A 576,716-nucleotide genomic window follows, 5' to 3' on the forward strand; every position below is an offset into this window, starting at 1 on the left:
AAGCAGGAAGAGTTGGTTGCAAACCAGATACGTGTTCATAGCAAAGACAGATCCTTAGTCGCAGTGACCTAAGTCAGCAGTTACATGATAGTGGATATAAGCAGGGTGGTTGCCTCACGCGCGATGGCAGTTCCATCTTCATTCAAAACCAGATATAAGCAGTCCTCAGAAAACTCTTTAAGCTCTGTGGGTTTTTTTTCCCCCCTTTTTCATCAGTAAGATTTGTGTGTCTTCACAAGATATAAGAGTATGTGTCATTGTTATTCATGGAAACTGTCAGGCTTTTTAACTCCGCTGAGAAACATGAAGAGTGAATGACAGATGGAGACCGCTACCTTGGCGAGGAAGTTCTCTGCTAGCTGAATGCTATGATATGAGACCTGAAAGAAAGAAAAGATGATGATTTAACTTGTTCTTATAAATAAACGTCATCTGAAAAGAGGCATTTCATTGTGAAGTAGCCTGAGATGCCAAGATACTAAATCCTATGTATTTAGGCTGATACTGTCTTCAGCCTTGTCCTTATAAGACAAATGGTCTTTAAAAGCTTGAAGCATATAAATTAGACATAATACTATGAATGCCAATGAACTGCTCTGGTGGCTTCCCAAAGACTGGAAAGCATTTCAATCAGGTATGATAGCTTGAGAACATGAGCTTTAAGATTTTATAAGAAACTTCAAAATCCCTACCTATTTCTGAGGTGTTCAAATTGTAGTGACTCTTTCTTTATCTTGGTAAGTGTTTGATATAATATGTTTTTCCATTTCCATTGTATGCTTTTTTCAGTTGGGCACCTATATCAGAGTAATTAGCCCTAATATTATACATCTATATTCATGATGTGCTGGTGTCCTTAATGCAAGGTCATTTAAAGCACAGGAAGGATATAAGTTAAAAACACTGCTCAACTAAATATGTGGAGGGGAGAGAACACAGGTAGGCAGGGAAGGAGGCTGATGGCCTTTCTTGTGGATGAAAGGAAAAATTAAAATTTATTTTGAGCTAAAAAAAAAGCCCTCACAGACACTGAAATGGGGTGCTTTCTTTGAACTTTGGTTAAAAAGATCTGAGTGTTTTTTTGCTATTTGAAATTTTAAAAGTTTCCTTATAGTGTTCACATTTTACTTTTTGTAGCTGTTAGGTTTTGGTGGGTTTTGTTTTGGTTGTTTGTTTGGAATTTTTTTGGTTGTTTACTTTTTAACCAATCCATTTGCTTCTACATCAATGTGAATTCTGATTATTTTTTTTTTTTCCATTGGGTAAAATCTATAATTACAGCAGAAAGCTTTTTCCTATTTTTTCCTCCCTCATCTAGTATAGAGAAAATTGAAGATGCATGTACCTGGAAAAAGTTCTAGAGAATTTGGGATTTACTACTTGACAGATGTCATTAATCACTTCATAAAGAGCTCCTAACACTAGATATTCTTAAATTTATCATTAACTTCAGTGATGAAAGTTTTTTGAAAATCCATTTGGCTCTATTCTTAGCCATTTTTTATCCTTGAGCATGGAATGATCCTTTTGATATCATATTAAGTGACTAAAATTAGCTCCCTAAGGTGTGGAAGGCCCTTTATATCCCAGCTATAAAAAAATGTTTCCTCTAAATAATGAGCGGGGGGAAAGAATTCTAAGCTATATTTGCGAAGATTAGGCATTACCATGGAACTACATTTCTGTTTCAGAATGTTAGCTTTTTAAAAAATGTGTTTGTCAAGCCACATGAATGAGTACTCTTTTATTGCCGGTGGCCTGGTTCACCTCTCATTTACTCCATGTTGCTGTAGCTAAAATGAAGCTGTTCTTGTTCTCACTTTCAGGAAGAACTTCAAGCCAGACACACGTGTTCAAGAACTCTAACTCTGAAGTGACAGGACAGGACAGAATGCTTATTGATTCGCATTACAGCAGCACAGGATGTTATTGGCTTTCCCCAGGTACATTTCAGTGTTGTCTAAGGACTATCAGCTCTCAAGTTAAGTTACGGCAGTTCCAGCACCTGGCTATTTGGAGGTAAAACAAGATTTAGAAACATACAGTAATCTGAGTATTTCAAAACAATTGTTTTCTGGATATTTTAACTCCAGAAATTGCCAGTTCTCAGGAATATTCATAATAGGAATAAGCATGTGCTTGTTGAGATGTCCACACATTTCTTAAAATTGTCTCTCCCCATAGTTTCTTGGTAGTTATGATTTTATCCTTTTTTCAGAGTATGAGGAAGACAAAAAAACAAGCAAGCAAACAAACAAACAAAAACACAAGCCACAAGCCACAAACACTAAACCAAGCAAACCAAATAAACCCCTAAAAAAATGAAAAAACCCTCAGCTTCTCTACATTCAGGGCCACTTTATTTTATCACCTTTATGCTAATATGGAAGTCATCGAAATTAAAGGTTTTATTGCAGAATTTTCAATAAGCTTTTGATGAAACTCTTTGTTGTTTTATCTATATTTCCTTCATAATATTTGGTGATGTCTGTATTTCTTATGTTTGATCTTCTAATGTATTCTGAGTTCTGCTACTGGTAAAAATCCTATGAGCCTGAATGAAGTCCGAGACTGAAAATACAACTTATGATGTCTGAATTGTAATAGTCAAAAACATCTTCCAGTTCTCATGGTGATTATTTTGAAAGATGGGTAACAACTTCAATGGAAAATAGCAACTATCTGGTTAGTAAGACCGTAGATCAATCTGTCAGTAACTATTGGTTATGAAGAAACTAGTACGCATTTTTCTAAGTGGCATTCTAGTCCTTTATATTTTACCTTTGGTTGGCTTATCTCTGGTCTTCAAAATTTGCATGTGAAATGTCAAATATATTAATCACTTAGAAGGATAAAAAGCTCACACTAATATCCCTTAGAAAAAATACTTTCTAATATAAAGTATTTTTCTTAAGCCTTGTTTCTTTCAGCATCTATTTTCTTACTTGAATAAGGTGGAATCAATATTGCAAATCACATTCACATAGCTCATCAGAAATCACTGGATTTGGTAATTATAATTTTAAATAAAATGACATTTTCTCTTTAATGATGGAGCAATACGTAGTCATTAGAATCCAGGTTATGTAATTGCTGGGTTACACCCAGAATATATAAAACTATCGTCTTGCTTTCTATGTCATCTATGATGCCTTTCTACAGTACACGACGGAATTCAGAGCATTAATGGAATATAAATGTGCTTCTTCTTCATGTTTTTATATACATTTATACAAGAAATTTGCACTGATGGAACTGAAGCTGTCAGTGTTATGATCTTCATTTAAATTCTCTTTGACAGTTTCCTCATCTTCAAATTTGAAGAAAGTATTTATATAGCATTTGTTGTCCTAGGTATCCTTCAAAGAAATTAATAGTCGACTGTTGGTGAGTTAGGGAAACACTACATGTTATTAGCATTCAACTGTTAGTAGTAAAGCACCATTTTAATTTGCCCATTTTTCAAGCTGGTATCTTGATCTCTGACACAATGGGGAGAAGAAAAGGTGCAGGCCATTACATCATTTGTGGTTCACATGAGGTCTCTGTGGAAGCCACTAGAGTGACTTTCTTCAGACCTCAAGGATGTGTAACATACCCGAGGGAATGGCAGAGGGCATGGTGAGGGTGTGGGGCATGTGGTGCTCAGCTGCCTGGGAGTACATGGAGGATGACAGAGATACAGTTTGGTGCCACCTAATCCATTCATGGTTAACTGCAAGAAATGATTCCCAGCACTGGACCTGGGCTTAGTCTTTTGGAATGAACTGTTTGGAGTAGCCCAAAACAAAACTAGACGCAAATGAGCAAACAAGCGATGTGGAGCTTCCTCTAGCCCATTCTCCTCTCCTATTTATCAGTGTAGACATCTCCAAAGTGTGTTGGTGATGCTTCTAGTGAGAAATCAGAACTGAAGGTGACATGTGCTACCTTTTGATATATTCTACACATTTTACAAATTTGGTGAGATGAGACTTTCAATCTTGTTAAGGAAGCTTTGCAAAATGTACTGCTTTATTTCCAGTAATATAACATTACTTGAGATCCAACCTGGATCAGGTTGTGTGACAAGAGTGTGAAGGCCCTATGAGTTATCAAAGGAAACTCTTGGATGTGAAGAGTAATGTTGATGTGTAGCCTTACCAGATACTTGGAAGTTGTACAGCGAGCTTTCTGAAATGCACCAGAGAGAAGATCTAAAAGGAAAGCTGATCTTCAAAAAGCTGAATGATTTTAATAGCTAACACAGAGCTGAGATTATAAAGCTAATATATATCTTCTCTTTGTTGAAAAAGATGATCTAAAAGAAGACAACTTGATTTCATCCAACTTCCTGCAAATGTCATGTTCCTGCACCATATTTAGGTCCAAATTACTGTGGATTTTTGTGAAAGGAAGAATGAGAAACTATTTTTCCTGACATCAGTGTTTTATGATTACTGCGCTATTTAGAAATATTTGACATTGTACTGATTTTCTCTCTCAAAATAAACTTTTCTGATTACCCTTACATCTCAGTGATTTCTTTTGTGCAGTAGTGAATCTGCAGATTGTTAGGTAACTGGCAAAACGTCTGATCCATCAGCATTTTTGTTTGCTTTCTCAAGTTTGTAGTGGCACAGCAACAATGAAGAAGCAATCATCCATCATCCAGCTAGTCAAATAGAATCAAGATTTGGAAGTGGAAATAATTTGTGGCATTAGCATTACTCATTTAAGTTCTATGTGACTTTTACTGGAGCAATAGTTTTTCTTTGGAATTTAAACCAAACTTTGTAATTTTGGAATAGGAATGACATTATTTTCTAAATAGCAAAGATTTCTAGGGGGACTTGCCCAATAATATTTTCATAAAATGTAGTTCTTTTCATTGCTATTAAACTTTTTATTTAAGGTAATAGACCTTTAAGTGTACTATGACTAAAAAATCTTCACCGTCTGAAAAGAAGTGGTCTTCAAATTTATAACTACTTCAGTTTTAATGAATGTTTGTACTAAACTTCTCAAGTAAATTTTCTGGCTCTATGCAATATTGCCAAACATAATAACTTAAAAAAAATACACATCAGGATCCAAAAATCTTTATGAAAGGAACTTCTCTTGAGTTCCTTTCTGGGGACTGAATTTCCGTATGAGTAGGAGGACTCCTAGCTTTCCCTTTCAGCTGAAATTCTCAGTTAACTTTGAGAACAAGAGTTTGATTCTAAGAAAAACCTCACTTATGAGATTTACAAAAAAATATTTTCACAGTTAGCAGCAGTACAAATATGTGGTGACGATTTTGAAACTTGATGACAAAACTGGAGACAGACGAGGCCAAAATGACTTAGAAACAGAAGGTCAATAAAAAACTCTTACGTGTATTGTTACTTATAGCCAGAGTCTATATATAAATGAGCATTTCAGTTTTTGAGGTATGTTGAAACTTTTTTCTGCAGAATACATTGAAAATATATATTTTCTGTGGGAGTCTGGAGGATCTTGGATTTTGAACTTTTGTAAAAGAGTACTTTCCATTCCTAGCATGCTAGTGGAAGAACAGACCCCTCCCTGCTTTCAAGAGTGGGTTTGCAACACTATGTGTTGTCTCTAGCTAAGCAGACTGAAACAAAACATGGAAACAGACCTGGCCATTTTACATCCTGAGTTACCTGGAGGTGAATACTGTAATGAAAGCAAACTCCCATTCCATAACCTTTATTCACTCTTTTATATGGCAATATTACAGGTGGTTAAGCATCATCTTACTAGATTCATTCTCTATTTAGAGCACATCAACCTCTGCTGTTCATAAGTGAACAAGAAGATGGGTACTTTCTCTTTCATGTGAGTGCAGAGTTTGGCTCATGCAATACAAGCACTGAATAGTGGCTTTCCTGTACAAAGAGTATTGCTTAGACATGAGCTGGAGTCTCTTTTGAGTAATTCTATATGTAAAGCTGTGATGTCAATAAATTTACCTTGCAAGCTGCCTGAGTTCAGCCTCTAGGTTTGAAATGCATGGCGGAACAAGCTTCTCATAGTCACCTTTCTTAGTAGCTCTGCTCTGATTTTCTGTCCCAGGTTGTATCAGAAGTCTTGGTGGAACTTTGGGCTTAGGAAGACATATAGTGAAAGCAAAAATATGGCCCAAATACACTCAGTTGTGGTCTCAAGGTGTACACAGTTTCAGAATGCACCTCTTTCGTTATTTTTCATGTATGGCTTGAGAATTCAAACAGCAAATACTTCGAAGTTTTGAATGTATTCCCACTGAAGAAACAATATATTCTGCAAGTTCTTCTAGGGTAAGCATAGGTTATTGCCACGTGCCTTAAGCTGTGTTTGCAGTTTTTAACTCACAGAACAGTGACACTGTTTTCTTTCTTTTTCCTTCCTTTAAACTAGCTTAACATCTTAAAAAATCAGTGATTCTTATTAGGGCTAGGTGGCTTATGACTGTCTGAAAACATTATTTGCTGAAAAATGTACCTTTATTCTTTACAAAGCAGACCTGAATTTTCTAGTTGTGTACTATGACCCCTACTACAGAATCATTTTCAGGATTCAGGAAATTAAATTGAATTTCATCTCCTGAGAGTGAATGTCTGCATTCACTTCAGCCTCCAGAGAGGGACTTAACTGGCATGCTGTGGAATTCCAGTATGCAACATCTCCTAAATCTTTCCTGCCAGTAGCCCTACTTTTTCCATACAATTATTATATGATCTCACAGCAATCATTTCTATACTTAGCATAGTTCGAGCTGTTATACATCTTGCAGTGAGTGGAAGAACATCAGGGCAGAATCCCTTCAGACAAAAAGGCAGCTGAATCAAAATCTCCGTGCTGGCTAAGTTGCCTAACCCTGGATGACAAGCTTAAAAAGTGGAATTTCTAACAAGAAGATCAATGCCCTTTGGTTTTGTGAATACTTCTAGCCTTTTGGTGGATTCAGCTCTTGAATACAAACCCCAAGTTTTTAAATTTGGTTGAACTGAATACCTTCTTTGGTTAGCTGCAGCAATCAAAAAGTGTATCTGCTTGCATAGCCTTTCTTACTAAGATGATAGACCAAAGACTTGCACATGACACTCTTCTAAGTAAGACTAGTTTACATAGGTCTTGAAACTAATTAGGGTGAGTGCAAAATTGTCTGGAAACTCCAGAGAGAGTAAGGTATCAACAACTTACTCTCAGGTGTGGGAGGATACATTTTGTAGAGCTCTGCAAGGATCTGTCCTGAATCTGAACATGCTGAAGTCCTTGCTAACAGTCTGCATTTCAGAATAGAAATTGTTTATTAAATTTGTATATGACAGTGGAAGATTAGGCTTGAACTGGAAGTGATTTGGGCAGACTGGATAAATATTCTGGAAAAAAATTGGTGATATTCAATGAAGGCACTGCAAAAGGGAGAAGTATTCAGCCATAGAGATAGAGATAGGAACAATTAATTAACTGGTAGTTAATTTGAAGGAAATTAAACCAACCAGAGCTTAAATTGTATCACAAAATGGCCATTAGTTAAGAACCTACTGCTGTTATGACCAAAGTTTGCTTTCCACATGGAAGCATGGGAGAAGAGTTTTCACTGAGATGCATGCACAATTATTGTTCTTTTCTTATAAACACAAGTTCCCAAGTAGCATATTCCATACAGATTTGGACATTGCACTTCCAGAAAGATACAAGTCAGTTGAAGACAGTCCTGATGATAGCACTAAGAGACATCAGCTGTTGAGATGTCCTGGAGTGCCTGTGGAACAGTATCTGGAAGTGGGTTTTAACTATGTAAAAGACTGAGGGGAATGAATACTCTGCTTGCTGTCTCTTTGGTTGTTAATGTAATACTCTCAAATCACAGCAAGGAAGACTCAGGTTAAACATTAAGGAAAAGTTTGTAACTGCAAGTCAGAACAGATTGCCTGAGGAGGCTGTAGTGGTGTAATCGCTGGAGGACTTCAGAATGGGTTAGACAAACACTTGTCAAGAGTGACATAGATGTAGCTGATAGTGCCTTGGGGCAGAGCCATGAAGAAGCTGACCTTGCAAGGTCCCTCCCAGTCCTACTTTCATGTGAAAAACATGCTGTTTCCTCCCACCCCACCTTGGGCGTTCAGAGTTCTTCTGTTCCTCCCACAACCTTTCCTTTATCTCCAGCTACTCTCCTAAAAATAACCTTTAACTGCCTCTTTTACAATTTTATGCATATAGAGGAAAGACTTTCTGCACAAGACAGTTCTGCAGATGGACATAATGGATCTCACCTATGACAAAGGACAGGACTACTTCTTGCCATTTGTAGAGATGCACTTTCGTTACAGAAAGAGGTTTCTCACTGCAGGATTTAGACTTTCTCATTCAGAAATATTTCAGCCACCAGTAGAAATATGGACTATAATTGAAGTGATAATTGGTTGGTTGGTTGTGGTTTTTATTTTGGTTTTGTTGTTGTTGTTATTGTTGTTGTTTGTTTTGTGGTTTGTTTTTTTTTTTTTTAAATATATAGAAGGCAGGAAAAAAAGGAAGTTAGATATACCTTTATTTTTCAATATTCATTCTAGACACATTAACATTACAAGGCTGGTACCCATTTTCCCAGTGTTTGATGTGACAAAGCTGAAAGGTCACTAGGTCCTTGTAAGCTTAACCTAAATGTCCTGTTTTGCTGAGAGGAGTTAGTTTGAGGAAAAAGGGTAATCGCACTGCATAGTCAGAGCGAGCAGTTGAACTCAGACCAGAAACGCAAACGGGTCTGATGCAACCAGCAGCGTAGAGCCTACAACCAGGGCGGCATCGCTTTGAACATCCCCGTCCCTCGGTGCTTCTCCCAAAGCGGGATGTGACCTCAGCCCCCGCGGTGCGGGGAAGGCATGTAGAGCTGCTGGCCGGGCGGGCTCGGGAAAGGCGGCGCTGCGGAGGAGAGCCCGGGGAGCTCCCCGGCAGGTGAGCGCCCGGCAGGTGAGCGCCCAACCACTGCCTGGTGCGGCGGGCCGGGCTCCCGCACTGGGAGCCCCCCGCGTTTCACGTAGCGCCGTGGAGGACGGACCGGAACGGGAATTGCAAGCCCCGTCCCCGGTGCGCGGCGGCGGCAGCAGCAGCAGCAGCGACGACGACGACGACGACGACATCCGACTGCAGCCCGGGGTCCCCGCGCGGAAAGGCCCGGCGCCGGCGGCTGGCACACATGGGTCGGCCGGGATGAGGGGGCGCGGTGTGGCGGGGCGGGCTCGGCGCTGCCCGCCCCCGGCCCGGCCGCCGCACGTGGTGGCGGGGGGCGCGGGGGCCACCCCCTCCTTGGCCGCCTCTCCGGCGCGGAGGGGCGCGCTGTGTCGCGCGGCGGCCTCTGAGCTCCTTTCTTATTATTTGTCATTTAAACTCTTGCTTAGCAAATTGCGCTTGATGAGCTCATGATGCCACGCGCCCCCGCCCCGGGCGGGCAGGGGGACGTGAGGCGGGCGGGCGCGGGCAGCCGCGGGGGTTACGCGCCGCGCTAGCGCTGCCGCCGTGCCCGGGAGCCGGCGGGAGGAGGCGCTCTGCCGGGCCAACGCCGTTCATTGGACCTGGGTTGTGGGGTTTTTAGTTGTTTTTGTAAATATTTTTCAATTTTCCTGTACCCCCGCCCCGGCCGTGCGTTGAGCTGTTCGCCGCTCCGTGCGCAGGTGGGTCCATGAGCTCCCCCGGGAGCGGCGCCGCCGCCGCGCAGCGCCGCGCCGGGGCGGGGGGGGCGGCCGCCAGCTTCGCCGCCGCCGCGGGGGGCGGCCCCGCCCGGGCGCGGGGCGGGCGGCTGTGAGGCGGGCGGGCGAAGTTTCTCCGCGGCGCCGGGCCCCTCCGAAGGACAGCAGGGTGGGAAGGACCTGGTCCCGCGGTGCTGGGATAGCTGCTGCTGCTGGCGCCGTCACCAGAGCAGCCCGGCTTTGGCCATGAAGAGGAAACAGAAGAGGTTTCTGCAAATGACGCTGCTTTTCACCGCGGCTCTGATTTTCCTGCCCGACATTGGCCTCTGGTCTCTCTACAAAGAGAAGCACCTGGTGAAGCCCGCCGAGCCTGCCGAGCCGCAGGTAGGTGCGAAGCCGCCCGGGAGCGCTGCCTCGCCGTGTTCCGCGGCGCTCCGCCGTGTCCCGCTGCCCCGGGCGGGCGGCGGGCTGTCTCTTCTCGGGGCGCGGCCCCGGCGCTCCCCGCTCCGGGACTGAGCGGGACCCGCCGCCGCTGGAGGGGTCTGGGGCGCGGCGGCCGTCGGCGCGGAGCGGGTGGGCAGCAGCACATGTGCTTGTCCTACCTCCGCGCTGGAGAGGGAAAGTTGTGGGTGAGCAGATGAGCCCGGCGGGGTGGGTTTCCCAGGGAAGGGCAAGGGTGAGCAGTCACAGAAGCTGGCCGTGAAATTAGGAGGACGTGGGATTTTTGCATGCTTCGTCCGTTAGCCAAAGGCGATGCTGGGCTCTAATTTTCATTACGAGAAGTGGAGTTTTTACCTCAACTTTTATTTGGCTGCCTGTCTGTAATGCTGCTTGAACCGATGTGTGGCTGTACGTCCGCTACAGTTGCTCGGGATCCATCTAGGTAACCGACCACCTAGGTTTTCTATTTTCTCTTCCTTTCTGTGGAAAACTCGACAGAAGTGACTGACAGTCTTTTTCTCTTCTGAATGTTACTAACGTGACCTGATACAGCTACACTGTGTGTAACTGCTTGTCTGATGACACAGCCAACTTTCAAATATTTACAGTTTCACCGCTATTAAAACAGCAGTTGATACAAACTGGTTGTTTGTTTTGGTTTGTTTTTTTTTTAAGTTGTTCTTCAGCTTGCTGGGTTTATGTCTGGATCATAAATCACAAGATGACCCTCATTATATGAAGTTTGGTTTTAGGGATTGTTTTAACATAGTGCTTTAAAACTCTGCCCGTAATTTGCCAAAGCTTATATTTATTTTGTTCAACAGTGCTATGTCCTGCACTGTAATTGTTAGTGTAATTTAAATATTGCATAAATATTTCATAGATCATTAGTTTGAAGTTATGTGATTGTTCGATCTTTTACCTTGTTGACCACTTGCATAGCCTTTGTGTTAGTGTATTAGACAGCATCATGTATCATTTTGGTGCATTAGTAGTCTAAATTTCAAGGGTTGTCACCCATGTGTGTAATGCACATATTTGATTTTTTGTTATTGTAGCTATCGATTACTGAAGTTAGTCCTCCAAAGTATTGTAACTTTGGTTCATGAAATATGCTGAATGGAGGATACTTTCTTACTAAGGAGGAAGTTAAGGATAGTTTCCTAATCTGAAGCTTACTTTATCTTTCCAAGGATTTTAAAATGTAGTAGGTGTCAGGTGCTAGCTTTTTAGTTGGAAGTAATTTCTGCTGAAAGAAAATTATACACTATCGTGTCTGTCATTAGTTTACAAGGTGCATACGGTAGTTTTTGCAGTTTCTAATTTACTTTGTGATTTAGGAGAGCTAAGTTATTCAGTGCAAATAATGATTCCATGTTTTTTTGCATGGGTCTTTAAAAGACACGTGCCATGACAGAAGATGAAATTCCTGATGTTCAAGACTCGATAGCACTCAAAGGGAAATAACTTTAAAAAAATGGTGGAAGAAAACCTTGAAGATCACCAGCTGAGCATGCATGAAGGGCTAATGAGACTTGCTAATGAGACCCCAGCAAATTTTGAAACCTAAGTTATCTGAAAGGGGCTTTTTACTAGCTGCCTTTTTTTTTTTTTCCTCCCCTCTCCCCACCTGAATACTAATTGAGCACTAGTGGAGCTGTTTAATGGGAAAACAATAAAAATGAGCAATGAAACTTTGAACCTTACAGCTGACTCTAATGTAATTCCGTTATCACTGTCAGAATTGAAGTCATGTTGGCAATGTCATTACCCAGTGAGGATAGCAGGTTGAAGTAGAGGTGAGTAATGCAATTACAATACTTGTGCCTTCTGATGTGCACTTTATAACCCAAAATGCATACAAGGAACAAGGGTTGAAATACAAGTTTTGAGTTCAGCTCTTTTAAATATAAGGAGAATTGTAAGAAGATGGTCAGTGTATTTTGTTGAGACTAAGCTAGAAATTAGGTCATACTAGAAAAAACTGCATTAGAAGTAGTGAAATAGTATTATAGTAGAAATATAACTTTTTCTGCCTATTGTGTTAGTAGGAGATGCAAGAATTTTGACACTCAACAAAGTGATTTTTTGCCCCTAAGATGTTCAGTTACTCAATACTGAATGTGACTTTATGCAAGTTTAAAGGTCAGTCCTACTGAAACTGCAGCAGACTTTTCTTATATATTCTGAAGTTGTGTTAGGTTACGTAGGGGTGTGTGTGTAGAGTCAGTACAGGACAGTGATACCATAGCAGTCAGACTGCTATGGTATCTCTTGGCCATGGCGGAGAGGTAGAGCTGTCAATTACTTCAGTAAGTTAGACATAGGCTGAACTGGTTTTGCTCTTACGGGTAAAATGTGTGTCTAGATGTTTTCTGATGTTAGCAGTAATGTTTATAAATATTCCATCTTGTTTTAAGAACAATTAAATTAATGTTATTGATCTTCAGGTGTTTTTGAGGAGATGGTGTGGTGAAATTCTGATTTCTCTGACTAGTTATAAATTAAATTTTCCATTTCATTGCTAAAGCAGACATCCTCAAACTTCTCTGTGAATGGGGGTTCTGTCAACCTCTCCCACCACCTAAGCTGCTTGGCACAGCAGTGGACCAAAGGAGGGATAGCAGGCTGATGGAGGAGGCATCAATATCCTGACAGTAGTAACAGGGAAGCTGTTCAAAATCAGTCCACAATGCAAAAATAGTCCATTTCTGTCAATGGTAAAACAGTGTCCCCGGAGGACTGTGTCATTCCCAGTGACTAGAAGAGAGCACTTGTGTTCTTCAATGCTATCTAGAAATCCTAATATGACAAAGTAAGTTGACTTTTTTATTCTTTAGAACAGTGCTGCAGGAAGTTACATAAGAGTGTTTTTGTCATCATGCAAATTCTGTTTCTGAGCAGAGAAGCCCTTCTTTCCCAAAGATTAGAAGGTGAGAACATGGTATTGACAACCCTGATTTCAGACAGCATTAATGATTTTGATCACTGTACATTAATTCTGTAAGCATTATGAGTCTCTAAGCATTTAATACAAATTTTTTTAGCCTATCATATTTTCCTAAGGTTTTCACTTGTGAACTTGATAGACTTAGTCTTTACATTTTGATAATTGTTATTTTCATTTGATTTATCACAAGTGGACCTTCAAGGGTAAAAGTACAGATATTAATGTTCTGAGTTACATGGAGCTCTCCATAAAATATAGTTTGACAATAAAGCGGTACATGTGAGAAAAAAAAAAAATATTATCAGTTTCTGGTTATTTAAGTCAGTCTTCCTTGCCGTACTATGGGAATAAAGGAAACTGAATAGGATATTTTTCTTTTTTTAAATAGTCTTATAAATTTCTTAACACCTTATGATGTCCTTGAGTTTTGATTAGTTAGTTTAACAATGTCTCTTTTCTTGTGTGTCATGGAAATACCATGTATGTGATATAAGTATCCGATCTGATATTTTCTTCTGACAGAAGCTGAAGGCAAGGTGTTTGGATACTAAGTTATGCTGATAAAAGTTTTAATTTCAGTTTTGTGGGTTTTTTGGAGGAAATGCAACAATTCAGTACAACCAGTAGGATGTAATCCTAGTCCAAACCTGGTTGACTGAGGCTATCTCAAGTTAGTGCTACTGTATTTGGCTACAGTAAAGCTTTATCCTTGTCTGTTTATATGCTTTCAATATATATGAAAAATAATCTCATGTAAAAGAATAAAATTTCCTGGAGCAGCTTTCCAGCTTCAGTAATACATGTATTTGGTGAAAAGTGTTGTGAGAGATGTTTATTTCTGTTTTTTATGGGATGCCAGTGTGGTTGACTGAAAGGAGGGCAGTGTAGTAAAGTAACCCTTAATGCATTTCAACTTCATTTGGTACTTTTTTTTCATTCAGTTGTCATCTCCCTGCTTCCTGGTGTCAAATCTTCTCACTTGAAATTGGATTGAACAGCAGCATCTCTTAGTCACAGATTCTCCGTAAGACTTATTCCTAGGTATATTACCAAAGTGCTTTATGATGTGTAAAGTAAGGAAAGAAAGTAGATTTCTGGATTCATTTCTCTTATGCTTTGGCACAGTGAGGCATGCTACTTCAGCCTCCTGATTTAGGGCACTTCTGTGGGAGGAGGTCTCAATGGTGTTGGCCCTTTTTATTTTGGTGCATGCACAGTGCCCAGAGCAAAGACCGAAATACAGCTGTGCTGTCAGGAAAAGGTGTTGTTCCATGGGACAGAGGCACATTTCGGTGTTAAAAATAGCCTGGTGGCTATTAATTTACTAACATTGCCGCCTTAATCCAGGACGGGGTTCCAGCCTAAAATGTGTCTTGCAAACAGTCATTAGTTTCTGAAGTCCATGAAAGAGGTGAAAAATTGAAGTTTACCACAAAATGCAGTGTTTCCTACTGTTTGGTACACAGGTTCTGATAATCGTAATTGTTCCAGGACATTTAACTCTGTACTTCACTGGCATCAATAGTTAGTAAACAAAGTTTGGGTTGATGCATTCTGTTTCTGGAGCTGCATAAAAGCTGCATCTTGAAAGTGAAACTTCTCCCCCCCCCCCTCCCTGCTTAGCTCTATTTCTCTTGCTTTTTCCAGTTTATTTCAACAGCTACTAAAATCATGTACTAAGTATGGTTTGGATAGGATACAAATAGACGCGTGTTTCCTATGAGTGCACTGTTGTGACACTGTCGGTTACTTGTCTATTTAGTTCCACTGTCTCAGTTGCTTACCTTTGCTTTCACCACAAACTTGTGAGGTGGGAAAGTTTTGTTTCTCTTTAACAGAAGAGTAAATGAAGTACAGAATGACAAACAGACCTAAGTCTACAAAAGTAGCTACTTGACTGTTGCAGTCATTAATTTGTACTATTTCGGGACAGTGCATGGATGACCATAAAAAATACCAATAAAATGAAGCCTCACTTTCCATGCTCAGTTTCTCAATTTCTGTGTGCTCTTCCAAGCAAATCCTCATTTCTCTCCCCAGAGCAGCAGCTGGTACCTGGTGCGTTCAATCCTCTTTTATTCTACAGCCCAGTTCATTGCTGTGCCGGTGTGTCAGCTCCAAGAGCCCCTACGTATCTCATTGCAAATCAGAACTCAGAGTCTTAAAAAGCAGTGCATTGGCAATCTGTGTTTGCCATTTAACAGTTAACACTTCTGTAATTCACTTCTTTATCTGAATTGTTCATGTATAATTGTATTCCCCTATGTATATTGGATCCTACTGAGGAAAATATCATTTGAAGTCTGAAACCTTTGTTACTTTTAAGATACAATATTATTTTTGGCAATTAACAGTATGTTTCTGTTGTATTCAGTATACCAGAGGGAGCCCTCCTGTGGTTAATTTAATACCTATCAATTTTCAGCAATGTTACTAAACAAGCTATCTTGCAGGATAAAATGGACTGTTTTCTATATTTAGTTTTCTTTCAATTTAACTTGACATTAGTAATGCATTTCAGCTAATATTATTGTCTGTAGTTAACTTTTTTTTTAAGCACAGTCATTTCAGATTAATCCAACTCAAAGCACAAGGTTGAGAAACCTCTGTGCATGCCAGCAGCTGAGTTTGTGGAGAGACCACTGTGATGAGAGGCACTCTGTGGCTGTATCAGAGCAGTGGGATGCAAGATGGTTTTAGTGATTGGGGGGCGTACTCAAGCTGTGCTTTGTCGCCTTGCTGGGACATGATGCTCACTTGGTTCCTAAACTTTCTTGTGTCCCTGTGCAGGGAATGTAGCTCTTTTGTTTGGATCTGGGGAGCTGCGGTGGTACCCCCTGGTTGGGAGCCAGACTGCGCTGTGTGTAGGCAGGTGTCTGTTCCCATATAGAGGAAAGAACAATTCAGTTTTTCTTTTTCTTTTTTTCTTCAATGCTCAGACAGGTAACTTATGGTCTTTGTCTAGCAATACGCTGATGCACACATTTATAGCAATTGACTTGAGCAAAACTGAGTGTATGCTAAGTATTTCGATGAATTTGGGCCAGGAGCAGACATCTCTGGTTACTTTAAATAAAGCTGAAAAAAATTAACGCAGAGGTTGACAAGTTAAATACAGTGCAGCTCAGGAATCCCAAGCTAAAAGTCCTACACCTATTGTAAATGTTCCTCGCTGTCAAGAGACCAAATTACACTGACTGAAAGAAATAGCAGTCCCAGTTTTTTAATGTTTCTTTAAAATATGAAAAGGCTTTATTAGAGGATGTCAACCTGCTGAACCAACTCCTTTCTGAGAATTCCAGTGTAAACTGGTTTTTAAGGTCAAGCTCTATTGTGATTCATTGGTTTCAAACTGGTTTTGACAATTGTCACATTTGGAGGAGTTTTACAGGGTGATGGGCTTGGCTGGGTAATCTTTCTCAAAATATGTCTTCAACAGAGAACTCCTTTCTCTGTTTATGAAAAAATACTATAGAAGAGACCTGCTCGAGGAGGCTTGCTCAAGAGGTAAAGGAGAGGAAGAAAATCTGTTGCAGGAATTTAACAGGATTTCATGCTTCTTTTCCCAATTCTTCACTTTCATTTCCATAATTTTCACACATTTTTCTTCATAGAGAAGGTGATGTGACTCCAAGTCTATGTGAACACCTGGTGAATCGTCAGCTATTTAATCACCAAGCTGATAGCAATATATTAACAGAATTGTAGGAATAAAAATGATGAGGTATATGTGCAGAAATATATAGGCTAGAATATCCCACTCTTTTCTGAATGTTTGTTCTCTGCAGGGTCAGAGCTGCCATGTTCCTGTTCAAGGTTTCACAAGGACAATGTTGTTTTATGCTGCCATTTTAAGATGTCTTGGTAGGTCTTGTTGAAGGAATTTCCTATCCCCTCTTTCTCCTGGTTAGATCCTGTTTATTGAAGACCTTTGCCCTCACTTTAGGAGTCAGTCACTAGCTGAAATACCAAGCTTTCATCTAGCTGTTCGAGGATTTAACAGATAACTAAAGCATCCCTTTCCCTGTGTCACCTCCAGCTGTTGGTTACCATCCAATGCCTGAATATTTCAGCCGAATCTTTGGTGAAAGGACACAACGGTATTTGACAGATGCTTCATTGAATCATCTGACACTACCTCCGCAACAGTTTAAGCCTATCTGCCAGACTTTTCCCTGAAGTCGCTGAAGAATATTTGCATGTTGTCTTCAGAGCCATGTGGGCACTAACCCCCGTGAGAGCTGCAGTGACAAGGAGTTTGGAGGTTGGTGACATCTGGTAGTGCCATGAACGTGCACTGCCCTGAAACTTCTGTTAGGTTTGTGCCAGCTAAGCGTTACCATGTCCAATGCAGTTTCCTACACTTTGCCAGTTGTGGTGTGTGGTGGTGTGTTTTTTTTTTTAATGCCAAATGTATGGTGCGATTGGTCATAGTAGACTAGAAAATCTGGCCCATACAACTTACATGTTTTATTGATCAGTGATGAGCCATTGATTTGGTGCTTAAGATGCAATGGCGTTTTAACAGTTTACTTCTGTGCTATACAGTGGTTTATGACAGGATGCGATACTACTAAGAGATTTAGCTAGGCAGAGTAATTATCTGAACTAGAATTTGGTCAGGACACCAGTGTTAATACAGGGTGCTTTAGAAATTGGATTGTTCACTGAAGTGTGTAAGTGTAGATTTATCAGACTAACCTAAGGTGCTCATTTGCTTAAAGCCTAATTTTTCATACTTGCACTGAAAATAGAATAACAGATGAGTTTATTTAGAAAATTTTAGCCTATTTACTTATTGTTGCTCTCTGAAAATAGTTTTCTATAAATTAAGTACTAGAAGAGTGCGAACAAATGTTTAGAACAAGCAAGAACGCTTTATAGCCAGACTCTGGCAAGTTCTGCTCATATATGAAGATGGGGAAGAGCAAGGGCTCCCTGTGTCTCTCTTCAGAGCTGATGTCTGGGAAATATAAGACCTGCACACATATTCCTGCATGTTAACAGTTTCGGTAGTGCAAGATAAGTATTTTATCCCATCTGTTTTTGCCTCACTGTGATTAAAATCTCCTAGTTTTGCATTAGATAACATACATAATTGTCTGTTACAGGCAGTTTGTCTTTTTGTTTTGTCATCCAGTCCCTGGGATAAAAGCTGTGCTTGTAACATTTGGGTAATGGTGCTGAAGCTTTACGTGGTTGTATCAGAGAAGGCAGAGTCACATGAATGCATATATACTTGGGAGGTTTGAGATATCCCTACCTACAAGACTTAGCTGCAACAGAAATCTCTCTTCTGCACAGATTAACTACACCCTTGGCAAAATTTTGCCAGTCCCTGGCAAAGCCTGCATAGATGCAGCAGTAGTGAGCCAGAGCTAGATAACTTGACAAGAGGCTGTAAATGGTATCAAATTTTGTGCTGAACGAGTATCCTCCAGTGGTTCATCAGCTCTGAGTCATCTGTCTTGCACAGAATGTAATACATGGTTTAATGCAATAGTTCACTTACAAGTATTTGCCTCTCATATTAAAAAAAACCCCATATTGTGGCTCTTCAGTGGGGAAAGCTTTCTTATTTTTAACATAGCAACAAAACTGTTTCTTGCTTCTTTCTCTCATTTTTGTTTCCTTTCTTTTGTGGAACAACAGATTTCAGTTTCTTAAACATTTTTTTATGTCTCATTTGATTGCTGGGTAAGTTCTTTATACTGCTTTCAGCTGGCATAATTTTTGTCCTAGTATCTGGTATAGTGCTGTGTTTTGGATTTAGTATGATAAAAATGTTGACAACACACTTATGTTTTAGTTGTTGCTAAACACTCAAGCACTTTTCAGCTTTTCATACTGGCCTGCTGATGAGAAGGTGGGGAGAGCACAACAGGCTGGGTGGGAGCACAGCCAGGACACCTGACCCCAACTGACCACAGGGATGTTCCATACCATATGACAACATGCTCAGTATATAAAGCTGGGGGAAGGAAGAAGAAGGGGGGACATTTGGGGTGATGGTGTTTGTCTTCCCGAGTAACCCTTACACATGACGGAGCCCAGTGTTCATGGGGATGGCTGAACATCTGCCTGCCCATGGGAAGTAGTCAGTGAGTCCCTTGTTTTGCTTTGCTTGCATGTGAGGCTTTCTTTTTGCCTGTTAAACTACCTTTATCTCAATCCACAAGTTTTCTCATTTTTACTCTTCCAGTTCTCTTCCCCATTCCACTGGAGGGGGGAGTAGAGAGAGTGGGTGGCTCTGTGCTGCTTAGTTGCTGGCTGGGGTTAAACCATGACATTATTATATTGGATTGCTTGAATCTTGGAATTTTTTAGATTGCTTTTTCTACGGAGTGGTAGTTTCACATTAGCATGGGGAATGCATGGAAAAGACACATTAATGCCATCCTACAAGAAATATATTGCTATTTTTCAGGCTCCGATAAATGACTGCATTTTAAGTTGCATTTGATATGGATACAAAATGAATGACAGGCTTGAATGGATGTTGTTTTTCCAGAATTGCTCAACATAAAATAAAGTGACAGTCAAATTGCTGATCAAATTTTGCAATTATAACACCAGTATAAAAATGTAAATCCAGAACTTTTATGACATGAAGTAACGAATTCTCCACTAAAGCTACAAAAACATTAGCAACACAGCATACATGGTCATAAAAATTACTTGGGATGGCTGTAAGAATCATCAGAAAACTAAAAAATGACTTGCAGAAGCCTCAGAGCAAAATATTCCTGTAGTAGATTTAACCTGTGTCTCACATCAGATTAAATCTTTTTCAGCGTAAGGGCATCCTTGACATAATTCCCAATGATGCTGAAGCGATGGGAATTTTTCCAAGTATATGAAGACACTCCTCCCTAATGATGGTCAGATTTTATTTTGATCTATATTACTTCTTGATCTCTGTAGCGGTCTGAGAGAAGAGTGGTTTTATCTCTCCATTTTCCCTAAAGCAATCCATTTAAGAGACACAAGCACAATGAAAGCCCAGCCAGAACATATATATATATATATATATATGAGCTTGTGCTTTGCTAACGTGAAAGTGAAATTCCATTCACCTCCACCAACTGCCTATACTAATGGAATTTAAAAACAAAATTGAAAGTTACCATCTTCAGCACTGCAAACAGACATGCCATGTGTACAGGAAAGGCTGCAGAGGGCAGGGAGCATCTGGAGGTCTGTCAGGGAAAGCAGCAAAGCTGCAGAGGGGTGGTAGATAAATCTGAGTGTAAACACAGTCCACTGCCTTAAGTGGTCTTTCTCCATCTTCCCTGTCTCCTTGCTTCATGAGGAGAGGATGCACCAAGAGCAGTAAAGATGCTGAGATGTTGTTTAAACCATCCATACACCAAGCGCAGAGAGAAACTGCTTGACGAAGAGTTGCTATTAACATGAGACTTTTCATAAAAATGAGGTGGTCTCTCAGCAAATCACGCTCAAGAGGTGCAGTTCATGTGCAGAGCCTGCACAAAGTAATAGTGCAGTCACTGAAGATAAAGGTGTTTTCATTGAAGCAACTTCAAAATGAACAAGTGAGAGAGAAATTTTTCTTCAAATGCTCAAGACGAACAACAGATGTCTCCTTCAGAAGCAATGAAGAAAAATTGTGTCTTATATTGGGAGAAGGGAAACGGAGACGGCATCGTGCTAAGCAGCAACCTGCTTCTGCATCTGGAATGGACGCGCATGACAAATGAACAGGAGATCAAGCTCTGGACATGTGGATTTACTGCCTGTGCACATTGTAACCCCTTCAGACAGAGGTCTTGGAAAAACTTGCTTTTTTTCTTCTGTTGAAGTAACATTTGTTCTGTGACTTATGAGAGTCAAATCTTACCAAATTGAGTTTAAAATTCAGTGAATTGAGACTCTGAAATGCATTTTAAAGAAACTGTTAGTAGACTAATTTCTTCAGAAGTGGTTATTAGTGTGGACTTTGAGTTTTTCCTTTTATTTTTGTATATATATATATATATAGGTACACATGTGTATGTTTGTTTATGGGCAGGAGGAGGTGAAGATATAATCTTTGCTTCCTGCAGGGAGAGGGAGTTTGTTTTTCTTAATGTAACATGCCCTAACAGTCCTACAAGGGATGGAATGATTTTCTGCAAGACACCACGCAGATACGTGGGAAAGTGTATGTTTAAGTGTACAAATTCAGTACAAACTACAGTGTCTTGGGCATTTTTTTTCTAATAAATGTGGACTTTTTTGTTTGTTTTTGTCTCCCCTCCCTCCTTGTGCACAGATTGTATGTGGGCTGGCTTCATGTTCACTTCTTGAACACTGATAACTTTAGATGATCTACTGAACTTTTTTTTTCCTCTTATAAGTCTTGAAATATATAGGCAATAAAGATGCTGGCTTGTTTCATTTATTCCCTTGATTCTTTCTTGCCTTTTGTGGTAGTTATTTTGACTCTTTAGACAATGGGCTCTCATATCCATTCCTTTAGGACACCATACACAGGTTTGTTCAAAAAATACTTGTGCAAGGCTGCTGTTTTTACAGTAAACTTTGCTGACCTGCTTTTCTCCTGACATATGTGATCTACAATGATCAAACAACTGACCTTCTCTTTAGTAACCTCCTTCATATTGCAGATTAACCTCCGGTTTACTGATCTGGTTGTTAGAGAGAGACCGACTTCTCTCTTTTAATGATAATGGAGAGTGAGAAGCTGCCAGAGTGTTAGGATGGAAGTGACAGGAAGGAAATGGGAAAAGTAAAGAAAAGAAAATGTATAGCCAGGAGAAGAATAAGGAAAATATATTCCATCAAATATATTTCTGGAAATTCTAAGTCACGTTGTTATCATGTTTCCTGTGCTTTCATGTTGCTCTAATTTGCATCTCTGGCTTATATTATTATCACATTATTATTTTTTTAAATGCATGCTAACTGCAACCTTGCTTCTCCATTCTAATTTATTATAGCATATTAGCAAAGCTGCTTTAGTATACCCTGGATTAATGATGCATTTTAAACTGTTTTAAAATGACCCCAGACTAGGTCAATTATTGAAGTAGTGCCAGTTAGGAATATTTTATTTTGATTGCTGTAAGCTCTTAGTTTTATGTTAACTGCATCATACAAACATGACCCATGGGCTTTTAGTGTTGTAGTGAATTGAAAATGTATGAATAAGGCATGCTTCATGTTCTTACGTAGCAAACTGAGGCTCCTTCTCAAGAGGAGACTCTAGAAGCTTATTTTCTTCTGTTGTGCACCTAGTTGCCTTTTTGTACTAGTGCTCTGAGAAAGCAGGCTTGTCTTTTGAAATAAGGGGAAAAGTCAGCGAGGTGTCGGTGCTGCTTGTGGTATGTGTGGTGTCAGTGCACGCACACCTTCTGTATCTTCCCAGCTTAACAGACTCGTGCTACTACACCTGCACTCGGGCAAAACAGGTTCTCTCTTCCTTTGCAGCCTGAAGGTCAGAAGGACTGAGTAGTTTGGGATGTTTTGGTGTGGGAGCTGTAGCTTGGTTGATACTCTTTGAGCTCCAAGGGGAGATTCTTTGTGGGGCTGCCTTACTTTGCTTCCCAGTGTTCTGTGGTAGTTTTGCTGTCCGTAACCAGAGGCAGGCTTTGCGGAGCGTGTCTGGGAAACAGCAGGGCCTTAGTTTCCCCAGGGCGCTGTGGACACAAACAGCGTAGGCGCCTGGTAATATGTTGATTGGGATGGCCTCCCTGACTCATGTTTGCTATGCCTGGGCAGAGCAGTGTGCACATGGGCAGTGATGGAGCTGTTGGAGTGATCTGTGAGGTACACAGGCTGAAAATCGTAATAAGGAAGTGTATTTTACCTGCCACTTTGGTACACTAATGGGAAATTACTATTCTTTGTGGTGCAGTGTGGGAGAGTTTATTACAGTTTATTTCCCAAAGCTTTGTTTGTAAAAGCGGTGCATTTATTTTTTGGTAAACTAACATTCTTAATTATTGCACAGGTAACTTTATATTTCTTTTCACTTTTAGAAGTGTAAAGTGTTACTTGCTGTGTTCTGATTTAGAATTGAGCTGGAATAAGGACTTAAGTGCATATTTTTCAAAATGCAAGGATGTGTTTTTTCACATTGCAAATACATTTCACATCCCGTCCATGTTTCAGACCAGTCTGCTTTTCTATGTAAAACAGTACTCTAGTTTCTCCACCAGAGTCTAACACTAAGGGCAGCTTATGGCGCACCCCCCCCCCAAAAAAAAAAAAAAAAAAAAATCTGTTCAATAACAGTTTAGTAATGCAGTCTCATCTCAACAAAACTGGCACTGCCCACCCTTCAAAGACATTGAACGTCAATGTTCAGTGCCCCCTCCCTATATTTTCTACTAGTTTAGATGTCTATTAATTACCTGAGAGGGATAAAAACAGTGTTTAAGATTCCTATGTTGCATGGGAGAACAGTGGTTTGGCAGTGACTGAGATACTCAAGAGATCAGCAGAGATTTTGAACATCAGCCCACTTAAGAGGGGAAACAAAATGTAAAACAAGACCAGAAAGATTAATTCCAGTTGCTTCAGAAGAATCCTGGGATGGAAAATAAAAACCCTTCTATGTTTTGAGCTTATTAGTTGTTAATCTGAGGTACATCTGAGGTTCTTGAAAAGACGATCATGTCTAGGAAACAGGAGCATGAGCAAATGATCTCTGGAATCAATAGGCGGTGTTTGGAAGATTCATTGTGATGGACAGGGTTTATATAACGGGAGGGAGATAAAATTAAAAATGGGAAATTTGGGGTAGGATACAGGCAGAGTTTTACTGCTATAGCTGAAGATCTCTCCATATAATCTTCTGTCTTTCTTTATCTAGCCCTCTGAAGTAAAATGTAGATAAATATAAAATAATGTATATGGGGAAGTAAATAATCCTAGTTTTACATATACTGCAATAACTTTTGACACAGTAATTGGTACTCAAGAAGGAGCTCTTGATGCTTATATTAGTTTTATGAAAATGTTAGCTTTCACTTTAAAGAGGATATAATGGTTATGACTACTGTGTAAATTCATTGTGTACTCTCAAATACTTTATGCAATTCTCATGCAATCGCAGTCATCACAGATGAAGTAGAAAAGATACCTATCAAGGGTGACTGAATTAAGTAAAGGCTTAATTGCTGAGCGACTGATGAGAGGACTGCGAATACGATAGAGATATCTGAGAAGAGAGTAACATGGAAAAATATGCAGGGATCACTTTATTAACTCTTGCTTTCAATAGAAATAATACTATCAAATTGAATACTGTACCAGATTCAAAACTAATGACAGGTACCGTTCTTCACACAATAGATTATTAAGCTGTGGAGCTTTCTGAACCAGAGATTGTGGATATTAAAAGCCTATATGACTTCAGGAAACAATTGAATATATTAATAGAAGAAAAATCCATTAGGGCTAAATCAGTGCCCCTGGCTGCGAAATCCTTGGAACACCAGTTGCTGGGGGGGTTTTGCAAGGAAGTGAAGTTGTTTGTTTGCCATGTTTTTCTGTCTGTCTTTAGGATTTGCTGTTGATCACTGTCAGAATCAGATAGGTGACTAGATGGAGCTTTTTGTATGACTTACAAAAGTCATTCTTAAACTAATAATGTGTAAGTTAAAGTCATCCATATTGGCTGCTGATAGGAGATCAAGTTGTGGAATAGGACGAGATTTTGAATGAGTTACTTGATGTTGGAGAGTGTTTGGGTACGCCAGGAGGAATAATAAATGCCAGACAGGTTCAGTGTTGCAGTTCCACAATGAATTGGAGGTGTGGTACACTGAGAAAGCACACACCTTAGACTAAGTGTAACTGTTACAGTATGCATTTTCCTATTATAAATGCATGGGGCATCAGTTAATACTTGAGGGAGAGTAGAGACACAATTTTAGGATTCTAAACTGTAATTGGTACTTAACGGGACACTGATCCCCATCATCTCCATCCTCTGTTAAGTGCTGGTGATAGGATCCCAGAGTCTTCTGCACTCTTAGTTTGCTTTAAATTTTTATGCGACATTTTCTATTTTTCTTTCTCCTAAATAGTGTAACATTTTTCCTTCTCAAGATAAAACAGGGACATGTTGAATATGGTGGAGCGTCATAAGGAACATCTTAAGTCTTAGATGGTGGTATTGTGTCAGTATATGTGGAACAGCTTGCAGGGGTTGTGCTTTTAATTTTTTTCTTTTCTTTTGCTTTTTTTTAATACTGAAAGGAAATATTTGCCTACATTGATACTTTGCATAGAAAGAGGAGATTATGGCCTTAAAATATTCAAATTACTCTGTGGAATAGCTGCAGAGCTGCACATGCATTCCCCTGTAACTTGAACTCTTGAGTACACGTAGATATGAATGTAATGTATTGCTATTCCCAAATGATTCCCATTTTCCTGGTATTGAACTCTGTTTGATAGCACGACTGTGTTTTGGATTTCAATATGAATAGAATCTACCACAGGAATGTGTATCTTAACCATATAGGAACACAGAAAATAGATTTTCTCTCCACCCTGTCTCAATAGAGGTTACTTGCAGGAAGTTCATTAGGATTCTGTAGGCTTTGCTGGTCAGGGATTTGTCAGGTGCTTACCAGAACACCATTTAAGAGTTTGCTGACAGTAACTGGTGAAGATAAAAGTTTGTTTCTCTTTTTCCTTGTTTTTTACTGAGTAGCGTAATATGAAGTTGTTAATGCAAGACAGTGCATCTAAGATGGGAAAGGTGTTTTGAAAGAACTCTTCTGGAATTTAGTTTTAGAATCATAGAATGGTTTGGACTGGAAGAGACCTTAAAGATCTTCTAGTCTGGCCCCTTCCTGTGAGCAGGGACATCTTTCATTAGGTCAGGTTGGTGAAGGCCCTGTCCATTCTGACCTTGAACACTTCATGGGGCACCCAAAACTTCACTGGGCAACTTATTCCAGTATCTCAATACCTTCATTATTTATAAATAAATAATCCTCCTTATGTCCAATCTTAATCTACCTTTTTTCAGTTTAAAACTGTTGCCCCTTGTCCTGCCACTATAGACCCTGATAAAAAGTCTCTCGCCATCTTTCTTGTAAGCTCACTTTATTTATTGAAAGGCCTCAGTAAGGTCTTCCTGGACCATTGCATACTTATTGGTTAAAACCTGCTCCTGCACTGCACTTTTACATATGATGTAGAAATTTGTTTTATTTCTCTCTTTCCTGAATACATGCCTGCTATGTAGTCCTAGCTTGTATATACAAGTTGCAGTGTGATATTATACACTATGCTGTTGACAAAGTGTCAGGGCTTGAATTTTAGAATTACACAGGTGCTACCAGCGTATTTCATAGCAAACCAACAGGATTTAAAAGAAAAAAATACTCTTCGTTTGCCATCATCCACATTACAGGAGTAAAGCTCCCATTGCCTTCAATGGGAACTGAGTCTTGTAATCAGTGCTGTCAGTCACCATCTGGACTGACTTTCTCTTTCATATCTGAATCTTACCATAGAGTCCTGCCTTTCTGGGATGCCATCTGTCAGGCTGTTTCTTTTGACTTGTTTCCAGCATCAACCTTTGTATTTTCTTTCATGTCCTCTTTTGTGCTCCAAGCAACCTCTCAAATCTTCATTCTCCCCGCTGTTTTCAAAATACGTTTTGAACCCTGGTGTGCACAATGAAGTACCTTAGCAATAATAGCTATTAACCAAACCCTAGGCAGCATCACAGTCGTCTGAAGAAAATCTGTTAGGGGGCCAAGGCTTGGAAGGTGTTGACCCCAAACCCTTTTCTCATCCCTACAAGTGATATTTCAAAGTGGTAACTGATTAGTTTGAGTTTTTGCTGTGGATAAAAGAAATCAGTTAGTATGGCAGTCAACCTAATAATAGCTTACAAAAGTATCAGCTCTTACAGGTTTAAAAATTAAGTAGCATTAATCTAAGAGTATAACTTTTTTTTGAAAGGCTTTCACCCAATAAAGCCGTATTTATGAAGGCTTAAAAAAACTGTAGTTTTGAGCTGGTGGTTGCTACCGGTCCTGCATGCAGTGTTTTCACCCTGACATAGTTAATGTTAAATGCCAACAATTTATTTGGCACTTTATAAGCAAATAGAATGAAAATTGTGAACCCAAATCCTTCCAGTTTGAAAGAGAAAACAAAACATAAGAATGTGCTAGAAAGAATGAATACATAACTTTAAAAAATAAAAAATCTTTTTTTAAAAAAAGTGAAACCAAGATAAGCATAAAAAGGGATGCATCTTCTTAATGAAATAAAGATCAGTAGTTAGCATGTAGTTTAATGAGTTAAATATAATTCAGATGTATTCACTGTAACTCATGCATGGAGGAGATTTTAATGTGTCTGAACCACAGCCTTTCTTCCAAGTGGTTTCATAGATGCAGTTTTTCCAAACAAAATTTGAGTGAACTCTGGTTGGATTGTGAACTATAAACAAGAGTTTCAAAGAGATAGGAAAAGCAGCAATTATTATAGCAATTGGCTTTTTTTTTTTAGTATATGTATTAAAAAACACCCCTAAACTCTCACATTGTGAGTTGATAGCCTACAGGTAGAAACAAACCAATTACTGTGTTCGTATTGTATTCATTCTTGAAGGAAAATGTTATCTAGTATGAAAAGTCGTGCTTATTTCAAAGGTTAAAAAATGTGGCAACAGACAATTGTGTAACAGAAAATTGAAATAGAGATTTTACAGAATCAAGGCTTGCCAACACCTTACCCTGGTTTATTTGCTCATTGTTATTTTGCATAAAAATTGGTAGTAGAAGACTGTTTTGGAAAAGTATGTTTACATTGCAGAATGATTAAAAATTGACATATAATATCTGTAGATACTTTTGGTTTTTTAAAAAGTCTTGAAAGCAATATTATTCCTGAGAAGCTAAGTTGGCATAAGACAATGTGTCTTTTTCCAAATATCAGATCCATTTCTTGCTGAAAAGTGGTGTGAATGGCTAAGTACTGGCCTGTCCCTGTGTGACTGAGGCTCTATTAATGACTCTTCAGTCCCTCTGCACTGCGTACCTTATCACTTTATCTCTCTGCAATTAGCTTCCCTTATTTTTAAGACTGGCTAGGAATTCTTCCTCTGGAAAGAAGCTTTCAATTGCAGATAAAGAGAGTGACACCTAAGAACCAGACAGCTAATAATGATTGTGCAACTGATGTAACTGCTCAGCTTTACCTTACAATGGTTTCTTGAAGGCTATTTGTTCTCTGGTAGATGCTGCAGGCAGGTGGCTACTTACGTGCTTCTTTTCCTAGGGTAAGGTAGTTGTGATTATCTGACACCTCTATCTCTATGGTGTTATTCTTGTATTGTTCCTCCTTGGCAGGAAAATGAAGAAATTTGTCTGACAAAAAAGTTAGAGAAGTTAGTGACACACTTAAAGGTTTTTTTTCAGTCTTACATTAAATCTTCAAGGTTCCTTAAGCAACCAGTCTGAACTATTTCTGTTGTGGAAAACTGTCAGTTTCCCTCATTTCCCTTTTCCTTCCTAAGCAGCCAAATAAATATGAAAAAAAAAAAAAGTATCATTTGAACTTTGCCACCACATTAATTTGTGGTGTCTTTCTCTTGAACAACAACAGGTGGGAGCAAGGATGAGGAATCTGGCTGTAGTTACGCCAGCTTTCAGTAGCTGATAGTTTACCAATCTCATACTTTTTCAAGGCAAAGCTCTGGCAGCTCCTAATTTGGCTTTTCTTTCTGTGTATCTTGGAATTTTGCTGATTTATTTCAAGCACTCTAGGTTGAAATGAGACAAAAAAATTGAAGTCTGAGGAGCAACCACTGCTCTTTTGTCACCTGACTGCTTCCCTCTCCCCAGTCAAATTCTGCAGGATGGTGCCAGTCCTCACTCTAGTGGCCAGTGAGCTTGAGATGTCATAACCTATATAGAAAGATCACGTAAATGACCAGGTTTTCTTTCTAGGCAGTGAATTGTATACAATTAAGATACTGCTTAAAACCATAGTAGAGCAATGCATGGGAGTTTTTCATAAGCACCAGAAAAATTTGTTATCGCGACAGACTTTGTTGGATGTCTCTGCTTTGAGTGATCTCTTGAAGTGTATTTTGTCAGTACTGGGGCTTTTCCTTTATTTATTCATGGGCACAATTCCAGCTTTTTTTTTTTTTTTTTTTTAAGACCAGGCCCTGAGCTGTTACAAGCTGTGAAATCAGTTTTGTTTTTCTGCAAAAGCAGCTACTTTCAAACACCTTCTAGGATAGGATGATCAATTATACATGGAGTCATCAGGGAATTGTAAAAAGACAAGGCATTTAATAATGGGGGATCTTATCTAGAGGAAAAGGATTTTCCAATTAGGAAAGACGCTCTAGTGAACCCCTTGTGCTTCTGTTTCTTACTTAAGTCCTCTGAGGGTACCTGGTCTGAGGTGCTTCAGATAGCTTGGTGATGTGCCTGTGCCTTAAAATTCCTCCGAAGCAGTGGTTTCCCAAGGGAAGTTCCCCACTTTTTATAAAAAAAGTTACTTTAAAAATCTGGGCATTATTAGGAACTAGGTAAAAGTTCCACTGCTTAATTTTACTATGTAAACTTTTTTTAATAAACATTGATTGAATTTTGTTTGTTACTTTTTGCCTTTTGTTTGTAGCTGTTAGCTTTTGTTGTAACTATTTGCCTTTTTCACTTACAATGAATAATCACAGTATCACAGTATGTTTGGGATTGGAAGGGACCTCAAAAGATCATCTAGTTCAATCCCCCTGCTGGAGCAGGAACGCCTAGGTGAGGTCACACAGGAACATGTCCAGGTGGGTCTTGAATGTCTCCTTCTAATCACAGTATATTTACAAAATATGAACTTCTGTGTTGGATAAATCTGTTCGTACATAAGTTTCATCAGTCCCTCTCCAGTCCTGGCTAGTAAGAGATGTTACAGATGTGGTGGTTGGTGGAGTTTTTTTTGGTTGGTGTTGTTTTGGGTTTAGGATTTTTTTTGAGTTCCTGTGATGGATGGATGCGTATGGAATACCATGCCCACGGGGAAAATTATTTCTTCCTAATCTTTGTCAGTTACTGGTTGGCTTATGTCCTGTACTCTGAAGACCTATATTCCATATACTTTAGAAATAAGTTCATGCAGTACGTCATTTTAGCTGACTTCAAATTTTGTTCGCTACCGATTTCCAGCTTGGGAATATTATTATTACTTTTTGTTCTGTGCTTCAACAAAATCAGTCAAGAGGCCATCATTCTAACAGAAAGCTGTGACCAATTGCTTTAAAAATAAATGATACTTGCACTGACACAAGAGAGAAAAAAGGTTCATTAAAACTCATGTTGGAGAACTCTCATCACTCTTTTTCCATTGCATTTGACATTGCCTGAGAGACTGTTATATATTATGTTTATTTTTAGAGACTATTGTTCTCTTTAAACCTGCTCTGCAACTTGAGGAAAGCAATAATGCTTTCGCACAAAACTTAAATTTACAAAAGCAAGACATTGCATCTCTCTGTTATAATAAGGGGCTAGCTCATGAAAAATCTCTCAAAAACAAGTTTGTCTTTGCCAGGGAAGAAAACAACATAAGGAGACTCACAGGCTGCTCTAGGGCACACAGATTGAAAACCTGTGCAACTTTTATTAAGAACGTAATGACATTTATAATGCAACCTTCAGCACCTATGCTTATTGTAATAATTTCTTTTTAAGTGCTGAAAAAGCATACTAGTTTCATGTAGTTTACTTTTTTTTTTTTCCCCCAGAACTGACCTACTCTGCTACTCAGTGTCCTGCTTATATACAGAGCTTATACAAAACTAATGTGTTCTATAAGCCTAAGATTGGAAGGGCAAAATATCCTTTCAGAGCTAAATGGTGATCATAAGTGTATTGGAATATGTTTCCATTGCTTTCCTAATGAATATAATATAAATCAATAAGAAAATGACAAATTATTTTTGTTTTAGTATAGACCCAATCTAAAATACAACTAGTTTCAGTTAGAACATATTTAAATATGCAGGAAAAGTAAATTATTTGACCAGACAAATTGTAAAACTACAAATTTCCTATGTTTCGCAAATTGGTAAACAGATTCAGGGAAAGCCATACATTTTTTTTTTTTTTTTGCCTTGTTTTCTTTGTCTGCCTCCATGTTTCAGTTCCTAGTTATTGTGTGGGACTAAAATACTAGTTACTGCAGAGGCCTTTTTTCTCCTTTTAGGTACCTCGTGGGTTTACCTCACACAGTTAATATCAAATGGACTACAAGATCTTGGTTTCCAGGGGCTGTGACTTCAAACCACTTTTGCAAACTAATTTCAGCTCTCAAGAATAATGTTTGGTCAGGTGATCCAGACTACATCATGCTATTTACTTGTAAAACACGCCATGCTTCTCCTCTTCTCCAATAATACCAGAGCATCATGGCTTGCTTTCACCTGAACTGAAAGTTTGTAGGGAAAAAGAGATTCGTGACTAAATAAAAATTCAGAAAGTAAAGCTGTCATTATATATTCTACATTGCTGAAGCAGCTAACACATTATAACAGCTGCCAAATTACCTGTAATCAGCATCCACACAATAGAAGGCACTCTGCATACTGATGAAGTTGTGATTAACACCTATTAAAAACATGGAATTTGTCAATGAAGAAGTGAAGATAATTCAGTGCAAAGTCAGTTTCCTGACTTTGGGCATAGTAATTTTAGATTATTGTCAGAAATTGGGTAAGAGTTTAAAAACATGCCTTGAAAAACGGTTTTCATAAGTGTTAAGAAAAGGAAACGTGTTGTAAAATGATGATGATTTAATGGAAAAAGTAGTGGTTCTGGCCTCCTGGCTCTTCCCATCTGCCCCCCCCTCCCCTGGATATTTTAGACCATCAGATTTTTTTAGACATGTCAGGTCTCTAATTTCCTTGTAATTGTCTGTCTAGATTTTTTTTCCCCCCCCTCTCTTTCCTTATTTTATTCTGCATCCAAGCTCCATAAAGTATGCTGTAGTAACCTGTGGTGAAAGGATACACTAAAGTCTGTAATAGTACCCTTGTAGATATAGAGAACACTTGGGCTTCTCTCTAGAAGAGTTACTAGAAGAAGTGTATTAAAAAAAAAAAAGTGATTTTGCTTATGCTTTTTGTTTCGTTTTGGGTTTTTTATGCCCTCAAAATCTCAGCAGATAAGTAGGGACACTGAGTAGAGTATTCTAATTATTTCTCAAGTTGAATTTCCAGTCTAGGACTTGTCTTGGGACTTAATGATACAGAAATCAGCTGAGAAAGCTGTTCATGGGTTTTAACCAGTCCTAGGGTAGTGTCTCAACTCTAGTAAAGTCGCAGAAATCCACATTTAGAATTTGTGAGTGTGTGCTTTTACTTCATTGACTTAAGGTTAGGTCTGAAAAGAGGCCTGGGTGTCAGAAGTGTTGAGCTTTTCCACACTTAACACTTGAAACAGCTGCAAAATGATCCAGACGTATGTTTGATCCAGAAGATTCTGTGTCTTGATCATATGCTTACTTGCAACCTTCTTAACTTAAGGACAGTGTGAATGGGCCTGCACAGAAGTAGCCAGGAAAAAATACTGCTCAAAGTGTGATTTCTTCACTTCATCCTTCTTAAGAAGCCAAGGTGAGGAGAGATGTAGACAGCTGTCATTGATAGTGCCTCTGGAGCTGTACTCTAACATCCTTTCTGTAAAGGCGATGCAGTGATGGTTTCTTCCTTAGCATTTTTCTCTCAGGCTTTAACATAGTGATGAGAACACGTGTAGACTCGGGCTCAGTTCCCTTCTTTGCCTGAAGCAAGCTTAGGGTCAGTTTTCATCTCTCTGAAGAAACAAATTATCAATTTTCAGGCAATCTTAAGACAAGAATGCTTCCCTTGCTCCCTGCTAAAGATACACCTGAAGAGAATTTAACACTTATTGGTTACTGTATAGGGAAATAATATTATTTCTGTGTCAGTCTCTCAATTGATTTAACTTTCATGTGTACTCAGTATCCACAGTGCCTAACTGGTTGAAGAAATAGGGGATACTGGGCAACCTCTACACTGGACTTGGAGTGAGAGGTTCAATGCAGCCGGGTTAGCTGCTGAGTAGTAGAGAGGTGGGTGAATTTCTGAACCAGGTGAGCCCACAGATGAGGTCAGCCTATTCAGCCTGAATTGTGGAAATATGGTATTAAATCTCCTAGCTTAGTTTGGCAACAAAAAATGAGCCTCCTTTCAGGGTTTTGTGAAAGAGTAGGTATTAACAAAGCCCATCTTACAACACCCTCTCTGTGTCCTACTGAGACATCTCATTGTGTCAGAGTTCCTGGTTCATTCTCTTACTGCAGCATATTTTGTCAGATTTTTTGAGATTAATCCATTAACAAAGTGGGCTTGTCGAACCTCCTCATCATAGTTTAGAAAAGGAATACATTTAGTAATTATTAAGTTATTTGAAGATTAGTCAGTCAATGTGGTAGTCTAATATGTTCTGCCAGCCAAATTTAGGGTCTTTGTTTCATCCGTGTAATTCCCACTGGTGCTAACACATGCATACAGCTGTAGTTAAGAATAACTTGAGCCAGAATATGTAAAACCAGAAGTCATATGCAGAAAACTGTAATGGCAATTTTTTTTTTTTTTTTGTCATTAAAGAGTATGTAAATTTTAAACAGTTGTGGGGGTTTTGGTTGATTTAAGTATGTGGCAGTTCAGATGGAAAATTTGCAACACTGTGCATTTTTTTTCCTGATGACATGACAACTGGCAGAACTCATGTGCTGCACTGATAAGACTTACTGGGGATAATTAACTTGGGGTTTTGGGCTTTTTCAGTGTATAGATCTGTCACTAACATTGAAGCTTGGAAACTGGAAAAATGTGGTTTATTAGGTTAGAAATACCTGAAAATGCTTACAAGGGACAGGGGAGAGCTGGGTTCTGGTGTCAAGTTATTAGACAAATTTGTATCAATATAAGACTTCTATTTTTTTATGGACAGACATTTTAGAGGTACAAAGAAAAATTATTTCCTTAAGTCAATAGGCAGCTGTGTTAAAGGAAGACAAGTTGAACTATTTGTATGTCCAGAGTTGTTCTATGAAAATGGAAACTGATGTTTTTAGGGCTAGAAGAATTCTCTAAACCTCAGAGTTTGGTATTTTATACGTGTAAAACCCCTTAAAAAGGGAAAGTGCATGATGGCGTAGGGCACTTTAGAATATCTAGTGCTATAACTCTGCCATTTTCAGTGTTCCCAGGAAATAACACTGCTTCTCCAAGATGAGATATTGTCTGAACTACGTTGAGTTTACTGTCTCTTGGTTGTGTGAGCTTTCTTCCCTTGGAGCTGGTGCAAGGTCCTGTCACTGGACCTTGGTGACCCCTAAGGCCCAGGTAACTGGAACCCCATGGAGATTGTCATGAGGTTATGCAGGGAGAAAATTAAAAGGGCACTGGTAAGGCCACACCTCGAATACTGTGTTCTGTTTTGGACCCCTCACTAGAAGAAAGACATTGATGTGCTGGAGTGAGTTCAGGGCAGGGCAACGAAGCTAGTGAAGGTTCTAGAGAACAAGCCTGATGAGGAGCGGCTGAGGGAACTGGGGCTGTTTAGCCTGGAGAAAAGGAGGCTGAGGGGAGACCTTATCACTGTCTACAGCTACCTGACAGGAGGCTGTAGCAAGGTGGATATCAGTCTCTTTTTCCCAAGTAATAAGTGATAGGCTGGTGACCACCTGCAGAGTTGCAAGACTCTTGACTGTAGTGAAGGCTGCTGACTCTGCTGAGAGGCAAATTAATCTCTAGGCAGTACCCTGTGCTTCAGTTGCTATGCTTAAATCGTTAACCTACAATGTGAATATTTTTGGCAATGGAATAGCATGATTTGTATCTTCTACATAACCATTTTGGTAGTACTTGAGGGAGCAACTGTAAAGTGTTGTAATTGCTACAAATACATATGCTGAAATGTAATAAAGTTTCAGACCTAGCATAGAAAGCTAATGTCTAATCAAGGTTACTGTTTAAGTTTACTAATTTTTGCTCAGCATCTGAATAACATGCGATAAAGCAATGCAGTTGTTTGGAAAATAATGTAAAACAACGAAATATGAGATTCATCTAGCAAATGGAGGTAAATGTATTGCAGAAAAGGTGATTGATTTTGTTTTGGTGGTGTGGGTTTTTTTTTGTTTGGGTTTGTTTGTTTGTTTGTTTTTAGTGCTTCCAAGTTCTGTTTTCATTGTGATTTTACATTATTGAAAGTTCTCTACCTATTTTTCAAGGAATAAAGGACTCAATATTGTTGTGCTGTGGGTTTTTCTGAGTGGTAGTGTTTCATTTTTGGTTTAATCCACGTTTTAAACATAGGGGACCAATTTTCCTGTGTGGTGTTTGGATTTTGTTGTAGTTTGGTTTTTAAATCTTATGTTGTCACCTCTGTGCTTTTAAAGTGGGAATAAAATGCTATCAAAACAGAGCAGCAGTGTTTCACATCTGCTTTGCACTTGATTCAAAAGGTATAAATGTTAACACACAGAACATGTCATGCTCTTATTCTTCATTCTTGACCAGAATTTTTCTCTTTTTTTTTTTCTTTTTTAATGGAAAATAAAGGAACCTAAAATACTTTTTGTTTATTTGCTGCTGTGGGTTGTTGCCACATAAATCTTTACTAGTTTATAGCTAAAGTGGCAAACGTTAATACAAGCATCTGCTTTTCCTCACGTGTTAGTTCATAGATCAGACTACGTCTTATAAGTATAAGCATAGTTTTTGTTTGTTCTTGTAACAAAATAAACATGATGTAGAAGTACACACAATATTAACTGGCTCTTCATCTTTATGCCATGATCTGATATATGGACAGATTGTCTAGTTGCACTGTGTGCTAACAAAACCAGAGCTATTAGCGATAAATGATTATTTCACGGAGATCAAAACTAATGTATAGACTGAACACCCAGTGATTTTATCAAATGGGAGGATTTTGATTCAGACATTGCAATCTGAACCCTAATTGTTTGGGTTCAGATTGCGATAGAATTACTTCTAATTTTTTTAATCCTCTTGTAAGGATAACATGGGTGGATTGTAATCATACTTTCTTCTTGTAGCATCCAACTATCTATTTAGACTAACCCTCTCGTGTTTCTCACAGTGTTACCTTTTGGAAGACAGCAGCTGGTATTTTCTTCTTTCCTACAGGCTGTGACAGTCTCTGGCCAGATTGAGGTATTGTACCTCTTGCTTTCAGACAGATTTGGCGAGTCCATGGCTTTTCAGCTTTGGTGTCTGTCACCTTTTTGTGGCAGTAATCCCTCTACGCCCATCTGTGCAGAAGTAAGCAGTTATTCAGGTATTGATGCGGAAAAGAAACAAAATAGCAAGTTGGATTAAGTGGAATTCACAAATGAATGTTAAATGAAAGGGAAAAGCAAGCAAACAAACAAAAAAACCCCTAACAAACCTTACCTGATAAAGAAGCCTCTTCTGTGGGGAAGAACAGGAGGAACATGAAATTGTTGGAAGAGTACAGGAGGGGAAGTGATTGCTAAGAGCAGACATCGGTAGATGAGCCTTTGGGTAGATTTTAATTTTTGTCTCTACCATGTTGGTGTCTTTTAAGGGGGGGAGGTATGGGGAAGAATGCCATCTCTGTGTCTACAGCCAAACATACTCCTTGTTAAAAAAAAGTGTGATCACACAGACCTCCTTCACATAGAGTTAGAACAAAATATAATAATCTGTTTTTGCTTTGGAGGGCAGCATCTGAGCCTATATGCAAGTCCCCGACTTGTAGAAATCTTAAACAAAATTCACATATTTCAGGACACCTGAGTGAATTCGCTTTGTCGCTATTGCCGATTGACTAGAAATAGTGTGAAGGATACAGAAATCTCATTATTTTAGACTTTTTGTATCACCATGCAATGCAAGGCAATAAATTAATCAAAATAATACTGAGGAAAGTCTGAGACCTACACTCACTTTTTGGAATATATTTTCTCACGTAATTCTGCGTTTCCAAAGCAGCTTATTATACTGGATTCTCATCTAAAAAATAAGCCATTTTTTGTTCAGCTGGATGTGATATTAAATAAAAACCCCACATATTAGTTTCACTTATTTATAACTTCATATTTGAATACAAAGTCAGAATATATGCAACTAGAGTTAGTAACTAAAGTTATGCTTGTCCTTACTGATCTTCTGTACTTCTGTCTTTAATTTTGTAATGAACTTGGCACCTTTAATGAAAGGTACACCATTATTTAGCACACAAGGTTCACATGTGTTTTGTGTCTTTTAGAGTTCCTTTAACCTCTATTTTTACATTATTAGTATTATTATTAATGTGTAGTACTTGAAGAATTTAGTGTCCTTTATTTCAACAACTCTAGATTAGTTGAGACACAAAAAGTATTTTCTCTTGCAGATCTCCTGTCATTTTAAAACATGAACTTATTTGTATTTCAGTGTATTCGATGTCCTTTCTTGGAATATGTAATTATAGTAATATTTCAAAGATTTGTTTGTTTTAATGCCGTGGCACGCTACAGTGAGAGAAAGAGTGGTCAGCATCACAGCTGTTCATCTTCTGCTCCTTTGACTTTGGCCTCAGAAATGTATGCTTCAATTATTATTGAAAATGGGAGTTCAGTGGCTCTGGATAAACACTTAACCATATGCATGAATTTCCTTATGATCAGTCTAAAGAACTTCTTGTGCTGAATCTGTGACTTGAATGAAAAATTGCTCAAAAGGAGTATAAAGACCCATAAACCTTGCTGAAAGTCAATTCCAACACAACTCTTCAGAGCCAGTTTGTTTCACATGTCCTCAGAGTTTAAACTAATAATAATAAAAAAGCAATTAAGAGGTCTGTCTCTCACTCCCTTCAGTGTAGCCCAAATTTCTGAACTTGAGGTCTGTGTGCTCAGCTTGGCTCACTGGTCATTAAAGCTCCATGAAACATGAAAAGCATTTGGGAAAGGTCTCAATAGGGCAATTTGAAATTAGCCCATGCGAACTACAGTTTGCTTATCCTGTATTGCAGATTTGGGGGGGGTTTACTGATTATCTTTGTGAGGTTACAGAGCCATTGTTGTATTTGTAGTTTAGAGTTACGTTACTTTGGAAAATAACTGTAATTAAGATGATGCTGATGTATAATGACTAACTGAATAAATCAATTAATTTATATAATCTATACAAATTTTTTGTTGCTTTAGTGCTGAGGGTTAATTTTTCTTCTCTTGTACATGTTTTAGTATGTTCTGCTTGCTTCAAAATAAAAAATTGTTTCCTGTTGCGTGCATATTGGGAGAGGGGAAAAGGCATTTGCAAAAAATGTAGATTAATTTTCAGTGATGATGTTTTGCTGAGTTTGTGAGAAAAGAAATGAGTTACATAGGATCTGCACAGATGGATCCCTCCTGTTCTTTTTCTGTCTATCTGTGTTTCAGCAAAATGACTCACCAGTGTTGAATCCTAGATTTAATACTCTGGGTTTCTAGTGTTTAGATGGGAATGAATTAATCTGGTTGATGTCTGACAACTCATGCAATCACTGAGATTTCTGAGTATTAGGTTTGGTTTTTTTGTCTTCTGTACTTCAATTTTGTACACTGAAAGAGAAATAATTCAAGGCATTAGACCATTAGCAGAATATTAACATAATTTTGGCTTAGTTTAGGAATGAAAACAGTGTTGTTTGCAAGCTGTGGGAGAGGAGGGGTTGTGTGCAGGACAGAGCTGTCACTGAGGTGGCAGTGCCAGTGGCACCTGCCTGCAGCGCCCTGTTGGAAACATAGCACTTGGCCGTGATAGATGGGCATGTTCCAGTTCACCTTTTAAATAACAGGAACCAAATCAACCAGAGCCCTATTTTGTCAGTCTACACTAAAGAGTTGCACAGCAATGTAATGCTGGTTTTGTGGGAAAGGAAGAAGGATGGTATATTTCTGTGGATAATTTTCTATACTGTCCTAGTGGAAATAGTTGTGCTGGCAATGTTTCAGTGCAAGCCTAAGTCAAGACTGTAGCTATGGGCTGTACTGAAGACAGAAAGCGTGTTTTACAGGCAGGAAGTCAGCTGTCAGGAACATAGCTTTGGTGAGAATGTGGTGAGTGAATAACTCATGAATGACTGTTGTCCAGATCCTGGGGGAGCGTGTGTCTTGTGTCCTCCTCGTTATACCTCACTGGCTGGTTGAGGTGATGTGGAGGGGTGGTGTTAAGAAGTGCCACCAGCCATGCACATCTGGTAGAAAGCAGGATCTGCTCTTGCTGCTGTCCACATAGCTGTTTGGACTATGTCGATGGTGTGCTGTGCAAGGGAAACATCTGAAGTTATGCACATACAGACCAATGAAGGTCATTTAAATCGAGTATGACATATCAAAACCAACTTGAATAATCAGCAAGTTGTGGATTGCCGAAAGGCACCAGTGCAGGCACTTGGTGATATGTCAAATCCATTTCAACTAAACCAAAATCATTTTCTGAAATGCAAGAGCCTGAGTTAGTCCATAAGTGCATTTCTGTTGAAAGGCAATGTTTATTTGTATAGAAGTGTTTCATTAAATGAACAGTGTATTGAGTGGGTTAAATTTGCAGTTGTTCTTGACACTTTTTACAGGTTTCTCCTATTCTAAGTCTGACAGCAATGAATGCATTTTGCGTAGTTATCGACATGCTGTCACTGCACGTTTACGTTTTAAACAGAAGCTTTTTCCTTGAAATTACTCAACATTGTGGACTAGGTCTTTAACTGTATTGCTTGGAATCCTCCTGGCAAGACAAAGTAATTTTTAAATTGTCTTAACTGGACCTTTGGGATTTTCTTTGCTGTGTTTCTCCATCACTGCTTAAGAGCTCATCATTGCTGCAGCTCTCAACCTGCTGGAGAATGGTAATTCGATCATTGACAATAGAATAACATGGTTTAATTTGAAGATGCAAATGCAGTTAAGGTATAATAATGAGTCAGTTCCTGGATCGTGTAGATGGTAGCCGTACCATTGACTTCGACAGACCTGTGCTGTTTTACATCAAGTGAGAATTTGACTTAAAGCCTGACTAATGAACTCATTTAACTCCTATGACTCAGAAATATGGCTTTTTTTTTTTTCTCATTGTAGTGTAAAGGGTGAGGTGCATTTAAACAGATTTAATTAACCTGTCTAAATTTGATCATCTGATTAATAGGTGTTCCTGTTCATTTAGGGATGAGGCAGAATCATTGTGTTTTCTAATTAAGAACTGAACTTAAGGCTGTGCGCCCATTTGAAATATGTAGTGTTTAGATTAGAAGAGGAGATTTGGAAAGAAAGCCACCTGAACACTTAACACAAAGGAAGGAAACAAGCATTGCTGGTCATTACTCCAAGATAACAAAAACCGGATGGGGGTCCATGCTTTAATTTCCCTTTTTTTTGGCAGTGGTTCTGTATGAGAGTTTGCACATCTTGTGTTTTACTTTTTTTTCAAATTTACTTCTCATTGAATTTCCTTCTTTGTCCTGGTTCTCCCTGTGAGAACTGAAGCTGTGGGGAGGCTGGGTTTAAGGTTATTTCTTTCAGGAGGGCTCTGATTCATTCCACCTCCACCTCCAACTTAAATAAAGCATTTACAATATAATTGCGGTTTATTTATTTTTTTTTTCTTCCCTTTCCTATGTTTTCCTTTCCTGTTGTCCCCAGTCGCGTGTGCCTGACAGCTCAGGGTCTCCTCCTCTGCTGAACTTACCACTTGCTTACATGCCCTTGTTATGTGCTTTACCAATTTCAGTGCTTCCATGACATTTCTCTGAATCATGAGGAAATTCTCTCTTCTTTCCCTTCCCTAGGGCAACTTTGTTTGCCTTTTGACTCAGTCTGAACTACTGTTGTGTCTCTCTTCTTCCTCCTGCCCCCAAAAGCATCAGCTCCTTCTCTGTGAGCTGAAGTGACATTGCAAATGCTGTTTCTGTCTTGCTCCTGGTTGTTCTTGGGTTGTTTCTATGCTTCTGGTTCCCTCTGTGCACTCTGACCTCGTTGCAGCTACTCTTCTTCCTACTGTCCATCCTCTTTTCTCCAGGATGCTCTACAACTACTGGAACAGATATTTATGGCAGCACAAATGAGTCATGTGAGTAAATCTTGATGGTACTGTTTCTTTATAAGCTGATCATGTGCTGTCTCTGGCCTATACTGTCATTATTTCTTGTGCTTGCCTTTTTAAATATGAAACTGATCTTAATTTGTGCTTTTTAGAGCCACTTTCACTCTGGATCCCTGTTTACCATGCAACAATGGGATGACTTTTCTGTTCTCTTGATTTCTCTTAGTTGGTGAGATTAATCTAGTTTACTGAAATTTGCTGTGCAGAGAATGTTCTTTTTTCAGTTTGCCAATAACTGAAAAAGTAAGAATTGAAAAAAGTTTTAAAATATGTAGGGAATAATCATTAACAATTCTTCTTTTCCATATCATTAACGATTTTTAGAGACATTTTCAGACATCTGTCTTGTTTTCTCTTCAGTCGTCATCTTCCTAAACTGCTGAATCCCAGACGATTTGATCTTGCCTTATAAGAAGGCTGGTTCTGTACTTGCAATCATCCATTCCCAGTGCTACTAAAGCTTCTTAAATTAGTAAGGACCAAAACTTAATGCATCTCTAAATGTTGATACACCTTGATGCACAGCTGCACAGTGATGTTCTTTTATTATCTTTCTAATAATTCTTGGCATTTTGACTGCATTCTTGCATGTCTGCTCAGCATTGTCTCTAGAACATAGTTTATTTTTCCCTAGCATATATGATTTGTAATTCTGGCTGGTAACTGTAGAGAATGTGTCAGGCAGTAATGCAAACCATGGAATTAGGGTAAAATACTGCAATTAATAGACTGGTGTACCTGAGTTTAAGTATATGTATCACCTGATGAATTAGAGATCACTGTGATGGGAGTATTTAGAGGACTGATGTGTCAGGCCAGTTCTAAACTTTGAACTTTACTAACGTAGGCTATCACTAACACCACACCTCCTCCTACCTTTTTTTTTTTTCTTGTACGTTATTAATCTTGATCACTGTGTATTCAAAACTTGCATTCTGTGTAAGTTGTGAGTATACAATACCACAGAGCTGATGCAGTAGGAGATGACAAGTGGTGGTAACACAAATGTCATTAGCATGAGCCAAGGCAGCTTGAGATTTTCTCACCTTCCCATTCTAATTTTCTGCTTTTCGCAGCAGGTCTGGAGCAATTTTTCTTTTCTCACTCTGAATCAGAACCAGGTACTTGTCAGAGGAAAATCCTGGGAGGAGCTGGATGGCTCAGAAGTGCAGTCAGGAATTCACATATAGTTGACTTCAGGATCCTTGTGGCCTGACCCTACTCTGGGCAGCATGGGTAGAAAGATTTACCTTTGCTTCAGTGTCAGGTGGGTCCTTACAGACCTCTGCTTTTTTAATGGTAGATAGCATGAATCAACATATGCAAAACCACAGAAGTTCTCTCTATGTTGGGAACTTCAAATCTCAACTCAGATGGCACTCATTTAAGGCCAGCAGGCACTGGCTGTACTGTACAAGGGGACCAATATTAACTGCAACAATGGCTGTCAACTCTGGAAAACTCAATTTTTAGAATATTCGAAATTTTTGTGATTTAACAACATAAACTCCCATTGTACTACTGGTGTATTGATAAAGTCAAAGGAATTTTGTTGAATTTTGTTTGCCAAAAGGCAAAAAACGTGCTGTGACTGATGGTCAGTTACTGTAACTTGTAGTTTGTCATTTCAAGCCAAGGGAGCTATAAAGGTTTACACTGAGAAACTCCTTAGTTTTTAAAAGTACATCAACACAGGCTGAGTAAATATTGCATTTCAGCAGCCAGGAATAAGAACAGCGTGAGCTAATTCACTGTACTAAACAAGTGAAACATTTTCAGTGGGAATTGTAGATGCGATGAGCACTTTAGAATAAAAACAGTATTTAGGCACTTTAGGCATCAAATTCAAATACTTTGGTTATGTTTCTTAAGAGAGACACACACACACACATATATATGTCTGGTAAGGATATATCCCTTGGTCTCTCATTACATTCAGTTACATCAATCTGACTGCAGTATTTTACCCAAATTACACGTTTTTTATTTTGCAAACTTAAAACTGTCAGAATATATTTGTAAATAATATACCAAATATATGCAGAAATAGATATTTTCAAGTAAAGATGGAAAGCTGTGTTATAAATTCTTGCTAAATTCTTACGAGAACGCTGGAATTACTGTATACAGAAATTTGCATATGCCCTTGAGAAATTAAGCTTCCTTTCACAGTTAAAAAACAAAAAAGGCAGAAAAAGAAAGTGGCAGCAGCTCATCAACAACACTTAACAAAATACTTAACAAAATTCTCACGAATTTTATATTGGGGAAAAAATGATACTTTTTTGCATTCCAAATAAAGGGAATTCAAAAAAAGTGAGTTTAAAGCATCATCTAATGGAATATGGCATCTGGCAATACTGCCAGACTTTCGAGAAACACACTAAAGTTGCTATGCCTTCAAACAAAACGCTTCAGGTTGTTTGGTGATCTAAAATACGAAAAATTCAAAACAACTCTTATGAAAACAATTTTAAATTTTCTACTTTCTACATCATCTACCTGAAAATTTCCTGCAAGGGAGGAAAATCAGCTGTCGGGAAAAGATTTTGAAAATTCCCAATGAAATAAAATTATAATACTTTTTTTTTTTTCTATTGTAAAGGTTTATGAAACAATTAATGATATGGATATGCAGCTATTTACAAACTCCTTTAATACCGTCAGATGGGTATAGAGAAATTTGAGTTGTGTAGAGAACTCATCTACAGCTTCTACTGTAAATTTCTTGACCTCAGAATTGTTGTGAGGAGGTAGAGTTATGTGATTTCTACAAATATTGCTCTGATTTTCCACATTTTTTTTCCTTCAGTCTCACAACTCAAGCTCCATAGCATCTGTACATTGCAATCACAAGTGTTTGCAAAATTGATAATGTGAAAGTACATCTGAATATTACAGGCGCGTTTTTTTTTTACTCATGATACTGATAAGACACCAAATCTCTATTACACTCATTGTTTCATTGCAAAATTTAGATGGTTCATCACTACAAAGAACTGAATTTTCTTGAAGAGGCTAGGAATTGAAATGAAATCATATACAAAAATACATAATGCGTTTTAACTAGAGCTTAAGAATTTATTCTCTAAAAAGGGAGCTCATCACCTGGAAGTGACAGGTGAATAAAAACACCTAGTCTCATCAGATCATTAAATAACTGCCATCTGCAATTTTAGCAAGAAAAAGATGCATCTGACTGTAATTTTATGAGGAAAGAGTAAAGGAAGCACTAGCGCAAGCCCACATATCATTGGCAGTACTGTTCCCTGGTCCCCTTCTTGAGCGATGAATGTAAATACATGCAGAGAGAGCTCTTTGGTAATCACAGGAGAGGAGAGGGAGCATGCAGGACATTAAAAGATCCTCTTGTTTTGCCAATCAGAAAAGTAAAAAATAAAAACAAACAAACCCCTAAAACAAAACAAATAACCAAAAAACTCAAAAAACAAACCCCAAAACAAAACAAAAAAACCCCCACAAAACAAACAACAAAAAAACTCCCCACACCGTCAAACATCCAGGGCAACTGCAGAAACAGAGCCCAAAAAACTGTGAAGGAGGTTCTTAAATGTAAAAATCATGCAGAAATAGCCTGTCAGAGCAGTAATAAAAGGCTAAAGAATCCTTGAAGACTATATTTGACTAGTTTATGAAGTAGGTTATGTAATTTTTGAGGTAGTAGGCAGCTGGAGTCAGCATCTTGGGGCTTCCCTTGCTGCTTCTACCCTACTAAACCGTATTGAAGACACACTCAAAATGTACTCCATGAAGTGGAGATGCCACAGAAATTCTGAAGGGCTAATCTGTTTAATATTAAAGATTTTAACTCGACAATGTAATTAAAAATGTAAACAAGAGTTGTGTTTTTAAAAGACTTTCTAAATCAGCATTTTGAAGCTTGGTTTTGTAATACGCTGGATGCTTCTAACACCACAGTTTTGTTAAAGTACAGGGTGTCAGCCCGCCACACAGTTGTACTTTCTGATTTGGTTTGATTTAATTACGTTAGGTTTCTTTGAAACTGCCAAGTTACTCTGTGATAATACAGGTCTCTTATGCATAGGGGGTTGCAGACTTGGCATAAATATTCAGAAAGGTAATTTTAATAAGCAGATTTACTGTGTGTACCAGGAGCAATAATTTACAACCTAATACCAACCAACTGTGTTTCAGGACACAATTAGTGAATTAGGTGTCAGCACTCACATATTTCAGTGACAGTTATGTACTTTTTAAGAAGTCTTCTAAGTTCCTCCATGCTATTTAGATACATAGTTATTGTAGGAAATCTGCCTCTTGAGTTTTAAATCTATTCAACATCATTAAAAAAAAGTCAGAAAAGAGGTGGGTAGCTTCCTAGCAGTATAAATTACAAAAAATAATTTATAAAAAGTAGGCTAAGTTATTTTTATGATAAAAGAATCAACTCGTGCTCTGTGTGTATTTTCTGAGGCTAACAATGCCATTCTGACAGAAATACCTCATTAAGATATTTCCATCTGAATTATATGGAAGGACACTTAATACAAGTTTTAGGTCTCTTATATAGTGCCAAAAAGCCTCCAAAGCAGAATGTTTCTGTTTTGCGTGGAAAGAGGAGCTGATTACAGCTGCTCCGCGACAACTTCGGCAGCAGCCGGGGACACCTGCTTCAGGTGTGGGCATTGCCCCACAGGTGCGGAGCCATCAGTAATGGCCACAGGATGTACTGCCATAGCAGGAGCTGCTGCTCCACCTCTGATTCTTCAATGAGTGCTGCCTTTCATCTTGCAATGCAAGCAGAGGCCTGCTTGATCCTCAGCATAAAGGCTGAAGTGTTTTTGTATCCAGTGAAAATAATATGGTCATTGCTAACAACAGTAAGCTCTCTGTGCCTCATGTGAAGAGGCGTTATGCTAATGTGCGTATCAACTAATTATGTGCAGACGGGGTTGTGTTGCTGGGTGCTGCCATGTTGTAGGGCCTTGGGGCAGGGGTAGCAGCAGAGGCCCTGGAACCACGGGCACAGGCTGCAGGCACAGACCAGACCCCATTGTCCCCCAGTGGTGGGTGATGAGAAGGGCAGCCTGAAGATCTGGGGTTAGTCCGGTTTAAAGGAAAACAGATAAGGAACAGGATGAGGCAGCTGCTGTGGCCTGGGAAAGAAACACCCGCCATGCACCTTGTGACAGGTGCTGCAGGTCAAGGGGTGGCAGTTGTCTGCAAAGTCAAGACCAAAGACAAGATCCCAAATGTGACAGGGGGCGATCCTCTTTTTCATTCTAATTCCACTCCCATATGAGCTCTTTTGAGTCTGCTTTGTCCTTGAAGGTTGAGACCATCCAAGTTGAGGTGACCATCAGCTCAATGGAATCAGAATATCTGAACCCCCCAAAAAACCCAAAACCAAACCAAACCCAAAATTTCTTCTGTGGTGTTAAAATGAATGTGTAATTTCATATCTCATTATTGATAGTATCATCACTGAGTGTTAGGGGTTGGAAGCGACCTCGAAAGATCATCTAGTTTGCATAAGGTCCATAATACATCTGTGTTACACCTTACTGACAGAATGTCCTTAGCTGGTAATTTCTGAGTTGTGGTTGGCAGTTTTTTGTTTACATCAAGCCCTGTATGGCAGACTAACAGATTATATGGGGCATAGCTCCATCTCTTAGAGCAGCCTACACTATAGTAGACTGTAGTAGGTATACCAGTATGCTATAGTAGTATGGTAAACTATGAGAAATGTGTAGCTAAGGAATAGCATATACAAAATGCAATATACAGGTAAGCCGTAGGCACTTCTGCAAAGTGCTTTGTTCTGGTCTAATACTAGAAATTCTGTCATGGAGCCCTTTACTTGTAGGTCACAGCTCCAATTCAGTACTGGTTGTTGCTTACTGGGTACTAGCCGCAGGAGGTGTCGGATCCAGTCCAGCTTCCAACAGACAAAAACTCTGCAATCCCAGAGGTGGAGATGTTCAAAATCACTGAAAATTACTCAACTTTTTTTTTTTTTTTAAACATAGTTTGTTCTATCTTCAATCATTTTCCTGTCCTATGTTACTGAGGAGAGAGAGGCTTATTTTTCAGCATGACTGAGAACCAGTTCATATTACTTTAGGGAGTCTGACTAATAATTTGCAAGCGAGAAGCTGGAGTGATCTGAAAGGTTCAAGAAAAGAGAGTACTTTTTCTTTATGAGTTACTGAATATAAAAGACTGATTATGTCTTTTGTTTTTGTGGGAGACAGAACTCATCATCACAACACTACCAACACCATCAATCTGGACAGCACAACGATTTAAAAATATTCTGTCATAGCTTGTGGCAGTGGTTGTTCAGCTCCTTTCTCCAGAGTGAAATAATCTGATGTAGTATTAAAACTGCCACTAAGAATTGTTAGTGTATAATTTATCCTTGCAATTAAAAAGCATTTTTAACCAAGTGTCACAACACACTGACAAGTCAATTAGGTTGTGATTTACATTACAGTGCTTTGCAACCTGATTTAGTGTCACTCTAGAGGATCTGACAAACAGCCCCTGTGGAGTATGACAGTGCTTTCAGTAAAGAATGAATTCATTTCCTGTGTTTTAGCAAGGATTGAAAGATAGTTGCTGCCTGGTACTGAAACAATGATTCATGTATTTTGTTTGTTTTCCAAAATGTTAAGCAATAGAATAGCAAAACTTTCTAGACAGAAATAATACTCGGGTCAGACGCAGTGGTTGATAGCTTGGTGTTTTTATAAAACAAAACTTAGTATGATACCTGAAGTGTTTTTGGTTTTTTGTGTGTGTTTTGTTTTTTTTTTTTTCTTGTAGTAAGAAAGGAAGATTAATCTAGTTATTTTATATTTTACTTAGTCGTTGACTAAAACTGGGAGTTTGGAATGTCAGAATATGAAAACTACAAAGTAGTCAGGTTAAATGTTTTTAATGAAATTCACCAAGGGTAGGTGAAACGCTATTACAGTTGGATTTTAAAAAAATACAGTCCCTTAAGTATAATCACTAATATCAAATTTTCACTATATTAGTATTTTGGGATACCATTCACTGTTGGTTTTGGATGCTTTTTTTTTTTTCTTGTCTTCTTTCCAATGAGTACTATAATATTACAGAAAGTAAGTGTGAAACTATGATACTGATGAGAGTTTTGTTGAGGGGAAAAAATTCTCATACAATGAGCTAAATGAGTCATTCGTTCTCCTAATTAGCTATAGTTAGCTGTTTCTAGGGAAACTCTACCAACCGTGATGGAGTGAGATTTACCAGTTTGTTCCATCTGTATTTGCTCTGCTCTGGTAACTGGAAGTAGCAGAATGAACTTTTTGGTGTCCTGGTGATATGAGAAGTGTTCTTTTGGCCCATGGGATGACTTGGTAGTTGCAGTCACTAGAAGTGGTTAAGCAAAGACCATTCCTGCAGTAGGAAGAAACCTCTGTTACTGTGAGATATTCATAACCTTCAATCCTCTAATCCACAGTTTTTCCTTCATGTAAAAAAAAAAAAGGGGGCAAATTCAATTGTTAATTATCTACATTTTATGGACATATCGTTCAGCAGTCAAAAAATTGCTGGAAATGCAAGATATTCAGGAAAGCAACTGTTGAAGCGAATGGCATTCATTAGTTCACTAACAGCTCAGTTCTTCATTGCTGTTTAGCTGCCTGTAGCTAAAGGACAAAAGGAAAAACAAGGAGCAGAAGTGTCATAAAAAGTTACGAGTCCATTCACGGCTGTTTTGTTAAAGCACAAGCTTTGCAGTCCTTAAAAACAGCTAAACATTTTGTTTTACAAATACTTCTTGTTGGAAATCTAGAAGAAAAATATATTATAATTCAAGAGATTGTGGGGTTTGCTTTTGTTTTTTGGGTTTTTTTTAATTTTGCACTGCCATAAAATTGTCAATTGGACAGAGCTAGTATTGTAGGGAGGAAGAATTGTATGTGTATGTAGGTAGCATGTTAAGCATTTGTGTGGGCCTTAGGGTGGGTTTAGCAGTAGTCTTTTATACGAGAGAGTATGTCTTGCTGTAGAAAATAATAGCATTATTATGATTACATATACACAGTTCTTAGGCAAGATGGTATGACCCTGGCATATTTTAATGGTTTGCCAGGTAATTGAAAAGTTACAGACCTTATGAAGTGTGTATACTGTCAGTGAATTGGCAGTGTATTTCTCTATGTAGCCAAGATGTTGCATAATAAAATTTGGAAAGATGTGTCCTGATTGGCACTCCTGGAGGAGGTGCTGAAAAGCCTATGGGTAGAAACTTTTTTTTACGGTGGTACAGAATGAGATCTGCACCTTTGCCTTATATCTACTATGTGAATTACATTCTCCTATATTCAGATGAGTTTCTTGAAAGCAAGGCAGGTTTCTTTGCTTTTCTTTTGTTTCTTTGCTTTTCTGCAGGTGATCTTGATTTTGCTGCATGAAGGGTGGGAGAATACCCTGTGGTGCAGGGATTTTTCTCCCCAGCTCCCTTTAGATTCTTTTCAAGAAACATGATGAAAAACTGACAACGAATCAATCTGATCCAAACAGTTGGAGACTATTTAAAAAAGGTGACGCCAGTTCCACATTCTAAACAAATTAACTGCCTCTCACAGTGAAATGTCACAATGGATATTTATGCACAAATACACGACATCAGGTACAAACCAGTAAGTTCAAGCTCTGCAGGGGATGCCGTGACCTTCTTACTGTAAGGTAACAACCTCTTGAGCTTGCAAGGAAAGTGATGTTTTTCGCAGCTTACAAAAGCTAGTTTCCCCATCATGTTACTGCTGTTCTCATTCATCTGCTGTAGTCTTACTACCTTAATAAAGTGTCCTTAAAGAGCACAAAACAAATTGACTAAATTTGCAACAAAATACATTAAGTTTTTCCCCAAGGAATACTAATTCAGCCCTAAATAATGAATTCTTAGCTGGGGCTCATTATAGAAGATCTTGTTAGCCAAATATTTTGCATTCCAGAAAAAGTATGGCAGCAAGAAGGCAAGATGATGTTACCGGTGAAGCTCAGGTGTAGCACCTTGGTTTCCTGATTTCTCAGGCTTGAGTACTTTTCATGCAGAAGGTGAGGTGTGCCTTGGTGTAGTCTGCTCCAGAACACTGTAAGAAAGAAATGAAAATATTATAATGTGAATTTTCCTTCTTAAGGAAATTTCCTTCTGTTCCTGCTCCTGCTGTCAGTGAAGTCAATAATGGGATTGACTTCAGAGCTGTGGGTTCAGTCATCTTTGGTCATGCCTGTGCAAAAGTCAGGGAGCAGAACAGTGGTAAGACTGGAGAAAGAGGTGTTTTTTATATACTGATAAGTTTTTGTTAGGAGAGCCATGCACTCGGTCACAGTGAAGAAGGAAAGCACTTCTGTGACCTGTCCAACAAGAACAGTATTCATCTTGTGCACATGTTGTAACTCTTGGAAGTTACTAATTTTCAAAAGGTTGTGGGCAGTTCATTTATTTATTTATTTTGATTTTCCCTCCTTTGGATTCTCATAGGATTCTTCTTTGGATGTTGATGATCTAATATATTGAAAAGATACTTTGCCCCTTTGGTACCTTTTTTCCTGGGTGATCCAATTACAGTAATAGAGGTATAAGTCCAGACATGTGGTCAGCTTTGTAAAGACAGAGCTTCATACTGCAAATCTGGGTGGACCAATGCCTGTTTTTTCCCAGTATTAGAAAGATATATTTTCTTTTAAGAAAAAACTAGATAAGTTCTCCTCTCAGAAGTTATGAAATACTGTTGAGAGCATAGGAGCCAAGTTTGATATTGCTGATTTTTATAAATTTGACTTGCAAGGTAGCCAAACTTTTGGATTTTCTGAGCTTAAATTAATAAGGTAGGGTTATTTGTACTGTGTTCTCCTTGGTAACTTGCACTCATCTTGACTTGTACCCTCCTTTATTTCTCTCCATGGCATAGGTCAGCATCACAGAAAACCTCTCTTATGTTTGTATAAAAGTGATTGTATTTTGCTATTGATTTACACATGAAATACATCTATGTTATTGTCCAATGTAAGATTATGTCAGGGATGTTACCTGAATGTATGTGATTTTTTTTTTTTCGGGGTACCTGATGATATCTTTACAGTGCTAAGACCAGAAAAAAAAGCAGAATATGGGTAACAATAAATAGACAGAGAAAGAACATATTGTAGAATGTCTTAAATAGTGAAACGAGGAGCTGCTAGCAAACCATGCTGAGAGGAGGGACTGATTTATTTATCTTTTGTGTGTGTGTGACAGAGGCATTGGAGGACCTTACATTTAACACTGTACCAATTAAAACAAACAAACCAACTAGGAAATAATAAGAGAGCATCTACTTTAAAATAACTAGCTTGAGGCTGAAACTGGTGTCTCCATCACCTGGCTTTTTCCCAAAGATCTGGGAACTGTGTGGCATTTAGTAAGAATTAAATGCTTTGACCTGGGCTTCATACTTTCCATAAGACCACGTGTGGTTTACAGGTATATATATGACATAATCTGTTTACCTAGCATGATTTATTTTGAGTTTAAATTCTTTTCTGGTGCAGTTTGGGTGGACTAGAAACAGAAGAGAGGCAATGGGAAAAAGGAATAAAAGTAAAAATGGTAAGGCAGCAGACTTCAGGAGAAGGGTGATGTGGCAAGAGCAGGAAACAATCCTTCCTAAGAAAAGAAAACGTCTTTATTACCAATGGAAAGCCCAAGGTCCCTGGGGGCTGATAGAGTGTAAAAGAAGGAAAATCACAATGCTTTTGATTTTTCTGCACAAAGGAGGTTACAAGACCTTCATCACAAGACATGGACAAAGAAGGAAGAGGAATCAAATGGAAGGTGAAGCAGTTTTCCCTCATGATTGTTTGGCTTGTTTCTATTTGCATGTTTTAAAATACAGACTAAATATACTAATTGCACTGTTACAAGTATTGTTATGAACTACAGAAATCAAGAGACAAGTTTCTGTGATATGTTTCTTCCACACCAGCGATTTGGAAAGGTGATACAGGAAAGAGACATTTAAGAATCAACTGAAAATCTTTTAAAGCAAGTATAATTTCCAAGCCAGTTTAACTTTCTTTTTAATTGAATGTATCACACATAGATAATTTTTACTTAACGTCAGCTCAAGCAAACCAGAGTGCACATTCTTACCTAAAAATGGTTATAGTATTCTTAAACTACAGGAACATTTGCAATACTATTTGCATATGATAGGGGCTTTAGTTACAAAAGACATGCTATGAATACCTTGTTGCTTTATGTAATTATATATCCTTAAAGCTGTTTCATATGCAGTTAATGACAGGGAATTTGAAGGCATTTAAGTTTGTGCAGTGCACAGACACAAAAGAAATAAAGGGTTTACGTTATTAATGTTTGTATTCTATTAGGTCTTGGAAACAGCATAGCAGCCCTGATTTGGAGGAAATAAAAACTTGATAAACGTTGGGATAAGTTGTTTAACTAAGAAATTGGTGTTAAGTGGGGTGAAATAGTGCTTCTGTACTCTCAAATGCACCAGTTTCTTTCTATGTCCCGGTCTTTCAGTCTTATCCAAGAAAGCATATTTTGTCCTAAAATTTCTCCACATACCCTTATGCCATGTAGTTGCAGTTCTCAGTACTGCGATAAATTCACTGACAAGTTGCACCACAGCTTTCCCATTGCTTCAAGTACATTGAATTGAGAAACACAAAATCTTGGGCCATATAAGGCTCCCAGCTGGGGCCCAGTACCATGCCATGAAGGTCCTTCTGTGAGCTGCGTGCAGGTGAGCCGCTTGGGCCTCAGAAGCCACTTAATTTGAGTACCAGAGATTGTTGCTGGGTTTGAAAACATGCAACAAGCTAGATAAACCTCAAAAAAAATCTGTGATGTCAGCTATTTGATTTTACTCTGAAGCAGAGCGGAGGAGAATTGTTCCCACAGCCAACAGCTGGTATTCAGCATGGAGGTGGAAACCACCAGCACAGCAGAGACCAAGTGAAATGTCTGCTGTCTCTCAGCTGATGGCAGTGTCAGTCTGGATGAGCATTTTCATCTGCTTCCATCCAGCTCAGAAGAGTGCTGCAGACAGCATAAATTAAAGCAATTTGACATTTTGTAGAGCAGAGAAGAACTGAAAGAGGCAGACAGTGATCTCTGCTGGGAGGACACCTGCTGAGGGTGCTGCCCAGCTCAGCTGTTTCTCACTAGTGGTTCTCCGAGGGTCTCCTCCCTATTTCTCATAGAAGGTGTTTAGCTCTATCCAAAGTGTCAGAGGAGGCTTTCGTGCCCGTGAAGTAGAGATCAGGCTTTGTATGACTGCGGGCTTAATTAACGTTTGAAAATGCTACCTGTGGCTTTGCTATTTTGCCACAAGGAGATAACTCTCAGGCTGATGTATAGAAAAATAAGAGTCATTTTTTGTAGCAAAATATAAATGTATACAAGTGTGCATTCAGGGAGACCTCTTACTGAGAAACTAACTACAAGTAATGGAAAAATGTTTGCATGTGTGAAAGATCGATATTGTGTATTTTCAAGATTCAGAATTACATTTGTTATGCAGTCGAAATCATGTTTTTTTACTGGCATTCTTTCTAATTGTAGAAAATTTATTGGGTTTTTTTAGATTCTAATAATGTATCTGAAATCTCAAGAGTAGTACGTTAAGCATATGCCAGTTAATATTAAGAGAAGTAACTGCAGTCTTTCATTCCCTTTTTCATCCCCTTTCTCCATTTCCATTTAATCTGTTTATCTTTCTGGGGAAAACCATGGTAGGTTTTGTATTTATGTACTAAGTACTGTTCAGCACTGAGCATGACATTCCAAATGAAAGAGTCCATAATATTTAATGGCAGAGAGGAGGAATGAGTCAGGGATTCTAGAGTTCTAGCTGTTGTAGAACTGTAACCCAGAACACAGAAGCATCTAATATATAGATTGTCTGTGACAGATATTAATGTTCGGTATTTCTAAATCTAGTAATTATTTTGTTTATAAATGTGTTTTTTGTTAGCTGAGAGAGAGCAGTAGTAGTAGGAAGCATGGCCTAAAACTATCTGATCTCGAATTCCTATTTTTTTAACTTACTCCAATAATCTACTAGTTGTAGGTTGGCTACAGAACTGCAAGTTCAAGCCATTTAAAAACATTATGACAGCCTTAACAGTATTATCCTATTCACTTTCAATTAAAAAAAAAAACCAAAAACAACAAAACCCAAAGACCTACAAAATTGCAAGTAAACACTTAAAACACCTGTACCTGATTTTAAGTGGTATAAAGTGCTGTAATTTTACTGACTTCAGAATTAATTCTAATGTGTTGAGAAACCATTCCTCACTTTGAATGTTTAATAATTTATCACAGTAGCTGAGCGTAGGGAAAATTGCTGTTAAATTCCACAAACCTGAAAGAAAATGCAAAAACTGTAGGGGGGTAGAAAATCTAACGAATGTTTACAATAATTGAAGTTTGAAATCTTGTTCATGAGCAAAAATGTTTATTAGTGCAGTTTATATAATGGAAAAAGCATTCTGTTTTAAAACTCAGAAGGACTTCAGAAACTGATTAAGGAGACACTGAACAGTTGGCGAATCTTCTTAGGAGAAGAAATTATTCAGTGTTTGGTCTTTCAGTAGCAGCTTCTTTAATGATATATCTGCTGTTGCAATATGTTTTTTGATACATCTTATAAAAAAGCTATGGTTGTTAGTCCTGTCATTGAAGCAAATAATTAGCATGAATGCTGTTATAGAAATTATCTTTCTGTTCCCTCAGTTTTAAATAAGTGACATATGTGGTGCTGATTACTGCCTTCCAAAGATGTAACTACTGGAGAGTCATTGGACATCTATTTGTAGCATTGGGATATTTTGTGTGAATCCTTCCAGCAGAGCCAGTGAGATGATGTTTTCTCACATTGACAAGTGGCGCTGTGTGATAGAAGGTGCTGTGTGTAGAAGACTCAGTAAACAAAGTAGGGACATGAAAAAGGTCAGTGAAATACTCAGAACTTTCAGGCTAGAAAGAGGACTATATCAATAAGAATAAAGATTTTTGCTTTCATAGAAAAAGAAAAAAAAATTACAGGTGGAAACACTGAAATAAAAGTTTGGCATAAACTAAAAAGTTTGTGTGTCTATAGGAAGAGGTCTTCGTACAATTTTGTCATTTTTATAGTCTTTAGAACCTTTAGAGTGATTTAATTTATCCTAAGAAGGATTAGGTCTGATATTCAGCAGAGGAAAGAAAGAAACAAGCAAATTAATGCATTTGTGATCTGTAAACTGGATTATTGTAGATACTCCAGTGAAGAAATAAGTATGTTCTGTATAGGCACTTAGAAGAGAATCTATGGTGCTCTTCATAAAACTTCGTGAACTGTAGAAGTATATAAAAAATTTGTCAAAAGAAGGAAAAAAAATGAAATAACTTTGCAGATAAGACAGTTATTTTGGCTGCTGTGATAATAAAAGATGATCTGCAGGAGAGGAGTAACGGCAGTGCATTAATGAGTTCTGAAGGGGAGAGAACAGCAAAAAACAGCTTTTAAAAATTGCCACAGATGTAGGACTTTTAATTGGGGCTGCATTTGCTGCTCTTAGGGACAATGAGTAAGGGTTTAGTTCTGGCTTTTATGAAGACATCAGCTGGGATGCCTCAACAGTTTTATTTTTAATATCATCCCTGCAGTTTTGTGCAATTCATAGCATTCTGTCTTTTCTCTCTTGAACTTTTCATGGTCGTGTTACTTCTTTCAGGGAGTAGAGGTCTGAGTGAGGGAGACAGGCACCTGCTGTAATAAAACCATCATTAGCAAAGATACAAATATTGAAAGGTTATAAGCTAACACGTAATATTTAGGTATTTTTGCCATCTGATTTCCTTTTTCTGTACTGGCCACCCTCCACCCTGTGTGGAAATACTTCACTGAAGCCTGTTCAGTAAGTAAAGGTGTTTTTTTGTTTTTTTTTTTAAGTGAAAGTGTATTTTTTTGGTCTTTGCTTTCTATAAGTCTTTTAGAAGGCTCATTCATACACAGGCACACAAGCCTGTGCTTTTTTCTGCATACAGGTACTGTGACAGTTCTGTGGCAATATGAGCTGTACCTTGTTTGAATTAGAGATACCTGTAATGCTGCTTTGGTTTTTTTTAATTGCACAGATTGCAAAAGCAAGCAAATAAAAAAAAAAAAAAACAAACCCAAAGCCAGAAGATATCGTACATGTTTGTAGCAAATGAATACAATTCTGAAACTGTAATCCATAAATTTGATCTGTCAAAAAAATTGATTGTCAAAAATATCTTGAAACTTCTAATTTGGTTTGAGGGTCAGTGAGAGACTTGGATGGGAATCCCGATAAGAGTTGGGATCCTTATTTCTATTTTATAGGTTTTTAGAGAAAAGCAGCAGGGACACAATTCCACAGTGCTTTCAATAAAAACTGAAGATGTAACCTTCATGTTTGGAGAGAGGGGGAAAAATAAAATCTCTGCAAACCGTAATCTATATCCCAGAGGAGCGTAAGAGATTTGCATGCTGTGAATACATTAACAAGGCATGCTAATCCAACACTATCTGTACAGTGATCTCCAGCAGTATTTAAGTACATTCCACATTTTGGGCTTATCTAAATTTGTTAATTAAATACCACATTTTATATTTGAAAAAGCATGTTTTCTGTGCATTAAGGACGAACGAATGTGACACACTGCTTATCTTCTAGTCATCAGCAGTTTATCTTCAAACAAATTGTAATGGAAGCCTCTGTTCTTTCCTGAATACTTAAAAAGGGGACTTCAAAAAGAGAAGCTGTAGCCGGAGCAATTGTTAAAAACAGTAAGGAACATCTGAAGAAGTTTTGTCAGATGTAGTGTTTTAAAGGAGTTCGTATTTGTTGTCATAATTACAAATGCTACATCTTTAACTTTTCTTAATAGCTGCAGAGACTTGGACTAGTAACAACACATTTTTCTTTCATAATAAGATTCTATAGATGGTCATACTTTTTTCACTTGGAAAATCCCAGTGATGTCCACTGATATGTAACCGGTCCCTGTGTGTGCCATTTGGAAGCAAGAGCTCTTTGAGCTTCATATCTGATGAAGCATTTAAAAACCCTACTTATCTCTAAGCATAGGATTTTAACCAGGTGATTTCAAAGTGAGAAAATGTGTCACTTTTGATAAAATGAGGCCTGAGAAATTTCAAGTTTTTTGAAAAAAAGAAAAAATAATAAGTTTATCCAGCATTAAGATTCTGAAAGTGGATCTTTTCAGAGCATTGGTGCAGAGGTGATCACTGCACCCTTGCTGCAGCTGAGAAGGATCCGAAGTTGTGTTTTCTCTGTATTGAAATGGAAACAGAAACTTCTGCATGTTGTTTGTAAAATGCCGCAGTCCTTCTCCCATGTTTTTGTTTTAGCCTGGTCATAAGGGTGAATCTGAGGCACCAGGAGTGTTACAACTTCAAGTTCAGGGCAGTGGTCTGCTTGATTAAGGTATGAATTTTTCACCTCAGCAACCCACCTAAAATGTCAGAGATGCTTAAGTTTATTCTGCCCCCGTAACTAAATGTAACTGACATCAATAGTGATGAATAGAGATTAGTAATGATGTTTAACATCAACTGCTTACTGCTTCTGGGTTTGAAACTGAATCCACTGTGCTTCTTTGTGGTGTCATTGGGAGTCACCAGGTCACTTAGCTCTGAATCTTGTATTTCAGGACTGTACTGTGTAAACCTCACCTGGGTGGGCTTAGCAAAGACCAAAATCTTTCCCAGACACAAGACTGTGATTACCTGACCTTAAGGAAAAAAAGCACCGTTCCAGGCACAGCGCTGAATAACTGCATGAGGCATCATGACTGTAACCTGTGATTTTATAGCAGGATGCGTATGCTCTGTATGTCTTCCAAGGTGGCTGGAGAGAACACCATTGTATAAAATCTGTGATAATGGAAACACTTGCTGAGTACCACTGAGTGTGATGGACATTTTCTGTGAATGAATTTCCTGTCTTTGTATCTTAATTAAGTTACCCTGCCAAGAGTGTACCCAGCTACTCTGAAGTGACCATTAATATGCTTTTTTCATTCAAGTCAATGGAGATAAACAGAAGAATGAAGTTATTAAGGTATGGAAGAGTTTGCATATCAAATACTTAACAGAAAGGTTGTTGGGTTTTTTTCTAAAAAAATATTTGTCCAAACTTGACATCTACTGATGAAGGTTTTTGAAGTCTGAGAAACAGTGAACCAGAAAGAAAAGAAATAATCATTGGCATGTTTTCAAGAGAGAGATAAAAGCATGACATAGACTTTCTGCATAGTGAGGCAGTGGTTACACTGGGATTCAAACTATATTAAAATACAGATGCATAGCGAAATTTCCCTGGTATAGGTGTACCTTGAAAGAAAGAAAAACATGATTATGCAAAGTCTGTTAAAAGTTTTTTGGTAAAATCTGATCTAATCAGACAAAGTAATAGGTGGTGTAAAGTATTTTGTCTGACAAGAGCCAGTCTACTCCAGATGTGTTACTAGCTTAATGTCAAGGTTTGATTACAGGGTGACAATAAACCATGGCAGATGGTTAACCCCCTCTCCCCCCGCCCCGGCTTTTCCCCCTTTAGCCCACCCCCCCCTCCCCTCTTCCTTATCAGCGACCTTGCATTCCATTGCTATGTCTACCAAAACATGTATTTAGCTTTCAGAAAAGTGCAGTTAGTTAGAAGACTTTAGCTGTAAGGAAAATTCACTAAAAGAGAAACTTGTCTTTAACAAAACCAGGACACTTATGTATAATTTAAAAAGGAACTCTGTGCACAGCACAGTTACCTAGTAAGATTTTAGAACTGTAAAGACAACTTCTCGTGAACTTTTCCGTATCGGTCTGATTTCTTTGATGTTATAATGTGTCTGCATGCCAAACAGCCAGTGGTTACGCTCCCAGCCGTTCACTCTGTAGGTAGCAACCTTCAGCAGAGAGGTGTGTCATGTCCTCAGAGATGTTTGTTTCATGACCATACTGTGTAAATAAAAAGTGCAAAATGCAGACCTCTAAGAAGAAAGTATAATCACAGACTTATTGAGTTCAGGAGTAAACTCTGGAAGTCATTGCTCCACCATTTTTAACCATTGTTTAAGTGTTTAATTAATTGAGTTAGTTGAAAGTATATTGAATTAATTTAATAAATTTATTTAATTCAACTTAATGGGAAAAAATATGTTGTGGAGAAATCATATTAATTATTAGTGAATGCCTAGTACTACAGTTAAAATCCTCCCTTCAAACAGAATATGCTGTATTTATTAAAACAACTTTTCATCTAAAGAAAATCACCCCCTCTCTTGATATAGGATAGAATAGTTTCTGTCATTTCTTAGATCTGTCACATTTGTAACTGTGGAACTTTAATAGACTTTAACATTTTGTTGTAAACTGATGCATATCAGCCATCTTTCTAAAATGTCTGAAGCTTCAAGAACATCAGCATTGAAATATGAAGGACAGGTTTATGTATAAAGTATGAATCTTTACAGTCCTTTCTAATGTAGCCTTTAAAATTATTCATAATGCTTCTTTTATATTATAAACTATGGGCTGAAAAAGCACAACTCGGGGAAATGGTTTTTAAGTTTTTATGAATCACTCTAATTCTATGTATGCATATATTTCAGTATGTACCTTCAGTGGTAAAAAATATTGGGTGTTTTCTAACCTCTTCTGAAACTGGAATTAAGAGCAGGTAGTGCACTAAGCTATTGTTTTTGGGCACGATAAGGTCACATTTTAAAAAGGCTACCTGTGGTTAAATAAAAGTAACTTACATCCCTTATTCAGAGGTTATTTAAACACATAAATTCCACATTCTTGGAGAACTAAATATTGATTTTAGAATTTAATTTAGGAACCTAACTCCTACAAGGATCTGAACAGTGGAAAACAAGGTCTTGCATAAACTAGTAGGACTTATAATTTTAAATGTTTCCTTTTCTGAAAAGTACTTTTTTTTTTTTTTTTCATAATTCTAAAGAACTTGAAAGTACATATGAGGTGTTGGTAATTCTTCACTGTCCTCACAATCTTGTACGGCCAGGTTTTACCCTGCTTTCCCAGGAGAAGCTAAATAAATTAAAAATACCTAAATAAAATAGCTACCCTGCAAGAAAGGCATGTATCATTCTTGCTAGATTAACCTTTTTAGTTTTGGTGCAACTTTAATATAAAGGAAGTCTGTTGTTCTGGATGGTTTCCAGCTGTTACACAGTAGCACGAAAACTACATTTTATAAGTAAATACATAATTTAAGTATTTAAATATTTTATAAGTAAATATGCATTTAATGTATTTTATATAAATAATAGAAATTTATTTTTATCTTCTCAAAATTTCATGAAAGATTGAGTTGGCTTGGTAGCTCATAAACAATGAAAGCTTTGCAAATCTGAAATCATAATAACTCGTTAAGTCTGAAGTATTTTTTTTCAGATCTTGTTAATAAATGGTTAATAAAGTACATTAAAGGATCTCATCATTCTCTGCTAGCTGTGTGAAGCTGTGCCGTGCAGTTTTCAGCATGAAAATTCAAATTATCAATTCTAACAGTTGATTACCAATTATTACTAAAGTGATTCTTTATAGCTGTTTATTTCTTACATTTCTAATTTTCTAAAATCGCTGGGTTCTTGCAATGAATTTCATAGGAGTCTTAAATGCCACTTGAAAGAGCTGTTTATTCAGAGTACTGACTCTCCTCCTTGTAAGTTTAGTTTGTTTTAGTCTCCATTTAATCTTCTTGATATGGCCCGGTCCCATTATTTTAAAGGAATATTGCAAGCAGGACAACATTAAAATTGGAGAGTTTCCAAATGTGCCTATTGTATTCATATTGAATAAGCAGCAAAATAACTGTGATAAAGGTTTCATACTGCTGCCAACTTTTTCACTTGCACAAGATTGGTGTGGTTAATATCTTATATGCAGATAAGATTTATTGTTTAAGAAGGAATGGTAGTAATTATCAGGTGAGAAAAAGGGGCCATTTTAGTTATTTGTAATGTGGATATGTGTAAATGATTATGTGTATGAGATGTACGTATGTGCACATGCTGTTTAGTGTAGGTATAATGTATAATGCTCGCATACTTGCATATACATAGGTAAATTCTTTCCTTATTGATCTGTCACTGTACTACCCCCACAGTATGGTTGATAGTACATTATTTTCATAAAAACATAATTCAGTATAACAGATATCCAGCATAGGAAAATATGGTAATGAAAATGATAGTTTGTGAGTTACAGTAACTACAGATTTTATTATGTTGTACACTTTACATTTTACATTTTATTATAATATTTATTTTATGATTATTACACAGGTGGTAGCTCCTGAAATAATTTAACTGTTGATTTGATACTGGTAGTAAATTGCTCCTTACTTTTAGCTGATAAAACTGTAGCTGTTACCTCTTCTGCTGCCTGATGAAAAAAGAACACATAGCAATTAACGGGAACAAAATATTCTCAGGCCCAAAATAAGTTTTGCATCTTCAGACTGCAGTTCCAGTGAAGTCCAAGAGAATGAAATTGCAGCTTGGCAGCATAATAACAATATGGATATGGTGTAGTGGAGGCTCCTGAAGCAAAAAAATACAGAGATGTGAAGTGCTGGGATAGTAGTAGTGGAGCAAAAGGTCACCAACTTATTGCTTTAAAGCCACTTGTGACTGATCAAGTTGCGTGTCCATATAGGAGATGGTGCGGTACTCTTCATTATTTGGGTTGAGCACATACAAATGATGTATAAATATTTTCCATTTAGGAGATTGGGCTATTGCATATTGTTGGTTATCAAGCAAAGATGTTGTTGGAGGTGTTTGTGAGGCGATGAACTCAGAATTTTTGTGTAAAGAAATAGTGTTTTCTACTGTTTTGAAGTATATTTTTGTAGCTTTTAGTTCTCAGCCGAGACAGGCTCTCTCTAGTCATACACTATCTGATTAGTGAAGTGCCCTTTGACTTCAGATTGAGATTGTATTTTCAAGACTATACTTAAGCTTGGGGAGTCCAAGAAGCAGTCTTTGCTTTATCTAAGTGACTTCCATAGGAGTATTGCTAATGATCCATTGCCAGTGGATTGAGCTAATACTTATATTTAATACTTGATGCAAGACTACTCAAGAACTTTAAACTTACGTTAAGTAGTGTGAGATGAAAACTGAGGAGCAAGCACGGATGGAGCTTTTACTCCTTGAACGATTTAACAAGCAGGATGGAAATTTGCTCTGGTGAAGTGTGAGTCTGCTTTAATCTCAGCCATGCCCTTTGGCTTTCATGTCTTTATTAATATAGCCTATGATACTCACATTTCTAATCAGTGCAGCATTTGTATGGTGAGCCTGTTGCTTCTGGCTTTTTGTGAGTGTGTTGGCACATAGTTGCTAATTCAGCATGGTTTGGGTTTGCAGGTTGAGCCTGGCGAGTCTGAGGAGCTGTGATGGTGCTGGATTCAAAATTCAGGTGTCAGTTTAACCTGCACAGTAAAGTCATTGCGGATTATGTTGGACTCACTGTCTCACACATCTAGTCCTGTGCTTATGTTTCTATAAGTTGTGGTTTTATCTCCTTTACTCTGGACAAATTTCTGAGGGGAGATAAAGAGGACTGCATATCACCGTTCTGACTTCAAACTCTTTGAATAGTTGCATATGTTTTCTGTATTGCGAGCGAAATGCTCCTTTGTTGAAGAAATGAGCTGGCATTTGTAGACTATCAAAGGAAAGCTGAGATGGCTTGTTGCAAACTTTTCCTTTCAAAACAAAATTCCCAACTTTTTCAGCCCTCATTCATGTCAAAATATAGTTGAGTGGGTTGTTTTATGACTCCAAGGATTAGTTGGCAGTCCAGGACACTGAATACTTTTCCCATAAGAGGAAAATGTTTCTCATGCTGACTCTAAATTTATGCATAATTTTATTTCCAGGTAGACTGCATAACACAAAAAAGCATAACAAAATAATCTTTTGAAAGGTTTATGCATAGGGATATTTTAATGTGTGCCAAGCATTAACACATAAAGAATTAATGGGCAGAGATATTTTAGTTTTCTAGAACCAGGAATATATTTGCAAGGAAATGATCATGAGAGTGAGACAGCTTAGTGTCATCAGCGTAACAGTGAATGAGAAGAATGTGACAAACCATAATTTGCCTGTGGGGTGGAATATAGAAACAGCTGCAGGGGAGACATACTTCTTTGGGCCTATCCAGATGTCAGAGAAAAGAAAAAGAAACAGGTGGGTAATTTTTTTTTTTCTTCCCCCATTAGTGAGTTCAGTGGGAGCTGACTGTGGAACTGGTAAATCTGGATAGGAATTTCTGATGTTCATTCATAAATAGTTAATCTTAAAGTTGGGCTCTCTATTTAATTTCATTTAAATAGTGCAATTGACATGATCTCATTAGTCATCTGATAACACTAATCAGCATCACTGTGCTACATAAAAAAATGTGTATCCTTAAAAAAAATCAGGTTGTAATCAGAGTTGACAGTGACTGGAAGATTTTTTGGATTATACAGTCTTTTAAATGTAAATGTCATCTCTGAGGGGTATTGTAGCAGGGGAATAGCTTGGGCTAGACATAGTGTATCTGTAGTTGTGCTGTGTATCCTCGCATGGTATTCCCTGGAGCTCAACAACTGTATCGCTCTGTTTCTGAAAAGGACAGAAAATGCGGCTGTTTCTGACATCAGAAGTTATTTCTTTCTCTTTATTTTAAAACATGCCTTTCTAATTCGCAAATGGAAAATATGAGCGAACATAGGATTGAAACATCAGGATCTCTTCCTGACTTGGATGATGACTTGCTAAACAGAACTCTCTAGCCTGAAGAAGTTATACTGTGACATCTCTAGAAGAATTTGACAAATAAACAGAACTTTAGCTATTTCAGGATTACTTCAGAGAGTTTCTTTCATCTGGTTGGAAGGATCCAAAGAGACATTGAAGACCACCCTTGTAGCTTTCAAAGTGCTTGGAGGGATTCAGAGGAACACCATGCTGACCCTGTTCTGTTAAGGTCGTTTGTAGCTTCAAAGGAGATGTGCCTTATTGCTTTTCCTTTTGAAGCACAGCTGAGCTGAGGTCAACTCTCTTTTGAAGCCTCACACTTAACAGGAAGAACTCAAGCCCCTGTCTGCCTGCTCCAGCATTTTCTGACCACTACCAAGCACACTTGCCCATCTGTGTGAATATGCATCTGTGACTTGCCCTTTGTGTGGTGTTTGTTGGTTAAATGCTTAATATATTACACTGTCACACAATAAATTTGTTTTCTTTTGGTCCCCTTCCTTGCCCAACATTTGAAGAATTATTTCCATCAAGACCATACTAGTGTCCTGACCAATTAAATCAGTGCTGGGCAGTAACTCTGCTTAAACATAAAAGCATGAATAAATCTATCAATAAAGTTTCCTTTCTTAAATATGGAATTTATTTCCCTAAAATTACACTTTTATTTAGGGTTAAAAGTATTTGTTATGGCATTAGTAATTGCTGTAGGCACTAGGCTGAAAATGAGAGCTTTGCCATTGATAGGAGGGGCATACCAGATTTAGTGAGGAAAAGGAACTGGACATACTTCCACAGATTGGTATTTTTTCGTGAGTAATTTAAATGGAACAAGTTAGGTTTATATAAGTTCTTGGGATGAATCCCTTTGTTTTAATTGTATTTTAGCATACAAAAAATAATATTGTGTAAATATATATATATTTTTTTACAGTTTGAAGTGACCAGAATTGGATTGTACAATTAAAAAAAGAAAAGAAACGTGGTATAATCCCCGAGTTTAAAAGCATATTTTATAAATTATACTGAAATCAGAGACTTTAAAAAATTAACAGAATTGTTGGCAAAACTATGTACAAATTGTTGCGGATTTTTTAGATACTGTATGGCTATGGCATTGAGTAATCTTCAAGAGGTATTGATGGTGAAGATAAGTAAGCAGTGTGTTGAAAGTAACCTTGTCACACAGTCAAGTGTTCTCTCCATAGACTAATGCGAAGTATTTGATTGGGGAAAATGTCATTTCTGTGGTGGATCACTTATCTATACGTAGCTGAAACAGCCTTGTCCTTGGGCTTGTTCCTTTCATTCAGAGCTCTCAAAGTCATCAAGGTGTCTCACAGCAGCTTGCAGAACTGGGATTTTAAATGTAAATACAGATTACCTGAATTCCACGCGGGTCCCCGCTTCATCTTTGTTTCTTTATTAACTACCTGTAAACCTCCAGAACTAAAGGTCTCAGGAACACAAATAGAATTCAGAGTATCTGGACCTGAGTTTTTGTCTTCACGATAAAATGAGATTTATTGCATGTACAAATTGGTCTTTGTGTCCTTTACTGGTGTTCCATATACAGGTGAATTTTACCCTTTAAAAATGCATTAGTGTCTGCAGTTCATAAAAGAGGGGATTTCATCCTGAAGTTTTGAGTTTTCTTTAAAAAGCTCAATGCTAAACTTCTAGTAAGTGGGGAAAATTCTGCTTTTATCTAGTCTCATGTGACTCTTTTTTTAGTAAATAAATAGACAACACTGAGAGAAAACAGAAGCTGTACACAAAACAGATGGAACACATTTAATAGAGAGGTTTGGGATATCTACTCTATCTACTCATCACTTTCGTAACTCCTTTATGTATTTTTTTTGTTGGTGAAATTTGTAATAACCTGCTTAAAACGTGTATTCATTTTGAGTCATCATGTCTGTGAATTCCCTCTTGAGAATAACAGAGGAGAGGAGATGTTTTTCTGTTTTACACTTTAGCTTCTAGTGATCTTTTGAAAGGAGTTTAGTCTTTCACTTTTGCATTGGGAGAAAACTGTTTAAGGGAAGAAAAAAAAGCTTAAAAAAAGTTTTATTGAATAGAATTCTATCATCTCTCATTGGACAAATGAAAAAGACTTTTCAGCCTTGATGGATAATGTAATGTAGAATAAAACACTTCAGAAGAGATGAACACCATACTAGTTGCAAAGTCCTTATAAATTCAATGTTTAATTGCAATAGGATCATTTTTTATTATTTTGCCCATCACAATTTTTATGACAAAAGAAACCCTAAAACCACAGAACAGATACAGTTTTCTGCATGCCTTTTACCTAATTAGTCAATTAAAACTGATGGCTCACATAACTCCTCTCTTCCTCTCTTCCTCTCTTCCTCTCTTCCTCTCTTCCTCTCTTCCTCTCTTCCTCTCTTCCTCTCTTCCTCTCTTCCTCTCTTCCTCTCTTCCTCTCTTCCTCTCTTCCTCTCTTCCTCTCTTCCTCTCTTCCTCTCTTCCTCTCTTTCTCATACTACTCTAGCTGCTTGTTTTGTTACCTTTCACAGGATGATCTAGAAAAGCTAGAAAGGTTCCAGCTTTGCTTTGATCTCATTTCATCTTGCATGAAGGAGGCTGAAAGTAATCCCTTTCTTAAATCTTTTTCTCTGGAAACCATTTCCTGCATTCAGAATTTTGCAGCAACAAAGTTTAGAGACTGAAGCAGGTGGAAAGAAGAAATGACTAGGCCAACTGAGTGGGGGTGAACTCATCATTTCTGCTTTCCATCCCCTTTCCCCCTCTCCATACCTTTGTAGAACAAAACTCCTATATATATATATATATATACATATATATATATATATTTTTTTTTTTTTTTTCCCTGCACAGTCTGTGTCTCATCATTTCAGTACTTTATCTGAGTCTACAGGCTCAGTTAGTGGAAATGAGAATACTGAATAACCTTTGAAAAAGAAATGATGGTGATTTCTTATATCACCTGACAGATGAAAAAGGAAAAATGGAATACTTCCCTGGTTCTCCAAGCAGAGCCAAGCAGAAATCACTCCTAGTATTTAATGTCTCTTTATGTTGTAGTGGATGGCAACAGATGTTTCTTGACTTAAGGAAAAAATACTCTTTTTTTTTTTTTCTTCATACAAGTCTCCGAAATTAAAGAAATGTCTTTTGGTGTCATGTATCAATTGTGAGAAAGTATGCCAGAATCTCTCCCAGAGATTCCCACCAATGAAAGGTTTTCATACCCAGTTATTTTTAAGAATAAAGAGCTCTAAAAAGAGTAATAATAAAACTAGAAAACCATTTTATCTACCACTGTGTCTTTCAGAATCTTACTCTACTACAGTGGGAAAGTAAAGTGCTTATGAAAATGAGTTACTGTATTTTTTACAAGCAGTAATGTGTAAATCTAGGTATATGTGTAGTGGGTACTACGAGAAGGTGACATGCAGGTTCATAGATGGCAAACAGGGAAACATGCCTTAGCTTCCAAAGGTGCATCGGGGCTTTTTCCTGAAACTCCCCGGTAAAGATCTTTATTCCTCAAATAGAAAAAAAAGACAGTTTTATGCCCAGTACCTGTGTAATCTTTCTATAAGATCAGAAAAGGACAGGAGTACAGAAATTATACATGTAAATTATACAAAGAGAAATGTAACGGATTGACATCAGGGAAGCAAAGACAGATAATAGGAACAAATTTGAATTGTTTTAAAACATAGGCCTAGAATGCTCTGTTACTTAGAAATTGCTTAATCGCTCTTTGTACTCAACTTCTTAAAACTTAAATCTTGTTTTCCTTATACTTCAATATTAATGATATAGCAAAGTAGAAAATCTAAGCTTTTTAATATGGTTGGATGATTAATTATAAATGGAAAGTGAATGATGATAAGTGTACTTTATTAATCTTCAGTTATCTTTTCTACTGTTCTAATGGATTGTCTTTACCTTGTAGCATGCCTAACAATAAAGGAACATTAATACATCCTCAGAGAATAGAGTTGAAAATCAGTCATATGCTTTTATTTTGCTATTGAATACTTGTTTCCAAACCAATCTGCTGCAGAAAGACAATCGCTATGAATCAGCAGCTGCTATTATCACTAAATAGAGACTGTTGGTTGCTCTGAAGATGGAGTTTATTCTAGTCTTTGTGAGATTTACATAAGTATTTTTCTGAACAGAACGAACAGTTATAATCTAGGCATTTGGTGTTTTCATTTAGATCTTCCAGTTGCTTTTTCTTCTGTTAGACCTATCATAATGCAGATGAAATCCATACAAATAATCACGTATTTCTTCATTGGCTTGCATGTAAGATCTGACCTCTCTCATCATAGTCACTGGCTTGGCTTATAGTTAAAGAAAAAAGAAACAGGAACAATGGAATGGTGCGGAGTCTAGTTGGAGGCCAGTATCTAGTGGAGTGCCTCAGGGGTCAGTACTGGGGCCAATATTCTTCAATATATTCATTAATGATTTAGATGAGGGAATGGAGTGTACTATCAGCAAGTTTGCTGATGACACTAAGCTGGGAGGAGTGGCTGACACGCCAGAAGGCTGTGCTGCCATCCAGCGAGACCTGGACAGGCTGGAGAGTTGGGCGGGGAATAACCTGATGAAATTTAACAAGGGAAAGTGTAGAGTCCTGCATCTGGGCAGGAACAACCCCAGGTTCCAGTATAGGTTGGGAAATTCCATATTAGAGAGCAGCATAGGGGAAAGGGACCTGGGGGTCCTGGTGGACAACAGGATGACCATGAGCCAGCACTGTGCCCTTGTGGCCAGGAAGGCCAATGGCATCCTGGGGTGTATTAGAAGGGGGGTGGTTAGTAGATCGAGAGAGGTCCTCCTTCCCTTCTACTCTGCCCTGGTGAGACCACATCTGGAATATTGTGTCCAGTTCTGGGCCCTTCAGTTCAAGAAGGACAGGGAACTGCTGGAGAGGGTCCAGTGTAGGGCAACAAAGATGATGAAGGGAGTGGAGCACCTCCCTTATGAGGAAAGGCTGAGGGAGCTGGGTCTCTTCAGTTTGGAGGAGACTGAGGGGTGACCTTATTAATGTTTATAAATATATAAAGGGTGAGTGCCATGAGGAAGGAGCCAGGCTCTTCTCGGTGGCAAACAATGATAGGACAAGGGGTAATGGGATCAAGCTGGAACACAAGAGGTTCCACTTAAATTTGAGAAGAAACTTCTCAGTGAGGGTGACAGAGCACTGGAACAGGCTGCCCAGGGGGGTTGTGGAGTCTCCTTCTCTGGAGACATTCAGAACCCACCTGGACATGTTCCTGTGCGACCTCACCTAGGGGTTCCTGCTCCAGCAGGGGGATTGGACTAGATGATCTTTTGAGGTCCCTTCCAATCCCAAACATACTGTGATACTGTGAATTTGAAATTCACGTATTTTGTTAACGTTGTTCCAGTGATTTTTATTTCACAAAAAGATGCATGCTCTGTGCTCTCAGCTGGTGACAGCGTTCATAAAGAAGCTCTGGCTAAGACTCATATAATTGGAGCTTTTACAAGAGGATTTGCATTTCTCTCGGTGTGGCAATCCCACAATAACTAGTAACAGGTAGACAGAGCCCCGGGAAGGTTCATGATCAATGGAGAGCAGCTGAACAGAGCAGCCCAAAGCCAGCGGGCTTGCTAAAACCTTTCAAAGGCAAAATCTGTGCTGGATGGGAAACAGCTGGTAGATGGGATGTCTTGTTTGTATGGAGGTCTCCTGTTGCACAGCTCTTCAAAGAAAGAGAAATGCTTTGGAGGCAGAGTGGTTGTGGAGAATTTTTCAGCACTCTTTATGAGTTAATGCTCATGAAAGGCTGGAGAAAATGAAATTAAAATTAAAAAGAAATGAGACTTATGGAATATTATATTAATATGAGATAGCAGTAATGTGTGAAATATCATTTAATGTTTCTTAAGTCTAATGTGTAATAAAGCATAGATATTTTAAAATGATTGAATTAATCATGTTTGTTATAGAAATACTTCAATATTAGTGAGGTATATTGTTTCATAGCTCTATAGTTCCCATCCCACCATAATTATAAACGTAATAGTAAATACAGAGAAAGATGAAGGGTATAGGCTATACAATGTGCAATAGTGTGATTATTGCACATTTGAGGACTGTTGGCTCCCCAAGGAAACCAGAAAAGCTCATTATATAATAAAATGTCAGACAGGGATTTTTAGGAGAAGAGGCTGCAATCCATACTGGTGATAGGGGAGCAAAATATCTCTCCACTTATCTTCAAAATACTTCCATGACAGATGTCAACCATATGGATGTGTTACGGTTTAAGGCAAGGTGGCAAGAAACTCTGGCAGACGCTCTCTGTTATCCCCTCACTTCCCGCCACCCCTTTCCTTTAGATCGGAAAGATGATAAGAAAGATAAGAGGAAAGGAAGAGAGACTTAGACTTCAAGTTGGGTTTTACTAATGCTACTAATAAATAGAGAATATATACAAAACCAATCTCGAGTGCTCGATGTGGAGCTGGCGTCACTCCAGCAGCAGAGCTGGGTGTGCGGAGCTGGCGGCTCCAGCAGGTGCAGCTCAGGCCCCCAGAAGTCATGGGCGGGACTGCACAGCAAACCAGAACCTGGTTGCAGGGATGCAGGGCCCAAGGCCTGTAGATCACAGGCAGACAGACAGGGTTCTCTCTAGATGCCGGCCATGGTCAAAGAGAGCTTGACTCTTGTGATCACCTCTTATATAGGGGGTATGACTACTATGGGATGGAATACTTCCGTTGATCCTCAGTTGCTCCATCTAGTCACCTGTTCCATCCACCCCTCCTCAAACATGCCCCTCTCACAATGGAATGTGGGAAAACTTATCAGTCTTTCTTGGCTATCATAGTAATAAATCTAAACACGAGCTTCTTCAGCATTCTGTTGATCTCTTATCAGCACCGAGTACAGCATCCTAGGAAAAATATGCAGGCTAAGACTCAGAAAAGTACAGCCACTTAGAAGAACTTAGCTGAAAGAAAGATCACTAAAAGAGAGCTGGTCTTGTTTTTAACAAAACCAGGACAGAGTGATTACTATAATATGTCATTTCAAAGGGAAAACAGAACACTAAATAAATGTATTGCATAACTGAATATATTCAGTGATTGTATTTTGAATAAAATTATTTGATATTTTCGATATTAGCCTCAATTTTAGCTTGTCACCTGTTGGTTAGCCAAGTCATGGTGATACAGGGAGCTAACTAACTAACACTTAAAGAACTAACACTTAAGGAGCTAACACTTAAAGAGCTAACCCTTAACCCACATAGCCTATCTTAGAGTATTGTGTAACTAATTGTATGAGAAACAGGAGTTCGCTGACGACTTCACAGGCCTTGCAAAGATGAAACTCTAGGTGCATCCTTGGGTGAACTAGATAACAGAATCTTGGGCACAGGGCAGGAGATACACGAGTTCTAACCAAATCATCAGTCTGAGTCCCAGCCAACTCAGCATACCAGACCAGAGGTAAAAGTGTACAGCGAAGAAGACCTCAGCCCACCAGGAGGGGCCGGAGGTGGAGACTATGGAAATGATTTCCTGGAACTCATTGTAATAAGAACCGCCTTCTCGGGGACGGGTTATGGATATGTATAGGCGTTCCTAGAACTTTTGTGAATATGTAATACTTTACAGCATTTAACCAAGCTTGCAGGTGCTGGAAATTTACACGCATCTTGGGCGGAGCTGTACCCCATGTGTCCAGTGCTGTAAATATATACCTTCTTTATAACCTCACAGGTTGTAAAGTAATTTCCCAACTATATTTCCTCAGTTATATTATTTCTGCTCTTTGAAATGACGTGTGTTGCTTTTCCATGCAATAAATGTCCTTTGGTGTTGGTGAGAATCTGAACAAAGAACAGCTATGAGATCAATGTCCCTCTCTAGAAGGAGTTTGCATCCTTGAAGCAAAATAGATGAGGATGGGGCTCACAGTGATTTAGAGGTTTTGTTGAGTTTGTTTGGTCTTGGGCAGCTCCAACAGACTTTTTAATATAAATGAACATGCCATGTTTAGTAGTAATAAAGCAGATGGATGTAGAACTGTTATCAAAATGGACTGTATCAGAATAGAAGTTGTGCAGAACAGCTTAGGCTAAGTATCTTTTTGTTCTTGTGTAACTGCATATGCAAATATATATCCTCTCAATATGTTTCTCTTCCCACAGCTGGCTTCTTTATCTGCAAATCATTAAGCAAGCAAATGTCAAAATCCTTAGAAGAAAGGCTTGTGTGTAAAAAGTACTGTGTATTATAAACACATAACTGACACAATTTATGTACATTCACTGCAGGATTTTTTTTTTTAAGGAAAAGCTTTTAAGCAATTTATTTATGTACAGCACTGAATCAATAAATGTGTTACATCTATGAATAGATTTTTACCTGTCTGCTTGAACACAAAAAATCCTATTAAAAGCCATTTTGTTCGGAAACTTTTACGTACCTACATACCTTGAGTTTCTTACCCAGGAAGTTTTTAATATGATCAGAGATGTTCACTGTAGTTACTAAAAATATTCTTGGTAACTGAGGTGGAATTTAATTAAATTTAATACCTTAATAACTTTAAAATTTAAATGCATTAATTTTTCCATGGAATGTCTGTAAATTGTTGAGGTTGCGTTTTTAATTGCATAGTTTTTGGAAGGAAGTTTGTTGTTTGGTGTAAGTTTGGCTAAGTTTTGTGCATGTGTAAGTTATGTTCTTTAAAACATTAAGCTCTACTTGGTATTTTATGGATGATTAGTGCTTACTCTTTCCCCAACTCGCATGTATTTCTGTGCTGTCAATTTATGATTATGGTGTGGAAATATGTAAAGATTACTTAATTTCCTCCATTTTATTTTTTTAATCCTTACATATAAAAGCTATGTTGTTCAACACATATATGTCCTAGGCTATAGCATCTCATTCTCTATTCAGGAGTTTCCTTGAAATATTATTGTGGAACTAATTTATTGGGAAAAAAAAAAAAAAAAATCAAGTTGCAAATTTGTTGTTATTCCTGCTATGCATTTGACAAAGATGATAATCTCCAGGGATATAAATGATGCTTTTTTCTTTACTCTAAGGCCTTTTAGTATTCTGGTTTCCAAATCGCAGTGGTTTTTTTATCACTAGCAGTAGTTCTTTATTGTAAAACCGGTTGCACAAGGTGAAGCAGAGTCATTATAGCAACTGTAAGTCCCTACATATTAAGAAAATCTACTTTCATCTTGGTTATGTGATCTCATCTGGCAGACAAGATAGAGAAAGGAAAAAGACTCCTATGTGATGCTGAGCTGTGTTAACAAATCCCAGCTTGGAGTTAAAAGAAAGTGTGTGTGTATTCATAAGTGTCTTATGTATACTTTAGAAAGTGATTTAGAAACAAGTAACCTACAAACTACACTGCCATCTGCACATGCTACAAACATTACAGTGAAAAACCTTGTAAGCATTGTATAAACCACAACACGTGCAGATTTCAACCTTCATTTAAGCTATGCCAATATTTTTTGCATTAATTTGCCAAATTAAAAAAAACAAACAAACTTGCACAACTTTTGAAAAAGTAGTAGAGCTGGTCACTAATTGCTCTGTTCCCTATTGTGAACACCAAAGATGTGACATTTTGCTTTAAACGTTTTTCCCCTGTGCAATCTGATAATTCTCCAGCAGAACAATTTCCCAAAGTTGCATAAATAGGAGAAAGTAGGTGTGTTTTCCTTTAATCACTCTGTAAAGAGTTTTTCCTCTAAAGCATTGTGCAGAGGCAGGGAACTGATTACAGAGTTATCCATAAAAGAAAAATACCAGCCTCATAATTCTGTATTGATTACCTAAGCATTAGTGACTGCTGCACACCGTGCCTCATGAAATCACTGGGTGTGAAGTGTGAATACTCTTTAAAAATTTTATTGACTTCGATCTGACAGCTTTATTCTCACATTAGTAAATCGTCTCAAGAGTGCTACCTTTTTCATGTGACATGTCTAGAAATTCAGCTATTGCTAACAGAACAAAGGCTACATTGGAAGTGTATTCTTACTGATAATTAAGAAAAAATATTATCTGCAAGTGCCTAAAACTGCGTACCTAGCTACTGAATAACTGAAAATGCTTTCTTGTAAATATTTTGAGGGCAAATTAAATCAGTTTCCCTTATTTTGCACACCAATGCCCCAGGATTCTGTGGCATGTAGCTTCCAAATGACAACTAACAGTATTTTTCATTGTTAGCATCAATTTGTGGCTGCAAACCAGGTTTCATCATCATTCTTGACCTTTGTTCGCTTCTGTGGCTGCTGGTTGGATATCAAAGGTCTGGTTCTTTCTGATGAACCTAATAAGGTACATCCCCCTTCTCTTCTTTCAGAAGTAGTGCCCTTTGGGTTTTAGCACCTTTCTTGCCACTTATGCCATGGAAAGGTCTCCAGAAATGACAAAGAGTACTATTCTTGTTTCCCCTCCTCCTCTCTTTTTGTGGGTACCAGTCTGTCCCAGCTTACAGCAGAGAACCACCCACAGTTGCTATTGGAGGAGGTAGAGCTTTCACCAGCCAGCTTCTACTGTCTCCCAAAAGGTCTGTATTTCAATGTCAAGATAAAACATAGATCTTTTGTAGGGCAGGGAAAGGTTCAAGCGAAACTTACAATTTATTTTTATTTTTGGTGGTGGTGGCCATTACTACAACACAGCTCAACAGATTGGTAGTTCAATTCCTTTTATACTAAACCAAAACCAATGCTCCGACCATTCTTAGTGTTTGTAGAGGTTTTGATCTAGATATGGCCAGTATAAATGCAGAAACCTAGTCAACAATTAAAAACCAACATCTCTGAAATCTCCATGAAACTGTGTAGCTAGACTTGAGCCTTGTCATTTGTATCAATTTTTAAGTACCACTGTTTTTTCTTTTCTTGTGTATGTGGTTGGCTGGGGTGGGTAGTACAGTTGTTGGGGTTTTTTTTCGGTTTTGTGTGTATTTGGAGAGTTTTCTGTGAAGTTGTGGAGAGAAGTTTCTCCATGAGTAAGAAATAATAAAAACATATTCCCTTTTTCTCATCTTGTTTGTGAAAGCATTACAAGGAAAGTAGGGTTCTAAATAAAATGTAATTTCCTGTGGAAGTGACAGCAAATGGGAAAGAGATTTTGTTTATTTCTTTTGAACCAGTAGGAGACATAAGCAAAAAAGGAAATGTTGCTTTGAATCAGCCTGTGGTACTTGTCTTATGAAATAAAACTTTTGCATAAAAGTCTTTTTATTTGTTTTGACATTACAGAATTATTCAATTTGAAACTAAAGTAAGTAGCATATATAGTAATGTGTGTATGATAGTGACTTCAGTATTTAAGTACTGAAAAATTATGACTGAGGTCAGAAAATGTATGGTATATTTAGCGATGGTTAGATTCTTTAATAAGTTTGAGAACATACCCTTTTTTTTTTCTTTGAAGAAAGTAGTTGTAAAAGATGCCCATTCATTTAAATTTACTGTGAATACTCATTCAGAATGCACAAGTTTCTCATTTGCATGAAAGAGTGAAGTGTATGCATTTCAGAATGCACGTTTTTTAAAACACACTCAATTTCAAAATATTCTTACCTCAGTGTAGTAATGATAATCATCTAAAGCAGGGGTGTCACACTTATTTTCACTGGGGGTCTCGTGGTTGCCTTCAAAGAGTTGAATGTAATTTTAGGACTGTGTTTATAGGTATATAAATACATTTATATATTATATAAATATATTTATACGTATATAAATACAGGACTGTGTTTATACAGTCCTAAAATGACATTGGGCCCTATGAAGGCAACCATGACACTGAGGTGACCCCCGGTGAAAATGAGTTTGACACCCCCTATCTAAAGCATGCAGGGGGCTGTGTTTGTGTGCATGTTCCTTTGCATCTAGGGAGCAGTTATCCAATTTGTGAGCATAGCTAATTTTAAAACATGTCTCTGGAGCAGCAGTTCTTCTGTTCCACACTTGCAAAAGAAACTGGTTTGACTTCTCTCTAAACTGCTTTTCACTTTGAAGGCTTTGCTTTTTGCTGCTAGTGCCAGAACTGCTGTGCAAAGAGATGGTCCTTCCCCAAGTGCCAGAGCTGGTGTGAACGTTTGCTTTTCAGCAGTCGGCCACTTCGATGACACTTGATTCTATCCCAGGTTCAGGTGACTATCCAAACGCATCCTTATTTTCAAATGCAGACTTGGGAATAATTTTGCACTTAGTGCAAATGGAGGATTTGCTTACACATATAGCCAAATAGGTCACTGTGCCAGGTGATAAAAGAAGATAGGAACCCAGGCCTGTAACATAAGGTTAGTCCTTAGATTTTAGGAACCAAGGGTGCTCAGAGGCCCTGCAAGTATTTGGGTTGTAGGCATGATGGATCCTTGGAGTTCTCTATTTGTTCTAGTTGTGAGAGGTTAATGAAGTTAAGATTTGCTCAGAAGATTTTTTTTTTTTTAAGTGGGTTTTTTTTTTTTACTACTTCTGTGAACATTGGATATTTGAAAGTTGTATCTTTTTCTTACCAAAATGTATTTTCTTCAAAGATAGGCACACTCTGATTTAATATCATTGGCATGTCATAGACAGAAGTCATACATATATGTATTTTATATTACCATTCTTTATATTATAGGGAAAGCTTTTTGAGATCAAAAGCATCATAATGTCTTTAAAAACACATAATGAAGACAACATCAATAAAGCAAATTGTTATTGCTGTCCTTCCAAGAATAAATTAGATTGTGAACTCTGAATCAAGATTTCAAGGTTTGTTCATGTTATCTTACAGCATGTTCTTTCTTACTGACTTTTATAAGTACTATAAATGTATGTTATATTCCATATCCTAGATAATTTAGCTACTGTACACTTGTGTGCTGGTATTTAAAATGATGAATACTCTGCCAATTCTAAGGAAATTTTTACTCTAGTTTGTATGTGACAGAATGTAACTTTCTTCATAGAAAACCAATATTTTTCCTTTTTCTTTTACAAATAAAAGAACTCTAAATGCTTTGTCACTTTTGTGTTTTGTTCACAGAGGTACAATGGAGCAGAAATCTCCACATTAGTGTCAAGTCTTGCTGTAGAGGCTGCAGTTTTGAGATCTCTCTTAGTAATGGAAGCATGCAAGGCTGTAGGTCAAAATTTTCTTCTTCAGACTCAGCTGATTTGATGCCACCCTTGTTGTGATTAAAATGTACACCTTTTTCAACATATTGTCAAACAGTATTGGTTACTTGGTGGCTTGAATTAACCCCTTGTCAAAGCAATATTCAGTTTGGAGGCAGAAATTTTCAGGATTTTCATAGTATCTTTATCATGGCCCAATTACCTTTTTTTGTTGTGTGGGGTTTTGTTGTTGTTTTGTTTTTTTGTTTTGTTTTGTTTTTTCCTTTCTTTCTGTTTTAGCAAACTGTGGCAGCAGAGCAGCAGTAATTCAGTTATGGTCCTAACTAAAATATCCCATACAAGATGACATTGATGATTTACAGTTGACTTCTTATTTACAAAAAGTAGTTATAAATATGTTGGGGTTTTTTCACCCTGAAATGAAGAATTGCTAACTTGAACAGATAAATTAACCTAATTTATGGGATTTTTTTTTAATTGGTAAAGAGTTAAACTTTATTTTTCCAATTTAACATTAAGATTTCTCTGCATTCACTTCTACTCGCTTCACTGCTTTTTTTCTTTTGTCCTCTAAACATTGATGCACATAAAAAGTAGAAAAAATTTTATGAGAGCTTGTTCATTTTTCATGAAAAATGAAAAACAAACAACCTGGCAGAAACACTTGTAAGTAAAAAGTATAGTCAAATTTCTTGTGTGGGAATGTTGTACCTGGAAGGATTTTTTTTCCTTAGAATTACCTTCTGTAACCTGAAAGCTTTCTGTTTGTTTTTTTAGAATATCTGGAAAAACAGAAGTTTCTGCAGAATGTAAGATTTCTGCCTTCCAATGAATTTTTACCACTGTCCAGTCTTTAATAACCCTTTAATACATCTGGCTCCCACAGCATGCTACATTGGCTGGTTGGAATATAAACTGCCTTTGACGTATGGCATGTGTTGGAAGAGGGTCTTCCTGGGAATCTTTCTTCCAAAATAATCTTTTTAAGAAAAGGCACCATCCTTTTAGCTCAGAGGCAAGTCTTTAGCTCAGGGGCAAAAAAGGAATTAATATTCCGCTTCTTTACTGAGTAGTCCTTTAACTGTAATGTCTGATAAATGTTTGTTCAGTTTTACTTCTGCTGAGATTTCCAGAAACACTTGGAATTTACAAAATATAATGCATTTCACAGTTCATGTGATGTCTGACAAAGTATTTGTTTTTGTTTTGTTTTTGATGTGTTTTTTTTTTTTATTCCAATTACTTGTAAGGGTGCTCCCTTACAGCTTGCATTATGAAAAACAATAAGTAAAGTTTCCTTATTCAATTTCTTTATCCTATTAATGATTTCTATAACTGACTAAACTGAAGAATCTTGGAGCTGTTCTTGGAAGCTTTTCATGCTTGTTTGATCACCTTTATTGCCTTTCTTTGTACAAGGTTTTCATCTTAGTTTTAGTTTAGTTAGATGTTTTTGAGATAGGGTGAATATTGTGCAGTACTCAAGGTGCTTAAGCATTATGGAGTTATGTGCTGAGTGGCCTAATAATTTATTCTCTATTCCTTTATAATAATTCCAAAAGTTTTGTTATCCTTCTGGCTTCTACTCAAAAGAGATTCCAATTTCTGTTTTTTCCTAAGAGACAGCAACAAATTTAGCAACAAAGTTATCATAAAAATTATCATAATAAGTGACTTTGTTATCAACACTCAATATCATTTTTTTATCAGCTTTGTTATCAACACTCGATTTCATTTATTGTTTTATCAGCTTGCACTTCTTTTCCATTTAGCTTTGCTTTTCATTGTTCTGATTAATTTCAAATCATCATTATACTTTGATATAACATTATTCATTTGCTCTTCCAAATAATTTGTTGAACATACTGAAAAATACAGAGCTCAACACAGATATTGTAAAACTTGTAAATACTGCATACTGTGGAAAGGTTCTTCTCTTTGTATTCACATGTTTAATATATTATCTTCCACAAGAATGCTTTTGATTTTATTCTATGAAAAGTTATTTTCTTTAAGAAATTTTGAAAAAATGTGAAGGCATTTTGGGAATTCAGGTAGGCAGTAAGACCAGCCTATTCTTTCCATACTAATTGACTTTTAAGAATCCAAATACATTTGTGAAATACAACTTTCTTCAAGCCAATACTGTACACTAAGACATGGCATACCATCTGAAGTGCTTTTCTGGTGGGTGAAATTTACCTTTAATGAGTCCCTTAAGTTAGTGATTTTGCATGGAAGGTATATAATGAATTTTTTTATGGTGCTACATAAAACACATACAGGATAATGATTAATAAAGATGGTACTGTATGTCCTCTTTATAGAAGCGTCTGTCTGCTGGCCATGTATTTGCCTAACAAGGCCAAGAACCAACATTATGACTTGACAATTCCAGATAAATGCTGCAGTGAGGTCTCTTATTGCATCAGTGTCTCCCATGAATTATGTCAATACCAATATAATCATGCCAAACTGCAACAGTTTAACGAGGACAAATAGGCTCTCAGAGTAATCCCTGAGTTGGGGCTATATGTTTTTTAGGTTACTGGATGTAAAAGGCCAGTGATTATAACCAGTCATTACAGCAAAACCCTACAGCTGGAACACAGAATGTAAAAGAGTGTGAATGGTAAATAAAAACTATTTTAAACAATGCAAACACTTTAACAGAATATAAATAAGAAATTTCCAGGCTCATACTTAGATTTGTCTGCAGGAATAAGCTCCTTTAACCTAATCAAACATTAATATCTCTTTCTAATTGACATTAAAGTAATGCTGTGAATAATTGAAAACTGTAGATTGTCTTCATTCTGTAACAAGAAAACGCCTTCTATATTTCTTCTTTGCTAGTAAATAGTGATACAATAATTTTTCTAAAATCTTTTTATCTCTCCCCATCCAAGGTGCTCAGCATAGTTTTCTCCTGTGTCCATGCTGTATTTATGCTTTGATGGGTAAATAGAAGCAGTAAGCAGGTGTGACTAAGGCCATAACTCTAATCTTACAATTTCTGTAGCTCATTACTATTCTTTAGCAGCAAACATGCATATAATGTAAAGCAGGTGTATTTCCTGCTTCACTGCATCTCTGCTTTACGAGTTCTACTGCTAAGGGCAGCTTCATAGGAAAGACCATTTAATGGATATATTTGGAAATATATCTTTTAAATCGTTATTCTGGATACCATAAATATGTAAATCAGAAAAAAATAATCCTCTGTGATGTGTTTGTGAGAGGGTGTTTTACATACAGATGGTCTGATATCTTAATCACTTAAGGCCACATTCAGCCAAAAATATAGCCAGACTCTGTACTGTAAGCTGAATAGCAGCTTAAAGCAGCCTTACAAAGGCATTCAGGTGGTTATAGCAGGAGAGAGGGTGAAACACTGTGCCTCCCATGCAAGAGGACAAAGTGGAGAAATTTTCTATTTGCCAGAATTTGTGAGACTCATCTTTAATCTTTTAATTCATAACAATATCGCTCATTCTGGAATATCTTTCTGTAGCCATCATATATAGAGTTGTTAAAGCTCAGACTGTGGACATGTTGCATAGATGCTGAATTTCTGTTTTTTATAAGCAACATCATGTTGTGTAACTAAAATCACAGACTTTTTAGTGCTCTTGTTCTGGTTCAGCATTTTTCACTGCTAAGAGTATTTGCTGTCTTCATAACTTTCACTTTTTGCTTACTTCAATAAATGTTACAAGAGTCTCAGCAAACTATATCCAATGTATAAACATTACCAGCTGGAAATCCTTTAACTTAATGAACTCCTGTGCAGTGTACTCAGGTGTTCATGCAGGGCTTTCAATTTTTTGTTGCTCATTGTATGAGTTAGGTTATGTTACATCAAATGCTACCAGGAGATGTACAGAGGGATACAGTAAAGTTATAACCCAGGAAGAAGCTCCTTCCAGCCCACATTGCATGGATGGTGCTTCAGGATCTTTGGTGCTGCCTGATGAATCAGAAAATACCTCTGATGGTAATCCTGGAAAACTCCAGGTTCACATCACTATCATGTGTACGGAAATTCAGGCATTACAACAGACATCTTGAAGTCACAGAGAATAATACTGTATTTGGGAATGATGAGAAGATCCCAAACAATTTTTGGGAAGCAAGGTGAGTTTCTTTATATTTCTAAGAGATGTGGCAGTAGTAACATTTTGTCTGTGACTAAGTCACTGAGGTCAGCAAAGTTCCTCAAAATCACAGGACTGAGTTAAATGAATTTTCCAAAGTTTTCCAAAGTGTTACAATAAATGTGTGGCAAGAGGGTAAGAAAATCCAGAAGACCTTTTTTTAAATGATCATTTTTCAAAGCCTTGAGGGGGTTGGAATTGTGATGACTATGGTTCCTTTTTTTTTGATGCCTGTGTGCATAGTTTGGATAATCCAGAAAGTAGGTTTGTATTTCTGGCTAACATGATACGATATGAGAAATGAAGTTCTGCACTAAGGATATCTTGACATTACCAGATGTGTTGACATTTGAAATACCTGTGCTTTACGTGCTGATGCAGAAGTAGTGGGGCTGGTTGTATATTTTTTCATTTTCCTCTTCAGAAGAAGCTACAATACTGTGCATAATATTTGATATTTGAGGAGGCTTGGAAGAAGAGCAAAAGGGAAATCAGTACACTTGCTACTAATAATTAGCAGTAAATAAAACAGTGTGACAGAGTAAACACATGGAGGAAGCAAGACAAGAGGATTAGCATGGGATATAATGTTTTTGTAGTTTATGCCAGCCCAAATGGTACAAGATGGAAATCCTGATGCCTGAATTGAACTGAGAATGTGAAAGAGAATAAAAATATATAAATGCATATAGGTATCACCTTTCCCATGTGAGATAGCTTGTCTGTGCATAATGGAGGCCAGAGAAACAAGAATTATCTAAAACAGTCATTTACCTTGCTGAAAATAGAGTGATTGGTAGAATAATACCCCAGTAAAAGGGCAGTGAAATGAACGCTGAGGAGACAGATGTTACAGCCATAATCTGTTGGGAGTCCAGAAACTTTAAGAGTGTGAGCAAATAATCCATTGGAAATGATTGAGAAAAAACTCTACATGTATTACAGCACTCACTACAGAACTACACACAGATTTCTGAGTTACTCTCTCAAGTGTTGTCAGGATTTATTGGAATAATACTTTTTGTACAAAGTGTATTTCAATTTGATAATGAGTTGCTAGTTTATCTAAATGACCCAAATAGAGAATGCTGTGCTGAGTGTCAACATGCGAACTCGATTCATTATGTGACATAGCAATGTGTGATACTCTAGACCATAGGAAAGGAAAAAAAACAACCCACAACCATGCAGATTGTTTGTAAGGCATATGTTTACTGTGAAGTTTTGTTTGGTTTTTTTGGTTTTTTTGTGTTTTTTTTTCCAGTTGCTTATTTGAGCTTTTGGTTCTCCATAACTAGGGCAACTAACTTACATTTCAGAAACTTAAAACAACTTAAATTTTTTATCGGAAATTATTTCATTATCTCATCAGGGCTGGAGACCTAGGCTTCAAAGTAAGTAACTTGCAGATGCTAAAACTCAACCTGAATGTGCTGCAGTACTGGATTTTCATGTGTTTCAGCTGAACTGCTGTTTTTAGGGTTTGATTTTTTTTTCATTCTTCTACTCTGATTTGATTGATAATAAACTAATTCCCCGAAGATGAGTCTGTTTTGCCTGTGATGGTAATTGCTCAGTGATCTTTCCCTGCCCTTATCTCAACCCATGAGCCTTTTGTTATATTTTCTCTCCCCTCTTCAGCTGAGGAGGGGTGAGAGAGCAGCTTGGTGGACAACTGGTGTCCAGCCAGGGTCAACCTACCACATAATAGGACTTCTTGACATAGATTCTGAGTATAAATGATATCAGGGTCAAAAGTATAAATTGTTTTGGTTGGCAGAGATGACGTTCCTTAGACACATACCAGTTTTTGCATGGTAATGAGGCAATTTGTTATTGTGTTTTTCTATTTTAAAAGTATAATGAACACTTGATAGATTGAAATATATTTGCATAAACTATTATGGGTCAAATTCATGGATCTTTTTCTTTCTGAGTTTGTAATGAGACATGAAAAAAAATCTAATTGGAAGAGGTTCTTAGTAAGGTAGTAGAAGAATGTTACTGTGAAATGTGTTACAAGAAACGGAACAAAAAGAGAACAAGATAGTGTTTTCTCTGAAAGAGAATTTTAAAAACCCAGTAACCGACTCATTTTTGTTCATCTTTGTTAGCTAATGGTGAACCTTAGGTACTTGTTCCAGTGTAGTTCACACAATGTAAATACTGGTTTCTTTGAACTGTATTTAAAACTCTTGGCCAGGACTTGGACCTGTCTGTGAATTTAACTTGTAACTTCTGAAAATTATTGCTCACAGATTTAAGTACTTACACACCCTACAGTAACACAGACAATAAAATCTAGATATGTAATCTTTTTTAAAGTGATGATCCGTAAACAAAAGATAATAATTTTTGTTTTGAGCATTATGCTATTATAAGGTATTGATCAAATTCTATGATAAATACTGATAGAACAGTAACTTAAGAATAAGACAGTCTGAAAGATCATGCAAAATGACTGAAAAATATCAGAAAGCTTGAGTTACTAGATAATTTTCCAGAAGCTTTCCTGAAAAAAGGAACTGCTGAAGCCATGCTGCCTTTTCCTCTCAATGATGCCTGGTGTGCCAGAGCAGCTAAAAGAATACATTTATCTCCCTACACCTCATTTGAGTCCTTTATTAATGCTGACATCTGTTCAAATCTTAATTACCACATTACCACAAATAGTCCCTTGTCAAATCTAACCTAATTTAAAAATAACTCAAAAACAGAAGTGCAAAATGTGTCTCTATGTAATACAATGATGTTTTATTAATAAAGTAAACGGATAAATCATTTACATAATATTAAAAAAGCATCAAGATTACAAACCTTTTTATTCAGGTTTTGGAGATTTATGGCATGAACATCTGTGTTGTTGATAACTTTTGTATATATGAAAACTGACTCAAATGCATCATGCTTGGAAGGATGACCCATAATCTTCCTAGAGAGTTTTATTTTATATGATATACAGTAGTTTCATAGTTATGTATCCCTAGGTGGTATCTTTTACAGAGCAACTACAAACATTATTATTAAAGAAAAAAAGCAACTACCAAGACTGAAGTATTTTTGTGCCATTTTTGTTCCCTAAATATCGAACGTGTTATTGTGTGTTTGAAATCAGTATTTGAGTAGCAGAACCAGGATGTTAGAATATTTCCTGTCATCCAGCAAAGTCGAAGTCATTGTCAATGGCCTCTCTTCCTTGATGCATATGTTTTCAGAGGCATTTAAAGATCTTTAAAGGTCATTACGAGGTGTGTGCATCTCCAGAGTTGCGTTATCATACTGTTTACCTTTCTTAATGATATTGTTCAAGACTTTGCACAGTCTTGTAGCCTTTAACCCTCAGGTGAAGTGGCAAAATCTTGATGGTCAAAAACACAGCAAAAGTCAAAATATTCCCCTCAGGATTATACAGATGAATTGCAGACCTTTCAGGTACATCTGACCTTTGATCAACTGTAAAAGAGATGTAAGGAACCTCGAAGATGTGTTACTCAGGCTAACAATAAAGGGTGCCTTCTGCTATACTGCTCATCTACTTGTAACTAAAAACAAACAAACAAAACCAACAAACAAACAAAACAAAAAAACCCACAACACAACAAAAAATGTGAAAAAGACATGGGAAAATTATGTATGTATAGCTATATCTGGACCTTGTGCCTGGGCATTTAGAGCTTGATTACCAAGGCTAGTGACCAAAAGGTGATTGTTAAGTACCATCTTACCCCAGCTGTTGGCAAAATAAGAGCTATATCTGGAATTTATAAATTTCCCATACTGTACGAGTCATTGCTTTTGGGGCACGTTTTGGGGCAAACTCTACCATATTGTATGAGACCTTGATAATCCTTCTATACAGCTCATTTGTGCAAAGGGACTTTATAGTTCAGTCGAATCTAAGAATACAAAAAAATTGCTTTGTAGATTACAGCTTTATAAAATGTCAGTCATTTTTGTATAAAGTTCAGTGAAACTGCTTCAGAGCAGGCCATGAGGTTGGCTGGTTGTTTCTGAGAGGGGTGTTGTGGGGTGTTGAAGGAACACAGGACATTAAGCCTGAGATATGGTCTCACCAAGCATGTCTAGCCAGTTCACTGAGGGAGTACTTCGTAAGAGACACGTGTTGAAACAGTCCAAAAGTTGTCTGATGCAGCTAGAAGCTGATTTGTGATTAATAAACCTGCAGGTATAGAGAAAAGAAGATGTAAAGTATTTGCTCCTTCCCTATCCAAAAGATCCCTGTAATACAGAAAATCAATGGTCATATATAAAGTGAGCAATACTGTTACTTCTTTGTGTTATCATATAATTTTGTCCTCCGGTTAAAACCCAGCTGTTTCACCTAGACAGCAGATTTCTGCAGTGAGCTGGATGGGGTTCAGAGGACTTCTAGTGTGGGGTTCTAAATGTTTGAGAGGTGGGGGATTTAATCTCTGTTCTTTGAGTTGCTTTCAATCTGTATTTAGATAATTTTCATCTACTCTTTTGGTGAATTATATGATTGTAGTAGTCAAAGAGGACAACAATGTTGTATATCAGTGTTAGTGGCATAATATATTAGAATTGTTCCCTTAGTGTCTGTGCCTTAGGACCTCAAGGCACCACAAACTTATTGATTTTAAGTGCATGGGTGCTGTTACTGACTTTTCTGATTATTTAATCTTTCCTCATAACTACATTCAATCTCTGTATCTTGCCATTGGATAGACTGCTAAGTACATTCTCAGATGACACACTTAAATTGGGGGAGTTCTTTTTGTGAAACTGGTGGAGACTAAAGAACATGGTGCTCAGATACTGTTAAGAGGTAAATAGAGGTAACATTTATTGTGCAGTTCTAAACATAAAAGATGCTGTACCACCATTCAAGATTGTGCCCTCTGATTGCACTAACTTTACTCCCCCAAAATGTTAAAATGTAAAGCACAAATAGAGTGTTATGTTGCCTTCCACGTTTACCTATACACTTCTATTTAGTTTGCAAGCTGAGAATATTCATAGAATCATAGAATCATTTTGGTCAGAAAAGACCCTGCAGATGGTCAACTCAAACCATAACCTAACTCTAGCACTAAACCATGTCCCTAAGAACCTCATCTTTACGTCTTTTAAACTTAGCCACCTCCCCGGGCAGCCTGTTCCAGTGCTTCACAACCCTTTCCATGAAGAAATTTTTCCAAACATCCAATCTGAACCTTCCCTGGCGCAACTTGAGGCCATTTCATACATTCCTATAAAGATTTAAGTGAAAAATATTTTCACATGTGCCTGTAAAGAAAATAAAACCTAAACTTAGGTCTTAAATTTTCGATTCTCTACAACGTATTTTAACTTCATCTACCACTTCACTATTAGAAGACTCAGATGATGATATTTTCTTTGAAGGTTTTTAGAAGCGGGATCATGTCTTTCAAGAGATTTGATGAATGTTGGTATTTGGATAATCTAATGTGTATTGAGAAGGAATTTATCTGCTGGCTTGTCAAACATCAATAATACTGAAATTTTTTTGGTAATGACTTTTGTGCATAAAATACTGTAAGAATATTTGGAAGTTTTGAATGAGACAAATCAATGAACTGAAAAATCAAATAATGTCTTCCTCCTAAAAACTATGTTCTCTTGAGGTTGTAGGAATATGAAATTATGACAGAGGCAGGCAGCTCAATTTGCTTTTTTCTCCTCTCTCTCATATCAGGAAAAAAGCCACATTTTGTTAATTTTCCCAAACTCTTGAGTATATTTGGCATCAATTATTTTTAAAGAGCTTAAAGAGTGGGAATTTGCTGAACATAAGGTGATGCAACTCAAAGAGCTTTTTTTTAATGCTAAAAGAACAGCAAACAAGTATTTGCTCATATTTTTTCATGTCTTTCTGTTATGCAGAAATTAACTTCTGTTTATAATCTGATGCATGCGAGATTCTTTCCTCCAAAAACACCACAAAACTTCACTCTCTCCCTGTCCAAATAAAAGGACTGAAGGCTGGGGCAAGAGAAACAAGTTATCCTTATTCTTGGGTAGCCTGATCCATGCTTAATGAAATATGGTGTTCTTTGCCTCCACATTGCTGTAGAAAACATGTATAAAAATGATACCCAGGTGCTGAATAATTTCTGGGTTTGTGCATTTCATTACATCTAGTGATGATTTTTATTTTGTTGTTTGCTTATTCTAGCACAGTTTAAAACTGTAATACATCATCAGCTGAGTTAGCTGAATTCTAGTGCAGAATGGCTTACCCACAACTAATGAGTTAGGTCTGTAAGGCTTCAGCAAAAGCAGCTCATGCTTAGAGCCCATTTTGCATTACTGAATCTTTATTACGTATAATCGCATGATAGCAAAAAGTCCGCTGACCTCTCCAGTCCACAGCTGCCTGCTGCAGGAAAATAATCTGTTTTCATATTTAACCGCAGTGGATTTTTGATAGCCAGTGGAACCGAGTGTTTGTGATGCATAGTTTAGGAGTTAAGATTCTCTAATGAGTATCTCGGCAATTGTGTGGTTTTGCCTCTTAGAAGCAAGTGAATGAGGCAAGAATCAGGGAATGCTGTTCAAAATTGTTTTCTAGTTATTGAGCCAACTACCTCAAAATGTACCAGCAGCTCTCAATCCCTTCTAATTTCTGTCACCTTGCATCTGCTTTCTTAGTCTCCTCAAGAGCGTTTAAGAACAACAACGCTTTTTATCAGTCTCAGCTTGCTATCTGTATCAGGAGTGCTAAGATCAATACCATGTACTCTGCCTCCAGAGGAGACTGGGGCATTTTATGCTTAAAACTTAGCATGTCATCAGCACTTCTATTTTAGAAATGGTAATATAAGCCTGCAGCACTAAGGACCTTGCTGAAGGCTTACACACTTGAAACCAGCAGCAAGTCTGTTGCTGCAATTGTAGTGTCTTGTTGCTGATTGTTGTGCCTGTTGGGTGGGTTGCTTTCAATGTGTGATTCCTTTTCCATCTTTTCAAGTGTCAGCCTCTCAGGAGTTTGCAGGGTCTTTAAAAGTAAAGTGAGATTCAGTAAATGCATAGATGGCATTCAGTGACTTTTGATGCATTAAAAAGATGAAGTTCTGAAATGGAAAATGGAGCTCTAGCTTTTCTTCCCCAGCAGTGAAATATTTTAGTCTCCTGATCCTGTTGACTCACTTTTACAACCACCATATAAAGTGTTATATCACTATATTGTGAAATACAGTCTATATATCTCAGCAACTAATTTGATAATTATCTTTTAATCCTGCAATGATCCAGTTGGCAAAATTGAAGATATGTAAAGTCAGATTCTGGATATATCTTTTTTTTCCAAGATTGGCTATCCAAATGTTTAGTGGAATGGGCAGAGCTGATTGTTGCAGTCCCTTGAACAAGAACAGTTTGCAGTGACTCTGCTTTCCTGAGAAGCAAGCACTTTCTCAAGACCTTGTCTTGGATAAGTTGCATTTTCCGATAGGTCTTAAAAACTAGAATGCCTAGGTGGTAAGTAGTAAAGTTTGCTGTTCCACTAAGAAAATAGCACAGTAGTTCTATGGTCTGCACACACTATAGGGAGATAAATTTACTATGTTTATGAGTATGATGCATCTCGTTGGTCATCACTGTCCTATAAAGGTGTCCTCCGTTGGTAGAAGTGCTTATGTGACTCACTTTACTGATTTCTGAGACAATATCTGTACAGGGGCATCAAATACATATTGGTCCTCCTTCTCTGCAGTTGTTCATCTCTATGTACCATACTCAAAAGACTGTCTGATTCTTGTCCTGGCAATGTTCTATTTCCTATAAATTTATGTTCCACACTGATGTCTCAGGTAAGGCAACAGCATGTGCATTCCCATCTCAGTTTTCAACCATGGAGCTTGTGTTACTGGAATTACATTTCTGAAATGGCTGGCCTGCTCACTCAGCATTGAATATTGCAAAGATAAGAATAAGTCAAACTAATTCTTTGTTATTTAACTGTAACCTTGATTTGATAGCACCTGCCTGTATTTATCATTACTTGATGCTGGGCTTTTTTTCTAGACATATTTGTCACCTTTCTTTCCAATTCGGTGCTTACCCAGTGCTGGTGAAGTCAGGTATTCAGTCTCTTCATTCTCTTCTAATTCTTATTGTTTGCTGAATGGGAAGGTCTATTCATTCATCACAGAAGCAAAGCCCTCTTTGGCTTCTCAGTGAGTATTGCTTTTCTTTGAATACATAGAAATGTGCATGCTAAATTCTTGTTCACTGATGGGATCATATTTTTTGCTTGAATATGTTCATTGGACCCCATCTGCTGTGCTTCACATTTTCTGAGCAGCTGCCTTCCTGTGCACATGCATAATTGTGATTTATAGATGTATGTACATAAATACGTATATTTACACGTGTGGGTTTTTTTCCTGGTGTAAAACAGTGTCCTATGAATTATGTCTTTGCTTTGCCACCTTGTTTTCTTTGACTGTCTCTGATCTTGTCACTTCTTTTTAGCCTGTAAACAACATCCTTGTTGCCGACCCACACATAGGGACAGAGATATTCCATGAATTCAGGTTATATTTAGCTAATGGAGCATCTGTTTATTATTGCTCTTCCTGAATTTTTTATCTCTTCTTAAAAGTAGGACTGTCTTTTCTTGTATCTCTGAAAGATGTGCCTCTCTGACAGTACAGTAAACAAATAACCTCAGGTTGGAAAACAGCATGAGATTCATATCCCAAGAAGAAATTTTCCACTCTGTTAGGCATCAGAATCCTATTTACTGCTTATCAAAGTCAAAATAAAGTGCTGGTCTTCCATGCAGTTGTATATATTTTAAGATTATTTCTTGAAATACAAGATGAGCTTTCATTTTATTTAGAATATTCTTAGTAATGTAATAATGGCATTGTCATTTGACCAGTTTTGGCAATTGAATAAACTTTTAGTGTCTCTTGAAGCTGCTGATAACTGGTTTTAAGTTTAAATGCAGATTTTTCTTTTTTCATGTCTAAGAAAAATATCCTGCATTACATAACCAAAACCAAGTAGTTCTATATTCTCTTTCCATATGTGGAACACCAGATTTAATTCATTATTCTTGATAGTAATCAATCACTAAATGTTTAAATATTATTATTATTAAGTGTAAAAACATTGAAAAAAAAACTTGGGAGAAGTAGCTTAGGTAAAAATTCTTTTACTTAGGTAAAAATAGGTACACTGAAGTGTTTTTACATGAAGTTTTATTCTCCCACCTATAAAATACCAATATAATTTTTGATTACTACACTAAGTATATTTTATTCCATGTAGTGTATAATAGAATTCATTTAGCTAATTGTGCTACTCTTCAAATTTCTGTAGCTTTCAATGTGCAAACAGCACCATCCAACTAATGTTCTTTTCATTTCATTATTAAAATGAGGAAACGTTATTTATGTTTAAATGTAAATATAATAGTTTGCTAGAACAGCATCACTATATGGGCAAAATAAACTTAATAACACAAACTATTTAGGTTTTCATGCCTTTCCAAATGATAGGAAATATTTTCTGAATGCTGTTTTGTTTTAGAGGGTTTTGCTCACATAAGAATGAAAGTGACGGCACTTTTACTGTGTTTCTTTATTCAGTTTGGCCATGATGAAGCAGTTCTGCATCCTGTACAGCTGCTGTTACTGGTCTCTGTACTAGAAACTACTGCTTACTGAGTGTAGTGATCCATGGTGCCTGGCACTCTGTGTACTGAAGATGTCAAGAAAATTTCTCTAGTCTTCAGCATTGCATAAGCAAGTTCAACCAGTGTATCTTCCCCCTCCCGTGTCCAAGGTGTTCTGACTCATGGGAAGTTAGAAAATAATTTTCAATTATTTGGAATAGATGAAAAGAGGTTTTATTTACAGCCTGCAGATAGCGTGTGCTCTTCTCAAGATAATTGTGATTCTTGTCTGTGACCCTAAGCACGTGGTCACTCTTATCTCCACTTCAATCGAAAAGCTCTATTTGTCCATCATAGCAAATATTTCTTCCTCCCCTGAGAGTGACTTTGCTAGGTGTACTCCACTGAACATAAATATAATAAAGCCCAAATGAGCATCAGGAACCTTTCTTTCTGATCTGTAACATCATCTAATGAGTTTTCCTGGTGATTGGAATGATGTTTCGTCACAGTAGGTTATCCATCACGCGAAAAAGTATTTGATTCTGGAACTGTGGTTGTGTTTATGAGTTCAGGAAATAGGAACTCCTAAATTCTTTGTAGACTTCATATTTACAGAAAGTTGACTTGTACTTGACACAGTAGAGTGCCCATGACACAGCATGTGGTGGCCACGGCTGTGTGGGTGCACAGCTTCCCATTTTTAGATTTGCATCTGTTCTTCACAGTAAGCACGTTCAAGTCGGGTAAATTACACCATCTTAATACTTACAAGGGCTGAAACAATGCTCAAAATAAATTTCCTTAAGAAGAAGAGGATTGCAATATTCTAGTATTTTTCAGAAAAAAAAAATCCCTGCAGTAGATCCTTCTTTCAGAATGTTGAAACTGTATTAACTACATTTTTCGCATTTAACCAGTGTATTTCACAAAAATAGTACCAAAAGACTTGGACAAGAAAATAATAAAATAATAAACAGTTCTTTGTCGGCAACCTTAGGATGTTGTGGTTTTTTATTACTTTTATTATTTTTTAGTATTTTTATTTCTTTTTCCTTAGAACCTTGATGAAAGGTATCCTATAAAGAAGTTTTAGTTTCTGTAAAAGAACATTCTCCTTGGTGGAGGAGCACTATGTTTTTGAGCTCTCAAGGAGTCTGATTGCCTGTCAATTGAATTAGTTACTGATCAAGATGCCTAGTTTTCTTTCCTATAAAGGGTTTTGGCAGCTGTTTTAGGGGCTTCCTTTTAAATTCCATGAGGTTTATGAGTCGACAGACACAGCAGTCATGCTGTAAGTGTATAGAGGAGGAAATGGCAGAAGGAATAAAAACTAGGGTTCCTTTCTTACTTTGGAAGATAACAAGGAAGGAAAAACAAGTCCATTAAAAATCCATTATCATGTTTGAGTATAAGTATCTATTAAGTAATTGAAGATTCTGCCTAAGAGTAATGACAAAGTGTGTTTTTCTCCTTAAATGAGACATTTTGAGTGTAAATTTTGGTCTTTTAGCTTTTTACATAGTGTGCTGGGTTAGCTGAAATCAAGGTAATTTTCCATGCAGTTAGAATATTTTCTTCTTAGTAGCTAGCACAGTCTTTTGTTTTGCATTTAGTATAAGAATAATGTGTGACACCCTGGGATAGAATTGAAGTTTTCTTTCAGTATCTAGCTGTGTTTTGAAGTCGGTATGAAGGGAGCGTAAGAATTCACAAGGACTTCTTCAACCGTCCGGCTGCAGGTGCCAGTTGATAGGAGGGGGGCACGGACAGGACAGCACAGCACCTAGATTGACATCCAGGTTGATCAATGAAGTACTCCACAGCATGAACATCATGCTCCATATGTAAGTGGGAGGTTGCTGGGGATGGCCCTTCTTCAGTGGCCACCATCTGTGAGGGCTCCTGTTCTGCTCCTGGTATTGGAATCCTGTGGCTTCCCTGCACCTGCTGTGATCTCTGCATTTTACTGGACTTGCTGTGCCCACATTGTCCACCCTCTGGCATTCACTGCTTGGAGGAGACATTCCAAGAGCTGTGTATTGCTCTGTATCACTCTTCTTTAACAACTATTCTATTAAATCTCTTTCCATTTCAACCCACGAGTCTCTCCTCCTTTTCCCTTTCCCCCACCTGGGGAAGGAAAGACAAGAGAGGGCAACTGTCTACTGTTTAACTGCCAGCCCAGGGCTAAACAATAACAATAAGACACCCCTTGTCTGAAGGCAAATTTTCATTGCAATTAATTTTTTAGATAGCTATCCAATAGAAGGCCATGAGTTGGCTGCCAATGAACGGTAGATGATTTTTTAAGTTCTCACTTAGAATACTTCCATTAAACCTGAGTTTTAGGTAAGCTGATACCTTGCTGATGAAAACTAATTTCTAATTATTTCTCCTGCTCATTTTGATATAGTAGCTTTACCATGCTATTATTGTTCACTTCTTTTCTGAAGCTGAGTTACCCCAAGAAGTCTTCAGTATATTCAGACCCAAATGAGCTCCAGTCCTGTAGGTTGCTGCGTTTCCATTCAACTCTCAGATCCTGAGAACCCTGTTTCATGCAGAATTGGGATGTTTGTTGTAAGTATGTGAATCTGCTCTAACTTGGTATTTCCTTAGAAAGGTGACTGCATTTAAGAAGTTATACACTGATGCCATTACTTTGGTATTTCTTTAATATGTATTGTAGTCGCTGGATTAACATTGAATTTGGGGTTTGGGGATTACAGCTTTCCTGTAAAATATTTAGCGATAGTGAGACCAGAAGGTAAGTAAGCAAGGACCCAGAAAGTCTCTGAATTGCTAAAAGGTTTCAAAGCTGATCTGAGATTCTGGGAGTTTTTAAATCTAGACTTGTTGATTAGGGCCAGATTCCAGTATTAACAAAGTTATCTGTCCTAGTTTTGGTTGTGTGAGATTGTGGGTATCTGTAATATCTCAACTGACATAAAAGGATGACCGTTGTGGAAAAAGACTGCAAAACTGAAAATCTTTGCCTCTACTTTAAAAAAAAAAAATACACAAAGAGGATGTATAGTGTTCTTAGCCTCTTATGGCAGCCATTGCATTTGACGTTATTACTGCACTACCCAAAGACAAAGAACCATTTCTGTTATGCTTTGCTTACGATACTTGAGTTATTTTAAAGAATAAATGTAAATTGTGTTGTTAGAGTGTGCTGCAGCTGACAGTGTTTAGTTCTGCTCTGTTTTTTCATAGCATAAGCAGTAGCCGAATTATTTTGTTGACATTCTCTTTATATTACCTTTATTTAAAATCAATAAAGAAGCCATATTAAATAAATATATTGTTTAAACTGTGTGGGTGGTTTTTTTTCTGTAATTCTATGACAACATTTTTCCTAGGAAAACAAACAAACAACAAAAATCCTATATGTCCTCTGTTACTTTGCAGTAATGCTGGTTAAGGAGTTCGTTCTTGAGTTTGTTAGGAAGGCTTTCATACAGTTTACAGAATTGCCTACGCAATAGAAATCACCAAAGTCTTAAGCCTTGCAAGCTGGAAAAACTTTTTGAACTTTTACATAAGCTGTGCTCACAACTGTTCTGTAATAATTGTTTGGAACTGTGTTGCGAATATGTGAGAGATACTTGTTTTTAAACTCTAAAACCTAATTAATATTTATAGCTAACCAACAGCACACTGTCAAAAGAAGGGTTTTTTCTCTTTAACAGTGACCTTGTAAAATATTTTTTAATTAAGCTTTTTCTTAAGTTAATTTTCTGTTATAGAATAGCATTAAAATGTAACAACAAATTCTGTTTTCACTTATACCATTTTGATTCCATTAGCTGGCAGCAGAATGTGGTCACTGGTGTTTCAAAAACATATATCATAATTAAATACTTTGTCTTAGGGCATTGTGCTTTCAGGAAATTGATTTTTGAGTTAAACACTGAACGTGGTAAATCTGAGAAGCCTTTATATGCTATTAATGCTATTTATTAACTGTCACAGAGGGAAATGGACTTCCATGTTTTGGAATGAGGTCACTTTGCCTCCTGACTGAGGAAAACCTGGACACGGTGATAGAAGAGCATGGCAGTAGTCACACTGCGGTGGATCTTTCAAACTGGTGCCTGTGCTGGTATATCGCTGAAAAACACCAGATGAAAATTGCTTTCTCTCTCTTTTTCTTCTTGAACAATGGGGGTGGTCCAAAAGAAGGAGCATTAACCCGCATTTCCATTGTATCTGGGAAACAGGACAGAACTTTACTGTTTGTTTGGCAGCAGTTTTGTGTCTTTAACTTTGCATGGGGCTACAAATAGATACCTAGCCACTGCCAGTTGCCAGTGTTTTGTGTCATATAGGAAGTGGCATTTTTAAAGCTCATTTTATTTTATTAATTATGACAAATATATCATGACAATTAAGTGAGGGTGGAAAGAAGGTGAAGTATGTTCAGTCAACTGAACACTAACTGCAGAGTTCAACACCTTGTTCTTTGGTCGTATCTTCACCTACCAAAACCAGAGTTGAACCTCTTCTTACAATTGTTGTTAGTGTGTAGGAAATAGAAAGGCCACTGTTTCAGTTGTTTGACTTGAAAAAATAAAAAAATATTGATATGGGATTGTTTGCTTTTGGATTAAACATGCTTCACTCGAAACTCTTTACAGTGTTTTGACTTCATTTTCTGTCTTTCATACACTTTTGTTGTAATTACTTTTTTTTTCCCCTAATTGCCATCAGTTTCTGGATTTTTTTAACTTTTTTTTTCTTTTTTTTACTTTTTTTTCCTGTGTGCAGTTTTTATACCAAGGTACCTTTTCAAGGTGTTTAGGCAATGGTCTGCTTGATTCTGGAATTGGTAGTGAATAAGATACTTTAAGCACAGGAGCTATTTTAAATGTAGTCCTCATTATAGGAAGGGTATTGGGAAGGAAGGGTAAAGAGAGGAACTCGGCATGGTCAGCAGGATTCCCAAACAGGGATTTCAGATGTTAGTCTGGACCTTTGTAGGTGGTGGATGGACCACAAAGGTCCAGAGATGACTTAGTGGATGAGCAGGGTCAACATGCACTGGAGTTGTGAAATCCTGAGCTGATTTCTCAGCAGCTGATAAGCAAAAATACTAAAGCTCTGTATATTAATTGTTCTACAATTATTTTAACTTAAATGCTGCTACAGAGAGAAATACCAGCAAAGTGACTAAACTAGATTAAACCCAAGTGCAGTCTTTGCCTTTAAATCTTACTGTATATCTGGTTTAAAGTTATTTATTGCTTTTTGTCTGTTCATACATCTTGTTCCTAATTACAGCCAGCTATTAGGATTAATGCTTACCTTGAGCAAGCAGTGTTTGCCAGGTTTACCTTTTGTTTTGTCTGCCTGATGGATGTGCCGAAAGGAGAAGGCTTACAGGATTCTCCCGCAGAAACAGGGAAGATTGATCAACTGCAGTGATAAGAACAGCAGCATCATTTTAGCTTTACTGTGGGGTAAAAGCCTGTCAAAATGATATAGTTAAACAAAAGTGAAAATCAATTAGTCAGTGACTATAGTTTTTCTGTAGGGATTTTGTTAACTTTTTATCACCTGATTAAATTTCTGTTTCTTGCAACTGTAGAAAATGGAAAAATATGCACTAATATTCATTTGTTCGTTCATTCATTCATTCATTTATTTATTTCCCCACTTGTTTTGACTGAAATGCTTGGTTTCCAACATAGAACTTGTTGCGCAACTATTTTCGGGTATGTCCTTATCATTTGCACTGAGTCTGGGATTTTGGATGCTTTTCTTTAATTGTTTCAAAAGAAATTCTCACCTATACTACCTTGTTTGATGATCCATAATAGAAATTTATTATAAATTGTATGTATGTACTTATATGTGACCAACTAAATAGCCTTGATAGAAAGAACAAACATGTAGTATATCTGTAGGGGAGGCAAAGTTTATTTTTCTGACAGTTGCCGCTTCAAATTGGTATGGTCTTTGGAGATTATGTATTTTTTAAAATGTTAGTTTGTTGAAAATATAGTAATTAAAATGCTGTATACTTAAAAAAATATTCCATCTGGAGAGTAAATACAGAAACATTTCAAAAACATCCAGCCTTATGCTATAAATTATCCCTGAATAAAGCTTTTATCTAATTTGAACACTTTTTTATTTCCTTGTGATAGTTTATATGAAAAGTGTATCTCTGTATTGTAGTGGAGAAGCTCAACTAACACAGTTGTTTCCTGAAATCCAAGCAGATCAGAAGCCCTGCTTTAGTCTAATCTGTTAAATGGAAAGCTATATGACTGTTGGTTTGACGATAAGCCCATATTTCATTACTTAATCCTCTTTTCTATAAATATTATATATATATATATATATATATACACATTAAAGTTGAAACAACAAATTATGTAATAAACTAGTAAAAAATGAGACTTCAGAAAAGACTGAAATATGCTTTTGAGAATTTATTCCAGCTTTCAACAAATGTTCTTAATAGAAGTCTAATCTGCTTTGTTCCTTTTTATTGTCCTTTGTTTCTTCTCCCAAAGCTAAATGTGCCAGACATTGTAATGAATTCATTATACATAGATGTCAGAATTGGCTTTGGCTCTTCACATTTGCTAACAGGTAATGAACTAGAACAATTGACAATCTATGCAGATTTCTTACTGTGAAGGCAGTTTCTTTAATTTGAACAGATGACCTGAGTACAGAGTCCATTAGCATAGATGGTGTGCAAGGAGCAGTTAGCAAAAGGAGTTTCTTAGTATTTTTCCTTTTCCTTCATTTAACAGAAATAGATGGCATTTGATTTTGCAGTTATTTTGAGCCAAGAATACTTTTGTCAAGGGCAGTGTTTCAGTAACAGAAAATCCTAAATAATATTGACACCAAAATCTAGAAATACGATTTTTTCTTGTGGAATACATTTACTGATATGTTGTATAATGATTGTCCCATAATATATCGCAAATAAATTACTCATTGAATTAAAATAGGAGAGACAAACTAGAGAGCATAAGGATAAGATCCTGGAGTATGACACTGTTTTTTAAATTTAATTCTGTAGGCAAAGTACACTAATTCATTTGCATCCTTCCCAGACATTATTTCCTCAACTTTCACCTGCAGCGATCTTCATCGTTTTCTATTTCCTTTTGATTGTTATGAAAATATAAGGATTTTCATCTTATGAATCCATCTATTCAATCTTATCCTGTTGAGATTAAATACAATTTTATAAGTAGAACTGAAAATATCCAGAGTCATATGTTGCACTTGAAGGGTCAAAACTTGGTGTGTGTCTGAATTGCACACTGCAGTGATGATAAACATGGCTATTAGGATAATTTGTTGAGTGCTGACAACATGATATAAAACAGGAAGACATGGCCCATGTTGTAAAACAGCTTGTAAGGGTTAATTACTGCCTCTGGCTTAGCAGGAATGCAAACTGAGAAAAAACCTTGCAATTCACAGTTTGTACTTCAAAGTCTCCTCGGGTGGTAGATGTCAGGATTTTGTATGTTTGGGTTTATATTTTGTGTTTGGGTAATGCAATACAAGTAGAGGAAAAAAGAAAGAACTGGAAGGAAAACATCTGAACAAAACCACAACCACCTGAAGGATTGTGGATGTCCTGTGGCAACCCCCGTGTAGTATTTGCCTTGTTTCTAGGTGCCCTACATGATTACCTGACCTCTACCTGTAAGCTGTGATGTGCTTCCATTGCCTTGTCCTTTTTATAAGTTTAACCAGGAAAGAAAAAAAATGAAATCAAGTCTATACATTTGTATAAATGCTAGGTGCTATCCTGTCCATGCTAACCTCCAAACTTACCTGTCCCAAAAGAGGAAAAAAAAGGGGGGAGGGGGGAAAGGAGAGTCTGTCTTTGCTATCCCATGTAAGAATTTACAACATCTTGCTAAACAAGGGTAAGCCAGTACATTGTAAAGTAAAGCTGAAAATCATCAAAGACAGACAAACTGGGTGTCCTCCATTAGTTCCTCTGTTAGTGGAGTACTACTGCAGAAAGTCATGGAAGAGGTCCTAGTTCACTAACACAAGTATGAAATGTATGTCTTGAAGTCATCTTGATAAAGGCTGGCTTTTTTTCAGTTCTTAAAAAGTGCTACTTGGTGGAAAAATTGCCATCCCCTTCATAATCAGACATACTTGAAGGCTGATGAAATATGTTTAAAACTGAAAGGAAAAAAAAGAAATCCATAAGCTCAGAATTTTAAATCCAGTAAATGAAATCTCCTTCCCTTATCCAGCTTCTTTTCCCATTCCTTTGACCTATCATAAGCGATGTTTTTCTCTCAGATAAAGTTTTGAATGGTCTCTATGCTCTCTCTGCTGGCTCCTGAAGGCTTGTTTGCACCCAGCAACTAATTCCAAGGTTTTCCAGTTCGTCTCCTTTCTTGTTTTGATGAAGTTAATAAAGCTGTGCAGATATCTGTGTTCCGGTTAAAGTTCAAAAGGAACAAACTCTTTTGCTTGCATTAGTTACTGCCCTGAATCTTCTCATTTTTCATCCTTTCCACAACTGTTCTTTTTTATCAATTCATTCCTGATTTCAGAATTTCCTGGAATTGCTGGAACATCAGTAAACACTTCTATTTATTAAACAAAATCTAAAATTATACCTGCTGCACATGGAATTCCTCGTTTAAAACTCCAACTCATTCAACCAATTTGGATTAGCAAACCTTAATATACAAATAAAGTCCAAAGTAGAGACAGGTACTAACTAACCATTCTTCTCCTCAAACATAGCGGATGAACTGGAAAAAAAATTACTAGATATATACTTCTCTATTCCTAAGTGTGCTCTCCAATTCTGAACAAATGGGAACTCCAGAAAAACACTGGACTTCATCAGAGTGTTAATAATCACTTGATAAGAGAACCGAAACTTTCTACATTTCAGCAAAAAACACCAAAGAAATCAATAAGAAAGTAATTGTGGTCAAAATGAACTCTGCAGAAAATAAACTTCCTGTGCATTTACTTGTGGTGTGTTTGTTTATTTTGTTTTAATGGTGTCCACATAGTGTTTTTCACATGTAAATTTATCACTACTTTAAAAAAATATCTTTTTAAGTTTATAGCCTAGTGGATACATGTCTTCTGACAATATAGTGTTTCCTGCATGATGGTGAGGGGGAAAGATTTATTCCTGGCACATTAATTACAAGTAGGATAATAAAAGCGGTCCTGCAATTTTTATTAGACTCTTGAGTATACCGTGGTAAAACACATTACCAGAAAGGTGGTAGTCTAGACATGCTGCTCTCCATACACTCTCTGCAAATTTTCTATTAATATAGGTCAAAAATACAAATTGTGATGCTCTACCATCCCCGATGGTGATGAGATGGGGAAATGATGTTTCTTTTCCTGAGATAGTGAGATTTGCTGAGACAGCTGTTTCAGAAAACCTTGCACTAGTCATTTTTCTTTTATTTATTTATTTTTTCAAAAAAGAATTAATAAATATGAGAAAGACTACTGGTGGTAAATTGTTTAGATACACATTTACAAAGGCTTCATGGAAGCTCAGATCTTGCTAGCAATACTCTCTTGAATGTAGAATTTGTTTAAGAAAAAAGCAGTGATTAATTATTTTTTCTTTTGTCTTTTTTTCCTTTTCCTTTTCTTTTTATTTTTCTTTTTCAAGCAGTGTTATGAGCTGTAATAATTGTGTATCCTAACCTAAAGTAAAAAGTTTAAATCCAGAGCTTACTATCACAGGTGACACAGTTACACTACTTTTGCACTGCTGGTGGTAATAGGAATTATGCCGTCAACAAGCTAAGGACAGATAGCAGTAGTTAGGCATGAAACCAAGCTGTCATTTCTCCAGGTCTTTATTCAGTGCATAATCACAGAAGGTCTGCTGTCAGGAGATTACAGAACTCTGTAAATGAAGCTAGAGAACATGCCAAAAAAAATTGTCATCTCGACACCAACTGTTAAAGGAAGTTTAAGGTAGCGTGTCTTGCATAATTTTCAAAAAATGAAATGAACATTCTTTCTGACAATTGTAAGAAAGATTATTAAGCCAATTGGAGCAAGATTTGCTGGAAAATATGACTGGACTACTGATTCACTAGCAGATTAATTTTGTAAACTACGTCCAATGGCAATGATTGATCTCCCTTACCAATTCTTTTAAAGTGAATTGCATCAGGAAGCGTGCATCACTAGTGCTAAATGGTGTAGGAAATCTATGATTTTATTATTTTTTTTAATAGGGAGATAGTAGAGCAGCCGTACCAAAGTGCACTGCATGGAATTGACTCATGATGGTAATTAACAAACTCAGCAACTAAGTGTACTGCCATCAATCATCTGAAAGAATTGAAGAAAAATCAATTAACAATTTAATTAAAAGTCATTTGATGACCTTAGGTATTCTCTTTCAATAAGATCATCATTTTACTTGCCAGTTTAGAATTTAAAACAATTATTTAATTAAAATGCCAATGAAGTATTGACCTAGTGAAACCTTTATTCTAGGTGTTTTAAATATAGATTATCAAATTATCTTATTAACTACATTTCCCACAAGATAAGAACGCTGGTGTTCCTTTTATTTTAAGAAGATTTTTACTGGTGGTGTTATCCTTATGCCTTGATACAGAGGTATTTTCTGGCAAAGGGCACTCAGGCCTTTGTCTGCTCCTCCCCAAATTTTTAGCTGTTGAGGGCTTTTCTTTTACTCACCTACAGTCTTTGTTATCCATCTTCTTTCCTTTTCCTCTGATAAGGAAGAGCACTGAGAGGTAGTTACCAGTTTTTGTTAATTGTGTTCCAAATATTGTTGCTGCTGTGGTTTGTCCTTTTTTTATATAAAAGAGACACCTCAGTCCTTGACTGAGTTCTCTCTCTTGTGTATGGAACTTCTGTTTTACCAGATTACGATTTTGACTCTGCAAAATGCTGTTAAGACTCAGTTCAGTCATCTAGATTTTTTAAAAATGTAATAGGATTGATTTTAAATACAATATTGTACTGTTAAAGCAATATACATTAGTCAGCTACTGTGTTTCTGTTTGATTGGTTTTTAATTTGAAATAAACCACCTTTTTTTAAACTTCTGCAGAGGTTTGTAAAACTTGCTCTTCCATCTCCCCATATTTGTGTGAGCAAAGGCTAAAAAAAAAAATTGAATATAAAAGGAAACATCGAAACTTAATATTCCTTGAATGCTTTCATGTCTTGAGCAAAAAAAATGGGGGAGAAAAATACAGAATATAAAATAAAACAGTATGTTGGCAATCCTGTCTTGCAGCTGACATAGTTAAGATAGTGGGGGACCTAATATGAATGAATTACCATCCTCCCTGCCTCTGCATTCTGCCCTGGCGCACTCAAGCATCTGTGACAATGACCAAGTATTTCCCCGTTGCTGAGTACAAATTTCTGATAACAGCAGGTTATCAGCATTATCACCAGTTGTCATGGCTGGGAAGAGGGGAACTTGATAACTTGATCTTAATAATTTCCTGGGTATCACTTGGCACTAGGACAAGCACCAACACATCAAGCAGAAATGAGGCATCCAAACTAATAGCAGCTAGTTAACATAGGTGTTTACCACTATGAAATATATTACAAAACTTTGAACAGTCTCTATGCTTTTCCCTTGAGTAAATTTCAGAAAATCTTCCTCTGTATGCGTTTGCTGAAATATTTCCAATAGGCCCTGCTTATCAATGTTTGTCTGGCAGAAGAAAAGAACATTTGGTAAGCTTAGGCTCAGGATCATCTTTAAGTGTTCTTTTATGCCAGTGAAACCAGTATGAAGGTTCTGCTTTTGGCAGTGGCCGCCAGTAGGATATTGGGCTACATGGGCCCAGTGTAACAGTTATTAAATTACTTGGAAAAATCACTGAATCAGTAGTACGAATAGACCATCAAGTTCAGTGCACCATCTGCCCCTGTATCTCTTGAAGCTGACAGAAATGCACAGCTCCTCTGGGCAGAGAAACTCTGTTCCTCCCTGTCGCTCCACACATAGCATGTTGTATTAAAGAGAAATAAGGCAGTTTACACTGCGTCAGTTTTACAACTCCCTTTGCTGACACAAGGAAGCACTGATTTTCTTTTTTATTGCAAAACAGGCTTGAACTGTTTTACAAAGCTCTGAAAGCACCAACTGGTATCTGTGAGGACTGATGCTAGATGATAAATAATTTGAGCAGTGTTAGGTACTTTTTTAATATGAAGTTATTCATTAAACTGACTTTTTAGTTTGGACTTTTAAAAATGGAGAACATGCATGATGTGGTATCTTAGTAACTCACGTAGTGAAGGTCACATTAAATATTTACTGTGAACAAATTAAAATATTACCAAATGAGTCTTTGGGGACTAGAGGCCTCCATCCTTCAGTCTACGAAAGCAAGCTTAACATTCAGAGTTCTCCTTTCTTACATTGCAGTTGTATATCAAGTACAATAGATGTCAGAATATACAGCCAGAGAGCTAATGAGTATTTTTTTAAAAACAAAAGTCCATAGGGGTGTAAAATTTTTGTGAAGATCTGCATTATAAACAGTCCCTGTATATACATACACAGTGCACGCAGTAGTTGTCCTACAGAGTATGTAATGTATCTATGCCATGATAGATTTCATACTTCAAGGTAGTTGATATTACGATTTGATGTCCTACCTAAATATTGCCCATGGTATATGTCATTTTAATGTACTAATATATACTTGAAATGTGATTAAATTGGTTGTCATGTGCTTTGGAACATTTTACATCCTCTTGTCTATCAATATGTCTTCTGGATATGCTCACCCTTAAACACTTTTAGACATCTTGTTTCTCTTAAGCAATCATAGTCAGCTGTTATATGTCCATTTTTATTTCACTTGTAGACCTTTATATTGCACCCTGTCATTATGTGCTGCTTCACAATTTATTTTATAACACTCAACTGTAAGACAAGGACTGTATTCTGCAGCTTTCTACACTAATGCAAAATGATGTACTCTGTGATTTACTAGACCAGATCATGAGACAGGCTTAGTTCTGCTAGCTGGAGTTTATTTATACTGCTTTAAAATGTGCATTTATCCCCTTCATTTTTTTTTTTTTCCCTGCCTCTGAATGTTGTGATTTTGTGATTCCACATTTTAACTGTGACTAAAATCCGAAGTTTAAACATAATCGTAGAATGGTTTAGGTTGGAAAAGACCTTTAAGATCATTGAGTCCTACCATTTAATCTAGCACTGCCAAGTCCACCACTAAACCATGTCCCTAAGCACCACATTTATACGTCTTTTAAACAGCTCCAGGGATGGTGACTCCACCACTTCCCTGGGCAGCCTGTTCCGATGCCTGACAACCCTTTTTGTGAAGAATTTTTCCTAATACCCGATCTAAACTTCCCCTGGTGCAACTTGAGACCATTTCCTCTCATCCTGTCACTTGTTACTTGGGAGAAGAGACCAACACCCTCCATGCTACAGCCTCCTTTCAGGTAGTTGTAGACAGCAATAAGGTCTCCCCTCAGCCTCCTTTTCTCCAGGCTAAACAGCCCCAGTTCCCTCAGCTGCTCCTCCAAGACTTGTGCTCCAGACCCTTTGGCAGCTTTGTTGCCCTTCAGTAATCTCACTGTAAGAGTACAAAATCAGTTTTTCTTTTATAATTTTTAACTTTAATTCTGTCTTAGTTTCCAATGCTTCAAATGTTTGCTTGTTTGTCTCAATCTTGTATATCTTGAGGTGCTTCAACAAGCATCTGGTTCCGTTACACTTGATTACAAATATCTTTTTACAGTGTTGTGTGTGATTTTTATAATGGTAGTTTTCCACTTGTTTCTTTCTTTTTATTTGATTGTAAATATATTTTTACAGACACTATTTTTGAAGAGTTTTATGCTTTTTGTCTGTTAGTTTTATGTTATCTCTTGTGCACAGAATTCCTAAAAAAACCCAGAAATCAGCGTAAGTTCTCCTGGCAGAGACATCAATAGCACTAAAGACTGCAATTAACTTATCAGTTCTCCTGATGATGAATAATCTTGATGAGTTTCTCCATCATCTAGACCCATAACAGTACTGCAAGCAATACATAGTAATAATTTTTTTTATCATTGGAAGAAAACAAATTTCATGGAGATGCCTGTCATAGATGTACTGACAAAAATATTGCTGATTTACTAATACTTTTTTCTAAGCAGAGGTTTCTGTGGATTTCTTTAGTAAGCATAAACTAAATAGACAAAGATTTATTTGGGCAAACTAGCATAGTTCTGTCCCTCCATAAGTACCAGCTAGTGTAGAATTTACACTGCCAGCACAGGCAGTCCTGCATCTGCCCCATTTCCTGCCCCAACCCCTCCTATTCTGAGACAATTTGTGTATTATACTGCTCAAAATGTCACGCAGATCTGTTTGGGTTTTGTTTGTTTGTTTGTTTGTTTTCCCAAAAGAGTTTAGTAATTCCAAATACAGCTACAAATCCTCTATTGTCTGCAAGTTACTTAAATTTGCATTATTTTTTGTTGTTTGCAACTTGTTCTACGTGACTCTGAGCATCCTTTTCTCACTGTTTCTTGAGCTGGTGAAATGAATGCATTCTCTTTTAAACCATGTCCAAATACATGGTTGGTTTTAAAACTTTTAGGCTTTTTGTGTTTCCATGGGTCACAATTTTGTGTCTTTTTTTCTGCCCCCCCCCCCCCCCCCCCCTTCAAGAAACTGTAGATAGATATATTTAGCTAAGTCTAAGGTAACATTTTCATACAATTGTGTGATTCTGGGAGCCAAAGCTTAACAGAACATTGTTCTTTGGAAATAAGACTACTTAAAATTTTAGTAATTTTCTATACCATTTCCTCACTCATTAACATTTTCCATCACTTCTAATGGAGTCTGCATGAAGCTCCTTTTATTTGGAACAGTTTTCATTCTGTTTTAAGCTTAAACTTTAGCTATTTATGTGTATTCATATTTTTATTCATCATCTTACTATAGAAGTGTTTTTATCTGTTATATGGTCTACTTTTCTTTATATTCATTTTACCACTGCTATAAACTTTGATTTTGTGAAGTATTTTAGCATATGCTCTCTGTGAGATATATAATATTGTATGAAATTTTATTGTCTTCTTTAAGATGGTGAAGACATCCTGTTAAGTGTAGTAAATTGTTTTAATGTATGGCAATGGCTAGTAAGAATAATATAGGAACATAAAGAACCAGGAACATATATTTCTAGTGGAAAGTTTGGTGATAATTATCTTTCACACTGCATGATGAATGTTTCAGTATGGAAGTGGTGGCAATTGCTCAGTGATAAATCTCTCAGGTGTTATAAAGGCTAAGAGCAAAACTTTCGCATCAAGAGCTGTCATTCTCTTCTGGTACAGCTATTTGTAAAGGCAGCATAGAAAATAAGACTTTCTTTATAATGTCATTTCACAGTGTGATTTTTTTTCTTTAATCAGTATTTCATTTTCTTAACAGACCATGCTAAAGGTAGTTTATGTAGCTTCAGCGTTATGTGGAGATCATTAGTGTAGTGAAACAATGATGAGGTAGCAAAATTATCTGAGTTGTGGTTTGTACTTCTACCATATAATGACAAAAACTTTACCACTGCCTTTTGCCTTGAAGGTCATGTGAATTTTATTAATCTGAAGCTTCATGATAAACTTCTGTATCGTCCTTCATGTGAGATAATACACATCTACTTGGCATGAAAATTTCATCATATTTAAAGAATATTTATAAGTAGAACTTTTCTGGATGAAGTTGTGACCTTGAAAACTTCTAGAACCAGTAGAGCTTTGTTACACAAAGGCCACTGCGTCTGCCATTAATCATAATATACTGTGCCTACAGCTATTGTTGGCTTTTCAAAGTGAATTATTAAAGATATAGGAACATGAGAAGTATTTATTGCAGATCATTTTATCAAGCCAAAAGGGTAGGAGTCATTTGGTACAGACTACAGAAAAATGGGTGTTTTTCCTGTCTGCATTTACAGTAGGCCTGTAACTTTGTGCTTTTAGAGTAAGTCAGCTTAAAATCAATGAAGTATTTAAGGAATAAGGATTTGATAAACCAGCTGCTAAATACTTGAGTCTTTATTCGCAAAGGTATCTTCAGGGTCCTTCATTCCAATGCATGCAAGCTATGTCATCTTATATCTCCCTGCATATTTAAGCAGCTCTCTGTTCTCTTTCTATGTATTTTTGGAAGCATAGAGGATGTCATCACAAACTCCTAGAGGCTAGCTCTTAGATAAAGAAACAAATACTTGTTTGCCTTTTTATCTTAATTAAATCCTCATTCCTGGTGAAGTGATGTATTGATTTATAGCTCACAGACGTGCCAGGAACTTGGGGTTTTAGGCTCAAATGACAATACTAAAAATACTTTTTAAAAACAAAGTGAAAATTGAATAGTAATATTACTTTCCCCAAAAGCTCATCACTCCCTTTCTGTTGGGTTTAATTAGTTGAACCAAGGCCAGAAGAAAAAAAAAAAAGTACAATAAGCAGTTTTAAGAAATAAATCATTTAAGTGACAGATAAATATATATATTGAAGATGTTTTCAGACAGGTTGAAGTGTGACCGCTTCATGAGCCATGCCCAAGTGGCTGAGCAGATGGGTGGGATTTGTCTGGGAAAGGTATACATTAATATGTTGGATGCTGTACTAAGATGCACCAATCAGGAATTTCCAGTAAATTTCCAGAATTCCTTTTACTGGAGATTCCCAGTTGGTGCATCCAGTGTCTGTGGCCATTTGGAACGGGACACTACCATATGAGATTGACTAACAGGGTTTCCTATGAAATTATAGCTTGTTTTATGAATGTCTGAAGATGCATATTTGCTTTTCAGCCTCAGGTACTTCAGAATTAGGCTCAGTACAAGTAGTTGTGCAGCAAAGGGAAGGCAGGTTCCTTCAGAAAGTTCCCAAATGGGATGGTATCACAGAGATTAATTGATTCATCCAGGTAAGTGTGAAGAAATGGTGACACAGCCATCACCACTGTTGCTACTGTTAGTCTTTCTGTTTCTTTGAGTTTGAAGAGTCAAGAGGTAAATGAGTACACGTGCTAACTACATCTTTTCTTTGTGCACCCATCGAATATGCTCAGTTGGCCTAAGGCTGACAGTTTTAAATTAACATGTATAGGAAAATATAAATAAATATGTTTGTTTATATTTTGTATTTATGGTATTCCTATCTAGTCTTTGTTCTTGATTGGTTGAATGTCATCAGTTCCACAATTAGATGGCATTTTTGTTAGTCAGTCCTTGTTATCAGGTTATGGATGCAAATGTTCCCCAAAACATATTTATTGTGTACTTTTTTTGAGTGTCACATCAGAAATGTTTTAAACTTATTGTATGAGCAAAACAATTAATTGTATAACTACTCACAGGCAATTTGCATACAAGGATGCACCAATGATATGACCTTGCAGAGAAAGATATGACCAAGGTCTACTCTTGTAAAACGGCAAATTAAGTTTAGAGAATTTTTGTGCCAACATTACCAGCTTTATTTGGCTGTCTGAAATTTGCTGCTTGGATCAATACGTGGGTTGCAAGTGAGGATGTGTGTTTTGTCTTTGGAAATAACTTTGAATAAAGAGTATTAAAATACTAATAGTACTTAGCAGTACAGTGGCTGGCAGGGCAGAGTTATGCTTTGCTTCTTTCTGTCAGAGTAGGGCTCGAGTTCAAAAACTTTGCAGTGGCTCACAAATGTTCAGTTCCTTTTTTAAAATTATCTTCACTCTCAGTATTTGGGTAGATTAGGAAGTTTCTTTTCACTTTGTCAGTGTGAAATTGAAGCTCTTTTCTCTGGGATACTGCTACAAAGGTATTTCAAGGAAAGCAAATATTGGTGTTGTTTGGTTTTTGTTTTGATTTGTTTTTTTTTCCTGGAAGAAGCAGCAATCTCATTTTTCTTTCTTTTCAAAGTGATAATTTATATGTAAGGTGCTGTAAACAGATACTTACATTTAATATAATAACTTTAGATTTTTTTTTTAATCTGAAAGCCTAATTAAGCATTGACCAGATAAGCTACTAAACCCTATTATGGATAAACATGATTTAAGTTATTCTGTACCTTCCTCTGAGAAGAATCAGGAAAAATTTGGACCTAGAAAAAGGACTGAAATGACACATATTACAATACATACATTGAAAAGATATCATAATTATTTTATGCATCTATAGTATTTTAAGTTAGATTTTAGCAATTGTTTGATATTTTAGTTTTTACAGTTGTTACAGGCTTCCTGTGAATCCTATGATTTAATGAGGACACTACACAGTGTTGGATGAAAAAATGAAAATGCTGGTTTTCTGAGGGAAAAAAACAAAGGAACATTAGTGAACCGTAGTTTCTCATACAGTATTAGCTTAGTAGCCCCTCTTCGTAAGGAGTCCAAGTACACTGAAATTCACTGCTTAATTACTGAGCTTGCAGCAACATGTAGTCTATTCCAGAGCTTCATTAGAACATTTTTTTCAATAACCATGCCTCTTGCAGCAGCGTGAGGCCATTTCTTCTTGACCTGCTCATCAAAGATATGTTTCTCCTTTCATATTTTCAAATTACTTTGAGTTGCAGCTCTGCTCTTACTTGTATGTGACAGTGTTAGTTTGGGGGGAGAATAAATGATGAAGTTATCGAAAATAATGAACAGTAGCAGAAAGATGGCGACAAAGATTAGAGATGGTATATTGAAGTCTTCTCTCAGGCCCTTGGTGGCAAGGTCTGAGATGTTTTGGAACAGTCAACCCAGGCAGGCTTGATTCTTATGATTTTTATATCCTTAAAATTTGGGGAAAGGTCTTGTATTTCTGAAACACTTTGCTGGTTGGCTGACAGGAAGTATGTTGTATGATGAGATCTTAAATTTTCTGAGAATTTAGCTCATAACAAGTTGGAGAAACAAAACATAGATAAAGTTGAGTCTGAACTTTAAAGTAAAAAAATTCCCCTCCTATTGTTGGATGCTGTGGTGGATTTTAATTGTAAAAAAATTGTAGATTTTTTCCAGAACTAATCCGATAACTTTTTGTTGCTGTTAGTAGATATGAAAAAAGAGCGGCATTAGAATGTGCTTTCTCAAAAGAGTATTTCATAATAAATAAAAATATGCACTTGTTTCAGATAAGTATATATATCAATATTAACAGGCATTTAAAATCTTGACTGTAATATGTTTCATAAATTTCTTTCAACCAAAAAAGGAAGAATGTCAGCCGCTAGTAATGCTTTTGAAGCAAAGTAATACAGAAAATATAGTATAGTACTCCCAGAAGATGAAGGTGTGAATTTTCCCATACATCATCTTAATGGCAACATTTTCTACAAAATGACATGGGGCACTCCTTTCATATTTCATGACTTCTATTTGCCCAGCTTCAAAATGCCAAATGTGCCAGTGAACAGCACTTTAATATTCATGGGTTTCTAGGATGTCTTTGACAGTTGTCACCTAGAAAAATGGCTTAATTAGAAGGAATCTGACTCAGCCACATACACAAACATGCAACATATATCTCGACGTTTGTCTTCTACAGAAAAAATAGTTAATGAGTGAGAGCATTCTTTTCCCATTACACTTGACTATGTTCATTTAAAATGCATTTTCATTTATTAAAATTACCAAAATGGTACCTTAATGGAAAATATATTAGAATCTGGGGGGGGAGGGGCACGGAAATCCTGATCAGCACTGAAACTAGTAACTTAAAATTGTCAATGTGATTAAAATAGCATGAATATTAACTTATGTTATTAAATAGACAAATATAAAACTGAACTACAGGCAACCATTTTACAGACAGCTGAATTATTTGTGTAAGAAACAGTTTTGAAGAGACTGAAGAGGAAGTCAAACTGTTGTGAAAAAACAAAGGTTCAGATGGGGATCATGTTCATACTGAATTATTAACAGCAGGAGGGGATAAGCTAACAAAAGCTTTGGAAAGTAATTGGGCTAGTCTGTAACGAAGATCGAAGGTAGTGTCAGAATGTGTTGTTCTGAGGGGAGGAAACAGTAGAATATAATAATTTTCCTAGTGAATGAAGCCCTGTGCAGTTTGGGATTTTTATAACTTCTCATAGACTTTAAAGAATAAGAAAGAGATTATTAGTATGAAAACCCAGAGCGTGTGTCTGATATCAACTCCTTCCAGTTCATGCAGTACTCATTAAAAATATAGTGATGATCAGAATTTGAGCATGTGCTTTGAAGAAAGTCTGTTGTTTGGACCACATCAAAGGTCCTTGTCATAAATCAGACATTAAAACATAGGAAGCTAACAAGCTAAGCAACTTTAAGATAAATATAAAATGATCACATGCTTTAAGGTCAGGTATAATGTATTTTATAAATTACAGTATAAAAAACAGGCAGGAAGTTTCCTCTGTAGTTCTGGTGCATAGGCAAAAGACAAGCCTGTAGGGTCTCACATACAGGTTTAGTAAGAAGCAATACAGACAGACAGGAAAGAGTGCAGTCTCTTATTATTTTAACTTTACCTTTGATGAAGCGAAAAACTCCGTATTTGAATTCTATATGAATTTTTGTTGCGATTTGAGCTCTGGTTCTATGAAAATTTAAAGCAAACTGGAATTTTTTTTTTTTTTTACAGTTAGATCTTAATCTAATTTTAATTAACGTGTTAAATTCAAACATGAACAGGATTTAGATCTGGATCACTAGAACTTCATTAATTACACTGTGCCTCCAGCTCAGAGAAGTAGCTAAATACTGTTGCAATCAATGGAATTTCTTCTCTGTATCTGAACTGTAACAAAAAGAAGGCTTTTTTATTTTAGATCTCAACAAGAAATAAAATACCAAGGCCAAGTGAAGATGTTGTGATCCACATTGCAGAAGTAAATAAATAAATACATTTTAAAGTTTTTTTCAGCCTAAGTTTTGATTCCATTTTACCAGCTCTGACTGTATTGTGGTTCTGCAGAGGTGTTTTTTCTCTGCAGTTTATTCAGTGCTTGCTTTGGTCCTCATAGCACTTCTGGTAGAGTTTTTATGGAGTTCTGTGAAATCACCTGTTATGTAAACTGCAGATGCTGTACACTGTGGGCAAATCACAAGATGAGACATTCTTACCAGCTCTTGACCAGAAATGTTTTTCAAACTAAATTTACAATCAAATTTCCATAGTCCAAAATCAGTTGTTACACTATCCTAACAGTTAAGTAGTAGTAGTAGTTGTAGAGCATATCCCTTTAGTTCCTGAAATCTGAAGGTAAATTAATTATATATAGCGTTCTTAATAATGTCTTATCTTTTGCTGTTGTGTGAATATTGCTATGGCATTGTAGATCCTGAGCAGTGGAGATATTAATGTTGACGAGTAAGCACTTTGCTACACTGAGTAGTCACATAGCCGAGAGAGTAGCTCTGTAGAGCTAAATTAGTGCAAGATCCATTTCAGAAAAATGAATAAACATTTTCTTCAATCCACCTGCAGTTAGGGAAGCACTTCAAAACTTGTTTGAAATACATACCTAATTTCATTAGTATTCAGTGAAAAGGCATGGTATGTGGATTAAGTATTAAATTCTGAACACAAGGTTTAGACCTGATATGAAGGAGGATCAATCCTGAACTTTGTCTTCAATTGCAAAATCTGCGAAAGCATCTAATCTTTTGATTATGTCAGCTGAGAAGTCAGTGGCAGTCGTTATTAATCTGCCCTTACAGTAATTCAGGTTTATCTCCAGGATTCACAATTTTTTGTTTGGATTTTATTTACTTTAAGATTCTAATACATGTTTTTCTAGCTTCTAGAAATGTATTGCTTTTTCAGCTATGCTTATTCCCTCTAAAATTGACTTTCTGAAGAGTGACATTTGACTTATTGTAGACATATATTTTACCACAACAGAACATTTACTGAACGTATTCATTGTGGTCAGTGCCACAGATAATTAAATCTTGAGGGAGAGGGACAGCAGAGAATTAATTGTTTTTATTAAGAAATTAACACGCATATTCATAAATAATGATGATAGTAGCCACAAAATGTTACTATACTGGCTTACTGTTTCTATTCATCAATAATTATTGTTATTTCTGGCCTTAAGACACTGATCTTCTGAACACTTTTGTGCCTGTGTATATAAATTCAAATGAACTTCCATTAACTTCAAGAAGAGTTCTCATAAAATTATATATGCATAAGCTTTGCAGAAGTGGCACTTTAGATTGTTAATATTCTAGCTAAAAAACAGAGAATTAACATCTGTCTGGAATTGGTTGAAATAAAACCGTAGCTTTTGCTGAAACTGAAGTGATTTATATCAGCTGATTTTTTTCCTTTTAAGTTTTTAGATTTGATGATTATCAAGATTTGCATTTAGTTAATCAGTATTAGCAGTATTCAAGATCATCTTTGCCATATAAAGATGAGAAGTCAAGGAGGTTATGAAGATACTGAAGTTACTTTGTCTTGGGATCCCAAAGAGGCAAGTAATTCCCTGCCTCTTTCACGTAACACAGCATTGTGTTACCTGAGTAATATATTCCAGAATTATGTATTAAACTTAAAAAAAAAAAAAAAAAAGCGGAATTCTGTAGTTACTATTGTCTGATATGAGAGAACCAAGACATTTTTCAGTGCTGTGGCACTTTTAAATAAAGAATACTAATCAGGCTCTTTCCTCATCTGGATGAGGAATAGGTCACTAGAGAATATAATGTTCTCAGGTGACATGCCATTATACAACAGCGACATCTCTGAGAAATTCTTTGACATGGCAGTATTTCTTAATATGATTTGCCCAGAGCTGAAGTCAAATTTATTGTAATCCTGCACAGCTAGTAAATCTGCCATCAACATGTCAGTTATATCGCTAAAGCTACCTTTCCCCAGATGTCAGTCAGTAAATCCTTTATTGTATTTATTGATTGAGCCACAGATTATTTCACCTCTGGCCTTTAGTTATGATAAAATAACTTTTTTTTCCCCTCAGAGGAGGATGTTAAATATAAATTATGAATAACATGCTGAAATAAAGTCTGCGTACTGTTCAAATGTGTTGTCCCTGATGGAACCCATCTTATTTACTTCTCATATAAATAAAGTTTAGCAAAGTGTGGGTGTTCTTCATGTCTTTACAAGTAATTTTGTAAAAGAAGTAGTAGACTACAGTGGAAACTCTTGAACTTTGAAGTGTAACATGGCACATTCTATGGCATATAGTACTTACATGTTCAGAAAACAGCACAGAAGCGAGTGGAGGAGAGATGGAACTTTCTCCTGTGATGTGATTTATACACTAAAACCACATGAAAGTGGTGTGAAACATTCTGGACTTCTGCTTATTTTCAATTAACTATAAACAAATTTCAGTGTACCTAGGATTGGTTACAATAATCATGAATTGAGGGGAAAGAAGGGTGCACCAGTACAACGAAAATATAAAAAGCTGTACTTTCAGAGCAGTTTCTTAGAATAGTAACATTTTCAGTAATGTACATTTCCCACATCACTATTATTTTCCATCAACCTTCTGTCTATATTCATAATATTGCATTGTAGACATGTTCAAGTTTGATATTATAGTATTTTAAACAGGTCCTAAATTTTAGCTTATTTTCCTTATTTTCTCCTCAGGAAAGGAGGAGATTTATTTTTTTCAGTGGCAGTTGAATTCAAGGGTAGATATTCTTGGATCATTCTCATGTTGTTTTATACAAGTGTGAATACGTTATGATCCTAGTTTTAGTAAGAATAAAACATGCAGGTAACATGAAAAATTAGGAACATATACAATAGGCGGATCCTTTTAATCTTCCATATTATTAAGAAAAAGACATTTGTTTAAATGTATTAATTTGAATATTAGCAAGCACTGATAGATAATTTGTCATGGTAGTAAATGGAGCACTAACATTACAGTAAGACAAGTCATCAGTTACAGTCTTTGCCAGTGGCAGTTTTTGACCTTTTGTATAATGATGGGATTGTTAAAACTGGATGGACGTGAGAATGCAGGTTCGGAAGAAACAATTGCACTTTTCATGTTTTCTTTCTATATTCCCTGGCCGCATCAGAAGGGTTCTTGGCAAGTATCTAAGGTGTTAGCAGCTCTGAAGTCAATGAAGAGGAGAAGATGAACTTTGGGAAGTGGGGTAAAGATGTAATCTGCTAAATCTGCTAAATTTAATGTTGGCAAATGCAGGAGAAAAACAAGAAAATAATGAGTTTTCAGTATAGAATGTTTGAGAAGGTTGTGCTGAAGACTCATCAGAGAACTTTTAATTCTAAACTTGGAGTTTAAATAATAATAATTATAACCCTCTGTACAATATACTTCACTTAAGTTGTAATTTCCCCACATCTGGAACATATGCCTGTCCTTTTTCAGAAAGATGTGATTAATGTGTGCTGTCAGTAAAGTATTATACAATTTCAGTAGTTTATTGAAGTTCTCAGTCTTGATGGACTCCTCAGAGCCACATCTTAGGGTCCTAGGGACATAGTTTAGAGGTGGATTTGACAGTGTTAACAGCTGGACTTGATCTTAAAGGTCTTTTCCAACCAAAATAATTCTATGATCCTGTGATCTCTTGGAGCTTATTTAACCAGCTCTGCAGTCCATCTCTCCACCTCAGCCATCTTTGGTTCCCATTTCACAACCCACCTGTGTCCTCCCTTAATTCTGGGCCTCCTGAGGCCCTGCTCACCCTTCATTATTCATTGCTTTTCCATGTCCGCTGATTGCTCTGGGTGTCTGGCACAGTCATCCAAAACAGTCTGCCAGTTTTCTCCTCTTTTGTAACCTGAGTTCCCCCAAAAACCCAAAATAAAACAACCAACAAAGAAAAATACCCAATAAGCTGTTTTCTTACACCATCTCTCCTTTCTTACCAGACCTGCGTGACTATTTTTTTTTCATTCCTTCACTATGCAAATGTTTTTAGTACATTCTGACTTCATTTATTTCTTTCAAGTTGTATCCTAATTTTGTAGATAGTTTCATAATAAGGAGACTAGTAAATCCTCAAAAACAACTGTTCCTGCTTACTTAACTGTTTGTATCTGTATTTCCAGTCAATTCAGCTGACTATACATGATTATGACATGGTTGTACAGGGCAAAAGTTAAACAATTAAGTAATAAACAAAGAGATACGCAGGGAAGAAATTAGGAGTAGAGGTGTAATTTAGAAATTTATCATAAAGGCCAGATCCTGTCTTTATGCTGAAGATTTAAATGTAAAGGTCAATACTTTAATATTCTCTTTGGCTCACCAGATATGCTATTAAATGTCAGGACTTCACTCAGGTGCATACTAAATTAATCTCCAATATTATGGTCTCTTAGTGTCTGTCTGGGCCTGTTGTTTTTCCAAAGCGGCGAAAAGCGGGCCATCATTTTAAGGTTTCCAACAGTAAGTGTACTCTGGGAATTTTGGAGGGGGAGATGAACCACAATTTTTTGTGTGATTGTAAAAACTTTACCAGGGACAGTGTTTCTCAACATCATTACGCTGAGCTTAAGCATGGAAAGGGTACCTGCTTTTGTCCTCTTCTACTCACTGTCGCTACTTAATTGACTGACCTGTCAGCTGCTGTTCTTCAATTGCTGTGTCCCCTGCAGCTCTCTATTGATTTGCTGGTAAAAAAGTTCACTGAGACAGCTGCACTTGAATTTAGGGGATTTTTGTTGTTGTTAGACTATGCTTTTGATTCATTTAAAGTTGTATGTTTAAACAGACACATCTGTGGTCTTCTCTTGAAATTGATATATACTGTAGGACTATATTAAACAATTATACTAGCCTGAAACATTCATTAACATTGAAATACAGTAAACATTTCTTATATTGGCAATAGGAAGCTGCACACCACTGGCTAAATAACAAATAAGACAAAAATATGTATTAGTGGTATTTTATTTAGCTTTTTTCTTACACTGTAACCTGGAAAAGAAACTCCAAATCTCAAAACACTGGTTAAGAAAGTAGCTGAGATGGAGACTGATTTGGTGAATACATTACAGAAAAAAGTATATGTTGATTTCATAAGAATAAAGCCCAATGGCTTTCTATAATTTGTAAATTCCTTGGTAAAGGAAGTTCTAGACTGTATTACCCTTCTTTTTGTGAAAATGAGTAATATATTTTCAGAAAATAAAAGCATTTTGAACAGTTAGATTTTGGTTTTATTAGTGGAGTGATTCACCTCCCTTCAGCTCTACATGGAATGGAAAAGTGTGTGTCTAACTTTTGCTCTGTAATTATCTCAGTTTGCAAATGCAGTATCACTGCTCACCTAAATCCAGAGGGCATTCATGTTTAGACACACACAGCTTGTATGCATAAAAGACTTTGTTCTCATCTGTCTACAGGTCCAATTTTTCCAAAATGCTAAGAATTTGGAAAACTCAAAATCTGTCTCTTGTCGAAAACCTCCCTCTACCATCTCACATTTTATTCTAGTCAGGACTAGAACACCTGACCTCTCAAACCAGCATTACAGCTTATCTGCTGGTATAAAATCAGTTGTGTATCTAGGCCTTTAGATCAATAGAGAGGCTGAACGGTGAAGTAAGTTACTGATAGAGGGCAACCCAGATTAAATGAAATCAGGACACATTCAATTAGGTTTAGCAGAGACATTGAGAGGGAGCACAGTGTGAAAAAGAGCAGCAGAATTGTGGCAGTGTTGCATTGCTGCTGACAACTGATGTGCACTGTGCGTGTCTTTTAGATCTGCCTACAAAAATATTTTTTTATTGACACCAGGGCTGAGTTTTCCATGTGTATATGGGATGCAGTAGTAGTATAATTGCAAATAAAAACAAATACTAATCTAACGTTAGTGCGGTAGCTGTATGTAAAACATTTGGTTGTTTCAAGGCCACAAGTGCATGAAGCCTGTCAAACGATTCTGCCTTTCTCAAGCATGAAACCCCAAATAATTACTTTATCTGAAACTCTAAAACTAAATACCACATATCATATTTTCAAATAAATGAACAGAACAGAACCCAGCAATTCGTTTATCTGCTTGAAAAGGGGGATGGAGGCTAGCCGAGAGTTTTCCTTTGATATAAGAGCGTATGACAAAATTGTCCCATTGGCACTGAGAGAGTGATTTGAGCCATTTACAATTGTGCACTGCCAGCTCAGTTATTATTTGATTTAAAAAAAAAAAAAAAGTAAAATGTCATACTAATTTAAATTGTAGCAGATTGGAAGGAGAGGGAAATAGAGTACTAACAGGTAATGGGGTAATGGTTGTCCTTCCCCCCTTCCTTTTTTTTTTTTTAATGGAATAGTGTATCTTGGATTAGTTTAGAAGAAACACTGAGGTCACAGGTAATTCTGTTCCTTTACATAAACATAAACTTTACTCATGAACCTCAAATCAGAATCAAGTAATTTTAACAGATTGATATTTGTATTTTGTGTGAATGTTCTAAATTGTGACATCTAAACTACACTTTTCAACTTAGGAGTTTAAAATCTTCTGCTTCCTCACTTGTTGCATGACTGAAGTCACATGAGATCTTGCGAATGGGCATAACCCATACTAGAGACTGTGATATTTTAAAACTATTTCCATACCTTTTCTCTTTATCCTGTTTCTTAAAGATTGAGTTACATTATCATTACCTACACAAACCTATACGACAATATGGAGAATAATTAGAACATTGCAGGCTGAGGAGACCTTATCGCTGTCTACAACTACCTGAAAGGAGGTTGTAGCATGGGGGGTGTTGGTCTCTTCTCCCAGGTGGCAAGTGAAAGGATGAGAGGAAATGACCTTAAGTTGCACCAAGGGAGGTTTAGATTGGATATTAGGAAGAAATTCTTCACGGAAAGGGTTGTCAGGCATTGGAACAGGCTGCCCAGGAAAGTGGTGGAGTCACCATCCCTGGAGGTGTTTAAAAGGCATTTAGACGAGGTTCTTAGGGTCATGCTTTGGTGCTGGCGTTAGGTTATGGTTGGACTTGATGAACCTGAGGGTCTCTTCCAACTGAAATGATTCTATGATTCTGCATATTGGTATAAAAATGCACAAAAACCACAGCCAGTTATAAGGCACTTAGCACACAGTGCTGTACCAGCCTTCTTCGAGGCACAGTTGGCTCTGTCAAAAGATTCTCCCTTGAGATTTTAAAGGCTTGTTAGCTAAGCCAACATACTATGTTACTACATGTTCAGAGCCTGTGTGTATGTGGTCAGCATGGGATATGCAGTGGAATTAAATACCAGTTCACTGGCAATGTGAAGTTTGGTGGTTCATACTCCCTGGCTGGTATAAGTTCCAGTCCTGGGAGTACTTGCCAGTTCAGTCTCCCCAGATGTACTGACTGTGCTTTCCCTTTTTGTTCTTTGATACCCTGTTGTCGTTTAACCCCAGCTGGCAACTAAGGACCATGCAGCCGCTTGCTCCTGTGGCCCCTTTGGTGGGATGGGAGGGAGAATGGAAAAAAAAAAAAAAGGTTGAGATAAAGAGAGATTAATAGGACAGCAAAGGAAGATAAAACAACGACAGCAATAATCATAATAATAATAATGATAAAAGAACATACAAAATGAGTGATGCACAGTGCAGTTGCTCACCACCCAGTGATCGATGCTCAGCCCATCCCCAAGCAGTGGTTCCCTCAACCAGCTTCCCCTAAAATACATACTGAGCATGACATCAAATAGTACAGAATATCCCTTTGGCCAGTTGGGGTCAGCTGTCCTGGCTGTGCCCCCTCCCAGCTTCTTGTGCATCTGACACCCTGTGGGAAGCTGAACAGTCCTTGTCTACTTAGCAACAACTAAAATATCACTGTATTGTCAACAGTATTTTCGGTCTAAATCCAAAACACAGCACTATACAAGCTAGTAGGAAGAAAATTAACTCTATCCCAGTTGAAACCAGGACACACCGTTACTGGTCCCTGGGCTGCATGGTAAGGCAATCTTACACACTGCGACAGGTGAGCTAGCTGTGGCCTGGGATAATGATGCTACAATAAATACTGTCTTAGTTTCATATCAGTGAATTTCAGCCCCATCTGTTTTTCTCAAGAGTATTATTTCTGAATATGTTGAAGGTAAAAATCAAAACCCAAAAGAATTAGGATGACAGAAGGCAATCTTCTTTCATCCTCTTTGCTGCTGGAAGGGAGAGTTCTGATCCTGCCCTCCAGCTGCTGCATAATCCACTGCTGTCAGCTGGAAATGGAGATACAATCTATCTTTTATATATTAGCATCCTATATGTAACAGTCAACTCTTGGACTGTTGCTGAGACTCTCCTGAGCCTCTTGTTTCCCTGACAGGATTACAAGCTCTTGGTTTTTAATCAACCTCTTGGAAAACAATTAATGCAGAGCAGCACTAAGCTACGTCTGTGTACTATGCGGACAGTAAGACCAAGAAGCTTGGACTTCAGATTTTTATTTCAGAAATCTTATTCTGCAAACAGTAATGCACAAAGTTGCTTCTTTTATGTGGGGTGATTTTTAAGTAACTCCTCTAGAGATTAAAGATTTGGATTAAACATTATAAGATTCTTCATTGCCTACAGAATTTTTGATTGGAGTAGTGCTTCCCTGCACAACATATGAAAATATTGAAAAATTGGATGGACATTTTTATATTATTAGTTCAACAGAACAAAAAACCCAGTGTCTTCTGATGTCTGAAGTGTGTACAGCTCAAAGCTAGAAGGAAGTTCAGTGTGGTAAGTGTAAGTGTGAAATGAATATGAAAAGATTAGTTGGGTTTAAATTTGTTCTGGCTCCAAAATATGTAATTATAAGCACTATAATCTTTTTTGCTATAATTATATTCTGAAAATTAGAGGATAATTATTGCTAAGGAACATTTCTTTGTATTAATTTCTTACTACATGCTTCTCACAGCATTCTCAAGTCATTACATTGAGGAGGGTACTTAGTTTAAAACATCCTTCATATTCTCACCTTGATGTGTTTTTCATGAAGTGAAAAGAACATTCTTCCTGTTTTTAAAGCCCCAAGTTGAGCTTGTATTACATGTTTTCTCTTGAGTGTCACCTTCTGGAGTATGTCTGTACAGTTCTGTATTGACTCCAAGGCAAGGAATTGTGGAAGTTCTGAAGTGCAGCCAGGGCCCCCAGTGAGTCCCTGTCACTTGGCAACTGTACCTACAATGTACCTTCTCTGTTACTGACAGGAGAGAAGCTCATTCATAGATCATTCTTGATTGAACTTCCAAACTGAAATCTCCTTATACTCTATCCTTAGTCTGAATTGAACACTTGTCCCCATTGGCTAATTCTAAAGGAGAAAACTATCAATCATAACCTGGTTTTCTTCTGAAGACTTACTATTAGACTTAGGAAATTTAGATGCAGATCCCCTAGAGCACTAGATGCTTCAGTGCTAATGACATCAATGGCAACTCCTTTTGAAAATGTTTCAGACTGGGTGTTATGACATTGAATATTTTAAATACTAGAAAGTCTAAACCAACTTAGAAATACTTTAATTGCACAATCAAATTATTTAATGTATTACTTTGAATTAAGTTATATTGTATTAATATAATGCAATTAGTACAAAGGAGTTAGTAAAGATGATGTCTCTTAATAGAAGAAAAAGGGTAAGCAGACTGGTGAAAGCATCGAGGAGAAAAATATGTGTGCTTGTCACTGATCAGAGCAAACCTACACATTAGAAGAATATAATTTTTAGAATTCAGAAACTAATATGCTTTATTTACCTACTACATTGCATGATAGTTTAGAAATTTATGTACCTATAACATTTGTCAATGCTGTAGTAAATAATTTCCATTGATGGCCCTCACTTATTTTTTTCCCCAAAGGTAGAACAGAGCTGGTATTTATGCTCTGCTCTGTTACTATTTCTTTGGTACATCTGACAGCTGAGCTGTTTGCTTGACTGTAAGATTTAGAAGTCTGAGGAAGAAAGAGGACGATTCATCTCTCATCCCCAAATTAAAGTCTTTCTGACATTTTGATGCAGAACTTTACACCTCACTAAGTGAGTGTCGAGTGGAGGCACTGACATCTGACACTATGGAGACTGAAATATTCATGCATATTATAAATACAGAATGTAAGAAATAGTGCTCTCTACCCACATTCATTGCTAGGAGTTAAGGCTAATATATTAATCATGTCTTTGGTATCCTCCTCTGTACTTTTATTCGCTTGCCCAGAACCTAAGGTAAGACATGCAGCTTTTGAGCAAGTTTTCAACTTTTGTTGTTTTGAATGCTGATAATGTTGGAAAAAGAAAGCAGAAAATCTCCATTTAAAATTTCCAATATTCATCCTTTATACAATCCCCTTAAAAAAAAAAAAATAACCCTTTAGAATAAGGAGAAGGAAGGGGAATCCAAAATCAAGTTTATATTCTTTTTTGTAATAAAGTAATTATTACAATTGCTTTTCTTTCTTACTTTTTCTGCTTTGGGAAATCAGAAACTATTGTCTCTCTTTAAAATCTCTGTAAATAATTTAAAATCTCTCACTCTGTAATGATTAGATGAAGCCACTTTGCATGTCATTGACATATCCACTACGAAAAAAAGAGCTGTAGACAGAGGAATTGTATCAATCTGAAGAAGGCCTAATTTCTGTCAAAAATTATCTCTTACACACAAGAAAAACTATTCTTTCTATTCTGTTCTGTTCTGGTTTTGTATTTCTTTGCATCTTTTAGTTCATCTTTGGAAATAAAGAGCCAGCATTTGTTCTGTGTCTTTCTTTACTACTCAACAGGCACTGGGGACTAGAGCTGTAATTTCTGCTAATTATTGTCCCATCGTTCCAACAGAAATCATCTTTTGTGAATATTTCTCCAAAGTGATAATAATTCTGGTTCTGGCAGCTCTTTTACTACTGTCGAAATGCTTTATTGCTTGCCTGGAGTAAAGTGGGAGAGAGGGAAAGGCATTCTCCTGGCCCCACTCATGAACACTTGTTTGAAGCTTAACAAGAGGAACAGACAAAACCTGTGATCCACAAAGACAAAAGTATTCATTTGAAATAGTATTTAGAATGTAAAGAAAACATTAATGGATTTTTGTTTGTTCGTTTCAGAAAGTTATATTTCTTTCCCATATTTGTGATGGAAAGAAGGTAGGAAGATAATTACTTTTTGATTTGTAGGGTAAGCAGTGTTGCTTTTTATAAAACTTATTTTTTCATTTCTGGTTTGCGAATTCAGTTATCTGATGGGCTTGTGCAAATGTCAAGTTTCAGAATGAATTATACATTGAATAACTTAGATATACTAAAAAAAAATCACTAATTCAGCTGTATTCGGTATTTCTTACATGCTTCCTAAACTCAGTCTCTTTCCAGTCACTTAAGTTTTACATTTTTTTTTTTCCTTTTTAAGCATAGATTACAAGATATCATTCTTTGTCATAACATAAGCACATGAGAAACAGAGGAAGATAAATTCCATTAGTTTGGAAAAGTATATTTCCCAGTTATGCACATAACTGACTTGCAGCAGGTTTAAGGAGACATTAATTTTTATTTGGTTTGTGCAGAACTCAAAGATGCTGAGCTCATCAACATGATAAATACCTTTGTACCTTTTCAAGATTCCTTGAAAACTGGTGGTAAGATTTAGTGTTCTGATATCAAGTTAGACTACCTAAAAATAAAACCAAAACCAATCCCAAACCAATCAACCAACCAAGCCCTAACAAAAGAAAAACAACCAAAACCCAGAACCAAAACAAAATAAAAAAAAAAAGCCACAAAAACCCCATAACACCAAAACTCAGAGTACAAGTAATTGATTATAATTTTGAAAACTGAGAGAACATTCACAGCCAATTGGAATCTGGATAACTGAATACATAAATATCTTCTTCCAGATAAATATGGCAACACCCTGTATGTAAGGTACTGTTTTTATCAGAAAAAACAAGTAAAACATTAATTAATTACTCACAAGAGTAATAAATAAATGCCAATAAGTATAAATATGTAAGTATCAAAATGAATGATATTCAATAAAATACTAGAGGCATGGTGTTCTGTCACAAATATATAATTTTTTAAAAAATCCCTATTTTTTCAATAGAACCTTGACGAGAATTAAAATACAATTATTACTAAGAATATTACTTGTGCATTTAATTATTTAAATTTCTAGCTGTGCTTCTGAGATGCTTTCAGGAGTAATTTCAATCTCTTCATTTGTTGTACTGTGTGCAGTACTATTTTTTTTTAATGAAAAGTGGCTGAGGTTCCAGGGGCTGTGTGTGATTTAAACTTAGTTTTTCATAGATAACATATATCTCTATAATGTGATTATCTTTTTATGACCTGACTTAGTATTATGGAAAGTTATTGTGGTGCATGGGTTGTAAAAGTATTCAAAAAAAAAAACCCAAAACCACCACCACCACCACCACCAAAAAAAAGAAAAACCAACCAAAAAACGCCTCCGAAACAAACAAAAAAATTGTCACAGACATTTGGCTGTGAATATTACTATAATTCATTTGAAAGAATCAATGTGGATATTTACATTTATTTCTAGATGAAGTAGCTCCTTGATTTCCTGCTAATGAGAACGGTTTCATGATGAATGTTATTGTGCTCTTTTTCTCATTTACTGCCTATCATTTTGTAATATTACTGTGTTCAGTAGAGCCAGGACTGACCCTGAATAATATACTGTCTTTTGTTCGTTTACTTGTATTGTTTTCCTGTAAATTTCTGACAACTTCACGTATCTTTGGAGAGACCTTTTTTCCTTAATAGTTGCATCTTTTGTAATTCAATACCTGCATTTGTGGATGATGGGGTTGGAAGGAGAATATGGTTCAATGACTCCTTTCCAACAGCTTTGGAGTTATTTATGACTTTCTACAGAATACTCATTAGACTCCCCCTCTGCCTCTCTCCAGTTCTTTTGTGAACACTTTCCAAGATAGTGACCCTGTTGCCTTTCTTCCAGCAAAACAACCCAATTAGCCTCACTAAATATGCTTGCATTTGTTTAGGCTTATTTTTCTTTTCATACTTTGAGGGCCATTTCTTCATGTTCTGACAGTAACTACTTTATATATGCCTTTTCATTGTTTTCATTAGCTCTCCTTATGTATTTATAAAGAGTTACCATACTCTTTCAATAGTACCTTTTTCCTCTAGTGTATATTAACTCATTTCTCCTACCTGTTTTATGCAGTATGCCTCCTAGTTTTTATCACACTTATTGCTCTTGCATTACAGAATATCTCTTTAGTGTTCTGCATTTTTGCTATCACTATTCTGAGTATATGGGTTAGCATCATATTTACAGTGTTCTGTGTTTAGCTGTATCCATACATCAAAAAGAGAAGTAATTGCCCCGCTAGTGCTGTCTGTACAGCCTCTCTATGTACAATCTCTAGTATATAGTGCTAATTTTGTAATTCTGTTAATGTTCAGTATATTCTATTGTATTCCTCATATATTTTCCTGCAGTACTGTTCCCTAGTCAGTGTTTTCTGTGGTTTATATTTGTCCCTTAGAACGTTTCCTCTCCCAGTGTATCTTGCTAAAGTCTCAGTCAAATGATTGTCATATCCAGTAATATTGTATCTTTAGTTAACATGTTAACCACTTTGTATCTTTAACTAAAAATAAAGTTTAGACTATGTTTTCTCCTCTTAATTATTGAAAACATTGCGATTTTACCTTATCCTTGCTTACCCCACCTCATTTCTTTTTGACAGAGCACTGGTTAAGACATAATCTTGGTTTTTTATCACCTTTGTATTCATGCTGTGCATCTTTCAGATGCTGTTTCGTACTATTTTTGAAATGCAGGGATTGCACCTGAAATTCAGGGATTGCCACTTTCTGTGATTGTGCGATGCATCTTGTGTTCAGGGCTGTAGGGTATTACCAGAAACGTAGCCATAGTTGTTAATTTCTATGTCTGTTTTTGATAAGGTGAGCAGTTCTTACGGTCTTGGTAAGACATGGAGTACAGGGTATGGATTTACACAGTTGTTATCTATTGTAATGCCTTTTAAAACCTCCCTATTAATAGAAATGCATGCTGCAGAGGGGAAAGGAAGCAATGCAGATGTTGACATCGTGAAGTATTCAGCCTTCTAGGGTGAGGCTGTTAGCAGCACATGCGGAGATGTTCTAAACAATGGTAATTTTGCGGGCTGAATGTTTAAGAGCTCCTGCTTCCACTCTCCTTTGACACTTGAGGTTGAATCGGTGCTACCTTCTGTGTGCTCTTCAGCTGCACTGTGAATTTCAGCTGGATTAGATGCATGGCAGTGTTGCCACCTGTTTTGTGTTACTTGGTTTGTTCTTCAGCAGCTCTTCAGTTCAGTTTAAGAGAGCTCTTGAGTCTTGTTCAAGAGTACCATTTGGGCTCTCTTGCTAGTAATCAGTGACACATTTCAATTGTAAATGCAGTAGAAACAGAGTTGTTTAACTTCTTATGGAGGAAATGGCAGTCCATTAACATAATCATAAGGCTATTTAGCTTCTGCAGCTATGGTATCTTTACTAGGTGAGAATCATGGGAGGAAGTACTATACAAGTACACATATTCAATCCTTGATTTTTTTTTTTTTTAGCCGTAGCAAGGCAAACATAGAGTTTCTGTAACAGTTGTTTAAGCAATTGTGAAGAACCCAATCTATCCCATTTGAAATCAGCTAGACAGCAGGCTGGTGCTTCGGGCATAGAAAACTCTGAATACGGCATAAGATTACACCAATAACAGCTCCGTTGTGTTGTCAAACACCATGAGGCGATATGCAGAGGACCCAGTTTCTGTACTGTTGTAGGAGATATTATTTTTCTTGGAGCATTAATTGACAGTTATGGTACTGCAGTGTGAAATATGAACTTGAAGAAGAAATGGTAGGCTATTGAAAAACTTCAGAATATTTAGTTTATTTTCTGAATAAAAATAAAACAATATGTTACTATATTGCGTTATCAATGTCTAATTGGTTTCTAACTGATGATTTTATAGATATTTTTTTTTCTCCTTTGGAGGTTGAGAAGGGAACAGCTTTCCTTTAGTGGTTATATGATGTTTCACGTGCTATACAACACAGAAAATAAGTATAATAAGAGTCGGTCCATAGTTTGCTAAGTGTAAGGAATTTAGATGAGGAATCCCCATATTCATGTTTCTCATGGAGTTATGTCAAGGATTCAGTTATGCCTGTTATTTCCAATAGAGTAATACATGAAGGAGTATTTAGTCTTGAGAAAATAATGGATTATATTACTACTTAATTTAATGTGACTTACATTACGGGAGGGCAATAAATCACATGCATCCTTAGATTGGCTTTGAAACATTTTTATGGCCAAGATCAGGATGTAAATTGAAAAAATGACATGCCATTTTACAAATAATGATACAGCTGCAGCAGGGATAGAGATGGCCAAGGATAAAAAGGCAGCCTCATTTTCTGAGGTAATTGCACCTGTGCTCCTCTCATGATTTTTGGCGTTGCAGGAGTGAGGCCTCAGAACGTGCCTTCAGTTTATTGCCAGAGGTTCTGTTCTTGTCTTGGACAGGGCAAATGTAATCCTGGGGTCAGATCTCTTACAAGTAGGTTTTAGGATTAAAAAATAAGAATAATAATAATAAAAAGTAAATTACAGACTTAGATTTTACCAGGAAGCCATGGGCAGTTGATAAGAAATATTTTGGGACTAATTATACAACTGGTTTTTACGCCTTTGACTGTTCAAGTGGTTTCTTTCTTGCTCAATTGTTCACACTCTCTTTCCTCTGCCCCTTTGAGATTAGGTAAATGAGGTTTGGATCGTTAATGATATTACAGATCATCTATAGATTCGGGTATTTTTATCAGAAGCAACCAAAGTTTTTGCTTTCAGAAACTTCTAACTTGCATTCTTTCAGTTTTGGAGACACGTCTTACCTGACTTTAATCGTGGAGCTGTAATAACCTTCCTGGCTGTGAATCAGTCAAATGAATATTAAATAAGAAGCTTTATTCAGTTCTTTATTGTTTTCTTTCAGTCCTAAGAAAACTTGAATCATTGGGCACATCACCAAACATGATATATAAGATTATTATGGAGCTATGAGCCATTTTAAAAGTACCAATGCTGTAAGAGATATTAATGATAATCATTATTTTTAACAAGATGTCCATGTAAAGGTAATGTGTGTACAATTTTATTTGCCTTGGAGAACAGTTTAAATGTAGATGAGTAGCACAACAAACTCGCACTTGAAATATGTAAGTGGAGTTGTACTATATTCAAGCTTAGGAGAAGAGATCAGTATGGCATGACTGTTAGTATCTAATTTAGCAGGCTAAATTACCTGACTAATCTCCCTAGGATCTCTTCAAAGTATATGAGAGAACATGGCTTCTCCAGAGAGTAATTCTTGAGGAGAAGCCTAATTTAAGGCTCTGAATTGTCCTCTGGAGAAGTTTATTGCTCTCCTTTGAATAAGCCAGGAGCTTGGATAATAATTACTAATTATTTATCAGCATACTAAGGTAGATATCCAAAAAGGAAATTGGGATGTGTATGAAATGTTGACCTAGTTATGGCAGTTTGGGAGATTCTGTAATTTTAGGCTAAATGGCTCACTTTGGACTCTTATTTCTATAGTTCCAGACTTCCTGTGGAGGAACAGGGAAAAAAGGCTTAAAATAGCATTTACCAAAACATAAGATATTGAAACAGCCCTTATATGAGAAAATCACAAGAGCTTCACATGGGTGTTGGGCTAAACATGTGATGGAAGACCAGAAGTAGATTGAAAGAGGCTGTTTAAAGGAACTAATCAATCTACAAATTCCTGCATATTACTAAGATCCCGTGTCTTATAAAGCCTGAATAGTCTTTCAAAGACAGTCTTTGCAAGAGATGCAGAGGTAACAGAACACTCATAAATACTACCTTCCCGAAGGTGTCTTTCCTGAGACCCATAAACAGCAACTGCCGAGTTAGAGCCAGAGAACTCAGCTCAGGCTTTTTGCAGCCGTTGCCTTGTAGCTACCAGAAGCTCTCGTGCTGGAGTGGAGGTTTTGTTGCTTTGCCTTAAAATTGCATGATGGTTACGTTAATTGAAATTCAGTACTTTCTTAAAGTCTTTAAATTGATGTCATACTTGTAGGTCATTTTCTGCTTAGTAGGTGTTTGTTTGCTGAACATATATTTACATAAGTGCATGAGCTCATCAATAAAACCTCTGAAGCGAATTCAGTCTCCAGGCTAGGAAAACCTTTTGAGCAGTACTGAGCTTCCAAAAGCCAGAATAAGTGTCTTGAGATTGAGCCAGTTTATGGCCTTGTAGGACCTCCTAAAATACACTGAATTTGAGCTAGCTCAGCATTCTGCTTAGACTGTTTCCTAAATTGGAGTAATTGCATTGGAACTGTGAAGAGGTTTATTATCCCTTCAGTTCTTAACGTCTAATTAATTCTGGCCTAATTGTATCCACCTGACTCAAAAATACATTTTTTTTTAAAAAAAGGGAAAAGTAAATCGAGTAAATGGAGGGAGAGGAATATCTTTATGAAAACATCTAAAATCTGTAGGTTTTCTTGACTGCTGTGGGTATGTCTGTATTACAGTCAGAATGTATGATGAGCAGATTATTAATAGGTGGTCATCCCTGTTCTGCCTTTAATCTAGTTGATGTGAATCATCAGTGATGTCATGGTTGCACAGATTTCTGTGTGCATTACACTGTCTTTACTAGACCTTGTGTATTAATTTGTGTGTGTTCACTGCTATTGCTGTTCATATTCATGTATCACAGTCATGTATCAGTGAAGTAATTAGATAAAACCCCCACTGATGAATTATTGGTATGTTGATTTGATGTAGAGATTTCTAACAGATGTTTAATGTGTTAATAGCATGTCCTGTTCAGTCTCTGAAAAATGAGATGCTTGTTGAATAACATTTGTTTGGGTTTGCATAACACAACGAAGCGGAGATACTCAAGCTATCTCAGCCTGCTAGAGCAGTATTTTCAGATGGCACAAGATAATTGCATACAGCTGCATGTTAGCAGCTAACACAATACTCCACCTGGGTTCATATTACTCTGCTTGTCAGTGTAGATGATTAAAGCAGAAAAGATTAAATAAAATTTTCCTCTTTTGTATCTATAGGCTAATGTAAGTTCTTAATGTCCTGTTAAGTAAATGAGCTTAAAGTTGAAGTATTGGGAGCAATGAAACAAAAAATTGTCTAATAATGATGTACTTAGTGCTATCTTTCATTGTTTTATGAGGAGATACTCTTCGTAAGGCAGATGGATCATTTTGACATGATTATTCTGGCATGTGTTGTCTCAAACAGTCAGCTATGTTTTGTAATACAGATATTTTTATTTTCTCAATTAATCAAATGTCACAAGTTTCCTGTTCTCCAATGGTTATATTTTAAGTTAGTAAGCTCCAGTTCCCTATCAAGATGCTTTTATTTACAGTCCTAACATGACTAATGCCAGTAAAATGTTCTAGTATATTATCTGGCAGTACATAACACCTGTCAAAAAAATCGATAAAAAGAACAGTACTTAACAAAAGACATATGCCTCATAAATAATATGTCATGACAACTAGCAGCCATAATGACATATTTGAAGGAAAAGGCTGAAAAAAGTAACCAACCAGAAGGAGCTAGTGGGTTATTTTTGCTAGAGATGTGCCATAGACTTTTCCTGTCACAATATTATTGCATTTGTGATAAAGCAAAAGGATTTTTGCTGTGATTTTTCTAGCATACTATAGAAATTTCAGATAGCAAAGATCAGCTTAAATTAATTTTTATAAAAAGCAAATGTGTCACCCTATTGCTAATCCTTTTATATGTTAGTTTTATATTACTATTCTTCCTCTGTCTTAACCCCAGATCTTACTAGTTTTTCAGAAATGTATGATGCACTTATGCAAAAGGGACATTTAATCAGTTATGAATCATTAGTTCAATCACAAAATACAACATTTTGGAAGAAACACATCCTTATAGTTTGGAACTGACAGATAGGTTAGTGGACTTGTGAGAAATCTGTATGTTTCACTTGAATTGGCAAACTAATTACAGAACTATTTGTGGTAGAGGGGCATGTTTCCTTTAAGGAAGTACATATGACAGAGACACCCCTTTGCACCTCTGGAAAAAAAAAAAAAAAAAAAAAAGAAATAAAACACAAGAAAACACCCCAAAACCAACCCTGCCTCCCCAAAACAAGATAGAAAGGCATTGTGAAGCACTAACAGTAGGATTTTAGGGAGATTTCACAGTAAGAGTTAATCAGAGATGCAGCCAGATTTGATGTCATGGAAAATTTGGAATGCAAAGGCCAAAAGTTTTTATACAGAAGGTGATGGAGATGTTATGTAGGGCACGGGTATAACGCACCAGGAAATAGCAGTAAAATAGTAATAAAATAAAATAGAAAGGAACGGAATTTTTGGAATTGTCATCTTGAATTGATTCAAAATTAGAACCTTAGTTATAAAGACTAAGGAGGAGGAGAGAAAGCAGGAAAAGCTATGTGCACAGCTTTGGCAGTTGCAGGAAATGGAATCGATTATGGCACTAGTGACTTCAAAGAATTTTTGTGCCTTTTTGGTTTTGTGTCAGCTTTGTATTTAGCAAGTAAATTAAAAAGTCTTTCATGTGTTCTCTGATGCAAAGAAAGAAGAAAGAAAGTTCCAGTGTAAATGTGCAAGAGTTCCTTGAGTACTTAATGGGCTGGTTTTTAAAAAGTTCAGTACTTGTCCAATTTATCTGCATTTACTCTGTGGGTGGTAGAACACCTATTGTGAAGTATTGTCGTGTATTAACATTTAAGAAAAAAATTCTATGACATTTAAGTTGAATGTGAGGCTTTGCTAATCTTAATACATTCATAGTTTTCCTTTGTTTCATTTGTGATTATATTGTACAAAGAATTCAGTGCTTCTCTAACTGTTGGTGAATTGAAAGTGTGTTATTATCGCATCAGCCTCACAGAAACTGGTACCTGAAATGGTGGCAGGAGCAGAACATCACAGCCCTCCTGATGTGTGAGGTGCAGAAGTTGTGCTTGTGGTAATTATGTACTTTTTCTTCTATGAACAGATACTGAATAAGACCAGAAGTGATAAAAAGGTGTTGACTACCTGTATCATATTTTCAGGAGAACAGTGAGTCACAATTCAAACAGCAAAAGGGATCTCTTCTTGAAATTTTTAGATAAATTTTCCTTTTAGGATGAAGAACATTATTTCTGTTGATTCAGAGGAGAGGCAAAATGAAGCGGTAGCTTCCTAGGTCCTTCTGGATGCTTTTCAAAGATGTCTGCTTCAAAAGCACTGTGTGTGTGTTGGATAGGGTGGTGTTGAATATGATTTCAGTATTTCTGTATACTGACATTGGAAGCATATTGAGGAGAAATTGAGAGGAAAGACTGGTTTGAGTTGTGAATACTATAAAGACAATGATCTCAGCACTCAAGGAGTCTGGTCCTCTACCTACAAGTAGACAGGAATTTGCAGTATTTGTATGATATTTCTGTTTTAATTTTCCATTTATGAGAAAATACATGATGAATGGAAAAATATTTCCAGTACAATACTACAAACTGTTACTTTGTAGTGTTAGTAGATGTCTAGGTGGATCTCGTGCTACTTAGAATTTTCAGAATACAGAACTTCGCCCTACTCAAAACACTACTGCCTAGAGATCAGATGGAGATGTTCATTACTCCCTATAGAAAGCACCTCTTTTGGGGTGGGACTGAGTTAAATTATCTTCATTTTGACTTGTACTGCGCCTGGACGTGTCTAATGTCACATCTCCTGTGTGCTTATTGGCACCTTCCACTAATGTGAATGCAGGCAGTCTTGCACACTTCTCCGTGTCAGTATGGGAAATTTAAATTAAATATGCCCTCGACAAGCAGCACTGCAAAGGTCAATATGAGGAAGAATATTCTGTCTGCAATTTGGGCAGCATGAATTGTAGCCAAAGAAACCAGCTGTGGAAAACAAAGGAAAATACGAGCAGATATTAAAAAAGAGAAAATCGTATTTAGAAACCTGAAACCACAGAATGGAACCCTAAAAAGGGATTTATGATATATCACTTTTAATCCTGATTTGTAGTCTGTTATTATGATATAATCTGTGGTTCTCTTTGGGGAACCGCAAACAGCATCTGGTAACTTTTTGGATTCCCTCCAAACTGCTTTGAAATAGATGTGAGTATAGTAAAGTAGCGTGAAGGATAGGCAGCTGGTGAGTGTATCGGAACGATGAGAAATTCTTATTTTTCAGGATATTCTGTTCTTTATATTCCGGTAAAGTTTATTGTTATGAATGCTGAGTTTAAAACTTAAGTAAGCTTCTTATTTCAAGTGCTGCAATATTGCTTTGCAGCATGACTGTGTTCACAGCTGCCACTGCAGATTTCCATAAATTGCATAAGATAGAAACGTGGAGGCCACCTGAGCTTGCCAGGCAGTCTTGATAGACTGAACCGCTTTGAGGCTGGGTCTGCTTTCGGTTCAGTGTCTCTTTGAGATGCCGTGTCATGCCGCAGCATCACAGCCGGGGAAATCTGTCAGGGGATGCGGCAGCATGACTGGAGAAGCCCACTGCAGCTGGGTCACTCATGCGGCTCCAGCAGCCTGTGAAGCCAAGAGCTCAAACTCTGCTGATGGAAAATCCACATAACCTTTTGCAGACTGCTGCGAGCTGACTCTGTCGCTAGTTTAGCCTGGTGCAAATGAGTTTGCTCCTGAGCCTAACTGGAAGCTATTTGGTTGTGTTTGCACAGTGCAGATTGCAAGCTGACTTATGTCAGTTTTTAGTTTTGACTTTGGTGGGTGGCCATCGGTGGTGAAGTTTATATCAACAAGTAGTGCTGATGGCACATTAGTTGCTGCTGAGGACCCAATGTCTATTTTACGTCTGGTCCAGATGAGTTCATTCTGGACTACCCCTAGGATGGTCCCATGAACTGAGCGCTCGCAGGCTGTTAGCCAGTAGAAGATCTGGAAAAGCTCAGTTGTGTGCACCTGGGCAGTTAGTTCCTGTCTCTCTACAAAACTCTGTATAGATGTAGCCTAGGAGCCCAAGCAGAGGAAGACTACTATGTAGGTGTACACATAAACTGTATTTTCCTTTCCTCCATTGGTATTTTAATGAAATATAATAACTTCCTTTGGAAAAATATATTACGATTTCATTAACCTCATTGTTATGAAGTGCCTTTCTATGTCCTGTCCAATTTCTTTAAATTACATTTTACTTTTAATTATTTCTTACAATAATTTCATAGAAGTTCTCTGCTTCCCTAGGCTGATTGTGCTTAAACCTATATAAAAGATTTATCTTCTGCACCATATGTTATTATTTTCCATTTATAGCTATTTACTTTAGAAATATGAATAATGAATAACTGATAAGCAAGTATATAAGAAAAGTAATTATATAGGATATGTAGATATATCAGGTACCCCATATGCTTCAGGCATATTTTCTTATATTTTCCCTTCCACGAAATTCCATCTCATGCTTAGTGGATTTTTTTGATTTAAGTGTTTATTAATAGTTGCCTAACATAGCGATCCTAATTGCCATTTCCTTGTCTAACTCAGTTAGCTGATACCCAAAGATATTGGTGCCTATTCATTGTCAGGGAGTGCCCAGTGTTGGGAGTAAGGTTCTTATAATCAAAACTCCTACACCTTGTGATTTGTTTTTATGTTTATAACTTCCCATCTGTATGATTAGATCATATTTACCATAGAAAGTAAATCCAAGATTCATATAAAATCCACGCTGCGAAGAATGTATAGGAATTTTCAAGCCTTTTAGTGGTGTCTCTGTTCTTCAAAAATCGCATTTATCATGAGCAGGCATAGAACAGTTAAGCTGTTTATTGCCACATACATTTGTGAAAATGTTTACAGCACAGAAAATCTTACGTTAGTTTTTGGAGTGAAGAAATGCAGTCCTAAAGAATTGATTACTTAACTCTATTAAACCTTGAAAAAATGTTACACAATTTAAATAGTGAAAAACTTCAAGAGCGAGCTTTATTCTTTAATGCTGTAGTCAGCCAACTATCTCACAAATTTATAAAGAAATTCCTCATCAGCAGACCTTTTTTGTTTGTTTGTTTGTTTTTCATAAGGATTTGGAGTTCCAAACATGGCATCTAAACTAAAGATTTCATGAAGTTGGGCTTTACTTGTAATACAAGTAATAGTAAAATATTTTACAGTATAAAATACACTTTCTTTTAGTTCCACATCAGCATTTTGAGATGTTCTTAAACTAGGGAGGGTTTTCTGTGTTTACTTTACAATTTGCTTGCTCAGAAACAAATTCGTTTTTCTCACTCTCTTTTACTGGAGGACAATTAATTGTGATTTGGAGTGTACTGAATAAGAGAGACATAATTATTTTTAGAAGTAAAGGAAGATACACGCAGTAATTGGGAATGTTTGCCTATGTTTCTTTGTAATATGAAGTCTACTTAAAAGTAATTTGACAATAGAAAAGAAATCCTTGTTTGAAACAAACAGATTTTTATGAGGGCCTGAATGCACGAGAATGTGCATGTAACAGTCCCCTCACAGAGAAGAGAATAAGCCTTAGAAAGGCACAGTCATTAGCACGGTCAAAAGTTTAACCATCCAAAAATAGCAGGGTGCTATTTGTTGTCTCTTACTAGGGAAGCTCTAGATAAAAGTGACTTTTGACTCCCAGCTTGTGGGATACCACTGTGTTTGGTAGAAGCAGAAGTTTTTAGTTACGTTACCACTCTTAAAACTCACCGGCTTATATCGGACTGAAAAGTAGATTATTGCACTTAAATTCAGTGGGATCCTATTTGTTCTTACAAATCCATGAAAGATATGATACAGGTCGTCAGTAAAACAGTTCTATTGCAACTCTACATGCAGAGCATTAGCAGGAAGTATTAGAAGCTGCTGGATCAGAACCTTTGCAGTTTGCCCACTGACTCAACCAGAAATTGTCCTGAACTCCATCAGAACATCTTAGGTGGTGGCTTCTGTTCAGCTCTTTTTCTTCCATGAAGTTTTTTAGTTTTCTACATCTAAGCCATACCTGCTCATGGGATGCTGCTACGTTATGAATTCTACAACACAAGGATGAAATGGAAGCTGTTAAATCTTACCCGTGACAAAAACCTCAATAATTTATAATTTGTAAAATTGTATTTACGTTTATTGTACATAAGCAGTGTTTGACATGATAGATTTAGCTAATTATTTTATTCCTTTCTTTAAGTATTGTAATTTTCTGAATGAAAGGAGAAACATTTTGGTTTTTTAGCAATCTTTACCAGATTTCTAACTTGTGTTTTCTATGTTTTACCAATGGAAAATAGGCATAATTGTGCTTCTTTGAAACACTTTAATTTAGGTTAGCTGAAGAAATTTAGATAATTTACACAGATTAGTTGATGACATTATTATTAAACTCTCCAAATTCATTATTACAAGTATTATTTGTCTGTAAATCTCAAAGTGTTTAAAAGACAAGTTTACAAGAGGGATGCTGGTGCCTAAATGTCCCTGCAGGCATCTAAATCAAGCATTTAAATGTCAATGTATTCATACCTCACCTGTCAAGTACACAGAATAAAACTCCTTTGGATTTTAAGTTTCAAGTTTTATAGCTGTATAAGCTGATAATTTGCTGCTTCTCAGCATTTGCATGGCTTACAAAATGTGACCAGTGAGCTGAGCTGGAAGGAACTTGTTTGAATAATTTGCCTTTTTCGTGAAAACAATGTATGTGCAGCGGGGATGCTCATGTCCCCTGTTCCGTGGTGATATGCAGAGGATGTCCTTATACAAGCTGATGAGAAAAGAGCTGCCAGAAAAGATGGTGTAAAATGGTTTCACTTTAAAAAAAATTGCTGAAATATCGGAGAGACTGGGGTCACACTTCCTCCCTTTTCTAGGGGATTTATGTTCAGGTTTTTGTGCTAACCAGTTGGCTAGTCTTTTCAGAGACTTTCATGATGGAGCTGTTCTACTTAGAATTAAGTACTTAAATATCTTTTAAGCCAGAGAGAACTCTGTAACCTAGTGATTAAGGCAGCCCTTTGGGATGGGAAATCAGGCTTTCAGATTCCATGACAATGAACATTTCAGTATTCTAAATTAAGCATTCATTAGAGCAGGGACTTGAACTCAGTCCTCCCTTCCTCCTCCCAAGTGAATACCCTAATCATGGAGCTGTTGCAATTCCTATGCATTTGCTGTGATCCAGGGGGTATCTCAGGATTCCTGGTGGTGCCAGGAGGCACGCTATGCAGGTACGAGGATGAACACAGAGTCTGTTATCACGAGCGGGCTGTGGCACTCTTCTGAAAGTGGAAAGCAAATATTCAGATGCCCGTGAGTTGAAGGGGTTTCAAACCTGTGTTTTTGTTATCTCGTGTGTGCATTGTAACCGGTGAGCAACCAATTAAAACAGCAGCTCAGTCAAAAGTGTTTGCAAAGGATTGATGCTGCTTAGTTTTTAGAAGGAAGCTCAGGACTGTGTTTCACAAAGTTTCAGAGTTACAAATCAGGGGATAAATGACTTTCTCCACCAGAAGGGAGCTGCCTGAGCCTGTGGGAGGGAAAGGACTTGGCTTTCTTGTCAGCTTTTTGTGGTGACTGAGCCCTCTGCTCCATGTGCTAACCGTGGTAAACTCCTTTCATAAACGCCTGGTTCTCCTCATCGATCATGAAAGTGTCATGGTCAGATATATCAATACAAAAATTTGTAGCCTCATCTAAAAATAGGGGTTAATTTTGCAATAGGTTAGATTTAAAGAAAAATTACACTTTTTTTTTTAATATAAGCTTCAAGTTTTTAAATACTACATAAAAAAGAACTCTCTATATAATCTTCCGTATCATTAAAACCAGCAAATTAGTTCAGTGAAGAAATAATAATTGCAAGCGATTTGTATGGCATAAGTGTGTGCTGCTTTGTAAAAATAATTGCAGTTCTTGTGCCAAATACTTTTAAATCTTTAATTGATTTTTAATATTTTTGACAGGAGGTTCCTTTTGTGAGCTTTAACAATTAATATTGTAATAGAGCAGTCTAGGGACTTCTATGATTTAGCTCAAACAGTTTATACTCTAATACATTGTAGAATTTTTCACTCAATTACTGTAAGTAGAACTGATGAAATATCTATTAAGTTTGTTCAATATTTCTCAATATAATTTTCAATTTTAAGTGGTTTATGACACTATTGAGCATAAAGCATAATGGTTGGAATTCCTAATGTGAGATATCTGCATCAGGTTGAATATTTAGGGGGAGATTTGTAGGCAAAATGCTTATTTCAGAAACCTCAAGTGGAAAAACAATGTTTTGCTTATTTATACGTATTATTTTACTTTAAATATTCTTACTGTCCTCCTGCTTTGAAGGAAGAAGGAGAAATTACGTGAAGAAGAGGATTTTACCAAATCTGTGCTTATTGTCTGCTTTGCAGGCCCAGATTTGGACAAGTTTCAAGACTTTTAATAATACCACTTTTTGCATTCCCAGTGAAAATATTTCGCTTCTTCCTAGGCAGCTAGATCTTCAAAGACCTTTTTGTCACTTAGCACCATTAACCTTGATCATTCCATGGAGCATCAGAGCAGAATCCTATGGGCTAGTAGGTGGGAGAGATCGAGAGCAACATCTCATGGTGTCTTCTAAGAGAAGATTAGAATTGAAAATGTGGCACATAAGATCTGTGTCATAAGTTACATGGGAAAAGGAAGGAAAAACGTGGTCATAGAATCAGATAAGATTAGAAAACAGGTTTTGGGGAAAAGCAATTAGGATAGGATTTACAATGGAAAGACACCACAAAAAAGGGAAGTTAAGAGTGGGAAGAAAATCTGTATAATTTGATCTGATGATGCTACCACTGGGATAGGTGAGATATTTTGGAAACAGGGCAGTGAAAGTCTCATGAATTACAGATACTTAAAGAGGCTGATCACTTTGTGGAGTCTTGATTTCATCTGTGTTACTGGAAATTAGATTTGGGAGGTATTTTTAATTTTCTCCATGTTACAAGATGTGATTCACAAGTAGCCATTAAGCATTGAAGATTTGCATTCTGAATGGTACCAAGGAATCTGTTTCAAGTTTCAGAATAAAGTTGTTTCCTAAGTGAGGCCATAGTAGACATGGAAAGGAAAAGATAGAAGAGAAATCACTTTAACTTAACTTGATGAAATTTATCATGAGTCCCGCTGGTCCTGCCCTTGTCTCTGGAGCAGTTAGGAACCGTTAATATTAGGTATGTATTCAAATGTGTGGATGGTACCTTACTGGCTGATGGCTTATTTGATTGCAGATGAGGCTGTAAACTTACTCATATGACAGATATGGCAACAAGGTGTAGCTCTTCCAGCTTGAATTTTAATTTGGTAGAGATGTCTATTTTCTCATTTGATTTAGGAGTAGAAATACACGCTTGAAATTGATTATTTGGAATGTTAATGCTGTGGGAATCTCAAAACAGTTTAAAATGGGAAATAACATCTCTCTGTATTTACGATTTCTGTCTCGTTTTCTTGTCTAGTTTCAGGGGTAAGTTCCAGTAAAATACAGTGTCCATCAATAATAAGTATTCATTGTCTTTAAATGTGCTGAGTGCTTTGAAAATGATACATCAGATCTACAGATTTCAAGCTTAACAAATATGGTTCCTTAAGATTTCCTTGAAATATAAGATCTAGGGAGTGGGTAAGTTCATCTTTTGTCTTCATTTGGGAATACTCATTCTCGTGAGTTTTACCTGATAGAGTGTGAGCAACACCTTGGTAAATCGATACTGCTGTCACCTGGAAGCAAAACTGCACATTTCCTTGCTCTGAAGAGACGTGTGGTAGTTGGGACACTTCCCATCTCCTTCCCTCTTCCCTCAAGCCTGAGTGATGAAGTCATTATTTTTTATTTCTTACACGTCTGAAGCCATACTTGATACAGTTTGTACATTTCAAATGTTATATTTTCTGAACTTGTAGAACCTTATTTTATAAAAAGAAAAATACTCAATATATTATCATAAAAATCTAGTTGCTAATGAGGAGGCTTTAACCATGTACATTATGATAATTAGCATTATTGACTTGATTCAATACCCTAAATGTGTTTCCTGCCTAGACATCACAACCACTTAGGTTACCTTCCTCAGATGTTTAGTGTATGGTCTTGTTTTTCAGTTGAGAAATATGGAAAATGTTTCCTTTTCCATAGAAGAGGTAGGAATTGTTTCTGTCAGCTGTGAGTCTCTGGAAGATATTAATTTTGCGCAGGTTGAAAATTAGGCCAAAATTGATGCCTTTTGCATTGTTTAATATAATGTAAGGCCTATTGTAAACATAAATTACGATATCATGCTAAATTGTAATTACTTTATCAATAACTAGGCAATGTAACAATGTTTCTTTAGTTAGCATTAGACAGATTGTCCTTTTTTGCATTATTTTTGAGACCTGAAAACTAGATGCTTTTATAAATAAGTTTTTGAAAATTAGCTGGATTTTTTTTTAATGTGAAGGAAGCATTTAATAGTTGACATAAACACTAGCAATTTTTTAACAAGATGTAGGGTTTTTTAAAAAAATAAAATGAAAGTAATTTGTTCATTCAAAATCAATGAAGATGGAACAACATATCAGTGGCATTAACTCAGGTCCTGCAAAACAATTTAAGGAAAAATTACACTGAGGATTAAAAACTTGAGTATTTAAAAGAAAACTGCACCACTATTCCAAAGCACTGAGCATTAGCACATGTTGCCTAGGGAGGATTTGAAGCCCGTGGAGATATTGAAAAGCCATCTGGACATGGTCCTGGGTGACCTGCTCTAGGTGGGCCTGCTTGAGCAGGGAGATGGACCGGGTGACCTCCAGAGGCCCCTTCCAGCCTATGCCATTCTATGAATCTGTGATAACCAGCTGTTAAGCCTGTATTGCTTAGAAGCTGGATTTTTTTTTTTTCCCAATATATACTATGAAGGCTGATGTGAGGCATAACTGTAGTAAGTCACTGGAACAAACCAGACTTCTCCCAGCCCCTCTTCAACAGAGAAGCAGCAAAGTTAATTTTGGCACGCCAGGGTCTGAAGTACCAGCTCGTGCTGCTTTCCTGCTGCCAACCATTCTAGACAATAAAACTGTGACATTTTTTTAAACACTTATAGCAATGAAAGAATATAATTGACAAGTTATGCATAGATAATTGTTATTTTGGATAGCAGCATAAGCATATGAAGAAAGAGGTTTTTATACTAAATGCTTATGAAAAATTAAACTCATTTTGCATTTCAGTTCATTCCAGGTAAGAGATTAAAAACCTCGACGTCTATGAATCTGAAAAATGAGGTTTAAAAGCTCATTAAAAAACATGGAATGATTTCTTCTGCTCCCCACATAGTATATTTAACCTTCTTCTTCTGTAATCAAACATGCTTGCTATCACCTGTCACTTTATTCCTTGGCATTTGATGAAGCCATTGAGATCTTTGTTGTGTTCTTAAGCTAATAGTTTCATCCTAATTTGGACAACTCTGCTGTGTTTTTTGCAGTCCTCATCTTATCTTCATATCTTAAGAAACAATAATATAAAGACATCATTAGGAGTCATAAGCTTTTTCCAGGCAGATATAATAAATTCTTTATTTGATGGAGGGGACTTCATTGCAATATATAATCAGTTAAAGTCATTGGTAATTACAACTTACCCTGAGACTTTTCAGAATGTAGTTAAGTAACAGCAAAGTACAAGCAAAGTCATTCTTCTCTTGTGTATGAAAAGTATGAGATATTTTTAAACTCTGTGCTGCTGATTCCACAAACATATACTGTCCAAACAAAATAACTGTTTGCATTGTTTTGAACTGTGCAGAAAAAGAATTTCAAGGGCCAGGGGAAGCTCCTCCATTAAATCTATCTCCTCATCCTCTATGTTAATATTATGCCTCGTTCCCTGACCTGTCCCATGTATTTTTTTTTTCTGTTCTTGATCCTCAAAGATCTTAGATAGACCTTAAATTGACATGGTCTTGCACTCAGCAGTTGCAATTCATTTTCTATCCTGTTTTCTACTTACTTTCTACTAACTAATTCTTTGATGATCTGTGTGAGCCGATAAAGTTTCTCTGTCAAGTTGATTCAGACTTGTGTAGAAGCAGACAGTTGAAAAAAATTGCTTCAACCACTTCCTTTTATGATACAATTGTCATTAAACTGTGTACGTCTAATTTGTGACCCAAAGTCCTATAACAGCCAGCACAGTGATTTGATTTTTCTGAACATCCATGCCATTCCATTTCATGCCAATAAAAACTTGCCTTCATATCTGTAGTAAATATACTCACTGTGATGCAAAAAAACATTTTTGGGATAGAAGGAAGAAGTCATACACACCTGCCAAACATACAAGCCTTTATTCACAGAGCTCAAATAAATTATTGCATTCCAAGTCTGTAACAACACAGCAAGAAACATTAATCCACTTGCCCATGTAGTACTCTGTCTCCTGACTGCTATTATCCAGTTATATGGTTATCTAGATTTTCAATATAGTGTGTAGGAGTAAAATAAGTATTATTTAAAGCATCAAGACAGACTACCCAGAAAGATTTATATTTTTTATGAGTTACGATGCAGCTCATATTTTATATTTGTGACTCAGTCATTGTGGATCTGAAAATAGGTACGGTGCTCTTCAGTTTCGTCAAGAGATTGTTAATTTTTTTTGAAAGATAAGGCTTTTCATTCAAGTCCTGAATGTGTGAGAGAGTCTTGCAACTGTTCAGCTTTGGAAAGAGTCTGAAAGCCAGTGCCATGCAGAATGAAGAGCTAAAAGGTCTTTGCAAAAAAACTCTTGCACTATGGCTTCTTTGTCTAACTAGGATACAGGAATCTCTGGGACTTGTTAGTTGCAAATATGTTCCCCAGGTAAGCTTCCTTAATACTCTAGTAAAGTGAAAAAAAAATGCTTATAAAAAGGACATTGAAGCTAAATCCACTCCATATAGTTTTAATTATTTTATTATTGCTCTAATATTGAGTTTGAATATATAATTTTATAGATATAATAATTTAAAATAATTTATATAATAAATTATTATATATTCTAAACAATATTATATATATTATAAATAATTATATAATTTTAAATAAATTTTCTCTATCAATGGTAGCCAAGAGTACATAATTAAGATAAAGTAGTTATCACACTTTTAGACATAAAACATGCACTTAAGGAAGCTCACACATTCAGTCCTCTCCAAATCAATGTCAGAAGCGTGGAGGGCAGGCCAGGGTGGGAGGGGTTGAAAAGCAGGAGAGGTTTTGTCTTGGTGGAAATAGGGTGAGGATGAATAATAGCAAAATTACGATGCAGAGATGCAGATTACACTATGGGGATCAGGCTGTGGGAGACAGAGAAGCAGCTCTGTGATAAACTTCTGTTTATATTACTTTTATGTACACACAACCACAGTGGAGCGGTGTCACACATTATTTTATGTATAACTGCCAAGCTGTAAATATGAAAATAGTGTAAAGTGAAAAGTAAATCTGAAGGATAAAATTAGCTTTAAAACAAGCTTTTGCCTAGCAGTATGTAGCTTTTCATTGATATGATAATGTAATTGTCTAATTTAAAATTAACACTGGAATAAGACAGTAAAATGTGCAACAAAATATGAGGACCATTTTGGCTCTAAACACCAGAGCTGATGTGAAAACAGTTCTCCTACTAAGTGCCTCATATATTTTGTGTTTTCATCATAACTATTTCTCATCTGCCTTTCAAGCTGACCTCTTTGTGGATTCACATGTTTGACAGACATCGTGGGCAGTAGCATTTCACACAAGTGAATCACTTTGTCACTGGAATCAGTGCTGTTTTCCTAATATCTGTATTTTTATCCTGTATCTTCATGGCTCTGAACTACTTGCATTCTTGAAAGTCTCCACATTAATAATGCAAAGCAGAGCACATAGCAATGGAATATTCTACTAAGAAGCACTTTATGGTGTTGGAAACTATTTTTTGGTATGGAAATAGGAATGCTGAAAATAGAAGTTGCAGCTCTGCTTCTTAGAGGTGCTCGGGATTCTCATTGTCTACATATGTTGTCTTTCAAGCACCTTGAAATCCAGCTCTTGAATGTCAGACTTTACCATTACAGCTGGCTCATCTCTCTACACCTCAGTCTTTGTTTGCGCTCAGTCATTTGTGGAGGGATCTTCTGGCCTTCTTGGTCTTGTTTTGCTTCTTTTGGTCCATTCGGACTCTGTTCTGCAAAGAAACACACCATTTGAAAAAAGAAAATGGGAAGTGTCCCTGTTATTGCTCTGCTGCTGAAATTTATCCAGTTCCCTATCATCAGACCCTGAGTAAATGGAAATTCAGATTTAGTGGCCATGTTGGTAGGAAGCATATTATTCCATTACAGAAAAGCTGTTAAGTCCTGGAAGCTCTTGATTCTTCTGTTGCAGCTTCTGAGACAGAGAACGTCTGCTACCTGTCAAGCTTGGGTACTGTAATTTGCAGAGAGGGTTTTGATCATAAATAACCCTCATATATCATGATCAAATTCATAACCTAAGACAACGCATCTTGAAACCTCCCTTGAAAATAGTGCTTCTTTCTTCGTGTACAAGAAATTAAGATCATGGAACTCAGTTAAATATTTGTGATTGGTAAAGTATTCCTGTCATATTTTGTGATTTTAATTTTCTATTTTTGCCGTAGTGCCCAGAAGTTCCAGTCTTGAAATGTATTTCTCTGTCATAGGCAGGATAAGGTTCCAAGAACATCTCTTACTTCCTTTTCTATCATCCTCACTTTGTAGCTTTCCTGTTATCATATTTCCATCATTGTATCTTCTGGGATTTAATGTTTATATTGATTCTCAGTTGTTGATCAGGGCATTAATAACTGATTTTAAGAAATTTTGTTATTGCTGCAGAAAAAGTAATATAATGGAACATACTTTATTGCTCAGAAGACGCTACAAGTAGTATTCTTAATAAAACTTGATAATTATAATTATCACCATTGAAGTAAGCAAGCAGGGCTCTAATCCAAAAGATATAATTTGTTGTAAAAAACTGTCATTTTAACTCAGAAAATTTTTAATGAGTCGAGCCTGATTTTGAAAGATCTAAATAATTGCACCAGTAGTCCCTATGACAGATTTGCAATCAAGGAAATGGTTGAAACTTGTGCCCCACTGAAAACCCAGTTAAGTGTCCATTTTCATGGTATCACAGTCTTAAGTTTTATTAGGTAGATATTCCCTTAAAATTACTCAGTCTTTTTTTTTTTTTTTCTCATTTTGATATACTGAAACATCTTGTATACTAATGTTAATAGGAGTTAAGGATAAGAGTTTAAACAAATGGTGACTTTTGAGAGTAGCCTGAATTTTTAATGTAAAGTTTTTAGATAGAAATGTAAAAAACATCCCAATTATCATAAAAAACCACCTTGAGACTAAACAACTAAATCTTTTAAATCAAAAGGCTCTGAGATTCAAAATGTAGAGGTTCCACAATACTTACAGAAAGGCATAATTTATTTTCACTACATAAAATCTGCATTAGCTAGAAAGCTGTGGATCACTCAGGAATGTGACAGCTGAGGGCAGCAGTATTTTCTCATGAGACTGTAGTGATGCTATCAGAGAATGAAATAAAGCATCTGCAGAATTCCGATAAAGAAAATAGTATATCTGATGATTTTAAGCCTGTGGAAAAAGTTTTTCTAATCTATCTCAACAGTCACTAAAGCAGCTGAACTCATTATTGAAAGGCTGACCTATCTGCTGTACAGCCTGTACAGCTCTCTGTCTTTCAGGAACGTTTTTAGAAGGACCATGGATGCCCTCTGTATCATACGCTTCAGTCTCGACAGTTTCTGGTACAATGACTATGGCCAAAAAACCTAAGCCAAAAAAACTGAAGCAAGTTTTATCTTCTCCAGTGAAATTATGCACTTATTTGTTAAGACAGTAAAAAAAAAATTACTTCTCTGGCACTAATAACTCAGTATTTGTATTTCCTCTATCTACAATTCTTATTACAACTGCTAGTGCATGTAATTAATACTAATATACGTACAAATAATGATATAAATATTGTGGCATATGAAGCTGGTAAGTTTTTTGTTTAAAATATACTAGACATCGTTTCAGTCAGGACAAATTCTATCAGCCAGACATGATTATCTTCTGTTGTTATAAGCCCATGGAAATGTAGTCAACCTCAGATAGGATCATGACATCCAAGTCTCATCTGTGAGATGAATTAAATTAAGACATTTTGAATGACTGGTTTAAATCTAGAATTCCATTGACTATAGATACATTTTAGTTTTATTTTTTCAGGATCCGACATAAGTAGGATGATTGCATAGCATCACAATTAGGGCTCAAGAAAATTCATTTTTCAAAAGTTAAAATGGTTCATTTGGATACCTCTGACCTCAAATGGTTTTGTTTGTTGTTTTTTGTTTATTTTCTTTTCATTCCAAGCAGTCTGGAATTTCTTTACACATCTAATTGCCATGTCTGCATGCATAGTCATCTGTATTTTCATACCATATGAGGTGGAGTATTCCTGGTAATGATGGCAGGAGAAGCGATAACAGTTTCTAGGTCAATGACAGAAAGATCTCAATTGGAAATAATATTTTTCTATGTTCTCTCCTCTTCTGTACTGTCAGCATGTGTACAGCATGTTTCTTCTCTTCTTCTTTTTCCCCCGCCTTGGTTTCTGGGGCATCCACTGCCCTTGGACTCCAGTCTGGAACCTGATGGGCTCACTGCTGTTACCAGTGTTATCACTACAGGCATGGATAGTGCCTGTGAGCAGCTGGGGACTTGCTGAATGTGTCCCCTCACTTTCTGTCCCACAGTTAGTTGCTAGAGAGCTAGACAGACCATCAGCTCTGAGCCCTGAGCTTGTCCAGTGAATTGCATTCTGCTGCATGAGTTTCTTTCATCTTTTCTGCAATATACAGGAGGTGCCTGTGAGTAATCTTAATTTTACTGTACTTGTATTAACCATTCACTGTGCTCTGTTTACACTATAGCAAATTAAACTTAAAAATCTATGAAATGATGAAGGAATACGTTATTTAGCCTGTTTGTTTAAACAAAAGCACATAGACAGAAATGAAATATGTGCATGTAATACAAACTGGTATTGCAATTAATATGGATTACAGTCAAATGATGATATTTATACTTGCTATCACAGAAATACAGATTATTTTCATCATCAATATTCACACTTTTATTTTTAAAAGATCACATACTTCTCACAGCGCATGAGATTTTTAATAAAACAAGAAAGCTCTTGTGCTTCAGCTTAAAAATGCAATGGCTCATCATCTATTCAAGCAGAACTAGAATGTGTATTTTATAGTTCCATAAACATTGACCATGCATATATTTTTGTTAGTTTAAAATTTATTATGTAGCCCTGTAGCAAAATCTACCAAGATTCAACAAGTCACTCTGTGATAACAAGTAACTATCACAAATAAAGGTCAGACAAAACTTGAAAATAATTATTATGTACCACATACGTAATACATGCTATACATATTATAGACGTGTGTAATATAACAACAGTCTGAAATAATTTATTACATTAGGGTAATGTAGGTCTGTTATGTAATTAATACAATTTTTTTAAATGCAAGGTGTTTTAAGGAAAAAAATACAGTGGTCTTGTCAGTTACAGCTTTTGAATATAACCGTCATGCTTCAGTGTGCATCTGCTGAAATCTGCCCTTTGTCTTTACATATTACTAAATCCTGTGCAATCAAGACCACATGTTTATTTGTCCTGATATCTGCATAGGAAAGTTGTGCTGCTCTAAGTCTTAGACTCTCACAGGTGTTCAAGACAATTTGGAGGAAGAACAGGTGGAGAGGATGAGATCTAGTAATTAGTGTTGTCACAGCCCAGAGTGGTATTATAGCAGCTAAGCTGTTTATATGGCTCCTGTTTAAAAGCCCCATACCCACCTTCCATATTGCTTAATGACTTGTTTGGCAGGTCTAAAAAGTAAATATAAGTAAACTCTTCTGATTGTAAGTTAATTCAAACAGAAAGAGTGGATTTAACAATATGACCTGAGGTAGTGTTGTACAGTTCTAACTAAAAGAAATTCTATAGCCAAAATTTAACCTCACTAGAGGAGGGACAAAAGGGATAAAAATCAAACTTTGACCAGAGCTCCAGAGGCTATGTGAGGGAAGCAGCAACAACATCTCAAGACATAGCAAGGATAAGAGGGTCATTAGGAGCAGTCAACATGTATTCACCAAGGGGAAGTCATGCTTAACCAACCTCATTGCCTTTTATGAGGACATAACCAGGTGGAGAGATGATAGCAGAGCAATGGATGTGGTCTGTCTTGATTTCAGTAAAGCATTTGCCACCATCTCCCACAGCATCCTCGCTGCTAAACTGAGTAAGTGTGGTCTGGACGATTGGGTAGTGAGTTGGACTTTGAACTGGCTGAAGGAAAGAAGCCAGAGAGTCATGGTCAATGAGGCCAGTTGGAGGCCAGTATCTAGTGGAGTGCCTCAATGGTCGGTACTGGGACCAGCACTATTCAATATGTTCATCAGTAGCTTGGATGAGGGAAGTTTGTCAGCAAGTTTGCTGGTGACATCAAGCTGGGAGGACTGGCTGACACACCAGAAGGCTGTGCTGCCATCCAGCGAGACCTGGACAGGCTGGAGAGTTGGGCAGGGAAAAATTTAATGAAATATAACAAGGGCAAGTGCAGAGTCTTGCATCTGGGCAAGAACAACCCCAGGTTCCAGTATAAGCTGGGGAATGACCTGTTAGTGAGCAGTGTAGGGGAAAGGGACCTGGTGGTCCTGACGGACATCAGGATGACCATAAGCCAGCACTGTGCCCTTGTGGCCAAGAAGACTAATGGCCTCCTGGGGTGTATTAGAAGGGGTGTGGTTACTAGACTGAGAGAAGTTCTCCTCCCCATCTACTCTGCCCTGATGAGACCGCATCTGGAATATTGTGGCCCTATTCTGGGCCCCTCAGTTCAAGAAAGACAGGGAGCTACTGGAGAGAGTCCAGCACAGGGCAACAAAGATGATTAAGGGAATGGAACATCTCCCTTATGAGGAAAGGCTGAGGGAGCTGTGTCTCTTTAGCCTGGAAGAGACTGAGGGGTGACCTCATTAATGTTTATAAATATATAAAGGGTGAATGTCAGAGGATGGAGCCAAGCTCTTCTTGGTGACAACCAATGACAGGACAAGGGGCAGTGGGTGCAAACTGGAACACAGGAGATTCCACTTAAATTTGAGAAGAAACTTCTTCACAGTGAGGGTGACAGAGCACTGAAACAGACTGCCCAGGGAGGTTGTGGAGTCTCCTCCTCTGGAGACATTCAAAACCCACCTGGACACATTCCCGTGTGATCTGCTCTAGATGTACCTACTCTGTCAGGGGGATTGGACTAGATGATCTTTTGAGGTCCCTTCCAATCCCTAACATTCTGTGATTCTGTGACCTGGTGATTTGAAGTTCATCATTCAGTACATGTCCATAGATGTTACTGCCTGACCTACAACCACTCCATGTGGTCACAGGGCTGTTGGTCTGAAGTGTTCTGAAATCCTCAGCCTATGCTGAGAAACATCATTTGTTTCCATTCTGGGTTTCTGGCCACTCATGTAGTCTTTGGACTCTGGTACGACATCCTTCCTTTAGTGTCTCAGGTCTCCCATGTGTCTACCCCATGCTCACTGATGCATATATTCCCTCAGCTTCTCATGATACTTAGACATCAAGTTTAACTCATCTGTGGATACACTAGATAGGAAACAGTGTAGGCACAGCAGACAAATTTTATAGCAACAGCCAATTTTAAAAGCACTCGGAGAAAGATATTTTAAAAATGCCCTTACAGTTCAAGCTGAGCCTTTTGATTGAGGAGAGAGGGCACCTTTGCCCTTTATTCTCCAATATATTACATCAATACATGACATATGGTGTCAGTAAAAAACATCCTCTTCCTTTAAAAATAATCTTCTTTATTTCTACAAGTTGGTCTTGGAAATTCAACTCCCTTTCCCTAGTCCCACTCATCCCATCTGTGCAAAGTAAATGTATTGCACCACGGAGCAGATGGAGTCAGTGGCTGAACTTTGTTGTGCTGTGAGCTCCCCATCCTGGATTACTCACATTCTTTGAGGCACTCTTCTGCAGTATAATATAGGAATTACTATTATGTGAGCTTACTAGATACTCAGCATGTAAAAAAGTAGTGTTCAGAGTACTATTCAACCAGACTTCATTCTGCCCACCAGAATTTCTGTTTCTGGGTGGATTTAAATTTTAAGAATATCTACCTTAATGCTATATGCATACCTATGTGTGTGCTTGTAATTTTCTTTAGCTGTGCTTTTTAATTATGTATCATCTTGGAAGGGGAAACAAACAAACAAAACGTAAGAAGGCAACAAACTTTTCTAAAAATAAAAAATCCACCCGTTCTAATTTGACTTTCAAAGTGTTTGCAGTCCCAGGAAGCACTGTATTCACCATACAGAAATTAGTTTCACGAGAAATTTATGATCAAAAGAATATTTTTCCGCTTGTTAAACAAAGATAGATTTTAAAAGGTGCAGAAACGAATGCATAAGGATAGTGTAGGTAAAATATCATAGATAAAATATTCATCCCTTTGGTGAAGTTAAAGTTTCTGTGAGAGTTTACTATGAGATTCTTTGAGTTTACTATGAGACTTGATTGAGATTTGCTATTTAGAGCAGCCACAAAGGAAACATGAGAAAAATATTTTCAAGAGTATATAAATCATCAGGAGCTATGTTCCAATACTACAGCTGTGTAGAGAACACTTAGACTTTCTTTTTACAACTATGAAATTTTTTTAAGATAAACTTCTATGTCTTCTGGGTTTAGGTTAAATATTATGTTAAATGTAAAGCATTAACAAAAATATCTTATTTTTTGTAGAAAAAAATGCATTTATTTTACTAGTGGTATAAAACTTCCACCTTTTAGCACAGATGGATTTATTTTTCTTTTGGGAATGGTGAAAATAATGTATTGCATATATTATGGAAATTGAAATCTATCTTAATGAGTTTGCAAATAGCAAAATTTCATAATACGGAAAAATAATATAAATAAAATAGGCATTGAATTCCAAAGTATAGCCCTTTTAATTTTTCTGTGATGGGAATCGACTAAGTTAATGGACAAAACAAATAGGTTCAACATAGATGTAGTTTATACCTACAGTTTATACCTCGCTGCTATGAACACATAAGATAACCTTGTGTGGAAATTTTATTCCTTTACATTCACCCGTTTGCCAGAAAATATTCAGTCCAACAGGTAGTACAGTCATAGTACATAAAGGACCTTATGTTATCCTCAGGAAAGAGAGATTGGGGACCTCTGTAAGTTGACAAAGCCTTTGCTAACTGATGCATCATTGCTGAGGTCATCCAGATTGCTTGCAAGTTGGAAATGCTACAGGTTGGTGGATCAGGCCTTCTTTTGCATAATTATGAACATTTTTTCTCTCCTTTAAAAGAAAATACTCATTATTCTCTGGAATCATTGTCTTTTGACACTTCAAGAATGTTGGGTTTTTTTTGTAGTACTTCAGTAAGAACTGTAACTGGACAAACAAACGTATGCCAACATTTTTGAGAATAGTATCTATCTGGAAATTTTAAAAAGCATATAAAAATTCTAAGAGGCAGCTTTGCAGAAAACCAGACAGGCACAAAGATGAGAATAATTTAAAAATAGTGCTGCTTACATGACACCCAATTAAAATATAGATACTTTCTTTGGTGCTTTACAATGTTATATAAAAATACTTCTTCAACGCTGCTTGAATTAAGCTCCTAGTGCACCCTCCACCTTTGTTTCTGATAACCATGTTTAGGAATGGTGTACTCTAGGACTGTAGTCCAGGCTATATTTGCATTTTCCTACATTTTCACCCTGCAGGAAAGGGTGCTGTGCTCATATGGGCATCTCCTGGGTCCTCCCCATACAAAGGTACATACATACATACACTGTACTGGAGTTATTTCATTCATATGGGCTAATATATTTCCTCCTGGCACAACATTCTAGGATGCTAGACTGCACAAGAACTAAAACATGTCCCCACCACCCCAGTTCCTTGCCCATGAGCAATTACTCTGTAGTATAGCCCATTGTGAGCAACATACCAAATAAAATAAGCAACATGGGCTTTTCGTGACATGCAAAGGGTCAGTGACCCAGGGTGTATGAAGGTTTTAGATCTTCAGGAAGAGTGACAAAACACAGCAAGCTCTCCTGTGCGTGTCCATCCTTACTTGTTAGACTAACTGTTTTTTCAGCCAGGCCCTTTCTTGCACCTATGGGCAAGAGACCTTCTATTACACAAAGTTTCTTTCTGTTCTTATGTCACCCACTACTCAGCCTCACTTTAGCCATGCTCTTTAGCAAAAGCTTCTTTCAAGAGTGAAGTCCTTACGTTGTGATGGCAGTCACCACCGGCGACACTTCTGTAAGCCATCCAAGAAGGTGACAGGCATTCCAGTAACGTGTCAGCAGCTTACCTGTGGCAGCTGCTCACAGTCGAAATACGTTCTTGAAACAGGTTGCACTTTTCCGAAGGCAGTTGTAATGTCAAATGCAGGTCACAACTTTGATGCAGATGTGTATAGACATGTTTATTATACTAAACTGTGAAGACTAAGCAGAAAACAATTAGCTGGCAATGAGATTAGAGACCATGAAGATTTTTATTTTGTCTGCATACGTTTTTGAATGTACAGTAGCTGTAATACTTTAGTATTTGTGATTAAATTATTGTCATGCACCATTTGTATGCTGGTATTATTGACGGTAAGTAGCAGGAAAGTACAGGAAACAACTTTGGCACTTTAATAATTATCTCTACTTTCAGTTAATAAACATCCAAGATATAGTGGTTATGAATACATGATAAACAATGTAACTAAATGTTTTATTGCTGTCTGCAAGTACTGTTTTATAGATGATTTTTTTTGCAGTTTTAGATAATATTACTGTATCTCTCATGTGCCTGAATTGAAATGTAGCAACTGATCATGAAAACCTTGTGAATAACTGCACTAATGAAAATTTTTTCATGCTCCTCAGTACTCTGTTACCACAACAAGTAATGCCTCTAGTCTTTTCAGCAGGTATTATGAGGATTTGATTTTACTGAGATGAAAAACAAGAGTTAGGAGTGTTGCAGCGCTCAGGTTTATAAATTTTTGTCATGAAGTCAGTTAACTGTATTTTGCAGGTATGAAAATGTTTACTAATATTTTTCACATTTGTAAAATGTAAATGTTAGAAGAGAGAGATTGGATTATGTGATGTGGCAGCTGCTGTTTGACTGTGTTACATTAATTCTCTGCCCAAGCAGTGCTTTTCTTCTATGTAATAGCCCAAATTTTTAACTTTGCTGTGAATGGTGGCCAACTATCAGAGGGTGGTCAGCATCTGTACTGTGCAGCACCTGGTATCTAAACCAGGGTGTCTCGATGAAAAACATCTGGTGGAAATTGCTGCTTGGAATACGATCACTGCAGAAATGCATGTGGCTGTTCGGCAAAGGATGGAAAGGTGACAGAGATCGTTCTAACAGTTTACAGTTATGAAGAGCCATGTTCCCTTTCCCAAAATTACTCCCAGGCACTTCTCAATGTATTAGTACAGATACAGCCTGTTGCCTTTAATAGGCTGCATTCTGCCCTGTTAGAATATTACCCTTTTTAAAGCAACAAATTACATCAGTTATCAGTGTTTCATGTAGTGGCTTGTTTAGTAATATCTCCATTATCAAGACCTTTTTAATAGATGACAGGTTTTTTTCAGTACTGATTTGACTTACAGACAGTGCAAACATTTTTTCTTTCTGATTTTCCCTTCCATTGTTGGTTTTATTTTACCTTACATTCCCCTTTTTATGACTAGAGATGTGTTATGGCAAGTATATTCTGTGATGTGTAGCATTTGTTTTCAGGTACGTTAATTTAATTGACCACATTATGGCCTTAGCAGTATGGTGTTTTTCTTGTAAATGATTCATATCCAGTCCAGAAGTCACCCGGCTGCCTGGTTGCACCAGAGGCACTTTGAGGAAGGCTCTGGGCCACTGTAAACTCAGGTTCACCGTGAACCACAGAAAATTGACCTCCATCTGTTGTTCCCCAGATTTAGTTTACCGTAGTCTTACCGTATTTCTTGAGTAATGTTTAATAAGCAACTTGAGGAGATATTCTGCTGTGGATGGTGCTGAGTTTTGTGTTTTGTCTTGCAGACCACCATGTGAATGGATGGTCTCACGCCTCAAGAACAACTTTCTGGAGAAAACTCTCTTTAAGATGTGACTTTTTCTTAGTTTCCATTTCACAAGTCTGGTCCTGTATTGGTGGTTTTGTGGCTGCTGTTGTTAACATTTTAGCTGACTTTATACTGTTTTTACTTCACATTATTTAATGATTAATTACTTAGATCACTATTAAGTATTAATTCACATTATATAATGCCCCACTTACTGATTTATATTTCTCTAGATAACGTATCTCCAGCTCTCTGGTGAGCTGTGTATTTTTTACTTAAAACTGTTTTTCAGGCCTTTTGAATTTGGGAAAGTGAGGAATATTTTCAGTGTATGACTCGGAGGGGAGCAGCAAGGGCCAAGCAGGCAGGTCAGCCCACTGCTTGGGAGCCTGGTGATCTGACCAGGCTGGGCCATTGGTGAGAACAACCATAGTGTAACTATTTGCTATCAAGTTACACTTTAGTAATTGAGTATTTGGGGAAAATATATTAGAATAACATTTATAATGATTACATTATCTAAATTCTGTTTTGAGAATCACATTTTATCAAATAGTTTTAATTCATTGAGAGAAACAATAAGCTATTTATAAATGTGTATATATATATATATATATATATGCACACAAATCCAAGTCAAAGTCTTCCAGAGGATTTTTTCCACAATGAGATTTCCCTTTCCACATATGCATTAGCCCTAGGCACCTGGTGATTAATCAAGCACTGATTCAAAGGATGATCCCATTCTTTAAAGAGATGTAGAAAACGTTAATGAATTCAAAAAAAGCTACAGCCAGTTGCTGCAGAAATTGAATGAGTCTTGAGTTGAATGAATTGCTTTAGTTGAATTGCTTATTGAATGAATTGCTAAAATTTCACTTGCTACAGATATTGATATTAGATATAGAGAGGAAATTATTATATTTTTCATCTCAGAAGAGACTATTAATAATAACTGAAGGGTTTTTTCCCCCCTCTGGTATGAGAAGGACTAAGTTATAGCTTCTCTTGAAGCTCTTATTTCCTCTTCAGGTCAGCTTAAGGAGAACTGTTCTTACTCATTGCATTGTGAGTATTGTGTGTTAAATTGGGTGGCAGCAACATTAAAATAAACTGTTCTTAAACCATTTCTATATGGTGCTGAATACAGACCATCTGACATAGACAAATACCTGAGCATAGATTAATGACAAGTACTGACTTACACGGGTCCTGAATCAGTACTGAATGGTGGTAAATACAGAACACCCGATGAAAATGAAACCGTGGACATATGACAGGTGTGAGTTTGCATGCCAGGATGTGTGATGGAGGACTTCTCCAAGTCAGGACATATCATGGGGGAGTTGTTGCAATACCCAAGTGATGCACTTTCTGTAGAGTTTTTATATGCAGTATGGACCTGATTCAGGTAATGAGTGCACTCATGACCTGACAAAGCACTGTATATCATGCACATATTCTACAGAAAGAGCAGAATGACATGAGGCCTTTACTGATAGTGCTATTTGTGCAATTTGGCATCACCACCAATGTCATCAGTGCCATACCTGTGTGAGTGAGATAAAGAAGTACATACTGGGGGGCAGGAATGCACGGGTCTAGTTGACTGTGTAAAACCCAACAGGTATGTTTAATATACAAGGGTGTGTATGAAGAAAATAGTATTTTATAAAATTTCCAGACTAATTATAAGAAAAATTAGGGAGCTAAAGTGTTATTTCTGATTTAAGGATAGTGTGTCATACCTTGTTTGAAAGCAAATTGAAAATTTAGGGCTTTTTCTCCGTATATTCAGGGAGATGCAACTTTTCCTGTTCATCTGTAGAGCTGAATATTTGTTCAGGCATCAGCGTCTCAATTACTGTTGTATCTTTCTCCCTGGATTTGACAAAGAACAAGGAGAAGCCTGCTACCTTGATTATGCCACTCTGTTGTCCCTAGTATAAAACATGAAGCATTCTCCTCTTGATCTTAATGCCCAAGAGGTGTGGAGATTATCCCCCAACTCTTTCATTAGGTCTTGAAACATTGACTCTCATCAGCCAGTGAAACTCAGCCTAAAACCTGATCTGCCTTTTGTGTAGGTGCTTTGGAGGAGCACAAGGCAAACTTCTCTGAAGTAATGTAACTGTTCCTTAATAAAAAAGAAAAATAATTTGTTTCTATGACTGTATCTTGAATTTAGTACTCGTTAGGTTCATAGTGCACACAAAATACAATTTTCTGTGGTGAATGATACTGTTTCATTGCTAATATTTCTCTGCTCATCTGTTTAGGCTTAGATTGTAAACACATTTGGGCGAAAACTAGGTTTTGCTACTGAGCATAGTAGGCTTATGATTCTTAACTAGGTCTGTTGGACACTTTCATAGTGAAGGATCTATAATAAAACTTTAATTACAGCTATTCTTGATACTGGTGCTGAAAATGTGTCCATGGGGATAAGCCTAATAAGATTTATTTGTACTCTGAAATTCCATTTAAAAAAAAAATCTTGTATTCAATAGATTTTCAGTGAGCATGAATGCAGAGGTGTGGGTGTTCAATTTAGTAAAAAAACATGTGCTTTTGTTTTACTTCTGTTAACATCGTTCATGCTGAGCCCATCTAAGAGCAGAAATTCAGGTTTTTTCTTCTTCACTCTGACTGGGTTTGATAATTCACCTGCAATTAGAAAATAACAGGCTTCACCTGTGTGAACTCAGGGGTGTACAAGACTGTGCACAGGTGTTTCTGGGGATTCGGCTTTTGCTGCTCAGAAAATGGCTTGGGAGTAAAAGACTATCAGAGGTTTGCTTCATTTAGGGTTTGTGGTGAGCTATCGGCTTTACTAAGTGATGGACTTTTTCAGACGGCTTTATGTGAGATCTAGGGGTACAGATATTTGCGTTGTTCTTCTGTAGTCACATGTATTGGTGAATGTTAAAATTAATGTGGTGATAGACACTATAATATAATGAAAGAACCTTACTGTATATCTCTATATCTTTAAATATATTTCTGAGATATTTTACAAATCACTGTTGAACTGTTAATATTCCATTGTATCGTATGTGTACCAAGCCATTTTATACCAGAGTGATAATGTAACATTTAGAAGTGAAACCTTTGCAGTTAAAGGGATAATAAGCATCAGGCATATGCTGTGCTAGCCATCATATGCCAGTAACTCTGGTATTACAGAATTACATCTTCAGATATAACCTCGATACACAATTCTGGTTTCTGCATAAAGTTAGGGAGATCTGTGACTTTCAGTGCTGTTTTTTTATCTATGGAACATCTAGTATTGAATTTTACCTCACTGTGTTTCTGTCAAATGTGCTTAGATTGTGCCTCCAAATACTGAATCTCTCCCAGGTTGGTTTTCGTGTAACTAGAATTTTTTATCTTCAGGGCTTGAAGAAAGGAATATCTGGTTTTATATCCGTAGGGAAGAGTTATGTGTATGAATAAAATGGTAGAGGAAGAAAACTATAAATTACAAATGTACAAAAAATAAGCTGTCACTTCCTTGGTCTGTGTTCTTTTTCTTTCCTGTTTATCCCTATTTTTTTTTCCTTATGTTTTGGGTATGCTGAGATGCAAATAGTTCATGCAGCCTTATTGTATTTTCATATAATCACTGTGTGTTTGGGATTTTTAAATTATTATGTTTATAGCTGTAGGCATTGTAGTCTCCAGAACTGGAGACATGGGAGAAACAAGGGATATCAGGATGCGGCTAGTACTATGATTTTGTTTGTGCTTACAAATTCTTCATTTTAAGGCTTGTCAGCTTCCTCCAAAATTGTTCTCAAGTCACCCAAGTGATGTCTCTGGGCTCTCAGTCTGCACGTTACTTTGTTAGGAATACATACATGAATAGGACTATGTACTTAATTACTTTCAGTCTTTGACTTTTTACATGAAATTTCTGCTTGTGGAAACACATATGTTTCTTAATAGACCTTTTAAAATCACATTTACTTGCATCTCTCTTTTTCATCTGTTTAATGTTCTAGTTTTATGGTAGTTCTGTGGTTGTGACCTTTGTTAGCTTCCCATGTGAACTTTCTTTATATATGAGCATAATCATATCTCTGATATTTCACTTGAATGTCTTCATACCTGAGACCTCACTAATGTTCAATATTCATAGACAAAAAGTGAAATTTAATGTCTCCATGGATTCTAATATATATTAAACCGACAATTTAATGCATTTCCTTCTTGACTCCTCCCCAGACATTTAACAGTTCAGGTTTTTTGAGCACTGAAATATCCAGCTAAGAGAAAAAGGGGACTAATAATATTAATCCCTGTAATTGTAACAGTCATCAGTAAAAAGACAATTTTTAAAGAACAGCTACTCATGGTGCTAGCTGAAATAATATCATTTTTCCTCTGTGTCTGCATGGTAGAAATGGTCCTGATTGTAGAGAGGATTGGCCTTTAAGGCAGCCCTGGAGTTTGCCTGAGAGCCACTGAAGCGTAGCTGGATATCGGATCTGTTGGGGAATATAAGGATACTGAGTTCAGCCAAGGTAGCACGGAGGGAATAAGAGTGTTTTATGTTTATGCACAGAGACTTAGCAGAGGCAGAAGCTCTCAGCCAGGAGGCCTGGGGAGAGCCAACCTACAGAAGCCGTGAGCCTGCTGGGATGAAAGCCTCTGCAGGGCCGGGGTTAACCGGCACCACAGCTGTGACCCAGCAGGAGGCTGGCTGGAGGGTCTGTGATCTTGAGTTTACTGGAAAAATTGCCCTTGAAAGAGGAGGTTGTGGAAGCAATCTGTATGACCATGTTGCAGCACCTTTTCTCAGGGATGAGGGCTTTGGGAAGTGCAGTACCATTTCTCTGTCTGCCCTGCTTTTTCAGAACTTAGATGGCTCTTGAGCACAGTCTTTCCATCAGTTCCTTGGTGCAATGTCACAGGAGGCTCTCAAGTGCAGGATGCTTAGATATAGTAATTAACACTAACATTTTCAGACTTAAGTGCTGACATCAATAGAAGCTGTGGGTGCCTATGAAAATTAGGCTGTTTATATTAATAAGCAAAAGCAAATTTAAATACATAGCATGGGTTCTGGTTCTTAGAAGACTGAAGGTGGTCTTTAACTCAAGTAATGAACCCCTATTAGAAAGGAAGGTTTAGGTTAGACATTAGGAAAAGGTTCTGCACCCAAAGGGTGGTGCAGCACTGGAACAGGCTCCCCAGGGAGGTGTCACAGCCTCAAGTTTGACAGTGTTCAAGAAGAGACTGGACAACACCCTCAGACACATGGCGTGAACTGTGGGGTTGTCATTTGCAGGGACAGGTGTTGGACCACAAAAAACCCACAACTTTCCACATAGCTCCAGTACTATCAGTGTTTAGTGTTTATATATTACAAGGGAAAAAACAGTCTGAGGAAAACTGAAGGTCAAATCTTGGAAGCTATGCTTGAGTTACAGTAGCTTGCCCTGTTCAGTGATGTGTAACCTTTAATTCCTACTAAAAGAGTGGGAGACAAGGAATTAGAAATTAAAACTCAGTGTATCAATCAAAGCTGTTATTTCACCTTACTTTAATATGCTATTCACATTCTGGCTGTTGATAAAATTAGATTTAATTAATCACAGTACTCTGTTCAGTGAAATACACTGTGATTGGTTCTATAATTGAAAACTATTGGCATAAAATGGAAAGGTCAGCTTAAATGGCATTTGACAGAGAGGATAATCTGTTTGTCCAATTTCAAAGTTTTTGGTTCAGAGGAAAAAATGAGGTCATTGTTTGAATTTGAAATAGTTCATTAAAACCTCTCATAAGTCTTCCCTTCTTCTACTCCTGTTCCTGTTCTCCCACCTGGGGAAGAGTTTCTGTGCATGTCTGAATTCTTTAAATATGCTGTCACTGCTAGGGGAAAAATCAGCATTTGTTCAGGCACAAGCAGGAGAAGTACAAGACCTGGTAGATACCATCGCTAGTAGTTTGGTAATTTTAAGTATATGAATCCTGTTCAACTTCAGTATCTTTTCAGATTTGTGACATAGTTCTGTCCTGACTGCCTTAAATATCTATGAGCATTTCAATAATTTCTCCACTTTTAATTAATGCTTCATAAAATACATTTGGATTGGGTTGGAAGTGTGAAGTGTATGAATGCACAACATGGGTATATTAGGTTACTTTATTGTCAGTCAGAGGGAAAAAGCATGTTACCATAAATAATTTAATCTTTCTTATTTTCAAGAAATTATCACCTCCAGGTACTTGTTTTAGTTCTTTGGTCTAGTTAGTATTAATGTTTCTTGTTGGCTTGTTTGGGTTTTTTAATAAGCAGTTTACACTTGCTATCCTTAGTCTTATCCAATTACTAACAAAGTAATGCTGTTCTTTTCAAAGTTTCATATACTCCCAGGGTCAGCAACAAGAGCTGAGAAGAAGATGAAAAAATAAGAGCATTTAGTCTAGAGGAGAGAATAATTTTCATGTCCATGAAATTTAGCTACTGGAAAGGAAATACTTTATTCCTGTCCCTGGTGAAAAGAACAAAGAAAAGGCTTAAATTACGGCAAGTAATGCAGGTTAGATGAAAGGGGAAGTTTTCTAATTGCAAGAATAATGAAGTATTGAAGTAGATTGCTGTGAGAGATTGTGCAGTCTCTGCTATTGGAGTTCTGCAAGGGCAGATTAGTTAGATACTTCAGTGAAGTGATTTAGGCATACCTGGTCCTGATTTGAGGTGGGGCAAGATTATGTCTCAAAAAACCTTCCAGATACATTTTTATGATTCTGTGGCTGATTGTTGTATTTCACACAGCAAAACATGGCTTAAAACTATTTGTAGTAGTGAATCGAGTTTTGGGCTTTCAACAACAATGTGCATGACAGGGAAACACCAGGAGCTGCCATAATATCTTAGTACTAAGATGCTTCAGAATATCTTCAGTGTTAATTGACCTGTTCTGGCAATTAATTGGATTTGGGTAAAGGAGAGCAAAATCTATTCTGTTTTGGAATGTTAAAGGTATTCACTATATTCTTGTGCTATTGTTTAGCTGGCAGAAAGAGATTGAAAACCTTTTTCTCACATGAAAGGAGTGTACTAAACAATGTTATTTTGTCAGATCTCCTCTATTTATTTTTAGAGAATTACCTATAAAAAGGTATTTGCATGGGAATAGTTTGACTTAAAAACACTTAGAAGGAAGGAAAGAAAATCATTGTGGGAATGAGTATGAGGTTGAGAATGGAATGAGCGTGGAGTTAAGTCAGATTCGGAAAGCATGAGAACCAAAGCCCTCTGTCTCCCTCACCCCCACCCCCCCCCAAAAAAAAAAAGAAAATAGCAGGAAAAAGGGTGCAAGCTGGAAAAAATGTAATCTAAATGTCATCTAACTTTACACAGGGAAGTGAAACAGAGTCTGTAGCTCATAGCTTAGGGACTGTTTTTTTAAAAGTACATGACTCTTAGCCTTCTCTCATGATCATCTGTGAACATCTGCAATGACTGAAAGTTTTAGTTCTTTTAGTTCCAAACTTCATCACGCTGGGAGCACTGGCAAGACTCCCATTGCCCTCAGTAAATCCGCATTGAGTTCACACAAAGCACAGCAATTGTCGTGCTTCCGAAGACCTTGGAAGAGGTCTGCTTATCAGCTCTGTATTGTCTTAAGAAGGCTGAACAAGAATGTAAACCTGTCAGTTATGTTTAATTGGCTTTCTTTCTGCAGCAGTCTGTGCAGTTTGTTTGAAAATCTCTTAGACAATGGAAATTATTATCCAATGGAAAGAATTCTTCAAGAGATTGAGTAATGATATATATGCTGCAGCATCAGAAGCCTGCTGATAAGAGTTGGCACTTGCATTTGAGCAGATGAGTTTCGTTCAAGGTCTCCTTTAAGTGCAAGATAATAATTCTTTTCCATCATGGTTTCATTTACTTTTTTCTTTTTTTTTTTTTTTAATCCAGTGTAACCTAAACTACAAATTCCAAAATCAGGTATTAATGACACATGTCATTGGTGTGTTTTAATACCATTTCGTGAACTGATGGATGATTTTGCAGGAAGAAGGAGACTTCTAATAGGAACAGCATTACTTTCTGCAAGTTATTTTGCATGAAAGTTTACTCTTTAATATAGGTAGTTTAAAGTTTACTCTTTAATATAGGTAGTCTGGAGTATTTGTAAACACATTTAACACTGTGCAACACTCAGCAATACAACATAGTGTTTTCTTCCTCCTCTGTATGGGTATTGCCAGAAACTTAAGTATTCTGCAAATAAGTGGCCTTGGAACATGAATTCTGTTGTGGTGTGGATCAGCAAACAACTTCAAAAATACTCTTTTCCTTCTTCTTTTTAGGAAAATGTTCAGACACCAGTGTAAAACAGTTACTGTATTTCACTTGTATGCAGAGGCTGTTTCATATAATTGTAATTTATTTATAGAGATTAGACTTTAAAGCTCATTAAAATATCTACTACTCTTCTATTGTAACAGTTAAAAAAAGTACTCATAGAAGGCTATTGGCTTTTACAAATACTCTGGGAGACCAAATTAAGTTTGACTTTATACTGAAGTAAAAAATATGGGATATGCTATTTCATTGCTGCAGAAATGCGTGTTTTATACTAAACTTTTTATTTAGCATTAAAACATGCCAGGTTGCAAGTTTGGATAAAGTTAGTATCTGCATCTGACATTTTTTTTGCAATGTTTCTATTGCAACAGACTAGGCCAAAAAAAATCAATTTCTATTGAAAAAAATTTTCAGCTTGAGTTATTTATAAAAAAGCAATAATAAGTGGTAGCTATTTTTTTCTGATACTGCTGAGTCAGTGGTATCAGACTTGTTGCAAACTGTTACCAGCTGTACCACTGAGATTTGAAGAATGGAACACTTGTGAATAAAGTGAAATTTTTGATGAGTACAGGGTGCACCAAAGGAGAAAAAAAAAATAAAAACTCTTTGAAATTGTTGTTGTCTTACGCACCATTATTCTAAACATGTGGAAAAACATGGATATCTGAAAAGTCTGTTAACAATAAGTGGTACCATATCTTTAGTATTAATCCTTACAATATTTCAAACTGCAGGTAGTAAAAAATTAATCAGTCCCCAAACTGTAAATAGATTTATCTTTGTTTCTTTTTAAAAAAAAAATTACATTTTAAAAATTAACAAAATTACTAGCAATAGGATTCTTTGCTTTGGACATAGGGTTTAGTTTAGGTTTGGGGGCTTTGTGTTTGTTTGGTTGGTGTTTGGTTTTTGTTTGTGTTTTGTTTGTTGTTTTTGTTTGTTTGTTTTTAAGGAGAAGAGAAAGGCTGTTTATATAAAATAACATACTTATAATTTCCGGTGCTTAAAAAAAAAAAACCTAAAAGCTGTCATATGATGAATTCTTTCAGGAGTCACTCAAAATCATTGTTTCTGTTGCTTATCAGAAGGGTCTCATAGAGACCTTTGCTTGTTGAAAAACTGACCAACAGCTGTGCTGGCAAAATTCCTGCTGAGTCTCCTCAAACTCTTTTCTTGTTTGTTTGTTTGTTTGTTTTTTTCATGTTTTTTAATGTAAAAAATAACTTCTGAAAGAGTCAGTCATTAAAAATACGCAGCATTAACACAACATCAGGTATGATTTTTACACTTGCTGAAAATGAATAGTCAAGTATGGATGCAGAATCTTGCCCTAGTGTGTTGGCAAAGCACTTTTGAGTTGAAGGAGGAGACCTGGATAGAGCAGCAGTTTCAGTGTGTGCTTTAGTTCATTTAGATCTGTCATAGACACCTCTGTTACTTGAGTTCTGTTTCTTTTCACCAGGTTGGAATTGAGACAAGTGAAAATAAAACATTAAGAAAAGATTGGTTTAGGAATTTTAGTTATAGAGCAAATCTGTCAGCAGCTTAGACTAGCAGGCAAAAACAGGTGGGGGTTGCTAAACTCTGAAGAATCATTTTTTATTATCCCTTCAGTATAGACCCTACCTCCTGTTCTACAGTCAGCTGAAATTGTGTCATTTAGGAAGCCAGACTTTGCTAGTCACCTTTGCCAATTTATGGTGTTCAACAGATGCAGAGTCCAAATTCCTTTAGATTTCAGTGCATTTTATTCCCTGTCTGTGAAACTAGTGATGTCTTCAACCCCACCCAGAGAGACTGGTGCATCTGTTGTATGGAGAGAAACTGAGGGAGCTGGGTCTGTTCAACCTTAACAAGATGAAGTGTTCATACTCCTCTTACCAGTGGGTATAAATACCTGACGGCGAGGGGTAAAGAAGACAGAGCCAAACCTTTCTTAGTGGTGCAGAGGGAAAGTGCAAAAGGCAATGGACACTTAACTGAAATACACAAAAATCTGTTCAGACACACTGTGGTGTGCCCAGGATAGCTACTTGGCATTATTCTATCCCACTCGGCTGTATTCTTTTGGGGATTTAGAATTCTTTTACTTCTGTTACTTGAGTCATTCATAGCAGTCAGGAAATGCAAATGTCAACCTTCTGGTTGCTTCTGTGTTACAGTAATAAGAGATGCCATGTAACTTGTTGTTATAACAAATTAACTGAATTGCCGTGGTCCTTTCACTGAGGTGATAATGCATGTTTTTGGAAAACTGAGATGTTAAAAGAAATGAGAAATAATTTTTTTGAAGATAGTATCAACATACATCAGAGTTGCGAAGCTCAGAACTTTCCTTCGGGTAACACCTAATACAGTCAACATAGTAGGAGTCCATGAAGCCTTTCCCTGATAACTTGTAAAATATGTGTGTTTAAAATTCTACATCCTGAGTGGCAGTGCATCCTGCAAGATCTTAATCCGTGAATGATGGATGCAAGACAGTATCTGTGCTAAAGAAGCTGTTAGTCTTCTCATACCAAAGTATATTATTAAACGCCTGTAATCTTCCATAATATGACATGATAAATCCCAACTTCCCAGCATGCAAATACATCCTTGTAGAGTTTTGATTCACCCTGTGCTTAAGCACTCATATACTGGGTCAGTAGGAAATTGTGATGTTTTTAGAACTCATGTTTTAACTGTTCTTTTTCTGCAGTTTTTTGACTTTAACAATATAACCATAGTGCAGCAATAACAGCTTTTATACCTGTCTATAAAAATCACAGTAATGAAATGCTTGGGGAGCTTGGCATTTTATAAATAACATTATTAACAGCTTTAATTTGGAATTGATGGCATGATGCTACTAGGTTGTCCATGATATTCTAGAAACTAAAAGCACAGCAAGTCTGATATAAGTGTTTCAAAAATGAAATAACTTTGAGTCATTCAGACATCATAGACTAAATCAAGTGCTGCCCTTTTTTTGATGTGCTGGGCTAATTATTTCTACTAATGTAAATGTCAGTGCATGAGCACTTATTTGCTGTGGCATAACAAATAAATGGCATAGGAAATCTGAGCATATGAAGAAATTAATCATGTCCTCAACTCTCTAATATATCGCATCAAGTCAAGGGTTTAGAAAACAATCCAGGCTTCTATTTTTAGAAATGTTTTGAAAGTAGTTAAAAATAAAGTAAAAATAAAATTAAAAGGCAGTAAGTATATCTGAATGTATTCTGCATTCTCCTTCTTTTTGAAAGTTTCTGAGCTTTAGAGCCTTTTCCACCTTCTCTTGGTAGCAAATAGTAATTCTCTGGATTTTACTGAACAAACTTTGCTTCCTCCTCAGGGTCTTTCAACCTACTAAGTATATGTAGATCTACAGCAGTCAGTTATTTGAAGTATGTGGGAGGGGCGGTGCTGTGGCATAAGGTCCCCCAAATATCCCTCTGGCTATCTCCGCTCTCCCTTTCTCCCTGGACATCTCTCATGTGTCCCTGAAGTGACAGCAGTTTTGGCAGGCCTTGGCTGGCCAGCAGCGGTGCAGGAATGACCGGAACCATCTGTAAGTGGCATCGAGTGTTGGGTGCCCCAGTGGGCAGGGTGGGTGCCACCACAGCCTCTGCTCCCCTCCCAGGGGGACAGCATCCGGCAGAAGGACCCTGAGGAACATGTAGCCTGGGGGTTCAAAACTGATATCTTCAGACTGTGCAATGCTTGCTCCTGGTATCTTTAGGAAATATCCTGGTAGATCCAAGTTACTAGGTGCAATACTTCATTCTGTTGTGATGGGAAGTTCGTAGATGCTTTAGGACTGTATTGCATGTCTTTGTTCTGCATAATACTTATACATAGATCTCAGTAATATGTCACAAGTCCAAATGTAAGACCTTTTCTGGTTTTTCGTCAGGCACGGGAAAGGAGAGCCACATGGACGATATTCAGAGCTTAAGCAGAAAGGCATAGAGTTGAAATAGTGTGATGTTTGGATTTTATACCTATTCTATAGATCAGGCTGCTTTATATCAAGCACATCCTTAGGGGAAATAATATTTTGGTTTTCATCTCTAATATCCTCAGCCAGGCACTGCACCAGAATGGATTTTGCTTATATGTGTAAGTGGGAGAGCTCTTGACTTCAGATTTGGGTCCTGTAGTGCTAATATTTCACTTTGATGATCTTGTGCTAGCATTTAACATAAACAGAAAAAGGGGAAATCTTTCAAAACAACTAATTTTCACGACCATTTGAACGCTTGGGAAGAAGCTTCAGGAGAATGTCTGTCTTCCTATACTTATAATAATACCAGAACAGAAATTTGGCAAACAGACATGTTGCGATTTTGCGGCTGATTTATAGTAAACATAGGGTTATGGCAGTATATCCAATGACACCACTCTTTAAAAAGTGACCCTTAATTCTCATAAAGGAATTATTTTAATTGCTCACAGGATTCGGATTTTTTTATTGTTGTCTTGTTCGGTCAGAGTAGTTGGTCAGAGCTTAGAGTCCTGAGAGTTATTTGTGTCAGGAGGATGGGAAAAAAAAAACCAGTGAATAATCTGTCTTACACAACACTGTTTATAAACACTATACAAAATCTTTTATTTCAAGAACAAAGGGGAGTCAGAGATTGTTTTTATGCTTCTGTTGAAACATCCCTGAAGGTGTCTAATCTCAGCACTTCTTTACTGCCTTACATTCCCATGTGCATCTTTTCCTGAGCAGGAACAAGTGCTTATGTTCTAGGGAAGATGATTTCCTAAAATTCATTAAACAATTGGAAATGGTTGTGCTGATCAGCATATGATGTTTTGTTAATGCAGTATTTGATTGTATGTTGGTGTTTAGTAAAATAACCCCCAAGCTAGTGAGCAAATCCTCAGGCTCGAAGAGAATCTGTAATTATCTCTTCTTTATTTTAGAAAGGTGCATTTCCATTGATGTATCATCTTCCTTTGCCTGAGTCCCCTCTAATTGTCTGCCTCCGCAGAGTAAAATTAAAAATAAATGAGTTATTCGATGAAGGCACTTGTTTCCGAGTTCGAGCTTTCAAATGTCACAGCAGAGAAGCTTTTTTCCCTCTCTGAGGGATCTAATAGTCTCTGAGTTTTTGATAATTGTGCTATTTTTTGGGCTTATCATATTCTCTGTAATTGAACCAGATGTTGAGTCTTCTCTAGAGGAGAAGAATCTTCTGAGTCTATGTAGTACTGCATCAGTCTTGCATCCCAAAAGGTTTGAGGTTAATGTGAAAATGAAATAGTAAGGCAGATGCTGTATGTAATGTTACTGTAGGTGGGTAATCCCTTTTGGACTGAAACACTTAAAAATGTGAAACTCACAGCTGCATACTACATATAACAAATGGTTGGATGATAAATTGTTGTAGGATTTTTTTGACATCCAGTCAAAATCCAGCTCTTTGTATGCAGAGTGATATTTGCTATTATGATAGTGCTGCAATGATAAAAATAGTTCTTGAGTTCAAGAGGCACGGGACTTTAAGAGGCAGACTGCATTATTTGTGGGTGACGTACAGAAATGTTTTAGAGGAGAAAACCCTGAGTATGTTTCAGCTAATCATCTGTGCTGTTTTTTCATTGCTATATATTGATTTATCATTAAAGAATTTATATAAGCATGGCTTCTATGTTGGGATGAGGTACTGGAGGGAAAGCGGGGGTGCCTGGGCCCTCTCCTTTCTCATACCTTGTTTTCCACTGGAAGAAGGCCCTACTGCCTGTGATGGAAGGAACTACAATGTTCTCCAGTTCTGCCTCTCATTTCTTAGCCCTCATGTATACAAAAGAGTAGTGTTGGTCTTGCAGTTACAGACACATGCAGACGTAAGACTTCACACCGATTGTGCAGTGTTACCATTATTTATGAGAACCCACAATGTGCAAATAACAAACACATTCTCCAGAAGACATTGTCTCACGTCATCTATGGCTCAGTAATTTGCTTAGCCACAGATAAATAATCCTTGATAAATTTTAAATTTTTAAATTTTATGTGCTGGAAGCCAAGCTTATTTGATTATTTGTTTAAATGTCTAAACCCAATTTTATGCTGAAGTCATGAGATATTTTGTAGCATTAATTTAATCCTTTTTGGTCTGGTTGCTCGTATGTTACCCCTAAAATGGAGAATTCCTTTTGCTTCCTTCTGTAGCATTTCTGCTTCTATAGTGTGGTTACTTTTATTTCAGTTTAGCCCATCAGTTTATGGTTAAATATGTGCTCAGCGAAAATTCAGAATCAGTATCTGTTAGCACATTTGAACTTGTGAAGTGACTTCATAATCACCTACTCATAACGTATCTTTCTGAGATTGACTGTAGAAGTTGGGATGTAGTTTCTGTGCTTTCTTGTGTGTGCTTACAAGTAGCAATATATCTTGGTTGTTATTGGTTATTATCTAGCCATTACAACACATTGGTCATTTTTGGTTATTATCTAGCCATTAGACCAGATCATTATAGCCTGTGTAAAACAAAACCAGTTTGCTCTAGTTTGTTGCACAATAGTGGAAATAGTCAATGTATCCAAAAAGACAGAGACCTGAGAAAGAAGAGTATTTAGGGTGAAGACAAGGTTAGAATAAGACTATTAATTTTTTTTTGGTTGGTTGGTTTTTTTCTTTTCCTTCCATTGCTTACTTGACAGCTAGAGATGCTTTAGAAATGGTGGCTCTTCCAGTCATTGTCATCTGGAAGAAGGAGGCATGTGAGCATACTTAGGCAGAGTTTTATAACGGAGCCTTTTAGCAGTTTTAAAACATTCCCGAAACTGTGTTTTAAAGTCTTTCAAACTGTAATTTGTTTACCCTTAGGCAGAAGTGAAATGAAGGAAGTTTTCCCAAGTGCTTTTGTATCTTGTTAAGCAATATAGCAACATCAAAAAAAAAAAAAAAAAGGAAGAAAAAAAAATATCCTTCAGTTGCTGACAAAGGAGATATTTAGTTGAGGGAGTGAAGACATTTATGATTTCTTTGGAGCTATAGAATTTTCACTGCAAAGCTCTTGCTCTTTACAGAGAGCCTGGCTGTGAAACTCTACATCCCTTCCAAAGCCCTGTTTCATGCTCACTGCGTAGGTAAAACTAGTGTGTACACAGGCTGAAATTAGTGAGGTCCAGTCTCTCTAAGGGCCACAATGTTCACTCCCCATTGAGAGTATCTGAATGCCACTCTCAGGAAGCCACTGATGAGGGCATTGTATTTCATTCACCCCTACACTGAAAGGATGTTAGAGCTAAGAAATCATCATGATATTGCTTTCTCTTAACAGTATGTATTTTGATGGGAAAGAGTTAAAGAATTTATTATTAAAAGAAAAAAATCCAAACCCAAACAAAACAAAAAAAACCCCAACCATTCAAACAAAACCCTCAGTCTTTAAACAGGGACTTATGATGGCACCAACACTATGATTTTGCATTTGTTTCCTATTTGCTCTTAGGGCAATGTATCCCTTCTGAAATAAGAGCCACAGCAAGACTTCAGTTAGGTTTTTGTGTATCACATGACATTTGGATTTATATTTGTCCTTTTGCTAGATTAATTTTCATGAATGTATTTATTTAACTATATTATGCTTGCAAGAGGGCCCCCTGGTGCATTAGACTTGTAAATGTTATCAGGTAAAGTAGCTAGAAGTAATTAGTATTTTTTGAAAGTCATGGTATCAAAATACAAATAGGCAACAGGGAACCAGCTGTAAGCTCTGCTACTCAGCTTTCTTTCAGTATACTGCAAACTTGCCATTTAAATCACTATTTTTAGGGAAAGAAGCCAGCACAGGAATAAAAGTTCACGGAAGTAAAGTTTATCTTGCTTTTGTTACTTTTGATAGTCTGGAATTTTTGGGACCAAGTGGTTGACACTAGCTGTACCAATATTGACAAGGGATAGAAGTTTAATTGAAGGCAATCTGTCTGGGCCTGACTTTTAAAGACCCAGTTAGTGCTTTAAATGGATGATTTTAGGAATTTGGGCTCAAGAATCATGGTTAACACTGTTGCAGCCTGTGTTCTACCTTATACTTCTGACTTTAAGAAACAAGCTATTTGACATTACTGTTAGAATATTAGCATTATTTGAACTTAGGAATTATTTCAAGGACATGACAGGTTAAATATTTTGATAATATGAAGTAGTTTTATCAGGATATCTTTCAGTTCCTCCACGTGTGAACCTCTGCCTTGTACTATATTAAAACAGGAGAACAGAGTGTTTTCTTGAAATATGTCTGCAAAAGATGTAACAGAAGAAAAAACACAGGCTGCATTGCATTTTGGTGATGTGTAATATAAGTTACCTTTAATATTCAAACTAAAAAAGTAGGTCACTGTAGCAGGATGCAATGGATTTTTCTCAGTAACTCAGGGATTTATTGGAGAGCATTGAGCTCACAACACTTTGCCCTGAATATCTAACATTTTCACAAATATCAGCTGACCCAAAGCAGGTATTTTCTGCATGGGTCTTTTTCAGTCAGAATTTCTAGCATCCTTTGGTTAAGGGTAACCAGCCATGCCTGGCGTCCTTCACTTCTTGCTTACAACTCTGAAAGCCTTTGAACCCCAGTTTTAAGGGTGGCTTTGCTACTAGATCCACATCATGTAGCCTGGCAAACATTTGCCAGTCCTATAAAGAGAAACCCTAACTGAAACTGCTGGTACAACTTCACTTGGAGCCACTGAGTGTTGTCCAGTTCCGTGCCGCCAGTAGTGTAAAATCAGTAAGAAGAGAAGGGTGAGTCCAATGTTCCCTGGGTTTTCATACTTCATACATGAAGTTCAGAGCATCACTCTTATATATGCATAAGATTTTTGCAGAGCTTGCAGTATTTCCTAGTGGAAGACTAATGAAACGTTGCTTCCATGGAAGTGCTTTTCAAGTGTGTTTTCACTCACTCTGTGATAACATTTGTCACATGCGTTATATGTATACCCTCCATTCTGGACAATTTGCTGTTTCAAACCTAGGATTAACACAACTAGAGTTTTCATGTTGCTCCTGAGCAGCAATGAATTGCTTCCTCACTTCAGCACAGATCTGGTAGATCATATTTGCTTATCATAATCTTCTCCACTTCTTTTACCACATTTTTGTAAATTAAACATTTAGAAAAAGGTTACCTTTATTTGAAAACTTCTGCACCTTTGTACTGCTTTCTACAGATCTAAATTTTGTGTACTTCTAATGGTACTTCTCTATTTTATTTTTTTTTTTTTAAATGCCAGCATTTGGCAGAAAGAGTGGTAAAGAAAGAAAGGTTGTAGAAAGACAAATTTGCTCAGAAGCAAAAAGCAGTTCTAAGCTTTACTCAAGAATATGCAGTTTGGAAAGGGGACTCAACCCACCAACTGCATGTTGTGCAGCGCTTTTTTGCTGGGTATCTGGGGGGGAGAGAGGTGTTTGTTTTTTCCCCCTTATCTCTTACCATGAAGAAAAATGTACAGGATTTCAGAGTTCGCCAAACCCTCAAATTAAAGGGAAACATTGAAAGGTGCTCAGTAACTATAACTCCAGTTTTGCACAAGTGATAGTTTAAGGAAAAAATCAAGGTACTTCCTGAGTTGAAGGATGAGGCATTTTTGAAGCCTGTTCAGTTTTAACTGTCCATTTACATTCCATGAGCATCTTACCAAACAGTCACAGCAGGACACTGCTGGAAAGAAAAATGTTAAGCACAAGTTGTTTGACATACTTCGATTAATTATATGCCAAGAACTAAATTCATGGTTTTCTCACACTAAGAAAAATAGCTTTATTTGCCACAGTGAAGTTTCAATATTTGCATTGGCTAAACAAAATGTTTTATTTGCCTGTGTCATATTATAAATGTTCTTCTGTAATAATACAAACCATATATGTATGTATATATATTTATTTGTTTGTTTGTTTACTGTTTTCACAGACACTTCCATTGGGGCTAGGAGACAGACAGTTCTTTACCTGGACTGATGGCTTGAAAAGGAAGGACTGGCATGATTATGAAAGCATTCAAAAAGATGCTATGCGTTCAGGTATACAGAAATTCAGAAGAAGATTTAAGTGTTTCATTCATTCTTTCTCCATATGGTTATCTTTTCTTCTGAGTTAGCAGAAAGCATTCCAAACAGCTGTTTGTGATTGTAGCATGTCCCAAGGATGTAATGTTCTGAACTGAGGGGTCAGGCCAAGCGCAGATACCGTATATCTGAAAACAGCCAAGTGAAAATAATGTGTTTCATGCTAATAGCTATATAATGATTGTACAACGAAATGGGAAAAATATTATTAAGAACATTTTTTCATGTTGATTTACTGTGATGAAATATAAGCAAAAGTGTTTGTTTCCAAAGGGACATGTTACAATTAAAGCTGATTTGTCCTTAAATAAGTGGATAAAACCTGGGTGTAGTACCTATAACTGTCAAGAACATCCGAGGTTATGTTAGAAAGAAACTTTGACCCTTTTACCGTTGTCAGACTCTAATCCTTTAGTCTTGATAAAGCTACTTCACTTCATTCTGACAATCTAAAATTATTTGAAAATAGGAGCAAATTGTATTTGCAGATACACTGAAGGACACTTTGTTGAAGTGAGTAATGTAATTTTAATACTGTATGCTATATGGGCAAAGAAAGGTTTCTGTTCCTCTTTCTGTCATTAGAGCATGTTCAGACTTGAATCTTTCTTTCATAATATAATTTACAACTATTCAACATATGATGAATCAAATTAAAAGGAAGGGAAACAGCAATTGAGTTGCATCTTAATCAGTGTCTGAAAGTCATATTTTACAAAGGCCAATCTATTATTATAAGATAAATTATGCTGTCCCGATCCCACTGTCAGAAGACAAGCAGCACCTTCCCCCCAGATATCTCTATAACTGAATCCAGCTGACAGATTCAGAAGACTCGATAAGTAATTATTTTTGCAGGGGCCTGCATGATTAAAACATTTCAAGTGTAGGTTAATTTTATAAACATCTTTTCTCTTTCTCTTTTAAATCATTTTGCTCACTAACTGAAAAAATTATCTGTCCCTTCCACATGTGCTTAGGAGGAAAAAAGATGGGGATGGGGGTGAAGTTATTCTAAGATGTCTTAGAAGTTGTCAGGTCAGTGTTAATTGTGTTCCAAATTGCTAAGTGCAAAATGATAAGTATCTAAGAGAGAATGTACAAAAGAGAAGCAGCGTATATTTAGAAACATGCACACATGTAGGGAATGTCACATGTTATCTGGTTACAATGGACATTTTTGCAGCATGTGCACTAATGATTTAGCCATATACTTTCTATTTCTAAATATGTTATGTGGACCGCATATGTTTTGGAAAATAAACAGTAATATGCATGATTGTCTGATGGATAGCTATATATAGCATTACCAATGTAATGTAAGCCATTGCATGGAGTCAACTAAGAAATTAGCAAAGCATGTTATGTAGCTTTGTAATTCCCAGTTCTAGTCCTAACATTATAACTGGAGCAGGATGCCCTACTACATGAATATTTTTTCCATTTTTCTGTTCTTGGTAATAATAATTATACTTAAAATATTCTGATTTATTTGTGAGTTTTTTTGCTTCCTTGTGAAAGTGTTTACTGAGTCTGACCATTTAAGAACTCATTTTTAATGATTTCTATCTGTCATTATTATTCATTAGATTAAATTAACTTTCAGCTTGTTTTTTTTTCTTTGAAAATCACAACATAGTAATAGAAATGCAAAGCTGGAGTATCACAGTGCACTCTTTGGAGACATATGAGTCCCTAATAACAAACCAAAATATAGCTGAAATCAACTTTTAGTTAAAAATCAATCTGAAAGCATGAAGTAACACCAGTGAAAGGGCTTCTGAGGACATTTCAGGAAAGGCAGTCAATGCTCATTACGCAGAAGAAAGGAGTGAAGACTGTTTTGAATTCCGTTTAGCTGTTTATCTCTAAAGCTTACAATTTCCTAAGCACTGGGATTGTGAATTTCATAAATCTAATTATGGAGAGGTGCTAGTTTCTCCATGGCTAATTCTTCTGTTTCAAGGCCAAATGTTTTGATCTCCTTTTATTCCACCAAATTAAAACTGATGTTCCTGAATTTGAGGGGTCTCTCCTCAATGCAAATCATTCAATTATTATAAAGCTAAAGAGAAAGCAATTTGCAAGACATGCAGAAAAATGGTACTATTTCTATTTATTTCAAATGTTCCAGGTCATTTTCTTTGTCTCTAAAATTACAAATGATCTTACATATAAATGCTGAAGTGAGCTCGTGTTACTTTTGTTTTTGTGGGGCTTTGTTGGACCACCTGAGGTTCTATTGTATGTTTATGGTGCTTCTACCATTAGTTCACATTTTGTTAGCATGCTGATGGTACTTCAGAAGGACTGAAGTGAACAGTGGAGTGGCAAGGCTTTACGTGTAGCCAAAATACAATTAATATTTGAAGACTTACAGAGTCAGAGGCTCCAATCACTGATACTACTTGTTCAGCTTCTCACTTATGTGGAATTTGCTTGTAGTATAGATCCTTCCAAGGTCAGTTCCCTTCAGCTGGAATTATTTGCTGAAGTCCTTTTGAGTGGATAACACACTTGTGGGCTTCCCACCTGAGAAGACAATGGGTGGTACAGATTCAGTCACACCATAGCTGCTGCTGGCTGTCACTGTTCCATCAGTGAAGATCTGAATCTGTCTGGTGTCCTGGTGTCCACTTCTGCCGCACATAATTTTTGTTTAATGTTCTTTAACAGCTTAGAGTTCCATGCTATAGGATATCAGTTTTACAGCAGAAGACATATTAACTAGTAGCTACACGTGTAATCTAAAGACCTGTGATATGGGATGAGGTGCTTAACTGTTTGAAAATACATGTCTCATATGTTAAGAATAGGAGAAGCACATCTGAAGCTGTTTCACATAGCCAAGTCCAGGCAAGCCTGTTCGAATGTGTGTAAGATTACATCTAGACTTAGACATCAGATGATCTTCTTTTAGTGCCCTTGTGGATTGTTATTCTATTCTCAATGCAGAAGCAATGTACTTTTACTGGATATATATGTATGTGTTTGTATGTGGAGATATATAGATATATATTCTACTCCACTGATAATTATGTTATAGAGAGAGATAAGCTCCTCCAGGAGGCACAGCAATGTAAGATATTACAGGTGATATGGCCTGTGATTAAGGCAGCAGTCTGTAAGTCTATAAATTTAACTATAATATCCAGTTTTCTCACATGTTTCATTTTCTCTGTGACTTGATTTATTGGAATTAGCTAACACTTTCTGACTCTATTAAGAATGTTGTAGGATATTGTTTCTCGCTAGTGGAGAAAATTGAAAGCCGTCTTTGGAGTCATAATTCCTTAATAGTTAATTAGTTCAACAGCCATATTTTTTCTTTACCCTAGTAAAAATCTGTAAATTAGCGTGTGATGTGGGACTGTATTGCCATCAGCTTTGCTTAACATAGCAAAGTCCAGTGGGCTACGTGTAGATTTCTCTGAGATATGGCCATGATGCTACTGATACTGTTGCAGAGTTGCACAAAATAGCAATTAGCTCCTACAACTAAATCCAGCTGTGTCTTGTGTAACAGGATACCTACTGTACCACTGAAAGGAAACTATCATCCAGTCTGCTTGGATTTTCCTCTCTGCCATCAAACCATGTGCCATTTTGATTTAGAAAAAACAAGAACAAAAACAAACTACCCTAGAATCAGCAACTTGCATTTTCTGAAATTAACTGGATACGCAAACGAGTTAAAATTCCCTACTAACAGGCCTGCAGATACAGTTCCATATGAGTGATTCCTTAATCTCCAGAAATGATGGTGCAATACTGGCACAAATGGTTACAATTTAATAAATGATTTCTTAGTAGTCAAGTGCAAGGTCTTTGAAACAGATTATTCATGCCATCCTGACTGGATCATTTTCTTGCAAAGAAGAAATAACTTGGGGATCCACAGGTTACTTGTGAAATATTTTCTGCTGTCAATAAAAAGTCCAAAGTGGTCCTAGATAGGTATGGAATTAAATTAATTTACATGATACTAGTAAAAGTATTATTTGTATATGCCCAGCCTTTCTAGAGATCATTATATTGAAAGCATCGTGATGTTTAGTGTTGATGTCTTCCAAATAAGACATAACATTTTTTTAATTTCAAAATTGTGCTTTTTTTCTTGGATCTTGGTTATTTTAAAATCCCCAAAACAAAGTGGTGGGTTTTTAATATTTTCTTTTTTTTAAGGAGTAATTGATAAATCCCCCAAGTTGATTTGCTTCTTTATCTATAAAATAGGAAGTAATTTATTAATATATTCCTGTTATTTATCTTACCTGTACAGAACTTTTGAAACTCACAGGGCAGCCAGATGAGACACAGGAATGATATTGGTCCAGGTGATTGCGAGATGAGTCTGTTATGTTTGCGAAGTTTTTCCCATACTTATTTGTGTTGCTGAAGGTTGTTCTTTAAACAGAACAAACAAACAAACAGACAAACAAACAAAACCCCCACCCCAACAAAAACAGAACAAACAAAAACCACACAACCACTCTGAGGCACAGTATAAAAGATATTTGTGCTGGATATTATGCTTTGGTTTATTTTCCTTAAAAGACTGACCAAGGAGCACCCCTATTTTAAATGTTCATATAAACAAACTAATCAGTGTCTGTTCCATCTGTTGTTGGAAGGAAAGACTGTACCTTGTTACAGTGCTCTTTTAGGAAATGCAGTTCTTGCTCTTTTCAGATACTTTGATCAATAACCTTTTATACAGCCGAATTTTTAATCCTCTACACATTGTCACTGTAGGTATTCCATTCCAAAAATTTCTCATTCTGTCTGGAATCTTGATAGTTCTTTGACTGCTGTGATAGAATGATTTTGATGGATTAACTAGATATATATATTTTGTATACTATCATGTTTACTCCTGCTTTTTTAATATGACTTAGGAAAAGCACTGGAGCTACTTCTCTAATACCAGCTAATTTGCTGTTATAGTTGCAGCTTGTTTCTCTTTCCCAAATTTCTAATGCAGTTTCAATATTTCCAGTCTCTGAGTGGAAATAAGACTTCCAAAACTGTTCTAAGAATTTTAGTTGGTTGATTTTGATGCAAGAATGTGAAAAGCCAATAGAGGGACTGTGCTGTTTAGTTGTAGAAGTGCTAATTGCTGTACTGTTAGTAGAACAGAGAAGATAGCCAATTAGTTGCCAGTTATCCTAGCCCTGATTTACTCAAAGGCAGAAAAGAGCATTTAATGATTTATGTTAAATAAACTGCTCATCAGTACAGAATAGATGTAGTGAGATGAAAATCATTTCATTCAGTCCATCCAATCACTTCCATTTTTCTCTGAATGTTACTGTGTCATTACATCAAAACTAGTGATTGAAATATAGGAAAACGAATGCAAAAGTATACCTTAAAAAGAAGAAAAAAGAAAAAAAACCAAACAACAACAAACTAATTCCCAACTAAACAGTTGTGATAGATATTTTAGGAAGCATAAAAATAAATAGAAGTTTAATTGTTTCCATTTTCTGAAGTAAGCCAATCAGGTATTACAATGGAGGGTGAGGGAATAGCATAAGCTAATTAGAGAAACTGACTTTATTGGAGCTGGTGTGTCATGCCATCTTTCTGTCAAGAAATCAGCATTTAAAATAAGAGCTCTTTCTATTAATTTATTTTCCTCTGGGAATACAACCGATGACATGCCTTGATGAAGAATATGCTTCATTTGCATCTAAAAAATATGAGAACTATAAACAAATGCAAATCTTACATCTGTCAGAATTTTTGTTTCAGTAAGTAGTAAACAATGCCTTATGTATATATCAGAAGAGAGTTCTTGCATCGCAGTTCAGAGTTGTGAGTGCACCCTATGTGAACGCAGCTTGCATAATGATAACCCGGGTAGCCACCAGTATGTGTATCAGTCCAGCTACAGCAACCACACATCTGTCAAGGCAGTGTGAGTCTGTGCACGTCTCTGGATGCTGAAGCCCCTGGTGTTGCCATTTATGAGCTACCAACTTGGCAAGTTTCTCTGTTTAATCAGTTTTCCCTGCTTCCTTTTGGTTGTCTGGGGAAGACTCTGAGGACACATCTGTCAAGATGTTCATTTCAGGAGTGTGGCGACTGCTGTAGCACCAATGGCCACTGATTTTCCAGCCTGTCTGTGTAGAACTAGGAGTCTGAGATCCCTGAATGCTCCCATGAGGAATGAGATTCACAGGAGGGAGTCATGAAGGCCTGAGGTAGTAATTCATATGCATCCACGAGAAGAAATTCTCTTGATTCCATGAGAAGAAATTCTCTTGATTCCACCTCTGTCTTTTTGTCCTGTGCAATGAGACTGAGAGTCCTAGAGAATCAATCAATGTCATTGTTACTATATTTCTGAAAGTTGTTGTACATGTTTCCCTCAAGAAATTCTCAGCTGTATGTGCTCATGAATTCCAAGTAATAGCACTAATGATGAATTACAGCCTTTCTCAGATAATAGGAAAGATTAAAATATGTAATTCTTGGGTTTTTGAAGAAGTTCAGATGGAATGTTTATATTTAAATATAGTGCTATTTCTGGTCATGAGAATCTATTTCTAACTACAAGTGATAGATATCTTGTTGCAATTTACTGCAAAAGAGGAACTGGACAAATAGAAAAATGAGAACTTTTCAGGTGAGGAGAACTGATAGAAAACAAAAAATAAGGTTTAATTTCTGAAAAAAAAATTATCAACTCTATTAATGAAATTAACAGTCCATAAAGTGGTATAGAAAGCTTGCATACTGCAAATTCTGTAGTGTTTTTCTTGTTTTCAGTTTCTGTTCTTTAAATACTGTGTTTATTTATTTATAATGGTTTTGGACCTATTTTTGACTGCTTGCATGTGTATGCTGAAATGATTATGTTTTGTGAGGGGCATTGGAAATTCAGTGTAATTGAAAGCAAATTTCTGAGCGAATGTTAACAGGTAAGCTGTTATAGCACTAAATATAAATTTGTAAAAGCCATTGTCTTCAAAACCAGTTGATTAAGGAATAGATAAAGTGACTTTTAAGGCATCAATACTTTTATGTTTGGCTGTTGAGCTATTTTGCTCCTGTCTGCTAATAAGATCTCAGAGGAAAAAGACTTTCAGAATGTATCATATCACCCAATGGTTATCCCATCAGTTATCAAGTGATTTGCACAGTCTTTGTTCCTCCTATTTGTGTATTTAAATAGCATGTGGAGGCCTTATAGAGAGGGAAGGAATGAAGGTTTTTAATTCTTTCCTATATTCAGTATAGTCTTTTTTGCCTTTTCAAAATGTCATCTTGACTGGGAGAAGGGGATTTTAAAGATCTTGACCTTTGCCTCCCTCGGTGTGGGCATATTATAAACATTAGTTGTAGAACTAGAGAGCTTACTGTCTGTTTGTTTATACAAACAAACATTCATACAGATTAGTTCTATAAACAAACTAAGCAGAGATGTTGAAAGAGAGGTGAACTGTCTATGTTTGTGATGAAAATGGAAACAGAATGAAACTCTGTATTCTCAGGGTGGAATTTGAAGAGGCAAAAGGATTGAGAGTGCTTTTGTACAGCGATAAAAAGCAGTGAACACCTGAGATTTGACTTCTGTGTGACCTAAGGAAATTGCATACTGGTGATTTTTTTTTCATCACTTCTGTTCAATAATTTTTGATAATAAAGTGCAGTAGAATAATTCCCCCAAACTTCTGTGGTTAATTCTTATCATTTTGAACAGTGCCCATTCCTAAATTCAGAAGAATTTGTAAAAGCAGAGCCTAGTGCCAGACTGCCTCTAGAAGATATGAGGCAGTATCATACAGATAGCAACATTAAATGTAATTCGCTATTGGTTATGAAAAAATCAGTTCTGTGATACTTATATAGATAAATATAATCAAAGCTGTGCAGGGAAAGAAGCATATACTAAAATATTGATTTACTTATCCCGTATTTCAGATGGGATTACACACTGGGAATTGTGTCTGCGTTATATATTAAACAAATTTACTAAATTTTATTTAGGTCTCTGAACTTGCTATTCTGTTAGAAAGAATTTGAGATCTTGCAGTAAAATTGGAATCGTAGTGGTAGCCAAGGTCTCAATAAACAGTCATAACCTAATTATTTATAGTATTAATAATGAATATTCTTTGTGGATTTTACAATGTATTTTTTGTAAAAGGGAAAAATATTCATCAGTTTATCTTAATGCAAATCTGTTATGATTAAAAATTGAAAAATGTTATGTTAATCATTGCTTGTCAAGGAGATGGCATATAAAGGTTATATAATATGAAAGAGATGGTTATAATCTACTGCAGTTACATAAAGGTTTTCACATATTAAACCACATTTGCTCTGTGTATATAATGTGCTGTAGACTGTGATCTGATTCTACCACTCTTACTCAGCTTCAGTGCTCTGGATATGCTATTGAAAAGAGTGAGATCAGTTTGGAGCCAGGTGCCAAGCACATATAAGGGTATTATACTCTCAAATATTAATTTGGAAAGAGACTTTCCAGTGATGCCTACTCCAGAAGTGTAAGCCCTGATGTCTAGAAAATGTGGTGGGTTTGTTTTTTGTTCCCCCCCCCCCCGCCCCCACAAGTGTTTGAGTTTTTCCCTGGATGACTACAAATTTGCTTTCTCTAATTGTGAAATGGCATCTTACAGTATTATTTAATTGGTGATTTGAGGCTAGTACACCCCCCCACTGGATCTCAAGTTACAGCCTAGTATTACATTTCTGCAGACAAATCCAGGAACAGTAAGGCTTTAGCTGTGGAGCATTTGTCTCTGTCAGAAAAGGGTACACGTGAAAGAACTAACTCTTGTCTCTTGAATCTGTATGTAAAGAGGAGCTTATGTGTGGCTGTAATTGAGGGTCAAGCTTCCTTTTTAAAGCACAGTGACTCTAGTCTCAGTACTCACAGCAAAGATTGGAGGTGCCTCTTGTGGTTGAAGTTAACTCGATTCTTCCCCTATTCTTCCCTACCTTCCCTCACCTTTGAAAAGTTGTCAGTGATACCACTTAGATGCGATTGGCAAGCTGTTTTTTAAGGACTACCAGAGAGGTGAAGGAAGGGGGAACAGAGTTCACAATACTTTCCCTTTGACTTGTACTAATTAGAACACTGAAACTGCACTTCAGTCTACCGTTCTGTATTGGCTTGCTGCTTTTATGAAGACAGGCAGAAAGAAAATATTATTTCCAGTAACTTGGCAAGAAATGTCTATGCTGTAGAGCAATTATACACATCCTAGCTTGAAAAGAATGTCCAGATTTCAAGAAGCGCTCTATTACAAAAATTATTAAAGTTGCTAGTCTTTAATCTTTCTCTATATTTTCATATGAGGGGGGAAGCACGGTGTCAAATCCTTAACAGACCAAACTTTCCTCTCTAGTACCCTGTCCCCTTGTATTTGAACATTGATCTCAATGCTTACAGAACTTTAAAGCAAAAGAGAGAAACAAACAAGCCAAGGCAAAAATAATATTTGAAGAAAACACCAAGAAGCAGACGCCATCTGCCCATTAACTTGTGATATTCCTAAGTATATTATTAGCCCTTCTGTACAGTGGTTAAGATTTGTCAGTGGATTCACATCAGCATTAGTGATGAAGTGCTGATGTTGGTATATGTATTAATATGTAATACTTGGGGGTTTAATAGAGTTGCTGCCTTGAAGTGAGTGAAAAAGAAAGTAAACTTGACTTTAGAAGTTTGGGATTTTGTTCTTTTTTTGGGGGGAAAGAAGAGTAGGGAGCATGTGAGAGGAGGTCTCAGCTCAAACCTGTCTTTTAATTTGTCACTTGCAGTCTAGGAGGGTGTTTTGGTTTGGGGTACTGTTAGCATCTGATTATCAGGACCATCTAAATGAAATTTAATAGGAGTTAACCCATAAATACTAGTTGTGTTTTCATTGTTGTGGTGGGTTTTCTTTGTTTGTGTGGGGTTATTTGTTTGTTTGCTTGCTTTTCCTAAAGAGGAATATATTTAATAGTAATTCTGTCTGGATAGTTTTCTACAACATGTGGCTCATTGCAGTGAGAGTTTAAAATGAACAAACAGCCAAGAGACCTTCAGACTGGACTTCTCTTTGTGCAGGATGGGGAGAACTCTATAGACCATCTAAACTGAGTTGTTTGTTCCTTGTGGTAGGTGTTAAAATGATCAGATTTGTCAGTTCCGGGCAATTACTGCTTGATTCAGTGACACAAAGAAGCATTGTTTTCTTTTGTATTTCAGTTTTCAGTTGTTGCTTGTTTTGCTGCAAATGTCCCAGTCCAAAGAAGGGGGAAATGAATCATGACTGAACTGTGGCAAAAGAGCTGGAGCAAGTGCTTGACAGCAATTAGAGCATATCAACACCCTACATTTCGATTCAGAAGAAATGGCAAAAGGGAATTTTTCCTTACTACTTTTATGTCATCTTTTAAGTTTAAAACATAGATTAAGCTGCTGTCAACTAGATTTAAAGACTATTTATTTTAAAGATTTAAGGAAGTAATTCCTTTAACCTGAATCCAGGTCAAAAGACCCATAAGAGGAACTTCAGTTTAAAAGGTTTGCCAGATGAATGACTAAGGCTCCTTTTTTGGTCTAGTCTACATAATGCTTGAGGGAATTTGCTGTAGCCAGTGCCACATGTTACCTGCACACGAGTCAGTAACCTTGTGTGTTGCAGACATCTTCATTTAGAATAATCACAATGGTAATCACAAGCATGCCATTCCAAAGAAATTGGAAAGCACTTAACACTTCAGTTATTCAAAATTCATCAGTTGCTTTCCTTAACATTGCAATTATTAAGGTTCTTCAAAGATGATACATAATACATTGCTATATGAGACTTTGTGCTTCTATTTGACTTCATGTTGTAAACTTAGTTTTTTCATGTATTCATTTTTTTAGCCTCTTGGTCTTCAAAGACCGAGAAGATGATTTTAGATTTAACAATCATTCCTAAAAAGCAAAAAACACAACAAACAAACAAACCAAAAAACCCAATAAATTGTGCTTACTTTCCTGTAATAGATTTTTCTTTTGAGGGTAATAATTAAGTTTGGAATTACAAAGGTCTAGTATAGTTGTCTCAATGCAGTTTATGACTTATATGTGTAAGGTGACTTTCCTTTCTTCCTGTTTTCATCAAACAAGCTGACAGAGAAAAACTATTGAACTGGTGAAACAATTTGTCTGAAATCCAATCAATGTGTGTGAAAAGGCAGAGATATATGATTGTTTTGCTATAATTTGCCTTATAGACACTAGCTCATTAAGTGATGCTCAATAATCACTGCTTCTCCAGAAACTCCGCTACCTTTTGGCTATTGTTATGTGATGCAAAGTCATCCACTTGCAGTAGAGTAGTATCTGGGAGAATCTATCCTCCTTCTAGCAACAAGGAAGTAAAAAGAGGTACCACATTTCTAGGAGTGGCATTTTGTTCTGCCAACCTGTGTGAAAGTTCTGCTGTCTACAAGCTTGAAACAAACATTTTAGGCAATCTAAGAGGCCTGTAGATTGAAATGTGATTACTAAGACTTGGTGGGAAATTCATTGGGAAACAAAGTAACTTTAATTCTCAGTTTAAAAAACAAAACCACAACCAAACAAAAAAATCCACAAAAACAAACAAACAAACAAAACAAAAAAACCCCACAAAACAACGACCAAAAAAACCAAACAAAACAACAACAACAAAAAAAACCAAAGCAAGATATTTTAAATTGCACTATCAGTATTCTTAAAACATGGACACAGTCCCGCTTTTGGTATTTGTCAGTTACTTTACTCTTAAAAGAGGTTTATATTTTTAAATGATAGCTAAGTAATTTCAGGTTACCCTGTCAATTACTTCTGGTTTACGTGCTGATTAACTGGGTAGCATTTATGTGTTTTGGAAACTTTGGTCAATGTATATGAAGCTACTGATATTTCTAGTTGGTCATTCCTTGCATTGTTGTTCCATTGCAGCTTACAGGAGATGAGGCCGATCCTGAAGCACAGTAGGTACTCATGTATAAATGGGGGAAGGAATAGTCTCCAGAGAACAGGACAGGAGACGCTAAAAAGATGCCAATTCCCTTGTGCTCCCAGGTCTGCTTTCCTGCTCTTTTGAAGGAAAGGCTGTTCTATTTGTTGAATACTTCAAGTCACATCAGGGATTTTTTTAGTTGAGAGACTAATCTAATTTTAATATCATTATGCAAAAGTTAAGAGAAACCTCTAAATAAATAACATGTTAGTTTATTTTTTTTTCAATATATTTTGTTCTCATCTTTTACTAAAGCAGTTTTACTGGGAAGAAATCCAAACCTCCAATGGTTCAGAAAGAAGAGTTAGAGCTGTGAGCTGTTAAAGTTCTAGAGGGCTGACCTTTTAATTAACTGCTATTAATTAGTAAGTTAAGCAAGTTACTAACATACTGCCACTTCAGTATGTTATTGCAATGACTTTTTTTTTTCCCCCATATTATACAACCATCAACTTTTACAGACCATGTCTTGATCTGGTGTTGGTTATTTGTTTGCTATGTCCCGTCCCCCCCCCCCCCATTTTTTGTTTGGTTGGTGTTTTATTTGTTTGGTTTGGTTTGTTTTTCCTGAGGAATCTGAAGTTTTACATGGAAGTTATGAGACCCTGAGCATTTCTTGGCAATATCATGTACTTAAGTAAAATTTTTTCATTTTGTATCTGTTTTATTTAGTGGATAATAATTAAACATCTCAAAAACACTAATAAAGATAGTGATAAAAGGACAGATTCTTGGCTACAATTTTAGCCTGCTGGTATAGCTCAGTACAGACATAGCATTTGAGGGAAACTTAATCTCATAGTTGTAAAAACTTAGTTCAGGAGCTAAATTCCTGTTTCGAGAAAGTCCTTTAGTGATGATCTTTGAGGGTGTCTCACTGAGCTCCTTGATGGAGAACAGTTCATGTTTTCAAATATTTCTTGGTCAAATTATACAAATGAAAAGGGAAATAGAGAAGGGAAGAAATGGATCAGAAGTTTTCTCATTGCTTAGTGTAATACCTGAATGTAGCTGTATTTTTTTATTCATTTATTTTTAGCAAAGACTTTTAAAGGCATTGAAGGCATATTGAAGAGTAGATTCTTTCCACAAGCTTGAGCGTATTTCATGCATTTTCACTGAACATCTGTGGATGATGAATATTGTAAAGGTAGTGAGCTGATTAATAGTGAATTTGGAAAATGTATTCTAAAAATATAACTAAAACACAAGAATCATAGTGTAATCAAGGTGTAATTTCTGGCAATTCTTCTAGAACAAAGCCTACAATTGACATTAATTTCTCCTTTATGTCCTGTTCTTCAGCTACCTGGGCTTATAGAAAGCTAGCATGGAGTGGATGCTTGCTCCCTTAGCATGTGAGCTAAAGATCGCTTCCTTCTTCTCAAAGATTGGATTTATTGAGGGGCTTTTAATCATAAAGACAAAAGTAGAATTGTGAATTACTGTGTGCTGTGTAAATATGTAATGAATCTGCTTAACGGAATTTAGCGTTTTTGTGCATCCTCAGTGAGAAAACAATTTCAGGGAGTTGCTTCATATACATTTCAAAGTTAAAGCTGTGTGCATGCAAGAATTTTTGGTTTGATACTTGAAACTTTTTTCTGTGTGTGATAAAATCAGAAAGTATTGTTTTAGTTCACATGGATGTCATTCAATAATGTTAGTTAAGTTTTGTCATTTGTATATTATTTTGAAAAACAGATATTGTAATTTTAAGTTTGATTAACTGAATGTATTTATGGTTTGCTTCTTTTAATCCAAACAACAACAAAATGAAAGAAATTAAGATATTTTTTGGCTGAATCCAAACATCAGTTTTCAGCAAATTAACTTTTTTTAGAAAGTTCACAATAGGCTTATTGCAGGTCTGTGTTCAATTATGCACAAATGTGGGTCTAGGGATGAATATTTAGTTCCACAGGTGATGAGTTGTCCTTTTGAGTAGAAAATATATTAAACTAATTAGTTGAAAAACTGTTCATTTTAATGGGTGAAGGTGTTGTTTTGAGTCTCCACGTCTGCCTCTGCTTGATTCCATAGCACCTATTGGCTAGAAATTTTGGTCAGCTTTAGTACAGGAAATTTAATCAAATTTGTGTCAGGCATTTGAAAAATAGTTGGCATTAATGAGACTCCTGCTATTCAGAAACAGGTGAATCAAGAGCAAGGGCTGTGTAGAACTGTGCTCAGAGAAGGTCAAACATTAAGTTTAGTTCTTACCACAAGAATGTCAGTTAGTTGGAAGGCTCTTTCAAATGAACAATGTGCTTTAAACCACAAAATGAATGATAGAAGGCAGTATTAGTGATTGCACCATTAGTGGTCTCTTTTAAGAAGAGGAAAAGGCAGTCACTAGGAAGTGCAGCAGCAGTGTCTGCAGCAGTATACGTAGTATTGATGCAGTTTCTGAAGAGAAATGTGTCTGATTTGCCAAAAGAAAACGTGAAAAGGAGAAGAGTCTTGAGATTCAAAGTGTTGCTTTGGGTGTGGTAGAAAAAAATGTATTATGTTTTAAGTAAAGCAGAAAGACTTCAGTAGACTCATGCCAAGAACATGACATACCTTCAGTTGTTTATTTCCATAACTGCACCTTGCTATATCTTAACAAGTTGGTACAGTTCCTGCTTGTCTCAAGGATAATTCTAGCATCTCTGAATTTGTGGGGGTGCCTGTTTTTTTATTAAACTATTAAGCCAGGTAATTATATGCATACTTGGCTTCAGTCTCATATTAAACTAATTATCGTCTGAGAAATATGATGCTGTATTTTATAATGCATAGATACAAGTGGACCTGAAAAAGCAATAAAATATGTGTATACAGAGGAAGTTACTATCTTGGCCCTGGGTGTGCAAACTCTGCTTGCTTATCAGCAGTTTTCTCAGCTTTACAGAAGGAAGAAGGGTGGCCTTGTCACTGAGTCACTGTGTTGGAAAATCCAGTGGCATAGTTCTCATTTCTGGGTCTGCCTCAGACTTTAACTGTGAATATTTAATGTCTCCATATGTAAGAGTTTATTTATTTGTTTCTGGTAGGGGGTCTTACAGGCTAAATCTAAATTTGCTGGGAGCTGTGATAGCTCATGTATTCTTTCTCTATAGGATACACGTCATGGAGTAGTGCTTTTAGTGCAAGAGTGACTATGCAGTTGCACACAGTTGACTCATACATAACTAAATTAGTTTTTACGCTTTGTTCCATCTTCTTTGTGTAACAGCCACAAATCCAGCTTCTAGAGCTAGTTTAGGTTGAATTCATGAAAGAAAAAAAAATTAAAGAGCTCCTATCAATAAATTTGTTCCATGGAACTTTCTGTTTATTTTCCTGTGATGATATATGGAAGATGACACATGGCCATAATACATCTTACAGTGAAGAAAAAAAGAGGGGGAGGGAAAAGTCTCATGTTAATTACAGCTTCTAGAACTCTATCATTTTGTATTTCTGGGTTTTCTAAAACTATACCTATGCAACTGTAATTTTGCATTAACTTTGTGGAACTGTTTAGTTCCTTTATATACCATATTAGTAACACTTTAGTTTGAGCTTTTCTGAGGTGACCTTAGACTAAGGCATTAATTATAGAAGACCCACTGGTAATAGAGACTATTAGAATAGTGTTCTTGATGCAGTTTGTGTGAATTGATCTGTTTAAGCACCAATACAAACACCTTAACACTATTATTAGATTTTTTTCAGGTAATCTTGTTCCATTTTGGTCCTTTTTATCCTGACAGGTAGTTCAGTTACTAAAACACACTGTGAAGCCTTTCGGTTTCCCACATGCTTGTTCATTCAGTTGATTAATGGTCTACGACCAGTCTGTTCTAATGTTACATGAAAAAAGCATTCTGGTGGCTGTGGCGTTGGTGATAAGCAGTTAGGCTAAATAGATGTACTGAGCATCCCTTGGCTACAGAGTTTTGATTAGATTCAGCTCAGCCTGTAAAATGCTACTGAGGATATTGCTGCTCTGCTGTAGTGATAGAGCAACTCATATCAAAACAGCATGTGTTGCTGCTTATCTTTCATTGTACACTGCAGCATTCTTAAATATACTGGACATACCAAATAGTATGGATGTTTTTTTTCATTCCTTTTTGTTCTCCAGGTGTATTACAGTGGAGAAGTGGGTAGAATGAGTCTTTCTATCCACCAGCCCATTGTAGTGCTTGCAACAAGTGTTAAAAGCCATAGTTTTTTGAAATATTTATTTTTATGAAGCGTTTGTTCAAGCCTTCAGACAATTTACTATTCAGAGTTCCTACACAGTCACCCTTCTGCTGAAACACAACGATGACACTGTTTAACCTCAAGATGTATTTTTAAGCAATCACTTCCCCGACATGCACTGTATTTTTACTTTGCAATGCATACACTGGAAGTTCAGAGGTTGTATTTGTGCTGTTTCAAATGGATGCAAAAGGTGAGAAATATACTACTCTAATGTTCCATACAGCACAGGCTATAAGATTTAGGAATTAATTATTGATTGAGAAAATGCACATATTTGAGATAAAGCACAGTGTCTTGATTTAAAACAGTCAAAGTGAAATGAGTGGTGTAAAAGTTCCCATAAGCAGAGGTGAATTGTTCCAACTGGTAGTTGTATAATGCACTTTCTTCTAAGACACAACTGCCAACAGTAAGGCCCGTGATGACATTTAAAATGATGTCTTGTAAAATGCCTAGATAGCTGTAAGAATTAATCTCAAGAGCATTGAGCTAGTTTTTTTTTTCTTCTTGCAAATTAGTTGGCTCATCAAACAATATTTTTTTTTAAAGATAAATAACATAAAAAGGCTAATTCCCTAAGTATGACAATAATTATTTTGTAGTCCTCTCTGGCAAGGCAACAGCTAGGCCAGCTGATTGTTCCCCCACTCCTGAACTAAAACCTCCCTTACTTTTGGGAAACGTGGAGTCCTGCGATGCCACAAGGCCCAGTTCAGGTTACCAGAGCTTTGGTGTTGCCACTTGGGGCTTCTGGCACTCTGCCAGCCATTGCTTTTTCTTGTCCCACTCATTATGCTGCTTCGTTCTTCTGCTCATCACTGTTACTGCTTATCGGATTGGATATTAGGAAAATTTATTCATGGAAAGGGTTGTGAAGCACTGGAACAGGCTGCCCAGGGAAGTGGTTGAGTCACCATCCCTGGTCGGTTTTAAAAGACATGTACATGAGGTTCTTAGGGACATGGTTTAGTGAGAGAATTAGGTTATGGCGGGACTTGATGATCTTAAAGGTCTCTTCCAACCAAAATTATTCTATGATCTTTTAGCTGCCCTGGCTCTCCACTGTGTTTTTTGGAACAGATGCTGTTGATTCAGCATTTTAGGAAGATCGTGTGAAGGCCTATCATGCCCTGAGTGTATACGGAGTGCTGATAATCAGCTTCTCCCACTTCATGAACTCTTCAAATCTCATGCCATTTTTTTCCTTGCAGTCTGACACACAAGTTATGATCTTAGAGTAACATGACGAGTCAGTCCAGGCCTAGTCAGTCTGTTGAAATCTGGAAATTATGTCTAATGCAGTTTAAAAGTTGGATTTTACAGTTATTATTTTTCACTTTTTTTTGTAAAAAGAAATGCATATCAATGTTTCTTGAACCACATATGTAAAATAAGTACATTTTAGAGGTTCTCATTTGTCCCTCTTCTCTCCTCTCTAGGTAATGCATCTTCCTTTATCTACCTCCTACCCAGGATGGGATTGCTTTTTGTTGAGGGTTAGGAAAATGCATCGCCACTATAAGCATGGATCACATTTCGAATCTTAGCAACAATTTCCTTTCATTTTTATCTCTTGTGAATTATAAGCAAACAATATTCTAAATATCCAATTATAGTACAAAATGAATATACCCTTTAAAAAATTTTAAGGACCATATACTTCTCTCTTGTCTGTTTTTTGTTGTTGTTGTTTTTGGAGTTTGGTTTTGGGGTTTTTTTCAGTTCTGGATATGAGCAGGGAGTCAAATAACAAAATTTAAAATTATATCTTTTTCTCTCTTTTTCTGCTAACCTATGCTATTTGTATAAAGCCATTCCTGAAGAGAGAAGCAATTTAGTTCATATTTCTCCTGCCAACCATCATGTTACTGTAGCAGCAATCTGGAAAAGACAAGGCCTCATATTCACTCCCAATAACATTTCTAGACAACTTACAGAGGACTAGATGGTCCTTGAAAAGAAATGCTGTATATGCTACTGGATTCCAAAGGTTAATAAGAAATTTAAATATTTTCCTCCAGAAAAGTGAATTTTGGTTTGTTTATTTTCTGTATTAGTTTGATATTAGCATGATTAAAAATTCTGTTATATATTTTCAAAGAAATTATTTATTCTTGCTTGCAAATGTGTTGTTCAGGATTTCCTCGACAGAGTTTTTATTTTTCCCAATTGCATAAATAGGATTTGATTACAGCTGTGTCTGTAATGCTAAGGAAAAGCCTTTTTTATTGCCTCAGACCTTGTCAGAGTTATGTAATAAATAATTAAAAGTATTGTCAATGTTACTGCAATGGCTTTCCAAGCTGTTAGTTGATACAGTAGCGATTAGAAAATAAGAGGGGTGGAATTTTTGATCCTGTTTCCATTGATGTACAACCAAGTAAGTTGCTTTCCTATAAATTAGGCTTATGATGTAAAAGTAGTGGGATACTGTGAGAAGTTTGGGAAAAATAGAAGAGACTCATGATAAATATATTTTGGTTTCTGATGCAAGTTTGCTTCACTCTGAAGAAAAATATTATTCCAGCAACTTAACCCCAGTCCTCCTCCTGTTTCTTATATAGTTCATAGAAATTTAAGGTTGGGATCAACCTCAGTAGATGACCAAAGTTGTATTGAACATGTCTCTGAGGCTCAGTATCATTTCTTTCTTGACTGTGTATGGATTACACAGTTCCCTGGATTGTCTGTCTTATTGTTTCACTACTCATACCATTAGAAAAATGTTCTTAATTTCTATCTGAAAATCCATAACTACTTTTTTTTTTTCTTTTTTTTTCTTTTTTTTTGGTGCTATTTGAATATTCCTATTTGATGTAAAGGCAATTACTTTTATGTACGGCATGTGCAGTTTTGATTTTCTCTCTCTATAACAAATCAGCAAAGAAAATGCCTTCATGTATTTACTGAATTAAAGTTTTCATACTTTTTAGGTGAAAGTAACATAAATATTCAAAACCCAAAAAAGCATTTGTTCAAAGCAAGCGATTGCTTCCCTAGTATGAAAGAAAAAAATTATTTGATAAAACAACTCTCCTCTGTTTTCCCAAGAACTAGTTTGTACTAGTCCCTGACCTGACTCTTGAACTGATTTCAAATTTAAAATGTTCACCTAAATGTCTTCTGAAGGTTTTGAAATACAAAATTTACAGACAGGATGAAAACTACACCAAGCTCCAAGAGAAGCTGAGACATCTACTGTCAAAAAAAAAAAAACAAAAAACAAAAAACAAAAAAAACCAAAACAACAAAAAAAAAACCTATTTTGTGCATTTATTAAATCACTGCTCTGTTCGAGAAAACTTGACCGGTATTTTAGCAGATGTGCTGCACCCCAGTCTCCTGTCTGTGAGGATAAGGAATGTTGAGGAAGAAAATTATCTTGTTTGTATTCAAATGGAAATTCACTTCCCAAAAAAGCAGAATGTGATAGCAGTCTGAATTGATAAGCTGTTACACTTATTAATTAAAATAAATGAAGTCCATCTCCACAGCACAAGAAGGCAAACTTGTATACAGTTGTGCATTAAGAAAATTCAGAAATTATGTAGAAGATAGTACAGGTTGTTTTAAATAGTTTTTATTTTCTGACTTTCCAGTTGCACTCCCTTATCAGGAAGTATAAAAGATTATTGTTTAGAAATGTATGTGGCAAGAAAGTGGAAGATGATGTCTGACTCAATGTTTTTATTCAGCTGATGATCTTTATTTCCCCTTTAACTTCTTACCTTTTGGGTTTTTTTTAAGATGACGTGTGACTACATTAATTTTGAATTCGTATTCCTGTCTACCCTTGCTAAGAAATACAGTCACGCTCCCCTCATGGGACTTCCATTCTGCATTGAAATATTATTGCTCTAGGGTAAAGTTAGATATCTGTTCTCCCCGTCACAACTTTCATGAGAGAGGATGGACTCTGAGTTTGTGTGATGTACACAGACAATGTTGTACTGGATTCTGGATGGAATATTTAGGGGTAGTAGACAGAATTCCTAATATACTGGGGAAAAAAAAAAAAGGCCGAATTATCTTATCCAAAATAATAAGATGCACTGTAAGTAGGAAGACTTACTTATTTGTAGGGTCATGTATTAAAATAAACTCCTTTTATTTAGTAAAGCATTTAGCATATAAAGCATTCTTATTCCCTAATACAAATGTTATTGGATTAAGGGATGCTTGAAAGCTTGAATTAAAGAGTGTGCTTAAACATTTTTATGAATTATAGCTTTGACTTGCTGTGGCTGTGAATTCTTGCCTGAGTAAACTAATAGCAGTGAGTATAAGTAGTAAATAATTCAGATTTGGACACAGTTCTTCCCCACAGACACTGAGTGGCTTATGTTCGTCTGTTTAATTTCTTGCGTTAAGCAGTTAAACAATTGCTTAACTTCCTTTAACTTATATGGCAAAGCCAGGGTTTTTTTACCATGCCTATTGAATTATAAATAATGTTCATCTGAATTATAAAAACAGCCCCCCAAAACAAAATCCAAGAGACCTTATTGCAATGTGTTTTGTTGTTTAAGCAAGGTCCCCTATCCATTCCATGCAGAAATGGTGCAGAACTCCTGCTGCATGTTCAAACTGTTTTACAGCTGATATATTTTGCCAACAATACCCCTGTTCTCTTTATCATACCTGGCAACGGTATCAACATGGCTGATCCAGAGCCATTATTCTGCTGTTACACATTTGTACTGGGCATACAAAATATTTTTTTATTTGTCTCACCCTAATCCTCTTCATGCCATCTACCGAACAAGAGGGTTTATTCTCTTTCTGCTTGCTGTACCTGTATTTAATATAAGCAGAAGGTGCTTTAACTGAGGTGTCCTTGAACTATCTCAAGTTGTCAGGCATAAAACTTAAGACCTTTAGGGTTAGGTATAGTGTTTTGTTTCCTAGGAGACAGTAACATCCTTGAGTGGGGCTAAAAAACCTTACGGAGCATCTGATATTTGGCCAAGCCAGTACTTTAGCTGGATGTCTGTAATATCTTTCTTTACTGATTTTTCAGCTGAGTATCTATGGATAAGCATTTTGAGATTGTATGTTAAAACCCTTACAATAACATAACACTAAGCAATGTAGAGATGTTAACTCCAAAATCATAGTGTTTTAAGAAAAAAAAAAAAAAACAACACTAAGATATTTTCAAGATGTTGCTTACATTGAGTACTGAGTTAAAAATCAGTGTAATAACTCTGTAATCACAAGGGTTTGACAGCACTGTATGAATTAAACAGTACTGTTAGGATTCCTATCCAGTGGAGCACTCTGATGGGATTTTTGGGCCTCAGGTTGAATATATTTATGTCATTCTCGTACTTCTGGGTTCTTCCCCTCCTTTGCTCCCTCCTTGGAAAATCAAAATCCAGGTAACTGAACTAAAACATCTCATTTTCCTTAGTTTCTGAGGTTATTTATGCTGCAGTTGTTAACCAGCCTCAGAGAGAGTTAGTATCAAGTCTTAGTTCTAGGTTGGTGTCACATATCGCATTTGGGTGAGCCCCCTTTTAAGCCCAAAGAGACCAAAAATTCACCATCTGGCTTTTTTACTCTCTCTGTTCTCTACAATACTTTATAGCCCTGACACACTTTCTGAATGGTTCTTTTGCCCTCAGATAGAACAAACAGTATAGGAGGTCTTATATATGTCTATTGATAGGTTTAAAGTAGCCTTCTGTAGCCAGTAATGGGACATTAAACTCCTTCATGCTCTTTTTGCACCAGAATTTTGCTCCTCTTGCATTGTGAAATTTCCCCCTTGTCACCCTGGCATTTTAGGTAAACTTCTGGATAGTCCAGCTCCAAACCAGCCTGGAGCGATGGCAATTACTGTCAGCTATCTAGGAAGGAAAAGCAGTAGCAGGGGAGTGTTTTAATGTACTTATGATAATATGTAATGCTGAGGAAACTCATACACAGCAATTTTCTGTACAGAGAACCCTCCAGGCCTACTGATCATCTAGAAGTATTGTATCTCTTTTTTATAAATACTTTTCTTCTAAGCTCTCTGTCTTCTCACAGTCACCCATATGGTCTCTTATGACCTGAGCTCCTTCAGACAAAATTAACCAACTGCTTTCAGCTGGGTCTGGTAGATGACCACCTCATTCCTAGCTAATCAGGAGAAGCTGCAGGGTGAGAGAGAGCATGTAAACAAGAAAGCTGGGAGAAACATCCATTTTATTTTAAAGTATACAAGCTTTTGTTAACGTTCTGTTTATTTTAGTACAGTGATAGGAAAGAGTTGTGCTTCACAACTAGTGTGCACTTCATGGCCCAGCTTACTGTATAAGTGCAAAAGCAATTTATATACTGCAATTGGTCAAGTACTTCTGTAGCACAATATGAGAAAGTTCAGCGTGTTCCTGAGTCACTCTAGATAATATCCATAGTATCTATTATCTTGGCTTATGCACAGTGATAGTGCTCCATAGTCAGCGTGGAGGAACAGAAGACTATTTTAAAAGTACTTACCTTCAGTTTCACTAGCAAGGGACAATATGGATAAACTGTAGTGCTATGAAAAATATTAATCTCTTTTAAGAAAAACAAAGGAAAGAATCCACCTTTCTTTTTACAGGGTGAATAGCTGGAATATACAGAAAACTATATTGTAAAAACATCGAGTAGCAATAGTATATGTTATCATATAGGTCATTTATTCTGGAATTTCCATTACATTACTAACTACCTGGATAAATGTCTCTTAATTAAAGCAAATTAGTTACTTTGGGTCTACTTAGTATATGTGCGGAAGAGGCTAAAATTTCTATGTCTTGGGAGTTGAATGACAGTAGCTTATTGTTCCTGTATCATGAAACACATTTGATACAATTGTACTATTGAACTTTAAGTAGTACTCTGACTCATCAGCTGCTCCTTTAATAATATAATTCCCATATGTAGTATGAAATCATAAAGATTCACATAAAAACTTAGTTTCAGATTTTCTAACATATTTGTGTGTTATGTACATCTGTTTGAAAATAAAAATTACAAGATACCTGTTAGTAATGAAGCATAAACAAAGAGTGCTTCATAATACTTCTTTCCATTGTAAGTAACATTAATTATTTCAATTAAGAATTTAAATTAAATTATAATTATATGCACAAAGTTTGTAATAAAAAAATATTTTATTTCTAAAAAATTCTAAAATTGAATAACTATGGCATTTTTAATTGCATATTCTATGCTTTTAATAGTGTGTGTGTGCGCGCGCGCAATATGACATAGAGCATTGATAGAGACTCTAAGGATACCACTGGATGTTTCAGCTTGCAGTTGCTTTCCTTTTCATCCTCTCCTGCAGCTGTTCATGATTAGCTGAGGATCGGGCGGCCTTGGTCACTTATCAAATCCAGCTGGAAAGTTGGTTAATTTCCCTAAAAGAGCTCAGGTAAAATGAGGTATTTTCTTATGAGTGGGCTCTGAGGAAGAGGAACAGAGAGGTTGTAAACTGATCGATTAGATGTAGAGAAAAGCATATCTTCTTGAGTAGGTGAGAAGTGCTTAGAAACTCTGAAGAGTTCACCCTCTGCAAGAATGAGAAGGATAAAAACAGTTGAGAAGAAGTGAAGGATTTACATTCTCATTTTCTTTGAAGTGTTTTTGTTTGTTCTCTGCTCTCTGACTGGAAGAGATAGAGGTATAGTTGCCTGAGGTAGGTACTAAGCAAGCCAAGTACTGACGATGAGAACTAACTTGGGAATAAAAAGTTGGAATAGAAAGTCTGTGCTTTGCCAGCGAACAAACAGATGATTTCTTTGGAGAATGAAAGTCTCCAGTTTCTGAAACCAAATCAGCAGTGCTGAGGCATTAGAAACACTGACTGTATCTGGCTGGTGACATGGAACGCAAGGGTGTTCAAGGAGCCCTGAGCAAAACATTTGGTTTCCTTACCATGTGTTCTGGAAAGCTGGACACTGTAAACTTCAATGCTAAAGTTCTGTTGTGGTTTGTTGTGGGATTTTTTTGTTTGTTTATTTGTTCTTAATGGTGAGTGGGGAGGAGTGCTCTGCTTGCTGAAATAACGAGTAATCAGGTTCCTTGTATCCATCAAAAGGAGTATTGCTGGAACTGATCCATTTGTTCTTGGTTTTGCCATGAAAGCTTGATTCTGATGCAAAAAGGTCTTAGCTTAATTTACAATCCACATCTTTATGTATAAAAGGCTTTAAGCCGATTGTGTCTCCGGAAGAAAGGCTAGGTGGACCAGGTGAACTCAGAGGGACTTCTGAGTCCCATTCTTTTTACCTACTTTCTTATTTTTGTATTAGAAGTAGCAAGAGTGTCACTAAAAACATTGTCAAAAATTCTTCAGAGATGTTCCAGACCCAATGTACCAACTGAACTCTAGTCAAACTGTTCTTTTTGCCTTTGTGGTCCATTCTGTGCTATCAGTTTGAGGAAAATAATTGTTTTGTTTCGTTGTAGGGAAAGGTGAACATGGAAAGCCGTACCCTCTTACTGAGGAAGACCATGATGATTCTGCTTATAGGGAAAATGGCTTCAACATATTTGTTAGCAACAACATAGCACTGGAGCGATCCCTGCCAGACATCCGACATCCAAAGTATGTATTTTTTTTTCCTGGACTACTTGATTTTAAGTTTTTGTCTTTGTATGCTTCTGAAGAATCTGTTTTCTTCAAAGGTCAAATATGAGCCCTCAACCAAAAAAAAAGTGATCATTTCAAATGGAAAATTTATCACTGTTGTTAAATCATTTGCTCCATTGTCTTTTAAACTAACCTCTTATCTTAGTAGCATATTTAGACTATAAAAGGTGTCTTAATTGCAGAATGATTTTCATGGCATTTCTGTGCAGTGATTTGTTAGGCAGTGATAAATTGCATTTCACATAGTTTTTCAGATTCTCATTTGGTAATAGTTGCAGATCTTTGGGCTGGAGGGCAGGGTGACAAGTTCCATAAAAATTTTGGCTAAATATTTGCATCAGTGTCTTCAAAAATTTTATTTTGGTTTTGTTCCATGGAAAGTGAAAACAATTCAGGAGCTGCAGCTTATCAGGTGTTGAAACTACAGCTGATTTATGCAGTGTAGGATTAGGTGAAAACAGAATGAGCAATGATGAAATGTATATGCAGAATTTTGGGGGGGATTGAATGCTGGTGGTGTTTCTTAATAACAGTAATATCCTACAGAGAAATAGGATAAAGGTTATTCTGGAAAATAACCACTTAGCTAAGAATTATAATGCGGTTCTCAGCAAACATAACTGTCTTTTCATGTTATGTAGGTTTTGGTTCCGTTATATGAAGAGTAAAGCTTCCTATCTGTAACAGGAAAGGGCATGTATGCCATTCTAGGCTTCAGAATCTAGACCTTTATAGTCATTCTGAGTTCTAAAGAGAGGGATGATTTAGTTTGTCTCTTTACATGGTGTTTTTTCTCTTTTAATTGGGTGTTAAGCAGTTAGTATATGGGGTAATGTACAGGTTTGTGGCAAAACTGTCTCCACGGCTAGGTGTGTATTTTCCTTCAGATACAATTCCTTGTATTATGTGGTGTTTCAAATTAAGATATCTGCTTATTTCTTAACCTGTACAATTTTGCTGTGCGAATTAGTTTGAAATTCTTCAGAGAACTAAACAGAACTTGAGAGCTTGACAGAAGTTCTGGGTGCAGAGAAAGAGAAATATCATGGCAACTAATGCCTTATTCTATCAAATGTAGAACTGTCCTTTTCAAAGAATGAACAGTGTATAAATATTTGCATAGTAAGATTAAGAAAATATAATTCACAGTGGCTGAATTAGCAAAAAAATCTTTAGTTGGAGATGTTACTTATTTAATTGCCATGTTGCATTGTTGTGAGAAAACACTGTTTATCTGTTAATTTGTATACATTAGCATCATTTGCATAGAATTAAGTCAAAAGAAAAAACTTCTTAAAAATAAGCTGTATGTTTCATCTGCTTTGCCTTCTACTTTGCCAAAGTACCTGAAATTATTTATAGAAATAGTGCTTACAAGAAGTTTGAAATCTAATGCACAGCTGTACAGCATCAAAGCTGTGATAAATTATGTTGTTGACATTATAAATATGCTCATCAAGCAGCCATCTCTATTAGCAAAAATGCAGAGGGCAATTACTAAGTACAAAAAAAACCTGAAATGGTGATCCTTCCTTTGTATTTTTGCAAGTTGTTCTTCTGACAGTTTGTTTCTCACTCGCTACTGTCCACACAGTTGATGACATTTCCATGTGTCTCCCCAGAAGCAATGTGAGTGATGTGCTGTCAGAAATGACATATCGGGAACAAATCAGTGTCACACCAGCCTTTCTCTGCCCCCTTCCCCCTGCAGAAATACATCAGTGATTTTCACCTAAGCGTCTTGTTAGGGAAACTTGAATCCTTAGGTATCTGCATCATTTTCATGTTCCAATCCAGCTGGGTTCTTGTGCTGGCCAGTGAAATCTTGTATAGTTGATGTTTTAGTAGTGTCCTGAGTAAACTGACTTCCATCATATCCTTCCAACCTTCCTTATGTTAAACACTTGTAGAGCAAGTAGTCCATTAGTTAATTGACTGTGTCATTTCTAAATGTAAAGATAAAATATGTTCTTTCGCTAAATTTGTGTACTAAGTAGTGACTGATAAAAGTAACAAAGCTGGCCTCTGTACTTCTGGTGGTTACATCTTGGAGCAAGTCTAAGTCTTGAACTTCTAGGATGCTCAGAAGTCTGACAGTGTGTTCTGACCTACTGGCTGAAACAAACCCATCTCTTGGCGGCTGTGTGTTGAAAAGAATGCAGGCCAGTCTCAGACTGCACCTCACTTGGGCCACGTCTCCTCTCTTCAGAAGCATGTGTGAAATGTGGAGTAGCTCATACCCCATAAGGTTGCTTTCAGAGAAAACTGTATAACTTCTGTGCCAGAAGACAGGGTTCTTACTGAAATAAAATGAGAGTAGGTAATTCAAGTGATGTATAGGAGGCAAGATCTAGTTTGGTCAGCTTCTGAATGTTATAGAGGGCTTTTGCTCTGGAGTGTCTGACTGCCCTTCAGTTTTTAATTCTCTTCTTTTGCATGTTTGTGGGGGATACTATTGTTAAAGACTTTGAAGTTTTGTTCTGTCTCTGTTCAGTGTATACCATTTGCACAGGGGCTTGTCTGTGCTGAAGACTATTTTTGCAAAACTCTTGTCTAGGTTTTGTTTTAAAGAACCAAATAAAATAGTTTTATATCCATCAGTAGAAAAAAAAAATCACAAAATGAACCTGCAAATACAACAAACAAAATTTCTATATTTCTCTGAAATAACTTCATTGAAAATACTTTATTCTAAAGTCTTAGACCGAAGAAATTCCAAAGCTTGCTCTTTTTAATCCAAATGAAGTTTCTCCTTGGTCTCTTTGGAAACTGGGCTCAGGATTTGCAAAATATATCTTCTGGGAAGGAACTGGGTGCAACTAAAAAAAATGCTTAGATGATTAAGCTATGAGAAATTCAGGTTGGTTTTCTTTTTTTTTTTTAATATTCTTGTTTTTCCTTTAAGTGTGATATCTTAAAAGCACTTCAGCAAGATGTATTCAGATTGATGCTTCTTTCCTTTTTAAGACATTAAAATGTATGTGCTGTAAAAATCCCCAGAGAAATGAAACAGTTATCTTCTGTTTTAAGGCTGACTTAACAACTTCCCTGTGTCTTAAATATGCTTCTGTTGTGTTCCTCTATCTCCTATGTCGTTTTCTGTCTGTCATAGCTACACTTGAAGAATATTTTTTTTATTTCTGAGATGTCTCTGATGTTTTGTTTCTGTTTCACTCTTATGCAAAATTCTTCTCACAGTGGATGCTCTTGCCAATTGACATTAGCTAATCCTCTGTTCTTTGCCTATAATCACCCCCTAGCTTCAAGGTTAAAAACCAAACCAACCAACCAAAATACCTAACCAAACAAAAAAACAACTTTAATTCCAAGTAAAAATCTGAAATAGGATTATCATCTCAGTTCATTGAGTTTCAGGACTGATTTAGTAAAAACAAGAGTTCTGGTCACCTGAAATCTAAGGCAACATTATGAGTTTTAGGTAGTATTGAGAGCTGGCAATTGAATTACTATTTAAGAATTAGAAGTTTTATACCAATACAAAAAATTATTTCAAAACCCACAAGAATAGTGTGTTTATTTTTAATTTTCGCCCACCCCATGCCACTTTCTGTATGCTGCAATACAACATTGATTCATTTTGTACTGAAATTCTTAATGCTTACATTGGACGCTCAACTTGATTTTTGTGGTGTGTGGTTTTTAGCCCTTATGGGCTGGAGTCAGTGTTTCCAAGTGTTGACTGTTGGTCTTGCCGTTGCTGTGTGAATTGATGGCCTTTCACTGTCACTCACAGCAGCTTCCTTTTTCAGAAGTCTGAGCCCTGCTCATTTTTCTCATATGCTAAATTTTTCAAAGGCCTCAGAAGAAATGCATTTTCATATTCAAAGGAATACAGGTGTTTAGCTAAAGGCTGCGAGATCATCTTTGTCCTTAACACTGCTGAGATTTTCTTTTTAATAATAAAAAAGCAAATTTCACTTTACCTGTTCTGCATAAATGAAATTCTCCAACTCTCCCTCCATATCAGTAGCAGAAGCTGAGAGAATGCCTGAATGGTTCTTTCTCAAAATATTTGAATTCAGTGTGGTTGCTGTCCCTTTTATTTTTAAAAGAGGCTAAAATGAATATGGGATGGGTTTCCTTAGAGGGATTTGTTTGGGATTTTTTTGTCTGTGTCTTTGGAATAGTTGCAGAGTTACTGTTAATCCTTAAGTGTGTTTTAGCAAACTTTGCAGGAAGACTAGTATTACTAGATTCATATGGGAAAGGGGTATATTATATGAATGTTATAGTTATACAATCATGCAGTAGTTCATATCTGAATCCTCTAAAAATTTTCAGTTATTGTATGTAATGTATTTAATTACTTTATAAATAGATAGCATTTGTCAAAGTTTAAGCTATGTCTGTTGTCCTTAAAAATACAATTTAAAACCCCATCTTTAATTCATTACTCCAAGATAGAGTCTGGTATTTTCCCTCAGCATTCTATGTTCTTAAAGATGGGCTTTGGATGTCCTGCTTCAAGACACTAAAAGAAAAATTATTTAATATCATTTAAGTGGCTGAACTTCACAATATTTAATATGGGTCATGGAAGTAATTAGTTGCTTGGATTGATTATATTATTATTATTATTATTATTAGCTAAGAAAGTAAAAAGTTTTTCTAGTTCTCTTTCACTTTGGGAAATCAGCAATATCTTTATACACATGTACATGCTGCATTCCTTCGTACTGCTCTTTAATATTATTACCTTAACCTCATCTGGCCACAGAACAATTGGTTAAACTCAAATTTTGATTTAGGTAGGGTAGTGAGGAAAGTGGAGGTTCTAATTTTGACTGCTTTTCAAAGTGTTTCGTATAGTTACTGAGCATTGTTGTGAAAGTGGAAAATCATGTGGTCCAAAACAGGATAGGCAACATCCCTTATTCTCAGCTTCCCCAGATTGTTCTCTGCAGTTGCTTCAGGGCATCTAGTTCAAAGCGCAGCTCCTCAAAACAGGATCAGTAATATTTTATCTTCAAGAAAACTTGTGGCCTTTTGTCTCTGTCATACCTGCTGTCAGTTCCTCTGCAAGATATGTATTGATAGTAACAAATAACATGGAATAATTCCCAAGTGCTTTCTGGGTGGTTTGTGTGTCTTTTTTTTATGCGTCCCCTTCTGCCCTTTGGTGGCGAACAAGCTGCCAGTGAGGAGAGTCCAAGCCTCATGGTTCTATTTCTGTTTACTGAAAAGAGTTTGGTAAGAGAAGGAAGCTGTTTATCCAAGCGAAGGAAAGTAGTTCTTGTGTGTTTAGATGCCTTGTATGTTACCTAGAATCCAGTAAAGCCTCCCATGCTGCTGAGAAAACAGCAAGCTGCAGTAAACATAACTGTGAAATCTACGCTTAATAGGGACAGGAATACTAAAAGATATTTACCCACCAGCCAGTTCTGTGCATCTAGGATAGCCAAGTCTCTTTGCGTTTGGCAATGGTTTAAGTCAGAACTTTCAACTCTCAAATAATACAGTACGGAAAGTACAAGTAACTTCACTAAGATCTGTGAGAAATGTGGAACATTCTAGATATCCGTACCTTTGTAGGTCACAGGTGAGAGTGATTATGCTGTACATTGTTAATTTAATAGTTTTTTGAAAGCCTCAGTATACCTTCCTTTTTCTTATATATCCATTCTTGCTTCCTTTCCAAGTGTGTGTTTTTTTTTCCTATACATATACACTTAGGCATGTATCTAAAGGGAATTTGCATAAGACTGGATGCTTCTAAGCAAATAAAATATCAGCTTTTACATTAACAAAACAGGGCAAGTGCCCACAATACATTCTCACTGGCAACAAAATTACCTGTTATACTTCCTGTAATAAGGACAGCAAATGTGCAGCAAGGCTGGAATGAAAAAGCAACTTCATTCTCTTTTGCATGGTTTAATTGTGAATAACCTTGTCAAGTTCTAATTTTCCAAAGGCTGTGCTGACTGTGAGATGTGGTATCAGGCACAGATGTGGTGTCGTGCTGGCACCTGAGGTCCATGAGGCCAGACAGCAGCACTTTCAGTGTTTGCTCCCACGTCTAACAGCCCTGACTTTGGTGTTACAGACACTGGTCAGACCTAGATGTGGCACCCATTATTTTATCTCATATATTGTCTTTGGGAGATGATGTTGAGAGAGGTGTGAGCATGGTCACATATTGATGTGAAAGGAGGTGGAGAAGACAGATAGGTCACAGAAGTATCTTAAACAAACTGAACATAGTAAGTCCCTGGGCCCTGATGGAGTGTACTGAAGGAACTGATGTCGTTCTGAGGCCACTCTGTTATCTTTGAATCATTGTGGCTATTGGGAGAGGTGTCTGATGACTGGCACAGAAATGGTTGATATGCCAGAGGGTTCCTAGAAGCCTGTGAGATAGCTTTGGAATGTAAGTCCCAGTGATAAAAGGATAATTAGGATTTCTGAAACAGAAATTAAAGAGTAGTTGAACATCATGGGCTGGTTTATTCCCGAAGTAGCATGCTGAAAACACACTTTGAGATGACAAAGACTGAGATTCTAATCCTGTTTCTTCTCCTTTAGCCAGGAAAACAAACCTAGAATCAAAATAGAGACTTTTTATTGATCATGTTAAGGTCATCCTGACTTTTGAGAGACAGTCAGATTAGCGTGCTTGGTGTTAATGAATTAATTTTGAGTACGTTGATATTTCTGTAATCTCTTTCAAAAAACAGTGGTTGGGGAGGTATGTATGCATATATCTATATATATTATGTAAACTGAGCTGCTGCTGCTATTTTTGAATTCATAGATAATAAAGTGCAATGATTAACCTGGAATACTATTACAGTACTAGGATGCCTGCTGATGCTAACTTGCTTTGCTAACATAAACGTGCTTTGTGTCATAGGACTTATCTGCCTCTTATTTTCTTCACTGGGTTAGAGAAGCCTTTCGGTTTGAAGGATTAAGTGAGGCAAACTCACTGACTTTGATTTCTCTGAAGATATGCCCTGCTACTGGAGAGATTGTCCATGACAGACCAAATGATGCAATTTGACATAAAGTAACAAGCACCTATTTCAGCTCTATCAGCTATGATGAAGTTCATACTGAGGGAAGGTGACATAAAGAACACAAGGCCCTACCTGTTTAGTTTCCAAGATGTTTGTTAGTGCATTTAATAGCAATAATGCAAGGTATTTCTACTGTACAATTTAATCTTTCTCTTTGTTTTTCTCAAAAACAGCAATAATGTTTCAGAGAAGGTTTATTTGTTCTAGTAGGGAGAAGTGTTGTGATATTTATTGAGGCCTGTACTCAGTAATGTCTACTTGCTTCCCAGCTGTGAGCCACTGTGAAAATAAAGATTGCTTTCCCCTCCATCAGCTCACACCCAAGCTAATTTTATAGCCTTGTCAAATGGCAGCAGAAATTACTAGTTATCACTACTTTATCAGGCTCAGTTGACAAGGCTAGATGGGAACAGAAACACAGTGGGACTGAAACTTGTTGCTGTGAATTGAATACTTTGACATGCTAAGACAATTACTATGTAAATCCTCACTGGAAAATGTTTTGTCCTGGTAGCTTTGTAGAGGACTTGTCAGTAGCTAGGAGCCCAGTGGGTGCTGTAGTTCCTTTAGAAAGGGAAAGAAAAGGTCATATCCGAAAAGGCAGCTCAAGCTATGAGAGTGTGTGCTGGCACAGTTAGTGAGGAAAAAAAGGTTGAAAATCTTTCTGTTGTGCTCTTTCTCTGGTACTACTTGTAAGGGGAGAAAATTGGAGATGGGCTACCTTTATGATGCAGTAACTGCTGTAGTAGGCTGCTGCCTTGCTTCGTAAATGCAGCAAAGGGATGTCTGCAAGACCTTTAACTCCTCCTGTGCTATTATCCATCAGAAAGGGCAGTTTACAAGGTTGTTGATGTGTCTAGAAGGCAAAGAGCCTGGTAACTGGCCAAGGCATTGCTATTGGCATCCCTTAACGTGCATAAAATATTGTTGTTGTCATATCCACAGGGTCAAACAAATTGCTGCTTTTATGAATCAGCTTTTGCTGTAAAGCAGCTGAAATGGTGCCAACCCTACTCTCCTTTCTTATCATTTCAGAAGCCCATTTTCTTTCATTTGCTCTTCTACAGAGGCATGTTCCTGTTAACAGAGAAGCTGTAAAGATGGAGAATTTTGCAGTTCTGCACCTTTCCTTAAGATAGTATACAATGTTTTAGGACTTTTTTTCCTACTTAAAAACTCATCAAGGAGTTAAACAGAACTATCCCTATACCTTGAAGTAAAAGGATGCTATTTCTTTCTTTCTACCTGGTAGAGACTTAAAACTTGAAAGATATCCTAATAGTCTTAGGATTCTCAGTAGTGAATAACAAAGGGTAATTGTAACTCCTTTTTATGAGCAGTCCTCTTTTCAAGTTACATTTTATTAGCTTCCAGGTGTTTCTGTGTCAAGTTTTTTTTGGTTTGTTTTTCCTCGGACAGGTCAGTATTTCAGGAATAGAGGAAGCTCTTGCTATTCTTTTAACCTTCTAAGAGTTTCCCTGCAACTTTGGCTCTAAAATTGTTTAATTCAGAAACTTGGGTTTGAGTCTTGCTTCAACACAGCAGAAGAATTCTGTATCTCAAAGGAATAACTATATCAGTATTAAGTGTTTTAAAGCCGGTTAAAGGGTGTGACAGTGTATCATTTTTGTAGGTCTTGGACTGCTGGAGCCAAATGTCTGGATATGATAGCAAATTGTAGGAACAGCATGCCAAATACAAAGCTCATAGAAACTTCTGCTTTGTCAGTTATGTGTATTTAACATTTTTCACTATACAAATTAGTACAAAAAATGTACCTTACCTTTTTTGTAAAGAAGTTTTGATTTCATGGTAGCCATTTTCTGGGGATTTTTTTTTTTCCAGTTTTCTAGAACAGTAATAAGCTACATACTTGGATCACAGATATCATTAGTGCTGAGTAATGTATCTAATAATGGAAGAGAGAAACAAAGGAGATTTTTTGGCCAGAGATAGTGGAAAGGTACTTACTGCTTTGAAAATTAATTTAGAAACAACTCATGCCCTGGTAGAGAAGTCCTCTGTTTTTAAAAATCTAATCTGAAAGTCTCTATGGGACACATTTAATGATGTAGTATTATTCTTTAATAAGAAATATTAGATATTAAGTTCAGAAGTATCATAGAAAGATGAAATTGATCAAAGATAACAATATTTGAAAGTATAATTCAAGGTTCATAACTTTTGATCCATAGTAATAGTCTTGAAAGTATCATTGTATCTGATTCATCAGCAAATTCATCATTTGATGCCAATTTTTTCATGCATACACAAATCTGCTTATAAAATATTTTTCTGGTAGTTGCTTATCATGATTATTTTCTTCCTAGTTATTTCTACCAAAATGTTTGTATATCATTTTCAGAATTAGCACAGAAATTGTTCTGAGATTTGTTTACTAAACAATGAGTTTTCAGTAATCTATTAACATTTACACTAAGCAACTGTTATTCTCATAACCTCAGCTACTGAACCTATTATTCAGCATTGTTCCATAAAAAAGTGCTGGTGTGGTTCACCTAAGTATGTAATCTTTAAATTCAAGAAAAGACACACCTTTAGGAAAGCATCTGTAATACTTTTTCTGAAGGTCAGTCTGTACTGTTCTATGAAGGTTAAGCAGAAAATGCTTATGCTGAGTAGGAGTGCCTTTCAAGTTTCAATTATGTTCTTCTTCCCCTTAAATAGTATTCCTGCCGTGAGTCCTAGATATGTACAGTTGTTTCTTCACCCCTTTGCCCCCTCCCAACTTGTTGATTCAGGCATTTGAATGCTGCACTTTTGAAATAAATGACCTTGTTTTCCAAAATCTTAAAATAATCTCTTTTGATGGCAGCCAATTATTCATTCTGAAAAATGAAACCAGAAGACTGAACTTGACTGAACTCTGAAAAGTTCTGCATTTTTAAGTGTTTATGGCAAGTACATGATTTAAAAATTAAAAAAATGTTAATTACACACTTTAAATTAAAAAAAAAAAAAAGTCCACCTAGAGAACACAATGGACTTCAGCTTCCCAGTTTGACTTTATAATGGTAGAAGAATGAAGCAGGATTATACTGCAGAAGCAATTGATTTTGGCTTAATATTTCACTTGCCATATGGAGTAATGGTAAGCTAGGTTTTTCCCTTGTTCTGTGTGAGCTTTTCTGACTGATTGCAAGTGGTTACTCGTGGCGTTGTGTGTGCTTAGGGGTGGAGGAGGTATCCTTGCAAGTTACTTGTGTATTTATTATATTCTCAGACTTATTAGGAGGAAAGAGAATGGGTGTATCAGTACAGTGTGTATGTCTGATACAGATACTCCTGCAATTATTACATCGTAGCTAGAAACCATAACCAAGATCAAAATGGTGTCACTGTGGAAGTCAGTAGTGAGATGAAGTGTCTGCCTCCAAGAACGTATTGGAAAGAGGTTCTGTGAGATTGACTAAAGATTATTAATATAGGCAAAATAGTCCTAATCACTGAAAGCCACTGTCTTTTAAAGCTCTTAAGAGAAGGGTTGGCATGTTGCACAAGTATGTTGAGACTGCGTAGTGGAAGAACAAGAGAGACAACATTCCCATCTATTTCTGGATTCTTGTCCTGACTGTGAAATGGGCAAGCTGCTTGAATTCACCACCCTTGTCTGTCAGTCTCTAAAGCCAGGAATAATCCCATATCTGCCCTCTGGAGAACCTTGAAGACCTGTATTTGTTTGGTTAGGGTGTGTGACAGGATGTGCAGGTGCCTGCAGTTCCACTGCACCACATCCTGACGATGTAGCCTGGCACATACCTAGAGATACGAGCATGTATCTGAGCTAAGAAAACTGATCAGTATCTCTCAGAAAACTTTGGGGAAGACAACATCAAACACTGAACATTTAAGCTTCCGGTTTTGTAAATGGTCACTCACCAGCCATTGATGAGAAGGCTACGTCGGTCAGGTAACTGAACAAGGGAAGCTGAGGAAGAAGGAGGTAGCATGAGGTTTCATAACTAGAGCAATTGAATTTATAGGCAGCTGTACCTCAAGTACTACTCAGTGTGTTTCTAAGCAAAGTGAATGAATGCTTCCTCAAACGTTAAACACTAAAAATCCTACTTTATTTGGTTATCTGAGGAAACACAAGTATGGAGGTAAGGATGAAAGTGAGGAAAAATATAATGAAAACAGTGGAAGACTATTCAAATAATGTGCTCTTAGCATCCTTAAATATTTATCCTCTTATCAGTATGGGCATGATGTTGAATATACATAACTACTTAACACTTTCATGGGAATTAATGTGATCAAAGCCAAAGTGAAAAATAAATTTGGCATAGTAATTTCAGGTAGGCTGTTTTAGTTTTCTACCCTAAATCCCATGGGCAAAACTGTCAACTTTCTTGGGAGGTTTTTCTTCTAGGACTGCTTATGTTTATGCTAACAAACTTTTCAAGCAAGCCATTTTACAATGTATACAGAACCGAGTTATCTAAGTCAAATGACCCGTCTTCATTTACCATTCAAATCTATCTTGTTACTGCAAAATTCTCATCAGTTATTTTATAAAATACCACTAGGGCAAAAAATGGTCCTGATGGAAACAAACTGCAAATAGCAAGTAATACCTTTGTTTTAAAAATTATTTTGAAAGACCCAGTAGTTGCACCCTTTTTTTTAGTTCCTCACTGATTGTTGTTGTTGTGAGTTTTAATTCCTCAATCAGAATATGATCTGATACTAATGCTCTGCAGTAATACATTTACCTTTAGCAGTTGTTCTATGATTCTGTGATAATTAAAAGGATAACACAATGTTGATTGACATCAACTGTGTTACAATCTTTTCTTTGTTGAGTTAGATCTTGGAGAAGACCCTTACTTGACTGAAACTGGTGGAACTGCATATCTGTCTGTCTTAAATCTACTAAACTTTTTTTTTAATATGGATTTTAGGATTCACTTCCAGGTCTTTCTGGATTTCCTAGTATTCCAATCTTCAATGAAAGTCAATGTGTTCTTTGGACACTTTATTCTGCCATTCAAACCACCTGAAAAAAACACTTACTGTCCACATAGTGGCTACTTTCATTTAAAGTATGCAGGTAGGTGCAGTGTCTTTGGGTGAGGCTGACAACTGGAGTTCATGTGTGCAAGTACTGTCCTTTTCTAAATCAATACATGTTTGACAAAATTTTCCACTGAAATTGTGAAACTCTGGAAAATAAAATTACTTTGCTCAGCAATATTTTAAATATTTCTATAGGAAGTCAGTTCATTTTCATTTTACATATATACTATAATTTAAAAAGTTTTACCTGATAAACATTTAACACTGTCAAAATTGGATGATAATGGTAATATCTTTTACATAGCATTTTTCTTTTTTATGGTAAACTTACTTTTTATGTTAAGATTGCATTCTTCGGGAAATATGAGATACTTGAATCATAATTTCTCATTTATTTGGAGAATAAAAAAATCTCACTTTTTAAAACAGTAATTCCACTGAGTTGTTAATCTATTAATGGTATTAATTTCAGAGAGTAGACATCTTGAAATCAGAGTCTGTGTTTTGCTTGGGAATGCTTAAAACACTGTTATTGTGTTAGGATTATTTTGGTGAGAACAAAAAGCATGTAGTCTTGAAAGTATGACTTTATGGTGGCTGAAAAATAGAGTATTTTATTAAAAATTTATTAAAATTTATTAAAAGGTATGTTAGAACCATGGAACCAACATAAATAATAAAGCAATGTTTCTTTGAACTCCAAATGTGTTCTACAGAATTTTTGATAATGGACTAGTGTTGAAAGAACACTTCTGAAAATCTTGCTGATGCAAAATTTTTGCAGTTAGTAGTAAAAGTATCTTCCTAGTACCATATCTGAACTTTGCTGATGCTTCTTTGTTTTCTTTAGTAACACATAGATGAGCTGAAGTAGTAGATAAGATAAATCTATGTATGTCAAGATTTATGTCAGTTATTTTTTGCATAGAAGACCAGTTGTCTTTTCTGCTTAATACATGAATCATACAGCTACCTAGACTGTTTTTTTCTATGTTGTAGGCACCATCGATAAATTTAAATATGATAATAGTTAATGTAGTCTTATCTGTGGACTTCACTTTGACCTAGTGATAACTCCTCCTTTGTTCCATGCAGAAAGACCCAGTTGTTATTTTGAAGACTGGCAATGGCTGACAAGAAGCAATGTCTATGCTTCAAGTAGTCTTCTTGCAGCCAGGGTATTTGGCATCACTTCTAAAATGCAGAATACAAAGAACCATGCTAATGGATTTTGAGCAAATGCTGTGTGCATATATGATTATTCTATTGGCAAATCCAATGTCTCAGCAGTGGATGTCAAACTGCATCTTTATTACAGTTCATGGCCTTCTCCTGGATGTTACAATGATCCCATCAGGTCTGTTCTGCAGCCCATCACAGCATAGAGCCAGCTATACTCTGCTATTCATAATGCTGAATAGAATTTCAAATAAAAGGGCTTTATAGTGATGTTCTGCAAGTCTCATGTCAGAGAGCAAGGGGCTAAAAATGAGCAGAATTAAACTTGCTGAAGACAGGCAAGTGGGCCACTGCTGTGAAACCTAACAGACTGTCTTAACAAAAGAAAGAGTTGAAATTTAAGGTTTCATTTCGGTGAATTTGAGAATTTGACCATCTTTCTGAGAAGAAAAGAGTATTTTTGTGGTATGTAGCTCTTATCAGAAGTCAATTCATATTTAGCAAGGTACCTTTGCAACGACTATGAAAGTTAAAGTAAATATAAATGGGGACTAGAGGTTTAAGTGGAATGATGAAGACATATTAAGAAAATGTAAGGTATTTTCCTCTTCTGTCTTCTAATTATGGCTTGCTTTTAAGGTTAATAGAGTGATCTGTTCTGCAGGAAGAATGAAATGGTTTGAAACTGACTCCATCGATGCTGCTTCTCCTCATCATGAAATTATTCTGAAACCATCAATGAGAATATCCAAATCCAATGACCTTTCTCATCCATATACACTTAAGGTTACAATATTGAACTATACAAATACACAAATTTCAGTGCAACCTCTTTCAAAAGAAGTTATACAGGAGGCTAATTGTTATGCAGGAGGCTATTTAAGCTAGGGCAACATTTTTATTTAAAAAAAAAAACAAAACAAAACCAAAACCATTCTGATATATTTGGGTGTTTTGGGTATTATTTCCTTGCCCTTTGTGCTTTAGACATTACAGTCTGCTCATTGCAGGGGGTTGGACTAGATGAACTTTGAAGGTCACTTCCAACCCAAACTATTCTATGATGTCTTTCTCTTGTATTTATGTGGTATTTTGAGGTTGTGTTTGTTGGCTTGGGGTTTTATGGAGATGGAGAACTTTTTAGTTTTAAAATCATGCTGGGAGTTAAAAATGTTAAAGGCAAAAACTTGCTTTCAGGAATAGCATAAGAATTACATGCATGTGTAGTAAGTAGTTGATTTGTTCTGGTCCAAGAAGCATTACTGTTGGCAAACAGCTGGCCAACAGTAGGTGGTGGTTTTGGTGGGTGGCTTTCTTAATTTGCCAGCTGAAACAGCTACATACTAACAATGGGCTTCCTTTATTTTACTTTTTTTCTACAGATAAGAAAAAAAGAATTTTTACTTAATTCTATTGTTGCAGTGTTTCTTTCCCCCTCTCGAAGCGTTAGAATATATGCTTAGCCTTTCTTGTCATTAGGCAATGAGTTGTTTTCTTCAGAATATCCTTGCAAAGTAACTGTAGTTTCTCTAGTATGCATGTATGTTCCATCAGCAAACTACTTATTAAAAAGTTTCAAAAAGTATTATTTATGCAAGTTGATTGTCGTTAAATTAATTGTCACCACGTTTTAGGAAGAAATCACTAAATTACAAAAGTAAATGCTATTTTTTAGGAAAGCATTTTAGGAAAACTAGTTTCTTTACTCACAACTACATAACGGTTATTATTTTGCAAATACAGCTGTAGTAGCTGTGAGTTTTTATTATTTCTTTGGAACACTGGTAGCTGCACAGTAAATTGGTGAATATTGATCTTTAAGTGACATTTATTAAGAGGAAATGCAAACAAAGCTGCAGATGTATGTAAATCAACATTATTACCTACAGCACTGTTTGATATGCATAGTTATTCTTTCTGAAAAGAAGCAAAGTACGGTTTTGTACCTAGAAGTTGTAGATCTAAACTTTTTTTGGTTTGTGTTGTTGGTTTTGTTTATTTATTGGAAAGCTGACGTGTCTGCTCTTAGCAATACCTTTATCAGCGTGTGACTTTCTCTTGGGGAATGCAAATGCCATGTTAGTGACAGAGGAATGTGTCCCTTTTTCCACTTTTTTAACAAACATGAAAGATGAGATCCTATCGGTTTCAATATCCTTAACTTTATTCATGAAATGTTCTCAGCTATTAGAAGAAACTGAACTGCAAGTTCATTTTTCATTTTTAAAGATTTTTCAGATTTTCTTTTCCTTCATATTATACTTCAGAAATCTTTCTGATAATAGGACTTGTGTTCTGGATATAATGTCATAGAATATATGTCCTCTGTTGTTTCACAGGAAAAAGTTTCTAGTGAAGGAAAATAACCTAATTCCAACCAATGTAGTTCAATTTTGGTTTTGTTACTCAGAGTTATTGCATGCTATGAACAATATAAATATTTACATTAACTAGTTATTTTTACATGAAAGTATGCCTTGATTATGCCTTTGGATTTTATAGCAGAAACCATGATGGCTGAATGGCCAAAATGGATGGCAGCTCAGACTTTTAGATATGCTTATAGAATTATTTTCTTCTCTTTTCAGCTGTAAGCACAAGGTGTACTTGGAAAAACTACCCAATACAAGCATAATTATCCCATTTCATAACGAAGGCTGGACTTCACTCTTGCGAACAATACACAGTATTATCAACCGCACTCCAGAGAGCTTGATAGCAGAAATTATTCTTGTAGATGACTTCAGTGACAGAGGTAAGGTCCAGCTGATTTTGTTTTACCTTGAAATTTATAACACAGCGTGGTCCCTACAGGAACTAAAGGGTAACAAGAAGTGAGGAGACAGTAGCTGCTGGACTGATTGCCTTCAGTTTGGTTGCTAGCTGAAATAAGCGTGTGCAAGTGGCTTTTGTTTTACTTACATGAATACCGGAATTCGTGTCAATGGGAAGAAATTGTGAACTGTTCATTGACCTTCATTATTATACTATTTTGAATATACTGTTTCTGAAGTACTGCAAATTTAAGTGTTTCAACATCTTTTCCTTAGGCTTTGCTTTCACTGAGAAAACCTATTAACTTGGGCCAATTTGGATGCAACTCAATATTTTAATGCTGATTTTTTATTGAGTTTGACAGCTTCATATAGTGGTACAAAGCAGCCATACAGAGAAATTAAGCTCTCTTGAATGCAATGTGGAAAACCGCTTAAAAAATTTAATCAAAGTTTACATCATCTATGTATAGTAAAATTAAGAAACCTGCAGCTACTTAATGAACTTTTTTATCATTACTTCTTGAATGCAACACAAATGAATGTTTTGCTTCCTTAAATGACATTTAGCATTTCTTAGGTAAAATTTGTCCACAACAACAATAAAGAACAGGGAAACACTTTTTCTTCCAAATTTCTGTGCATCTTTTAGGCCGTGGAGCATGAAGAGCTTTGACTTTTCTTTGGTGCTTGGAGTTTTTCTAGTTGTTTTTGTTGAAACACCCATTATTAGTATATAGGTGGGCCTTGTTCTGGGGCGATTGATAGCGAAAGAGAGAATCGCATTCTTTGCTTATGTTTTAGGTAAAACCTTTGTCTCAGCAAGAAACTTACAGGAGCAGATTTCTGACCTACTATTGTGAGAAGGCCCTGGGTGAATGAGAGGAATATTAGTAGAGTGCTGCAGTGGAATCATTTTTCTAAGATTTTTAACTTGATATTTCAGGGGTTAGAAAGATTAATGCTGCACATATCTATCTTACCCTCTCATATCTGCCGGTTTAGTTGCAATATGTCCTTTGATGAACTGCCTCTCTATCTGTAATGCAATTTAAGTGAAATTGTAAAGTGAATACAGTTTCGACGGTTCTATGTTTATAAAATCCAAACCATGGATGAAAGTTTTCAAAACAAGAAGTGTAAAGTAGCACAACAATTTTTCTGCAGGCTAACAATTCCCTAGTAGTAATCAACTTACAGGGAAGTCTGAGAGTTGTTTTTATAAGGTGTCTGACAAGGAAAAATGCTCCTTATACCAAGAGAGTAGCTGTTGTGGCTATGCTAGCTCAAAATAGGGATACCATAACATTTTACTAACTATTGTTGATAAGCTTTCTAAAACATCAACACATTTAAAAGTATATCTGCTTCCCAGTTATTAGAAAAGGAAATAATACCAGTAAACAGGGAGTACTGTAACTTCTGCTGCTCTTTTCTTGCCTGCTGTAACTGAGGTTCTGCTGCTGGCTGAAAATATTTTGGGAGTAAATTTTGCCTGTAATACTAATTCCTGAAACGCTATAAAAATCTCCCAAATGGTCTTCATTTCCAGTTATATAAACCTATGTGACTTTTCAGTGGAACAGTTTTCAGCTGGAAGAAGTGGTTCATATAGGATTGAAATGCTTAACATATATATTTGGTTTGAAAATGTGAAAGAAACCTGTTCAGAAGGTTTGTATGGATCTGGGCCTAGAACTGTTGTACCATTAGGAAGATTTACTTATCTGGTTTTTTTAGTATTATTAAAATAAAGATTAGAAATGTGGGTTTGAGTGGTTGCTAGTTTCGAACTAGAGCATATTTGGTACTGTATGTTATAAGAAGAGCAAACACACAAGGAAAAAGTGGTGGCATCTCTATTCTGAATTTAGTAACACTGAATTTCAAGTCAGGTGAATCATTTTGATGCATCTGAAACGTGTTTATTTCTTGTATTTGTAATACTCTAAACTGTACATAACTGAGGCTGTATCATGTTTTCTTCTGCTTTTTTTTTTCTTTTTCATGAAGTGGCTGCACAAAATAAAGTTGGTTTATTTTATGTTGAAAAAATGCTGAGAGAAATCTATCCCCTACCTCTCCCAGTTTTCTTTATTTGAAGTGATTGAATAGATGACTTGTTTACTCTTACTAGTCCTTCACCCTTTAGTTGTTTTTTCTTAGCCTCATGAGAGTAGTAAAGCAGTGTGGAAGACATTGAAGACAGATTAGGTCAAAAATTTAATGTGTGTTCTATTGTCAAAACTGATAGAATCAAGCAAAGTTTACTACAGTATTGCAGCAGTATAGCGGTTAGTGATAAATCAGTATCCCCTTTTATCATTAAATAATTTCTACACAAAGCTGCATATGTCAAATAGCTAGCAAATGGCTATTAATTTGTTTTGCCTAGTCAGTTATGTACCATTTAAGTGAGATTGTGTGTGTTATATTTGTTTCACAGCTTTGTATTATAAAGACAGGGTTTTCTGTGAGGAACCTAAATATTTGTAGATGAAAGTGAGAATGGGATATTTCAGTAGCACTGTTATTTTAAAAGTAGTCATAATATGACAGGTGTTTTTTCTCAAGGCTTTTCTGTTAATCAAACATTTCTTTTTTACAGAAGTCTAAGAAGTTGTTACAAAAAGCCAGTCCCTGCTAGAAATAGACTAGACAAGAAAAAGTAGTATCTTAAAAGCTGTGTAAAAGATGGGTAAAAATGCTGGAGCCCTTTTCTTAACAAATGCAGATACAAATAATGAAATGCACATAAAGAACCTTTGATAATAGATGATAAAAAATATTATGGTGCACAGCCAGGTACCCTGCAGTTTGCTGGTTTGTTTGCAAAATTACTTGTGTGCCTTCATTTTATTTGTATTCACTTCTTCAGCTTTTGTGATCAAAAACTTTAGATAATTCATGTATAATAGTCACCATAAATTATGACATTTAGATGTTATAAAAATAAAAGGACAGCTGGACCTTTTTAAATATCAATATAATGCAAACTAGAGACTTGGTATTAAGAGAGAGGTAAGCAAATGTTATGAAATTTGGAAGTGCAATAGTTGATTATGGACAAATTTAACATAAAAAAAACACATTAATATAAAAAGTCCTCTGTAATATCCAGAAGGAAATGTAGATTTAAATAGAGGTTCCTGAAGTTGCAAAAATATCTTTATAATATATAGAGAGTTTGTATACTTTAATATGATGAAGGAATAGGACGAAGAAAATTGATCAAATTGGTGGAACTCTTTGTTTCAACAAAAGTAACATTTTTGATTACATTGTAAACAGAAGTGACCGAATGAAGGTGATGAAAGGGAACTGAATCTTGAGTTTACAGTTTTACTAGACATAAAAGTATTACATTGTCACTTAACAAGCTCTTTGAAAGAGAGGCAAGTATTAGACATCTATTTACTTTGCCTTAGGAAGCTATTCAAAGGGAACTGACTATGCTGGCAGACACTGAAATTTAAGAATGTTTTTACTCATCCCAAGTGATTGTCAGTTCCTCACTAGAGACTTCCACTGAGTAACTGGATTGTACGCCCAAGTACCAAAGCTTTTTCATGGAAGTTTAATGATACACATACCTTTGCACACTAAGATGTGCAGAATATTTCTGACATTGTGGTGGAGTTTGGGTTGCAGTTCCAATACCTGATTCGCGCAAGCTCTGTATTGCAAACTCTGTGTAAATTAAAGACCTATCCATTTCATTAAGTGTCATCTACCATAGAAAAATGAACACCTTTATGGTGGAGGTACCAACACACCTCTGTGTCAGGTATATCTGCAGTGGCTTTGTGTGCACCTCTGGTGTTACGCGCTTGGTTTCTGAACACATGAGGCTTGTGGAAAGTGGTGTGCCTTTTTTTTTCTTATTCTGAGTCTTTTTGTGCAAGGGAGTTGTGAAATGCGGGGGTTGGATTGCAGGTTTGTTTTTGGGGATGCGCTGTTTATTGTTGCCATGGTTTGCTCTGAAGTTATGGTCTGATAGACAGATCTCTGAAAACACAGCAAGAAACAGAATGTGGGCAACAGTTTTGGGAGGAGAGGACAAAATGAAAAAGGAAGCAAGTTTTCATTGATTCTGTTATGGAACAGCTTGCATTTACAAAGGAATACTAAAAATTCTAATTAAAACTTTAAAACTGGGGCAACATAGATTTTCATAATTAATTAGTTAAACATTTAATGTGGGTTGCAAACACGTGATAAGTTTGTATGTCAGCCTTTATTCCTGTTGTGTTTTAATGACTTTATTACCATAGTCAGGCCTGTGAACTAACACAGCATGTGCTTCTGCATGTAAAGTTGACTTACCAAGCATTTTTACTCCATGATTTTCTGTTATAGCATCTTGTGGCAGAATGCAAACCCCCCTCTCTCCCCCTCCCTTACTTCGATATGGAAGGCGTAGACACATCTCCCTCTCTCTCTGCTGCTTGAGGCTAACAGCTTCTTTTGTTTGACTCCAGAGCCCGCTGGCCAGGGTCGTTAAGAGAGAGGAGAAGGGAGGGCAGAGGTACCAGGGAGCCGCTGGGCGCCCGCGGCCAGTGTGGGAGATGTTTGGAAGCTTCAGGGGCACCCCACAGCCAGTGTGGGGGTGCAGAGAAGCTTCTGGAATGCCTACAGTCAGATCTGATCGGGCTGTAAAAACAGGATTCTCATCGAGGCCTGCCCCTTGAGCGATCCTCTTGGAGTTAACGAGCTGAGCTGCTGCCGCCAGGAGCCACTTCCCCCCTCCCCAGGACGGACACTCCGCTTGCCTTGCCACCATGTGTATCAGTAAAATTAAGCCTCGCAGGGTTGCGAGTGCATCTGCTTTCCGTGCACATTTGCACGTGTATTTATACTTTCTGTGCACATTTGCACGCGTACTTTCCGTGCTCAATACAAGCATAATCGTGAATGTATTTTCCTCCCGTGCTCCCACATAAGCACATGTAATATTCCGTGCATATTTGCACGTGTATTTCTCCTCGCAGGATTGCGAGTGTATTATAAATTTACCCTCGCAGAATCGCGAGCGTACACTTTCCGTACTCACTATAAGTACGTGTATCCCTTTAGAATAATCCCACACCATGTTCAGGCAAGTGTGTACTCCTCCCTGACTCAGAGACGGCTCTGGCATTGTTTTGCATGAAGCCATGTGCATGCACACTGTGGACCTCCTGTGGTATTAGTTGCTGCTCCTTAATAATTTCCTCAACTGATATGCGAACCTGTATTCAAGTCACTTTGGAGTGCTAAAACCCTATTTCTCACTGGTTTAATAAAAGTTGTTTTGGACCCTGTTGTCCCTTAAACTAACCTCGGGGTGCCTCCATGACACATCTATTATAAGAAACAAAAAAATGAACAATTCAACTGCAACAGTGAATTGATCAGCAGTAACAATTATCAAGCAGTTTTTTAGTTTGCAAAAAAATTGGTCAGATTTGCCAAGAAAAAAAAAGTAGCACCAAACAGCTGCTTGTAGGACAGAACTAGTTTCTGTCACTGCCAATGAACTGGTGTTTTGGTGGAAAATGACTATCTGAGAAATTTTCATTCCTGTGTATGAGTCAGTCTCTTCTGATTTTGTCATCTATTACGTTCTCCATTCTCTGTTCCCTGGTTTCACTCAGTTTTCTGCAACACTACTCATTTGCTTCTCTGAATATCATACTGTCCTGTACCTGATACCATAGGCTTCATGCCAAATCTCTGTTCTGTTAATAGCCCAGATTAATAACGCGTGGGTCAGTCTACAAAACCAACCTGTGACTACTTGATTAGGGCTTTTTTCAGTTGATCAGTGAATTGCAATGCCAGTGTTGTGCTTGGTTTTGTGTGAACACGGAAGAAGATCTGATCTGTGGCTCAGTTACGCTAACAGCCTACCAAACCCTTTTTGGCCTTATAGAGGTTGTCTAATTTTTGTTTTACTTTTTTTAAAACTGTAGTTCTGTAAATGATATTAGTGATATCTAACAACAGTGGTTGTGCTAGAGTTTGTGCTAAAAGCAAATCAGCTCTATCAGAGTATTGGATTGCACAACTTCTCACTCAAGAAATACATGCTGTTAGTTGCATGAAGATGAAATTCCCTGTATTTTACTTGCAGACAGATAGTTTATGTAACATGTCACTTGTGATTCCAATTTATGGATGCTTGGCTTCAGATCATGGCTGGATATAACTTTTCTGATGAAACGAAAGTGAAGGTTTTATTGTGTGAATGACTATCTTGTCATAGGAAGCCTCTGTTATAGACAGCAATTCTCTGATATAGTTAAAGCTCACTTCAAAAATTGCCATTGTTGTCAAAATATACAACATTTAACAATGAAAATTGGAAGAGGATGTTGTAATATTGTGAAAGGCAATCTCAACCAAAGAAAATACTTTTAATTCTGTCCCTTTCCTTATGTTTAGTGGCCTGTTTTTCAAGATGGTATGTAATTGTTCAATGACTTTTAACATGAGCTCTTTAAATTACACTAGTAATTTGGTTTTATTAAATGTTAATAGTTCTTCACCTTTATATACCAGAGGCTATACTTTTTAACTGATGTCTGCTTATCCCTGAAAACTAACCACCCTTCTCCTCGAAAAATTGTGTGCCTGTGGGGATTAGGGCACCAAAGAGAGCACTTCCAATAAGGTCCATGCTGAACACATCCAAAGGAGCACATAGGCATGGCTCTTTAATGGTCCTTCTGGAGCTACAGTAGAACAAGGAATGAAGTGTTATTAATTGCTAATGGGAAGGTGTCTGGGATTGCCTCCTGGTGCTGTACATTGCCAAACTGGCTGCAGCCAGGAAAATGTTCTATGATGTGCCTTTTCTTTGAATAGAAAGGGTATAACAAAAAAGTATTTGGTGGGAACGTAAGTCAGAACCTGGACAAGACATGTTGGAAGTGTGAGCGGAACCTTAACTGCCATCTGTGGTATGTGTGGAGCCAGCAGTGATGGCAAGTGGAGGGGCCAAGAACCATGGTTGCTCTTGAGGCCAAGTTAACAGCTGCCTGAATATGTATGGCTTTTCAGAAAGCTGAGAAACAAGCAGAAATATAGAAAAATAATTATTTGCAAGTAATTTTATGGCAATACTTTGTGACAAATCGCTGGATTTGTAATTGATGGTCTAAGAGGTTTTGTTTTGTTTGTTGTTGCTCTCCATGCCATGATGATATGGGATATTGAGCATTGCTTATGTGATTAGAATACTCTTCTGTGACAGAAGGGACGGACAGAAGAAAGGCAGAAGCAGAAGCATCCCTGCTTCTACGTGTATTGCTATACTTAAAATGGGTGTTCCAAGTGTCCAACTGCTGATGAGCAAGGTTAATGAGCTGGGGAGAAATGCTGTGCTTATGAGAATGGGCTGCTTTTGGAACTGAGACTAGCTTGACTGTCTCTCTGACAGTATGGTGTGCAGCAGAAATATCTGTCATAGGAGACCTGCGCTGTTGCAGCTTTCTGCTACCTGCATAAGATGTCTCATGGTTAGAAGTTTTTCCTGTTGTATAAACTTCCACCCTCTGCACAGTAGGACAGACTGTAACAACTGCTGAGAGTTAAAAAAGAATGAGATAAAGGTGCACAAAAATCTGTCACCTTGACTGAGTACTAAACTGAAATAATTCAGTTGAAAATTAAGGCCAATCCTGATCTAGCTTTACAGATCAAAACAGTTTGTTAGTGCTGTAGTGCGTGAACATCAATATTTACACCGGTGCACTTAAATCAAGCTGACTTAAATATACAACAGTCCTCTAGAGAACACTAGTCGTTTGGTATAGTCTAGAGAGATCTGCTTCATTTTGAAACAGCTGAGAATGAAAATATAACTAAGCAGTGAACACTGAATTTGAAGCACGTTTTCTCTAGTAGAAGGCATGAGCATTATCTTTCTCATCACTACATTTTGTGTATCCCATTGACAAAAACTTTGAGAGATGGCCAATGTTATTGCTATACCAGCAGCAAAATCTGAGTGTTCTTAAGCAAACTATATTTCTTATGAGGCTGACCCCTCATATAGGGTTAAAAGTTGTCTTTTTATCCAAAGTTAATAAAACAATACATCACTATACTTGAGGAGGGGGAAAAATACATAAATATATTAAAAAATGCCTGTTTCATTTCCTCTCTAATACACTCACACAGATGTTACTTGAATTTTATTTAACTCGGACATGCTTCTGGTCAAAATAAAGTACTTTCAGTGTAACAATTACAATTTAAAAGATAACCAAGCATACATTGAAATAAACTTTTTTGAATCTGTAATACCAAGTTTTCTGTTCTTCACTGTCTGTTCTCGGTTTTGATTATTTAATATTATGATTTCTACTATGGGGTTTTTATTCAGAAATTGCAGAGTACAGGCTTTTGCCTTCAGCTCCTTGATGTAACTTGAAATAGCAGTTTCATTACTGAAGGCGTTCTGACTAGACAAAATGGCTTTACCAATGGGAAAATAGGTGTCTGCCCTGAGGTTGAGGAGAGTTGAGCTCAGAAAAGAAAATTGTCATCTTGAAGGCATCTGCAGCCTATCTCAAAATGCTTTTCATTTGCTGGAATGAAATAATATTGCCATGTTGTGATGGGAGAGGTGGGAAGAACTTCAAATAATTGAAATTGTACACTTCACCTAGATGGAATTTGATTGACAGTGTGGCTGCTGTGGGTGAAAGTGAGGAGCCCTCCCACCCCCCAACGCTGCCTACACTCAGGCAACTCAAATACAACTCAGCTGTAAAAGTGAAAACTCCAGTCATGCAATATTAATATGAAAACAAATTTTTACTTTTCATGTAGTTTCTTAAATTGGTTATAATAGATAAGCAATTTTACTTTTGAGTACTTTGCAGAGTCAGAATACAAAGGTTGTGTTTCCACAAGCTTTGTATTGGTCGATCTTTCTTGGCTTGCCCACCTTATGAAATGGTCACTGGGTGTGCACTAAACTGATGGCTGTAGGCTGCATCCATCCCTTTCTTGTGTCAACTTGTGAAGAATTTTTAAGATGGAGACAAGGTGGTAGCAGTGGGCAGCCTTTTCTCAGCAAGATTGTGTCCTGTCTGTCAACTTCTGAAAATGTTTATGCCATACTTTTATGGAGTGTTTTTCATGAGATATCTGAAGTAGCTTCTGAAATAAATTAGTAAGTGCACTGTGAGGAATCTTGAAGTACTAGAAGTGTATTTATTCATGTAGTAAATTAAGTGCATTATAATTTTGTGGGGTTTTTAATATTTTCTACTGTGCATGTCTGCTTTGACTTACATTTCTTTAAGGTTAAATCGAATTATGTCTGAAATTAAATTACTTTAAAATTCTTCATGTGGAATGCCCAAATTTGATCTCATAAATAGGAAAGAAAATTTTGAAACCTGAGCAAACATTGGTTTCTACATTGGTTTTTCTCTCAAACATCAACTGTTTACTTTCCACTCTAAAAAACATTATTTTATTGTAGTGATACATTAAACAACTTGACAAGAGACTTGAAAAATTAGCTCCTGGTTACCTTCTTCAGCTGTGATAATCAGTGAACTATTGAAAAGATGCACATTAGTACCTGAAAAATGGAAAAAGTATAGTCCTTACACATTTCCCTACATTTCCTCCTCTCTTTAGTGTTATAAGTTTCAAGAATTTTTAAATTATCTTTCTTGTAGTGACAAATTTGATGCTATGAATTAGGTGATGTTGGGGATTTAATTGGCATTTAGCAATTCTTATTAACAGTTAGTAGTCCAAATGTATGACTTCCACAACTTCAGTGAGTAGTGTAATGGAGGTGTTAACTTTTACATCTTTGGATGATATGTCTCCTGAATATTTAGTTTGAAAACCTGTGGTCAGATGATGCAGAATAGCAGTAGAAGTCCATTGCTTTGGACCTCTTGCAAACAGTCCATCTAAACTGAAGTAATTTTCTTTTCTGGCTGGTTATTTTTTATTAGGTGTCAGCAGTACAGGCCTGAGAGCCTTTTTGTGAGCTAGTCAACTAGGTTATGCCCTAGTATCAACATAAAGGGTTCTTGCCACACATTAGTTGTTTGTTGTTTAGAGGCTTTCTTTTAATTTAAAATCAGATCTTTTGAGGTCCCTTCCAATCCCTAACATTCTGTGATTCTGTGAACTTGTGAGAAGACTCACAAATCTATTACTGCTGTGACTGTAGTACATTCATATTCAGCCTGCTAACACAGATGAGAGAATGGTTATAAATAAGAATGATTCTCAGTTCCTCAGCACAAGAGATACATGGACATTCTAGGCAGAGCCCAGTAAAGGGACAAAAGGATGATTAAGGGACTGTAGCATCTTTCATGTGAGTAAGGGATGAGACGTGGCATGTTTCAGCCTGGAGAAGGGGGGATCTTATTGATGTATATACGTACCTGAAGGGAAGATGAAAAGAGGATGGGGGCAGACTCTTTTCAGTGGTGCCCAGTGACAGGACAAGAGGAAAAATGAGCACACACTGAAACACAGGAGGTTCTGTCTGAACATCGGAAAATGCTGCTTTTTTTTTTTGTTCTTTGAATGTGAGCACTGGCACAGGTTGTCTGTGGAGGCTGTGGAGTCTCTCTCCTGGAAGAGTGTCTGGATATGGTCCTGAACAACTGGCTGTGTGTGGTTCTGTTTGAGCAGGTGAGTTGGACCAGATGACCTCTGAAGGTCCTTTCTGACCTCAACTATTCTGTGAATCTGTGATTCTGTGATGATCTGTTTCAGACCTGACTCTTGTTTCAGTGTTACCCTTTAAGTAACTCATTATCTTTTTGTTGTACACAGAAAGGGCTAGTAGCTTTCAGTTTTCAAAGTTAAATGCATTCTAATAAGGTGTGGCAAGCTTTTGAATTAACATCCTAATAGTCTTTCCAAAGATAGTAGTTTGTTACAGTCAGGGTTGTCTTTATTGCAACATTTGAGTTCACCTAAGTAGACTAAAAAAATATTTATCCTTTCCCGAATGCAGACTTTAAAGTAGGCTTATAATCACTGAGCAAAATAGTAACATCCTTAAGAGAACTGGCAACAGCATTGTGTATGCCTTGAGTTACATTTTATGCAACTTAAAGAAAATAACTTGAGAACCTTGAAAATGTTTAGTGATTTGTTTTGTCCTTTCTTCCTCCAACTTTGCAAATCATGAGCAAGCCTGAGATCTACTAACATTATTCCAAATATATTACCAATAGTATAAATGAGCTGTTATTTTCTTGTTCATTTGCTGGTACCAAACTTGACATTCAGGTAAGAAATAAGGGGATATAGTATAAGGAAAACAATGAGATGACCCAAGCAGGAAATTATGATCGACAAATCAAAGAGAACTTTAAACCCAGAGTTCTGGCAGCTAAACAAAAGCCCTTACAGTCAGATACTGGATGTAGATAACTTCTAATAACTTCTTCGGGAGATGGCTGGGAGAATGTTGATGTGGTTGCTAACTATATGCATCTTTTCCAAACTAAGTGCTGGTGTCATTTCTAGACAGCTTATTATAAGTAGGATTCCTAGTGAGTGTTTAATTTTAAAATCTTAACATGGCCTAGGGAAAGAAAAATCCTATAATGAGTTTAGCAAATGAATGCCTTCAAAGCTTTATGTGTGAGGAACAAAGGTTTGTCCTGTCCTATTAATTTGGTAACCCTGACAAAATCAGAAATGTTTAAAGAGCTCTAATAGCTATTCTGACCTTGCTTCAGACATAAAGTAAAACAGAAAATAATTTCAGTTTCCATTAAAGCTCTGGTATATTTTATTTCTGTCAAAACAAACAAAAAAAGCCTACAGAATATTTTCTATGAGTATTAAAAGAGCTGCAATTCATTTGTATTCATTTAATCTTGATGCTTCTCTGTTGAGATAACACAATACATAATTTGACAGCATTTGTTTCTGATGATTCTTTCCTGGCTAATGGCAAGCAGTTCTGCCATCATCTGTGTATGTATTTAATTTATTTTTCCTGCATAAATGAAGGCCCTGTTGCCAAAAGCATCTATTTTGTTTAGTGTTGTGTTTATGCAGATTTTTATTTTGTGCAGTCAGAAATCACAAGTGTACTTATGTGTGTTTGTTCATTGCTCTGTGCATCTTGGATGTCTCACAGGGGGCATTAATGATGTATGGAATTGTCTAGTTACAAATCTTCTTGTATAAAAATACAATTATAATTTTGATTAGCCTGAAAAGGAATATTTTGTTATTCTCGGAAATCACTATCCAGACATTTCAGTCAACTTGGGGGGCTTTTCTGTATGTGCTATTTTCCCAAATTGAGCTCATGAATCTTTCAGGCAGATGGACAATTTTATGAAGTTTATGAATGACTGAATGCTTTAATGGATCTGTCATGCACAGTTTGTTTTTTACATGTTAACTGATTTGCAAACAAAACATTACAAACTTGTATCTAGTAATTATAAAGGATTTATTTTAATAAGACTGGATCTAATCAGGCTTTTTAAATTAGAATAAGTTCCAGATACAGTGCAAGATTTTGCTGGGGAGTGCCAGAAGCAAGATTTGGTATATGCCATGAGCTTTTGAGAATTCCTCTCTGCCTTCCCAAGTTACAGATTTTTACCTGGGATAGTGATTAATTTTATTTTCATTTGCTTCCTTTTTATCCTGTTGTATGCTTATGCATTATGAAAGTACACGCTTCACAGGGCGGCTGCATAATTCCACTGAGACAGAGAGAGCACACAGAGTCGAGCAAATCTGTTGATTTCATTTATGGTCAGTGATTTAGCAATCATTGTTCGCTTACTGTAGGAACCCCCACATCTGCCCTCCATATGCAGAAATTCAAGAATTCAAGAAATCAGCATTAGGACAAATGTTTCAAACCTGAAGTGAAGCTAATAATGAAAATAAAATTCATGCATCTGACAAAAAAAAAGTGAAAAATGTTTATGAAAAGCTAGTATGTAATGTAAAGCTTGTTTGAAGGTAGTATCTCCACTCTAGTGGTATTATTTTATTCCATAATGTAACACTGGCTGGAGAAGTGACCAGACCGCCCAATACTGAGAAAGGCCAGACTCCTGCAGTGTTTTGGCAAAGCAGAGTGCACAACATAATGTGGAAAATCCTAACCAACCATTTAGAACAGGTAATTGTTAGGGATTTTACTTTTATGTGATGGAGAGAACACTTCTAATTACAGTTGTAAAATGTACTGCAAATATGTACATGGCATTCAGGGATGTGGCTTTTCCAGTCTCTGATAATTTCTGGCTTTGGAAGCTTGACTGAGTGTTGGTTGTTTCTTTTTTTTCGTCGTCTTCTTTTTTTTTTTTTTTTTTTGACACATCAGCTAATTTCTATTAGTGCTAGGTCAGAATACTTTTCCATTATATTTTCTAGAAAATTTTTCTGAAAAAAATAATCAGAGGGAATGTAGAATATTAATTTACAGGCAAAATGTTGATTCTTTACAAGGAGCCTAATAATCTTTCCTAGATAGAAGTCTTTCAACAAGTCTGGCTAAGGTCTCTTTTTCCCCTTCGCTTGAATGGAATCACACTTAATTTAGGAAACAGAGTTGACATTCTTTGTAAAGATGCACAGATATCAAAATAGCAAACTTCTGGCTTTAGATTGAACAGGATAGACATGAGTTTGTCTTCCTCCATTTCTGCCTCATTTAGTCACAGAAGAGACCTAAATTATTTACCTCTAGATGTTTGCAGGTGTGAAAGTCTTTTGAAGAGAAACCTCCCATGCCTCCTGGATTTTTCTGATGTTCTCTGGCTATGCTGAGTAAAGTGGTTTCCTGTTCAGTCTGGTATTTTATTACAAGAAGTGTAGGATTTGATTGCTGGTTCTTTTTCTTTAAGGATTTCAAATTATTCTCATCAGCCAATTAATTATCATTGCTGTGGGGAATGAAGGCTTTACAATGGCTGGGTGAGAAGGGGGTGTTTTATAAGCGTGGGGAACCTTTCTGCGTATCATATGTATCCAGTAATCTTAAAGGCCAAAATACAATTAAAATTTTCTTCCTGAAAAAATGAAACTGTATATGTCATCCGTTTTAAAAGCCACATAATGCATCATTCTTCAAATTGAAAATTGGTATTGATGGAGAAGGTGAGTTAGAGGAGAATTAATAAGGCATCGTTTTTCTAGCTTCTACTGATGTATATGAGTAACAGTTGTTTCTGCTGCAGCTTCTCAAAGTAGCTATAAGCAACTTTCCTTTGCCCTTTTGCAGCATTTTCTGTATTTGCGGTGCAGTATTCCTACTCACAAAGGAAAGCTGCTCATGTTTAAGGAGGATTTCTAAATATTTTAACTTCACAAGGTTTCTTTTTAAAAATATGTTATGCCGTTCTCGTGGTAAGTGATAGTGCTTTAAAACATGTTTCAAGTGCAACTGATTCATTTAGATGAGAATGAAAAAAAAAAAGACTCAAATATCTTATACCATAGTCTATTCCATAAAGGCGTTCCAGGTGTGTAGAAAGAAATGTACGAACAAATGTAATTATATTGAAATTGGTATCCTTTAGTACTGCAAAATAATTTGAAACAGATGTTAGTCTTGTCCTTGTAGTGGTTTACCTACTACAATTTTATACTGAAGAAAGCAATGGTAGATTATGCTAATAAATGGGAAAATGAAGATAATTCAAACTAAAATTTGAGTTTAAAACTGTTGCTGTCCTTGAATTTATTTCAAAACACTGATTGAAGGGCTTGCTTTTTATCTGCAAACCTCAATCTTCTGGCTTTCTGTTGGCAGTTTGATATTAATAATAGGGAATAGATTTTGTGCTACAAACTGTAACAATACATGAGTATGGTATCAAAGCGTACTACAAGACAAATCAAAATTGTATATCTAGGCAGAGTGTTATTAACAGGACCTTAAATACCCTCTTTTAACATACTCCCTGTTTTTTTTACTTTGGAAGAAAGTTAAGAGCTTTTAATGCTCTTAATCCAGTGAGTGACAATCTATATGCCAGCTGTAAGGGCTCTAAATGTAAAACAACTTGACAGTGCCTAGTACACTGCAGTTCTTTATTTTTAATTTTTAATGCATACTTTTGTAGTACTGCTAATTAAATTTTGAAGGGGATTGGTGATTATTACTTTTGAACTGAATGGTTTATTTTGTAGAGTCTTGTAAGTTTTGCTAGTTGAGGTGATTATAAATTAATTTAGAACTTCAACAAGAACCATGAGCTAATTTCTACTTCCCTTTTCTCATATCCTCACAACTAAAAGCAAGTTTCCTTTATTTCAGTGGGACAGAGTTTGGGAGCCCTTCAGGGAGCTATGAAATTCTATAAACTGTGTGCAAATATCAAATAGTAATCTAATTGAGTCCACTTTTTGGTCATGGTGTTAAGTCTTCCTTTTTGATATGGACAGTCACTTGGATTCCACTGTGCTGTAGTGGTTTTTGTTTGTCATCTTTGGGTAGTTTCAGAATTTATGTAAAGTCCAGTAGAAGAGATAGGTTTGTCCTAATATCAAACAATTATGTTGACTGAAAAAAGATCTGTGATGAAATGGCTTGTATCACTTGTAGGATGCCTAATAAGCTGGCACATACTGGGCTGAATTTTAGCAACCTGCTTTAGGTCAGAAAAAAATTAAACCAATCATGCCCAAAAACTACTGTTCCCTCCCCCCCCCCCCCCCCAACCCCCAACAAACAAACAAACCACCAAAACAAAACCCCACACCAAACAAACCCACAAAAAAACACAAACAAACAAACAAAAACAACAAGAAACAAACCCCCAAAAACTCCCCCCTCCCCAAAAAAAAAACACCCCAAGACTCTGTGCAATGTTATGAAGTAAAGACTTCATAAGAAATGGGGCATAGTCATCTTGTTTTCAGTCTCTTTTGCAAACACTTTTCCCTTTAGACAGATGATATTTTATTGCAACTGCCTAAGACCGGCAGGATAAAGTCCCCTTCTATTCCAACATATTGGCTACCTCACAGTCTCTGTGATGTGAAAATTAAGTCACATGGTACTTTGGCATTACACAAGCAGCAGCAGGAACTGTGGGGCAAGTCAGAGGTACAGTGATATAACTGCATACAAGTCTGTACAAAATAATTTTTAACTGCTAGTCTAGCCTCTCTTGCTATTGTAAATAATATTGCAGGTGCATTCATGGGTTTTTGCAATGCATCCTTGCAGAATGTTTCTGTAAAGACACTTAAATGTGTATGACTTCTTGTCATACAAAGGGAAACAAGAATGAAGTAGCAGAACCCTGCAAACAGTTACATCCCCACATGTGTACATGGGATAAGTAGCGGAGGAGAAACAGAAATTGTCTCTATGATTCCTGTCTTCAATCTTGTCCTTCAGACTGTTGTCTTTAGCATCACAGGAAACAGATTTTCTTGATTATTTTTGTCTGAAAGACAGTGTCCCTGGTGCTGAAACCTCTTCATAGCTGTGGAATTGGCCACAAGTCTCCAGGGAACCTGGGTGATTCCAGGTTTCAGTAGTTGATGCCAAGGAAAAGGGATGGTGGTGAAGTCATTCTTGGAAAAAAAATACGTATTGAAGGGGAAATTGATCAGTAGAACCTGGAGAGAGATGAAGGGCAAGAATGAGAATCTGTTTTGGAGGAAATGAAGAAGAGAGATCATAGTAAAAAGGGGTGATTGGTAGAAGAACTCAAGTCGGACCAGAAACATAGCATCTTGATGCATCTTGAAGTTTAAAATAATTGTATTTGTGTTACCTTTCTGCCTAAGGTTGCATTTTCAGATGAATCAGCAGTATTCCTCTTTATTTCTTAGAGGATTATTCAGGTATCAATCAGATATCTCAAAGTCAGTTCCCGTTTACTATTAAGGTACAAGCAGTTTTTTTATGATATTTATATACAAATATGATATATAACTGCAGTTCTTCCTGTCTGCTTTAGATAGCTGGATAGAGCTTTGGAATGGTAAGTTTATAATAGTGTTTCTGATTAGTATTTGATATATAAATTTCATTGGTACAATATGTCTAACATATTTGTAAATTTAATTATTTAACTATTAGATGTAAATACAAATGATCTCAGTATATTTAGTATTCCCAATCACAGGCATATTTTAAAAAAAAAAAAAAAAGTCCAGAACTATGAGTAATTTTGGTGGTTTGACAGTACCATGCTTATTTCTTTAATTGACTGTTTTATTCAAAGCCATGTTGTGAAAAGTGCTATATAAGGCTTTCTAAATCATTCAAAGAGCATCTTGCTGTAAAAAGATTCTCGTTGAATGTTCAGATACAACTTTGTGGATTGCTGCCAAATATATATTTTAACTGTTGCTTTTAGAAATATTGCACAGGAAAACCAGTAATATTAGATTTATGGAAATTGTTCTTGAATTCAATTACTCTTTTATTGGTTTGTCAATGTATAAAATAAGAAAGTTGTTTAGTATGTATGTTTTTCAAAAGAATAAGTTGTTCTAAAATTACCAAAATGAGTATGCCTCTTCTATGGCATACTAATTCTCTTCTTTAAATTAGTTACAGAAATGCACTGTGTGAAGAAATGCATTAAGGCTTTTATGAGCAGCACACTTGCTTTTACCCAGCTTCCTAAGTAGTATTACTGGAAAGTGGTGAAATGGGCATTTTGTTTTCTTTCATATTTAACTAGAACTAAGTTGCTTCAGAACTGAGGTCAGTACCTCTGACCAGGAGGTACAGCTGACTCTCCCTCTCTGGTGAGAGGGCTGCTTGGTCGCCTGGCGCTCAGACCTGGCCAAGCAAAGCCAATGCAGCAGGAAATGGATTAACCTGACTGATAATAATGATCTGCAAATCTGATTTTCCTTCTTTGCATAAGACTGAAAAAGTGCAGGGGCTAATTAAAATACTTAGATTAAGCCATGAGAAATAAAATAGATGCAAAACGGCTCATTTCTGCCTCTCTGATGAAGCAGCTCCAGGGTGATATAAAATGTCATTCTTCGTTGTTTTTCTGCATTGCTTTAGGGGACTAGTAGTGTCAAGGAGAATTGAAGTAGAGTGAGTGATGTGTTAAGGTAAAAAGTCAGTGATGTAATCTTTGTCCCAGAAGGCGTGTTGTTCCTTGGTATATCACCTGTTTTACAAGGAAAGGCTTCGAGAGGATTGATTATGTATGAGGAAGAGTCAGCTAGAAGAATTAGCCAAGAGAGTATAGTATTCATCTAGACAGTCTCCTTTTAAAATTGAACAAAAAAAAATCTATGCAAGTGATGATGATGATGATGAAAAACAACCTTAGGGTGAAACATAGGTCAGAAATTTATTGTGTGCAAACAAGAAATAAGCTGTCTCTGTATTCATTGCAACAGGAATGTGTATTTCCAACTACAAATGTACCCGTCTAACGTTTGTCCCTTCAGTGTTGGACAACTTTGTAGGGCACAATATTTGATATGGTAGTGCCTAGACAGAAGAGTTTCAAAAAGCATTCAGATGGTATTGTTGCTTTCTTATTGTGTATCTCTTTAATGAAAAGTACCATTTTAATACTAACTTCATAATTTACATGGATAATATCCTGTGTATATGCAAGGGTGTCTAATGCAACATCCTGATTTTTGCTCTATGCCTTTGAGTTTTTAGTGTGAGATGGCTGTTGTCCAGAATTTTTATAGGGGAGGGAGAACCAACACATAACAAAACTTTGTTTATAAAGAAAGAATTAGGCAATAATGCATTTTGAATCTTACTTTGATTACATTATTTCTTCTTGTTTACATCAATGGGACTTCTGGTTTACAAAGCTGTCTAATTTTATGCTGAAAGCTGGTGAGTGACGGGTGCTTTTGATAAATTGTATTTTCTCTCTGATCAGTGCACCTAAGCACTGTGACTTTTGCTGGTTTAGGAAATAGAAGAAGTTGGATATGAATGGAAACTTCAGACTCAAGAGCTGAACAAAAATGAAAGTATAAGACAATTAAATATAATTAATTTATGAGAAACAGATATTAATAATTTCTCGTGGACAATTCAGGTTGCCCCTTTTCAGTTGAGCAATCTGGTATCAGAAACTTATTTTTAATTGAAGGATGCCTTAGAGGGATTTTTACCTTAATCCTGTTTTCAGCTTTTGAAATTCTTTAAGATTTGTCTTGAATTACTTTTGTTGATGTTGGACATCAGTGAGTATATTTAACTCTGAAGTCTGTCCTCTCTCCTGGGTATTTTGATATTTTGCAGTAAACTTGCTTTGCTAGTGTCATAATCTAATTTTATTTTTGTCTTTTTTCCAATCATTTTTCAACAGGGAAACCCACATCTTATCTAATTGAGCAGAATGAACTTAGCCTCCTTAAATTTCCTCTTGCTTTGTATGATGGTCTCATACCAGGGAAAGCATCTCATTCACTTCTCTGCCCAGAAGTAACTCTAGCCAGCTGGAATGCTAACCCAGCAGATAAGATTATGCATTTGAGAAGCTTCATGCCGAATGGGTATCGCTGTTATTGGTATCCAGTAATAGTCCACAGGCACAGAACATCTTGTGTTAACATCTTGTTGTTGTTAACATAATATGAGCAGGGAAAAAGAGATTTGCTGTGGGAATGTTCTCAGGTGAGCCTCAAGATTTGCATACATTTAAGCTTGGTCTGTGTTTGAAACTTCTACACAGTTCCCTAGTGCTCTGATCAGATCTCTTGCCTTGCCAGCAGATTATCACATAGCAATTGGAAATGTTCAGTTTGTGGTGCCCCAAAGCACACGTTAATGACTCCAATGTTTGAACAATGAGACAAATGTTTATTGGCTGTGGGATGCAGTGAAAACAAAATGTGTGTAAAGCTGGTGTGCTCTAGTGGCACAAGATAAACAATGAATAATAAGGAAAGTTTAAATTGTTTTGGCACAATTTGTTGAAGAAGGTTAGTGTCTTCCCCTTATGCCTGCTTTACTATGTGAAATACTCTCCATTGTGGGAGTATGGCTATTACACTGATGACAATGTATTTCTGCATTCCTTTTGTTTTAATGGCCACTGCAAGTTTTAGCTTCTGATTTAATCTCGGTTCTGTGGAGGCCGCAAATCTTAAGAAAATTGTTTTGGGTGGACATGCCTCAGGTAGGTCACAGAAGGAACTGAGGCATGGCATACATTTCTGTGAAGCCCAGATTCAGCAGTATGAGACATCTAGGGTTGGTATTTTCCCTGCAGTTTATAATACCGTAAGTGTTGCTGTACTACTGTTACAGCAACTTATGTAAGTATCATGTATTGGAAAGAAGTTAACAGCATAAATGCTTTTATACTAATAAAACTTGCACACACTGAAGTGATACAATCTTCCTGAGGGGTTTCCTTAATTGTTTAATGCAGGATAAACACTGAGTTGAATCATGTTAGGCTTGTTGACCCTACATGGAAGTGGAAGGTCAGCAGTCATGTAGAACAAGTTGATGCCATACTTTGGCTGATCATATTGGCATTATGTTAATGATTTGCAATTTCAGATTATGTCTAGCCTCAGCATAAAAGTCAGGCTTGAAAAGAATTTGATAAATCATTAAAATAGTAGATTATGACCAAAGGGTTAAAATGATAAATTAAGTTGAGCACTGAAATAGATTTTAATGGAATAAATTATTCAACTAGTTTTTCCATAAAGTAAGTGTTACAAAAGAGTGACAGTTCAATGTTTCCTCACTCATTATAGAATTGTATTTAACTCTGCTTGAATTTTTTCTGAAAAGTTGTGCATTGCAGGCAGGATGTCAAGTGAGGATGGTAGAGATGGACAGGAAGTTCTCTGTGATAGGAAGAAGGGCACCAGTTACTCTCAACACTCCCTGTTTCCTGATGGCTCAACAAAGGCTTCTCCACAGGCTCTGTTCACTTCTCCCCTCCTTCGCAGCACTTCCCTGGTTTTCTTTCTTGATGTTGAGACAGCTTGATCTGGAACTGTCTTGTGATGAGATGGACTCTAACCTTTTTTTTTTTTAGTAAGAGACATAAGTTGCTCCTAGGGTGACAATAAATTATTTGGGTGTTTTCAGTGTTCCTAATTGCCACTTTTACAGCCTTTCTGCAGTGTTGTCAGGTGCGATTTAAGCTGACTGTAGGTCATGACCGAAGGGAGAAAAGGCAGTGAAAAAGTAAAGGACGAAAAGGCATAACACATTCTCGACACTATCAGTGCTTAACTCTCAGACCGTTATGGTTACTTAAAACATTATCTTAACTTTTAAAGCATATTGTTTCATAACACAAAATTATATTTAGCATATGATGTTGCATTAAGTGTACAATAATTTGTATTGTATTGCTGTTTTAAACACAGCAAGAAACTTTACATGCATTTCTTATCCATTCAGCATCTACCAGATCTGTAGGCTGCAGATCAAGTATAATTTCAGCATTAAAATGTGGCCACGTGTCTGGAGTGTGCTGCTAGAGAGGTCACCATAAACAATCCATTGGTCTTGTGAGGTGAATGTTGATTTAAACTGTTCAGACACTGGAAACTTGTGCTGTTAACTTTAAAGGAGATGAAAACAGGTTATGTTCTCTGTGCAGTTTCAAAAACTTTGTACTTTTATCCAAGGATCTCTTCATTTTAGTGATTGTGGTGGGGGTTTTTTTGTGTGTGGGTGGTGGGGTTGTTTTGATTTTGTGGGTTTTTTTCCGGAGTTTGGTGAGTGTTGGTTTTTTTGGGGTTTTTTTTTTTGCCTTTTTTTTGGGGGGGTTGTTTGTGTTGGCATGGGTTTTTTTGTTGTTGTTGTATTTTGGTTTTGTTTTATTTTTAATCTAAAATCTGTAATGATGTTACAGTGCTACATGTGAATATGAAATGCTAAGGGCTTCTGACCTGACCAAGTTACACAGGAGAAAGTGGACTTTTGAATAAAATACAGGTTTTGTTCGTTTCCACTCCTGTCTATTCCTTAACACTTTTGCAATAATGCTAGTTGTTTAAAAGATAGGCTTCAACTTGTGTGCATTTGCATAGTTGTTGTGACAGCTAAGCAGGGAGTGTAGGAGAAATTAAAATAGATAATCTTCTTGGGAGTCTGAATTCAGCATGTATATGGGCACAATTGTGTGGCTGCCATCTGACTTAGCTAAGCCTAATTGCTCTCATCTCTCAGAAGTGATTGTTATTCTAGGAATTAACTCAAATTTGGATTTTAATGTTTCTTAAGAAATTATCTACTATAACTTACAGCACAGCATTTGTATTCACTTTATATTTTTGGAGACATTTTATGTTCTAGGTGGTTCCCAACTGCCCATTAATAACAGCAGCAAAATTCTTTCACTAATGGCAGAAATTACAATATAAAGGATTTTTTTTTTTTTTTAAGAAATGTCCTGTTAAACTATCCTTGAGACTGTTTTTATACTTCTCAACCAAGTTTTAAAATGCACAGAACTATCGCGCAAGTACTACAACAGAGAGGAATAAATGCCAATGACCCCTTTAGGGCTGAGTTTCTTCAGTTATCACTTTATCCTATTGTACGATTGTGCAGTCAGCTGCAGGCTCTCTGAAGCAAAAACTAGATTCGGGGTGTGTGTATCTACAGAGACAAAGACAGCGTGGTCCCGGTATCGACTGATGCATGTAGGAATTACTACAAAACACATAAAAATATAAAGAAATCGGTTGCCTCTACAAACAATTAATATTAATTGTGTCTTTTAAAGGTTACTAATAGCAGTGGTTCAAGTGTTAAAGCATGCCTTAGTGTTGAAGGAAGCTTGCGAGGCATGTGAGGCAGTTATGCTGTTCTGTTCATGAATTATTTCATTTCTTTCTCATTTGGTGTGACAGGTGGTACCTTCTTGGAAATGCATGTGCTTTTCAATGGAACTAGCTTCCAAAATTTTCTAACACTATGTATTCTGTAAACTGTGGTGTTTCAAGTACTAAATGATCATTTAAAGTGGGTAACCGTTTGTGTTTTGTGCTAGCGTGCACTTTTGACCCCGTCCTCTGAGCTCTGTTCTTAATGTTTCCTTCTAGAGCATCAATGTCGATGTGTACGTCAGTCTCAGTACTTCTTAAAGCACCTTGTTTAGAATTGTATCACGGTTTGGAAATTTAATTTAATTTCAATTAGTTCCCACTTTAGCTATGTACAGACTTCAATTCCTGGACTCCTTAGATCAGTGAATGATGCTCGTTTTGTCATGTTGTTTCCTAGGATTAACTGTCACAACCCAGGCAAATAAATTTATTCCAGTTATGAAACACAAACTTAGTCAAACTTAATTTTTTGAAATGAAAGCCAGTAGTCTATATTAAAGCATCCTATCATCTCTCTCCCTAGTTGTTGATTTTGTTTGCACTGTGAAGGTGGCAGCCAAAGGGTTAATGTGAATGACTTTCTTTATGATAATAGGAGAGAATTACATTATTTCTGACATGAAATGGGGAGAGATAAGGAATAGAAACAGAGCAGAAGATTGGTGACATTTTGCAAAAAGAACTTGGAGAAGCTTCAGTGTGTTTGAAAAACAAAACCACCTTAAACCTTCTGTGTGAACTTACCCAGAAAGTAAAAATTGGAAAAAAGCAAGGAGCTTTCTGCAAAACAGAACTACACTTGCGTTTAAAGAAAGCTGCTTTGAAATCAAATTATAACTTAGCATCCCTCTTATTTGATATACAGTGGAAAGTAAAAACAGAACTTATTTTAAGGCTGTGTGTTTATATATTTTGTTCTGCTACTTCTACACCTATCCTTGCACACACAGTATTTTCGTGGTAAGTACATAATACACATGCAGTATGTTTTCTTTTTTTTTTCCTTCTTTTTAAAATACACCTCTTATCTCTGTAACATTTTTTTTATCCTTTTCACTTCCCCAGGTATACATTGAAGTATTTGTGTTTCCATTTGCCCTCCTCATTTATTGAGGCTTAAACAAAATCTGTGGGTAGCAAACTGTTTTCTTTAAATAGCTACATCAGGATTCCATCCTGACAAATGTTTTTTACTGTTTAAAAAACTATTTTAGGTTAAGAAAGTAGCAGTATCTTTATTGGTCTTCATAACGATTTTATTTATGTATCTGTTTATATATGTCTATGTATATATTAAACAAGCCTATTATTAATATTTTAGCTGTGTTGATTTTGAAGTACTTTATCATCTCTGATAATCTGTGTACATTGAGTTCTAGATGAAAGCAAAATAAACAACCGTTCTACCACTCCCATTGCAATTTTTTGTATCTTTTGTAATTCTCAAACATGCAAATTTAACATCTCCCAGGATCTGGCTGGATTGCCTTATCACAGCTGAATGTTTTCCACTGCAGATGGATGGGATTTAAAGCAAGTATACTTTTACAGAGGTATTAAGTTGATTATTTTTCATATTGGGATTTTAAGACGTTCTGGGATATTTGCTTTTTATTTGGGGAATGTAATAGCAAATTCATTGTAGTTAAGTGAATTTATCAAGAACTGGTTTATTTGCTGCATCACAGAAAAATAGCAAATACAAATACTGATTTCTAAAAAGTATAAATAACCTAGTGAAGTAATATGTGTATATTCAAAACTGTTTAGAATAGAATGTCTAAATGCTAATGAGATGAAAAAAATAGAGAGTTTTTCAATAAACATTATGTAATAATCACCAGCCAGTGTAATATTAACAGTATAAGCTTATGTCAAAATCATCATTACAGAATTCTTCCTAACTTTTGTAAATTATTTTTCCCCTTTATAACACACTAAGGCCAGCAATTCCATATATTTCGTACCAATCTAGACAGCATAGTCAAAACTTGAATTTTGCACAAAATAGATTGTCAGACACCTCAGACCTTAAACTAACACAATAAAACAATCACTGAATTCACTTTTCTACTTGCTTGTATGCTTCACAGTAAAACATTATTATAAATTAAGCTCTTTTCAGTGCTAGGTGCAGTGTTCAGTTTAGCTTTACTGTGATCTACTAATCTGAAATCTATAAAATATATAAAGACAGGAGTACTAACCAGATTTATAGGTAGCAAAAAAGTATCGTTACTTGCTATTGATCTTCCAGTTATTCTGAAGTATCTGAAAAACTAACAAAATCTACACGGCCCCTTTTGAATATCCAGAGAAAATCAGCAATCTTCATACAATTTCTTGTTCTGTTTTCCCTGTTGAGCTGACTGAATACCATTGACCAAAATGGTATTGACTTTTCATCACCCTGTGGCTTATTAACTCTTTAAGGGAAGAAGTACTATTTTATTTTTAGAACTTGGTGGCTTTTCCTTCCAGAGATTTGAGTGATTCATTTGAACAATACGTTGTGGCACTGAGTTCTGTTTTGAAACGCATATAGTGCAGAACAAGTGCCTGTTTAGTTCACTTTCATTTGCTTTGGTACGTTGTCAGTTCTTGTATTAGAAGAATCAGTAAACCAAAGCAGAGTTCTCTCTACTTTTCCTTCATCATTCATGTTGCAGTTGCTACCAGTCTTCAGTCACGCCTTTTCTGCACTGAAGAGTCTTAGTCAATCTACAATTCATATCATGCCTTGTTTGGAAATGTTGTTTCTCCCATCTCTTTTGCTCTTTCTTCTGCTGTTTATACCTGTGCTCTATCTTGGGTGATGGCAGAGGGCGCAAGCTGTAGATAATACTAAAGATCCAGGCACAGGTTTGAGTAGCTTAAAGAGGTTTTACATTTTCTTTGTGTTGAATTTCTTATTTTGATTAGCAGTGAACATTGAGATATCATTTCCACTGAGGTGTCTATTTATATATGGTATCAATATTTTTTCTGCATAGTAATAGTTGTCAGCTCAGAGTCCATCACATATATTTGAAGTTAGTGTTTTCTTTCCCATGTGAGTTACTTTGTTCTTCTACATTGAAATTCATCTGCCATCCAGTTATTGATAAAACACTTTATAAACTTTCTTACTAGTCTGGAAGTGCATGTTGTCTGCAAAAAATTGTCATTTCACTATTAACTCTTCACTGAATCATATATGAATAAGTTGAAAAGCAGTCCCTAATAAAGGTCTTTGTGGAATTCCAGTGTTGGCTTCCCTCTGTAGTGAAAACTAGCAATTTGCCTAACATTAATCTTGTGATTAGACATTAATCCTTTAATGAAAAGGAGTTTTCCCTCCCTAGTATTTAGTTGTTTTCTCTTTCTATGTTTGGTAAAAACAACACATTCTGTAGGATGATCTATTGTCCAGATGTGCGTAAATTCTGTAGTTTCTTGCACTTTCTATCAGTTTTCTTGATACTGGTATCAGACTTTAGGACCCGTAGTTTCCCAGATCCTGCAAACAGACTCGTCTTAAATACCGAGGCTGTATTTGCCAGCTACTGTTTCTCTTATGTCAAAATACTAAGTGTTGGGTTAATGTGCTGCAGTTGCAATTCAGCCATTTCATGCTTGGGTTCCTTTAAACTCCAAGTGGAATAGCCTTTGCTTCTGAAAGCCTGATACTGATTGTATTATAAACTTGTTTTACAGCTGCTTCTCCTAATGATTGATTTTGAGACAGATCTTCCGCCATATCTGTGATAAGTAGAAGTTGTAATGTGAAAATCACCACAAACTCTGGATACAGGTGCCACGTAACTTGCATACACTTCTTTTGTTGTCCTGATTGTTTTTATAAGGTAGTCTTACTTTTCAGCAAGCTCTCCTAATTGGAAAGTAATTTATTATTAGTCACATACGTCTTTGCGAGCTGTTCCTCAACATTTTGTCTTTTTTTGTACTACATTGCTGAGGGTAGAACACTCAGTTTTCAAGCCATCAGGATTTTAATCATTTGGATTTGACATAAAGTATAACTTCATTTTAAACAGGCTTTGATGCCTTGCTCTTTGACCTGGAAAACTTCTTCCTCTTACTCCCTCTTTTTTTAAATTTGTTTTACTTTCATTGCTCTGAGACTGAGGTGTAGTTTGTTTCAAACAGAAAAAAGACTACCAAAACCAAAATTTCCTCAATGCTTTGGAAGTGACTTTTACCCTTTCAGGGCTCCCATTAACGTTATTTTACTGAACTTTCTTGTTTTGATGTAATTCTTCTTCGAATATCTTCATTTTTTCTGCAAAAAATGTATAATATGGGTAATTTAAAAATCTGTGTGGAAGTTGTGTTAAATTACTCATACCACATCTTGAGTATTGCTCAGGATCAAGTGGAAAATTTCATCTTTATGTAGTATTTTCACCATGTACTAACATATGGCGCTTATTCATGACATGAAAAACAAACAAAAACCAAACCAACCAAACAAAAAATATTGAAGGTGTGTCCTGACTCTAAATTTACATAAACTGCATAGGTAATGATGTCATTGCTGATTATGTATTGTTTCCTACCCGCAAAACTTTCTCTAATGTCTGTTAGCTTATCGCACTGATAGAATCCTGGCCATCATTTAATTTGTAGCACAGTACTATTTTTCCCTGATTACACCTGAAATGTCAGTCCATATTATTCTATATTTGATGCAATTGTCTACTATAAGTGTCATCTTAACATATAGAACTATTCCTTTACCAGGTGGACATTCTTTTTCACAGGTGAAGCAGTCGTTGGGTGTCCCTGTGACTTTCTTCTGCCAACTTCCTGATGTGCCTGTGCTTCTTTAAGACCAGCCAGTAGTTACATCTCATCAGCCTTTGGGCCCTGTTATTTGTATAGAAGCATTTGTATGCTTAATCGTATCTGAGTCCCATAAAATGAGATTTTTTGGAAACGATCCCTATCAGAGAGCGCAAGATTAATCTAGTAATGGAACCGTGGACCCCCTTTTTTAAATTCTCTGCCAATAAAAATATAAAATAAAATAAACCCACACAAATGTCAGTAAAACAGAGGAAATTTGCACTGTTGGATGCTAGACTGCCAGATTCTGAGAGAACTGGAGCTTTCTGGTTATGTTGATAGGTGACTTACCACAGTCTTTTCTTTAATCTTAATGAAAAATAAATGGTTAAGTGCTGCTCAGCAACTTGAATGACTGTCAGTCTCTATAATTTGCTTGGGGATGTTTTTTAAAGTAGGATCTATATGCAATATGGTCTTGTAGTATTTAGCATCTTGACATCTCTTCTGGCAAGCCAATAGAGTCCCAAACCTGCAGGATTTAGTAACCCTGCTGTGTAAAGGAGGATAACTGGCAAAGTCCTGCCAAAACCACTATTGTGAATTTATCAGGCTGGCTTATAATAGCAAATATTGGACTTGCTACAGTATTTGCCTCTTCAGTGTCAGCTGATATAGTATCTCCAAGACATTCAAATTTCTCTCTGATCCATTAGAGGGAGCGTAAGGTAAATGGTTATAATTGAATGTTTCTCTTAAGCAGACTGTTCATGAAGGGGTTTTTTGCACAATTTCATCTGTCTCCTGTTTCTAACATCTCTTGTATATTTCTATTTATGTTCCTATCTTTATAACAAATAGTTGGATGTACACCCAGCACTGACTTTTCCAGCGCCCTGTTACAACCTGGTCCCAAGTGATCACGTAAGGGAAAAACTCCTGTTGCTGAACCGCTTCCATTTAAGCTTCTTCGTGACATTCAAACAGTTGAATTAGTTCCCTGTTGCTCTTACTTGTCCAAGAGATTGACATGAAACCCTATACCTGAAAAAGAGAAACACTTCAGGAATGTTTTATAAAATGTAAAATGTGAAGATTGTTATGCTTACTTTTATTGAGGATATGCAAAAACAAAGACATAGCTAACACCTCTCTACTCCTCTTGATCTGAATAGGATTAAGTCTTCAGTGCTTACTGGACAATAAATCACAGTGAAGCAAATATTGGCCCTTTTTACTATTTTCTCACTGCAATTTTTAGCTGATATATGTGTGTATAGTTTGGTATTATTATCATGGTGACTTAAGCTTATGGAGAGTTTGTGGTGTATAAATCTTGACTCCTTTTTTTAATTGCAAGGAATTGTGACTATTATGTAGCTGATCTTGCAAATTCAGAAATATTCAGTACTTTAATTATGCTTACTTTATTTAAGTGCTAAAGGCCGCAGCAGGCCTGCAATTGCTAGAATGCTAACAGCACATAATACAGCCAATTGCAAACAGCAGTCTAATTTGTTGATTTCAAGTGAGGGCTAATTATATTGCTTCATTTGCTGAGCAAATCATATGAGAGCTTCTCTAAATCAGCCTGATTGTGTAATGAAGAGCTAATTACAAACAGCAGTGTTCTTGCAGTAAATTTATGGTGACTGCTAATGCCAGGTTGGCACTGATATGACAATGGCTCATTAGTACATTTACAAAAGTAACAGTGGAACTCTGCCCAAAGCACAGCAACTGTTCTTTAAAAAACCAGCACACATTCATGAGAAACAACCACTTTTGTCTACTTCTTGGAAGGAAATAAATAACTAAATAGTACTTCTAGGGAAGCCTACCATAAGATGGAATGACCTGGAAAGCATTCTTCCCAGCATTTAGAGCAGGTGGGCTTTGAAAGTGGTGTTTGTCTCCAAGCCTTCACCATTTGTGACAACTGGAGGTCTAGTACATCCTTCTGTGATTCCTTTTTTCCCATTGTACCTTCACTGTATGGAGTCAAGGGCTATCTTGCTAGTCGCAAGGCTAAAAGAGGATTTCTGATAGAATTATGTTTGTGTCAGCCCTGTGCTGATTAAAAGAGCTTTAGACTTTTACATTTTAATGTATTTTTCTGCTTAAGTTGTAATTGGTGGTGACCTGATGCAGCTTCTGTTATTTAATTCTAAATTATGTTTACTGTCAAATCAACCAACTAAACCAGAAAGATGAACTGGTCACTGTACAAATTCATAGCATAGGATAAGTTCTATAGTTTTTCTGAAGTTTCCATTAATCTTCTGGTTTTTATTAATTTATTTGAGTTCCATGAAGCATACTTTCTTATAGATACTTTCAAGCAATCAGAGTAATTTATTTCTGAATAGATGTGTGTAATTGCCTGTTCGATTTTAAGCCTGACACCCACAGTAGATTGAATGCTATTTTATACAAAGGCTTCTAATCTATTAAATGGTGCACTGGGACTGATTTCCTATGAAATTGCCTGATACACTTTCTCTCTTGGCACAATAGCACCGCATAAATTTCTTCCTGTATATCTCCATCCTGCTTTCTTTCTCCTGTAACACGGAATAATGAAGCTGCAGCTTCTTATTATTTCCTCTCTAATCCTGCTCAGTGACAGGTGACCCTTGATGAATGGTCTGATTTAGACAGCCACCCCAACTACAGAAATACATATTCATTGGATCAACTGCAATGGACTTGAACTTTTATGAAGCAGCCTTCTTTGAAAAATTATGATATTTAACTCCAACAAAGTAGTGGGGATTTCCCCCACAAGCTCTCAAGGGGCTGTTTCCTCTGGTATCTTTGAGTTTTGACTGGTTCAGGAGCTTCTATATAGCATGAAGGTAGTCCAGGCCAAATTTATAGATCAGCAACTGTGGTCAGTAGAGAATTCTTGGAGAAAGAATACAAAAAGGTTACTAGGAAGAATATAGTAGTCACTGGTAGTTATTGACTCTATCTGGGCTGTCGTTTCATGTAGTCTTCAACAGAAGGCATGTATGTGCAATGTTGTTTTGAAATTCCAGAGAGGAAATTAATACATGCAAATTTCATCTAATTATACATTTGTTAGGCATGGGGAACACCATTTAAAAAAAAAACCCACTATTTACAAAATGTCTTGCCTCAGTCTTTTGAAGTATACATTCTCAATGAGAGATTATAGATGCTCTTGATTTTAGCACTATATTCTAACATAAAGTCGTTCTCACTAAAGAGATCTGCTCCAAAACTAATAAACTAATAAGTGCTGATAAGGCTGTCAAAGGAACCATAGTTTTATGTTTCGTGAGACAAAGCCAACATATTGCAGTAGAGAATTTTGTAGTTATTTTTATAGTTCCTTAATTGTTTATTTTTTCTCTCAAAAAATGTGAGAAGGGGATGTTGCAAAGGCACAGCAGAAAATACTTATCGAAGTTATTCTCCCTGTTTTCAGATTAGACATGAGGCAGAAGGGAAAGGTACTATGGTTGTATATTACCCCAATGTGCATGTTAACCATACTATTCTAGAGAAAATCTGTAGGTAACTACATTTCTTTCTCTTCTCCATTTCTACCTGACAGAAGAGTACTGTCAGTAGATGACTAAATGGTTATTGTACTGTACTGAAGTATTTCTTTCCAATTTATGGGTGGTCTTCCTCTTAATTTGCAGGGTTAGAGTTCAGTAATTTCAGTTGACTCCAAAATAATTTTAACAGAACCCTGTCATATTCAGGAAAGTTTGCTCTTTCGATGTAGGCTGGTGGCTCCTGGCTTTCTCTTTTGATCTTGGATTTGCAAGCTAGTCTCCTTATTCATGCTTTCAAAAAACACCATTCATCAGCTTCTTCCCTTGATCTTCCTACCCAAGATTTCTGTTAGAGATAGACCTTTCACAAATTATTCTCTTTCTTTGATTTCCTATTAATCTGAATTTTAAAGCTGAGTTCAAAACAAATTGTTCCTTCAGGAGGGGTGGGAGAATGGAATGGTGGAGCAAAGCATCTCAAGATGGGCTAATACCTGATGTATCTGCGTGAATTTTTGTCTAGTTTCTCATCAGCACCAGTATTGACACTTTTTCCCCTTTGGTATTTGCATGGATCATGTGTTATTGTCCTATATGGCATCTAGACCATGGTTCCTTTCAGGAAAAGGACCTGTTTTTTTGGTTGTTTCTGGAAACTAAAATGTACTAATATCTCTTTCTCTCTTTATAGGACATCCTAAACTTTTTTTTTTTTAAGTTGTTAAAAAGCTGCTTTTAGTATAGAGCAAATGTAAAACAAATTCAGATACAAACTTCTAATTCTAAGACCTGTTTACCAAACCACTGGTTGGGATGAGATGGCATTGGCGGGGGGAGGATCAAAAAGGCTGTATTTGTGAAACTCTTATGTGAGCCAGCCCTGATAAACTGATCTACCAAAAATTAGCATGAGAATATTATTGGAAGTCATAATGCCGTGTCTGTACCATGTTTTCTTTTTCTATTTTGTATTGCTTACATTGTTTTTAATTTCCATGCTTGTGATGCCCTCTTGGGTGCACTTCACAAAATGTGTGCCTGGAGTTTGATTTGCTACTGAAGAAACAAGGGAACGACACGGCAAGATGGATTAATAATTTGGCCCACAGAGCGGGCTTCATTTGCTCCAGAGTCGTAGCGACTCAGTTGACTGGAGATGATGAACGGATGTAAACTACAAGATTATTCATGCATGTTTCTGTGGCAACAATACCGTTGAAAACTATTAATGCAGGTTATAGATAATGATGGAGTTTCTTTAGGAATGCTAGTACTATTTTTCTTTTTAATCGCAGCACTTCACTAATTCAGTTGTATCTAATGTTAACTTTCAGCGAATTACTTTACTTTTTTAAAAAAAATATATATTTGCAAGGGGTGTTTGAAGTGTATGTGAGGCACAAAAAAAAATTGAAGATATGACTTTCTACTTTAATTGTAGAAGTTTGCACATTTGAATAACGTTTGCTTGTGAACAGGTATGTTATGCATGCATGATACATGGATTTGTACTCCACATATCCTGGGTGGTACAACTCCATTATGTCACAACTGTACAATATTAAGTAGATATCTTGTTTAGTGCTTTCATTTAGACAGGAAACTTGCCTGGTAGAAGAGTTTCTCCCTTTGTTACAAAGGTTGCTAATCATTCTCTCTGAAATGTTGCCTTTGTGATCCTTTTGTGGAACTGTTTGGTTGGAGGTCTTCTGCAACCAGCTGTACTTGAGCGTCACTCATTTGTGTTGAAGTTTGTCCTTTTCTTGTGCATTTGACATCTTGTGTATTAAAGGATACGGGATAACAATTGATTTCTATTTATTGCTTCATTAAACAACATTTAATGCTATTCAAAATCGTCCCCATTACACTGATTTCATACTAATAGTGTCCTGTTTTGGTAACATTTACTGCTGTTCTGTATTGTTAGCTAAATCAGTTTCCTGAGCCTTAATAAGACGGCAGGCCCAATTCAGGGTATCCTGATTAAGCTAAGTGTCTTGTAGCCACACTTAGGCAGTAGTACGCTTGCTTTACTTGGAGACTTTTTTACAATATTGCAAATATGCTATTAGCACATCTTTTGGTGCTACTGAAGTTCTAATAGCTTGTCACTCAGTTCAAATTGCCGTCTTCAAAAGGAACATTGACTGGACTCTGCTCCACACACCCCCATTTTTCACAAATACTGCCAATAGTCTGACAACTGGCTGTTTCTCATCTTCATTTCTTTAAGAAGGCTCATATATTTTCTCTGTCTAGAACAAATTATAGGTGAATATTAATAATTATCAATGAAAATATGTTCATACAACCTCTTAGAAAATAGAATTATTTTTATTTGTCTCAATTTCTGGTTGAACATGATAGAAATGTTGATCATCAGTGCTTTTTTGCTGCCTTGAAACAATATAAAAATGTTTTCTTCCTAAGGTAGAAAAAGAGGGGATTTTGTGATTTCTTCAGCTTTAAGTATAAAGGTCATATGTAGACTCCAAAGAGCAAACCCGTTGTTTGAGCTTTGCTATCCTGATAATCATTTGGGGTAGCATTTTCTGCATAATAAATACTGCTAGTTGTATTAAAGCTTTGTTGCCATTCCAGAAATGGGAATTGATCACTCACATCAAGATACCTCAGCTGAAAACCATTACTGAGATTAGTAGCAGCAATCTGAAAGTGTCCAGTTGTTACAGTTTTACAGTTTAAAGTGTTACAGTTTAGGAAATTAGGTTTAGTTTTTCACTAGTTATGAAAACTAGTATTGGCTAAATTTATTTTGCTAAAGAGAAGAAAGGAGAGAACAGAGGGAGGAAATTAGCTTTTTCAGTATCCTTTTGTGTTTCTGTTGCAATGAGATGAAGGTTCCCTAGGAAATCAGGTAATAAGAAGCAGGATGCAAGTAGTCCCAGAAACGCCTTCCAGTCTGTAGGAGTGTCACTCACCAAGTTTTTATGGTGTTACTCAGATAGTAGAAAGATAGTATGTTATTAGTATCATGAGGGTAGACTTCATGGTAAAAGGGCCCAGAACTTTTTGGGTGAGCTGCCAGTTCACCCTTTAGGAACTAAAGCTGAAAATCAATGTACTAGTTGATTACAAATAAGTATATCAAAAATTTTAAAGCAACTGAATGAGACATTCTGGGCATGATTTTCAGGTAAGCTTTGAAAAAGGTTCAGTTAGAGCAGTGACATATAAATACATTGCTTTTTGGAAATGAGAGTAAAATGATGTAGTCACGTCCACATGTCTTGTATATATCAGATTCTTTTCTGAGGGGAAAACAAGACAAAGTTGTTGTCAAACTATCACTTTCTCTCAGGGTATATAAATTGCAACATAAATTATGGTATGCTTGTAGTAAAATATTAACTAGAAAGTGTTGTTTTGCTTTCTTAAATGAAATGGCAATTTATTAAAGGATTTGGATCAAGAACTTGTAGCTCGTAAGACGAACAGTACAACTGGGTTCATGTGTTAAAAAGGTGATATTCATATAAGAACATGGAATTGTGACTCTGTATTTTTTTGCTATTACAATATTTTCAATGCTGACTCCAGGCTATTATTAAAACATATTTAAGCTTACATAAGACACTGTCTGAATTATACAAAATATATTTTGAACATACTTTTTATGAATTTTCTAGTAAATTAGTTTGCTGATGAAAATAGTAATAAAAAAGTGAGTGTCTTTAAAAATATTGCTTGATTTCTCTTCTTAAAAGCATCTTAAGCTATAATTCTTGGGAAACTAAAAGCTGCTCTCACACCATTACAGATCTGAAGCTTGTTATTTCTGCTTGAGTATTGACTTTGAGTATTTCAGTGAACTTGTTACCAAGCAGCAATTAATTGTGTAAATTAATTGGCCCATTTTCATAAAAAGTTCATACATGTGAATCTTGATGAGTTCACAAATAATGCATGAACAGACTGGAGGAAATGACAAACTATTAGTTACAACCTTTCAGAAGATTTTTATCTTAAAGTTTGGTGGCATATATAAACATCTCAATGTTTATTTTAAAGAAGCTAGTGTGGTACTAGCTGCTGAAATAGAAACTGGTTTTCTGGTTTTCTCTTGTTTGGCAGTGGTATTGGTCAGAGAGTTCCCCAGTACTGTTTTACCTGTGTAGACACACTTTTTCATATGTTTGTAATACTTGACTCTGACACAGTGCATATCAAACTACTGGTGAGAAATACTTTACTGGGGAGGCCAGCATTACTGTGTCAGTTCTGCAGATAGGGACAGGGAGGCACAAACACCATTTCTCTGAGATGGCTAAATGTATCAGTAACAGGAGAAGGAACAGAAGGTTGATTTTTGTTTGTTTGTTTTTTGTTGTTGTTTTTTAAGGCAGTTCTTGAAACAAACAAAAAGAGTTGAGTGCTGTTTACAAAATTGTCTTATTTGATATCTTCTCATGTCAACTTACTGGCTTAGAATACTTGTTATCCATTTTTACAGTATAGGCACACTCTTCCTACAAAGAGTACACCTTTGTACCTTCCTTTGCTTTCTTGTAAGACAGTATTATATAAAATAAACTTTTAAAATGTCTTATTTCATGTTTTGCCATTAGTGAACATCATTTTTTAAAAACTTTTTTAGTCTTAGAAATTAAATTGACCTTTATATCAGGGTAAACTCAAATGTTACATTATTTTAATTTAACTAAACTAGGCAGGGTGTTTTCCCATGTTGCCAGTCATGCTCAGTGCCTGTCAGGATGAAGCTCTGTTCATGGGAGCCTTAGAAAAATCACGTTTAAAAGTCCTAGGAAGTATTAATGTGGACTGTTTTCTGCAAACAGACTTGGTTTGACATGCAGCTGTTGGTAACATGAAGAGTCTCAATCATTTGCAGCATGCAGCTTGCACACCAGTCAGCTGGAGACTGAGATAAATCGCTGCCTCTAGAACGGGAGGTAAACAGTTATCATGTGTCAATATCTCCTGATTTCTGGTTCCAGGATTCACATTAGATTGCATTACCTGTTCAGAAATACCATTCAACTTGGTTTTCTCATCTATAAAGTAGGATAGTATTTACTTTTAAAACCCTTGGAAACCAAATGAGCTGTATGCACAAAAATACTCAAGGCATTTGAATTCATGTTCTTTCCTCATAGGTCACTCTAGCAAGTGAAATATTCCTTTACCTTTCTGCAAAATTTTAGTTTCATGCTTTGGAGGTTAATTTAGCTCATGGAAGAATTACAATGGCAGATTACTTTAAAATGACAACATGTGAATGTTCTCATATAAGAAACCCTGCCCTTGACTCGCACATTTCTTAAGCTACATGATAGTTTAGTGATGAACACTTACAGCCATCTGTGAAGATGGCAAGTAGCCCATTTCTAATAGGTGCCAAATAAACATGTTTTTAGATGGGAATCTTGTGCAATACTGCTAATGCTATCTCAGCTACAGAAAGGTCATACGTTGTGATAGTTTTGCTGAGCATCTCTTTACACTTCCTGATGTTTGTTGACACTTAACACCAGGGAAAGAGGATTTTTCTTAACAGTGAAAGTAGGCACCTGTGCCTGCCCACAAGGAAAATATAATCGGAGGAGTGACCTTGAATAACAGAATTTGCCAGAAAACTGGAATGCTAAAGTCCTGTAGCAATTCTGTATTTTTAATCTAACTCCATAGTGCATTAGTAAATTAAAGAATAGGGCACAGATTTCCAGCTTTTCAAAGAAATTGGTGACTGGTAATGAAAACAGTAAGTACTACCTCCCACACGTTGTCATCTTTTGGTTTTGTCATTGTGGTTAGATGAAAAGGGACATTACAGACTTGCCATTTGTCATGAAGCTTAGACATCTTTATTACAGCCAGCTTAATTAGACTCTTAATTCAGCTCAGAAAAGTTATAACCTTTGGAAAATATCTAATTGATAAAGTTAATTAATTAAGTAAAACTTTCTACTTTGTCTTTTGTTATCACTTTTTTTTTTCCTTTAAATGCCTGCCTGCCTTTTAGTATTTCTGAAGGAGTAACTTGTAAATTATTATCTGCTGTAATTTTCAGCACAGTTCAGCGTACAAACTTACAGGTTGTATTTAAAACAATTTATCATAATACAAAAGCCTTTGAAGGAATTTTGTACCTTAAATATATATATTTTTTTTTTTTTTATTTTAAACGGGCCAAAACATACTGTAGGTGGTTAGTATCTGGAAATTTTGCTTATATGAAGAAAAAGTGTGGTTTTGAGCAGTCTTGTATGTATCTTCAACCATATTTTTTCATTTCAGAACTCAGCAGAAATTATTTCACAGTAATCCCCCCTTTAGAATCTTAATAAAAATTCAGGCATGTTTTTTACCCAGAAGTGAACTTAGGTGAAGTTACTCTAAAGAGTACTGTTTGAACCAATTGCTTATCTGCACAACATAGACATCTAAACATCATCAGTCTTAAGTTGAGCTGTTGAGCTCCAGCAGTTTCTTTCTTTCTTCCCACACACCACCACCCCTATTGTAAAAGAACATAAGATTTCTGAGAAGAATCAGTGGCATAACACAAAGGTAATCAAAACGTAAATAATTATCTTAGTCATGCTACTCCCCACTGCATATGTGCAGTTTTCACATGGCTGAAGTACCAGTAGAAAGGGTTAATTTATATAACTTTATTATCCTGAAGAGAATAACCTAACTCACAAAAGGATGGGACTGGTAGAATAATTCAAATACAACTTATTCATAAATCTGAATGAAAGTGAAGATAAAAATTAATTTATTTTGGACAGAAAAAAATGTGTGATATCTCTTCCAACATGGTTTGTTTTGGGGTTGTGTAAATTTACAATATGAAAATGCATGAACTGATTCATTATTTGTGAAAGTTTGAGCCTTGACTGTCCTGGTGAACTGTGATCCCAAGTTGTCTTTTCATAGCTGGAAGGTATTTGTACAGGTGCTGCAAGATCTGCTCTTATTTTTCAGCTGAGGACATGGTTATGGTGCAATATAATCAGTACTATTAATGTCATAAACTGTAAGGGCATAATCTGTACCATCTGTGGAGTATGAAGAACTATAAGAGAGTATCTCTGCATTGGCATGCAGCTGGAGTTAAGGTATTGTCCTCGGTAATGAATACAAAATTATTGTTTTATTTGCCCTTAGTTATTACTTGAATACAGCAAGTAGAATTGGAGCAAATTTGCTTCAGAGAAGGCCAGTGACCAGCATAGAGGTTGTAGTTGCTGGTGAAACATAGAAGCATAAAAGAAGCCTAAAATGTGGACTTGTTGTGGACCTTCACTTGCAGCAGTACTGGATGTGCCAGAAGGGTGTACTTGCACACAGCGCTGGGCTCGCGTTCAGGCACCTCTGGGCAGTTGTTGCCTTTGCCACTGATCCTGCGGTGCAGACTTCGGTAACTTAGAATTTATATCTTAAATAAGCCCTTTTCTGATGAAATAGTATATTACTGGGCAAGGATTGTTATTCTGTGCAGTGGCTGGTATAACACATTCTCAGACGTGATGAGCTCCATCTGACATGTTACTATAATAGGCCCTTCTCATCCCCTCATCCCCCAAAATAAATTTACTCTACACCATTGGTACCACATCATTCAAGGATTTAAATTTGGAGAATTAATTTTTATGGAACAGTGTTTCTGTTCTGTTTGTTCATACTGATTTTATGTGCAAGTTGGAAATAGCCTTCTATTTTTATATATCTATATCTCTCTATAGATATATATATCTATAGAGAGATATAGATATATAAAAAAATTTTAGTATTTAGTGGTATCAGTGTAATTAATTTTTTAGATGCTACTAAATATGTAATGAATGAAACATGATGGAAACTGGCATTTAAACTTGATTTTCTTTCTTTAGAATGTTAATAATATGTTGCCCTGTAGCTCTATTCATATTCTGTTTAGTGGAGTCTTCAGTCTAGGAATTTTAAGAAAAAAAAAGTTTATCCTTCCTAAAAAGGACTAGTTACTCATAGGATTGAGGTGTAGACTTTGAGAGTCTCTTAAGTACATGATCAGAATTAAAGCCAAATTTCACTAAATGTTGCTGCTGTTTATCTTCACTTTCATTAATTTCACCACCACTCCATCACGCTTGGGAACTCTGAATTGTAGTGTTTTTTCAATCTGTAACTCATTTTTTTCCTCAACGAGATGCTACATTTAAAACTTAATTAGTTTATTCACAAATGTGCAAGTCAATAAAATTGAGTTATTATTATTAAAATAATAAAAATGACATCAGTCTTACAGAGCTGGAGTATTTCTGAACATGTATTCATCACATGCAAATTTCATTGGGATACAGATCATCTGCACTTCACGCTCTGATCAGACAATATGCTAAGATGGGGATGAGCTAAAAAGAAGGTCATGGTTTGGTTTGGTGTTTATATTTTGTTTTGTTTTAAGTGAAATGTTAACTGGTGTCGGCCTACAGAGCTCTTTTGCTGTCTGGCCTCTCCTCTTCTTCACTTTTACTCCTCCTTCAAGGTTGTAGTTTTCATTTGGATAATTTTGGAAGAGCAAGTAAGTTGTTTGCCTGTGTAAATGTGCTGGCAATAACAGGAAGGTGAATGCTTGAAGCAGAAGTGAATAACTTTGCTACAAGTAGAATATCTGAAGGAAGAAAAACAACACCAAGTTCCAAATTGTTATTTTAGGCAAACAAAATTTTTCAGAAAATTCAGGGTTACCTGTGGAAAAACAGGTCATTCTCTATAGGTGTCCTACTACAAAAATAGTATAAGTCAACAGCATATCCAGTGGGCAGGGCTATTGTTTCTTACTCTCAGTAGTGCAGTAGTGTTGCAATATTAGGCCTAACAAATGGGTTTAGGAATGGAATGAGCATGTATGTTTGCTGCAAGGGATATAAATGTTGATCCCTTTTTTTTCTGCTTGCTACTTTCCTTTGTATGAGATCAAACTGTTCTATTTTTCTCCCAAATACTAAAAATAAGATCTGTTCTGAAGCATGTTACACCTATGCAAAGCTTACTTCCCTCATGTATTTTCTGTGCAGTTACTATTCAACTGTGAAAATATTTTTTTAATAAAATAGGGAAGAATCTGTTCATAAGAGTTCCTACATTCAGAAGAAATAGACTTAATTTTCATGATTTTTTTTTTTCTGTTTTATACTATATTACAGTAGTACTGACAAACTTCACTGAGATACTAGAGTCTGTACCAAAAGTAATAAAGGTCAGAGAAGAGACATGGACAAAATATGACAAATCAGCGTAACTTCCACATGTTTTTCAGGCTTTCCCAAGAAGCGTTAGCAACCTTTTAACTAGTGACACTGAATCCTGGTTATTATTATCCTGAGTTATTGCTTAATTCTTTTTCCTTAAAGTGAAATAAGTTTGGAAGATATTTTCATAATGGAAATCTTTCTCATTGAAAGAAGTTGCGTTTTATGAACTTTCCATCAGAATGCATCTTCTGAGATCATGTACTTGACAGTAGAAGTCATCAGAAACAAAGATTTTTCACTCTTAAAAAAAAAAAAGGTCAATTTCCTTCCAAAGAACAAAACACAACATGCATTCCAAAAGTTGATGGCATCACTGGTCTTTCAGTTCTAACAGTTAAACTATAATAAAAACATATTCCTCTACATGCATCAGTACAGCCAAAAGCATTAGAAAATCTGCCAGTCTTTTTTGATATCCTTATGTGTTGCAGCACTAGTGGTTTTGTTTGTTCTTTCTTTTCAAAAGGAAAACCATAAGGAAGACATTTTACCTCACTGATTTTCTAGCATAAATGAAACATTTTAAAAAAAAAAAAAGCTAAAGTTGGATAGTTTAAAATTGACTTGCATTGTTTAAGCTGTAACTGCCAAAGATGTATAGCATATAATGTATAAGGTGTATTTAAGCAGTTATATATCTGTTCTAATTTTTTTAAAAGGAAAGCTACTGCATGTTAAGGGTTTTTTGGGGGTATTTTGGCTGAATTTTCTGAAGTATTTTATTTCTGTCTCACTTTCAATGGCACATTTCCCTGGCAGTTCAGTAGCATATCTCTTGGACAGTGGAGCTGGCCAGACATCCCCCTCATAATTATGTAACAGTGATGTATGCCAAAAGAACCAGCCAAATTATAACTGTGAACTTTAGAGGTAGATAATTTAATGGTATCAGTTCACAGCTATGCAAGTTAAATTAATGCAAAAGGAAAATCAAATGTTTTATAGCGTAAGTATTTTTATTATATGTACGTAAACATATATATGGTTTTTCAGTATAAAGTGAGTTACTGGGATTTATTTTTATTTTATTCTTTGAAGTTTTACTCTTCATTATCAATTTTATTGACCAAGCATGCAGTACAAGGGATATAGCTGTTGTGGTAAACCTGTAATCACAGATTTATGATTACAGTACAGACTTGGACTTAAGCCTTGTAAGGTTGTCTTCCTGCAGCATTATTTTAAGGAAGTGATGAGACATTTTTCAACAGCAGCAAGAATTTTTAATTTTATGCTAATAATATGTTCAAAATCATATCCATTGGTCTTGATTTTTATTTTAACTTTTCAAATCACTTTAGCTTTTAAAGTATGTGTTGCATTTCAGGCTGATGTGTTTGCATAGAATCCTCCTTTAGATCAACTACTATACTATCCTTTATTGTAACCAGTTTCCTCTAATTTCTTATGCATTTTTTCAATATATTGAAATATAGTTTGACTTTTTTTTTTTTTTCAGATTTATTGTAATAAGTATATCTGGATGATAAATAGATATTGCAAAGCCTGGTTTGCCTGCTGGTAGTTAAGCATACTCGTGAACATGATAGCAATATATGTAGCACCTGTTATTTAATAAACATAATTTATGTTGTACAGTAGCCAGAGAATATCAGTTGAATCTTGTAGAAGCTGGTTTCTAAGTAATCCAGAGGAAAGGCAGTTTTTTTATGACATGTAAATCATACAGCTGTGGAATTTAGCAGGCAATTCTGTGCATGCTAACAGTATAGGTGGGTTCAAGGCAAGACTGGAAAATCCATTCATAGAAGGCAGGTGGCTTCAAAAGTGCCTTTAAAAAAATGGTTAGAGTCTTGAAGAGCACTAGGAGAAGTTCTGTGTACATTTTTTCATTACTTTTCCCTGAACATCTCTTTATGGCTTTTGGAGACAGGGCAGTTGAATCAAGTGGTTGCTTGGTCCAGTACTGCACACCAAAAAAAACCCCAACTTATAGAAGTTTAGTATTTGTTTTTGATCTGAATGGAAATGTTTAAAAGGATGCTGATTAGAAAGTCAAGGTTCTTGGTATACATATTGGGGATATACTATAGCCCTAGTGTGCAGTATATATCTGAATTTTATTTGTCTAAACTTTCAGTGGAGTCTAGAAGATTATTCCTGACTGTCTACTGAAGCATATAGGTTTTGACTATGCAACTTGACCTTTAATTTAAATAAAATTTGTTTAGGTAGAGTATGACAGAGAATGGCAGACACTACTTTCAGTCCATCAGAGAATAGTATGTAAAACATTTTAGTTTGTCATTGTACAATGATGTGTTTTGTGTTTTCTTGTCCATGAGTTTCCAACAACATACATCTGCACATTTCCAATGTGATTGTAGTTGTAAAGTGTGTTCAGGCTTAATCAGTACAATGAGTCTTGTGGAAAAACTGGTATAGATATCAGGAAAAGAAAATACTCCTGAGTAATACAAATCTAAGTTAATTTGAAGAAAAATTTTAATCCTCTTTGGGTGCTTGCTGGCAGAATGATACATTCTTCTGGAAGCTGTGGTGAAAGGAAGCATTTGATCATTTTCTAGCCTTTTAAAAGTAGTGGTAATATTTTCTTGCATTGTAAAATGGTTAAGAAATAGATATCATTTTAAGTGCTGTTTTGATCATTTTAAAAGAGATTCAAGATCAGAATCAAGTGTATAAGATTATAGTGAGGAGGGCTTTTATCTTGCAATACCTACTTAATGCCTTAACAAAACTTAACAGATTCCTACTGAAAAATTTTAAGAGAATCATTTCAGGCAAATGTTTCATGGTGCGTTACCTAAAGATAGATCATTTGTGATCTGATGGCCTCAGTTACTGGAGAAATGTTGGATTTAAAGTTAGTAAGCCAATTTATCAAAAGACAAAAGGTAAACTCTTTCCTACCATTCATTTCTTCACATTATGGTAAAAAAACTTACCAGATTTGAATTTACCTAGCAAAGAGATTTAAAGAAAATGTGAAAGTATTTTTGATTGCTAAACGAGTGAGGTGCAGTTTCACAAAAAACCTGTAGCAGATATTACTTTTTTTCATTCATGCATATGCAGATATATGTATGTATGTGTGCAGCAGTCATTCTTAATATAAACCTGAACTCAGAGATGGTTTACTTTTAGCTAAGTCTACTTGTAGTAGAGAAGAACAATTTCTATGACTGTTAAGTAGCAAATTACTTTCTTTCTGTTTAACTTGCCTTGTTTCAAATCTTACAACTTGAATTTTATTGAAAGAGTTCTTATGATGAGTAAAGCTGAATGGAAAGTTGCATTTTGTAAGTGATTTTTTTACTAAATCAGGGAGCTGGGAAAACAGCTTGAAAACATGAGTAAAACAGTACATAAATTTGCTTCTTGATATAAAACATTTCACTGGAAGGAAAGTAGTCCCTTTTAAGCTTAAAATGAACAAAAATAAATTCCCAAAGCCAGATAACAGTTGCATTTAAAACATTTTAAATGAAAATTCTGATTTTTAATCAGAATAATTTACTAAGTTTAACATGAACTTCCGTGCAACTGTTTGACTCCAAAATGCTTTGCTCAGCAAATTATTTATTTTTAAAATTTTGCTGAGATATAATATTGTCTGGTTTATTTATGAGTGTTAATAAGTTAACAGCTGCCATCTGCTATATGTACATGGAAAAAGATAAATAGAAAGAATTAATGATGTACCCTTGTCATATGACAGGCTATACATTTATTTGTCTGTTTCACAGTTTGGCAACATGAAGTTCTTTACCAAAAATAAAGGTACAGATCAGAAGTATAAAAGTTGTTCGTATTTCTCTCATCACAATTTTGACATACCATAAATCATTACTGTCTCCTGACTATGCCAGCTACTCTATGAATAATATTTCCTTTGGGCGGGTTGCTTCTAACTTTAAATGTGTAATTACAGTAGCAAATTATTGGATATACCCGCTTAACTTGTTACTTCTGTTTAAATTGTTAGCTATTCCTTCAGTTGACTGTGAGCAAAAATAAATTTAAAGACAAAGACTGTCTCTGGAAAAATCAGAAATTGAGGTGTAAAACCTTTTTAAACATACTCTTTCCTGTATGAAGAGTTGTTCTTCATGTTACATCACTTAATTATGGACTACACTTAGAAATAAGGCTATAGGTCAAAATCTTTAACATGTAGACATATCCAGGCTGCAGGACTGACAAGCTGCTTGTGTCTAGTAGATGTGAGTCTTCTTTTGTCAGACCTAGAGATGCTCTTGAACAAAATTTGTATGTGGATCTGTTGAGAACAAAATAAGTGTAAATCCAAAGGACAGAGGCTAATGTGCATGGGATTTAGTGTCCTGGTTTACTGTGTATATACTTAATCCAGTGTGTTGAACTTGTAATATGTATGAGTCTATAATCTAAGATGTACATTTGGTTTTCTGGCCTTCTAGCTGCTTGAGGCAGGCCTGCCAATGAACTGCATCACTGGTGTAGTCAGTGGTGTCACTGACATTGCTAGATTTTGTTAATTTCCTCGTTTCTGTGTTTGCACATAACCTGCATCATATTACCTCTTTCCTCTGCCCAAATCATGGTCCCAAATGCCTGCAAAGCAAAGGGGTTGACAGTAACCCTAGAAGGCAGTTGCATGGTCTGCACTGAAATTTGAGGCCATATGAAATCCCTTTTCAAGATCAACACCTACGTTTGTCACGTTCCAGAGACCAAAAATAATTTCGTATTTATGCAGTGAATTCTAATACAAAATGTATTTCAGATGAAGACAGGGTGTGGAGAGATTATATATACCTGTACATTTCTATTAGTAGGCTTTTTAACAGTTTTTCAGCAACAGCATCAATAAATGTCAGGGATACTATTTGTGTTGTGCTGACCCAGTCTGAACTTCGGTGTAGACAACTGACCGGGCTTTCTCTGTTCATTGCTTAAAGTAGTGAAAGATGACCTGTGCAGAACCTGTTCTCACTGGCAGTGGTATAGAAAGATTCTTTCTAAACCTGGGCCCGTATATCATGTTCCCTTGTGTAAGCTCAAGGTAGTTATTAGGTTTTAGCTATTTTACTATTTTTTTTACTTCCCCTTGCCGCCCCTCCCCCCACTTTGCTTGCCTATATCTTTAATGATTTCTGTAATTTTTTCTTTGTTGAACATAGTGAGCTATTCTTATTGAAGGCTTTCAGATTTCTTCAGTGTTTTTGGTTGATACCAACAAATTTGCATACAGTTTATAGGTATTTATAGATTTTATTTTTTCCTTCATTTTTAAACATTAATTGAAAACATGACATGGAAGACAGAGTGGTCATGCCACATAAGTGCTTTCTTTGCAGTTGTATTGCATGCTTCTTTACTAACACAACAGGTTTAAGCTTTCTTAAAATAAAACTGTTCAAACCCTTGAACAATTATGTGAGTTGTAATTATACCAGTGACTAATGAACAGCCATCATTTATAAAGCATCCTAATCAGAAATGTTGCCGGTGCTAAATGAAAAATAATGAAAGGGTTTTCAGATATTGAAATTGAGTACTTGAATTAGTCAAAATAATTGTGTAATTTGGACAATGGATTCTTGGTTTCGATAACTCTGCCATGAATAAGTATCTTCGTTGGTAGACAAAGGATAGTGATTTCTAACTACTTGTTATAAACATTATTTTGACATGTCTGTTGAACATTAGTGGATTAAATCTGATTGAATTTTGATTGCCTAGCAGATTTGTAATGGATTACATGGCAAGAGTCATTGGACTATATTTACAGCTATAATATACTACTTAAAATTCAGCCTTTTCATAAACAATTTCATTTAATGCTTCTATTTGGCATTTTAGAGTCAGCAATGAATTGCAAGAACCTGCCTTTGAGTATCATAAGTATGCTTTTTGAGAAGTGATTTTATCATTAGCCTTGGGTAGGGTCTTTTTTTTTAACAAAACCTGCTCTATAATGTCTCTTGTTGTTTATGTTGCTGTTGCAGCTTGTAATGTCCCTACTGCTTTTGTTGAACTTCAGTCGTTCTTTAAGGAGCTTTTTCTGTCACAGATTTAAAAAGAAATAGGAAAAAAAATAAGGTTTAGAAAGAAATAAATAACTGCATATTATCCAAATGTTCCCTGGTAGGAAGGAGGTAGTAGCTTCATCGCTTGGTCATTTGCTGTGGCACCTTCTAATGTGCTGCAGGAGCTTCTTGGAGAGCCCATGCAGCCCAAGGGAAGGGCCAGGAGGCAGAGGAAGGTACCGTCCCTCTTCTCAGGAGGGCAATGTGCTCAAGGCTGTCTCTGCAGCTCAGAGTCAGGGTGGGGTTGCTTTGCCTTATATTGCTATGGTAGAAAAAGGCTTTGCCTCTTTTAGTGTTGCAGTATCTAAGTGTGGGATAGAGAATAGCACGACTAGCAGGGCACAAGTAGAGTTAAAAGCTTGGTCTGCTTCTGCATTTCAGAGTCTGCTGGATGGTGCGTGGCTCATAAGAGAAAGTGACAGAAATTGCTGGGTTGTGACGAGTTGGGGGGAGAGGGGACAAAAGAACATTCCAGAGAGAAAAGGGTATAATAGTTCATTGCTTGTAGTAAATCTGTAGATGTGAGCATTTGCGTGACCCTTTGCTGTGTCAGTCAACCATGTAATGACTTTCAGAAGATGTCTGGTGGCTGGGAAGCCTCAGCTATTACTATCTCGCTGTTGGTAACAAATTGCAACTAGAAGCTGCTAAGTTGCCTCTCTAAATGCATTAAGTAGGAGATCTACATGACAGCATTTGCTGATTCACCCAAAGAAACCTGCCAGCCTTGGATAGCTCAGAAGTTTGGCAGGAAGTAGTTCCTACGGGGAGCAAGTTTAAAGTTTTTTTTAAAAAAAATAAATAAATAAAAATCTTGGGTTGTTTCATTTTTCTCCTTTGCGAGGCTTTGCAATGCCAACAAGTTGTCTTTATGTATGTCTGCTTTGATTAGTTGATTATTTATGTGAATTGATATTGTTAGGTTTCATCCTACATACTGGTAGTTTTGCACTCCCTGGGCAAATGGAGAAAAATTATGGGGGATCTCACTCTGCCCCACTGATTTTACATTTGCAATGTAGAAGCAGCTAGGCAAATAGCCCAACAGTTAGCGTATCAAGATTTTCTGTGGTTTTCTGCCACATAGATGAATTCTTCAGATGTAAAGGTTTTATGGATGTCTATAAATGTAGAATGCACATTCTTGAGCACGTGGTGTGCATGACAACTCACTGTCATGTAAAGGCAAACTTTGGAGGTGTTATTTCAAAACTTTGATACTTTTCTAAACACAAGTCTGAAAATAAGCAGAACTTCCAGAATATTTGACTAGGGAATAGTTGTGGTCTTGTCAAACAATGAGGATTTCCTTATTTTTTAATGGAAAATTATGTAGCCAGTATTTAATATAGTATGTATTGTGCTGCTTTATTTTTTCCATGCTGAGAGGTTCTCTACTGGAGTGATTTAATGAAAACTTTCTCAGATATGCTGTGCCTTGTTTCACTACTTGTTAGTCAACTGGTCAGACAGCAGAGAGATTTACAGGATTACCTTTGTGTGCTGTTAATAGCTGAGCACTGTATTTAACAAATGATGTTTAATTGGTTTGGTAGCAGGAGGCCAGATTCTGAACTAAAAATATGATGCACCTTTATTTTGACATGCTGACCTCTGTATCTTTTGTTTTGGATCTGTGCTTATCTGCTAACAACTAACCAGTCCATTTGAATCAGTTTTCCTGAGGGCTAAATTCTAGCGATTCTTTCCCAGTCCTTGGGGCATAAAGAAGAAAACGTGTTTTTCTACTGGGTCTGTCCCTCCAGTTTCTTCTGAATAAAATTCTAGTTAATAAAGCTCTGTTGAATATTCACTCTAACCCTTCTGAGAGAGCGTTTCATGTCAAATAGAATTAAAGATGCACCAGACTCTTAATTTGAGGTCTAGGTTTGGCACACGAATTATCTTTTCATCCTTTCACATGTGAAATTGAAGGTTCCCCACTGGCTTCACACAGCCCTTAACAGCTGAGCACTTGGCCACAGTGTGAGCATCTTCCTACAAATAATTCCTCCCCATGCCTGTTAATCTGCGGAGACTGAGAGAATAAGCCCAGCGTGTACCTGTTGCAGATTTCTATACATTTCTGCTGGCACTTACAGAAAGAGCTGTTACACAGTTCAGTGGATCTCTTTGTAATGAATATTTGTACCAGAGGTCTCTATTCAAAGGTCTCGGAGCATTTCCAAAAATGACTATTTGATAGATTTTAATATGAGAAACAGACTAAAACTAATTATTGTAGTTACTTGTGAATACCATAAAATTCTGCAGTTGTCAACAATAGATGCAACCGACAGCCTGTCTGTGGAAACCTGGTTTGTGCCAACGGTGTTATTAGCATCACCGTGAAAGATCAATAGGTGTACTGCTTGACACAGTGATTATACATTGAATGAATCAAGAAAGATTTTATTTATTCACAGTAACAAAATCACATAAGAATGAAACATTTTTCTAGTGTGCCTGTTCCTGTTCGTTCTGTGAAATCTTTAGGTGATAGGTGCCAACCCTTCTCTGTTCAAGCACTTTTCTTTTCATGCGTGATCTAAGTCAAAAACCTGCCCACAGCTGGGAAGGCTAACTTCTCACAAAAGAAAGTGCTGTTTGCCACCTCTGGTAATCCTACAGCAGAGAAATGCTTTCAAAACATTGGTACAGCTAAATGATTTTTCCTCATATTCTAGTACTCTCACTTGACATGTTCATACATACTTACAGACAGTAATGAAACAATTTTGTACGTATCTTTTCTACTTTTAGATGAAAGTGTTCTGTGCTCTCTCCATCTTGTTCCTTATTGCCCCAGACTTGGCAGGCACCCAGACAGACAGTAAAATCATGTCTTTTAGCGTGGCCACCAGGCAGAATAAGCTTCAGCTAAATACATTGAGTTTCTACCTTATCACAAATACAAAACATACAGATATAAATAAGCTAACTAAATTTACCTTCACTTTAGCCCTTCCTAGTTTCCTAAATGTGGAGCATGAGCTAAATGTCATTATTAAAAAAACTAAAACAAAACACGTGCACACACCACACACACAAAAAACAAACAAAACTTTTTTTAGTTGGAGTGAAGAGAAAAAAATCCAATAAAATTCAAAGCCTGGAGTCAAGGATCTGAGAATGATATTGTTAAAAGTCTCATGACATTTCAAGATTTCATAGAGAAATTTACTATATCTTGCTCTGCCTAAAAATAGACAATAAACTGATGCAAGTGATGAGGCATTAATTCTGCAGCATAATTTCTGACTGGTTTTCATCAGAGTGCTTTTGAAATAAACAGCGTGTCCAAAATGAATTCTGCACTTGTGAACCAAGGTCCATAAGATTAAAAACTTATTTGGCTGGCTGCCTGGATATTTGAAGCTTATCAAATAAAGTGGATGACAAATATATATGGGTATTCACAACTCAGTATTAAAAAAACAAACAAACAAACAGATTTTTTATTTTAAATTTTGAAAATATCTACTGGTATTTGCTAAAATAAAGCACCTGACTGTAGCAAGTTATGTTGTTATGGTTCCTGATGAAAGTAACATAAAGGTTATGTTCTCAAAGAGCCTTTTCCTGGCTTTTAGGAATAGTGATGCTGGGCTGGAAGTTATGATTTTCCTTTTTTGATGTTACTCTTAGAGAAAAGCCATCCTGCAGTAGGTATCTTATCAGATGTAAGAGTATATGTTGTAGGGCATAGAAACATAGTCCATATATGGCATTGCTTCATCCTAAGATACATGCAAGGAAACACAATGAAGGATGTTTTATACAATATTTTATTGGTTTTATATATACATATATAATCATTATTATATGAATAGTCCCTTCTTTGGTGGTTTTTCACCCCCAACAAATTACATCCTTTTTATAGTTCAAAAGGAGATCACTTTCTTGCCTTCTGTCGTCTGTCTCTTAGTGTATATCTGAAGTGGAAACGAAATAGTTTTCTTCTCTACTCATGCTAAGATTATTATTCTTCCCCTATGCGCAATTTGCACAATGTATTCAATAAATATATGCTGTGGGTTATTTAAAATTCTGTTATTGTACCTGACAACATTTTTTTTTGCATATGTTTTTGAATCTTGACTTTTGTGCCCTTCTTTTTAAATGTGGTGATGTTTGCTGCAAAACCAAAGACAGCTGTATTTGTCCTAGATTCTCTACATTCAAATCAGTTTAAGAGGCTTTAGGAAAATATAAGCTACAATCTTACATAGTAATATGCAGTGCTCATAGCTGAGAAAGCATTGCTTTCACTAAAACTTTTGTCATTCTAAATTACATTCATGTCTTTCATGAAAATACATTAAGTAGCAAAGTTAGGTCAAAGGTGAGATTTTGAGAACTTGTATTCAAGAGGAGGCTCGGACTCATTGATTGTTTTATTAAATAAATAAAATCTAATATTATGTCCACATTTTGGGGAATAAGCATTCTGTGTTGCAAGGTGTGAATAATTCACTAATTAGATGATTGCTTCAATAGTAAAGAACCAGGGTTTGATTCAAGTTTTAATAACTGTGTAAAGAAACAGGAAACTATGAGTAATTTTTAAAGCACATTAAATTTTTGAGGAGAGGTGGGGTTTTTTGACAAGACAAATATTAAAAGATATCAAAACATAAGAATTAACTGATGTCATCCTTGGTCTTTGAGATTAGTAGTGTAATGAGCCTAAGAATGAAATCTGAACTATTGTTCCGGTTTAACTATGTTAGGATATGCCATTAATTATAATGTATGTGTTCTATTAAAGCTAATAAATGTAAATGATAGTTTTATGAAGTCAGTAGTAGTATACAAAATGGATTTTAGACTAATTAATAAATTACAAGACTGAAGGTTCTATGCAGGGCAAATTCTTGAGCCTTGGAGGTCATATTGTAACTGTATACATTTTTCATTATTAAAATTTTAAAAGGGCACATTACTTGATGTGGGTTAATGCCTGCTCAACGTGTGAGGTGTGTTTCAATTATGACTGAATGGCCAGAATTCTAAAAATTACAGGAGTCCACTAACATGTGAAGACTTTTATTCATTTCACAGTTGTCCTTTTCCTGTGAGCAGGTTAAAGGGTGAATTTTATTTTAAAATGCTGACAGGTGGATTCTCAAGGTGAGTATTCGATTCAGTTTTCATTCAATTAGTAAAATTTTTCCTTTTTATTTCACATAAGCAGTCGCCCATCTTAAACTTCGTTATAAACTTTAAAAATATATTAGCTACTGAAGATTTAAATTTCTAAATGCGCCTGAATGAAGGTATTAGTGTGGCAACTTTATTTGACCTCCACCTCAAAAGGCAAGAGCAGGGAGCAAATGAAAGGACAGTCAACTTGTATCTTTGTGCAATCATGTTTTTCATTTTCAAACAAACTACAGCAACCTAATGTGAGTATCAGTTCCACTACAAATTGAAGGAAAGTTACAGAGATTGGGTTTTGGATTTTGGTTATTTTTCCAGTCTTGAAGGGACTTGAATCTTAGGCCAGACACAAATTAACATCTTGTTTACTTACGCTCAGTTAGGTGCTTAAATCCCCAATTGGTATAAAGCTTTGCAGCAGTAGGAATTTTAGTCTTCAATCCAATGATTCTAAGTGCAAGTTAAGAACTCCAGAGTCCCTGTTGTAGAATTGCATCAGCTAAAAAGAGTACTTATAAATTGTGCAAAAAGTACATGAGAAAATAAATCAGGACTTCTTTTTACTTAAAATTTGTGAAATCCTTGCTGTCTGCTTAGCGCTTGTGGTTTGAAGTCTTTATTCTAGAGAAAGCCTTGTAGTCTTACAGGAGTAATTTCCATTGGAGTCATAGTACTATTCATGTGCCTGAAATTACAGCTGGGCTTAAAGGATTTCTGGGTCAAGGAAATTATCAAAGATATAAGCAATTGGTTCATTGTTATTCTTTTTCCTCCTCTTACCCCTCTGTTCACTCGAATTCCGTGTAAATAATTTTACTGAAACTAATAATGGAGCTATAGATGATGAAAAGTTATAAAAATCTACTTTGAGAGAAACTTGTAGTACAAGTAAAAATACTTGTCTGTGTCCATCAAGTTCTGCTTCTAAAGAAATTAATAACATTGAAAACCTTCTTTCTGAAAATACCAGACTACTGAATGTACAAGGGTCAGCAAAATAAAAAAAAAAAAAAATAATAAAAGTTACACATCTACTAATTCTAAAATACAAACATTACGTTGTGTGAAATGCAGGTGACCTGAATATTCATGCTATTTATTCCAGTATTTCTTTAAATTGTTACTGCACAAACATACTTTTTGAGGGAGGAAGGAGAAGAGTTCTAAATCTTCCATCGCATATATGTGTTGGAAAAGGGAATTTGCTGTTGAGAATTGTTGCTTTCTTGCAAGGCCAAAATAGCTATTTTCTGGGTAGTTTCTTTTGGTTCAGATATCAGCAGCAAATATCAACCTTAAAGAATGAGAGTAGCCATCTTCTTTAGTGCCTCTGCCACCCTGGTTCACTGGAGGGATGACATCTCTGGTAGATCTTCATTGCCGCTCCAGCTGAAGCATTGCTCTGTGAGTGAAAGGCATTGGGCGCAGACCCAGTCTGATGGGCAGCCCTGGTCTAAGTGGAGCTTGTGCTCTGTGCGGCACTGGGATTTCCCAGTGCCCAGTGGGAAGGAGAAACCTAATCCTGTAGAGTTAAGCCTCCCCATAAGTCATTTGGATTTATGTCTATGTACACTCGTTAGCTTTTTGTGCCTTGATATCATTGTGCTTTCATTGTTTTCTTTCTCCATGATGACAAAAGGGTAGACAGAGCAGTGGGTCTGAGTGACTGCTGAGAGTGTCACCAAAACTTGTCCCAGTCCCACATCTGCATGGAAGTCTGATCTGGTTTTGTGATGAGCACTCTTGCGTATGAGTGTGACTCCATCCTGGTGTGTAGTGAATGTACTTTATTCCTTGTTTGAGTATTGTGAATGAAATACTACTTAAAATTTTGGTGCCAACAGCTTTATATATTTATGTAAATATCCCAGACTGTGTTTAGAAGTATGTGTGTTTGGAGCCAGTTCCATGTTGTATTTGCCTATATTCTGGTGTTTTGATGCATGTGAAATATGCATTATGCTTTTACAGCATAGGGCTGAAATGGCAAAGACTGAAGCTTAAGTTAATACTGAAAAAAGTTTTCTTTTAGAAACTCCATCAGCTCCCTTTTTTTTTTCTCAATATGGATGTAGGTCCATGCACCATAATCATCAATACTTTTCTCAGCTTTTTGGTTTCTCTGTGAGAGACTAATAAGGCAGAATGATGTTTGAAGTAAGGAGAAATTTTCACTTATTACTTTTATATGCATTTTATGTCTTCTTTTCATTGCTCAGTTTGAATAGTCTGAACAATGTAATTTATAGCAATAGGCTGGAATGACTAAATGATTAGCTGGCCAGCCTGCAGACTCTGAAATTCTGCTATTCAGAGGCAGCAGAATTTTTCAAATCTGTTCTTCTGCTTCTTGTGCTTTCATAAAAACATGCTTTCCGTTACCACAGTGATGGTTTCATAAAAGTAATTTGGAAACTAATTTTTTTTTTTTCAAAAAACATACTTAAAATGTAATGACTTTCTGTCTTTGCCGTCTTTTGAATTTACTTTTCATTTTACTAATTTATTTTTGTATATTAAATGCCAGTGTGTTGCAGTTAGGTTTTGGGAGGTTTGCAGGGGTTTATTTATGTATTTTTAATTTCTTCAAGATTGCAATGAGTGTTACTGAGAAGAATCTGGCAGATGTCCACAGACCCTTTGAGTAAATTTAGTCTTCCAATTAAGTGCATCCCTCTTAGCCCTCTTCATTCCCATTGGAAAGCATGTTTTCTTCCTTAAAACACTAAAACCTTTAAACTGTGCTGCACAGGAGAATATGAGATACTGAGAACGATGCAGTGAGCATTCAGAATTTGAAGGATTTTTCTTCCTGTTAAATGGTCTAAATTTTAACTTCTGTGTGTCCTAAAAAATTGGAAACTATTCTCACCTGGCAGTGAGGATGGAAAGTGTTCACTGGCTTAATGCACAGGCATCTCCATTTTGCACTGAGACTGTTCATCTGTTGTTGGTTACATCGGTAATGCACAAACATCCTAGTGATCAGAACAAAGATTCTGTTGTTCTCAGTGTAATGATGCTGGCAGGATCATGACATGGATCCTGCTCATGGCAATGTTTCCAAAGCTGTTAGTAATATTATCTCATTGGAGTAAAAACTGTATTTACTGGAGTCCTTCACCTGGCATGCTGAGGTGGGGAGAGGCAGCTCACTACTGAAACTGCTCTTCAGTGAGAAATGGCCAGCAGAATAATTGATGGATTGTCCTGAGCAAAAGCTGCTTTGCAGTTCTTAATACAGTTAGTAGAACAGATAATACCACTGTTAAACGTTTTTGGCTTCGACTTAATTGCGAGGGGGGGAGGAACTATGAAAGGACTTGCTTTAATAATTTATGTGAAAGCAGCTAGAAGAAATGACACTATCAGAATCTCTATACTAATAGAACTGTCTGAAGAGGTAGGCTGTTCTTCTTCCTTTATCTCCGATGAGGTGATATTTGAGATGCCGTGCATTTTCTCAGTTTTACTGCTTGTAGTTCCCTGTAGGGAAAAAGAAAAAAAAAAAATCAGTAAATATTTTCTATTCAAAGATACACAAAAATGTGAAGCAGAGAATGAACTGAAGTAGTAAATTCCTCTTTTTGATAAATTTCCTTGTTTTATTTTTTCCCTTCGACTTCTCTTTCCAAATTTATTTGCTGTTCTTTTTTCCTTAATAGCTGGGATTCTCTGTTGTTTGTTTGCTTTTTTCTTTTCTGCTGGGGTAACAATTCAGCCTGTGTGCCACAGAACAGTAGAAATGCTGTTCTAACTTCTAATGTAAGTAATAATTAATGCAACTCATATAATGTAATTAATATAATTAATTAAAATAATTCAAGCAAGATCTTTTGGTTTTAACCTGAATGAGTTTCCAGTTAAATGAAGAGAAAAATACTATTGAAGCATTTATGTCACCTTCAACATCTGTAGTTCCGTAGCTCTTAATCAGAAAGGTGATAGTAATCCCAGTAGCTTTGACTATGTAAAGAATGGTCACCATTCAATCTTGTCTTTCTTGCTCCTTTGAATTAGTTACCTCTCAGATTTGTCAGCCCATGGTGGGTCTCGGGATGGATGCAGGCAAGATTCAGCCTCCTGATTCCAGCCTGGCGATTCGAATCAGTAGGGATATAGCAGTTACTTGGCAACACTCAGCCACTTTTTCAGACACCTTTGTCATGATCAAGTCTGTTCAGTACTTCTTTGCATCATCAGACTTCTGAGAGAACTTTCCAGCATGGTCACAACCATGTTCTTGGTTTTTTTCAACTTTTCTTTCCTTCACACCTGCTAAGCTTTATTTAGATGACAGTGAAAACTCTTGGGTCAGCATCCTGTATCAAGTTACATATGTTAACTGTATTGTCAAGTAGAAGATAACCTCGGTGAAGTTAGTGGTTCCTAGTGAATATCTATACAAGTGCTAATTAAATTCTGCATAGTGTATACACTTGTCAAGGGAAAGTAACTTGCGACTGGGAGAATTGTGGTGGTTCTTCTGTTTGATCAGAGCAAGTGGCCAGATGGTACCTGACACATCTGTCACACTAGACACAGCCTGCAGTTGCTTTGTTTCTATATCAGGTGCTTTAGCACATTCGCAATCTGGCATCAGGAGGTGAGTGCCTTTGCCCAGGCTGCAGTGCAGTGTAGGTCTATGAGGATGCACTGAGTTAACTAGACTGGGTGGACTAAAGGACTAAAATTATGACATTTCAACAGGGAAATGGGCCATTGTAAATGCCTTTTCACAGTTTCGGCATTTTTGTTTATGTGATCCGTTATATATTAAAGAGACAATATGAGAATTTTCTTTCACATATGCACTGTCATTTCACTCAATTTAAACTGCAGTATCTGAGCATTCTCCATGCATGTTTGCAGTAAACGTAAGGCCTAGTCAATGCAATGTGTGCTGATACAAAGAAAAGAATGGACATAGAAATTATTCTTAAGAGGTGAGAGGCAAATGTGGCTCCAATTTTTTCTCATGCATTAAGTTGTTCAGTTATGCAGTTATGAATTGAAATTTGCATCTTTTTGTGTCTATGCAGTCTAAGACAGGAATTAAGGAGAGAAAAATAGTGGAAAAGAGCACGTACTGCAAATTCCCTACTTCTGACATGTTCTTCCTCTGTTGGTACTACTGCTGATATGCAGAATTTGATGAAAACCAGTACAGTTCAGACAGTACATAGTGCGCCTGTTGCAATTCACATTTATATATGAAAATGTTTACACAAAATGTATAAACTGATATGTTGCCACAGGCAGTATACATGTCCATGTGCAAAGCAGTAGGAAACATGCAATGAATGCATCCTGTGAGAAGATTGTCAGCATTTTATTTTGACAAGTCTGTCTGTATGTGTGTGCATATGTATGTCTGTACTCTTGGTTTTTTTCTTTTTTTTTTTTAATAGGAACTAAATTCTTACCACTAAATTCTCAATTACTTTTGCTTTCTGGATTAACTTTCACCCAACATGTCCACATATTCAGCGCTTTTAAGAGCAGGTCCTCACCTGATGTGCTTATTGATTCTAGCAAGACAGTGGAACTACAGCAAAATCTGTATAGCAGCTGTTATATAACCAAGCTATAGAATATCAGTAGATCATATGTCCCTGAGAATGGGTACCATTTTTCTATGTATCTTTCTTCTGGCTAGCCAATATAGAATCACAATCTAAAATGTTTACAAGTTGGGTTTGTTTGGGTTTCGGAGAGGTTTTGTTTGTTTGTTTGTGTGTTTTGGGGGTTGTTTGTTCACTTGTTTTACGATTTAGTATAAAAGGTATACTTTAGGTGTTACTTTTTGAATACCCAGGAAGTCCACAGAAGTTTTAAAGCAAAGTTGGGAGTAAGGATTCACTTTCATATAATTTGTTGGTTATGTCTGCCTTGAATTTTTCTCTTCCTCTACTTCAAGTGTGAAGCCTCTTGTGATATATCATCATCTTTTTTATTATTATTTCATCATTGATGTTTATGTGGATTTAGTTTATTACAGCTGAAAACAGAATTCAGCCTCATTATTGAGGATGTCTGAGCTGAAGTTACTGTACCAATCCTCCAGTAACTCTGGGTGAACTAACTTGACTTTTATGCACTGAGATTCAACAAAAAAAATACGTTATTTCAGGAGGTCTTACAGTCAAAGTTCAACATTTCCTTTCTGTTCTCTTACTGAAGTAATTCTAACACACACAAGAAAGCAACTTCATGTTAATTAAGATATTGACGTGTAGGAATTCATACTACATAGGAAAAAGTGGGAGAGAGAGTCCTTTCTGCTGAGGAATTTCAGGACAGACCCTAGATACTAATGAATTTAACGAAGACATTTCAGTCTTTGAGTATAAAAGCAGTAAATGCATTCTTATACATCAAAAAGTAAGGAAAATAAAAATTAATAAATCTCAAAGATCAGAAATGTACTGGTTTAGGTTATATTTTGAGATTAGATTTTTACTCAAACAATGAAATGAGGGAATAAGATGTTATACTTGCAGAGAAGATAAACTAGGACTAACTGCTGGCCCTGTTGTATCCAAGATAGTTATGATGGCAAAAATGTTTTGTAAACATCAAATTATTTCTCCTTATTGATAAGTATTTGTTCTCATGTCATGTCTAAGAACAGCAGTCTAGCATAGTCCGGGATTCGGCAGGACAAACGCTCCTGGGAAGGGTAAGGAAGCTTTCTGTAATTGAACTATAGTTAACTGGAATTTGTCTGGAATGCTGCGATTTCCTTCACTATTCCCCAGCAGAGTTTCAAAGGATCTGTCATGGGCCACCAGTCATTAGTTTTGTATTTGGGGAAACTAAGAATGCCACCAAAGTCTTCCAAGCACTGAAATCTGTACCTAGTGTTATATTACAGTAGTGAAAACTTGAATATGTCACATGCTGTATAGGGTACATTAATTCTATAGCGACTCAAATGAAAATACTAAATATCTCCAAGTGTTGGATAATCCTCACTGTTCCTGAGTAAGGCTTACTTCTGTCAATTAAGAACATCAAATTTACTATATTTTTCAGTTTCTCAGTGTTTATGAACCACCAGTTCCTTCAGTTTTTGAAACACTTATAATATGTTTCTTCTGCATGGTTGTACAATTAGAAAAGTCTTCAAAAATAAATAAAAGGGGGTCAGTGAAAGAGACAAGAACTTTTGAATGTAAATATTAAACTTAATTTGTTGAATTAAAAAGTAAAGCACCGTTGAAAGATACATTATTTGTTGCATTTGCCTCATTACCTTTGCCTTGCTGCTAGTAAGCAGATGGTAGGGATAGGTCCCAAGAAAGCCACCTATGGGGGAAGTAGGTGGGAGGAAATCAGTCTTACACTCAGAAAGGTGAACTGTTAATCCATGTGAAATATGTGTTTTCCAATGTGTGTGAATGAGAGAGTCTTCCATGTTTTGCACTTGTGCGGTGATTTTTGGTGCTTCTCTCAGCGGCTGGTCTGTGGCTGGAGTTTCACAACCAGCCAAACAGAAAGAGGCAGCAGAAAGGCTCTGGCTGGAAAGTCACCACTGCTAATAGTGCAACTTATGGCATGAAAATACTAAGTGACATATTTTAATGTTTTTATCAATGTGCTTTCTCTCCATAAGTAGCTGAAAAAAAATAAGTGAAATGCTGTGCTACTACTGTTGCTTGAGAGATTGCAAGGCAATCCTGTGAGAATGGAGTTCACCTGCTGTTTCTTGGGATAAGAAGTTTGGAAACGATCTAGAAATCCATGCCAGCTGTGAAAGGAGGCTTTTCAAATAACTCATGGAAGATCTGTAGCCACAAAAAAAAAAAAGCAACAAATATTTTTCAAATATTCTGAATTAGCATAGGTGATTGAAAGAAAGTTAAAAAAACCAACCAAACAAACAACAAAAAACAAAACAAACAAAAAAAACCCACAAAACCAAAACAAACCAAACAAAAAAAAAAAAAACACATAAACCAAACAAAAAAAAACCTCAACAAAAAAACCCACCACACACCTAAAGTTCTGACTTGCATGTTACTGTGCTTCTAACAGGCAAAATCGTAAAACAGTAATGAAAAGCACTAATAGCTCCTTACAGATGAGAATAAGAACTGTTTTCTGTTTAGAATAAGAATACTTATTTGCTCCTATCTTTTACTTAAAGGATTTGAGTGCTGTTCCACAGGCTGCTACATGTCCCAGACCAGGGCTTTTTGCTGTTTCCTTTTCCCTGAAGCAAGCCTTGAGTATCTGAAAATTTGGCAATAGCAAGGGAAAAGTAAAAAACCACAAATAAGCATCCATGTCAGATTGCATATAGGTTGTATTTTCCCACAGGCCATCAAGGACAGGCTGTTTTCAGTTTCTGTTACAGAAAATAGGAAAGCACCACACATTCTCTCAAGCAGAAGATCCTCCTGTGACCCACTGGAGTCACAGCCAACAGCCAGTCCTGCTGTTTGCCCATGCTGTCTCCTCTCCAGAGTGAACATGTGTGTCTCCTGAAGCAGAATAGACACTTGGCTCTCCCACTGGGAGTCTATTACCATAATGCCCTACGTCGTCTTTGTTTCTGATGATGTTCTGTTCAGACAAACACTGCCTACTGTGAGAGCATGTGCTCTGTTCTCAGCAGCACCTTTCCCATGCGATCCCCATCTTCACAAGCGTAATGCTCCAGGAGGTGACGTTCCCCTCTTTCACTTAATGGGCTGTGGTTTTCACTTTTAAGCACCTGTGGCTCGTTACTGCTTCATCTTCCCGTAAGGCTGAAAGAGGACAGCTTTAGCCCTTTTTTCTTTTCCACCAATCTCTAAACTATTCTTCTTTAATACTTTTGTATAAATCTTGAAAGTTTGGCCACCAAAGCAGGAGAGCCCCAAGCTCTTTTGAATACCTCATTGCAGTATCTTCATCATTTTTCTCATCAAGTCCCTTTTATGTCTGTTGTGGATTTGTTGTAGTATTTGTGTGTGCCGTGGGGGAAGGTCCTGATGCCTTTTACAAGTTTTCTTCTCCTCTACTTGCTTCTAAGATATTGCATCCTTTTTGCAATTTTTTATTTTCATGAGTTCTTCATCCCTCTCCTGTGATAATCCAAGCCTTTTCCCTCCTGTATTTTTAGTATCCCGGTCTTCACCATAACTATTTTATTTCATGAAGCTGAAGGAGAGATGAAATATATTTCAACGCCTTTGCAACTATTTGCATCTGCTCTTGTGAGTCTTGACATTTGTGAAAACAAAAGTTAGTAAAGTGAGTGCTACAAGAGTATAAAATCTGTAAGAATTAATGTGAGTCAGCTTTAAGGCATGTTTGCTTATTTGATGTTGTCCTACATGTACATGTAACTACCATTTGTGACAGATACCATGTTCTGTGTACCAAAACTGAGTTCACAAACATGGCCCCTTAACCAGATTATGTATGTCTATTTAAAAGGGCCTGTGCAATCATTTAAAAGCGTTGACATACAATATTGAGTAGTTTCTCAGAATGTGCTTTTCTTGTGGTTCTGTATTTCTTATTTTTGTTGTTTCTTGTTTTCACCCTCAACACAAGTCTCACTCATGGCTGTTTTATTGGTTTTCATATTCAGGCTTTATCCTAGCCTGTTCCTTGCTTCAGAATCTCAGTTTTTGTCAGTCTGATCTGGGATACCCTGCATTGTGCTTCATGATTGTCTTGAAATCTGTCTTTGCTAGCTGTTAATCTTATGGTGCTTTTTCCCATGAGCAGCTGTAGACTAAGTGCCATGTCTTCCTTGATTGTGAGTGAATCTCAATCTCTGTGTTGTTAAATCTGTGTGCTTGATTTTGACTTTAAAAAATATATCTATGTCCCTTCATATATAAGAAAAGCAAGAACTGAAGTTACTTGCTTATAAGATTTTAACGTTCTGAAAAGTCTGTGGGTATTGGGCAATGCTCATTACAAGAAAGTCCTAGGACATCATGTCAAATAAGCATACTAAAAGCCAAGATGCAGTGCATTTCTACAGTGTCTCATCCAGTTGGCAGTTAACCTATTTGAAATGAAGATAGAATTGTTTATAATACTTTTGTATTGAGAAACTTGTGGTAGGATGCTTGTCCTCCGTAATTTCACAGTAGTGGTGTACAGAGTGCTCCAGGTGCTTCCTTAGTCACTCTGGAGTGAGTTTCATTATGTGCTGTGGTCTGGACTGGGCCTTCTGTCATTAAGATTAATCTTGTTGAGTAGCTATACATAAGTTACTGCTCTTCTGAATATTCTTTTTTGATTCAAGTCCTCTTGACTCATGAAGATCTCCTTAAAGCAATGACATTATGTCCCTTACATCGCAGTGTCTTTCCACCAAATCAGGTTAGTTTTTCAGGAAAGCATTTAACGTACCTTTCTAAGAACTTTCACCTTTGCTTAAAATCTGAGGTTTTCTCAGCAACCCTATTTTGTAAAACTCCATACTGTGATGTTTCTCTTGATGCTCCAGTGCTGTGTGTTTGCCTCTAGTGATATTTGAATGAATTCCCGCATAATGGAGGGATCTGAGCCTGCAGGAAGTAATGCAGTGCACCAGAAGATGCTTTGCAGAAGGAAACAGTAGGTGCTGAGGAGCCAAAATCTGCGCTGTTATTATTAGAACAAGTTACTTTGGACTAGTTTTGCTCTCATCCCATTGCTTGAATATCCATTAGCAATAAAAGAATATTGGATTTGCTTCTGGAGAACATCTTCTGATTTAATACTGTCCAAAAGCAATCCAGTTTGCTTTCTCTGAGCCTATTCCACAAAGTGTACTAAAGCATAGTAAGTGGAGACTATCGGGAGAGTAATTTGAAGTTATTTCTGATTTTGGCTACTTCTGCATCTAGTTCTAGTTAATGTCTTACAGTTTGGTTCCTGCTAAGTAGTTAGTTTATACAAATAATGAGCTGAACAACAGGCAGTGCCTTTGTTTCAGTCCTCCTCCAAGTGGTGGCTTTGTAACTTGCTTGTTTGGGGAGTTGAATGCTCACCCAAATTTTCAGAGATTTCCACCTCTGTATGACAGTGATGTGACCTACATATTTTATTTAATTAAAAGGGGTTCCAAATCATCAAACTGCAGGTTGTTCAAGATTCAGTGACCTGCTGTTACTTTGCCTCCTGAGACTGCAACACTCCTTGTGGCCACAAGGCAGAGTGAGAGCAGGAATGGCTCTGATCTGCTCCCAGTGGGTTTCATTCTTCTGCTATTTTCTGAAAAAGTGTGTTTCTTTTTCATTATGCTTCCTTGTATGCCTGAAGAAAGCCTTTCTTACATTGTAGACTTTATTTGGGTAAGAAACCGAGAAATGTCACATCCCAACGAAAATATTTTGTGTCATTCCTTGGCTATTGACATCCAAAAAACAGAATCACTTCCAGAACCAAAAGTCTTTCATTGTCATTGCCGCTGAATCCCGTTTGATTATGGGACACTGTTTTCAGCTTTGGCAAGAAGATTGGAAAGAAATGGTTTGCACCTTTTTTTAAACTAAAAGCCAACAACATCTTACAGAGAAATATTTGGTTCTGCTTGTCTGTTTGTTTTGTGTTTCGTGTTTTGTTGTGGTTTTTGTTGGTTTGTTTGGGTTTTTGGGTTTGTTTTTTTTTTATGTTTCTAACTGGTCTTCAATGAACACAGACTGTTTTATCCATTGATTTGTCAAATAAAATTACCCTGATATTTTTTTAAACCATGAGTTAAGCAGTTGAAGTGGTTGCTTATATGTTTTTAGCTATGGATTTCCTTCATTGTAGCATGTGTATATTTTTGTTTTACTTTTGCTGTTACTTAAACTAAAATAATGAGCTCTAACTAGGATAACTTGGTGTTGTCAAAAGGAAAATCGGGAAAGCAGTTTCTTTTTGCAGTGTTATTCATGAGCTTAGACTAAATAGTAGAGTTAAAAAAAAGACAGTAAATGCTAAGCATGGTTGCATAGATTAAATATATCTACAGGATGCTGAGAATCTTAGTGAAAGATTTAGTGTGTTGTAGTGAAATTACCTAACTAATTCTGGTCTACACAAGTATGTACAAAAGAAGACAGTGAGCAAAATGTTGATGTTATTTCTCATTGTCTTGATGTAACAATGGAGAGATAGTCAAGAAATTATTAGGCTGAGAACATAAAAGGAAAAAAAATGCTATTTATTCTATAAAGTATAAATACAACATGGAACCCATTCTTTCAGGGCACCGTGAATACTGTATGTGTAACTGGGTGTGCAAAAATTCATCAGGTCAAGTCATACAGACCAGATTTGTTTGATGGTCCGGATGCAACAGCTTAGTCTGTATTTCCTCACATTGGTGACTAGAGAAGCATTTCTATGGAGGGATCACTCTGTACCCAGCTGTTTCCTTCTCACTCTTTGCTACTGAGCAATGTCAGAAGAGGGACTGTGCACCCCTGTGCTTTCCTCTGGTCCTGGCTTGTAGAAGTTTTGCCTTCAGTGAAATTTGGATGGGTGCAAGCCAGATCTGGTCCTTGGCAGGTGGCCACATCTGTCTTGAGGCATCAGCCCTGACCTCTCAGCACCGCAGCCAGGCACCTCTGGGGCTTTACAGACAGAATGACTTGGAACCACCCAACTATAAAGTCAGTTTTGTGACAATTGTTCCTACCCAAAATCATGCATTTGTTATGGGACAGATGTAACTCAAGTTTCCTTAACAGGAACCATTTTTATGGTATAGATGATCTGTCTGCTTGGTTAATACTAGACTTTAATCTTCTGAATTTAGAGGAGTTGAGATAAAAGGATTACACTCTAGCAAGGCATCCTTGACTAATCCATTTGGTGTTTAGAGAGGTTAAGCACGTAGTTGAATATATTTTTGTCATTAAATGATTCTGTACTGCTTTTAAGAGATGTTGTATGGATTTTAAGGTAATAATTTCCTATCTTGCATTTTGTCTGTATCTCCACTGCATCTTTGCAAAGGCAACTTCAGTGTACATGGTGTTTCTACACATAATAGACACAAATTAGATTATTTTCTCAACTCTTTAGCGATAACATTACAACGCTCTTACAAACTTCAAATGTGTTCTAATAGGTCTTCAGAATGTTTTTACTGTGCTTTCCTCTCCACCCCTATGCCCCTCCCCCGCTAAATTAAGGTACGATTGTTACTGATGAAATTAATATTTTCTAGTATATATTAGAGTGCAGAAGACTCTTTTCTGTGTGCAGTAGGAAGAAAAACATAGTCTGATCTTTGATTTAAATGAAACAAGAAGGCCTCAAAGAGAGGCAAAGGCAGCATGTTGATGCTAAAATCATGCCGCCTTCAAGACATTAATATCATCTTAATATGCTGAAGGAATGAACTCAGTTCTAAAATTCCTACAGAAGATAGAGAAAGTATTTAATCAGCGCAGCCTTTCTACTATTTTTCTTTGTCTCTCTGTTTAGGAAGACCATTAATTCCCTTTGTAATTCTGCTGGCATCTTTCATAAATATTTTTCCAAATTGAAAGACATCAATATTGTGTAACTGTATTTACCCTCCATAATGAATAGTACACTAAACTATGCAAACTCACTTACTGTAACATATAATGCTATTACAGAGATTTAAGTCAGGATCTTTTACATCAGGCAAACCAACTGTAAATTATAGAATACATTCTTGATTCTGAATTCAAAATAATGTACCAACGGCTGCTTAATTTTTATCCTTTAAAGTAACTTAGGACGGATGTAAACATTTACAGGTGTTAGCCCATGTTATTTAGCAGATTAATGCATTTTTTGTTATTTTACTCTCGTGTTGATTTCCAGGTATTTTTTTTTAATTCTGGAAAGAAATGCTGTAGTCTTGTCTCCCAAATGCATGCTAAGTCCATGTGAAAATCTGTTCCAGATTACTGTATTTTTAATCAACTACACATAAAAATGCAATATGCTATGTATTTAGTCCATGTACTTTGATGTTGTTTGCTTTGTTTAAGTTTTCCTTTGGCAAGTATGTTCAGAAATAGCCTTCATTCACAGGGGTTTGGAACACAACTACTGTACAGCAGAAATACAGAGAGTTGCTTTTTACTCTGTTTCATGTTCCCAGTCCTCCCAAGATTATTTTGCTTATGCATTTCCCTTAGTTGTGAATTTGCTTATTCTACTACAGTGACTTACTCTAAGAAAATTAATATAATCTCTTCAAAACTCAGCTGTGAGCCATAATTCTCTCAACTGCTGTTTAACTTTCCAAGCGTTATATAATAAATGCATTTCCCTAGCTGCTCCATGTGGAAGTCATCTTGTAGCAAAGTGTCATTTTCCCAATGGATTGATGGCATACAGTAATAGTATGTGCAAATGGACTTGCAGTACAACAGTCACAAAATGCCACCCCATTTATGAGAAACATTCAAACAGCACCTTTGTATTTTAAACTTAAAATCCTATCCTGAGTGTGAGGTGTTACGTGTCAAACAGGTTCAGATCTAAGTAATCTGCTAATATAACCTCATGAATATAAACTCAGTAACTTTGTGGGTAGCTTTTTGGACCATAAAATCCAATTATGAAGATGTAGGAAAAGTATGCGTAAGAGAGATCTAATGCACTGAGAATATGCCGAATGTTAAAAATCTAATGAATAATAGTGCTGTGTTGTGTACCTTCAAGTACCAAAGACAAACAGCACGACAAAAAAAAACAACTCTTTTTTTCTGTATGTACCTCATCAGATACTTAATGGAATGCCATAAAAACACTTCAAATAGCAGTTGCCCCAATATCAATTTGTAATTGCTTCAAATATTGTGTTTCTGAGAATTATGCTGTTTGTCTCAATTCTTTAATTACAATATTTAAAATTTATATGCAGTCAGGTGTTTTGTCACAGTGATGGGGAACGTTCTTTAACTAAATCTCTGTAGAAACCTCTGAATCATGATTTCCAGAGGGGAAAAAAGATGTGTAAAGGAGGAGACTTCTTACAAATGGTAAATGCCCACATGGACATGGACACATGTGTATATGCTTTGTGTCTATATGGGCCACATGTCTTTCTGCATACCTATACAGAAAAATGGTATCATTTTTCTTGGTTGGAGTCTAAGCATCTTTAAATGAATTTAATAAAAAAAGAGAGTTAACATGTAGATGTGAGAACAGAGATGTCAAAAGGTGAATACTACTTATAGTAGGAGGCACTGAATTCTCATCACGTTGTTGTCATGCCTTGTGACTCTACACTTTTTGAAGACAGTTAAGGTAATAAATCTATACAGGATTGTGTTTTCCTGAATTTTGCAAGTGAAATTGACAAAAAAATACTCCACTTAGCTAGAAAAGCAATGCATTTGTTCCCTCCAGATCTGAAATGGAGAAGGTTCAGAAGAGTGTATGTTCTTTAGGAAGAGAAACTCAAAAATACACAAAATTCTTGCTTGATTTTACGGAGTAGAAGAAAAAAAGTATCACTTATCATATGAGTGAAGATTTTAGTTGCTGTACAGAGGCCACATTACCAGCTCGTACTTTAAGACTGCCTGTGACATCAAGGACTGTGACCCAAAAGTTTTCTTCCAAATCAGAAGTGTTAAGGATGAGGAGTGGTATACATCTATGTTGATCTGAGATATTCTGTGAGAAGAAATTAGGTTTTCTGCTGTTCAATTAAGGGGCATTCTGTTCTTTAACCTTTCCTAAGGTGGGTTTCCTCTTTTCTATCTCATGTAAGCTATTCTACTAGAAGAGGGAGGGAGGCTACGGAGAGGAAGAGGAAAAGGCAATAGTACCATGTTTTCACTTGTGTTTCATGGAGTGTACACTTCTCTGTAGTGAAAATACCTTTAGAAGAATCTATGAGCTTTGTAAGACAGTGACATTAGTGTAATGTAACAGCTGCAAAGCTGTACCGTGTTAGATATTTAGGGGAAAAAAAAATAAGGAAACAAGTTACTATACTGATTTCTATTTATCTTGAATTTTTGAAGGCTCTGCTGGTCATAAGCCCTGTCATAGGCAAGTATATACTAATGACTGCAAGTGTTACATTTCTACAGTTTCTTGTTAGGTATCTGTGATACTTCAAACTGTATATAAATATGTTCATGCTCAAGAAAATTATTCTCCAATTATTATTTGTGATGGTTTGATTTATAAAGAAGTTTCAAGTACTTGCTGGTGGGGTTACTTGAAAGCATTTTAAAACTTCATAATGTATGCTTAGGACTGCAAGAATTGCTTATGTTAGTTTTCCTCTATTATCACAGCATTATTTCAATATGTACCTTTGGCCAGGGGGGTGAGATATAAATGCATACATAACACACATTGCTTTGGAACACGTTGCCTGTGTAAACATGTATTCTTTTATTTCTGTAATGCTGCAAATGTGCATGTCTCATGAATTTATTTTACTATTTCTAAACAACACCACAAGATTCCTTTTTCATCTGTCATACTGTTTCTGTATTCAGATGAGCTTCTTTACTGTATCCATATTTCCTCTGTCAGATATAGTACCTCTTCTAAGAGAAAACTCTGCCTTTTTTGGTGGGCACTGTGAGCTTGAGGTTCTCTCCAGGGAAAAGCAGACTGATAGTTGCAGTAAGTGAGAGGGTCTGGATTAAAGGTGGTTCTTAGTAGCTTGTTGTGCAGTAAAAACAAACAGCCAGACTTCATTAAAAAGTGAAATTCAATAAAGGTAAATAGAACTCAATAATCTATTAAGCCAACCTTACCTTAGACTTTCCAAAGGATGTTATAAAAACTTAATTATCATTATAAATTAAGGCAATGTTATGCTACTGACAAGGGTCATAAATACCTTTTCCCAGTAGCGATCTCTATGATGTTTCTGTTTTCATTGAAATTTGTCATCATGTGTAAGTTTACTGTGAGAGAGTTCTTGAGAATATTTCATTAATAGATGTACCACATTTTCATGGTCTTCTGAACACAGCAGGGATTTATTAGTGTTTCCATTGTCTCATCTCTACATAGAATACTTGCTTCTCTGATAAGTTAGAAAACATACCAGGTTTTTATATCGGCACAATTCCACTTCACTGAAGTGGTACCAGTTTACAACTGTTGAGTTACTATCTCTTACATACCAGTGATGAGGCAAAGCATTATACAAGGTTAGAGCTCTGGTGGATTTTGCAACTTCCCATGCATTATTTAACAATTATCAGGTATAGTACTAAAATGAGTAGCAGTACATCTATGACCAAGGGTAAGTGCTGTGTAAATGAATTTTTGTTTTGGAACAGACTGTCCCAGTAATAACTGCAAATTAGGTTAGGCTGGTTCTCCAGTCTAGGACACTTTACAGATTTATTCTTGTACATTTGCCCTTGGCTACTGAGATTCAGAGAACATCTTCATTACAGGTGTAAGAATTTGCATAAATAAGCACCGCAAGACCATCGCTATGTATGTTTCAAGGTTGCTTTACTATAGACAGGGAAAAGGATGTTATATGTTCTCTGAGCCACTGCCCTAATTTTTATTTTATTTTATTGGTCGTATCTGGTTATTCTGGGGATACTGCCTCGACAGCTTTTCTTATAGTTGGCCAAAACTTTACATCCAAAATGTCTTGACCTCTTACTGGCTCAATGATAGCAGTGAGAAGTCTGTTGACTCTTTCAATCAGTAAGCCACAGTTGTTCCTTTGTTCTCCCCCTGGAGAAGAACCTTCTGTCTCTTCCTGAAGACCTGTACCTGAGTTCTGATCTTACACTGATGAGAACCTCTTTCATAGTTTCATGACCAAATTTGGCTTCAACAGGGAACTGCTGGAGAGGGTCCAGGGTATGGCAACAAAGATGATTAGGGGAGTGGAGCACCTCCCTTATGAGGAAAGGCTGAGGGAGCTGGGTCTCTTTAGTTTGGAGGAGACTGAGGGGTGACCTTATTACTGCTTATAAATATATAAAGGGTGAGTGCCACGAGGATGGAGCCAGGCTCTTCTCAGTGGCAAACAATGATAGGACAAGGGGTAATGGGATCAAGCTGGAACACAAGAGGTTCGACTTAAATTTGAGAAGAAACTTCTTCTCCATGAGGGTGACAGAGCACTGGAACAGGCTGCCCAGGGAGGTTGTGGAGTCTCCTTCTCTGGAGACATTCAAAACCCACCTGGACATGTTCCTGTGTGACCTCACCTAGGCGTTCCTGCTCCAGCAGGGGGATTGGACTAGATGATCTTTTGAGGTCCCTTCCAATCCCAAACATACTGTGATACTGTGAAGGTTGTGATCTTACTCCTTTTTGTTACTTAGCATATTCATTATGTGCAGCATCACATACCCACTTTAGCTTTTATTTTTACCCTACTTTGAGGAGTCATGTCTTTATATCAACCATGGTTGCTAGTCCTTGCAGCTTCTAGTGTGTGTAGCATCTCACTTCATGTCAAGTAGTTCTTCTTTCACTACTTAGATGTGCCTCCTTTATGGCACTAGGGTACAAATTGTATCATTTGCTTCTCACTGACCTTGATGGCAAACAGCAGCTCTAGGCTAAGTGAATTTAGTTAGTTTGTCAACCTTGAACTGCTGCCTGTCAAGTCTCTACAATACAGCAGTTCAGGGAAACAGTAGGTATTGGAGGAAACTTAGAAAAAAGAATAGCGATACTGTACAGGCTGTAGCAGGGAACCCTGGAGATACGTCTAAGTGAGACAGAAAGGAGAAAGCACTGTCAGATTAATGAGTGGTTGATTTGTCAGCATCCCTTGCAAATCCAAATTAATTTATCATTTATAACTTCCATTGTTAGCATTTGAACAATGCTCACAAGCGAGATGTCCTGAAAACTAGTAGATTTTGGATTATGGTGTTCTTGGAAAAAGAAGTATTAAAATTCTTATTTTTTACAGTTTAGGGGAGTTCAAGGAAATACAGAGATTGACCATTCAAGTATAGAATAAAATAATTTCAGTCCTGCTTCAAGACTCTGTTTCAGTGAATTGCATAAATGCCTGTGTTACAGTCATACTGAAATAAAATTTAAATGTTATTATTTTTTATCACCATTTAATTGCAGGGTGACAATAAACCATAGCAGATGCTCTCAGTTAACCCCCTCTTTCCCCCAGCCCTCCACACCAAGGGAAGGCAATAGGAAGAAAAGAGAGAGAAAATGTGCAAGTTGGAAAAAAATTAAGATGTTTTACTAATGCTACTAATAAAATAGAGAAAATAATACAAAATACACAAAACCAATCTTGAATTTCCTGGCTCTGCACTGCTCCGGCAGTGCAGGGCAGGCAGCCAGAAGTCCTGGGCTGGACTCTGAAGCAAACTGAAACTGGATTCAGGATTCACTGGAACCAGGGCCTTGGTTCACAGGGGTGACAGGCAGTGTCATCTTCAGGTGCCGGCCATGGCTGAGGAGAGCAAGACTCTCATGATCTCCCACTTTTATATAGTGTATGACATGGCTGGGGTGGAATACTTAGTTGGTCCATTTTAGTCACCTGTTCTGCTCACCCCTCCTTGCAAATATGCCCTTCTCACTTATGGGATGTGTATTTTTTTTATCAGCGCCCTTGCATTCCATTGCTTCTGCTTACAAAAACATGTAGCCAACTTCAGAAAAGTGCAGTTACTTGTAAGAACTTAGTTGAAAGGAAAATTCACTAAAGGAGAGACTGGTCTTGTTTTTAACAAAACCAGGACATTTACTGTTTTGGGACATAAATGCAAATGCTGAATGAACTTTCATTGTGCATACCTGCATCTTGTCAGGATACCTTAATAAGGAATCGGTCCTGCTCAACTTTTCGCTCTCAGCCTCCTGCTTATGTGTATTCTGGAAAAATAAAAGCCATTGATAACTTTTCTGTCAACATACACTACTTTTTAGATAGATTGCTCAGCTATGTCACATTTATAATATAATGCAGTAATTGTTTCATTTGCAAATTTTTATACTCTTGTATTAACCACATAAATTGTAGTTCAATGCATACGAGTTCCTGAATAATTAGGTACTGTAGAGCTGGGTGAAAATGCGGGTGAGCAGTCGGTGTTGTTCCTTTAAACATATGCAGCTTGAAAAGCAGATGGAATTGTGTTCTCAGGATGTTTAAGGACTTTTAGAGCACTGCATTTCACCAGCATCTGGAGACCAATTACTGAAGAGGCTCCATAGGGGTCCTGCCTCAGGGTTTTTAGTTGGATGAATAATATATAAACTCTATAGTTTCCCACAGAGAGCAACTGGAGCAGTATGAGAAGGAAATAAGCCTTTTAGGAGTTGAACTGAAAATGAAATAACAGCACAGGATTTAAAATGAAGCAATTTTGCTTTTACATACGAAGTCAAAAGTAGTATATTAGTTACATGAATTCTGATGGGTTTTTTTCCTTTATCGTTTTGGTATCTTGCTTTTCCTAATTTTGGAACACATCTATTTGAAAGCCTTGAGAAAATGCGATAAGGCTTATTCAATTACTCTAAGAACTAGCATACTAAATTTCCTTTTACAGAAGTGGTGGAAATGATCTTTGATATGTGTATCATTCATTTTATAACACAGGTTCAGCATTATGGTACTCAAACCGTAATCAGATTTTAATCTTACCTATCATTGTGTCTGGCTCTGGGTTTATGCACTGTGCTTTTCACAACTAGAAACAGATTGCAAAATGGCATAGCCAGTGCTATTCAAAACCCTCTTTCAACTCATGATATCCCTTCAAATTCCTAACCATTGTCTTCTGTTCCAGTTTGCTTGAAAGCAAAGCACATTTGAAAAGGAAATAAAAATATCTGGATGGAGATACTTTGATCTGAGAAGAATTTTATGTCTTTTGCTTAATTATAACAGAAATCTTTCTCTACTCGTTCATTGCGATACAGCTGCAATTGGAAATTCACTGAGTGAGCACTCCAGAGCTGAAGAATACATTAGCCAGAGAACACTATTGAGACCTAAGCAGAAGAAAATTAATGGGAGTGTAGCTTCTTTCTTTCTTTTTATTTTCTGGTTTTTTTAAAAAACAAACAAACCAACCAAACCAAACAAAACAACCAACCACACAAACAAAACAAACAGTGTCAGCATTGCATTGGTGCTATGCTTGGTTTAGTTTAAAACTACCTGCCAGATAGCTTGGGTAAATCTGGAAGCTCAGTCCCTTGAATTTTTAATTGTGGTAGTAATCTTCATGAGACAAGTACACCTACCAACTTCAGCATTATTCAGCTGAATATGCAGCTGAAGCATTTGCAGGTTTGATCAGGTAGCAGAAGACTGACAGTGCTAGGAGAAAAGGATCAGAATGTATATGCAGTCTATATGTTGCAATAACATTGATCAATTTGGTATTCAGAGCTTCAGAAAAACAAATTCAGTTTACCCTCCAAGAGAACAGAAAGTTCTGTATTATTAGTTAGATAATATTGGCATGCAATGGCATGCTAGAGCTACGACAAAAATCAGAGTGTAGTTGTGCCAGATTGCATATCAAACCATATTGAAAGTATGTAAATTATCCTGTTTTTTGCATGAGAAACTACCCATATAGTATAAAGGGAAAGAGAGGTCTCTGTCTGGACTAAGTATCAGGCTAAATGGAACCTGGCTGATATAGCAAAGCTCAAGTTGCACTTTAAAGAGATTAAAATAGTCCCTTGGCTTTGACTGTTTTAAAACATGTATCATTATCTGAATCGTCTCAAGTTGTTCATGTGCCTCATTTCTGTCTAGGGGGCTGGTAGTCTATTTCTCACGATGTTTGAAAAAGTCATTCAACATGTCTCTTTTATTCCCTGTTTTTTCTTTCCAGTCTCCTGTTTCATTCATAAATATTGTATCTAGTGTGAGTTAGTGGTACCTAATCATCCTTTATCTGGTCATAGTCAATGCACTGTGGCACAGTTCCTTTGTGAAGACAGTATCAAGAAGGTTACTGACCTTGAACCTTAAAAGTGGTCAATGTTAAACTTCATGCCTCCAAGTTTGCTGTGGAAGTTTAAAAGGCAATGAGAAGGTTTGGTTGGTCACAGCAGTAGGAATGAAAAAGGATTCAGAGTGCACAGAGGTAGGCAAAGTAGCAAGGGAAATGAATTATGGTAAGTGTTGGAGCAGGGTACTGAAAACTGGTGAAAAAAGACAGAAGGCTTGCAGGTGTCACCTCAAAAAAAAAAAAAAAAAAAATCTTGTTAAATTCATGCTTCTATTACAAATGTAGCCTAAGGAGCACAGGTCAGTCTCCAATATTTTTTTTCTGTCTAGTCTTCAGCCCTTAGTCCTGAGTGTCCAGTAATGATTGACACCTGAGCTATAGAAACAATTATGAACTGACCAGAATGTCTAAGATGATTCAGGAAAAAATGAAAGGACCAACAAAGTCATTGCAAAGTCAGTTATAATAGCTCTTGATATGAGGGGGAAAAAAAAAAAAAGTGAGGAGGGAATTTGGGGTGTGCACATGTTGTTGGCTTATGAGGTTTTTTCAACGAAGAAAACTGGAGACTTGAAAATCAGACAATCAAAACTTGATTTATGTGGAGATAGAATCTCTTGATCACTTCTGATACCCTCCCAGAACATGCAGGTACCTAAGCCCCTGAGAGCACATAAGTATGTGGTTCAGAACATTGTCTCCATAACGCAACTTTTGAGCCTGCAATCTCCAGTGATGCTGCTACAAAGCAAGAAAGCAGCTTAGTAGCATTTCTGCTCTCTGTGGTTGTACGAAAGAATATAGAAACAATGCATGTGGTCCCCATAAGTTGTTCACTATCAATTTCTGTGCAGATCACTGGCTTAAGTCAGGCCAGAAGGAGGGAGCTGCTTGTTTCTGGCCACCTGCACACAGGGACTTACTGTCCCCTCTCAGGGAGGATTGTACTGAAGACATTTCCTTTCCTTATCTGTTGGTTGGCCTGAGGAGTTGCAGCCGAATGTGTCACCTTTCTTCTGAGCATCTTTACGGCAAGATGAAAGCTCTGTGGGCTTAGCTTAGTAAGTCCATAAAATGAGAAGTCTGTAAAGATAGTCAGTGCTATGGCATGCTTGATCCCTCCAGGCACAAAGGTGCAGCTTATTCTGTCGCAGTCACAGCTCTCCTAAGCTGCTGGAATGAATCCTTCCGCTCTTTGGTATAATATAGTTACATCTCTTGCAATAAGGGCTGTTGGACTGTATTCAGCTACCTGTGGGAATGGAAATGCATGCATCAAAATAAAAGTACAAAGAAAAAAGATACAGCACATTCATTGTGAATGCCTTTGTTTTCACTTATGACTGAATTTTTACTATGCCATTACAGTTCCTGGGGATGGGAGACAAAATGCTACCTGGTTTAGCATGTAATCTTAGTAGCTGTCTCTGCACCATGCTGTTCCATCTGTGAGAACTAGCTTACACTAACTTTACACAGCAGCTGAATATAGAATATATAAGTTTTGCCTATGCCCAATTTTAAATGAGCTTTTATTCATCTAGCAACTTCATGTACTCATTTTAGTATCAGATATACTTGAGAATCTGATTATCAATCAAATGTAATTCTTATCCTAATTTGTCTCATTTGATTCTTTTGTTGTCTCTCAGTTTCTGGATAATTGAAATGTATTTAGGAGAAAATCATAGCTTATAAACCTTCTTTTGTGTAAAGTTGTATTTTACTCAACTAATAGAACTGCTAATTTACAAAAGCAAAGCATTTTTAGAAGTAGTAGAAAAAGAACAAATGTAAATTGATATAAGTTCTGGACTTTATAGCATTGAAAATGAGAAAAGGTACTTCTTGAGTTGTGAATTGAACAACTTCTGTATTGGACCTATATGAGGAAAGTAGGTATAGATACTGAAAGAATTCATCTTTACAAATTGGGGGTTTTTTTGAGGAAAACACACTTTAGCATAATCCAGTAAGTTGAAAGATGCTGGCTTCATGTTCTGGGTCTCAGCCTATGGAGAGTTTGCTTTCTCGGTAGCCTGTAGTGAGAAGCAGGGCTGTTAAGACTCTGATTTTCATCTCCTTACAGCTTTAGTGCTGGACACTTCCTTTGAAAATTTCATGAAATATTAAAAACTTGTTTCCTCTGGTATTTTTCCTCTCATTCAACACATCTGTACACATTTCAAACAGATCACATTTTCAAATCTCTCTCTTAACTGGCTGGGTCTTTTAGTACTTTTGAGCAATCTCTAATGGTAAAAGCTTAAAACCCAAAGGCCATCTCTAACTACTAATCAAAATAGTTGCCTTTTTTCTTTCTTTTTTTTTTTTTTTCCCCCCAAAAGAACTGCATACGTTGCTTCTTTTCTTTTCTTTTCTTTTCTTTTCTTTTTGTTGTTTTTTTTTGTTATGCATGCTGGAAGAATTTTTGAGTAAAATTGCCTCTGTATGTATGTATATATACATATAAATCACAGTTTTAGATACATGTATTTCCATCTTTTTGTAATAGTTGTAAAACTAAGAATATTCTTCTTTGCTTTTCAGAGCATCATTTGCTATGCTATATTCTAAATGCTGATTGGAAAGTATTTTCAGTGACTTGTTAATGAAAAAATAATTCTATTCCAAAATATGCTGTAGTTTTACATTTTTTAGTGTTTGTTTAACCTTTTAAAGCTGTTTTAGCATCTTTAAAGAAGAAACAAGTGTTTCAGCTGCCATATGTAGCATATATAGGATTGTACTCCATATTCTTGCAATATTTACAAAACACAGTGTTTTATGTAAATATATATTAAATAACCTGCTTTCTTTTTTTTTTTTTTTTTCTCTCCCCTTCTGCTGGTTGTTCGTCAAAAGATGTTTAGTTAAAAACTGTCATCTTTCCAGCAAACTAGCTCCTTTGTCTGATTCATCCCTTACTGCATGGTGACTGCTCAGCCATTTCCCAGGAGGTGAATTGTGAGGTTCGAAGCAATAGTTCTTTCCATATTTTCCGCACTGTATTAAAGTAGACTCATTACAAAGGAAAAACTTCTCTTTGACAAGAGATATCCTGCAGGCTACTTTGATAAGGGAAAGAAATTACCTTTTTTTGTAGTTTACCACAGTGTGGCAGTAGTTCTTTTTGGCTCCTGTGAGCTAATACTGGCTTCTGTTGCAAAGCTTAGGCATTTACTACCCAGCAATACTCGATACCTTTCAGTAAATGCCAACTCATGTCCCACTGATAGTGGACAGGTTCCAGGAGCATTAAGTCCTAGTAGAGATAGAACATGATCTTTTAGCATTCAGAGTATTTTTCTCCTTCTCCTTTTCATGGCTATTCAATGTGGAATTTCCTTACTTTATTAAATGTGTAATTGAGGCTGGGATATCTCTGGCAGGGATTTCCTGGGGCACACACCCCTGCATTTCTACTGCCAGTCACTACTTCCAGCTTTGATCTGCCCCCCTCTACACTTTCCCTTCAGGCTCTTTGCTGTTGTTTGCTCCATTTCATCTTTTTTTGTCTCTTGGTGATGGTGGCAATGGTCGCACTATATATCACTGTACCAGTTGATTCAAAAAGGGCATCACAGACTTGCAGCTTTCATTTTTTATTTACTTCTTGTTGTAGCCATAGGCAGATATAAGTGTAGATGCAGAATTACTGTGTTAAGGGATGTCTTTGTGACTAAGTTCTGTTTGGTCAAATATCACAGTCTGGTCTAAGTCAATAGACTAGAAAGAAAACTTAGTCTATAAGGTAGCTATGCACCATTATTACAACTATAATCAATAGGTTAAGAAGGTTGTGCTATCTTCCCTTCAATAACCTCCTTCAGTAGAAATGTGCTCATTCATAAAAGTTCAATCCTTCTAAGCTTGTGAGAGGCAATAGCACCTGCTTAATGGGTTCTCCTAAGAAGCTCAGTCTGGAGATAGCATGAGAAACACCGCACTGCTTGTTTCCTGCAGGTACCCATGCACATCTGAGTGTATGCTGATTCTGTTACATGGAGCATATCACAGAATCACACAAAATCACAGAATGTTAGGGATTGGAAGGGACCTCGAAGATCATCTAGTCCAATCCCCCTGCTGGAGCAGGAACACCTAGATGAGGTTCCACAGGAGTGTGTCCAGGCAGGTTTTGAATGTCTCCAGAGAAGGAGACTCCACAACCTCCCTGGGCAGCCTGTTCCAGTCCTCCATCACCCTCACCATGAAGAAGTTTCTTTTCAAATTTAAATGGAACCTCCTGTGTTCCAGCTTATACCTATTGCCCCTTGTCTTATCATTGGCTGCCACCGAGAAGAGCCTGGCTCCATCCTCGTGACATTCACTGTTTACAAACATTGATGAGGTCGCCCCTCAGTCTCCTTTTCTCCAAGCTAAAGAGCCCCAGCTCCCTCAGCCTTTCCTCATAAGGGAGGTGCTCCATTCCCTTAATCATCTTGTTGGACTCTCTCCAGCAGTTCCCTGTCCTTCTTGAACTGAGGGGCCAAGAACTGAACACAGTATTCCAGATGTGTTCTCACCAGGGCAGAGTAGAGGGGGAAGAGAACCTCTCTCACGACCTACTAACCACACCCCTCTTCTAATACACACCAGAATGCCATTGCCCTTCCTTGCCACAAGGGCACAGTGCTGGCTCATGGTCATCCTGCTGTCCACGAGGACCCTCAGGTCCCTTTCCCCTACACTGCTCTTGAATAGGTTGTTCCCCAACTTATACTGGAATCTGGAGTTGTTCCTGCCCAGATGCAAGACTCTACACTTGCTCTTTTTATATTTCATCAATTTTTTCCCTGCCCAACTCTCCAGCCTGTCCAGGTCTCGCTGGATGGCAGCACAGCCTTCTGGCATGTCAGCCATTCCTCCCAGTTTGGTGTCATCAACAAACTTGCTGCCAGTGCACTCTAGTCCCTCATCCAAGTCACTGATGAATATATTGAATCATATGCAAGAGGTTCTTTTGATGTTAATAGGTGTTTTCTCTTACACTCAGAGCAACCAGAGCAAGACCAAGTAGTTTGTTTCGTACTTCTTAATAAATACTTGAGTGTGTTATGAACTGTGTATTTAGAACAAATGCTGAACATTACACACAAAAAAAGAAGTATTTACTTTTTGAGTGAAATTGCAGATTCCTGTGTGAATCATGCCTATCTACGCGGTCATCCGTATGGAAATTTCTGGTCTATTGGTGGAAAGTGAGGGTATCTGAGGTGGACTTTGACTTTAAATTATGGAAGCTGAAATTATTTATCAATTCCAGCTCTGGTGACTCTGCACACTGCACAACCATATATGATGATGGAAGTAACTAGATTTTTTTCAGCAGCCATGCAGACAATAGAATTGCTTTGTCTTCAAAACAGCCAAGGATTATGAGACCTTCAAGATGAAAAGGTGTTGTGTTTTGGTTTGATTTTAATTTGGAGAGCTGGTAAATTCCCTTGGCCTGATGAATGAGTATGTGCCTGTATTACTCATTAAGAGAGGAAAGTTTATCAAGAGGAGGCAGGGTTTTTTTTATAGAAAATACCTTAAGTGTCTGAGTTCTGGGAGTTCATAGAAGTTGATGTGCAAAATTCATTAACAGAAAAATGAACTGGAGATCAGCTGGAAGGTTATGATACTTTCTCAAGCTATGTAGTATCTCAGGCACTGGAGGATGAAAGGACAGGACAGTTACTGTTGTCTGGGTAATGTGAATGGTGTCACACCTTCAGCTGTATCAGCAGTGATCAAGGGAAATAATTTCAACTATGTCAATTGTATAAGATTTGCTGACAATTCCAGAAATCCAAGGTTTCCTAAAGGGAAAATAATGGTTGATTAGCTCAGTACATTTCTACAATGGTTTGAAAAGTTTCATAACTCTTTCTCAAAGGGGAGGGAATGAGAATTATTATCTGAGAAACCGACACTGTACAATAGTCAAAGATCTGAGGAATCCTCTTTGTCATCTCTCATGTTGGTGACTTCTTCAAAGAGAGACAATGTGGTATTAAAAATGAACTGGCTGCAGAAAATAGATAGCAATTTAAAAATGCCCTCTGATGTTTTGCTGACTAAAAGATGGAGCTACACTGACTAAAATTAATTCCATGCACAGTGCCTAGAGTTTTAGGGAATGTATAAAATTTAATGAATCGGAGCTGAATTTCTATTGCTCACAAATAGAAATCTGGAGGCTTGGCTCAAATTCTTGCAGGTTTACTCCAAGTTAATTAAGGTCTGGTTTTGAGCTTCTTTTTTCTTGATAAAGAGAGGTTGATTACCTAATCCAAAAGAGAATTTTGGATTATCCAAGTAATAAAAATTAACCTGTTCTTTAAAAGGTAAATAAAAGTTCACATGTAGTGTGTTTTATCAGTCTTTCACTGCCTTCTTCCTTTCTTTGCCACAAGAGGAATTGTAGACAAGTTAGTCTTCAAAAGTCTGGTCCCTTTCCAGTTCCATGAAATGTAGGATGGTTTTTCACTTCTGTGAAGTGAAAGTATTGACTTTCATTTGTCATTTTTCCTTTTGGTCTGGGATCTACTGCAAAGGAATAACACTTCGAGAAAGCAAGTACAGCTGGAGGTGTAGGCTTAGCAACTTCAAAGAATATAAACCAAAATTATCTGCCCGGGAGTGGAGTTAGACTGGACATAAAGGAAGCTGAGCTCATGGTGTATTGAAAGCCAGTAAAGGAGTAGTAGAAAAACTATAAAGAAACATTAGATAAAACTTCATAATTACTTTCTAATTATCAAAATATAAATTACTACATCAATATTTTTCTAGTTTTTTCTGTATATGATTGTAATATGTGCATCTAGTACTAGTTGTGAAAACTGTTGAGAATTTGAAACTTTAAATTAAAAAAACCCGCATCTCCATAATACCAAAACAAAATGTTGAGACCAATTGTCATTTATTTATTGCTACTTTTTTGATTCATACTGTAGTTGTATATACCACATATTATTAATTAGGAAACCGGGAAGATTACTCTTGCCTCAGGAGTTTTCTTTTTCTCTTCAGATGATATTTTTGACTGACATTTACAGATTCCATGACAAAGCTGTTAATTTAATTTTGACATTCGTTAGCCAAGAGAAGGAAAATAATTAATACTGTGAGAATAGTATAGTCCTCATACTTTTTTTTATTGAAATGTTTCCCCTTTGGAAAAGAAGTTTTTCTGAAAGTCAGTAATTTCTTCTGTGAAGAATCATCCTTTTCATTGAAACACTTCAGCAGTGTAATAATACAAAAAATTAAAAAATTAGAAGTGATTTCTAAACCATTTTCACTTTATCTTGCATCATAGTTTATTCTTGGAAATGAAAACAATTCTGAACACTTCTCAGATTTTAGGTTTGCATATACGTAAACTTTTTAGCTTTGAACAGTTTTTAAGCTGTTCAAATAAGTCCGTATGCAATTATCCCTGCATCTCCTTTCTCTTTTACCTTTCTTTTTTTCTTGTTGTTTTGCTTAGCTTTGCTAAATAAGCAAATATAAAGAAGAAACACTGATAAATTATGAAGCATTTGAACACAAACTTGTACACAGCATAATGTCTTGAAAGCATTGTAACAAAGACATATCAAAGAATAGCCCAGTTGTTCCATTTTAAGACTTGGGAAATCTGTTTTTTGAACAGTATATTAATGGAAACAGGATTTCCAACTATTTATTAAAGTCTAATGAAAGTTTAAAGTCTAATCAGATTTTAATGAATGTAGAAAATGCTAATAATATAACAGAGTTGTGCTGTGTATGTGTGCTGTGGCAGTCCATGCTATTGTGAATTAATTGGCAGAATGTGGGCCTTTATAGTTCACATCTGCGGCTTGCAGAAAACTTTATTTTGATTTTGCTAGTTTTGCATATACTTAGAAAGCAGGAGAAATTTTAAAGGAGAGCACTGGAGTCTAGTGCCCAGGCTGAAAAAACCTGTTCTCCCTTTAGTTGCAGTTGCTTATTTCCTTTGTACTTTCAATATATTTGCAGCATCTTGGATCTGCAAATGTGTTTTTACTGCAGCTGCTACTCCTTCTTAATGGCTAATTTTAAAACCATAGCAGATTATAGAAGTGTTTGAACCATTAACAACACCAACAGAAACAATACCCTATGAAGAATACTGTAGGTTGTCCTAAGAGTGGCTCCTAAAAGGGTGTAAAATCATCACGTTGCAGAAGGTAACCATGGGCTGAGTCAAAACTGGCTCACATGGGATCAAACTCCAGCACCTCTATAGCTTCCCTGGTGCTAAAGCTGTCTAGGGCAGCATGAGAAGTATATGGCCCACACATCACCAGGACACTGAAAACTGGAAAGTCTCTTTCTTTTACTGCTTTCCAAAATGCAGATTTTGCAGCTTGTTTACCACTTGCTTGTACAAACAAGATGAAGTCTGATTTTATCCAGAAAATTGAGTTTGTAAGTGTCTCAGGCAGTCAGGTACAAACTGACATATTTTTCAATTTAAACTGCCTGTTAAGATTTGAACAGCCTTTGTAATATAGAAATGTTCTGTTTGAACAGCTTTGGAAGTGGGTCATTCTTGTAACGGTGGGTTAACCTGGTAGAGTAGTTACTAGAGCAGGTTCCAGGATCCACTTCACAAGATTTGTATTAATACGTCTTTATAGATAAGATTTTGTGTATTTTCAGAGCATTTCCTGGACTGGAACTCTTTGTCTCCTATCTTTGCTACGGTTTGCCAAATTTATTTTGCCCATTTTCCAATCATAAGCAGTTATAGTATGCATAGATTATTATTGTGGTTTCTTTTTCTGTAGTTCAAATAGCTGTCATTAAAAAAGAAATAAAAAAAAATCCTTGTAATGCAATTACTTCCTTATAAAACCATAGTAAGTAGATTTAGAAAAACTTCTAGAGAAAAAATGGAATACATATTTTATTATATTTACACATTTTGTGGGTATTAAATATAATCCAAAAAGCGTGACATTTCATGAATGCATTGATGACTAAAATATATAGCTATGAAATGTGTCTATTTTTTCAAGTGTACTCAGTATAGCAGGGGTGTCAAACTCATTTTCACCGGGGCCCACATCAGTCTCACGGTTGCCTTCAAAGGGCCAAATGTAATTTTAGGACTGTATAAATGCAATTACATTCAGCCCTTTGAAGGCAACCACAAGGCTGATGTGGCCGCTGGTGGAAATGAGTTTGACACCCCTGCATAGGGATGAAAAGGAAGTTTCAGAAATTTTTGAATCTCTTTTTATCTTCAGTGATATTTGTCTTCCCATTAATTAGTCTTTTTCCATTTGCACCATCCTGTTGCAAACACTGTTTTTAGGCCTTTGAAGGACTGAAGAACTCTAAATTTAGCATTTGGAAAAAAACATCTTTTAGCACAAGCAGACCTTTGGCAGGTTTAACGCATCCATAACAGCTGTTATAATTTGCCATAATTTTTTATGCAACATCATAAAGAAAAGGCCGTAACTCCCATCTCTAAATGCAACTGGCATCTTTCTTTCTACTTCTCCTGCTGTGGACTGCCAATTATCACGAGTGAGTAATGAAAGATTGAAGCCTTTGGAACAGCCAATTCTCAGAACCATTAGTTTTCTTTTATATTCGAGCCTAATTCCAGGAATGTGCTAGGTGAGAAATAAGACATATCATGTCATTTCAGGATAATACCATGTAATTTCGGGGTAATAAAGAATTCATTTCTGGAGAGAGAAGTGATCTGATATGGAAAAGTTCAATTTCTTTCTCTCTAGAGAGCTTTATCTCTTCAGATGTGACCTTGTATAATTAAATATATTTCAAATATCAAGAGAAATGGCAGTAGAGCAGACAATAGAATTCTCTATTTTATGTAGAAATGAAATTATATGAAGCAGTCAGTGTAATATAAGATAAAGTAGATTGCTACTATTCATTGTTTCCAGTGGAATTCCTGCTGTTTGATTTTATTCATTACAGTTTCATAAGGAGGCAATTGTATTCTGTCTGTGTGACTAGAGTTTTAGACTCGCACTTAATTGCATTAATTCAGAAAGTACTGGCAAGAATCAGTACTTAATTGCTGTTATTACGTGAATGTAAAAGAGAAAAGGGATGGTGTCCACTCTACAAGAAGTTACAAATTTCACACATGAATTACCAGGTGCTTGAAAGCTACATTTCTGATTTTTAAAGTAAGATGTTTTTTAATAAAAGAGAATCTAAATCCTCTTTTTTCCCCAACACTGGATTAAAAACATGTCAAAACAAATAAAATATTTTCTTTCCCAAACCACCCATTTTTCTTAAAAGCAAACAATCTCACTAATCGAAGTCAGATAGTTGTGACTGTTTTAAGATGACAGGCTTAGACACAAAAAATCCTTTACTTTCTGTATTTTGAATCCTATTGCATTAGCATACCTGATAACATAATAAATTGGGATTGTCTCAACAAGATTTTAAATCTGGTTTCATAAATATTCTTATTACAGTTTTTATACTGAAGGAAAGTGACAAAGAATAATGGTTGGTGACATGTTAACTGCTAGAAAGGAGTGAGAATGGCTGAAAAGGTTTTTCCTGAAACCAGAACGCATCCTCTGTTGCGCTTTCACATTTCACATTCAGTCTTTTTGAACTGCTACTTAACTACAATGGTTAATGGTGCTCAGCTAATCATCTTTATTGTGGTGTTCATGGGGTTGCTTTCGGAGTAGAGGTGTGTAGGGTTCCTTCTCAGGCTGGAGCTCCCATCTAAATGGGGTGAGCAGTGGAGGACACTGAGGTGCTTGCTCCGTGTCATCACCCTCTGTCTCCGCTGCTCACGTGTGGCTGGACAGGTGGTGGCAGGATGGGCCTTGGGCCACGCAGGCATGCTGGTCCCGAATGGGCGGTATTTTGCAGGTGGCAGTGTGGATTCGCAGAGTCCGACTTACAGAAAGCACTGAGCTTCAGCTTGTACTCTGACACCCTCTCTGGAAGGCCCAGCAAACATAATTTTTGTATGTGTTTTCTTTAGCTCTGATTTTACAGCTTTGGCACCAAGTGATATGGTAATGTCAGATGCTATCTAGAAAATATATAATAGCTGAAACCCCTTGGAATGGATTGTCCCTAGACCTTTCCTGTATGAATGGTGGCATTTTTAAAGCAATAACGTAACTTAATGTAACATGGTAAATTTTATTCTATAAATGGAGCCTGCTAGAAAATTAGATTTAGATTTCTATTCACTTAGAGTACTCATGGTTAATGGCATTTCAATACTCGCTGAAAAGGCAGTTTTAGGAACTTGTGGTCTGAAGTAGATTAATACTACAGCAAGGTGACTCTTAGGATTGAGGCAGACTTTTTTTTTTCTTCACATCATATACCTATGTTAAGGAATGTAAGACCTGAGTGTAAAAATTCGTTAACGTTTTTCTGTATGTTTTGCTACTAAAAGGAGTGTGCCGATTTCTGCATAAGGTGTGGGGTGAGCTTTTCGGTTGGAAGGTTTTTTCCATAGCATTGATTGTATTAATATATCGCCCTCCACTCTGCTGTGTTGAAGAAAGTCTGTCTCAGAATAGTATCTTATATTTTAGTAAATATAAAATCATGTGTTATGCCAACATAAAGACATGAATTCAACCTTATTCTTGTGGAAAGCAGCTCCATGGGGAGCTCTACTCCAAAGCAGAATCACGTGGAGAGAGGGACCTTTAAAGTTACTTTGAACAGATGAGCATTTACGTGTTCTTGACTCTGGCATGGTAGCCTTTTACTCTTTCTTTTTTTATTTAAGAAAAAAAAAAAGTTAATTTTACCATGATGTTATTTCTTTTGAGGAAGATAGTGGGGTTTGTACTGGGATGCAAAAGAGTGGCATTTTGAGCTGATTTACTTTGCTAATATCTCAGCTGTTGGTTGATGCATCTGTGTTCAAAAGATTCTTTTATCTTATCTCACAAGTGTTCATCTGTGGGCATGATCTAAACAAGAGTTAGAATAGGAAAGTATTTCATTACAGGTCCAAATACATGCCAGCTAGCTTAAATCTCCTGTAATTTTAGAATCTACTATCTTGTGAAGTCAATGTGAGGAAGAGCTTTGAAATAGATGGATGCTTTCAACGCAACCTCAAAATTAATGTTGCATTCATTAGCTTTTGAACTATACTACATCCTCTGTGGAAATCATCCTTTGCCGAGAGTCTAAAGCATTTAATATTATAGTGTTGCTGGGCTTTTGTAGCTGATGTACAGCTCAATTCAGTTCATGAAAGTTTATCATCTTTCTAACTCTAGTAAAAATTAGTTTTACTGAAGTTGCCAATTCGTGTATTTTTGTACTGCTAAAATATTCACTTTTATTCCGTAAATTGCAGTTTTACATTTCAGTTGGTTCTAAAATTGTATGATTAATTTACTGTTTATTATTTTTTCAAAGTGCAAATTGCAACTGAGTATCTGAACATGAATTATGCAAATTCACATTCAGTGTTATATAAAAAGTCATAGCTTAAGCTTATTAATTTTGCTAATATGACTCAGTATCAGCTACACATATGAATTCATTTGAAATTTATATATAAATCATAAAGGTCCTAGGAATTTAATTTAGTATTTTCTGCATGCCCCAAGGGTGCAGAATGCGTAGAACAAAAATATACATGGAGAATACATTATAAGCCATCATTCTTTTGGTGGTTCAGACTGGAGCAGTCAGGAATTGGAGCTGAAGACTTTGTTTCATACAGATGGGTGCTTAGTTCCCACTTGTTTATTCTTTCTTCCTGAGAAAAGATAGTTCATAATGTGACCCCGGACTTTTATAAAAGTGCAAAATAAAAAGATTGTTCAATGATGGCTTAAATAAATGGCTCCTACCAGCAGTATAAAGATCTGGTAATGCATGTTATATGTTTCTCCATCTGTCCTTGAATGTTGCCACAGAATGATGTTATGATGATAACAAAGGATTTGAAAGTAGGATGACTCATGTATTGTTTATTTTTACATCACAGCAGTGCAAATATTTACATGAAATTATAGTAGTCTTTGGGAGAACAATCTCAGTAACTGACCTTTTCTAGCTGTTCACCCTTACCTCTGCATTAGCATAATATGTTCTCAGTTGTGTTTGTATCTGAAAAACATTGCAATGATTATAAATAATTGATATTGATAGTGCTCAGATGTAGTCCTGCACTGTTATGTGCATGTGCAAAAGTAGAAAGTATTTCTTTAGAAGAGTTTTAAATTTAAGGACTATTATTTTATAAAACAATGTGTAAAACAAGAAAAAAAAAACTTTAAATATAGCATTAATTTTTGTGTTGCCAGTATCTAAGGTAAAGGTAGATACAGGTTTTCAATGGAAGTGTTACCTTCACTGGAAGATTACTTACATTTATCAAAACTTTTTCAACTACTTGCAATTATGAAAGGTTATTGATCTATTCCCCCTTTTACTTCTACTGTTCACGTTTTCTTTCTCGAATGTGTGTGTGTGTAAAGAGAGCATTTATATGTGTGGTGGGGCAGTAAAACTGTAGTCATATATATATACATATGTCATATATATACTGTAGTCATATATATATATATGTGTATATATATATGTAGCTGTCAAAAACTTCCTTTGAAGTGATGGCCTGTAACTGAAAGGCATGGAGACCACATATTTATATATATGTATGGCAAGTGCAGCATCTTCTGTCTGGCACCCTGAGAAATCCCTGATCCATATGAGTGCTACTAGTAGTTTGAACTTTCACTTTAGTTCTTGAGGATGCGCACAACTGACACTGCAATCACATAATTGTGGCGTCCTATTCAGGTTAATTCAAATAATGTAAGTTGTTTTATTAACTATATAATGGTACGGTGTATCTTGCTACCTACTAGATTTGTAAAATGCTTTTCTTGAGAAGGGATTTTCTGAATGTTTGCTAAAGCTGCAATCACAAGGAATATCAAGTAAAAAGTGTGAGGGAAGCTCCGAAGAATTAGCTGCTAAAATATCTACCTCTAGGGAACATACACAAACTACATTAAAAGATTGCTGTAGGAATGGCAAAAAAAGAAGCCTCTGACACAAGCTTCAGCCAGATCTGTCAAATTTCAATTATTGTGAAGCAGAGGTTCTCAAGACGATTTTTTCCTTTGTTTTTTTTTTTTTTTCCCCACAAAGCAAAGATACTGAGAATTGTTTTTCTCAAAGAAATAATGTATGTTTTTGTGGTTTTTTTCTAGTTAGTCATAAGCTGTTCAAGCATTTTTTGAAGTTACTCTGATTAAAAAGAAAAAAAAAAAAAAAAGAAAATAAATCTTCATTAAGTCCATGACATGAAAAATTTCAGTACTGTTCATTAAATTTTGCTAAGGTTGACATACTGAAAACACTCCTCTAACAAGGAAATGTTAATAAACATTATTAGTAAATAACGTTGTGATTTCCTCTGTACAAAAAATGAGCAAGCACCCACACTATGTACTGACCACTTTTTAATAGTAATTGATTAAACTCATTATGGATTAGTATCATACCATTTTCTTCTAAAAGGTAGATAACCTGTGAAATACAGAATTTGGTGAATTATCAACAGAGGATTTTATAAAACAGCCAGTAGAAGGGTTGAAATTTTTAAATTTATCTTCCTTTGACTTACCTTTACAGTCATGATGATGCATTAAACAAAGAATTGAGTTTCTTGACTATTAGTTTTTCATGACAGTTCATATATACTTGTCTTATTTTACATTTGAAAATAAGTTTTTATTGGTACTATTTTTCATTCTAATTAGAAAGCTAGTAGTCAGCAGCATACATTCTCTAATATCACAGGGGAGAGAAAAAGAATTTAAAAATATTTAAATTTGTTCAAAGTAACTGTATGGAATTATTGTATTCATGAACTACCTTAACCTTAGATGAAAATACCTAACTGAAGCACTGGATCATGATACTTTTAAAAGAACAGAAAAAAACCCTTTTCATTTTGATTAATGTTTTCCTTTTATCTTCCTTTTGAAAGGCAAAGGAATTTTTAGTGCAGGTATTATTGTTCCCATTAACCACAGTTCTCCTCTAGTGACTCTTTTCTCATGGGTTCCTAAGAAATGCCTTGATAAGTATCTCATAGGTTTGCAGATTAGAAAAGTAAAAATTAGTAACATTCCAGTCATTTTGTGGAATATAATGTTTTGAAGTGCCTTTTTCTTTGGTCAGTACCTTACAAAGTTAAATTTTTATGGAATTAAAATTAGAATCTATCTCAGATACTAAAAATGAGACTCTTCCAACCATATAGTGCTGAATCCCATCATATTAAAGTTTTTATTTTATTAATTGTTTTCCAGTATTTACTTAGTGGGTAGACTAGATAACAGAAAAAAATATTGTAATTATAAAAAATGTACAAAACAAACCAAGTGTGTCAAAATTATTTTTGTACTAACCACTTAAACTAGGATCTCCAGTAGTGTAGGTATGACTTACTTCTGAAAATATGATAGTCAGGATCAACAAGATTAATGATCTTCAAGGTCTCACAAATGCTCTGACCCTGTAAAGACAAGGATTCTTTCATCTCTGTGCACTGCACATGGATGTCTCCCCATCAAATAATCCAAATAAATATAAGAAGGTAGACTGCAACATATTTTTTAACATAGTGAAGTAAATCAGTCATACAAAGACTGGACAGCTTTATTGCTTTAGAAGGGAAAAGATGAATCTCTGAATATTTGCTCTGACAAAAAGAAAGCTAGTGTACAACAAAAATGTGTATTGTTAGCCCTGAAGATTACGCACAAAAGCACCTTTTCCACTTTGTAGCAGGAACTGAACTGGACTGTGCTCAAGTGTTAGGAGAGGCATGCAAAATTATCAATCCTGTGTAGATTTGAAGAGGTGCAGGATCTTGATAGTTCTTCAGGAAGTCTGTTTTATTTCAGTCAGGGTTCTAAATTTTTCATAGTGAAACTACGTACTGTAATCATCCTTGGCTAATGCATTCTTCATACCAGCAAAGAGCTGCAGGACTTGGTAAAAGTGTTTGTGCCAGGTTTAATGTATCTCCATGGACTGTCTTAAAAAATTTGAGAGAAACCTTCTGAAATTGTGCTCCCTTCTGGTTTTCAATACTTGTGTTCAGACCAGAACATCACATTACCTCATTTTTTAGAGAACTGTGCAATGAGGTAGTATAACCAAGTTCTCTCTTCAGTCAAGATGATCTTCAGATGCTTTCTGTCTCTGGAGGCTAATTGAAAAACTTAGGGCTGGACTGCTCCTTTTTTTCCTTTGTTTCCATTGTAAGTGATTTTTTCAGATTTAGGTGGATATTTTGAAAGATGTAGAAGAGTAGGGAGTCATATTTTGTGCTGTATGAAATAAAAAAGTTAAATGTTTACTCATAAATATTTTTATATAGAGAACAATAACAATGCCATTTTCATCCTTAATATCTACAGCTATTTTTGGATGTGTGCACCAATACTAGGTTTTAGGGTGTCTTATCAGATTTTATTTCTTGCAATGTAAGATATTCTAGCTACAGGGTTAGCTGTGTTTTCATCTCCTTCTGCATGTCTCTGAATGCTTCTGTAGAGGTTTTTAGACATGAACCTTTATTTCTCATGTAATATTTTTAGTTGGAGACAGTACCACGATGTAGCAATGATTTTCTTTCAGCAAGACTGACAGGCTTCAGTGCTTGTGGTTCTTTTCTTGGCTGTGGGCACTAGCATACATAACAATTAGATGAGCCTTTTGAAATAACAGTGTTTATATTAACAAGGCCTTTGAAGAAGAAAAACATGTTTAAAAATCCTCCATGCATATATTTATAGTTAATGTTAAAAGGGGAGGGCTAGGATTAAATTTATAATTGATATTAAAAATGCAAAATCATAGTAATTAGGCTCCTGTTCTTAATATTACAATCTGTTTGTTATTCTCTTATAATATTAGCATTCTCATATGCCTAACTGTGCTTCATTAAGTTTTATTTTCTACCATTAGACTACCCTGTACATCAGTTCTCCAAGGTTTTCAGAGATTAATTAGTATTTTAGTCATGCTGTAGTCCATACTTGTATGACCTGATTAAACACATCTTCACTGCTAATCCAGACAGGTAATTAATAATAATATTGACAGACAAAAGTAAACTGTTCCCTGAGCTGTATATGCAGAAGGGGGTGTAGTTGGGTGCTGAGGGCAGAGGGAACAGCTGTATTACAGGCGGCCCCTGCAGACGGATTGACGGCAGCAGTGACAGGTACCTCTCTCAGAGGAAGCTCTTGGTCCACGAAGTGAGACCAAGGCTGCTGTGCTCTCGATTTTTAGAAATGGAAAAAAATGGGTCACCAGCATATACAGCTGAGTTGTCAGCTGCCTGGCAGTCTTAGGAGTCTTTTAGTTCTTGGCGAGTTACTTACATGTTTGCAAAGCAGTAGATTTGATTGTGTGCCACATAACTTCCAGGATTTTGTACTAGACTACAAGCAGTGGAAAAATAAAGTAAGCAAAACTGCTTTACCTTTAGTTTAAAAATTAATTGAATTGTTTAGGTTTGATTGGCTGGGTAAGATGTACCATTCTCTATATCTAGTAGTTCTCTGAATCTTCTTAATGGCCAGATAATAAGATTTTTTTTTCTCATTTCTCTGCATTTTCTAAGTATTCCTAAGTGTTGGAAAAACAAAGAGCTGTAGGACATGAAAATTGCAAAATTCTTTCTATACATCTGTTAAAACTTTTTTTTTCTGAATTTATAGACTTCTTTTCTCCTTGCAAGTTTCATTTCATTGTTTTATTATCTACATTTTTCTCTGTGTGTCTTCTGCATTGTATTTTAAGCTTCTAAAGTAAATGGTTGTTATTTAGTTATCTTTCTAACTGGTTTCAAAACTTTCTCTTCTGAGGTGGAATTCACTGACATGCTCGGGACTCTGTTTTCCATAGTCAGTGTATGAAAAGACTCCCAGTGGCCCTGCTTGTAGTTAGTACGAAATGAGAAACTGGCAAGTAGTGCTCTGTTGGGACAGAGTTATTACACTTTGGATACTAGATGATTAATGAGGTTTAGGTCTAGAAAGGAATATTATCATAATCCGATCTCTCTTGTATACTGTACACAGTATATCTGTGTTTTTTTAGAGACCATACTCTCAGCATTGCCCGTGCAGCTAGAATGCATTTCCTCTCCACCTGTGCTGACAGTGGCAATGATTTCAGAGTAAAAGACCTGCTGTGTAACCAGGCCTCTGTGGAAGACAGCAAAACCTATCTGAAAAGTTAATCTCTGGCTGCTGGTGTGTCCCTGTTATCATCCTGAGCAATGATTGATTTTTTTCTTTTCTCTAACAGAGCTTGAAGAGAGAATAATGCCAATATGATTTCTAGTAGCTGTATAAATAATGTGGTGTATGATATTTGGTGCCTGCACAACTTTGTATGGTCTTGTTTAAAGTTTTTTTCTGAGTAGCGTTTTTTCTACCTGTTTAATTAGTTGGAGTTTATTGACTTCTCTGTGTAAGAAAGGTTTTTTTCCTTTGAAACTCGGGATAGGGACAATGTTTATCTTATTGTGCTAAACCTATGTTGCATAGATTATTGTTATCTGGCTTCTCTTGAGTTTTATGATGCTGTGATCCCCATAGGATTTCTAAAGCCAGTCTCTTGTCACTTTCTCCTCTTTTTAAAGCTACCAAGAGACAGAATAGAGAATAATTGCTGCCATAATTACGGAAATTGTTTACACAGCTATACTATTTGTCAAATTTCATTCTGCTTAAAAATGGTTCTTTATAGATTCGATTCACCAAGCATCAATAAAGAATAAAGACAATTAAAAATTGAATTTCAATGCAAATGTGGCCTTTTCCCTATTCTGCATGATCGCACATTTATCAGGCTCATAAACCCCGCCGTTGACAGCATACCATTGAAATAACCAAGAAACAGTCATACTGTTATTGTTTCATGAGCCTTTAATATCAAGATTCATTTCCGTCCAGAAAAAGATTGCAGAAGGTCAGTAACATGTCACAGAAGTCTGTACAGAAACAGCCTGGGGACATACTTGCCTAAATTTGCAGTCTGCAATGCTGATGGGCCTGATCCTTGCAGAGTGACTTGTTTGAACAAGCATTTAACACAAAGCTCGTCTCATCCTTCATTCATGTTATTCTATTATTACAGAAAAGTTGTGATTATAGAATCACAAAATAGTTGATGTTTGAAGGAATCTCTCAAGATGCAATACCTCTCCTCAAGCAAAGTCAGCTAGACTAGGTTGCCCAGGACCATGTCCCGTCAGGTTTTGAGTATCTCCACAGATGGAGACTCCACAACCTCTCTTCTCTGGACAACCTCTCCCAGTGTTTGGCCAAATTCCTAGTAAAAAAGAAATACTGTTTTTTGTGTTCAGATTGAATTTCAGTAGAGATAGAGAATATACAAGTATGTAAAAGTTAAAAAATAGCTTCAGGAGAAAATTCAGATTACTTCAGTTAGCTTTCATAGTAATCATGCAGATTGTTAGCTAGTGGGGGCAACACCACCAGGCCTGAGTTTGCTGCTTGGTAGTGATAAGGTGGTCATTGTCAACAGATTGGAATATTTTATGACGACAGCCTGTGATGCTGAGGACATGTAAATTCTTTGTGTTAGTTTCACAATATTTTGTCAATTTTTACTGATGACATGTACCCTAAGTTGCTTAAGACTTCCATTACAGGCTTTGGTAAAAGTTCCAAATTCTATTGCTAATGAAACTTTGTTCAGTAGTATAAATGAAAATATTAGTTATCTAAATATGGCCATATGTAATGAATGGCCACAGTGCCCTATTTATTTGCATCCTACTTGATCCCAGTTGCAAAACTAATAGACTTGCTCCCAGGGGACATTAATTGAGGGTAGCACTACTTTAGTTCTGTGCACATTCCTATTCAGTCGTCTTTATTGTAACTTGATTACTTTTCATTCAATTCTAAAAATTGCATTTTATCAAATTACCATAGCATAGCTTCCGATATGGTTTCCTCAAAAATTAAAATACTTGTTATCACTATACTTGGGTTAATTTGAATCATTAATCATGCTGTATTTCAGTATTCCCTGGAGGAATGTTTCAGTAATCACCAATTGTCTTAGTATTGCCAAATATGAGTTATTTGTGCTTTGAGTAATAGACAGAGAATGGTATAATCATGCTGGAGGAGCTAGATGTCAATACTTAAAATTGTGGAAGATATTTTTCAATAGATAATTTTATTCAGCTTGCAGATTTCCACTTACCACCGAGATGGAAATAATCATCATAACGTTTAATGATTTGATTATTTGTATACCTTAATTTGATCAGCTCTGAGTTTGCTGCAGGATTTATTTTATTTTAATTATAACAAAGATAGATGCATACAGCACTTTCAGGTCAAAATGCTCAATATTTCTTAAGGTCTTTAAGCCTAGTAAAACCTTTAGTAGGTGGGATTTTACTTCAGCCTCAGTGACTGTTACTTAAATGCTAACATAAACTGCTTCAGCAATGCTACTTATTTAGATGTCCCCATGCCATCACACAACACAAATGTCACCTTACTGGGCTCCCCCTGCTTTTTGCAAAGTCTTTTCAGCAGCTACAGTGCCGAAGCACATCAGCAACCGCAATGTTGCCTGTGACCATCCAAACCAGTTGATGTCATGGGAGGCAAGTACAGCTCACAAGGCCAAGGATGACACATGTGACAGCCAGAGATAAAGTGGTCTTGGCTGAGGAGTATTGGTTATAGAAAAAGCCTTTTACAGAGACCAATATATGCATTCTACAGTCTGTTCACGTGGAAGATATTTTCCGGTGCCTTTTATCAATAAAGCTTTCCCACCATGACAGGAATAAGTTGCTTTCATAAAGGCAGAAGGAGAAGAGAATGATTTTCAACCAGGTCCACTTGGAACATTTTAGGGCATATTAACATTACTTGCATGGTGATTGGTTCTATATTAAGAAGGTAAAATATATTTATCTCTATTTTGAGCTGTTTGTTTGGCTTGTTATCTAGTCATCTCTGTGTTGTTCTTCACAGTGTCCTGAGGTAGGTCACCACCCTAGCGCTGTTATAAGTACGGTGAACATAGTTATGAAAACTACTTAACTCCACCTTTGATTCAGTATTGGATTTTCAGACCACAGTGTTTAGTTCTCTCTGCCCTGGCTCTCTAAATTTTCTCCTATATTTAAGGCTAAAAAACTTTCTGTTCAATGCAGGTGGAGAATTTGGTAGTTCACAGGGTAGTACAAAATGTAATTTTTATAAGGAATTCAGAAGATATGAGCCTTGACTCACCAAACCTCAGCCTTGTTTCTATATCTTACCTGCAGTGGATACCACTTCAATAATGGTTAACTCGGCAGCAGAGATGTGCTTTTAAAGAAAACCTCCCTGTCATCCCACTTGACTGTGCTTTGACTCACATCATGAAGCATTTCGAGACTGAGGTCACCTTTTCTTGCAGCCTGGTTGCTCTGCAAGCCTGTCACAGACTCAAGGAATGGTGGAGGTTGGAAAGAACCTCTGGAGGTTCCTGCTCAAGCAGGAATGACTGGAGTAACCAGAGTCAGTTACCCAAGCCTATGTCAGGCAACTTTTAAGTATCTTCAATGGTGGTGACTCCAATTAGCTGATCATTGTAGGGAAAAAATGACGGACAGAGGGCAACAAAATAAAAGTATATAAAACAAAAAACCTACATAAATAGCCAATTCTATGGAAAAAAAAAATCTTCTGTATAAAATAATGTCCTAAAAATATGTTCTCTACAATCACAGGAAAAACAGAAATTATATCACTGCAGCATGAAGATTATGGCATTCCCATTAAAAGGATCATTTTATTATATGGGAACTACTGTTTGATGCTATTCAAGTTCCACCTTTTTTTTCGTAGTTAGGTTTTGTTATATAATTTTTAACTTAAGTCGCCTTTATAAAGTACTTGATTTCTAGGGAATTCAAAGCCCTTACATGCACACCAGACTTGATCTGTTCTTTAAGTCTGTGTTCTGAGTAGCAAAGTAAACAGTCTGTGTTTTCTTGGAGGTGTGGGAGTAGGTGGCGGAGAAATCTGCCCATCCAAAAATCCTGTAATGATATTCATTTTTCCATCATAAGACAGGAGAGGATAGAATGTATAATCTTCAAGATGAGCACAATGATCCTTCAAATCATAGTCTGTTACATCCAATTATTTGATAAAATTTTATGTATTACTTCAACAATTTTTTCTGTCATAACAGCTTTCAAATGTCTTTATAGAACTGATGTAATTAGAGGAATTGTCATTTTAGTTTTTCTTCTAGTAAAATCATGAGTAATTCAAGTCCTCTCACAACTCAGAGTTCTAGTAACTTCTGAGTGCTTGATTGACAGTTTTCAGACTTTCTTGTCATATAGTCCTGTTTTTAAAAGCCAAGCCAGTGGTTTTAAAGAGAGCATTTCTATTTGAAAAATGCATCCAAAAGACATTCATTAATAAAACTACTTGATAGACAAAGGTTTAATACATTTTGTTTAGCTTTTGAAAGATGGGTAAAAATATTCTCTGGTGTTCCAGTTTCAAGTTAAGCAGAGGGAGGGCAGTGAGCAGAACTGCAGCGATCTGTTACGCATTTAGCAAAGCAGTCTTTTTCATCTCAAATATGGCAGTATGTGCCATACGTAGGGCATTAAGTCCCTTCCCTGAAGTAATGGGGAACTAGGAGGATGATTCTAACCATGCCATCAGAAGCTTTTGGTTAATGTGGCTCTGAACGAAGCTCTTCTCTCACTTGTAAGCTTTGGTGCAGTCATAGTGTTCTTGAAGTATTCTTTCATCTTACATTTTGTGTCTTCAGTTTAAGTAAAGAGATCATTTCAAAGTAATTTTCTTTAAACAATATTATCCTCACTCTTTTTTCATGTTCTATTTGTAAGTTTCTGTGCTTTGTTAATAATTTCTTTCCACACAGCTAGTAAAGCATACAGTAAATATCTTATTGTTCTGTCATCTGTTTCCCTTCCTTTTCTGAAAAAGCACAGGATTTTAGGGTTTTATGGTTTATTGCCTCTCCATTTTTCTGTTTCCTATCTAAAACATGAATAATGATGGATCTTTCACTACACTGAGTTTTCAGCACCTATTGAACTGAGTCCTTCATTTTTTTTATGTTCCTAGTATTCTCTTTCTACCAGACATGACACAATTCTTAATAGCAGATATGCACATAAATTACTGAATCAGGAAATTGTGTTTTATGTATGACCAATGTGGTGCTCAGTAAAAAAAAAAAAAAAAAAAAAAAAGGAAAAAAAATACTTTATACATTCTAATAGCAGATCACCTCTCATTTCTGCCCTAACTTTTCCTCAAATCTATGCCTTTTTAGGGTAAAAATGTAGTATGTGTGATGACTAACACCACCTAACACCACAATTAGTCTCTAATTCATTAATTAATCTCTGTGATATCATAGGCATTCATCCCTAGACACAGAAGGGCAATGTTTCCTCTTTCTCCTTCAAGTTCCTGCTATGTGATAGCAGGATATTCTTTAAGCAGTGATGCCCCAGGCTGGAACTACCATCTCCCCTCGTAGTTTGTGTGGAGTGGGAACTGAGTTGGTAGGTTCAGTTTTAAACATCTTTGCCAACAAAAGGTTTTCCAATCCTCTTAATCAGAAATATGCAAAACATAAGGTAAAACTCATCCTGCCCATATGAATAACTGTTGCAGCAATGGATCTCTGATTTCCTTGTTACTGAGCTTGCTGTGTAAAGGCAGCATGGGAAGTATTGTTAGCAAACGAAAACACGTAACCATGGACATAGTTATATGTGGTGCTTTTATTTCAGCGCTGGGAAAACAGGGGTTCGCACCCAAAGCTGGTTTCAACCACTGATTTGAACTCCACTACATTTATACAATTTGGTCACATACATATTCATTAGGTTTACAACATATGTATTGCATATTCATTAGATTCCACAACTGTTTCGCAATATCAATTACGACATCTTTGGAACTACTCTAAGCATGTGCAGTGTCCTCTGATGGTCGTTTAGGTGGTCTTCAGGATGAAGTAAGTAGCCTTCTTCACTCGTGTCCTTTTCACCTCTTGTCACAGCACATGCGCACTATCCATATGCTCATTATAGAATCCTGTGAGATTCTTGGATGCACATCCTACACTTTCAAGATAAGATAAGGACTAACTTTCAGCTCTCTATTCTCAAACTAAGATAAGAACCTGAATACAACCTGCAAAGCTTCAAGATGAGGTAAGAATCTTGGACATAGTTTACAAAACTGAATACAGCTTACAAAAAAACAGGTCAACTATAACAGTATTATTTCCAATTTTTATCTTTTTTAATTTTTTTTTTCTTTGTTGTGAGGCTCATGAAGGACAGAAGTATTGCTGCTGTGTCCTGATTATTTTTTTTAGCCGCACTTTTCAGTATGTCTTTTCAATGCACTGGTCGTATGAGCACAAAATCCTACTTAGACATATGAAGGAGGAAAACTGAATGGGATGTCAGCTAAGAAAATAAGGCAAAATTGAGAACAAAACTATGCAGAAAAGTTGATATACACTCTTTCTAAAGAATATGTTCAGATAACAAAATTACAGTCAGCAATTGTCGTTCAATGTGAGGGTGCTTACATGTTTTAGGGATGTTTATAAAAGTAACTTTGGCTGCTGCTTCACTTTGTATCTGAAGGAAAGAACCTACAACAGAGATTTTAAGGGATGCGTTGTACTGAGGCAAAAATCTGTTTTATAGTCCTTTGGGAGTTAGTATGTCAAATTGTTTTATCTCTTACACAGTAGTCTTAAAATAACCAGACAGGCTGCAGTTCTGAGTAAAACTAGGGAAGCATTGTCAGCATTGTGAGCTTAATAAGGTAAGTGATGTGGATCAATTTGTGCCGTCCTTGACTTTCTGCTTCTATTAGAATTCTGGAAGATCATTAGCCACCTCTGGGATGTATTTGATTAATAGGCTTGGTTAAATAAAAGAGGTGAGGTCAAGCGTGATCTGAAATTATGAAAAATATGTATTCTAAAGGGAATTTCCACTTTCCAAATTATGAATAAGGGAAAGTACCTTCTCTCTTGATCCTGATTAATTTAACTGTGTTTTTTCATAGTGATAACCTGAACGAGCTAGAGTTTTGTTTTGCCTAGAAATAAAGCTTTATACTATACTACACTACTTAAAAGCAGTATGTTAAAGTATGTACTACTAGTATGCATGTTAAGGTATAATAAATTCAAAAGACAGTTCTAAGGAACTAGCGTATTAAAAATGCCATGCAGATTCTTGTAACTTAAAATAAGACAGAGAAATGCACATGTTTATGATGTCCCTTTTTTTCTCGGAAGATGATGATGTAGACTTTATTTTGCATCTGCATGATTTCATACAGAAGACAATTTAGCTAATTCGCATTCCGTTATCTATGTGCATGTATTTATCTGTGCCAGAGATGGAGCTATTGGGTGCCTGTTACAGATGATATTACGGTGGCATAGAAAGAGTGAAAATGGAAACATATTTTAACAATTAGTGATCTCCATCTTTTTCTACTCTGCTTCCTCCTTAATCCTTGCTCTTCCAAAATTTATCAAGCACATCACTTATTTCAAGCAATGATGAAAAGTAGAAATGACATAGACACTTGAGTAATGCTATAGTTTGCTTATCAGTTGCTTTGTTTTTTTTTTTCTATTGGTCCTGTTTTCTTCAGGTCCACTGATTTGTGCAAATTAAGAATGTTTTACAGCCTAAAGATGCTATTTCTGGCTACTTAGTTCCCCATGAGATGAAAGCAATGAGTTGCATTGTACTTATTTTGGTGCTATTCACAACTAGTTTCGTGTCTGTGTCTTGTAAATCCAATCCATAACTCTTACTTTCTGGATGATGACAATGAGTCCCTGGAGGTATGACTTAATTTCCGTATTACAACATCCTTTTCAGCTTCTAAGTTACTGCTGTCCTAAAAAATGTTGCCAACAGGGCTGGCAGGTTTGCACTAGCTGGATCTTAATCTGAAACATAGGTATCATTCTCCTAATTAATAACATGAGTCTTTTTTTGTTTATTAGCATCCACAGGTGTGGATTTGTCTTGTTTGAATAGGTAGTTTTGCCTTTTTAATGCAATTTTTATAACAAAAATTGACAGTCACATAAAATGTTTTAACAACAGAATAAAGCTTACTGGGTTTTTGTCTTTTCAGAGCCTGTATTACTCAGCATATGCTTCCTCATAACTTAAAGATCTGGACCAGTGTCTTTAATAAGAAGAATTTGTTACTGAGATATCATCTTCTTGGAACTGTCTTGGTTGTCGTCTAAAGAAATTAGTTTAATTTTCATTAGGTACAAATGAAATTCAGTGTAATTCTATATGTTTACCACAACTGTTTCATTTTTTGACAGACTTCACCAAATCTTCTGTTTCCAACTCCATCTGCTGTTTCTGACACAAAAACAACAATGTACTGTCTCTTAAACACAGTCACATCAATAAAGAAAGATGTGCCAGAAACTGTTTAAAACCTAGTAGGGGTTTCATTCAGTTGATACAAATTTTCTCAGGGCTCTTCAGATGTTATGCTCATATGTTATGTTTTAAAATGCTGATTGGTTCAGACATTGAGTCATTGTACAGTCAGATTTACAAAACGAGAATGTAGATTCTGAGTGCCACCAAAGGAAGAAAATACTAAATATAATAGGTGGCCACGAGGCCTTAATCTAATGCAAATGGAAAGATCTTTGTTTTTCAGCCCGCTGTTGTATTACTAGATTACATTTTACATCATATCTAAGTTGTTATAAACTTTAGCAACCATCACTTTTAAGTTTTGTTCTTGGTTTTATACCTGGAGAATCACATGGAACAAAATAATGATGAAGGAAAATCTCCCATTCACTTAGCCAAGGGACTGTTTTCTAACTGCCACCTCAGCAAAAGCGCATTTAAATTAACTTATGGGAAAATAATGTTACAGCAGAAAGAATGGCAGCTTTCTCGTACATGCTTTTTATGACAGAAACAATATTTTTCAAACATATAATGTAACAGTAGTTTTCAGACCTTAGCTGCAGCAGAGGCAGGAGCTGGTTAACTAGGCCTAAGTATTGCCCAGGCTCCTCTTAAAGGTTCTTCTATGAGTCTTCACAGTTGACCATTGTCTTTATTGTATTAAATACTCTTTTGTATCACCAGCAAACTGACCACCCTGAGGTTCACACATAGCTTTGCAGATAATTTATTTTAGTATTGAATGGTTTATGTCCTAGTACAGGCTATAGCAAAACTTCACTGGCAGTCTCCTGTAAGAACTAACCATTTAATTTTACACTGATTGAAATATATGGCATAGGGGGTATATTTATACCCATCCGGTAAAAATTAAATTATTAAATTTGTTGAAAACTTCATGGAAATCCAGGTGGACTATATCAGCTAGACCATCCTTATCTCTGTGCAAGAAGTATGGAAGTTTGGCAGGGCGGGTTTTGCTTTTGCAGGAGCCAAGCTGACTCTTTTTCCTGTACTTATCTGGGTGAGGTGTCCTTCAGTTATACCTTCTCATAATTTGTTACCGAAGCCTGTAATCCCCAAGATAGTCTTTGAAACCTTCTCTGAAGATTGGTACCTTAATAAGAGAGTTTAAGGACTGGCAGACTTTAAAAGCCCTTCTGTTCCACTTCCATAGAAAGCACACAGCTTTCATTATGAGCAGAGCTCATAGTGCTGTGACTGGTCTGAGGGCACTGATGGGGCAAGGAATAGGTCTTTTCAGTAAAAAAACTTAATAAATCCTTGAGTTCCCCCTTTTGTGGTTACATATGTGTAAGCATTGATTAATTTTACTGTAGCTTCTATGTGTAATTATGTAGACTTATATATGTATGTATATATATACATGCATATTATATAACTACATGTGAATTATAAATGTGTTTTATAGAATATGTAACTATACCTATACAAAAGTATATATTTGTGGCTGTGCATATTTGTTTGAACTTCCATCTAGGTTGTTTTAACATGGACAGAGATTTTTCTTTCCATGTTTTCATATATACACAAAAAAGGACTTTTTTTATTATGTTGGGTTCTGAAACACTGACCCATACAAATAGACAAGCTAAATGTGAGAGCCTTCAAGAGCCTGGAAATTAGGGACCACAGGAAAAATATCTGCTCCATCAGAGAGAACCAAGTTTCATTTAGGGTCTTGCTTGTGCTGTTTCTACTACTGTGTCTTTTCCATTTACTACTCAAATGAAATGTGCTGCCTCTGATTGTTAAATTCTTTATATCACTTTATTGTCAAGTGAAGATGTCATAGATAGAGTGTTACCATAAATAATAGCTCTTCATGGTACCTAATTGTGAAGCACATCACTTTCATTATCCACATTTATCATCTACTCCATGCAAACTGCAATAGTCCTCTTTATCACGATTTTGGTTGCTATATAATAATACTGTCAATCCAATGGTGTAAAAAAGAAGGGAACTGTCTATAATATATATTACTTCTAAAGTATTTAAACAAACTTTAAATATGGCAGTGCTGAGCTTCTGTTTTGTTTTCCTGAATCCCTATCTTGTAATCACAGGAAGATTTTATGAATTATAAAACATATATATATATTTATTTAAGTGTGTATTTTTAAGGAAACAATATGGAGTAACTACTTTTGTGAATGCCATCCAAGTCAGACTAATAAAATATGCATTAAGATCTCTTTAAAAATAAATTGGAAGCAAACATACTCATTTGCCCTTGTTATCTAATCATTCTTTTACATCTTTTACTTAGGAAATTGTAACAAGCTTAATATCTCTTGCCATCTGATAATTCTGGAAAACCACAAAACAAATATATTAATATGGTTTTAATACACAAGTTTTGAAGTAAAAGTTTTAAACAAAAGGTCCTGTAGCAATAGATGGTTGCTCTTTGTGAAGGATTTTTGCTTTATGGGCTTATTTCTGTTGTTGTTGTTTGTTTGTGGTTTTTTCATTGCCCAAAAAAACCCCATGGTAGAGCAGCAGTGCAAATCAGTCACTGCATATCATGCAGAAGACCTCAAGAGACATCTTTTGTGCCATCCTTTATCTATATTTTTTCCTATTCTTGCTGCTTCTTAGCCTTCTCTCAATCTGGTGCTTCTGTACTGTAGATTAAATGCTAGCTGGCAAATTGCTTTCAACCATGCACACCATCTGTACTCCTAGAATCTTTCTTGGCCATTCTTTTGTTTCATTTTATTTGACCATCCCTATTGAGAACCTTAACGTTCAAAAAAGTTTGTGGTGAAGAATCTGTACCTATTTAGCTATGTGCACTTTCACACCTACCCCCGTAGTGAAATAAGCCCCTACAAGCTATTCACAATTTGTGTTTCAGACTTTGCTGTATCACTCCTTTCTGAGAAAGCAGTATGAAATGGAACAGCAAGAAATCAGTAGCATTGATAAGTTCTGTGTTTGAGTGTTTTCCATTATGGTTTTTTTTAATTACTTGGATGTCTCTGTTTCTTTGCTGTTTGGAGACTTTGAATATTTTAAATTATTATTTTGCAGGCAGTATAATCTCAGGATCGATAGCAGAAAATACAAACTTCTTCCCAGCTGCTTTACTGTAGAAGTATTTATTTTATCCTTGTGTCTGCTGACCTGCTTCTCCACTAACAGCAAAGAAATCTGGAACACACAATCCTTCAGATTTCTGTTATTCCTTTTTCTGTGAAAAAAGATAATAAGCAAAATTATTGGATCAATGGAAATAATGAGAAAGAGAATAAAAGATCAAGAGGATAGCATGCTGGAACTTCATCAGAGCTTATAATGACTGGCAAAAAATGGTGGCTCTCTCACAAGTTACAACCTCTTAGATATGTTTTCTAAATAGACTTTGTGGTGTTGTTTCACCTGAAATAAAAAACTGACTATAAACACGTGTAATCATTTTGAAATCAGGCACCATCTCCATGCATTCTCCCCCTCATAATAATACAGTGTGTCTGCACTGACACATTTATTTCACTTTTTATTATCTGTAGATTGACTTTGGATAAAATACCAAATGAGAGGGGGAAAAAAAACGTACTAATTTCCTGTACACTTCAAAAAGATCTGATGCATCTAGTTTTATGGTACTAATCAAACAACTATCTGTATTACAAAACCAGTAATTAGTTGAACTAAATTGAGGAATTTCATACTGTGCAGCTTTTACATATAAGTTCAAGAATTGGGCACACTAATGAAGCCATGGGGTTTCATTCCTAGGTATGCTGCAAATGTAGAAGGTCATGAGGATCATATGCTTTACTGTTCTGAGCAGATCTATGTTATCTGCCATGACAAAAAAAAATATATATATATATATATATATATATATATGTTTAACCATTTAAAAAGTACATGGTTTGAAATAAAGGAATACTCTAAGCCCTATAATGCTTTCCTTTAGTGCGCAAGTACAAATTTTATTAGTATGATTGAAAGGGGAATTATTTCTGATCATTAGGTAATCATTTTAGATGTCAAATTAGAAGATTTGATTATTGTTGTTAAAATATTTTGCACAGCTAAACTTACGGTAGGTTGTGGAACTGCTGGGTAGCTCTTCCAACCCAGGAACCAACAGCTTCTCCACTGTTCTCCCTGGAGTCAGCTGCTGGAGTCACCTTAAAACCTCCTGTTTATTCTGGGCTGTCCATCATAAGGCACTTTGTTCTTAAAATGTCTCTTGAAAAGATTTACAAGGAGAAGTGTCTCCAGGTGGTTGCAGGCATAGGAGCTTTTTTTAAAATAGTGGATAATAGAAATTCAGCTACTGGGTTGCATGTTTCTCTTCTGAGCCCAAATGAAGGCATGGTTTCCAAGACATTACCTTAAAAATTTATTTTAAGACGGTATGTCAGTGCTGAATGCATGTACCTTTTTATGTAGAAAGTCGCAGTATTTCAGGTAAAGCCTGTTACCATTCAACTTGTAATTTGAACATGGTAACTAAGGCACTACCATTTATCACAGAATCGTATAATGGTTTGGGTTGGAAGGGACCTTAAAGATCATCTAGTTCCACCCCCCGCAATGGGCAGGGACATCTTCAACTAAATCGGATTGCTTAGAACTGTGTCCAGCCTATATTTATAGCATCTCTTTCTTAACCAGCAGGTTTGCGGACTGGTTCAATTTATGCCAGAACATGCATACAACCCACTCCCTTCTCAAAGGTGGTTTCATATTTCCCTGGGATTCGTCCTCCAATGCCTGATGAGGGTGAAACTGAATTTGAAAGTTATGTGAGATTCAGTCCTCCTCTAAAAGTCAAAGATCTCCATGGTAAAACACATGTCAAATTACTTACACAAGAGAAGTTTTGAAAAAGATATATTAATAACAGAGGAGTTTCAAACTGGAAAAGAAAAGCTTATTTAATTACCAAGGCTTACCATTTCTTGTGAGATGAACCACGACTGATAACAGAGGCCTCATTCCACAGGTTTCTTGTTTCACTGAAACACTGGTGTGTCTCTGTCAGAGTGTAGCCATCTGGCTTAAAACTTGCACAACCTGGTACTGTTTTAAAATGTGCTTTGTTGCCATACATGAAAGGCACAATGCTTTCTGACAGAAAGAAGTTCCATAGAAACACTGTGGTGGAATAAGGGAATATGTAGTTCCTTACCTAGTGGAATAGAGTCCCTAAATGATGGAATGTCTATTGCCTAATCCTGTCTAATATTTAATAAACCTGTGATGAGATAATCTGATATTTCTCATTTTCATGTATAGGCTAAGCTTTCATGCATTAACTTTGCCTACAGTTTGAGATGTTTTCTATGGGCTGATTATTGTCTTGTCATGGTACAGTGTTTTCACAAGTCCTAATCCTTGGTTGTTGATCCCTAATTATAATGAGTTCTACAATATAATGTCATCATCTTTACTGTTAGTACAGTAACTGCCATGCTCATACAGTTAAGTTTCAATGTAGAACTCAGTGGCATGCAACCTATCTATGCTTGTCATTGTCATCCTCTATCACAAAAGAGCATGCATACACAGTTTTTCCTGCAGCAGGATTTTTCTTCTCTGTCTCCACAATTCTCACTTCACCATAACTAAGAGCTCAACTCACTAGTTACATTTCTGTTAAAAAAAATTCATTCTAGGAGTACAGAAGACTAAAAGGTTATGCTTTAGAGGGCAAGTTCATTAGGAGAAAAAAAAATATGCCTACCTGTGTTTTCTGGTGGTAGCTGACCAGTAGAGCTGAGTGCCCATGCCTCTCTTCATTCAGCATATGTGTCTGTTTTTAACAGAATTGAATCTGCCAGGGACATGAACAGGAGTAACACTTCCTGAACAGCCAAATTATTTACTTCTTGAGATGCTTGTTGCCTCTACCTACTTGCCTTTGACATAGAAAGCAAAGTAAAGAAAGAGGTAGTCTCAGAAGGCAAGTGTCTTCAAATTCTTCAAGGAGGCCACCAAAGATGAGTAAAGAGTGCAAACAGAAGTCTGAAAAGCAGCCTTTACATGTCAGACTTAGGAGAATCCCACTTTTGTGTGGGACTGAATTTGCCACAGGCTGCTGAAGGGTGAAATAGTAGGTAATGTTTAGTCCCATCAATATGTGTCCTTCTGTTGACCTGCTGACTTTAATTTTAAATTCTAAGAATAAAGCTTCAGCCTAAATATGAAGTACTGCTCAGAAGTTTTGCAAGTTGTCATAGTTCAGAATCCAGGTTTATTTCATCATCTTAAGAAGAAAGCCATGATCAGTACAAAGGTTTTGAAGTTTTCAAGTCCTTTTACGATTAAAACCATGGTTGATTCCATCAAGGAACAGAAAGACTGATGTGATTTTTAGAAATGATTAAGCAAGACACTCAAATTCTAAGTGTTGGGTACTATAGAGTCTGTAGTCTGAGCATCTAAAGTTGCCACATTTCCTAAAGGATTTGTTGTGAATTATTCACTCTGCTGCCAGCTATCTGTTGGTCCCTATAGCTAAGGGACTATGCTGACTGCTTTGATAGGTCTTCCTTTTTGTAATTGCATTTCTTTGCCCTGTCTTACAAAGTATTTTCATTCACCTCTCAATCCTACTGGTTGGTTGCTCCAGTAACAAGGACTGTCAATGACTGTGGTTAGTAATTATGCTGATGCAGGCAGACAATCCATCATGGTGGATTTTGCATGTGGCGGCTGATAATTAATCGTGGGGCCATGGTGCACAAAACTACACAGTAGAGCAGAAATTTGTCTTCTAAAGGCCAGTTCAGGGTTGGAGCGTAAAGAATAATGAGCCCATAGCTGATAGCTCTTGTTTACTAATCAATCTTACTATTTTGCCTTCTGTAGAGTTTGATGAAATTGTCCATTGAAGTGATAATAATAGCTCAGTGGAAAAAATGCACATTTGAGGATTTCACTTTTTCTTAGGTGGTTGGTTGTGTGTTTGTTTTATGCTTCCAGCTAGTACATAGTAAGAGGAGTTAGATAGTTGATAAATTAGAAACTGGATATATTACTTTTGGCAGCAGGTTGGGGGAGAAGTCTGCGCAAGGGTGGACGGTCTTGCTGCTATACTCGTGAAAGACATAAAATATCTCTGTAGGAGGACTAGGAGATGCCTGAAAGTAACATGAATAACTGTAACACTTTGGCAGTGTATCCGGAGATGACTGATGTTCTGTTAAGGCATCTCCACTCAGATTCACTGAAAATGTTCTTCCTTCTAAGGATTCAGTATCTTGCCTGTAGGTTATTGTATAAACCATCGGAAAGCTTGCAGTTCTTTGTGGCTTGTTCCCTGAACTTGCCTAGCACTGGCTAAGGCAGCATTGCTCCCGCAGATATTGTAGCCCAATATTTCTGTAATGATAGGATCCCTCAGCCTTGGATGTAGACAGGGAGAACAGGTTGTACTTAGCTGCGATAATAAAGGTTTATGGAGATTCAGAAGAAAAAGAAAAAAAAAAAGCAAGCTGGCATTCATTTTTGCCCCCTGGCATCTCACAGTTTCTCTTTGAAAATGTTGTCATTTTCTTCTCATTGATTTTTGTTTTACTGCTAAGTTTCATCTCCCTTGCAGGCTTTCTCGACCCTTGCTGATAATTATTCTTTTACTCTCTCCCATATTCAGCACTGGTTAGCGGCATCAGCTGATAGGGGTTACCCTCACTCATGGTGTTTGAAGATAATCCTACAAGAAGATATGCCTCACCTGTAATGGCCAGTCTCAGAGCTACTCAGTTTTATGCATTTAGTCCAGGATCCCACGTGAGTGCATTGCTGCATCTGAATGTTATAGCACAGGATGCAGACATGGAAGCACTTGCAGAGCAGTTATTAACTTAGCGAACACATCAGAAGGAAATTTGGCCTAGTAACTGATAAGGGCAGGCAACAATGATTTCACTATTGCAGTCTATGCTTGTTTCTACCTGAATGAGTTTCGTGACAAAAGGCAGATAAGAAAGGATTCTATTCCTTTTTCCTTCCCAAGGAATTGCTCCATCCGAAGCTAGCCTAAGAGAAATCCAGTGCAAAAGATCAATCTTTGTTTTATTTTTCATTAAAGAAAAATAAAAAATAAATTAATAATAATTTTTAAAAAGCCACAGTCTGTAAAAAGGAACACTAAAAAAAAAAAAAAAAGGTTAAACTGAGTTTTAGAGGTGTTTTAAAAGTCTGTCTGTCTGGTAGCAATAGGATATTGAGCAAGATGGAAGTTTAGTGCGACTCATTATGGCTGTCTTATCAATGAGAATATGATCTCTGCTTCTTTGAAAGTCCCATGGCTGCTTACATCCTTTAAACCCAGAGGTGTAGTACATCTATTATATCCAGTGAAACTTGAACCTAGTCTCCAAATATACCTTAAATAAGCCTTGCCTGCCAGCCCGGTGACTTGAGCAGGTGACTTCTGACTGTATCACGTATACATGTATCATGTATACAGCGAGTACTTAATGACACCATCCTTTTCTCCTGGAATGAGAGGTGTTTGCTTTGTCTACTGACATCAAGCAAGACTTATAGTGTTCTGTCACTGGTGACATTTCCACCACTGAGCACTTTTAAATATACATAAGTATCTGCCATTAAAATGAAGTTATGGTTTCTCTTGCATCAAAGTAGAGAGATGGACTATCTACCTCTTAAGGACCATTTCATTTCTGTTTATTATATTTTTATATATATTTTACATAAAAACAACTTCTCAGTAGTGTTTCTGGACAAAACTTGTCATGCACACACATTATTTATTAACATTGTGTAATTTACAAGGAGCATCTAGTCTGCTTCACATACTTCCTAGGCAATTTTTAAACATATATATTTTGTGTTGTGTATTTCACTGAATGCAATACGAGTTCATTGTTTCATTATTGTGTAAATCCCCAGAGTTTATACAATGTATGGATCTACCTGTCTATTTTGAGTGATAACTATACAATTCTGCCAGAGTTTTCTTTCATCCTCTGTCTTTTCTGTTCCAGTGAAATCTTTCATAATCTCAACATGTTATACCAGAACTTCATTTGCTTTCTGGGGCACTGCTTTACCTTGCTGTTACAACCATTCTAAAGCCTTTTTTTTTCTCAGGTTCTGGATACTTGAAATCCTTGTTGTTTATTTGCTAGAATTCTGTAAAACTGGCCTATTGTATATTAAATAGTATGTACTTTGAGGAACTGGGGGCTTTTTAGTGATATTATAGTCTGATGATGAGAAAGCAGCAAAAATTCAGAGGACTCTGGGTAAAATTTTTCTTCTGGACTTTTATGTAGCTGCTGTGTGATGTTGGGGAAATCGGTTTCCTCTCAGTGTTTGTGTTGCAGTCTATAAAGTGGGGCAAGATTACCCTCATCTTTGACAGTTTTAAAAATAAAAAGTTTTCTTGATTTTGCTGTTTTTTAGGCATCCTAGGCAAAAATGGTAGAACTTCCCTCCTTTCTGTATAAGTAATTTAGCACGGAAAAGACCTTAAAAAAAGATCTGTCATCAAGAAGAGGAAAGATTAGAAAAGAATGCCTGTTTTACTCTTTTAACAGAAAAGTGAAGATCTAAGATTTAGCCTGAGAGCTTAATCAGATCAAAAGCACTATTCAGTTAGGAGGAAGCCCCGACTGTGAGAATGTACAGGAACAAACAGGAAAGTGAAATCAGTGTTTGCTCCAATGAGGAGAGAGAAACCACAAGCATCTGGGCTTGATTGTAAAAAACAGAACTTTCAATGTCGAAAACTGAAGTGGTGCACGTAGTTGTCTCATCACATGTAATGGAAGTCTGTATGTGAACAAACAGTTCTTTTCAGTAGTGCGAAGTGAGGTAGGTTCTCTGCTGGTTTTCTTCCCTCGCTCCTGAACTTCACAGAAAGAATTCAATGAAGAAACGAGGTCATTTTCTCTCCCAGCAATTTGTTCTTACTTTTACTTCTCAGTTACTCATCACAACTTCTCAGCCAAAACAGCTTTATTTTATAGCTCGTTTAGAGCCACTACTGCCTATTCTCTTCCATGTCACCCTGTTTCCTGATCTGTTCGCATCCCTTCACGATTGCATTATAATGTTAAATATACTGAGGGCAAGAGTACAATTTGCTGCCCAAGATCAACTCATCGTGTAGTTATCACATTTTTGTACCTTTTTAATATGAATTAATAATTTACCTACATCTAAAGTATTGCTAGCATCTCATAAAATATCTTTTTCTTTTACAACAAAAAGATTTTCAGATATGGGTTTTGCAGCATGTCAGTGTTCTCGTGCAATTAAGATAGCGCAGATACTTATTAAAAGATCATCAAAATTGTCATAATACTTCCTATAAGTAATGTCAAACAAGCCTAGCCCAGTGGTCTGGATTCAGTTACTGGCAGACTTTAAGAAAACCTAAACATAACAAAAACAAAACAATAAAGTGAGAGAAAGAAAAAATAGAGAGGAAAAAAACCACATCTTTTTTTTTTATTGTTCTTTTTAATGAGAATTAGATAATGTGGTTAGATTATTTTCTTGTCTCTACACATAAAATTGAGATAGATTAGTAATAAAGTAGTACTGTCATATGTATTGACTTTAATCTTTTTTTAAGACCATGAAAAATAGTATTAAATCTATTATAAAAATCAATTTGCAGAAGTAAAAAGATGACTGAAGAGCGTTCAATGATATCACAAGCAGTTATTCTCTAAGGACAGATTTAAAAGTTGCAAGAGCCAAGATGCTTTTTAATTAAGGAAAAACTATCTGTAAGAAGGAGGGTTGGCAAAGCTGAAATAGGCTGTAAAAATATTGTGTAAAAAATTGAGATCTTACTTGACTTGCAACTACTATACTCCATGTTCCTTCCTTTTGCATTTTTCCTCTCCTTCACCTGTAGCTATTGAAAAAGGGCATCTCTCCTTTTCTACACCTTGGCCTGTTTCCTTATTTAGGTCATTAGGAGCATCAGAAGACAAATAATAATAATAGTGGCTCTCAAGTATTGAAATAATCCTATTTTTTGTTCTGTTTTAGAAGCCAGAGCAAGGAGATGGGTATGTATCACAACATGAATTATAGCAAATACCTTTAGAAGCAGCACAAGTCTGGTACGTGTGTCAGAAGTTCTCTGGTTTGCATCAATAAGAGTTTTACAGTTTATTTAAACTTCTTTTGAATTTCTGTGTGTGCTCTAAACATATCTACAGGTAATGCTGTCCTTGCTTGTCAGGCAAAAAATATTGAAATAATTGCCATAGTTTGAGGGGTAAAAATACTGCCCTTGAAGATTGTTTCCCGCCCCTTCATCTGGTTGCGCTGTAAAGTTACTGGCATATAATTCAGTACTTGAGCAGGTGCCAAGAGGTGACTCTATCACAGACAGCAGTGTAGCAATGGGATTTAAACTGCAGAAGGCTGACCTTCATACAGCTACATTAATTGCAGTTGGTACACTGTAAACTGGCAAGCAGAGTGGCACTAATGAAATGTTGAGGTTAAAAATGTATGAATCGGCATAGCGGTATCATTAAACTATAATAAAGACAACAGCCTTAAAGTGTTTTGAGACTACCAGACATCTATTTTGGCTGCACTGTTAGAATAAGATTTGTAATATCTGACAAGATTCAGTACCATTGTGTTTTGTCTGAGTTAAAAATTTGTATGGTAAGACCCAACATAAAGATTGGAGGTACAGATTGAGTTATTAATGCCTCATAATATTAGGTAAAATATTTATTGTTTACCAATATATATCCTGTCTGAGACCCAAAAATTCTTAATATTTCTCCTAAGTCACTGAAGTGCTGCCTACCACTGCACTAAAAGTTCTAGAGAATCTATTCTGCACAAAGAAGAGATCAGTCTAAAATAACAAATAAGAACAAAAATCTCATTTGCTCTTGAAGTCGTTGCCATCAGAAATTAGTTGTTCTTCAGGTGCAGGGGAAAGGTCTAATACCCACTGCATCCCCTGCATAGTATTTTTCACTAGTTATGCACACAGTGGCAGTTTTTAAAGATACGCTCTATCATTTTCTTATGGGTTTTTTTTCCCCCCTGCTCTATATGTTGTAAATCAGTACTATCCTACCTTGTGATACACTTAGCTCTGACAATTCTGTTTATAGTATGGTTTTTATTAATAGGCATTTCCATAATTTCTTCACTGTTGCAAGATGTGAATACTGGCTTTATAGATGTATAAAAAGTGGAAAAGGTAATAAGTGAGAAGGGGCTTGGAGCTAGAGAGTTGTCTGAAGGGCAGAAGGGGACTGGCAAGCGGGTGCAGCAATGAGGTGTGGAGAGATGGAGTTACATGTGTCCAGTAAGAGAGACATTTGTGTTGACATCTGGTTTCCAAGGTGAGGTACCTGCGATGTGTATGCTTTTAAGGGGTGGTTAAAAGCTTCAGTAACTGTGAGTTGGTGGGGACAGCTAAAAGGGAGCAAACAGAATGATTTTGAGTCTGATCTAAAGAAAATCGGCTTGAACAGAACAGCTTCTGGGACCACTGAAGGACTGCAAGGTTTCTGAGAACTGCATTGCAGGAGGGAAAAAATAGGAATTTTCTTCATGCTTAGGTTTAGGAAAAGTAGCGGCATATTAGTTGTAGGAAGAACGTGATGATGAATAGCTTTTGCAGATAGACAGAGTTGAAAACCAAACGTATTACTACTTCTTTTCCTTACGCCAGAGAGTTTCTAGGACTTGAGCCTGCAACTTGATGAGGGAGAAAAGCTGGGAGTTGGTTAAGAGCTAGCTTCTGATCTTTAAGTCAATTCCTAAGAATTTAGGAAGAGTGAGGTAGAGATCAAAGGTTAGAAAAGGGACATTAGATCTGCTTCCTGCCTTCTGTGTTTCTTCCAGCTAGAGTGCATCATTTCCAGACTTTTAAGTAGTGATAGCACAGTCCAGCTCAATAGAAATTGACAGGATGTTAGTTTTCATTTTTTCGTAAAGGAGGATTGGGCAACAACTGTTTCAGCAGCAAACTCGGAAAGAGCATTTTATTTCCAGAATAAAGAAGTGCTTCAGGGAAGAAAGAACAGCTGATGTTTTCCACACCTTGCATGACTATTCGGGGGCATTTCTGACAGTGATATTCATGTTTATGCCATATTAGTTTCATGCTTATCAACGTTTTACAGCGATTTGACATATCTTTGGATGTTACTCTGGGGACAGTAGAAGTATATTCAGGATGTGTGCTAGTTTCTTGGAAGATGATAGAGAGGAGGAGTCATGGTTGCATGTGACACCCCCAGCTGGACAAGTGAAAATGTTGAAATGGTAAAATGAGTCTCTGGAAAAATAATGTTTATTTAGACAGAAAACACTTTTCTAAAAGACACCAGTAAGCAGAAATGTATAGTGCCAAATATAAGTTCAGATGTCACTCTATTTCAGTCACTACTAAAAATCTATGAAAGCAAACAAATGTCAAAAAAAAAAAAGGCAAAAGATATTAAAAACTAATACTTCATGAAATTTCTTACTGAAAACCTACAAAATGGTGAAGTGGGGAGAGGCATATGTATCCAGTTTTCAAGTTGTATCAAAATTCCAGCTGCATAACCCTTAACAAATGTCTTCATAAATACCGTAAATTTCCACTGGTCAGTGCTATCGCAACTTAGAGCTTTATCCTTCTCTTTGGCCTTAGCAGAAAAAGGATAGTAGATCCTTTTGAAACATTAGTAATTATTTTAGAAGCATCATATCAGATTGTTTCATTACTTTTTTATCAAGTAAAATGTTTATTAGCTAAAATATTGAAAATAACTGGTTTGGATTGAATTAAACCTTTTGATCAAGATGAGACGTTATGAGATTTTTTTAATATTTTTCAACCTTTAGTGAAATTGTGGTGTGAAATTGAAACGAATTATTAAGTCAGAAAGTGGAAGTATTTCATTTGAAAATGGGTTTGACTGTACATTTCAGCGTGTTGGGTGTTACTCAGAACTGACACTTTTTCCCTTCCTTTGGCAAGAATGGCCTGGTAAGTCTAAAACTAAAAGGTTTCTATTGTTAACTTCACATTTTTAGAGGAAAAATATTTTAGTTTGGTTTAGTTTTCTGTAATAGTATGTTACTGTATATATTTTTAATCTACTGTGTCCTCTGTTCCCTTTGGTTGGGGTATGGAGAGGAAGTGGAGGAAATGCAAGGAGACAGTCACTCTCCATTCTGACATAGATGTGTTGACTCAAGTGGAAGAAAAGCAAAGATAGAGACAACAGACTCAAGTCTGCATGTTCCTGGGCCTCGTTTAATCCTTTACACCTTTGCAAAATCAATGTGAAGCGTAAGCAAACGTATTTCTGTAGCATGCCAGCTTTTCACTCTGTTTTCACAGAATGAATTTCAATGAACTCCTGTCCTTTGGGCAGCCAGAGCACAGCATGCTTTGACTCTGTTCTGATAAATAGCAGTATTGTGCATATATTTTTTTCTTCAGTCTGTAAGAGCATGTTAGACTGTGTGCCCTTTTAAATAACATCTTTAGTGGCAATGTGTATGTTTTGACCCAGAAGTTACATTAATTAGCCTTCGTCCAGCAGGTTCATTCAAAACTAAAATTATGGCATGATCCAATACACTTAAATTAAACAAAGTGCATAAAAATGGCTTTATAATCAAATAATTAATTGAAGGTTCTCAGGAACGTTTATTAAAGTGTGATAGGTGCACAGAGAGCACAGGCAAATGCCAGAGAGGAGTCTGTAATCAGCACTTCAAATGTTTCTTTGTGAGCTTTCCATTAACTCAAGGTAAACTTAATGATTACTTAGGGAAGCATTTAGTTTGCAATATCATACTATCCTGGAGATAAGTCCACTAAATAAACTGGGCTTGAGTGAGACTCTGGAAGGCATTGAAAATAAGCTTTCAAGACTTCAAAAAGATCTGTCCTCCATGCAAATAAACACTTTTTGTATGCACACGTGTAGTCATGGATGAACATCATTTGGATACAAAGCCTCTACATTGAAGGCACTAGTCAGAGGAAAATCTCATGGATTATGTGATCCCAGCTATTACATACTGGGATTCAGTTGTCATGTTACAGATTTTTTTTGTTTGTTTTTCTTGGGACACTCTCATTTACAGGTTGCGAAGAAATTTATTGATTTTGTGTGGAAGGGAAAAATAGATGAACTTTGACAAAATTTCTTCAAATACTTTAGAATTGTATGGTGTTTTTTTTTTTTTTCTGGAACAGAATTAAGTGCAGAACTCACTAGCAGTATATATCACATATCTGCTTACTGTATCTTGCCAGTTTCTTACCACTGTCAGGTGGGCTTACTGCTTTGAGTTTAAAATATTAAACCAGATCAGTCTAATTGTGCATTATCCCTCAGGCTTAACTAAATATTTGTAAAGAGAAAAGCTGTCCCATGTGCAGAGAAAAAAACTGCTTTTCATTTTTAGTTAATAAGATAGAGTAAAGCAATTTTTTGTTGGTTTTAGGTATTAATATGTCCTTCTGGAAATTGCTTAGTACAACTTATTTAATAAAATATGGTGCTCCTTAAGCAGAGAAGACATTTTAAGTTCTGTAAATAAAATAACTGCATTGATGAGTAACTGAATTAATTACACTTTCCTGTGAAGAAAATACTGTTCAAAGTGAGGAACTTTGGTCATCTTAGTTAAATTCTTGACTTTAACAGCTTTCATGCCTAATTTTGGCACATTTCTGGTTATCTGTATATCATCTAAAATATCATCAGCTTCTCTAATCTCCAGCCATGCTGTCAGGAGTAATTCACTAATGCCTATAAAAGCAAAATGACCCAAAAATAAATAAATAAACAAAACTATTTTGACCTGGATTTCCCTAATCTGATTTTACAGCACAGCTACATAAATGCTTGTGCCAGCATAAAAGGAACAAGATCAAGTGGCGGGGTGAAAGGGTGGCCAAATTGCTTCTTTTGGAACTACCAGCTGAAAATGTTCATGAAACAACACCTTTAATGGATCTTAGTGCCCTTGAATACACAAAGAGGTGTTATAGCCTGTTTTAATCATACATGACCAGTTATTGCTGAAGTTAGAAGGGAAAGCTCACAGTGACTTCAAAGCAAGCAAGGTTTTAACTCACCTGAAAACATATAATTGCCTACGGTGTTCCCCATCACAACTATAAAACTCAAGCTTAAAAGTGCTTAATAGTGTACAAACGCCGCACAAGTAACTGAAGTTGGAAGAGAAGAGACTGACTTCAGAGGTTGAGCAGGTTGCTTGGGGTCTTTTCTAGTTCAATTCTGAATATTTGTAGTAGTGGAGATTCCACAATCTGTGTGGTCAAGATCCATGAAAAACTACTTTGACAGAAACAACACTGGTAGTCAAGCATAAGATTTACATCTCTTGATAAATAATGGGATAAAGCTTTCCTGTGATTTTTAGGTAACTGCTTCAGGTGGTCTGACTTGTCCTCATTCCTCACCCTTTTCTGAAAACAACACTTTTTCCAGGTAGGGTTGGTTTTGTGGAATTAATTCTGTAACTGTCACTTTATTGAGAGCCTACAATACTTTTTAAAAACAGTAGTGTAATAATGGTCTAGTCACTAGAAAAATCACCTAAATACTACAGTAAATTTCTTGTAGTAAAACATGCATGATTTAGAAGAGACAAACACTACAAAAGGCATTTAATTAGATAGAATTTAAAAGTTAATTTAACTAGTGTTTCTCCATCAATTAATTCAATTCTGCACATTGAATTGCTTCTGTAAATGTGCCCTTTCTTTTCTTTCTGTCAGTTTAGTCAAAATGGAATGGAGGTTTGTCTTCTAAAATTATCCGAGTGAAATCCTTCTGGTCCTGAATCTTCTTCTACAAGTATTGCCAGGTGAATTGTCTTTTAGCTTCACCGTCCCTCTCCAGTGTGCCAAGGTGTGGCAAGATTTATTTTCAGCAGTTTGAGAAAAACTACTGTTGTTGCAATTAAGACATTTACCGTGTGTTGTTCATGCCATAATAGCAGCCAAACAGAGAGGGGCTAAGGACATCTGTCAGGCAGGAATCCAGATTTCCACGCTTAAGAGCTGCACAGGAAGGCTGGATGTGAGCTCAGACGCTCATGCCTTATCTCCCTCAGAATTCTGCAGAGGTCCTGAATGTGGTCCAACAAGGCATATTAGTACTTAGCACTGTAATGTTTACACACTGGCATGGTTTATGAAAGCGCTCTGAAGTATTCAGTATTTCTGTGTGCTGAAATGGGAGTTATAAAGATGCATAATAGCTGTTGGCTCTGCTTCCAGACAATATTATTAAGATACATTGCATTTTCTATACCATTTCGTACAGAATAGGTGCGGTATTGTCTTTTATGAAGACTGAAAACTAGTCTTGCTTTTCTTACTGTTTTGGAGGGGAAATTGTGTCTACTTTTGTAGGTAGTTACTGGAAAAGTAATTATACTCTCCCTTAATAGAAAAAAATCAATCTAATTCTGTACCCATATGTCACAGCTGAAGAAGCTGTAACTAGTTTCATGCTAAGATATTAGGATCTTAAAAGAGAATGGGAATAAATACAATGGTTTGTGCTTCTTATTTTTGTTAATGTATAGATATGTTCAGAAGATCAAGAAAGATTTTTACAGGATCATGTGAAGCTAATAGTGTTTTCTGTTTACTAGTTCTAAGTTTGATTACATGTGATCTAAACGTGATTACATGTGGGGAAATTTATTTTTCTCATATAAATTGTGGAATTGACACCATTTTGTAGTAAGCAGGGCAGAAAACCCAACATAACTGGGAAGAACAGGAAAAGGTCTATTGGTATAGAGGGCTATTTTCATTTGTCTTACAAAGTGATACCTGAAATATTTCTGGCAAGATCTGTAGTTGTAAGCTAAACTATGCCAGGCACATGTATGAATACTTAAACTCTGTGATGTAGATAGCTAAGCATTTCAAATTTATAGAAGGGTTCCTAGTACCACTTAAGCCTGGGCCAATCAACCATACAAAACAGTTCCCAGGCATGGTTTGGGTGACAGCAGGGACTAGGACTATTCCTGTTGCATGAGGTGGGTATTGGTGTGGTTGTTTTGGAGGTTGGGAGATTAATAACGTGGTTGTTACCAGTCATCAGCTGGCCTGAAGGCAAACTTTGGCAGCAAATGTTTCATTGGTACAGATTCACTCTGTGGTCTCTGTGTCATGCTGATGCTCACTTTGGAGGCTCCCAGGCTATGCTGCCCTGCTGGCTGAGCTCCTTTATACCATGGCACTACTGTCTTACACCAACAGACACCCTCAGGTGCCTGAAGCTCTACCTGCAGCCATGCTTTCAACTTTGAAGTGACGGCAGATGTGGATCTGGTCTTGACTTTGAACCACCCTGCTTATGCAGTCAGCTGGGGCTAGCTTCCTATTCCAGATTTCTACAGCTTAAGAGTCAGAATACCTCTGTGGGTAACCAAAAAACAGAGAGCAAAGATCAAGGAAAAACCTTAACAGGAGATATATTAGCCATAGTATGTGCGTTAGTTGGGAGGAATACATATAAACTTCCATGACTCCACCTTGTTCTTTGTCAGCTCTGTCAGTCCATTGCCTTGGACTCAAATGCAGATCCACTGCTGAATAGCATAACAATTATAGCGTAATTCTGATCATATGCATAATAGCATATAGTGACATCCTAATATCCAAGTTCAGTTTGCCCTGGAAGTGGACATTCCTACCATTTTGGATGTCAAAGAGTAAAATTCTATGATCTATATTATGCAAAGAGTCTTGTTAAACAGTAGGAACCATCTCTTCTGGTCCTAAAACTACCATTTTTATTTATCTGAATGTGAGCTTTTCTGCAGTCCCTTCACTATGATGTTGAACATCTAACAGTTACCAATCAATGCATTCACACAGTCTCTTAATCAAATAGAATTATTAAATATAAATATTTTAGGTTTCAAGAGCAGGAATTAAGCAACAGAGATCACACGATTTACTGAAAGTGAGAGAATCTGTAGCAAAATCAAAAGCAGAATGCAGCACACACTACTGGGAGGTGCCGTACACAAATATACAGACACACATATATTATAAATCAATTTTCTAGTCCTGAAGGATTGCTAATATTTAATAAGATTGTAGCTGTTCCCCTGGTAACTTAATTTAGCTGAACTTTTTGCAGCAGTGACAAATACAGATGTCTCTGTTCTTCCTTATTATATGTTTGGTGTGATGGTTCCTTGCAGTCAAATACACCAGTATGTCTGTTCCTTCAGACTCTCAGGTATTAACCCTTTGCTAGTCATGGATAGCAGGACTGGAAGGATCCTCATGAAACCATCTTGTCTGTCTCCCACTTCAAGATAGGATCTCTGTGTGCTTCTCCCTGCGGACACACGTTTGTCTAACTTGCCATTGTGGTGCCCCCAGAATCACACAGGTTTGCTTATTCCTCTGCTCACTTCCCATTTAATTCATTTTTCTAGACTGAATCTCCTGTGTTGCAGATCAAACCTATCACTTCTTTTCTTACATGCTGTGAGTAAAAAGAAAGATCATTCTCTTCCAATATTAGTTCAAATTTCTTCAACCTTTCCTCAGGTTTTCTAGGCCCCTGATCATTCCCACTGATGTTTTCTGGAGCCACTCCAGTTGGCAGAAATTGGTCATGGTGGGTGTTACCCAATTGTGTCAATGTTGAAGGCAGCTTATGTATTTCTTCTCTCTATATTGAAGACTCATGTTTAGATGAGTCTTACATGTTTTTACTTTTCTTTCCAGTATAATGATTGCCTTCTTCACAATATCTCGACATGACTGACTCTTATTGATCTACTATAAATCAGAGAGCTGTTTTGAGGAACTGCTACATGAAGAAAGCTGTTTCACATCCAGCCTTTTTACAACTACTTATTTGTCCCTGAATGTTGGGGACTTGCCTTTGTTGAATGAAATCCCTTTTTGTAAGTTCATCTCTCAAGTTTGACCAGATCATTTTGAATTCTAGTCCCTTAATCTCTTAACTTTTATCATTTTTCAGCTCCCTGTTATGTGGAAACTTAACTGAGAAACTATTTTCCAGATCATTAATGGAAAAAACAGAGCAAATTCAGGACAGATTGTTGCAAATCCACAAACGATACCTCTTTCTATATATAAAGTTAATGATTGACAGTGAAGAAAAAAATAATTGAAGTTATACTCTAATTTTCAATGGCTGAAACAAAAAAAGTGTGCAAAATGAGACATTAGTAAAAGCTACATGTTTCGCGTTCAACTCATTTAACCTCCTTTAGCTTATAACAAAATATTCTGTATGAATTTGAAATGCGTGATAGGAATGAATGATGAGTATGTGGCTCTAAAATTCCTGTTTTGTTAGTTAAGTGTTTGTATATAGCTTGAGTTTGTTGTCCTTCCCTGACAGGAGGACAATTTCTTTTTTAATCTTTCATCCCGTTTCCTTTCTGAGGCCTGATTTTAGGCTATAAGAAGGGAGCATATTGAAAACAGGAAAAATAGGGAGGTAGTGTGACATCTTTCACTGGTATCAGGAATCATGTACATACCATCAAGTAATCTGCAAACCCTGAAGATAGACAATGGAGCTTGAATAGAATAGAAGGTACAGTTCTATTAGTGTAATTGAAAATCTGATCTCCTCTGTTAATCAGTTTTTCTTCAGTTACTCTTAGTATATTCCAGTACTACTTGGGAATTGTTTACAGTCAAAGAAACGCCTTGTAAATTTCTCATATTAAAAACAAGCAAATGATACTAGGTTGAACAAGAGGAAAAATAAACTCATTGTGGGTTTTAATGTCACAAAAAGCAAACTCCTAAGGTATTTGTTCCTTTAGTGCAAGACTGCATTAACACTGAAGGCTGATTATGTGCTGCATTACCTGTTCAATCTGTGCCAAGCTCAGAGCAGTTCGGTCATCCTCTGATAGACTTGTTCAGATCTGATTTCCATAATTCCTCGTTTAGACTGGACAAACTGCTTGAGAGAGTGGGGATGTGAAGACAGTACTTTTTTCTTTGGCTAGCAGCTGCAAGATACCACAGAATATCAGAATTAATTCCTTTCCTTAGGCTGTGTGAAAGCATCTGAGGACAACAAATTCTGTCACATATTCACAGCCTCATAAATATTGAAATCCCTTAGTTTCTCTGCAAAGACAGCAACAGTGTATTTTCATACCCATAAATAGAGCTGTGAGTACGCTCACCAGGAGCTTTATCTGATTGCTGTCTTTAGCATGTATCTGGTTGGGGAAGCCATAAAAAAATCAGCATTAAAAATAGTAGTTAAAATGCCTTTTGATCTTTATATGTAGAGAGAATTAAAGAATAGCACTCTCTAGCACAGAATATCTTGCTGTTATTTCCCCTGCATCTGATACTTTCCCGGCAAACAGTCAGATGTGGAGGGATCCTGTTTAAGTTTGGTGGTGTGGGGGCAGCACGTGTGCCAGAGGAAGCTGCATGGTTTACCCAGCTGCAGAGCAGCCATTGAGGACTTGTGTATGACAGGTGAGACTTGGGCTTCTCTCAATGGCTCATGTGAATGCAGAAGAACAATGTTCTGGTCTGCAAATTAGAGTTTTCCGATGCAGAAACTTGCTCAATGAGAGGTCTGCTAGAACAGGAAAGAATCAGGAGATTGCAGACCAAGGAGTTTGTTCTGTCCCACTGAGCACATGAAAAGAGCATGTAGCAGCTCCTGAATCACCACTTGATGCCCACAGTATTTTTCCACTGTAAATGGGAAGAAGCTTGGAGCTGTTTTTTCTCCAGTGACTTAGAAAGGTTTGCTTTTTGCTTTCAGTCAGATCAAATTACAGCAATTATTAAATCTCTTATTCAGACTTCTGGGAAGATAAGCAGCTTTAAATCTTAAATCTGTAAATCTTTACAGATATTTTTTGAGGCTGGCCAAGCACAAAGTAAATCACTGCGTGAGAAGTTGTCCACTGATCATCAACAACAGGCTGTCAAGACTTGAGCTAGAAGTCCTTCCAGAATCTGGTAAATTTTCATACATGTAGAGATTGTTTTATGAGGTCATGAGATGTCTTAGATGTGTGACAAGTCTTCTGTTACATAAAAAACCTCCTTGTAGACGAAAAGACCATCTCAAATTCATAGTGGACAGAATAGGACAAAATGAGCCTAACTGCCCACAGCAAAGTGCATTAGCAGTAGACTGTAGCAAAAACTTCCTCACTGTAGGAGATATAAAGCATTGGAATAGATGGTTAGAGAAAGTGGAGACATCTTTATTTGTAAAACCAGATTAGACGAAATACATCAGGTGTTATATCCACATAGGTATGCCACCTTGGGTAGTAGGGAGACACTTGTAATCTTGAAAGCTGAAATAACTTACTTAGATACTTTATCCTAGGGCACAGCTGCTGAAATAGGGTGTCTGATTCTGGAGTTTGTCATTCAGGAAGTGCAGCAATAAAAGTGAAAGAGTTTAGAGGGAAGCCATAAAAACATGCATTATACAGAAGCACAGTCTATGTAAATTAACAATGCAAATTTTAGTTGTCTATAGATGTCCATGCAAAAATAGAAATGTGATACTACAACCTTAGATCTGTGAAACAAGGATATAATCCAACAGCTGGAAATTGAGCATAACAAGGACTCTGCTGGAATTGCCTCCCTGGCAATATCCAAACTTGATTTAAATACTCTTCTCTAAAGACAGAACAAAAATACTCCAGCAGGAATTAACTGATGTACAGACTATTAGAAGGTTAGACCAGAAAATAGCTCCACATTTATGCTGGAAGAGCTGGATTTTTTTTCACAACTATCTTAAGCATAGCAATAGGAAGCCAGTTCTGTTCCTTTTGGGAAGGAGCAAAGGAGTAGAAAGAAAATAGGAAAGCACAGTCATATATTTGTATGAATCTAGAAGAGTTTCATTGTTAGTGTGCTTCAAAACAGTTGCAGGGGAAGAGGAAGGAAGTTGTTTGGATTTTGGTTTTATTTTTAAATCTAGTGTCTGTTCTAATGTACATAGCGATCTAATTCTCATGAAGTAAATTATTATTTTAAAAAATAACTGAGAAAACTAGGAAGTAATAGAGATAAAATATGTTTTTCCAATAAATATAAGAGTGTTCCGGAACAAATGAGTCATAGGTTACTGAATCTTTATATTAATAGTCAGATCAACAATCCCTTATCCATCAAACAGGATTTCTATGTTTATCAGCTCAGGAAAGGAATGTGTTACAGCTAATAGATATGATAGTTGTAATTATCTAATCTATATAAAGAATATGTATATTAAAATAATGTTAGTTTTTGTGGTAGACCATTTCATGATATAATACAATCATCACTTAGTTTTTAATATTATCTGTTGATTGCAGATGCCCTCTTTATTTCTTATTATCTTCTTAAAGTCACCTAAGTGTAAGTATAAAGGACAAGGTGAAGTCACAAAGCATTATCTAAGTCTTTCTAGACTTCAAACTCACAATTTTTCTATGCTCTAAGACTGATCTTTTACATAAGCTTCTTTTCTAGCTTCCCCACATGTTTATTGTTTGTTTGGGCGAGGCAGGGGGTTAGCTTGTATTTCTGCTAAACGCTTTCTAACATTAAGCTACAACTCTTGAAAGCTCAGCCTATGGCTTGCTCTTTGAAATGTAACATCTTTAGTTATTGGATACATTGAGAGACAAATTTTCCTAACAGGATTTGCTGTGGATGACAGCAACTGATTCATTGACCTGAGGTATTTTAATTTTTTTAATTTTATTTTTATGAAATAACTCATTTTAAATCTTGTAAAATGCAGACTTTCAGACAATGCATAAAAAGTAGAAAAACTTAAATACATTTTTATTTATTAATATGACTTCATAAAATTCGGGGCTTTTCTATGTGAAGTAGCCCATAGATATATAGAATGTTATTGGAAACTACTTTGGAAGTAATAAAATAACATAATGACATCCTAGAATTGAGGATATCTATGCACAAGTTAGCTATTTAGAAAGCTTTAGTGACTGGAGTATTTTGAGTCCGCTTAGATCAATATTTCACCATAATTTTAGTAGCTTTTCAATGTAATATAAACTTAAAATCTAAGTGCTTTCTCAGTGATTGCAATGGGGAGCTCTCAGAACTAATTCTTAAATCTGTTTCTATTGGAAGCGTACTGTATGCAGTGTTGTAGAAATATACTCACCATAAAATGAACAGTTCATTACCAATATTAGAGTGGTTGGGGTACACGAATGTACAAGCCGTATATCAAGCTCGGAATGCTTAGCCTTATCAATGTCACTTGAAAAAATGTTCTACCAAGAAGGAATACAGATCTTGAACAAACAGATGTCTTTTATTATCTTTGTAAGCTATGCAAGATCAATTCTCAAGCTGTCACAGACAGTATTATGTATTTATCATATCCTTGTTTTGCTAAGTGTCGCACACAGACGATGCAGACTGTATGAATGAGCACAGGATGGCACAGGAATGTCTGAGTTTGCAGACGGGATTTGCTACATACAGGGGCCAACTGGGTATAACGCTGTGTGAGCCAAACTCTGTGTCCTGTCTGGCTGAACCCCGGTTGTTCAGAGCTGCCAGAAGCAGACATGCAGCCTGTTTGAAAATCATCTGTGTTGGACTGTTCAGAGCTGGCTTGTGTCAGCTGCTGCTCAGCCATGCCTGGAAACTGCAGATCCCCCATCACTCACTTGGAGTTCAGGGTAACTCCCCTTGCCCAAGATCTGGCTTATTTGGTTCATTTTATACTGTGATGCTGGTCGTATCCTGAGTTGAAATACATGCTTTGAGAGCATGGTAATTAATGTCCAACAATTTATTGGGTTTTGGTCAGGTCTACAGGTCTGGTGTCCAGCAAACAGTTCCTCTAAGCATGCTGTTCTGCTTTAGAACAACTTTTTCTTAGCTAAATGATATTACTTGAGGCAGAGTTTTTCCATACCCTGCAGTGCACTAGGAGAGATGACCTGTAGGCTTAGTACAATATCTAAAAGAATCATAAACTGTGAATTATTCCAGGTTTTTTTGACACTTCCTTATTGTGTTGTTTCAAGGCAAATGGGCAGTATGGTAACAGCCAGACATCCTGACTGACATGTTTTCATGATTGATGTCAGCTTTCCTCAGTGCTTCACTTTCCACTCACACTACCAGGATGTACCTATGAGTGATAAATCCTTCCATTCAAATAGCCCTTGCATCACTTCTTTTATGATCTATTGAACTATAAAGTAACTGGCACGTATGAGATGCTGAATCTCAATATTTTCTAGGTGTGAGCACACTCTCCTATCCCAGGCCAATATCTGTTGAGAAGACGATTTTCAACTTTAGGATCTGTGGAATTATCAACCCTTTTCCAGAAAGAATTCATCTGGGAAAATATGGCTGTGAAACATTAAATTTTAAGGAGAATAAAATATTTTAAAATATTGCTAAAGAAAAATCTCCTGCATCAATATAATCCCTTCCCAACCGGAGGTATAGCTCATTTCTCCTCTGATGTATGAGGTTTTACAAGATCTCACTTGATTTTCATCCAACAGTGTTGAAGTTCTAAATGATAATAAATCCATCTTATTGGAGTACTGAAGGGCTTTCAGTGTTAAATTACTCTGAAGACTCTGTGCCTGGATTTGAGACATAGATGAGAAGAAAGAACTAAAAGCGAGTGTGCTACAGAAGCAGTAATGGCAATTTCTTTATTTCATTTGAGCACAAATCAGAACAAATAAGCCTCTCTTCTATGTTCTGTGGAAACAGAAATGGTTCTTTCCTAATATTGCACTGCTATTAAGGCTTGCTCTGTGTGGTTTTGCAAAGTTGCAAAATAGAGGCACAAGCTTTCAGTTCACTGCAACAACAGTGTAAAGTCTTTACTCTTCAAGTAACAAGGTGTTGTTATGAAAAGCTCAAGAAAGAATGGAAACAGCTGTACATATGACAGAACTAGTCAGGGCAGAGCTGACAGTAGTCTGTGAGCCTCAAATTTCATCCTCACACAACCACAACTTGCAAGCTGAAGATAATACCCTAAAAAAAAGAGGGACACATAGGGAAGGAAAACTGATAGAAAAATAACCTGTGCACTGCACAGCATTGCATGCACTCAGAATGCTTCCCTTTCTCTGTTCCTTTAATAAGCAAGTCTTTGGGAGATTTTTTTTGGGTCAGGCTTCTGTAAAATTTACCTGACTGCTTTGCACTGAAATTTTGCTTTGATTTGAGAATTGCTTGTACTGTAATATGCATCAGAGAAAAGTGAGCTGTATTAAAAATTGACGTTGAATTTGTAATTTATACCAACAAAATGAACAGAACTCAAAATGCTGCCAATCCATGTTTGCTGCAGTTAACCTACCTAGAAATCATATGTATGGGAAAAGATACTTCTAAAGACTGGTGGTACTTTCAAAGGGTGGTGGTATTTGTAAAGCAGTTTGCAGGTTTACCTTAATATGAAATATTTTTTAAGCTTTTTTTTGAGGGGAGGGGGAATAATTTTGGGGGAAAATATTATTTTTTTTTTTACTGAATTTTAGCACCCAGTTTCCACTTTACTGCCATCATTTGAGAAAAGTTCTGCTTGGAAAACAGAAAATTCTTGGCAGTAAGTCCTGTAAAAAGACACATAGGTGACAGCAGAAGTAAAGCCAGACAGTCTTCTGCAGTACGCCTTGGTATGATGTAGTATGCTATAAGTTACTACTTCTGACATTTTTCATTAATACTGCAAATGTGAATCCTCACTATGAAGCCCCTGGCATGCCGCCTGTGTCCCCACTCCCACCTACCACCCACGGATAACAGTTTGTGACTTAGCTAGATTTTCTTGGTTCAGTTCTGTTGTAAGAATTACTTACATAAGCATGACAATTGGCTTCAACCGATGGTGGCTCTGGGAGCTCTTTGATGCTTTTTATCTTCTGTTACTATGATATTGTTTTACTCGTGATTTCAGTAAATGATTTTTGTTCATGAAGAAGTATGTCTTTCCACATGAGATTAAAGACCAGTCAGCTTAAACTGTCTATTTACTCAATGTCAAAGCTGCATGGAGCAGGAGCATGAGAAGCCTTCTTATACATGACCAGAATGATATTAAGAAGAAGGGTACCAGTTTTGCTGTAGATGAAATGTATACTGAAAAAAAAAGGAAAAAAAAAGCTGAATTAAAACAAAAACATATAAGGCGAAATGCAAATTCAAGAGTTAAAAAGAGAACAAAACTAAAGTGAAACCTGCATAGACATAAAAGAAAAATTTAAAAATGCATATGCTGCTACACACTGAATGTATCTCTGTCATAATTAGGTCTGCCAGTAGTGTGCTCTGCAAATATGAGACAATATGTCATTTGAGAGTTTATAAAAACATTTGTATCCAAATAGTTGAGCAGGGCATACTTAATTAAAAGATGATCTACTGTCACTCATACTAAAGGTGCTACACCTCTTGTGGGGAGACATTTCTAATACAGCTATGTATAGCTAAATATATCCTAACCTGTCAAGTTCAACCTTCAACATTATCACAGCGGAAGGTCCTCTGTATCTAAATCCTGATGTCAGTATGTGTCTTTTTGTAGGTCATGTTTACAACACTGTGATACGGGTCACCACTTTTTGAAAGGGAATAAAATTGTTTTCATAATGTAAAACTTGTGGCATATGAAACATCTACAGAAATCCATAGAATTTAAAGTATTTTCCATTTCTTGGGCAATCAGATACTGCAGCCTGAGTCTGATGTCCACTAACATATTGGAAGAAAGTTGAAGAGTACATAATCAGTTTTTCTAGCTTATGGATGTATTTAGGCTATTAAAATCTTTGGATGGATGTAAAGTAGTTTGGAAGAAAACTAAGTCTGTGATAATGTTGCCTAAGTTGCACAGGTGCCCGCAGTGGAGAAGACCCTGTTCCCAGACGATGGTGGCCTTAGGAATAGGTCTCAAAACTCTTTGCAGGACAGCAAACAGTTTCAAACACTTTCCTACCTTTGATCTCTCCTGTGATTGCTGTGTGGATGAGTTGTGGATTAAACCAGCATAAACTTGGCCAAAAATGCGTGTAAGGAAAAACATTTTAAGATGTCCCCTTGCCTGTGAGCCTGCTGTAACTGATCCTTCTCTCATTCCTCTTGACTTAGAAGCTGGTACAGTTTCTTCCCCCGCATGGTGAGAATTAATCTGTCTGACCTGAAGATGTGGTGAAGGATGAGCACTCATGTGCTTGGGCATCAGTTTCACCGCAAGATGGTGGTTAATGGTTAAGATGTAATACAAGATGTTCCTTGCCATTGGCCACTCTTGCTGTCTCACTTCTGAGATATAGTTAGCATTTCTGCATTGTATTGTGCCATCACCTAATTCATCAGTGTTCTTTACCCTAAAATTGTCAGGTTATTACAGGCAAAACAAGCAAATGCTCATGTTCTACCAAAGTGACTTTTGTGTTAGGCACTTCACATCTCTCTGGCCTGAACCTGAACATGTGCTTATTACTCAGGCTTAGTAGTGCTATATTGTAGTCTGAAAAGAGGAATTTAATTTTCTTGGAGTTATGAGAAACTTCATCACAGATTATTTTTTTCATTGTAGCCTTTCAGACTCTAAGGGTCTGAGCACTGGAATTTAAAGGAAGAGTATAAAATTTAAAACTTAGATTTCAAAGTTATCAGGTCTCAGGTGTCTATCATCTTTGTATGAATAATATCGATCTATAAATGAACTTCATTAAAGTTTGTTTAAAGATTCCAGATAAGAGTTGTAAGCCAAAGCAGGTGACTTTCTCCTGGATTTGGATTTATTTGCATATACTTCATAGGGTTCATGTCAGGTTGTCTGCGCTGTTAGTTTTTGTAGGAATTTGCATAGCCAATTCCTTTAATAGGAACTTCAAGCCAGTTTTGTGTCTGTATGTTGTGTAGGAGAAGATAAGAATCAGCAAGACTATTTTAATACAATGTAGTCCAGAAATTGCGTTTGACAGTAATACGTAACTATCGTTTTGTTATTCCTTTTTGTTCTACATTGCTGATCTTGCATCAATAGCACAAAGTACTTTCTTGTTTGCAGGGCTTTCTATCACAGATGAAAAAGATGAACTAAAGTGAATGGCAAGCAAAATAAAACTTTCTATAAACCCTGAGCTGACTCAGTACTTGCTGTTGTCTTTATGCTGAGAACCTGAGCTACTGCCACTCAGTAGCCTCTGCAGTGCTCCTCTTACATCACAAATTTTGATAAAAGCACAGAACTACTGTTACCAAAAAAAAGTCAGGATTTTAGAGAAGAGATAAATAGCAAGCAGTAAAATAAAATATGAAAGGCTACCAGAAACATTGGCCAAGTTAACTATTAATTTGTTTACAACTCAAAGTGTTGAAAACAGCATGACAAACTTTTAATCACTGGTGTGAAACATGGACTTAATAGAGCAATGAGAGCAAATGAAGCTGCTAGAATAACTAGATTTTTCTGTATTGCACTGTTATTTCTTGTGACAGTGTAGTCTATTCAGTGCCATGTAAGATGTTAGAAAAAATGTCACTGTAATCTAAAACAGAACTATAAGAGTGGCTTCTTGTGTGTGGTCGCATAGCTGATGATTTCATCTATTCACTCTTCCTAACCTTGAAAAGCCAAGGCAGCTATGAGTGATTGAGCAGTGTCATATTCCAAGTCAGCAGAATTGTTTCTTGAAATAAAGCCAACTCAATGAATAAGTTAGTAGAGATACTTTGGCTCGTATCTGCAGAATTCATTAATAAATACTACATTTTTGAGAGTATAAACAAGGATTAAAATGTAAGGCTATCCTGATGGTAAGATATGATCCCTTGCGGGGTGTGATATTTTTTAAAGGTGCTATATGGCTGAATTATCCCTCCTGAGAGTAATGGCCTAGAACAGAGATGGGGACACAAAGCATTCTTTTTCTATGTTTGGAGAGTGCTTCCCCGGTCCTGACTGAGGCATTTAATGACTCTAATGTTTATGCATATGCGTGTCTGCACAGTTAGGGATTGCTGCTGCTAAGTGGCATTCAAAGGAACATGCACACTGCCCATTGCTTCTGGTAGGAAATTTTTATTTGAAAGATTTGTGTGACATCCCTTCATTATCTTGGGCACGCTACGAGTGCCTATTTGCATTCCTTTAGCAAGAACTGCACTGACATGTCTCATGGAGTTATGTACTTCCTTCCAAGTAATAGGAAAGGCTGAGAGCGTTATTTTAAAGTATGGTAAATGTGGGAGGAAAAGTGATGCCAAATATACTTGCCAGAAGATGGGAGAGTTAGAGAGTTATCATTATATAGCATGGTTTCCTTATGAAAGTTTTTATTCCGCAGACTGTTTAGTATTTATTCCATGGATATTTTATGCAACATGGGCAACACAGTGTGAAATAGCTACCCTATATCAGGCAAAGTGGATATTTCCCTATAGGTGGATATATGCATGTACAACGCTTACACACATGCACACTGCTGGGGGCCTTGAAGAATGGATTACTGACTACTGAGCTGCTGCAAAGCTTAGGTGGATTCCAGTGACTGCAGTCGTAGACAGAGACATATATATGTTTTGCAGAGGTTTTTGTGGGTCTCTTCTTAATATTTATTGTAATAAGTCAGGACCAAAGATTTTTTTATATGTCAGTTATCTAAAAGTGCTTGTAGTTTGTTTGATTAACTGTTCATATGTTGTTCACAGAAATATTTGAAAAGCATCCATATATTCAGTGTTCTTTAATCTGACAGGAATGGATATAACTTTCTAATTCTACCACCCAGTCTATCATTTTCAAACAATATTTTGGCCCAACTCTCAAAATTAATTTTCTTGTCAATAAGTACTTTTTAAGAATGATTTCTATGCTGTTAAATCATTTTAAAATTCACATCGCTATCGTAAAAGCAATACATTAAAACACTTGCAATTTTTTCAGAAATGCTACTCGCACAGCATCAAAATGGATATAAGCCAATATTTCTCTCTTTGAAAGGCCTCTTGGCATGAGTCTGCTGATTTCTTGAACGCTATATAAATATAACTTACAACCAAGCATGGTTTACAGCTTTGAAAGCTAAATAAATTAGATTTATTGGACTAAAGAATTAGATATTACATTAGTTTATAGCCAAAATATTGTTGTCTATGGTTTCCAACAGTTTATATTTGTATTTTTATTTATGGGAAGGAGACTTCATGCTTTGCAAGGTGTTAGTCTGAAGCTTGTAGCTAGTGCTGATGATCATCTCACTGCTGTGCATGAAGTCAGGAGCACCAAACCCCAAATCTTTCCACCACCCAGAGGGCAGCTGAACTTTTGAAGCTTTGTTTCCTTTTTGAAACCCCGCTTCTTGGCTCTTGCGATCACATCTCAAGTATCAGCTAGTTATCAGCAGCTGAATTTTTGAGGGATCTGTGCTTCTGTTCATAACTGAGCTCCCCTAGTTGGGAAGCTGCAGCCTTACCTGCATGGCTGTGTTGGGCATCTCCCATGGGAAGCATCCTCACAAGAAGGGTTTGTTTTGTCCTGTCTTCCCAGCAACATAACAGTTGTGTTTCAGGCAGGCCAGATACCAACCAGTGTGAAGCAAAAGCCATACAGTAAATGTGGTCATAGCATCAAGTCCAAACAAGCGTGACTCAGTTGTGCAGAAATAGTGCCCATTTTGCAGCTGGATATCGTCTGGTCTGTTTGCAGTGTGGCCTGAGCAAACATGCACAAAATCTCCCAAGTAGACACATGCACCTTATGAGTGATTCTCAGCATAAAAAGCCACTGTATTTTTAGGCTCCCAGGTTGATTTCCAGGATCAGGTCTTGAAGTCTATCAAATAGAATGAGAATGTACCAGGCACGCTGCTGTGGATTCTCAGTGCGTTTTTTTTCTTGTCTTTGCCCTTGAGTCTTTTGAATGAGCAATGAGGTCTTGACCACACAAGAGAATGGGATATGATCTCATTTATACTGCTCTAACTTCTGGCTCGAATCCAAAGAAGTTACTTGACTGCAGGACTTGCGGGCAGTGTGGTTGATCTAGATTTATGTTGGAGTACAGTATATGAAAATCTGATCTGTTTTATTTAAGAGTCATAAAATGATGAGTATTAGCCTTAATATCTTGGGGATATCTGAGTTCACTCAATTTTTTTATAAAAATAATGTCTGTACTCTCAGTTATGTGTAGTAGTCTTCCCTTTCTCCTCTGTACCTGTCCATTGAGTAATGTGCTGTGAAACATTTCTTAAGCTGCTTGAAAGCACCAGTTTTTAATCCTGAGAAGCAATTCCTGTGTGGTTTAAGAACAAAATGCAACCCTGAGCTACAAGAACATAAATCCAGGTTAAGTCCACTAGTTTCTGTTGCCTGTATTTGTAATGATATAACCAGAGGCAAAATTTCAACTTCTATAAAAACATTTTTGAAAGCAAATTTTAACCTTTCTCAAAACACTATTTTATATACAGCTGTTAGTACATAAATCACTAATCACATTATACAATGCTTGGACATCTCAGATTTTCCCTGGCTTGGACCCTATTTTGTTCCCCAACATTGTAACATATATGTGATTTATGCTACAAAACAACCTGAGAACTGCTACATCTCGCAGGTGGGTGTATATATTGGAAAGGCGCCTTCCCTTATTTTCTCCCTTCAATCCTGCCTCAGAAACCGGGACAAGTTTAAAGCTGCTTTGGTGAGCTTTTCTTTAGCCTTCACACTTTTTGCACATTGTTTGATTGTGTTTGATAACCGTGACTGGTAAAGAGTGTCATAAAGGCTGAATGTTGTTTGCTGAGACAGAAACCAGACTACATGTGACAATGTACTGAGTGTGAAGTCATACCAATTCAAATGTTTTGTAGCTAAGCATATTAAATGGCTGTGAGTAGAATCATCAAAATTAATACTTCATTTGTGTCTCAGGATGTGACTGCACTGGAGTTTCATTCATTCTTTGTCTAATTATGCCTAATCTGCCGCTCCACATGCTCAGCAAGTGAAGCAATTGAGAATAATAAAGTTGTATTAAGGCGACCCTGGCAATAATGCAAGTGTTTTGGAGAACAGAAGAATTTTTTTTCATTTTGTTGCTTAGTAACAAAAATATCACAAATAGATTGTGTTTAAAAAATGTAATTTTTAGTCACGTATTCATATTCTGCATATTTATAGGTCATGATTAAAGTTGCTGCTCAGTTTTGACAAGACACCACGTTTAGGTTTTGAATTTGCAGAAATGAGCAAATGGAAAAACCACTTGGCTTGAAATGGTATTTATATATATTCATTAATTAAGATCCTAAAGTAAGTGCCAAACATTAATTGGCTCGAGGGCAAAATGGTTTTAAATGATATATATATGGAATGATTTTTTTCTTCCCTGTAGAGAACCCCAAGTACTGTTTTAAAACCTTTATTGGTATTTTGTTAGGCTAGGCAAGAGACTAAGTGGTGTGAGTGGTGGCAAGAGAGGACTTCGGAGCATGATATAGCAAGTAGACACGCACATGCTTAGCTTTCCGTACCATGGGAACATCTCATGCACAGTGAGAACACCTGGATTTGTCCTTGGGTCCCTCACGCTGCGTGCAGAGTAGGCACATGAGTTTGCAGCTTTAGGCCAGTGGATTCTTCTTTTACTTTATTTGTTTGATGAGGCAGGTTTGTTAACCTGGGCCCAGTGAGAAACTCAGAAATGTGCTGCTGGATCTTAGAACCAGTTTCAGTGAGAAGAGCCCAGCACAGTGTTTAGTAACAGAGTAGAGCTGGCAGTACTCGTTTGCATAGATTAAAAACAATAAGCATAATCTTTTTGGAATAATACTATCCCATTTTGCATATGAGCTTACGTGTGTGTTTTTCTATAGCTTTGGCCTTAAGAGGCCAAGTCAATCTCTGAACTGTATTCCTGACTTCTGTAGTTACGGGATGGCCATGGGCACCACAGAACCTGTACCCCCCAGCCCATAAGAATCAGTGCAGGGTGTGTTCCTGTAGGAGATCCAAACTGTACATAAGGAGACCAAAACCTTTGTCTTGATGTGTAGGAAGTTTGCTGTTGAGGTCAGTGAGATGACTTCCCCTGAGATTTATGAGTTTCAGACAATTTCCCAGGCTTAAATAGCATTGTGAAAGGCTTGTAGTGGCTGTTATGAATTGCATACAAAAAAAAAAAAAAAAAAAAAAAAAAGTTACTTGAAATACCACTAAAAAAGTGGTATTTTGGTATTTTTGAGCTTTTCCATTATAAATGACCAGTCTGGAGGTAATTTCCAGTATCTGCAGTTTTCCTGAATTTGTCTACTAAATGTATAAATCATTTCCTGTCATTACTCATCCCAGAGTAGCTTAATGTAAGATATTTAAAAGTTGTTTCACCCTCAGTAATAACAACTTATTGCACTTATTAGTGTGGCTGGCAAAGAGTGGAAGTACTACTTTCAATAGTGGAGTTATGACCATCAGAAAACATGGTAATCTAGTCACCAAGTAGTTTAATAATAGTCTAATAATTCTAATAACAGTGATTATTTTGAGAGGAACAATCACTTTTTCTGAATGCTATTGACTAATAAAGCTTGTGTTGAAGTACACTAGAAATGTGAATGTAAGTTTTGGATTATTTTTAAACAATTAGCTTTTGAATTATAATTATTTGTGATACTATTTTAAACAAAATTATTTACTTTCCATGTTCTTTCTAATAATCTTTCGATAATTATTCATAGTACAAAAAAAAATCAATAGGAAACCAAACACCCTTTAGATTATGGTCTTCCGAGACGCCTTGCATTAATTATGACAGCAAAGTATAGGTGGTATTGATTTTGAATTTTAACAGCCTTTCAGTAAAAGGCAAAACATTTCAAAGGTGCTGAGTTCCTTCAGCAGTTCTGGGAAGCCCAGATTGTTAGTGCCTGGAGTAAAATATTTGAAATGTTTACTCTTTGCTAAAGGTCAGTTGAAATAATTATTATAGAGAAACTATTGCTACTGAAGAAAGGGGAAAAATATTTTTGTAGAAAAGGGATTTTCAGTGTATTCCAGGGCTTCCTGCCTTCCCAATAATTCAGTTGTGATTAAATTTTCATGATATTTCAGTTCTATAGAAAAATCATTGATTGTAAAACATTATGGTCCTTTAACTAAATTGTTGGAACTTCATGTTTTCACTGAGAGATCCATTTCTGGAGGATTAAAGTTCACAGTTTCACACCTGGGTAAATTTTAAGCATTCAAAGTGAATCCCAAAAGTCACCTTCTTATTTGGTTTCAAATGTATTTGCATTTGAAGTACATCTGAAAAGATCAAATTACTCTAGGCTTTGAGGCAAATTTGTCCCTTTTTTCTTTTTCCTAATATGGTATTTTATAGTGTTTTGTCATGTTACTTTGATATATGCTGTGAGGACTGGATTTAAATAGTGATTTCAGTAGCTTACACCAAGTGTGTAAACGTTCATGCCAGACATGGTTTGTGTAGCAAGATGCTGAATTTCTTTTATTTCCAGTTAGCTGGGAGGTGGAGTAACTGAAAATCTGTGAAAATGCTGTGAAAATGGCAAGCACAGAGAAAGCTGAGATGTGCTGTTTCAAAGGCGTGGAAGAAGGGACATTAGTTTTTGTGTGAGTTCCCTTTTGGGAGCTGACAGTATTGAGCAGTGACTGTATTGTTTATCAAGGAATAGTGTAAGCCTCATCCTAAGGTGACAGGAATATGTTAATCAGACATTTCATCGGTCTTTTCTGTAATCAAAGGACACTGTCACAAATAATACAGGAAAAATACTGCTCAACCTGATAGAAATCTTTAAACAGCTGAAAAATTCCATGATCATCCTTGAAACAGATTTGCACGGAATTTATTCTGTCTGTGAAATAACACTACCCCAATATCTGTTGCAGATTACTATTCATAACCCTGGGTCGTCAACCCATCTATTCAAAGACTGGTTTTGTTCTTACTCCACATTTGTATTTATGTTTATTTTAACTTACTCCAGGATAGAATATTCACTGCTAATGTTGGTAGCAAAAGATCGTTTCATCTAATAGGTCTGTATTCACTCCTTGAATTTTTTCTAGACTGTTTAAATTATTTCACAGCAATATTTGTACAAAGTCTTTCACGTCTATAAATGTTTGAGCTATGGTGATTCAGAAAGCTTTGAATTTATCTTCGTTATTATTTTTTTTTCAACGTGTAAGGAAAGTATTAAATTGTCTTAATAACAGAATAATTATCCTCCACAGATCACTTTAGGGCCATGTTACCTGAGAAATTAAAAATACATTATTTGAATCTTTTGAAACTTCTGTGTTTTTTGCAAGTATGTGTTGCTAAATGCCTTGGACACATATCACTTCAAATTAGACTGCTAACCTGAATTCATCCAACTCGCTTCTTTAAAGTGAAATTACTTTTTATTAACATTTATTTTATTTATATAACACTTTCTATTAGACCTGATGACCTAATGGAAAAACAGCTATATTCATTATATCACCTCATTTAATGAAAGATTTGATCTGTACTGCAAACTCTCATTTCCCCTATACTCTCAACCTGTTGCAGCTACGTAATACTGATGTCAGTAATTCTCATGCACACATAATTTTCCTAAAGCATTAGGGAGTCTCTTGTCATAAGTGGCATTAGATAACTACATAACCTGTTTAGAAAAATGTACATGAAGAGAACTAAAAGATACGAGACTACCATCAACAAAAGCTCCAAACTTTTTCTTCCTTTTTCTCCCTTCTGGATTTTACCTTGCGTCTTTTGTGTCTCATATCTTCAGACTTCTGCCTTAGTATAAAATAAATGATAGTAATATGTTGGTGAAACTTGCTTTCAGCTCCTCAGGAGTCTTCTCCGTATACATTAGAAACTAAACTGGATCTCTGCTCTTTCAGAGTAGCATTAATAATTCCTGACATTGTGTGTGTGCTACATGTTTTAAATTACCAATTCTTGTATAGACATACTGAAGGAGCTTCTCAGAATTGATTTGTCATGATGTTCAATCAATATCTGACTCAGTGCCTATCACCCTGTTCTCTAATCACTCGCCTGAGCAGCAGGCTATGAAATTCTTCCACTGAGTAAGAATATTTTAAAGACATCTCTGAAAGCTGTTTCATTTTGCCCATCTTCTTGGTTTTAGTACTGACTCTGCAAGCTTATAAAAAGCATTTTACCTTTAAATCATAAAGTTCCATTTGCCTCAATGAGACTATCGAGGTTCTTAAAGCAAAGATTGAACACAAAAAATCTCCAGCATTATGTCTTTTTATGTTTGTCTCAAAATAGATGAGCCTCTTTTGGTCTCCTGTGAGATCACACCACATTTTCTATGTATTGTGTTAATGGAAATTATTTAATAAAATCTGTCTTTCTTATAAATTAACATTCTATTCATATCTGGTAAGTTATCGTTAGGTGTAGTTGGAAATAATTTGTAATGTTTTAGCACACAAGTGAGCATGTAGATACTAATGTGAGGGTAACAAAGATGATTAAGGGAGTGGAGCACCCCCCTTATGAAGAAAGGCTGAGGGAGCTGTGTCTCTTTAGTTTGGAGGAGAGGAGACTGAGACCTTATTAATGCTTATAAATATATAAAGGGTGAGTGCCACAAGGATGGAGCCAGGCTCTTCTCAGTGGCAAGCAATGATAGGACAAGGGGTAATGGGATCAAGCTGGAACACAAGAGGTTCCACTTAAATTTGAGAGAAAACTTCTCAGTGAGGATGACAGAGCACTGGAACAGGCTGCCCAGGGAGGTTGTGGAGTCTCTTTGTCTGGAGACATTCAAAACCTGCCTGGACATGTTCCTGTGCAACCTCACCTAGGCGTTCCTGCTCCAGCAGGGGGATTGGACTAGATGATCTTTTGAGGTCCCTTCCAATCCCAAACATACTGTGATACTGTGATCTACAGTACAGAGTGCAAATATGGTGATGTGGTAAAGTGTAAAGGTTTAAATTAGCAAGAGAAAACCACCAGATTTTCTGTGAATCCCAAGCTAATGTGTTACTAAACTTCTAGTTCACACTATCATGTGTTTCATATCTGCCACATATGATATATACAAGATAGTTAAGAAATTTTTCAAACTTTGAAGGATATATGTCTTTGGCATCTTGGCTCATAATGCAGGGGATTGATGCTAGGATAAATATAAAATTCCCTGAAGTGGTTAATATCTTGTACTATTATTATTGAGTGCATAAAGATTTATGCCCATGATAAATGCCACTGTCATCATTATTGTCCTATATGTTCATCATTACCGTAATTTTCCTATATCCAGGTAAAACATCACGGATCTCTTTCCTATGGGATCGAAATCTTCTGTTCCTACATCTGTATCATGACTGAAGTTTTCAACTCTGTTTGTTCAATGAACAATGTGGAAAGGGAAATATTTCTCTGTGAAATGGAATTTATTTGAAGTAAAGGAGGAAAAAAAAAAAAAGAAAAAAATAGTGGGTACCTGTAGGTGTTGCACTATTATGCTGTAATAAGCTCCAATGTGTTTTCCAGAAGAAAAGCCTTGCATAGCAATGAAGGTTTTACACGATCAAATGTGAGATAATCAGTGTTTGAGATCATGGCATGGATAAGAACCTGTCATCAGTGCTTAAGTAACTACAGCATGATTGAATTTTTAATGGAAAAATGCGTCTATTAACATTTTTTTCTTATTCTATCCCTTCTTTGGGAAACTGTTTTTCTAATGTGTAAGTCATAATATGATAATGAAGACTATGCCAGAAATCATTAAGTAGACTCACAGGTTTTCTTCAATGCACATCAGTAATTTGGGGAACCAATCTAAAATGGCAGATGAGGATCCAGATTCTACTTAGGGTTAGACCAGTTCAGACCTGGAATGCTAATTTATTTGTTTCATTGTTTTTCCAAGTCGAACAAAAAATGAAAAATGCTAACGCATATTGATATTGAGAGCCTTCGTATTCCAAAGTTCAGCAAAAATAACCACTAGAACTTTTATTCATTAAAACTGGCTTTGTTTTCTAGAGTCGATATGATCTTAGGTTGAGCTTTCAGAGGCAGCCAGGGTCAGTTCACTTCTGAGCAGACTGCAGAGTTCCAGGCATCTCTGGGCTCAGAGACACAAGTGCATGAGTGGCTTCATCCTGATTTTAGTATTTGGATGTGTACCTACCACTCCCTGGGCTCTGCTTTCCACTGGACTCACCCAGACAGGAGCCACAGAAAACTGTCTCAAAATGGGGAAGGGGGGGTAACGTGAACCAGAACTTTACGCATTCTCCACACAATCTTACTTTAAACAACCCAGCCATCAGTGAGCCACAGGTGCTCATATAGCATGGTCATTACTTAACAAAGGCTAAATTGGACAAAAGAACTTACTTTTTGACAAGTCTGATAATGCCTAATGACCAAACGTGATTTTGCTACTTAACTTGCTTTGTACTACATTAGGTATATCAATAGGAATTTTATCAGAGTTAAAGCTGTTGAATTGTTGTGCAGATACTCAGAAAACTTTGCTTACAATACACTAACTTCTGACTAAAGAATTTCTTCAGTGTGTATATTTAATTTTAGTTTAATAATAGGATGTGTTAAAGCAGAGGTTAAATGTATAGTCCTATACTGTAAATATCAGAGGGTATAAAAAGAACCTTTCTGTAGCATATGAAAAGTAGCTGTGTATCATTTTGTCCATCTTTGTTTCTAAACCTGTGGAGTGGTTTTGTTCACCACAACTTGGTTATGTCAAGTTAGAGAAAAAGGACATATTTATTTTACTTTTCCACTTTTCTTTCCCTGTTTTTACTACTGAATAAATACCAACAAAATACAGTCAAATGGTTGGTATGTTAACAATTTGTGAACAGTTCCAGAGAAACATTTCACAGTGTAAATCAGAATGATAATAATCATAATAACACATGCAGTGTGCCCATGGCAAAGCAGTTAGTGTGTGGAAGGAACAAGAGGTTTTTAGTAACTACCGATGTTCAAAAAGTTTTGTTCACAAAGGAAGACAGTTGTAAAACTTTGATAATTTGTAATGTAGTAATCCAATCAGTTAAACTAATAGCAATACTCAAAATTCTGGTTTTGCTCACAACTCTCCTCCTCATCTGAGTTACAGTGCTTGGATTAGTAAGCACTTGTGCATTGCTTTTAAGTCGTTGTACAGTGATAATTATTACTCACTACTTATATTCAATTCCATTTTTCAGGGAGCTTTTTGCAAATGAGATTGCTGAGGAAAAACAGCAGAAAGTGAAGCACAAAGTGAGGTCAGAATATTTTTACCTATTAAGCTTTTTCATTATTAAAGAGAGCTTTTAAAGTATTTAGGTACTTATCTCTCATTTTTATCAAGGACCACTCAGTGCTTGAAGACTTTTAGCATTCTGGCCGCCATGACTTACCAATTAGCTTATCTGACATGGTGATTGCTTGTTAAAGGATTTTAGCTATATCATTTAATGAGAACTTCCAAATGTAGGCAAGGAAACTTTTCTAAAAGCACCTGACTGACTACCATTAATTCCTCTCACTTCAGATAAAGAAGCAAAGTGATTTTCAGAGATTAAATAAATGGCATCTCTTTTCCTAATGCTCTGCAACATATGGCTGAACTGTGAAATTTTAGATTACGTAGAAAAATCATCCAGCCCGATGTGTGCAATTCATAACTGTCTGAAGTTGTTAATGTGAGGAATTGTTGGTACAGAGCATATTCATACGTTGTCCTTGCAGGGATGAATTTTTCAAAGTAAAAATAACAGGAATCTGTCAGTGAGGTCTTTTTTTGAAATCTTTGCGGATTGGCTTCAGCAAGAACATTATAGGATCTAGATTACACTTGGGGAGAAATTTTCAGTTCCACAAGACAGTAATTTAATTGCTGCTGCAGGATGTATCCTTTCATACTTCCCGTAACTATTGATCTGTGATAACAGCAGTTGGCATTTTCAACTCCACACTGTCCAGCAGATGATTCAGATTCAAGAGCAGGTGTTAATGTGGCAAATAAAGGGGAAAACAGAGCAACCAGGTAGAAGGCAAGTCATTTAGATGTTATGAAAAAGGAGGAAATATAGGCTACAGTGATTTAGGAAAAAAAAAAAAAAAAATCAGCAAAGTGTGGATTTGTGTCTTTTTGGTGGGTCAAATGCTGCATTGTTTGAAATTAAGAGGTACAAGGAAGGAAGGAAAGAAAGTCATTACATAAGATGTTCCAGACTGATGACAGAAAAATCTGAGTTAAGTCATACTGTAGATCAGGTGAGTATATGCAGCTGTTTCTGCATTCCTATTTAGCTGAAGTTTTCCAGAAGAAATTTAGTGCAAGGTAACTAGTTTTTTAAACACACATATATTCACCCTGAGTTTGTTTTCAGAAAAATTCAGAACATTCATAAAAGCTTATTGGATTTTTGAAAGTGCATGTAAGATTACTATAAAATTTGGTCCTGTGGAGTCTTTTTAGTTTAGGCACTTTCGCAAGTTTTCACAACATGAAACACATGATGTGATTCCAGTGCTGAATAAGTAGGAATGTTTCACTAAGTTACCAGTACCAACCATTCTCCATTTTTATTTAGGCAATTGCCTTTCTCACTCAAAAAAATATAAAAATGGGATTAACTGTAGCTTTTAATAATGAAAAATAGTAAGTGATGTCTTTTTTCCCTTCAAATTGTGCCCACAGTCTAGGTTTATTCTTTAGTCTCATGTAACTGTAGCTTTGAGGACAATAATGAAGAGCATGAGAAAATTTATTAATACATAATTGACTGACTTTAAAAATCTGTCTCCATTTCATTTGCAACACATCCATTTGTGTCCAGGAAGAGATGATATGAACATGTGTAATGTATGGAAAAGAACATAGGTACAGTTTTGAAGAAACAGACAAACAGGGTTTCAATGGAAGAAAATAAAAAAAAAAAAAAAAAAGAAGTAGTTTCTGCAGCCTGACAATTATTTTGGTGAAAATACCAAAGTGTAGCAGAAATGCTTAGAAAAGATGAGTTGTGGTATTAAAATAACTCCTGTTTTGCCAAGTCTTACTTGTATTAACACCTAACTTATTAATAAATGGTGAATTATTTCCTCAATGAACATAACTTCTTTTTCAAAGAGTTTTACTATTTTTATGTACCTTTTTCTCATTTAATACTATTTTCGAGGTTACTTTGTGAAGACATTTTGATGCATGTGTAGTTTTTCCCTGTGGCAAAGAGTTTTGGCTAAGCCACCTAGTTCATTTTGACAGGTGGATCCCCAGGTACCGGTTACATTCAGGGACCCCAGGGATGTGATTTAGAATAAGGCTTCTCAAGCATACATTTGCCTTTATTGGTTCCTGCTGATGACTTTGATTCAGAAAACATTTCATAAAATAAATAACATTAAGTTTGGGTAGAATTACTTGGTTTCGGTTTTAGCCACTTGACTGAGATAGTAATTCATTCCCTTTTATGGTCTAACTAGTCACTGGAGTGAGACAGGAGCTTGACAGAGAGTGGATTTCCTATCCACTGTCACCTCTCCACGTGTGTACATTACACAGGTGGAGTGGTTTGGATTATTATTAGGGGGCATTGGCTGAAAGACCTGGTGCTACCTTCTGCACTCCTCAGACTACACTGAAACATTGGCATCAGAAATTTCCCTGCCTCCTCAACAGTTCTTAAGGCTTCTCTTGGTGGTGACGCTTGAGCCATTCACGCTTCCTAGAAATGAGGCTCGGAAAAAAATTATATGAGACGAATTGAAGTAGGATCCCGCAGTGCCTCAGCAGCTCCGGTGAACAGCAGCTCTTGGAGAGATTGTACCTGGCTGAGGTTTAGTGATGCTCGTGCTTGTCTGAGCCATCAAATAAGAAGATGGCATTATAAATTCTACCTCCTGTTCTTCTGTGTATGCTGTAGTTTTCCCTGTATAGTTCACAAATTATCTGTGTTATATGAAAGTCTTTTTCAGAAGATCTTTGTTTAAAACAAAGTACATTTTCATAAACACTCTAGATGTATAAAGCTATTGACTTGTGTGTGTAAAGCTGCCTCAGTCTTTTGGCAGATACTAAATCATTACACTAACAAGCCCAAAGTCCTATGGTAAACCACTGTCTGATGAAACAGACAGCTCTGGTGTTCAGAGCCTGCAAAGGGTCTTAAAAGTAAAAACAATATTGACATTGAAGAATGGATTAAATACTGCCTTGCTGATTTTGTTGCTTTCAAAGTATTCTGCAGAGTTTTGCTGGAGTAGTTGCCGAAGAAAAACACACAGTAGGGTTATTGAAACAAGAGATTACAAAAAGTCACTGAGACATGTTCAAAGGAAGCTGAAGTGTTTTTTATTTTCTCAAAATTTTCTTCCAAAAGCGTAATATAAGTGTACTGATGTATGTATCATTTAGTCATGGAAAACTAAAGAATACACCTTTGTATCCAAGAGTTAGAATGTATTGTTAATCTAATATTTTAATTGCCTAATCAAAATACCACAATCAGTTAATTTAGTGTAATTTAAATTGTATTTAAACTTATGCAAATTCTCTGATTGTTCCTTGTTCTTATTAATAATACAATTAAAATAGTTGTAAGCCAGCATCCTAGTATCTATCCTTATCTCTGGAGTTATGCGTACCAATGAGTCACATGTTGAGTTCTTTGCCAGCAGGAGTATGAAGTTGGGGATTTCCTCCTCTCAGGGTTAGTCACTTAAGTTTTTTAATCCTTTTTGGTAGAGACTGATTTTCTTTTAGAGGAAGAACCATGCAACCACATGAAACTAAGTGATGTGCAAAGAAAAACAAATACTGTAACTAAAGCTGAGAAACACAGGATATGTGGCAGACAATTTACCACCAGTAATTCTGGTGTTACAGCTAGGGCAAGCTAGACAATAATCATCAGATCTTTAAGTAAGTTGCAGGTATGGCCTGTATTTCTTATGCATTTTTACAGATGCAGCAAATGACGTGTTTAATTTTTTTTAATAAAAACTGAGGCCCATTACTAGCACTTGGCAATGCCAAACTGAATGGTCCAAAGAGCTACAATATGAATGAGCATGGCAATCCTTAATTCTCTTGAAAATGAAATTTACACTTGTGTAAAGCTCTCGTTGTAAAGAGTTGGCTGGTAATCTTAATAAATGGAGCACATTACCTTTTTAGCAAGAGAAATTTCCTGTTAAAAGAGTCTCTTATCCTTGAGAGAGTTTCCTCTGAGCAAAGTGAAGTGCGTATCAGTGAAAGAAACCAGGTAGCATGTTATTTCCTCCAGCTGTTTGCTTGAAAATCGGGTTCATTTGTACTTCATTTGTCTGTGAGTTTTAAGTTTTCTCCTTTTCACTGCAAGCCACAAAGTGAACCAAATTACCAGATGCATTGATAAGATGCAGTCTGCCCTTTACAGCAGAACTAAAAGCCCAAGATTTTTTTCAGCAGAATAATAGCCTGGTATGAATAGAAGTCATATTCATTTCAGAACATTGTAGTTACTTCTATTTTACCTTTTACTATAGCACTCTTAACTGTTTTGGTTTTTATTGTTTTCCTGTATTCAGCTTTACCCATACTAGTTTTTATTTACTCTCCTGTCATTTTTCTGTTGCTCTTATTTCCTTTCAGCTGCTTCTGAGAAAATATGAACACAGAAACATAACTCTAGAAAATAGTTCAGAACTCTTGCTATAAGGCAGCTTCAACATTAATCTAAACATGTTCTTGACCTATAAATGCCATCATGGTTTGCTTTCCAGAGCCTGCCAAGCCATCTAACCACTCCATCTAATGATAAACAAACCTAGAAATGTCTTTGTTAATCAGGAAACTGAGTTGAATTTAATTGGTTTGGATTTTTTTTTTTTAATTTCTGAAAGTAAATCCACCAAATTAGAACAGTTACAAAACTGGTGCCTGGGTCACTGGTGGCATTGCTTCTCTGTTTGATTGTCCTTGCTTTTACCTGTACCTGTTCTGTGCGATTTCTACCTGTTTTGCTTGGGCCTAAGTTAAGCCCTTAAAGGAAGAGAGGAAAACAAACAAACAAACAAACAAAAAACAGGAAAAAAAAAAAGGAGACATGGGGGGGGATAAGTTTTTTTTTTAAAAAAAAAAACAACCAAAAATTGAAATAAATTATTACATCTTTTCTATGGAAAAACTGCCAACTTTATAGGTCAAACTACACATAAAATGCAAAAATATTTTTCTTGGATTTTTGTCCAGGCAAACCATTGCTGGAACTGCCACGGAGTTTAGTGAGTTGACTATGGGAAGGGTCCCATGTGGTTCTGAGTAGTTGGAGATGATTATCTGTAATACAGTACGTCCCCTGATAAGTGACTCACACAATAAAAAGTTTTCCTGGGGACGTATTTTCTGCCTTGATTTTTTTTTTATCCTGGCATTGCACTTGCGTGCTTACCACACTAGATCTTTAAATGAAATGGCTGGTTTTCAGCTTGGAGTGCAGAGACAAATATTACTTTCCTATTTTATGCATTGATTAAAAATATTAAATGTTTGCAGTGAATGGCAACAACTTTTCTCACTCTTTTTATTACACCTTTTTTTAAAAGACTTTCTGTGCTAAAGGTGGGAAACCTCACACCAGCACAAAATTGGGGGAAAGTGTAAGTGGCACGCAATGTGTGAACCACAACATTTCCAGTTCAGAGAAAATGTGAGGGGAAGATACATATAGTTCTGGTCAGGACCAATGGGGTTTCTTGGATCAGCCAAGATATTGATAATCCTGAACACTTTAAGTAAAAAGTGTTTTAAAATGAAAATAACACATTTGTTTGTTTGTTTGTTTGTTTGTTTCTGTTCATATATTTCTTAAATTCACACATTTCTGTTGTAGGTTTAAATGTAGTTTTTGACAAGATTATTATTCATATGTTAAGGAAATCCAAAATACAAAGGTTATTTGCTCTATTTAATCTATAATCTGTGGTTTTAACAGTAATAAAGGTATGAGAGTTGTATTCAGAAGTACAGCATTTTGTCTGTCTTTAAGGATCATTAAAATGCTGTCAAGCAGATAAGACCAGTGTGGTTTTGAAATATCTTTAAACTTTCCAAGAACAATAAGACATGTTCATGGCAATGATTTATTTTTCACTTGATATCTGCTGATCTGTTAATCCTCTACTTACAAAAGATCTGAAAAGATCCCTAGGAAGAGGTTGTGTCGCATGGCTGTCCTGATAGAAATGGAATGAGCCTGAGGCTCAGCTTTCCAAAGGGATTTAGGACAGTCCATTCCATCCTTATTCCTTGTATCCAGAGATGATTACGTTAGTGTAAACTTTTGTGACATATAAAGTGAAAAATACTGGTTTGTATCCTATGTCACATCCTCTGTATTCTGACATTGCAAGACAGACAGTAGTTTGGGGGAGGGAAAGTGATGGAAGAGTGTGTGAAATAGGCTGTATAGAAATGTATCAGTATAGTGTGAGCCTAATTCCATTGTCATCATATGAAAGCTGCTAGGAGCAAAATGATATTTTTTACTTAATAGTCAATATAATATTTATTTATTTATTTATTTAAACTTTGGATCTTAGGTGTTCATTTAATATTCAGTATGTCTTTCTGTTTCTTAAATCCACATCCTTAATGAGAGAGCCTGCCAGACTAAAGAGAGGATGTGAAGAGCTTCAGAGATACTGCAGAATGGTTGTGACAGCCGAGAGATAGGAAAAGACAGGTTGGTTCAATGTGTAAAACAAAGGGAGGAAAAAAAATATAACAAAGAAAAGAAAGAACTTGATGTCTTCTCTTCCAAAACCTGATTTATGCAGCAGCTCATTTATTTGTTTTTTTTCTTTTTTTAAATAAAAAGTGAAAAGCCAGTCATCTATCCATGAAAAAAATATGGTGTTATTGTTTGATTAATAGCTCACACTGATATTAGGAGATACCTAATTATGCATCAATATTTGCCTCATTATGTAGAAGAACATCATCATAGCAGATTAGTCGATGAACAGAGAAAGGTTTCCTCTTTGATAATTAATTATCATGCTTCGAAATATGTAACCCAAACAGCAGCCTAGTTCTTTCACTATAATATTTTTTGTACACCTAATTTTGGAAGCAAACTCTTTGATGCAAATAATTAAAGAGAAAGAAAAAAGATGTCTGACCTAATCTCAGAAACATGGCTCAGAGAGATTGCTTTTCTTTCCAGTAGATTGTCAGAGAATTCCCATGGACTGCAGCTTTCTGAAAACCTCTTCAGCAATATTAACTCCATCATCTTTCACTTCACTCCTTAACACAGCAATGACTGCAAAGGTTATATCAAGAACATGGCTAACTTCTGCAGATAAAAACTTAAAAAAAAAAAAAAAAAAAATGAAGCCATTTTGAGAACTACAGTTTTGGTTTAGTAAAGACAGTTTTAGTATTGATGTTTCAGAAGAAGGGATGTATTTCCACTCTAGACAAAGCTGAAAAAGACAAAACTCTTGAAATAACAATTAAGAAAACTAACTGTTTGGATGGTGGCTTGCAGCAATCAAGAGAAGGAACTGGATACTTCCTTTAGCAAAAAGTGGTTGTGAATTTTCTAAAGGCCTGCATTCCAGCTTTGCTAGTAATGCCAGGTGCTGTGTTCTAGGAAGTAAAATTCAGGAGATACAAAGGATATTTAAAAGTGCATGGCTACATACTTAGTTCTAGCGTTTGCACTGCTAGGAATTTAAGGCATCTTTCAGAAGGTTAGAGAAACCACATGGATTATCTTCATCTTTTATCCTGCTGCAGGATGTAGAGCTTGAGTAAATTCATCACTCCATAGTAAAGACTTATTGTCTCAGAACTCAAATTCCTACGTCAGAGAAGGCCTTTTTTAAAAAGCCAAATGTTGATACTAAGGTTGGAAGACAGTAGTAGCTTCGTGATATAATATCAAACTTCAAGGAGAATAAGATATTTCCAAAACTCTCTTTTGTATTTTGAAATCTTGGTTTCAAAGCATATTTCAAGGGTCTTTCTTACGTACAAGAATGAACCCATGCACTAGCAAAAAGCACCTACTGAATTATTGAGGAAAAGGACTAATTGCAAGCTGTGTTTAGGACCTGATGTTTTACCTGGGATGGTTAGCATGTAGAATGGAGAAGAACTACAGAAGTGTAGCATCTTCAGTTAAGCAGAAAGTTATTCAAATACTCTGCTAAGAGATGGTCATATTCCAGTATCTTTAGGATAGTAGAGCCTAAGATTTGCAATGAGTTACAATGTCAGTAGAATTGTCTGGGAGATAAAAGGGTTCAGTGCAGGCAGCTATACCAGAATTTGATTCTACTTAAAAAGTAATTACATGAGTTGTATGACTTCCATTTTCCCCCTTCTTGAGGGGAAATCCTTTTAAGCATTTGAGAGGTTAAAAAGAGCAATATGAGAGAAAACTGTTCCTTGAAGACAGCACCTACTGTAAAAGTCGGTAATCTGTTTTGCAGGAAGAACTAAAAATATGTGAGATAGTTGCAAGGAAACATAGAAAAAGTCAGTGTAAAGACAGATCTCAAAATCTGCAAGACAGTTTACAGTGTTAGAAATATATATTTAAAACAAAAAAAAAGTCTTGGATGACAGGTCATCATTTACAATTTTTAACAAATGATATTGTCAGAATGCAAAAGTGTGACTCTGAAAACAAGAGGATGGTGTCTGCAAGCAGTGTGTTGATCTCAAGGAAAGTTAGGCTTTCCTGCATTCACTTCAAAATGATCTGCTTCTAATTGGTCTTGCAACTTGGAAGAAACCTCACAACCTTCCCTTGGGGACGAGTTACTGTATAAATATATGTGTAGTAAACAGACCTTTTAAAGAGAATCAAACTTTAATGCAGCAAGGTCAGCAGTTTGACAGTCCTGTACTACATAATTGCATCATAAAATGATCTGTGAAGGCATTTGTATGTTTCTCTGTTACCATATATTTATCATGGTTTCCCTGATAACTCATCTGGCTGCCCAGACCCTCATTTGAGCTGTAGCCAGAGTTACATTTGTTGAAGTAGCAGTGTTAAGCAAGTGCCAAAGCAAGGGCGTCCATCCACGGTAAAGTCTTTGTTGTAAAAAAAGTCCATAAAACAAAGCTTTTGTAACCTGTTGTGGCTTACTTCTCATCACCCGAGCAGGCAGTGCGCCTCTGGGAATGCTGGTGTGGGTCACGTGAGGACTACAAGGGTGGTACGGGGAAGAAATTCTTCCCAGTTTCGTTTAACTTTGTTCCATGAGCCATGCTGCTGCAGCGGTAAAGCTGTGCCAGGGAGTGAAACTGCAAAGTGCCATTCAACATGAATTGTGTGGTTTCTTCTCACTGTTCAGGTCAGGCACTTTTAGTGCTCTCAACACACATAGCTGGCAGGAGGACAAGCAGAGAGGAGCACAGCTTTTGTTTCCTGTTTGTGCGCTAAGAATTCTCTTGCATTTAATTTGCTGTGTCATTAATTGGGTTCAGCTTCTTGATCATGTTCCAGTTCAGGAGATTATTATGTTTACCTTGCAGCAAAAATAATTTCCTGATAATTAAGTTTTACTTCCTGTTTAAGACTGCTTCACCGTGTATTCTTAACCAACTCCCTCATTCAGCAATAAGGGCGTTGCATTTTATAATGTGTCATTCCTTTGGTGAACAAAATTATCCCTGGGCATAGTATAACTAGCAAGCCAATTGGATACAATCAGAGGAACAGAGCTATAAAACCAACATATTTCCTCACTCCTTTTTCAAAGCTTTTTGCGTAGGAAATACAATACTGGGGAAATAGTCAGAAATGGGTACAGGCACCTATATGAAGAAGCAAGCCATAGTCGTGCTTCTGGCTTATTCCAAACCCCTTTTCTGAACATGGACACTAAATGGGTGTGAACAGCCTTAATATGTAAAAGATAATTGCTTTAAAATTAGACACGCAAAAAAATACAAAGAAATGGTAACTGTCTTTATTTTAAATATTATAGCTAAAAAAATCTTTTGTGAGGATATATTTAATTGTAATAGCTGCAAAAGACAGGCTAAAAAGCAGAGGTGGATACAAGGTTTTTTTAAAATTTGTTTGTATATTAAGTATACAAGATAAATTAATAAGGAGTAAGTGCTTAAGTTCTTTTTGCCTCCATTTTAAGGCATAAAATATATTGAACATTGACTAATTCCTGGAAGAGTTTAACTGTGACATGTAAAATGTGATTTTGGTAATTTTGTTACTTTGGAAGCTTTCAGGAGATAAATAATGATTAGATCGTTTAGTCTTTGGGTAAAAGGTAGCCCCGCCTTTCTCCCAGCTGCAGGCCCCTTTCTCAGAGCTAGAGTGATGCAAACACAGCAAGTGAAGGAATCTGCTCTCAGCTGTGGAAAAGACATGAGTTATGGAACTGTGAAGTTATGAGCTGTGGAAAAGACATGACTACAACACCGGTAAGAGTATCAATAACTATCTTGTACAACTGGTGGCTGGAATAAATTAATTAAAAAAACAAAACCATCTTCCATTCTTTCTTTGTGAAAAGGGAATATTTGGATCCATGCCAGCACTACCAACAAACCAGCAAGCCAGCCCTAACTGCTCATGGGGTGATCTAATTTACTACGCTAAATTACTGCAACGTGAAAATGAAGTGCTTTGCTCCCTTTTCTGTTCGCAAAACCTGGAATGGGAAAGTACTTCAAGAGTTTAATGATGCTTCTGTGGCATCTGTATAAGAAGTCACCACACCTTCTATCTGAGTAACCTTCTGTGTGTATTCAATTACCTGAACACTCATCTTGTTGACAGAGGTCTGAGGTGCTTCTGTGCTGGTGACAGAATGACTGTGATAACAGTCACAATTACATGGGCTCAGGGAAGTGGAACAAAGAGATACCAGGATCTCTGCGTGTCTCTGTTGACTGAAACTGTAGTCTGAGAACACCTCAGCAAATCTAGGTACCCTCACAGATTCTGCAGTTCCAACCACTCCTTTCATGACTTACATGAAAGCCCATACACTGCAAAACATATTTGTTCAGAGAAGTCTATAACGAATAAAATCAAGCTAAGCTGCATATTGATCTCCTCTGTTCAGCCTCTTGCTCTCAGTAATGCTGACTGTTTGAGGCTCTAGCAAAGGAATGTGCGTTTACAGTTGCGTTCGGAGATTCTTTCAACTTTAACAGGCTGTAGTTGAAACTCAACGTCAAAGTGAAGGTGCTATCTGGGAGTTTATAGTCATTGATGTGTAAGTGATGAACTGAACTATTGCACATTCAGGATACTCTCCACAGCATTGTAGCATATCATCCAATGACTTAAGCTGATTATTAATATCAGGAAAAGAGACTGCATTTTTGCTTGCCCTGAGCCAGCTAACCCAGTCATCACAGCCAGGAGAGCAATTTTCCAAGTGATTGGCACAAATGTCTCTCTAAGCAGTGCTACTCCTAGATCAGTGTCTACATACTTTTTCTCAAGTGATCTTATTCTTCAGTGTGCAAAACTGTTTGGAAAGAATGGGTTGTAGTGGCCAGATGAGATTCTTGTTAGGCAATTGCTATATACCAGACTGTTATAAATTTTGCTCTTATTTATCAGTCTGTGTCAGACTTACCACGTCCAACATTTTTCACAGTACCTGTCTACTTCTGGAACTTGTTTTCATCTGGCATGGCTATGGATCAGATGCTCAAATCTCTCTAGCAGAAAACTTGCCCATCCTTCCTCCAGGATTACTCAAGACCAATTAGGAGTAAAAGACTTTGGATCTGGGTGTCTGAAGGGAGAATGCTATCACATTGTTATAGGTGAAAAGTGAAGACACAATGGAAGATAATCAAAAGACTGGGCAACTGTTGGAAATGGCAGTGGACTAGAACAGGTAACTAACTAGAAAAAGGTGCTACTTATATCTTTGAGGAGGAGAAAGACATGGATCCAGTAACTGCAGATCAACAAGCCTCAGCTCACTGCTTGGAAGCATGAAGCACATCTTGTTGGGTGGTGCCTTGCCATCTGCAAATATAATATAGGGTGTTCATCACAGATTTGCCAACTGCAAATCATGTTTAAACAGTCTGATTGCTTTTTATGATGATGGTGGTCCAGGGAAGGGTGATAGATGTAACTTGCCTTAACTTTTAGAAGTTTTCGTCCCTGTAACATTCTCACTGGTAGACAGAAGAAGCATGTGCTGCACAAAAAAACTCTTAGATGGGTTGGGTGAATGTACTCAAAGGGTATTTAATCAATAGCTTGATGTCTATTTGACAGAATATCTTAGGTAAGTGTTGAAGGCAATGTTAGTCAATATCTTCACCAATAACCTGAATGATGAGATAGTGTATCCTCAGCAAATCTGTGGATGATACTAAAATGGAGAAAGTGGTTGACACATCAGTCGCATCAGTCCAGAGAACCTCTACAATTGGGCAAAATAAATCTCATTAAGTTCTACAGGAGTGCTAAATTCTGCAGCTAGGTGAATAACCTCATGTACCCGTAAAAATGCTAGTTGGCTAGCTGGTGTGCCATGAAGGACCTATAAAGGTCATAGTGGATACCACATGAACAGGAGAAAGTGGTGGTCTTTAATCACCAGAAAGACAGACTTGATTGGGCTATGCTAGGATAGAGTGAGCGGATAAAATTAAATTATGTTTTTTATGATATTAGTGCTGCATATACCTGTAATTCCACATCCAGTTTTGGCATATGCAGTTCAAAAAGAACAATAAAAGCTGGACTCAGTTCAGCAGACGACTAGCAAGACTGTTATGGGCCAAAAGTATGTGACCTTAGAGAAGAAGCTGAGGAATCTGAGCTTGTTTAGTTTGGTAAAGAAGCAGCTAAGTGGTGATCTATTATTAAGAGCTGCCCACAGCAGCTTGAATGGGAATTGCACAGATGGCAGAACTGAATTCCTCCTGGTACTGGCAGATGGTACAAGAGGAGGCAACAGCCCCAAGATGCTGCTTGGAAGATTCACTTTGGACTTTGGAAAAGGTTATTGACAAGAAGGATAGTGCGGCAGTGGATTAGCTTACCCAGAGGTGTAACCAGGGGAATTGTCCTTCTTGGAGTCTTTGACTTGGCTGGAAAAAGTGGCAGCTGACCTGGTACAGCCTTTGCAACATTTCTGTGTCCAGCCAGCATTTCCAACCAACCTTCTGCAGATAAGAAACTTGAAGGGAAACTGGAAGAAAGAAAGATGATGTACCCAAACTCATGTGCTCACCATGTATTGTCTCTTCAGACCGATTTGGTTTTATGGTAGTATATATACAGGCAGCGAAAGTAAAAATAACTAGTGCACTGGCAAAGGCTATTTTGTCAATTGCAGCAAAAACCAGTAACTGAATAGGTCGGTAAGTTTCCTTTATGTATTTGCTGCCAAGTTTAAGACTTAACCCAGACAGAAGCGTTTCAGTCATCAAAAGATTAAGCTGAGGTATTCCAGAAACATGTATGTTTAAGGCCTCAGGAAAAGAATAGAGGGCGTCCTTGCTAATTTTACATGAGAAGATGCTCCTGTCTTGCAGAAAAGCACATAAAGTGATGGAGCTGCTTTTCACAATGGTTGCCGCATAGATGTCCTTGCAGGTTTTTCTGTGCATATTGGGCACAAAGCTCTCTCCTGCTTAACAGAGAGAAAAAAGACGGAAAAAAAATCTTCTTGAGCTGGCCTCATTATTGTTGCATGTCAAAACAGCCTTTTGACTCCTTTAGTTTTCACCAACAGAAATAGTCACTTGCAGATTATTTTACTGATCTAAGATCACAGACTACTATGATTTTGGCTATGTTGCATCCTCCCATATACTGTTTTGACTGAAAATGAGTTAATTTTCTTCATGCAATTAGGAACCTTTCTTTTTCATAGCTAGCACAGTCGTTATTTGGACTTAGATTGAGAAAAAGCAGATGACACCCCAGCACACAGTTAATGTTTTTAATTACTCTGGTCTGAGAGCCAAGGACACTCTGAGCACTCTGCCCACAGGTGTGAGGCATTGAGGAAGTGCAGCCTGAATGTGGCAGAGCTTGTCTGACATCCAGACTGATCCGTAGGAATATTTCATCCCATGAGCATCAGCCTTCATATTTAAGGAGCTGGGGCCTTCCGATTTCTCTCTCTTGAACGTCTCTGCTCCTACTTTTTTATTATTTTTGTCAGAGCTGTGGGAGTTTGGTTTGGAATGTTTAGTTGAGTTTTTTTGCTGTTTTGCAGAGGCCTTTGGGCCTTTCTGCCTTTTTCGTCTTTCTTCTCTCTTTGGGATCAGCTGTTGGGACCAGGTGTTGCTTCCTGGGACTGGCTGCTCGGTGTGGATGGAGTTTGTGGGGAATTGCCTTGAGTATCTTTTATTTCTATTTTATATATATAATTACTAGTAGTGTATTAGTATTTTGTTATTTTATTGAACTGTGTTTATCTCAATCCAAGTTTCTCCCTTCCCTTTTGATTCTCTCCCCTGCTGGGCAGGAGGGAGGGAGTGAGTGGCTCTCATGACTGTATTATTAGCTCAGGTTAAACCACAACCTGTGCTAAAGTAATAGGAGAGGCCAGCATATGTTTTCTACTACTGTAAGGAGGTTTCTTTGAACTATTTTTGTATGGTTCATGTTAGGAATAGCAAGACAGCTCAAATTACATACTTGTCAGTCAATTAAAGCTAAAAAGAAGCAGATTTAGTTCAGCTTGTTTATCAGGGCGTTTAACAAACTGTTGCTGTTGTAAATTATTTGATAATTTACAGGTCAGTGATACTGTAACAGAGGTTGTCAGTGTTTTGGGGTAGAAATTGGAGGTGCTACAGAGGTGCAGGGAGTAAGCTGTGTTACAGGCGTGGATTTTGAATGGACCTGCCTGTCTGTCCAGAAGAGATGCTTAACAAAATACTTCCTTTTCTTTGTCTTGCTTCCTATTTCATGGTCCACGCTGCAGTCAAACAACTGAAGACCAGCTCAAGCTTTCGCATAATCTTTTAAGTCTCTCTTAACACCTTCTCAATAGCCTTGGAGGAAGATTGTTTGTCACATAGCACATGTTGCCAGGAGGTTGCAGTGTGATAATGAAATATTCCCTGTATGTGTCCCAACAGGAGAGAAGAGTAGCGGTTCTGCTAGAATTATTTTTTTTTCCTGACAAAGGCAGAACCTTGATCTCAGATTTCTTTCTGGATGCCAAATTAAGTAACTAGGCACTCTGCTTGAGTAGATCTATAATTACTATGACCAGGTAATTGTCTCTGCTATTCTTTCAGGAAGACTTCTCTAGACTTTATACGAAGACAGAGAAGGCCCACGCAAAACATTTACAATGGAGAATTTGTTTACAGACTGTCACTAGAAGAGGCATAATGCTTCCCTTTATCACCACTTGTCATAGCACTGACAGCCTGTAAGCCTCCTGCCTGTGCATTATTCTTTATTTGTCACTGCCTGTGCCAACTCTTGCCCTGTCAGGTGCCTGGCATGTATCAAACATATGATTCATGGGTTCATTTGATCAACACTGTGAAGAAGAGAATGATGTATTTTCCTTTAAATTACAAATTAGACATTTACTCCCCATATCTAGTGACAGGGGCTTTGGCTTCTTTATATCCAAAGTGCACCATTTATAGCTCACTGTAGAATTTAAATACTGGCTTCTCTCTCATGCCTATCTCTGAAAGTGAAATTTATGTAACAATACAGCATATAAATGAAACCATCCTACATCCCTGTTTTAGTGTCATGGCAAGTTAGCTTGAGCTGTTTTCTTTGGTAATAAATGGGAAGAACGCATTGTCCCCTGGACATTTAAAGGCCTTTTTATTACAGGTTGCTTTCTATTTTATTAATAAATACTACATTATAATTTCTTTCAGATAATTCCTTTAGTGTTATAATTTTACTTTGGCATTGATTGATACATGTTTACTTGGGCACTTGAGCTTACTTGCTTCTAAATGTGTATGGGGTTTGTGTGTGAGATGATTCTTCTGGAGAATGTTAGCAACACGGTAATTGGGAACTGTGACAAAATGCAATTGTGCTCTAGGAAATAAAATATAAATTGGTTTTATCTTCTATGAAGGAAATTTATGAAGTTCCGTGAACTGCTCTGGGCAGTTTATTTTGATACTTTTGGGAAAATATAATGTTAAAAAAAAATATTTGTAATCATGAACAACTACATCGTTTGTTAATCAAAATTATTCCTATACAGAGAATTCTGAAGTCTCATCTGCTCTGTTTTAAGCAACACTTCAGCTGTGAGATTCCCAAGTATTATCTTTGTCAGAGCATCTGTGTCTTCATGATGCCTGGCTCAAACATGGGTTCTTTTATTAAGTAACAAGCCTTTAGAGCCAGCTGCTGACTGCGGGTCCTGCAGAATTGCCAGTTTGCTTTCAAGATTGTCACCTATGATAATACCAGTGTATTGAGGAATGAGGGAGTGGCTTTAATGAGTGGTTCAACATGAAAGATACGTTTTTACTACTTCTATAAACAATAGAAAATACTACATTTGTCTTGAAAGCTACTGCTGTTCTGCTCTCTCTGGCTGTTACTCTGTATTTGTTTATGCTTTTAAAGATTAGTAAGATTTGAAATATAGTGCCAGAAGACATTGCGGGGGTAAATACAAGGCACCTTTCATATTGATTTAAGGTAAAAAAATCATTACTTATGGATTGAAAAGTTGTGTAGGTTTTTTTTTTTTTTTTCCTCCACTTTAAGATATTTTTGTTATCATGACCATATTGGAGCTCGTCATTGAACTTAAACAGATGTTTTTGTAGTTCCTGAGAATTTTTCCCAAATAAATTCCCAGAATCTCATCTTGGCCAAATCTCAAAACTGAAGATGTGGTAGGTATTGTTACTGGCATCTGTTTGACTGTGTCATGACTTATTGTTAGGAACTTACTAACATGTAGCTGCTTTAACAAATCTGGATACCTTATGTATATGTACTAATCTGTATACTTTGATTTGCATGGGTAACTAATCTTTCTATGTCAATTGTCTACCTAAGCTGTATAAAATCAAAACTTATTAATTTTGTTTTCTTCCTGATGACTTCCATATACATCTAAATGATGTTCTATTTAGATTTCTGTATGAACAAGCCAGCAAATTTTGTTTGTATACTTCTCTTTTTTTGCAAGTTGTTCTTCAAATGACAAGGAGAAAATGACAAAATTATTCAATCATAGGACTAATTGAATAGATGAAAACAATTTTGGGATATGTGATTCTGGCATCAAAAGATGTGCTTGATGTTTTAATGCAGTTCTTCACAAATCAGATGACATGCTGTCTGAAATGTGTGAAAAACTATCTGAGAGAGAGGGAGGAAGGTGGTAGAGAGAACTCTTGTTTGTTCCATAGAATTTCAGGTATTATTCTGTCCAAAATGACTAAAATATTTAAAATTTGATAGACCTCTTTTCATTAGTTTGCCAGGAACCTGAAACCATGAAAGAACAGTACAAACTACCGTTGATTTTGTAGAGTTCAAGCTCAACTACAACTGATGACAATCAAATTATATTATTCAGCTCTTTTGTTATTTAGTAATTGCTATAAGAACAGAAGAGAATGTATCATAATATGACAGTTTACATGATTTTTCCCTCAAGTATTTTCCTGAAGAGATAGGTACTCAGCTTTCAGAATTTGCTCACTGCAAGATGTGAAAGGAAAATGAAATTAAGTCCTTTGTATGAGACTGAATTTCACTGATTGTTTTTTTTCTTCCCCCCCGCCCCCGTCCCAAGACAAGTGATAATCAGAATGCATTGAAAGAGGGCATTTATATTAGTTCATTTGAACATCAGTGGTGGCCATATTCAAACTGTCTATTGCAAGAGCCTTACTTCACCAGTTGTGACACCCAACTAGTGAAGATCCAGTTCAGGTGTGCCTTGAATTTTCTCTACAGGCAACAGGGAGCCTACTGACACCATGTACAGCTTAGGTTGTCCAAATAAGGTTCCTGCTTCTCTCCATCAGATAGATTAAGTACTTCCTTGGTATCTGCCTTTACATACAAAGAGGGAAACTGCCTAGAACCAGCTCACAGGGAATAGTAAAGCAGTATGTCTGATAGACAACCAGATTCAGAGCTGCATAGTAGGATCTTCTGATCAGCCAGTCTCATTAGTTAACCTACCTCCAAGAGGAGGCAGGTGAAGATGGAAGGTTTGCACGATAGCCAAGGTGTTAAGTGCTTGCTTGAATCTTCTTATCAGTTTGTCTGTACAGTGTGCAGCAATGTGGTCTTGCTCATGGTGCTGGGTTCCTGTGCACTATTCAGTGCAAACAAATTTAGGACTTGTGGGTGGATGAGATCAGAGGGAAAAGTGTTAGATGACCTTCCATGGTGTCTGAGGACTAGCAGAAGCAATACCTAGCAGATGAGGTTTGATTTACTATGGAAATAGGTAATATCCTGTCACTTTGCTTCATTTTTCATGGCTACAAGATGATACAATATACAACATAGAAAAAATCCAGATTGACAGCCCTAACAAACTTTCTTATATTACCTGCAAGGTCTTTGTATCTTTGTTTTTAAGGTCTATTTCCCTTCTTCTATATTCCTGTACTACGAGAATAGCTTTAATGGAGCTCATAAAAACAAGAAAACAGTTCAATAAATATATGCTTTAGACAGTCTTGCACATGGGCACAAACTGATCTAAGGCTTGATTTAAGATCAGTTCAGTCATGGTACTGAATTGCAGCTGGTACCTAAAATGAGCCAGTGGCACACAGCCCTTGTCCTGTGAATATGGTTGGTCACACAAAGATCATCATTCAAAGGCATAATATATCTTCTGTCCTTGTGAATGTTGGGGTATTGTGTTGGTTTTTATTGAGTTCGTAAATACCAAAATGGGGTGAAAAAAGGGATGCTGCTTTTCTTCTTGTTTCATATAATCATTTAGTCTGGAGAAGACCTTTAAAATTAGAGTCCAGCTGAAGATTAACTGTGTTTCAGAATTTAAATCTGTGTATTCTACAGTCAATGACAGAGTAAAAGACAAAAATTGATGTATATCTGTTTGTTTCTTTTTTTTTGGTCTCAGACTTGGCCTTTCTCACTTGATCTAATACTTCTCCTTGGTAGAACTATGAACACAAGCCACGCTTTTGATTCAGCAGCTCTCCAAAGCATTCGGTTTCTTTCTTTGAAAACCCCCAGTCTGTTCTGAAATCCTTGCAAGCTGATGTTCCCTGGTCTCAGGCTGCTCTCTCTTCTGTGTCAATGTACATCAGAATTCCTCAGTGCAGAGAAGCATCCCATGCAATACTCTCCCACTAAATACGTATAACTACAAAGTAATGCTTCTACTCCTTCCTAATCTGAAGGTAGATTTGGAAAGTCTTGTGTGTTGATCAGCCAGGAAGGAAAGGAGCAGAGACAAGAAAGTACATATGCAGGAAGCTCTATTTCAGTGGGGCTTGATCTTATTTTAACACAAGGTTCTGTACTCTGCACTGTGACATGTTTGCTTATTGCCTTTAGTCTGTGTCAGCCTTATACGTTCCAGGGTACTGCTAAATGGTATTTCTTTTGGGTAGTCCATAGCAAACTTCTTGCAATCTCTCATGATGCAAGGTCTGAATCAAGGCCTTTACTGACCACACAAGCCCAAAGAATGACGATACAAGAAGCAAGCATGACCTGGCAAACCCATATGGGTGAGGCTGAGCTTGCAACCCCTGGCATCACTAAATGTGGATTATCACCAGTTTTAATTATTGGAGACTAAATTTTTCTCTCCCTCTTTCCCTGCCAAATGAAATTATCAGATTTTTCCAAAGTAAGGAGTCTGACAAGCTGAGGTGTTATGTCAAAGAGATCAGTATTTCTGTTATAGATGTATTTATGAAGAGGCAAAACTGTAGGGTGTTTTTTGTTGTTGAGGTTTTTAAGATTCTTAGTGTATGTTTCTAGCCATAAAAAAATTTGCAAAGGTGCTGGTTTGGGATACAAATAGAGCCAGGTTATGCAGACAAGAGAATCTATAAACTGCTCTACTTTTGCAGCTTTATTTTATTAGGAAGTCAGCTGTCCATTTGCTTCACATTGGTATCCAATTATTAAGATCTTCCTTCATGTCTGTTTCCCTTCCCATTACAAAAACAATCTAGTCATGCTAGTTTAACACTTTTTAAAAATTGCTTTCTATGCATAGTTCTTCATAATTAGTTGATATAGGAAACCCACTTGGCAAGGACAATGTTTATAAAATGACGTGCCAGAATGTTTATCTGGCCTTGGGCTCCAGGAACCAGAGGATAGATGAGTATCCTGCAGTTGTTTTGGCCATGATTATATTGTGGATGGCAGGTTGCCAGTAGCAACTGCAGTAAAAGGTCCAGAGTATTAGTGTCTTCCTCTGTGTGATAAAACAGAGAACATTTGCACTTTCAGAACTGTCTCAGAGAGGATTTGTGGCAGATTTTGGAGGACTTGAAAGTGACAGGAAATGGAAGTAGATAAGCTGCTGGCAGGTTGTATGCCAACCTGTCCTTCTGTTGGCTCCTCCAGGCCTGGCACCACTGACGCTTTTTTTGCCCTTCTTTCTAGAACATTTAAAAGAGAAGCTGGAGGAATACATGGTCCGTTTTGCCAAAGTGAGGATTGTACGTACCAAGAAACGAGAAGGGCTCATTCGGACCAGACTGCTAGGAGCTTCGCTGGCTAGAGGAGAAGTCTTGACATTTCTGGATTCCCATTGCGAAGTCAACGTGAATTGGCTGCCGCCCTTGCTTAGTAAGTGTGTGAGTGTTGACCAGTCATTAAAATTAGAGCTTACAGCATAGCTTAAGCAATCAAAGTCATGTCCCACAATAAGCAGGACATACACTGTATAGAAGTGTTTTGAGCTGCCGTGTCTGAAGAGTCAGTATGAGAGAGACCTGGCGAAAATGCGAGCAGCTCCGTTTTGTGGTTCTTGTGAGTGAAGAACTGCTAGAATTTTGAAGGAGCACTTTGGCCTATTAGAGTTATGATTTATTTTATTATCACTACCACTAAGTATACCACTAAATCTAGTATTATGCTATGCCTTTACTATACACCTGAAAACTTTTGTTATGCAGGTATTGTACTCCTTCCTAGTCCTCCACATTCCATTAAAACAGCTTTTGCTGTAAATGTGTCTAAGACCGACCTCAGAGTTAAATCCAGTAACAACTACATTCACAATAGGAAGCTCAGAAAGAATGATTTGCTATTGACTTCTTTGCTGGATTCCAGCTGCAGCTGGCAAAGATCCATTAGTCAAAGGAATGGAAAGAATCAATTGTTGTAGTCTAGGATTTGACTTCAGGAAACAACATCCCCTTTTCTACAAATGTCCCCTTTTCTACCTGACTGCGTGCAAAGTGTATGTGCTTTGCAAAACGAGTGCTTTTTTGCTAGCAAAACCAAAGAAAATTCTTAATTTACTATTAAAGAAATTTGTTTAAATATAATAGCGTGTTGTAAATACGTGGAAGGATGGGGTTTCACCTATAAAAGCTTTGCACAGGCAGCCCTGACAAGTAGCCATTAAACACTCTGATGTATTCTACAGCCACCCTTCCTCTGCTTTCTGGTTTTGTCCCACTATACATAATACATTGCCACTACTGAAAAAGTCTCAAAGAGATTCTCACTCTTGTCCTCTGAAATCTTTTGCTAAGTTACTGCATATGAGATGTAACCCTTCTGTTTTGCTAACTCAGACATGGGGAAATTGCAAGTTGCAAAGCCAGTTCTTTTTCTTGCTTTCTCGTCTGAAAATAAGATAGATCTAGCTGGGTTTCACCTTATAAAAACTGGAAAATAAATAGAATGGTCGCAAAGGATGCATAATTGTACTTAAGTTGGATTTGGGTATTGAACCCTCAGCCTCAAGCCAGAAACTGGAAAGGTGAGAAAAAGCTTCATCAGGGACCAAGTCCCAGCTTTCCTTAGTCCTCGAGCAAATCAGATCTTTCTTGTTCTTCCTGTAGAAGAAATATGCTTAGCTAACCAGCCAGAGAACCTAGAGATTAACTTTGAGAAACACTGGAGCCCAGGATCAGTAAGCTTTCTTTTGAAAGAAAAAGTAGAGCGATACATGAAGAGGGACAAATACAGAGTGAATACACAGCTAATATATTTAAGGATGTCATGTGCCCTGTTTTCCAAAAGAAATAAGAGAACTTGTCATAAGCATTAGGTGGCACATACTTACTGTACTCAAATCAGATGACACCTAACTATTCATAATATATTTTTGCAAGTATTTATCTAAAAATCTGTCTTGTGATTCACTCAACACTGGATGTGACAATGTCATTCAAGGAAACCAAACCAGATGATATATTGGTTATTTATTGCTTTGAGTCTGCCTTATTTTAGCTCTGATTGTATGTGCCATGTGTAGTGAAAAATCCCCAACAAGAGCCCAGTTCAGCCCTGCTCTGGAATGAAGACTGCCAGTCTTTGCTGAGAGGGGCAGTCCTTTCTGCCATTTCAAATCAGTTGTTTTGTTTTGGTTTGTGTTCAAAACGAGACCTTGCAAGCTGGGGGAAAACCATGAGCAATTGCTTAAAGATGGTTCTCAAAGTTATGTAGACATCTAACTTCAATTTTCAGAAGTGACTGTCACTTTTTTAGACCAAAGGAGGACTGAGTTGTTTCAGTGCTTGTTAGGTATCTAAATAGCTTTATGGAGCTGAGCCATAGTTGTTTTTAGTTACAGTACTTTGTTTTGTTCTCTTAAAAACAGGTGCAAAATTGTTTTTCTTTCTTTTCTTTAAGCTTTATTTAGTTTATTTCTTTAGTTTAAATGGGTTTCTAAACTGAGATAAGCCACTCTCAGATCTCAGAGAGTTTTCCCTGATGTTCATTGAGCAGGCAGCTGTAGTCATGTAAAAATGTTGGCAAACACAGCTGTTTGTTATAATTCCTCAGTAGTATAAAGTCAGCAGAAGGAAAGATGTGACTTGAATTCCAGCTGCTGTAGATGAGAGTCTGGTGTAGCGTGAAATCACAGTTATTGCAGGTAAGAAACTGAGTGGCAAACCAGCTGAAAGATGCAGGCACATCTTTCCTTCTGCTGACGTTGCTGTGGGAGTGGTAGGAGGGGAGATGGACAGTAGATCAGTAGTGCCATAGGCTACCAGAACTAGGTTTGTCTAAAGAGACCTTTTCCTGACCAAGACTTAAAACTATATCATTAATAGATCATGCTTAGCAAGTTATCAAGACACCTGATAGCTATAGCTGTCCATCTGCACAACATTTGTACGATGCATTATTTGCCAGGGCAGAGACTGAGAGTACAAGTACTTATGACAGCTCAGTTAACGAGAGATAACTTGCTGAGTGGCTCATATGTTGTCACCATTTGCAATCACATATTTAAGTAGGAGAATAAGAGTATTTGCAATGTAGCATTGTTACTTTAACCAGGCCAATTTGAAACAAGCACTTGAATTAAAGGAGTCCATCTTTATCAGAAAGAGAAAACCTCCATTTTTGAGATAGTTACTTATATTTAAAATTTCTATTTATTGTCACATGTGCACACTATGCTTGATAGTAAAAGTGCTGAATTCAAATATATATGGATATATTGCTTAACATTGCTAAGGAGAAAGCTCTGAGCAGTATTCTCTCTTGATCCCTTGCTTTCCCTCAAATCTGCAAGATTTTTACATGTACAATGATACTTATCTGTCTGTTCTTCCTTTTATCTGCATTATGTGTGCATTGAAATAGCACATGGAAATTTTCAGACCATAGGAATTTGTGAGAGGATGATGAGTAAAGGTAATAGAAAAGTAACTGTAAAGCATTTCAGCTGTGACTTTCAGACAGTTGCATTAGGAGCAGGTGGGACAAAGGCAGCAGCATGTTCGCATCTGTAAAGCTATGATGTTAGTACTCCTGTGAAACGTAAGCTAGACCTTCAGCCCTTTTTTCCATTTCTTACATTTGTATTGGGACTACATTTGAGCCTAAGTGTGTATGCAAAATGAATTATTTTAGGCATACTGAAAGAAACACTGAGACTGCAAGTTTAATTACTCTGCCTTTTGGTTTACACAACTACAAACACCCTGGTTTCTTCAAAAGTCAAGATCTTCCTCTCATTCCTCATCATCTCTGAAACATTCTTGGTGCTGAGAATTAAGTTCTGCAGATACACAAGAACAGACAAGTAAGCATCATCTTATTTGCAAAAATCTTGCAGAGTCGTAGGAAGGAAGACTAGGAATGAGTTTGAGTATTGCTCAAGTAATATTCTCTCTGGCTGTTTCTACATGTGACTTGGAGATTTCCAATCCTTCAGTCTATGTAAAGGCAGTGGCTTTTAAAGATCATGAGAAAGATGCTAATGTACTATGAGTCTACCTTTGACCTGCTCCATCCAGATCGATCCCATTTAGTTTCTCTTCTCCAATCAATTTCAAAGGGGAGGATCAGAGATAGATTATTATAAGCTCTATAACTATTAGCAGGACCATCACAAGAAAAAGATTATGTAAAAATTACTTTACATAATGATTACAGATAACACTACATAGTACCAGTGAATGTAATTATATTTGGCAATAGCAACAGTAATGCAGCCATTATGTCTGAGATGAGTTTCCTGGAATTTTGTGGAGGCTGTGCTTTAAATTTACTTCAGTATTAAAGGATAAGGATGTAAAAACCTGCTGAACTTCCAGGCACAGTAGTTTCTTACTAGCAGTCAGCATTGTTCCCCCATTTTGACAGTCTCTAAGCAACAGCTGAGAATAATATGAAAACTACAGATGTTTTGCTAACATAATCTTTTTCCTTAATTTCAGTCCTTTAGAAGCAAGGAAGCAGAATCTGTATTATTAATCACTATACCAGTATTACCAGCTTTCCTATCTAAGTGTTCGTTCCACACTCAGCCCTCTCATTTTTTTTAGGGTATTATCAAGCACCAGTGAAATATAATCCTTAAAAACAAAATCAACTTTTCCTTATAGGCTCTACAATGTACTGAATTTTGTAAAGAATCTAGACTAACCTTTGGAGAAAAAGTGTAATTATACTTGGAATTTTGTGATTTTGTTTTGTTTTTCAAGGGTTCATACATAGTTTTTCAGTCCTTTCATGCCAACACAGGTAATTTAAAACCATTAATCTTTTGCCTAATTCTTGCAGCTGGAGGTTTTTTTGTTTATTTGTTTTGGGTTTTTTTGTGAGGAGCTCTATGGGATTAAGCAGTAGGATTCACCAAAAAAGACTTGGGGACACCCTGCTCATATATTAGAGACAGGAACTTGATTTAGCGTCACAGTTCTAAATGAAAAACAAAACAAGAAAAAAAAAAATATAGAAAAAAAAATCCAAACACAAAAAGCCAACAACTTGTTTCTTTGGAAAACAGGTGAGCAAGATTAACACTGTGGGGCCTTTTTTATATCTCAAAGATTGGTACAAGAAAGCACACAAGCCCTGTTTTGTTCCTCATGTCGGAGTTTGCCTGTAATTTGTAGCATTTGATCTCAAAGCTGATGCACACTAGAGCTGCAGGAGCAGGGGCTGGATGGTTGCAGGGGCTGAGATTCACATTTGGGAACACAAATCTCTCGCAGTAGCTTGCCATACGCACTCCCCACAGCTAAAGGAGTATTTTTACATTTTGCTTGCTGGCTTGTTCTGTAGCTGACAGATTGGGGACAGAGTAGCAAAGTGACGAAGACATAGATGACTGAACTCCTATGGGTCTCACAGGGATATGCCTCTCTTTAAAGAACTGTAAATGCTTCTAATCATTGCCCAACTGCATTAAGTCTACTTTCGATAAAGGTTTGATACAGATTTGAAAAATGGAATTATTTGGGGGCCATAGGGAACAAGGCGAGCAATCTTCAAACATCAGAAAACCTGAGGGATTTGCTTTGCAGTAATATGATAGATGGCTTGACTAGACATGCCGTTTCCTATTTTCTGCTTTCATTTTTCAGACCAGATTGCACTAAACCACAAAACCATCGTGTGTCCTATGATCGATGTCATTGACCACAATCACTTTGGCTACGAGGCACAGGCGGGGGATGCCATGCGAGGAGCTTTTGACTGGGAAATGTACTACAAAAGAATACCAATTCCTCCAGAGCTCCAGAGGGCTGATCCCAGCGACCCCTTTGAGTAAGTAGCAATGAAGGGGGAAGAGTGGGAACATAAAGCAGAACAAGCAAAGAAGGTAACTGTGGCAGAAGAATCCAAGCCCAGAAATTTCCATGTGGGCCACTTCATACTAATGAGAGGTAGTAAAATAAGCTTCTGTACAGCATTATAAAACTTCCAAACTAGCAAAAACATCAGGGCAACAAGTTGCAGAATTCAAAAGCTATGCCTGAAAAAAACAAACGTGCCCCATAATTTCTGTCTTAGTGGTTGTGCATAAAGAAATAGGCACATACTTACAGTTAAGAGAAAGTATTGGCATTGGACAAGGACTGAATGTGACTGGAGTTATTCTGTTTGTTCCACCGAACACTTCCTGAACAGACTTTAATGGGATTTTTTTGCTGGAGCTTGATTGAATACATGCATCAGTAGCTGAGTCCACATTCTGCCAGCAGGTGCTTTGTTTATGACTGGTGATATTACTACTGTATATGTATTGCTGTGACTTAAATACAGGGCTGTCAAACCTGAACAGTGCCAAGCCGATTTGTAAATAATTTTCAATAAATGAGCATCCTATCCCAGTTTTACATAGGCCAACTCAATCACAGGAATTATCTACTCTTCAGAAAGGAAAATACTTGTTTTCTTTACTTCTAATTATTCTCATGTAAGGATCGGCTGGGATTAATCCTCAGCAGCAGAGAGATGACAGGCAGGCAGACAGGGTTCAAGGTGGTGAAGGCTGCAGATCTCTCAGGCAATGTGTGTCCCAGCAGGGCTGGTAGTGTGACTGATGCTTCAGGTAGCCCTGGCTGCAGATTTTGGCAGTTTAAAAACTCAGCATTTTCCCATCCCCAAAACAAAACCTGGAAATAATAGCAATAGAAAACCTGTCTCTCTGGCCCAGACTCTGCACTATTTTGAAGTAACAGATCTGATTCATGCAGAAATTGACCCTTAAATCCAGGGAATGACCAGCTCTGCACAGGCAGAAGTGGGTAATTACAGCATTCATTGGGCTTATTTTCATTACTCTGATTGTTCCTTTTTACTTATCTCCATCTAGGCCCATCAGTCTTTACCTGGCTTCGGTGTAAGTGCTGATGAAGTACTTTCCATCAGCTGCCAGTGTGACCACTTCACAACATAGATGCAGCTAATGCAATCACAGCACTGTGGAGCTGCTAGAGCCTCCATTGCTCTTCCACAAGTCTTTCTGGTTCTCTGAGCAGATGTGATTTCTTACCACTTACTGGAAGTCACCTAGCACATTGTATAACTTGTTTCAGCATTCAAAGTTGGTGTAAGTAAAATTTATGTTATGAGTGTAGCTCAGGGTTGCTTATCAGCCATTGCATGTGTTTGTTTGCAGTTTGTAGTTTGCATCTCAAAGACAAGAGAGGCCTGAGGAGCAGGTACTTGTAGGAAACTTTCTAGAACAGATGAGCCTTTGTGCAGTAGAGAACAGATGTGGCAGTTTTGCATGAACTGTTGTTATGATCAGCATGGCAGCAGCTGATACCCACCTTGGCCTGCCTGCATTTGTAGGGCACACAGATAAATGGATTTGCAAGGAACAACATCTGGGACAATATGACAACTCTTGTAATTCGAGTTGTCTCCTCAGAAAGGTGGAAAGGTTTCCCAGTTCTTACACAAATCGGTGAGAGTCTTCCTTTGTTTCCCCCATCACGGGATCCACGTCAGAGCAATGCAGGTGGAAAAGCAGCATTATCCATGGGACCACCATGTCTGTGCCCAGACACAGTAGCAGGATTGAAGGCTGGCTGAGCCAGGACAGTATCTTTGCTCAAAAGTATCTTCTGCCTAGAATGGAGAGAGTGTACAAGTATTTTATATGATCAGTATGATTTAGCTTAGGTGAGGAATTGTTTTCTATTTCAAAGTCAGTACTGCTTTTCTCCTAGGGCCTTCTCTGTTGACACCTTGAGCTTGCAGTACCTTGCTTACATCAAGTATGGTAAAGGTTACAAACCATTTTAGATATCAGTAACTTAATGGACCAAGACAGCTTCTGTAGAATTAAAGAGACAGAACAGTTTTCCGTTAGATGCAAATACACTAAAACTAGAAATTACTTCAGCCAGTACCATAATTATTATGTTATTATTTAGTAAGAAGTAAGGTTGGATTGTTTGGGGTGTTTTTTTTAGGTTAAATATTTTGCTATTGGTATCTTAATAGCTTTATTTCTTGCCAACAGCATCAGATCTGAGCTGATCTTAAATGAACTGGAAAATTGCCAGCATTTTTAGCAAAACACCAGCAAATAATGGGTACGTGATCCAAAAATTGCACTGATGAGTTTTTTCCCCCTCACTTGAAATGCCAGCTCAGTATGTGTGTTAAGCAGAAAAGGTCACATCAGCTTAGGAAGTAATGTACAGAAAAACAGATCAAATGACAGAAAGTCTAAGAGCAGTCATTGCATTATCTGAATGATACATTTGCTTTCCATCTGCACATGATCAAAATACTGCTGCAGCAGACATCAGCAGAGTGTTTGCGTTTACACAACAAACTGAAGTGTTGTCAGGTAAGCTTTTGGTGTGACAGTAGCACAGAGCTTACTGATCTCCAGTGCCAGCTGAGCTAGTGGTTTTTTGAATTGATTTTCTCCCTTCTTTCTTTCTTTTTTTTTTTTGGACCATAGTCTACAATGGCCAGTGTTTGACAGGCACTCTCCTGTTGGATGCCGTGTATCTGGATGCAGTCTTTCAGTTCAAAACCCTTCTTGTGAAGAGTCTGAACATTCTCATCTATTTGCGCTGTGAGTGTGGGCATGGTTTATTGTTCACACAGCTGCAGTGCCGCTCAGGCAACATCTCCACCCTTTGCTGTGACTGAGCTTGGAGCTTCACTCCATACCTCAGCTCTTGCTGATGTACAGCCATACCCATTCTCAGGCCTTCTGCAGTTGTTCACGAGTAGCTTTACACCAGGATTTGACTTGAAGTTTATGACTTTAGGACTGAACATAGAACACTCTCAGTGTCACATTCAGGTATAGATGATATACAAGCACCAACCTGGGAGTCATTTGACAAATTTATAACTGCTTTTGGATCAGACTGCATTGATCTACAAAATTTATCATTTTCTTTCACATGTATTTTGTCACTCACCACACCAAGTTTCTCATACATTTCACTGAACCAAACTATAGCCATATAAAATGTATTTTCAATCAAAGTTCCTATGTGAATTATTAGATGTTGCTCTGTGCTCATTGTAGTGTTTAAGAAATTTAAACAGCTATTCCATAAATGGATTTCAGGTAACCTTTAAGAATAGCTATTTTTCTGAAATATCTATGTTGCTTTTTCTCAAGATACATTGAATCCTTAAAGGCATGGAAATTGGACTTCACCCCTAGTAATATTGCCTTCCCATCTAGAGGCTAAATTTCTGAACTCTGTGTTGATTTCCCGTTTCCATGTGCCACAAAAGCAACAGAAATGTTATGTCACATTGAACTGATCTGTCACACTTGCAGCTCACCATAGTTGGCTGTAGTGATTTTACTCTTGTGATTCATGTACAACTACTCCAACATATTTTGAGTGGGGCTTCATGCTATTTTTCTTTGATGCATTCAGAGTTGTGTAGATGATACAGAGCAGATTGGTGTTCTGATGTATTGTGGGACATTGTCAGACAATCATGAAATCATCATCATGTCATGATGATGCTCACTGCCTTGATCACAGAGTCAATGATCATTCAGCAGAATTTGAGATAACTTGGGAAATTTTCTTCTAGCCTATAAGCAAGGAGGATGAGAGATGTTTACCTGCTTTGTGGCAAGGATCACCTTGGCTGGCTTATTATCTCTCCCTGGTTTGTTTCTCTGTCATGGCAGAGTTTTGGGAGCATGCCCTGATGGGACATAACAGGTTTGGGATATAAAGAGCTTGCTCTTGTGTGGCTGTTTCTTTCTGTGGTACAAGTACTCTACTCTCTGGAGGAGTTTGCCTAACCAAAGCAATTGCCACTTAAACTAATAGGGTAACCTTGTTACTATAATGGACTGTGATATACAGCGTGTCAGTTTATATGATTTAATGACCTGTCTGGGCTAAAAGCTCTGTGGAAGTTTAAAGCAGAGGTTTGATATGCTCAAGCCTGCTAAGAATGGCTGTTTTTTGTTTCCTGGCAGTGCTTACATTACATCAATTCATGTTATCACATGCCTGATCTGAAAACAGGCATCAGCATCCATTCAAGCCAGCAGCAATGTATTTTTAACCAGACAAGAAGACATCAACAATTCAACTCAAAAAAACTATTTAGAAAAGCCAAAAACTAATTGAGAGGGTTAATATAGCACAGATCAATTAGGGTAGGAAAGAGCTGCACAGCTCCTCGGAGAAGTTTTATGGTGGTGTAACTTCATGATACAGGAGGGAGGAAAAGGTGTGTCTGAAACCTGACAGCATTGCTATTGGCTTACAACTCTAGATGGAAATCCTAACTGATGAGAGAAGTCTTGTGCCTCTTACTGGATGCCAAAACTTCTAGCACCTATCTGAGAAAGTTAGTCGGTTTTTGGTATATGACCACTCCTAATTCTCCAAAACTTCCTTTATATTATACAACAGACCTCTTCTCTCCAGACATCCCTGAAGGGAGATGAAGCTGAAGAATCATGTAATTCCAGCAAAGGACCAGAACAATACTTTGGCAAATACTGTAATAGACAAGGAAGTAGAAGCAACTTTGTAACATGTGATCACAGGATCACAGTATGTTAGGTATTGGAAGGGACCTCAAAAGATCATCTAGTCGAGGCATTTTAGTTCTTATACTCAGCTTTCTATTTATAAAATAGAAATAGAATCACTCCACCATCACAAGGCTACTTTGGGTGTGAGTCTGGTGAAGGTTAGGATTATATTAGGATTGAGGTCTCACAGTAAAACAGGCCATTTGTGACTTATGAATGTACTTTTTGGTAGAATTTTGGACATGCTCAAAGGATTAAATTAGGTGATCGGTACATTTTTCTCTTCCCTTGCATCACAGAATCTCAAAATTGGATGTAATATATGACCTTGATGTAGCCAATTGTGTGTTAGATTGGAGGACTACCTGGCACTTTCTATTGATTTGCATATCTAGAATCATATTATTATTATTGTGCAAACTGTTATTAGCATGCTCTTATTTGAATCTGACATACTCTCAGAAATAGTCGCTTTTTCTGCAGCTCCTTACTTTTAGTATTTATACAGCCTTTTTACAACATGTTGGTGCAAAGAAAGTCTTCGCTAAGACCGCATTTCAAATCTGACAAGTACTTTTACAATTTTATGATCATTTTCTGAAGTTTAGAAAGTGCTTTGGACAATGACTTCTGTTCTATAGCTGCCAGTGCTTTATAGTGTGTGTCTTTTATGGCTCATTTCTGCCTATAAACATATTCATAAAACCTCTCACAACCAGAAACAATTGTCTATTTTTTTTGAAGCCTGACTATAATCTACTGTTTTGAACCATGCTACAGGAATGTTTGATGCAAAGGCATTATTCTACAGAGAAGCACTCTCCAACCAGTGTGAATTTGTGTAATTTAAGGTCTTGATGTATTGTTTTGACAAGCTATGGTCTGTAGAAGACTGTTAGTGGAGATAACAATAGTGGAGATTACACTAGCTTTTACAAACTGCCGTCCACCCATGGCCCCACAAAAATCTCAGACTTTTTTTCAATGAAAAATGCTGACACTAATGTTTCTAGAGCTGTTAGCCTGCTACTCCACACAGGTATTAACTTCAGAGCTGGACAGGCTATATGGCTATATGCTGGGGTAGATTTTTATAGAGTAGGTCACCAAAACTATCAGTAATTAGAAAACTAAGTAGTTTCTGGACATTAATATTTCTTCACATAAAAAATAAATGCTGGCCGAGAAGAAGGCAGAGATATGTTGTTCATTGCATACAAGTGGGCTATTTAACACTATCAACATGCTATTGATACAGGTGACTTGGCTTTCAAAATTATAAAATCATATCTGAACAATTTTCCATGAAGAAAACAAAATCACCCTTTAAAAACAATTATTTATCTTTTCAATTCTATATCTTCAAGTCATTTTCTCTAGAACTTTCTTGCAGAATTTGGTGACACCTATTGGTACTGAGAAACAGAAAACCTTCTCTTACATTTTATAGTGTTTACCAGCATAAAGTTGGGAGTGACCTGTGCATCTTCTTCCATTTCTGTTTGTTGTTGTTGTGTTTTTTTTTTTTTAAGAATGACCTATGGCTATCTAAAGCCCTTATCTGTGCTACAGTTACTTCCAACAGAAGAGACAAAGAAGACTAAAACCAATGACTAATTTTGTCAGACCCCTCAGTGTATCAAGCAGCTTCCAAATCTGTATGTTGATACAAGTTCCATAAGTGCTTATTGGCTCAAGTGTAATAGTACTCTTCAGCATCTGTTCAGTATTTGCAGTTGGGGTTGGGGGAGGTGTGCAGGTCATTTCTGACGTGCTCTGCAGAGTCTGCCAGATACTCCACAGTATCATGATGCTTCTCGTCCTTTCCCCTGCGATGCCTGTGGTACTTTTTGCAGAACCAGCGGTCAGCTACACATAGCACAGAAGCATCTTTACCTGCCAATACATACCACCTGATTTATTTGTCTATATTCTGACTATCCAGCTGTCTTGACATTGGACCCTGTTTGCCAAGAGGTAAAGAGATTTTTCTGACTTCCACTCTGAAAAAATTAAGCTGGCAATGCAGTATGTGCTCAAGGCATGAAAAGAAGAGGCCAGGAAGAAATTTAAGTATAGCCAGTGTTTCAGGACTATCCTATTTGTAATATCTAACCAGAAACTTTCTTGCCACAGCTTGAACATCTTTATATTTTTTCATGGACACTGTGCACTTAAAGGAGACCTTTTAAGTACCTGGGGACTTATGTCAGAATAGTTCACTGCTTTTAAAAAAATTATCTTATTTTTTTTCCATCTCTCTTAGTAAGTCATGTTTTCTAGATCTCTGATTATTATCTTTGCTCTCCTGGATTTTTCCACACTGAGAGCAGACACTGGACCACCCAAAGCCTTTTCATTGCCTAGTAGGAGAAGCAGGTGACTTTGCCTGTCTTGGAGTCTGTGTTCCTGTTTATATTTCCTTGACATTGTTGATTCATGCCAGGCTTGTGCTCTGGTGTAACCTTCATACAATTTTCCGCAGAACTGGTGTCTAGTCAAGTGTTCATCATCCTCCTCTTGTAATTCAGATTTTACCTTTTTGAAGGCAAGGCATTTATCTTCATATCTATTTAAAGTGCCATGCCCAAAGAGGTGATGCATCTTCATTATCCAGAGTTCAGTGTGATACTTCATACTTTAATATTTTGAATTTCATCTTTTTTGCCTTTGTTTACTTCACTTCTCAAATTTTCCAGTATTTTGAATTCTGATTTACTCTCCAATTAGTTTACAGCCTATTGCAATCTTATTTGGACTCTATTTGTCGTTTGCGCAAATAGCACACTCTCTTCTAAATCCTGATTTTAAGAATGTCTGTTCAACTCGTGCCAGAAATCAAAATACGCAATTTTTCTGGCTTTCCAGCACTACATCCAGTGGTTCCTGCATTTTCCCAGCCAAAAATACAGCATGTACCACTTCTGTGGCCCTGGAAAATGCGTGTTGGATTTGGAAGCCATGCTTCCTGCCAAACAAGCCTTTATACAATGGTCTTCCTCCTCACGCTTTAGATGGCACCAGATTTACAGCACAATGGCAGGTGCCTTTCCAGATCTGAGATCAATATCTAGGACCTCATGGGCACATGTTCCAAACTGATACAGTTATGCACAAAGCCCTGTTTAAAGCTCCATGAAGTAGGGTTGCTGAATTGCACCTTGCAGGTTTTTAATGCAGCACTGAACTGAATCAGATGCCAGACAATGTTTGCAGATACTTTCTCAGTGCAATTACCATCTTGATGCTGGGTTATAGGTGGTTGCTTTTTAGTAATGGCTATCAGAACTTTTGGCATCTCTCTGATAATCATTGTGTCTTGTCCACATTTCTGTACTTGTGAGCCCTGGCAGTTATCTATAGATCAGAGCTTTTATCAGAGACTCAAGTGAGAAAAAGACAGTTAACACAAATTCTGTGTAAAATAGTAGGAGAGTTCAGTATACGTATTGATATGATGAGGACCTTGGAAATAAGATCTCATTTGAATTAACCCCAGACACACTAACATCTGTTTTCTTTTTATGTAAGTAACCAAAATATGGTTATTCTAGCTGGAAGATAAGCTTTTCATGAGGCAAAGGCAAGTGCCTCCAGCAGCCTGTGAGGTGAAAATTATGATAAACACTCCGAATTTTGCTGTGTTATTTTATTTATAAAACACTGTCCATATCTTTTGAGAGACCAGGAACAAATGAGACTCAAAATGGTTGGCATTTGTTTTCCATAATCTGCCAAGACAGTGTCCTGCGTTAGGGAACAGGATTTGTAAATTAGCTAATTTCTAAAGATGCATATTTCCTTCGTGTGAAAACAGCATATAACTATCTCTTCAAGTGAATTATTTGGAAAATCAACCCCTCTGATGTCTTCTGTTGTTAAGCTGGTGTGTCAGGGTTATTTCAGTGCTGGAGAGGCACTGCAGGCATTAAATTACATGAGTCCATTTGCCCCCTACAGAGAATGAGGTACCTGCAAGGAGAGAGGAGACTCACTCCGTGTGTTCTCCTGGTTCTCCAGCAGAAGGTTTAGCTGATTCTGCAGAACTTCCCTGGCTTTTTTTGTGCTAGGGCAAATAACCATCCTGTTTTCCCGTGAGTACAAATGACGTGTGGATGTGCAGCACATTAGAGGTGGAAGAGATGGTGCTAAGCCAGGAGCAGAGTCAGAGAACAGTAACAACATTTTTCCCTTTTGAAGCATTGCAAACGTGCAAAGGACTTATTGGAGTACCCGAGGAAAAGGTAGACAGCAGGGAAGGCAGTAGTTTGGAGCAGTGTTTTCAGACTGCTGTCTGGGGACCTCAGGGTAGTGGTTTTGAAGAGACTCTGAGAAAGCACCAAAGGAAAATCAAACCCCCGAAGTTCTCAGCCCACTGGAAATGTTTCAGGTCCCCAGTTGGCTGCTTTGCAGTAGGTTTTAATGCCTAGCCCATTTGGTGCTGATCTTTTTTGACAGAATGACAGTTTAAACAGCAAAACTGTTCAAAGCACAATCTTTGTTTGCTCCTGACTTGTTCAAAGGGCATGCAGGAAAGAAGAGACTTTTGTTATAGGTTGCCTGTCTCCACAGTTGTAGTTACAATATATATAATTAGCTGCTATTGCTTAATCGTATGGGTCCTATTATTTCAGGGGTGTTCTCATGTGACCTTAATCAAGCAGCACAAAGTAAAGAAATTTTTCTGAATGTCCAAATATATTTCCTTATTTTTTACACTTTATTTTATACTACTATAATTGTTTGCATTTCCATTTCTGCTAAATAGGAATATTATTATTATTCTATAAGAGACATGTTAAGAGACATGATTACAATTTTTGTAAATCACAAGGTATTATCACTATTGCAACCAATTTCCAGTATGAGTTCCTATAATGATAATTTAATAGAATCATAAAGGTTTAACAACAAAACAGAGTATTGTGACTTTCTCAGTGGAACTGGTAATAATTTAAGAACATTCATATATCTACTGGAAGGTAATAACATGCTGATAATTTACGTAGGCATGAAAGGACTCAAAACTTTTCAAAATGTGGGTATTGAGATAACTGAAACTACATTTTTATATATACTCTTTTTTTTAAGTGGTATAACAAAATAATGATCAAGCTTTTTAAAAATATTTGATAACACATGGTCAGGTATTAGAAAATTATGTCTTTAGATCACCTGTTTAACCTTCTGCATTCTTACTTTAATTAATAGTTTTTTGGATATGAAAGTTTCCTAAGCTCTGCTGGCACAGCTGACCATAGGCTTTAAGAATGTCTGTGGCAAGGAAGGCTGATAGATGGGCCTTAACTGCAGACAGATTTCATCTGTCTCATCTAATGCTTATTAAGAAATCTAACCTCAGTTAAATTGTATTATACAAACCTTCAATTGTACCAAATAGCGGCTTTCTGCAGTAATTACTGGACTTACATCTCCACCTACTGGCTGATGAGCGAAGTCCCATTCGAATGCTAGTTTAAATGAAATCCAAGTGGTTTGCTTGTAAAAGCTTTTCTGATGATAGTAAAAATCATTTACACCCACGATTTTCAGGGTATGTTTGTTCAAAGTTTTTTTTCCCACATGTATAATGAAGCCACTGACGTCAAACTCGTTAAGCTATGCATAGCAGTCTAGATATTAATAAAGAAAATAAGACAAGATTTTTGAATCAGAAAAAGATGTATTTAACCCCCCCCACAGATCCTTTCAGTGGGAATGCATAAGCACATCCAAGAGCCAAGTACACAGTAGACCTGTAGAAGATTATTCATATGTAACTCAATACGGCTTAATAGCATAACAAGAATGATATCACTAGAGAAATTGTTTCTTTAGAAAGAAACAGAAAAATCTGTTGTAGCAAAGAACTTGAACAGCTGACCATAGGGTGATTATCAGTGCTGCCAGGAGGAAAAAAACAACAACAAAACCCACAGTTTTATTTTGCTGTAGCAAAACCCTTCGTGGTTATGGAATATTTCAGAATCTCAGCTGTCCCCTACTCCTTTTCCTCACAAGTCAGGATATAATATCTTCTCAGCCTCAGACGGAATCTGTCATGATTCTGTTGTCTTTTTACACCTTTCCCTCATTTCCTGAGAGGCAAGAGGAAAACACAGAATAAATAGACACAAAATTACAGCACTGGGTGCTCTTTTATACTTGAATTTTCTCCAGAGATGTTGCTTTCTCATTCTTTTTGATGGGTCATTCATCTATTGGAGTGGATGTCACAGCCTCTCTACCTGTACCTTAAAATCTTTTGACTAGCATTTCTACTGAATCTCCTTCATTTCTGCTTAATTAGCAAGTTTCTGGCTTCAGGATGCTTCCTACTCAAGAGAGCATTGATAAAGTCTTAACTATTGTGAGGAATGTTAAGCACACAATCTCCCTAGTAATCATAGAAAGAATAAGTACAGTACAGTGCATGGTGAAACTAGAAATGCTTGGGCACTTCTCATGATGCTTGGGCTGAATAATAGTAGATCTTACACACACACACAGTTAGTTTTACAGAAATTCAGTTTAGATCAGATACCCCATTAGATGCATCTACAAAAAAGTCATACAAGACACTTAGAACTAAGTATCATTTTCTACAGAAGCCCATGTTAAACATTGCTGGAATTCAGATGCTAAATGAAGTAGGTTTCTTCTACTTTTTTTTTTTCTCTGAGCAATTTCTTCAAATAGTTACAGAAATAATACAAAATAGGAGCATTCCCTGCATGGAAAAACAACTATTTCCCAGCTGGAAAATAAGTTTTCCAGAGACATGGAAGATAACTGAAAGAAGCTTGAAAGGCACTTTGCTCTGTATCTGTAAACAATAGGCACTAGCTGAAACATTAATTACCTAGTGAGACAATAGCTGTAGTTGCCAAGATAGCTGATATTTGAATGGTTTCATTTGACTCAGATTGAGAAAGTTAATTATGAAACTTTATTAAATGAAATTGTAGATTTCTGCATGTTGTGACATTTTGGACATGAGAGAATCCAAAATACCCCAAGTGCAGAAATGAAGGAGAAGGACATGGCATTCAAACCGTATAGCTGCAACACCAGCAGGACTAGAGGGCTTCCTGCAGCTTGGCAGCAGCAGAGATCATGCCTCAGATCACTTGAAAATGCTGGTCTTTCTGGAAATGAATTGAACACACCTAACCAGCCAGGTGGTTTAAAAATATTTGATCTGTCAGATACATTCTGGTCTGTTGCTGAAGAAAAATTACATCCTGTTTCAGTCTTCACTTCAATGGCCTGCTTCAGCCTCTTCTCATAAAATACCAGATCCACAATTCTTCTGATTGTTCTGGCACCAGCTCTATGTTCAGTTTCATTTATCCTTTTTTTTAAAATAGCAGGCCAGATTTGTATGCAGCATCATACTGCATGCAATCCTCAGCAGTGCTATTGATCTATATCTGCTGGAAAGAGCTCAACTAATGGATCTTAAAGTTGCATTTGCCCTTTCCAAAGCTTATCTGATACTTGTTTCATCCATTCCTGAACTATCTGACCTTGCATACCTCAGATATTTGGAACAGCTATTCTTGCAAAAGTTCAAATGACCCAGTCTTGGTTCTGATGAGGGAATAGGCACAAGACGTGTGGGAGAGCAGCAAGGTGAGATGCATTTGAAAGATTCTCTGACAACTTTGATGTTGATTTTCCAATACTCAAGTCCATTTTTGTTCAATAAGGGTTGATGTTTTTTCACTTCCATTTCTAATGAAGCCTGAAATTAACACAGCTTTTTTGTTTACTTTCTTGTTTGCAACAACGTTGTTGATAGTAATAGCATGGCACTGGGAATAGTTCTCAGAAAGCTGGAGTCAGAAGGTAAAAGTATTTTGAATAGGTCCTGTATGTTGGGAGGAGTAGTGTTCTGAGTTATTTCATCCTTCCTGATATAACTAGCATCTAATATCTCTACATTTAAACTACTATTTGTTTCTGGGGGGAGACAATCCATGTGAATCTAAGTTAAAAGCTATTTTGACTCTAAATTCTTTGGCAGCATCACTTTACCTAGACACAGATATTGTTTTATAAAAAAACTCACGTAAACATATTAATTTTCCTCTTGTGATTTAATTTTCTTATTGTGATTTGTATGTGTAATAGCATGGAAAAAAATAGCACACTTTAAAGGGAAAAAATATAGCAGTTAATTACTCTGAAATTTCTGAAAACAATAGATGAGTATACATTACTGGTGAGCAAGAGTTTAGTAAGTAAATTTGGGCAGCTGAAAGTGTGACAGGGATGACTAGGATTTTGATATTCAGAATACACCTTGAAACTTTTGGTGTCTTGTATATTTGCTATCTGTTTAAATAAACTTGGTGTTAGCTAGTGGGTCAGAGTCTGTTAATATTTACTTTGGAGAATTCTGCCTTTCTGAGCCATTTTTTTTTGTCTCTCCAGTTTCTGTCCCTGTAAGAGTAATGTTAACAGTATACACATCCTTCCAGAGATATGATAGTAATGGAAGAAGTAAACTTTGGTGTCCGTAATCTCTTTATCAAAGTTTAGGTATTTCAGTCTGAAGAATGTACTGTTTTGGAGATTCTCTTGTTGCGACTTAAAAAATCTATGTTTGATAACAATAGCTGGAGCACTAGTAGCTCACTACAGTGCCAGAGGCAGGGCTGGGGACTGGTGTGCTGTCAAATTTGTTACCTAAAACAGACCCCTGGGGATTTTCATGACAGCTTTCCTTTCTGCACATTTGATATTCCTTATTTCTGAATTATTCCGCATTGCTGCTGCTAAGTCACAAAGTGTCTCTGGAGCATCATTAACTAAGCAATAGTTAAAAATAGGAAAAATGAAATGTCCTGATTATAATATGTTCATTGCTTTGTGAATACTTGAGTAGTTCACAGGAACCTGCAAGGCAGGGCTGGGAAACTCTGGAAAATGTAATCCTGATCTCAGTCAAGTTAATAACAAAACTCCTATTATATAAAACAGGGCAAAAGTTAAACCTCTCAAGATATGCAAAAACAGGTAGACTTAAACTAATGCTGAAATGTGATCTATCCTACCTCTGTCTCACTGTTAAGAGAAATGGAAGGACAATCCCCTTCCCCATGTGTTAAATGCTTTGTTTGTTCTTCCTCTATGTCTCACCTTTTTTGGAAATTGAAATTAATTTAGTCCTCACCAAGATAACAATGAGAATATTTAGCTAGTGTTTGATCTACTGGTTTTATTGCTTGAGCTGTTTTGCTTAAAAAAAGCTATGACATTTCAGGATTGGGAGCTTGGTAAGCTTTTGATAAGGTATCCAAGTGCTTTAATATTTGTCTCATGGTAAGTCAGAGTATTCCCAGTTGGTTTTCTTTCAGTATAAATAGGCTGGTTTAGCTTAAAAAATATTATTCTTCTTAGCAATGCATCTCTAATCTATGGCAAAATGTACTATTAGGTATACAGAATACATAACCTCTGTCTTTGCTGTGACTGATGTATATGGGAGAAACAGGCTTTGCTGCTGGTCCCTTGGTCAGTGCCAAGTTGAACCTACTTGGGTTTTCCTTTGGAGACTAAATATTTTTGTCAGATGGTCGCTGGCATTTCCTAAAATATTTTTAGACACTTAGCTGTCATGTGTATAAATTTAAGGAAATAACACAATAATAAATTCCACCAATATTTAGTGTCAGCTACAACCTCTTTCAGTTTGTCTGCTGTTGGTGCATACATAGCTTTATTATCTCAAAACTGCATGGAAATTAAATTTCAGCTCTCTGTGTACAAGCCTTCCTGGAAAGCAAATGGGCAGCTGTATATTTACAGTGAAGCAAGGAGAGAGCAGTATCATACCAGGTGACTTGGTTGACTGGTCACAACAAATACAGCTCAGAAAATGGGACTTCTGATCCATGAAGATAAATTTCAAAATATTATTAATGGAACAATTTTGATTGACAAAGATACTCAGAGAAAAGTGTGCTGCAAGTATTTTGAAAACGTTTTGAATCTGAGATTTCTGAATGCAAATGTCAGTGTTATGGAAAATAAATGAGAAAAAACAGAAATGCTGGTGTAAAACCAAATGTTTTGTTAGAATTGTTATGTTTTTGTCATTATCAGAAGTAAGCTTGATTACTCAGTAGAACATCCTGGAGGACAGGCTTAAGGCCAAATTAGCTACCTGTGCTCACCTGCAGGAGCGGTGTCAGAGTTGGCTGCAGGGACGCTCCAGCTGGTGTTCTCCAAGGGAAATAAGGGATGTCATCAATCTGAGAGCACCTTGCGGACACACTTTCCTGTCCCAAAGGTTGGGTCAATGCACTCTGATAACAGCAACAAGAAGGAGAAGAGATGAGCCAGGGAATAGTTGTTTGAGATGGATGTAGTGCTGGCTGTGGCTTCTCCAGGTTCTTCCAAAACTGGAGTGATTCTGTGATTCTGATTTCAAGCACCCAGAAACCTGCAGATTTGGGGCATCATTACAGGTACAAATGCTGCGTGCAATATAACTGGAAAGGGTGGACATACTGTTCTGGGTCTCAGAAGCAGCCTGAAATTCAGAATGCTCCCAGAAGTGCTCTGTCAGGTACTGCAGATAAAGGGATTTCCCCAGTGATTTGCAAATCTGCTCTAGAGAGTGGTGAGGAGGAAGATTTGTGTGGTATACAATGTTATGTATACTTGCTATTAAATTTTGGGACAAGCAAGAGACAGATTTGTTAAATGACTCTGGATGAGGGGAAGAGGGAAAAGGATGATAGTAGATATTATAGAATACTTAGTCTGTGTTTGGAGGCTCTTATAAACCACCTAATCAGAAAGAAGTGAATAAGGCTCTCTTTGAGCATGGATCAAACATTAGAAAAAATAATCCACTTGCTATTATCTGAAAGATAATGTAATTATTAATATGGGCTTCACAGGAACTAACTGTTTCATAGAACTTTAGTTTCCCTCTTTGATAGAGGATGTGGTGCCATGAGACAGAGGGAGAACATGACCAGCTTTGTGCCACCTGGCTGGGGAAAGGATGCTTCTGCTGGAGGGCAGTCTGTCACAATGCTGGCTCAGTGCTGCCTCCTGTGCTTTACAGGACCCATCACCAGGAGCCGTGTAAACTCACTGAAATGGAAAAAAAACCCTACACCGCAACACACAGGGAAAAAATGTCCCGTTTCTAGCATTTGAGTGAATTAAGCAATCTGAAGAGGACAAAGCTGTTCCACGGGGAGGAGACCACACACCTGCAAGCTACAGTGGAGAGGATTAAAGGAGTGGGCAGGGAATTAATTCCCCTTTGGTAGCAGCAAGTCTTTAGATCTGTTAAGCAATATTAGGAACTCAGCTACTTAGAAGGATAGTGAGGCAGTAAATGTGGTGTTCCTTGTAAGGCTTTTGGTGTTGCCAACATTGCTTTCTTATAAAGCTGACAGAATGTGGGTACATCTTCAGTTTTCATCGGCTGGCGACACAAGTTGAGAAGAAAATGCTGTCAAAGAATGTGATTGGTTTGATGTTAAACTGTGAGGTTGTATCAGATATAGATGCAGGTCCCTGAGGCAAATGTCTCTGCAGAACTTCACATACCTAGTTCTGTTCAGTGTCTTTGGTAATTATCTGAACAATAAATAGGTAGTAAATCTTCAAAAACCAAGCAAGCTGGCATTGGCGGGGGTTACAAGTCATTAGGAAGACAGAGTCAAAATGCAAGCTGGTCCTGCCAAATTTAAGAAATGGTCAAAAGAAAATTAAGTGACATTAGGTAAGAAAAAGCATTGAGTTCCCTAAATGCCAAGAAATTTAAAGCACAAATGCAAATAGCCAGTAAGTCAACACTATGACAGGAAATGATGAGAGAGTTATAATAAATAAACAGCAAAGTTCACGTTTCATTGTGCAATGTGTCAACATCGTAGGAAGCTACAGGTAACTATATGCTGTGTCCAGATTTGGTCACCATACCTGGCAACCACAGAGTGGTCATTTGCAGACTTCAGTTATTTAGTCTAAAACAGGGAGGACAGAGAGGGAGGACATAATATCTGTTTTCTGAAATGTGAAAATCATTAAAAAGGGGATAGTTATTGTTTCCATGGAGGCTGGAGCAATATTCTGAAAAAGTTGTAGCTTTGTCCTCTCCTGTGTCTATTTACTAAAGTTTGCTTCCGGCAAAGACGGTGTGTGAAGTGATCAAGAAGACAGTAAGGTTTATCAGCACTTCATATTTTGAGTGCTATATAAAACTTCAGTGGTGGTGGTTTACTTGTGCACAACTATATGTTTTGCTATGAAAACTGTGTTTCCATGGACAAAGTGCAGTGCTTAGTGATTTGTTGAACTCTTCAGCTCCATCAAGGGGCTTAATTTAGTAAGTGAGATGGGAGAAGGAGCATTTTTAATCCGCTGAAGTACTTCACTTATGTGTTTGTCTCCTAAGAGGGGAACATAACATATTACTTAAATCTTTTGTGATAAAATCAGTTTGTGAGGCTTACAATAAGAGGAAGTGTTTAAGTTAAAAGTTTTATTCTACAGATTAAGATGTATAGTACTGAAAAGTAATCCAAGCAAAAATTCAAACAATATATGCAAAGTTAACATTAGAGGCATGCGTGAAATTGTACTTCAAAGGATTTTTAAAATGTAGCTTCCAGCATGGTAGCCCTGAGAACATTTTATTTGATATTCTAGGTCAGTATTTTGAGTCTTAAAATTTTCTTAAAATAAGGTCTTTTCAGCAGCTAACTAGGCTGGCATGAATGCAGGATGTCTAATTGCACTGAGGCTGTAGGAGACAGGCACAGCTAGAACAGTTTGGTGACTGAGGAAAGCCCTCCTTGTGTATCAGTTTCTAAACAAACACCCTTTTGCAAGAATTGATATTTCAAAGGATTATTTACCTCAGCAGACAAGCCATGCACTTCCTAAAAATGGATTACTTTTCTGGTTGGTACTTACTGCAATAGATTGCATGCTGACTTCTTATTAGAAAATATATTTAAAAGATCTTACATTAATCTCCACCTAGAGTACAAATTAGCTGTGTTTCATCAATAAAATTCTTTAGCTGGAAAACTAAACTCAAAATCTTTCATCCAAGGAGAAAAATGTTCTAGTCTATATTCCTTTCTCTGAAACAGGAGCTTTTTATTACTTACACTGTTTGTCAAGAACATTATACGTTTCTTGCTGAATACTTGGCTGTTGGCTTTTGTCTTGATAATGAAATCCATACACACATGCTCTGAACCTATCTTGACAGTGGAGTGAACTTCATTATTCCACAGAGATGTGAAGATCTATTGTAGGAACATTGGCTTGGTTGTGTAGTGTTTATCATGTAGGCACCATTGCTTATGGCAACAGGAGTTTGTGGAGGCCGATATTATTAATTTGGAGTTTTGCCTGAAACCCATCTTTATTATTAGTGCATGGCAAATAGTGCATTTATCTTGAAGAACTACCAGGAGTACATACATGGATCTTTTTCTGGCATCGACTGTGTACTTTCAGAGTCCTTCAAGTTCTAGAAGCAAAAGTAGGAAGATTTTTTTCACCCTTCCTTAATTTTCTTCTTAGTCATTACTTCAGATGGTGCCTGTATAGTTGGTAGTGAGAGTCTGTGTCCTAGAGCAGTCATCTTTAAAAACAGAACTCCAAACAGACGGTGCATCACTTGCTTCACTGCTCTCTAATTTAATAAATCCTGCAGGAAGTGAAATCGAGTCTCAAGGTGAATTCCTCCCCTGTGATGGAGGGAGGGAAAGGTTGGGTTTTATGTGGAGCTGCACTATGCTGAGTTTTCTCCTTGGGAAATGCAGGTGTATGAACCACTCCCAGATTAATGGGAAAGTATCTAAAGGGTATTGGTACAGACAGGGTGATGTATGAAAGAAGAAAACCACTAATGCAGAGCACACTGTGTCAGATTTGCTTGAAGCTGCTGTTTCTGCTCTGGAAAGAGAAGAAACAAAGACAAAATGCTGACCTCTGTGAAGCTCATTCTTCTTCTAAGAAAATGTACTCAGTCTTTCTTTCTTGCTATTACTCTTTGTCAAGAAATCATATTTCCAGCTATAGCAGGTTTTGGCCTCCAGGAATAGTTGCATCTGCAAGTGATAGAAAGATATTGTCAGGAATCCACTTCACCTGACCCCAAAACACAGCTTAGTTGTGACTGTATTGCTTTTCTGCCTCCATCGAGAGATTAAGCCTCATCACTAAACAGCAAACTCAATTATGAATGGGATTCTTGTAGCAATACTTGGGAACAGATTTTTTCCCTTTGGCTTGTTTGCTTTCCCACTCACTCCTAATATTAGTTGTTAATGGAATAGCATCTTCTGTAATTACAGTGGAGGCATGGTTCTGCTTTTAAAGTATAGCTCTGAGGGGAAAATATTTGCAGTGTTCTGTTTCATTTTATCTTTCTTTATAAGCGTAGCATTTATAAGAATAGCATCCTGTGTACAGCTCCAGAAGGAAAGCTATAGAAGTGATTCTGTCAATGCTAATAATTTCAATCTTTGACCTGAAATTCTGTGTTTTATGATGTACTTATTTGTGTTTTTCAATTTATATTTAATTGCGTCTCTGAGAAGGCTTTTGCATAACATTCTTCCTTTAAATCTTTCATTAGTTTTATTTTCCTGCCAGCAGGATGTGGCTGAATGCTACAGCAGCTGCTTCACAACTATAACTCTTCTCTCTTATTACTGATAATGACAGCCAACAATTTACTGTATTTATTAAGTTTGGTTATGTGTTGTTGTATAACTGAAGTTTTCAGAAAAATATTTTCACAGACGTAGGACAACAAATGTCAGATTGACCTAATTACGGTTGTTCTCTGCAGTTTCTCTGGGCTCTCTTCTGCTAGCTGGAGATGAGTGGTTTGAAAATGTCTTTGTTAGCAAGGTATTCAGATTTATTATCCTGCTGTTTATGGCATCATAATTCCCATTTCTGTTAGTGAGGGAATATTTTTACTTATGAACATAGAGGAAGGACTGCCCTAAGTGGAGGGAGTGAGACCTGCTGGTAGAGCCATGCTGCCTGGCTCGCACCAGCACAGCAAGAAGCATCCCCTGAGAGCTGCCCCCTTTCAGGGAAGCTGGTGGAGCTTCCTGGGGGGAGTTGCGGAACGAGCCAGGATGGGGTCAGAGCAGGTAATCAGGAGACTCGGGTCAAGAAATCAAAAAGAAAGGAGGTTATGGTGACAGCATAGATACAAGCGGTCCTCTCATCAGAGAACTTCCATCCTTCAGAAGCCTACAGCTCCTGTTCAAGTTAGCAGAATCTGTGCTATCTCTGGCCATTGCCACTAAATACCAGGTGATAATCTCGAAGACTGCGGGTAGATTACTGAGCAGTACAGAGGTGATGTAAGGGCCTGCAGGGCTAAAGTGATGTCCCATGGTGAGAAATTTCTGGGCAGATGAAGCAGTTTGATTCCTTGGGGAAAACAGATGATTTGAGGTGTGAAGCCAGTCTGTATGCTAACACTGAGCACAGGTCACAGCAGCTCCTCAATCTCTGACCAAGATTTGGGTCTCACTTCCAAGGGCAGCCTCTGCATTTGAGGCCAAGAAGCTGGAGAAGGGTGGAAATACCTCAAAGTGTGTGGACTCAGGGTCTTAAAGAAGCCACCAACAGTCCTCTTTGAATCTGCGTTTGAAGTATTTCCATGAGGAGCTAAGAAACCTGTTCGATCAGAAGCACTGAGAACTCTTTGTGTAGTCTGTAAAATGATAACAGTATGACCAGTTCCCTCCTATGAATACCATCTACTTAATGAGACTTTCAGTAACCATCTAGACAAATAAAAAGCCCATTTATTCACAGTGGCGAATGTGACCATGATGGAGGAGATCAGATGAAATGACAGTTTCATTGGGGCTGGTAGCTGCTGTTACTAATGAAGATTGTTTGTGAAGAATTTGCTTTTTCTGTTTTTCTTTTCTTTTCTTTTCTTTTTTTTTTTCCTGCAAACTCTTGACAATAAAGCCTTTATAGGTCAGTTGCAAGAGTCCTCATTACTGTCCAGGTTACTTTCCTGCCAGTACAGGATTTGATATGCCTTTGGTGTGCTTTCTAACTTAATTCTGAAGCGGTAGGGTTTTCACTAGTGAATTTTTGGAAATGAGTCAGGGATGACTGATTGCCCCGAATTTCTCCAGCTCTTCTGATCTTTCCTACAATAACTGTATCATTTATTTTATCCATATAAGTCTAGACAAACGGGAAAGAATAGTATTTCCTGGAAGTAAGTATAGACAGGAGTCTTGGGATTTGAGTTAATACAGTTGCAATGCTTAGATGTTACTGTTTTCAGTTCTCCGGTTTTTTTTGCAGTGTTTTCATTATAGATATGTATAGGTTGGGCTGACCCCTCTTGATCCTTGCGGTGTCTTTTGGCAGGTGGAGGGTGGATGCTGGCACGAGGGTGGCTGGGCAGTGTGAGGGGGAAGCCTGCAAGGCAGCTGTGGTCTCTTATCAACGAGTCACCCAGAAGCCAGCCAGGTACCCAGCACAGCCCTATCCCACAGAGGGTGCCTCACTTCTGGGAAATGCCATTATCCTGCCTTTGAATTACTGCCAGAGGTCCACTGTGGCTTGCTGTTATCAGAAATATATGTTGTACCTTCCAGCTATATGAAAATTTTATTATGCAGCTCCCTGGGTCAGGGTGGTTGGCTGTCTTGCTGGGTGGAGGTACTTCTCTGTGTGGGGGCAGGTACACTACGCAGGGTTTCTTATTTGCAGCTCTGAGATCAATGTGGTTTGCTCAAAATAGTTTGCACTATAGCCTCTACAAATTAGCAGAACTCTATAGCAAATTCATTACCCTTATTTGCCTTCAGGGTCAGATCCAGAGTTCACGTACAACAGCGTAATTTTGCTGGCAATGTATTCTTCATACACTTAAACCATCTAAAGACCCAGCTGCAGGTTTACAAGACATATAGGTATGAAACAAAATCATGTATTCAGCCATACAGATTTCTAGTGCTTCACCTCTAGATATGACTGTTTATCAGTAAATAGCATAATAAGTGTACGTGTGACACTTATGTAAATATGCACTTCTATTTAAAATAAAAGAAAAATGTGATATTTCAACTGGGATAGGCCATTTTCCTCTCAGCTGCATATCAAAATATCCACATAGCTGAAGGAGTTTCTAACAGAAGTGAGTATTCATAACAGCAGTCAGCAACTCTTGCCGTCAGAGCATTTTACTAACAGTTAATGAAAACTATCTGTACTCTATTTTTGAAAACAACCAGTTCATTTCAAAACTCTGGAAGTGAAATGCTAGATATAACTCTTTTTTTGAAGAAATAAAATAAGCTATTTGATATTTTTTACAATTCCTGACAGCCTTGCTGTTGAAAACCTCAAAAATATTAATCTCCCATAGATCACACTGTAGATATTCTCACTCTAGCTCATTATTGCTAAGGCACATTTCCATGCACTTTTAGTACAGAGCGAATGAGCTTATGCAAATGTGAAAGCTATCCCTAGACCAGACTTTCATTTTATTTTTATTATGAAGTGGAGATCTTTTTTTTTAATGTGATTTACTATGATGATAAAACAGGAAGGTTCATTTCCCTGGGTTTCCACAGCCCTGCCTGCCCATCTTTACAATGTCAAATTAAAAGCAGATGCTGTCATGGGACAATGAAGTGCTCAACCTCATCAGTTTTCAGCTTCTTCATCCTTCATTGTGAAGTGCTTTCCAGTGTTTTTCTGTCAGTTCCATTTGAAAAACTGATTTCACTGTTTCGCAGTTTTTACAAGAAAATATTGTTGTGCCTCTGGTGCAGACAGGGAGACATCTAATTTCATTGTAGTTAAGTGCCTGCCTCTCCATTAGCCTCCATAATAGGGTTACACACCAAATTATAGAGCTTTAATAAATAGCAATGATGCATCTAGGAGCACATTTCCAGGATCCCAGAATACCTTTGGCTGCATATTTGCCTCTTCAGGCATCATTTTTTTTCCTTCTTAAAACTTAATGTTCTTGAAAGTCTTGACCACTGGCAAATGGATGACCTGCTTTTTGTAGCAATGGCATGACAACAGAGGCTCCAGTCTCCCTCCCTGTCAGCATGTAATCATGTCAGGCTTCTGCATTAACCCCCAAAGGGACATAAATGAAATATTAAAATTACCTTTTGTCCCCATTTCCTGCCTGTGTTTGAAGCAGAATGTACACATAAGGGTGGAGTGGGGGCAGTTGCTGATGGTGCTGCTGAAGATCTGATCAAAGGAATAATCTGCATCCACATCCTCAGCTGCATGGCAGATCACAAGCCATATCATTAACTGTGTGTCTCATTCATTTAGCCCAGTGTGAGGGCTCTGTCTGCTTGAATCAGAGTTGCTTGGGGCTGTTTGTGGGACCCTGAAGAAAAGCTGATTTCATCAGTGTGCTAGGCAGTAGTATTTTAAAAGACTTGGCTAAAAAATCAGGAGCAGGTTGTTGTAACTATATTTCCACTTACTTAAAGTCTTTGCAACTTAGAAATGTTCTGGGAATGGCCTTCACTAACTATTGAGTCTGATGTGGAATGTGAAAGGTGGGATGAACAAAAAAGAAAGCCCACTGAAGCTCCTGTTGCCATTTCCTTGCAGTGCTTCGATACTAATTCTTCACATTTGCCCACCTTGTGCAAGTAAAGCTGCAGTCTGAAATACTGCAGGAGGGCCAGAGGAAAAAAGAAAAACAAAAAAAAGCGCTTCTGTTTTTTTGTGGCGTTTATGGTGATGGTGGTGATTGTAATTCCACTGCCTATTTTGTGGTTTTTTCAGTTTCCTAACTGTTGCAAATATGCACATGGTGGTACACAGCAAGGTGTAGCACAGTGACTTGACCTCTTTTCCTCATCTGGCATCCACAAAAAGACCCAAACAGCCATACTGGTTCCTGCTGGTGACCAGTGGGCTGGATCTGCTGCTGAGGTTCTGCTGGAAGGTGTGAGCGGTACAAAAAAGGCTGTTCCTGGGGCAGTTCGTAATCCCTGATGTGAAGTCACTTTTACATGTTAAGTACAAAGCATTTTTTCTGGGCTGTGGTGCCTTTAAATCTGCTTGAATCTGGAATAAGTGCATAATGTTTTAGAGTTACAGAAATCAGATTCATAAGAGTTATAGTAATCCTAATAACTTAATCAGAATCACCTGTAACTTTTAATAGCAGACTGCTAACTGCTTGGATTTGTTATCATTATTTATCTTGGAATCTTGCTTGGGAGGACAAGGTCTGAGTTAGAGCACTATTTTGGAAATAACAACCTGTGTTCATGGCAGTTGCTATCTTTTAAGAGGAATCCTTTGTTGTCTTTACAAAATTTTAAAATTTCTCCTTGAGTATAAACTTCACTTATGATGCTATTCTGGGCTTAAGTAAACCAATAAAGCAAAAGTAAGCACTGGAAAAGGAAGATACTTCTCTGGTTTATACCTCTACATCTAAAGAGGGGAAGATAGCATTGTAATTGGATAGTAATTCTGTTCAGCTACTGCTCCCATATATTCTAAGAGAACATCCTTGAAGGTAGGGATGGGATTTAATGAGCTCTTATTATTCTCTAATGCTTGGGATGTGATGATGGAGTTACTGTGCAACTAGGATGGATAATATAAAGAGGTGCTGCTAGCCTCGTTCCTTAATTGAAAATAGAAGTTTAATCTCAAATGATACGTCAGTTTACCCAAGTCCTACTTTCCACAGACGCAGATTTCCTTGTTAGCTTGAACAGATTTTTCCTGTTTAAAAGATGCACGCTCAAGTTAGAGTATTGGCATTAGCCTTAAAGTTCCAACCTCATGTTTCATAATAACTCAGAGGGGAAAGATGGTAGTAGGAGATTCATTGTGCCCTCAATAACCAAAATAATTGGACATTCACCAGAAACAGGAACAGGGTGACTTCATTCACTTCTGAGGAGGCTGTTTGAAACACTGCTTATCTGTTTGAATTCTGACCTTGGGTTAGTTTTAAATGCAGAATCCAGTATAGTTGAGAGTCTAGACAAGTGAGGTATGTCCTTTCATAAAAAGAAAAATTGATCTCTTTTGTGTTTAGCTTTAGATATGCTTCTAACTGAACCTTACCAAAAGCCAACAAGCCTAAAGTCAGTTCCTATTTTAGGGACAGTAGGTAATATTTTGCCTCTGATTGATCTTGATTTTTACATTTACTTTTCAAAGATTATGGTTTTGAGGGACAACCCTGAATACAAACAATACTCTTCAATATGGAAAGGTATTGTAAATTTAGAGAGTTGTGTCAAATCCTGCTTAGTTGTTTTTTGTTTTATTTTCCCCAGCAGTTCTTACTTCCTACTAGTAGGCTGAAGGATTTCTTACCACAGTTAAGCTCTGCATGTCCAAGGTCTGTGCCTGCCCATGACATGAATGTGACTCAGCCGAAGTGCAGCTCTCAGTTCCTCTTTCTTGCTTTTACAGCACTCAGGTCTCAATCTTATAAGACTGCTCATGTATTGGAGCCATTTCTGAAGCATGACTTGTAGCATAATATTTCAGCTGTTCTTTTGCTCCTCAGTTTTATCCTTTTGAACACCTCTGCCTGTAGGACATTTCCAGATTTCATTTACTTTTTGCTTCAGGATGCTCGTTTCTGCTGACCCACCTCCTTAGTTTGAGTCATGTAGATCTTCTCTAGCAATAATTCAGATAGGTTTCTCTTGAATTACGAGAGGTAATTATGAGAAGGGGAATGCTTCTCTTCAGAGCCTTCCATCTCTACCCAACTGACTCTCCTCTTCTACAGCTTCATTAATTTTCTAAATATGGGAGGGAAAACTAGATAGGTGTCAGCATCATTACCCATGTAAGGGCTCATCACTCTTTCACAATATGATTTTTTCAATGGAGTTTAGCAATGTGTTAAGAAAAACAGGCAAAATATGCAAAGAAGCCATGTGAAGAAGTTGTAGTGCAAATTTTTATAAACAGAACCTCAAACGTGTTTAGAGCTTTCTTTGTAGCTGACTCTCTGCAGCTGACTTTCTGGTTGACCGTTGGAGAAGAATGGGGTTTTATCTTAATATTTGCCCCCCAAAAATGAAATGTAATTATATAGGGACTTGTGAGTTAATTTTAAGTAATACAACTTGGCTGCTATGTGTTTCTGCAGAATGATTTATTTTACTATGATTTGAACTGCTAACTTATGTAAAAACTAAGGCTGATGCCTTTTTCTCTCTTTTTCATACTTGTAAAAATATTTGCATAAATACCATAAAAAATTATCATTTTAAAGAAAGATAGGTATAATGCCATTTACACAAGTTTCATGTAGTGAAACTAGCTGATGATTGTGTAGCACTTCCATAATCTCCAACAACAGCCACTACATAATAATGCAATTTTTTATCTAAGCTTTTTGAACTCTGCTGCTCATGAGAAATTTGCCACATTTGACATCAAAATAAGGCCTCGCTGCAATTTTAGTAGGGAGACTGTTGATTAGGTGGAGTTGCAGGTCACAGAAGTATTAGCCAAAGCAAATTGGCCCAGTTCACCATCCTGCATGACAGTGCCTTCTGCACTGGGAAGTAACAGAATTAGGGAAAGCTTGTGTGACTTTGTCCCGGACAGCTATTGTCCCTAGTGGGTACTGCTGGGTACATACCCACTCTCCAGCCACATTAGCATTTCACAGATTTGAGTTGTCCAGGAAGTATGTTATTTATAGTTAAAACATACTGGAACTCTGCTAAATCCAAATGCAACTCTGCTGTGGAAAAGGGAATGATTTTGTTGTCAATGTTGACTAGAATTTGAATGGAGCTGCTTATTGTGTTCAGTTCTGGGCCCCTCAGTTCAGGAAAGACATTGAAGTGCTGGAGCGGGTCCAGAGAAGAGCAACATGACTGGTGAAGGGACTTGAACACAAGACCTATGGGGAGAGGCTGAGGGAGCTGGGGTTGTTTAGTCTGGAGAAGAGGAGCCTTAGAGGTGACCTCATCACTCTCTGTAACTACCTGAAGGGAAGTTTTAGCCAGGTGGGGATTGGTCTCTTCTCCCAGGCAGTCAGCAATAGGACAAGGGGGCATGGGCTTAAACTCTGCCAGGGGAAATTTAGGCTGGATATTAGAAAGAAATTCTTTACAGAGAGAGTGGTCAGGCATTGGAATGGCTGCCCAGGGAGGTGGTGGACTTGCTGTCCCTGGAGGTTTTTAAACTGAGATTGGACATGGCACTTAGTGCCATGATCTAGTAAATGAACTGAAGGTGGACCAAGGGTTGGACTTGATGAACTCTGAGGTCTTTTCCAACCCAGTTGATTCTGTGATTCTGTGTGATTCTGTGAAAAAGCAAGATATTTATCATTGCAAAGTCAGGCATTTTGTGCTGACTTTTGTGTGGGTACTCTTATAGACTAAATATTTTAAAGACTGTTTTGTGAAAAAAAAAATCAGGAGAGCATTTAGCAGAGGAATAATCGTGGGAGAAATTTTAGTGCTATGCCTCTTAAAGGACAGGTATCTCACAATTTAATATCACTTGTAAAATAGTTTACTGGATGCCAGTGAGTAGAAATGTATGAAACATGCATGTGTATATGCAGGTATTTATTGTAGGCAAAATGGAGACAGTATGCATATGTATTAAATCTATCAATATATTATGAATTTTGCAAACAACTTGTTAGAAAGATATAGTGAAGGAAAATTAACATAATATCCCAACTGCTTAAGAGTGACAATAAAATTATACGGCAGTTTAATAAGAGAATAAAGATTTCTGAAACCAACTGGAATATACAGAAAGAGACTGCACAGTGGGATACAGCTCTACAAGTAGAATTTGTGTGAGAGTAGCTTCAGTTTGCTTTGTGAAATTACAGTGTACTGTGGTGACAGCTTTGAATGTACAGTGAATGAAGTGCCAGGGTAGAGGCAGTTTTTATTGGGAACAAATCAGCTTTAAGACAGACCTTACCTTAGTTGATCTGCTGAGTATTTTAAGACACTGTTTCTAGGCTCTGTAAGGAGATAATGATATGGACATCAGGAACACAGAGTTTTGCAAAACCTATGTGGTCATTTGGTACAGGCAAGGGTGCAAATTCATCAAATTAAGGGAAAAGTTGCTCAGAAGACTGGACTTCTGTTCTTGGGAAGAAAGCATAAATTCCATAGGTTAATGTCACAGATACAGGTTTTACTTCTAAAATTTTGCTGATTTTATAAACAGTGAGATTGCCTATGTTGTTAGAGTGGATGTTAAAAAGATAAAATGAAACAGTGTCTTGCAGATATATCCCATGTAAAAAAGTCAGTACATATAAAGGTATTTTTAATACATGTGGTTGAAGGGTTAAGGTTATAAAAGATTCCTCTTTTTGTTTTACTTATTGGAAAATTCATTGTGATGTCATAGTCTGATCCACATTCATCCTGATTACATCAACATCTTTTTCTATGCACAGTATAGAGATTGTCCCTCAATTTATCTTTATCTAAAGCAGCTTCTGAGTTAATATCTTTGCCATTTATTTTATTAATCCATATCTCTACTTAATAATTTGACCAACTCATCACCTTTATTTCAGTTTCTTTTATTTCTTTATTCAGTTCATTTCATGTGAGTGACCAAGTCTGTCTCTTACATTACACATACATAGATTTTAATTTTTATTTTTATTAGAACCTTTTATTATGTAGGATTAGTATCAGCTTCTGCTGTTTGCTTTAAGAAGCTCTGGTGCAGTTTCAGGAATAGCTGCAGAGAGCACCAGCAGCAATAATCACTGAAATAAGGCATTTGAAATTATTCACTTTTTTGAGGTGCCTTCCTGTGTTATTGCTAGGGCGCAGGGGCACACTCCTTGATTAACAAGGTACTGAAATTCACTATAAAAAGTGCACAAGGCCAGCTCAATAGGTCAGCAGTCATTTCTGGGACTGTCACTGTGCCAACAGCAATGCAGCCCCTTCCCCCCGCTCTGTCACATCCCTGACTCCGCAAGGTCAGCAGGACCCAGCGCTGACTCCTGATCTAGACTGACAGCCAACCCAGCTTTTGTACTGCGTGCCAGCTCGTTGGCACTGAAGATCAGTATGTCTAACATATCCTGCGTGAGATAGATGCCTCTTTCCAGCATTTATCTATTTCTGTTCAGTAGTACAGTACAGCACCTTTAATCAGCCTAGATTATACAAGGAGATGCAACGTGCAACGTGCCATTCACTGGATATGATTATAATGGCCAAATTTCAGCTGTTTCAAGCAGGTGATTCCTATCAGTCCTTTCCAAAGTGCCCCAGTATGCAGCAGCATCTCAGTTCAGCGATGATCAATGCACAGTGTCATATTTTCTCTGTATTGAATAATAGATCACACAAACCTACATTTAGCTACTGATGTTATCTGACACTAAATAGATGTGTCATACATTGGGCATCTTTAGTCTCAACATCAGCATACTGCACATATCATCTAGCGCAGGTGCTTTCACATTTTCATTGCCTTTCTGCATGCTGCCAAAGCTCCTCTTTCCTTTTCACAAATTCTTTAATTCCACTGTATATATCACTCTTGCAATGTAGTAATTCCAAACTCTGCTATGCAGTTCATTTGTTTGCAGTATACCACATTTGTTTCTAATGCAGGTAACTTCGTGCTCCTTTTAAGTCTGTGTCATTCTTTCTTTTACCTTGAAAATTAATAGCTGAGATTCTCTCTTTTCCTCCTCTGCATGCAAATTATGAGAAGTTAGAAAGTTCTTCGCTGGCTGTAGTTAAGCTACTGCTACACTTCTCTTAGCGCACTTTTAACATTTTTTTAGGAGCCATCTTTTCACGTTAAACATTTGCCTGCTTTTTTCTCAGTCTATCTTTTTTTGCAAAAAATAATTGTGTTGGGGTGGGGTTTTTTCCAGTTGAGTTAAATCAAAATCCTTTTGTTTCTCAGCACAGGAATCTGTGACCTCTTGGGCCATTTTTTGATTAGCTGGCTTTTACTTGCAGTATTGTTCTTGCGGGTATAGCCAGTGAGTCTGTGCAGTATTTCTCATGTGGAAGGTTCTTACTTTTGAAGTTTAGCAACCTTGGCCTTCCAGCTTTTCTGATGTTTTGGGAGTCTCTATGCTTTTAAGTTTTTGACTATAAGTATTTTACAGCTTCCCACTGTAATTACTCACATAATGTTATGCTACAGTAGATCAAGTCTGATTGTTTAAGTCTGAGTAGCACAGTTCATGAAAAATGACTTCTACAAACACAGCTTTGTACTTGACATTTCTATACAGAAGCCATTAAACAAGAGATTAATTCTTCTCCTTTGGGCTCAGTGCACTTCTTATCTGTATGAGTGATCCTATTGACTACAAAAGGACTTTTCATGTCAGACATGGTTGTAGGACTGGACTCTTGTGTTCATATTTTGGAGATAATTTAAGGCCTGTTCAGCAGCAGCTGCTTGTGGGACGGAGTGGAACACGTATCCTCTGCTAAGTGGTTGGGTTCACACAGCTCATTGCTCATCCCACTGCAGTGAAAACCAAAAGGCTGACCTGTTTGCCCTCTCCATTGCTCTTCCCACACAACAAATGTCAGAGCATGCTGTGGAATAAGAATGAATGGAGGAACTTTACATGCAGTTTCTTTTTTTCTTCCTTTTTTTTTTAACTAAATGCAAGAGCTACAAAATTGCTGCTGTTCCAGTCGTTGTTTGGTAGTTTTGCTAATTGTAATAAATGTTCTGAACTTTCACATCTAAATAACAAGGGGTTTCTTTATTCAGTATTGTCACTGCAAAATCTACAGATGAGTTATAAAGTATCACTTGTTAGTGTCTGCCAGCTATTTTGGAATTCGAAGTCCCTGCTTTTTCATCTTCCGTCTGATTCACGTGCAGGGATTGCCTTTTTCATAGGCCATTCACTGTTTCAAGAGAAATACTTATGAAAGATATTGTACCTAAGGGAATTAGAGAAGTCCTGCATTTCCTCAGTCTTTTCTGGGACTTCATTGCTTCTGCCAGTAACAATTTAGGTTATAAGCATTTTCCATGCAAGTCCATCCTTATAAAAGGACATTGTGTTTTGATTATTTAGAACCTGAAGTCACAAAGGACGTGTTGTAATCAGATTTACTTCAGTAGGAATTGAAAGTGTCTGTAGTAGTCAGAATCCTCAGGGTAGGATTTCTAATAAAATCTCCATTAAATTTATTCATATGTGGAAAGAACAGTCAATATTTGAGGTATGAAATGTCAATAAAAGTAAAAAAGTATTAGTATTCAGTGTATGTTACAGTGCATGGCCTTGCCAGTTAGAATATTGCAGCTTTGTTTCACAAAGCTTCTGTGTGCTTTTAAAAATATAATTTCTAAAGGAAAACAGAATTAGTCTCTTAAAAACAGAGCTCCCCAGTTGTGAAAATGGGTAGTTTAATGTAAGATATAATCTAAAATATATATATATTTTATTTTTTTTTTTTTTTCCAAACTACCTTCTAGAAATGAAAGGTAAAGTATCCGTAATGTTTTCATTACCATGAATGCAGAGGAGAGGATCATTTTCTGACATTCATGCGTGTGGGAATTCTCTGGTATCCTACCGGTGGCAGAGGCCACTCAGCTGTCTGCTTGCTATTTTATCTTCTCCACTGACTTGGATAAAAGACAGCAATATAAAAAGTGTTAAAACAGAGAAAATATGGAAGAATGTTGTTACATTAACTTAGTATCCTCTTTAATAAACTTGTAACTTAGGCACGGATTTCTGTGATAGCCACCAGTCTTGAGTTCACTGCTAAGTACTAAATCAGTGGCAAAGGAGGAAGTTTTTATTTTCCAGTCAGTTCTTCAGTGGAGGTTCCATCCGCTTCTATAGCCCCAAACGAACCACCAGCAGTAATTCAGAACAAAAATATCCCTAAAAGGGACAATTTTCCCTCAGGGGATGCCACATTACAAAGAACATGGCATTGGATCCAGTTTTGTGATTTTTCTCCGATAAGGACACTGCCTGGAAGCCATCAAGGTCTCTCTTGCATTGTGTGTCTTTTCTCTTGCTGACCAGCCATCAACAGGAATGTGTTCCTTCTGGCAGCTTGCTCTAAAACTCATAAGGCAAGTGTTAACCTGCATTGATTGAATTGAACAGTCAGGCTGGACATTTCTGTTCTCTCCTTCCTGTTTAGTGCAGATCCCTTTGTGTCCCCCTTCCACCACAGCTTCAAGGAATCCATGACCAACATTTAAATCTTGAGAGCTGTCAATGTATTTACTGCATTAGAAATATGGTCTTCTTGGTAGTGGGGAAAAAACAAAAAGGGGGTGCGAAACAAAACACAAAACAAAAACAAACTAGCAAACAAAAACAACAAACCACACACACTCACACACATACACACAAAACTCCTTAGTCTCCAGTACAGCATTCCTGCTTATAAATTTAAAATGCACTTTCCAAGAATATTCTCTCACACTAACTTTAAATACCCCGTTTGTTTTCTATATTATCTGTGTAAAAGGCTGAGTTAATTCAGATAAATTCCACGTGTTTGTTCAGGGAATAAATGCAAACGTGGGAAATATAGCAAATTATTTGCCTGTGAGTTAAATTACCACTGTGAGACAAACTTTAGGAGTTTTAAATGTTGCTGTAGAAAAGCAGATGTTTAACTCCCAGCAGCTGCTGTGTAGCCATCCACTCTCACCTTTCTGTCTTTCTCTAGCCAGCATCTATGAGAACAAAATAAATTGAACAATTTTGCTAACTTTCAGATGTGGGTTACTTCACAAAGAGTACTAGGATTACATGAAACACTTTGGCAGTTTTCCAGAGTCCCTTTCTTTTTCTGTTATATCGGTTTATTTAGTAATGTACAGAATTTGGGTTTTTTTAGAAAAAATGAGTTTGTACATGACTGATTACAATGCTCTATATCTACCTACATGTCTATCATGTTGCCTGGTTTTCATCTAGAGTGTATTTTGAGATGAATAAAGGTAAATATTGTTTGTTTACAGTAACCTTTGTCTACGCCTTCCATAGCTTTGCAGTAGTGGAAGCCAGACCACCTACATTCACACACACACACATAGTCCAAACATGTTCTTTATGGTTTGTATTGTTTTATTCTTCCTTCAGGTCTCCTGTGATGGCTGGAGGTCTATTTGCTGTTAACCGGCAGTGGTTTTGGGAGCTGGGAGGCTATGACCCAGGATTAGAAATATGGGGAGGAGAGCAGTATGAAATCTCCTTTAAGGTAAGTCATCAAGTCACCTTATATGATACTTCATTACTCGTTTGGTGCAAGACTTGTGTGATCATGATGCCTTCACTCATACTGGCTTTTAACTAAAATTAATTTAGTAAAATATTAGTTTTTTCTTTAGGAATTCCCACTAATTTCACAAAGAGTTATGCCATAAACAAATGCTCTAGAAGCCATACAAAAATCACAGTGGGTGCAGTTCCCTCTGAAAAGGTGGTAGCTTACCACTATCAGAGAATGAAGTTCTACGTTGTTCCTTTTCTCAAGTCTTCCACTCAACTTCTCTCTGACACTGCATTTACTTCACACTCAAGTGTTCAGCTCAGCTCAATAAGCCAACAGATAATTAATCCGGGGGTGGGGGGGAAAGAAGGCATAATTTTCTGTCCAGATCAACAGGTTTAATTATCTCTGGGAGTCGGCTTCCCTGGAGGCAGCTCAGGGAAATGGGTAGAAATGGAAAGAGAAAGTTGCAGGAAGAAGGAGCCTTTCAGCAGCAGTGAATAACAAGATCAGCTCAGCTGCTGTGAGCTGTTATCTATAGGCTAGGTTTTCAAAATGAGATAATTTTTTGCGTTTGAATAATTGTAATGACAAAATATATGTAGAGTTTTCAAGTGCTTAGGTTATGTACAACCAACCAGCTATGATACATCATCATGTCCTCTACATGGAGATACATGTTCAAATCAGTTATTTGGCTTTTACATTCTGAGTTGGAAGTCTTGTTACTTTCCAAACGTAAACTAGGTATTTGCATTAGCTTGATGAGGACTAACATGTCTAATTTTGAAAACTATTATGTTTTGGTATACCCAAAGACATAAGAACTTTACCTCATAGCCTTTACACACAAAGATTTCAATGGCTTGATAGAATTTCATGACATAGATTAATTAAGTCAAGCATATTTGGATAAAGCTTGGAACTGAAATTAGAATTCACATTTAGCTTCAGGGTCTTTTCAACCTACTTCCAAACTCTGACAGTGTCAAGCTCAGTAAATAAATGTAGTATGCTAGCCATGGCTAATAACATACATCTTGCTGAATCTGAGTTTGAACAGCAATTAAAACAACAGAACTGAGGCCATTCTGTTGAATGAAATATACAGCATGACAAGGCGTTGCACTGCTAGGCTGTCTTTACAGGAGTAATCAAGAAGAGCAAAATGGTTTGTATTAACTGTGCCACTCTGGTGTTTCTCCAAATCATTTTTATACCCTAGCAAAATAAAACAGGAAGGGGAAACCCAATGGCTAGACAATGTATTTAGAATATATTGATTTAGCTTCTGTCCATCTAGTTTTTTTCAGAGGCAAATATAAGTAGACACTAGCAGCTGTCAGAACAGTCTCCAACAGGTCACCCAAGATTTTATTATCCAATTCAAATATTCCTTGTATTCATCCTCACAAGTAATGTATTTGTAATGCTTTCCAGTCTTTATAGAGAAACCATGGTAACAGCACTGGAAATTGAGATACTAGATTGTCCCAGTGCATTTTGCTCAAGCGATAGATTTTATTTTTTTGAGGCAGCTGTTTCACACTGGGTCTCATTTCAATCATATCTCCTGATTCATCTTATTAGTATATACTGACCTTAGGGTCGCTGTCCCTTCTTATTAGTGTTAAAAGAATAAAAAATACTCTTGAGAAATTGTTGCCAAATAGGAACAACTTTCTATTGGGAGAACTTAACAGATATAAGTTTTAAAAAGAAGACTACTGTTAGGTTTGGAATGACAAAAAAATGTGAGAAAAATCATGGAGGCAGAAGTGAGAAACAGAAGGGAGTGTTATTGTAGCAGAATCACTAATATCAGCTTGGAAAAGGTTTCTGTTTCAAAAATTTCTACTGTAGCTATAGATTCAATCATCTTGAAACTAATTTAAATAAGGACAAGTTAGCCATACAGTTTAATTTACGAGCTTTATTTACAAAAATTGGGAAGGTGGTGGATCTGCTGTCTCGCTGTCATTCACAAAGTCAGTGAAAAAGCCGGACAACCAGCCTGGTTCAGTTTCCTTGGCTGCTTGAGTGGGTCTGAAACTGTATCTTACCTCTCCTTAGAGTGTCCAAATCTATGGCCTGCAAAAGTGTCATCGGGTAGGTACCCTGTGTTGATACCGTTAATGCTGGTTTTCGTGGTAAATAATTATTTGGAGTATCCTGCCTCAAGAACATCTCTAACTACTGGATAGTTAGCTTTTCTCACACATTTCTTCTTTGATTCAACTAATTCTTAGTATTTTGTAAAAATATAATGGGTTTTCATTAAGAAATTGCAAAAAGAAGCCAATTTGAGATGTCCCATATGTGTGGGAAGTTTGTATTTAGGGGACTCTTTGTATTCAGGCTACTCTTTAACATAGCCTCTACACACAAAGTTTTTCAATGGCTTGATACAGTTTCATGACATCGATGAATTAAAGGCTGATCTTTAACCTCAGGGACAGACACAGTGTTCCTTTTATGTCCTTCATACATCTTGGTTTTAACTTTGAGATTCATTTGTACAAAAGCTGCAATATAAGGGTAAATAAGTGAAAAATCTATCTACTATAAATGGAGACCACACTGATGACACAACCTTACCAGTGTCAGACTGGGGATTCTTGTGGTTAATTTAAATACAATGATGTTGTTATAGAGGGGTTCAGGCCAGAGCAAAAGCTGTCGTGCACTCGCTGAAATGGTGTCTGGTGCATCTTGAACTGCTTGTTTGGGTCTGTGAGCTGGAGTGAGGAGTGTTGGCAGCTCATTTCTGGTCCCTTGGTGATGCATTTTAAACCCTAAGGATCGACAGAGTACTGTAACTCTTCTGCTTAATATTTTAACAGTAGGTCCAGGTACTGTTGAATCCAAGTAAGCTGTGGCATGCCTTTAATTAACACCACTAATGTTTTGATGCAAAAGAAAGCTTACGGGTACATTCAGGAAGATTTTTCCAAAATTTGTGTGTCAAATGTCATGTTTACATGTCCAAATTCACAGGTGCCAAACATGGAATAACATTTAAAAACAGTATTATATTGGGTACTCTCTGGACTAGTTTTATTCAGAGAAGAATTTCCTGGATGTTGGAATGAAACGTCACTCCACAGATACATTCACACATTATGCAGGGAAAAGGTCACTTAATAATCAAGATCCTATTAAGGAAAAGCATCTTCTCAACCAGAAGCCTCTGCATTACTGTACCAGAGACATCCACAGTCATCCCCAGAATTCAGGTTACAGGAGTGTTTGCTGCAAAGCGAGTAGAAACCCATGAGTGCAAAGTGTAGGCTTAGAAAGTCAGAGAAATTGGATTTTTCAGAAAAGCATAGTGACTAAATCTGTGCTAGTCAAGACTCAATAAAATAGTTTGTCCAAAGTCATCTGACTTAAGGAATTATCAGCTTCCTTATCTTGAACTTGATATCAACTCTTCTGCTCTGCTCACCGTAATCTGCTGCTGTACTTGCAAACCACAGACATGCAATGAATTGAAGTCTGGTGCTGGATTAAATACCTTCATGCAAGCTCAAAGAAATCACTAATAATAGCAAAGCCGTATTGCTTTATGAGTTCAAAATGCTAAGACAGAGTTCAAGGACTGATTAAAATTTAGATGAGCAGGACAAATGGTTGCCTGGGGAGTCAGGCAGCAGTTCCTGACAAGAAGGTGTTGAACCAGATTTAGGAAAGGTGCTCAGACTGGGAAGCTTGGAGGGAAAGTGTCGATTTTGATGTTTCTTTCTGGCTGTTTCACTAAATGTGGCCTGGGGTGACAAACAACAGTCTTCAGTGCAGAACAAAGTCCTAAAGAAAAGTATTTTTCTGGGGTGGGAAAATTGTATTGTCTCATCCTACAGGGACAGAAGGTGGAGGTGTGAGAACTTGACTGTCGTGGGGGGGAAGAGCATTCAATGGGAATAGAAGGATACTACAGAGAGTGAGTCTGCAGTGAATCTAAATTTATTCCAGTGTAATTTAATAAGTTTCTGTGACATTTGGTATTGTGCCATAGCAGGAAAGGAAACTTCCTCAAACTTCAGGCATGGCTGTTCAGGCACTGAGTTGTCAGGAACACAGAGAGACTGGTTTAAAAAAAAAAAAAGCTGCTGCTTAAAAATTTGCTTGACCTTTATTTCCTCAACTACAAAAACAAACATATTTCTCTTCTGTTATTTTCCTGCTTGCTAACATTGCTGCAGAGGGCAGCAGCAAGCGTAGCGCTGGATGCTGTGCTGATTAACTGCTGTTTCCAAATCAGAGCACATGCATGCAGAGTCAATGGATGGCAGCCACAACCCCTGTCTCAAAATATGACCTCTTCATTAAATAGTTTCATAGATTAATTTTTATATAAGAAATAAAGTGCAGCATTTTAATTTTTTAGCAGCATAACCTCAGGATCAATCTTTTAATTAAAAAGATGTATGATATCTTGCTGACAGTACTGTTCAGCATGTGCTAGACTTGTCAAAGCAGGCAAAGTGCTGCAACTGACCTGATTAATAGAATCTCTTCTCAATAAGCAGGGAAACCACTATTTAGGAAATCTTAAATCTGTTAGAAAGGCATGGTTTATGCAGTAATCTCCAAAATATAGAGTAGTGAAAGATGATAATTTCCTGTGTTTGCTGGACAGCCTTTACACCGGCTGTTCCTTAGGCATCGTAAATCATACTTTAACAAAAATGCTGATGGTGATACGCTAGCCTCTTTGAAGCCAGTCACCTATATCTAGAGTAATTTTGTCCTTATCTGTGACAACACATCTTCCAGATTCTCTTCATCCCGGTTTTCCAACACACCCCCCCAAGCTCATTAATCCCTTTCTTTATCATCATTATCATCATCATTATTAATTCCCTCCACTGCTCACAATCTTGGCAGGAGATGGAGGGCAAGGAAGCATTACTACTTGTGAATGCAGTTGTAATCTATATGAAGAACTGACTAATGTGGAATATTGCCGCTTTTCTCATCATTTTGGAGGTGTCAGTGAGTATTGTTGAAATACCCACAGTCATCAGTTCCCAGTTTACACAGTACAGTTTTAATATCCTTGACAGGAAATCCCACAAGTAAATGTTTTTGCTGTTTGTGAACCACTGACTACAAAATCCTATTTTTTCTTGTGTTTAACTGAACGTTCTCACTACATGGAAAAGTTCACATGAAGGTATTCTTTCGCCTTTTCTACAGCTGCTAAATCTGTTGTTTGGGCTTGTATTTCGGGAAAACTGGCTGGAAACTGCTGTAAAGCTTTTATATTCTTATTTTCTACAACCTTTTCAGCCCCATTGTGGTAATACATTTCTCCAGTTTGTAGCCTGTACTTCTTGCACAATGCTCAGAGCACCAAGCTGACAGCTTTGCTTGTCATTGTTTATATTCTTCTTCCACCAGTTTACTGTGTTTGTTTGTTTGTTTGTTTTCCATCCATTTCAGTGTCTCTCTCTGTTGTCTTTTTACTGACTCTCAGCAGCAGTATGTTTCTCAATTAGTTTTGAAGCCTGATCCAAAATCCATTCAATCTCCCCTCAGTCTTTTACATAATTTGCTGTATGTGTATGTTCCTGTTCCACAGCAACACATCTTCCACTGCTCAAAAATCATGAGTCTCTTACTGCAGTAATTATGATTACAGTGTAGCATATGGATTGGAGTCTCATTCTCGCGTGCACAGTATTTACATTTTCCAGATAGTCCCCAAGCTGGATCACTCATAAACTAGATAGATAAGACAAGGATAAAAAACCACAAGAGCAAGCAGAATTCAATTTTAAAGACAAAGAAGTGATGTGAAAAGAGGGTGATTCACTCAAAATCCCCTAAGAGCTGTAGAACAGAGCCAAAAAATGCATCTGTGACATCTAAGCTCCAATCAGGAACAAAGCCATGTAACCACAGCTTAATCTCTTTTAAAGCTTGTGTTGCTGCTTGCCATTAGCTTTCAGACATCCCTATAAAGTGTTTTGCAACGTTCTGTTGGAAGGAGCTATATAAATATAAATTGTGATATACTATATAGTTAACACAGAGGCTGCTCTTCTTTTGATCTTTCCAAGCCAAAATTGCATTGTTTTCATTTTGTCTTTGTTTTTTATACCTCAGCTGCAGACCAGATCCGTTGCTTTTGTAAGAAGGAGTCATTAGTGATCCTGAGTTTCATTGCTCACTCCTTAGATAAACAGAGAGGCATTGGTGCTGTGGTATCATTTTGCCAAATGTCCCACACCACCTGAATTCCTTTAAAGATACACTGGAAGTCTGCGATATTTAACACAGAAGTCATTTCTCCAGTTTCTTGCATTTAGCACAGGTGACATAAAAATGTACATTTTAAAGACAAATTTGCCAGAATTGATCTTCCCAGACAACATAAAAAATGCTTTTAAAATCATTCTGAAGCTAAAACATAAACAGGAACAGCTGCTAAATGTCCTGCAAGGCAGACCAAGATTCATTTCAATTACCCTGCACAGTGCAGCTCAGGTGCAGCACAGCATTTTCAAGTTTTATATCTATCAAATATAAGCCTAACACAAAGTGGTGCTTCCTCCCACTTTTTATTGCCTCAGCATATCTGACAGGGTTTTTTTAATTCCTTTTCTCCGTTTCTTATTTTATTTTACTTATATCCTGCTGCTTCAGAGGAAGTGCAATATATGTGTACTTCAGCTCACATTGTCTTAGTTAAAGTAACACTGGCCTGTATGTATATATTTCTGCTTTCTTCAATTATAAATTTGTTCTACGGCTGACCTTCATCTGAGTCAAACTGCTATGCTGCCCATTCTTCAAAGGATAAGAAACCTTGATTAATTGCCCTAATACCTTGCCTAGTCTTTGAAATAACACCTTAATTTAAAATTTTAAAAAATAAAATATAAACAGTAAATCTAGGTCTGCACTTGCATTGGTGCACTGGGTCATTTGAAGACAGCCACAGAGAGGAGATTCCTGCTAAAAAAGGTACAAGTGATATAACATACAAATTAAGTATTGGTAGAAAGGTGAATAATATTTTTAAACAACAGCATTACCCAACTTATTTTAACAATATTTTTATGAATTTTTATTATGTTTATGAATATGTTTTCCAGTTAATTAGGTCATATAGGTGAGGATTTCAAGGTTTTCTTTAAGAAGCAAATTTTACAAAATGGTTTTGAAAAGAAAATAATGGTCATGTCTACATGGCATTGCAAGACTGCTCTGGGCAGTAATGAGCTACTTTCACTTGGAGGCAAAGCATTCATTTGGGTGTCCATTTCCAACTCACCAGCAAATTTCATCCCTGAGAAGCGCTGTGCTCGCTAGGAGACTAGTTGGGATATCCTCACCACAGAAACAGATATTGAAATACTCTTGATTCCATCAACATATGTGCTTCCGTTTGGCAGAGTGATGAGCAGGACAGCTGCCTTTATTACCCTGCGCCACTAACTTGCAAAATTTGTCGCCTCTTCTGAGGTGCTACTGTGCACCAGAAGCACCTACCCAGAGCTCCTGCACCTCAGGTGGCTCTGTGAGGGGAGGTGGAAAGTAGCAGCTTCTCAAGCAGCTCTCAGCTGTACCGGAATGCACAACGGTGTCCGAGGAATTTCAGGACAAAGCCAAGCACGTGATCTTGCCCCATTTTCAGTGGTTTCAAACCCTCCTTAAACACACCAGCTTTTTTAGGTTTGTTCTGCAATGAGGTGTAGATCCTTGAACATTTGATTACCAGGTCTCAGCTGGATGCCATGGCTGACAGCCGAGGGACAGTAAGGGCTGATACACAAAAAGACCCATAATAAGCAGCTTCCTTCACTTTGCAGCTCAAGCCTTCGTTCTAACCCCTGTTTCTGAATTCGTAGTATGAATTGCAGTCAGTCTTAGGGGCTGAATTCCAGCGAGCTACCCCCAGCAAGTGCTTTAAGTCACACTCAATTATCCCATATTACATCGTTTAGCATGGGCATGTTTGGATTACTAAAATTTAGTCCCTATTCACAGCTGCACTGCCAGGACCAGGCAGATATACCCACTGTAACACAATCAGGCAAGTGGAACAAAAAAGGCCAAACTCTTGCCCATTTTGACTGTAGTTTCAAATGAATGGAATTAATTTGTTTTCCTGTGATTTCAAAAAGCCAGTAGTTACAGCCAGCTGGTGGGCAGGACAAAAGTGATGGAATGAGAAATGTATGGTAAAAAAGTGTAGAGATGCACATTGTTCTTTGCAGGCTCTGTATAGAATGTCAAGTATATGTGTTCACATCATATTTTCCAATACTTTTTTTTTTTTTTTTAAGGGTCTGGTTACACTTGTTTTAATTCAGAGCATATCAGCATTTGGATTAATTCCTTTCTGTATGGCAATTGTTGGTGAAACTCTCAGTTGTCTATGTTCTTCTCTGTTTTAGCCTCAGGCGCAAACTTATTTCACAACATTTTGTTCCAGACCGTATCGAATACAGATAAAGTTGTTTTGTATATGTAATGCATGGACCTAAATTCTTATCCAGATGCATAGAGGTGTTTCATGAAACATCTTCATGTATGTGCACCTAAAGAGACATGGAAAGGACAAGCCCTCTCTCTTTCTCAGCTTTGGTATGGTTTTCTTTCAAATTAGGTGGGAGCAGGTTGGGTATTTTTTCTTTTGTTTTCAGTCTAAAGGCTGAAATCTGAGACCACAAGTGTCTCTTATGTGGAATAACAGCCACTCTGTTCCAAACTTGTGGGGAGCAAAATACTGTTTTGCCAGGATTAGGAAATAATTTTATAATACTGATGTTTTCAGTTTTAAACTCTTGCTGTGTGGTTGGTGTTAGGATACTTAAAGAGTTCTACTTGGGGGCTGGGTGGTTTTGGTTTTTGTTTTTCATTTTCCTGATTTGCAAAGTCAAATTGCTTTTTTTTGAAATCAGAAGGTTATGAGAGTTGTCACTATGCTACGTAAGTCATCTAATAGCCATGTTGGAGCTCAGTGGCTCTGCATTGACAGAGCATAGAAAATAATGCCCACAGGTGGACATAATTGCCATAGTTCTTCTGACATGGCACACAACCTTGCTGTCACGTACACTTGGTAAAACTCAGTCATGCTCAGTGAAGAATTGTGAAGAATTCCTTGTTTGCTGCCCATCAGGATATAGCTTGATTTTTTTAGAGCCATGAAGTACTTGCAGCTCCCATCAGTTTTGACTGAATTTTGGTTGCTGAGACCTGAAGCATCAAACCTGTGTACTCCAGGTTGTTTCATCTGCTTCAGTATTAAAATAGTAACGATGTAATGTAGCAGCATGGTCTTTCTTCTCTGCCTACATAAATTTAACTAGAAGGAAATTGATTTTTGTTACTTTTTCTTTACAAAATGAAGAGCATCTTAGTATCTGAGCTCTCTATTCACTGTTCACTGTTCAAAATAAATAAAAGCCAGGTGTTTTGGAAAAAGATATTTTTTACTTCCAACTGATGGCTTACTTTACTCACCAAACCTTTCTTTGAAACTTTGGTTCCACATGTTCTAAACAACAGACACAATAATATATTTTGATTGTGTTGCAGGATGATCATTAGTAGTTATTCTAAATACGTTTTATTATTTTATTTTGAACATACTCTGCTTTTGCATGGTGAAATTTTGGAGAGGAGAGTCTGCCATATTACTTATGTCATTTTCACATGCCCATTACTTAAAATGCCATCTTTGCCCATTTTGTTCCCAGGAATCATTCTTTCATTTGCTTTGTGTCCTCTTTCCAGGTGTGGATGTGCGGAGGGGGCATGTTTGATGTTCCATGCTCTCGAGTTGGGCATATCTATAGGAAGTACGTACCATATAAAGTTCCATCTGGGACCAGCCTAGCACGGGTGAGTAATTGGGTCTTCCTGGTTTTCATTTTTGTTCATCATCAGTCTCTTAATTCCCTGTGAACTAGTTTTCAGTAAATCATTAAAATGGAGCATGAATGTTTCTTTATTTTTCTGAAATGAGATGTGCAATTGCTGCAGTTATGCTGCCTTCCAGAGATAAGATTGACAAGAATAAAATGAAAGTTTATAAATACAGAATTGTACATTTCAGCACAGAAGCGTGTTTCATGATGATTCAAAAGAACCTAGGAATAACCTAAGGCTTATGGTTCTTGAATTGCACAGGGCTGTCAGTCATAGTTTTTACAAGCAGGACCAATTTGAATACACGTTTTCTTATCAGTCAGCAGTACAGGCAGAATCTCACGAAAGGAACGTTTTCTGAGGCAAAGGACTGAGCAACAATGGTTTGAGCGACTGTCTAATTATTGTGTAAAACCTAGTTGTGGAATGCAGCCAGCCTGGAGCTGCGTGAGTGAGAAATTACAAGACCTCTAGACATTTCTTGAAGACTACTGAACACATCCATATCCGTAAGGGGCTTTTTGCTCAAGACAAAGCGTTCTGTCACTTTTCTGGAGGTGTTCATGTGATGTCAAAATATGGGAGACAAAGGGCACAGATGTAGCTTCCAGGCAAATACTAGTATTTATTCATGCTTGAGCTTAATCTTTTCTGTTTCAGATGACTTTTTTTTAATAAAATGGTATTAATATTAAAGTCTGCGTGTTGCCATAGGGTAGTATTTTATGAACCATATTTTTTCTTAATAACAAAAATGTGGTATGAATAAAAGAATAAATTTCTTGCTCTAAGGGGGAGATATTCTTGGTTTCAGCACCACAGGACAAGGCTTGCTGTAGTAACTGCAGCAGAGGAAAGAAGCCGCCTGTGCTGTCTGCCTGACAGCTGGCTAGACAGAAAGAAAGATTTGCCTTAAAAGATCATCTGTGCAGACAGTGAGACACAAAATACAGCAATGGGGTTAGCGGTGGTGACAAGAAGTGTACTGACTAAATTGTGAGATTAAAATCTTCCTTAGAGTTTCCCCATCCAGATTTTTGCACTGGCTGAAATAAACTGCTTAATTTATAAACCGCTCGTGAAATACTACCAAAAAACATTCCCAGTTATAAAAACAAACTCTATTCCCATGCACAGACTGAGTGCCCTGTATTTTGTGGGAAAAGATCTAATGTGCTGATAGGGTGGGTCTCGTCCTTCCTATTCAAATGGTGGATCATTTCTTCTGTGTTGTGGGGAGTCCAAAACAGATAAATTTAGGTAAATTTCTGGCATATCACTGAAAGAAAACTTGAAGTCTCAGGTTTCTAGCTTCTTTCCGGTACAATATTCTAAATCCAAACATTGATGTTAGGATATGTTGCATCGAGGCTGCCAAGAGCACAAGGTCTTCTGTGCATTTTAGTGTTTAGGGCTATCTCAATAACTAGCCGAGGAAGAGAGTTTGGTCACTGACCTGTCAAATTGTGTGTAATTTTAAGCCTAAAAATATTCCCTTTCATCCAAGCCAGAAAAGGAAAAGCAAGGAGATACTAATCTTCAGTGTGTATCTTCTATGATACAGACTACTTGTGTTTCCAAATAAACTGCCCCAAATGGAGCTGTTAACCGAGATAATACTAGGGGAGTATGCACAGAAGTGAATATTTAAGCTGAATATTTCAGCTATTTTTGCATTATCATCCAAATAATAGACTACATCTTGCAAAGATTATAGCATTTTATCCAAAACTTTCCTCTAGTTCAGTAACATAATGAATAACACACTCAAGAATATCTGGAAGTATTATGACCCCTGCACCAAAAGCAGTACTTTTCACTACTAAGTAGTTTCCATTAAGCTTTTTACTAAAAACTTTTCCATTTTCTGCTATGTAAAGGAGGATGCTGGAGATGCGGTTCACAAATGAATAAGCCCTAGGAAGCCCAACTGGGATTGTGTAAGTGTTTGCAAGAGCCCCTTCATTAATCAAGGGAGAATTTCCTCTTGTGTGTTTCAAGAATGACAAATTCTCCAATGCTACCCCACAGCAGCAGCATAAGGCATATGGGATCTGAGTTAAGAAGAGAATAGAGCTTCTAGACAAACTCAGGTGTAGCCCAAATCCTGCCATGGGTTTCCTTTTGAGCTTGTTCAGCTTATGTTTGCCCTGAACAAATAATGCTTAAAGTGATTTCACCTCTCTCTGTCTTTTAGCAGCAAGTTTCCACAGACAATGTCAGCAATGTAATGCCTGGCCAGTCTAGGTATCTTTTTAGAGAGCTGTGACCTGGCGTGAGGATCACATATGCTTTATTTAACCAGAGGCTTGTCAAAAACACTATCCTGCATCCCCATCACTAAATAACCATTAGTGTACAACACACAACAGTATGTGTCATGACATAAATTTTCTTTGCCCTTCTTATCTGTCACTCAAGACCTGTAAAGTCTCTGTGTATTTTTGCTGACACACATCTCATAAATTGAAAAGCATCCACATATGAAATGTTCTGTCAGTAAAACTGTTTGGTGGTACAGAACAAAAGTAAAGCAAGCTGTAAACATGCATAGTAGATTCATAAAACAGACTTTGATGAACAAATGCAGCTAAAAAGCTGAATATTTTTATCTGGAGATGTCTTAAGATGTTGCTGCTTGCCAGATGCTTTCAGTGTCCCAATTTACAGGTAATTGCATGTAAAGCAAGATTAATGGGCATACAAATGTCAACACTGATTCTACATTATAATGTGGAAGCACCACATAATTACTTATTCATTCAAAACCTATCAATCTCTGTGCAAAACTGTAGTGACTAATCACTAATTTTGCCTGTTTGTTACAGGTAAAGCATATAGAGAGCGAATCCCCAAATCTGAAAGTCCTATGCAAGATGTTTCCCTGTTAAAAACTTCTGAATTGTTTTACTGGATTATTTTAGTTGCTTTGTGAGATTCTCGGCTACTGTATCATTTTTAACAGTTCTAGCTAACCCATTTTCTTTTAGCCAGTTGCCTTTGAAATAAGATTTTTTTTTATTTGCAATTTCTTATAGTTGTATCCCAGTTTATTTAGCTTCCTATTAGAGGGAATTTTTTTTCTATTAATGATTCTCTAAGAGACATAAGAAATGTATCAATAGAAGCTCAGTTTTCCATAGGATATGCAGAGATAAACTCAGAATTTCAAAGCATATCTACAGAAATTTTTTTCATTTACAGGTATTTTACTCAGCTTTTTAGCACTAACTCCAGAACATTAGAGCATTAGGCCTTCTGAAGGGAAGGGAAATCCCACTGAAGTTCCAGTTTGGATGCTAACCCAGCAGCGTGGTGAATCCTACCCTTAAGTTGCACGCCAGGACATGGGATCCCAGAGCACAGTGATCCTCTGAGCCAGCAGGCACGAGCACGATGACATTTGCCTCATTACACAGTGTCGCTAATTTGGAACTTGCACGAGTTTGGGGTCAGGAGTTCAGCTGATAAAGGTGGGTTCAGATTCCCACCTGAACCATTTGCTCAGCCTTTTTGTGTGGCTTTGAAAAGGGATCTTTAAAGAAGATTTCTGCAGCAATACCTCTGGTGGTATGACCATGTTTGCATTTTTGGCAGAGCTTCCTTTAATATTATGACTTTTTTTTTTTTCCCCCCAGCTGCAAATAATGTTTGGGGCTTTCTTAAAGCAGCCCATGAATGTTTTTCAGTTTCCAGGCAAGTTAAATAACCAAGAAGAATCATAAAGGGTAATGGTTTTAAACAAGAGGGAACGGCTTTAAAGTAAAAGAAGGGAGATTCAGGCTAGACATGAGGAAGAAATTTTTTACAACGAGGGTGGTGAAACACTGGCACAGATTACCCAAAGAGGTGGTAGATCCCCCATCCCTGTAGACATTCAAGGCCAGACTGAACGGGGCTCTGAGCAACCTGATCTAGTTGAAGATGCCCCTGCTCATTGCAGGGAGGTTGGACTGGATGACCTTTGAAGGTCCCTACTAACCCAAACTATTCTATGGTTCTATCAGTTAGGTGATGCTGTGTTTTCTCATGACTGGAGTGCAAACTGTTTGGTGTGGCATGCTACCAAGGGAGCACTGCTGGCACTTGTGCAATCACCTCTGTAGCAAAAGACAGCAGCACAATGTCAGTCGTGATTCAGTAGACACAGTAAGTAGCTAAAACATCAGCTTAGAATAAGCAAATTATTAGGAATCAAGCAAGAAGAATCACCTTCTTGCAACAGCACAGCTATAATGTATGATAATGATGATGATTATACAATACAGCTTTTAAGTTTTCTTTCTAACTCTTTTGCGTTTGACAGATTTATAAATTCATCATGAAAATTAATTAAAGCAAGGTCTCAAACAAAGCCCTTACCAAATAAAAATTTTAATATCTTCTAATCCTTGAATACAAGAAAGTCAAAGTAAATTTTTAAAATGCTATTTTTTGTATTTTCTCAAATCTGAGTAAACATTTTGCTTTTAAGTTAATAAATGCAGCAGGACAGGCAGCTTAACTATCTGAAAGGAATATAAATGAGGTGGAGAGCTAGATGTTTCTGGAAAATAATAGCATCAAAGTGGTGGTAGCTGCTTTCCAGGATTTGTTCAGTAGACTAGCACCAGAACCCAAGTTACGTGGCTAAAGAAATGTATTTGGAATCAAACCTCTGAACTCTCCCTCAGGCTTGGCTGCAGGGGTGGGCTGTGGTCTGTGTGGGTCTGTCAGGTGAGCACAGCGGCAGTCAGCGTACCTGCAGGAATGTCTTTCCTCTGTCACTCAGCTTTCGGCAGCTCCCACCAGCCTCCCTACAGGGACCTGCAGCCTCAGAGCTGGGGCGGGCAGCATCCTCACAGGGACCTTGCCCAGCCCTGCCCCCGAGAGAGCCACTGAGCATAGATGCAGCCTTTACTCAGTGGGATGGAGTTTTGGTGCTTTTTTTCCATTTTTTTCCAATGTGTAGATCTTAATTTTTTTTTTTGCGATGGAGATGCAAACCTTTATAGCGAGAATGAAATCCTGGCTGTTTTCAGATGACATCTGTGGAATTTCAGTTCTAGGTATTTGCAGGCTGCAGGATGAGAATAAATAGTCTCTTGCTTGTCTGCCAGCTGTGCTAACTCTCATGAGAGTTATTTATATACAGCACCAGCTCTGTCACGTAGTTAGCATACTGTCTTCCATGGAGAAGCATTTCTTTTATGCCTGCAGACATCTCTTTATTTGGTCGGGGTTTTTTACACAAATGCAAACCATTGCTGGAATGAAATACAGTTAAGTTTTAAACACAGTTAAATGACCAAAAGAAGATACCCAAGAGGGAGAAAGATTGACAAACACTAGCACTGCCTAAGTTAAAAGGGAGGTAGGCAAGAAGTGGAAAGGGATGAAACCCCCCACTTGGATTTGTGGGCAGGTTAAATATTGAGATCTGAACATCACAAAGCTGTAATTAATGTCCAGGAAATGTTTTGCCATGCTTTCACCGTAGAAATACACAGAAGTGAGAAATGATTGTGTTCTAACACTGATGGAAGGACATTTGCATAAAACTGAGGGTGCCATTTTTCTCCTTGTGAGTGCTTTGGAGGATTGTACCTTGCTGGCTCTGTCATATTAATCTGTACTTGTTGGACAGGCTCCTCCAGTCACACTTTGTTCTCTTCTGTGATGATTTATTGTGTCATTATGCTACCCATATTCCAGAGGAACATAAAGTTTAGTTGTCTTGGCTGGATGGATCCCAATGCGTTTTTTAAATGCATTTTATGTAAACCAAACTATATATTATATTATTTCCAGCCAAATGAAATACAGCTGCTTCCAGAAGTAAACAGGATGCCCCTTCTGAAGTAGCAACAACAGTGTGCTTCACAAAACAAATAATAAAAAACATTTAAGTTAGGAAGATGATGTAGGTGGAGTGAAAATAACCCTACTGGAATTTTTCTAGGAAGGAAAAGAGATTAATATGTCAGTTGTTGCAGAGACTATTCTGTTATTTTTAGCAAATAAACAGTCATATTCTCTCTTACATTTCAGAACTGAAATACAGTCAGGCCTCAGACATGCTGTAGTGATTTGTATTTCATTGGTGTAATTGAAAGTGATTTTTGATTACTATCATGACAAATAAGGCTACACTAGCTGGTGATACCCAGCTCCTTAAAATGTTCAGGTTAGATGTAGGACAACAGGAACTCATTACAGAATCCAAAAGTTCCAATAGTAGTTTAATATTGACAAAAGTAAAGTCTGTGGGCTGGGGTCAGGGTTGGTTTCATGCAAACACTGAGATAGGCACAAAAGCAGGGGAAAAGAAAAAGAAAAAAGGTTATGCGGGTGAAATGAAACATATAATAAACCCATTGTTCTGCTTTAGTGCCACTAGATAACACAAATGCACTTTAGAACATCTGGAGAAACTGAAAACAGTAATTACACTTTTATATGAGATGCAACCAGAGGATGGAGTTGTGTGGGTTTGCAGCATGAAGCAGCTGCAGCGAGGTTGCCATCTGATCAGTGCTGGCATTGCAAGCCAGCACACCAGCCGCAGGCATGAAATGTGGAACTTCCCATCTCCTGTTAGGGACAAATCTAGTTAAACCTTGCCTAGAGGGCATATTTATGAATCTGTCCTTTCACGTGTCCCTGCTTTACTCCACTTTTCCATTCTCACGGCCAGCATCTACTTTCTTCTCACTGCATTTATTTGAGTAATATCACGTCTCTTGAAAAAGACAGATGATCTTACACACTTAAAAAGAAGGAACAGTCATTTGACTAGAAAGATATATCTTACCCACTCACTGAAGAAAGTGAAAGGGACAAAATGGTCCGTGAAAAATTTCTTTTTTTTTTCAAATGGAGAAGTCCTCATTTATCTCTCTCTTTCTCCAGTTAAGTTGATTTAAACTCTTTTTTGAAGTGTAGGTAACAGTGACATTGTAACATAGTGTCTTGTAAACTATTGCTGAGTGAAAATACAGAACACAGTCGTAGTCTTAAATGTGTGAGTTCATACAAACGTAAAGAAAACTTGTCCAATGCCCAACAGTAAAGGATTTACCTGAGAGTAAAATTGTAACTGTTACACAAAACTTAATTACATCAAGAATGTGTAGGTGGGCAACTGATGGCGGCCGATGAGTCAGTCTTAGAGCAGTTGCCATCACTTTTGTATGTACCTCACAGCTTCTTGGTGACAGCTGTCACAACCTTACATATAGAAATACGCATCTACTGAAATATCATTGGGCCTTACTTATTATCGTACAGAATTTTTTTTACTGCAAATGACGAGAGAGAACAAATTATCATTGAACTGTCAGGGATAGGTCCTGAGAAACTCCTCAGATGTCCGTCTAGAGTCCCTGTGACTTCCTTACATTATGTGTCAATTCATGTAACTGATTAATTGAATTGATCTTCGTTTAATTGCTCCTATTTATTTTTTCCTTTTTTTTCTATTAAAATACTAGCTTAACCAATGTGGACATATGTAACCTTGCAATGAATTTGACAACCAAGCTGAGCTACGGCAGTTCTCAGTTGTGGAAACACGTTTCATTTTTCCTTTCCGTTTGCATTTAGATTAGATGGTTAGATTGAATCCAAGCAAGTGTGATCTACCACAAAGTTATCCCAAAACTGATTCTTCTTATTGATAAAAATATTTTATGTCATTAGAGAAACTGGGATTTAAAGGAGTTTTCTTTAGAAGATTGCATAAAGAGTAGCAGAGATAAAAATCAAGAAGATTCAAATCTAACTCTTATTTTGTTTGCTCTAAATTCTTTGTAGTTTAGCTTCGCTGTGAGACTGGAGTGCTTAAATGATGCTATAAGATGTTCACAAAATGACACCTAATCTAGTAGGCTCTTAAACTTCTTTAACCTGTAAATTCTGTGGCAGTACATACACACACAGTAAAGTCCCAACGAATTGAACCACTTAGCACCTGTTTTATAGTTAGGGTCTGTCAAGATTTGATAGCTATTCATAATCATTCCCAGTAATGAGGCTTAATATCTTGCTCAGATTGTGTCTAGCCTTGCCTAAGGCTCAGGCAAGGAGGGAGTGACTGTACTCCCTTCTCCACCATGTCAGACGTTCATCTAGATTGTGGGAAGGGCAACTCTTGGAGACTTATAAAGGACTTGCAATCACATCCTCATCTCACAGTAAGTCGCTTGATCGGTAGGCCTTAAAGTGTTTAAAGATGAGTGCTGTCATTGTGGTTGTACTCATCTACATTTCTGTTGTGACAAGGTGACTAAAAGAGCAGCAGCTCACTGACATAATTTGCAGAGAAGAGTTATGTTCCTAGGAGGTTCTTCAGATAGGGCAACTTCTCACGACATTGGACAGGCACAGGACTGGGATCTTCAGCTTACCTGACCTCACTGATCTTGGACAGCCTGAACTTTTGCTCCAGGAACGTGCTAGGTTAGCGTGTTCTAAATAGGAATGCAAATGCTGCATGCCTTTATTGTTTGAGGTTGCACAAGATTAGCTTTCAGAACATCAGCCCTAACTGAATGCATCCAATTCAAGTAGGGGGATTAACTGCAACTGAAGTTTTACTACTAGCCTGGACACGTTTATGTTAAAAGGAAGTGTGGTGGATATTGAGCTTGCATAGTGACAATAAGGATAAGAAACTCATGCCAACTGAAGTCAACAAACCTCTTTAAAACTGAAGTGTTTGGATGCTGAGGGCTTGTTCTAGTAACAGGCCACTTCAGAGCTTCCCACTACACCAGGACAGGGTTCCTTGCAGTTGTGTTCATAAAAGGTCTGGAGATTTAGAGCTAGCAAATCAAGAGTTTATATTTTTAAAAAAGAACTTACTGAAATTCAGGGGGCTGCCTCATAAGGGTTCAGTTTTATGACAGCAAAGATAATACAGAGCTTTATTACAGGATCTGGCGAGGTTTAGGATGATTTTTAGTATACAGCGGAGAGAATGGTCTTGGAAGAACTGGAGAACAAACTTTTAAATAGATTTGTCTAAAGTGTCTTACCTGGTACTTGAGGAATGGTAGGAAGCACTGATATTTTATTTTTTTTTTAAATGCAGTGTTTTAGTGGGTTTACATACACATGTGCACACAAAACCCAAACAGTGATAAAGAACTTATTGGGGGGAAAAAAAAAAAAAAAAATTTGGCTGGTGATTGAGCTAGTGACCATGTATAGTATCAGTATTTTTGTTGGATTCCTGTTTTATTCAGTTATAATCATCAAAAGCAGAATGCAGTTCTCTTAATACAGCCTAAAAACTAAAGAGAAAACTCCAGCAGAGCCTACTTCTTATATTGATGGTCTAGTCACTGCTAGATTACTCTGAATTTTACTTTCCTAAGATAATTTTTTTATGGTACTTTCCCTGTATGCTTATTTTTTCAGTACGTTTTTTAAATATGAAAATAGCACTATCGGATAAAGTGATTGTAAAAAAATAGTATGATATGTTCTAGAAGAGTCTTAAATTGCATTTGCGTTGTCATAAATGAGGTGTACAGCATTACAGTGGAAGATATGCTAGAAAGATCGTACCTGTTTTCATTATTTAATGTGCTTAATCATATTTTTGCCTTATCTACAAAGTCTCATCACACAGTATTTTTACTTTTCAGGAGATATCTGTGTTACAGGGTTTCTGCCAGAAAGGTGGGATTGTCATTTAGATGTTCTTGAATTTGTTCTGGTTTTCCTTGTCCTACCCAGTTCCTGTATTTCTGAGTTCTTATTTCTTGTAAAGTAGTTTAAGTTTTCAGACTATTACAACAAAAGTCAAACTTATGTGGAGCACAAGCCATTTTTGAATAGGGATATAAGTTTTGTGACTTCTTATACTGCTTTAAATTTACTTGCTTTATACCTGCAGGTTTTAACATATTTTCTTCACAGAGAGAAATTTATATTTCAGTGTCTTATCTTGCACATAGAAACTTATCTTGCAGTGTCAGCTAAAAGTACTTTGTTCTTTATCTTGCTGTCTTTGTATTCAGATAAGCCTTATTAGTTCAGAGACATTTAGTTGGCATGGATTAATAAAATTCAGGAAAGGAATTTTCAAATGAATCGTGAAAGCAAATCAGAGTACGAATCAGGCTTACTTAGATGCAGAGAATGTTACATTACCTTATGTTGATGGTAATCACATGTATATTGTCCTCCAGCTTATTACAGGGGCAATATCAGCATTTTTCAGTTAGTGTTCTATAAAAAGACTATTACAAAACTTGATGATCTTGTTTTTACAAAGAAAGCACTAAGTGTCTCGGTGTCATCCAGTGAGATGTTGCTTTGTTCATGGGATAAGAGGTTATTGGGCAGCTGTGGATAGTGCAGAATAGGCTAAGCCTAAGATGTCATCCACTATGATATCTGCATATAAATTTGTGTGAATTAAGTTGCAGAAGGAATTTTTAAAACAAACAAAAATACAGAAAAATTTGCTTCTTGCCTATTTAGACTCCGTGAAACTAAATAACAATAAAATACAACTCTTCAGTCTCATCTACTTTGGATTTTTCCTTACAAGTCTTTTTTTTATTTTATAATTTGAGTCAACTGATTTAATTAATTAATAATAATGTGAATAAATTATTGTGCAACAAAATAGGTAATTCTGTTTCCTGTAAAATGCCAACAAAAATCAACTTTGTGGGACATAAGCCAGAACTGGGTTTCATGGAACAGAAATAGTCTTAGATATGTCTATAGGATGAGTGCAGAAAGCCACAAATTGCCATCCCTACCCCATGAGCTGCTCTGCCTCAGCTCAGCTCCACTTCAGCTTTATGTGCTGTGTTTTTGCGCAGACTCAGCACACTGTCGCAGCGGAGCTTCCAGTCCAAAGCTGGTGCAAAACCATCTGTGATATGGTGTAGAGCAAGGTCAAGATTGTTTGCCACATACATTCTCGTGTAAGACTTGACCCTAAGATTTAGGTAGGAATTGCTAGGTGACTAAGCAGTATGATGACAGCTGAAAATTCGGATGCCTTTCAAATGCAAAGTGAAATACATCAGAAGGAATAATTTGAACCATTCGTGCATGTTAGTAGGTTCTGAACTATAATAACAGGAAAAAACCACACTGTGAGCAGCTGAAAAAAATTTCTGTTCAACATCCATCATTAATCAAAAACCCATGTCAAGATGCATGAAGAACATGAAGGAAAGTAAAGTATTCAAGAGATACAGAAGACTGTATCTTACAGAGTCAGTAGGAAAGCAGAGTACTTAATACTCTGTAGTAATTGCTCGACGCTGGAAAGAAGATAGCTTACATTTACTGGTATTTTTCCATGTTTTAGGACTAAGAAATTGGATAGCTAAGCTTATAAGTTCTGTGGACTGCTGATTTTTTTTGCTTGTTTGTTTAATTCTCCCCATTGGAAACATCATTCACTCAAAGAATGAAGAAATTCATGTTTGCTTTTTTCTGCTGCACAGAACCTGAAGCGTGTGGCAGAGACATGGATGGATGAGTTTGCAGAGTACATTTACCAGCGACGGCCTGAATACAGACATCTTTCAACTGGTGATATTTCTGCCCAGAAGGAACTTCGCAAGCACCTTAAATGTAAAGATTTCAAGTGGTTCATGGCTGCAGTGGCTTGGGATGTCCCCAAATATTACCCCCCTGTGGAGCCTCCACCTGCTGCCTGGGGAGAGGTGAGGAATACACAAATTAGATTAAATTTACATTAGTCTAACATTTTAGCATTACAGGAAATTAAAATTATGAAATGAGATTTAACTCCTATGATAAGTGATGTTATTAAAGACATTCACAGTGATTGGAACAATCCTTGGACTAGCCATTAAAATGAGAAACCATAATGGCTTAGAACTAATGCTGTTCCTTTTATAATTCATTATGATTTTGTGTGTATGGGCCATAAGATGCATGCACAATGAGGACAAGAATGTGGAAAAGAGTAGGTATCACTCGTTATTGCATGTCACAAGATGATTTTAAATGCTGAGAATCACCTTAGTAAAAAGGAGATCTGAAGTCAACACTGCTATTTTTATATAGGCATACCTCCTTCTATTCTTAAATGGACAATTGTATGTAGGTGGAGTTAAGTTTGCTCTGGTTTGCTCACATGTGCAAGCGTGACAAGCAAAGCCTGGATGCTTTTCTTTTTGAAAGACTGGTTTTGCTCAGCTTGTGGTTTGCACTCTGAAAGTGCTCTCACGACCGAGTGCCAGCAGCAGACAAATGCAATTTCTCATTTGGGGGGTGAGCGGAGAGAGAGGCTGCCAAAGAGAAGCCCCAATATCTGAGCATCATTCCAGAGCAGGGGGCAAGCAAACAGCCTACTGGAACTCTCCACCTGTGATCAAAGATGTTCTGCCTTCAGACCTCTCTGAAGAACAGAGCTGTAGCACACCTTGCTTTGACAGTTTGTTTTGTGTAGAAGGAATGAAACACAAAGAGTGCAGAGACAGGAAATTACTTCTGCAGCTGCACTGAAAAATTGCAGTAGCCTTTTACCTCTGGGAACTACAGCGGATTCACTCCATCGAAAGGTGGCACGCACAGGGCTTTTTCCTCTCAATTTAGTAAGATTTATAAAGAAGGCTTTGCTCTTTCAGTGTGTTGTGCTACTTTTTAAAAAAAACATAGGAATATCTGTACTGTGAGTTCTGGCTGCCTCTGATTTTGCTGGAGATGTTCTTGTGGCTCTCAGACAATACCTTTTATATTTGAAACCAAAGGATGAAGTTGAAATGTTTTATTCACACCTCTGCATATCCCCAGTGGTCAAGGCAGGACCATGCAGGGGATTACTAAACAGAAGTACCTCTACTATTCTCCAGAATTTCTTTTTGAAAAGGCAAATTACCTCATTGCAAAAATTTAAAAATAACTTTCTGTGGTACTAACAGTCCTTAATTCTTCTTTGTAAGCTACCAGTTACAGATGTTCAAAGGAACTTCAATTTATATGTGTCATACTGTTTGCTACTTCTTGGCAATACTTAATTCCTTTGTTAATGTTTCTTATATCTTTGATACTGCTGCCCACATTTTAAGGGATTAATGTATACCAAGAGGTAACGAGTTTATCAGTAGGAGTCAGGCTGGACTGGGGTGCTGTGACTGCTGGTGTGGTCTTTCTTCATCATCTTCCACGTGTATACATCACATCCTTGGAGGATTGTGCTCATGAGATGTGTAATTGCTCTGGCAACCTGAACAATCCTTAACTCAATCAGAGGGTCTAAATGGATGAGATTGTGATTAAGGTATTCATTCTTTTCACAACAATATTAATATACTCATTGCATAAAAGCAAGAATTTTTAAAAGTAAATCAAATAGTAATAGCAGTGGTATCGAATCTGTACCTCAAATGCACTTATTAAGTTCTTAGGAAAGGTGTGAAGACCAAAGGCTTTCCATTTGCTCTAAAATGCACTTTCTCAAAAATAGCAAGAGAAGTTTCAGCCCTACTACTCTATTTCTTCCTGAGACTGTCGTACTCCTGTGAAGTTTTAATTAATTTGTTGGCACTTGCAAAGAACTTGAACAAACTTAAAGGTCAATGGCTGTCATAATTAGAAGCTGAAAGAGGAAAACAGGCTGTGTGTTATTGCTTTGTAAGAATCAAGCAGCTCTAGAAAACTTGCTGATTATACACACCAAAAGCCTGTGCCAAGACTGTCTGTCACTTCGTACCCTCTCTACTTCCACTTGGAAAGACTTTTCATCTGCTTGTCTACGGCAGTCTGAGAATGAATAAACAAAGAGGTACTCAGGCAATTTTTGGCTCACGTATTTTGATATCTAGCGAGTAAAAGCATGTGGTATGAAAGCAGACATCTCATAAACAGCCTCTGCACAACTCCTCTTTTTTTTACAAACATATTTATTTAAAATCAGACTCTTAAGATTTCTTGACAAAATCCGTTCATGATGGAAAATAAGGAAATTTGCAAAACAAAAACCAATATTCTTTGCTACACTTGTCATGGCTGTATCTCCTCTTCTTGTTTGTGCCTTTTGTCCTTTGTAGGACATCCCCTTGATATTCTCTTCTGCCTTGTACCATCTGAAATATGTGCAGTAAAGCAATGTAACAACAAATCCAGACAGATTCAGGTAGTGAAACTGTCAGTTCTGTGTCTGGGTGAGATAACTGTACTCTTTCTTCTGCCACCATGGAAAAAAGGAAAGTTTTCAATTAGCCTTTGTTCTTACCCCTCGAATATATTGGAAAGTATGCTAGCAGTTGAAAAACAGTAATACCCATCTCATTCTCTTTTTAAGATAGAATAATTTATTTATAATGTGTATCTGACATCATACTGAAGGAAGTTAAAACAATAGCTACATTAGATGAAATTTGGACACCAGATGTTTACTTAGGAAGTCCTCATGAATCTACAAGTTGTGATCCAGCATTAATATATTATGCAGATATCACATCTCCACCAATATCTTTGAAAACACATTTTACAGTAAATCAATCATATAATTTCAGCCATTGTCACTTATTTAAGACTTCATGAATCCTATAGTCATGGTGATATGAAAAAAAAATTGGTTTACTCAAAATGGAAATATTTAAGCTTGGTTTCCTTTGCTGTTACATGAACTTATTCAGTGATTTAATACACAGCAACTCTCTCAGTCTTAGCACAGCAGTGCTAAGCTGTAGGACCAGAAAATACTTCTTTCTCAGTCCCCAACTCATGGATTTTACAGAATTGTTTTACTGCATTGACATGAAAATGTCACCCATGAAGGCAAGCAGCATATTTGAAAAAGGATTAAAGCCTAAGAACTCACTAACTTCTCTTTTGATTACTTTTTTTTTAAGTTTCATTCTCATACTCTTAATGACTCAATCTCAGCCCACCAAGTGTCACACGTCTGTTGTACAAGAGCGATATAACCAGCTCTTCCCCACCCTGCACAGACCAATCGCTGCACAGCTGGGCTGTTAAAGTTCTTTCATCAGGATCAGTGCCATACTGAATAACAGAGTCCCCTGTTTCTGCAGTGAGGTCTTTGGCAGCACTTGACTTCTTTTAACTTCGACTTTTCCTTTTCATGGCTCACACAAAGGATAAATACTTTTAAAATTACTATGTATCCGTTGACAGAAAAGGTGGCTCATTTTTCCATATTTGATCTATAAGACGTTGATGGCCCCAGGGTTATCTGAGAATGTAAGCAGTGCACTAAAGCTTACTTTTAGTACTGCTCAAATGAAAAAAGTGACATAAAGGAACATTGTTAATACTTTCTAAGAGCTAGAGCCACTTTCTTATTTGAGGCATTAAATCAGATGTATGGAAAGTGTTATATAAACTGGTAGCACCAAGATGCCTCTCTTCTTCCTCTACTGGAGCACCCTCAGGATTGTCCCAGCACTCTCCCCATATTCATTTTTCTAGCAGATGACCATAATGAACATAAAGTTGTCTTTTGGTGTGGACAGTTTCGTGCTGTGATGAGCAAGCAGGGCACCTCCCAGGACCCTTGGGGTGCCTCTCCCTCTCTCACTCACCCCCTCTGCCCCAGACAGGCTGAAGTGACCCTGGGTGACAACCTGGCTCTGGTGCAGGCAGGGCAAGGCTGCTGGAGCCAGGACATCGCCCACTACCTCAACAGCAAATCTCGCTGGAACTCATTTGCCTTTGAACAAAGTTGGAGAGTTTTAGAATTATCTAAGACAATCGATCAAGATAACCACTGGACCCTGGGAAGCTCTAATTCTCCTCTGTAATTATTGTTCAGCCTGAAATGTAGGAGTGTGGGGGGACATGGTCTTGACTTTTTTCCATTTAGCATGGAGCATGCAAGTATCTCATTACACAGCTCCCACCACAATGTTCAAAAATCTCAAAATTCATCCTAGCAGGCTGTATCAATGGCCTGCAACCCTTTGTTTTCCTCAGAAGATTATCATGGTAATGAACACATCCGTTGCTTTCCAGTTTCCATTCCATGCTTGTGTACTAATGACAAATAAGATACTTTTGAGATTGTAGTACTACAGTATCTTAATCTGCCTCTTCAATTGAGAGCTTATTGAATCATATAGCTCTTGGAAAACTTCTGCAAAACTCCAACATTAATTTAGCCAGAGGTCAAGTTAGCTGGAAGCTAAGCTACTTCTTTCTCAAGGTCTGGCCTGCTCTGGAGTAAAGCCTTTTTAACACGGGCTGGCGAACTTAAAGGAAGCAAGTTGTAGGTTTAACATAAGTTAACTGCTTTTTGTAAAACTCAAGGATTACTGTATCTTGGTTTACCCAGTGATTTCTCCTTATGGCTTGCTGCCTCATTTAAAGCACAGAAGTTAGACACTACACCAGCAGAAATCCCTCTCAGGTGACACGTTTTTGTTCCCAAGCGTTGCTGCAGCACTGAGAAGCCTGCACGTCCTTGCTTGGACACCTTTAGTGTAGAACAGGGAGAAAACAGACCCCCTTAGAGTTTGTGTTCTCTGTGCTTTTATGCCGTATCCGCTCTCTGTTCTAGGCTACAAGGTCCATAGTCTTAGTATCTACATCCCAACATGTTAGGATGGCATTTCAAGAGTTAAATATGCATAATGACTTATATATAGTGTCCCGTGATGTTTTTTGGAATTTGTTGAATACTAAACCAGCCTTCAAGGTCACTGCTAACCCTTCTTGTTAGTCCATACTTGTTAGTCCCTGAAAGCGTGCTTTTCACGTATGCTTATCTGTTTCTACAAATGACAGCATTTAAGCTTGAGCAAAAAATCATTGTGTGTCGCAATCAATACCCTACCTGCATGGGTGATAAAATCTGTCTCCTGTCCATCATCAGTCTCTACAATTGCACAAATACAAATGTTGGAAATGTGAGCGTATTAGGAGTACCAGCTATTTCTTTGCTAGTTGTAAATCATAACATTAAAAATTCGAAATCCTTTGTGTGAGTGACTAGAGACAAGGCAGTTCAAATGCATATTGATGTATAAATGAGAAAAAAAGCCTCTCCTTGCTGTGCTTCTGTTTTCCTTCTTCTTCTATGAAAGCATCTGAGGAGATTTGCAGGCTGCATGGTGCTGGTGCTCAGCAGAACATTCCCCATGGTTCTGGCTGCAGCACAATGGCTCAGCTCAATTTCCAGCAACTGCCAAGGCCACACAGCAACACCAGAAAACAAAAGCATAGACTTGACGGAAATGCCTGTATTACAAAAAGAAAATGAAAAACAAACCACGACCCCTCTGCAGTTGAAAGGAAGGATAAAACAAAACAACCAAAAAAAAGGATGAGCTAACATGTAAGCTGCAGCAAATCAGAGGAAAAACTACCTCAAGGAAACATTTCAGGAGCAGAGGGGAGAGGAAATAAAAATCAAGGGAGGCAGATTCCAGCAGTGAAGGAACTAAATGTAGCTTCAGCTCAAATCTTTCGCAGAAATGCATAGTTCAAATGACTGGGAACAGGATGGAGCGATGTCATCAAGACAAAATTATGAAAGCCCTTCAATCCAATAAGCATTCATTAGATGTGGGGTGTATTCACTGTCATTTTATAATTCTGAACCACATAAATATACCCCAATTATTAATTGCAATTGTTAGCAGCTTCATTTTAATTAGCTCGGGTGCTCTAAGAACAGAACTGATGTAACATTTAATTTTCTATTAGGCCAGTAATCTTTCTTTATACAATGTAAATTTAAGTGCACTGAGAAATGATTGAACACTCTCAAAAAAATTATATTTGGAGTACGTATTTCACAGGAAACTTTAAAAATATAAAATTAAAAACTACTCCCCTCATTCTTTCCTCTGTCTTTTGCTGGGTGATATGAAAATGAAGGCAGGGTTGTTGAGAACTGATTACCTTTTATCCTTTTTTTTTTATGTTAATGTGATCCTTTCTACTGTGGGGCTCAGCGCTGCGTTTCTGCATCTGGTTGTCTGTATGAATAAATGCTAATATTTTACCTCATCTATAGCAATTTTTACTGTATTGAAATAAGAAAAAAGTACCCTAGAACTGGGCTTGTCCAAGTTTTAGAAGAATACTTCTCTGAGCACCAGCAAAGGCTCGAAGGTTCTTGGAGCCAATCACTCAAACCAATGCTCCCATTATTTGCCCAATCTGCTCTTCTATTGGCTGAAAAATTCAGCTCCTAAAACCTTTCATGAAGGTGACATTCTTTGCATTTTCTTCATCTGTCTAAATCTTTCTTAAAACATGGTGAATAGACTCAATATCAGTCCTCCAGAATGAGAAAAAGAGTGGAGTAGCTCTCCCATGTGCCTTACAAGCATGAGGATTGCCTCTCCTTGTGATGTTTTGTGCTGTGATGACAAGTTTTCCATCCTTTGTTTTTGTGCATTAATGATTTCTAAAATATTTACCAGGGGCAGGGGTTGGTGGGGACATCGACCGTATTTCCATTTGACATGTAGCTTTTCTTTTTTTTAAAAAATATGGATAAAAGTAATGGCCAGAATGTCAAAATGTGCTCATGCTTTCTAGATGTTATAAAATTTGTGCTCATCTCCATGCACATATGTAGACTTTGATTACCCAAATCCTCCTCATTCTGGAGGTATCTGAAGGATTTTTAAGTAGCCAAACTAAGGTATTCAAGGGGAACTGTGCATGTATTTGCAAAATAAATTTGGTATTTTCCTGATTTTGGTGGCAGTGGGCAACTTACTCCTTTTCAATCTAGTCTTCCAGAAAAATATACATGGCAGCAGTGGTACATCACACACACAGATTAATTATTACTTAATTGCTTTAGTCTCAAAAATTAGAATTTCCTTTTAAGAATAAGTTACACTGCAGAGTGTTTGTAGAAGGCATGCAGACAGCACAAGGAACCTCCATGGGTAAGTACAGTTTCAGTACAAATTTGTTAAGTGCTTTTTCATTTATGCACTTTGAGCCATAGTGTGTGACCTGCTCCACAACAGTGTTATTGTGTCAAAGTAAGAACAAAGTGGAACAGGATGTGCCTGAGTTTTCAAGAAATATTGCTCCAAAGCCTGTGAGAGACTGATACAGAAATAATTTTGTCTTAATACAGTTGATCTCTTGCTCTAGTGGGAGGGAAGCAGTCAGACCAAGCTTTGAACTTCTCAGACTTTTTTCCTTTTAGTTTCTTTGCGTGAATGTATTTCATACAGATCTGCCTTTCATTTGTTAAATAGAATATTTCAAACTTTGCTGCTTCTGAAGTTTCTCACAGAAAGAATAATTCACTGCAGGACATAGCTCTCTATCTTGTAAAAAGTAAGTTCTACCAGTTTTGTATAACTAATGGTCAATCTCAAGCCTTTCAGTTTCTGACTTAGAGAGCTAAACTTCTAAGCCCCTGAAGTTGGAAGCTCTATTCTGCAGCTTGGTTTAGCATGAAAACGTTGCTGCTTGCTTTTGCAGATCCGAAATGTGGCAGCCAACCTCTGTGTGGACAGTAAACACGGAGCCACGGGGACTGAGCTGAGGCTGGACATCTGCGTGAAGGACGGCTCAGAACGGACGTGGTCACACGAGCAGGTATTTTATCGACGGAAAGAGAAATGCAGTGTAAACTTGTTGCCTCTCTTTTCCAGTTTCTAAATATTTCTCTGAATGCTTCTCCTTTCCCTAAGACAAAGCAGGGTGTAGAAATAATTGTAGGTGACTGCTGACCTTAATGGCTTTTACAAAGTGCTCTTTAATTTCATCTTAGAAATTCCAGCCACCCCCTGGGCTGTATATTCTTCTTAATTTCCAAAAGGTATTGTATTGACAAAAGAGCTTTTGAGTGCCCCATTATACCCTGCTGTGTCATGAAAATATGTTGATTTTGGTTCCGTTACCTGAAAATATTTTAAATATAGTACTTGAGTTTGTAAAGCTCTAGTGGTTGTCTGCTTCTGTGCTTCCATCTCAGTAAGCTGTTATATTTTAAAATAATATGAAGTATACGCAAGACAAATGGGTAAAAGCTAGAAAGAAAGAGTTTCACAAAGACAAGTGATGATAAAGACTCAAAAAAAAGCTTTTATCTAGGTTGGTGAGGTAGAAAAATATGAGCTCTTGGGAGTAGAGAGGAAAAGAGCTCTGATTTGTACTCATTGTGGCTGTGAGTGCCTTAGGAAAAGGGATCATGACCCACAGGCTGTGGGTCTGGCCAGCATGAGCAAAGAGAATCCAGATGACAAGTGCAACCTAACCATTTATTAGCAATTTTGGTGAATGTGCCTTTCATAGGGCAAGGTCCCAGATTAGAAAAAATCCCCAAAGCTGAGGAGAAAAATTGACCTGGCAGTTGAACATGGCATTTTGTAAAAGCTTAAATGCTCAGGAGACAGGAGTTCTGAGAGGTATTTGAAGTGCTGAGGTCAAAAATCATTCTCTAAGGATACTGAGAAATGCAGGGAGAGAGGTGCAAGTGAATGAAAGGGAGAAACTGAAGGATGATCACAATCTAGGTAAGTGCCAACATGGGAAAAAGAAAGTTGCTGAAAGAAAGCTTATTCACATAGCTACCAAACATGAAGCACAGTGATAGGATGCCAAAACTAGATAAATATCATCAGGTTTTGTTTATGGAAGACATCCAGTAAGTGAAAGAGGTTATGTGGTCCAGACCGGATCATCACAGTGGTCTCTCTGGCTTTAAAATCTGCAGCCTTGAAAAGCTCCAAACCTTTCTTTAGAAGGAAGGGAGTCCTGAAGCTGTCACAGATGAGGAAAAAGAAAGGAAGGGGAAAAAATGGATTAGAAGGTGAGAGAAGAAAAAAAAGGCAGAGAAAGCAGAAAAAAAGTGAGGCTTAAAAAAGGAGTAAGTTCTTGTGAGGAGGGTGAAGTGACATAACGAGAGAGGGAGGTTGGGGAGGAATCCATGTTTCAGTGCACTCCCGTGCATTGCCATGTTTGGGATCAGGCCCGATCTAAAGGTCTCATTCTGTATTAATGATGAAAAGGGACTTAATTACAGCATGGTTAAGATAGCACAAAAGGAGTTCAACTAGCCAGCTCCTCAGGGCACAGAACCAGGAAGCCTACAACACGTCCATGCTCAACGTGTGCTCCAGGGACAAGCATGAGTTCCTTCTGCCGGGCTGGTGGGGAAAGCGCGCCGCTTGTCCCTGTAGGAACGCCCGGGAAGCACAGTCCGGGAACCCCCGCTCCCACCAGAGCGGAGCGGTGGCTCTGGGGGAGCTCAGCCGAGACCCCAGCCAAGCCCTTTCCGCCGGCGTGCCGAACAGCTCAGGGATTTCTCAGGGTTGGTGGGAATGAATGGTGCCCCTTGCCGGGCCTCGCTCCTGCGGCTGCCGCGGGGGGGGGAGAGGCGGCCAGCAGGGGGCAGCGCTGCACCGGCGGAGCGCGCGGTGCCCCGGCCGCAGCTGCGTCAGCCGGCGACTATCGCGATACTTAGCGCCCAGAGCAACGTGTTCCCTTTGTCTCGATTCGTTTGTTGTTTGTTTGTTTATTTGGGGGAGGAGGTGTTCCCGGGAGCCAGCACCGCATTCAAACGTTGTTCTTCCCACTGGTAGGAACACAGTTACCGATGGTTTGTCCACCTGTCAATCAAAATCCTAGAAATCATGCGAGAAATGTTAAAGAATCTTTAGATGATAGGGTAATGAATAAAATTATAATTTCTTTTTATATCTAAATAATATATGTAATATAATTACATTTATTATTATAAGCATGTATTGTAATAAATAAATGTAACTTCATATTCTCTTAGAAAGGAACTTCATTTTCTAAAACCTCTTTTTAAAGGAAAGGTGGTTTTTGTGTCTTACCTTACCAGATAGGGACCTGGCCTAATGTCTACTGCTGTATTGCTGGGCAACTTTTCATTTGCATAATTTTAGTAGTGGTAATGCCCTGTAGGTTTCTGGAATAGGTTAGAAACAAAGAGAAAGTAATTTTACTCAAGTATTCAGACTCCTGGTATGAGACACATTCATCTGGATGGTAGATTTCAAGGGTGTGTTTGTGCAAGGTACAGATTTTGAAAATACCATTTGACAGAATTACAGACTCTTATAAACTAAAAGATGAAACAAATGAGGTAGTAGTCCTGGCTTAAACTCAGAATTTCTATCCCATAGGAAATTATGGTATATGCAAGATATTTCATCCAGAGGAGAACTTTCAGTTATCCTCTAGAAAAGAAATTCTGAAAAATTTTAATTTTAGAAGGTCAAAACATTTTGGTGATTCATGGCTTGGGGGATTTTTTCAGAAACATGATAGCATCCTTCTCCCCCTTTTTGTTGAGATTTCCCTCTGCTTGCAGTGGAGGCACCATGTACACTGTGTTGGCACCTGGGCTTCCACTACTCCAGCCATAGCCAGCACTTGTAGCCTCCCAGGAAGAAGTTCCAATTCGGCAAGCAAAATCCATCTTTATGTCGGTGGCAGTTGCTGGAAGTGAAAAAAAAAAAAAAAAAAAAAATCCCACAAAACCATGCTTTAGGTTGGTATATTTTGATGGAAATTCGTTGCCTCGCTTGGAGAGCAAGCCATTCTCTCCACTCAAACCACTCTCTCCCCTCAATCCCAAAGGCTGTCGTGTCAGGAACATTATCTGTAGCACATGTAAGACCACACTCTAATGAAAAGTCTCCCAAGGAGAAGGGATGTGATCATCCACTTACACCATGGTAAACTGTGAAGATTAACTTTGTTAAAGAGTGTTTGGGAACAACTGCTGAAACCTGACCAACCCTTAGAGAGCTCCTCTTTATTGTTTATATCTTCTTGAGTTTTTTGCCTACATGATTTCAACATATGCCAGTAGAAACTATCAGTATTAATGAAAATACTAAACGTTTTATTATAATAATTCAAATAACATGGATTGACACTGGAGATGGTCTTGTAAATTCTGGTATGAATTTACCGGGAGTTCAGTGGCGAAACACAGTAGCTTGATGTGCTCAGTACAGCAGATGTCAGTGCTGGTGCTAGATAAGAGATATAATCCTTTGTGCCACTTGATTCATGTCACATTACAAGGGCAGAAATTAAAAGCTGACAGTCTCAGCAGCCGTGCTGGGAGTGCACAGCTGTTTAGCAGCCCCCAGGAGAAGAAGGAGACTTTCCAGCCCAGGGCTGTACAAGTCCCAGTGGTCAAGCAGCAGACAAAAGGTTCATGGGGCAGTTGCAGGCTTTCTGGTGAACAGGAGAAGGGTGGGAGGCGAGGATGAACGTCGCTGGGGTTTCTGGAAACTTCCCCAGAATTAAAAAAGAGAGGGGGAAAGAAAGGGGCAGGAGGATGTCGTAGCATGGTTTTCTTCCGCCTCTGTCTTTCCAGAGCTAACGTCTGGCTTCAGGGGAAACTGGGACTCTGCTGGGCTGATCAACTGGCAGCAAAGCAAAATGACAGCCATCCACTCCCTCTTTTCAACTCCCCCAGCCTGGGCAGGCAGTAGATGGACAGGCATCATCCCTAACACAGCCCAGCAAATAGTGATTCAGCCTGCCCAGCTCTTTCTTCTCAACTTGGAGGTATAGTTCAAGTCAGATCCCACTTCTGAATGTGACATTTCATCTCTGTGTGGGGCACGTGTCCACTCAAGTCTGATGCTGTAGTCAAACCACAATGCCAGCTGACAGACCCCAGCCTGGCAGTGAGTAACTGAACAACATGGTCAGGCTGGAAAGCATTAATGATGTCAAAAAGGCCTTTGTCCTGTAGATGGTCCCAACCCAATGGCTGTACCAGGCAATCATTTTTCAGGCTAATTAGAAATGAAGGTAGAAAAATGTATTTCCCCCAGTTACTGCATGACAGGGCTAGGCTGCATGGAAAGGTAAAGCATGAGGGCTGAGGGGTTGCTTGGTTGCAAATGCAGGAGACAGGACCATGTTTTATGGGCTTTGTGGTATGAGAGAAGGTAGAGGAGGAGAATGAGCATCTGCTGAGCCAGGACAGAGGGTTTCTTGGGTCCAGCAAGGAACAGCAGCCCCACGGGTTGTAGGTGAAGAACCAGCCTGCTGTTTGTTTAATCTTGTATCTGGAAATTTAGATGCAGCCTTGTTTCAAATCAACAAGCAGACAGGAATGAATGAAGGGATACAACAGGGATCATGCATTTCTTGTAAAATCAGACACAGGTGGCTCTTAGCAGCTTAGGTCAAGGGAACAACAAAATCCAAAGTGACAAGTGGTGGCAAAGCAGAGCATTATGTACTCAGGAATTCTTCTAATAGCATGTAACATTGTTGCACATTATGCAGAGGACAGAATTTTTACATCCGCCAGATTTAATGTTAACTAGAAAGAATTTGCTATACAATGGAGGATAGCATATAACAATGAGATTAGAAGGACTGTAGGCCTTCAAATTTTATCTGTAAGTACCAGATTTTAGTATTAATTGGGTGTATAGAGAAGTATAACCTTTTTTTCTAAACAATTTTATTCTGTTTTCACTCCTAGTCCTAAAACTATGATTCTGAACCGACGGGTTGATTTTGCAATGGTATCACTAGGGCAAAGATGTATTTGTTAACTTAAAAATGAAACTGTTTTACAAAACTGGAGGCTAAGAAGGAGGAAAGAGAAGCTGTGCTAGTCTAAATGTCAAGATCTAGTATTACACAAATCCTGGTTTCCAGTGAAAGAGAATAAAATCATACATCTGTAACCACATCTTGAATGTCAAACAGGACACAGCCCTGGCCGTCTTCAGAAGCCACACAGGAGTGGAAAGGGCAAAGGGATTCCCTGGATCAGTATTATCTGATTTAAAAGCCATCTTGCACTCTTTTTGGTGTACTGATGCATTCAGTGGGGTCGGAGTCCTTAGGCCAAGATCCAGCGAGCAGCAGGAATTGGCCCCTTGGCTCACTAGTCATGCAAGGAATGAGAAATTTGGAGACCCACCCACTGGGAAAGATGAGGAAGGTCCTGCAAGAGCATCTCTCTCTTGTAGCAGTGATGAGAGTGAGAATATCACAGAGCCACTGTTCCACTCCATTCTTCTACATATTTGTTATTCATCACTTTGAGCTCTAGCTTTATTACTCAGCTGGAGATAGGTAAGGGTAAGAGAAAGAAAATGGCTTTTGTTGGTATTTTCCTTAAAAGAAAATAATCTCAGGCTTCTCTTTTTCTAAAAAAGCAGCAGCATAACTTTTTTCTGTACCAAATCTCACTTCTCATGTTGCTTTTGAAATGATGTTATCTTTGTAGGAAGTCCATGATGCTGTTTCCAAGAAACATGAAAAAGAGTGGAAAAAGACTTAACCTTTTAAAAAGCAGGAAATGGTTTGAAAATGAAGTTAAAGCTGTCCACTGCATTTTACTGCAGATAAATGAAAAGTGCACTCTGGGGAAAAGAAGAAATAATCAGGACACAGGGGCAGACTGAGAAAATGCTGTAATACAGAAGTAAATAAGGAGTGACAGCAGCTAACAGAGAGAAACAAGGGCTTACAGCGAGACACAGAAAAAAAAAAAAAAAAGGCAAATATTCAGATATATGCTTGTATCTTGTGCCTGCAGGCCGAGGGAAACAGTAGCACCTCTCAAATGTGGCATTTGGAGGCTGGTACAGCATTGAAGATGAGTGTTTTTAAATGCTGTATCTCTTCTGAAGATCACGGAAAGGAAACAGCTATTGCAATGAAAAGGTTAAAATCTGGGAAATGCAACCAAAGTATTCAGGATCAGACCCATACACCACTAAGCTTCAGTTTGTCTTTGTAGGTACTGATTCTATCAGGGAATGTTCTCACCATGGGGAGTAGGGTGGTAGGACCAAAATGACCCCAAGATGAGGTGGCTGCGATGCTGGAGGTGATCAGAGCATGGCATTTGGAGCTGCTTCTACTATTAAGCAGCCTGAGTGCAGTTCCCCATGAACTGTCTGTCACAGGTAAACAGTTTCCACTAGCAAAGTTTTCTCATTTAAAGAGTGCTTCACTTCCTCGGTGTTATGTTTCTATTTACGCTGTGGAAAATGAAAAGTCATGGAGAAAGCCAAAGAATAGCACTGACACTGGAAAAAATAAATAAATAAATAAATCGTCACAGCTTTCAGCAGGGCTTCTAGGTAGCAATTTACAACCTGCAACCTGTTTCTGCAAGGATTGGTCCATGGGAAAGGAAAATGCACTCTGCGTCTTTAAATTTGGTGCTGTCAGACCTGCCACCTTGATCTGATGGCTGAAAGACTGCAGTGTCACAGCATCTTTCCAGACAGCTGGTGCCTGATTGAGAAGGATTTCTCTGTTAACTGTGAGCGTCCACAATTCCTCTCAGGCAGTGAGAAAAAGGACTTTAACAAGCTGCTCACAGGTTTTGCAGTAGAAAGATGAAGATGGTTTCATGTGTGTTGTCTGTGGGGAAAAAAAGACAGTTGAGAGAGGATGTGCTAACAGTGTCACATATAAACAGAAGGAAACTGTTCATTAAACATGGGAAAGATGCTGTGATGGGAAGATCTCTCTCACTAGCTTCTGCAGACCCAAATGAGAGCTAGAGAAAAGTGACTAGCAGAGGATTTCTGAGCCCTATGTAGCCGTAGTCCTAGTGCATACAAGTGCTGCTTTAACTGAGGTAACTAAAGGCTTTAGAACAGTGCATCCCCTGTCCTCTCTGCAGAACTGTGTTGCCAGAGATGTTTTTCTTCCCTGCCATAGGGATTGTGCCTTCCCAGGGTGCGTTCCACATCGCTGGTGATGCACTTTAATTAAGGCAGTTGGCATCACTGAATTGTACACAGGCAGGATCTTGTTTAACCAGCCGCTGGGATGTTTAGAGTAGGGAAACGTGTCAAGCTTTGTGTGTGGTTTTAAATGTTTTCCACTAGTAATGCATCATTTTATTGCCTGATTGTTTTCCTAGCTCTTCACCTTTGGTTGGAGAGAAGATATCCGCCCTGGGGAGCCACTTCACACCAGGAAGTTCTGCTTCGATGCCATTTCCCACAGCAGCCCTGTCACGCTGTACGACTGTCATGGGATGAAGGGAAACCAGCACTGGAGCTATAGGAAGGTTGGAGTCACTCTGGGGCATCTCAGAGGTCCACTTTGTCTTGAACCTCTATTCAATTTAGTGCAAGCTTGTGTTTTCCCATCAGAGAAGTTTTATCCCGCCTTATTCTAATTTAATGTTGTGGTAATCTCTCTAGAGTATGTTCCTTTTGAGTGTTCAGCTATTTAGGTCAAATTTAAATGAAAATGGATCTGATCCAGCTCAGAGAGTGTCTGTGTTGGATCTGTTCCCTGAAAGGTGTTTTACCAGTCTGGCACTTCAAGATGCTTGTGTCATTTTAACAGAGGCACTGTTGGAAATACTTTCATCCAATGTGACAGCAGCAAGAAATGCTGCTCCTGAATTAAATACCATTATTTTACTGTACTTCAAAGATTACAACTGGCAGAAAAATCTCCCTAAAAACAAACAAACAAAAAACAAACCACACTAACATTAAAACCACTACCGTAGGCCCAAAGAAGGCAGGATTATATAAACTAAACATAAGCAGCTTGGACAGTACTTTGATCAGCTAAGTTTTAGCCTATTTTTATAAATCACTGAAAACAGGAGGTCAAGCTATTAATAGAAGCCGTCAGAGCCTCATTTAGGGCAGAAAGTTTTGGTAATGGTACCAAGTTGTTGTTGTTGTTGTTAGATTTTTTAAAAGGTTAATCAGCAAGTTGCCTTGATCAAAGATTTCACTAATAAAATATGTACTCCATGCAGGATAGGCACATATATATCTCTGAAGTGCTGAGGCTTCCTCTCACGCATCCTTCACTTTTCTGTGACCACTGTGCCTTGCCCACCACCTTGCTTAAGATGAGGCCAAAGTGCCAGGAATTTGACTTCAACAGATAAACCTCAATACTGCGTTTTAGTTTGAAATTATAGATAGCAGAAAACTAATTCAGAACCATTAAAAATAGATTTGCCCTGCCCCTTTTTCCTGAGTGCCTACTTATTACCCTGTGCCTTTTTTGCCTACTTATATTGCAACTGTAGATCCACCACATGGTTTTCCTGAACTGTAATCCCCTTGAAGCTGAGGTATTACGTGTAATAAAAATTAGAATGTGTGGACCAGATATTTAGAGGACATAAATTGTCATGGCTGTATTGCTGCATATCTGGCTTTATGATGCCATAATAATACCTTCTTGCTTCAAAACTCTTCTGATTTATCTTTTTGCCTACCCTAGCTGCAAGAAAGAAGCGTTCATACCTTTAGCACTTCGTTGGTGCTTAATGTAGCCAGTTCATAAGACAAAATGCAGTTCTGGAGCTGCCCTGTATAAGACTCATCACCTTTGATGTGGACAGAATACAGCAGATAACTGAAAAAAAGTGACATTTGAAAAAAAAAAAAAAACCAAAACACAGTGTGAGTTCTATTAAATCTGCTGCACAGCTTCATTTTTCATTTCTGAAAGGCTGACAGGGCTCGTATAAAAATTCTCAATGCAAGGCAGGCATTTCCATCTCAGCAAGAAACACCACAAAATTTTGTTATGATGTAAGTACTGACAAAGCCTTAACTATAATACCAACCTGACAGCAAGCTGAATAGTTTGCATAAACCTTCAAATCAAGAAACTGCATTGAAATAGTAGAATTATGTATACATGTTTTTCTTGAGGCTTAGCTTTAATTTGGCTACACAGTAAATAGTTTTTTATTGTTTCACACAGTCTGTTTTCTCAGATATAGGGGAGACTTACCTTAAAGATTTTTGGTGGTACAGCTATACCTCCAAAATCCTAATTATATAATCCTTATGTATTTTTGAAAGCATCTTGGCAGTAGGTATTATAGTGTTCCCCCACCGCCCCAGAAAAAAAATGTACAAGAAAAGTACGTTACATCGGTTTAACTCCATCTGTACTAGAGCCCTTTACTTAGAGGATGATATGCTACTAAGATTGCACCCAAAATAAATCAGAGTAATATTCTGGTTAAGCAAGAAATGCCTCCTTTTAAAAAACAGAGAGCAGGTCAGCAACTCTGTTCTGTTCTCTGCACCACTTAGAGATGCTGAAGCTTCGTAATGGTCCCATATGCATCCTGCCAATAATTCTTCCCATGTTTTAGGAAAAATGACCTTGTTTGTCAGTATCTTATAAGATGCTTAATATGAAGTGTTTCTTACCATGCTGTCATACTGTTCTTATAAAACTAGAAGATAAGTGGTTTTTATGCTTTTATGGGTGAGTCTCTTCTCATGATGATTTGCATCCTCAAGTCACTGGTAAGAAGTAGGGCTGTGAAGTCCTGCAAATACAGTTTGAAGCCAGGCACTGTTTTAAATTTCATATTCTTATAGCATACAAACCCTAAAAAATGGTATTTGGATACTGGCAAATAAAAACAGCTTAAATATTTTAGTGGCAAGTAGAATACATGACTATTTTACACTGGGCAAGGAGTGCCCTTCTGAAAAGATTTCTAGCTTATCCCCATTACCTGCACTTTTTCTCATTTGAGTTCAGTGTTGCTGCATGCAAACTGGATTATTTTCAGATGGATGAAACCAAAACTATAACTAATAAACATCTGTCAAAGAACTATTCTTATCTCCATACCACTACTCACATATATGGCTACATGTTAAACTATTATACATCTGAGCAACTATTTGAAAGACTATTAAGTCTGTGATAATAAATAATTGAATTTTTTTTAGAACCAATCCAAACCAGCCAAGTATAACTTAGAGAAATCCCTGTAAGAAGTCGTGGAGTAGAATGAATCCAAGTAATGCCGTAAACACTACTGTGGGTTAGAAAAAGAATAAAGTGAGTTAAATACTGGAAAAAACCTGATCCTGACACCTTAATGGGGCTATGACATCAATGACAGGAGCAATGTGAGAAATTACATAGATAAATGTAAGTAATCTGAAATTATTAGAGATTTTGGAGAATAGCGGCTTCCTAAGATAAAGCCATTTCCTTGACTCTGAGATTCCTGAGCATACCAGAGCTAAAAATTAACAGTGCCTACAGTTCTCCATTCCTCCTGGTGAAGAAATACACCTCTGGTTTTCAACGTAGCATCATGCTGGCTTAGTAGGTAATACATTGGTTCTGATAAAGTATGATTCGGTTTATGTGCGCTAGTCCCATTAGTGCTATTTGTAGAGCACAAGTATCCAAGAGGGGTCTGATTTAGTAGGTCTTTAGAAAGAAACAATTGTGCAAAATTGATTTCATTATACTATAATTCTACCCTGAGCCTAGTGATTATGATAGGTGCTAGACTGACAACGTTAAAAACCATGCCCAGAACAGTGTGGTTTGCTCAGACTCTCCTGACAGCTTCGGGGACAAACTATAAGAGTAAGTTCACTCTTCACACAGTAGGTACATAGATTATTTCCTCAGACAAGCGAAGACGTGTCATTGTGATAGCAGCTTTTATCATATGGACATCTGTCCTGCTGAAACTGCACTGGGGCTACCAACTAATTTCAGATAAACTACTGCAGCCACCAGCTGATAATGACTTCCAGTTGCTATTGACCTTGGCCATAGTTATAGCAGTGACCTAGAAGAAATGAAAGACTCTGTGTCTCATTACCAACCCCCTGAACTGTTGAGGCCCATTATCTTATGGAGAAGTTTCTCCTTCTGCAAATAATCTTCAGACTTGCCTTCATACAGAAGAAAAGGAATTGGTCTGCTGTTTTCAGATGTTAGACAAGTCTCTACAAGAGCTCTCGTGCCTTTTATTATTGGTGTAAAGAGGAATTTATATATTTCTTTTGGAAAGTTCTTCTCTGGGATGCGCAGAACCGTTACTCCTTAAAGTCCTGAGCCTGTATCCATTGAAATCCATAAGAGCAGCAGGCTTTGACCTTAGGTCAGTGTAAGCTTGAGAAGATAAATTAATAGGCCTTTGTGTATGGTTAAGTCAGCCAGAAGTTTTTCCAGAGCGACACTGTGTCCCTGTTCTTAAAAGGCACTCTTCTCTCCTAATAACTAGACTTTCTAAAAGAAAGCACTAACAATGCTTCACTCAAAAATTGCATCCCCTGGATATTTCTGCGAGAAGAAAGACTGCCAGCTCTCTTTGGAAAGGCTGGAGTGTTTTTCATAGTATGCTTTTTGTACTGAAGCAGTTTCCTTTCTTCTGGTACCAGCTATCCTATTAAAGCTTCTTGTACTCCAGCTTCAGCTTCCTAGTAGCTTGGCTGACCCTCATGCCCCACTATGACAGAAGTGAAGCCAGATGCCACCTTCATCCAAGGTCCCACAGCAGGCGGGGTGGCCATGGCACAGACTGTGTCCTGATTTCAGGCAGTGCCATTCCATCAGTCTCTCACAGAAGGACAGGAGGAGCTGGCAAGTTGCAAATGGGTGCCTCTACCACCTTGTAGGGTGCTTGGGAGTTCTTGCAAGCCCACCTCCTAGCAAGGCCATGACAGCCCTTTGTACAAGGTACAGTTAGACCCTTCTTGCAAGATGAGTTATCCAGCCTGCTCACCTCATAGAGCAAGAATACCTCAACTCATGTGGTTTAGCACTGTTGGTTTTGATGGCATCTCTCTGAATTACAGTCTTGTCTGTGGGTATGTTTACCCGCTGTTTTGGGGAAAGGACAGTTGCTGAAGGTGAAAACCTGTGTTTGTGAAAGGCAGGTGTAACACCATCACCCTCAGCCAAGGCACATGATTTCTTTTTCAAAAGTGCTTTTAAAAAGCTACTGTTTCTTTATTGTATTATATTTGGGTTTGTCTTCAAACATTTTTCAAGTGTGGGGTATTTTTATTTGAAATTTCTGTATGATGGTTGCTCAGCACCCAGAGCACTTTCCTGGGTTTTTAATCAATTGCAATTTGACAAGTAGTTTGTTGGGGTTTTTTTCCCCTCTCACAAACTGGGCAAGGAGGCTTATCCTGGATTAGTATTAAAATACTGGCAGAGCACGTTTGACACAGAGGAGAAAAGCCTGAATGTGGTTTACCAGGAGCAATCTGAAATTTATTTCAACAGATACAGTAAGTGTATAGTCCCTGGAAACTTTCAGACCATCTAATCACTCCCACATCTGTCTCTCAAATACTCACCTACATGAACTACATACATTGAAACTATTCAACCCACAAATACCAGTTGCTCGTCTGGGTAGTTTCTGCTTTACAAAGATTTGCAGGTTACTTTCAATTCACTCCAGTTTTGCAAAGCAAAAATTAATAAAACTAATAATAATAAATAACCTTTTGAAAGAAACTTAATCAATGCTTATCCTCCCGAAATCTCCTTAGGGAGCTAAAACAGCGTTAGGGTTTCCTTCTTATTAGGAGAGAGCCAAAGCCATAGGCTAAGTCTGCATTTCATGGGGTGAGAACTGACATAATCAGTCCTGGGTTGGTCTGTCCATCCCACCACTTCAGTTAATGATTCATTTTTAACATCTTTCTCAAGTTCAAGAGTATCCTTTTTCCAGCCAGATTGTTGTAGATCCTCCTGCCTAGAAGCACAATAGAAGCTATCAAAAACAAATCCAAAAAATGCCAAACCAAAACAAACCAAACACTTCTCAGGTTCAGACATATAAATGGGGTCCAGGCAAGCACATGAGATACAGAGGTTATTAAAAGACATTATCTTTTAAATTATATTTTATTATATTGTATTATTGTATTTATTGTATTATGTTTATGATATATCATTATGCTTATATATTATATTACGTGGTTATAGTTAAAGACCAGAAGATGTCACCTCATTCTTTCTTGAATTCCCAATTTCATGAAGGATAATAACCCAAGGGGAAAAAAATCACTCCATTCTCTACAGCTTCCTTATAATAGCTGTGGTTATTACACAAGGTTAGTGCACAGAGACCACAAAATCTTCTCAGACAGGGCTGTGTTAATCCATACTCTATAAAATAAGAACACTTCTGATGACTTGGCATTCGCTACTTAATTCTATTTTTTTCTCATTCCTGTAGGACAAAACTTTGTTCCATCCAGTAAGCGGCAGCTGCATAGATTGCAACCCAGCCGAGAAGAAGATTTTCATGAACAGATGTGATCCTTTATCTGAAACTCAACAGTGGATTTTTGAACATACTAATATGACTGTTTTAGAAAAATTTAACAGCAAGGCCAGTTCCTAGAAAGAAAAAAAAAATTAACACACCCAATTACATACAGACTGCAGAACACATTTTGGTCAGCATCTGGGTCGAAGGAGTCAGGAATTAAATTTCCTAGATCCAGGAATTCTGTTCTGAGGATTAAGAAAATGCCACAGCAAGAGCCAGCAGGCTGTCCTTGTGGATGTACAGCATCTGAAGAACTTGGCCAAGAGCCTCACCGAATGTTGCTGAGAACTTCAGGCTGAAAATTCCCTTGCCGGTCAAGGGAAAAAAAAAACATGTTTCAAAACTGTTTAAAAAGTACTCTAAGTTAATAAAGAAAAACAAATCTCCAGAGTTTCTCAGGTCAAATCCTGCTGTAGTGAGTAGCTCAGAACAGACACTATAATTTGGGATGGGTATATGGTGTGCATGATGGCTACAGGAACCTGAAGAAATCCCAGGTTTAAGAACTAAACATGCTGGTAGAAGAATAATGATGTCCTAGCACTCCCTAGACAAGATATATGCTCTGTTGACATTATTTTAATAAAAGGTTGGGTTAAGCAGGTTTAACCCTCAGAACTGCTGCAATTAATTTTAAATACCTCCCTTTTGCATTCCATTCATTACCGAAGTAGAAATGGTAGAAATCTTAGGGTCTAGAATTACACTGTAGTGAAGCATGAAATAAACTGTAAGGTTTTGCTCTCACATTTCCCCCCTTCAGGAAAAAAAGAAAAGCAATCAAATTTCTATATCTGATATGTTTAGTAGTTGTGATTCAAATCCCATTGTCACACAAGGTGAGATTTCTTTTTTCAGTGACAAATATAATAGCAGCAGCTGCAGCATAATGGAGGGCTTGTGGACTAGCTATCTTTTCTAAAGGTAGAATCCTTACCAAAGTATAAATTAAATGTAGGCTGGGGAGAAAAAAAAAATGGGAGAGTAGGAAATAATTGCATACTGCACACTGAACTGGGTTAGTCAAATTAGCGTTGGTACACTGTCATCACCTAAAAGTGTGTTGACTCCCTGCAGTGCAGCTTAAAAGATCTTGCAGTGCTCTTGACAGATAAGAGTGGAGAGAAAAATTGACGTGAAAATAGTTGGGTGGTTTCAAAGTTTTTGGAATCTGTGATGGAAATCACATGAACTTTCCAAAATCAGCAAGTGAATGGCATTGTAGATCTCGTGACAGAGGAAACAAGAAGTGCAAGCAAGTTAAATGTTACAATATTTTGGTACTTTAGGCACAGGCACAATTCTAATGCTAATGATTGTTGCAGCCCGTGGTGTCCCTCAGTTCCATCATGCTGCTGTCATGAGAGGCCTCTAAAACTTGTTCAGGGGGCCTATGGTTCTTCTTAGCAGAAATCAGTTAATACTCGTGTGGAACAGAACGTACAGTTTTGAGATTTTTTTCAAGGTAAGAGCAAGTAGAAGTTTGTATCAAGTAAACATGTGGTCTGCTTTTACTTGAAAGATGAATTGACAGATGAAAGCACCATAGATGCAGATAGATCATATCCGCTAAGCGGTGGCTGTAACAGTACTTTCAGGTTCCCAAAATATCATATGTAATTAAGTTGCTTATTCTGATTGCTGGAGAGGTGGCTGACTAACCAAAATCCTGATGTGCAATCTACCCTGTTTTGAGGGAGTAGGGTGGCTGTGTTTTGTTTATTCCTCCTTAGGCTGTGTTTATGCACAAAGAGCATTGATTGCATCCAGAGGATGGTTCTAGTACCCATAACTATGTGCTATTTTATGGCAGAACCTTGTAGATTAAGATTTAAAATTGTAAGGTCATAGGAACTTTTTTAGGAGGGAAATGAGATCCTGTAGCATTCAGAATGCATGCACTTGGAAAATTGTGAAATGCATCCATACGTTGAAAAATTGCTGCAAGTTAGTAAAGAGATCTTTCAAATAATCTGAAAGAATTGTAACAATAGAGTTAGGCTTCTCCTTCTATGATATTAAATTAAGTGAGCTTGTTTAGGTATTGTTTAAATTTAATTTGAAGATACGGTGCGCTCAGGAACAGAAGCAGTAAGGCTACTGCATGAGGATACTTCGGATTTGTTTAGCTGCCAGTATATAGAACCAGAGCAGGCACTGCAGACTGTCCGCCTTCCCAGGTGCAGTGCTTGTAGCATCATTTATTTGCAGCCTGAACACGAGGAAAGAGGATTTGGAAAAAAAAAGAAAATGGCTCCCTAAAATGTAAATGCAGCCCTCAAGCTGCTGATTGTAAGTGGCTCCAACTGTCAAAGCCCTGGAAGCAACACTGCACACCCAAACTAGAGGCAAAGGAGAACTGCTAAACTAGCTAAGCATTTTATGTTATGCACATATTGGTAGGGTTATATCCTTCAGTGCTTGATTGCATCTCAGTGGTCTCATTTTGCAATGGCTAATGGGAAGTAGGCTGCTGTTGAGGCAAATAACTTCTATGCCTTTTATATCCCTCATTGTGAAATGCTGCACAGCATCTTACACTGCCAAAGGAAACCTCCTTATTCATAGCTGGACACTAATTGTAAGATCTAGCAGTCCTTGTCAGAAAACAATCCACATAACTAATATTCAGATGTTCTAGGAAAAAATACAATCTATCTAATGTTTTTAGGTTTTATAGGTAAAACACAGGAAAAATGTATTCTAGTTTGTTGTGGGTCAACAGTGAGCAACTGTTGGATCAATCTGGAAATATAAAGGTTAAATGAAAGTCCATATCTTGAGGAAAGTTTAATAAGAACTTGCCAGAGTGCAGCATAGAAATACAAACGTATGCATATCTATGTGTGTGTACATATGTACATGTGACCAGTGGAAAGGGGTAGATGGAGGAGAGACTTTTTTTTCACTTAATGGACTGATCTTACAAATATTTAGTATAACCAGAATTGCACAGAAAAAAAAAAATAGGACACATTAGACTGATGGTGAAAATTATTATTATCTCACTGTTTTCAGCTTAAGCAATTTTATCTTTTTTTAAAAACTGAGACAAAAAAAAAGCTACCATGCAACTTCCCCACAGCCAACTGCAATCCTGCTACTATGGATATAGGGTGGCCCTAGGGACAGTGTAGTTCAGAGCTCTGCTCCTGTAGTGTTTGAGATGATGGATTCACAAAATGGTTATGACTTGCTAAGCACAGGACTCCTTCAACAGAAAGTTTTATTAATAATAAATGATCATCCCTACCTCTAAATTGAATTCTGTCTTGGGTGTTCTCCAAAGCTTTCCACTGATAACGGTATTTCATGACTAATTTAACATTTGAAACTTCTTTAAGTCTTCCGACAACCATATCTTTTCCAGCCAAGAAACACTTGAAAAACTTGGTAGGATGGACAGGTGCAGCTTCCTCTTATATTTCACCAGGAGCACTTAGCTTGAATATACATTTCTCCAAAAGGCTATGAAGTTTCTTCACAGATTTTTTTTTTTTTTAATACCAGATAGTTCTGAACATATTTTGAATCTAGTGCACAGGTAGCATTAACAGATGTGGACTTATCATTTCAGTGAAGCTATGTTAATATGTCCCAACTGATGACTTGCCTCAGGTTTTTCCAATTAGTTATTTTATGGCTCAGTAGGCTTTAATCAGCATGCCTGAAAAGGAGATTTTTGTATCTTGAGGGTTTATCAGCACCTACCCTAAACCTTTTCCATTTAAGGTTATCTAACTCTTTTTAGTGACCAGCAAACTACTGCCACAGGAGGGAGCATCTGGAAAACCTGGAATCAACACCAAGTGCAATTAAAACACTAAAATCGTATGAGTTTCCCTGCATATATTCCAAAATCTAAACTAAAGCCCTGGGGGAGAGGGCTTAAAGGAGGGAGGGGGAGCTGGGAAACAAAGCATTTCACATGTGAAATGAACAGCCTTGTTGCAGAGGCATGGCAAGGCTTTGCTTTTCTTTGGGCACAGTCTTATTTCAGAAAAATGAGATTGCTTTAGAACAAATGTTTCTGCAACATTATGGATATTTTAATGCATACTTCCTGGGTGTTATCAGTTTATGAATAAATGGTCTGTAGCTGCTGAACCTAGGTCTTCTTCGTGATAAAGTTAGACTAAGCTGGAAAGGAAGCTGACAAGCACTTAACAATCTCCAATTACTGGCAATTTGCCAGGCATCGATGTCTCCATGACCTCAGTGAAATCGGATGCTACAGATGATCATAGAAGAAACATATATAAATAGTTTAACCAAATTGATTTGATAGTTTGCACCTCTGTAAGATGTCACTTTTGTGAAAAAAAAAAAAAAAATCATCCTGAGAATTCATTTACATTTTTACAGATAACTTCTGCAAGGGACTGAGTGAGTGGGACCTTTTTAACCTACCCAGACAGATTGGAGATGGCACATTTTCAGCAGGCAGTACTGGGAGGCTTTCAGTGTGGCTGTCACCAGCCATGGATCCATTTTCTGTTTAAAGAGCATCAATCTTTAATGCTGTTAGCCCAGAATTTTTCAAGAGAACACAAGATGTACATTAAAAAAATAATATGATAATGGATTTATTTTTGTTTTTTAATCCACAGGGTTGTTAGGGAAACCATTTCAAAACCTTTGAAAACAAAAAAGCTGATCAGAAGTAGTTTTTTATAACTGCTATTAGGCATAGAAAGTTCATTAATTAATTAAACTCCCTTCCAAATCTGGTCTATATATCCTCTTAGCAACAACACAGGAGTCCAAAAGAGCTTTTATATAAGATAAGTCTGAAGTAAAATTTTGAAAGACCTCTAAAAAGTGATCAGGAATAAGCCAAAAGGTAACCAAAAAAACCCCAAACAAAAAACTGGCTGTTGTGTCTAGTGTTCTAAGAGATTTTGTTAAACTTCTTGTCCTAAAATAGTTTCCATTGCCCAGAAAATTTTGCATTAATAAGTAATATGGTTTAGTAAATCTTTATTATATAGTGCTTTCTAGATAAGATTTTTACTCTTTAAAAAAAAAATCAGATTTTAGTGGATTTGTACAGTTAGTTGCTGATGAGGTTTTTTTTAACCACAGGTAATACATGAATCTGTTTTGAGGTCTCCTGAAATCTTGTATTTCCTTGTTATAATTCGGAATGCACTGGACTGAAGAAAATCTAAACAGAGAGGAAAAAAAAAAAAAAGCCTCAAAAAAAATCTAAGAAACATGTGTAAAAACAAACAATGAGATTGTTTAGCTAGAGATGATAAAAAAAAAATGCATCACATTTCCTGAAGGCTTCAACAGCATTCAGAAAATACATTTGCTGTGTGCAGTGGCTTTCTATTCTTCCGGTATGATTAATATCAGTGGTACTACCCCTGAAGCAGGACTTCTGAAAATGATGTGCTATCATTTGGCACAGTGGCTGGACAGCATGGTGCCAGAGAAAAAAAATCACATCACTTTCTAAGAACAGTTCCTGAAAAAATTGCACTCAAACATTGCAGTCATGCCTTAAGAGTCTTAGCTATTTATAAAGTTCCCATTATTTTTGCCTCTTTTTTTTTTTTTTTTACAGGAACTGGTAGCACGGTAGGTGCTTCAGTGGTCGTTAAGAAAACAGTGCAGACAACAGGAGAACAAAGAGGACATGGGTTAAAACATCAAGAACTTGTGGTTACCTAAAGTTGTCCATAGCACTGTCGAGCAAGTTAATTATACACTAAGAGAAACTTCCTTCTTTGGTGTGGCCATTGTGGTAGATGCCCAGCTCCAGGGAATAATCAGGACTGCGTACTCCACAGAAAATGCAGAAAAAGTGACGATGACCCATTTTTGAAAAGCAGATGCATGGGGCATTGAGACATATCACAGAGAGCATAAGGGAGGTGAGGGGGGCTGCAGCGAGGAAGTCTGGTGAGTGATGGTATCTAAAAGACATTAAGACATAGGAAAGGAAAATGGTCCTCATTAACCTTAGCCCGTATTAACCTTCGCAATATCCCTAATGCTTTGTCAAAGTATTAGTTGATTTAATTAAGTTAATCCTTCACCTCTCCCAGTTTAATGACTCAAGCTGGAAGGAATTGCAGCCCAAGCAAATTTCTGTTGATCAGCTTGGAGCATCTAATTGGCACAAAACACCACTAGGCACAGTTTAGTCAAAAACCTCAACTGGCACCAGAACTAAACCAATATTATCAGCCTAAAAGATCAGTAGGCCCCTGGCATCTCTGTGAAAAAAAGGTTTCACTTGCCTAAAAGTGATTGATGGTAATGATCCTAGATTAAGAAGATCAGGAGTCATGAGCTTGCACAGAGGTGAAAGGCCAAATGGTGAGATTAGGAGATGGCAGTTTAATTGAGAAAGAAAGGAGGAAATAGGTGGTAAAAGGGAAGGGGCAGGAATCAGGTTTATTTCTGGATATGAAGGAAGCATGACCTACAAAGGTCAACCACTGATAATTTTGGATACCTCTTCATACCAGGGTTTGCATGTTTATTTCCATCACAATTACTCAGGAACTGAGAGGCAATCAGTTCCACCCTCTCCTGCAAGGGACTTAAATTTAGAATAAAGAGAACTGCATAATCTGAAATGTATTGATTGTGAGTGCAATTAGAGCAAAGCTTTGCTGGACACCAAGCCAGCGCTGAGTTTTCCAGCAAAGCTATGTTCCTGAGAATACCTCGTGGGTAGTGTGTAGAAGGAAAACATTATGGTTGCTATTTTACCTCAGATTAATATTTCCCTGTACCTCAGGCTTTTTGAAAGAGGAGAAGTGTTCAGCTAAATTTTCCAGGAAACGTCAATCCAGATCAGCAGAAAGTAGCTCTGCCTGCTCCCTATGTGGGTCAAGACAATGTGTGTTTATCTTCCAGCAGCAAATACAGCTGTTAAAAAAAGAGCACCATAGCTCTGCCTTCTTGATTCCTTTCAGTGTTCACCTCTTTTTATCCATTTCAGTTATTTTCTTTATCCTTTTTTCCATTCTGGCCTTTCTTCCCTTCTGCTGGCTCCCCATCTGCAGGATCCTGCCAGAACACTGGTCCTTTCTCTTCCCTCCTTTCTGGTTTGTGCTGAGAGGTGTTTCTGCTGTTGCAGATCCCATCCTCAAGATATGAGTGACTGAAGCTGCTTTAATCTTCACTTGGCAAAACCACAAGCCCTTTGCTTGCTGCAGCTTGTGCTAGCAGAGGGGTAGGGAGGAGAAAGGCACCTGAGGAGAAGGGAGAAGTTCTGTCCTTGTGGGTCAGTCTCACTACAAATTTTGTCTGTGGAAGAGTTATAGCTCATAGTACAGATAGACAGACATCTTTGATGGAGAAAATGTCATTGTTGATGTACTTTCTCACCCATCTTCAAAATCCAGTGCTACCCAGAGAGGGGAATGTGTATGAACAGAAGCATCTTATTCAGTGGATACGCTTCTTACAAATGTTTAGAAGCAAATAAACTTCACCTTGATAAGCAGGTTTTAACTTGTGAATATCATTATTGAGCTAATGTAGATACAGGAAACTTAGTTAGAATTACATTAAAATGTGGTTTGTATAAGCAACCAAGGGATTATAACAACTTTAACTGAAGGCATTGTTTCAAATCTGAAATGGATATATAGACTTTGATAAATGCATGATGCAGGTCAACTTTTAGTCAAGCTGCAGAGAGTCAGAAAGAACTTTTTTGCAAAATCCCCAAAAAAAGAAACTGTCCAACTTGCAGCAGCTTTTGCTTTCAGCTGCACAGGGCTCCAGTTTATTCTACAATCTGTCAGCAAAGTTAATAGCTATAAAAAGATGCCCCCATGATTCTCATTGTCAAAGCTGCATTTGCAGAGATGGCAGTAAAACATCACCTTTTCTTTCCTGTTAGCAGAGAACCCTTTCATTTGTTTCCTATTAGTTTTTATACACCGCTGGAGTAATCTGCTTGTAACCAGAACACATGGATAGAAACTGCACTCTGTCCCTCCACTAAACAGGTTCCTAGGAAATCAGAGTACCAGTGTGAAGGTCATACAAATGCACCATTAAAAAGATTGCCAACCAAGGAAGAAGGATTTCATATAGAAGAAAAATAAGCCCCCCAAAAAAGTTTTTTTTTCCTTTATTACTGTCATATCAGTCTCCAAATTGCAGGTACTGCTCTACGTCTAAATGTATCATGGTAATCCACACCTGGAAGGATAATCATTCTTCATCAGGGCTCTGATGCCAGTTTTCCACACAAGTCTGCCCTGTGGCTATACAAACCTCATCTTCATGGTTGGGAGGTTTTCTCCACAGTTGCTATCCCTACAAGGGGCACATGCCTTCTGAGTTTGGCCTGACCTGTAGTTTTCCACCTCAAACTCTGTTGGCCAAAGCAGCTCGGTACTGATCAGGTCTTCAGACGATCTGATCCGTTGCACATCTCTTAATGCTTCACAGCAGTCCAGCCCACATTAACACACGATTTGCCAAGCGTCAGGTGGCAAAAAGAAATTTGTGGTCCCTTCTGAACCGCTGAGATGCTTCTGTTTATCAACTAGCCTTTCTGATGGTCAGAGTGTTTTCCAGGCATCTCTGTGAATAAACACCCTTTCCTGCAGGTATCCTGCAAAATATCCATTTCTCTCACTTTTCTGAGAGTCTGGAATTACAGCCTTCAATCGCTGTTAAACAACGTTCAGGGCAAAACATTCCCTGGCAATTCAACTATTATAAACTATTTTTAAAGGGCCAAGGAGGGCTGGAGACAACTTTGTGTAGTTCCCATCCAATATGCTAGTAGGCAAGGCAGCCACTGATGAGCTGGGCTGGTAGGTGGCCGGTAAAGCTCAATGAACAAGTTAGATGGAGTTGTCTAATTTTCTGAGTGTTAAGGTCAAATTCTTTGGTTATTGTAATTTAGGAAATATAGCTCTCTGAAAAAATGGGGAAAATATTTTCAGATGTGTGCATTTGAAGTATTATACAATAGACTATAATTAGTAATACATACATTCTAATAAGTAAAAGGAGAACATACACTTCTGTGCTGACTAGTCTGAGATAGTTGGCTTAGATCTTTTTAAACAACAGCTGTAGAAGCTTTTACCAACTTACTGATGCATTAAAATAATGTTTTCAAGACATGCTTAAAGGTTTTACAGAGAGCACATGCCTGTAAATTACTAGACTGTAATTAAGAAGCTGATCTATGGAATAAAAATTGTACACCTGTCCTATTTATATTTGGATGTATTACGTGACAGAATACAAAGTAAAAGATTGCTGAAGTACAATTTAAAAAAAAAAAAATACCATGATCTGAATGAATAAATACCTCTCAGAAGCTATCACATTAATGTTTGAATTTGTTGTACATCTACTGCCGCTAAAATAACTCACTGTGTTGAGTGGGTAAAGGACGGACAAGCCCAGCCAGCTGCAGGGCTGCCCTGGGCCATACGGCTGCTCACAGTCCCCACAGCCCCCGGCCACACCGGCTGTGTCGTAGCAACAGAAGGAGAAACCAAAGTCGTCTAACATAGAGAACTGTTAGCTCTGGTAATATCAAAACTCATCTCTCTAATGGCGACTTAAATAAGAGGCAAATACAGAAGTGAGGACAAACAGTTGTACACACATAAGAGTCCTCAAGTGGTAAAGAAGCATCGAAAAAGTCAGTAAGGACTTGATTCTAGTAAAAAGCCATGTAAGCAGAGATTTATTTGTCCCCTTCCATACCAAAATACCCTAGTCAACCAAACAACCTAGAAATTCCCAGCACCACTGATGGTTCTTCCATTTACAGTTGATAAGATGTATTATACAATACATCATCTTCCTAAGCAGGATTAGCCTACTGAACGTGGGTAGCTGCAATGCAGGAGTCATTGGCAATAGCCAATCAATTGTCTTCAAAGACTAGAGAAGGAAGAGGTGCTTATTACCTATTATTTTATTTATCTTTAAAGGAATTATTTTTCTATTTTTGACTTGCATCTCTTTAAGCCCTGTAACTGAATTTTATGTATGCCCATATGCTTTAGCTTTTAGTCTGTACCTCTACCATAAAACTTTCTGATCTAAATTAGTTGGTTAAATTAATCCCTGACATCCACTGCACGTGGCAGAGTTGTGGTAGGATTTAACTGGACACAGTCTAATTTTTATTTATGCAGGCAGCTTTCTGAGGGAATGGTTAAAGTGAACATTGCTTCTGAAGACCTTTGAACCTTAAAAATAGCAAAAATAAGAAAACTATAAGCACGTACTAAAAACACGACTGTTCCTCATCTAGAAAGCTTAAAAATGTGCTGTGTCAAATGCAAGCTGAAGGCATCCCTAAATGAAAAAAAAAAAAAAAAAAGGAAAAAGAAAAAAAGAAAAATATCTAAACTGTTATTTGTGACCTAAACTTTCCACCCACAGTGTTTAGGACTAATTCCTTACAGTCTGAGCAACCTTGGTAAATATCATTCCAGAATGATGACAAACTGAAATGGTGATTACAACAACAAAAAATACAAGTGAAGGGGACTGTATTAATAACAAAACCTTCTATTAAATCCCTAATGAGGCTAGAGTTGTTAGTGTTACAGGCACTACCCTTGACAAGGGAACAACTAGGAACAAAGAAAAATTATTATTGAAAGAACAATGAAGTGATTTAGATACATCAAAAACAATTAGGCATTAGTTTTAATTCAACCTAAAGTTAAACACAGTTGTGGTTTGGGGGTTTTTTTGGAAAAAAAAAAAAAAAAAAAAAGAAGATTCTGCCATTTGCAGCATCTAAAGTTCACAGCCTGGGGAAACCAGAGAGCCTTATGTGAATTGTATATCAATTATCTAATTAACTCTGATAACAACAGGTGCAAACCTTCAGGAAAAAGCTTTAAAGAGCTTTTGCAGGTAAGGACAGATCAGGAGAGTAATAAGACTCAAAGCAGGGAGAAAAGAAAGGACTGTATCTTCTTCTGAAATGAGTGGCTTGTCCCTGCTTGCAGGGACAAGTGGACAGGAGTTATACAGCAGTTACTGGTGCATGTTTATCAGCCCAGAATGCAGCATTTCAGCATGGGAAGAAGGATGAGGAGGCTGAGTAGCTTTCTGCTTTGACTATTCTGTTACTTCAAGTCTGAGATGTTGCCATGCATATTCCTGCTAGTCTGGAAGGAGAAGAGCATGGATCCCACCTCCTCGCCTCCCTCTGTGCACTGCGGTGCCTGCAGATGGGGAAGGGCAGTTTGTGATCTCTTGGCTGGGCATCTCCTTGTGCAGGAGGGAGGCTGTTCCCACAGGAGAGGTCAGTGGCAGCTACAAGATCTCAGCCTTCAGATACAGCCTCGTGTTAGCAGCAGTCCCTCAGAAGCGCTTGCAGAGTGCAGCTGCCCACAGCCTGAATTTCCACCATGAAAAGCGGGTGATGCTACCAGCTTGTGCAGCAGCTCCATGCAGTAGCTCCCTGTCAGCTTGATGGTGGCATTTATGTCCCTGCTTCTCCAACTGGTAATTCCCTGTGCCAGTCGGCGGTGTCACCAGTCTGCACAATTGGAGATGCTATGAGCTCTGCAGCTGCGTGGGAAAGTGATCCAGCTGTGCACTCCTGCTCAGTGGCAGGGTAGCATCCTTGGTTTTGAAGGGGGACTGTGGTGACCTCTTCAGCTGGAGGCCTTGGGAAGTAGAAGAGGGTGTGAGTGGGGTGTTTGTATTTGGTTTAATCTAGATAGGCTCTTTTTTGGTTTTGAGACAAGTGGGGAAAAAAAAACAAAACAGTATTTTTCTTCATTTTCTCTGCCTAAGCGGTTCTTATGTGACCTTCACCACTGTTAAATATGTCTCCTGATTTAGAACTAATAAGCTTCTACTTCAAGGAAATGCCAGGGTAAACTTTCATTCTGGCAGGGGGAAGTAAAACTGACAGGTAGAAGGAAAAGTAGCTGCCAACAGACAGACGAGTAGGAATAGCTGAGGAAGCACAGCCAGGAGACTAGCCCCAGCAGTGGTTCCTTCAAGCCAGCGACTCACAGCCATTTGCCAAGGGGTTGGCTCAGTAGCTACTGCCTAAACTATGAGCAGATAGATGCTATATCTGGATTACTTGGTTATCCTCATCTCCTCAGTGCTTCCCAGAATCCAAATTGAGAGCAGGAAGCCAGTCACTGGTGGGCATCCCCCCTGAGTACCTCCTTAGGCTACCTCACACCCTTCACGTGACCCAGGAGGGTCCATGCTGGCAGCAGCAGCACTACCAGGACAGGACGCTTTAGTCAAGGAGAACTCCTGTCACCTGCACAATCCTGTTTCTCTTAGCTCCTCACCAATCCTACACAGCAACAGACCATACCAAAGAGTACATAAAGCCTTTACAGGTTCACATTCAGAGGTATTTTTTGAGCTATTTTGCTTCAGGAGCTCCTGTTTATACCTTATGATTAGTGACCAGCTGTGGTTCCACCATTTTCATGCCAAGAAACCTGCATTTGCAGCCTTCTGAGAAGATATGAACCTGACTTTCCAAGCACTGGAGGACACAACTGAAAGGAGACCATGCCAACCTAAAATCAGGTCAGTAACTGAACTGTTTGATGTTGGCAAGTCAAGTGTCAGCACCATAAGGGAGTTTACAAAGTCAGTTGCAGTTGTTACTTAGACTTGAGAGCAAGAACTCTCTATTTTAACTGTTTCTGAAATAGCAGCTGGGATGAAGAGGAAAAGGTTGGGAGATAGGGGTGAGTTGGAAGACAAAATTGCAATGTGATCCAGTGAGAATGCAGATTTCTTTGCTGTTAAAAGCTTAGGAATGTGTTACCAACAAAGGACACTAGACGATTGGTATGCGGGTCTTGAATAACCATAGACACAGGACTATAAAAATTCATTACAGGCTACATTTGCTAGTTTCAGATTATTTCTTTTCAACAGCATGCTACAAAACTAAGATCTGTGGCCCTGACCTTCTAGGAGCTCTAACCTGCTTTTCAAGGTTCAAGCTCAATAAATTACAGCCTGCCATATCTGCACACCGGCCACTTGGCAAGGCTGATAGTGCACTGTGCACCTTGCTGAGCAAAGGCAAAACATCATTGCGTCCCATCCCACCTGTCTGCCTGCCGGCCCAGTGCTGTTCATTGCCGTTTCTGCTACGAAGACTCTATTTTTATTTTTTTATATATTTTTTTTCTGTATAGGTAATATCAGCAGTCCCTTAGGCTGACAGGTGACATGGCATGGCCTAGGAGAGCTAAGGATGGAAAAAAGGTAGCTTTATGTGTATCACCTGGCAACATATCTAGTGAAATGTGATGCCGTGTGGCAGGTTAGCAAACATTACTCATGTAACTTTATTTTTGTGTGTGTAATTAGAAGAGAGTTCAGTACTTTGTTAAAAGCTTTGAGTATGAAGTTCTGCCTCTTCCTTCTTTCTGACATAGCTTTTTGATTAAGAAATGCAAAGTATAGAAGAGCACATGTTGGCTTAGGAGCTACAACATTCCAACTTCCTGTAAATGAAAAGCAAAACCCAAAAATTTCATGTCCTTTGTGCCAGCTACTTTTGGTAAAGGGGATGTTGCTGAACTTGTGTTTCATGCAAAAAATCTTTCGCTTTCATGAGTCTTTCGTCTGACCCATTACTGAGATAATCTTCACCTAGCTTACTCCCAAAAGGTGGAAGCTGTGGTGATTCTCAGAATAGGCTTGTCAATGCATATGTGATGAAATCAAGGAAAGTCTAGCCATTAATAAGGTCTATAACATTTTCAGACCCCCTCAGAGTTTCCATCAAGGTAAATCTAGAGTAAAATATTTCCCTTTTGAAGTGCATCTTTGAAGCAAGATGAACTAATATTTTTTTCTATTATTTACCTGCTACAGTAGTCTTTACTTGGTATCTGAGCACAGTGGTTGCCAAATGTTGCAGCTCATTTTTTAAAAAAAGTGTGAGTGTTATATCAGTAATAAAGAGAACAGTTTGCATTTTAGATGAAGAGACAACAGTATATCACAAAATATTTACCCAGAAAAGCAGCAATTTACAGACAATTTAACAACAGTTTAAGACTTTTTCTTTTCAGTATGTGTATACATTCAAAGCTTACAGCTTTGTTTTTCACTAAGGTTTTCATTTGTGTGCTAAGTAATTTTCTTTAAGTAAAAGGACTAGATTTGGCTGCTATCTTTGAATTTATATTCTTCCAAAAGCATTAGTTATTTAGATCTGAGTTTTTATAGCATGTAGCATGTAAGGCATGTTTAGCTTCTTGTGGAATTTTTTAGATTTTTTTTTTAGATTTTCTTAAACAGATCATAGTCTTTATTTACTTTTCTGGAGAGTGTTAACATAAGCTCATAAGTGTTCTGCTTTTTAAGCAAGGTAGAAAATCTAACCTCTTTGCCTTTGTTAGTTTAGTGATCTTGGAACATTTTCACTGAGAATGGATTTCAGTGCTTCTGTTTCTCCCTGGCTCTCAAAAAGAGGTTCTCGTTGAGCACCTGGAGGAATAAACCTCTCCATGCCATCTGTTTTTCTGAATATCACGTAGAGGCAATGACAAGTGTGAGGGATGGTAGTGACAGTGTCTAAGAATGGAGGGGAAGAGCCCTTGGGCAGGTGCCTGCAGTCCTGTGGTCTCTCCATGTTGTATGAGCAGAGTGAAGTTGTGCAAGGGACTTTGGTCCTGCTGTCCTTAGAGTGCATCTGATCCCAAAACTGTATTGCAAGCCTCTCTTGAAGCCTTATTGATTGTAACGGCAACAGCTGTGCATGAGGTCCAAATACGAGCTTACTCGCATGGAGACATTCTCGTAAGCAAAGCCAAACTCCAGCAGAGGCACTTGGGCTCTGTAGTGCTGGATGGTTTACGAATCTGCAGCCGCTCATGTGGTAGGGGCAAGGAGTTCACTAGTTCTTAAAGAAATACAGTATACAAGGAGACTACCTATTGGGGCTTCTCTCCAACAGGATGGAGCTGGTGGAGAATGAGAAGAAGCGTTACATGGTTTGGTGTCACACATACAAAAAAAGTGACAGTAATGTTTGGTTTGTGCAAGCAGAAAAATGTTATTTTGACTGAACGGCTGAGGCAAGGGGGACCTTGCTGCCTGCACAGGCAACTTTCCTAAAAGATAAAGTTTCCTAGGTGGTTTTAAATAATTAAGGATTTCTCCTGTCTTTCGTATATGAAGACTATGATGTGCTTAACAGGGAAGGAAATGTTAACACCCACTGCTTTTGGAAGGGCCACGAGATACTGCATCAGCCCAGCAGAGAAGCAAAGTGGGAGCTGACTGAAACTCAAGTTCAGGTGCCAAGGCTCCCCAGAGGTGTGGTGTCTGCTCTGGAGATGGCCAGAGCAGGAGAATGTCCCCACCTCCCCAGCGGGAAGGCTGTTGTGATTCCGCTTGCAGGGTACACCATCACCCACCATGCTGAAGCATGCGCTCTCAGGCCTCAATCAAGTTAATTAAGCACTGAAGAGCTCCTAAAATGGACCTTCGAGTTATCAAATTCACAAAAAAAAAGTAATTTGTTCCCTGAACCAACTAGCTACCTGTCTGCAAGTGAAAAATGCCATGTCAGATAACCTAGGCAGCACATATATATCCTTGTGATACCTGAAGGCTTCACTTAATTGCTGTCTTACATGTGGTGGTGATAACTCAGAAGAAATGCCCCAAACCTTCTGACTGCAGCAGGGGCCCTGTCTCCCACTGCCATAGCAACAGAAATCCTCCTGCTGAGCAAAGCCAGCTGAGTCCAGAAAAGGTCACCAGAGACCTTTAGAAAGCCTGGGAAGTTTTATCCTCAAAGAAAGAGGAAGAGGCACAACTCTGAAGCTGGAAGGACAAAACAGTTTGCCAGTGGCAAGCATCCAAAATTCACCAGCTCACCTCATATTCTTAATGTATTTGCATTGACTTTAGGGGTATTTGAGCTCTCAGTGGGTTTTGGGGGGAGAGGAGGGTGATACAGCTTGGGGAGCAAGTGTGGGAAGGTTGCATTTTTCTTTAGTTGTCATGGCTAGAAGTTATTCATAAAGCTGCAGGTACTTAGGCCTTATGGAAAAAGCCTCAGAGTTGTGAGAATTGGCATCAAAAAGGAGAAAAATCTCTTTCCTTTGGCTTCTTTTCTGCACTCTCTCCCTCCAGCGCTTGGCAGAGCAGATGTAAAACACAGCACGCTGCTTTTGGGGGTTCTGGTTACAGTACCATGTCTGAGGTTGTCAGAAACAGTTTAGTTCTACTGATTATGGCAGGCTGAATTTGTGGGAACTGTTGTGTCCATTTACTGGATCCAGGTAGGATCATCCTCTGATTGGCAAGCTTTTTAAAGAATTACAATTTTTGATGCACCCTGTCATGCTTAAGGCTGTATATGACTTCCAGAGTTCACTCTTGACTGCTAAAGTGTTTGTGTAATGCTTCCTTAAACCTATATTAACTATAATTGAATGTCCAATAATAAATATTTTGAAAGAAAAGCATTTTTCCCCTCAAAGGTGAATAAGAATGCTGGGGTTAATACAGAGAAGAGGCTGAATGCAGAGCAGCAAGCACAGCCTGGCTCACTGACCTGAAATGCTGCATTAGCCTAGGAACAAAAGCCTTGCTCTGATTTCCTTTCTTTTGCCTCTCCTAAAGAGCCTATGCCAAGTAACCTCACTGGGCAGCAAAATGAAGGGAAAAAAAAAAGACACCTCCCCATCCTTCTGTATTTGAAGAGGATAAACTACAAGGTGCTGGATGGGAATGTGTATTGCGGATTCAGCCACATCCTCAGCACTGCAGCCTCCTCTACTTCTAGTGCATGCTAAGCATGTAGGTGATTCTAAATGCAGGAAACCTTTTCTTCAAAACAAAAGCACTTTAAAATACCTACAGAACATACCTGGTGTTGAAGTTGTATTACTAAGAATTTAAAGATTAAAAATAATTATAAAAATGCAGTTGTTACAAGGAAGAAATAGAGCAAGAATGAAGCCTTCTAAACACCTTAACATGTGGAAATATTCAACAGTCTTAACTTTATGCTTTGTCTTCCTACCTGTCATTCAGCTTTTCATGTCTATCTGTAGTGCATGTTACTCTCGTAACCTTAGCATTTTCCAGGATCTTTAAGAAGTCTGCAGCTAATAGTTTAATATTTTTTCTTCAGGGAACAGTTAAATCCTGACAGTGGTTATTGCCATCTTAATTATGGAAAAGCCAATACACTTACACAGCTTCAGGCAATGTGAAAACACATGAAGCACAGACCTAGCACATGCCTCAGTATCTTGGTTCTCCAATGATGGTTTAGGTATGTGTGTAACTTTGTGAAAACAGCGTCATCATCAAGTCGCTATGCCATCATCCCTGAGGAAAGGGGAGGGCAATTGAGGCCATGTGTGAAAACATATATGTGTACAAGATAGCTTTTTCTTCCCTCACAGGTGACTTGCATAGCGTTCCTATTCTCCAGTTATTTGTAATTATGTTTCACGTAGCTCGTTGGTAACAGACTCAGCTGGTTAACTAGAAAACTTCCAATAAGGCAAAAACTTGGAATTTAAAATGTGGTTTGTGGCGGAAGCAGTAGAATAACATGCTTTTTTTGGATGCAGAAGGCTTCAGCACATACTTTTATTACCTCTGAGGAAAACAGCAAGATGAGAGTTGGTTTAGTTGTGCTGGGGGATGTGGGTGAAGGGCGAAAAAAAAAAAAAAAAACAAAAATACAACATCCTTGTTCACATCAGAGAGTGACCTTGGGTTTCAGATTGATGGTCAGCCATAGCACACAGGGAGAGCACCCACAGCAGCAGGTGTGCCGGGGTAACCTCGGACAATGCAAATACTCCAGGAGCAACCAGCACCACGAGTGAGGCCAGCCCAACTTATCTGGCACAGCCAGCTCAGACACGTGTGCTGCAGCAGCAGTGGGGAAGTGAACAAAGGCATCCAGGCTCCGGCTCAGCAACCTCAACCCGAATTACCAGGTCAAGCATACTGCAGGCAATAATTAGATGCTAGGCAGGCTTCCTTGTCATGAAGCTTGATGTGAAATAATAATACAAAGTCTAACAGACTGTGACGTGTTGGGAACAATTGTGGCAACCAAGCCAGCCTGCAAAACACAGGTGTTTTAGATTAACACTTGAGGCACTGCTGACTTGAAAGATGTGGCATGTGATTCTACCAGTTTGGGTTTGACTGAAACTCTACATATCTCCAAGTTACAGCCACTCACGCTTTACAAAAGGTATCTACAAGTTGCTTCCACTTATCGGTGAAAATGTTGGTCATGCAAACCAAGAGACTGCATTACCTGTTAAAGGCATGCCTAGTGCAAATATCGTATATATACAAATGCGAAGTGCAGACTTGAGGCAAACTGGACAAAAGCTGCAGAGAGTATCGGCTGCTCTCAAGGATGACACACCCTTAGGTTATAAGGTTGCGTGTTAAGGGTAGATGTTCACAAGCTCTTCAAGCACAGCAAGTATCTTTGAAAAGAGTAACTGTGCTGTAAAGGATGCATGCTCAGAACATTGTGTTTACAAGCCAGCAACACAAAGAAACTGATTTTTTTAAAAAATCTTTTAACTCTAAAGAGTAAGTCTTTAAAACAGTGCAAGAGAGTCATGCACACAAATCTCATTATTCTGAAAGCTGCTTAGAAACTTTAGCCCTTAGAGTCAACATACCACAATGCATTCAGAAGTATAATTTCAAGGAGTTATAGATGCTTCTAACAATTAGCTAATTTAAAAGGAAAAAAAAAAAAAGAAGAAGAAGGAAAAAATAGGATTTAAAAGGATTTAAAAGGAAAGAATTACAGAGGGGTTATATGTTAAGAAGGAGGTAATTGAAAGGGATTGAGGGGGTACAGTAGGAAGTGGATGTGGTGAAGGCATTTGCAAGATTAGTTGAAGAAAAGTCTAGTAAAATGGGAAGGAGGAAGCTAAATCCTGGGACAATATAGTTTCTTTGATGTATTTGGAGCTGCATGATTTATACATATTCAGCATCTTGGCCTGCAAATCTTAGGAATGATTGGGTAAAAGTAGTCATGCAAGCTTATTAAAATACAACCAGAAAAAAATAGTATATAGTATTTGATGCACAAAAGGTACTTATATTTTCAGAGATGAAAGTATTTCAGCCTAAGGAGTCTTAGGGAATTAAGCAATTTAACAGCAATGGAAGCTGTGACTTGCTACGCAAGCCAGTTTGTTGAAACCAAAAATTGTCACAGGATTCATTACTGCTTCAGAGACGGAATGTGAGCGTGAAACTCATTTTCAAAAGTGTCCTTAAAGAAACAGGATGATGTGAAGGTTAAAACTGAGGAAGGGAGGCAGTTGGAGGTGATGAGGAAAGCTCTGGCACGCAAATGATACTGACTCTAATTAGGGCAGATACACATTTTGAAATTCCTGCAAGGTTTTCGTATGTATTGAAAACATACTGAAACTCTCAGGTAAGCAGGTTGTATGTGAATGTGTGTGCATTGGAGGTCCCAACTTTTTCCAGGATTAAGAGACTGTAAGTATGTGCACAATCCTGTAGGCATTCTACAAACAAATCTGTGCTCAGCACCGAGCAAACATGGGACAAAGATACAGAACACACAGTGCACAAAGCAAAGCAAAAAGCCAGCAGAGAAAGGTAAATAAAGAGCTTAACCAAGTCAGCACAACAGTACCCAAACTTTGTACTCCCTTGCTATGCTGCAGAGCTCCTAAGATCTTTTCGCATTTTCCATACTGAAATCTAAAACGCAGAAGACAACAAAATCTCTGTCCTGACATTAAGCAGACTCATTTCTAAGATGACTCTTATTTCATTTTCATTGCTTCAGTGACCCAGTGCCATGTTCAGGGCACTGTCAGAGTTGAGGAAGAATAGACAAGAACTGAGAGTTTCATGGTCATAAAAATAAACACTGTCAGCAGGAAACATAAAATAATATATTGAATTTGAAATATGACATCACAGGAGAATGAAGAAAACCAGATGCATCTGCTAAGCATTTCTGGACAGATCCATCTACATAATGCTGTTCCTTAGCAATCTAACTTTATTTAGAAAGTCACATAGGACAGTACTTCAGATCTGGGATAAAAAGCAATGGACACCAGATATTTATGATGTCAAAAGAAACAAAACAAACACCATATTTTCTATCTTGGTACAAAACTCATCAAGATGATCACCTCCAGAACCACTGAGCCTATACTTGGTGGAAAGTTGGGTGTGTTCAGACAACTGCTTGAAAATTTGTCAGCTTGATTTCTGCCACTTCTTAAGGGTCCAGGTGTGGCACGTTTAATACAAGGGCTGTTGTAATGAAGGCATGTGCTGTTGTGCAGAGGTGAGGAACCTCAAAGTCATAAACTTGGGCAGGGTGCAAGTATTTGCTAAGGGCTTTTCTTGTCAGAAGTTCTTGAACCATGAGAGCCGTTCTCTGAATGCATCAGCCTATTTTCTGCCTTTTATGTCAGGTCTCAGGATTCATCAGAGGCAGATTGGTGTTACCCCAAAGTGCTGGAGGCTTGTTTGATCACTGTGAGAGAAGCTGCTTCCACACCTGCAAGTAGCAGGGAGAAGGCTGCAACACCAGAAGCTTCAAAAAGGTCTGTTTTTTTCTTAGTCTGTGTAGTAAACATAGATGCTGATGGTCCTCTCCATGGACTGTGGGGGTGGGGTGAAACACTTGCCTTCATAATGGAGATTATTGTGGATAATTGAATTGAGAGAATCCTTTAACTGTACTCAGATAATTGACCAGGAAACCGGAAATCCTGCTGTCAAGGTTGGAGCCTGATGAGGAACTTATACCCTATGAAACTTTTTTCTTTCTTTCTTTCTTTCTTTTTTTTTTTTTTGAGGGAGGGGGAAGAATGACAGACTAACAAAAGGGCAGTAGCAGGAAAGAAAGGAGTTGGTGAAATCTTTGGATGATCAGAGAGGATACCGTTATCAGATGAAGCAATTTCTGGGAGCCATACAATGAACTATTTAAATTTTTCAACAACAATTGGAGTTATGCAGCCACTCATAAAAATTGAAAAGCCCTTTTTAAGAAAATTGCATGCATTTCACTTGTACTATATGCACTTACTCTTTCAGGGAGTGCAAAGTTATTTGATCACTCCTGCCTAAGTCAATAGTGCATCTCTGTCCGGATTGTAAAGCCATAACTACTTGTTTAATTAGCTTCTGTAGGTATTACAAGGAAAATTATGCCTAACAGAGTCTAAAATCCAGATTCTCAAATTTAGGGAATTTTCAAGTCAATGTGACTAATAAACTTTCTTAATAACAACTTTGTGTTTTTCTGCTGTGTACAGCACAATAATACGCAAAGTTTAGAGCCTGCATAACCCACACAACTCCCATCTCCAGTGCCCACCTGCCTCTGTCTCATCACGCTGATATCGTGAAGACTATAGATAACTCCAACAGCTGCAACTTTCACTAATAGTCTACAACCTGCTCAGTTGAGGCTGATGAATTTGACAGGCTGGTCAGAAAAAAGTGTTGAAAATTTAGTAGCCTACTGGGCATTGTGCATGATGGGGAATGACAAGGTTAGAGGGCATTTTGCTGTTTTCATATTGCTCCCACCACCAAACCACAGTCTGTACACTGTTTGAACTGAATGATGAAGCATGAGAAGGGGTAACCTCCCTAAAGCACAAGGGCAAATATGGTGCAGTCTCTCAGTAACTGTACTCTGTTCCACACCATCAAGCCTATTTTGCTATCTTAATCCATAGCATCAGCAAGCCCATCACTGTCAGGAACACTTGTACAAGTCTAGTTCATCTATCAGCTCTGGACTGAGCTGCATGACCTAAATCCAGGCAGAGCCCACCTGCCTTAGTGCACACCATTGCCACATGTGCATGTAAGACTCTAAGATTCAGCCAGAAACGTGGGCCATGATGAAAAAGATGAGAGTCTCTCTCCGGTGGTGAAGTCCAGTATCATAGTAGGGGACCTTAGTGGAAGAATAATGTGAATTGTGATGGCTTATACTAACTTAGAACATTATTAATAGCACATCACCAGCCTGTGTGGATTTTTTATCAATGTCAAAATGATGCAATTTTATTACCAAATGTAACAGGATAGTGTGATTTGGCCCTTTCACAGCATTAGCAGTGGAATACGATACATCTATATGTACTTCTGCTGCAGGTGCACTCATCCTACACCTGAGAAAATCTGCCTTTCTGCTTCTAATGTGAGCTAAAACATAAGATGACTTGTCAAACACTATGTAGATGCGAGGCATGTTAATGCAAGGATCAGCTGACCTACAACCACACATTTGAAGGGCAGGTAAATCTTAATTCAGGCAAAACTCATGGTTGATACTGATTTGACTATTGCTCAAATGAAATTAGAAGTTTTTCAATATGGATTTTTTAATGCGTTGGTATCAAGCATTTATGAATAGCATTTCTTGCTCTAGTAATCAACTCACATAGGAAAGGAAAACAAGTATGTGAAAAATCTGCATCTTATTTACATTTGTAATATTATATAATGCTGAAGGTATCAGTAGAAGCATTTAAATGAGGGTTGTGCTGAACAAAACACAGTGAAAATCCTTTTGATGTTTAATTAAAGGAGATTGTAAGGACATAATTTGAAAAACTGAGGGTGGGATTAAAAACCATACCTCACCCACTACAAAAATGTTTGTGCTGTTCTTGGCCTGTGTTTTAAGTGCATTTTAATAGATCTCAAATAACAGGTATATCTTGTCCTGCAAGTAGTAAGTTGTCTTTTCTTCCAGTACTTTATCGTCAGGTAAAAAAAGAAAAAGAAAAAAAAAATCTTCTGGCTTTGTGCATACTAGAAGAGTGCACGTTTATACAGCATTGATTTTAAAAGTCACAATACTTTGCCCTCAGGATGCAGACATGGTACTGCTTGAGACACTCAGCACCTTGCATAATTGCAGATGAATTTAGCATTGCTAATTAATGCTCTGTTTTCAGTACTGTGATTCTTTGCATCATTGTTGTGACACACAGGACATGGATGCAGTGTACCCTTAGTTCAGTAAGTGTGTTGGGTTATTTTTTAGTGATCACCAGTTGTTTATCTATTGCTCCACACTGGCAGCTTGTCTTGATTTAAGCACCTCCCCAAGCTGATGGGTGTTTTTGCATACTGTTTGTGTATAATAATTCTAGCAATGACCACAGAAGACTGTAGACTGCAGTTTAAAGTGCACAGATGAAATTTAGGCTCTTAACTTCTGATCTGCAACAGGGTTTTAGGTGGAATTCTTATTTTGTTTCTCAGATCTCCTGTGTTTTCTGATCTTAGTTTTATTAAACTCCTCATATTCACATTTGGCTTAGTAAAAAAGAAAAAATATGTGATTCTTTTGAATAGTGGCATCAAATCTAGAGTTGAAAAGGCCATGGCTGGGAAATTTTATTGTAGAAACAATCAAGGGTGAAATCTTGGCTCTATTTGAATCAGTGGCAACATTTTACTAATTTCAAGTGAAGGTATTCACCCCTACTAAATACTTTATATCCTAAGGGATCTATACATTGTTGCATAAACATTATATAGTTAGACTATGAAAAAACCACTCCCCTTTGCCTTTAGAAAAAGGAAATTCCTCACCTAAGGTAAAAATCTTTGCTGCCAGGTTTCTGTGGGAGAAGCTGACAGAAGTAATCCAGCAGCAATGGAATATTCTGGGATTAATTAGACATGGCCTAGATACAGGCCAGGAATATAAGAGCTGACCTAAATGTTGTGAGGAACAGTGCCCACGTCTCCTTCTTTCTGTTAATCAACCCTGACACCAGAGGCTTAGCAGGGCAGGTTGGATGAGTGTGTTTGGTTGTAAGCCTGAAACAAAGGCAAATTGTTAATTTTTATTCATATTATAAGTCTGCTTATTTAAATCTGAAATGTATTGAAAACATGTTTTATCTTGTAGGTTAGTAAGAAGTTAACCAGATTTTTGAAGCAGTTTAGCTAAGAGTCTACAAAAGCCTGGCTGTGGATCACCATGCTTTAACGGAATATGAACTTTTCCTGTCACTTCTACTTTGTCCCAAAGCACCATTTAAGGCGGGGGAGGGCAGGAAAAATCAATTAATTACACAGATGCTGTGTTCATTTTTAGTTATATACAAATATGCCAAAGTTGTTGATAGTAAATGGGGAATGGAATAAACTTCACTTTGGCCTAAGGCTTGCAGGAGCAGCTTTCATTCCTCAAAGGGTCAGTGAATATGAATAAAAATAAATGAGTGATTTTTCAGTTTAATTTGAAATAACATTAATTGAAAGAGTCTTCTGCTCTGTAAGTATGCTTTTCAACTTGCAACTAGTGAAATAAATTGATTTTTTTTTTAAAGGACAGAACTCTAGTCTTTTCCTACTTACTCTGTAAACTCCAACTAACTTCTACAGGATGTCCCTGAGTTGATCAGACTACTCCAAACAAATATTTAGTTAAGCCAGCATTAAAATAAAAGTGCAATCTAGAGATCATCTTCATGCTAATTGCATGCACCTGGGAATTTTAGCAAATTTTTGGTTTGATTGGAATACTCAGCCAGCTAGTTTTTAAGCCATTGCAGTTATACATTAAAAAGGGGAGTTGAATGGCAGTGAATTGAGAGATATGGAAAACCGCAGTGTTTGAAGATGGATGAGTTCCTGCCATTGTCACTATTACTTGTCACAGGTGACTAAAAAACAATGGAGTTCAGCTTTGCCAAGATGATGACTTTATTATAGTTCACCTTTATTTCAAAGCTTTTTTGACAGGTCTAGGATTTTTTTCTCTCAAGTTGGTTGTACAGTTTTTATGTTTGTTTTGTTTTGTTGTTGTTTTTTGTTTTGTTCTGTTTAGCTTTCAGTTTGGGAAGAGGATGGAAAACATACTCAAAAAAAAAAAAAAAAAAAAAGTATTATCTATATTGATACCTGAGCTAAAACTGGATAAATTGGAAATTGTTTAATATGTATCAAGTAAGGATATCTGTATGTAACCTTGGACATGAGAAAAGGGAGAAACTTCCACAAAATGATGCATCTGTATGTTGTACTAGAGCTCTTACGAAATCTATTTGATTATGGTTATATTTAGTAAAAGACTTGAATGTGTGCAGTGTTATGATCCAACAGCTACTATTGCCTGCAATTCCACAGCAATTCCCACAAAAAATGCCTTTTATAACAGAATCATTTCATTCAATTACTAATCAATACAACTTGGTGTCAGATGATACATAATAGAATAATCTACTGTTTAAGAATGTCTCTCCAAACAGCAGCTTGGTAAGAGAAGAGACTGCTCAGCACCCTGGCGTTGGTTCTCAACCACTGCTAATATCAAACCTACAGCTTGCAGAATCTGCAAAGAAGCCAGAAAGCTCAGAGCTGTCTAGCACTGCTTTTGCGATTCATTGCTACAAAGACTCTCACCTTCCAGTTACCAATTTGTGATGCAGGCTCTGTACCACAAACTTTGCATGACTAATGGCAATAGTCTTGCTGTCATTTTTTATGGCAGAGACCTTCGCCGTGCCCCAGGCATCCAGGGACCCCAGTCTGAAAATCAGAGTTTAACTTACCTCTGTGATGTTACTCAGTTTCTGTTATCTCAACATTAATGTATAAACCCTATCTACTGGGCTGGACTTTTACAGTAATTATTTACATATTTTACATATTTATGTAAAATGAGACACACTACACTTTATGAAATAGTCCTTTGCTCACTTACCCTGTGACTAAATTAAGGAACAACAAAAGACACTTGTTTCAGGGACTAGTAACAGTTGCACCTCCATGCTTTTCTACATAAGAACTTTAAATTGTCTTTTTTTTTTTTTTTTAACTTTTGAATTTGTCTATGAACTTTCCAAGGGCTTTATCTTGTTCTGATTTGACATGTTGACTTCCTTTAGCTTACCCAATGCTTTATAAATGTTTAGTATCTTCAGTGGTTAGGTTTTGTTTAATTTTGAACAACATAACAGAGTACATCCTGAAGAAAAAGCTGTAAAACTTATTGAAGATTTACAGCTGATGTAGTAGGTATGACACTGAATCAATAATATCCAAGTTACCAGTTATTTGTTAAATTATCAACAGTTTATCACTAAATAGTAAGGCCACAGAAATATGAAAAACTAATTAATTTATAGTTGTAACATGTTTCATTTTGTACCTCAAATGCACTGTAGATCTTGTTCATACTGACAATTTCATTGAATTAACTCCTCTAATTTCCTGTGTTTTTAAAGTTTTTTTTGAAAAGTAAATTAGCATCTGAAATGTGGGTGTTTACACCATTTTTTCAGCATAACAGAAATTGCAGGAACCTGTTTCAATTTTCCCTGCCCTAGATTGAGGAAATGATGTGAGTTAATGTCTGTTTAAAGTGCTCAGAAATATGACACTTTGGAAAAGGATCTTTTTCCGGATCTGAGATATCTGACTATTTTCATTTACATCTGGCTCCAAATACAGGTGAGAGTTCCTTTAAAAAAAAAAAAAAAAAAGAAGAAGCCATTTAAAATTTATATATATTGCTTTTACTTTTAAAATGGCAAAACCATGGTTAGAATCATTCTGATTCTTTTTGAAATGAAACACCCGTGTAACAGACCATCCCATCCACTATTTTAACGAGATCTAAATCTGTCAAAGATTGTCAACACTCATCATAGTGTGGGTATTTTGAGGACTTGCAAATCTGAAAGAGGTTAAATTTCTTTAGAAAAAAGCAGTAATAATAATACAACATCATTCATAAACATTGATTGCTACTCAATACCAGGAACTGCAGCTGAAAAATAATAGTTTGTTTTGGTGGTTTTTTTTACATTCCAGTTTTCAGGACATAGGTAGAATCCAGAACCAGTACAAAATAATGAGCCCACTTACTGTTGTTGTGTGGGAAAAGAGGAGATAGAGGTGATATTGGAGGAGGAAAACTAAGTAGGCATGACGGGAGTACGGGGGCTAAACAGAATGACAGGAACTTCATAACATGTTCTTCATAAAAGTGACAAGAAAAGCAAAGGAGGCAAACTGCACTCTACTAAAAGCATGCGTTCAAATACTGAAATACCAAAGGATAATTTTCGGTAGGACATGCATTGCTAAACCTCTGGCTTAAAAAAGAAAAAAAGAAGGATAAATGAGAACGACAGGAAGAATGGTACTAAAGACTAGAGATCATGAACATGAAACAATGAAGATAAAGCACATTTCAGTCTCATTTGCAAAAGCATGTGCTAAGTATTACTGAGAGCCACTTCTTTGTTTAAAGTATGTTTAAAGCACATTTAAAGCAATCACAGAAATTAAGAAGAATATAAAAACCTGTACTTCAGTTCCTTTTTAGCAGCTCTGAGGTTAAATATACATAATTATAGATGTTTAGTGTATAGCTTGACCTCCGTTGTATTGTATGCCAAATTCTGCCCTTCTGGATTATTCCAAGCAGTGACCACCTCATTAATCCAGAATGTCTCCGCAACTCCCTCAACACCGAGGACAGTGTCAGGAGGAAGTATGACCATGTTTAACAGAAGTTAACATAGATCTGGCCAGGCTTCTCCAGCCACACCTTCAACTTCTACATTCTCAGATGCAAAACGCTGGATGGAGTGTCTTGGATTCCACCCTAGACAGCCAAGGATTTCAATCTGCAGCACTAATAGATCTGTAGTGCTAATACACTACCTGAATCTTCCATAAATGTCAATGGCCAGCTCACCTTCAATCCAAAGTAGCAATATGGAAAACTTCATAAGCTTTGTTCAGAGCTACCCACTTAAATGCAAATAACCTGAGAAATGCTGACAGCAGAGTAGGGAAGGTCAGAAGGGATGGGAAAAAGTATTGCATCAAGCTGGAAGTTTTTGCTGGAGCAGAAGAATTTCTTGTGTTGAGGGTATACAGTTTAGTAAAGAAAGGTACTGTCCACCAGCTGGCATGATCCAGCACTTCCTTCTTTAATCAAAGCACAACCAAGTTTGCTCTTACATGAAGCACAGAATATATCATATAGTGAAAAACTGCACTAAGTGAAGTGTTTGTAGTTAATTTCAGAGACTTCTAAGGAAAGCGAAATTGTTTGGTGTCTACAATCCATTGCTAATTTCAAAGAACCTATTTACATCAAAACAAAACACTGTGCTCACTGCACTCAGTAGAAAGGGAAGTTGGTCTCTGACTTGCAGATTATAGAAAGGAGACCTGTGTGTTGTTGGAAAAAACCCCACATATGATCAAAATGGGGGGTCTTTAGTTGCAGCAAAGCCTTTACAGCTGCTTTTTGTATTATGGAACTTTGTACCACATGGTTTTCATCTTTATAAGTACAAAAGTTTATATGTATTTCCTTTCAAACACTCTGTTAATGAACAAGCAGAGTGTTTTATTGTGGCCAGATATTCAGGACAAGAGTTAAGAGACATATCCAGATCCTGATGCTTCTCCAATATGAGCAACGGCATGAGATTTTGATGTTGGCTAGTGACCCTGCTCCAGATGCCATCCCAAATCCCCAGCAATAAGGCAACTGCATGGCTTAGGGGATTGGTAATCGGATACTTCACCTCCAGGTCATTGCAGGTCTCTGGTTCAAGAGTGGCAAGGTTTTGTAATGACTTAAACACCATCAGATATTTATTTGGAGGCATATGGAGAAGTGAACATATTATTTCGGTGCAGCAAGCAGCAGACACATCCACAAACATTATGACAGTTGCCAGTCTGCTAGAAATGCTTGAATGACAGAATATCAGTCTAACAGAGGTTGATTAACTCCCTAATAACCATCAGGATTGTGTCTTGCTTTAGTACTGGCTGGGTAATAAAAGCATAAAGGTTTATATGGTATTTTGTAAATGAGAGAGCTGAAAAAATGTGTTTAACTCTCTCCCTCTCCATTTCCAGGTCATAAAAGACTTTTTGAAGTGGTTTTGAATGTTACTGGAGACAATCCAAAGCCAACTTTAATTTGAAGTTTCTGTCTTAGCCAGTACAAATTCAGCAAGAGTGAAAATATGTTCTGCAGGTATTTTTAGGCACTTTACTACATAGGAAAAACTGTAAGTACATAATTTGAAACTTCAGTGTGTCCTTAATGAGGATAAAATTGGAAAAAACCCCTACTTCCAAGGTCAGTATTAACCTGATACTTCTGGAATCAGACTGCATGGCCTGTGCATGAGAAAAGAAGGTGGATGATGCTCCCTGCCGTGGAGGGACCAGGGCAGGCAGGTATAATAGTAAAACAGAAACATGATGCCATCTCCAATCTCCCGTCAATCGCAGTTCCAGGGGAGAAAGGGGCTGACTGGCATGAACACCCTGTCCATTGGCCCGCACTGCCTCCCAGTGGGCATCAACAACGTCTCTTTCAGGGGGAAAGGCAGCGTTTTTATCATAAGATGCCCAGTACAGACGCCGCTGTCCTCGGACAGCTAACAGGGGAATTGACTGACGGTGAGACTTCTGGTTTTCTAAAAACAAAACACAACAAAACTTGTGGTCACTTTCAAGTGTGCAGCTGTCTGTGACAATCATCGTGCACCCATGAGTGTTTGCAGATCACAAGCCTCCATGAAAAAAAAAAAAAGTTTTGGGAGACAGCCTTACAAATGAGAACTCATGTATTATTGACTTGCATGGAGAGGGCTGTGTCCCTGTCATTCACAGCTTTGACAAGCAGCAGCAGAGTAGTGTCACATCACAAGTCTGTGGCCAGTTTTACAGTACCCTCCCTGCAGTGCTGAAAGTGACACATTTTTTGTTTTAACTCTTCTTGAGTGTGCTCAGAGCACCAGCACAGGACAGTAAAAAGTGATCCCAAAAATGGAAAATAAAACAACATGAGAAAAGAGCACCTTTGGCTGCAGTAAGCTCTCTGGAAAGCAGTAAAAGAAGAGTTGGGGGGAACATTTCTGTACCTCTGACAGCCTACAAAGCATAACAGTTTGTAGCCCCCAACCTGCCTTTTCCTACTGGGTTCAGTGAGCCAAGAGATCTATTCAACTCAGGTACCTCAGCTATGTGCCTTTCCCAGAAAAAAAAAACCCCAATCCCTTCCAGCCCTGTGCAGGTGCCATTATCTACCTGAAAACAATCACAAAAACCTTTGTGTTGGGGTGTTTTTGTGGTTACTGCAACTGCAAACAGGGAGGGGGCTTAGGAGAAAACACTCCTGGGCACAGGGCTGTGCAAACATTTCTAAGGATGAGAGCTGCTGCCCACACTTCAAATGTTGTATTTGTCTGTGTCTCATACCATAATCTTAGAGAATGAGGGGAAAAAAATCACATGGTGCTAGAGCACTTGTATGAGTTATGTGAATAAATAAAGCCTGCTGTGTCTAGGTGTGTCCAACTGCAAATATCACTTAGGTGTGGGGTTTTCTTTTCCTCCAAAGTGATCCTGGTCACAGTGTAATATCCTGTTTCATTTCTACAGTGTTTATCATTGAAAGTTAATGTTCAGGATCCTTGCACCTGATATCCTCCCAGTGCACACAAGAAATAGAACTGAAAAATGTCAGAGCAAGCGGATAGTACTGAGTACACCGCAAACGCAAAAGTATTACATTGGCATTATTGTTCTTGCATCACTCTGCTTTGTGAGCTCACATAATCAGGTTTGTGTGTGAGTGCATGTGTGAGTCTCCTTCAAAGGAGGAAATAGGATGCCTAACTTTTAGTGCAGAAAATTAGTAACAAAATACATGCAAGATAAGGGCTGATAACATCTCTGTAATCTCATACTTAATCTGCTATCCTCAGGAAAAATCTGTTGACTTTTCAGCATTACTCTGCCCAGGCTGCATACAATAATTAATAGGCCTGTGTTACCCTACTCCTACGGCAATCACTGAACTTAGGCACTTGCACCTTCGTTTTCACAAGTCGGTGCCCCGAGCGGAGCTGCCCACCCAGCTGAGAAAAGCCAAAACCCTACTCGAGCCTTTCCACTCCTTCCTGTTTCCCAGGCGGGCTGCGGCCGCGCTGAACCCCAGCCGCACCCGGAGCTGGAGCAGGTGCAGCGGGAGCCCCCGCCCGGTGCGAGGCGCCGCCGCCCCGGTGCGGGGTGGCCACGTGGAACGGCGGCTCCCGCGGCGGCTACTTCCTGCTCCGCATCACCCCGGCGGGGAGGCAGGCGGGCGCGGCAGCCCGCGGCGGGGGAGCCTGCGGGGGAGGAAAATAAGGAAAAGGGAAAAGAAAAAAAAAGGAGAAAGAAAGTTTGTGCGTGCAGCGGCAGGAAAGCCTCCGCAGGCGAGCGGCTGCCGGAGAGCAGCGGCGGCCGGGGGAGGAGGGGGAGAGGAGGAGGCGGCGGCGGGGCCGTGCCGTGCCGCGCCGGGCGGGGGGCGGAAGCCCGCCGGTGCGCGGGGCCGGGCGCTGCGTGCGCGGCGGCGGGAGGATGCGGCTGAAGCTGGGCTTCCTGCTGCGCGCCGTGCTGCTGGCGGGCAGCTTCTTGGGGCTGCTGCTTCTCTGGTCCTCGCTGTCGCCCCGCGCCGAGGAGCCGGCTCCCCCGGGACGGACGTGGGTGAGTGTGCGGCCGCGCTGGGCGGCGGAGCGGGCGGGACGGAGCGGGTGGCGGGGCCGCCGACCGGGATGTGATCGGCGGCGGCTGCGGGCGGGCGGGCAGGGGGCGGCTGCCCGGGCTGCGGCCTGCGGCGCCTGCAGGCCTGAGAGGGGAGCTCGGAGCGGCGGGGCCGTCCCCGGCCGTCCCCCGGATCCGGCGTTCCTGCCCGAGCGGCGCCGCGCCGTGGCCCGCTGTGGGGCAGCCCCGACCGCGGCAGGGCCCCGGTGCGCCGCGCTCCGCTGGGCCCCGGTGGCCGAGCCCGGAGGGTGTCCGGTCCGCCCCACCCGGTGCGGCGCCGCCACAGCCCCTTGGCCCGCCAGCCGGGGTCGGGCCGGGAGCGCTCCGCCGGTGGCCGCCGCTGGCGCAGTGGGGCGTGTGGTGCCCCGCCGAGGCCGATGCCCTGGGTACCCGGACCGCGTATGTCAGTGTCTTCTTTGAGGGCTTTTCCATCCCTAAAATAACGACCCGGGTGTAAGCTGCGTAAGTATTCTGTAAAGGTCTCCCCCAGCGCTTCAACTAAGGGTGCAGGTGTTCCTGTCTCCCACTCACCCCACTGCTGCACATCAGCTTCCTGACGTTTTTCTACCCAAACGGCAGGTTTTGCCAAGGAGATGCAGCGGATCAGGTAATTTAAGAACAGCAACATGGGAAGCCAAAAGACGTTGGAGTGATCATGCAGGTGGTGCAGATTTCTCACCCCAAAATGGTGGGGTTACCTGAGAGGCATGGGGTTGGCAGTGCTTAGGCTGAAAGCAACAATAACCTTTAGAAATGCTTTGGGAAGTCGGGCAAAAAAATCTGGGGAGTGAGCCTTGCCGTGGTCTTGTATTAGACACATCAGGTGAGACTAATCTGATTCATTGACACCAAGGTCTCAGAAGGAGTGAAAGTGCTTTTTCCCTTTTGCCCAGATGTTTTAGAGCTGTGGAATGTAACTGGACTTAAGGGGATCTGCTTGAAGTAAGATTAGTCAGGATTATTTTAATCTTGGTAAAGTCATAACATTTTACAGTGATTATCTTAAAAAGTGATCTTTCATGATGTGTTCACTAATGATCTTGGTCCTCTCTAGTGGGCTGCTTTGAATACTTGTGGAAGGCAAGTGAGCTGACAAAATTCTTGCTTTTGAAAACTAGAAATTACTTTAGACTCCTTCAGCAGATGCTCCGTCTTCTGAAGCTGTTACAGCTTCCTGTATCTTGGCAGTTACTGCTGAGATAATAGGCCATAGCAGTTCTTTTTGAGATATGCACTTTATTAAGCAGTGAAGTTTGTGTAATCTGGTTTTTTTGGACACAACGTGGGTTTTTCTGTGTGCGGAAAAGTCTTTAGGAGTTTTATTTGCATACCTCCCAAGAAAACATCAGGCAGTAAGTCAAAAACAGTTGAACCCTTCCTGCTTAGGAAAGGATAACATACCTGTAAAGTGACATCCTTCAAAATAAAAACCAGTTATGGTTGTATTGGTGTGCAGGGCAGTGACAGTCTTCAGCTGATTATTCTGGGGTGACAACTGAAATATTGCAGTCCTACAGTGTGTGTGCTCTACCAGTTTATGCAGGTGCTGTAATGAATCACACTATTCGTTCTCACAAGCCTGAAGTCTTTCCCTTGGAGACTTGTGAGCTGAACCCTTGTACCCACCTGCAGTTGCATGCGAGATCTAATTTGGAAATGGTTTCTAGCTGGTGTGCATGGCAATAAAAGGAGTCAGAAAGGTTTTTACAGTCCAGCCCCTGATAAAGCAGCATTCTGTCTAGATTACCCCTGCCTTGTCTGGAGGAAGAAATATCCGTAACAGCCACTTCAGGAAATAATTCTGTCTTTGTTGGGAACAAATAGAATTATATTGAGTAAACACTGTCAAAGATTAAATCTAAACAGAGTATCCGGTTCATTAGCTAGATCAGCTGTTTGTTTATTGTGATATATATATGAGAGTGGATAACACATGCTTCTTCATTGCTTTCTGGGAAATGATACTGTTACTATTAAACTTCTGCTTTGGGTTGGACTGCTTTCCTCCTCAGAAGCTGCTCGGGTGATGGAAACTAGTGAGCAGACTTGCTACAGCAGTGCTCTGGCGTGCTTCTGGAGAGCTGGCAGTGCCCGGGAATTCATCTGAAGGTGAGGGCCTGCGTGTCCTTTCTCCTACTGAGTGAGATAACGCTGACCCGGTGAGGTGGGCTTCTGTCTCGGGGCATGCTCCCTGCCACACCTGGAAACAGGCTGTGCCTCAGTACGGTTTTGGCATGTTGGAACTAGGACTTTAATCATAACCACTTCTCTGGAATGCACTGGTGCGCACTTTGTTCAGTCATACAGAAGTGTATGTTTGCTCTGTTAGCTGCTGGAAAGTTTGTTAAGCTAAAGATAACAGAGTAATTCTTCTTCTTATACAGCAGCCTTGTCCCTTTGCTTATGCCAAAAACTCTAGCCAACAAATGTAAAATTCCTCCTCAGATAGTACTAGCTTAAAATAGAATTTAACTTTTTATAGCTGATCTCAGGCAGTACCCTTTCTCTCTCTGCACTATAACCCTGGACACTTTTTAATAACGCTGAGGCATTAAAGAAGCAAAGATTAAAAGTTCTGCTTTATTGTTCTTTTTATGTTTATAACCTTGAATCTTTCCATGCTTACAGCAGCAGACAAGAATAGATAATACTGAAGATCTTGTAGTAGTGTTATGACTATGTACCTTTATAAGAAAATATAACACAGTATTTGAAGAGAGAATATGATTTTTCTACTGATTTTAAAAGATTTCAGAGATCTTTTTGAGAGGCAGGATGATTAATGTACAGAGAGTTTTCAAAGAAAAAGTGAATGTGAAGAAGTGGCTGTTTAGGAAGGAAATGAGAGAACACAGTGGTAATAACAGTAATACAGACAGTTGGAGATAAGACATTTCTCTCTTATAGAAGACTACTACAGATATGTTTGTTTGCTGAAAGCATATTCAGAAGTTGGGGGGACAAAGCTCTTCCCCATGTAACCTGACTGTGGAGCCTTGATTCTGCAAGACACCATTTGAGGAAAAAGTGCTTGTAGGATCCAGAGGGAGAAGTAAAGTGTTTATTTCTCTGCATTACCAGAAATATCCAAACAGAACAAAATAATCCTTATCCTAAAGAACTTTTAGTTTCCGATCTAAACCAAATAGAAACAATAAAAATATTTGATTTTGTGCGGTATTTTGAATGTTTTCCAATAACTTCAGTTCTTCTGGATCAAGAGATCAGTTTTGCAGCTAGAAGGAAATGAGCTGGCTATTCATTGTCAGAAGATTGCTGTAAGGATCCCAGCTATAGTACTTGTTGGTCTCCTGCTAGATGTGTTGCTAATGATCAGCCTCAGAGGTACAGCCTTAAAAGCTGGCGTCATTGAGGAATGGGTAGTATAGCAGGCAGAGCCAATGGACTGAAACAGTAAAGAAAGATTCATTACTGAAAAGCTGAAAACAGTGTATTTGGAGGAGTAACTGTAGTATAGGTCACCTTTAACTTTCCAAATCTTATCAAATTGATCAAAATTTTGAAGTGACCACGTCAGTATTCAGAAGCTTTGAAAGTTAGGTATAATTGAGGTTGATATTTTGGGGGTTTGGTTCTTTTTTGAAAGACCTGTTTCGGCTACCTGAGGCAAAGCTCAAAGTATGACTTTACATGCTCATAGTCTATATGGTAGCAGTATGATCAGTGGTCTCATAGTTCCTCTAATCTTCACTGTAGCATTCTGAGAAGCTGATAAAAATGACTGTATTCATTTATCCATATAAAAGACAAAAAAAAAAAAATGTCCAGCATGTTAGTTTTCCCCTTCTGGAGCCTAGGAAGGTAGTAAAACATATTCTGGAAGTGTGTGGCTGACCTTGCATGGGTCAGAATTGTGGTGGTGAGATGACTGCAAAATCCACAAAATAAATTTCCCGTTCTTCCCTCTTCTCATTTGCAGCGAGGATAACTTCCTGAAATCTTGGCATAGGCTCATTGGCCTTGTAATTGGGAACCTGCTGCTTCAGATTTGAAGCATTGCAATACTTGCAGTATTTCCCACCTTTAGCTAAAGCATAGCCACCAGACCTGAGCCACCAATGGGCTGCCTTTAACTTGTCACATACTGAAGGCGTTTAATTTTCTGTGTCTGTAAGTGACATGTTCTTAAGTCAGCTTTTGTTTAGGAAGTATCTATCAACAGTTCTCAGACTTTCTGGACTGGGCTCCCAGGTGGTTTTTTGTGTGTATAAATAATTGGACAACTGTCCCCTTCCTCCTCCTGCCCCTAAAAGCGTGCACATCACCTACACCAGATATCCTCTTGGTGCACTGTAACTTAACAAAAGCTTTTCAGGTCACAGTCTCCCACCCTTAGACACTCACAGCCTCATCACCCTGCCAGGACAGTTACCTGTCCTTGCTGCCAGATGCCACAGCAGCTGAGCCATGGTGAGGTTGGAGCAGTTCCCCTCGGATCCAGAAGTGGGGAGACTCTGCTGAGGGCCCTGATGCAGGTGGCGATTCTGGTACATCCCTCTGATTTAGGAAACCAGGTGATGGGATTGCACCTGCGGCTGTGGGCCCCTGCCAACCACCAAGTTTAGATGTTAGGCTTCCCACCTGGTCACTACAGGGTGGAGAATTTACGATGTGGAGCTGGAGGTGATAGAGGAAAAAAGAAAACAAAGCTGAATAGACATTTTTCTGAGCTTTCTGGTGACACCCCTTTTTCCGCACTTGAAGGACCGCTAATATCCTGAATGCCTTGGCTGGACTGTCACTGAGAACTTAATGACAAGTTGCAGACTGAACTTGAAGTGTTATTGTGGTTTAAATTAGCTTCTTTGTGGTGGAAGTCCCATTGGAAATTCTCCACTTTCTCTTAAGGAGTAACAGCAAATGTGCTTAGGAGAGAAACTGAGAGTTTTTCTTCACTGGAGGAAAGGCGGGAGTTGAAATAAGGTGATAAATCTGATGTAACAGGGAGGGTAGTGTTCAGTAGCAAAGGGATTGAAGTTGGCTGAGTTTGGTAAAAATGTGACTCGTGGTGCACAGGTGATCAAACAGCAAAATAATCTCCATCTCTCTCACTCTCCAGTTGCTTTGTGTAGTTATCTATATGTTGGTCACTTTTTTACTGGTTTGCCGTTCTATAATTGGGTGAGACCTAACTCAAGGAGCGCCACATCAGTTCTGACACTCCGACATTACCTGAAAGCTCAATGCAATCATTCGTCATCTGGGTCTGAAAAGCTCCCTACAGGTGCAGGGCTAGGCACAGGCACGCTGCCTTCTATAGTCAAAGCTGTCATAAGTCACTGCTTCTTGTGTGACAGTCAGCAGAAATTAACACCTTGGCAAATTTTTCAAGTTCAACAAGTTTGGTTTGAAATCTGTGTGCAGCGAGGCAATGAGCTTGCTATAGCTGAAGTATTGCTGTTGTAGGAAGTAAGCATCACTTTATTTTTTTCCCCTCTGTTTATTACAGTAATCTTTAGTGTTGATAGTGACAGTAATAGGCAAAATGTTTTGAGATATTAAATGCTAATTTCTTTTAATGTGGGCTTTCATCTAAACTGGCTTTGAAAAAGCTTGTAAAAATCTGTCACCCTTGGGAGAGTGTAAAAACCCCAATCCCTGTCATATGAAAAGTGATATCTTTTGACAAATCCTTCCAGATATACTGCAGAATAAATGACCACAAAGCAAATAATGTAAAGAAATGAGGAAAAAAAAGGAAAAAAAAATACAAAATTCCTACAATTTTTGTGTACATATGTGGATGGTGTTAAAACTTTCTTGAACTCTTTTGTCATTAAAATCCCTTGTAATAAATTAGGTAAACAACTCATTATTGTCTCAAGACTGTTAATTATGTAAATGTCTACTCCTCTAGAGAGAGCAGTTTCACACTGTTTTATATTTATGTGACAAGACTCCTTGTGTCTTATTCTAGCCCCAAGTGTTACCATTCATGAGTAATGTAAAAGAACTGAACAGCTGAAAAATCAAAGATCTTAAGTTGAGGCTGACATTTGCTTTTCAAGAATCCCATTCCAGGAGAAGGCATATAGGGCATCCAGAGAACCTTTGGCAGGATCCTCAGCATAGGATGAAAGGTGACTCTGCACTCTTAGGTAAGATTATGCAATAAAAATTTTGGTAATTGTGTCTGTTTTGGAGATTGCACAGGTAAAACTCTTCCCCTGTTGCAGTACCTAATGGAAAAACCATGAGTAAGACCCCAAAAATCAGGAAGGATCAACACAATGGGTCTGTTAGGTTGTCATTTGTTTAAAAAAAAAGTAACAGATGTGGTAATTTGTACTGCTTAGTGGCCAAACAATGGGGCATTAAAACCAGCATGTAATAAAGTCCTATTTAAAATAAAAATTGAGGTAATAGTTAACTCTCTATTTTAAAACTGGTGAATTAAGATATGATGGCTAAGCTGAAGTAGTAGAAGTTCAGGTGCTAGTAAATTCAGTTATTGGAAAAGGCTCAGTGGGTGATCAGGATGCCAGCCTTGAGAGAAGGCACAGCATATCCAGAAATACATACTTGATTTTTTTGCCACATGGCCAAGCAGCGTGCACCTTCCCTAACCCAAGCTCTGCAGAATTAAAATTGCTTTTATTGAGCTGACGTTCCCTAATGAAAAATGACAGTATCTTTGTCCTATTTTTGTCAGATATTAAATCAGCATTACAGGAGACTGCCAAGTGGAAATAGGGCAGGATAAGCTGTTACATTAATAGGTTTGACTTCTACCTTCGGGGGTGGGGAGGGAATGCTTTTTACAGAAACTAGGCCATATAATCTGAGAGAAGGATTCCAAGTCTGGTAACAGTTACATTTAATTAGTAAATTTCCTCCGTAATATGGAAAACAAACATCTACTGCGAAACTATTAGTTTAAAAATAGCAACGTGCTGCTTAAAAGGCTGCCTCCTCCATCAGTTTTCTTTAATCTTTCTGTGAATTAAAGAGAATTTATCTTGCTCAAATCTGCCTGTAGCAGTCCACCTCCGCCCTGCAGTGCTCTAGATTTAGATGCTGTTTGGATGAGTGAGGTTTTCCCCCCATGACTTATCGGAATGCCAGGGTTATGTGTTCGGAAGGAAACATGTTGCCAGAGTGGTCCAACAAAGAGTAGAAATAAGCAGCCAGCACCATGTGTATCTTTGCAACCTGTGATGCTGTTCAGGCTTGGATTTTTGGGCGTTTTGGCCTTTCAACTAATACAGGTGCTGGGGGGAAAAAAAAAAAGGGTAGATTTCTGTAAACTTAAACAAAAGCTTAAGCTTGTGTTTTATAGCAGATTTCTAGATTGCCATTTATCAGCTTAATTGTAGCCTCCTCCTTGAAGGAGCTTGCTGGGAAAGTATGTGTTTTTGTGGAAAAGGGGTGTTTCGTTGTTAATCATTTTAAGAAGATATGGAAGAGAAGGGTAGCACTTATAATCTGTCTTTGTTTTTCAAATAAACATTCTTATTATGTTCCTGCTGCTTGGAAATAAACAGGTTTGACATGCTTGCTTATTCATTGGATGTATCATTTTACTTGGTAGCTCTGAAATTTAAAAAACAAACCAAGAACCTAACGAGTTCTTTTTTCATTGAAATAGGGTGGTGCTTTCCTAGGGATGCATTTTATAGCACATAAGTCCTATTTTCTGAAAACCCATTGACTTCTCATGTGGGAATAAAAGTGTTTTTCTTACCAGGCTACGTACATACGTTACTTCTAAAATAAAAATGGCTACTTCTCATAGTGATGATGCTTTAAAAAAGGACTGTATGAAGCAGGAGCTAAGCATGCCTCTTGAAACTTGCAGAACAAGTTGTCTTTTCTTTTTTTCCCTATTATAAATGCTAATTGTTGTTCCACGGTAGTCTGTATTTCTCTTAAGTTTGTCTCTTACCACCTCTTCTTGCATCCTTCATTCTACTGACTCCAGTAATGTTTGTTACTATTGCTCTGGCTTTCCTAAGCTACAGTTTGCTTTCTTTTGATTTCCTTGTGGAACGCTCAGTTGCAAATAGCAGCAGTCGGCACTGGTGTGCAGTAAACCCCTCAACAGCAGCATAGAATTGTAGGAATGTGTAAGGTAAAAACATATATGAGTTTACATGCTGTTTACACTTGGAAAACTTTCTTTACAGTTGAAGGTCTCAAAATAAAACTGTTAATGAAATAAAAGCGTAAGCAGATGGTGCTCAGCCCACAGAGTTTCTTACTTATTTTGTTGTCTTCTAAAAAACTGGCAATGAAAATGGCTCAGAAAGAACTGTTCTGACTTGAGTGAATATGGTTGATCTTTTTAATAAGACAGAAAGTATTAAGTCAAATAACATACTTTAGAGAAAATATGAGATTTTAAATGAAATTTAATATAGGGTTTTTTTTAATATTTGAACATTTTTGCTACAGTTGGGGATTAAAATTTGGTTTGTTTTTAATCTGTAGTAAAAGATTTCCCTTTTAAGGATGAGTAGCATTTCAGTAGAGCTGAAGCACAGCAACATCACATTTTGTTTCTGAACAAAATGGATCTGAGCTATTTAAGCAATGTCTTTGTTTTGAGCTAGTTAATAAGCATTCCAGATATGTCAAAGGAAGAGATATTTATTGTTTTAAGCTGGCTGTAGAAAATGCCTCATCTTTAATAACATTTGAAGCAAAACCAAAAAAGTAACCAAACTACCTCTTGAAAGCGTCATGGATGGTATTGTCCTGAGTTTTCTATTCCTCCTATTGAGGAAGGAAGACCAAGAAGGACAATATAGAGGTAAGGTGTTCTTCAGGGAAAATGAGTTGTTCTCTGTGTGCTTTAGTCTTGAATCAAGATTTGCTACACCCTTGCTTAAATGAGGCCTTGAAGTCAGCTCTTTCAGACTGGTAATATATGTCTTTTGTAAGCCATGCATTTATCAGGCACCTTAGACTGCTTCACCTGTCCTGACTCTGCTAATCCATCTCACACAGTGTTATTCTAACATGCCAAAGCCTCTCAGAAGCTTTAAACAGCAGCAATGAAATATGGTTTTTTTTTCTCGCTTCCACATTTTTTCGCCCTTTTTTTACCTCCCATCTATGAAGTATCTTCTTCCTGCACAGAACCAAGACCTTCACTAGTGATTATATTAAAAACAATATCTCTGTAATCTGCAGAGGTGGAAACGGGTGGGAGGCGGTGTTTTATGTTGTTTGCTTCTTTTGATAGAAGATGAGCTTTTAGTGTCTCACCTGCCTCTGATCAGAGTTTTTATCCAGCAGCTCTCGAGGCCAGAAGGACAGTGTGTGGGTTTCCTGTGCCTCAGATCCTGCTGGTGAGGGAGAAGAATCTCCTGCTGCCTCTTGTATCACTTTTTTGAGATCCTCAGCTCCAAATGCTGATATTCTGCTCAATGTAAGGTACTCCTATGGCATGAGATTTACTGAGTGTATAAAGTGGTCTTGAGTACTCTCTCTGTAGGTATTTGAACCCTCAAGTAAGACTGCAGATTAGTTTCTGGGATGCATTTGTGTGCTCTTGGCATCTAAGAGCTGAAGGCTCCTTGTGTCTTGTGTCCCTCTCTGTGTTTTCTAATACTGATCTAAAGTGTTTATCTTGAAGACTTGCTTATTTTTTAGTTATGTTAACAGTACAAGAAATATTGGGCTAAGGAAGGCCAAGAAGTGTTGACTTGACAGTGAGGCTGTGAAGCTCTTTGAGCAGGTCCAGGCGTGAGTTCTTCCATCAGGGTCACCAGCAGAAAAAACATCCTGCAGGAGTGCAGATATCCGTGGCGCTGGAATCAAGGCTAGGAGAAGACTTCAATGTCAAACCTGGGCCAAATAGTTACTCTGGCCCAGCTTTGGCAAAGTATGCTGAGAGCCCTGAGTATGTACTGAGCAGTGAGAAGGAATCCAACCTGTGGATACCACCATGATAGATAAACAAAAGCTGTGGAGTCTCTCTGAGATACACAGTATTAGAGAGCAGACTTGCCTTTTCTATGAATAGTCACGTCAGTCACCTCTTGGGGAGTTACCAAGCTTTGCTCCTGTTATTATCTTCTACCAAGGCTGGTGATGACAGGGGAGTTGTCAAGCTATTGCGATAAAAGGGAGCAGACTGCCAGGATAGTTCATGTAGCCTTTAATCTTTGTGTATGCCTGAGGGGCCTTGGGAAAAGAGGATGGCAGGGAGCAGGCTGGATTAATTTTTCTGGATGAAATGGATATGTCCTGGGGGTTGGCCTACTTTAAAAATAATTAGAATTCTCTGAAATCTGCTGTCCTTGAGCATGTTTCATCTGTCCTATGTCTCCTTTCTCTGACTCCTGCATGCCTAGATCTTGTGGTTGAGAGACGCGAGAGATGCTTTGTGCCTCTTTTGGAGGTGTTTGTTTTCACAATATTTCCCAGGGGTGTGTAACTTCTAAACCCAAGCTGACTTGAATATGTGTGTGTGGTGAAATCTGCACAGGGACTGCAGGTGATCAGAGGTACCTAGTTATGTTTTTGCTGTTAAGCTGAGAACAGAGAGGCTACCAGGTTTACAGCTAGGCATGCAAGACACTGATTTTCTGATCTTAATATGTAGAAACGATATTTTTTTTTTTAAATTGACTTTTGTAAAGAGTCCTGTATGTTTGCATCAGGTGACAAAGGTATGATTGGATCCTTAGATGAAGACTTGATCATTGACTGCAGCCAGCACAAGTCTGTGTTTGTGTAAGGAGATGCATTGCTGTTTGTTATTCTGGCTTCCTATTCCAATCTCATTCTCTGCTGAAGGATGAATACCTCACTTAATTTTTTTTTTTTTTCCCCCCCAGTCAGTTTTTTTTCCTTGTTCATTCTTTATGGGAATTTGGGGAGTTAATTCGGCTTATTCACATGACTCGCTGTTCAACAGCTTAAGAATTTTCTTATGTTGCAGTAAGATATTAAGTGAAATGGATACCTGGGAGTAAGGAGGAAAGATAAATGATCAGACTTCATCTTTGACTTTATCCTCTGTAATAGGTTGGGCAATTTATCCTCCAACAGGTTTGGTACAGGATATAAAATGGTAAGGATTTTATGGGAAAAAAACCCTGTTTCATTTTAAGTTTTACGGTTCATGTCTATGATTAAATAAGTCTTCACAGCCTTAAACACTAAGCACCAAAGTTTTCACTGATAGACTTGGCCAGTTAGCGTTGATGCAAACAGGAGGCAACTTGAACAGGTTTTTGGACCAGTTTTATCTTGCACGATATTTGCAAGAATTTAGTCTGTACTGATAACTTGTCAAAATACAGTTTGTAGTCTAATCCTAGCAATCCTGATTTTCAGGAATGGTTCACAGCTGTTAATTTCTAAGGAACAGGCAGAACTTTTATCTATTAATTTGGTTTATGTAACAACCGTGGTGTACTACTTAGTGTTACCAATGGCATAATGTTGCAAGTGGAATTCATTATTCTTTTTAGCCTGGTGCTTTAAAAATATATTTTAATAGCTTAACTGAATAATCTTGACTTTGCCTTAAAATGTTCATAAGTGAGAATGTTTTCACATATCAGAAATTGTATTTTATCATCTTTTTTCTTTCTCAAACCTGAGAATTCAGAAGTCCAGAGCAATATACTTTTTACATATTTACTAAAATGCATAGGCATTTATTTTGAAGCAGAGTTTTAGTGATGAGGAAGTTAAGGTTTCAAATACAGTATCAGTGTTTCATAGCTAAACCCATTAAATGTAGCTGTATGTAGCTGACTTTCTGTAAGTCACTTTGGCTTTACAGATTGAAACCTTCCAGCAGTGTATACTTCGATCTATTCATGGTCTTAGCACCAAAACCCAACAACTTTCCTGGGGGAAGTCCATTTTCTCCCCCACATGCAAATCTTTGTTCATTTTGTCAGGCCTTAATGTTGCTTAACTATTTTTATAGTGTAGGACTCAAAGAAACTTCAAATAGTGTGAAAGACCAATTATGGCAGCTCAAATATTTTATAAACAGTGCTGGTTTTATCCCAATGCATATTAACCTCTGTGATGTTCCTTTCCCTTCATACATTTTTGTTTTAAAGTTTCAGTTTCTTATTTTCATCTGTTTTGTCTGTAGACTGAAGAAATGTGGCCAGCAGTAGACTAGCACATTCCTTAATACCCTTTCTTATCTAGCTGTAGTGACATAAAAGATTGGATATAAGAGTGAGAAAATACTTACGTGGAAGGGAGTTCTGCCTGACATTTGGGTGCCTTTTCTAAGGAAGGGGTAGTACTGGAGATCTAGAAATAGTGTTCAAATCATCATGCTGTGAAAAAAGTCACCATTTATATATATTTTTGATGGAAACTCTATTGAGGCTTGGAGCTTTTCTGAAAAGCGAAAAGTGCCCTAACCTTGTGCAGGGCAACTTCTGGTTATGCACATCTTCCCTCTCCTCCCAGAATTTAAGAACATGCAGCTATCTCCTTAATCTGTAGTAAGGGATTTTTTTTTATATATATATATTTTTTATTATTTTTTGTATCTCTGTTTTGATTTAGAAGAATAAAGGGAGATTGACACTTCTAAGAATTTTTAACATAAATATTGTTCTGTTTAGAGCACAACAGTATTCCCACATTACCATTTACCGTGGAAAACACTGGAAGAGCACTCTGGGCTGTCCTGGGAGGGGGAAGAGCAACCCTTACCCCAACCACCCAAAACTAAGCCTGGCTTACTGTTACAGGCATTCCCTGCACTGAAACACTTTGATTACTTCTGAGATGGGGTCTGGGTATGATGACTCAGAAAACCACACGATGGGGCATGCCTGCATATTTTTATGGTGCTCTTAGCGCATCGTATCTGGCCCTAAATTCCAGAGGGTTATAAGTGTGTTGCCTCTATGCCTCTGCTTCCTCAGCACAGCAAGTGGGTCTCCTCCAAGGAAGAAGAAAGGTTTAGAGCCTTTTGAGCTTTTTGTTGCTGATGAGTTTTTTTGTTTGTTTGCTTGGGTTGTTTTGTTTTAAAGACACAAGAGAAACAAACCCTCTTCTGAGCCAGGCAGCTGCTTTCCCACCAGCCTGCAAGTACTTGTTCTCTCTCTCCTGTGTGTGCCTGTCCGCAAGTAATGGTTTTAACAGTCTGAGGAGGCAGCTGTATTCTCTGTGTGTTGCTACCAGGGCGTTCTCCTCTGTTTCTCAGCTACCCCTTGCTTCCAGCAGCTTGCTTTTTTTATTTACTTGTTTTTTTTCTTCCACACTCCTGCTCTGAAATAGCTCAGCACTGGTGTTCACCTGGCTTACAGATGCCAGATTTGTTGGCTTGTCCGCACAGCCTACTTCAGGGAGTCCTTGATATCCAGCTCAGCGTGTGGGTGTAAAGGTGCTTGTGTTGGCACACAGGCAGGAGAAAAATGTGTAGTGGAAAAGTAAAATGATTGTAGAAATGTATCCATTCTACTCTGGAAGAGCAGCCTGAAAAATCCAGCGCCTATCAAACAGTTTTAAATCCACAGCAGATGAGCAAAAACGAAACCAGAAAGGCAGCTCGTCTGCATCAGCTAAAAAATATAGTTTTCATTAATTTGTTCTGCAAGAGCTAGGTGCATCTTGTTTTGTATTCTTGGTATTCCGCAGTTCACCTTGTGGCAGAGATGAAAAATAGCACCCTCAGGTTTTACTGTATATCTGCAATTTTGGGAAGATAAATGTCAATGTAGTGCATCATAGTGTTGACACTCAGAAGTCTTCCAAACTTTGCTTTTTAAATAAAACAGGGAAGTCAGACTTGAGTCCCTTTACTCAGTAGGAAGAGTAGGCAAGTGATGATTGAGTTTTGCCACATCTTATATAAATCTGACTTCCCTTACAAATCTACAGTTGTGTCATACTGTCAAGAATTACAGAACTGAAACTGATATACTAAAAAAAGGAAAATATTCTGTTTCCAGTTAAAATATTATGTCTGAAGTGACTTTTGTTGGTTGTAGCTTTCAGCTACTCTTTGCTAAAGAAATGCATGGAGTTTCTGCTGTTCATGTTCTATTGAAATTACTAAAAATAGAAAGCTTAATAGTAGTAGCTTATTTTTAAGCTTTTATATTTTTTAAATAAAGTGAGTTGAAAAGTGAAAAATTCCAGCTTTAATGATGTCAGAAGGGCTATCTGATTTTTTTTGCATAGGATTATAGCATAATTCAAGCTGGAAAGGACCTCAGGAGCTCCCTAGTCCAACCTCCTGCTCAGAGCAGGGTCAGCTATGGGATCAGACAGACTGCCTGGGGCTTTGTGCAGTTGGGCCTTGAAAACCTCCGAAGGGGGAGATGGTACAACCGCGCTGCCTAACTTGTCCCATTGTTTGGCTGTCCTCATGGTGCAAGTTGTTTTGTTTTTTTTTATAGCCAGTTGGATATTCCATCAGTTTCGTCATGACACATTAAACTGTAAAACTGTTTAACTGTAATTTAAGAAAAAAAAATGTGGGCTTTCTGATTGGTTTTTGTGTGGTTGTGTATCTTTGTTGTTTGTTTTACTTTACTGGAACTGTTTAGTGCGCTAGTGACTTAGTCTGTTTTTCTCTATCTTAACATAAAAGGTCTATTCAGGACTCCATTGTATGATAGCGTAATGTGTTAAGAAAATGTTGATTTGAGTAATTCACATACGACAGTTTTAAACGGAGCATATACCTTTTTATTTTGTGCTGTTGTCACTTGTGTGCAAAACTTTTGAAAATGAAAGCATCTTATCCCAAAAGGTGGCTGATTAATGACGACAATAATATTGTCTTGGTTGACAACCAATATGAATGTATTGTTTCTTACAGAAAAGGCTCTTCTATCTTGCTTTTCTGTACCACTTTCAATATAGTAGTTTTGCTACCTTTTCAATAACCTGCAAAACACAGTGCATTTTATTTCTTTTGTATTTTGATTAGAGTATCTTCCTTAGAGATTTCTGGGTTTGTTTTGCTGATTCTGTTCTGATATACAGTAAAAAAGTGTATATTGTTTACTGTCCTGTCCTCGTACATCTATCAGTTGATCCTTCTTCGGTATTTGATGGCTCATGCATGCAGCTTCTCCTTCTATAAGAAGATTGAAATACTGATATCTTTCTTCTCTTGCAGTTCTTCCTCTTGGGAGGCACTGTCTCTACCCACTCAGACACAAGTATGAACAGCCTGACTGCTCTTGCCTCTCCAGCTGCTGGCCGGATTTTGCCCTGTTAGAGGCAACAGACTCTCTTTCTCAGGGAATGCAAAGGGCTTTTGAAATTAGTTTTCTGACAGGCTTTGACAAAATTGTCTTTGTTAGAAGTTAAAGTGCAAGGCTAGCACACAAAGGTCTTGATTCAGCGAATTGTGTTCTGATTTAAACACCCATTTAATGAACTGGATAGATCACAAGTGTGCTTCGCTAATATCTTTTCTGCCTTAGATGCAGTAAGCAAAGGGCACAGTTTTCATAAATGTAGCTATTAGCAGCCCTGTTTGAAGCCTACCAGGCCCGCATATGCTTTGTGCTTGTGGAAACAGCTCTAGCTGGGAATTACTGGGGTGAGTATAATATGAGGAAAGGCTTGCTGTTGTTTTGAGGTCAGTTTTTAACCAAAATTGCATTCTGGTTATTTACACAGAGAGTCTGAGTTGTCAAGACTTCTGATTTTATAACAAAAATGTTTAGCAAGAGCAAATATTTATTAAAAAGATTACGGTGCCTCAGACAAATGCCTCTTGTTGTGCTGTTTGGATGGGTAGTATCCTGCTGTTAGATGTGGTGCTGAGGGCACTGACTTCCATCTGTTGCAAGCAAGAAGGATCTTTGTGCATCTTTCTCTGTGTGTGCTGTATGACAAGTAATTTAAACGGTAGAATGCTGCAGTCCGGTTGCGAAGGAATCAGCGCACGTGTGAGGATGATGTTCATTTGCATCTTCTGTGGATGTGTGGTCAGAAATGCTGGCCAGAGTGTACCTGAGCTGGAAACACAAAGATCATGTGAAAACTCTCTTTATGAACCTACAGATATAGATGGGTCCCTTGAAAGATGTTCAGGGCTAGAGGCTGATCCTTGATGCCTTGTTAAGAGAAAGCAGGATGTTGGTTTCCAAAGTCGGCTTTGAGAGTAATGTTTCGAATGTTAGTCTTGGGCAGCTTCAGGTTTAGATTGCTGGCACCACCCTGGATCATCTGCATTAACAAAATAAATGTGAAGGCAGTCCATTTTTTGAAGTCCTGGTGCAGCATGTCTGCATCTTTCCTCAGTCTTGTGGTCCCAGTGTGACTGTGGTGACTTCCATAGTTGAAATAAAAGATATTGCATGGAGAGTGCAGAGCGAAGTGCAAGGTTGGAAGGATAGTGGAACACAGACAGGTTCAATGGAGTCTATTTGAAGAAGTTTGTGGTTTATAGTCTTGCTGTCCAAAGGATGCAAAGAACCAGCTTGTGCAGGTTGTGCATGATGTGGCTTCTAAGGCAGAGCTATGACATAGGTTTTGATATTCATTGTGTTTACTTCACAGCAAAACAAGTGATGTCATTAGCTGTATTTGTCTAAAAAAGGACAGTCAATTTTACCAAGATTGATTTGTTTGTGCAACAAATTGGTTCTTACTAATTTAGTATTGTTGCAGATCTTTTTTACTTCTTATGCTTTAAACGCATGTATTGTGTTGATTCATTTATTTATTTAAGTATTTAGTATAGATAAGCACTTAGCTTACCTCAACAATTCACTAGAGTATATAATTTATGGACAAATAGCATACACATTATCTTTAATATCCTACATAAGAAAGACATGGGAATGAAGGGTCAAGGAAAGATGAGACTGAGAACACAGTTGATCATAATGAGTAATTTCCCCTTGTTTATCTAGTCAAGCAGTATACAAGGTAATTACGTGAATACTTTGAATTCCTGAAATCGTTTGGGAGTTCAGATGAAACTTTCAGAAACTGATTTTAGACTGTATGCGTAATTTTCATACAATGCAGCTTTTGGCTTCAGCTGGCCAAAGCTTTTTATTTGAAAAAGCTTTCAAAATGGTAGGGTCGATCAAATTGTCAAATGCAATTTAAAAAAAAAAAACCCATAAATAGGCTGTTGTAAAGATTGAGAATGGTAACTATTTCAAGATAAATGAAAATCTAATCATGCATTTTGCTTCTTAATAGCAAGAAATATGAAATGAGGTTGACATATGTGTCTTTAAAAATTGAGGCAGACAAGATATAGCACAGCAACCTTCATCCCTTGATCAAGCGTGTCCATCAGTGATGGATTTATTGTATTGTAAATGTCGTTTACTCACTGAGGTATATAAACCAAAAAATGCATGATTTTTAAATATCCATCTGACTCGGGTGATTGAGAAATGAGGATGAAGTTCCTCTGTGGGTTTTAACCACTGCAATGTTATAGCTGATGTCTGAAGGGCCAGAAAAGCTGTCCTCAGCCGCTTAGAACATGAGAATTGATGGTAGTTTGTGTTTCTTTCTGAGGCTTTTTCTCTCTGGAGAGAGAAATAATAGAAGTTGGATATTATAGAAAAGTTATGGCTTATAAATTCTAACACTTCAGTGTCTTTTTAAATTCAAACATATGTGCTTTTTTTACCTGCTTATTTCTGTAGCTTAAAATGTCATTACTTAAATTTTGGTTGTTTAAGTCCAAAAGAAACAGCTTCATCTATTTTTTTCAGCCTACAGAGAACATTTGAAAGGGTCTTGGTCTTCACAAAATGAAAAACCTTGGCCCCTTGTAGTCTACTGTGTAACGTCACTACATAAGAAAAGGAGAATAATCCCTCCATTGTGGAAGGAAATGAAGCTGGACAGAGGACATCTAAGAAGTCCTTAAGAATCTCTAATGTCCACATGAATAAACATGAGCTCTATTTTTAAGATCTTGCTCAAACATATGCAAAAAAGAAGGATATTCCTGGAGTGAGACAGAATATGGAAGGAGCAGTGACTCAACTAGAAAGGTCATGAGCTTCATATAATGTTGAAATGTGGTGATGAGAACAAATCTTGTAGTGACCCTCTTGAGCAATGCTGTGTTTTCAGGCTTTCACCTTAGAGGTCACAATTTTCTTAGAGTGTAGGGGGGTGAAACAGGTTTTCTGTGTGGGAAAGAGATGGCTTGTCATTGCTGAACCATTGACGGCTGTACAAGAAAGATCTAGCAATTGTAGTGAGGCCTTCAGTGTTGGTGTAGGATGGGATGAGACCAGCAGCTGGGCATGGATGACAAGAAAGCGCAGCTGAAGATTGCGGAGTGCAGGAGTGTAATGAGAAAGTACCGGAGAGGTCTTAGTGATAGAAATGATACTGTTCTGGATTATGGCAATATTGCACTGGAATAATTAATTCTTATGATTGTTTTCTCTCTTTGTCATCCATTTGATTGCAAAAGCTGTTGGAATTGTTTGCCAGGCACTTGAAAGCTTGTGCCTGTGACAGCAGTAGAATGTTACTGTAGAAATAGTTGAAATGGATGGATTAGCATATACTAAATTGACAAGATGTCAATAAACCACTTTATTTTCAGGTATTCAGAATCATTTGTTCTTAATTTTTATTAATTGTTAAAGTTGCATAGTCTCAAATTTGTAAGGGAAGGAGGTCATTTAAGCTAAGAAATGGGACCTGCTTTCCTGTGTGAATACTGTTTTACACAGCTACTTTACTAACAAAATATCTGCTATTCTACTAGCCTCTAATTGGCAATACAGAGAAAGATAGTAAAGTGCAGGTGAAAAATCAATGCTTTTTTTTTTCTTCTGAAAAAGGGAAGAAATGGTCCAAGAGTCATAGATAAAAAGCTGCTATCTGGAGGTCCTTTTGCATCTTGCAGTCAGCTCTGATGGAGATTATGTCATAAGCAGTTGTCCATTTTGTTCTTAATACTCATAATTCTTCCAGTCAAGCATTTATAAAATGCCTCTAGAGAGGAAAAAATGCAGACAGTTGTCTATGGTATGCTTGTCTTTTTCTTTATACCCTGTGGAAAAACTTCATAGGCCAGCAAGGTGTTGGTTATTCAAATTATTATGAAGCAATTTATTATAGCCCAAGTGTGTTTCTGATTAATTTTATTGTAAATGTGGGATAATAAACGCCTTTATCTTCATTCTCATTTGTTGGTTTTGACTTACATGATCCAAATGCTTGTCTTTTAGGAAAACCTTAGGGAAGATGAAGAAAAGCATCTAGTACTTTGAAGTCCTTGTGTGCAAGTTGAAGAGCAGAGTTACGTTTTGCTTTTTTTTTGTTGATGATTTTACTGTTTTCTAGATGTGTGGTGTGAACCATTCAGCACTGTTTTCAAGATCTAATTGAATGTGTAGCATTGCTCCAAACCATGTAACCATGTGCAAATGTGGTACTCCTAGTCACTTGGAGGAGGGAGACAGGGAAAAAAAATCTTGTATTTTCTGCTATCCTTTCCTACAATCAATTTTTTGAAAGGGATTTCCTGATACCGAGCTTTTGTCTAGAAGAAAGAGCTAGAAAAAATTTTTGCCTCTGCCTTCTGCCCCTCTACAATAGGGTAAGCAATGGCACTATCTTAATTGAAGTGCTGTAAACGAAACTGGAAATTTGAGAGACATTAAAAGGAGAACAGAAGGTTGCATTTGAACAAAATACATAAAACCCCATGTTTACAGAAATGAGAGATGATAATATTGATTATAGCCAGCCAGAATTCTGAGCATTTGGAGACTTCCCACAGCCTTCATCTGCTTAAACATTTTTCTGGGGTTGGCTGTGTCCCTAGAAGCCTGTTTGTTGCACTTTTTGTTTAGAAATGCGTTAGTTCATCTATTGATTTGCTCCTCCTGTGATACCTACAGCAGCTGGCACATTTGCTTAAGGAACAAGTCACCTTGCTGAACCTCTCACACAGCAAGGTACCCCATGGTTTGCCTCAAGGCTACGAAGCTGAAAAAGAATTATTTTTATTAAGTTTCTCAAGAGAAAACAAGGTGTAACTTTCTGGACAATAAGTGGTGTCCTCCCTGTGAGTGGATGCAACTTGATATCTCCTAAGATGGATGTCAAACTCATTTTCACCAGGGGCCACATCAGCCTCATGGTTGCCTGCAAAGGGCTGAATGTGATTTTAGGACTGTATAGGAGTAGTTACAGTTTGATACCCCTGTCCTAAGACTTCAGGTGGAGAGTTGCTTCAGGAACAGAAGGTAAACCAAAATCAGTTTGGTCCTTGGAGTCTCCACTCTGAAGACAAGAAACTAGACTTTGCTTTGGAAAGACAGGGGTCAGTGTCTGGTGGGCTTTGCTTACCTGGGACAGTTGTTCTGCCTGGTGCTGTAGCAGAATGATAACTGTGCCCCAGGGCTTGGTGCTCTCCTTGCTTTTCAGCCTCTTCATGGGGCTCGGCTGTTATCATAACAGTATTCTGAATAAATTACAATAAAATATTTAAAATGGATGAATTTAGCGTGGAGTGAGTCAACCACCATACAAACTTATTTATTTTTAATTTGTGGGGAGTCTCATCTATGGTATAGCAACCCATATGGTGTATTTGAGGGTAAACATACTGAACAGGTGCTTCTTTGTTGGTCTGAAGGTCTGAGTCACTGCAGTCTCTGTTTGAGAATGAATTACTGTGGATGATGCTCTACAGAAGTTTGCAGTTGAAATATGCTAAATACATGCTAATGATAATGTAGGCTGCAGTACATAGAAAATTGTCCGTTGTGGAGAGAAAGAAGGAAGTTTATGGGCATTTGAAAAGCAGTTGATAGCAGACTCCTAGAGCTGAAGCATAGTCTCTAGGTCAGCTGGTTGATTACACCAGCCTTAAGTACTTAACCTAAACTATCTTACTTTGTATGATGTACCATATTGGTGTTTTGTCAGTTTGTCTGACATGCCATTAAGAAGAGCGGGACAGAATCAGTGCAGGCAACCTTTTTGGCAGGCAGGGAAAATGTGTCGTCTCTTCTGGTCTCTGGTCCCCAGAAACCAGAGAAATTGCAGTTTGATGCAACAGAGAAAGCCACTTAATTAACAAGAAGCAACACCATACCTGATAAGATGCAGTATGTAGGGAGATACTTGCTTTTATGCTCTTTTATTTCTGTTTTGTCCCACTTGATCACTTTGTCTTTCTTCTACTGAAAATGTTCAGTATTCTAGTTCTAATGAACTTGTAATAGATTCTTGCTTTTCTGTTTAAAAGCCTTTCTGTCATCTTTTTTGTGCTGTCCTTAAGGGAGAGGATCTAGGAGGCACTGGATCATACTTCTGTCTTATCCAGCGTCTTCTAACAACTTTATTACTCTGCAGTAAGCAGCTACAAATGTGGGCTGTGTTTTTTCATTACACAGGCTACCAGTGCCCACATCTTTCCATTTCTAGAACATGGACGACTAAAATACAACATCACCTTAGGTAATACAGCAGCTTCATTTATGATTCAGTTTAAGAATATTTGTGTTGCTTGAAAATGATTATAATCTTACCGTTAAGAGGCTGTTTGGCTTGCTTTAAAACTAGCCTTAAGATACAAAGTAAAGCAGAGATTTCTATAATATCTGTTTATTCAGGTATTTATCTGAGTCTTTGTATTTTAGATCTGCTTAGCTGCTATCCCAGATTACATGGTACTCTACAGAGTTGCAAGGAAAGGTGCATTGCTTGTTGTTATCTCCACAAAGCTCTCGGGCATCTCTTTAAGTGGAGGCTTTCAGAGAAAGTGGATCTCTGGGAAGATTTCTTCAACACAGCATGACTGTTGAACTACAGATGGGATCAGGGACAGTATGGGACAACAAACTATGACACTACGAGGAATGGAAGGATGTGATGTGTAAAAGCTGAGCGTGAGTTGAATCTCAGGCAACAAGGAAGGCAAGTTGGAAGGTTTAACAGCTGGTTTGGTATTCCCCAAACACCGAGGACCAGTAAAAGCAAGGACAATAGAAGACTGCTATTTTTGACAGTAATGTGTTGTGAAGCACTCAGTTTCTTTATTTTTATTTGCTTTCTGTCAGGCAGAGCCTAACTGTGAAACTGCCTGTTGCACAGGAATTCGAGTACAGCATCTCTCCTAAGGAGGCACCATGTGAGACAGGTCAGGCACAGGCCATGTTCTCACTGTCCTTTTTGTACTCTTAAATCTCACTGAAGGTGAGAGAGACAGAGAGAAATTTGCAAGTTTTGGGTGGCCAGTGGCATCCCCAAAAAGAGAATGTGTCTGGGATTAAGTGCTCTGGCCAGGTCTCCTGATAGTCTCTGTTTTTGATGAAGGTAGCTGAACGTTGCTAAGTAAAGAAGTCACTTAGTCTGGACCAGATGTGTATGAGTGTGACCATTACATTTACAGAAAATCCAGACTCCTCTAAGAGGAGGGACAGGTACAGCAGGAGGCTGTAGGGGAGTAGGGACATCAGAAAAAGGAGTGTAAGAGCAATGCCTGAGGGTAAAGTTGAAACAGCACTTGTGGCACAACTGCATTGCTCTGCAGGAGTTCAAGTGATAGGTGCACAGCACGACCAAAGGGGATGACAGCAGCATCATTAGCTTTCACTTGCAAGGGGAATTTAGTATTGCAACAGAACCATTTCATTTAAATGGGATGCTTAGATGGGTATCGTACTGACTTATCTAAATGCAGATATAGATCTTTAAACAAGGTACTCTGCAGGTAAACAGGTAAAACTCAGGATTTATGGTGTTCCCCTCTGTTAGACAAATAGCTGAGCAATCAAGTTATTTCAACTGAAAAGAAGTATTCTTTCATTGTCAGAAATTTGAATCTCAGAGTTACTTACATTTACAGATATGCCACACAAAAAAAAAGAGGACAGAGGCAATGTCCGTATGATTTGTTACCTGAGGGATTCCACAGCTTAATGCGACTTTACATGCAGTGACCTTGATGTTGACTTTAAACCATGGCAGTATTCAAGCAATAGCCTTAAGTCACTGTCCTAGATGTGTGCTTCTGCTGTGAGAAAGTAGACAGTGTCTTCACAAAAATCCAAGGAGACAGGAAGAGCTAGTTGGTCTTTTTGCTCAGGGAACTCTTACAGCAACCATTTGAAAAATAGTTGAGAAACTGAGCCTTTTCTTCCACTCACAGGTTCTAACACCTACAGAGGTGACCTCCGATGTTTGTGAATATTGTTAGTTTTTAGACTCATTACTAGGCAACAAAAAGTTTTTACCTTTTTTTTTTTTTTGGAATCAGTGATACAGATTAATACAAGTCACTCAGAACTCAAATGCTAAATTCTGTAAACTCCTTCACAATAGCAGAACATTGAGCTTTTGCCAAATTCACATTTTTACTAACAATTCCTCTCCTTTATTATGTGCCCTTTTTATTTTTGAACATGCTGCTTGCTTTTCCATAAACAATGCTCTCAAACACCAGGAATGTCAGCCATAAGAGAGGAGAAAATTGTTGATTTTACTCCCTTAAGTTGTTTTGCCTCAGCTAACTCAGGTAGTTTTGAGGCTCAAAGATACTGCTACTTCATTATTTATTTTTTTTTTCAGTGGCCCGAGTCAATATTAATTACTGTAGTCTGCTGGTATCTATTAAAAATGAATAGGTAGTTCTGTAACTGTGGAAGTATTAATACTAGTGATTGTCCTGTTCTACTGCAGCAGATAAGACATAAGGAATTGAGTGGAAAAAGGGATTTTCCTCAATGCTGCTGACCAGCAGTTTTATTCCAAGTATTAATCCCTGGCAAAACAGTTCCTTCTCAAGGAGCTCCTTGGGAATTGAGAGAAAGGGGGTAAAAGCTGGATAGAAGATGCTGCAGGGCAAGGAGTAATGCATCATGTATCAATCAGCTTGATAAAAGCTGTGAAATCTAAGAAGTAGGTGAAGGGGGACATGTCTTTGCTCTTTAAAAAAAATAATTTTTTTAAAAGCCATTTTATTTTTCATTCTTTGGATGCAGGTGGGAGTACCATACACAATAATATAAAACTATTGCTGAATACACATTTCTCTAAAGCTGCTGTGGCCCTTGCACCTCAGTTACACTTCAGAGTTCCATATTTCTTTTAATTAATAGAATATATATTAAAAATATGCTTATAATGTAATGAATTTTTAATATCGTCAAGGTTTTTTTAAACTTTTGGGGGAGTTTTCTTTGTGGCTCATAAGTGGCTTCTGACCAAGTCTTATGTAGAACGCTACAAAAAGTTGACCAAGGAGATTGTTCTCTGGCACAATTACTTGCTCTTTGGAGATGCTGTCACAGTAAAGTATTTGTAATACAAAACTGTAGTCAAGCAAGTTCTGTATACCAAAACTTATTCCATGTTGGTATAACATAACTAACACAGTTCTAGCACCAATAGGTATGATTTACGTCTTGTGTAAGTACACTTTGTTTCCCCTAGACTACTTAATGAGGCAAAAATCTACTGTGGAGAGATGGCACTGGTTGCAAAATGGGCTTTCATGTTTTCAGTATATCTGTGAAAACTGGTGGCAGCTATGGACATAAGAACATAACTTTTGAACTTATATTTTCCTGGAAGTGCTGCCATCAACAGTATGGGTTTTTTCACTAGGGTTGCACAAAGCATGCAATTACAGTGATTTAGCAACATTATTTTTACTAGCATATATTTTTAGACTTCAAAAGCTTTCTCTGATTTAGTGTAAAATCGTATTTCTGTGTTTCTACGGTTCTCCTAACTGCTCTGTTCTAAGTTCACACAAATTTTAAAAGTCACTGTAGGAGCTACTGAGCACTGGATGGAGTGTGCACTTCATCACCTTTGCAGTGGCCCTGAAATGCACCACGAGGAGAAGCCAAAGCATAAGAGCCAGTTTTGCCCAGGCACTGTGACAGCAAATGCCCTTTCCAAGCCAGGTGACTTGAATGTCACTGCTCATAGTCAACAAAAGAATTATCCTGGTCCAACTTCTGCCCTAATTTGAGTCAATGTGGTTGCCTTGTGATGAAATTGTTTGATGGAAAGTTTTGCAAAATATGACTTGAAGGCAGTGCTGCGTGTGGAGCTTAAAACAGATGGGTTTTGTGCAAAAAATAGTGATGATTACAAAGCGCTTTTTTATTATTTATTGATTTTTCCAAAGTGATGGCAGTTGTGCCATAGCTCTTTATCCTTGTTTGGGAAGCTGTGTTTTTCCATTGTGTGTGCTTTTGGTTTTGTTTTTCCCTCTGCAGCTAGTCACGCAGTAGGTAGAACTTCTGGTTGCTTGAATGGAACTTAATGGAACTTAGCTTGGATGGTGGAAATGGAAGGTGTACAGTCTCATGGGGTCCCTTTGACAGTCAGCCAACTGTGTTGCGAGAATCATTCCTTATTTTATTTATTCTGAAGTTTGTGGGTATTCAGAGGGAAATCTATTCAGAAATATGTTGTTGGATGTGTTGATTTTCCTTTTGTCCTGTACACTGAAAAGTCTGCAACTTTTTTGGTCGTAAGAGTCTTGTGAAGCCTTTTTCTATCATGTGGCACAAAAATAGTTGTAGGACCAAGTGATTCAGTGTTGAAATTTATTTTTTCCATCTATGCCCTGAACTGTAAGCTAGTAAGAAAGACTCACACATAATGATTCAAAGCAAACCAAAATATACTGTGATGAGTGTTTTTTTTCCTCTCTTATTAGCTGGTAGATCAAAATCATGCTAGAAGCTTGGCTGAGAAAAGGCATTATTTTGTATCTCCCCAGCATGAGTATAGTCCAGCTTGTAGTCCTTTTTTTTGTTTTGCTTTTGTTTTTTGGGGGGTTTTGTTTGTTTGTTTTTGTTAGGAAAAAAAAAGGTAACCGAATAAATTAAAACAATCCAATCCTGTTTATTCAGTTGAAAATGGTAGGATCTATATAATTTCTCTTGAGTGACATTTTTTCTCAGATAAACTCAGATTATGACTGCATTAAGGTAAACAAAGAAAAATACTTTAAATATGTTGAAATCCTTGCTAAACTGATAGTTTTGTGGTCTCCGTCAGAGTATCTGCAACAGTGGCTCTAGTCAAAATGCTGCTTGTTTGCATAGAGGAGGAACTTGCATCAGGGGAGCTCTGAGATTTGCCTTTCATGGTGAGTGCAATAGAGTAATGCAGCCAAGATTTAAGGAAGGTAAAAGCTGGACTGGAGAAGATAGAACTACATAGGGATTGGCCTTCTAGGTTACTAAAATATTAAACTGTATCAGCTTTTATAGTTTTTCTCATGAGGAATGCCAGAATATCGCAATGCTTGGTATCAACTAGGTATGCACATGGATATTGTGAGAGTGTAAGTTTTTGTTCTTAATTTCCTTTTGCGTCCTTGGATAATGAAAATACTACTGGATTCTACTTAATTGTTCCCTTCTTAATTTTTTATGCATCACTGATTTTTGCCTAGATGAGCAAGTTGCTTTTATAGATGTTGCTTTGAATTAAAAATCTTTTTTCAGTATGATCATATTCCATTCTGGAAATGAAGCAAATCCACTTTTTCAACATCGTTTTGTGTTTCAGACATTATTTCATAGGGAGTTGCCAGTCTTGAGCTGGTTGACTGAGGAAAAGCAAATTATGCAACTTTGAAATTTCATTTTTATTGCCAGCTACAACTCCAGCCCTCCTGCCAGTTGACCAGTCTTGCAGCCCTACAAAGACCTCTCCCAGTTTTTCATTTTATATTGTATAATTTAGAAGCATGTTTCCAAAGGGACACAGTTGTTCCCTATACTTTCAATTGCATTCCTCTCTTTTGCAAAAAGGAAGAAGTTAATTTGCAAAAAAAAAAGCCCTTACACCAAATACCTCATTTTTTTAATAGAAGTCATGGATTGACTGTATTTATATCATACCACTGTTTCCGAAACACCCATTGCAGTGACTCATACATAATCCCCTAAGGAGTGAAAAGAATATGTAAAAAATGAAGCAGCATGCACTGAGCTGGAGCTGGAAAAGCTGGGAGGAGATCCTAGATTTAGCCCTATAGGAAAAAAAACAATGATCTGTGGAATAAACATTTTTCTATATTACTGTATGTAAACATCTTAGTATACGTCCTTTATAAAGATGTAATGCGATTTTGTTGTTTGTCTTCAGATGTGAGTGAATTCAGACTTTCTATTTTCTTCCCTCATTTTTAGAAAACCTAGAAGATGTATGTCATGCTCACTTCCTCCGAGCCCTCCCTTCTCTTTGCCTTCCCTTGATTTGGACTCTCCCAAAGCTTTTTCAAGTAATTTTAAGACAATATTATTTTTCCACTTAAAAAACAAACCACAACAACCTTCTTTCTTTTTTTTTTTTTAATATATATATATATATATATATATGCACCTTTCAGTTTTACTGTTGTATGAATCTTTCAGAAGTTTGGTTCTACATTTTTAGCTGAGCCAAAATTTTTATCAGTGAGGCACACTGATTGAAATTTTATTTTAATGTTTTTAATGTGTCACTAAATAACTTTTTAAAAAGGAGAAGGGAAGTCATCATTCATAAAAGAAGTGCTAGAAGTTCCTAACTAGGGCGCTGTGGCTTATGTGATGACCAAAATAGTTCTGTGATTGTGGTTTGACTTTGCTTTTTTCCAGACAGTATTTGGAAAACCTTTGACTCTCTTATATCTGGAGAAATGAATAACCTCGAGGAGCCGTGGACTGTACCACACACTTAAACACTGTTAGTTGCTTTTGTTTTTTTAAAAATGCCTGTAAAGTGCTGAGACAGAGCTAATTTTCTTCATAGCATCCCATATGATCCTGCGCATTAGATTTGTGACTGGGATGGGGAGGGAGGAGCGAGCAGCTGCGTGGGGCTGAGATGCCTGCAGGGTTTAACCCACGGCAGATGCCTTCCCTCATATTTGTCCTAGGTACAGAGAAATTGGAGGGAAGAGATGAATGAGTGTGTCTGTGTGTTTGAATCATTTTCTTGTTTTATCTAATGTTTTTGCAGGCCTGCAAAAATGGAATACATTTAGTGTCTGGAAGGGAACAGTAAATAAATGCATTATAATGCAGATTGTGCGTAACAGTTAAAATGAGGCTAAATGTAATACAAGATAAGTCACAGCTCTGATGACAGCAAAATAAATGAATTACTTTGACAAGTGTTATGTTTCTGTTGGAGAACTGGCTTAGTGAAAGCTTAGATGGTGGGAATGGGATGAAAGGATGTTTAATTTCACATGGACTGGTGCGTAAGAAATTCCTGCCTGGGACTAGTTATCCAGGATGGTGTCTGGAAGTGGCAGCAGGACGTGCATCTAAACCTGTCTGCTTTCCATGTTCCTTTCCATTTGGACTCCTCCAGCATCCACAGCTGTTGAATCAGGGTTTTGAGAAAGTACCTCCTTGCCCAGCCCTTTTATGGTCCACTTATGGTCCTCTCCTCCATCACATTCTCTCATACATTGTTCAGCTGTTGGTACTATCTCTCTCCACGGCCTCCTGTGCAGCATATTCCGGGAGATCACTGTGCAAAGAACATTTATCTCCTATCGATTTTGTCAAATGCCTCCAGTTCTTGTACTTAGGGTAAACCATGGTTTTCCATTCAATTCATCCATCACCTTCATGATTTTCTAAACTTCATTTGTATGCCCCTCAGTTGTCAGTTCTCCAAACTGCAGATTCTTAAGATTAAAAGACCAGCCTTTCTGGTCTTTCATCTTAAGGCACCTGTCTACCTCCTCCTTCGTTCTGGTTGCCCTACTCTGTATTTTCTCCATCTCCTTTTGAGATGCGGAGACCAGAAGTAATGCCTCAACATTTTATGCAGTGAAAATGATGCTCTCTTTAAGCATCCTTCCTGATGATGCACAGCATTTTCTTGGCTTTTATAGCTGCCTACACACTTTGAGCAGGAATTAGATGCAAGTTGGTAAGAGCTGAGTGCTCAGCAGTGTTCTGACAATCGAGTGGCAGAGCCTTACGTTTGATTTCTAGGGTGCGTGTAAAATGATGCTCTTTTCAAAGGTCCTCTCAGCGCTTTATTTAGATCATGGCAGCCCTCTGCCTCCTTATGAAATGTGCATTTTCACATGCCCTTATCCTTCCCTTTCTCACATTGGCTTTTGAGTTCCTCAGAAAACGGTGATGGAAAAACAGAATAACATAATGCTTCTGCATTTTGTACGTCTTCCCTGTTTAAACTCAAACAAGCAGGGAGTTCAGAAAGTTTATTGAATAAACTCTATTATGAATTGGAGCCAGTCTGACTCCTGTTGTTACATTAACTTATGCCTACTTTTATACTGGATTTTTCTTATTATCTGAAGTTTTATTATGCAGAATGATATGTGAGAAAAATGCTGTAATGTAGTAGTAAGAATTGTGTTGTTTAGTTAAACATGGATGCAAGTCAGCATTGTGCCCCTGCTGCAGTAAAGGCGAACTGTATACTGGGTTAGACTAGGAGGAGCTTAGCAAAGGGATGTAGTTTGTTTCCTGACACGTGGCATTAACAAGCCTGTGTCTAGAGCACCATGTCTGGTTTGTCCTCCTGTGCTGCCCAGCACAGGAGAGATGTGAACAGATGGAGAGGACCTAGCAAAGACCTGCTAAGGAGGTTAGAGGGCTGCAGCACATGACACAGTCATGGAGAAGGTAGAGGAGCTCAGCTTGGTTTGACTGGAGAGAAGTCTAGTGGGGAATTTAGTTGCCTCGTTTTACCCTCAAAAAGTGAGGTTACAGAGAAAATGGAAATAAAATCTTCTCAGGGGTGCACACTGAAGAAAAAAAAAAAAAACACAACCAAAAAAACCAATGAAAACAACAACAACAAAAAAACCTTCTACTGAGGTATGAAGAAAAATACCTTTACTGTAAGATTGGTCAAGCACCTGGAACAGGTTGTCCAGAGAAGCCGGATGTTTTTAGGGTGTGACAGGACAAGCCTCTGAGAAACCTGATCTAACTGTGAAGCTATCCCTGCCTCCAGCAGGTTTTAAGAGGTGACATCCTTCTGATCTCAGCTGTTTGTTTCTGTATTTATGAATAGATAGCGAGACATGGCTAATGTGTGTGGTGTTCTCTGCAGATTTCAGTGTAGTCTAAACATATGTCTTGTTTACAAATAGATAATTTTAGCAGAAAGTCTAATCTTCCACAATGTTTCTCTGTTGTCCTCTTGGACAGTAGTATTGGAAAAAGCAGTGACTGTGTGTTTTGAGGAGCATTCATGGGTGGGGCTGTTGTGCTCTGGAGACTTCACACTCAGACACTTCAGAGCCTTTCTGTCCAGTTTCTTCCAAAATCACCCACCCTTGCTCTAACCCCACCAACCTCGCTGATCACTGAAAATACCAAACAGTTTCAAAATCCCAGCCTTTCTTCTCAGTGAGAACTTCACATCTCTTTAGTGGGGAGGCCGGGAGGAGTGCTGTAAAATGATAAAGCTGTTTTGAAGAAGGATGCAGGAGGTACTGGTGCCAGTGACTGTGACAGCTGTATTCTGCCCCAGCACTGCTTCCCAAGGCCTGTCTGGCCATGCAGCAGATCAGATCAAGGCTGCATCTCATTTTTGAAATGCCTTCAACTTACCTTATGGCCCTAAAAACAGAGCTGCTGTTGCAGCAGAGGGAGCAATACTTGGTGAGAGCAAGTCTGGGAGGGGTGAAGGTTGGGGATTAGACGTGGATTGGTATGGAGGCAGACAACACTGTGCTACAGAGCACAGCATCCTCTGCCTCTATACCACCCTCTCCTGCCTAAAATGCTCTGTCAGTGCTCTCTGCTGGGGCACGTTGGTTTGGTATTTAGCTTGAGCTATGTGCAAGTTAACGTGTCCTATGTGGCTATTTGGTCTTTGGGGATGCTTTGGGCTTTAGGCCATTTCCAGGACCCATTCACCAAGGTAAGTGTGGATGCCAACTGGTGATGTCCTCCAGCAGCCAGTTACTTTAGTAGAATGTGTTGATTCAGCCCCCTAACAGAGACTTCTCCCTTCTTGCTTAACATATATTTAGTACCACCTCTCAATGCGTTAAAGTACTAGATTCAAATAAATGAAGGGTCATCAATTTATCTCCTGCTGTTTCTCTGTGTGTACATATAGGATGACAAGGAAGCCAACAGACCCATGCCAAACAAAGGAGACCATGGACTAGGAAATGAGAAGTTCAAACCTGTGGTACCTTGGCCTCATGTTGAAGGTGTGGAAGTAGACTTGGAATCCATTCGAAGGAAAAATAAGGCCAAAAATGAACTAAATCATCATGGTGGTGGTGATAACAAACAGCAAAACATCATCCAGAGGCAGTATCTCACATTTAAGCCTCAGACATTTGTATACCGAGATCCTGTTTTACGACCTGGAGTCCTTGGTAATTTTGAACCCAAAGAGCCTGAGCCTCCTGGAGTTGTTGGTGGCCCTGGAGAGGAAGCGAAACCATATGTTTTAGGACCAGATTACAAAGAATCCATTCAAGCCAGCATTAAAGAGTTTGGGTTTAATATGGTGGCAAGTGATATGATCTCACTAGATCGGAGCGTTAATGACTTGCGTCAAGAAGAGTAAGCAAACCTTTTGTTTTCTTTTAGTTCTGTTTTTCCAGGATTTAATTATTTTCTTTCCATATATCCTAATCAATGCTTAAAATATTATTATTAATTAGGCCGAATAATTAAGGCTTCATGTCCTGACAGGCAAGAGTGGTACACTATACTGAATGTTTCTGTGTATTATTCTTAATGCTGTTCCGATTATTTCTTCCATGAATATTTAGTCTATATTGTTTTATCTCTGAAGTCATCTGGTTTAGTGTCTAATTGCATGTACTGGCATGTTCCATGTTCAGCCACAGTCTTCATAGTCAAATTTTCTTAATACATAACTTACTAATATTTGTTTTTAAGAAAGAATTATTTTCTTTATCATGTCATGCAGAAGCTCCTATACTACAGCTAGTTTATTCTAGTTTGGTTTCACTCCAATGCTTTAAAAAACTTTTTTTAAAAAAAAGGAGAACAGAAACAAAGCAATATTGTTGGCTTTAAACAATTCTACTTAATCACCTGCATTAACAGAAGTATAGATCTGCCATAATGGTGTCTGGGGTTTGGAGCTAATAGAAGAGTAGTCTTGTAAACAGTTCCTCACCACATTTCTTATAAAGAAGGAAGCAGTCTTAGGAAAAAACAAAACAAACAAAAGAAAACAGACCAACTCTTTTTTCTTTTTTCTTTTTTTTTACTTGCTGGGAAAATGTTTGCTTTGGTGTGGGGAAGTTCTGAGAAGTTATGAACATTTACTCAGTGATTACTACCAGGTTTACACAGTCTCTTCTGACCTTTGGCAAATATGGAGCCAAACTTACCCTCAGGCTAATCTGCATTTGATAGAATTTTCCTTCTTGAGTATCAGTGAAGGATGAATTTCTGAGCAAACTGACTGATTGGTAGGGGTTTTTTTGGTTTAGTTACTTTGTTGCTGTTGTTGGGGTTTTTTGTTGTTGTTGTTTTTGCGTTTGCAAGGCAGAGTGAGTACATGAATTTAAATATGATAATATGAGGTACTTGCCTGTTTTCTCCTTCATCCCTAGCAATGGAGCTATGCTAATACCTGGATGAGGTGCCAGTCTCTGGATTTTATGTTTCCAGCTGTGGCAGCTGATGTGTTTGGTCACTGGCTGGTTACTGGGGCTCTGCTGTGGCCTTTTATAGTGGGTGTTTTTCCATTTTGTAAGGCAGGAGAGAACTGGCCAGCTGTGACTCTGACTCATGCCTCTGCATGAGCTGTACAGCTGCTTGGATTTACTACCTGATGTGTGCTCACTGAAAGCGGATGAAGTGCACAGAGTGCAGTGTTTCCCTTCCTTTGTGCTGTGTTCTTTGGGTGATTTACTGAAGGTTTCCACTTGCCAGCAGTCAGAGGAGAGTGCCGTGCCCATCTGCTGCCGGTGGTGAGGAAGCACTGCCCGTCCTGGGGTTCACTTGAGTTTTCTGTCTTCGCTGAGGTCAGCAGTTGGATCTCTGTGCTAAGGAGATCTTTCTGAAGGGGAAGAAACGATCTGGGTAACTTGTGTAGGTCGGCATTTTCTTTTAGGGAGGTTATTCCCTAGGCACTGCTGCTTCTGCTGAGGCGTTTGCAGCCACTGGGGCCCCCTTTGTAGGAGGCAACAGGACTAAGGAAACACAGAGGAAAAAAGCATTTCCCCTGCTGTGATGAACTGAGCAGAGGGGAGCCGATGGCAGGAGTTCACGTTAGCAGAGCTCAGCAGGGCTCTGCCCTCCCTGAAAAGAGATGAGGGAAGGAGGTGGAAGCACCCTCCTCTCCTCGCTCTGCAAGGACAGCGAGGCAGAAAAGGCAGCACGTCATCTGAAGGTGGGACTGGGCTGCTTCTGCCCAGGCTAGCAGTCATATCTTTGGCAGCAGAGCTCAACTACTCCATCCCCTCTGTTTTTCCCCAAGGTGGAGGGCACCAGGGAGCATACCTGTCTGCTACAGAGTTCCACACCTACAGCTTCCTCAAGTGTTTCTGGCATGATCTCAGAGTTTGTCTTTACTCTCCTTCAGAACAGAAGTAATAAATAGAAATTGCCAAGGAAGAATTAAATACTTGGCATACTTTGTCCCATAGGAGGGACAGCCATGATCAGAGCAGAAAAGATTAATTTTAGAAACAGTTGCCTGCAAGCACACTTGCAGATAAATCTTCCGTGGAGCTCAAAGCCAGCAACCCATATCAAAGTTAGGTTTTATTATTTAATATTCTGAGCAAGCAGACAAAACAGCATGAAACGCAATGTGAACAAAAGGCATCTTTCAGACAACTCTATACCAATTTTTTAATTTATCAAGTACTTGGAGTGCATACAATTGCTCTAAATAAGTTAAAGGTTTATAGCTTCCATGTGTCTCCTGGGAATGGCAGAAGAGAGGGGAAGCAATGTAAAATTGGCTGATATTGCTGTGTTTTCAGGTATCAACGTACTCACTTTCCTGCTCATCCCCCAATACTGGTGAGAAATGCAGCAAAAGGTAGCAGATAGCCTGTTGTGGATACACTGTTTATTTTCCTTATTTTCTTCCCACTGATCTGTTTTATAAGTCCAGAAGCCATTTTGGTTGATAAGGCTGGTCAACATCCAGTTTAATCCTACCAAAGTGCAGTATAATTTTTGTTGTTGTTGTTTGTTTGTTTGTTTGTTAATGGTATCTCGGCATTGATAATTGAAGATCTGTCAGGCATTACTGGATTACTCGTGCATAGACATTCAAATCCAGATAGTCCTCACTTCAGCCTTCTTCTCCTTTAGGCATCAAAATTAAGTATCACCCTAAGGAGTGAGGTTTGTTCAGTGAAAGATGCCAAATTCTTTCCCAGGCAGTGCTAGCAGGAGTGGAGTAGTGCTACAAAAACTGTCTCCCTCAGCTTAAAAGCCACATAGCCTTAGGACTTGTCCCTGCTGGAGGGGGAAGAGGGAAGAAATGCTAATAAAGGGGGATTCAATTTTGCTATGTTTAGTTTTGACTTTGGAGCCGGAGACTTTTCCAAAATGATTTACCGGCTGCCCTTATTGAGTCAGTAGGAAATTTGCTGGTGATTCTGGGCAGTCTCAGCTGCCGTAAAAAGCCTTAACTCTTGCTGCACCCTGTAGAGAGGAATGTTGGATGGCATGCTGAAATTGTTTGTCAGGTACATCAGATTATTTTGGTTTTGCCAGTACTGGATACTCTCGCCTCATGGATTTTACCGAGTCTGTTTCAAGATTGAAGCCAAGCACTTCTGTTGGCATACAGCAAGTCATAGGTTTGGCTAAAGAAAATCAGGAATGTATGGAGATATGTAAAAGTCAGTGTACAAAATTTCAAAGATGCCATCATCTCACTACAGCCTTTCAGGACTCTGCAGGACGGTCAAGGGAGACATAACCTGGGTTTAAATGGAGCAACACCTGCTTTCCACCTCATTTCTAGTTAAAGAAATACAGTAGGCATAGCAGGCCCTGCCCCAGTCATTTATATTGAATTTTACATGTTGTTTGCCTCCTAGCAGACCCACGATAAAACTAATGTTAGCTTTAGGGAAGGATATTAATTTGATTGCTCCCTCGATCTTCTTATTTCCCTTTTTTGCGATCAGGAGTCTGCACAGAGGTAGGGCTGAAGTATGTATAGAGTGATAAGGCTTCTGGATGATCTTGGATTCAAGATAAACACGCCATGCTAGGGAAATGAAAAATTGACCTAAGTTTGAGGATGAATGCTGTCAAGCAACAAGATGTGTCCTCTTAAGAAAAAAAAAAATGTCATAAAGTCATAACTGAAGAGAATTGCTGCTAGGGAGAGCAAGAACTGGGTTGTTTTTCCAGCATAGTGAGCCACTTGTCCAGAGTATTTTAGAAAGAAATGGAATTTTTAAAGTACAGCTATACTGGGTCTGACCACAGGTCATTTTTCTTGACAGTCTTAGCTCTAGCTCAGTAACATGTGCTTGGGAGAAAACATACAAGGAGGGACTTGGTTTCATTCCTGGCAACCAGTGGGCTGGGACATGTGAGCCAAAAATTGCAGCAGGATTGTCATGCTCCATAGACCTTATTCTGTGCATAGACTTGTCTTCTAAATGCATTTATACTCTTTGAATTAATGACATCCTGAATCAGTGACTTTTTCCAGGCTGAAGAACATCCTCCCGGATGCTGTCAAATATCTCTGTTACTCTGCCATCCTGCGATATGGCAATATCAGAGATACCTACATCAACCTGCTATATAAATGTTTCAAATTACTTCCTTGTTATTCCTGCCATTCTATTTGCCCTTTTGTTAACTCTGAGATAAAAGACTCAAAAAGCTATTCATGTTTGATTCCAAGATTTTTTTTTTTTGAGTGGTAATGTGAGATTTAGGGTCTATCACTGAGTAGACCTGCTAAGAGTGGTCTAACACTCCATATAAATTCATTTGCATTTGCATTGAGCTCTCCTGCCAGCTCATTTCCTCAGTAGTGTCCTTGAATTATTCTGCAGCTCTTTATAGTCATTTTAATTGCAACTACCAATAAAATTTTTATTGTTCAGTCATGACCTGGAAGAGGAGGTGGATGGCTTGGCTCCCAGCACAGATACTTAGAATGCTGCAGTCACAAACTCCCTTAAAAAAATGGGAATGTATAGACAGTTTTTACACTGTAGCAATTATTAGTCTGAGAGATCTTCCATCTTAGCCTGCCATACTTTGATGGGGAACTTTTTACAGTAAAGAAAGCAAAGAACCTCATCAAAGGCTTTCGGAATTCAGTTACTCTATTAATGGGCTCACCCGCAGCCACACAGTTTATTTCTTCAAAAGATGATGTTTCTGCAACATGACTTTTTTCTGGAAAAGTTGTGTCTGTGGTTTACTAATTTTATTATTTATTACTAGCTTCTTTTCAACACAGAGGTCATACTTGGTGGTCAGCAATTCTTTAGCTCCCTGGGGCCCTTTTATAAAAATTGCTGTCATGTTTTCCTCCCGTTTGTTTGATAACAAGGCTGGTGTCAGTAACAGTTGTACATCACACTAGTATGTCAATTTACATTGCATTCTCTTCTAAGTATTGGGCTTTAAAAAAAAAAAAGAAAAAAGCAATTAGGCTATTCATGGTAGAAAAATCCAGTAGAAGCTATAATGTAGAAATCTATTATCTCTGAATTACAAAGACCCTAAGCTCTAGGTAGCTGGAGGTAGGAACATGTAGTGGGAGGCATCTCTGTGTCCTTGCTCTGGTTTTGTTCTGTTCCCTGGGTGTCTGGCGTTGGTCACTGCCTGAGAGTTCAACGGAAATACTTAATTTAGCTTTCCTGCTTCTGAAGTGGTCTCTTTTCATTTTGATCGTCTGTCAGCCCAACAGACTTTCTGGCAGGCATCCTATTTGTGGTGTTTGAAAAAAAATATTTCAATAGCAGCTTTTATGCTTCAGTAAGCTATTTCTCAAATTATTTTTTTTTTTATTATTTTTTTTTTTTTTAAACCAATCTTACTGTTTACATTCAGTTTACCTGCATTAGTGCTCATTTCTGTTTTCCTTGTTCGGACACCATCCTGTGCATTCAAAGAATGTCTGTCTTACTGCTAATGGCATCTGTTTTTTAATCATGCTGGTTTTCCCTAGTTTCTCTCTAGGCTTTTTTATGATTAACAATAAACACTCTCAGCTCCTAATATGGTATCTTTGAAAAAGCTCTGTGCTACCTGAAGGCTTTTTACCCTTAGTTTATCTTTTCAATAAGCCAACTCATTTATAAGTCCTCTTTTCAAAGGGAGCTGTTACTAGGACACCATTCCTTTGGCATTAGAACGTCAGTGTTTTGTGGCCACAATTAAAGCGTGGCTCCTACACAGGTATGTCTTCAGCTGAGCTCCACATCGTGCTGAGGACTCACAACGTGCTGCATCTCTGGTGGGTTCTCTGATGTCCTGCCTGCTAGAAGCACTGACTAGTGATGCCTGAAGTGGCAGTCTGTGGAGCACAGTTTGTGTTTACTGTGTCCCCTGAAGCAGTGGAAGTCTCCTGTCCTCTCAGGTGCTCCAGTTCCTCCATACATGTGCCAGGTTCTGTCCAAGTCCTGCTTGGACAGCTGGTGCTTCTGCATGGCTGGATCGATGGCTTTCCCTTGTCTTCATGCTAGAAGATCCCTGACACATTTGAGATCTAGTAATCTAGTTCTGGATTATTTTAGAGAAAGTTAATCTATTCCAAAAATGTAACGGGGTACTACTGAATTCAAAACATGCTGGGACCTTGGAAGGGACCTTCAAATGTCACCTAGTCCAACCCCCTGCAATGAGCAGGGACATCTGCAACTAGATCAGGTTGCTCAGAGCCATGTTCAGTCTGGCCTTGAACATTTCCAGGCACATAATTTAATTCTCTGCATGTGCTCAGGCAGTATTTCTGTACTCCTAGGTAGCCATCCATGCATCTACCTTACCTACTCTTCCTTTCTGCATTGGAGCTCCATCAGGAGTTCCTGATACAGCCGGATGGGCTTTCTGCCATGTCTCTTTGACTTACTGCACGTGGGAGTGGGCTGTTCCTGTGTCTTGGGGAGCTTGTCCTGAAAGAAGCCATTCTTGGTCTCTTTGTGGCAAAGTTGTAACACCTGAAATCGTGAACTTCTCATGGCAGATGTTAGGAAACATTTACATAATGGTTTCTTTATGGAAGAGTCAAAAAGGAGGAGAAAACTGCCCGATGGTCAAAACCACTGATGAGTGCAAGTGTGGGGCTCTGAGAAGTGTGGCTGTCTGGTGTATGGTTCATTCCAAGAGCTGCACCTGGTTATACAAGACCAAGGCAATGTGAGTTGTTCCAAAGAATCTTTATTCAGTATTTCTAAAAAAATACATATCTACAACGCGTTAGTTGCAGTAGTCTCTTTGTAGTTTATCTCAAAAATGATAAGAAGCAATGCAAGTTTTTCTTCATGAAGCTGACTTTCACAGTAGAACATTCCCATCTATATCTACTGTTTCCATTGTTATATTTTGCTGGGTTTGGGTCATATTTATTGCACTTTGGGTTGAAATTTAAGGCAAGAAGCATTCTTTTAAAGTATATTGTAAATGTTCTGTGAAACTCCCTATGTGTCCTATTAACTAATGTATATTACTGCAGAGCCCTTAAGCCAGGGATGTTCGTACTGTTGATCAGATTTCATGCCAGGATAATTAATTGTGTTGGCTGTAAGAAAGGATCAGTGCTCAACATGCTTTGCTCAGGCTTGATATGCTGCTGTTATCCAACCCATGGAAGACTTGCTTACAAATTATTCTTACTGACCCAGAGGGGTTTAGTCTTGTGACTCTATTTAAGATAGATATTTTTTTTTTTTGACAGCTTCTTTTGATAAATATTGCAGGAATTTTATCCTGAGTAGTCTGACTGGGAGAGGAAGCATCGTGACTCTTTGTGAATGTTTATGGCACAAGACAAATTAATCTATTGCTGGATTGTTTTTTTCAATATGACAATAGGTAACTGCTGTCTGTTCACCAGCATGAGCCAGAATTTCAGCTGCATCACCCACACACATCTGTCAGTCTGATCATGGCAAAATAAATATTTTTAAGTGTTTTTTCCTTCCGTGGATTATGTAGTTTGACTTGTCCTTTTTCATGACGTTATTGCTGTTACAGAGCATGCCCCTGGGCCAACAAATTTGTACTTGAATAATTGGATCTGTTGTCAGGGGTTACTTTTTTTTACTTCAAGCAGAACAACTGGTAACAAGCTTTTGTTGAAAAACCTGAGAAAGTAACTCTTCCTTGCCTGAGTACAATGCTCCTTGTGTACAGAAATGTATTTTTGGATAACTGTTTTTGCAGCTCATGACATTTTATAAAACAAATCAAAAGGAAATGACAATTGGCTTGTTTTAAAAAATCATACATGTAGTTTTGAAGGGCGTTTGTTCTATTTTTTTGTTGTTATTTTTAGTACAAGCAGAGGAAACAATTCTTGCCAAAAATAAAGATTTCTGACTTTAGTTAAGAATGCAAACATGTAGAGCTGTGTGTTAGTAAAGCAGAGATGTTAGTAAAGATATTTTTCCTGTCATAGTTGATGGTGACAACTTGAACCCTTCAGTTGGTCCAAATGCTGTTAAAAGTGTCAAACTGTACAGAAATCTTTTAGTGCTGGACATGAGTTGAAAAAAATACCAAAATCTTCAGTTATAAACAATTATTCAGTGTATGAAATAAGGTTGATGAATCTTGGCTGCACATTAGAAATGGATGGTCTTTTTACTCTGGGCAAATAACATTAGTTTAATTTGTTCTCTTACAGTAAATAGTTAGCTGTCCAGTAGCCAAGGAGATTGAATAGAAAAGCTCTGGAGTGGAGCCTTCTTTCTTCAGCAATGTGATTAGTTCCTTAATTATAGCACTGTGCAAATTACATATTTGATACTGTTACACAAAATAAGCTTTCAGTAATTACTGTTAGTATCTGTGTCATTGGAAATGGAGCTTTCGGGACTTGGTTTCATTTCACATGGTACCTTGGGAAAATCTTTTATTCAGCTGCCACATAGTACACTGGAACTGTTCTGTAACCAAGAAAACTAATTTTATAGTATGCACATAGATCTTTGTGTGCCTCACTGAGAGCTGGGGTTGAGAATCGGGTGAATTACAGTGGTCAAATATAATGGGGAGGGCTGGCTTACCACTGCAGGTTATCAGCTGCCTTACTGCTGGCAAGACTCCTGGAGGAGAAAAAGCATTTAAAATGTAATTAGCCATGTATTCACAGAGCATATCCTTGTGGTCAGGAAAGATTTGAATTCCAGGCCTTATACTTAAAGCAAAACAGAGCATTTTCTGCTAACATTTCAGGTCCCAATATTGAAAACTACAGTGAAGATGGATCCTGTGTCTCTTTAGCGTTGGCTGCTAGCACTTTGAATTTTAAGTTTCAACAGACAGACATCACAGTTCACCTGGAGAGTGCAAAGAAGTTGACAGAGGCATCGGATGTGTTATCTGTAGTTGGGATTTACTTACCTGTGTGCGTTCATCTGACATGAGAAGACCAAGCTCTTAACAGGACCTCTGATTCGACAAAGATGTGTAGTGCAGTGCCTGGAGTATATTTAAACTCTTAAACCCTGACTTTTAGAGGAGGGGGCAGAGAAGAGCCTGAGAGGTTTCATGCAGCTGCCTGTGTAACCCCACAGGTGCCGTCTTCATCCTAGAAATTTTGAGGCAAGTGGAGGAGCTGTTCTGTCAAATAAATTGCAATCTGAATGTAGATTAAATTAACTTCTGCTACAAATTAAAGTAACTTCTTATGCTTTGTCTTGTTCCTGCTAACCAGAACTTACTGTGGTAGAGCATTTAAATAAACTTGTGTAATGTAAATTCTAATTCAGTCCAATTGAGCGTGGGCAGGAAGTTCAGTGTATAATATCTGATGAGCAAGGGAGGCATAGTGGAAATAAAGCATTTCTGTGTGACTGAGCCCACTACCCCAAGCTTCTTTCTAGTCTTTTGTTTATTATATTAGGTAAAACCTATCAGCATTTAATAAATCTAAAATTATATACAGGTGGACTCTTTTGAGCTGTACATAGGCAAATGCATCAAGCCACAACTTCCCAAAATAGTGCCCACCTTGACTGAGAAATTATGAGAATTGCCCTATACAGCGAATTGTAACTTCTTACAAACATACAGACAAGAATCTTGTGATTTAAAAAAAATGCAAAGTTTATTTCTTTAATTTTCCTGTTAGCTCTAATGTTGGGTCTCTGTACAAATCTTGCCCTGAATTTATATCATGGCACTTTTAGAGGTATGGTAGGATATGTAGCTTGTGCTTCTGGGAGCATTAACGAAATTTAGTCACATAGCTTTGCAGGCTTCTTCAGGAATGGAAATCAGTAAAGCTTGTAGCTATTGTAGTTGAAAATTCTGTTTCAGTGTAGGTATAAGCTGTTAGGTAGTGTGTGGTAGGGGTTTTGCTGCTGTCTGCTGAAGGAGGAAATAAACAAACCCAACTAAACAAAAAAAACAAACAAAAACCCCACAATCTTAGCTGAACAAACTGTCCTTCTTGGGGATTATCCATTTACTTCTCTTCCAGAACACCTGTTTTGTAAGTTGACCACTACAATCTTATATTGATGTTGATGATGCATAAAAATACCCTGTAAGGCTTCACAGGTAACAAATCCAGTATTAACATCAGATTTACTTAGTTGTATCTTAACAAAGCAATGCCTAGCTCTGTATTCTGTCTCCGTCTCCCTTAGATTTAGGCAATGATCACTCTGATTTGCAGGCATCAAGCAGTCGGTCTCAGCTGGGACCCTGGTGGTTGGTGTCAACTGTACACATGAGCAAACTGTTGAAAGTCTTTTGTGAAAAAAAAACCTCTCATGCATCTTTCTAGGAGGTTGATGCGGTTTACTGTGGTAGTCATAATAAGCTGATGATTTAAAGCAGCCCTGAATTCAGAATTAAATTATGTAAACAGTGTGCTGTCTGCTGAATGACTGTCTCCTTAAAAGATAAGAAACAGGGATTACAAGAAAAGGAAGCTGCAAGTCACAACAGAGCTCCTAACTTCTTCTTGGGCTCTGCTTGTGCTAGACCCTCTCAAAGAGTGAGGAAAAAATAGATGCATTATAAATCAGTTATCAGTAGATGATAATTTATATCACTATGAATCTCATACCACTTTAAACATGAAATAAAACTTAAAATACAATTAAAAATTGTGAACAGTTTTATATTAAGGGGGAAGAGGGATTCCACTTTTTAATGCCAATTACGATTTCCAGATAAATGCTAAATTGAGACTTTAAGCTTTGTATTGATTCAGGGCTCTCAGCTTGGAACAGCTGACCCAAGGTTCTCAGGAGCTGGGATGTGATGGCAGCTGCCTGCTGTCTCAGAGAACTCTGCTGCTACATTTTTGGTCTGAGCACACAAGTACAGTGCTTTAAAATCCAGGGAGGGGACTTATGTGCCTTTGGTAAGCACAGGTGCTAGTTAGATAGTTGACCTGAGGAAGATAGTATCAGGATAGGGAGTTGATTCCAGCCATGATATCTCTTATTTTTCTCTGAAGCTTAGGTGTTGGTGTGATAGGGATGTTGGGAGTTCAGGGTGACACGAGAAGCAGTTCTGTTGGCTGAAGATCTCAAGTTGCCCTCTTAAGTATCTATATGATTGGGGCTCACCCTTAAATTGCTGTTCAGATGCTCTCCTTGTTCACTTGTGTTTTGGCCTGATGGCTGTATTACTCTTCCAGGAGAAGCAGCCTCTAGCCTGGACTTTTTTCAGCCTGAGGACATATGACTCTGTGTCTGCAGCAGTGGTGGTGGGTAACAGGGAGGCTATGGGGTCATCCAGTCCTTGGAGCATGCATCCACCATCACATTTGTGGGACTAGGGGACACGAGTAAGAGCAAGCCAACAAATAGCATACAAAGCTGTAAGAGCAGAAACTTCCTCAAGCCAAGGAGTGTTCCAGCCCGGATGTCTAGCTTGTGGTGCAGAAGGGTCACCTGTAAAATGTTCCTCTCTTGCTGTGGCTGATGCACAGCTTTGTGATGGAGGAACAGTGGTCTTGGTGTGGCACAGTCTCCATCAGTGCTGTTCCCTCCCAGGGGTGGAGAGGGAGTAGCACTAAGTCACATCTTAAGTATGCAGGCTAACAGAAGAAACTGTTTCTCCATCAGATCACTACTTTGTTTTTCAAAAGGTTTGTTCTTGCTCTAGTGCTGAGTCAGTCCATGGTTTTGCTAAGTATTACCAGTGCTGATTTGGGGATGGGAGGTTTTTATTCATGGACTGACCTGAAGGTGTTTCTTCCTTTCACCTAGCCCTTCAGAGCTGTGCCCACCTGCTCCTTCTTGCCATGGATAGTAACTCTTCACAGCGCTCAGGAAAAGTGATGTGAAGTCTCTAGAGGCAAGGATGCTACCTTCACATTCCTGCGTATCCGCTGCAATGTGCCATCTTCTCAGCTCTGCCAATAAGAACTCAAAATAAATTTTTTTGAGTTTGTTTACTTAATTTGGTTCACAGCATATGAGCACAGCTGCCCTGCAGGCTACACCTGCAAGAGCACTGTGCTACTGTATGTGGGCAGGACAGCACCTAGGGGTTGCAGCTGGAGGTTGAAATGTATGATAGTCCTCTTTGTCACAGACCCATCTGTATTTTGAATCCGCCCATGCCAGATTTCAACAGAGTGCAGCTTTTCCTGGACACCCATATCTACTTGACCCTATCTTCTAAAACTGAAGCGCGAGTCTGGAAATTCAGGGTTTTTATTTTCTTTTTCTGGTGCCCAAAATTTACAGGGAAACTAGTGCTGTAAAATCGAGCTTCAAACACAAGGAAAATGCGTTTATGGTTTCCTGGTATTTGGGTTGCCCACCACTGGATGTCAGTGCTGCTCCACTGAAGAAAGGCTCGTCTCGCTTCCTTCCCTGTGGATGCAAGGAAATGAGAGTTCCGTCACTCAAATACTTGAGCAACATTTGCATTTCTTGGAAAAAATAAAACTGCTGCAGAGGTTAAAATATTTCTTAGGTTTTTTGCATCTAAAAACCTACCATGTTTCAAACCTCTAGTTCTAAATGCAGGATGAGAGACAAGATTGTGCATTGGAGGTACTGCAGTCTGTTGCAGCTTATGGGCTTGATGACTCAGTGTGTGGACTGTCCAATAAGTGAAATAAAGCCTCTGGAAAATCTAAAAGTATGATCTTACTATAGGAGTATAAATGTAGTGCTTTTATGGCTTGCAAATGGCACATTTAGCAACACGTAATTTTTCAAGTTTAAAAAGTAAAATGTGATGACAGATTTCAGGAGATTAAGCTGGATAGGTAGCAAAAAGGCTGTCTAGACCTCTGGGTTTATATTTTTAAAATGTATTAAATACAGATCAAAAAATGCTTATAAATTGCTCACAGATGTGTTGTTCAATTCAGGCTCGTGTAATAGCTTTGGCTTTTAAAAATTGTGTTAAATTACTTACTGTGTTTCATTTTTAGGCTCTTCACCATTTTCTTCCTAAATATGACTTACCTGTGCTGCAGGAAGTGGGAGAAATAAGCGACCAAAATATTTTAGGGGTTTTGCAGTGTTTGCTTTGTTTTGTTTGTCCTTGAAGGCAGTCTGGAATGTTGTAGCTGTCTTTTTAATTGGGGAGCAAAAAAGTTTCCTAGGCAAACTGCTGAAGTTACAGATCAGCGGCACAGGGCAGCCTGTGTCAGAAACTGCCTTCTCCTTTGAGGCAAAAGGTGCTGGTAATTTCCACTGCCTTTTTTACTTGAAGTTCTTGAATGGCATTTAGCTGGCATGCCAATTTTGAATGTTTAACACCTCATTTTCCTCCATTTTAACACAACTATCACTAGAATTAATCTGTGTGAATGCATGTGTAAAGCAACACAGTTCTATTATTAATCTTAACGCACATCCATTTTAGCATATCCATTTTATCTCTGCAATGGCTAAATAAGTTGTCGACAGCTTAAAAGCTTATGCTACAAATGGAGTTATTGCACCCTGTAATCAGCTGAAGTCTTTTGAGAGGGATCTGTGGAAGGAAGGCATCGGCCTGAGCCGTGCACTTTGAACAGTCGGTCTAGCACTTGTGTATTGGCAGCTTATAAATATTATTAGCTGCAGCTACTTCGGGCATGAAAATAATCAAGCTGGAGGATTTTAGTCAGTAAACTGTACTCGTAGAGATCGTGCTGTTTCAGAGGTTACTTACTATGCCTAAGAGAAGACGTGCCTTATTAGATCAGACTTAGTTACAGACTGCTTTGATTCTGTAATTTGCTTTTCCCACAGGACTAAAATTAATACTGTGCTTCTACCTTTTTTTTTTCCCCTGGTGGGTGAGAAATATATATTGATACTGTTCCCTGCAAATAAGTGAAATATGTCCTTCCTCACCAAAGTAATGCTTTTTAAATACCCATTAGATCTGTCATGAGAGTTCTTTCCATGTTTAACTCAATTTAGTTTCAGAAACTCTGTTGATTTCTGATGATTAAGGAAGTTTCTTTTCAAACACAGGAATGCTTCTGTGCATTTAAGCTTTTTTATTTTATATGGAGAAATATAACTGTGGAAGTTTGTTTGTCCACAAGTTTAAAAGTTTGTATTTGTCAAGCACAATTTCTTAATACATGATAGTTGTCTTTGAAAAGTCACATTCTCTCTTGTAGAGACTTTACTTGCCAAAAAATGAAAAAGGGAAGACTTTTGCCTGTTTATATTAAAAATGCTGTGTCTCTGGGTTTGGTGATAGGAATTATGTTATTATAGTTGGAAAAGGGGCTAGTGGTATGGTAGGGAGACTTCCAGGAAATGCCTGAACTGGTTGTAATTAGAGAGACTGTGAACAGTCTCATTTAGGGATGCTGTTGGGGAATGGACGTTACAATTGCAAATGAAATGCATTGTTGATAAATGTGATGAATAAATATTGGTAAGTGTGGACTGGATTACTCATATTGCTTGTTTCTAAATCATCTGTAATCCCTCAGGAAAAAAGACCCAAGTCCACGTCTGCAGTGAAATGGAAACGCAAAATGTTTTAAATGGATACAGGAGTGCTTTTCGTGCCATGCCAAGATGAAACCCTTTTTTTTTTAGCTACATTAGCGTGTTACACCTGGAAGTTTAACCTTGAATATTAAATAGTAAAGATCACATCTTGTTTGCCATGGGATTACATTTTCCCCATGAGTAGCTATACTTTTCTGACAGTTTTTGCAAATGGAGACAATTCTATGCAGAGCAGCTGGCATGGGCATGTCACATGGTGCTGCTGTACTTCTAGCAAATTGTTATGTTTAAATATATTTTGTTGTCAAAGGGCAGAAATTAACAAACTTTGTCTTGTCGCAACTGTGTTTTAAAGTTTGCTAATTATGCAGATTCTGTATGTGGACTGTGTAAGCCAACAGAAACACTTCACAGACAGCCCTTCTACGGGGTAAATCTGATTTGAAGAGGCTTAAGAAAAAAAAAAATCACTGTAGTAGATTAGCCAAATGCACAGTCCATCCCATACCATGATATCTGATGGTCTGGAGAGGACCCTCATCTTGGCAGATGCTGTTTGGGGCTTTTCTTCCCCAGTTCTCTACTGGCCATACAAACAGCAGGGTGGTAGTGGCAGGGATGTCTCTCAGTGGGGTGTGTGCGATGCAATCTGCCTACATGGGAAAAAGTTTCTGTCTTTTGAGGCAGGAGTCGTCATTCACCAGCTTCATGCTCTCTCCTTCAGGATGAGAAGGGGCTCGCTGTCTGCAAGCGAGCTGCTCTTTGGGCCCCATACCTCAGGGATGCACTGAAGCTCTATACTACATTTTATATCCTGTTTCTCTTTAATCTGAATAATAGCCACCAGTGAACATTTCATTTGCGCAAAGATATTGTTAAGCAGTCCCGTAAATCATAATGTGAAAACTAATAAAATCAAATCTTTTTACAGATGCAAATACTGGCATTATGATGAAAACCTGCTCACCTCCAGCGTTGTCATTGTCTTCCATAATGAAGGATGGTCCACGCTCATGAGGACAGTCCACAGTGTCATTAAGAGAACACCGAGGAAATACTTGGCAGAAATTGTGCTGATTGATGATTTTAGCAACAAAGGTATATTTGGAATATTAACGCACTACTTGTAGAAAAGGAAACTTCATTTGTTTTAAAAACAGTTGACTCTGCAAGAAAAGTAAGTTGCTTCTTCACAGTCCTTTAGTTTTCAGTGAATGGAAAGCTCTTTTCCAATTGCTTTCATAAAGGAGGCAATCCTTATGTGTATTCCGCTGTTTGAAATAACAGGATTTGTGATCAGCTCTTGTCCGCGCTTATGGAGTAGTATATAGTAGAAAGCAGGGATGGCTCCTATCTCTCTTGGCTCTTGTGTAAATGAGTAGTTTTAAGAGAAAGGAGTTTGAGTTAAGCCTGTTAGGAATAATTTTCTTTATTCTGTATAGGAATCCAGATTCCTTTCTTTTTTATTTTTTCCCACTATAATAAAATATATATCTAAGGCTATTGAATTATTCTGATTAATTTTCAATCTCTTTTTCATTTCCAATATTCTTTTTTAATTAAATGTCACTTGAAGGTGTTCATTGTTTCTCAGTGGTGGGAGAATTTAAGTGTGTTCTAATTTCTGCCTGTCTTTGAGTCCTGCATATCAACATTTTCAGAAGTCCAGAGTTTCCTCTTCCTTTGTAATATACATTTGCATCCCGATTTATAATCAGGATGTGTGTACTTAGGTGTGATTTTTAGAAACATACACAGACTTTTTCCCTTTAATGGTGGTGTCTTCCATGTTAGTGCAAATCAAGGCTGAATACAGAGAAGAAATGAAAGTGGTATGCCAGAGATACAATATGACTGATATAGAGGAAATCCGTCTTGTTTTAAACTTTAAACAAATTTCAAAATAGCGCATCAAAGCTGCAAGTTCTGCGATATTTTATTGCAGTATAGTTTTTGAATAGAAGCTGACAGAGAAAAACAGTAGACACATAAATAGAAACATAACTTTGAGCGTGCAGGATGACAGTCTCTTCTAGATGGCGACAGTGGTGGCTTTTAGGAGCCTGGGCAAGTTTGAACTAGTCAGTAGTCAGCAGCATAGGATACGTTCACTTTACCCTCCTCTTGTTTTTATAATAGCTGAGTTGGGTAGTGGCATGGAAAGCAGATGACTCTGTTCTGAAACTCTCCATTTCAAGTGATCTGGACTTCTCCCAGTTCCAGCCTCACAGGAGTTGTTTTCTGCAGGTATACCCACCACAAAATTTTCAGTCAAACTCATCACATAGTCAAGGTTGCTTTTTTGAGTATAAGTCACTACTTAAAGTAATTATTGTATGTTAATTTTTACATCATACCAGTAGGTAGGTATCATTTTCTGTTTGTTTTTACAGGATAGGAAAAGTTACTTGCATTGTAAACTTGACTACATCTGGTTTAGTCTAATAAAAATACTGAACACTACATTATAGTCTCCTGTATCCTTTTACAGCTTTTGAGAATTTGGCTTAGATATGCACACATGCTATAAAACAAAAATATCTTTTCTCCTGTGGCATATAGTATTAATAATTCGGTCAGCAGACAACGTGCTGTGCTTTTCCTTTTCAGCTGAGATCACAGTTTTCCTTCAGAGCTATTCAAGGACTGAGTTAGCTGTATAAAATCACTATAACACTGATGGTCTCTAGAAAAAACTACCAATTTCTTTTACTAATGACTGGACTCAGTACTTGGGTTTCATATGAGTTGTAGGTGACTCTATGCTATGTATATTTAATTAATGGAATGAATTTGTCTGGCATAACAACTCATACTACAGTTTTTCAGTGTACGACGATTGTTAAATAAAGGCACTATTTTTCAAGAAATCCGTTTTGAAATACAGAACTTCACTTATGCTCTCTGCCCGTATATGGATGGTTAGCAGATACAGCTAGTCTGGACCTAACATCCAGCAGACCTTTGTCTCTATATTCCCCACACTTCATCTTCCCAAATAACTTTCGCGAATCAGAAAATTCCGTAAAGCAAGCTCAAGACCCGGTTTTCACATGTATACGACTGGAAAACAAGCACAGACTGGAATGGCTCTGAACACCGTGCTGCAAGTGTACTTTTTGGCTATAATAATTCTTCAAAATGCTTTAGGCTATTACTTGGTAAAGATAATTAACTTAATTTCAATAATTCAAATTGCATTCTAGATGAAAAATGGCCGAGGGAGAAGAATCTTGCTCCACCTCTTTCTCCCCAGAGAGAGGCATGAACTGGTAGGGGCTGCAGAGTGTGCGAAGCCACCTGAAGAGATCTCCAGTTGTCAGGAGAGCTGCAAAACGCACACACTCTTAATCATAGCAGAGCTGCTGGTGGCTTCTTGCTTTTTCAGCCAGAAGAGAAGCGGTGCTGACAGCACAGATACAGGATTTTTCTCCTTGACCACTGGCTTTCAGACTGCATGCTTCATATCTGCCTTTCCATCTGGCAAAGAGCATCTACACTCTTTGAGACCAGTGTTAAGGGACAGGCATGCTGGGCTGAGTAGATGTTTGCTCATGCTTGGCATGGCTGTCCTTTTTTCTTAGCTGCAGCCTTCTCCAGCAATATGAAATTAAAATAGAGCGTAGCAGTTGCAAACTGGCTCAAAAAGAGCCCTGCTTGTCCTTCTTTACGAGAAATCCTCTTTCATCAGAAGGGAGTTACAGCAGCAGAGAAGCTTATATATGTTATGCCTTACAGGGAGAAATGGTTACAGTGCTTGGAAAATGTTATTTTCATTATAATTCTTTGTATAAAGTCAGTTGGGAGCAGTCTTTTTTGCTGAATAACACTCTTCCCTTCCTTCCTTAATCTCTTCTGCAAACAGCAGGTTTGACTGTGGAGAACTGTGTGGGGAGATGTGCTGAATTCTCCTCAGGCATTTTTTTCGTTTGTCAAAGCACAAAGGGAACAGTAAACAAGAACATGACACTAAGCTGGCTGAATGATCCTAGTTTCGATATTTTCAATGGAGACCTCTCTATTAATGCCTGTTAGAGTCCAAGAAGTGTTGCAGCAGCATCTACTACAGTGTCAGTGGGGGGCACGCTTCTGCATGTGGAGGGGGGATTCCCAGTTTTTCTTGTGTGTCTTGGTAAAACTGTTTATTTTACTGTAAGTACTAGCTGTAGGAAGGATACAGATATTCTGGAAGGGTGATGAGCATTCATAACACTAGATTTTCTGAAGGCCCCTACAATTACAGTTGTGTATATAGGTTTTCAATGACTACTTGTTATGGATTTAGGTACCAGCTTTATTCCTTTCTGAAGCACAGAGGTCAGTGTCTCAGCTGGTGCAGTTCACTTCTGTAGCCCATGCACCTGTAAAGAGTGACTGCGAGGTAAATACCAGTGTTTACAGTAGTATTCAAAGGTTTGTATACTTTTTGCATTTACTTATTTTTTTCTTTATCGCTACCTATATTTCCCCCTGATACAGCATCCCATAAGATAACCAGGGAGGAAGCAATGAGCATAGACAGGTAACAGTATTTTTAACTTGTTTTACAGTGGGGACACAGAAGCTTTAATCAGTGCTTGTGTTAGAGCTGAGTGCTCCATGCTAGTGGTGTTACAGTAAAGGGGACTCAGAGGCAGCTGCTGTTGGCTGGACTTCTAATATCATTTTTCTAGTTCTCAAACTGACAACCACGAGTCAAGGGGAAAAAACTGTTTTCCTCTTCCTCCCCCACCTTGTGTTGTGCAATGCCTAAGGTCCACTGGGGAAAGGACATGTTTTTAAAAAACATTGGTTCATGCTTTAATTATGCACTGAGACATGAAAGAAGAACCCAGACAAAGGAAGAACAGATTGATGGTTATAATACTTTGAAAGGTAAAATACACATTTTTTTAAAACAAAACCCAGAATACTGTAAGGCTGTTGACAGATACCATAAATACACTTTCTAGGTGAACAGAATTTAATGCTGGCCAAACAGTATTTCTAACTGTAAAAGTATCAGGATTTTATACACTACTGTCGTGCAGGCTTTGTAGTGTGGGAAGGAGGGAAATTCAGTTTTCCTATGGGAATCAGAACTTGCTGCTAACCCTGGCATGGTTTCAGATAATGTACTGCAAAGTCCTGGGACTTGTACTGTAGAAAAGCTTTACACAATCACTATGACGGGTTTTTGCAGCTCACCGTGAGCTCTACATAGTTGAACATTTGATAACTAAAACATTTGGCTCCATAGGCAGGAGAGCTGGAAATAATTTCAGGTTTTAAATCTTTAAAACATTCCTGACAGTCCTGCAGTAACATATACTTGGAATTCACAGAATGAATAATGATGTGCTATAAAGATTGTCTTAGTGCCACTTCAGTATGACCTCCTAACTTGGTTGATTTTATCCTATAAAAATTTATATCACAGCTATCATACCATATATTCTATATATATTACATGGCACATTATTCTGTACAGCATATGCGATAAAGTTGTTCTTTCTTCAGTTTGATATTTATGTATCCTTGAAGTTTTCCTAACACACAAGGATTTGCAAAAGAAATTGTAAATGTGTGGGAAAGGAGAAGAGGATACATAAAACTTCTAGTTGAGGAAAAACTATTATTTTATAAATGTGAAGAGGGGGAATAGAAAGAGTATTAGAAGAGTGGTTTCAGAAGATTGGTCTGTGGTAGAATTGCTGAATTTTCAAATTTGCAAACGTCACTTCCAAAAACTACCATTTTCATTTCAGTTATTTATATGTAGCTTTTGTTTCAACTAGAATTTTTTTTTTAATATTGTTGACAAGAATGTAAAACATACTGAAACGTAAGTTGCAGCAAGCTCCAGACTTCAGTCGTTTTCATAGAGGATGCAGAAATCATTGCTGCTGAAGCAACCTGATGGCTTGTTGCTGCTGAAAGGGGCATCCTTCTCCTTCCACCTCCACACGTCCCCTATCCCATGAGGTCAGCACAGGCGTGGATGGCATCTAGCAGCCCCTCGGAGCTGGTGCAAACCGGTGCCTGGATGCCTCGGCTGTAGCTTAGGTGGCTTATTTTGATTCCCAGCTGAAAGAAACTGAAGCTGTAAGCAATTCTTTTGACCCTTTCAGTACAAAAATAGATTTTAAATGAACACCGGTGATTGAATCAGCATAAGCTCAAATGGCAAGCACCTGACTGCCACCCTTCTGCCTTCCTGAGTTTTCTCAACAGAATCATCTCTGCAAAAATATTATGCAACACTAGGATCCTTTTTTCAAACTGTGTGGTAGGAATGTGGTTTCCAGATTAGTTTGGCAAAGACCAGTGTGCAAATACAAATCTGTAACCATTTAATCATAGCCCGTCTTAATTCTAATGTGGTTGTTTGTCCATTTACTGAGTAGTCCCTTTGGCTAGAGGTTTCCTATCTCATCATTATGATGAGCCACAGCTCATTCACTGCACTTCCGGCCCTCCAGTTATTCTTATTATAAATTTCATTAGAATGTTAGCATAAGACCACCCCAGCCCCCCAGAAGGAAGAGGTGTAGATGAGGGAGGGCAATAATTCGAGTATGATGGATTTCTGTCTCAGGTTTCCAGATTTAACAGACTTACAGCAAATTTTGTGAGGCAGAAAGCAAGTGAAGAGAAATGTGTAGCTGAAAAGTGATGCCTTTGACTGTACATGTGGCATGATCTGATGAGGAAGGACCGTGTGCTGAAGTGTAGCAACTTCTCTGCCCTGTTGAAATACAGGTGAAGACCTGAGAGCTGCTATGCGATATACCAAAGTGACTGGGAATTGCCCACCCAGCTCCCCTGCGGTGTGGCCAACCACTGCAGCTGCTTTTTCTGAATATGTGCCAGAGGCAAACCTGTGCCATGAAGTCTGAGAGCTCCAAGTCTTCATCTCTTCAGGTTTAGTGTTTGTGAGCCATAGTATGAGCAGTTGGACTCAAAATTCTCTTAAATGTCTGTAGATATTTTCAAGTAGAGTTGGATTTGGGTTGTATTAAGAGTACAAAAAAGCTTATTATTAAATCTCACCAAAATATGTTTTTTTTCTTTGTCATTTGATAGCACACTTGAAAGAGAGGCTGGATGAGTATATTAAGCAGTGGAACGGCCTTGTAAAGGTATTTCGAAATGAGAGGAGAGAAGGTTTAATCCAAGCCAGGAGCATCGGAGCCCAGAAGGCTAAACTTGGGCAGGTAGGAGCCAGTTCACACACAAGTCTGTCTTTGTTTTCTTTTTTTGGGGGAGAGATGGTGGTGGATCTGTGTTCAAGGAGACACATAGCTTTGTAGTATTGTATTATTGCTTGATGTATTTTTTATATATATATACATTTTATTTATTTAAGCTTCATTTATTGTTTATAATATGAAAGTATTTCAGTGTCAATGAGCGCAATTAAATCATTATGATCTTGCATACCGAAATACAAATGACTTCACTCTTTTTTTTCTTTTGAAGGTCTTGGTTTACCTTGATGCCCATTGTGAGGTGGGAATTAATTGGTATGCGCCACTTATAGCTCCTATAGCTAAGGACAGGTAATGTTCTCCTGTTATTTCCAGTGTCTGGCCTCTTAAGAAGAAAAAGTCACAGTAACAATCTCCATTTTTCAAACTGTAGTCAATATGTTTTATATCTACATCTATATGTATCTATATCAATATTTGCTGTATCATGATTTTATTATCTCCCAACATAAAAGCTATGTAAGGAGGAAGGAAAATAGTCAGGCAAATAAATCTCTAGATAGTTTGTTTTAATAGACATAGTGAATATTTTGCTTCGTTTCTTCCAGCTGTTGAAATGCTGTTGTTGCTGTGTGCTACCCCGCTCTTAGCTTGTGTGGTCAGGGGGATGTGTGTGTTTAGGAAACTATGTGCTTGTTCAAAGTCTTTAATCCCATAAGATAACTGCTTAATCCTAAAAACTATTTGTTAACCTGTCGTACTAGCAGAACTTTCTTGAAGAGGTGGTTTTGTGTGTTTTAAAGGCTGTAACTCAGCTTCAAGGTTGCATTTGGGCCAGGATACTAGACAGAAGGTGGAAATGCTTGTGTGCTTCCATTGAGTGTGTGTTACTGTTTCACACAAGAAGGGCAGGTGAGAGGAAGCAGCCTCAGGGGCATCCTCCATCACCATCCGCAGAAGAGAACAGCCTTAGCGGTTCTTTCCCCCCACCAACCCCAACTTGTTTATCTGTCTCATAGAATCTAACTTAAAGAGTTGAAAGCACTCCAGGTTTGGTCACTGTAAAGTTTATTTGGAAAATTCAAGTGGAACAGCAAGATAATGTCTTTTCCTTAGTGGATGTTCTATGCAGTAGCTCACAATGAGGGGCATGTTGCAAATCAAAAAGGAAAATTCTGTTGAAGGCTGCTGCTAGGAGCACCAGTGTTTTGGTTTTGTTTTTTTATCCTATGAGGCTGGATCTGCAGAGCAGTTGAATAGGGCAGAATAGTGAAAAATTCATGTTTACACTAGTAAAAGTGTAAGAGCTTATCATACTTGTTGACAGCTGAGATCTGACACGAATAGAAATCAAGGGAAATAATGATACTGTGAAATCCCTAGACTGTTAAAGGCTCCTCTGTTCCTTCCAGCAGTGTTTTATTAGAATATTGATGTCAATAAACATACAGAAAGGAAAAATTATTGATAAATTATTTGTTATATTAGCATTTTAGACCTAACTTTTCAATTTTCAGAACATGTTAATACAACACAAAGGACTATCTCTTTTTTCTTCTACTGAGGTTTCATTTTTTAATATATTTACAAGTGACTTTTGATATAAGCTGCTCTATAAGATTAATGATTAATGGTGTAAATTTCAGATTAGACAGATTACTCTTCTGAAATTGTATTTTGCTCTTTCTTTCCCTTCTACAAATGTTTCAGAACCACATGTACTGTACCTCTAATAGATTACATAGATGGGAGTGATTATTCCATTGAGCCACAGCAAGGTGGGGATGAAGATGGTTTTGCCAGAGGGGCCTGGGACTGGAGTTTGCTATGGAAACGAATTCCGTTAAGCCAGAAGGAAAAGTCCAAACGAAAACATAAAACTGAGCCTTATCGGTAAAGAGAGCTGTTTACATACTGTGAATCGTAATGACTAATTGTCTAAACCCTCTCCTTTTTCCCTCCTCCCTCTTCTCCCATGAACTACGGTCGGTGCACGTGTGCCATGCGGGTCCGTGCCCATAACCGCATCTTCCCCGCCACCATCCACCCGCCGCCGCGCAGAACCACATGCACTGTGCCGCTTATAGATGTCATAGATGGCAACACTTATAAGATTGTGCCGCAAGGGGGTGGTGACGAAGATGGGTTTGCTAGAGGCGCGTGGGATTGGAGTATGCTATGGAAGAGGGTTCCCTTGACCAAGCGAGAGAAGGAAAGCAGAAAGACAAAAACTGAACCGTATCGGTAATCACTAAATCACTTACCCGTTTCTTTTCTTCTGGAGTCACTATTGATCCACTAAGACTTGCATGTACTTCTAGCCTGAAAATCTTCCTATCTCTAACCACGCCAGCTGCTTTGTTCAGTCAGACCTGTTTGCTACAGCTGACTGTTCGCTCAAAATACCTTTGCTACTTTGTGTTGCCTATCCATTCCTGCTCTGTGTGGCTAATAGGGTGCACATTAGAATGAACATTAGAATGTTCTATGACTTTGTTTCCTGGGAAAACTTTATTTAGCTATGATATTTTTTAAAAAGTGGTTGGAAACAACAGTGCTTTTTTAACCGTTTGATTTGAAATAACGAGCATGACGTGATTATTTATAAAATAGCTGGTAATGCATAAAATCTGTAGCCTGCTGTCATGGCTTGATGCATGCATACAGCTCGTGGATTATGCATGTGCATCAAAAAAATCCTTTTTGTCATATTTCTCCCACTCACTTTGTAATAGATCACATCTGACAAAGAAGCATACACTTTAAGGCTGTTGGCTAGATGTTTCCTAAGGTCTGGGTATGTTTGGGGATTTTCACTTAGTACAAATAATGTTAACACAAAAAAAAAAAAAAGAAAAGAGAAAAAAAATCCTACAACCTTATTTTCTGGGAAAACTCCAATAACTTTCACAGAAGTCCCACCTTTTCCTTACACTTTGTAGGGGGATATGTTTTTTTCCCAGCAAACAGAAACTGGCTGGAAACCCTAGCTTGGAAACTAGGGTTTCGAGATGGCTTTTCAAGACTGGGAAACTGTGGTTCTGCTGTTTTTTTATTACTTTTCCCTTCACACTTAACTAATTGTGTTACTACATTTGAAAACAATCCTCACACCTTCAGAATCTAATGTCTTCTATTGCTTGTATATATGATTTAAACATTGTAAGAACTGATGTTGGTAATTCCCTGTCCTCACCCTTGATTGTTCTCTGCTAAAATGGCAACACATGCAAGGAAGTTATGAAGCTTTGATCTGTTTTGTATACAGTATAAATAATAGTATTTTCTGACAAGGCTGTCCACATTGAAACTTTAATATTCGCTTAGAGGGGGATAAACTCTTTCGACCAGCACTGATGTGTTCTGTGTTTACCATCCAAACAGGTCTTAAAATCCTTCAAACCGTTCCCAGAAATACAGAACACATGTTCTCGGAATGGTTTAAAAGATGACTTTATTTTTAATAATACTTTCAGAGTTACAGCGCTTATTCTAAAAAGAGACATTCCCTGCGTCTGTTTATATCCAGGCTGTAAGTATTCTGCAGCAATACCAAGGCAAGTACGACCAAGTAAAAGTCTTGCTGACACCATAGCCAGGATTGCCTAGTTTAAAAAGAAAACAAACAAACAAAAAAAACCCTCAACAGCTTAAAGCGCAGAAACAAACTTTTTGTAACGTGAGAATTGCCTCAGGACTGAATCCTTCTTTCAGGAGTATCATGCGTACTTCTTCATGTCCTATAAAATACACTGCTTGAGCTTATGTGCGTTTTACTGTGTTCTTTAACACACTTGACAGCATATTGGAGGCCAAGACTGCAACTTCAGCATCTGAGGCCTCAGCACTTGCCAAGTCTTTACGGTGCTGAGGAAAACGAAAAACGCAGGAAAGCCCCAGGGCTTGTGCTGTGCAACACGCCTCTCCCTGCTCTGCTCGCTGCCTCCCTACCCTTTGAGTCCCAGTGATGCGAAAGCAGTGTTGGAGGAAAATACAGCAGGCAAACAAGCAGAAGGGGATGTTTAGGAGTAACTCAGCATCTGATGAGGTGGTCTGGAGAGCAACTAACCTGATAACTGTTATACATAACTCAGCTGATAAATCCGACGGGTTGCTTTTTCTTAAGCAGAAGGGAAATGTGTAATCATTGCTGTTAAAAGGAGCACCACTAAGGTAAAAATCTAATGGAATGAAGAGACTGAATAGTGCTAGGAATGACCCATCTCTCAATAATTTGGTCGCGAAGGATTATTTTACTTGTGTTTTACTTGGCTCAACAGAGTAATCTGGACTTTTGGATCCTCCTCCTTTCAGTGCTGCAGATCATCTGAAGTCAAAAAGAATTCAGTTTTTCCTTATCAGCTTTTTAAAAAAAATGCTGATGTAGTGGGGACTCCAGCTTTTATCCATTAAGATTTTTATGTATTTATTGATTGTCAGGTGAGAAAATGCTTGTTACATGCGCTGGAATTGGCATAACATGTCCTACTGTCTATTTCAGTGTGAGCAAGCAACCAAAGAATTTTGGTTAGAGCCATTCAGCAAAAATGCTCTAATCCAAACCACAGTGTCTTTTAGGCACATTAAAACTTGCTAATTGAACCCTGGCATACGTGGAGGGATTTACAAAGCCATTAAAAAAAAAAAACCTAAACCAAAAATGGAAACCTTGTACAACTCAATCCAGGCCCTCTTAAAAATTTCACTGAGGGTAATGAAAAGTGTCTCATGCGGCAGTGGTAGAAAAAAGACCCAGAGGTAGAAGATAGAAAGGTATTGTTTAGCTGAAAAAAAAAAATATTGTTTGTGTAATGGACAGTAATTTTCAATGTGGCAGCTCCTCAGAGCATAAGCTTTAAGTCTGCTATACAGTCTTGTCTGTTATCTCAGAAACTTGAATGACTTTCAAGAGGGAAATATCTTCCACAGTGATTCTTACCTTTTTTATTTTAATAGAAGCACACTGGCTGGCTGAATGTATAATTCCAACCAAAATTTTGTATAATTAAAAACAAATAATAATCTGTGACTACACTAGAGATTATACCATATGTTATTACAGAAAATCACTGGAAGCTGATGACAAAGCTTGATAATTTTTCAGTGTATTGCCATTTATCTAATCTTTATGATAAGTTAACAGTGAATTGCTTCCTTAAATAATGCTTTCTCCAAGTGTTGTTATATCCTTTTGGCAGAAGGAGTTACACTGTTTTCCTCTTTCAGGTCCCCTGCAATGGCTGGTGGATTGTTCGCCATTGAACGCGATTTCTTCTTTGAACTGGGTCTCTATGACCCTGGGCTTCAAATTTGGGGTGGTGAAAATTTTGAAATTTCTTACAAGGTAACACCAAAAATTGAAAACTAATTCAGTTTAGTAGATCTTTTTTTCTGAAAATACTTCTGTTTGGAGTTCAGGCAGACTTACCTCTGATTTGCACCACCTCTGCCTCCTCAAGCCCAGTAGATTTTCTTGTGAGGAACATGACAGAGGCAGGTTTCCTCCGTGTTTCCTTGTGAGCTTCAGGGCAAAAGCGTTCAGAGAGGTGACTTAGTGCTGAGACCCAAATGCTGAGTAATCTGTTCTTTCTTAATGGTTTGGGATCACATGCAACACTAAATATCTCATCTGAAACCAGACTGGCAAATTTGATGGAGACAACTGAGTGCTCTCATGGTAAATATAGAAAAATGTTGGTTTTAATGAAAGCAATTATAGAGCACAAGTACCACTCAGTTTATGTATAGATGCATGCAAAGTATATAATGATGCAACACAAAGCAATCTGTCCTGGCTTCCTCCACCCTACCATTTTTATGGGTGAAAAATGATCTCTCATACTTTTCAGAATTTTGAGAACTTCTTTACAGGAAAAATCTTCATAATTGAAATGCTAACTGCAGAGTTCATAATCACTGCAGAAGATTTTATTTTCACTCCTAGGCATACGTATGCCCCTCAGTTAGCAGGAAACATAGGATGATAATCATTAGCTTCTTGTAGCTTCAGTATTTGCAATGGCACAAGTGGCAGACAGCAGGAATCTGTCCCAGTTTTCAAACAAAAGTGGAGACATCTAATATTCTTAGTTGTGATCTGTGAAATTGTAGCTGAATTTTACTAAAAGCACATTCAGAGCTCCCCAGCTACTCTTGCTCTTCAGGGCTTTGAGGAAAGCTCTGCATGCACTTGCTCAGCTGTAAATCCATATGCAAAAGGTAGTTTTTGAGAATGTTACACATACAGGGTCTTTATCCTTCTAATTCTCCAGCTTGTGTAGAGCTAAATCATGATTGAAATTACATACAGTAGTTTTGTAATTGAAGTGCTGATTATGTAGACACCTCTAGATTGGTTTTAGGTAGATCACAACCAGTGTTTGGAACAACTAGATAACGTTTATCAATCTTGCATGCTGACTCTGAGATAACAAATATAATGGCCTTGCATATCTGAGGAGGTTTTTGATTAAACATAAGAAAATTATATGATGAAATGAACGAAATAAACTATTCTGCCTATTTTTCCTAATACCGTTAAGTCGTATTTTTAATCTGGAATTTGGACCAATTTGCAGCATCCATGGAGTTGGTTTGAATTTCGATTTGATGCTACATTTCAAACTTATCAAAACCATAAGCAACTAAATTAGCATTATTTACGTATGTTTTCTTTTCCCCATAAATGGATTATCCAAGGACATGTGGGAGGGAAGGAATTTCAGAATGGTAATATGTTTTACCCATTTTTTATTTTCAGCTACTGTAGTTGAAGAAAAATCTGTTTGTACTTGGAGCAATGGGTTACCAAAGACATCCTTATCTCCTGCTAGTCTTTATTAAGAAAAACTTAAATGTGATGGGCATCTAACCAAAACCCATCTTAGTGATGGTATGTGAATTGCTTTAATAAAATCAAAATCTTATTAATTCTGTCATTATCAAAACTACCCAGTTCCAGATTTTGTGCACTCATTCATTAACTGTTGCTTTAAAATAGCAATGGAATGAGATGGAAAACTTTCAAAAAAGCTTTTTAAAAAAGTAATTTAGTTGAGTAATTTCATGGCTGAGTTGAAGATATACTCCATGCAGCCTTTCATTTCAGAGACCTATTATGTTTACGCTTACAGCTGAAGCAAAAATACTTAAGTATATCACACAGTTGGTATAGTAAGAAAATTAGTTGACGTTTCTTCCATAATGTATTATCTGTTTGTGTGTCTTAAATTCATGTGTGTATATATTAATATCTGCATCTCTAATTGAACTTGCAGATCTGGCAGTGTGGGGGGAAACTGTTGTTTGTTCCCTGTTCTCGTGTGGGGCACATCTATCGTCTCCAGGGTTGGCAAGGAAATCCACCCCCTGTGTACGTGGGGTCTTCTCCTACTTTAAAGGTACGGTTTTGCTGCAGCCTTGAAGGTGTTTTTTTTATTTTAGAAAACAACAGTTTCAGATAAGTCTGTTTAAATTATCAGTAGCAATTTAGAGAGCACTTCATCCAAAGCTGTTTAGTATCTAAAGCTAAGGTCATCATCCTCACGGGAGGGAAATCTTTGTGCCAATCCCACTGTTACTGTAAGTAGAGATTCCTGGAACCTGTCTTCTTGTTACACCCCTCTTCATCTTTGAGGTACAAATCACATTTCCTATTACTTACTCTCAGCACCCCAAGCTTCTGCTGTCCTGTGCACAACTGAAGTACAATAATGGGTCTGAAAGCCCACTTTGGCTTGGTAGGGTGCGATCCCAGGCTGAGTTAGTAACTGCTGTCATCTCCCAGATTTTCGTGTCTGCTTTTGTTAATTAAGGAGCAGTGAATGACGCCTGGGAAAATGGTGTAGGCTGCACATCATTGGAAAGGCTGATAACTCTACATGCACCTTGCAGGCTCAGAAGCGTTGCCCAAGCCATGATATTGAAAGTAGACCTCACATTAAGAAAAGCGTAAGCCAGCTGTATATATCTGAAGAGACAATTTGAATCCAGCAAAACCATTTCATGTTAATTTTCACCTACCAGCAGGAAGAGAGACAGCCCTCCTGTTAAGGTTTCCTATTTCCTGATTTAAGCTTCCTCTTGTGCATTGTTTTGGCATTGGTAAATCCTGTTCCCAAAGACCCAGTTCTTTGTAAATTCCCATCCCAGAGCCATCTTTCTAGATGTTACCTGTGACAATGTCTACCAGTAGGGTGACAGAGGATAGCCTGAGCCAAGCTAGCAGTTGGTCCTATTGAAAAGGGAATCTCTCGGCCTAGATTGAAGGTGGAAAACTAACCTGTCACGCAAAAAAAACCCAAGTCCTCTATTAGTAATATGAATTGATTAACATTTTGATCAAACAAGCACTAGGACTAGTACAAGGGAGGGTAGGGGAAAATGGGCATAATTGGGAGCGGGGACACAATAGCAAATGGTAGCTCCATGGCTCAGTGCGGGCAAGCTGTTTGCCTTGTCTGAAATTATAAAAACCATTTCACTTTTCTGAAAAGCTGATCAAAAATATTTACTGCATATCTAAACACCTTAGGTGACCCTGCTAGTCTGGTTACTGAATACATCAAAACACTACTGAGTGTTCATAAATATTAAGTTGCTTCTCTGTGCAAGGCAGGAGGCAGAATAGCTTTCTCCCTCTTCAAGCACCTTCATTTCCCCATAGTAAATGTGCTTTTACTAGAACTTTGTTCAATTTATGCTGAATGTTGATTAAAGTGAAACAGTAATTTGTGCCTTAAGTCAGATCTATTAAGACTGTTCTAACACCAGGTCATGAATGCTAGAAAAATTGTGCAAAGCGAGGTGTGCACCTAGAACATGTACAGGTAATATAGAGATAAGAGCCATCACAGAGACTGAGGAGAAAGATTTGAGGGAGAGGCTTGTTTACCAGACGAGTTATCCATTTTTTCCCCCTTCTCCAAGCAGCAGCAAACTCCTTTACTAAAGGAGATAAAATCTCCTTGGTGTGTCATATCTGACCTATTTAAGACTTAATTATTTCACCCATAGTGGACTAATGCATATCGTTCTCTGTATTGAAACTGTAGAATGTGAATACAAACTCAGAATTGCAATTCTGGTATGCAGCAAATGATTGCAATGCTTTATTGCACCCATAACTGAAGAGTCTTTATTTTAAAATAAACGTTCTCTATACTTATAAAAAGACTTTGTATTCTCATTAAGCAAGCCAGTTTATTTTGCTGGCTTCAGTCCTAAACTGTCATTTGAAAATAGTATGCATGTGTCTTCTGTAATTTGCTGAAGGTGGCAAACTGTTAGTGCTATATAATAATTTCATGCTGTGAGTTTTTGAGATGAGAAGTCCTTTAAATTTCTGGAATTAACATGCAGTTGTGTCTGACCTGTTGTGTGTACTTTGAGGTGGCAGCAATTTCCTTGTTCTTCACAGAACTATGTCAGAGTTGTAGAAGTGTGGTGGGATGAATACAAAGATTATTTTTATGCCAGTCGCCCAGAGACAAAAGCGCTACCCTATGGAGATATATCTGAGCTGAAAAAATTCCGTGAAGATCACAACTGCAAAAGCTTTAAGTGGTTTATGGAAGAGATAGCATATGATATAACTTCATATTATCCTTTACCACCTAAAAACGTGGACTGGGGAGAGGTAAGTACAACACATAACCTCTATTTATTTTAGGAGCTTTTTAAAAAAAAAAGGCAATTTGAAAGGAAGAGTTTGTTTCTTGACATCAGTCTGAGAACAGGCTCTTTGATTACTGCTGTACTAAGTTACATGATTCTAGCCAGAGAGCTAAAGAGATATACCCCTAGGAAAAAAAAATTATATATTCTTTAAGAGGTGCATTTATTTTTTTAAATAAGCTCTGTAGTTCTTTTAAGGATTATTTTATCTCTAGCCCTGTCTTCAGATCTGTATAAAGCTCTTTTTTCCATAGTCGGAATTTAGAGGTTTTTTTAAAGAAAAATGTGAACCCTATGTGCGTAGAAGTATTGGTGAAGATTAATAGGTAAAAAACTTCTGTGAAGGCCTACAGAATAGATCATGAACTCCAGGTGGAGTATATTCTGCCTACATTTGCTAGCCTAGGATGCTCTTATGCAGTTACAGCCTCAGTAGATTCATTATCTGCACGTAATAATTTTATATGATTCCTTAAGAGTCATTTCCAGTGTTAAGTGCATATGAGTATGACTTTGCCAGCCTAAGACTGTGGTTACAAATTCAGCGTTTCTACACAGTTGACGGAGACAGAGAGCATGTCACCAGGGAGGCACAGGACACTTCTCTGAACCCTGCCTGTTTCAGTCTTCCATTGAGCCCACACCTTGAGGAGCTCTTACTGCAGGTCTCCTGCCTGCCTTTTTGTTTTGTTTTGGGTTTTTTTGGTTTGGCTCTTTCCATTAGTCCCAGCCTTGCCCTGTTGCTCCTGTTAATTTCGCTTTTACAGACTATAGAGGCAGAATCTCAGAAAATCATCTTGCTAGCAACAGAGAACTCCTGTGTCCCACCAAATTTAACAACCTTTTGTCCCAAAATATGATGGACCCATTTTTCTGACTTCAAAAGGGCCTTAGAAAGTACAGATCTGTGCTGATTCCTATGGCCAAGAAAATGTAATCTTCAACTTCTCTGAGGCGTTAGTGATATAGAGTGTGCGCATGGTAAAAGGGGTTACACGTAGGCTTGTATCTGAGCAACCAGGTGAACAATGCCACATATATGTTCTTATCTAAAAGCTTGCACAAAGCATCAGTTACTACATTAGCCTTAGACTTCCTTTTGAATCCACATAAAGGATTAGGAAGGCACGTTGTGTATCACTATTCACTGATGTGAAAGTATCTGAAGGTAATAAAATAATAATGGCCACCTGTGGGAAATCATCCCTGATAAAAGTGAGTGGCTCAGGTGAAGCAACAGGAAAGTTGGACGTTCAGAGACTTCTCTGAAGTTTTGTCAGTTCTTCTTCACTGGCTGCTAGTTATCCTGCATCTGAGAAATTTTTTCCCTACCTATTTGTAACACCACACTAATGCCATTTCCAAGCTGGCAGGAATGACTGTAGGGTTCATCTTCCTTAACACTCTCTCAGGAAGTCAGGTCTAAGCTTAGTCCTCCAACTTTCTTCTACCATCACAAAGAAGAAGACTCTGGCAAAGAAAATAGGTCTGGAAAGAATGTTATTTGTGTCATAAAGTCTTTGTAAAGCTGTTTTCTGGCCCTTTGGAGACAGGAAATGGGATAATCAGCAGTTGAGACATGCTTTCTGACAGGACTTCTGTTCCTTATCCCTGTGCCTGCCCCTCATCAATTGTAGCTCTCATTCGTTCTGTGTAATTGCTGCTGTAGAAGGTGGTGCTGGGCAGCTGGTTCGGAGGGCTGTGCCTGGCTGCAGTGAACAGCGGCTGCATGAAACTGCTCTGCATCCCGCTTCTCTCATCCACAGGATGAGAGCAACTTAGCTGAGCTCCTGCTTTATTTATGCAGACATGAGAGACTGAACATGCTTTGATAGGAGATTGAATAAATTAAAATACTTGAAAGTTCTACATTTCAGTGTCATTAATTTGGAACTGAGCTTTGCAACTCTAGCTTTATCAGTGTTCTCTGACTCAGGTATGAGCCCTCAAATTAGCATGGGCAGCTTGAAGCTCCATTTCCCAGAACAATTAACATCAGTATTTAAATTTCGTATGCAGGTTTGTCTCATATCTCTGTCAGGTATTTGTTTCTAGTTTTGAAAGGTAAGTGGGAATTTTCTGAACTCCTTCATGCATATCTTTTCCTTGAGACTAACTTAGAGTGCAAAACCACTTTTCCAGATTAGAGGCTTTGAAACCTCTTACTGCATCGACAGCATGGGACACACCAATGGTGGCTTCGTTGAGCTTGGGCCATGCCACAGAATGGGAGGAAATCAGGTAAGGAGCTTGCGGGCAAGTGTGAAGGAGAATTGCTTGCTGTGGGTGATATCAGGCTGGTTTTCTGTTAAGCCTGTATGTAAAATCACTTAGGTGCCAGCTACAAAGATAGGAGGAAGGGATTTTCCCTAAGCATTGCTAAAATATGGGAACCTGAAAATATGAATTCAAATACAAATAATACAAAATTGAAGGTAAATTCATAATCACGCCTTCAGTGAAGCAGGTACATGAGGAAGCAAGAACTGTGTCTTAAAGTGACCATATCACTGCATTGGAACAACTGCAGCACTTGGCATTGCTGCTGATTAATCATTTTTCTTAATAATTAATCGTTCTGGAAACAACCCCTTTACTCACTTTGGCTCAATTATTTAACAAAGTTGTTTTGCTCTAATGGAAGTATAAAACACTTTTGTGCAGTAACTTATCTTCCACCACAGGAAACAATAAATTGAATACAAATTTGTCTCTGCTTCATTTACAAAATAATTGGCAGAACATAATTACTAACAGATCATTGCAATCCAAGCTGCAATTGTGTTTGACCTGTATCTTCACAAACATACCCACACTACCACACAGACATGCTGTTCTGTATTTACATCTCCTTTTTTGATTGGAAAACTTTCATCATTTAAAGTCCTTATTATGCTGATGTAGACTTGAACCAGTCAATTTTTGTCATGGCAGCCATGAAATCACATGCAGGATCATGTTTTTAAATATCATATTTGGGTTAGCTTAGTAACCTGTGGAAATGTTTCTTTTATTTTGGTATTTAATGAAAAAGTTCCCTGAACTACTCTTTCTGTATGTGTTACCCCCCAAAACCCTCTAACACTTATTTCATAAGAAGTACCTAGGATAATCGTTTTGTATCTAGATACATTAGTTTGATTTTCTCCATGGGTAAAATGTTGAAGTTTTGTTGTCTTCTCATGAATTTACTGTCCGGGACCAAGGGCTTGCTACCAGACCTTTAGAAAGACAATGGATTATTTGGCTGTCAAATCATACAAAGGCTTTAATCAGACATTTTCAGAAGTCTCCCAAACAGAGATCCCTTTATTTTTGCCTTTTTTTTTTTTTTTTGTCTTACTAGCTATTCTAAATCCTACAGTAAAGTTATCCATGAAATTGAGAGTTGTGCTAGTAAGAATGTGTTACATCATGTAAAATAAAGACCCTTCCTGAAAGATAGGTGTAATAACACCAGAGAACATTTTGAATTATGCACTTTCATTGGTAATTTCAGTGTTTCTAAAATCGTAGTTATTTTGAGTCAACGGTTAAAAAGGTGGCTTTTTTATTTTCTGCTAGCTTTTCCGAATCAATGAAGCTAATCAACTCATGCAGTATGATCAGTGCTTGACTAAAGGACCAGATGGATCCAAAATAATGATTACACACTGTAATCAGAATGAATACAAGGATTGGCAATACTTCAAGGTATGCAACAAACATACAGCAGAAAAGAAATTATAATTTGCATCCTGGTTTTTGGCACCTTTTAAAGATTATTTTATGTGTATCTGAAAATAAAGATCTATGACAAGGTTGACTGAACCGAGTAAGTTGGTAATTGCACGTTCTTGGAAATCCGTGCTTGCTGGGAAAATTTCCTCTAGGGAAGGATGCTTTTGCTAGCAGTTCTAGTTGCTGTCTTCTGGAGCAGAATCTTTAAGGAGAATCTCATGAGGCTGCACATGCTGCCACAGGTGTGTTAGGAGTCAGCACTTGTCTCAGAGGACGCAAAGAGGATGTCTGCTACCAGTGACAGAGCTTCTAAAAGCTTTTAGTGCCATCACCCTCTCTGCTTGTATGCTTTCTATCAAAGTTTCTTTATCTAATGTACACTGTGAGAAGATTACTTAGTGCTGGGGTGCATTTAGAAGCTAGGGTTGATATTATATCTTATTTTGGAAGGTCCAAATTGAAGTGTCACTCTGTTTAAAGACAGATATTTGTAAGCCTACATAGGAATAGATGAACATATCATTACCCTTTGCATTTTTGTGTTGTCTTCTTCAGTATTTCTTTTTCCCGTTCATTAGCTGTTCTCTAATGACATGCTGGGTTGTGAATTCGGGGTGTGGCACCATTATAATGCTCTTGCAAAATTTATGAATTTTTAATGAGGACTTGGAATGTTGGCTGATAGACTGTAGCAGCCCTCACATATATGTTTAGTGACTACATCTGTAAGTCCTCTATTAATTCTGGGTTTTAAAGTGTTATTTTTTAAAATGTCTAAGGCTGTATTTCTGTTTGTCTCTAAAAAAGTGAGACCGAACAGTCTAAAGGTGACGTTTTCCTTGGATATAGCCACACATAACTTGGTTCTGTGTCTAAGAAACTCTTCTGTGTCGATTTTTCTTCAGTCTGTCTAGCGTATGGCATATTTATTAATTCATCAGCTGGTTATCTGGATCTTGTTTGTCTGAAAGATGTAGACACTGTTGAGCGCAGTGAAATGTGTTTTCCTTTAAGCCACCCCACTTTTTCTGGTATTTGCATGGGGCTAGGAAATCTCAGGCACCACAGTGCTGTTTCCACTCAGCTTTCTTGCGTCATGTAGACAGACAAGTCTTTAAACCTGAAATTTAAAAATCACTAAGCCGTGTTTCAGTGCCTGCTGACTTCTGTTTTAACATTGGAATAATATATAGCACTTGCTAACTCTCCAGCCATTCTAGTATGTCCCAGCATGTTCCTTGGCTGTTTGTGAAGCATTTCTTTTACGCAAGATCCATTTCCTCCACAGTGGTACCAAGTTGTGTAATTGTTTGCTTATTACTGCAAGTTATAAGGAAGCTCAGTAGGCACAGTCTGGGCTGTAGAACAAAACACTGACTGGCTTCCAGAAGTAAAACACAAAGGAGGGGTAAGAGTGAAAGGACCACCAAGGATGTGTAATTGAGCAGATAGTAGGAATTTGGCACACTTTCCTGTGCAGTGCAGGGGGTATGGCCGTTCCTTCTAACAAGGAGGGTGTAGGGAAAGAAATGCTTATGAACTGTTGAAAAATGTTGTGGCCTCGCGAATGAAAGCTTCCAGGAGATTTTATCTGTTTGGTTGGCTGATTGTTTTTGGAATTAACATTTCTGTGCCAGTTTGGTGCACATAACATCTGTGCTGCTGAAGCCTTGAGCAGTAGCAGGGCTTTGGTGCCCATAAGCACCATGCAGAACGGGGCTGGCAGTGGTCTGCTTATCAGTTTTGTGCAGGCATCCATTTACCTCTCCAAGTAGAGGACCTGTATGTCTGGCCAGAGGGCAGGAGCAGGTACCGAGCTGAACCAGTATTTGGATGTGCACACAGGTGTGGGAGTGACAGGGTGATGGAGAGGGTCCCCGTGCCGGGGGGAGCTGGGCACATGGGGCAGGGCTGTGGAGCCCAGCAGGTTCACCATGGTAGATGCAACTGGTCAGCGAGTCAGGGCTGCATCTGATGCAGGCGTTCCGCAGGCAGGAGGGGAGCCACGGGCCGCTTTGGGAATGCGTGAGGCTTGGGCATGGCAGCACATGGGGTGTGGAAGGAGCCAAATGTGCGAGTCGTGGCCTGAATGTGTGAGGCAAAATAGGTCTGCAGTTTCTCAGGCAACCTCCTGTTGCTCCAGAGGCTAGACTTGCTCATGTACCGTGTTCCTTCTACCAGCCAAACAGGGAGCAAAATTAGTGCTTTTCTTTGCCCAGTGTGGTTGATGTTGGTGTTGTACAGTTGCTTTATGTGAGAGCTAACCAAAGGAGCATCTGCCAGTGAAGTCAGTTCTTTTAGAGCTTTCCTCAAGAGCTAATCTTTTGTTTTGGTTACAGGATGGGTGAAAAGGCTGGAAGCATTTTAGACATAGTTTTGCTCATATTCTTAGGAGTTTGTTGCCTAAGAGAGAGAAGAGGCGTCTCAAGTGGACCTACATGTATCAAATGTTTCATATTTTATGAAGGCTGTGAAAGTCTAGGTTTAACAGATAGTAAAATGAGTATAGAACTGATCTGTTCTGGGACCCTGAAACCTGGTTTTATAAATAACTATATTGCAGTTGTGAATAAAATGTTAAAAAAAAAACCAAAAACATGTTCCTGATGGTTTTGTTTTCCAGAACCTGCACAGATTTACTCACATTCCATCAGGGAAGTGCTTGGATCGCTCCGAAGTCCTCCATCAAGTTTTCATTTCAGAGTGTGACTCCAGTAAAGCAACGCAAAAATGGGAAATGAACAACATCCTTAGTGTGTAGACAGACAAAACCTACCTACTGACACATTAATTTGTACAGGACTGAAAATAGCCTGAAAACTGCTGCAATTATTAACTTTGTACAGCTGCGAGCCTCCTGGCTTGGATGAAGGACATAGAGGAACTGTGATTATTCCAATAACATTATCATCCGCAGTTAATGTTTACAAAACTGCTTTACCTTAAACTCTGTAGATGTTTACATCTTTTTGTTTTAAGATGTTGATAAATTAATGTGCTCTTAGCTATGTTTCATAGGAACATAGTTAGAAGCGTTGTCGTCTTCTTTGGGATTACACTCAGGGGTCTGAAGGCAGTTTTTTTACACACACTTGAAAAGGTTGGAGTAACCAGATTTTCATAGAACTTGGTGATTATCAACCTGTTGTATATTTTTATTTAATTTTACATCTTACTAAGCACTGCCACAGGTTATTAGCCAGGGTGGCCTTCTCTCACAGTCATGCTGCTTTTTTGGAAGGTGAATTTCAACATATTTAGTGCCTCTTTCATTTCTCTCTTTCACAAGAAAATCACTTGTTGGAAATCATACAGTGGATTTTTCTGCGCTGTCACCAGGCGTAGGGACCAACCGTAACACCCTGTGTAATTACTGTGTTACCGAAGACACATTTCTGTTGCCACTTTGGCTGCTCTACTTCGACTGGACGCTTCGTATGGTGCGAGGAAGAGCGTAGCATCGAGTTTAGTGCTCATGTGGTACATTTGGGAAGTACGCATCCTCGCGATTCCAGTTAAGAATCTATAAGCGCTAACTTGCGTGTTTAAACCATGCCTTACATTAAAATAATATAAATAAATAAATAAATAAAGCTGCACAATTATGTAAAACTGACAAAGAATCCAATGCTTCATTTATATTGTTATTTTAAATGGAAACCACTTAGAGGTGGACTAAAACTTTTCATTAGGAAAAACATCCAGACTCAACACATCTGTGTAATTCTTTACAAGGACATCTGTCAACTAGTTTGGATCCCAGATTTAGATTTGAAAAGAGAAGTGGAAACCCTGAAACCACATTTATTCATACTATTTTTCTTCCTATTTTTGTCATTGGAAACTTTTCCTGATGGATTACAAACACAAAATGCAACTGCTTGGTGCTATAGTGTACAGAATAGAATGTTAAGAAGTAGTTTCTAAAAATGTTCTGGAAAAGAGTTGATGCAAACTCCCTTAGGAGTATAAATAAAATATTTATTCTGAATGATCAGAGAGGTGGAGGAGAAATGACGTATCCTCAGTTCATTATTCCGGATTTTGTGACTGTTAAATGTTGACATCAGTGTATTGATTTCATAGGAGTTATGCCTATAACATGTCACACTATTAAATATGACTAAATACTTCCCAGAAATCTAGAATAGCATTGCATGCAGCTTCCATTTATATTAACGAGGGTTATGTATCATGTTTGGTGACAGAATTTGATCTTTATAGGGCTGTAGGCACCGTTCTTTAAAGATCTTTCCTAGTTTCTTTAAACTCATCTGTTCTTTCAGAGCTATGAAAAATAGAAAATAAAGGAGGGAGAAACTGGAAAAAAAAAAAGGAAAATAAGGGTGTGTGCTGGTACTTGTTCCTTGTGTGTACGAAAACTGACTCCATTTTTGTGTGTTGGGTAGATTAATTTAATCATATGACTATGCATAAGAGAAAGAATGGTGGCACATAAATTGTGTGGGTGTGCATTCTAAATGGGTATTCTGTGCAATTCATTGAAAGCTGATGCTGTATGTGAATATGAATCTGTATGTGAGACTGAAACCTTACAAAACATGAGATCGTAAGAAGCTGTTGCTGTAATGACTTTTTCCTACTATAGCCAGCTTGAAAAAGAATAATTCCCATATTCTTGCTTTGTAAGTTGATGATAATATCACTATGCATTTCTACATATTTTATAAATTTGATTTATGCAGATTTTGATACACTGTATGTTTCTGTAGAAATTGTATAAATCTTTTAAAAAATTTATTAGGGATAAATCTGGGAAACTTATGTATATCTTACTTATGGGTTGCTTGTTTTTTAGGTGAAATAAATAAAATATTTGAATTTTTGGGTTTACTATACTTTTACAGAGTAAAAATGAATTATTATCTTTATAGAAACACCTTATCTCAAAATCTAGACAACTTAAATGTTACAAACTTACAAATATTAAGAGCGTTTTATTTTACTTTTTATCTAGATACCTTTTGTTGCCATCTGTGGGAACTCAGGTTATTTCTAGTGAAATGAAAAATGCAGTTCCCATGGAGAGTTGCCACGTGGACACGTGGACTTTTGTATTACCTGCATTGATCTAATTAGGTAGATCTAATATGCTCACAGAAAATTGACTTGAGAAGGATTTCTAAAGTAGAACTAAAGGTCGGGACTAGCTGGCAGTGGTTTGACTCTATATTTTATCTTAGTCTGTTTGTTTCCAGCGACAAAAATATTTCAGTCAAACTTTTGTTGTTGTTTTGTTTTCCCTGAGATGGTTTCATAGCAAAAGAGTATGCAATTAAATTGGGACATGGAAGACACAAGTTCTGGCCTAAGAGCAAACCGAAGTGCTGAAATCTACAGCACTTTTTTACAGATGGAATTCTTGTTTCCCAGCCATATCTGTCAGTGCACTTTTGTGTATTCAGATTTTGAGAGGCTCCTGTGGCGAAACCCTGGGGGTAAAGCAGCAGCCAGTTCATGCAGGGAATTCCCTTTTATGTACAGAAATGGGGACTGATGGGAAGAAGGGGGGACATATTGCTTCATCACCAGAGATCCTAGCACCAGGAGAACCAACAGTACCCTTTTGGCTGTACCAAAGACGCTGCCCCCATTGGTGCCATCCTAGGATCAGTTCATTCTCTTTCCCTAATGCCAGTCAATCTCCTTTACTACTACCTGCTTCTTCCATACCATCTGCCTTCAAATTTCAGTCCCTAAAGACAAAAGTTAATGACTTACTGGTCTGAAACTAGACCAAGAAGCCTGAGAACTATTTATTACATTATTCCATTATTCCATGGTTGTAAAAATTTTATGCTTATTTCTGATCTGTGAGACTTTCCACAAGAAAAGGGAAAACACACCACTGTCTATAAAAACACAAAAGATGCTGTGGTAGATTTTGCTGTATATCAAGCATAATTTTCCTTTTAGGTTAAAAAAGATCAAATTGTGTGAGATCCATGGAGGCACAGGAATAAGGAGGGGAATTTCAGAACATGCAGAAGAAATTATCTACACCATTGAACACAAAGTATTTTTTGTAAAAGCATTTATTGTTTGTTCCCTGCTGGTGAGCTTAGATCCATTGACTCTAATAGGTGAAAAGAAACGTCTGAGGAAAAACAAATTAGTGATGTTTCTGTTTCTGGTTGTTGTTCACCTTGCTATAAAAGGCATGGAAATGCTAGGTCTTGCTGTGTTCTGAAATTGTATCTTGCTTACATTTATGAGAGTAATCTTTGAGAAGTGTCAGTGGTTATCTTCCAGGGTAATATTTACTTTCTGGGAACATCAGAAGTGGTTGCCAGCATTTAGTCTGCTGGTCGTTGACTTGACTTCTCTTACAAGCCTCCTCTGAACTCCTGTAGTGTTGAAGCAGTAAGTTGTGTAGCTTGGCTGGCACTGTATAGGAGAACTCTATGTAGAATGAGTCTAGGGTGAAAAAGTGTTAGACTATCAAACAATTAAGGTGAGTTTGCCTCCCTTTGGGTTTGGAAAAACAAAGTACATGTGAGTGGCCCCTGAAGCCTTTTTTTCCCTCCTTCCACCGCAAGGAGCCTCTGGTCATCTTCCTTTACAGGCTGCTGGCCCAAGTGTGTGCATTGGTGTGTGCTGCCTCGCTCATCACGCCCTTGGCTGCGGTAACTGGTACAGAGCACAGCGAAGTGGGAAGAGGTTTGTGTGGATTATGTATATCAGTAACCCAGTTAATTGTTAGTGACCTTGGTTTTTTAAATCTTAAAAACATAGTCTGTTCTTTATACTGAGAAATAAATATTATTCGTTACCATATAATGTGGGTCCCGGTAAATAGAACAAATAGCTGTCGGCACAACTGTGTTGCACAGTTCTGTGGCTGTTCTGAACAGCAGTGTGGATGGAGCTTCTTCAGGAAGGTAGCAGCATGTCTGATGGATCTTAACTGACTGATGAAAAATGCGTGTTTCTTCAGTTAACAGGTTGATGAAGGTGACAAGGGTCAAAGCCCGTAAGGAGGAGCTAGAGCTGTTCAGACATCAAGAAGAAAAGGTATAGCTGGATGTTAGATCCCTTCTTTTTCTCACTAACATACTTCACTGAAAAGAAACGCAGTTGCTTTAGGGACAAGAACCATGCCCCAGCTGGAGTGTAGGTAGAGCGGGCTGAGGTCCTGGTGGGTTCCGTGTTTCTCGTGAATGCCATCATTCCATGTGGAAGCAGAACTGCCTCTGGTGGGCTGCCAGTTCAAACAGCTCGGTGATGGTTCTTGTGCATCTCCTGCACAAGAAAGGAGCAGAAAAGCAGGAGGAGGAGCATAGCACTAACTCATATTCAAAACGAAACAAACTCTAATGGTTGAGATGCCCATGATGGCAACAGCAGACATCTGGCCGAGCATTCTGGGGGCTCTGAAAGGGGAAGCGAAAATGAATGGAGATATTATATTTTAGTTTCCTGGAAAGGGCTGCCCGGTGGCAGTGTGTCTCAATCAGGAAGGCAGCATGCTTCCACACAGCCAGGGATGTCATCCCCAAAGCCCACTGCAGAAGCGCCATGTTATTCTGTGGTACGTTCAGGAGACCCCAAGCCCTACCTGGCAATGGACCCCTCGCTAGCCTGGGCTTGCAGGACAGGTACACCCTCTTTTTGCCAGAGTTTTCGAGGCCATCATGGTTGTCCAACAGGCAGATACAATTGCAATTTTCTTATTTTTATTTCTGAGGCAGCAGAAACTATGAACAAAAGTAGAACTGGATGAAAGTAGAGGCCTTCTGGAGGATTCTTGTGGGCTCATAAGGAGGGAGATTTGGGGAGAGCTGACCAGGAGAAAATCACGCCACGCTCTGGAAGCACTTCAAGTCATACTTTTCTTTCAGTTGCACTGAGGAATGCTGTGAAGTCCTGCCTGTCCTGAGGATGCCAAGGAATCTCCAAAGACAGAGCTAATCGGCCTGGTGATGGAAGGGAAAGCTGCCTGTCCTGCTACCCGCGAGTGAAGGTAAGATGGTGTGGGGTTTTGCTGAGGAGAACAATTCTGTAGCTCTATAGCAGAGTGTGGTCTGGTTACCAGTTGATACTAAGCTATTGGGGATAATGTTGAACTGAACACAGGAACCACTCCTGCTTTTTTTTAGCCTTTTTTTTTTTCCAAGTTACAGTATCTCGTTATCTTCCATGTGATAATCATGAGAGGAATGGAGTCCGTACTTCAGAAGTACCAGAACCCTTTGTCTCTGATGGACAAAGTTGAAAAATATTTTGACTTAGGATAAGAATTGAGCTTAACATAAGAACTTCAAAAGTGTGTGCAAGATGAGACCAGAAGTCCAGCTAGCAGAATAGCCTGTCTCCCTCAGTGATCAGTAGGATCGATGTTGTAAGGGAGCCACAGGGCAGAGTGAAAGGATGGGGCAAGGATACCTAGAATCATAGAATGTAATGAGTTGGAAAGGACCCACAAGGATCATTAAGTCCAGCTCCTGTCCCTGCATATGACAACCCCACAGTTCACACCATGTGTCCAAGGGTGTTGTCCAGTCTTTTGTTGAACACTGTCAGGCTTGGGGCCGTGACACCTCCCTGGGGAGCCTGTTCCAGTGCTCCACCACCCTCTGGGGGAAGAACCTGTTCCTAATGTCCAACCTAAACCTCCCCTGGCACATCTTCCACGTGTCTATTATTGTCCCTGCTTCAAGCACTTACTGAGCTAGAGACTCTGTTTTCTACTTAATAGTCCAGAATTTGTGCAACCACTGTTTGAATCGAGGCAGACTTTGGTCTCCAGTCACATCTGATAACACAAGAAGTGTCAAGGTTTCTGAAGAGGCACGCTGGCTCTGCAGTTCACTCTTCTGCTGAGACTAATCAGTTGCATATAGGAGAATTATGAAGGCCTGTTAAAGGTCTTAATTAATGAAGGAGTAGTTAGTGCTAGGTCAGTGCTGGGTCCAGCCAGCTAGGAGCTGGCTTCAAGGTGCTGGCATTGACAATAACATAATCACAACACATTTTTCAAAGGACCTTTTAGAAGCATGTGGTCTCGCCCACACAAACATCATCCCTTCAGCTCTGCTGGAGAACTGATTTATGGGTACAAACTTCACTGTTAGATGTTTGGGCCGGGAAACATTGAAAATAGGTGGAGCACTGGATTTATTGGCTGTAAAGATTTTTCTGGTGGTTGGCTCCAGTTTTGGAACATCAAAAGCCTCTCCAACACTGAGGCTAGAGGGAAGAGTTGATACCAGGGTACCTGGAGCAACGTGCAGGTTCACTCACTAATTGGTACTGGCCTGTGACAATTACTTAATTGCACTGATGAAGAGAAATTCGCATGGGCGGTCAGCTTTTTTTACTGGGAAGGTCTGAATCTTGTGCACATCCCACAGTTAGCACAGTTAATGCGTCCCTCAAGGGCTGCGTGCGTTGGAGAATAGAGCAGCGAGCTCAACATCTGGGCTCCGTTACGGGATTCTTGACATTGGATTCAATGGGATCACGGAAAAGCAGCCGGGGCTGTGATGCAGCTCACACGAGAGGCCCAGCAATTTTGGAAATGCAGGGGTTGCTGGCAAAACACTTATATATTTCAAGATGTGGAAAGAAATACAAGCCAAAATGAGAAAACAAACAGAAAAATAAGTACATGCTAGGGATGGTAAGGCAAGCGATGCAGGATCAGTGAGAGCCACCACCACAGCAAATAATCCATCACTGAGCAATATGTACTTGATTATGTAGCAGTGTTATATACCAGATGTCTGTGATACACTGGTAAGAAACAGTTCAACAGATCATTAGCTAATCAAAGATAAAACTCCTATTCAACTTTTTCTGGTTTTCTCTCCACACCCGTTTGCAATTTCTTTTGTGTAATTTGAGTTCTAAAGCCTGTATATACTGCAGTCAGTTCCCAGGTCTATACCTGTTGTAATCTAGGTTTTCCTTTTGAAAACATGCAAAAAAACAAAAAAACACCACACAAAAGAGGCATATTTACAGCTCTTCAGCCCATAGGTTTTGCTTGGGATAAGACCAGCTTGGTGAACAGGCTTGGTTCAAAGTTGATCTAAGAAAAGGGAAACTTCGTATTCCTTTAGGAAGACAGTAAAGAAATATTAATACTAAATATTTGTTTTGTTCTTAACTCTTTACGTAATAATGCCTACATGTTATTTGCTTTTCTAGCAAACATCTATTGCATCTTCACACAATTATCTGTTATAGCTCCAGTATCTCCTCCTGACTAATGTAATGTAGTTTATTGTCCACTCACATTACCCATGACATAAATGGTAGGCCTGCTTTTTCCCCTTCACATGTGTTGGGGGAGCAAATATTAACACGTAATACACTTTGTATTAATGCTGTATTTCACCTGCTGGTTTTATTATCCTGTCACTTCGGGTGGCAGGCTGGCTTTGCAGTTCTTTGCTCTTAGCTCTCATCTTTTTTGCAGTACCAGTTTTTTTCCAGGTCACTTATGTATATATTAAACAACCAGTAGTCCTTAATCCCATCTCCAAATGTAATGTGTTGGTTTTCATAGGCGATTTTCCTCCACTGGTGACACTGATGACTAACTCGTATTTTGTTCCTGTATTGTTAACCAGCCATTGATTCATGCAAGGTCTTCAATGAGGACTTTTTTCTTTTATGAGAAGTAAACCAGACCAAACTCAAGTAGACCAGAACTGCCTGATGTCCTTTACCATCATGTTCACTGATTTCTTCAAAGAATATTTACGGGTCTGTGGAACAGGATTTCCTCTTGTGAAATCACGAGTCCTGTTTAGCCATTTGTCCAGCAACTCTTGGCTGTACTGTAGCTCCTACCAACTTGCCATATGGACATTTGTGGTCTGAAGTTTCCTCTGTCTCCACAGAATGCTTTCTAAAAATTAGCATCATATTGGTGACCTTCCATTCCTCTAGCACTAAGGCAGTTTTAAGTGAAAAAATTTAAAGTACGGTTCATAGTTCAGCCATTTCATCCTTGAGTTTCCTTAGAACTCTTGGATGAATACCATCTGTCCTGTCATTTTGTTTCAAAACCTTTTACACTTGGATTTGAGACAGATGCTCCACCATGCCTCTCCCATTAAAAAGTTCTGTCATGAAAACTTCCTGGAGCTCTTCTACAAGGTTTAAAAAAACCAAAAAAACAAAAACAAAAAAAAAACCTGACATTTTATTTTCCTGAAATCTTCTCTAGTCATTGCTACTATATCTTGAGAATCTATTGTCCCTAGGACAGTTTGGCAGGCCTTCTGGTTCTGATGTGTTTTTGTTATTAATCCATCTGTTTTTTCGAGTTACTCTGATGCTCTTTTTACCTGCCACACATTGCTGTGTCTGGCCTGTCGAGGTGCAGGTTTCTTCTGGTTTACTGGTTTAGAAATAACTTTTTAAAGACTGCTTTCCTACATTTGCTGTTCTCTCATACCTGCTCTTTATCCACCTCAGCCTTATTTTTGGTGGTCTTTTGGCCTGCTTTAGTGGGTGGTAGGCCTTCATGCTGGACCTCTAGTGCAATGTGAGCAGCCTCCCTGGTGCCTGCAACCATTTGGGGCGTCCCTTTTAGCTTTGATTTGAGACAGACCTCCCAGTTCACCTCCAGTGAAAAGTTTCCAGTGAGTCATTTCATAAGATTGTCCATCTTGAACACGGATGTGAAAAACTAATTTGGCTTTTCTTCTGCAGCCTTATCTTTTCTGAACATTCCCGTTAGACTTTGATCACTTACTAGTCCTTTCCAGCACAGCTTCTTTCAGGGCTCACATATGGGCATTATCTGAACCCCTGACCTGACATACCATAGTTTTTAAATCTTAATTTGAAAGTAGTAATTTCCACATGCTTCTTTCCATTTGCCTTTAATCTATATTTGACGTCCTTCTTATCGAAAGGACAAAATATTATTTAAAAAGATTACTAATTATCTTTAGTCATGACATCATTCTCAGTTGATAGATCAGCCTGACGTGGAGCTTTGCCGGGGCTGGCTGCAGCTCACGCTGACAGGGTATGCACACAAACTGATCTCTATAATGATGTGGGTCAGGCCAGTAGAGCCGCACAACATACTGTTTTTGCAATAAAGATCTCTCCAGCAGTCAGGGTATTTTTTGTAAATGAGCTCATAAACGAAAGTAACCTACAGGTGACTTTATAGGGCATTGTTAGGAGATGTAACAACAAAGTGGCAACATTAGGTAGTTCTGCACTGATTTGTGCAGAAGTTGGGCTGAAGCTAAATTAGCCAATCAATGCTAAATGAAATAGAACCCAAAAGCCATTTTACTTCACTAAGGAAAATATTGGAAGAGCCCCTTAATTCTTAATTACCTCAAGATGCGCCCTTATTCTAACACAATATTTGATATTCTATAACCCATGCAGCTTTCTAGGACACCTGAAGGGTTATATTTCATTTCAATTTAAAAGCACTTGAGCAGAAGTCAAAAACATTTCAAATAATCAAACTAGTCAATTTACTCTGATGCTACTGCTCCATTGCAGATTATTTCAGTCTAATCAGAGAGACTTCTTGAAGCATCACAGTTCTGTTCAGGGAGAGTCTGAGAACTTGAGGGGAGGTGATAGTGCGTTTCTACAGATAAATCTGAACAGAATATGCTGAAAATGAGTGAGATCAGCATAGTCTCAACTACACACCATGACACGGAGCTGCCTCCAGCTGGCGGAGTTTTTGAGCTAAGGACAAAGGTGCTCTAGGACTCCAAACTCTCTACCAGATAAAACGTTCTTGAGCACTGGATGTGCCAGAGAACAATTGGCTCTCACTTCCAGTTTCCACCTGCAGCTTCCCAAAACCTGAGCTTGCAGAACAGAGCCATGGATCCACCGGTGCTATCTCCAGCAGGTCCAACATGTCAAACAGCAGCTAATCCTTCTGGTCCTGGTGTATCTCGGGCAGCGTGGGGAGGAAAAAACAATTCTATGTTTCTAAGGCCTTCAAAGATTAGTACCAGCTAATCTGCAAATGTCTGAATTGCATTTACAGCTACTTTATTTCCATACTTTCAGGAACATAGAGTGGGTTTTTTTAAGACTTTTTTCAGAAAGTGCACCACAGTGACACTTACCATGATTACAGTGCTGAAATCACTCTTTATCTTAAACATATACAATGGCTATACGCAAATGTATTTCAGAAGTTGGTGGACAATAGGAAGAGTTTAAAAATGAAGTTGGAAGCCTGCACTATATAATACTTAATATTTTTGACATTAAGAAGTGTTTTTCAGTGCTGGCTTTTCGAAGACTTGTAAAAGCTATTGCCTAGTATTTATCTCAACAAATGAAACAAGCTATTAGTTTAGCTTGCAAATATTGTTAGCTATCCAGATTTAGACTTGAAAATATACTAAGGTTGAGTAAAAAAATGAAAACCAAGAAATAGTGCAACTGGTGATACTGTTACCATCATGAACAAGAACGTCTCAGGAGCACATGTTCTTCACAAATGCCTCTCTTCTACAGCAATCTATTGGCACGTGTGGAGATAACATTCCAACGTTTTTCATGCTGTTCTGCAAGCTGTGTATTTTATGAGAAGGCACTAAACTGGGGCCAGGAGGGGAGGGAAGGAGTAGGGAACATCTGGGAAGACATACCTCTAACATCTGTCTTATAGCCAACTTTCCTGTCCTGATACAGACAGCAGAAAAGCCCAGTGACCCGGAGCTCTGGGAGACAGAGTTCCTAAGGTTCACTCATTATCAGCTAATACACCAAGACAAAACTTTTAAGACCTCTGTTCAGTCGTTCAGCTGGAGCAGGAAAACAATCCAGGAATATCAGTAAGTCAGGTACTTTAATTATAATTAGAGATACTTTTTTTCACTCAGAAGGTGACACAAAGAAATACTTTGCATAAGAAAACTGATATCAGTTACCACTGAGGGTAGTGTGTGTGGGACACAGAATTATGGTTGAAGAGGAAAAAAAAGTTTCAAATCTAAAATAAACTTCAGGAGTTAACACCTCAAGACTTCTCAGTTCTGTGGCAACAGCAGTAGCCCAAGAACAATGCAAAGCCTTGTCCTGCATAGGGCTTCAGCATTCCAGGAGTACTCACAGCCTCTCAGAAACATCAACAATACAACAATAATCATGTACAACATTTTATTACAAAACTGTTAAAAAAGTAATACAATGCAATATACTACAAAATATAAGATCAGCTATTAAGCTACCTCCTTTGTTTTACTTAGCTATAAAGAAACACCTGGCTATCAGTCACTGAATTTCAACAAAACCATTAAATACGAAGAAACATTCCACAACTTTTTCTTCTTTTTAAACCAAACTGTAGCAGCCATCAGCTACTACTTACATTAAAAATAGAGGTCTCCCTACATAGAACCACATTACCTATACACAATTCTGTACAGATTTTTATACTGAAGCTAACAATGAGCTGCACTTGAGTTCACATTCTTAGCAAAACATTGGATCTTGAGCGTAAATCTTTACAGCAGGACATTCACTTATTCCTCATCCTCATCTTCTTCCTCCTCTTCCTCATCTTCTTCCTCCTCCTCTTCCTCTTCTGGTTCTGCTTTCTTCTTAGATCCTGCAGGCCTACCTGGGCCCTTTTTTCCTGCATCACTCTTGCTCTTGGCACGATATGCTGCAATATCCTGCAAGAAAAATGATGCTTAGTTTCTAGCACTGTAACTCAGAAGACAGATTTGTACTGCTTCAATAACTTCATACTATACTGTGCAGACCAAATACAGTGTGTGCGGAAAAGCAGAGTTTCAGCCTTGAGACTTCCATGCTTACACCTTTTGGCAAGAGAACACATGATCTAGTTTTAAGAGTTTTATGACTGCAGTGCTGTGGAGTATGACTGTGTATTTTTGCAAGCAGGTGACCCACTTTCTGGAAGTAAAACATCTTACTGGTAGAATCTCTAGACGTGTAAAAACGGCATTCATTTCCCTGTAGGGTTCCAGATACCTCCCACACCACATTTTCCCATGCATTCTGAAGCCTGACAAAGAATTATGAACCATCTGTGGTTTAGGTGCAAAACAGAAGTCACATGTTTACAGTGACCTCTACAACTTTAGCCATTTCATCACTCTCACTGTACCTTTTCGTATTTCTCCTTTAGTTTTGCAGCCTTCTGTTCATATGGCTGTTTATCTTTGGCTGACTGTTCAGACCACATTTCTCCTAATTTCTTTGCTGTATCTCCAATAGACAAGCCAGGATGATCATTTTTTATTTTTGGACGGTGTTCAGAACAGAAAAGGAAGAATGCAGATCTAAAACGAGAGATAGTGATTAAACTTAAGTGTCACACTGTTGGAACGAATGCTTTTTTTTCAGTCACAGGAACACTTACGGTGGTCTTTTAGGAGCATTAGGGTCCTTCTTCTTCCCCTTCTTCTCACCTTTAGGAGGAACATAGTTTTTCATCTCCCTGTCATAACGAGCTTTGTCTCCTTTAGCCATTTCTTCAAACTTCCCTTTTTCCTTGCTAGACATTGTCTGCAGACACACGGAGGAGAAAGAAGGGTCTGGATCAGACAGAGCGGCCGGTGACCCACTAACGTGTAAGCAGCAGCTCGCAGGTGGGGGCCGGCCCGGCGGGGCTCAGCTCAGCTCAGCGCGGCCCGGCCCCGCTCACCTTCCACCGCTCCGAGCACTTCCGCGAGAACTCCGCGAAGTTGACGGACGAGTCCGGGTGCTTCTTCTTGTGCTCCTCGCGGCAGGTCTGCACGAAGTATGCGTACGAGGACATCTTGCCCCGCGGCTTGTTGGGGTCGCCTTTGCCCATGGCGAGGTCGGCGGCGGGTCCCTGCGGGGGGGGCGGTGGGAGGTGGCGTGAGGGCGGGGCCGCGCCTCAGGCCGCTCCCGCCTCTCGCCCGCTGGCGCCTTCCCGCCCGAACACGCCCCCCCGCGGCCACCGGCCCCTCCCCCGCCGCGGCCCCTCTCCCGCCCCGCGGCACCTCCCGCCGCCAGGCGCCTCCACTCGCCCGCCGCGGCCGCCGACCCGTGCAGCGCCGCCGCCCGCGCCCCAGCCCTCCCTGGTGGGTTCGCCCGCCGCCCTCCCCCGCGGCCGGCCCCACCCGCCCGGCGGGAGTTCCCCCTCAGCCCTGGGCGCGCCGCACGCCCGCCCCGGGCACCCCGCGCGCTCCCTCCGCGCCCAGGACCGCCGGCGGCGGCGCCCGCTCCTCCCCGCTCTCCTACTCCCTCGGCGCCCTCCCGCTACCCTGTGGCCTCCGGCGCGGAGGGTGCGCGGGCGCTTGCCTGGCTGAGTGGAGCGGGCGGCGGCGCGGGGCTCTGCTCCCTCTGCGGCTGCTGCCAAATGGTTTCCCGGCGGCGCACTTACAGCCTCTTGTTTTCCACAGCCCTACCCGCCACAGCAACTTGACCCGCGGCGCCCTGGGGCCCGCCCCCCGCCGTAGCGGATTGGCCGCCGCGCCCGTTCAAACTGCCTGCAGCCCCGCCCCCTAGGGCCGTCGTCGCCGCGGATTCGCTGGCTGCGGCTGTACGTCAGTGGCCGAGCAGCTCCTTGGCTAGGTCGAGCGTGAGGGGGTCGTTAGCGCTCATACTCGTTGGAACCGGTTGGGGTGAGGATAGTGGAGAGGGCGGAACTAAGCGCGCCGGGCTGCCATTGGCCGAGAGGGACGGTTTAAAAAACCGCGGGGATGCCCGCCATTGGCCGCCGAGGACTGTGCGCGTTTTGATTGGGCGGAGCGGGATGCTGTAGCGTGGTTTAAAAATACAAAGGGAGCTAGGGAAGTGATGGGGTGAGCAAAATGAGTGGAGCTGCGGAAGAGTGATGGTGGCGGCCTTGCAAGGGAAGGCAGTTGGGCGGCCGCCGCGGTCGCGGCTGCTGGAACGTGTGTGCGCGGGGGCGCCCCCTCGGCGCTATCTCCCTCCTGCCCGGGGGAGCAGCCAGGGCTGGGCCGCGGCGGTGAGCGCGACCGTTCCTCCCTGCCTGTGGGGGCGGCGGGCTGACGCCGGCTGTAAAGCTGGGCCTTGACTCCGGTTCGCCGCCCGGGCGAGACCCGCTCCTGGGGATCTGCGGGCTAGCGGCCTGGTTCCTGCACCGCGCGGGACGGCCCGGGGCGCCGCTGAGGGGCTGGGCCTGGGGGGAGCGTCTAGTTCCGCCGCGGGCTGGCAGGATTCGAAGGGAAAGCCTGTAGCTGGTTTTCCTCTCACGCCGCAGTAAAAACACCGGCGCTGGGAAGGGAAAGTGTCGCCTCTCTGCGGGTTTTTTTTTCTCTCTGCAAAGTGAAAACCGCAGCGGTGGGAAACCCGGGGGCAAAACTCAGTCCAAAATGTGACGCCTGTGGTTGGCGTCAATGCTTTCGGGTGAACCACCAGTGGTGAATCTGACCATTTCGGTCTGGGGATAAACCCGGAGTTTCCATACAGTCATTTAGTCTCTTTTATTATGATTTGCCCCAAGTCTACACGATGTGGGTTTTGTTGATGATGGTTTTCTTCTAATCAATTTCATCCAGTTCTCTAATAAACAATAGTTTAGGTAATTATTACTAATCTAAGCGGTTTCTGACACTCTCGTTTTCTTCAGGTGTAGCTTATAGCACTGGTGAAAAGCAAGTTATAACATTATAACTTTGTTTACTGCACATGCCGTGCCCTCAGCAGAGTTCTAATCATGTTAACCCCGCTCAATGGTTAATTAAAATTAAAATTTAAAAAAAAAAAAAAAAAAAAAGGCAAGCCTTAAAAAAACAGCAGCAAGAATCCCTAAACTCTCTGAGAGTATTGATATTGCAGGTGTGAGGTGGGGGTAATATCTCTCCAATTCCAGATCTGCTCAGTGTAAAGACCATTTAGTAACCAGCACTTATCAGGTCCAGTCCTTCAAGCTCATTTGATTTTTTTTTTTTTCCTTCCAACAGTGACTTACTCACGCTGAACAGTTCACTAATATGGGGAGAAAATGCCTCCTTCATCCCTGTTTCATATTAAGCTTTACATGTTTGCTCAAACTGTTGCCCTAAAAGACATGATGTAAACTGGAAAAAGTTATTCAAAATCTTCTTTGAAGAGAGGGTAATTGGGAGGTAAATTGACACTGATGCAGAGGTATGTATTCCCTTTGCAGATGTCAATACCTGTCAGAGGCCAGTTATTTGAATTCTTACATTGGCTAACTTCTGTGGCTATTCCTTTTGATAGTGTTTAACCTGCAAACAAAGCTTACACTTATCTTGTAAAATAAACATTTGCACAGGGGGTATCACGTGTTCCAGTATTTATTATTATAAACTGTTCCACTGCTTCCTAGCAAATTAATGTTCTCCCTTCTGTGGTACTGAATTGTGTGAAGGCCGAGCAACTTTGTGAGTTCTGTAGCTTTGAAAATGCCTTTACCAGATACATTAGCTGGAAAGCATTATTTTGTTTGGTGAATCAAGCTTCCAGATGGGCACTTCGTGGTAACCCATCTGTATAATATGACAGTTTCTTGCAGAGTGTTTTCTAGTTGATAAAGTAGTTCTGTAACAGATGGTGGAATCTCAGAATACTCGTTTGTAGTATACAAATCATAGTACAGCCATTAGTATCTCTGGTGTAAAACCATTCTTTGTCCACCAGACTTATCTAGAGCTTTTAATATCACACCATTCAAACAAGAACAGATTCATAGATACCTTCTGCATTGTTGACAGCATATAAAAATGGTAGGCTAACTTCATCAAAATCAGTTTTACTTCTGAATCCTCACCAGTGCAGGTGAAAGAACAATGAAATGGTCCACTAGTTTTCGGGAAACAGAGTTTTCTCAATGTTAGTGCTTCTAAAATAGCAAGTCTTGACCTCTGGGAATTTGCCACTGAAGAGTTATCAGGATGGCTACAGGCACCAGAAATTTGTAACAGGTGAAAGGACAGAAGAATTTTGCTCATTTTACTCTTCCAAATCCATTCTCTGTCAGCTCTTGAGGGTAAAACAAATAAACAAAAAAGATAAACCCAAACAAACAAACCCACAAAATTCCCACACATGCTTTATATAAGTTTATTATTAACATTTTTACTCTTCCTTTTAACATTAATATAGTGAGTTCATGGAAAAAAAATTACTTTGGAACAGTCTTTGGAAATTATGGGATACAATTGGCGAGAGGCTTCCTCTGCTGCATCTGTTTTCATATCTGCTCTAAGAATATGAAGAAAATTAGTGTGGAAAAGCAGGTAGGGTGAGGAAGTGTAATTACTGCTATGGCAAAAAAATGAGACTTGCTTTTCAAATGATTTAATCAAATGTTTTTAGAAAGAAATTGTGTTCTTTGTTCTTTTAAAGATATTCCTTTTCTAGATTCTCTTCTCTGAAAAAGAAAGCTTTTGTACAATTAAATAGATACATACAGGGTTATGTCATGCAACATACGGCAGCATAAGAAACCAAACAGTTGTAGTCTTTAACATCTGCGTGTCCTCCAACAAGGAAGGCAGTATTGAAAATTTTCCACGCTTGAACATGATCCTGGAAGCTTTCCACAGCAGTGCTGATGCCGAAAGCTCCATGCAAGAATGCTGATGTTAGAAACTTGTCAGTCCCAAAGCCGTGCCTTCCTCCCAGCACCCCCGCGCCTGGAAAAGCACTTCCCTGCATGCCTGGTTCCACAATAAGCTGTCACTGTTCTTTCATTACATCACACTCTTCCTTTTCAGACAAAACCACAAATTCTGTCTCAAGAGATTCAGTCACTGTTACTCTTCTAAAGCAGTGATGTATGCAGTATTGACTTTGGTGGGTCTGCATGGTTAATTTATTAACCACATGTGGATGACAGTTGTGGGGAAGAAGCACAAACTCCAGGACTTGAAGCTTACTTCTGCTTGAATAATTGGGCTCATGAAATTACTGTGAAGTTTTATAGCTCCCTGGCTTCAGGCCCTTTTGAGTTTCTAATCTGTCTCACAATTACAATTTTGGGTGCTATTGTTAACTTCACTTAATCTTCAGTAAACTGCATGTGGAGGAGAAATAAGCAATGTAGTGACTGGAAACACCGGATAGAAGGAAAAGACCAGGTGGGTGAGACCAGGTTACAAAGATGATAAATGGATTTAAAGAAAAGCGTGTTACAGACAACAAAAATGTGTGATCTGAGTGATAACACTTTATGTCATACTGTATGTCCCAGATTCTGTGGGCAGCTTCTGCAGCTTTTCTGGATATTGGTGTCAGTGTGGACAAAGCAAGGGAAGAAAGTAATAAAGATCTTTCACTTTAATTAATGTTCCCATCAACAGATCCATTGCAGCAGATACTGTTCTGCTGAGGAAATTCCAAGCTACAGTTGGATGACCTTAACTCTGACCAGACTTTCATTCTAGCTGTGCGTTATGTCGTGATACTGTTCGTTTTAATTCAGTCAGATGGATGAAGAAGCTCTACTGTCTCTCCCCAGAGACTCTACTATTACCCAAATTCCTGTACAGAATATGTTTTAATGTAGCCTTAATGGCAATAAAATTCTGCTTTGGAAAGTGACTGTTCTTGATTGATTAGTACTGAAAAGGTCTCCATTATGGGCCTGAGAAGTCAGTGTTTACTGGATGAATAACAAAAGTGAGTTACAGATGCTCTCCATTTGAATGTCACCTAACCTCACTAACAGTAATGTAAGACGTTGAATGAAAAAGCAAATTTAGCTTTTACTCCAATACACAAAAGGGATTTAAATGGGTCACTGTTTTAAAACTCATTTTAATGAGAGTTATGAAGTCTACAGACAGCAGCTCTGGTTTTTGGCCTATTTCATGTGAGCATCTCATAATAGATATATGGTAGGAGCTTTAGGATGAAAAGCAAAAACCAGAACTACCTATACTACTGCTTACCTAATTCAAAACAAAACTTATTTTACTGTTGTGTTCCAGTTACAAGCAGTAACTTTATCATTTGATGAAAACTTAAACTGCAGCTGCCTGAAAGTTCACAAAACTGATATTTCTGTCAATTTCTTAAAGAATTGCATTTAAGATAATATAGTAGAGCTTTTCCCATTTTTTCTGTTGTTGTATAACATGAAAATAATGTGTATTTTATAAAAATTAAATATTAGTTATCCTTTAAACATCACAGTTTTACTATATGTGCTATTGTAAAGCCTGCATAACCAGTTAAGCAGCTCGTAGGCAAACAACAGCCATGTTACAGTGGGCTGGTGTAGTCTGAAAGCTAAGGAACTGGTTTTGACTTTGTGCAGTGTACCAAATACCTAAAACAAAGGCAGGGTACGTTAGGCACTACCTAGGACAGCTGTGAAGCAGAGGCTGAACTGCAGCAGTCATATAATACGAAATAAGTACAACAAATCTCTTGTGGTACCAATGCAGATAGTATTAGGAACACCAGCTCGTCCTGGTCATAATAAGTATTAACTGAACTTTTTCAGTCTTAATTTGACAAGACCTTTGCTTACATTGGGTTTACAAGCTCTTTTTTGGATTAAATATATTTTTACTTTTCTATTCCAGGACGTCACTTTCATTTTCTATTTTGTGTTCAAAGTAATACTCAAGTAGCAGTTTTCCCCTAGGATTCTTAATAGACTTCCTTTATGTTTTGCTATATCATTAATCCCTTTTTAACAGGTATGAAAAGAAAGCAGTAATTTGCCTTTGTTCATCCATTATACAGTTTCACAGGCAGTGTAGGGTGGTGTCCTGGTTTTGTTAAAAACAGGTTTCTCTTTTAGTGAATCTGCCTGTCAGCTAAAGCCTTCATATTAGCTGCATTTTCCTGGTAAACATAGCAATGGAATGCGAGGTTATTGATAAGGACAGATTCACATCTTGCGAGAGGGGCAATGAGAAACAGGTGACCAAGAAACTGACCAACTGAGTATAACATCCCATTCACATGAATACTTCATATAAAAGTGGGAGATCACGAGGATCTCAGCCCTTTTTCCCTTTTGCTTATGGCCGACATTAGGAGAGGACCTTGCTAGTCGTCCCTGTGAACTGAGGCCTAGTGACAGACTGAATCCAGCTCCGGCTGGCTATAGAGTCCAATCCAGGACTTTGGGTGCTGGCTCTGCAGTTGCTGAGACTTTCAAGATTGGTTTTGTATATTTTGTATTATTTTCTCTATTCTTATTAGTAGCATTAGTAAAACACTTTTAATTTTTCCAACTCTCTCTGTCCTTCTTTCCCTGCCGATCGCCTGTCCTTGTTGGGAAGTGGGGAGAGGGAGGGGATAAATGGAGAAGAGAGGGGGAGAGGGGGTTAACAATACATCTGCCATGGTTTTATTGTCACCCTGCAATCAAAACCCTTGACAGCGGGCTTTAAAATTTGGATAGCTGTAATTTACACTACAAAATTGGTTTAAAAGGGTAAGAAAAGTTTCTGTTCCTCTGCCCCTCCAAACTCTTCCAGCCTTGCTAAACATCGGTACTTATCTGAAATGTATACACAACTTACTCCTAAGAAATAAAATCTAATCACTAACAAAAACATTGCGTCATTTGGCA

General features: G+C 37.7%; 3 protein-coding genes across 6 annotated transcripts; 2 read left to right on the top strand and 1 right to left on the bottom strand.

Annotated features, from left to right (window-relative positions):
* Nucleotides 1–9,905: 9,905 nt before the first annotated feature.
* GALNTL6 (polypeptide N-acetylgalactosaminyltransferase like 6) lies at nucleotides 9,906–456,258 on the top strand (the record flags this gene model as incomplete). The annotated part of the gene is made up of 12 exons (XM_080344483.1): nucleotides 9,906–10,043; nucleotides 172,717–172,825; nucleotides 197,578–197,716; nucleotides 213,609–213,775; nucleotides 374,554–374,739; nucleotides 379,953–380,136; nucleotides 413,010–413,127; nucleotides 422,893–423,000; nucleotides 434,487–434,708; nucleotides 442,435–442,551; nucleotides 449,858–450,007; nucleotides 455,951–456,258. 12 exons carry the CDS (start codon nucleotides 9,906–9,908, stop codon nucleotides 456,116–456,118), a joined length of 1,806 nt encoding a protein of 601 aa, XP_080200609.1. The 3' UTR covers nucleotides 456,119–456,258.
* Nucleotides 456,259–486,924: 30,666 nt separating this feature from the next.
* GALNT7 (polypeptide N-acetylgalactosaminyltransferase 7) lies at nucleotides 486,925–556,979 on the top strand (the record flags this gene model as incomplete). Of its 4 annotated transcripts, none has more annotated exons than XM_080344325.1 (12): nucleotides 486,925–487,585; nucleotides 518,651–519,108; nucleotides 534,565–534,731; nucleotides 540,699–540,829; nucleotides 541,095–541,174; nucleotides 542,534–542,716; nucleotides 546,050–546,167; nucleotides 548,101–548,223; nucleotides 550,242–550,460; nucleotides 552,641–552,739; nucleotides 554,063–554,191; nucleotides 556,842–556,979. In XM_080344325.1, exons 1-12 carry the CDS (start codon nucleotides 487,460–487,462, stop codon nucleotides 556,977–556,979), a joined length of 1,971 nt encoding a protein of 656 aa, XP_080200451.1. In that variant the 5' UTR covers nucleotides 486,925–487,459. The 4 variants fall into 4 exon arrangements, with proteins under 4 accessions (XP_080200451.1, XP_080200450.1, XP_080200452.1 ...); XM_080344324.1 differs by lacking the exon at nucleotides 542,534–542,716 and adding an exon at nucleotides 542,885–543,067; XM_080344326.1 differs by lacking the exon at nucleotides 542,534–542,716 and adding an exon at nucleotides 542,885–543,067 and having other exon boundaries at nucleotides 486,925–487,579.
* Nucleotides 556,980–568,430: 11,451 nt separating this feature from the next.
* HMGB2 (high mobility group box 2) lies at nucleotides 568,431–570,020 on the bottom strand (the record flags this gene model as incomplete). The annotated part of the gene is made up of 4 exons (XM_080343113.1): nucleotides 568,431–568,872; nucleotides 569,331–569,505; nucleotides 569,586–569,731; nucleotides 569,871–570,020. The coding sequence occupies 4 exons, from the start codon at nucleotides 570,018–570,020 to the stop codon at nucleotides 568,720–568,722; spliced, it is 624 nt and encodes a 207-aa protein (XP_080199239.1). The 3' UTR covers nucleotides 568,431–568,719.
* Nucleotides 570,021–576,716: the final 6,696 nt, after the last annotated feature.

This window comes from Nesoenas mayeri (assembly GCF_963082525.1).
Source record: "Nesoenas mayeri genome assembly, chromosome: 4".
Taxonomy (NCBI): Eukaryota; Metazoa; Chordata; class Aves; order Columbiformes; family Columbidae; genus Nesoenas; species Nesoenas mayeri.